Source organism: Tachyglossus aculeatus, chromosome 5, assembly GCF_015852505.1.
Source record: "Tachyglossus aculeatus isolate mTacAcu1 chromosome 5, mTacAcu1.pri, whole genome shotgun sequence".
Taxonomy (NCBI): Eukaryota; Metazoa; Chordata; class Mammalia; order Monotremata; family Tachyglossidae; genus Tachyglossus; species Tachyglossus aculeatus.
The window spans coordinates 16,167,625-16,744,340 of NC_052070.1; the positions used below are offsets into that span (position 1 = coordinate 16,167,625).

General features: G+C 42.7%; 3 protein-coding genes and 5 non-coding genes across 8 annotated transcripts; 4 read left to right on the forward strand and 4 right to left on the reverse strand.

Moving 5' to 3' along the window:
- Positions 1 to 61,862: 61,862 nt before the first annotated feature.
- On the forward strand, positions 61,863 to 229,598 carry ARHGAP28 (Rho GTPase activating protein 28). Its single transcript, XM_038747531.1, has 15 exons — positions 61,863 to 62,059; positions 155,883 to 156,085; positions 157,243 to 157,460; positions 170,309 to 170,396; positions 176,039 to 176,196; positions 177,420 to 177,585; positions 177,699 to 177,790; positions 181,756 to 181,833; positions 195,619 to 195,781; positions 206,401 to 206,483; positions 210,267 to 210,464; positions 212,728 to 212,871; positions 215,906 to 216,030; positions 223,005 to 223,069; positions 227,180 to 229,598. Exons 1-15 carry the CDS (start codon positions 61,938 to 61,940, stop codon positions 227,269 to 227,271), a joined length of 1,995 nt encoding a protein of 664 aa, XP_038603459.1. The 5' UTR covers positions 61,863 to 61,937; the 3' UTR covers positions 227,272 to 229,598.
- On the reverse strand, positions 104,118 to 104,191 carry TRNAF-GAA. Its single transcript has one exon. It is a non-coding gene; the product is annotated as a tRNA-Phe (tRNA).
- On the reverse strand, positions 181,574 to 181,711 carry LOC119929104. Its single transcript, XR_005451244.1, has one exon. It is a non-coding gene; the product is annotated as a small nucleolar RNA SNORA7 (small nucleolar RNA).
- Positions 199,849 to 199,986, reverse strand: LOC119929231. The gene has a single exon (XR_005451365.1). It is a non-coding gene; the product is annotated as a small nucleolar RNA SNORA7 (small nucleolar RNA).
- Positions 229,599 to 242,755: 13,157 nt separating the features above from the next.
- On the reverse strand, positions 242,756 to 476,368 carry LAMA1 (laminin subunit alpha 1). Its single transcript, XM_038747260.1, has 63 exons — positions 476,296 to 476,368; positions 418,939 to 419,109; positions 417,658 to 417,770; positions 391,164 to 391,406; positions 383,368 to 383,547; positions 382,063 to 382,152; positions 379,423 to 379,540; positions 376,631 to 376,809; positions 376,338 to 376,443; positions 371,889 to 372,049; positions 370,827 to 370,967; positions 368,947 to 369,120; positions 366,700 to 366,801; positions 362,872 to 363,083; positions 361,564 to 361,675; positions 360,360 to 360,470; positions 355,227 to 355,354; positions 354,590 to 354,676; positions 353,121 to 353,332; positions 348,601 to 348,707; positions 348,071 to 348,251; positions 344,173 to 344,309; positions 342,590 to 342,826; positions 339,849 to 339,992; positions 337,754 to 337,933; positions 336,018 to 336,203; positions 330,991 to 331,118; positions 329,905 to 330,025; positions 329,632 to 329,769; positions 324,997 to 325,118; positions 322,567 to 322,653; positions 321,149 to 321,342; positions 319,059 to 319,201; positions 316,260 to 316,355; positions 313,581 to 313,692; positions 312,427 to 312,589; positions 309,149 to 309,359; positions 308,787 to 308,903; positions 308,539 to 308,702; positions 303,950 to 304,088; positions 300,091 to 300,184; positions 295,554 to 295,670; positions 288,382 to 288,564; positions 287,898 to 288,052; positions 286,480 to 286,623; positions 284,679 to 284,812; positions 284,031 to 284,181; positions 282,640 to 282,764; positions 278,182 to 278,332; positions 275,668 to 275,812; positions 273,302 to 273,443; positions 271,087 to 271,201; positions 270,294 to 270,464; positions 266,717 to 266,868; positions 264,685 to 264,870; positions 261,935 to 262,070; positions 257,927 to 258,039; positions 256,812 to 257,001; positions 254,656 to 254,814; positions 253,993 to 254,146; positions 250,743 to 250,876; positions 247,581 to 247,803; positions 242,756 to 243,191 (listed from the first exon to the last, which is right to left on the reverse strand). The coding sequence occupies exons 1-63, from the start codon at positions 476,366 to 476,368 to the stop codon at positions 243,031 to 243,033; spliced, it is 9,255 nt and encodes a 3,084-aa protein (XP_038603188.1). The 3' UTR covers positions 242,756 to 243,030.
- Positions 367,409 to 367,546, forward strand: LOC119929309. Its single transcript, XR_005451440.1, has one exon. It is a non-coding gene; the product is annotated as a small nucleolar RNA SNORA7 (small nucleolar RNA).
- Positions 476,369 to 480,588: 4,220 nt separating the features above from the next.
- Positions 480,589 to 480,726, forward strand: LOC119929077. The gene has a single exon (XR_005451219.1). It is a non-coding gene; the product is annotated as a small nucleolar RNA SNORA7 (small nucleolar RNA).
- A 42,471-nt stretch (positions 480,727 to 523,197) lies between these two features.
- Positions 523,198 to 524,103, forward strand: LRRC30 (leucine rich repeat containing 30). The gene has a single exon (XM_038746133.1). It carries the CDS (start codon positions 523,198 to 523,200, stop codon positions 524,101 to 524,103), a length of 906 nt encoding a protein of 301 aa, XP_038602061.1.
- The last annotated feature ends 52,613 nt before the right edge of the window (positions 524,104 to 576,716 follow it).

Consider the following 576,716-nt stretch of genomic DNA (forward strand, 5'->3'; position numbering starts at 1 on the left):
CTGTGGAACAGAGTTAGGGATCCTCTCGTGACTCTGGCTTAAAATCTGTGTACTTTCCACCAAGCATATCATCATTCAGATTGTCAGGTCCCTGAGGGCAGGGATCATGTCTATTTTTTTTTTCTTTTAATGGTACTTGTTAAGTGCTTACTATGTGCCAGACACTGTACTAAATCCTGGGGCAAAAACAAGTTAATCAGGTTGGGCACAATCTCTTCCCCACATGGGGCTCCTAGTCTAAGGAGGAGAGAGAATATGTATTGAATCCCCATTTTCCAGATGAGGAAACTAAGGTCCAGAAAACTTAAGCTCATTCAGTCGTATTTATTGAGCACTTACTGGGTGCAGAGCACTGTACTAAGTGATATGCCAAGGTCACACAGCAGGCAAAGGGGTAATAATAATAATAATAATAATGGCATTTATTAAGCGCTTACTATGTGCAAAGCACTGTTCTGAGCGCTGGGGAGGTTACAAGGTGATCAGGTTGTCCCCCGGGGGGCTAGAACCCAGGGTCTTAGACTTCCAGATTTGTTCTCTTTCACCTTGGCTACACTGCTTCTTGTCTACTAACTCTATTGTACTGTCCCAAGTGGGAAGGTAAGGTGCCCTGCATCCCTTGTTTTGTCTTATGCTGTCGAGTCATTTCTGACCCATAGTGACACCACGGACACATCTCTCCCAGAAAGCCCCGCACTCCATTTGTAATCATTCTGGTAGTGGATCTAGAGAGTTTTCTCTGCTCTGCCACTTAAAATAATAATAATTATTATTTTTGAAATCATCATCATCATCATCATCATCATCTTCATCATCTCACTTGTCTGCTGTGTGACATTGGAAAAGTGAGAAGCAGCATGGCACAGTGGAAAGAGCTCAGGCTTTGGAGTCAGAGGTCATGGGTTCAAACCCCGGCTCCACCAATTGTCAGCTGTGTGACTTTGGGCAGTCACTTCACTTCTCTGGGCCTCAGTTACCACATCTGTAAAATGGGGATTATGACTGTGAGCCCCCCAATGGGACAACCTGATCACTTTGTAACCTCCCCAGTGCTTAGTACAGTGTTTTGCACTTAATAAATGCCATCATCAACCCGCCACCTAAAGCTCAACCCGCCACCTAGAGCTCAATATGTCGAAGACTGAACTCCTTGTCTTCCCTCCCAAACCTTGCCCTCTCCCTGACTTTCCCATGTCTGTTGACGGCACTACCATCCTTCCCGTCTCACAAGCCCGCAACCTTGGTGTCATCCTCAACTCCACTCTCTCATTCACCCCTCACATCCAAGCCATCACCAAAACCTGCCGGTCTCAGCTCCACAACATCACCAAGATCCGCCCTTTCCTCTCCATCCATACAGCTACCCTGTGGCAGACCTAACATCTGGGCCTAGGTAGTAAGCCAGGCCACCTGGCCTTCTGTGCTCACAGGAAGACTTACAAGGAGCAATGAAGGAAGTCAGACTGCTAGATGAATAACTTGACGCTGTTCTGAGAATGGGAACGCGCAAATCTAGGCATGAGCTCAGCCTTGCTGATAACCTTAGCCTTGGTGATGAGCTCAGTCTTGCTGATGAGCTCAATCTTGCTGATTTCAGCCTTGCTGATAAGCTCAGCCTTGCTGAAAAACTTGCAGTCATCCACCTGTCCCCTGACTCCCTTGAGGCTCCTCACTGTATAAAATCCTCCACAGTGTACTGAATAAACAGTCTCCTTGTCCACCTTGAGACTCGCCTGGCCTGCGTTCTTCCATTGCGAGTGCCCGTCTCCCCGCTGCGCTGGACGCGTGGAGGCAGACGGCAACACTACCCTGCTCATTCAAGCTCTCATCCTATCCCATCTGGACTACTGCATCAGCCTTCTCTCTGATCTCCCATCCTCGTGTCTCTCCCCACTTTAATCCATACTTCATGCTGCTGCCCGGATTATTTTTGTCCAGAAACGCTGTGGGCATATTACTCCCCTCCTCAAAAATCTCCAGTGGCTACCAATCAATCTGCGCATCAGGCAGAAACTCCTCACCCTGGGCTTCAAGGCTCTCCATCACCTCGCCCCCTCCTACCTCACCTCGCTTCTCTCCCTCTACAGCCCACCCTGCACCCTCCGCTCCTCTGCCGCTAATCTCCTCACTGTACCTTGTTCTCGCCTGTCCCGCCGTCGACCCCCCGCCCACGTCATCCCCCGGGCCTGGAATGCCTTCCCTCCCCACATCCGCCAAGCTAGCTCTCTTCCTCCCTTCAAGGCCCTACTGAGAGCTCACCTCCTCCAGGAGGCCTTCCCAGACTGAGCCCCTTCCTTCCTCTCCGCCTCATCCCCCTCTCCATCCCCCCATCTTACCTCCTTCCCTTCCCCACAGCACCTGTATATATGTATATATGTTTGTACATATTTATTACTCTATTTATTTATTTATTTTACTTGTACATATCTATTCTATTTATTTTATTTTGTTAGTATGTTTGGTTTTGTCTCCCCCTTTTAGACTGTGAGCCCACTGTTGGGTAGGGACTGTCTCTATATGTTGCCAATTTGTGCTTCCCAAGCGCTTAGTACAGTGCTCTGCACACAGTACGCACTAAATAAATACGATTGATGTTGATGATCATCATTATTATTATTATTACTGTGAGCCCTGTGAGGGGACAAGAACTGAGTCGAAACAGATCTTGTATCTACCCAAGTGCTTAGTACAATACTTGGCACAAAGTAAACACTCAGCAAATGTCAAAATTATTATTACGATTGTTGACCTAGCAGACCATCCCAAGAAAACATTCCTAGTCACTGCCGTCAATGCAGGAGCAGATCAGGTCCCAAGAAGCCAATCTAAATTTATTCATAGAGAGCCTTCTGTTGGGTGAATTCCTCTAGAAACAGCGTGGCCTAATGGAAAGAGCATGGATCTGGGAATCAGAGGACCTGGGTTCAGAATGACTTAATGGAAAGAGCCCGGGCTTGGGAGTCAGAGGTTGTGGGTTCTAATCCCGGCTCTGTCACTTATCAGCTGTGTACCCCAGTCTCCTCATCTGTAAAATGGAGATTAAGTCAGTGAGCCCCACATGGAACAACCTGATCACCTTGTTTCTACCCTCGTGCTTAGGACAGTGTTTAGCACATAGAGCCCGGGCTTTGGAGTCAGAGGTCATGGGTTCAAATCCCAGCTCCGCCAATTGTCAGCTGTGTGACCTTGGGCAAGTCACTTAACTTCTCTGTGCCTCAGTTCCTCATCTGTAAAATGGGGACTAAGACTGTGAGCCTCCCGTGGGGCAACCTGATCACCTTGTAACCTCCCCAGCACTAAGAACAATGCTTTGCACATAATAAGCACTTAACAAATGCCATTATATTATTATTATCAAATACCATTATTATCATTATAATTAATCCCAGCTCTGACACTTGTCTGCTGTGAGACTTTGGGCAAATCCCTTCACTTCTCTGGCCTCAATCTCTTCTGCAAGATGGGGATTGAAAGTGTGAGCCCCACTTGGAGCAGGGACAGCAGCTGGGGAGAGAAGGCCGGGTAGATCATGGCACTGCCTGGTATACCTCAGAGAATCGTGAATAAGCAGGAGAATAGAATATCTTCTGCTTTCCTTTCCACTCGTTGGCAGACTATTACTCTGCCAGATCTGTAAATTGAGAAAAACACCTCTCTCCCTTCCACCCTAAACCCCACAAGTCACATCCAAGCTGTCCCTGGTCCAATGCTGGGGTTTGCATCACTGGGGAAGGGAATGCAATGCACAGATTTTCATACCAATTAAATCGTTATGAATACAGTTATGAAGCAGCGTGGCTTAGTGGAAAGAGCATGGACTTGGTAGTCAGAGGACTTGAGTTCTACTCCCAGCCCCTCAATGTTTGCTGTGTGACCTTGGGCAAGCCACTTAACTTCTCTGTGCCTCAGTTACCTCATCTGTAAAATGGGGATTAAGACTGTGAGCCCTATGTGGGACAAACCGATTACTTTGTATCTACCCCAGTGCTTAAGTGCATGGGTTCAAATCCTGGCTCCACCAATTGTCAGCTGTGTGACTTTAGGCAGTCACTTCACTTCTCTAGGCCTCAGTTACCACATCTGTAAAATGGGGATTAAGACTGTGAGCCCCCCCCCCGGGACAACCTGAACAGTGCTTGGCACATAGTAAGCGCTTAACAAATATCATAATAATAATATCAAATAGGCAGATTTGCCCAGCAATCTGATTGGTTCCGAGGGGAACCAATCAAAGGAAGAGGTGGGAGGGACAGATCATAAACCAATGCTTTAATTGGAAGAAAGTTTTGCTGGAAGCCTTTAACTTGTCATGGGAGTCATGAATTAACAAACCACAAATCTATTGTGTTCCTAAAAGGGAGAGTTACACAGAAACCAAGAGAGGGACCAAGGTAGTTTTCTATCTCAGTCTGTCCTTGTGCCTGTCTGCACAACTTCCTGTGGGAACAAATGTCATGTGGTTACCACCCTCTGTCTGAAAACACATTTCCTTTTGTTTTGAATTTCCCTCCCAGAGCTTCAGTGGGTCAAACTTCATTCTGGTCATACAGGTTATTTGAACAGAGAGGCAGCATGGCTTAGTGGAAAGAGCACAGGCTTAAGAGTCAGAGGTCATGGGTTCTAATCCCGGCTCTGCCACTTACCAGAGTGTGACTTTGGGCAAGTCACTTAACTTCTCTGTGCCTCAGTTTCCTCAACTGTAAAATGGGGATTAAGACTGTGAGCCCCACGTGGGACAACCTGATTATCTTGTATTTATCCCAGCACTTAGAACAGTGCTTGGTACATAGTAAACACTTAGCAAATATCATAATTATTAATTATCATTATTAATAATTCAGTGTGCTTGCTCTCTGCCCCCTCTATGAGTTAGAAGATTTCAATCATATTACCCTTCAGCCTGTATCTTTCCACAGCCTCCTCATAAGAAAATTTCTCCTCCATTACCCCAGTCAGCTAAGACCAATCCCTCTAGACTGTAAGTTTAATGTGGGCAGGAAACATGTCTACCAAATCTGTTCTAATCTATTATATTCCCTGATGCACTTAGTCCAGTGCTTTGCACACAGTAAGTACTCAAGATATACCATTGATTGATTGACTGACCAACAATATTCCCTCTGAGGTCAAGTTGCTCTGTTTTGAGGATGTCAGAAGAACATCCTCTAATTTTCTCATCATGTTCCAGTCAAAGCCTGTAGAAATACCTTGCATTTTGGCAGAGCTGAGGTATACACATTACTTATTTATTTACTTACCTATGTATCTGCATCCTTTATTCAACCCTCCATTAGCCCCATAGCATTTATGTGCATGTCTGTAATTTAATTTATTTATATTATTGTCTATCTCTTCTAGACTGTAAGCTCACTGTGGACAGGGAATGTGTCTACCAACTATTATACTCTCCCTAGCACTTAGTACAGGGCTCTGCACCCAATCAGCACTCAATAAATGCCATGGATTGATTGTTTGAAAAGTTCAGAGTTGTCACAGCAATGTGAGGAGTAAACATGGGCTACAGAATGTAGAGAGAACAAAGTAGTTAAAGGGATAATGAAACTGAAGTGGTATTTAACCTTCTACCAAGATGCGAGTTCTGAACATGCTAAAGAAACTTAGTCAGCTTCTCGAGCTTTTCGCCAGCACCACACTACCAGTGGAATTTATTGAGCATTTACTGTGTGCAAAGCACTTTACCAAGAGCTGAGGAGAGTGTGATGAAATAGAATGGATAGACACAATCCCCAACCACCAGGAGATTTCATCCTAGAAGGGGAGACAGACAGCAAAATAATAATAATAATAATAACTATTATTATTATTAATAATAAAATGGCATTTATTAAGCACTTACTATGTGCAAAGCACTGTTCTAAGCACTGGGGAGGTTACAAGGTGATCAGGTTGCCCCACGGGGGGCTAACAGTCTTAATCCCCATTTTTACAGATGAGGTAACTGAGGCACAGAGAAGTTAAGTGACTTGCCCAAAGTCACACAGTCGACAAGTGGTGGAGCTGGGATTTGAACGCATGACCTCTGACTCCAAAACCTGTGTTCTTTCCACTGAGCCATGCTGTTTCTCCAGATAAGGGAAATGGCAGTATAGAGAGGGGATATGGCTATACACATGTGTCCTCAAGGAGCTAACAGACTTGTGGATTAGAGTAGACTGTAAGTACAGTCTGATTAGCTATACCCAGCATCAGCTCTCCCAAATGCTGTGAACAATAGGATACACAAAACAGAAAAAGGGAAACCAAAAAGCAAAGAGAGCAGAGGAAACATTTTAAGGACAGGTTGAAACACCACATCACAAAGCTGACAATGGGGAATTTATTGATGAGGCTATATAAGCATGGTGCGCTGTTATTAAGAAAGGAGCAAAAGCTTCACGTGGAAAGAGAAAGAAGGAAGTGAAAGAGAAAATGATACCAGCTGTTTGCAAACATTAAGCATAACCACAAGGGACAGCTTTATTGTTTTCAAAATGGAGCTGAGACTGTTGGTCCTGTTTTGGCTTTTTCCACCACTAAGAATAATAAAAACAATGGTATAGTCTCTAAAAATAGCAATAACAACAACAATAATAATAGCATTTGTTAAGCATTTCCTATGTGTCAAGCACTATTCTAAGCACTGGGGTAGATACAAGCTAACCAGATTGGATACAGTCTCTGTCGCATATGGGACTCAGAGTCTTAATCCCCATTTTACAACTGAAGTAACTGAGGCACAGAGAAGTGAAGTGACTTGCCCAAGGTCAACAGCATACAAGTGGCAGAGCCGGGATTAGTAGTCAGGTCCTTTAGATTCCCAGGCCATGCTCCATCCACTAGGCTATGCTATTTCTTTTTTAAGACTGCCTGGTAACTATTAGGTTGCTCGCTCCATAATTATTCACTTACAAAAGATCATGCCTTTAGACTGTGAGCTTGGTATGGGAAGGAAACACATCTACCAGCTCTATTGTATTGGGCTCTCCCATGTGCTTACTACAGTGCTCCGCAAACAGTAAGCACTCAATAAACACCACCGTTATAATAATAATAATGATAATAATGGTATTTGTAAAGTGCTTACTATGTGCCAAAAACTGTTCTAAGTGCTGGAGAAGATACAAGGTAATCAGGTTGTCCCACAAGGGGCTCACAGTCTTAATCCCCATTTTACAGATGAGGGAACTGAGGCACAGAGAGGTGAAGTGACTTGACAAATGTCACACAGCAGACAAGTGGCTAAGGCGGGATTAGAACCCATGTCCTCTGAGTCCCAAGCCCATGCTCTTTCCACTAAGCCACACTGCTTCTCAATGATAACGAAGCACATGATTAGGTATATAGAGGGCATTCTTCTAAGTAGATTTGTTGTTCAAGGGACCTTGACCACGGATTCAGACAATAAAAGACTTCCAATCATGTGAAGAAATTGTCCACCAGATAAAACCCACCATTTGACTCACATCTTGATTGTTTAGAACGCACTTCTAAATCTCTGACTCAGTCCAAGGCAGTCCTGGAAGACTGACTTTGAGCTGGAGCTAGTCAGGACCTACCTTAATCAAGTTCTTAGGACATAAGATCATGACAACACAGGACTTTTAAAATATTTCAACTGAAGCTTAAATATTAAAGTAACTCCCAAATGGAGAAAAATGCTTCTTATTTCAGGGCAATGGCTAGAATTGCAATGCTGCTACAGTTATCTATATCCATAACCACATCTACAGTTATGTCAGTCTCCTCAGGAATTCATTCACATTTGCTTGATCACTAAACCCCACTGGGGGAAATTAACGTTGGAAGAAGAATGATTAGACCAGTTGGTTATCACTAACATAGAAGTAATGTCAAATAAAATTTTACATTCATTAAAGGAAATAGCAAAAGAAGTCATCATGGCTTGAGTTTTTTCATCCCAAGGGGATTCTCTAGACTAGAGATATTGATCATGATGGACTTTGCCATGAGTATTTATTTAGCTGATACTCTATAACAAGCATTATATAAATTGGTTTGGATTATACAATGATAATAATTTTTTAAAAATGATATTTGTTAAACCCTATGTGTCAACCACTGTTCTAAGCGCCAGAGTAGATAAAAGTTAATCAGGTGTGTGACAATCCCTGACCCACATGGGGCTCATAATCAACTAAAAGAGAGAGTATGTATGAAGTTCCCATTTTACAGTTGAGGGAACTAAGGCTCAGAGAATGTAAGTGACTTGGGCAAGGTCACATAGCAGGCAGTTGGCAGAGATGAGATTAGAACTTGAGTCTTCTGAATACCAGGCATCTGCTTTATCCACTAGGCCACACTGCTTCCCCACATTTTAAATGCTTACTATGTGCCATGCATTATGCTAAGCACTTGGGTAGGTAGAGGATGATAAGATCAGACGTAGACCCTGTTCCACTCCTGGACTGCAGTCTAAAGGAGAGGGAGAACAGTTATTTTATCTCCAATTTTGCAGTTGAGAAAACCGGGGCACAGAGAAGTTAAGTAACTTGCCTCAGTTCACCCAACAAGCAAGTGTCAGAGCTGAAATTAGAAGCCAGATCTCTTGACACCCAGTTCTGTGCACTTCCCACTAGGTACATTGCTTCTGATAGAATACAGTAGTCTAGAACATAAGGGAATACAGTAGAAAGAAAAGATATTATTCCTGCCCAGCAATCAATCTTACCTACTGAGTGCTAACCCTGTGCAGAACGCTGTAGTAAGCACTTGGGAGCATACAATAGAACAGAGTCAGTAGACACATTTCCCTCCCACAGTGATCTTAAAGTCTGGATTCTACAGCTTTTAGTTTTTCGAGCCCTCCTTATACCAAAGGGTCTTTCACACTAAAAGTCACTTTTTGCCTACATTCAGGAATATGTTCATGATTCTTAGAAGCCCAGAGGCAAGACCAGAGATTGTGACCAGATGGGATTTTCCTTTACTAGTGACTGACTTTCCACTCAGGTTGGTGAAAGCAAAGCTACCCTGAATCTTGGGGAATGGATTTTTAGTCTTAACATAGCCACCCCTCTTCATGTGCTCTTCAGGAAAGGAATCCAATGGGAGGACAGAATTTGGTACCGATTTTGAACTAAACATTCCCCTTTCTCGTAAGGCAATCAACCAATAAATGATATTTATAGCACTGTTAATGTGGGCGGAGCATTGGACTAAGTGGTTGAGAGGCTACCATAGGGCTAGAAAACTCAGTTGCACCCAAAGGAGCTTAAAATCTATCTACTGCAGAGACACAAAATAATTTGTAGTTGACAGGAAGAAGTGCAAACTGTAGAGTTGTGTGAATCAATAGGTAGAAAAGTATGATGGGAGGTCGTGAGTGTAGGAGTGTTGAAGTGACAGATGGGAGGATGTGTCCTGGAGTTGGGGGAAAAAATTGAGATTATGCTTCTCGGAGGAAGTGGGATTTCAGCAAGATTTTAAAAGCAGAGTGTTGAAGCCCGCTGGATTTGAAGTGCAGGAGAGTTCCAGGCAGGAGGAAGTATGTGAGCAAGGAGATAATGACGATAATAGTGATCATAATAATATTTTGTTAAGTACTTAATAATAATAATAATAATGGTATTTGTTATGCACTTACTATGTGCAAAGCACTGTTCTAAGCACTGGGGGGATACAAGATGATCAGGTTGTCCCACGTGGGGCTCACAGTCTTAATCCCCGTTTTACAGATGAGGAAACTGAGGCACAGAGGAGTTAAGGGACTTGCCCAAAGTCACACAGCTGACAATTGGTGGAGCCGGGATTTGAACCTATGACCTCTGACTCCAAAGCCTGTGCTTTTTCCACTGAGCCACTCTGCTTCTCTATGTGCTTCTCTATGTGCCACACTGCTCTACTGCACTTACTATGTGCCAAACATTGTTTTAAGCACTGGGGTAGATAGAAGATAATTCCTCATCGTGCTTCCAGTCTACGTGGGAGGGAGAACAGGTATTGAAATTCCCATTTTACAAATGAGGAAACTGGGCCACAGAGAAGGTAAGTGGCTTGCCCAAGGTCACCCAGGCAAGTGGGTGACATGGAGGCAGAATGGAGACATGGATAGAGCATGGGACAGGGAGTCAGAAGGTCACGGGTTCTAATCCTGGCTCCACCAATTGTCTGCTGTGTGGCCTTGGGCAAGTCACTTCACTTCTCTGTGCCTCAGTTACCTCATCTGTAAAACGGGAATAAAGACTGTGAGCCCCATGCAGGACAGGGACTGTGTCCAACCGAATTTGCTTGTATCGACCCCAGCACTTAGTACAGTGCCTGGCACACAGTAAGTGTTTAACAAATATGATAATACAAATAATTATTACAGTTATTAAGCAGCAGAGCCAAGATAAGAATCTAGTTCTTCGGGCTACCGGACCCATGCTCTTTCCTCTAGGCCAGACGAGAGTGAAGAGTGAGGCACAGTGGGAAGGTGATCTGGGGAGAAGCGGATTGTGTCAGCTTGGATGCAGTGACAGAAAGGAGCAGATAGATCAGAGGAAACAAGCTAATAGAGGACATTGAAGCCAATGGTCACGGGTTTCTGTGAGATGCAGAAAGGATTGGCTGACATTGAAGGGTTTTGAGGAGCTGGGGGATGTACAGAACGAATCAGAGAAAGAGGAACCGAGCTGCGTACGTAATATCGACTGGGGAGGGGAAAGGCTAGAGGCAGGGAGGCCAGTGAGGAGGCTGGTACAGCAGTCAAGCAGGGATATGATGGACAGGAAGGGGAGGAGCCAAGAAATGTTGTGGAGGAAATACTGGTAGGATTTAGTGATTAACCCAATGTGGAAGTTGAAAGAAAGGAAGAAATCAAGGATATTTTCAGCATGGCCAAGTAGAAAGAACAATGAACTGGGAATAGGAGGATCTGGGTTCTAATCCTCCCTCCTCCACGTGTCTGCTGGGAGACCTTGGTTAAGTCATTTAACTACTCCTACTTAGAGAAGCAGCATGGCTCAGTGGAAAGAGCATGGGCTTTGGAGTCAGAGGTCATGGGTTCAAATCCTAGCTCTGTCAATTGTCAGCTGTGTGACTTTGGGCAAGTCACTTAACTTCTCTGTGCCTCAGTTACCTCATCTGTAAAATGGGGATTAACACTGTGAGCCCCCATGGGACAACCTGATCACCTTGTAACTTCCACAGTGCTTAGAACAGTGCTTTGCATGTAGTAAGTGCTTAATAGATGCCATCATTATTATTATTACTCTGACCCTGCTTCCTCATCTGTAAAATGAGAACAAGGACTGTCGCAGACAACAGAAAAGGAGTCAACCAATCTTGGCTTTAGAACACTCAAAGACATTGATACTCACCTCAGCCCTACAGCACTTATGGACATATCCTTATGCTCTACTGTTTTACCTATCTGTAATTTACGTAAAGGCCTGTCTTTCCCCTCTGGACCAACTCTATTGTAGTTTGCCTTCCAAGTGCTTAGGAAAATGTTCTGAAAACAGTAAGTGAGCATTAATACTACTGATTGAGTGATTTTCTTATCCACTACTGCTGGGATGCTTTCAGTTTACTCACCGTGGACAACCTTCTACAATGCTCAGTGGAGCTACAGTATGGAAAGTCTGTCCCTCTATTTGCAGGGTTGGATTTTCCCTGTAAGTAGCATGGACTCCCCCTGCCATAGCCCCTTAAAAGGGAAATAAAGGGATAATCCCAACTTGTGTGTTTTTTCCCTCTCTTAGAGCCAAAACTTTTCTTTGGTTTTGACTTTTACCTTTGCTGTTAACCATTGCAATTCTCCATTGTTAAAAAGGCATTTCCAAACAGGGACAACAGAGGAAGCAAATGGACCATATTTAGGATTTCCTGGATTTCAGGATCAAGCTTTCTGTAGAACCAGATTCTCAACCTATGTCACGACCACTACCCTTACAAAACTCCCTTTTCTCATTGTCCTTCATATTTGTTATTTGTTAAGTCCTTCTGTTCATAGTCCATGCTTCTTAAAAGCAATGTCCTGTCCGTAAAATTGGTTCGCTCCTTTTCTTGCGGGTCACAATCAGAATGGGATTGGGAAAATGTTTTGGGTAGACTACTTATCACTGACCACTACCCATAGTTCATTCATGTTTTTTTCTAATAGATAATGGACACAGGCAAAAATAGACTGGAGCTATGACTCTTCCCTTAGGTTTAGCCACTTACCAATGAACAGTAATTTCTAACTTGAGTTTCTAACAGAGAATAAGTAGCTAGAGTGGGGAAATTACAAAAGATAAAATTGATGAATCTTTACAATATGACCTTTATAAATGCTAAATATCAAAAGCCGTACCTGCCAAGAATGTTACAAACTGAGATTATATCATTTTGTTTCACTAAGGTATTTGTCATAGGAATGCTTAAACAGTGATGTGAATCAGTTTCTAGTTTATGTTTAACTTTTGTGTGCACTATACAAGAATGTCTGTGAATCATTTTGAGCCAAATAAAATCCAACCTCTAGGAAAAAAAAAAAAATCTCTGCAATCTAATTTCTTAGACAAAAGCTTTTCTTGAAATTCATAGTTTTGCTATGTGTTAATTTTATTCCTGCCTTCAATGACAGTAGAAATGATTTACAATGAATTGTACACAGATATGACCCTCCCATTTTGATTTGGAATAATGTTGATTTTGGATTCATGGCATTAAGCTCAATGTAAGGCTTTGAAAGTGATAATAATGATGATCAGATAGTGATGATCATGATGGTATGCACTGTTTACCCTGTGCCAAGCATCATGCTAAGTACTGGTGTGGTCCTCGTCCCTCAGGGTACTCACAGTCTAAGAAGTGGTGGTAGTAGCAGTAGAAGTAATAATCTAGTAGCAGTGAAAACATCCCCCGTCAGGTTCACACGGGGAGAGTTTCCAGTACTCTACCAGTCTCAGTTATGGGAGGAAGAGTCAAGCAGAGGCATACCCATTCCATTCCTAGCTTGGGCGGAGACTAAGGAGTGGAAGGCAATCTGCCACAAGTCACCCAAGCTGGGCAGCAGCAGGATGGGAGAGAGTTGATGTGAGGAGACTCTAGTTTACTGCGCGGAACGAGGCAGTGGTAAACCGCTTCCATATTTTTGCCAAGAAAATTCTATGGATCCACTACCAGAACAATTACAGATGGAGAGCGGGGCATTCTAGGAGATATATGTCCATGTTGTCGCTATGGTCGGAAATGACTCGATGGCATAAGACAAGTGAAAGTATTATTAAGTGCTTATATTAGAGCATTGTACTAAGTGGTGGGAGAGAATACACAGGTAGGAAACAGACAAGATTCCTGTTCCTCAGGGAGCTCACAGTCAAAGAGAGGCTCACATTTACTGGATGGAAGTCTAGAACAGAGTGATGGGGACTAGGGGAAACATGGATTTCTGGATCTGCTCTTAAAACCCCCACCTACTCCAGGAAGCCTTCCTGAACTAATTCACAGCATCCCAATCACATCAGCCCAATGCACAGTGGCTCCTTTTTTAAAAACAAATTAATATTTGTAAAGCACTTAATATGTACTAAGTGTTAGGGTAGATATAAGCTAATCAGGTTGGACACAGTCCAGATCCCACAAGGGGCTCAACAGTCTTCATGCCCATTTTACAAATGGGATAACTGAGGCAGAAAGAAGTGAAGTGATGACAAAAATCACACAGCAAACACTTGGCAGGGCCAGAAATAGAGTTCAGGTCATTCTGATTCCCAAGCCCATGCTCTATCCACTAGATTAGGCTGCTTCCCTAACACCTGAATTTATTTTCCCTGTCCTTGGCGCTCACATTCATATGCATGTTTTATTTATATATTTATCAGTAAAACCAGTTATTTATCTCAGCTGTTCTGAACTGGTGTATATGTGTCACTTCCTGATTTATCCTTGTTCTTCCCTCTCTTTTCACCATCTCTAATCAATTTTTTGGCCTTCCTCCAGAAGACTATCAGCCCCATGTGGGATAAGGACTGTGTCCAACTGTGAGCCCACTGTTGGGTAGGGACTGTCTCTATATGTTGCCAACTTGTACTTCCCAAGAGCTTAGTACAGTGCTCTACACACAAATAAATACGATTGAATGAATGAATGATTACCTTGCATGTTCCCCAGTGCTTAAACAGTGCTTGGCACATAGTAAGAGCTTAACAAATACCACAATTATTATCTCATTATTATTGTTATTATAATTATTATCATTATATAACCCTACATTCCACTACTTCCTCCTTCCTTCAACTTATTCTAGTGTCAGTCTACCTCATCATACACCCTCCCAGCTCTGTGGTACTCTCCTAAGTGCCCGCCACAGCATTTTGCACAGAGTAAGCACTCAATAAATATACCTGCTTTGATTGAGGGTAGGGACTGCATTTTTATTTCTATTGCAGGCCTTGAACTTTTGGAATTGAAGAGCAGAAATTTTAACCCCACTTTATAGATGAGCAAACTTAGGCGTGGCGAAGGTAAGTGACTTGTCCAAGGTCACAGAGAAGGCAAGTGGTGGAATCGGACTGAAATCCATCCTCTTCTAGGGTAGGGACCATGTCTATATGTTGCCAACTTGTACTTCCCAAGAGCTTAGTACAGTGCTCTGTGCACAGTAAGTGCTCAATAAATATGATTGAATGAATCCTCTTTCCACCAGGCCACACCTTTACCAATATCCAGTACCAAAAACTCCAGGGAAAATGAAATGAAAGCAGTATCTCCCTAGTGACAAATTCTCCCAAGATTGTTTCAAATTAGAGGAATTCAGACACCTCGAAGCACCGCCTTTCCTGAGAAACCTGTTGTGAAGCATAATAAGAGTTCTGCCACTTCCCCAATTGTGCAGCTCTTCAATTTTGTTCCCTGGGTATTGCGGGAGCAATGCTGCACCTGGATCAAGTAGAAAAATGGTCTTTCAGAATATTTTGAATGTAGCTAAATATGTATTGACAAATATAGCCTTTCATCTAGGATTTACATCTTAAAAACCAGTGAGATTATTTTCTGAGCATTTTCTTAATCATTTGTGCATTCTGAGTGTTTTTCATGGCTATGTTAATCACTGCACCGCGTTCCTAGATAAGTGTGTAATCGCTGGGGTTTTGTCTCTCCCGCCTGCCTAATTTCTGTCTCTTCTCACTGTATGGAAGTTATAATATCAGTGCCTCACATGAACTTCTATGCCTTCTCAGTGAATATATAATGTCTCGGTGAAGTACTGTCTGGTTGAGGCACCTGAGAACGAAAGGAAGAGGAAATTGAATCTGTGTTGAGAAAAATGCAGGTCAGATATTCACTACCCAGCTGGTCAGACAAGTTCCGTGATGCCAAATTTCTGGTGGTTGCTTTTGGGGTGGGCCTCCTAGGGATTGGGGGCACCCTGAGATTGAATGTTGGACAGGTGAACTCTCTCCCTATCCTGCCTCTGGAAACAGGTCCGAAATACAATCTCATCCCAAAAGCCAATGTGGTTGCTGCCCAAAAGCCTGCTGGGAAAATCTATCCCAGAGCCTTAATGTCTGTCTCCCGCTGTAGACTGTAAACTCGTGTCTGCCAACTCCATTATACTGTATTCTCCCAAGCTCTTAGTACAGTGCTCTGCATATAATAATCACTCATCAAATACCAATGATGGATTGATTGAGGCATTTGTTGGAGTGTTTCAAGAGGGCTGCGAGATTTTATGTTTGGGAAGCTCATGGACAACAAGACTGCCACACAGAAGCATTAGTGCAGGACGTCTAATGCGTTATTCAAGAATTCCCTGAAATTCAATGCAAAATTATTTAAGAGCCCGTTACAGAATTCTTCTGAGATTCGTTGATTCTCATTTCATCTGGAATACGGAGAATGGTAATTGAGCTGAATAGGATTCTGACAGGGCTCATAAAGTAAAGAAGACTCATGTACTTTTTCAAACTATAATCATAATAATAATGATGGTATTTGTTAAGTGCTTACTATGTGCCAGGCACTGTACTAAGAGCTGGGATGGAGACAAGCAAATCAGGTTGGACACAATCCTTTGTTCCATGTGGGGCTCACAATCTCAGTCCTCATTTTACAGATGAGGTAACTGAGGCACAGAGATATGAAGTGACCTGCCTAAAATCACACAACAGACAAGTGGAAGAGACTGGATTAGAACCCATGATCTTCTGAGTTCCGGGCTCATGCTCTAGCCACTATGCCATGGACTACCTAAGTGCCGTCTTCCCACCAGGAAGCGATGTAGGCATCAGGCAGATCACTGCCAAATAGGTTTCCGCTGGAGATGTTGTCTCTTCCAGACAGACTGTAGATATGTTAACCTGTGTATATTAACCACACACTTATGGTCAATACACACCAGCTGCAGGGATATAACGTACATGAGCTGTACAAACACTCAGGGATCGGAAAATAGTACTTGGATGACTAACTAAAAATCAATGTCCAGTTTAGAAAAGACAAAGCTAATAAACTGGAGTAATATATCCATGGCAAAACCAAATTTCCATGAATTGGTGCCTCCTAATTGTAAAGTGAAATTTAAGCTGACACACACAGAAACATGCAATCATTGGAACGTCTTGCCCAGCATTTTTAAATGATGTACCTTGGCAAGCATCCTATAAAATGGTCCAGCACGATTTAATGCTTAAGCTAAAAGATTGCAGGGAGCAGTGTGACCTACTGGAAAGAGCACAGGACTGGAAATCAGAGGACCTGGGTGCTATTCCCAGCTCTCAATGAATCATATTTATTGAGCACTTACTGTGTGCAGAGCACTGTACTAAATGCTTTGGAGCAAACACTATAACAGAGTTGGTAGACCCTTTCCCTGCCCACAGTGAGCTTACAGTCTAGAGGAGAAAACAGACCTTAATCTAAATAAATGAATTATAAATATGTACATAAGTGCTGGGTGGAATGCTGGGGGGCGGGGGAGAGTGAAGAAAAGGTACAAATCCAAGTGCAAAGGTGATGCAGAAGGGAGAGAGAGAGTAGAGGAAATTAGGGCTTAGGCAGGGAAAGTCAGTTGCCTGATCTTGGGCAAAGAATATAACCTCTCTGTGCCTCAGTTTCCTCATTTGCAAAATGAGAATTAAATACCTCTTTTGCATCCTTATTACTGTGTGGGATTCCCATATGGGACAGGGACTACTTCTGACCTGATTAGCTTATATTCATTCAATCATATTTATTGAGTGCTTACTGAGTGCAAAGCACTGTACCAAGAAGTTTAATATTTGTTAAATGCTTACAATGTGCCAGGCACCATACTAAGCTCTGGGGTGGGTACACGCAAATTGTGTTGGACAGAGTTCCAGTCCAATTCGGGGCCCACAGTCTCAATAACCATTTTACAGATGAGACAATTTAGGCATAAAGACATGAAGTGACTTGCAGTTAATGCAATGCCTCACACACAGCAACTGCTTTACAAGCATCCCAATTATTATCTCTAACTGGCCACTTTCAGAGATGATGCCACTGTGACACTCTACCCATGTGGGCAAATGTGACTGAGGACCAATATGTTACCAATACTCTCTTCATCAGTGTCTTTTCTATTTTATTTCATTTCATTTTTAAGGTACTTGTTCAGATTTTGCAATGGGCTAGACCCTCTACTAAGCGCTGGAGTAGATACAAGCTAATCAGTTTGGACACAGTTCCTGTCCCACACGGAGCTCACAGTCTTAATCCCCGTTAGCAGATAAAATAACTGAGGCACGGAGAAGTTAAGTGACATCTGAAGCAAGTTACAAAGCAGCATGGCATAGTTGACAGAGCACAGGCCTGGGAGCCAGAAAGGCATGGGTTCTAATTCCAGCTCCACCACTTGTCTGCTGTGTGACCTTGGGCAAGTCGCTAAGAAGTCGCTGAGACCTCATCTGTAAAATGGGGATTAAGACTGTGAGCCCCCTGTGGGACAGGAACTGTGTCCAACCTGATGATCTTGTATCTACTCCAGCTGTTAGAACAGTGCTTAGCACATAGTAAGTGCTTAACAAATACATTCATCATCATTAATATTACTATTATTATTATTACTTGCCTTATTGAAGGCACATCTCCAAGAGGTCTTCCCTGACTAGCCCTCCTTTCCTCTTTTCCCAAACCTTTCTGCATCACCCTGACTTGCTTCCTTTATTCATCCCCCCTCCCAGCCCCACAGCACTAATGTATATATCTGTCATGTAGTTTATTTATTCATATTAATATCTGTCTCCCCCTCTATACTGTAGTGCTGCAGATAAGGGGTTTTATTGTTCATTCATTCATTCATTTAATCATATTTATTGAGCACTTTCTGTGTGCAGAGCACTATACTAAGTGCTTGGGAAGTACAAATCGGCAACATATAGAGACTGTCTCTACCCAACAATGGGCTCACAGTCTAGTTATAGTGTACTCTCCCAAGTGTCTAGTACAGTGCTTTGAACACAGCAAGCACTCAATAAATGTGATTAAATGAATGAAAGAATGAATGAATTTGCCCAAGGTCACACAACAGACAGATTACACAGCCAGAATTAGAACCCAGGTCTTCTGACTCCCAAGCCCATGCTACTTCTCTTGAGTCTAAAAGTAGTAGCTTACTACAGTGATGGGTTTCTCCCAGACAAGGCATGTCTCCTTTTATTACCCTCTATTTTCCTGAACCAGGTGAAGGTTTTAGCTCCATAATCCCTTTCGGTATTGCCGTTCTCCTGGCCAAGCTTCCTCCCAGGAGAGTCAGATGATGTGACTGTTTTTCCCTGTCTTTAAATTGTTTACGCTGCCCTTCTGGCCTGTTTGTGTCCCTCTAAAATCATACCAGAGGACTCAGTGCCTCCTCCAAACAGACAAACCTCTGAGTTTCCTGCTGACCAAGATACCAACTCGATTTAGGCTGAAGTTCAGGAGGTCGGTGGCAGAATTCAGACTGACTTCTGCAATAGATATTTTCATTTTGGAGTAGAATATGACTCAGGAGTTAGAACCTCTGTTTCATACATGGGTAATTAGATGCTAAACTAAGTGCTAACTTCACCTTCTGGGATAATGGTAATTTTCTTCTTCTTTTAGCAAGGCCCATATTATTTGTATTTCTTTGGATACTCCGTATATTGACGTTAAATGTGAAAGACATTGGAAATACATATAACTTTTCTCTGCTGGGAAACTATTTTGGAAGGTTTTCGTGCATGTGCTGAACAAATATTTTATAACAAAGGCATTTTCTCATAGTCACAAGATGACCAAAAGATCAGTGACAATTTGTGTTCTTTTGTTCTGATTCCTCAGTGTTCTATTCGTTAGCTTAAACTATGAGCTTCATTTTTAGCTAAAATCAGGCTCACATGTGCTGGAAAATGAAATGTGGTATATTTCCATTCCCACATTTTTGAACCATGAGCTTTTAATAGAATATGGAAGAGTCAAATCTCTTAGCATAAATTAAAAAAAAAAATTCTTGGGGGAGATGTTCATGTGATGGCCTTTAATTTTGTTGTTCTTCAGCTCACAGAATAACCAGAATTTATTTAAAACTCTTAATGTTCAGGGCATTGTCAGGTCCCACATGTTAGAGGAAGTTCTAAGGGTAATTGACCTCTCTTGGAAACTGTTTTCAGAAATGGGAGAATTAGTCAGAGTAAGTTATTCAAATTTTCCTGTACTTTTTGACTGGGCCTACACTGGACAAAATGATCCGTAAATTTTCAGATAATCTCAAAGCTACATATTTAATAATAATAACAACAACAACAATAATAATAATAATGGTATTTGTTCAGCAGTCACTATGTGCCAAGCACTGTTTTAAGCACAGGGGGAGATACAAGGTAATCAGGGTTGTCCCACATTCATTCATTCCATCATATTTATTGAGTGCTTACTATGTGCAGAGCACACGTGGGGCTCACAGTCTTAATCCCCATTTTATAGATGAGATAACTGAGGCACAGAGAAGTGAAGTGACTTGCCCAAAGTCACACAGCAGACAAGTGGCAGAGCTGGGATTAGAACCCACAACCTCTGACTCCCAGGCATTTGCTCTTTCCACTGAGCCATGCTGCTTCTCATATTTCTCAATGGCCCAGATGGAAGCAGGTTTGGTATGAATCAAGCAACAGATGGATTTGTGATTAGAATGGTCAGTGACAGCACATTTTTGATGGTATTTGTTAAGCACTTACTATGTGCCAGACACTGTAATCATTTTGGGGTAGATGCAAGCTAATCAAGTTGGGGGTGGATAATGCCCGACGTAGTGCTCACAGTCTTAATCCCCATTTTACAAATGAAGTAATTGTAACCCCTAGGCCTATGTTCTATCAACTAGGCCAGGCAGCTTCTCGATTGTACATCTCGTGCAATATGGCCAAGGATGTAGCATCATATAATGATTTATGTGGAATATTTTGCAAAAGTTCTCCTGAATTTAGAGCATTTCTCTGGCAAGACCCTTAATCCCTGACAGTCACTACAGCGCCACTACACTCCCTTCCCATGTCTTTCTGAACATAGGCACCACTTCTAAGTTGAGGAATTTATTGGCTGGAGAGAGCCTGCATGCCTAATGGAAAGACCACAGGCCTGGGAGTCAGAAAGATGGGGATTCTAATCCTGGCTATGCCTTTTGTCTGCTGTGTGACCTTGGGGTCACTTCACTTCTCTGGCCCTCAGTTACCTCATCAGTAAAATGAGTATTAAGACGGTGAGCTCCATGTGGGACAGGGATGTATACAACCTGATTAACTTGAATATACCACAGCACTTAGAGCAGTGCTTGGCACACAGTAAGTGCTTAACAAGTATCATTATTATTATTATTATTACAGGACACACATGCATGGGGTCATATCAGTACCAGCTGAAAAATGAACTGCCCAATATAAAACCGAATAAATGGCCACCAACCTCCACCCTCACTGGCTGCAATTGCTTTCCCTGCCTTCCAGAATTATGGAGGAACTCAAGGGAAGGACTGCAGTGGATGACAGCAACCCAGCTCTCTCAGGGACCTCTCTACCAAGGGAAACCCTCCAAGCTTCTCCCTTTTCTTCAGGTTCTGGAGGGAGACTCTCTGCTCTAAGTTTCAGGAGCTTTCCTCAGTGTGATTCATTCAGTTGTATTTATTAAGTGCTTACTGTGTGCAGTGCATTGTACTAAGTGCTTGGGAAAGTACAATACAATAATAACCAGTGACAATTCTTACCCTCAATGAGCGCACAGTTTAGAGGTAGGGGGACAGACATCAAATCAAATAAACAGAAATCAGTACAATGGGCCAAACTACCACTTCAGCTGCTACAGACTAAGGAATGGATTCTATCTACTATGGGGAAATCCATGTACTTCATTCATTCATTCATTCATTCATATTTATTGAGTGCTTACTGTGTGCAGAGCACTATACTAAGCACTTGGGAAGTAAAAGTTGGCAACATATAGAGACAGTCCCTATCCAACAACGGGCTAATGGTCTAGAAGGGGGAGACAGACAACAAAACAAAACATATGGTGTCAGGTGTCAAGTCACCAGAATAAATAGAAGTAAAGCTAGATGTACATCAATGACAAAATAAATAGAATAGTAAATGTGTACAAGTAGAATAAATAAAGTAATAAATCTGTACAAACATATATATAGGTGCTGTGGGGAGGGGAAGGAGGTAAGGTGGGGGGAATGGGGAGGAGGAGAGGAAGGAGGGGGCTCAGTCTGGAAAGGCCTCCTGGAGGAGGTGAGCTCTCAGTAGGGCTTTGAAGGGAGGAAGAGAGCCAACTTGGCAGATGTGTGGAGGGAAGGCATTCCAGGCCAGGCGGAGGATGTGGGCAGGGGGTTGACGGCGGGACAGGCGAAAACGAGGTACAGTGAGGAGGTTAGCGGCAGAGGAGCGGAGGGTGCGGGCTGGGCTGGAGAAGGAGGGAAGGGAGGTGAGGTAGGAGGGGGCGAGGTGATGGAGAGCCTTGAAGCCGAGAACGAGGAGTTTTTGCTTGAAGCCGAGAGTGAGGAGTTTTTGCATACAGTCATCGGGGTTGCTAATGGAAGTTGGAGAGGGGAAATGAAGTGTAGCTGATGTCAAACTGACTAGGCCAGTGATTATGATGCGAGTCGTAATGGAGTTTCCTTCAGAAAATGAAGGATGACTTGGGTCTGTCCTCAAGGAACTCAGGACTGAGAACCTCTACCAGGAATGCAGTAATTTATTAATAATGATATTGGTCTTTGTTAAGTGCTTACTATGTACTAGGCACTGTTCTAAGCACTGGGGTGGATACAAGAAAATCAGATTGGGCACAGTCCCTATCCCATGTGGGCCTCACAGTCTCAATCCCCATTTTACAGATGCAGTAACTGAGGCCCAGAGAAGTGGAGTGACTTGCCCAAGGTCACAGAGCAGGCATGTGGCAGAGCTGGGATTAAAACTCATCACCTTCTGACCCCCCAGGCTTGTGCTCTATCCACTCACTTGTGCTCTATCCACTCTGCCATGTTGTCAAGTGCCACACAAGGTCTCTCATCTCTGCTACTATTTCCCCTGGGGGACAGGGTTGCAGTACCAAGTCCTGAATGCATTCGATCCTTCAGCCCTTCTAGAGTCTGGAAGTTCTACTCTTTGCAGTATATGTCATATGCGGACACTTCATGCTCTTAGTGGAAAGAGCACGGGCATGGGAGTCAGAGGTCGTGGGTTCTAATCCCAGCTCCACCGCTTGTCTGCTGTGTGTCCTTGGGCAAGTCACTTAACTTGTCTGTACCTCAGTGACCTCATCTGTAACATGGGGATTAAGACTGTGAGCCGCACTTGGGGCAACCTGATTACCTTGTATCTACCCTAGTGCTTAGAACAGTGCTTGGCACATAGTAAGCATTTAACAAATGCCATCATTATTATTTCACAGACTAGTTCTCTGGGAACAGAGATGCAGCGTGTTTTAGAGAAAGGAGCATGGGACTAGGAATCCGGAGACCCATATCCTGTGTGTTCTTCAGCAAGACACTTAGCCTCTCTGGGCCTCAATTTCCTCACCTGTATAATAGGGAAAAGATAGATTGTGAATAGCCTTATAGCTACGTCCAGCCCTTACCACATAAGAAGTGCTTAATTAATGTCATAAAATTCTTACTCTGGTGAAGGGCATGTAAAAGTTTTGTCTGCACAACTCACAAAAAGCAGCATGATGTAATGGATAGAGCATGGGTCATGGGTTTTAATTTCAGCTCCTCCACTTGTGACCTCATCTGTAAAATGGGGGTTAAGATTGTGAGCCCCAGGTGGGACATGGACCGTGTCCAGCCTGATTATTTGGTATCTATCCCAGCACTTAGTACCGTGCCTGGAACATAGTAAGCACTTAATAAATACCATCATTATTAATATTAGTATTACTTACTGCCAAAGTACCAATATAGTGCCAATGCTTAGCCTGAAAGGCCATGAACTGTTTTTCCCCAACATTTGCCTCCTATTTTCAATATTCCTTCTGAACCTGTCCACTCTAGGAAATGCCCTAGACCAAGGAGGAGGGGAAATAAGTGTGTCTTGTCCCACAGTACTAGCACAGAGCTCAGTGCATTCTGTTGCCACTAACAATAATAACGATGCCAGTTTTTCCATCGCTCCAAGGAACTTATCTTTTAAGTAATAAGTGTGGTGAAAGGATGGCTCCTGAGTTAGCAGAGAATGGAAGACAGGGTTTTTTCCAGCATTCTCTTCCTCAGTTCTCTAAAACAACTTCAGTACAAAGAACACACGGCCTCAGGTGTTTGGATAGCACTGTCTGCCCTAGGTGGCTCTTATCTGTTTAAGGAATAAAGACTCCACAGCAGGAGCCTGAATTATTTCTTGGGTGACAGGGTCCCTTTTAAGTCTAGAATGAATGCTTGATATTATAGGTGATGATTCATGCTGACTGGTCAAGAAACATCATGGGAGGAGGAGAAATGGCAGGCTGGGATGGAATATGAAAGGTGAAGGGTCACTCAGGGCTGCGAGGAGCCAGTCAACAAGCTCAAGCAAAACGATGTCGAGGAGCCATTTTCTCTACCCTTGAGCGAGATTCCGACTGACCAGGCCGAAGGACCACTGCTCTGCTTCGGCAAGTAAGGTCACATGTCCCTGGGTAAAGAACTAATTACCCTCAGCAGGACTGACCTCAGCACTCCTTGTCCTGCCATCTGCCAGAGGATAGGTGACCCAGATCCCCTCACAGCGACCCCTTCTACTACTACAGATGTTTGTTTAGCTGTGGAAATAGCACCAAGAATAATAATAATTATGGTGCCTGTTAAGTGCCTACTATGGGCCAAGCACTGTTCCAAGAGCTGGGGTAGACACAAAGTAATCAGGCTGGATACAGTCCTTATGCCACATGGGGCTCACACTGTTATTACCATTTTAGAGATGAGGTAACTGAGGCACAGAGAAATTAAGTGTCTTGCCCAAGGTCACACAGAAGACATGTGGCAGAGCCAGGATTAGAACCCAGGTCCTTCGACTCACAGGCCAAAGCTCTATCCACTAAGCCATGCTGCCTCCGAAGCATGAATGGCAACACTCAGAACAATAATAATAACTGTGGTATTTTTTACGCGCTTTCTATGTGCCAGGCACTTTACTAAGCACTGGGGAGATACAAGCAAATTGGGTTGGGCACAGTCTCTATCCCCTGAGGGTCTCACAGCCTCAGTTGACATTTAACATATCCTGCCTCTGGCCTGGAATGCCCTCCCTCCTCAAGTTTGACAGACAATTACTCTTACCCCTCTTCAAAGCCTTATTGAAGGCACATCTCCTCCAAGAAGCCTTCCCAGACTAAGCCCCATTTTTTCTCATCTCCTACTCCCTTCTGTGCTACCTTGACTTACTCTCTTTGCTATTCCGCCTTCCCAGCCCCACAGACCTTATGTCCATATCTGTAATTTTATCTATTTGTATTAATGTCTGTTATCACCCCCACTACACTATAACCTCGCTGTGGGCAGGGGTTGTGTCTGTTTATTGAGAAGCAATAAATAGAGAAGCAGCATGGCTTAGTGGAAAGAGCGCGGGCTTGGGAGTCAGAGGCAATGTGTTCTAATCCCGGCTCTGCCATTTGTCAGCTGTGTGACCTTGGGCAAGTCACTTAACTTCCCTGGTCCTCAGTTACCTCATCTGTAAAATGGGGATGAAGACTGTGAGCCCCACGTGGGACAACCTGATTACCTTGCATCTACCCCAGTGCTTAGAACAGTGCTTGGCACATAGTAAGTGCTTAACAAATACCAACATTATTATTATTTATTGTTGCATTGTACTTTTCCAAGCACTTAGCACAGTGCTCTGCACACAGTAAGTGCTCAATAAGTATGATCAAATGAATGAATGCCAGACACTGTACTAAGCGCTGGGGTAGATACAATCTAATCAGGTTGGACACAGTCCATGTCTCACATGAGGCTCACATTTTTAAAACCCTTTTACAGATGAGGTATATCAGGAAAAGAAAAGTGAAGTGACTTGCCCCAGCTGGAGCTGCGATTAGAACTCAGGTCCTCTGACTCCCAGGCTCATGCTCTTTCCACTAAAGCAATGATGTTACTGTTTCCTAAACAAATAAATGTGTTAAGAAAGTTGGTTCGAAGGTAATGTACCTGATCAGTTGCTGAGAAATTATAGGACATCAGGTCTGACGAAGGCGAATGCATTTCTAGGGAGTGTGCTAAAACGGAGAAGATTCATCTAATTAAAATGGCAATTAGGATAAAAAACAAAATTAGAATTAAGGGCAATTGGAACTGAGACCAACCAAATAAAGGATTCACGTGAGCATTTGCCTGTCTTAGTATATCCTCCATTCCTGTGGTGACTAAGCCACTTAACCCCTTGGAAGGACACATTCATTGCCAGTGTTTTGCTTCCCCAAATCATTACAGTCCTTGTTAGATGTCGTTCTGGATCTTTCCTGGAATACAAGTCAACATGACTTCAAAACGTTTAGGACCAAGTCATTAAGCAGAAAGTAGGTTAGAATGAATTAAATAGTCCTCCTAAATTCACATCTCCAAGAAGCTTTCCCTGACTAAGCCCTCATTGTTCCTATTCACTCTCCCTTTTGAGTCATCTTTGCATTTGGGTCTGTACCCCTTAAGCATTTGATTACACCTCACCACCAAGTCCCCAGCAGTTTACTGATGAGCTGGGTTTGGATGAGACATGCGCTTTGTAGACCAGAGCCTTGATTAGAACCTAGCAGTTAAGAGATTATCTCAGATGCCAGCCCTAATTTTTCTACTCTATAGCTGTAACTCTCCAATAACCTAGCATGTGACCTAGCATGTGACCCTTGTCCATGAGTTTATCTAAACCCCATCTTGAATCTGCTGAATTTTTAGTCTGCAAACACTTCCATGGGTAATTAATTCCTTATGCTTACCACCCACGGAAGGAAGACATTTTTCCTTTTATTTGTCTTGAACCTATGACCTTCAAGTTTAATGGGTGACAACCTCAACTACAGATAGCAGGGCAAATGCACTTCAGTGGCTTCCATTATCAGGTGTCATTACTATATGACTCCTGTGAAGTTTTTGGTTTTTTTACTGCTTTTGTAAGGGCTTACTATGTGCCAGGCACTGTACTAAGCGCCGGGGTAGATACAAGTAAATCAGGTTGGACATAGTCCATATCCCACATGAGGCTCACAGTCTTATTCCTTTTTTTTCAGATGAAATAACTGAGGCACAGAGAAGTGAAGTGACTTGCCAAGGCCACACAGCAAAGTGGAGGAACCAGCCTTAGAACCCAGGCCTGGGCTCCGTCCATTATGCAACACTGTTTTCTCACCCAAACTGGACTGCTCAATGGGAGATTGCCATGGCTCACACGGGCATTTGTTACACTGGTATCTTTTTATCCTAGGAGTCAGAAGGCTTCACTTTGGAGCATTAAGGGGGAAAAGGAATGTGTTTTCTTTGTATCATTAAGACCAATATCATGATATTATTGTTGTAGGTGAATGTGTGTCTTCCTCCCTCTAGTTAGGAGGGACAATATGTCACAGAAAAGATATCTTTTACAAAAACACAGATGTTTTTAACCAGAAAATCTCTGATTTATCTCTGAACGAAGCACAGGTTTCTACCCACTGGCTGCTCTGTTGAATAGAGGATTTACTCTGGAGAGAGAAATTCCCTGTGCAGTGGAGGAAAAAGAAATTGCCTTATCATACCTCCATGGCAGACAAAGGATAAACTATTCATGAACAGAAACTTTATTCTGTCTGTGATTGCTGCTAATGGTTCCCTGGGTCTGATGAAAATGTGCAGAGATAATGACAGTCTCTACGGGGTAAGAGATAGCATTGTATTCTAGAAACAATGGACCATAAATCTCAAACACTTATAACTTCTTCCAGAGAAGTCATTGATTTGGGTTTCAAATTCTTCTCAGTTCAGTCCAGTATATTGCTCATTAGGGAATGGAGTAGGAAAACAACTAATTCAAATCCAATATGGAAGCAATCAGGAAGCTTATTTAAAATGAAAAAGGTCTCAATCAAGTCGTTTTTGAGGGTTGGTTTTTTTCCGACTAAAAGATTATGCACTTGTGATACTGATACTTCCTACCATTAAGACCAATATCATGATACTATTGTTATAGAGGGAGGGAGACTAATTAATACGTTTCCCAGTGATACTGATCTCAAATAGCTGATCAGAGGATATTGTCTACCAAAGAGAAATTTTGTCATAATAAGGTAAAGTAAAATATTCAGCTAAAATAAAAAAGAATGAATAAAGAAATAAATAGAAGTAGTGTGGTTTAGTGGACCGAACACAGACCTCGGAGCCAGAAGGACCTGGGTTCTAATCCCAGTTCTGCCATTTGTCTGCAGAAGTGACCTTGGACAAGTCACTTAACTTCTCTGGGCCCTCATCTGTGTAAAGAAGACTAAAACTGTAAGCCCCATTTGGCTTAGGGACTGTGTCCCACCTGATAACTGTGTAACTACCCTGCACATAGAACAGTGCCAGGCACATAGCAAGTGCTTTACAAATATCACAGAAAATTAAAAAAAAAAATTCCCGAGCCAGAGAAACTCCCATTAGCTAAAGGCAAAATAATGAATTCATATATAGATGTTTGGGGATTTCCATCCTTTAATGAGCAGTTGCATAATACCCAGAGCCACACATGCTATTCCACAGTAATTTGACCATTGTCGTGTCCTTTTAGTGACATGCACTTTCACAGTAAAACTTGGAGCTCAAGAATAATAGTCTGTTCTAATGGGGAGACCACGGGACTTGGAGGTCAGGACTTCCAGGTTTTAGTCTCAGCTCTGCTGTTGGCCAAAAAATAATAATAACTGTGGAATTTGTTAAACATTTAGTAGTCCAGTTTAATCTCTGTATACTGTAAGTTTGGCATGGGCAGGGAATGTGTCTGTCAGCTCTGTTGTACTGTACTCTCCCAAGTGCTTTGTACAGTGATTGGCACAGAGTAAATGTCCCATAAATACAACTGATGATGACACTTTCCAGAATGTCTCCAAACTATACAAAGTCGTCTTGGGGATATTCACTTAACCCTAACATCTCAGATGGTACTGAGGAGTCCAAAGTTCAAATGAAGATTCCCAGGATTCCCGCATCAATGCTCCATCCCACTCAGAAGAAGAGATTAGCAGCTCACAGATCAGTATGCCTTTCTAATGGATTGCAAACAATGATTTATCCTTAAATCTTTCTACAATAGAACACAGTGTTTTGAAATAGTTGGCTGGGATCAGCCAGTTTTACTAAGGAATTATAGCACTCATTTCCCAGTGTTGACACTTAAACCTTCCTAAAACATATTTTCCCTCAGAGAAGCAGTCTGACCTGATGGAAAAAGCACAGGCCTCAGAGTCAGAGAGTTGGCTTCTAATATTGACTCCACTGCTTGTCTCTTATGGGTGACTTATGGCAAGTCATTTCACTTCTCTGTGCCTCAGTTCTCTCATCTGCAAAATGGGGATTCAATACCTGTTCTCTCTCCTACTTATACTGTGAGCTCCATGGGGAACTTATTATCCTGTATCTATCCCAGTACTTAGTACAATACTTGATATGCATATTAATGTTTTTCTACCCCTCTAGACTGTAAGATTATTATGAATAGGGAACACATCAGCTAATACTGTTCTGTCATGCTCTTCCAAGTGCTTAGTAGAGTGGTCTCCACATAGAAAGCACTCAGTAAATATGATTGATTGACTGGTACATAGTAAGTGCTTAACAAGTATTATAGTTATCATTATTATTATCAAGTACAGATTGTCCTTTCCCAAACAGTGCATTGCTCTTGAGACATGCTCAATAATAATAATTATTTCTATCACCACCACTACTAAATATGTAGTTGGAGTTCAGGTCTAGGGCAAGTGTGCCAGTACAATCCACTGTCCAATTTCAAACCAGTGAATGACATAATATTCTTCCTTGTCAGATCATTCATATTCATTCATCCATTCATTCAGTCATATTTATTGAGAGCTTACTGTGTGCAAAGCACTGTACTAAGCACTTGGGAAGTACAAGTCGGCAACATATAGAGACGGTCCCTAACAGTCTAGAAGGGGGAGACAGACAAAAAAAAACCCATTTAGACAGGTGTCAAAATCGTCAGAACAAACAGAATTATAGCTATATGCACATCATTAACAAAATAAATAGAATAGTAAATATGCACAAGTGATATAAATAGAGCAATAAATCTGTACAAATATATACAAGTGCTATGGGGAGGGGAAAGAGGGAGGGTGGGGATGAGGAGGAGGAGAGGAATCTAAACCTATAGTAGCTACAGTATGATTTTCCTGCATCCAAATAAACTCAAATTATGAAATGATAAATGTACTTATATCCCATCAAGCCTTAGTTAACTCTAAAATGTCTTCAGAGTTGGTAACAATACCATGGGAATCATGATGATGATGATGATATTTGTTAAGCGCTTACTATGTGCCAAGCACTGTTCTAAGCACAGGGGTAGATTGAAGGTAATTAAGTTGTTCCACACTGGGCTCAGTCTTAATCCCCATTTTCCAGATGAGATAACTGAGGCAAATTCATTCATTCAATTATATTTAGTGACTTGTTCATTCAATCATATTTATTCATTCATTCAATCATATTTATTGAGCACTTACTGGGCGCACAGCACTGTACTAAGCACTTGGGAAGTACAATTCAGCAACAAATAGAGACAATCCCTACCCAATAGGCTCACAGTCTAGAAGTGGGGAGACAGACAACAAAACAAAACAAAGCAAGGGGACAGGCATCAGTAGCATCAATGTAAATAAATAGAATTATAGATATATACACATCATTAATAAAATGAATAGAATAATAAATATGTACATATATATAGAAGAGCTGTGAGGCAGGGGGTAGAACAGAGGGAGGGAGTAGGGGCGATGAGGAGGGAAGGAGGAGCAGAGGAAAAGGGGGCTCAGTCTGGGAAGGCCTCTTGGAGGAGGTGAGCTTTCAGTCGGGCTTTGAAGAGGGGAAGTGTGCCAGTTTGGCAGATGTGAGGAGGGAGGGCATTTCAGGCCAGAGGTAGGACGTGGGCTAGGGATTGACGGCAGGACAGGTGAGAATGAGGCCCACTGAGGAGGTTAGTGGCAGAGGAGCAGAGTTTGTGGGCTGGGCTGTAGAAGGAGCGATGATTGCAAATTGTGTGCAAAGCACTGTACTAAGCGCTAGGGAGAGTACAGTATAGCAACAAACACATTCCTGTGCAAATCAATCAATCAATCAATCAATCGGATTTATAGAGTGCTTAGTGAGATCCCAGATACCAAACACGTCTATCACTGATCTACTGATTTCTTCACCCTAACATTCTCCGCTGCCATCTTTCCAAGCAATATGGGTAACACCACTATCCTGCCTGTCTCAGAAACCCTACACCTCTCTCTTTCATCCCAGGTATTCAATCGGTTACCAAATCCTGTTATTTCTATCTTCACAACATCTCCAGAACCTGTCCTGACCTCTCCCTCCAAACTGCCACAATACTGGTTCAAACCGTTGTTATATTCACTTTTGACTGCAGCATTAGCCTTCTTGCTGACCTCCCTACCTCCAGTCTCTCCCTTCTGTAGTCCACATTTCACTCTGTTGACCATATCATTATTATAAAAAATGATTCTGTGCACATCTCCCCACTCCTCAACACCTCTGATGGTTGCCCATCCCTCCCCACATCAAACAGAAACTCCTCTTCCTCCGGCTTTGAGGCAATTGGCCCTCTACCCCTTAGTGTTTCGCCCTCCTCTCTCCCAGTCCACACACTTCGCTCCTCTAACCCCAACCTACTCATTGTGCTTCACTTTCGTGTCACGTGTCCTGACCACCTTATTTCCATCTTCTGTCCTCTGTGGAACATCCTCCCGCTTCATATCCTACAGTCCACTACTCTCCACATCTTCAAAACCCTCCTAAAATCACAGCTCCTCCAGCAAGTTTCCCCTGACTGCCCTCTTATCTCCCTGCCCTATTTTCCCTTCCTTCAGTGTTATTTATGCATTTGATTCTATGTTAAGCCCTTAGATGTCCCCCTGCCTCTCCCACATCTTATATACATATTTCCACCCCTTGTAATTTAGTTTCAAAGTCTATTTTCCCCACTAGGTTGCAAACTCCTTGAGGGCAAGTATCCTGTCTATTTTCTAAATTGTACTCTGCGCAATGCTTAGTTCAGCTCTCTGCAAACAGTAAGTTCTCAATGAATACCATTGTTTGATTCAAGTCTGAGCACAGAGCACTTTATTAAACTCTTAGCTGTGTACATTCATTCATTCGGTTGTATTTATTGAGCACTTACTGTGTGCAGAGCACTGTACTAAGCACATGGAAAGTCCAAGATAAGCAGCATGTCTCAGTGAAAAGAGCGCGGGCTTTGGAGTCAGAGGTCATGGGTTCAAATCCCAGCTCTGCCAGTTGTTGGCCGTGTGACTTTGGGCAAGGCACTTAACTTCTCTATGCCTCAGTAACCTCATCTGTAAAATGGGAATGAAGACAGTGAGCACCCCGTGGGTCAACCTGATCACCTTGTAACCTCCCCAGTGCTTAGAACAGTGCTTTGCACATAGTAAGTGCTTAATAAATGTCATTATTAGTATTATTATTACAATACAACAATAAACAGTGACATTCCCTGCCACAAAGAGACATGATCCATGCCCTTGAGGGGCTTCTAATCTAACAAATACATCTATGATAAAAAACAAAAATGCAACTATATTTCCTAAACAGCATTTTGCAGAAGATGCACAAAGGTATTATTTTGTCTAAATTGTTTCACTTTAATCTACAGATGGTTACAGGAAGTAACTTTTATCTATTGGCAAACATCTAAACAAGCAATGACATTTACTGAGCCCTTACATTTTGCAGAGAACTGTATAAAGTGCTTGGGAAATATAATACAACAGATTTGATAGACCTGTTTCCTGCCCACAACAAGCTTACAGTCTAAAGATGTCATAATGTAGAAATCTAAGGTCATGCCTGCTTTTCCAATCGTATCATAATATTTGTACAAAACATTTCTGCCCCTAGAGAAGCAGCGTGGCTCAGTGGAAAGAGCCTGGGCTTGGGAGTCAGAGGTCATGGGTTCTAATCCCGGCTCTACCGATTGTCAGCTGTGTGACTTTGGGCAACTCACTTCACTTCTCTGAGCCTCAGTTCCCTCATCTGTAAAATGGGGATGAATCAGCTGTGTGACTTTGGGCAACTCACTTCACTTCTCTGAGCCTCAGTTCCCTCATCTGTAAAATGGGGATGAATCAGCTGTGTGACTTTGGGCAACTCACTTCACTTCTCTGAGCCTCAGTTCCCTCATCTGTAAAATGGGGATGAAGACTGTGAGCCCAATGTGGGGCAACCTGATCACCTTGCATCCTCCCCAGCACTTAGAACAGTGCTTTGCACATAGTAAGCGCTTAACAAATGCCATTATTATTATTATTATTGTTATTATTATTAAAACCATCCATAACAAAATAAGAATCAAAGTAGAGAGAGTGTTAAAGCTAAGACAAGATACAACTAAGACTAGATGAGGTGAATGTCTTGTTGCAACCTGTATTTGCTGTATCTACAGATAATGAAGATGATGATGAGCATTTTCAAACATGATATGGGGATTGACTCAAAATTTGTTCTCCCTTCACTTATTGTTTGTTATCCAGAGCTACATAGGGTGCTAAAGATATGTATGGCCTAGTGGAAAGTGGGCCTGGGAGTGAGGGGACCTGGGTTCTAATCCCAGGTCTGCCACTTGTCTGCTAAGTGACCTTGGCAAGTCACTTAACTTCTCTGTGCCTCAGTTAACTCATCTGTAGAATGGGGATTAAGACTGTGAGCACCATGAGAGACATGGACCGGTTCCAACCTGATTGTCTTGTATTTGCCCCAGCAATGAGTACAGTGCCTGGCACATAATAATCACTTAAAAAATACCACTGATTGACTGAATTAACAAAACAAGATCACAACTATGTGGTAGGGCTGTAAATGGATTCACAAAAAGACAATTTGGATGCTTTCTGTCTGGGAAATTTTCTCAGTATAATCGTTTGAAAGTCAAGGCTCTGCCTCGGATTTCTTTCCAAGTCAACAACTGTTTGCTGTCACATGATGTTGACCACTGAGACAGAATGCAGACTTTGACTTTAGTCTTTAGTGTGTTTTTCTCCATGTGGCTGAATCCAAGGTGTCCAAAGACATAGGAGTCAGGACTAGGTTGTTCCTCAGACGTAGTAGCTGAAAATGTGTAACCCAAGAATCCCTAACTCTGAAACAATTCTGGACTTGCCATGTCTAGACTACAATATGGTCTTCCAGCCTCCAGCTTGTTCCAGGCTGCTGCACACATTTCCTTCAAGAAACATCCTCAGCCCACACTTCTCCTCACCTCAAAACAATCTACAGATTTCCTACGTCTTTCTACATCAACTGAAACACCTCCCATTCAGCTTCAACCTCTCCTCCATCTGGCCCTAACTTACCTACCTGCTCTCCTCCTCCACTATTCCCCGACTCACTGTCATCATTCCTCCCAATCTAATCTTCTAGTCGCTTGCTTTCTCTACTCTCCCACCTCTATCCCTATTACCTCATCCCTAACCCTATCCTCATCTATTATGTCTTCCCTGGTTAACTTCACAGCAGCCTGAGTCATATTAATCCTGCAGTCATCTTTAGCACTTATGAATTTATTTATGCTTTCTCCAGCACTTATGTGCACCTACTAATTTCTATCATTGTTGTTGTAACTTTGTTATCTCCCACATTAGAGTTAAGCTCCTTTTGGGTAGGGTGTATGTCACTTTCTGTACATCCCAAGAGACTTGAACAGCAATGTTTTGCTGCACCGCGTGCTCAATAATGAAAATAATCAATAAATGGTAGTTACAGATCACTTACTGTGTGCAAAGCACTGTACTAAGCACTTGGGAAAGTACAACAGAGTTGACAGACACATTCCCTGCACAAGATGAACTTACAATCTAGAGGTAATAATAATAATAAAAATAATAGCATTTGTTAAACACTTCTTTTGTGTCAAGATAATCAAGTAAGACACAGTCTCTGTCCCACTTGGATCAATCAATCTCATTTACTGAGAACTTGCTGTGTGCAGAACACTGTACTAAGTGCTTGGAAGAGTACAGTCTAAAGAAGAGCCAACATGGAGCTCTCAGTCTAATGAATTACTACTGTGGTTAAAAAGCTACTGCATTATAATCCTTTCCCAAATGTTTGCTGCCCTGAGGGCACAGGCTCAAGATCAATTTTCTATCTGGGATTTGCTTTGCAAGTTCAGTGTTAAAAAAAAAAAGGCGAGTGTGCCTGCTTTTATTTTATTTTCTTTCTAATTTGCTTTCCTGCTCATCGTTTTCCATGTAACTGTAGACATAATTGATGTTTTTATCTACTGCCCAGGAGCCAGCTTGCTAATGTTTTCAATTGGCTCCAATATTGTCCTGAAATGGAGAACTCATTCTCTTTTTTCATTTTCCTTGAAATGAGAAGAGAAAACAAATCACTTGTGGACTTGGATCTTTAAACTGTAGAATGTTTTATCCTTGGATGAGTGGAGTCAGTGAATCTTAAACCATCACTGCAACGGAGGATTGGTGCGATTCAGAATGAAGAGGAAAGTGAACATCTCATTGAACTATCAACTCTCTTTCTGGAATGTGGGAACACTTGGAAATCTTTTTCTGATTTGGCATGGGTTGGTCATCAAATTCAGTCATTCAACATCTCAAGCAGAAGTAAAAGTGTCCCTCAGCCTTCCATGGATGTTTGAAAAATGCCAACTAGTGGGGATTTTCCTTTTAGAAATTCTGCTGTCTTGACTTGGAAGGCAAGTCATGAGGTCAGGTGGAGCTGAATGTCAACAATGTCATTTATGGTGTTAGAGGATTCACAGTTTGACTAATCCAGAGTACTTTTCTCTCAGTCTCCTTGGTAAATTAGTGCCACCCAAGAGAAGATTCTAAGAAAAATGCACATATGAGCTCACCAAGAACTACTATAAAATTATACAGATCTACTGGGATTGATTGTACAAAATCCTGCTGCTTCTACAGTAATTATTTCTTTACATTTTGTATATAAAGGACCCTCTATGTTTGTTTGCCTCTTTCCTTGATGTACACATTGACTTTTGGTTATGTATTAATGCTCAAAACAATATTTATTTTAAAATAACCACCATCTAATGTCTCTAACACTGTCAGTCATTCAGTATTTAATTGGAGAGAGAAAAGGTCCCTCTGTTAAAGTGTGTTCCTAAGTTCCTGGTTTTTGGTTCTTTGTTTATGACTTTAAAAGCCATTTCTCATGGAATTTGAGTCTTACATTCTTGTGGATAAGAAGGAGATAGCTGGTATCAGGTTGGGTCCTGATTAGGAAAAATCCCTTCGTTTGTTTTTGAAGATTTATGAATGGAGATTTATGAAAAGAACTGAGTTGGCTTAAAGTGGGAAAGGCACGTCCATGTTGGTCTCCAGGATGTTGAAACTGTTGCTGCCACTACTTTAGAATGGCACCGGAAGGCTGTGTCCTATTAAAATAGCCACTCCAATGGTTTACTAGGTATTTCTAATCCTGCCTCTGCCACTTACCTCCTGTGTAACATTGGGCAAATCACTTAATTTATCTGACACTCAATTTCTTCATCAGAAAATGGGGATTCGAACCCTGTTCTCTCTCCTACTTAACAGATGTTACTATCAATAAATGAATTACGGATATGGATGTGCTGGGTCGGCTGAAGGAGGGCGGTGAATGAAGGGAGCAAACCAAGGCGATGCAGAAGAGAATACAAGGAGAAGAAATGAAAGTTAGTTGGGGAAGGCCTTTGGAGGAGATAAGCCTTCTATAAGGTTTTGAAGTTGGGGGAGAGTAATTGTCTGTCGGATATGAAGAGGGAAGGCATTCCAGGTCAGAGCCAGGATGTGTAAAATAGGTTGGCGGAGAGATAGACGAGATAAGGTACAGTGAGTAGTTTGGATAGTAGTGGATCGAAGTGCGAGGGCTGGGTTGTAGTAGGAGAACAGTGAGATGTGGTAGGATGGGACATGGTGATTGAGAGCTTTAAAGCTGATGGTAAGGAGGTTCTATTTGATGCAGAAGTGGATGGGTAACCAATCTAGAAAAATGATCTGGTAGCAGAGTGAAGTATGGACTGGAGTGGGGAGAGACTGGAGGCAGGGAGGTCAGCAAAGAGGCTGACACAGCAATCAAGTTGGGACAGGATAAATGCTTGGATTTACATGGTAGCAATTGGGATGGAGAGGAAAGGATGGATTTGAGCGATGTTGGGATGGTTGAACTGCCAGGATTTAGTGATAGATTGAATATTATTTAGACTGTGAGACAGGGACTTACTGTATTCCGTCTACCCCAGTGCTTAGCAGAGTTCTTGGCACATAGTAAATGGTTAACTAATACTATAATTATTCAATTAATCAATCATATTTATTGACTGCCTACTGAGTGCAGAGCACTGTACTATGCCCCTGTGAAAATACACTATAACAGAGTTGCCATTAGAAGAGTGAAGTTTTCATTATTATCATTATTTTGATAATGATGGTGATGAGGCCCACACTTGGTAGTGACAGCATTGCCTTATGCTTAGGGTATCATTCATACTTTTAATCATATTTGTTGAGCTCTTATTGAGTGGAAAGCACTGTACTAAGTGCTTGGGAGAGTACAATATTACAATAAACAGACACATTCCCTGCCCATAGTGAACTTACAGTCTAGAGCTGGGGAGGTAGACGTTTATATAAATAAATTACAGGCATGTACATACATGCTGTGGGGCTGGGCTGGGGGGATGAATGAAGGGAACAAGTCAGGGCAATGCAGAAGGGAATGGGAGAAGAGGGAAGGGGACTTAGTCGGGGAAGGCCTCTTGGAGGAGATACGCTTTCAATAAGGCTCTGAAGAGGGGGAGAGTACTTGTCTGTTGGATTTACAAAATGAGAGTGGTCCCCATGCACAGCCCCTTCTCAGCACTAATCATCTGATATATTTCATAAATCAAACCATACAAAAAAGGCAATTGGATTAAAACAAGAAAACAACATCTACTATCTATTAAATCCTGCCCAGACCGACCATAAATGAACAAAAACTCTCACTAATTCAATTCCTGACAATATGAAGCCCACAGCAAGTTGTGAAAATTTGATCATTTCCGAGGTCAATGGGTTTAATATAAAATTGCAGGCACCGTTTAAAATCAATGGCCAGACAAAGCGTCACTCCGGTCCTGGTGGACTCTGGGGGTTTCCAACCATATTTGACCTTGTTTTCCTCCATTTATAAAATACCGACAATTTAGGTCACGTGTAGAATACCATATTGATTACATACGCAGAACTCTAGGTGCCTGAGGGATAGTTTGATTCAATCCAGGTCCAGTTCCTTTTATTTGTAGGATCCTCTGTCATACATCATGGTGCAAGCCTCCTCTTCCCCTGTGACCCTCACTAATTCTCCTAACCACCAAAGCTGTTCACAGTGCTCCTCCATTTCTCTCACTCAAAAGCTGCTTCTTTGGTTTTTATTTTCAGCATCAACTTCATAAACATTTGCACAATGTTTTTCCCTTCCTTCAGAGAGATGCCCCTGACTTCCATATGTCCTTCCTTTCCATTATTTCTTCGTTTGAAGGCCCCACAATATGCTACGCACTTTAAAATTACAATTGGTTTTTCACCCTACTATCTTGTTTCCAAAACTCACTTTCATTCCAGATCTCACTACCTGTCCTACTTCATGAAGCAATTTTTCAGTGAAAATGCAAGCCTTCACAGGTATGCTTCCTCCAGGAGGTCAGGAATCATCTTTTTTTTTTTAAATGGTATTTGTTAAGCCCTAACTATTTTCCAGGTACTGTACTACTGGGGTAGATCCTAGACTATCGTGTTGGACACAGTCCATGTCCCACCTGGGACACAGAGTCTTCAATCCCCATTTTACAGATGAGGGAACTGAGGCCCAGAGAAGTGAAGTGACTTACCTAAGGTCACACAGCAGACAAGTGGCAGAGCTGGGAATAGAACCCAGGTTCTTCGGACTCCCAGGCCCAAGCTCTATTAAGCCATGCTGCTTCTCTGTGGACAATGTGGGCAATGTCCATAACGAAATCTTCCTTCAGCAGGAATGGATGAATCTCGGTCTAAAATGTTAGGACTGAAAACCCATGTGTAGGAATTGATTATAGGGAAGCAGCATGGCCTGGTGGAACGAGTGAGGGCTTTGGAGTCAGAAGACCTGGGTTCCAATTATGGCTCTGATACTTGCCTGCTGTGTGACCTTGAGCAAGTCACTTAACCTCCCTGTTCCTCAGTTTCCTCATTTGTAAAGTGGGGATTATATATCTGTTCTTCCTTCCCCTAGAGACAGAGTACTTTTTCCAACTGGCTACCTTGCATCTACCCCAGTACTTAATTACAGTGCTTGACATATATCCTGTGTGTCCTTGGACAAGTCACTTCAATTCTCTGTGCCTCAGTTTCCTCTTTCATAAAATGGGGATAAAAATCTGTTCACTCTCTCCCTCCAGTCCATATTTCACTCTTACTCAGATCATTATTCTACAAAAACATTCAGGACATGTCATCCTGCTCCTCAAAATACTCCAGTGTTCGCCCAACCACCCCCGCATCAAACAAAAGCTCCTCACTATGGGCTTTAAAGCACTCTACCACCTTGCCCTCACCTACCTCACCTGCCGACTCTCATTCTACAACCCAGCCTGCACACTTCACTCCTCTAATGCTATCCTTCTCAGTGTACCTCTTTCTTGCCTATCTTATCCCCCGGCCCCTCTCCCACAGCCTGCCTCTGACCTGGAATGCCCTCCATCCTCATATCCAATTCACTTATGCACGGGATCTGTACTCTTAAAACACTTGGATTTGGATTTGATCATTTCCGAGGTCAATGGGTTTAATATAAAATTGCAGGCACCTTTTAAAATCAATAGCCAGACAAAGCGTCACTCTGGTCCTGGTGGACTCTAGGGGTTTCCAACCATTTTTGACCTTGTTTTCCTCCATTTATAAAATACCGACAATTTAGGTCACGTGTAGAATACCATATTGATTACATATGCAGAACTCTAGGTGCCTGAGGGATAGTTTGATTCAATCCAGGTCCATGGACCTACAGGCCCTACGTAGAAACTTGGAGTTAATTTTAATGTCTGTCTCTCCCTCTAAACCGCAAGCCCCTTGTGGATAGGGAACATGCCAAGCAACTCTTGTATTGTACTCTCTGAAGAACTTAGTCCGGTGCTCTGCACACAATAAGTGCTCAGTAAATATCACTGCTTGATGGATTGATTGGTGAGAAGATGGGACATATGGTCTTCCCGATCTGGAATTAGTGACCACAGTCTCACCCACTTCTGGGGAGAGCCATGGGGGACAGAAAGACTTAACAAAGCCAGAGACCCTTTGCTGAAGGAAATCCATCTTGGGCTAACCTTCCTACTAATATGAGTGCTTAGCATAAAGGCTAGACTGAATATATTCATTCACAAACATATCTGAACTTGCATGTCATGGGAGTGTAGAGTATCACCGATGTGGAATATCCAGATATCCAAAAATAAGCTAGATGGTCAACCCCCCCTCCCCATCCCCCCCCACCTTACCTCCTTCCCCTCCCCACAGCACCTGTATATATGTATATATGTTTGTACATATTTATTACTCTATTTACTTTACTTGTACATATTTATTCTATTTATTTTATTTTGTTAATATGTTTTGTTTTGTTGTCTGTCTCCCCCTTCTAGACCGTGAGCCCGCTGTTGGGTAGGGACAGTCTCTATATGTTGCCAACTTGTACTTCCCAAGTGCTTAGTACCATGCTCTGCACACAGTAAGCGCTCAATAAATACGGTTGAATGAATGAATGAATTAAATTTAGATGTATATTCCATCCCTAGAAACCTCACCCGTGGGGATGGGGGATCCCCAAAGTCCAGTCTGAGCAGTGTGGAGGCAGTGAAAGGAAGATACGGCTGTTGTGGTGCTGTCCTTCCTGACATTCTCCTGCCCATGACTGCCCAGTATCTTAGACTGTGAGTCCCGGGTGGTACAAGGATCGTGTCCAACTTGATTAACTTGTTTCCATCCCAATGCTCAGAGTAGAGCTTGACATCAACTAAAGTTTTAACAGATATCATTGACTACGATTGAACGAATACCAGGGAAGCAGCATGGTGTAGTGGATAGAGCCCAGTCCTGGGAGTCAGAGGTCATGGGTTCTAATTTCGGCTCCTCCACTTTTGTCTGCTGTGTGACCCTGGGCAAGTCACTTCACTTCTCTGGACTTCGGTTCCCTCATCTGTAAAATGGGGATTGAGACTGTGAGCCCCACATGAGATAGGGACAGTTTCTAACCCAATTTGCTTGTATCCATCCCAGTGCTTAGTACAGGGCCTGGCACATAGTAAGTGCTTAAACCATACAATTATTATCATTATCATTATTATTGAAAAAAATGCCAAAACAAATAAACTGCCGCCTCCCCTTCATCCTTTGCAGAAACGAAGGTGGGCAGGAAATGTGCCTAGCTCTCTGTTATACTGTACTCTCCTAAGCACTTAGTACAGTGCTCTGCACATAGTAATCACTCAATAAATATCATTGATTGATTGGGAGATTGATTGGCAGCCAAGGCAGGCAGGAGTTGTGGCAAGTAGGGCAACCATGCAGCACTGCTCACTGCTCCTTCTACTCTTTCAATCAATCAATCAATGGCATTTATTGTGTGCTTGCCGTGTGCCGAACACTGTATTAATAATAATGGTGGTACTTGATAAGCGCATACTATGTGCCAAGAACTGTGATTATGATAATAATAATTGTGGTATTTGTTAAGCATTTACTGTGTGCGAGACACTGTTCTAAGTGCTGGGGTGGATACAAGATATTCAGGTAAGACACAGTCCCTGTCCCACATAGTGGTCACAGTTTTAATCCCCATTGTACAGATGAGGTAAACTGAGGCACAGAGAACTTAAATGACTTGCCCAATGTCACACAGCAGGTGTGGCTGAGTCAGGATTAGAATCCAGGTTCACTGACTCCCGGGCCAGAGTCTCTCCACTAGGCCACATTCTTTATCCAAGTGCTGTACTAAGTGTTTCAGAGAGTATACTACATGAGTTGGAATGCACATTTCCTGCTAACAAGAAGCTTATAGTCTAGAAGGGGAAACAAACATGAAAATAAATAAATGTTTAGACCTTTGCAATGTCCTCTTTTTAAATGGTATTTGTTAACTATAAATTGCGCTATTTGTTAAGCACTTACTATGTGCCAAGCACTGTACTAAGTGCTGGGATAGCTGCAAGATACTTGGGTTGGACAATACAATCCCCATCCCATTTGAGGCTCAATGTCTTAACCCCCATTTTACAGATGAAGAAGCTGAGGCACAGAGAAGTGAAATGACTTGCCCTTGGGCACACAGCAGACAATTGGCAGAGCTGGGATTAGAACCCGGGTTCTCTGACTCCCAGGCTCGAGCTCTTTCCATTTACTATGTGCCAGGCACTCTTCTAAGCACTGGGATAGATGCAAATCAATCAGGTTGGACACAGTCCATGTCCCCTAAGGGACTCACAGCCTAAATCTCCATTTTACAGAAGACGTAACTGAGGCACAGAGAAGTTAAAGTGACTTGCCCAGAGTTGATAATAATAATAATAATAGTAATAATAATAATAATAATGGAATTTATTAAGTGCTTACTATGTGCAAAGCACTGTTCTAAGCGCTAGGGAGTTTACAAGGTGATCAGGTTGTCCCACTGTACTCTAGGAGTACAGTAAGGATGATACTTGAGTAGGTCTATTACTGGAACAGTAAACAAGGATGCAGAATTGCCTCTGAATTGCAAAGCACTGTTCTACACGCTGGGGAGTTTACAAGGTAATCAGGTTGTCCCACGTGGGGCTCACAGTCTTAATCCCCATTTTACAGATGAGGTAACTGAGGCACAGATAAGTTAAGTGACTTGCCCAAAGTCACACAGCTGACAAGTGGCGGAGCTGGGATTTGAACCGATGACCTCTGACTCCAAAGCCCGTGCTCTTTCCACTGAGCCACGCTGCTTCTCCTATACTGCTACTGTTACACAGTAGACAAGTGCCAGAGCCTGGATTAGAACCCTGATCCTTCTCACTTTCAGACTCATACTCTATCCAATAGGCCACTCTGCTTCTGGAAGTCCTCCTGGACATCATGTCCTCATTTTACTTAATGCCCCCATATCCTCCAGTCAGGGTAGTAGTAAGAATGCCTGAATTAGATCCAGGGAAGGAAAGGGCATAGACGCAGAAAGCTTATCATTTAAAGCCTACAGAGTCTTGGCTCTGGCTGAATCTCTAGTGAGCACTGTATTTCAAACATACAAATGTACACAATACTCTTTGTGCTAGAATGGATAATTATTGATTAGTTACACTCCTACAATAGGTTAATTCTTAAATATGAATGTGAGGACTTTTGGATAGATAAAAGTGTGGTGATTATTCAGATGCATCTGGTAATTACAAAGGATAATCACTGGGGAGAGGAAACATTTGAATTCCTAAACTCTCAGAAGTGAAATCATAAAAACTTGGCAACTCCTCTCTAAGAAATTCCTGTGACCCTCACACTATGGATTTTAAGCTTATTTTCAAAGCTGTGTTATCTAATTGACTATCAAAAGCTCCATTTAGGAGTACAGTAAGGATGATACTTGAGTAGGTCTATTACTGGAACAGTAAACAAGAATGCAGAATTGCCTCTTAACAAAGACAAATGTTTCATTTTAAGCAATGATTGCAAGTCTTTAAAATTGCAAGGTAGGAGATGGTATATAATTTCCAAAATCTGGAAGTAAATAGCTTCCTTCCTTCACTAATAAGAATCAGGCATGGCTCCTTCATTTGTCATTTTATTTCATGCATTTTGTAAATTGCAGAAGATGCCATATCCTGATTAGTCTTTCTTTTGTTCTCCCGATTTCTTTTCTCTTCCATCTATCCATCCCCTGCCCTTGTAGGGTCTCCCCTCCAACCAAAATACTTTAGATAATACTCTCCCCTAGTAGTTGTGTGTTCTTTTTCTTCACCTGCTCTTGGAGTCAGGGATCAGCTATAATAATAATAATGGCATTTATTAAGCACCTACTATGTCAAAGCACTGTTCTAAGTCTTGCATAAGTGTTGTGGGGTTGAAGCGGGGGTGACTAAAGGGGACAAATCAGAGTGACATAGAAGGGAGTGGGAAAAGAAGAAACAAGGGCTTAGATAGGGAAGGCCTCTTGGAGGATGTGTGACTTAGTAAGGCTTTGAAGATGGAGAGAGTCATTTTCTGTCAGATACCAAGAGGGAGGGCATTCCAGACCAGAGGCAGGACGTGGGTGAGAGATGAGCAGTGAGATAGATGAGATTGAGGTACAATGAGTAGGTTGGCATTGGAGGGATGAAGCGTGCCGGCTGTGATGTAGTAGTTCAGTGAGATAAGGTAAGATGGGCTGAACTGAATGAACACTTTACATAAATGCCATCATTATTATTATTATATAACAATAACTAAATATAATACAATATAATGATAACAGAGTTTGTAGACACATTTCCTGGGCTCTCTACCCTATTCCAATGAGTTACCTAGTCTTGTTTTTAAATTCATCTGTTCTCTGCCCTTGAAAATTCCTTTACATAATGTTCAACATGGCCTTCATCAAGAAAGAACAATCCCTCCCAGCTGCATGGAGAGAATGTGCCCCAGAAAAATGAGCTGCCTTCATCTTCTCTCTCTATTGTCAGAAACATCTCAAAACAGACAGCTGGACTCTTTTGTGTCTTGAGCAAAGCCTTCAGGTAACAGCAAAGACTGAAAGTGTGTCTTGCCAGAGAAGTGCAATATTAGCCTTAAATGAACCACACAGCACCTTGAAATTCAAGAGATTTAAGGGGCTGGAGCACAGCCAAAGAAAAATAATAATTGTGGCATTTGTTAAGCACCTACCGTGTGCCAAGCACTCAGCTCGGCTCAGTGGAAAGAGCCCAGGCTTGGGAGTCAGAGGTCATGGGTTCTAATCCTGCTCCACCACATGTCTGCTTGTGACCTTGGGCAAGTCACTTAACTTCTCTGAGCTTCATTTCCCTCATCTGTAAAATGAGGATTAAGACTGTGAGCCCCATGTGGGACAACCTGATCACCTTGTATCCCCCCCAGTGCTTAGAACAGTGGTTTGCACATAGTAAGCACTTAACAAATGCCATCATTATTATTATTATGCACTGGGTTAGGTACAAAGTATCAGCATGGGGCTCACAGTCTAAATATGAGGGAACTCATGTAAGCTCATTGTGGGCAGGAGATGTGTCTGTTTATTGTTATATTATACTCTCCCAAGCGCTTGGTACAGTGTTCTAAACCCACAAAGTAAGCACTCAAGAAATACGATTGAATGAGTGAATGAATTCCCATTTGGCACATAAGTGAACTGAGGCACAGAGAAGCTAAGTGACTTGCCTGAAATCACACAGTAGGCAATTGGCAAAGCCTTAGAACCCAGGTCCTCTAACTCCCAGACCTGTGCTCTTTCCACTAGGACATGCTGCTCATCTTAAAAAAGACCTACTAGACAGGGTCTTTTTTGTCACCCTGTACATGCTGGCCATTTTACATAATTCACAATTCACACAATTCACACAATTCACAAGGGAAGAGAACCTCCTTGTAGCTCCCAAATGTTTCATGTCTCAACCTTCTCTGAGGGAAGACCAAGGTGAAGTAGAGCAGGATGGGAAACCACCTTGTAATTCATTAATACATTCAATTGTATTTATTGAGCGCTTTACTGTGTGCAGAGCACTGTACTAAGCGCTTGGGAAGTACAAGTTGGCAACATATAGAGACGGTCCCTACCCAACAACGGGCTCACAGTCTAGAAATGCATTCTGGGAGAAAGACATCTTCAACAGTTACTGCAATCACACAAATAGAAACAAGGTTAGGGAGAGGAGTAAGAGTCTGCGTAACAGTACGGACAGGAATTAGGAAATGTTGATATTAGGAAAGTGCCTGGATTATTTTCAAAGTAAAGCTCGACCTCCAGACTAAGCTCACTGTGGGCGGGGAACATGTCTATTGACTCTGTTACATTGTACTCTTCCAAACGTTTAGTACAGTGCTCTGCACACAGTAAATGCTCAGTAAATGCTTGATTGACTGACTGGTGGAAGTGGGACAAGACCTGAAGTCTTTCATCATCATCATCATTGGTACTTAATGAGTGCTTAGTGTGTGTAAAGCACTGTCCTCAGTGCTTGGGAGAATAGAGGACAACGGTGTTGGTAGGCATAATCCCTGCCCACAGTGATCTTACAGTTTTGAGGAGGAGGCAGGCAGTAAGGGTATGGGAATGGGACTCAGTGAAGAAGGTGGGAGAAGAAGAGTGTGAACAAAAGAGCAACACTGGCAGCCTATTGTGGCAAAGATACACATTCACAAAAACACACACACACACACACACACACACACACAAACACACTTGGCATGGAACTGAAGAGAAACAGCAGGAAGAAGAAACAGCAGTAGGTGATCTCAACCACAAATGTTAGTGGCTGTACACTGTTGTCCCAGAAGCTAAGTGTGGAATTGGTGGGCTACCCTTCTCTGGGGTTGCTGGAGGGTGGAAAGAGGTGGGACGAGGCAGTTGGGAGCCACAGCTGCTGCAATCATCTGCTGCTACAACTTGCCTTTTCCTGCCACTTTGGCTAGTGCCAGGAAATGCCCCTCGGAGTCCAAATTCACCGTAGGGGAGAGAGTGTAACTCTATCACAGCAGTCTTTCAGCCCGAGTAGGCTGCATCTGCTTCCTCACTGACCTCCTTGCCACCTGTTTCTCCCCACCCCAATCTATACTTCATTTTGCTGCCCGGATCATTTTTCTACAAAAACATTCAGTCCATGTTTCCCCACTCTTCAACAACCTCCATTGGTTGCCCATCCAATGGAGTATCAAACAGAAAATCCTTACCATCAGCTTTAAAGCAGTCAATCAGCTTGCCCCTCCTCTCTTACTTCACTGATTTCCAACTACAACCCAGCCCACTCACTTCGCTCCTCTAGCATCAGCTTGGCCACTGGGCTCAGATTTCAACTTTATGGCCACCAACTCCTCACCCATATCCTCCCTCTGGCCTGGAATGGCTTCCCCCTCCATATTTATTTACTTAAAGATATTTTTAAGTGTTTACCATGTGCCGGACACTATACTAAGTGCTGGGGTAGATACAAGATAACCAGGTCAGAGATAGTCCATTTCCCCCACTATGGTCTCAGTCTTAATCCCCATTTTACAGATGAGGTAATTGAGGCAAATAGAAGTTCAGTGACTTGGCCAAGATCACACAGCAGACAAGTGATTAGATTGCAAAGATCAGAATACAGGTCCTTCTGACTTCCACGCCCATGCACAATCATCTAGACAACGCTGTTTCTCGTGGTTGTCTACTCCACTATCCTAGGAATCTTGCAGAGAGAGCACAGAGAGAGAAAACAGCCAAGAGGCACAGGATGTCCTGTGGCTTCTGCTGGCTTGAGCCATCAATTAACAAGCACCCTGATGAGAAGAGTTCATGCTGAGCTGTGTATAGCAGTAGAAGGATAATTTAGAAAGAGATATCTGATAGCATTTAGGAATGAGCATTTTTCTACTCCCAGAATGAAAGAATTTCCATCAAATTAAACTATCATTTCTCCTGGAAACAATCTAGTAAATGCTATTACAATTCCAGTTAGAATCACTGAACTTTACATAATTTTCCCAGCCCTTTTGACCACTAGCCCCCAAACGAATATGCAACTACACAATGTAATTGGGATAGGGCTCAAGGTAAGCCAAAACAGTACTCCACACAAACTATGGCTCATTATCTTTATCTGTAAACAAAATCGATCTCATTTTCATGATTAAAGTACTTCACGATGATTTTTCACCTTTATTTCAGAGGCCCTAAAGTTATAAATATTACATAGGCGGGACCTTAAAGAAAGAGAAATTTCCAGGGAGATAAGAAACACTTCAGAGCTAGCACAAGTAGAAAAAAGATGGAGAATGAGAAGCAGTGTGGCCTAGTGGAAAGAGCACAGTCCTGGGAGTGAGAGGACCTGAGTTGTAATTGTGGATTTGCCACTTGCCAGTTGTAGGACCTCAGAAAAGTCACTCATCTTCTCTGTGACTCAGTTCTGTCATCTGTACAATGGGGATTCCATACCTGTCCTCCCTCCCCCATAGACTGTGAGCCCTATGTGGGAAGGGACTATGTCCAACTTGATTATCTTGTATTTACCCCAGCACTTACTGCAGTGCCTGGCACATAGCAAGCACTACACAAGTACAATAAAAAACAACAAAACTACTTCAGTGCTTAGTACAGTGACTGGCACATAGTTAAGTGCTTATCAAGTACCATAATCCTTGTCATCATCATCCACCAACTGCAATGAAGGAACAAAGAAGAATGGAGATGACGAAGCCTCAAGGTGAGGAGACAGTGGGTCACAGCTCTCTATTTATGATGGAGAGCCAGTCCATTTCCCCTGTCTCACTCTAGTGTATGGCAGGGGGAAGGTAGCCCTTCAGGAGGAAAGAGATTTAGGGTGGATATAATAATAATAATGATGATGGCATTTGTTAAGCGCTTACTATGTGTGAAACACTGTTCTAAGCTCTGGTGGGGATACAAGGTAATCAGGTTGTCCCACGTGGGGCTCACAGTCTTAATCCCCATTTTACAGATGAGGTACTGAGGCTCGGAGAAGTTAGGTGATTTGCTCAAGGTCACACAGCAGGCATTCATTCATTCATTCACTCAATCCTATTTATTGAGCACTTACTGTGTGCAGAGCACTGTGCTAAGCGCTTGGGAAGTACAAGTTGGCAACATATAGAGACGATCCCTACCCAACAGCGGGCCCACAGTCTAGAAGGGGGAGACAGATAACAAAACAAAACATATTAACAAAATAAAATAGATAGAATAAATATTTACAAGTAAAATAAATAGAGTAATAAATATGTACAAACATATGTACATATATTCAGGTGCTGTGGGGAGGGGAAGGAGGTAAGGTGGGGGGGATGGGGAGGAGGGGAAGAGGAAGGAGGGGGCTCAGCCTGGGAAGGCCTCCTGGAGGAGGTGAGCTCTCAGTAGGGGTTTGAAGGGAGGAAGAGAGCTAGCTTGGTGGATGTGCGGAGGGAGGGCATTCCAGCCCAGGGGAAGGACGTGGGCTGGGAGTCAATGGCGGGACAGGCGAGAATTAGGCACGGTGAGGAGATTAGCAGCAGAGAAGTGGAGGGTGCAGGCTGGGCTGTAGAAGGAGAGAAAGGAGGTGAGGTAGGAGGTGGCGAGGTGATGGAGAGCCTTGAAGCTGAGGGTAAGAAGTTTTTACCTGATGTGTAGGTTCATTGGTAGTCACTGGAGATTTTTGAGGAGGGGAGTAACATTCCCAGAGCGTTTCTGCACAAAGATGATCCGGGCAGTGGCGTGAAGTATGGATTGAAGTGGGGAGAGACAGGAGGATGGGAGATCAGAGAGGAGGCTGATGCAGTAATCCAGTCGGGATAGGATAAGAGACTGAACGAGCAGGGTAGCGGTTTGGATGGAGAGGAAAGGGTGGATCTTGGCGATGTTGTGGAGGTGAGACCGGCAGGTTTTGGTGACGGATTGGATGTGAGGGGTGAACGAGAGAGCAGAGTGGAGGATGACACCAAGGTTGCGGGCTTGTGAGACGGTAAGGATGGTAGTGCTGTCAACAGTGATGGGAAAGTCAGGGAGAGGGCAAGGTTTGGGAGGGAAGATAAGGAGTTCAGTTCAGACATGTGGCAGAGTCGGGATTAGAACCCATGACCTCTGACTCCCAAGCCCGTGCTCTTTCCACTGAGCCATGCTGCTTCTCTAAGCATGGGTAAAACACTCACCTGACTTGGGTGGGCAAAAAGCTGGGCAAGGTTGGACTGGACCAATGGCTTATACAGTGTTCTAGTTTTCCCTTTTCTGTTTTACACTATTTTTTTTTCCATTACTAAGTGCACTATCTTGCTATTGTCCCTTCTGAATTTCCATCCAGCTATTCCTCTGGCCTGAAACTCCCTCCCTCTTCATATCCTACAGAACTTTCCCCACCTTCAAAGACTTAATAAAGTCATATCTCCTTCAAGATACCTTTGCCGACTAAGCCCTCTCCCTTCTGCGTCCCCTGTGGACTTGGATTTATACACTTGATTCACCCCACCCTCAGCTCTGCAACACTTTGGTGCATCTCTACAATTTGCAGTAATGTCTGTCTTCCCCTCTAGACTGTACACTCCTCATGAGCAGGACACATATCTTTCCAACTTTGCTATATTGTACTCCTCCAAGCGCTTATTATAGTGCTCTGGACACAATAAACACTCAATAAATATGATTGATGATATGATTTCTCAAATTTGTCTAAGTCACCAGCAATGGAACTATGATTCCCCAGATCCTAGAGTACCTGCTGGCTATTTGTTATCTCTCTTGTTCCTCAGTCACTAATTCCACTCCTCTGTGGTTGCTGTCAATCAGTAAATCACTGGTACTTATTAAGCTTGTACTGTGTGCCAAGCATTGTACTAAGTCCTGGGCGAGTATAATGCAACAGAGTTGATAGACAAGCTCTCTGACCACTAGGAGCTCACAATCTATAAGGGGAGACATACTTGAAAATGAATTACTGATAGGGGAATGGAAAAGTGTTACAATTGTACTTAAGTGCTATGGGGCTGGGGTAGAATGGATATCAAGTGCTTAAGGGGTTGTTATCCGAATGCCTAGGCGATGCAGAAAGGAGGGCAGATAGAGGTGATGTAACCTAGAAAAGGAGGGCTTCTTGGAGGAGGTGTGATTTTAGGGGGGGTTTGAAGGTGGGGGACATTGTGGTCTGTCGGGATTTGAGGTGGTAGGGAGATCTTCCTAAGAGAAGCAGTGTGGCTCAGTGGAAAGAGCACGGGCTTGGGAGTAAGAGGTCATGGGTCCTAATCCCAGCTCTGCCACTTGTCAGCTGTGTGACTTTGGGCAAGTCACTTAACTTCTCCATGCCTCAGTTACCTCATCTGTAAAATGGTGATTAAGACTGTGAGCCCCACGTGGGACAACCTGATTACCTTGTATTTACCCCAGTACTTAGAACAGTGCTTGGCACGTAGTCAGCACTTAACAAATACCATTATTATTATTACTATTATTAATATCCAGCCTACAGGGAGGATGGGAAATTGTGGGGTAAGTGAAGGGTTCCACACCACTACAACACTCACTTTCTTGTCATTGAGGCCTCCCACTGTTTCTGCCTGCCACCATTTCTGAACAGGATCCCAAGTGACCCAAGGGTACACTTCTTCCCTCCTGATGGGTAGGAATGGTTATAAACATTTGAACACCCTAAGGGGAGAAAAGTATTTTTTAATGGTATTTGTTAAGCATCCACTATGTGTCGGACACTGTACTATGCGCTTGTGTAGGTACAAGTTAATCAGTCTGAACACTATGTTCCACATGGGCTCACAGTCTTAATCCCCATTTACAGATAAAGTAACTGAGGCACAGAAAAGTGAAGTAACTTGCCTAAAGTCACACAAACAGACAATGGAGGATCCAGGATTAGAACCCAGGTCTTCCTGACTTATAGGCCCATGTTCTATCCTCTAGGCCAGGCTGACCAGTCCCAACATCCACTGGGCATGCATTTGGCAGAAGCCTACCCACACCCAAGTTAATCTTGAGAACAGATGATCAATGCCATCAATGAAAATTTTAAAACATACAATTAGAAATAGCAAAATAGCTGTTTTTGCAAGTCATGTCAGAGTTAAGAGGCCTCTCCACTGTGTCCCACCCCAGTTGCTCCCTCAGATTTGGCTGATTTCTTGGCTTACCACTTGAAGCTGGCCTTGCTGGAGGGGAAAATCAATCAACCAATAGCATTTATTGAGCACTTATTGTTTGCAGAGCACTGTACTAAGCACGCAGAAGAGTGTAATAAAATAAAACTGTTAGACAGTTCTTCATAGGGTGGCAGCCTCAATGATGGGAGGAGGTGTGTTCAAGAGATTTGGCGAAATAGCAAAAAATCTCAACAGATCCCTCTTCATCTATGCTGAAAGCAGAGTTATTGCGGTTCGCTGGAGCTGTAGATTCTTAGATCCCTTTCAGTTTGCCTAGATTTCCTGGCTTTAGTTTTAGCATCCATGACTTGTATCTTCGCTGTCTCTTCTGAAAAGTGGCACCCAACCCTTTGTCAATGCACACATTTTAGACAAACCAGGGCTTTGTGTTGAAGACTTCGACAGGCACACTTTTTGCCCCTGTCCACTTTCTCCTACTTAAACTGTGAGCTCCATATGGGACAGAGCTGTGTGTAAACTGATTAACTTTCATCTTCCTTAGTGCTTAGAACAGTGCTTGGCACATAGTAAGCATTTTACCATTATCAACAAGTACCATTACCATTATTCATTCTATCAGTATATTTATTGAGAGCTTACTGTGTGTGCAGAGCACTGTACTAAGCACTTGGGAGAGTACAGTTCAACAATAGACACATTCCCTGCTCACAACGAGCTTACAGTCTTTATTATTATTTTTATTATTATTATCAATAATGATGATTTTTATTAGGGTTCTGAGAATCTTCAAAGTGCTGTTGACATATGGCTTGAAATCTTTCAAGTAGATCATTTCTCTCAGGAGAACTCTCATTAAGCCAATCTTGGTGTTACATTCTGGCATTTATCATGGTTTTATCATTTGCCTAGAATGTCCTCTAAAGGCATCTAATCCTTGATCCTACTGGTAGAGGCAGATGGTATCCAACCACTAGGGAAAATTAGAATACTCATCCTCAGAGTACTCCAAAAGAAAGATAGTTTAATTTCACATCAGTGCCAGCAAATTCCGAAAATGTTTTGCATCTTTGCATTCAAGATACAGCATCTGGCCCAATGCTATATGGTATTTCAACACCAGGACCTGGAATGAATTTCCAAAGAAGTCGTTCTCTTTCTGCCTCCTCTCCTTCATAATCTTTTTTCACCTCCTCTGTTATCAGCTTTTCTCTGAATGCATTTTCTAATTTCCCCACAAATCCTTGTTGTACTGTATTCTCCCAGGCACTTAGTACAGTGCTCTGCACACAGTAAGTGGTCAATAAATATGACTGACAGAATAATAATAATAATGGTATTTATTAAGTGCTTACTATGTGCAAATCACTGTTCTAAGCACTGGAGTGATTATAAGGTGATCAGGTTGTCCCACGGGGGGCTCACAATCTTCATCCCCATTTTACAGATGAGGTAACTGAGGCACAGAGAAGTTAAGTGACTTGCCCAAAGACACACAGCTGACAATTGGCAGAGCCGGGATTTGAACCCATGACCTCTGATTCCAAAACCCGGGCTCTTTCCACTGAGCCATGCTGCTTCTCAATCCTATGACAGTGCTAGGCACCTGCAGACCAGTTATGGTTTGGATGAATTAGTATGTTTCTTGATGCAGGGTTATTGTTATGACATTTTGTTATGATATTTGTCAAGTGCTTACTATGTGCCAGGTACTCCTAGAGCAAGTCATCTACCAAACTCCTAGAGCGAGTCATCTCCACTCACTGCCTCGAATTCCTCAACTCCAACTCTCTCCTGGACCCCCTCTAATCTGGCTTCTGTGCCCTCCATTCCACCTTAACTGCCCTCTCAAAGGTCACCAATGACTTCCTTCTTGCCAAATCCAATGGCTCCTACTCTATCCTAATTCTCCTCGACCTCTCAGCTACCTCTGACACTGTGAGCCATCCCCTTCTCCTCAACATGTTATCCAACCTCGGCTTCAAGGACTCTGTCTTCTCCTGGTTCTCCTCTTATCTCTCTGGCTGTTCATTCTCAGTCTCCTTCTAGGGCTCCTCCTACCCCTCCCATCCCCAAACTGTAGGGGTTCCTCAGGGGTCAGTTCTTGGTCCCCTTCTGTTCTCCATCTATACTCACTCCCTTGGTAAACTCATTCACTCCCACAGATTCAATTATCATCTTTACGCAGAGGACACACAACTCTATATCTCCTCCCCTGTTCTCTCTCCCTCCCTCCAGGCTTGTATCTCCTCCTGCCTTCAGCACATGTCCAAGGCTGAGCTCCTTATCTTCCCTCCCAAACCCTTTTGTCTTCCTGACTTTCCCATCACTATGGATGGCACTACCATCCTTCCCGTCTTAACAAGCCCGCAACCTTGGTGTCATCCTTGACACTGCTACCCTGCTGGTTCAATCTCTCATCCTGTCCTGACTGGATTACTGCATCAGCCTCCTCTCTGATCTCCCATCTGCCTGTCTCTCCTCACTTCAGTCTATACTTCATGCTGCTGCCCAGATCAACTTTGTGCAGAAATGCTCTGTGCATGTTACTCCCCTCCTCAAAAATCTCCAGTGGCTACCAGTCAACCTATGCATCAGGCAAAAACTCCTAACTCTCGGCTTCAAGGCTCTCCATCACCTCGCCCCCATGTACCTCACCTCCCTTCTCTCCTTCTCCAGCCCAGCCTGCACCCTCCGCTCCTCTGCCGCTAACCTCCTCACTGTGCCTCGTTCTTGCCTGTTCCACCATCGACCCCCGGCCCACATCCTCTCCGTGGCCTGGAATGCCCTCCCTCTGCACATCCACCAAGCTAGCTCTCTTCCTCCCTTCAAAGCCCTACTGAGAGCTCACCTCCTCCAGGAGGCCTTCCCAGACTGAGACCCCTCCTTCCTCTCCCCCCCTAATTCCCCCTGCCCTACCTCCTTCCCCTCCCCACAGCACCTGTATATATATATATTTGTATAGATTTATTACTCTATTTATTTTACTTGTACATATTTACTATTCAATTTATTTTGTTAATGACTTTATACCTGTCCACATGTTTTGTTTGGTTGTCTGTCTCCCCCTTCTAGACTATGAGCCTGTTGTTGGGTAGAGACCATCTCTATATGTTGCCAACTTGTACTTCCCAAGTGCTTAGTACAGTGCTCTGCACACATTAAGTGACCAATAAATACGATTGAATGAATGAATCCTTGACTCCACTCTCTCATTCACCCCACACATCCAATCCGTCACCAAAACCTAATGGTCTCACCTCCACAACATTATCAAGATTCACCCTTCCCTCTCCATCCAAACCACTGCCTTGTTGGTTCAATTTCTCATCCTATCCCGACTGGATTACTGCATCAGCTTCCTTTCTGATCTCCCATCCTCCTGTCTCTCCCCACTTCGGTCTATATTTCACTCTGCTGCTGAGATTATCTTTTTATGGAAATGCTCTGGGCATGTCACCCCCCTCCTCAAAAATCTCCCGTGGTTGCTTGTCAGCCTACGAATCAAGCAAAAACTTCTCACTCTCGGCTTCAACGCTCTCCATCACCTCACCCCCTCCTACTTCACCTCCCTTCTCTCCTTCTACAGCCCAGCCCGCACCCGCTGCTCCTCTGCCGCTAGCCTCCTCACTGGGTCTCGTTCTTGCCTGTCTCACCGTTGACCCCTGGCCCATGTCCTATCTCTGGCCTGGAATGTCCTCCCTCCTCACATCTGCCAAACTAGCTCTCTTCCCCCCTTCAAAGCTCTACTGAGAGCCCACATCCTCCAGGAGGCCTTCCCAGGCTGAGCCCCCCTTTTCCTCTGTTCCTCGTCCCTTCCTCATCACCCCTACTCCCTTCCTCCGTTCTACCCCCTTCCCTGACCCACAGGATTTGTATGTATTTGTACATATTTATTATTCATTTTATTAATAATGTGTATATATCTATAATTCTATTGATTTATTTTGTTGCTATTGATGCCTACTTGTTTTGTTTTGTTGACTGTCTCCCCCTTCTAAACTGTGAGCCCATTGTTGGGTAGGGATTGTCTGTATCTGTTGCTGAATGGTACTTTCCAAATGCTTAGTACAGTGCTCTGCACACACAGTAAGTGCTCAATAAATATGATTGAATGAATGAAGGTACTGTACTAAACTCTTGAGTAGATAATGTGAGCTTGCTGTGGGCAGGGATCATCTCTATTGCTGTAACATACTTTCCAAAGTGCTTAGTACAGTGCTCCATACACAATAAGTGCTCAAGAAATACAATTGAATGAATGAATCAGGTTGGACACTGTCCAGCTCCTACATGAGGCTCACAGTATTAATGCCCACTTTACAGATGAAGTAACTGAGGCAGAGAGAAGAGAAGTGACTTGCACAAGGTTACATAGCAGACAAGTAGCAGAGCTAGGATTAAAACCGAGGACATCTGACTCCAAGGCCCATGCTCTTTCCACTGGACCACATTGCTTCTCCACTATGGGGACAGATATATTTTCCCCAGGATAGGCTGACAGTGACTGCCTCCCTTTAGGCAAGCTTGCCAAGGGAAAAGGTTAGTCATTTTCAGAGAACCTCTCTGCAGCTGGGGCTGCTTATTATTCTGAAGTGTTATAATTAAATGAACACTCCAATGACCATTCCTGTTTCTGAGGCACCTTTCAGTCGTTTATACTACGATCATGAGAGTATTTTATACATAGGGTTGGTGGGATCACACTGGACTCAGATTTGCCTATACTATGTCTGTGGGTTCAATTTCTCTATGCTCTAAACTCATTGTGGGCAGGGAATGTGTCTACCAACCCTGTTATATTGTAAGAAACAGTGTGTCCAAGTGCAAAGAGCACGGGCTTGGGAGTCAGAGGTCATGGATTCTAATCACAGTTCTGCCACGTAAATGTTGGCTGACCTTGGTCGAGTCAGTTCATTTCTATATGCCCCAGGTCCCTCATCTGCAAAATGGGTAATCGAAATCTATTTTCTCTCCTACTTAGATTGCGAGCCCTTTTTGGGACTAGATTCTCTTAAATCTACCCCAGTGCTTAGTACAGTGCTTGGCACATAATAATAATATTATTATCATTATTATGATTAAGGTGATCAGGTTGTCCCACGTGGGGCTCACAGTCTTAATCCCCATTTTAAAGATGAGGTAACTGAGGCACAGAGAAGTTAAGTGACTTGCCCAAGGTCACACAGCTGACAATTGGCAGAGATGGGATTAGAACCCATGACCTCTGACTCCTAAGCCCGTGCTCCTTCCATTGAGCCACGCTGCTTTTCTAAACATTTGTTAAGTGCTTACTATGGGCGAAGCACTGTTCTAAGTGCTGGGGGGTACAAGATGATGGAGTTGTCCCACGTGGGGCTCACAGTCTTAATCCCCATTTTACAGATGAGGGAACTGAGGCTCAGAGAAGTTAAGTGACTTGCCCAAGGTCACACAGCCAATAGGTGGCAGAGCCGGGGTTAGAACCCATGACCTCTGACTCCCAAGCCCGTGCTCTTTCCACTGGGCCACTCTGCTTCTCTAAGCACTTAACAAAGAACACAATTCTTTTTTTTCATTTCACTCTCCTATGCTCTTAGTACAATGTTCTTCACACAGTAAGCCCTCAATAAGCATGATTGTTTGATTGATTAGGAGACACGAGGTTAATGATATCTAAGAATGTGCTTGTGACACAAACTGTGAGAAGCAGCCTGGCTTAGTGGAAAGGGCTCTAATCCCAGCACCTCCACTTGTTTGCTGTGTGACCTTGGGCAAGCCACTTAACTTCTCTGTGCCTCAGTTATCTCATCTGTAAAATGGGGATTAAGACAAGCTACACATGGGACAACCTGATTACCTTGTATCTATCCCAGTACTTAGAACAGTGTTTGGCACATAGTAAGCACTTGATAAGTACCATAATTATTATTATTATTACTATTATTATTGTTGGTCTGATAAAGTCTAAGCTAGCTTATTTGTGAGAATTAGTAGGTGGTTCTCTGAACAACACTGAAAATCCCCATTCCTAAAGGAAATTTCAATTCACTTGGGCATTTATAGAATACCTGCTCCAAGTGCTATATCTTTGAAGTATTCCTGACCACACATTTCCGTACAGCTAAGGAAGATATGCATGAACACACCTGAATGCGTTCTTCAAGTTTGCAGACCAAAGGTAATTTACTAACTGTTGGGGTCACTTATTAAAAGGAAATAATGATATTGATTTAATTCATTGGTGTGTACTGAAGAGAGACTAAAATGCTGAGCGAGCTGTTAATAATGAGAAGCAGTGTGGTCTAGTGGAAGGTGTACAGGCATGAAAGTGGGAAGGACCTGGGTTCTAATCGCAGTTCTGCCACTTGTCTGCTGTGTGACCTAGGGATAGCCACTTAACTTCTCTGTACCTCAGCTACCTAATCTGTAAAATGGGGATGAAGATTGAGAGACCCATGTGGGACATGGACTGTGTCTAAACTGATTGTCTTGGACTTAGCTCAGTGCTTAGTACAGTGCCTGGCACATAGGAAGCACTTAACCATTAAAAAGAATTATAAATTACTGTTAATATCATACACTTACACACACATATACACACACTCAGTTCTTCTACAACATGTGTTTTGTTACACATTTTTCTAAAAGCTGTTAGAGTATGTTTGTCCGACAAGCTCCTTTTGGAAGGGATGGTATCTACCAATTTGATCGTATTTTACTGTTCCAAATGCTTAGTACAGCATTCTGCAAACAGTAAGTGCTCAATAAATACCATTGATTAATTGAATGAGTCGGTTTGTATTATAGCCTACTATCATTTGTGTGCATGGGGATGCGTACGGAGTTGGATGCAATAAGTACTACAACAAGGATTTTCCAAGGATGCAACTTGGGTGAACCTTTCCTTTTAAGAACACAAAACACAATCACATGTAGATTCACATTCATGTTCCCATCCTATGAAGAATTCATACCTGCCACAGATTGTGAGCCCCTTAAGGGACAGGTCTCATCTCCACCTGTGTTCTTTTTCCCAGCACTTAGTACAGTATTCTATTCTGCATACAGAAAGCACTTAATGAATTCATTTACCAACATTACTACTACTATTTAAGGAGTTTTACATTGCCAGTTCCTTCCACTACACTTTGAGGGAGAGAATAGGTCAATGCCAAATGCAGTGCCTTGTACATAGCATGCATAAAATTCAGACTGTAAATGATCATGATGATTAGAGAAGCAGCATGGCTCAGTGAAAAGTGCACAGGCTTGGGAGTCAGAGGTCATGGGTTCAAAGCCCTGTTCTGCCACTTGTCAGCTGTGTGACCTTAGGCAAGCTACTTAACTTCTCTGTGCCTCAGTGATCTCATCTGTAAAATGGGGATTAAGACTGTGAGCCCCATGAGGGACAACCTGATCACCTTGTCTCCCCCCAGCACTTAGAACCGTGCTTTGCACATAGTAAGTGCTTAACAAATACCATCATCATTAGGAAGTAGGTCCCTAATTTACCATGAGTGAATGGACAGAAACTGGCACAGAGGAGTTAAGGAACTCACTCTAAGGTCACAGATTGTCCTAGCAAAGTCAGGACTGGAATGCAGACTTCTTGACTCCCAGAGTAAGAAGAGAATCATGTTATTTTAATTTTGCTCAGGGCTTAATATGGTGCTGTGCTCCATGTACTTTCACAATAAATGCAATCATTCATTCAATCGGATTTATTGAGCTCGTAATGTATGCAGAGCACTGTACTAATCACTTGGAAAGTACAGTTCGGCAACAGATAGAGACAATCTCTACCCAACAACGGGCTCACAGTCTAGAAAAGGGGGAGACAGACAACAAAACAAAGCAAGTGGAGATGCATCAATAGCATCAGAATAGATAGAGTTATAGATATATACACAATCTGCCAGAAAATGCCACTTCCTTACTTCCCACTCATCTACAATGACTCTTCTAACATAGAAGACGTTTCCTACTTTTGATATCTGGAGTGTCCCATCAACTTTGTACCTACATGTAGGTAGAATGAAAAATTCAAGCAGCTCCTGATTACTTGGGAGGAGAAATCGTTTATTCAAAGTAAACAAACTCCTCATTTTTCCCCCTTCTTCCCTCCCACCATTCCTTTCCCTCCCACCACATCAACTATCCATGCAACTTAGTTTGAAGAAGAAAAAACTGTTTAGGAGATTATTACAACTGAATTTTCAGAATTCAAAACAGTATCACAAGCAGATATTATTATGCAGTGTTATTAATACAACCTAATTATTAATAATTAGGGAAGCTGCATGGCCTAGTTGAAAGAGCATGAATAGACCAAGGAGTCAGAAGAGCTGGGTTCTAATCCCAGGTCGGGCACCTGTCTGCTGTGTGACCTGGGGCAAATCACTTAATTTCTCTGTGCCTCATTCTCCTCATATTTAAAATGGGGATTTAATCCTACTTCCTCCTACTTAGAACGTGAGCTCTGTGTGGGACAGCGACTGTGTCCAACCCAATTATCTTGACTCTACCCCAGTGCTTAGTACAGTGCTTGCACATAGTGAGCTCTTACCAAGTACTATAATAATATAAGTACTGTGATTATAATTACAGCGCTCAATTTGAAATAGTTCATTTAATCAGAAAGTTAGTCTGTAACTTCAGATTTTGATTTGAAAGATAGTACCCAACTTCAAAATCTTTCTAAAAGCATAGGAAGATAGATAGCTGGGAAGATGGGGTTAGTGGAGGAGTTGTCGTCTCTGCAGAGCTCTGATTGCCTGGTTGTCTCCCAGGTTAGGTTTGGTTGGGAGGGTCTAAGACCCCAGAGGGGCAGCTTGGAAGGAGGAGAAAAAGCATTTAGGAGGAGGAAGGCAGACCTGAGGGTCTGGAGCTCCGCGGACAGCTGGGAAAAGAAGAGCTGCTACAGATCCTGTTTAACTTGGGGAGAGTTTGTGGCCATGGGAGAAAGAGTGTGGGGGTTGGGAAGGAGAGGGGTGAGATTAAAGGTGGAGGAGCCCAAATTGACAATGACTGGGGACAGGGAATGGAGCAGGAGGATGAAAGGATGAAAGGAACTCTGTACCTCAGTTCCCTCATCTGTAAAATGGGGATTGAGACTGTAAGCCCCATGTGGGACAACCTGACTACCTTGTATCTGCCCCAGTGCCTAGAACAGTGCTCGTCAAATAGTAAAGCACTTAACAAATACCATAATTATGGGAAGCAGCAAGGCCTAGTGGCTAGAGCACAGGCCTGGGAGACAGAGGGTCATGGGTTCTAATTCCAGCTCTGCCCCTTGTCTGTTGGGTGACCTTTGGCAAGTCATTTCCTTTCTCTGTGCCTCAGTTCCCTCATCTGTAAAATGGGGATCGAGACTGTGAGCCCCACATGGGACAACCTCATTACCTTGCATCTATCCCAGAGCTTAGAACAGTCCTTTGCACATAGTAAGCGCTTACAAATACCATAATTATTATCATTATTATGATTATTATTATCATATTGTACTCTCCTAAGCACTTAGTATAGAGCTTTGCACATAGTAAGTGCTCAATAAATACAATTGAATGAATGGACCTTCAAACATATACTAGGCATTTTTTATATAGATTTGCTTGTCATCAAGAACTAACAGCAAGCTAAAGTACTCAAAACTCATTTATTATTTCACCTCTTTCAAGTCAGAAAAATTGACTTTATCTCTACCATGTCTACTCGGTATATACGGAGATACCTTTTCAAAAGCCATGCTTCCTGTATTTGTTATTTCAGAAGTGGATACTGACTTGATTATTTACGCAAAGTATATCAGCAAAATCTTAGGCTCCCACTCACCTGGACTGATTAATTCAACAAAGATTAAAGGGTGCAGAAAGGGTGTTTTTTTGTGAACATTCGGGCCCTAAAGAAAATCAAGTTTATGGTAACAACTGAAAAGCGAGTGGTGGATTCCTTTTGTTCCTCAATTTTTCCGGTCCCGACCACATGCTTCATCTTAGTTTAACTCTTGACTTCCCTCTCATCTGAGGCTGAGCTATGGAACGATTCTGTGTCTCTGACTCCACGCTGGAAGTGAAACCAAATCATTCCAGAGCTCAATCACAGTTGAGAGAGGGGCCTGAAAGAAAAGGAACTGGAGAAAAGAAAGAGAAACAAAATGAGAAAAACTCCACCAGAGCAACTCTGCTGAGCCATGTAGGATTACCTCGGGGTTTCTAGTTTCCTAGAAGCATGAGTCCTTCCCCCACATAGTTGTGCTTGTGGGCGGTGTTTTTAAATATATGCTAATACAGCTGTCCTGACAGGAGGGAGAGAGCTCAGCCTCTTAGACACAGCCCATCTGACAGCACAGAGCAGCAAGAAGCTTTCAGAGAGGGCGGCCATGCGTTTACTTTTGGGACAGGGTCACTTGAGCCAATAAATTGGTAAATACCAGTCATTGTCTTTGACCACAGGCTGTAGAGGAGAGACATGTGCCTCTGATAATGGAGATAAAAGACTCGGGCAGTGTGGTTCTGACAGCCTACCATTCCTACACTCCTTCCAGGATACCGGTCATGGAAAAGAGCTTCACCCCAGAGATTTCAGCCAGCCATCCTCTCAGCAGGTAAAGAACCAAGGATTTGGAGGCCTCCTTTAAAGCCTGGTTTGCTTTCACTTCTCTTTGTGCTGCCTGTTACTTTATCATCACCGTAGTATTGTCACACATTTCTGGCTTGTGTGAGGGAGCAGCTTATTGTGTACCATATCTGAACGGAAATGGAAAACACACTGTGCAAACTCAAATCGAATAATGGATCGGGGGAGTTGGCTAACAGAGATTAGCAGCGAACTAATCCCTGGAAATCCACAGAGGCATTCCGTTTCTGCTAAATTCACCTATTGCCTGGTTGTGAAAACTAACAAAAGTTGACTGCAGGGGAGGCATTTCCAAAGAGAATTCAGAGTTAGCCCAAAGAAGGCTATTTGTAAATAATCATTACTTAAAATTCTCAGAAAATAATCAGGACTCTGGTAACTGTAGTTGGCCAAGTCATTAAAAAAAAAGTTCTTTCAAAATAAATCTCTGTGGCAGTACTTCCTGGGGTGAAATCCTGTAACTGATTTTGTGTAGTAAATAGTGGGTATACTTAGTGAAACAATACATTTGGTATTTTGGTAATTCTTTTTTATTCTGCAAATGAAGTTTTCTCTAAACTCTTCTGTACTGAAATAGGATTATGATTTTCATGGCCACTTTTCCTCAATGAATCTGAGATCTAGTTCAACTCTTTCCAACTCTTTAAGGGCCAGTGAGGCCTCTATCAAACTAAATCAAAGTGTTGAGAGACCACTTAGGAAATCTCAGTGGTGAGACAACAGTGACTAAAGTAGGTCAGAGACAGTTAGTTTAATTTTGATGAATATCTGGATCCACTAGATGAAGTGACCTCTTTACTGAAAGAGGTGAGAACAATTTATGATGTATTGATAGACAGAAATATTCTAATCTTAAACACTTGGTAACTATTCCTGAAACATTATCTCAGTTATCTGATAATGATCCTTTGTATCCAATTAAATTGACTTTAGATGCTTACAACAGATATCATTTTGTTTAAAGGAACTGACCTCTTCAAACCTCATGATAAGAATTGTTATAGTGGCTCACAACTTGGCTAGGAAATAAAATGCCTTATTTTCTTCAACAGAGCATATCCAGTAAAACACCAAGTTTTTATACCTGAACAATGAGAAACTGAAATTTCGTATTCAGTTTGCCTATCCAGCAAATAACTTCAAAGCCCACTTTAAGATGCAGATTGCTGTAAGTTGGTCTGGTTTGAATTGAAAAGTCATCAGTTATAATCATTGAGCAATGTTGTACCTAAATAGAAGGATGTTACTGTTTCAATGAGCAGCATGCTTAGGAAGCTTTTGTTCTTATTCAAGCCTTGTCTATTTTTAAAAGGGTCTGGTGTGGCTGCCCTGTCTAACTCCCAGCAGCTGCCTGGCAGTTCTAGCCATATTCTGCCATATGGCCTGGTGTGCCCAACATTCATGTTTCCAAAGCATTCTCTAGGGAGAAGGCTGATTAACTCAGCATGTGGCCTTGTGGAATGCCAAAAACATGGAAGTAAAAGTACTGAATATTTGAGTTAACTCTATACAATTGCCAGCTTGATCTTTTCTGCTCTACCTTCTAAGAATCCCACTGTGCCTGGCGAACCCAGCTGAAGAAATCTCTGTTGTCATCCCCATTTGGATGGTACTTACTTAGCCTCACTTATTCTCTCTTGAATCATATTAAACAGTCTAATTCTGTGGTTCCCAATGACAGCCATCAGCAAGCAGCTTCCTGTATTTACAGACAGCCAGAGGCCACCATTTATCATATATCTGATAACAGAAAATAATCAGGCTTGAGTTATTAACCTTTGACTTGCTAACTACGGATCAATACCTCCCTTCAGCTCAAGAAGCAGGATCTTTCTGGGTTATTTCAAAGAGCACTTTCTCCCTGGAGTTTGAAAGCGCACTCTCGCCCATTTGGCTTTTGTCAGAGTTAATAGCTGAAATGACCCAGATGTCATGCGAAGGATATATAGGCCTAAAGTGCCAAGTCTAAACTTTAGGGAATGATGTGACATCTTTGTAGACGATGCTAACAGCTCCCAAATGAATGAATTTTTAGAAAGCAAATAAACTGGTCCAGAATAAAAGGGGCAACCCTTAAAGAATTTTGCAGACTAGGGGGTCTACTTTAGCATTATACAGGGGGAACACACTGAAGTAGGGGATCCATGTACTCAATCCTAGTGAATTCCCAGAAATGTAAAATGGAATTAGAAGAACAACATCCTTTTAGGCCAAATGGAAATTATACTTTACAATCATCAAGAGGAAATGGGAATCTCATAATTAGCCTTCAAATGCACCAATCCATAGTCCACGTCTAAAATTTCAATTTTCACAACAGAAGTTCCACAGGTAGAAAAAAAAAGCCACTCGGAAGAGACCAGGAAAGATCAGTGATCCTTTATGTGCTACTATCTTTTTACTTCTTTCTATTAACATATGAGGACAGTTGCTGGGGCTCTATAAGGGTTATTTTTGATATATATGCAGGAATTGTGTTTAAATTCCTCAAAAATTCTTAGCATGCAACCTACTTTATTGCCTTTGAATATAAGAAAGGCTGGGCTTCTGTTTTAATTGTCAAAATCAAATCTAATTAATCTGGGGGAAGATGAGGTTACTGAGCTATTTCTCCTCTCAAATTCAATTTTCCTTCTTTAGCCTCTTCCTTCCCTGGAAATGAGTTGCAAGGATTCCAGGAGCATAATTTTCTTATATGTTTCCATCGGTCCAAGATCCCTACCACAGTGAATTTTAGTTAGATCCATTGATCCGCATTCAGCTTTTGAGAGTTCACACACCCGACAAGCAGGCTGTGAAGATCATTTGGATTGATCTTTCTTCAGAGGTTCAGGACCAGCAAACCATTAAGAAACATGAAGATTGTTTTTCTTATAAATTCTGTGATTTAAAGTGTTGGGCAGTACATGACTCCTTCAGGGGAAATTTTCTCTCTGAAAAGGGAAACTGTTACCTTTGGTTTCTGGGCTGATCTCATTTACCTATTTCAAAGCAGAAGTATTTCAGTTTTTTCCAGAGTGAAAAAAAAAATCTAAAGACCACACACTGGACTTTCCAAAGAACAGAAGGGTATAGAAAGCACAAAGGGAATGTCCTCAGAAAGGACACATACTGTTTCATAGCCTGAGGAACTGAGTCTCCGTAGTTTGGTAGTTTGTTTTTACTTTGGGGAAGACTTTACTTTGTAGCCCTTCATCTAGCTAATTCGGTTCAGATCACATCAATGGCTCACCCATTTGTTCAGTTCACTTAAGACCATGGTCTGTATCAAAGCATTTTTTGAACAGAAAGTTATGAACCAATTAGCACCAAAATAAACAAGCATTTTTCAGGGAGAAGGGAATGGAAACTACAGCTTTCCACAGTAAACAATAAAAAATGAAAAGCTTCTAAATATTTCCCCAAAAGGGTCAAGAAACAATTTCTACAATCATCATTGCTTCAGGGAAACCTTTAGACAAGGCTAGCAATGGGCTTAGAGGTCACCATCGGATTCAAAGTTATAATAAAGAAAAAGAAAGCCCACAATATAAAAATGATCAGGAGATAAGTCATCTCAGGTCTCTGCTTATTAAGGCTACCCTAAGATATATACAATGATGTAAACCATTTCTTCAGTGGAGGGGCAGCATAAACAACCTTAAGCATGTTTAATGTTTATCTCCTGATGCCTAAACTTCCTAAGGGGACAGAAACCCAAGGGAGAATGAATGAATCAACCACACTGGCTGAGAACAAATGTAAAGGCTCCTCAAGCACGGAGTTATATATTTCATTTCAAAATAGAGTCCTGCTAGCCAAGTGAGAACCTACTACCTTCTACATCGGGAACACTAAAGGATGGAAATAAATTAGCAGTGTTCGGAAAACAAATGTTTAATTGTAAGGAACACAAACATTTTGCAATCACAAGAGACTCACACCCAACCAGTTTCAATTTCTAGAATGGGATTTTATTTTTTTCCTCTTGATAATGAAGTACTTTTCAAAAAGACATGCAACTAGCTGGAATATTCAGAGATCTAGAAAATGTAAATGCAGTTTTCCCTATATATATGTTCCAGACGTGAATAGGCATACATTGTTCTATAGGGGATAGAAATCCTCTGCAATTCTTAATGGGGAATGAGGTATTTATAGGTCGTTCTTCATGTTATGGTTGAAATCAGAGCTGGCTTCTCTGATTTCCTTTGAGTGTGGTTAGCCAGCTGATCTCCTTGTACCTCCACATGCAAAGCTAATGGGAAACATCTGGCACTGACTCTTTGATCAGTGCTTTTGGCTAACATTTGGCCGACTCCTCTCCTTCACTCTTATCAGGGTCCCCTCCATCTCTCTTAACCGAGTTCCCTCCTTCTCCGACTCCTCTCCTTCACTCTTATCAGGGTCCCCTCCGTCTCTCTTAACTGAGTTCCCTCCTTCACTCTTAGAGGAGTCCCTTCTCTGACTTCATGGTAGCTACAGGCACTTACAAAATGCAGAAGGCAGAGGAAAGTTAAAGGAGACATCTTTAAATTAATACTGACACCGCATTTGCCAACTTCAGGATTTTCTGTCGAGAGGCTTTCCCACCTCTGATTTTTTCTCTTAAACATCCAGCCAAATACAAGTTAAACTTCCCAAAACACTCGATCTATTCTGTCCAAGGAAGGTTCGCAAAAAGCAGCGTAGTCTAGTGGAAAGAGCAGAGACCTAGGAATGAAAAGACCTGGGTTCTAATCCTAGTTTTGCCACTTAGCTGCTGGGTGAATTGAGGGTAGTCCGTTAACTTCTCTGTGCTTCAGTTCTCTCATTTGCAAAATGGGGATTCAGTACCTGTTCTCCCTCCTACTTGGACTGGGAACCTCATGTGGGACTTGATTATCTTGTATCTACCCCAGTGCTTAGTACATTTCTTTGCACATAATAAGTGCTTAGCAAATACCAATATTATTTTTTTTATTATCAGCATCACAGGGTAAGGACAGGAGAGTCGTCTACACTCTCTACCTCGAATTCGTCAACTCCAACTCTCTCCTAGACCCCCTCCAATCTGGCTTCTGTCCCCTACACTCCACTGGAACTGCCCCTCAAAGGTCACCAATTACCACCTTCTTGCCAAATCCAATGGCTCCTAATCTATAATAATCCTCCTCGACCTATTAGCTGCCTTCTACACTGTGGATCACCCCCTTCTCCTCAACATGCCATCCAACCTTGGCTTAACAGATTCCATCCTCTCCTCGTTCTCCTCTTATCTCTCTGGGCGTTCATTCTTAGTCTCCTTTGTGGGCTCCTCCTCCCCCTCCCATCCCCTTACGGTAGGGGTTCCTCAAGGGCCAGTTCTTGGTCCCCTTCTGTTCTCTATCTACACTCACTCCCTTAGTGAACTCATTCGCTCCCACGGCTTCAACTACCATCTTTATGCTGATAACACCCAAATCTATATCTCTGACCCTGCTCTCTCTCCCTCCAGGCTTGTATCTCCTCCTGCCTTCAGGACATCTCCATCGGATGTCTGCCCACCATCTAAAACTCAATATGTCCAAGAGTGAAGTCCTTAACTTATCACCCAAACCCTGCCCGCTCCCTGACTTTCCCATCACTGTAGACGGCACTACCATCCTTTCCATTTCACAAGCCTGCAACCTTGGTGTCATCCTCAACTCTGCTCTCTCATTCACCCAACACATCCAATCCATCGCCAAAACCTGCCAGTCTCACCTCCACAACATCGCCAAGATCCTCCCTTTCCTCTCCACCCAAACCGCTACCTTGCTGGTTCAATCTCTCATCCTATCCCAACTGGATTACTGCATCAGTCTCCTCTCTCATCTCTCATCCTCCTGTCTCTCCCCACTTTAGTCTATACTTCAGTCTGCTGCCCTGATTATCTTTGTTCAGAAACACTCTGGGCATGTTACTCCCCTCCTCAAAAATCTCCAGTGGCACCTGTCAACCTACAAATCAAGCAGAAACTCCTCACTCTCAGCTTTGAGGCTCTCCATCACCACACCCCCTCCTACTTCAGCTCCCTTCTCTCCTTCTACAGCCCACCCTCCACTCCTCTGCCACTAACCTCTTCACTGTGCCTCATTCTTGCCTGTCCTGCTGTCAACCCCCAGGCCACGTCCTTCTCCTGGCCTGGAATTCCCTCCCTCCACACATCCGCCAAGCTAGCTCTCTTCCTCCCTTCAAAGCCCTACTGAGAGCTCACCTCCTCCAGGAGGCCTTCCCAGACTGAGCCCCCTTTTTCCTCTCCTCCTCCCCATCCCTCCTGCCCTACCTCCTTCCCCTCCACACAGCACTTGTATATATTTGTACAGATTTATTACTCTATTTATTTTACTTGTACATATTTACTATTCTATTTTTTTTGTTAATGATGTGCATATAGCTATGATTCTATTTGTTCTTGCAATTTAACACCCGTCTACATGTTTTGTTTTGTTGTTTGTCTCCTCCTTCTAGACTGTGAGCCCGTTGTTGGGTAGGGACCATCTCTTTATGTTGCCGACTTGTACTTTCCAAGCACTTAGTACAGTGTTCTGCATCCAGTAAGTGCTCAATAAATACAATTGAATGAATGAGAGACCACTCATAGCAGACTTCACAGAAATCCTGAACATTCTTTCTCACTAAATTGGAAGATTATAATTATCTGATGGGATGACTCGTTGGAGCCTAAAAAAGGATCAGCCCCAAATTTCTAATGAATAATAATAATAATAATAGTAATGGTATTTGTTAAGTGCTTACTATGTGCCAAGCACTGTTCTAAGCACTGGGGTAGTTACAAGGTAATCAGGTTGTCCCACGTGGGGCTCACATTCTTAATCCCCATTTTACAGATGAGGTAACTGAGGCACAGAGAAGTTAAGTGACTTGCCCCAAGTCACAAAGCTGACAAGTGGTGGAGCCGGGATCAGAACCCATGACCTCTGACTCCCAGTCCGGTGCATTTCCCACTAAGTCACGCTACTTCTTTGCTGCTTACTGTGTGCAGAGCACACTACTAAGCTCTTGGGAGAGTACAGTGCTTAGTGCCATATTCTACACACAGTAAGCACTTGATAAATAATAATAATGATGGTGTTTGTTAAGTGCTTACTCTGTGCCAAGCACATAGTAAATACCTCTGATTGATTGACTGGCTTGATTGCTTCAGTTGCCATGAGTCCTCAGGGCTGTCAAAGAATACTAGAGCATTTGAAGAATTCAATGAGACACAATTATTTTAGAATTGAAATGTGTCTGAAAGTACCAGGACAGATTTTTTCCTTCACCTTCTCATAGATCTGCAAGACTATAAGCTTGTTGTGGGCAAAGGGAACATGTCTATCGCCTTTGTCATATTGTACTTTTCCAAGCACTGTACTAAGTGTAGAAAATAAGCATTCAATAAATAGAATTGATTGATGGATTTCCCATTCCCCTCATGGAGAGCTGCAAAGTTTCTAAGCATCATTCCCAGCATGTCTTTCACTGCTGCAGTTAACTTTTTAATAATAATAATAATGATAACAATAATAATAATGGTATTTGTTAAGCACTTACTGTGTGCCAGGCACTGTACTAAGTGCTGGGGTAGATATAAGCAAATCAGGTTGGACATCGTCCCTGTCCCACATGGAGTTCATAGTCTCAGTCACCATTTTAAGGATGAGGTAACTGAAGCACAGAGAAGACAAATGACTTGCCCAAGGTCACACAGCAGACAAGTAGCAGAGCGGGATTAGAACTCAGGTCCTTCTGACTCCCAGGCCCGTGCTCTATCCACTAAGCTATGTTGCTTCTCCAACGTTGGAGAAGCAATGTGACCTGACCTGAACTTTCCATTGTGCCTAAAATTAGACCTTCTCCCTCCTCTCTTCTCCATTTCAGTCAAACGAGTTCTTAGTGAGGATACAGATCTCTGCGTAAATTTGATTTCCCTCATTTCTCACTCCCCTCCCTCCTTCTGATTCTTCTTCCAAAAAAGAAGGTAGAATATTCATCACGGCCCAGTGAACAGAGGATGATTCTGGGAGCCAGAGGACCTGGGTTCTAAAGCTCTTTCTACCACTTGCCTGCTGTGGGACGTTGGACCAAAGTACTTCATTTATCTGAGCCTCAGTTTCCTCGTCTGCACAATGGGGTTAAGACACCTGCTCCCCTTCCTACTTAGATTGTGTGCTCTGTGTCTGATTGGATTACCTTGTTTCTACCTGAGCTCTCAGTCGGGTGCTTCGCACATCCCAAGTGTTTAAAAGGCAGCATGGAATAGTGGATAAAGCATGGGCTTGGGAGTCAGAAGGTCATAGGTTCCAATCCAGGCTCTGCCACATGTCTGTTGTGTGACCTCGAGCAAGTCATTTCACTGAGCCTCAGTTACCTCATCTGTAACATGGAAATTGAGACTGTGAGCCTCATGGGGGACAGGAATTGTGTCCAATCCGATTAGCTTGTACCCATCCCAGTGTTTAGTACAGTGCTTGACATATAGTAAGTGCTTAACAAATACCACAATTGTCATTATTACTATTATTATTAATAAAAATGCTTCAATTATTAAGTAGGATGGAGAACAAGTATTTGAAGCATTTGGCTTCATAAGGCCCATATACATGGTGATCCTTAAAATTTAATCAGGAAGCTGAATTTACCCTTTGACAAGGTACCTACACTGATGTGTTTCCTGAGGTGTGTGGGGGTATTCCCTATACCCCTTGAGAAAGTGCCTTAAGTGAACCAAATTCTCCAGTAATTAAGAAACATTCAGTTCAGGTTTTTTTGGCTGCATAACTGGGGAGATAATGACTGTGAGGTGAGTCTCATCCTTCCTTTCTCACAAGACCGTAACCTTGGTGTTATCCTTGACTCCTCTCTCTCACTCAACCCACATTGTCAATCCATCACTAAATCCTTTCAGTCCCACCTTCACAACATCGCTAAAATTCACCCTTTCTTCTCCATCCTAACAGCTACCATGTTAATACAATCACTTATCCTCTCCCGCCTGGATGGATGCATCAGCCTCCTTGCTGACCACCCAGCCTCTTGTCTCTCCTCACTCCAGTCCATACTTCACTCTACTGTCCGGGTCATTTTTCTTCAAAAACATTCAGAGCATGTCTCCCCACTCCTTAAAAAACTCCAGTGGTTGCCATCCATCTTCACCATTGGCTTTAAAGCAGTCAATCACCTTACCCCTCCTACCTCACCTTGCTATTCTCCTACTACAACCCTTCACTCCTCCAATGCTAACCTTTTCTCTGTACCTTGATCTCACCTATCTCATCCCCATCACCCACATCCTACCCTTGGCCTGCAAGGCCCACCCTCCTCAAATTCATCAGACAATTATTCTCCCCCAATCGAAGCCTTATTGAAGACACGTCTCTTCCCTAACTAAGCCCACCTTTCCTCTTCTCCCACTCCCTTCTGTGTCACCCTGACTTGCTCCGTTTATTTTCCCCCTGTCCCAGGTCCACAGCACTTAGGCACATATCTGTAATTCGTTTATGATACTAATATCTGTCCCCTCCCATCTAGACTGTAAACTCATTGTGGGCAAGGAATATGTCTTTTTATTGTTGTATTGTACAGTACTTAGCACAGTGTGCTGCATACAGTAAAATGCTCAATAAATATGATTGAATGGGCCTACACAGTAGCATGGGATGAGAAAAGAAATTGGGAAGGCACATTGTAGATACTAACATGCATAATCCACAAGAAGTCTTGGGATTGATTAGGGAATAATTAGCTGCAATTCATCTCAGTAACACTGAATCTTGACATTTCGTATTTATTGTCCATCATCTTCCCCCACCAATGAACCATTAGCACCCATGAGCACAGAAATCACAGCTTTTACTCTCATAGTAGGGAGCCCTATGTGTCTGACCAGATTATCTCGTGTCTACCCCAGGTCTTAGAACACAGTGCCTGGCACATAATAAGCATTTAACAAGTACCACAATTATAATTGTTATTATTATTATTATCTATATACAGTATGTGACCAATAAATACTGCTGAAGGAAGAGAGTTTATTAGACTCTCTTATCCCCATCTGGAATATGTCCCAGTGACTATATTTTTTTAATGTCAGGAAAGTGAATCTAGGTGAAGCCAGTCTATGCCATATTCATTCATGATCATTACAAGAGTCATAATGCATTTATTAAGCTTTCACTCTGCAGCATGTTAGTAGGTTATCTCATTGGCCAGTCCCCTTTCTCCAAAGAGCCCAAAATCAGTTTTATCCCCATTTTACAGATGAGAAAATTGAGTTCCAGAGAAGTTAAGTGACTTGCATTGTTACATAGTAAGCCTAAGGAAGAGCTGGAACTCGAGGCCAATCTCCTGCCCCCCTGCTCTTCTTTTCACTGAGCCATGCTGCATGAGACAACAACCAGAAAATTCATGTTAATAACCAACAATTACGTTCAGTTTGGCAGCGTTTAAATTAGTATAATGATGGTAGGAGAATTTCCCAAACTGAGAAACATCAAAGGAGGGCAGACTATGTTCTTTCCTTTCTTCTCCCATATTAACCAATTAATAGTATAATACTTAGTGTTTACTGTGTGCAGAGGACTGTACTAAGCACAGGCGATTACAACAGAGTTGGGAGACGTGTTCCCTAAGCTCAAGGAATTTAGCCTATAGGGAGCTTAGAGTCTATTGTTTTCATGTTCCCTCTTCCCTTGTCAAATTTTACTTGGTGGCAGGTGTAAGCTATTGTGGGCAGGGAATGTTTCTGTTCATTGTTATATTGTACTCTCCCAAGCGCTTAGTACAGTACATTGCCCACAGTAAGCGCTCAATAAACATGATTAAAGGAATAAATGAATGAATGTTCCCTCTTCTCTCTTCAAATTTCACCTGGTGTTGGTTATAAGCTCACTGTGGGCAGAGAATGTATCTTCATTAATAGTAGTAATAATAATAATGATAATTATGGTATTTGTTAAGTGCTATGTGCCAAACAATGTTCTAAGCTCTGGGGTAGATAATCAGGATGCCCCTCGTGGGCCTCACAGCTTTAATCACCATTCTATAGATGAGATAACTGAGGCACAGAGAAGTTTAGTGGCTTGCCCAAGGTCACACAGAAGACAAGTGGCAGACCGGGATTAGAATCTATGTCCTCTGACTCCCAAGCCCATGCTCTTTCCATAAGCCACGCTGCTTCATTGGTATATTGCACTTTCCCAAGCGCTTAGTACCGTGTTTTTACACACAGTAAATGTTCAATAAATACATTGAATGAATGAATAGGTCAAAAATGCTGGAAGATTGTGGTCAAATTTGATATAATATTTTCAGTTTGTTGTAATCTTCATGGGTAAGGTGATGAGCAATTTGTTCAAAATTTACTGTGATCAGTTAGATACAAATGCCCCATTAGGAAGTTTTGAAATTTAAGTGTCAGACTCTTCTTCTCTCAGTCACAGTACTTATTTATGCAAAAAGCAAAAGAGCAAAAGTTGACAGAATGTCTTAGGAAATAGTCTACACAGTAATTTCAAGAAACCAAAGCAGTCATGTGCAAAAATGTTCCTGGAAATCATCAAACTCATTTTTAGTCTCTGCTTTCTCAGTATTCCCCGATTTTCAAACTTGACTAGCAAGGTTGTTTTAATTTGCTCCTTCAAGGGATAAGCAAAATAGTGCTATTGAAAATGAGTCTCTCTGGGCTTATGCAGAGGTGAAGATAAGCTGGAATGCGTGGAAACACTGTTCTTTTAACAATAATTGCTGAAACTGGGGCTCTGGCATGAATTCCATGGAAATGCTGAGTCTCGCTCTGCTGTGGCTCCTGTCACTGAATTCCGGAACTGTCCCAGAATTTAAATCAAAGGTGTTTATTCAGTCCTTGTGGCGTGCCAATCACTGTGCTAAGCACTTGGGAAAGTAAAGTGCATTCACATTGGTAAACACGATCCCCGGCCCCAAAATCTGTGCAGTGACCCAGGTGGAACAATTAGATTCTGAATAATAATAATAATAATAATAATAATAATAATAATAATAATAGTATTTATTAAGCACTTACTATGTGCCAAGCACTGTTCTAAGCGCTGGGGTAGATACAAGCAAGTCAGGTTTGGATCCAGTCCTTCTCCCACTGGGGCTCCCAGCCTCAACCCCCATTTTCCAGATGAGGTCACCGAGGCTCAGAGAAGTGAAATGGCTTGCCCAAGGTCACCAAGCAGACAAGTGGTGGAGCCAGAATTAGAACACATGACCTTCTGACTCCCATGCCCAGGCTGTATCCTCTATGCCATGGAGTTGGGTAGCCGGTTAGTGATGGCTGAGACACTCCCCCTTTCTGCCCAGTGCAGGTAAGTAGCCTGGCCCAGCCCAGTTCCAGGCTGCACTGGTCCAGATGGTTTTCTGCCCCCTCGGGGGGACCCCGCCATCACACTGCATGGGGCAAGGTGGGGAGAGTTGGGGAGAAAGCCAGTACCCCCCTTTCCTACTCCAGCCCTAATAATAAGAATAATTGTGGTATTTGTTAAGCACTTACCATGTGCTGGGCACTGTACTACGTGAAGGGTTGGATACGAGCAAATCAGGTTGGAACCAGGCCCTGTCCCACATAATAATAACAATAATAATGGCATTTATTAAGCACTTACTATGTGCAAAGCACTGTTCTAAGCACTGGGGAGGTTACAAGGTGATCAGGTTGTCCCACGGAGGGCTCACAGTCTTAATCCCCATTTTACAGATGAGGTAACTGAGGCACATAGAAGTGAAGTGACTTGCCCAAGGTCACACAGCAGACAAGTGGTGGAGCCGGGATTTGAACCCATGACCTCTGACTCCAAAGCCCATGCTCTTTCCACTGAGCCACTGTGCTTCTCTAGCTTCTCACATGGGGCTCACAGTCTCATTCTCCATTTTACAGGTGAGGTAACTGAGGCACAGAGAAGTGAAGTGACTTACCCAAGGTCACACAGCAGACAAGTGGTGGAGCCGGGATTAGAACTCATGACCTTCTGACTCTCAGGCCCATGCTCTATCCACTATGCCCTGCAGTCAGCTGTCTTGTGGACACTCCCTCAGATGATGGAATCCAGGAGGTGACATCTGACCGGGCTCTCCACAGATGGGATGCAAGGAGACCTCCAGAGGTGCCGACCCCACCCAGAAGGGCATTTAATCATTCATTCACTCAATCGTATTTATTGAGCACTTACTGTGTGCAGAGCACTGTACTAAGCGCTTGGGAAGTAAAAGTCGGCAACATATAGAGATGGTCCCTACCCAACAACGGGCTCATAGTCTAGAAGAGGGAGACAGACAACAAAACAAAACATGTCGACAGGTGTTAAAATCGGCAGAACAAATAAAATTAAAGCTATAAGTACATCGTTAATAAAATAAATAGAATAGTAAATATCTACAAGTAAAACAAATAGAGTAATAAATCTGTGCAAATATATACAAGTGCTGTGGGGAGGGGAAGAAGGTAGGTGCGGGGATGGGGAGGAGTGAGCCCATTGTTGGGTAGGGACTGTCTCTATATGTTGCCAACTCTATATGTTGCCCAAGTGCTTAATACAGTGCTCTGCACACAGTAAGCGCTCAATAAATACAATTGATTGATTGATTGAAAAAGGGTGCTCAGTCTGGGAAGGCTTCCTGGAGGAGGTGAGCTCTCAGTAGGGTTTTGAAGGGAGGAAGAGAGCTAGCTTGGCTGATGTATGGAGGGAGGGCATTCCATCCCAGGCATCCCATGGCTCAAGAGTGAGCCGTGGGCTTTGAAGACCAGGTGTTGCCCCCACAGGGACTGCAACTTGTTTGCTGTGTGAACTTAGGCTAATCCTTTCTCTTCTCTGGGCCTCAGTTCCCTCCTCTGAAAAATGGGGATTAAGAGTGTAAACCCCATGTGGGACAGGAACTGTTTCCAACCTGAGAAGCCGCGTGGCACAGTGAATAGAGCCTGGGCCTGAGAGTCAAAAGGTCATGCATTATAACCCCAGCTCTGCAACTGTCGGCTGAGTGACCTTTGGCAAGTCACTTCACTTAAGAGCACAGGCTTGGGAGTCAGAGGTCATGGTTTCTAATTCCAGCTCCACCTCTTGTCAGCTGTGTGACTTTGGGCAAGTCACTTAACTTCCTATGCCTCAATTACTTCATTTGTAAAATGGGGATTAAGACTGTGAGCCCTACGTGGGACAACCTGATTATTTTGTATCCCCACAACCCTGCAAACTCAGCACTTAAAACAGTGCTTGGAACATAGTAAGTGCTTAACAAATAGCATTATTATTATTATCATTCTCTGGGCCTCAGTTCCCTCATCTGTAAAATGGGGATTGAGACTGTGAGCCCCATGTGGGACAGGTACTGTGTCCAACCCAATTTGCTCATATCCACCCCGGTCCTTAGAACAGTGGCTGACACATAGTAAGCACTTAAGAAATACCATTAAAAAGAAAAATTCCTCCAGCCTACCCCTACTCCCCCTAACAACTGTTCAGGCCAGTGGGGTACAGCTGCGGTTCTGTAAGACCTGTCCTCCAGTGTGGGTTACTGATTTTCCTGGAAATGTGCCCAATTACTTTCCCTTTTCCTGCACAGCAGGGATGGGAAAAACAGAAGCTTGGGATCTGTAGCACATTAGAATATCACCAAAACAGCAACTATTGCAACTAGTAATCAATCAATCAATCCATCATATTTATTGAGCACTTACCGTGCTTAGAGCACTGTACTAAGTGCTTGGGGGAGTACAATATAACAAAGCTGATAGATACATTCCCTTCCCACGAAATGCTTCTGGGGAGGACAGGGAGAGAAACTGAATTTCTCCCCCTCCACTAATCATTCAGCCTTCTCCCTCCTGTTGTTTTAGTAAACAAGCCCCCTGCATAGATAATATTAGTAAGCAGGATTGCAAGGAAAGCTATTTACATATTTAAACATAGTCCTAAACATTCAGGTACTCTTGGAGATGTTGATAGTATGATGTCATCACGATCTCTGTCTGGTGGTCAGAGAAGCAGCGTGGCTCAGTGGAAAGAGCACGGGCTTTGGAGTCACAGGTCATGGGTTCAAATCCCAGCTCCTCCAATTGTCAGCTGTGTGACGTTGGGCAAGTCACTTAACTTCTCTGTGCCTCAGTTACCTCATCTGTAAAATGGGGATTAAGACTGTAAGCCCCATGTGGGACAAACTGATTACCTTGTATCTACCTCAGTGCTTAGAAAGGTCACCAGGTTTATTTATATTTATAATATCCTAAAACAAAAAAAATCAAATGTCATATATGTATATATGGTTGTACATATTTATTACTCTATTTTACTTGTACATATTTACTATTCTATTTATTTTATTTTGTTAATATGCTTCGTTTTGTTGTCTGTCTCCCCCATTCTAGATTGTGAACCCGCTGTTGGGTAGGGACCTTCTCTATATGTTGCCAACTTGTACTTCCCAAGTGCTTAGTACAGTGCTCTGCACACAGTAAGCGCTCAATAAATGCGATTGAATGAATGAATGAATGGTGCTTGGCACATAGAAAGCACCTAACAGATACCATTATTATTATTATTATTTCACTTCTCTATGCCTCAGTTACCTCATCTAGAAAATGGAGATTAAGACTGTGAGCCCAACGTGGGACAGGGACTGTGTCTGACCCAATTTGCTTGTATCCACCCTAGTGCTTAGTATAGAGCCTGGCACATAATAAATGATTAATAAATAACATAATTATTATTACTCTCCCATGTATTTAGTACAGTGCTCTGCATATAGTAAGTGCTCAATAAATACGATTGATTGATTGAGTGATAGTAGGGAGAACAGGTATTGAAACCTCATTTTCCAGGAAATTGAGGAACAGAGAAATTAACAACTTGCCCAAGGTCACACAACAGCGATGTGGCAGAGCTGGGATTAGAACCCAAGTCCTTCTGATTCCCAGGGTGACGCTCCTTCCATTAGGCCACAGAATATGTTGAATAAAGTGGATTTCATTGTGGCAGTGGAGTAGGACAGGTCCTTCAGCAAAGAAACATCTAAGACAATGCAGGGGAATTCCATTGTACACCAAAACCGGTCTACAGATAACCCAGGATTGTCCAATATGGGTTGATATCAGTTGAGATCCGTAAGACTTCCAGGGAGGTCATTGGACTGTTCATTGCCAGGTCCAAACCAATGATTTTAGTCCCCTTCTAGTTAAACCTGGAAGCAAGATTAGATCCCATATGCCCCAGGAAGAGACCCTTTTTCTCTCTCTAACTGCCATCTTCAACTGTTGGCTCTCTAATGGCTATTTCCCCACCGCTTTCAAACACACCCATGTCTCCCCTATCCTAAAAAAAGCCATCCCTTGACCCCACAGTTCCCTCCAGTTATCGGCCCATCTCCCCCCATCATTCCTCAACAAAATCCTTGTGGGGGGGGGGTCTACATTTGTTGCCTCAATTTCCTCTCCTCCAGTTCTCTCCTTTACTCCCTCCAATCTGGATTCTGTCACCTTCATTCCAAATAAATCACCCTCTTAAAAGTCACCAATGATCTCCTTCTCATCAAATCCAAAGGCCTCTACTTCATCCTAATCCTTCTGGACCTCCCAGATGCCTGTGACTCTGTCAATCACCCCCCTCTTCTGGAAATATTATCCAAACAGCTTCCCTGACACTGTCTTCTCCTGGTTTTTCTCCTATCTCACTGGCTGCTCATTCTCAGTCTCTTTCATGGGCTCCTCCTCTGCCTCCCACCCCCTAACTGTGGAGGTCCCTCAAGGTTCAGTTCTGGGTCCCCTTCTATTCTACATCTACACCCACTTCCATGGCTTCAACTACCACCTCTATAATAATAATGATGACATTTGTTAAGCGCTTACTATGTGCGAGGCACTGTTCTAAGTGCTGGGGGGGATACAGGGTGATCAGGTTGTCCCATGTGGGGCTCACAGTCTTAATCCCCATTTTACAGATGAGGGAACTGATGCACAGAGAAGTTAAGTGACTTGCCCAAAGTCACACAGCTGACAAGTGACGGAGCCGGGATTAAAACCCATGACTACTGACTCCCAAGCCCAGGCTCTTTCCTCTATGCAGATGATTCCTAAATCTAAATTTGGAATCCCTGATCACTCTCCCTCACTGCAGTCTCACATTTCCTTCTGCCTTCAAGACATCTCTACTTGAATGTCTGCCGTTTCCTCAAACTTAACATGTCCAAATCAGAATTCTTTATCTGTGAGCCCCACGTCGGACAGGGACTATGTCCAACCTGATTTGCTTGAATCTACCTCAGTGCTAAGAGCAGTGCCTGGCATATATTAAGTGCTTAATAAATACAATAAATTATTATTATTATTCTTAAAGTTGCAAGTCTGTCCATTGTCTAAAGGTGTGTCCTCAGGCAGCTGCCATTGTTGCTGATCATCTGCAGCCAGTCTGCATTATTCCTTATGACAACACCATGAGAGAATAAATGTGAGTAAGATTTTGACATTTATTAGGAGTTTTCTATTTGCTGAGCACTGGTGTAGTTACAAGGGTATGAGACTAGGCTCAATCTGATCTGCATTGCAGAAGAGTCAATCAGAAATAGTGTGGTCTAGTGGAAACAGCCCAGCACTGGAATTCAGGTGATCTTGGTTCTAATCCTAGATTGACTACTTTTTTTTTTAATGGTGTTTGTTAAGTGCTTACTTTTCGGGAAATTCCAGCTTCACCACTTCTTTTATTCAATGATATTTGTTAAGAGCTTACTGAGAAGCATTGTGGCTTAGTGAGAAGCAGCGTGACTTAGTGGAAAGAGCCCGGGCTTGGGAGCCAGAGGTCATGGGTTCTTATCCTGTCTCCTCCACTTGTCAGTTTGTGACACTTTGGGCAAGTCACTTCACTTCTCTGGGCCTCAGTTCCCTCATCTGGAAAATGGTGATGAAGACTGTCAGCCTCATGTGGGACAACCTGATAACCTTGTATCTATCCTGGTGCTTACAACAGTGCATGACAGATAGTAAGCATTTAACAATATTATTTCTAGACTGTGAGCCCATTGTTGGGTAGGGACCCTCTCTAACTGTTGCCGATTTGTACTTCGAATCCAGGCTCTGTTTCTTGCCAGCTGTGTGACCTTGGGCAAGTCACTCCACTTCTCTGTACCTCATGAATGAAGACTGTGAGCCCCACGTGGAACAACCTAATGACCTTGTATCTATTCAAGTGCTTAGAACAGTGCTTGGCACATAGTAAGCTCTGAACAAATACCAACCTTATTATTATTATTATTATTATTATTGTCATTATGAGAAGCAGCATGGCTTAGTGGATAAAGCACAGGCTTGGAAATCAGAAGGGACTGGGTTCTAATGCCGGCTCCACCAATTTATCTGCTGTGTGACCTCGGACAAGTCACTTCACCTCTCTGTGACTGAGTTTCTTCATCTGTAAAATGGGATTATGACTTTGAGCCCTATGTGGGACAGGGTCTAGGTTCAACCCAATTACCTTGTATCTACCCCAGTGCTTAGTACAGTGCCTGGTACATAGGGAGCACTTAACAGATACTAAAATTATTACTATTATTATTATGTGTCAGAAACTGTTCTAAGCACTAGGGTAGATGTAAATTAATTTAATTGGACACAATCCCTGTCCCAGGTGGGGCTCATAGTCACTTTGGGCAAGTCACAATATTTCTAGGCCCAAGTTTCCTCATCGTTAAAGTGTGGGACAGGGACTGTGTCCAACCTGGTTATCTTTTATCTACCTCAGTACTTAGAACAGTGCTTGGCACATAGTAAGCGCTTAACAAATACCAACATTATTATTATTATTATGGGGCTCAAAGTCTTAATTCCCATTTAACGGATGAGTAAACTTTGGCACAGAAAAGTTAAGTATCTTACCCAAGGTCACACAGCAGACAAGTGACAGAGCCGGGATTAGAACCCACATCCTCTGACCCCTAAACCCATGCTCTTTTGTCTACCCAAGTACTTAGTACAGTACTTGGCACGTAGTATGTGCTACCAACTAGAATTATCATTTTTGGGGGTATTTGCTATGTGCTTATTATGTGTTAAGCACTCTTCTAAGCACTGGGGTAGTTACAAGTTAATTAGGTCAGATAGAGCCCCTGTCCTACGTCGTGATCTCGGTCTTAATCTTGTTGCTGTTGTTATTATACAAAGCTCTTAATCTATTTTATTCCCATTTTACAGATGGGGAAACCAAGTCCCAGAGAGGTTAAGTAACATGCCCAAAATCACACACCAGGGCTCAAACCCTAGACTCCCGTGCTCTTTCCACTATGCAATCCTGCCAGTTACCTTACTGGTGACAAAGAAAAGTGAAATATCTTTGTGAAAGCCCCTAGCTGCTTTAGACAGAAATAGCAGGGTGCACAATATTGTTGCCTTTGGGTCACTGGCTCTCATCACTCTCCCATGATTCTTCTCACAAAGTGCTGTGATATATTCAGTTAGCAATAAAGCTAACCACAGGAAAAACACCGAGGAGTCAGTGGAGGAAGGGAATTTCTTTGGCTTCCCTTCAAATCATATCACAGTTCCCCAGTTCATGTTATCTTCACATCAGTAACTTGAAGATTCTCAAAGCCGGCTCACTGTGCCTCCTTTCTGTTAACTTTTAGAAAACACATTTGCTGAGCTGAACAAGCAATGCAGTGGAAGGCAAACAAATCCCATCAAAACAGCTGACTAAGTTTCCACAGTCTCTGTTTTGAAGAACTGGGGAAGTCTAGCCCCTGTGATTTAACATACCACAACTCAAAGTCTCTCCCTCCTTATTTAGAAAGCTGAATGATTACAAGGTCAGCCTCGCGGCTGTTTTGTGTGATCTGAACTGTGTTTCAATGCAAAAGCCTGTTTAAAAATGGACTCCAACTCCCCAAGTTGCTGGAACTATATAATTTTAAAAAGAATATTGCTGCCAAGAATATCTATAGTTCACCATGTCATCCCTAGTGAAGCTGTACATCAATTTCGGCCAAGCCAGCATGTTTCATTGTACTGTGAAGGACAGTTCATCTTACGTCATAGTCCATGAAGCAGTGAGCCAGTACTGAATGATTCTAAACAAATGTGATGTTTCTGTTAACCAGACTCTGAAAAAGCTCTAATATGGACATCTTTTAAGAGAGCAATTAAGCTACAATAAGCCAACTTCAGCTTTTTCTTTTCGAAGTTTTAGTCTTACTGCCCAGCAAATTTGTAAGTTTTTCTCATCTAACTCAAGACTTGGATGTCTTTCATTTCCTCCATGAATTACTTCAAGTCCTTTGTTCAACTTTTCTCCTTTGGTAATTTCACAATCTCACTGTTCTACGGTGGGTTATTCCCTGGGAAGAAACAAAAGAACCTATCCAAAATTCCAGTTTTCCTTTTGCCTGCAGGACATCTTCTCTGGGATGCCTCACCTCAGACTTGACAATTCCAGTCATACCTTGTCATCAAATCAATAGTATTTGAGCACTTACTGTGTGTGCAGGGAACATATCTACCAACTCTGTTACTTTGAATTCTCTCAAACTCTTAACACAGTGCTCTGTACTGAGCATTCAATAAATACCATTGACTGATTGATTGATTGAAGAGCATTGGCTAGGTGCTTGGGGTAGTACAATTCTAAAAAGTTGGTAGACACGTGCCCAGTCTAAAGGGGGAGATATTCAACTAAATTATGTATATGTACATAAGTGCCATGAATTTCAAGTCCCACCTCGATCCTCCCTTCCTGTAAACTTGTCCTCTAGACTGTAAGCTGGCTGAGGGCAGGGAATATGTCTGTTATAGTGTACTCTCCCAAGTGCATCGTACAGTGATCTGCACACAGTAAATGCTCGATAAATATGATTGACTGACTCCTAATTTTCTCATGATGCCCCTGTATTCAGAAGCCCACAATCTTGGAGTCATTTTCAACTTCTCACTATCTTTCAGTTTTCACATTCAAGCTTCTGCTAAATCCTTCCAGTCCTTCCCACCAAACAATTCCCCCATCTGCCCATTGCTCTCCACTTTGGCTGCTACAACCGTAATCCAAAATTTTGTCATATCTCAGCTACACTACTGTATCAGTCTCCTGGCCTTCACCCTCTCCTCTTCTCTTCTCTCCCAAGAGCTTCTGCTCGAATTATCTTCTTGATGTGTCACTCATCTCACATTTCCCCTCTCCTCCAAACCCTCCAAGGGCTTCCCATTTCCCTGTATGTCAAGAACAAACTCCTCATGACCGGCTCCATGATCCTCCATAGACTCTCCCCAGTTTATGGATCATTCCTTCTTCACCCACTGTCTTCCAACTTGCTCTTATTGCTTCTGCTAAATCAACCTTAGCTGTACCTTGCTTTTGATTCCTCTGCCTCCATCCCCTCACTCATGCTGTTTCTCCAGCTGGAACTCCATCCCTCCTCTACTCCAACAGACCACAGTCCTCCCTACCTTCAAAGCCCTCCTAAAACCCCATCGCCTCCAATAAGCCTACCCTGCTTAACTCCCAAGACTCCAAGCAACATCAACCAAATGCCACCTTAACAACTTAAAGATTAAACTAAAACCCTTCTTTGACTTTGTAGTCAATTCATTCTGGTTACCCGATGTGCGATTTTTTTTAATCTCCATCTCCCCGATACAGCTCTTTAAATTCATTGTGGGCAAAGGATGTTTCACTCATATTGTATTTTGCCAAGGTCTCAGTACAATGCTTTGCACTCAGTAACTGCTCAATAAATACCTTTAATTGATTGAACTAAGAGAGCTGGATGGTCTGTTCGACAGCCTGTCTTTGAGGTCACATATGATTGGGTTGATATTCGAGTGTTTTTTTTTCTTTTCTCTACACGTCTCTACTGTATGTATGTGTTTATGTGCACGAATTTAATATCATTATCATCTCTCTTCCATCACTTCCACCCTATTTTTTAAATCTGATCTTCACATGTTCATCTGGCCCTTCCTTCTGCCCTCTCCTCCCTTGGTCTGACTTTCTTTACACAGAGGGCCTGAAAGACCAGAACCTTTTAGCTTTTACAGATGCAGAGTGAGAAGGGATGTGACCAAAGTTCACTACATTATCAAGTCTGGACAGAGTGAATACTGAATTGTTTTCACATTTCCAAAACACCAGGATGAGAAGACACCTATTAAGTCTGAGCATGACAGATTCAAAACAAACAAACGGAACCATGTCTGGGAGCAAAGCACTGGGGGGTTTCTTAGCACAAGTTGTTTAGGTGGAACATTTCAGGACCAAATAAATTGATGTGGAGTGCATGATGGGTCATTAGAAAGCAAGTTAAGGCTTTGGCAGAGGGTATTAGATGTCAAGGAGGAGAGTGTTACATGATTCCCTGATTCTGTTGCCATGGTCAGAGACAGAATACTGTGCTAGGGGTGCCATTTTCCTGAAGCAGCATGGGAATTTCTCAGCATGGCTCAGTGGAAAGAGCACAGCTTGGGAGCCAGAGGTCATGGGTTCTAATCCCGGCTCCGCCACTTGTCAGATGCATGACTTTGGGCAAGTCACTTAACTTCTCTGGTCCTCAGTTACCTCATCTGTAAAATAGGGATTGAGACTGTGAGCCCCACATAGGACAACCTGATCACTTTGTATCCCCCAGTGCTTAGAACAGTGCTTTGCACATAGTAAATGCTTAACAAATGCCATTATTATTATTAAATTCTTTTGGAGGCATTCCATTTTGCCCACTTGGTTTAATTATTCTTATGCTAAATGTCTATCTTCTGATATGTGCAGGGTTTTTTATGGAATTATTTTTTTTGTTGTTTTATGGTATTTTTTAAGCACTTACTATGTGCTAAGTACTGTATTAAGCACTAGGATAGATACAAAATAATCAGGTTGAACACAGGCCCTCTCCCACATAGGATTCACAGTCTTAATCCCCATTTACAGATGGGGTTACTGAGGCACGGAGAAGTTAAGTGACTTGCCACAGGTCATACAGCAGACAAGTGGCAAAGCCAGAATTAGAACCCAGGTCCTCTGACTTTGAGGCCCATGCTCTTTCCACTAGGCCGTGCTGCTTCTCATTAACGGAATCATCATCATCATCATCATCATCATCATGGTTTAACCATCCCTTACATTTTATTCCTATCTTTCCTGGATTACCTAGCTGCCTTCCTGGAATTCCCACTGCCATTATCTTGTTTTAGTGCATCCCTAAATTTGGCCCTTTTCCCTTCCAAATAATACAGAAAACAGTATGATTCTGTTGTATAGTTTGACTGAGTGTGGGGTGAATATCAAGTGCTTGAAGGGTACTGATCCAAATGCATCGGTGATGCAGATGGAGCATAGTCAGGGATGTAGGAAATGTGAGACTGCAGAGAAGGAGACGGAGAGAGAGACTTGGGAATCATCCATATGGAGATAGTAGAGAAGAGGGAGAAGAACTAAGAGCCTGGTGAAAATCATATCTTTAGAGCTTCTTCACTGCTCCCATCCCAAACCTAGAAGAAGCCAAGACTTCATCCAACACCAAAAAGTGACAAAAAAGTAAGACCAGCTGAGAGTATGAACATCCTTGGAAATTCATAAGAAAAAACAAATCAGTGATCTACATTCTAAATTGTGTTTAGTTATTTCCTTCCAATGACATACTGTCACAGACTTAGACAACTAAAGGTGTTTCTCCACTCCAGCCTACCACATGTTTGTCTTCTAGGTGTTGAGAAGCAGTGTTGCCTAGTGGATACAGCCTGGCCCTAGAAGTCAGAAGGACCTGTGTTCTAATCCCGCCTCCATGACTTGTCTGCTGTGTGACCTTGGTCAAACCACTTCACTTCTCTGGGATTCAGTTCCCTAGCCTGTAAAATGGGGATAAAGACTGTGAGGCCCCTGTGGGACAAGGGATTGTGTCCAACCCAATTTGCTTGTATCTGCTTAGAGCTTAATACAATGTCTGGCTCCTAGTAGGTGCTTAACAAATACCACAATTATTATTATTACCGTTTTTCGGGATTTGAAAGAGATATATACATTTGTTCTGTGGTTACTGAGCTGAAGATACGTAAATATTGACACTCCAAATAGGATGTATTATCCTTTTTGTTCAGAAATGACACAACCCTCTAGACTGTAAACTTGTGGGCAGGGAATGTATCAGTTACAACTTTGAGCTGTACTCTCCCAAGCACTCAATATGGTGCTCCACATACGGTAAGTGCTTGATAAATACCATTGATTGATTGAACCAATGGAAGTTTTAAGTGACATGCAGGATGACTAAAAAGACTGAATTGCTACTGATAATCCCTTCCACCCAGATGGTGAGCAAAAATTACTTTTCACTCTACCACTTTATTTGCATCGTCATCATCTTCATAATAATAATGGCATTTATTAAGTGCTTACTATGTGCAAAGCACTGTTCTAAGCACTGGGGGGGTTACAAGGTGATCAGGTTGTCCCACGGGGGCTCACAGTCTTCATTCCCATTTTACAGATGAGGTAACTGAGGCACAGAAAAGTGAAGTGACTTGCCCAAAGTCACACAGCTGACAATTGGCAGAGCCGGGATTTGAACCCATGACCTCTGACTCCAAAGCCCGTGCTCTTTCCACTGAGCCATGCTGCTTCTGTAATCACCTAATGCTGTTTTAGGTTCTTCCTCCTAGAATTTGTAGTCTCCACTCCTCAAAGCCTTCATCTGTTACCTGTTCCCTCTGCATCAGACAGAAACGTTTGACCACTGGTTTTGGTTTTAAGGCAATTATCAGCTCTCTCTCCCCACACTACACCCCAGGTCATGCTTCCGGTTCCCCTAAAGTTCATCTCCCTTTGCCTGGTTGTTGACCCTATCGCCTCTGATCCTTGGGTCACATCCTTCCTCCTGTCTGGAACTTCTTCCCACTTCAGATCCACCAGACCTCAACCCACCCAATCCACAAAATCCCCACCCCAAGAAGGCTTTCTCTGTGCTTAGAACAGTGCTTGGCACATAGTAAATACTTAACAAATACCATCATTCTCATTATTTCTATGCTTAATTTTTTCTTTTCTCCAGGTCTCCTCAGCACTTCTTAAACACTTACGTTTCCACATATCCATCTCTAGTCTCCTCCTTCCCCTACCAGTAAATTAGATTGTAGGCTCCTTTGGGCAAGGATCTTGTCTTCTATCTCTATTATACTCTACCAAGCATTTAGTACAATCCTCTGAACATGGAAGGTGCTCAGTGAATGCCATTTACGGGTTGATTTCTGAAGCCTCGGTTCAAGGAGAGTCAATGTGCTCTCCAGCTGCTAAACTCCATTGTCTAAGATTGGGCCTCCATATTCTTTAGAGTACTTACTCTAACCTTGGGGCATATACTGAGTTACTGTCAAGCCCAGAAGGTTTCAGACTTCCTTGGCTGTTTGGGATCAGGTCCATAGAGTGGATTTCTCATTCGTCTAGAATTTTCTCCCATCTAAGCAAGATTTTCCCTCATCCCTTTCGAAATTTGACTGCCGAATGGCCAGCCCTGTAGTCGCCTTCCCTTTACAAGACACTATGTCCAAAAAAGACTTAAAATCTAACAGTCTCTGGGGCTCCAAATTTAGGAAGAAACTCTTGGTTTTGCCAGCTGGCAGATGCTTATCTTCCAGGGAATGTTCCCCTTAATTTTTCCTTTTCTTTCTTTCCATGATCTCTCCCTCCTTTCCCTGCCAATGTGGAAGAGATATGAGGGATGCAATTATTTCCTCATTCCCAGATGGAGCTTTGGGACAGAGGAAAAGGAGCAACTCACTTCACTTTAATGTCCTTCAGTTCCCTCATCTGTAAAATAGGGATTGAGACTATGAGCCCCCCATGAGACAGAGACTGTTTCCAACCCAATTCGCTTGTATTCACCCCAGCCTTTAGTACAGTGCCTGGCACAGAGAAAGGGCTTAACAAATGCCACAATAATAATAATAACAAATATTATCTCTTTGCTCCTGTCTAGTTGGAGCCCTTATTCCAGAATCTTCTCTTCAGGCCCACCAAAAAGATGGAGGACAGCTAAGAGCTTGGAATATCTCCTCCAAGGCGCCTTCCCTAAGCCCCCCATCCTCTCTCCCACTCCCTTTTGCATCACCCTGACTTGCTCCCTTTATTCCTTCTGCTCCCAGCCCCACAGCACTTACATACATATCTGTAATTTATTTCATTTATATTATTGTCTGTGTCCCCTGTAAGCTCAGTGTGTACAGGAAATGTGTTTATCATTATATTGGACTCTCCCAAGTGCTTAGTACAGTGCTCTGCACATAGTTGAGAAGCAGCTTGGCTCAGTGGAAAGAGCACAGGCTTTGGAGTCAGGGGTCATGGGTTCAAATCCCGGCTCTGCCAGTTGTCAGCTGTGTGACTTTGGGCAAGTCACTTAACTTCTTTGGGCCTCAGTTACCTCATCTGTAAAATGGGGATGAAGACTGTGAGCCCCCCGTGGGACAGCCTGAACACCTTGTAACCTCCCCAGCGCTTAGAACAGTGCTTTGCACATAGTAAGCACTTAATAAATGCCATTATTATTATTATAGTAAGTTCTCAATAAATACGATTGAATAAATGAATGAATGAATGAATGAATGTATAAGTCCTGCACCTTGGGTTTTGAGGAACAGCTAGACTGATGGGAAGATTAAGAGTGGAGAGGACATAGGAAACAGCAGGCAGAACAGCATTCTCTGATGCTCTGGAGCTATTGAAGATTCCTGAGTAGCTAACTGTGATGAGAAGATACATGGTATTAGAAGCACATATGCTTCAGGATATCAGTGTTTAGTAGATTGCCTTTCACAGTAGGCACTTTATAAGCACATAGTAGTATAGTATGAAAGGTATGAGAAGTATAGTATGAGAAGTACAGTATAGTATACTATGAGAAGTGTAGTATGAGAAGCAGTATGGCTTACTGGCAAGAGCCCGGGCTTGGGAGTCAGAGGTCGTGGGTTCTAATCCTGGCTCTGCCACTTATCAGCTGTGTGACTGAGCAAGTCACTTAACTTCTCTTTGCCTCAGTTACCTAATTTGTAAAATGGGGATTAAGACTGTGAGGCCCATGTGGGACAACCTGTTAACTTTGTATCTACCCCAGCACTTAGAACAGTGCTTGGCACATAGTAAGCACTTAACAAAAACCATCATCATTGTTATTATTGTACTACTGGAGTTTGGTACTATGTCCTAAAATGTGCCCTTCAAATCACTTGGATGAATGATTGGATGATCTACCTTACTGATAGTAGATCAGTGTAGCCTAGAGGATGGAGCACAGGCCCGGGAGTCAGAAGAACCTGGATTCTCATCTTGGATCCACTACTTGTCTGGTTTGTGACCTTGGGCAAATCACTGAACTGTGCTTCAGTTACCTCATCTGTAAAATGGGGATTAAGACTGTGATCCCCATGTGGGACAGGGAATGAGTCCAACCTGATCACCTTGTATCCACCCCTGCACCTAGAACAGTGCTTGATATGTAATAATAATAATAATGGCATTTGTTAAATGTTTACTAAGTGCAAAGCACTGTTCTAAGTGCTGGGGAGGATACAAGGTGACCAAATTGTTCCACATGAGGCTCACAGTCTTAATCCCCATTTTACAGATGAGGTAACTGAGGCACAGAGAAGTTAAGTGACTTTCCCAAAGTCACACAGCTGACAAGTGATGGAGCTGGGATTTGAACCCACGACCTCTGACTCCCAAGCCCGGGCTTTTTCCACTGAGCCACGCTGCTTCTCCAACATAATACATAATAAATGCTTAACAAATACCATCATTATTATTATCAAATTCCAGTCTCCCTATCTCTCCTAGTCTCCTCCATGGGGTTGCAGCCTAGTGATAGAATCCCCCATCACCCAAACCTCAGGCAGGGGCCATCATCATCTATACTACTACTACTAATAATGATGGCATTTGTTAAGTGCTTACTATGTGCAAAGTAATAATAGTAATAATAACCATAATTGTTAAGCACTTACTCTGTGCCAGGGACTCTACTAAGCGCTGGGGTAAATACAAACAAATCTGCCTTTCCATAGGGTATGTAGTTCATTAGATGTATTTTTGATCACTAAAGCTCAAAGTTCCTTGTCTGTGAAAGCCAAAGAATCAACATTTTGTAAATGAAACAATTCTAAAGGGTACAGGAGAAAAATCCTTACTCTGCTCAATGCATAATTCCCATTGGAAAGTATTGGTTTGACTTGACAAGTGGAAGATTGCAAATAATCACAACACAGTGAACCGAGTGGTAGTACTGTTGCTTACTAGAGGATGACCGGGATTATTAGTAGTGCAGAAATCCAGAAGAGTGTCATTTCAGTATAATTCTATTTCTAAACTGTAAACTGTGTGAATTGTCATGGTAATCATTAGTTTAAAGTGTTTAAGCTATTTTTACACTTCCATAGGGCTATAGATATTCTCTCTGGATAATTAGGCCACATATCTGAAGGTTCATTTTGCACCCTATTTTTAGATGGTGGCTGAGAGAAGCTAGAAATGGATCTTTACGGGTGTGAATGTGTCAGCTTAATTTGCACTCTGAAACTGAAAAATCTTGATGCTTTTGGCTAAACTAGAAGGGTAAATGGTTTTGCATCTAAATTAGAAGGTCTTTGACTGTTTGTGGCCCTTTGTGGGCAGAGAACTCTATTATACTCTCCCAAACTTATGTTGGGAGAGTACATGTTTCCGACTTATATGTTGCTGACTTGTACTTCCCAAGTACTTAGTACTGTGCTCTGCACACAGAAAGCACTCAATAAATACGATTGAATGAATGAATGAATGAATGAATGAATGAACTCCTCACCCTCGGCTTCAAAGCTCTCCATCCCCTCGCCTCCTCCTACCTCACCTCCCTTCTCTCCTTCTACAGCCCAGCCTGCACCCTCCTCTCCTCTGCCACTAATCTCCTCACTGTGCCTCGTTCTCACCTGTCCCACCGTTGACCCCCAGCCCATGTCATCCCCCGGCCTGGAATGCCCTCCCTCCACACATCCGCCAGCTAGCTCTCTTCCTCCCTTCAAAGCCCTACTGAGAGCTCACCTCCTCCAGGAGGCCTTCCCAGACTGAGCCCCTTCCTTCCTCTCCCCCTCCTCTCCCTCCCCATCCCCCCCGCCTTACCTCTTTCCCCTTCCCACAGCACCTGTGTATATGTATATATGTTTGTACGTATTTATTACTCTATTTATTTATTTTATTTGTACATATTTATTCTATTTATTTTATTTTGTTAATATGTTTTGTTTTGTTCTCTGTCTCCCCCTTCTAGACTGTGAGCCCACTGTTGGGTAGGGACTGTTTCTATTTGTTGCCAACTTGTACTTCCCAAGTGCTTAGTACAGTGCTCTACACACAGTAAGCGCTCAATAGATACGATTGAATAAATGAATGAATGAATGAACTTGTTTTACAGTGCTTGGTACACAGTAAGTACTCAAAATGTACCACTGATGGATCGATTGACTACTTCAGTCATAACAATTAATGGACCAAGACTGACTAGGAATTTTCTTCAGAAGTGAATAAGACTGTCATGGTCCAGAGATATTTGACTGAGAGGATTTGAGTGTATCTCCGATTGAGCCATAATATTCATTCATTCAATCGTAACGAGAAGCAGCTTGGCCTAGTGGATAGAGCACAGGCCTGAGCGCCAGAAGTACCTAGGTTCTAATCCCAGCTCTGCCATTTATCTGCTGAATGGCCTTGGACAAGTCACTTAACTTCACTTTGCCTCAGTTACCTCATCTCTAAAATGGTGGTAAAGACTGTGAGCCCCACGTGGGACATGGACTGTGTCCAACTTGATTACTTATCTACCCCAGTGCTTAGAACAGAGTCTGACATATAGCAAGCACATAGCAAATACCATAAAATAATTATAACGATAACAATAATAATTGTGGTATTTGAGAATTTGAGATACCAATAATTGTGGTATCAGAGAAGCAGCGTGGCTCAGTGGAAATAGCATGGGCTTTGGAGTCAGAGGTCATGGGCTCGAATCCTGGCCCCACCACATGTCTGCTGTGTGACCTTAGGCAAGTCACTTAACTTCTCAGAGCCTCAGTTACCTCATCTGTAAAATGGGGATTAAGACTGTGAGCTCCACATGGGACAGCCTGTTCACCTTGTATCCCCCCGTGCTTAGAACAGTGCTTTGGACATAGTAAGCACTTAATAAATGCCCTCATTATTATTATTTATTATTTGTTTAGCCCTTATTATTTATCAAGCACTGTACTAAGTGCTGAGGTACTCAAGTTCCTTCATGGGGTTCACAGTGTAAGTAGGAGGGAGATTTGTACTTCCCAGGCACTTAGTACAGTGCTCTGCATGCAGTAAGCACTTAGTAAATATGATTGAATGAATGAGGGAGAAAAGATATTCAGTCCCCATTTTTCAGATGAGGGAACTGAGGCCCAGAAAAGTTAAATGACTTGCCCAAGGTCACATAGCAGGTATGTGGCATAGCTGGGATTAGAACCCAGCTCCTCCTCTGGCCCCCAGGCCCAGGCTCCTTCCACTAGTCCAGGCTCCATCTCTAATAATAATGATATTGTTGTTGGTATTTGTTAAGCGCTTACCATGTGCGAAGCACTGTTCTAAGCTCTGTGAATAAGGCATATATGAGTAAGGTTCTAGGACTGTAACATGCATTTTGAGGAAGCTGGGGGATGGTACGGTTGGTTATAGATCTCTTTGAATTCAAAGAAAACACCACTATGAGAGCCTGGAGGAACTGGATCCACAGGGTTGGTAATATTCAACTAATAAAATAAAATCTTCCAAGTGGAAAGAAACACTTATTAGGCTGATGATGAGTAGTTAAAAAAAATCCCTTTAAAATAATGATTCAATATAAATTTCCCAACAGTGACATAATGCCGCTTTGGGGAGAGCTGATTCTAAGTGTGGTTTTCTAATCCCAAATGAATCCTCACTCTAATAAGCAAAGAGTTGAGTTAGAAGACTCATTTTGAAACTTAGGCCCACAAATATGCAGAGAATGTCTTATTGGTTCACCCCTCATTCACTGGTTTTCCAAAATTGGTAATGCAAGCACAATAGTGGATCATTTTCAACCAATAAAATACTTAGTAGTAATAAGCATGATTCCAAATTTCAACTTGCACAAAGGTTTATGAGTGAAATTGTCATCAAATATGAATCACTGGTGGAGATGTAATCTTCCTTATTTATCCTACTGAAATCTAACCTTCTGGATGAGCTTTGCAAGGAATTATTTTGCTATTGGGAAATGATTGCCAAATACTATTCATTACAAGATGCTGTTGGACCCTGATTGGTCCATACTAAATACAAGAGAAGACCTAGATATAAATAAAACCATTTTAAATGTTTTGCTAAAAGATATGCCCCACCCTCAAAATAAGAATAATGATCATGGATGTTAATGGAGATTATTTCAGACCATTTTTCTACTGAGTCTCTAGTGCAGAATCCCATATGTGTAAATTCTTACAGGTATTTTGATATTTTACCTGGTAGAAAGTACAGTGAACACAGTGAAATAGGATTTGAGAAAGACTATCTCCATGTACAATTATTCAGAAATACCTGTTGTAACTCTGGGGACTTTTAACATACAAAATATGTACAATGCTCTGAATATAATAGATGCTCAGTATGTACTGTTGATCAATTGTTTGGAACCTCTGTTATGGAGAGAAATAAAATGGAAAGTGAGAAAAGCATGGACCCTAGATGAGAATTTAAGGAATCATTAGCCTGGATGTTAACTAATACAATCTCTGATAGTCTAAAAAAATCTCCATACTGGTTGGGCATCGTTGGCAATGACAGCATTACCAATAATGGGCATCCATATGTTTGAGGTCACATGCTCCGGGGAAGCAACATGACCCAGTGGAAAAAACGAGGGCCTGGGAGTTGGAGGACCTGGCTTCCTATCTCAGCTCTCCTGGTTGCCTGCTATGTAACCTGGGACAAGTCTCCGAACTTCTCTGTGCCCTAGTTTCCCCGTCTGTAAAATGGAGATTCATTGTCTAATAGTTGTATGTAAGTGCTTACTATGTGAGAGGCACTATCATGATGCCTGTGAGCCCTACATGGGACAGGGACTGTGTCCAACCTGATTTGCTTGTATCCACTCCAGTGCTTAATACAGTGCCTCTCACATAGTGCTTAACTAATACCACTATTAGACAATGAATCTCCATTTTACAGATGAGGTAAACGAGGCACAGAGAAGTGAAGTGACTTGCCTATGGTCACACAGCAGACAGGTGGTGGAGCTGGGATTAGAACCCCTGACCTTCTTTCTGACTCCCAGTTCTGTGCTCTATCCAGTGTAGAAAGAGCACAGCTTACAGTCTAGAAAGGGTGACACAATCTAAATGATAGGTATCTATAGATAAGTGTTTTGGGGCTGAATACACAGTACAAATCCAAGTGTGAGAGAAACACAGAAAGGAAAAGGAGTGGGGGAAATGAGGACTGAGTCAGGGAAGGTCTCTGGAAGAGATGGGATTTTAATAATAGATGGGGAGAGTAGTGGTCTGTCAGATTTGAAGGGGCAGGGAGTTCCATGCCAGAGGCTGGATGTGAGTGAAGGGTCAGTGATGAGATCGACAAGATTGAGAGAAAGTGAGTAAATTGGCATTAAAGGAGTGAAGTGTGTTGTTTGGGTAGAGGTAGGAAATCAGCGAGTTAAGATAGAAGGGGGCAAGGCACTTGAGTTCTTTGAAGCCAATGGTAAGGAGTTTTTGTTGGATGTGGTGATGGATGGGCAACCACTGGAGGTTCTTGAGGAGTAGGGAGAGGTAGTCCTTCAACGACATCCTGCCTCTGTCCTGGGACTCCCTTCTCCTTCATATTCATTCATTCATTCATTCATTCATTCGTTCAATCGTATTTATTGAGCACTTACTGTGTGCAGAGCACTGTACTAAGCGCTTGGGAAGTACAAGTTGGCAACATATAGAGACGGTCCCTACCCAACAACGGGCTCACAGTCTAGAAGGGGGAGACAGACAACAAAACAAAACATATTAGCAAAATAAAATAAATAGAATAGTAAATATGTGCAAGTAAAATAGAGTAATAAATCTGTACAAACATATATACAGGTGCTGTAGGGAGAAGAAGGAGGTAGAGCGGTAGACAGTCACTCTTCCCACCTTCAAAGCCTTATTAAAATCAAAGCTCCTCCAAGAGGCCTTCCCTAAGTACTCATTCATTCATTTATTCATTCAGTCCTATTTATGAAGCGCTTACTGTGTGCAGAGCACTATATTAAGCACTTGGGAACGTACAGTACAACAATAAAGAGTGACAATCCCTGCCCACGATGAGCTCACTGTCTATAGGGAGGAAAGACAGACAACAGTAAAAATAAACAGACAGCAATATAAATAAATAAAATTACAGATATATACGTAAGTGCTTTGGGGCTGAGAGAGTGAGGAAGAGCAAAGGGAGCAAATCAGGGCAACCCAGAAGAGAGTGGGATATGAGAAAAAGTGGAGTTTAGTCTGGGAAGGTCTCTTGAAGGAGATGTGCCTTCAGTAAGGCTTTGCAGTGAGGGGAAGAGTAATTGTCTGGCAGATTTGAGAAGGGAGGGCATTCCAGGCCAGAGGTAGGATGTGTGCCTGTGGACGGCTGCGAGACAGGCGAGAACGAGACACTGTGAGAAGGTTAGCACCAGAGAAGCGGAGTGTGCAGGCTGGGTTGTAGAAAGAGAGAAGCGAGGTGAGATAGGAGTGGGCAAGGTGATGGAGAGCTTTGAAGCCAAAGGTAAAGAGTTTTTGTTTGATGCAGAGGTGAATAGGCAACCACTGAGAGATGTTTGAGGAGGGGAGTGACATGTCCTGAATGTTTCTGTAGAAAGATGATCTGGGCAGCAGAGTGAAGTATGGACGGAGTGGGAAGATGCAGGAGGTTGGGAGGTCAGCAGGGAGGCTGATGCAGTAATCTAGGTGGGATAGGTTGAGTGATTATATTAGCATTGTAGCAGTTTGGATGGAGAAGAAAGGGAGCATTTTAGTGATGTTGTGAAGGTGGGACCAACAAAATTTGGTGACAGATTGCACATGTGGGTTGAATGAGACAGAGGAGTCAAGGATAATACCAGTTATGGGCTTGTGAGACAGGAAGGTTGGTGGTGCCATCTACAGTGAGAGGAAAGTCCAGGAGAGGACAGGGTTTGGGTGGGAAAATAAAGAGCTTTGTTTTGGACATGTTAAGTTTGAGGTGACAGGAATACATCCAGGTAGAGATGTCTTGAAGACGGGAGGTGATGTGAGCCTGGAGAGAGGGAGACAGATCAGGGGGAGGAAATGTAGATTTCCCCACCCTCTCTCCCTTCCATGTCACCCTCACATTTGAATCCATTATTCATCCCACTCTCAGCCCCACATGACTTAGATATTAAAATGAATCGTGGAAATGTGCTGTCTTCCCCTCAAGATCATAAGCTCCTTGTGGGCAGGGAACATGTCTACCAACTCTGTTAGAGTGTAGTCGCCCAAACATTCGGTACAGTGCTCTGCACACAGTAAACTCTCACTAAATTCAATTGATTGATTGATTGATTGACCTATTGAATGACACAGTCCTGCTTTATACCATTGGCAATAAGAAATGGATCAGAGACGGCACCTCTAATTCTGACCATACCAGACAGGCCAACATGAATAGTCTCAGAATGTTAATGAATTTTTCAGGGCAAATCATTATGGGCAAGGAACCTATCTGCTAATTCTGTTGTATTTTTATGGTATTTGTTAAATGCTTACTATGTGCCAGGCACTGTACTAAGTGGTAGATACAAACTAATTAGGTTGGGCAGAGTCCCTGGCCTACATGGGACTAACAGTCTTAATCCTCCTTTTACAGATGAGGAAACTAAGGCACAAAAAAGCAAAGTGAATTTTCCAAGGTCTCACAGCAGACAAGAGGCGGGCTGTACCCACTAGACCATGCTGCTTCCCATGTATTGTAATAATAATAATAATTATGGTATTTGTTAAGCGCTTACTGTGTTCCAAGCAGTGTCCTAAACTCTGAGGTGGATAGAAGCAAATCAGATTGGACATCATCCCTATCCCACACAGAGCTAACAGTCTTAATCCCCAGTTTATAGATGAGGTAACTGAGGCACAGGGAAGTGAAGTGACTTGCCCAAGACCACACAGCAGACAAGTGGTGGAGCCAGGATTAGAACCCATGACCTTCTGACTCGCAGGCCCATGCTCTATCCACTACGGCATGCAGCTTCCAAAACACCCTCCCAAGAGTTTAGTTCAATGCTCTGCATATTCATTCACTCATTTAATCGTATTTATTGAGGGTTTACTGTGTGCAGAGCACTGTACTAAGTGCAAGGGAAGTACAAATCGGCAGCATATAGAGATGGTCCCTACCCAACAATGGGCCCACAGTCTAGAAGAGGGAGACAGACAACAAAACAAAACAAGTAGATGGGTGTCAATACCATCAGAATAAATAGAATTATAGCTATATAAACATCATCAAAAACATAGAGTAATAAATATGTACAAATATACACAAGTGCTGTGGGGAGGGGAAGGAGGTAGAGCAGAGGGAGGGAGTAGGGACGATGGGGAGGGGAGTAGGAGGAGAGGAAAAGGAGGGGCTCAGTCTGGGAAGGCCTCCTGGAGGAGGTGACCTTTCAGTAAGACTTTGAAGGGAGGATGAGAGCTAGTTTGATGGATGTGTCGAGGGAGGGCATTCCAGGCCAGAGGCAAGATGTGGGCCGGGGGTCCATGGTGGGACAGGCAAAAATGAGGCACAGTGAGGAGGTTAGTGTCAGAGGAGCGGAGTGTGCAGGCTGGGCTGTAGATGAAGAGAAGGGAGGTGAGGTAGGAGTGGGTGAGGTGATGGAGAGCCTTGAAGCCGAGAGTGAGGAATTTTTGCTTGATTCGACGGTTGATAGGCAACCACTGGAGATTTTTGAGGAGGGGAGTGACATGCCCAGAGCACTTCTGCAGAAAGACAAACCAGGCAGCAGAGTGAAGTATAGACTGAAGCACGGAGGGACAGGAGGATGGGAGATCAGAAAGGAGGCTGATGCAGCAATCCAGTCGGGATAGGATGAGAGATTGAACAAGCAAGGTAACAGTTTGGATGGAGAAGAAAGCGAGGATCTTGGTGATGTTGCGGAGGTGAGGCCGGCAGGTTTTGGTGACAGACTGGATGTGTGGGGTGAATGAAAGAGCGGAATCAAGGATGACACCAATGTTGCAGGCTTGTGAGACGGGAAGGATGGTAGTGCCATCCACAGTGATGGGAAATTCAGGGAGAGGACAGGGTTTGGGAGGGAAGATATGGAGTTCAGTCTTTGACATGTTGAGTTTTAGATGGCGGGCACACATCCAGATGGAGATGTCCTGAAGGCAGGAGGAGATACGAGCCTGGAGGGCGGGAGAGAGAACAGGGGTGGAGATGTAGATTTGGGTACCATCAGTGTAGAGATGATAGTTGAAGCCATGGGAGCGAATGAGTTCACCAAGGGTGTGAGTATAGAGGGAGAATAGAAGAACTGACCCTTGAGGAACCCCTAGATTAAGGGGATGGGAGGGGGAGGAGGAGACCACGAAGGAGACTGAGAATGAACGGCCGGAGAGATGAGAGGAGAACCAGGAGAGGATGGCGTCTGTGAAGCAAAGGTTGGATAGCGTGTTGAGGAGAAGGGGATGGTCCAGAGCATCGAAGGCAGCTGATAGGTCGAGGAGGATTTGGATAGATTGAGCATATAGTAAGTGCTCAAGAAATTTGACTTGATTGATAATACGATATTCCACCTTCCTTCTTGAAGATGAGGATGTTGGTAGCATGTTTGAACACTCTAGAGTCACTAGAGCAATTCATATATTGAGGAAAAGATTATGTATATGTTTATACAGAACAGTTCCACGACGGGTTGGTGCATTTTGTGTTACAAATTGATAATCAGCAAAAATCCTACATGATATGATTGAGAAGTTATAATAGCTACTGTTCAATCATCTCAGATTTTGAATTCCTAGGTCCCTAGAGCAGGGTTTGGTGGTGGAGAAGGGAAGACAGGACTTATTGGTCAGTTCTGTAGGAAGAAACCCAGGCTGATTGTGAGAGGTTTTCCTCCACTGTCCCTACTCATCACCTTGGTTTGGGAGCAGTGGCAGCAAGAAAGAACCTGTGGTACCTACCCAGACCCCAGACCCTGACGGTTCGTGTCCCCAAAGTTTTTTCTCCTCGTTCCTCATTCCGAGCACTGTAGCAGTCGCCAGGGTGACCAGACCAAGAAACCAGAGTTCGCCCTCCCCTTTATGTTTGCTTTACTTTAAAACACCCACGTAAATAAATCTGGGTTTGACTTTTTTTGCCTTTTCCAAGACATGCCCCTGGGTCTGTGGGCTACTCCAATTGCAGAAAGGTTCATCCCCTCCCCAGGTGGTCCAGGGCAAGGGCGATCTCAAGGAGTAAGGGACACTGCAGCTAGACCGTAAACTTGCTGTGGGCAGGGAATGTGTCTGTTTATTGTTTTATTGTGTTCTCCCAATCACTTAGTACAGTACTCTCCACACAGTAAGCACTCAGTAAATATGATTGGCCAGCTGACTACTGAATAATAATAATAATTGTGGTACTTGTTAAGCTCTGACTATGTGCCAGAAACTGTGCTCAGCACTGGGGTGGATATAAGAAAATCAGTCAGACACATTCCCTGTCCCACGTGGGGCTCACAGTCTCAAACTACATTTTACAGATGAGCTAACTGAGGCACAGAAAATAATAATGTTGGTATTTGTTAAGCACTTACTATGTGCCAAGCACTGTTCTAAGCGCTGGGGGGATACAAGGTAATGAAGGTTGTCTCACATGGGGCTCACAATCTTAATCCCCATTTTCCAGATGAGGGAATTGAGGCCCTGAGAAGTTAAGTGACTTGCCCGAAGTCACACAGGTGAGAAGTGGCAGAGCCAGGATTCAAACCCATGACCTCTGACTCCCAAGCCCAGACTCTTTCCACTGAGCCACGCTGCATGACATGCCCACGGTCACACAGCAGACAAGTGGTGGAGCTGGGATTCAAACCCATGACCCTCTGATTCCCAGGCCCCTGTTCTATCCACTATGTCATGACCGTGGCTGCATGGATGCGCATAGGGGGCGACTGGTTCCTCCATACCAGTTGGGCCTCAGAGACCAGTCAGAGCTGATCTCCCTGCGGGCTGGCCCACAGCTAGTGCCTTCCCACCTACAACATCCACATCGGGCCTACACCCATGCCTCGATTGTAGCTGCGAAGACATATGTGGAGAGCTGGCACTAGGCTGGCATCCTATGACTGCCGGGGGGATGTGGCGCCATGTTGAATCATAATTCAACCTCTTCACCTAGAGATTGGTGGATCCGACAGGACATCTAGACAGCATGGCCTAGGGGATTATGCATGAGCCTGGGAGTCAGAAGGACCAGGGTTCAAATACCGGCTCCGCCACTTGACTGTTGTGTGACCTTGGGCAATGTAATTCACTTCTCTGTGCCTCAGTTACCTCATCTGTAAAATGGGGATTAAGATTTTTCACCTCCATGTGGGACGGGGACTGTATCCAAACTAATCAGTTTGTGTCTACCCCAGCACTTAGAACAGTGCTTGACACATAGTAAGCAAGTAACAAATAATGTAAATATTACTAAATTCATGAGTCAACCTAACACCTCTAATGCAAATGGCAACCCCATCTTGTACTTGCTAGAACATCCCCTCCATGCTTGTAGGTAATTGAGAAGATGACATGCAGAAGACAATTTAAGCATAAAGTCTCTTCATACGCGAAAAGGCTTCATTTTCCCCTGGGATTCCAGGAAATTGCTGTGGGAAATCTAATTTCGTTCTACCCCCTTATGCTTCTTCTTCCTGTGTGCCAAGATAAGACTCAGATGAAGGAGAAAATACCACAGTTTATGCTGCAGGCTATGTTTACACAGACCAAGTTGCCTGGCCCCATCTGACAAGCCTGAAACCCTGGCATTACCCTTGACTCATCTGTTTCTTCCAGCCGCATAGCCAGACAGTCATCAATCCCATTGTTTCTCTATTGATAATTCTAGAATCCACCCCTTCCTCTTCATCCAAACTGACACCCTACTGGTCCAAATACTTGTCAAATCCTGCTTCAACTACTGCACTAGCCCCCTCACTGACTTCCTTGCCTCTAGCCTCTTCAATCCATACTTCACTCTGCTCCCAGATCATTTTTCTAAAAAAAATAAAAATAAAAATTGCCACCCCACCCTCAAAAACCTTCCAATTGTAGACCAGCCATCTCTGATTAAACAGAAATTCCTCACCATTGGATTTAAGGCACTCAATCAACTCTCTCCCCACTATTCATCCTTGATCCTTTCCCACTACAAACTACACTTTCTTGCTTCCCTCCCACTACACCCCAGGCCTCACCCTTCAATCCTCATACACTACCCTCTTTACCATGCCCCAATCTCATCTCTCTATCACCACTGGCCTCTTGCTCATGTCTTCCCTCCAGTCACTCCCTTCCCCTTCACGTCCAGCAGGCCACTATTCTCCCCACCTTCCAAGCCCTACTGAAAGCACATCTCCTCCAGGAAGACTTCCTTGACTGACCTCTCATCGCCTTACCATTTTCCTCCCATCTGCATCACCAATGCACTTGAGTCTGTACCCTCTAAGCACAAATACTCACTCCTGCCTTTAGCTTCAGAGCACTTTGTACATATCTTTAAACTCTGCTTCCCAATTAAAGTCTCCCCTACTAGATAGGAAACCCCTTGAGGGCAGGGATTTATTTGCTTCATTGTATTCTCCCAAGCATTTAGTTCAGCACTGCACTCAGCAAGTGCAGTGCTCAGTAAATTTCTATTGATTGATTATAGTGTTCTGCACAGATTAAGCGTTCAATATATCTTTAACTGACTAAAAACAGGTATACCTAGTGGATAGAGCATAGGCCTGAGAGTCAGATGAACCTAGGTTCTAATCATCCCGGCTCCACCATTTCCCTGCTGTGTGACCTTGGGCAAGTCACTTCACTTCGCTGTGCCTCAGTGACCTCATCTGTATAATGGGGATTAAGACTGTGAGCCCCATGTGGGACTGTGTCCAACCTGATTTGCTTGTATCCACCACAGCACTTGGTACACTGCCTGAAACACAGTAAGCACTTAACAAATAACACAGTTATCATTATTATTATTATGAAATGGGGACTAATAATAATAATAATAATGGCATTTATTAAGCACTTACTATGTGCAAAGCACTGTTCTAAGTGGTGGGGAGGTTACAAGGTGATCAGGTTGTCCCACGTGGTGCTCACCGTCTTCATCCCCATTTTACAGATGAGGTAACTGAGACACAGAGAAGTTAAGTGACTTGCCCAAAGTCACACAGCTGACAAGTGGCGGAGCTGGGATTTGAACCCATGACCTCTGACTCCAAAGTCCATACTCTTTCCACTGAGCCAAGCTGCTTCTCTTAAGATCATGAGCCCTATGTGAGACAGGGCCTGTGTCCACCCGATTAGTTTGGATCTACCCCAGTACTTTGTACAGTGCCTGGCAGATAGTAAACACTTAACAAACAGCATTAAAAAAAAGAAAAGGAAAACAAGAGAGTTACTTCCTAATCAGAGGAGTAGCTCCCAAATTTCATTGTACTAATCCACCCCATACACAAAAGCACCTCTATTCTCTTTACAATAGTAATAATGGTATTTGTTAAGTGTGTCAAGAACTATCATTAGCATTGGGGTAGATGCAAGTTAATAAGGGTGGATACAGTCCCATTTCACAGGGGGTTTACAGTCTAAGTAGGAGGGAGAACAGGTATTAATAATAATAATAATGGTATTTTTTAAGCATTTTCTATGTGCCAAGCACTGTTCAAAGCACTGGGGTAATACAAGGTAATGAGGTTGTCCCACATGGAGCTCACAGTTTTAATCCCCATTTTATAGATGAGCTAACTGAGACACAGAAAAGTGAAGTGACTTGCCCAAGGTCACACATCAGACAAATGGCAGAGTTGGGATTAGAACCCACGACCTCTGACTCCCAGGCCCGTGCTCTTTCCAGTAAGCCACACTGCTTCTCAGGAAACTGAGGCCCAGATAAGTTGTCAACTGCATTTATTGAGCACTTACTGGGTACAGAGCACTATACTAAGAGCTTGGAGGAGTGCAATATAACAGACACATTCCCTGCCCAGAGTGAGTTTACAATCCAGAGGGGAAGGCAGACGTTAATCTAAATAAATTGCAGGTATGTTCTAAAGTGTTGTGGTCTGACGAGGTGGGGAGGTGAACAAAGGGATCAAATCAGGGTGACACTGAAGAGAGAGGGAGAAAAGGAGAAAAAGAAATGAGGAAAGGCCTCTTGGAGATATGCCTTCAATAGGCTTTGAAGGTGGTGAGAGTCATTATCTAAGTGACTTGCCCATGGTCTCCCAGCAGGGAAGGGGCAGAGCTGTGACAAGTATTCTGGTCCTCTGACTTCCTATTCTGGTCCTCTGACTTCCAGCCCCGTGCTCTTTCCACTAGGCTACGCTGCTTCCTTATGTTATTATCAGTACAGTTAGGAGAAGACCTCCTCTTTTCTTTGTTAAGAACAATGATACCATCTTCTGTTTTGGCATGTTTTCAGTAATTTGAGCCATATTTTTTTAAAATCCAAGGAGCTTTGGAAAATATAGGACTGAAAAAGAGAGCCTTGTTTATAGAACAAACCTCTGCTTGATAATAATAATAATGATGATGGCATTTGTTAAGCACTTACTATGTGCCAAGCACTGTTCTAAGCACTGAGGAGGATACAAGGTGATCAAATTGTCTCATGGGGGGCTCACAGTCTTAATCCCCATTTTACAGATGAGGTAACTGAGGCACAGAGAAGTTAAGTGACTTGCCCAAAGTCACACATCTGACAATTGGAGGAGCTGGGATTTGAACCCATGACCTCTGACTCCCAAGCCCATGCTCTTTCCACTGAGCCACGCTGCTTCTCTAAAAACTAACGTGCTGAAACCTGGGGGTCGAACCAGGGGCCTTTAGATCTTCAGTCTAATGCTCTCCCAACTGAGCTATTTCGGCCCACAACTTCCAAACCAAGGAAGGCAGAGGGTGTGCATATGAATGACCATAATTGACATCAAATCACAGTAAGGGCTTAATTTTAGCCTATTAAATAGTTTCTCTGCTACACAGGCACCCTTGCTAGCATTTGCTAACATTTCTCTTTAGCTGAGTTTATCGTCAGCCCTCATTACTCAGAGAGGAAAAACTTAGGGGAGCTCAGTAGATTTGTTTTTTCCATTACCGGGTTCATTCTTCACAGTTTCTGGAACTGTTTCAAAGAAATGCAAACAAAGTTCCTTATTGGGCCCCTAAACCCATCTGAAAACAATGAACCAACACAGACCTTCCTTCCTTTTCTGATTGCAACCCTGGAGTCACTAGTTAATAAAGGGACACTGTATTTGATTTTTGAACTTCCTTCTGGTCTCTCTCTTCCATACCAGGGCCCATATGCTCTCCCTTTTCCTGGCTTTCTATCTCGGAGTCACTCGGCCCCGCTTGTCTGCAGCATGCTTTTTTACATGCTTAAATCAACTCTTAAAGTAGCCAAAGAGGATGCAAGCAACATAATTCTACAACAGCAGAAAAGCATTCCATCTCTTGGTTTCCTGGGAATTGTTATGGATGATGAGGCAAAGGAATTGCTTAGAAGGCTGTAGAAGGATGTGCAGTGAGCTCTTCTCCTGTGCCATTTTGCCACCTGGTAAGTGTGCGTTTCTGGGACTGGGATTGTTTTTAGATGACAAGGCAAAATGTACCACCTTCTAATTAGAGGCTCAGGCAGTTAACAATAGAATTTTTGTTTCTAACTTCACCTCTGAGCCCAGTCACAATGCCAGAATGAGACGATTAAGTTTCAAAGGAATTAGCTGAGTATCATTTCATTAAGATTAGGTGTCTATTCTCCTCTAGATTCGTAATAGCTCTATCTGCTTTTGTCTTCCACCCACCGACTTAACTGTGAATGTCTTTGCCTGTTGTTCTAAACCTTATAATTAGGACTTTTAAAAGAGGTAAAAATAGAAGTTCAGACCTGTCAGGCTATGTCTTGTCAAGATGCTATTCTTTCCAGGGATTCTGATGGCTGGGGAAGAAAGCCTTCAAATCGGATGTCCATCTGGGAATAATGGATGACCAGTTTTATTTCAGTAAAAGATTTGGGGAGAAATTCTGAAATGAAGCCCTTTAGTGAAGTCTTCTCATTCTGAAAACTTGGAAAAGGACAAATGATTGAAAATTGGATCCCAGAAAATCATTCAGTAAGGTATCTGGCTCTTATTAAAAATAAATCCCCTCCTCAAAGTCAGCTTTAAAAATGTCCTTTTAAATACCACCATTTTGTACTTCAGCAAAATGAGAGGAAGAGAGGTGCACCGTGATTGAATTGAACTCAGATTAAAATAAATCAGTGTTCTATGGCTGTTCTCAAATGCTCGCTCAGTTTAGAGACCTGAATGGATCAATGAAATCCTGTGAAGGTTTGCAGTAACACTGTATAGTTTCTAAGGGTGGTTTGGTGCAATCCGATGTTAAACACAAAACAAAAAACAGTCCCAAACAGCTCAGTCACAATCTGGGAGAGATATTTTCAAATTAAAATTTGGAAATGATAGTCTTCTGAAAGTTAGCGAATGGGTAAGTCTTGTGGGCTTGGAAATGGGTCCCGGGGAATTCGAAATCCTACAATGTTTCAGTTTGGGGACTGAGATGTTGTTATGGAGAAAACAGTAGCATTGCTGAGCAGTCTGTTTTCCTGGGCTTTTGATGGGAGAAATAAAGGGAATGTTTGGGGAGTTGGGAAATCCTTCTTATCGAAGGACCTTGTCCTCACCCTGCTGTGTTAGAACACAGCAGTATCTTGGTGGTTGTCCCGTTTATTTCCTTAGCAAAGAAATCTGGATAGTTTCACACTTTCCCCAAATGGTGATTCTGAAAATGCCCCTTTAAGTGACTACCTGATTCTAATACAAGGCATCCACAAGGGCAGATCCCACAGTATGTGTGACTAGAGTGTCCTATTAATGCTGTGTGTCTTTGCTATTCCCTGCCATTCCCCACCACGAGCCATTAGTTCCCCACTACCACCATCAGCACTTTGGGCAAAACCCAGGGGCTTGGAGGATACAAGAAGAGAAGCAGCAAAGCCTAATAGAAAAAGCATGAACTTGGCAGTAGAGGACCTGGGTTCGATTGCTCACTCTACTAATTGCTTAAGTGATCTTGGGCAAGTCACTTCACTTCTCTGCACCTCACTTCCCTCAGCTTTAAAATGAGGATTCAATACCTGTTCGCTCTCCTACTCAAACTGTGATACCCAACTGGGACAGGGATTATGCCTGACCAGATTTTCTTGTCTATCTACCCCAACGCTTAGTACATAAAAAAATTATGTACCGCATCCCCATGATAGTCTGCCTCTGTAACTGAAAAATTATCAGAGTCCTACAATATGTCCACTGCCATTCATAACTATGAATCCTAAGGGTAGAATAAAAGCCGTTAAATCTCAAACATCAGGGAGTAACTGATCTTATGTAGGGGTAACAAAATAATTTGATCCCCAATTTTTTTAAGGTATTTGTTAAGTGATTACTCTGTGCCCAGCATTGTACTAAGCACTGGGGTAGATTACCAGCTAATCAAGTTGGACACAGTCCATGTCTCACGTGGGGCTCACAGTCTTAATATTCATTTTACAGATGAGGAAAATGAAGCCCAGAGAACTTATGGGATTTTCCCAAGGTCACACAGTGGACAAATGGCATAACAGGGATTAGAACCCAGGTCCTTCTGACTCCAAGGCTTATGCTCTATCCACTAGGTCACACTGCTTCCCTATGCACTCCACTGTACAATTTCCCAAAGGTGATTGTTAGTCATGAAGAAAAATTTAATAAAATAGCATCTAGGGGTCCTGAGTTCCTTCCTGCCCTCATAGTAACAATGATAACAATACTAACAGTAATAATACTAATAATAATGTTTATTAAATGTTTTCTGTGCAGAGCCCTTGAATAAGTGCTGGAAGTGAACATACAGGGGAAATTAGACATGGCCCTGTCCTTCTGGGAGTCTCAAGGGTTTGGGGAGCTGGAATCAACTGATCATTGGCACTTATCAAGCACTTAACTGTGTACAGAATACTGTACTGAGCACTTGGAGGAAGATGAATCCAAGATACATTTAAAGAATAAGTTTGACCAGCCGTTTCTAGTGGGAAAAATACGTGTTTGGAAAATGGATTAAAAGAGAATGGGTCGACAAAACTGTCAGGATAGGTGCATGCTAGGACAGTGACATTGAAGTGATTGGGTTCTATAATGAGAGACTCATGTCTTGGAAGGTTTGAAATCATGAGGGAGTTGATGAATGGTGATTTAAGAGATAAGGAAGACAGAAGGAATCAGCTATAAATCCCATTGGATTGTCAATTCAATGTGGCAGGGATTGTGTCTATCGACTGCATTGTATTCTTCCAATGCTCTTGCACAGAGTAAGCTTTCAATAAATCCCACTGATTAAATGATGAATATGACAGACAGGCTAGATGAAACTGCCTTGTTGGAAACTGGGGGATGGAAATGCGAAGAGAGACGTTCTACCTAACTTCCTTCAGTATAGTTGCATAGGTCCGGCTCCATTTCTGCAATGAGGAAAATGATATTTCCCCCATCTTTTGGCTTGTAACTTCATTATGGGCAGGGACTGTATCTGCTAAATCTGTTGTACTGTACTCTCCCACGTACTTAATACAGTACTCTGCACATAGTAGGTATTCCATAAAAACCATTAATTGATTAATTGATTCTGATGGAAAATGGAATTTTTACTTTATTGTATCGCCATTTCTTGAGCACACACACTAATGTACATTGCTTGGCACAGTAAACAAGTTCTTCGAAACAAAGGTGCTCCTAACTGGGTATTTGCCATTCAAAATGTGAATGATCATAACAACTGTGATATTTGATAAGCTCGTGGTCTTTCCCAGCACTGTACTAAGCACAGAAGTAGATGCAATGCCATCAGGATGGACAGAGTCCCTGTCCCACATTTCATATCAGAAAAGTGAGAGCATTTTAGTGACTTGCCTGAATGTCATTCAGCAGACATACTGTGGAGCTGGAATTAGAAACCAGTTCATTCTGACTCCCCCACTAAGCTGGGAGGGAAGGGGAGAGAGGGCCTGGGAATCAGAAGGTCTTGGGTTCTAATCCCTGCTCCATCACTTGTCTGCTGTGTGACCTTGGACAAGTCACTTCCCTTCTCTGGGCCTCAGTTCCTTCATCTGGAAAATGGGTATTGAGACTGTGAGCCCGACTTGGGACAGGGACTGTGTCCAACCCACTTTGCTTGTATCCACCCCAGTGCTTAGTACAGTGCCTGCCACATAGTAAGCCCTGAACAAATACCGTCATCATTATTGTTATTATTGTTAGGAGAGGAGAGATGGGTACAGCCAGGCGTGGGTAAGCCTGGGATGTCTGTGACTGTACTAGAGGTCATGAGCTCCTGGGGATCCAGGAGTCAAGCGGGAGCCAAGTATGAGTTCAGCCTGTGGCATGTGTGAAGCCTGAACAGTGAGGGAAAGAGAAGTCAGAGATAGTCAGAGAGCAGTGAGGTACCTGGGCCAATTGAGCTCAGGGTGGGGATCCAGCGAGACACCAGTATCAGGGTGAGGAGAGCGAGAAAGGCAGATGTGGCAGGGGATGTAATTGGCGGGCAGGGCTGCAGCAACTTTCCTACTAGTTTTTTTTAATGGTATTTGTTAAGCACTTACTATGTGCCAGGCACTGTATTAAGCACTGTGGTAGATACAAAGTAATCAAGTTGGACACAATCTCTGTCCTACATGGGGCTCGTGGTCTTAATCCCCATTTTACAGATAACTAAGGCACAGAGAAGTTAAGTGACTTACCCAAGGTCACACACCAAACCAGTGGCAGAGCCGGGATTAGAACTCAGGTCCTTCTGACTCCCAGGCCCGTGCTCTAACAATGGAGGGGAAGGGGTAGGTGGGGGGAAGGATAGTGAGGGGCTCTGGGGGCGAGGTATCTGCACTATTCTCTTTTCTTCCTTGTAGGGCTCGGTCACCATTTTGGTTGAAATGTCAGGAACCGGAAACTAAGAAATTCCATTTAATTCCAATACAGTTCCCTAGACTATAATCTCATTGTGGGCAGGAAACAGGCCTACCAACTCTGTTGTTTTGTACTCTCTCAATTGTTAAATATAGTGCTCTGCACTTAAGAAGCACTCAATAAATACCACTGACTTTAAGTTTCTTGAGGGCAGGGATTGATTGTGTCTACCAACTCTGTTGCATTGTACTCTCCCAAATACTTAGTACAGTGCTCTGCACACAATAATCACACAATTAATGCCACTGATTATTTTAAGTTCATGGGATAACAGATTCCACAATGCCACGGTCCTCAATTAACCCACATTTTCGAGGTATTCATTGCATACGGTTCTTGGTGGAAGCCGAATTAATGAAAAATAAAGAATGAAAGTGAGGCTGCCACTTCTACTTCTCTTGTTTCTAGCCAGTGCTTTCTAAAATTCCCTACTCCTCTCTCCCCCAGGCTCCCATTTCCTTCCCTTCCTCTTTCCAGCAGGCTCTGACCCACTGACGTCAGGAGGCTCTGGAATGACCTCAGCATCCAATGTTTTCAGCAATTGCATCGACCTCTTTGAAATTGGTGTCAAGGGCTCTTGAGAGGAGACTAAAGCAAAGCATAGAACTTGTCAGCCCCAAGACAAGTCTCTTGTTCAATCCGATACAGGCAGCACTGTTTGAGCCTCCCACACATCCCAGAACTTGGAAAGAAAAGCAATCCTCGGGCTATACATCTTTGGGAAAAATTTAGCGAAATGCTTCCTTGATGATTTCGCTCTGATCAACAGTTATAACCTCCAAAAGTAAACTTCTTAACCTGTGGTGGCCCTTTTCCAAACATTAAGTATAGTTCAATCTATTCCTCCTGTTAAATGCAATGGCTCCTTTCCCAGCCAGTTCCTTGATTGTCTGAATGTTATTTCTTGTGAGAGAAGCAGCCAAAGAAAGTTTAGTGAACCTTCTCACAGAACTCACCTCCATGGGTCACTAGAATTTATTCTAACCATCACCAGGGATATTCCTAATTTGCCTATTTACAGATTGCTCTCTCAGAAACCTCCACCCAATCAATTGAGCACTTACCTTGTGCAGAGCACTGTACAATGTGCAGGGCAGTGTAATGATAATAACTATAATAATAATTGTTAATCACTTACTGCATGACAAGCACTGTTCTAAGGGCAAGGGTAGATCCAAGTTTATCAGGTTGGACACAACCCCTATCCCACATGAGGCTCACAGTTAAGTAGGAGGGAGAACTCCTTACCATAGGTTTTAAAACACTCAATCACCTTGCCCGCTCTGACCTTACCTCCCTGATTTTCTACTACAACTCAACCTATACACTTCACTCCTCTAAAGCTAACCTACTTACTGTATCTCGATATTGTCCCTCTCACCACCATTCCCTTCCCTACATCCTGCCTCTGGCCTGGAACTCCCTCCCTGCCAATGATCATCCTTCCAATTTTCAAAACCTTATTAAAAGCACATCTCCTCCAAGAGGCCTTCCCTAACTCAGCCCCCATTTCCTCTTCTACCTCTCCTTTCTGCATTTTCCTCTTACTTGGATTTGCAATCTTTTCACCCCTCTCTTATCCCCATGGCACTTATGTACATATCAGTAATATCATTTTTCTTATATTTATGCCTGGATCCCCCTCTAGGCTGTAAGCTTGTTGTGGAGAGGGAATGAGTCTACCAATTCTGTTGTATTGTACTCTCCCAGGCTCTTAGTACAGTGCTCTGCACACAGTGCTCAATAAATACAATTAATTGATAAAACAGGAATTGAATCTCCATTTTACATTTGAAGAAACTGAGAAACAGAGAAGTTAAGTGACTTGCTCAGCATTACATAGCAGGTAAGTGGAAGACCTAGAATTAGAACACAGGTCCTCTGACTCCAAGGCCTGTGCTCTTTCCACTAGACCACCCTGCATTCCAGAATTGATAGGCACATTCTCTGCCTACAAGGAACTTACAGTCTAGAGGACTCTGCTTCTCTGCAGCTTATCATAACTACATGTGTTATCCTACGTGTAGGAGAAGGGAATGAGAAAGAAGACCACACTTAAATCATCCAGTTTATGGTTTAGGCTACTTGTCAGTGATCCTGGAGATTGCAACAATTGATCCATCAGTGGTATTTACTGAGCAAATACTATATGCAGAGCCCTACTAAGTTCTTTGGAGAGTGCAATGCACTAGAGAAGGTAGACACATTCCGTGCCTGCAAGCATGCTTACCGTTTAGAGGGAGGAGTTTATATTTTAATGATGTTGCCTATTTGTACTTCCCAAGTGCTTAGTACAGTGCTCTGAACACAGTATGCGCTCAATAAATACGATTGAATGAATGAATGAATAAAGTTTTGGATTAGCTAAGGATCCCATTTATCTGTGCACTCTCTAATTTACCATGATCTCACATCATTGAGACTCCAAGACTTCTCCAATCTTGGCAAAAACCTAAAAGGCCAACATTGATCTGATCCCTGAGGAAACAATGCCAGATTAGAGCATGTTCTCAAAAGGGACATTATTGGTTTCCTTAACTAAGAGAAAGATGGTCAATACATTGAGATCATCGATTTTGAAATGCTGCTATCAAATAGTCAAATGAAGTAAGAAAACATCCCCTTGATAAAGGGTCCCTTTGCACAGAGAAGTGACGTGACTTTCCCAAGGTCACACAGCCGGCTGCCACCTCTGCCTTCTCTAATGATGTGTACACACTGCCAGCTCTCTGGACCAGACTACTATGGTGAGCCCACAGCAAGCTGCCTTATTAATCAATCAATCAATTGTATTTATTGAGCACTTACTGTGTGCAGAGCACTGTACTAAGTGCTTGGGAAGTACAAGTTGGCAACATATAGAGACAGTCCCTACCCAAAGACAGTGATTAGTGACTATTTGTGATCCCGTGAACAGCAACAAGGAAGAAAGCAGCGTGGCTCAGTGGAAAGAGCACGGGCTTGGGAGTCAGAGGTCATGGTTTCTAATCTAGACTCTGCCACGTATCGGCTGTGTGATTTTGGGCCAGTCACTTAAGTTCTCTGTGCCTTAGTTACCTCATCTGTAAAATGGGAATTAAGACTGTGAGCCCCACGTGGGACAAACTGATCACCTCATATCCCCCCAGCACTTGTAACAGTGCTTTGCACATAGTGAGTGCTTAACAAATGCCATCATTATTATTATTATTATTATTATTATTATTATTATTAGAAAGATTCACAAAGGCACTAATGGGCTCTACTTGAGGCAGGTGCTTGGGGGCTTATGGGAGTAGAGCATGGAGGGAAGCAGGGCTTTCTCTCCCTGTTCTACCCAGTAATGGGCCTGGACCAACCAATCACTGCCACATAGAACCACAGCTGCGACACCTAAGTCGGTCATTTTAAATTGTGAGAAAGTGCATGCTGAAACCTACACCAAAGGCAGAAGTAAAGCACTTGGAGCAGATGCACACTGAGAGCAGCACTTGAAAGACGCAGAAGGCAATGGCACTTAGAGGCAGAACAAAGAAGCATGGGCAGAATGGGTTCCCTTGAACGGCAGACTGGTATTGGACCCCGGTATTCATTCATTCATTCAATCGTATTTATTGAGCACTTACTGTGTGCAGAGCACTGTGCTAAGCACTTGGGAAGTACAAGTGGGCAACATATAGAGACGGTCCCTACCCAACAGCGGGCTCACAGTCTAGAAGGGGGAGACAGACAACAAAACAAAACATATTAACAAAATAAAATAAATGGAGAGTGAAATGAGTGTGTGTGTGTGTGTGTGTGTGTGTGTTTATATGTGTCACTCGCTTGTACATTGGAAAAACTAAGTTAAAAAACTTTCCACATTACCTTGGTGATCAGAGGTGTGGTTTGACTTTACAGCTGTCACCAAGGCTCGCCAGAACCAGGATGGTCCTGGTTGGTATGAACCAAGGGCTCACAACAGCTAGCACCTTCTGTGACCCAGCCCATTGTCCCCTCATGAGCTTTTCCACAAACAGGTCTGATCGCTTCTGTGATTTACCACGAGTGACTTGTCCAGGAGAGAGCCAGCGGAGTGGATGGCTGATCGAAGGAAGAGTGCATGCAGCAGGGGAAAGGAGCCAGAGGAGTGTCTCAAGATGCTGGGGGGGGGGGGGGCATATCTTGCACCCCGTTATCTTTAGAGAATAATGGTGCCTTTCAGAGCATTTCAGTTTTTTTCATTCCTTTGGTCTGTCCTTGCTGATAGATTAGGGATGAGAGAAGATTACCAATTAAATTTCCCCAGCACATCCTCCTCAGAGCCATGCAATGCACATTTTCCACAGAAGGCTCTCATTCAAGAACCTGAATGTCCGACCTTCTTTATCTTGTGCAATCCAACAAGCTTACACACAAGGTGGAATACAGTGCCATTCTCTTATTTCAAGGGGCAGAATCAGTTAACAATTGATTTTTAACACCAAATCAATTCCTTTCTCCCACTGTGCCAGCAACAAGGCCAGAACTATTCTCTGTGCCCTATCCATCTCTCATCATAACACCTTCCCTTGTTTTCTCACTCTATCATTTGCAAATGTCACTGGTAGCCTTGGGAATACCCGACTAGAACATTTCTTATTCTAACCAGCCGGACCACCTCTGAATAGCTCACACACAATCAACCTCTTTGTCAATTATTTTAGTTTCATTTTGTTATTGTACTTTGTAAACACAATTGTAGATAAAACTATAGAAAACATTGATGAGGTGACTCTATGGGGAAGTGTCCGAGATCTGGAGTCAGGTGGGTCAGATTATCACCCTGGCTCTGCCTCTTGCCTGATGTGTGACTTTAACTTCTCTATGACTCAGTTTCCTCCTTTGTAAAATTGGAATTAAAGGCCTGTACACCCTTCCCATTAAGCAAATGACATTTATTGAGCATATACTGTTTTCAGAGCACTACACTAGATACTTAGAAGAGTACATAGAGTTGATAGACAATACCTGTTCTCATCTTACCATCTCGTGGAAGAAATAGACATGAAAATAAATCACAAGGAGAGGAAGCAATAGAGTATAAGGAGGTGAGGAGTTTCTTTTCGTTAGATGTTGAAAATTTTTGAGGAGTGGGGAGGTATAAACTGAACATTTTTCTAGAAAAATGATCCAGGAAGTAAAGTGTAGTAAGGACTGGAATGGAGAGACAGGAGGCAGGGAGGTGAGCAAAACTGGTACAGTAATCAAGGCAGGATAGGATAAGGGCTTGGATTAATGTTCTAGCAGTTTGGATGGAGAAGAAAGGGCAGATTTTAATGATGCAAAGAGAGAAATGCAGGATTTGGTGACAGTTTGAGTATGTGGTTGACTGAGAAGAATTGAAGACAATGTCAGAGTTATGGGCTTATGAGACAGGGAGGATAATGGTGTTGTCTATAGTCTTCCAACTCTGTTATACTGTACTCTCCCAAGCACTTAGTACAATGCTCTGCACATAGTAAGCACTCAAATATGATTGATGGGAAAGACAGGGGAGGAAAGAGCTAGGGTGGTAAGACAAGGAGTCCTGTTTTGGATATTGTAAGTTTGAAGTGTTGACTACTTGCCTTCCAAGTATTGATGTCCTGAAGACAGGAATAACTATGGGATTGCAGAAGGAAAGTGATCATGCTTGGAGAGGTAGATTTGGGAATCCTCCATTTAGAGAGAATATCTGAAGCCTTGGGAATGAATGAGCTCTTCAGGGGAGTGGGTATAGATGGAGAAGAGTAGGGGTCACAGAACTGTGGTAGAGGGAGGAAGGTAGAGAAGGAACCTGTGAAAGGGATTAAGAAGGAGCAGTCAGATGAGAGAACAGTGTTAGGGGGGCGGCTGCCAGGGCTGGGAGGCAGCCGGCCTGCGCCCGCCTGGCTGGGAAGCCAGGGTGAGCTCTGTACAGAATTTCAATGTCTACAAAGTCAATAACAGTTTTACATTCAAAAGTTATGAACTCAAGAAACTCGACACATGACTGAAACTGCACCTGCCTCTGGATTTTTGACCTGAGTTATTTCATTATGGGCCAGCAGGTCTCTGACCAGACCCAGGTGGTGATGGGCAAACTCCCTGAAAAAGTTGCAAAGCAGGTGTCCTTGGTCCAGGAAAGCAGTTCCCTCACTTATGAGGAATTTCTGCGGAGAGTAGCCAAACTGAATGATGTGTAAGCCTTGATATTCTTTTTTCTTATTTGCCCCTGACGAGCCCCAGTGTATAATCTGCTGTCATGTTTTCATGCTATTGATGCCTGTCTACTTGTTTTGTTGTCTGTACAATAATTATAATGATAATGATGGCATTTATTAAGAACTTACTATGTGCAAAGCACTGTTCTAAGCGCTGGGGAGGTTACAAGGTGATCAGGTTGTCCCACGTGGGGCTCACAGTCTTTATCCTCATTTTACAGATGAGGTGACTGAGGCCCAGAGAAGTTAAGTGACTTGCCCAATGTCACACAGCTGTCACAGTGGCGGAGCTGGGGTTTGAACCCATCATCATCATCATCATCAATCGTATTTATTGAGCGCTTACTGTGTGCAGAGCACTGTACTAAGCGCTTGGGAAGTACAAATTGGCAACATATAGAGACAGTCCCTACCCAACAGTGGGCTCACAGTCTAAAAGGGGGAGACAGAGAACAAAACGAAACATACTAACAAAATAAAATAAATAGAATAGATATGTACAAATAAAATAAATAAATAAATAAATAGAGTAAAAAATATATACAAACATATATACATATATACAGGTGCTGTGGGGAAGGGAAGGAGGTAAGATGAGGGGGATGAAGAGGGGGACAAAGGGGAGAGGAAGGAAGGGGCTCAGTCTGGGAAGGCCTCCTGGAGGAGATGAGCTCTCAGTAGGGCCTTGAAGGGAGGAAGAGAGCTAGCTTGGCGGATGGGCAGAGGGAGGGCATTCCAGGCCCGGGGGATGACGTGGGCCGGGGGTCGATGGCGGGACAGGCGAGAACGAGGTACGGTGAGGAGATTAGCGGCGGAGGAGCGGAGGGTGCGGGCTGGGCTGTAGAAGGAGAGAAGGGAGGTGAGGTAGGAGGGGGCGAGGTGATGGAGAGCCTTGAAGCCCAGGGTGAGGAGTTTCTGCCTGATGCGCAGATTGATTGGTAGCCACTGGAGATTTTTGAGGAGGGGAGTAATATGCCCAGAGTGTTTCTGGACAAAGATAATCTGGGCAGCAGCATGAAGTATGGATTGAAGTGGAGAGAGAGATGAGGATGGGAGATCAGAGAGAAGGCTGATGCAGTAGTCCAGACGGGATAGGATGAGAGCTTGAATGAGCAGGGTAGCGATATGGATGGAGAGGAAAGGGCAGATCTTGGCAATGTCCTCTGACTCCAAAGCCCGTGCTCTTTCCACTGAGCCATGCTGCTTCTCTATCCCCCTCTAGACTCTGTATCCCCCTTCTAGACTGTGAGCCTGTTGTTGGGTAGGGATTGTCTCTATCTGTTGCTGAATTGTACTTTCCAGCACGTAGTACAGTGCTCTGCACATAGTAAGCGCTTAATAAATACAATTGAATGAATGAATGTTAGTGAAACCAAGGTTAGCTATTATTCTGGGAGAAGGAGATAGTCCAGTGTCAAAGGCGGAGAGGTTGAGGAGGATTAGGATGGAGTAGTCATTCAGTTATTGGTTGAGCACTTACTCTGTGCAGAGCATTGTACTAAGTGCTTGGAAGAGTACAATATAACAGGCAAATTCCCTGCCCACAATGAGTACATAGTCTACATGGGGTGATGGACGTTAATATAAATAAAATGACAGACATGTACGTAAGTGCTGTGGGGCTGGTAGGGGGGATAAATAAAGGGAGCAAGTCAGTGTCATACAGAAGGGAGTGGGAGAAGGTCATTGATCATTAGGCTGTCCCACAATCCCAGGGATTGTGATGATAAAATTATTTTGTATCTACTCAATAGTGCTTACTGTGCTTACTGTGCTTACTGTGTGCAGAGCACTGTACTAAGCGCTTACTTGTCACTTTGTTACTCCTTTGTTTGTCACAGTGCTTGGCACATAGTAAGCAATTAACAAAAATAATTCTATGATTGTTTTCTGAACAGTATCTGAAAAAGCAAAAATATAAATGATAATATATGATTCATCAAATGCCAAAGTTTATGATGCCTAGTTCATTGTAATAATAATAATAATGATATTTATTTAGTGCTTACAGACTAATCAGGTTGTCCCATGTAGGGCTCACAGTCTTTATCCCCATTTTACAGATGAGGTAACTGAAGCACAGAGAAGTTAAGTGACTTGCCCAAGGTCACAAAGCGGACAAGTGGCGGAGCCTGGATTAGAACCCACGTCCTCTGACTCCCAAGCCCCTGCTCTTTCCACTAAGCCATGTTGCTTCTCTTGTATGCTTCCTATGAAATAATTCCTAAAGGTTTGTCTTCAGTCCAACTCTAATCCCTGAAAACAGTCGAATACAGAGAGTGAAGTCTAAGGTTAGTCTAATTATAGGATAAATCAGATATTTGCTACATGATTGCCAGTGCTCCCTTGGTGTAATTAGGTCAACAATAACTGGCACCTCGTGCTTAACATTGATAGCAAAGTATTCATTGCTCATAAACGGGAACTGGTTGCTATCACAGGTTACTGCCATAGTTCCCTTATGATGAAGAGATGCATGTCTGGAGTTCACAGCAGTAACACTAAGCCTTTTCACAGTGTCCACATCCCTCTAGCCTCATTCTCTGGTTTTGTTCTCACAAAACAAACAGAGTAAAATATGGGCATTCACATGAATGCATCTATAACTCATTGCCTGCAATTACTGGATTTAGCTAGCGAACCCTTTTGCTGCAATTACCAAATCTTGCTGGTAATGCAGTATTCATCTCCTCCCCCTTTGCCCTCTTCCCTCTCTTATCACATCTTTTGGATTCCATTCTTTAATCCACAGCACTTTTTGAAAGTCGAAGTCCAGCCCTCTGCTTTTTCTCCCCTCTTCAGAGTAGCTGAGGCTGAGCCGATATGGAGACCAATTCTTCTTCCCGTTCTTAAATGCTTTCTTCATGGAAAATGATTGCACAATTAGGAATCAAGATTCAAGATGGGTTTGCTAATAGAAAGACGATTACAAGGGGAAAATTAGCCAATTCAGTCCACTGAGGAATAGGTTCTGGAAACTCATGGGGTGTTAATTTTTCCTCTGACTTGTTGAACTTTAGTCATCCTGCTTTTTTCACAGTGTCTGTCTAGATTTAATGCCGAAAAAGCTTGAGATAGTGCTCCTTTGACACCTAAAAATCATGGAATTGATATAGATAACACGAACAGTAAGAGAATCTCTAGTTGACTTAATCAACCAACCAACCGTAATTCACTGAACGCCTCGGGGTAAATTACCCTATAGTCTGTTAGAGAAGGGTGACTAATCTATCAGTGTACAGATTGAAAAAGTTATTTAGAATTTTATTTAAGCACATTTCCATGCTCTTTCTAAATACCACCCAAGATTAGATACAAGGTTTGGAACAATGTAAAGGGCTTTTACTCACTGTACCTCAATCTTGTCCATCTTCATTCATTCAATCATATTTATTGAGTGCTTACTGTGTGCAGAGCACTGTACTAAGTGCTTGGGAAGTACAAGTTGGCAACATATAGAGACGGTCCCTACCCAACAACGGGCTCACAGTCTAAAAGGGGAAGACTGGCAACAAAACAAAACATGTAGACAGGTGTGAAGTCATCAGAACAAATCGAATTAAAGCTACTGACCCCTTGTCCACTCCCTCACTCTCGTCTGGACCTCCTCCCACTTCCTATCCCCCGTTAGTGGGTAGGGACCATCTCTATATGTTGCCAGCTTGTACGTCCCAAGTGCTTAGTACAGTGCTCTGCACATAGTAAGCGCTCAATAAATATGATTGAATGAATGAATGAATGAACTGTCCACCACTCTCTCCACTTTCAAACCCTACTAAAGTCACATCTCCTCCATGAGGCTTTCCCTGACTAACCACTCATTTCCCCACCACCCTGTTCGCCTTCTCTTTTGTGTCAGTTATGTATTTGTGTTCATACCCCTTAAGCACTTTGATAAAAACATCAGTGGTATTTATTGAGCTCTTACTGTGTGCAGAGCACTGTACTAAGTACTTGGGAGAGTACAATAAAACAGAGTTGGTAGACACATTCCCGGCATGCCACAGGCTTACAGTAGATTTGGTAGATGTGTTCCCTGCCCACAAGAGGCTAACAGTTTAGAAAGGGAGAGAAATGGAGGTTTGGGAAAATATAAGGATATGTATAAAAGTTCTGTGAATCTGAGGGTGGGATGAATACCAAGTACTTAGAGAGCACAGGTACAAATGCAGAGGTGATGCAGAAAGGTGCCTGAATAGGTGAAATGAGGGTTTAGTCAGGGAAGGCCACTTGGAGGAGATGTGATTTTAGAAGGGCTTTAAAAATGGGGAGAGTGGTGATCTTTTTTTTTTTAATGGCATTTGTTAAGCGCTTACTATCTGTAAAGCACTGTTCTAAGTGCTGGGGAGGTAACAAGGTGATCAGGTTGTCCCACAGGGGGATCACAGTCTTAATTCCCATTTTACAGATGAGGTAACTGAGGCACAGAGAAGTTAAGTGACTTGCCCAAAGTCACACAGCTGACAATTGGCGGAGCCGGGATTTGAACCCATGGCCTCTGACTCCAAAGCCTGGGCTCTTTCCACTGAGCCACGATCTTTTGTATATGAAGTGGAGAGAGTTCCATGCCAGGAGAATGTGGGTAATGGGGACAGTGATGTGACGGACAAAATTAAGGTATGTTCGTAATAGAGTTGTAAAGTGTGTGGGCTAGGAATCTCACAAGGTAAGGTAGGAGGGGGAGAGGTGACTGAGTGCCCTAAAACTAATGGTAAGGAGTTTCTGTTTAATGTGCTGAATGAGGTTTTTGTGTAATGGGGAGACAGACTGGATTTTCTTTTAGAAAAACGTTCTGGACAGGCGAGCAAGTGTGGACTGGAGGGGGAAGGGAGAGACAGGAAGTCAGGGAGGACAGTGTGGAGTCTAAAGTAGAGCTAGGATCAGTCTAGTAGCAGTTCAGATGGAGAGGAAATGACATATTGTGGAGATGTGGTACAGGTAGAACAAACAGGATTTGGTGACAGATTGAATATGCGGTTTGAATGAGAGAGATGAGTCTAGGATGATGCCAACGGTATGGGCTTGTGAGACAGGGAGGATGTTGGTGTTCTCTACAGGGATGAGGAAGAAGAGTTATATTTTGGACATGGTAATTTTAAGGTGTCAGCAGTACATCCAAGTAGAGATGTCCTGAAGGCAGAAGGAAATTTGAGACTGCGGAGGAGGACAGAGATTAGGACTGGAGAGGGAAATTTAGGAATCTTCTGCACAGAGATGGAAGTTGAAAGGAGTGAGTTCTCCAAAGGAGTGAGTGTAAATGAAAAATTGAGGACCCATCACCGAGCCTTGAGGGAACTTCAGGGTTAGGAGGTAGGAGACAGAAGAGGAACTGGTGAAAGAGAATGAGAATGAGTGGTCAGAGAGATAGGAGGAGAAGTTGGAGAAGACAGTGACATCAGTGAAGCCAAGGCCAGATAACCTTTCCAGGAGGAAGAGGACAAAGGCAGCTAAGACGTCAAGGAGGATTGGGTTAGAATAGTGGCCACGGTTGCTAAGCAGGACCGATGATGTCATTCGGCATGGAAAGGTCCTTCCAGGTCAATCCACGGCATGTTTGGGCCCCTTGCACCCCTACCAGAGTAAAGTCAGTGTAAGCATCTCTGAAAACAAATGGCACCCCTGATGCCTTAATGCCCAAATGACTGGCCAGGTATCTTAAGCAACAGCGATTCATTGTTTGCTAACTGCATCTCAGAGGATTTTATTGCTACCACAGATAATTGTGATTCATCTGGCTCCTGCCTGTTATCACCTTCACCTATGAGATTTACTGAACACTTGCTCTGAGCAACCCCCCTACACGATCTGAATCCAATTCAGCCCCACTAAACCCTGGTAGCTTGATAGAATTAGTGCTTAACTTATTCTCAAAAAGTCACATTTGCATACTGGGAGCTGAGGTCGTCTCCTCAGCATCAAAATAAGCATCATTTTCTCTACATTGTCAGGTGAAATGGGGTGTCATTCTCTTCACTGGGAATCCCTCCACAGACAGATTTGGCAATGGGAGAATTCCTTCTCATTTGGCCGTACCCAGGGCAACCTGTAGGGCACCTAGCAGGGATTGGGAGGTGGGGGAGGAATCCCCTCATTCTTGTGGTGAACTGGTCATCAGTGAGGTAGTCACTAATTTTTCTCCTTTGTTCCCTCTTTATAATCCAACCTCAGAGCATGAGCTGTTGGGAAGACTATAAGATCACTGTGGGCAGGGAACGTTTCTACCAAATCTGTTATATTGCACTCTCTCATGCACTTAGTACAGTGTTCTATATATGGTAAGCGATCAATAAATACCACTGATCAATTGAAATTATTCAGGGAAATTCCTTCAACCCAGGACATACAAGCTTCTAGGAACACCTCCTGCTCTAGGCAAGCTATAGGGCCACAGAGCACTGAACTGAGTCGGAACGGTTACCCATTCAGATGTCAGACTTGCCCAACAACTAGTATAAGCTAAATTCAGGAAGTATATCAAAGACCCTGCCATTTACTAAATCCTCTGGAGCAACAGCTAAACTACCCACTGTAAACCTTGCTTCAGGTTTTTCCTAATCTCTTCTCTTGCATTTGGGGCAGACGATCACATGATGCTCAGGACCCTTAAAATGAAATTTTCCATCAGAGTATGTTTTTTCCCCCCTAATGGGCAATTGATTTTCTAGGTCACTTGTAAGTCAGAGTTTTTTTCTGTATTTCAGCTAATAGTCAATGTCAGCTTCATAATAAAATTAAATATAAAAGGAGACAGCAACCTTTCAGAGAACACAACAGATTGCAGGCAGAAAATTATTACCACTCCATTGGGAAATTGTGAATTTTACCGTCATCTCAGACATTATGCTATGCTATAGAGAGGTAAAATATTTCTTCCCTATGATCACACTCTGAAAATCAGTCTCTCTTGCACAACTGATTTTTATGTTTTAGCCATTCTGAAGGATAGCAAAAGAAACTTTAGGCTTCTCAATAAAATAGAAATATCACAATGTGTCACATCACTAATTTAACCCTAGAGTTCTCTATAAAATTACTGTTCTTTGGGTTTGAAAATGGCACTGCCTGGGCCTCTAGACTGCAAGCTCCCTCTAGATTCTAAACTCCTTGTGGGCAGGTAACATCTACCAATGTTGAGAAGCAGCATGGCCTACTGGATTGAACGTGGGCCTAGGAGTCAGAAGGATCTGGGTTCTAATCCCAGCTCTGCCATTTGCCTGTTGTGTGACCTTGTACAAGTCACTTCATTTCTCTGGACCTCAGTTACCTCATCTGTAAAATGGGCATTAAGACTATGAGCCCTCTATGGGACAGGGACTGTGTCTAACCTGATTAGCTTGTATCTACCCCAGAATTTAGTACAATAAGCACTAAATATATACCTTAAAAAAAAAGAAAAAGAAAAGTTGGTTACATCATACTCTCCCAAACACTTAGTACACTGCTCTGCATACTTAAGCACTCAAATACGATTGATTGGTTGGCCATGAGATATTTTTAATCTGTGTGGGGGGGTGGCTAGAAAGATAGCCTGAATATTTGTCAGATGCTTGAGAGATCTGGTTTATTTTCCACTACTTTACCATTTTGTATTCAAAGAACAGCAAGTTATGGTTTCTGAATTATTGTTTCATTGAAAGCCTGCATTGATCTGTACCTTTGGGGATTTGAGTTTCACCCCACAATACTCTATAAATATGACTGACTGCTCATCTTCTTTTAAACCAGAGCAGTATTGCTATTACTTTTGACAGATAAAGCTTTCTTCAAAGCTGTAAATTGATGGTATTTAGTGAGAGCTTACTGTGTTCAGAGCACTATGCTATAAATAATAATGATGATGATTGTGGTATTTGTTGAGTGTTTACTATGTGCCAGGCACTGTACTAAGCACTAGGGAGGATACAAGCAAATTGGGTTGGATCCAGTCCCTGTCCCACATGGGGCTCACAGCCTCAGTCCCCATTTTACAGATGAGGTAACTGAGGCACAAAAAAGTGAAGTGACTTAATAATAATAGTAATAATAATAATGATAATAATAATAATAATGGTATTTGTTAAGCACTTACTATGTCTCAGGCACTGTACTGTGCATCGGGGTGGATACAAGCAAATTAGAGTTGGACACAGTCCCTGTCCTGGACAGGGCTCACAGTCTTAATCCCCATTTTACAGATGAGGCACAGAGAAGTGAAGCGACTTATCCAAGGTCACACAGCAGCCAAGTGGTGGAACTGGGATCAGAACGCATGACCTTCTGACTCCCAGGCTTGTGCTCTATTCACTGTGGCATGCTGCTTCTCCTTTGTGAGTAGCCCAAGGTTACAACAGACAACTGGTAGAGCTGATCTTAGAATGCATGACCTTCTGATTCCCAGGCCTCTGCTCTATCTACTTTGCAGTGGTGTTACCCATAATGCTTGGGGTAGTTGGAGAAAAAGAGATAGGTGGAGAGATAAATTGTTTTGTTTGTTATCTGTCTCCCCCTTTTAAACTGTGAGCCCGTTGTTGTGTAGAGACCATCTCTATATGTTGCCGACTTGTACTTCCCAAGCGCTTAGTACAGTGCTCTGCACACAGTAAGCGCTCAATAAATACGATTGAATGAATGAATGAACGGCCAGAGAGAGGCCCATCATAACTGAAGCTGGTGAACAGTTCAGACTAGTGCCTGATTTCTGTATAGATCTGCAATTTAATCATTTACATGATTGTCTGTCTCCCCAGCTAGACTGTAACCTCATTGTGGGCAGGGAATGTGTCCGTTTATTGTTATACTGTAGTCTCCCAAGCTCTTAATACAGAGCTCTGCACACAATAAGCACTCAATAAATATGATTGAACAAATGAATTTCTGGTCATGTGATACTAAGAATGGATGTAGGGAGCCCTGGGCCTCAAATTCAAGCTAATAATTCTTTGAGCAAAGGGAGTTTGTGCTTTGTAAAACCCATTTGAGCTTGATCTTTCCTCTAGTTGGGACACTATCATCTGGACAACTGTCTATTGTAAATAGAACTGCCTTTGGAAAGTCCTGACTATAAGTCTCTAGTAGCTTAAGCTGAATCCCAGCTCAGATGTAAGGGTGAAAGGTCTTGTATCTCATTACATAGCCCTTAAAAAATCCAATCTCTCAGAACATTTTTCATGTCAAGCATTAGTAGCCTGTTCACTGTGACAAACAGGAACGGCCTGTAGTCTTCCTGTCTGGATAATGCACTGAAAAAAAAATCAATGAGGTTTTATGAAATCCCATGGGATTTCATATGGATCATGCCTCGCCGTGGAGGAGGTCGGCAGGTCCGGTCTCCATCGCAAATGAGCCTACAGGCAAATTTAATTGTATAATTTCCTAGAATAAGGGAAAACTCCCTGTGGTCAACACTGACCATTACAATTTCTCTTAAATGTTGTTCATATATACCTGCTGCCAAAGAATTGTTTGAAGTTTATCTCTGGAATTTGCTTGTTGGAGCAGTGTGAACTTAGAAACTGAAGTTGTTTACAGTTGTGTGTGTGTGTTTGTGCATATCTATCTATCTATCTATATATATAAAGTTAAAATCTTACCCCGTGCTTTCAAACTCATATATTTTCTCCATATTTTCTGGCTTGCTTTCTCCCTTGAAAGTTTCCCCAAGGTAAATCAAGCTTCCTAAAGCAGGATGTGCTCTTCCGGTGGCTCACTGTATGCCCTCCTTTCCTTTTCCCATTTCAGCCTTGAGTTCTGAGGTGGGTGGAAATCGACAAGACAGAATTTATTCCAGCTTCGCTCTTTACAACTTTAAATTCTGTTAACCTATTCTGACCTCCTTAGGAGGGAAAAAATCAATCTGGTATTCTGCCTTTTTATTCCCTTCACCCTGCATGGATTCTTATAAATCCCAGGCTCCCAGTGAATTATGACACATTTCGTTCTCTTTCAAGAAATGGATGAAACATTCGTATTCTGACCCAAACAGGAAAACACAGTGGAGGTATTTGTTCCAAAGTTACCACCTCTTTAAATAGTTCCAGCTCAGTAGTGAATCAGTAAGTGACTTAGGCCAGAAAGGTGCTCTTTGTTTTTCTGGCCCAGAATGGCTAGAGGCATTAAGCTTTGTCCTATCCTGGAGCTTTCAGATAGCATTCGGAATGTGTGGGTTTGGGGATGGGGCCTGGAAGAAGTATTATCCCCACCAGGGACAGGAGGAAGCTTGGTTTCAAAGACATTTTGGCCCTCTCTGTTAAAGGGTATCACAGGTGGGACCCCAGCTACCTCAAGGTAAGGTTCAGAACTCCTCCAAAATCAAAAATCTGTGATTGCTGATTTCATCTGTGTCCCATCTCTGTTCTCTTTCTCCCTCAAAAGACATTGTGGAAGGAGGAAAGCAAACAGGCAAGGAGGAATTCAGAATTTTCCAGTTGCCTGAGAGGTGGAGTTCGGGGTTTATAGATTTAAGCAGTTAATTCATTATACGCTGTGATTTCTGCCATGAAGACAGAGGACTCGACTGTCAAAAGAAAAGAAAATGTAGTAAATGTTTAACAAAATTCTGAATTCTTTGCTGCATATATTTGTCAACCTCTAAACAAAGGAAAGCAAAAATAATATCTGCCTTCTTGTTTAGTTGGAATTGGTACGAGTCACTGGATGGTCGTTGATGAGATATTGAAAGTTAGTCCCTGGATTTGCCTTTGAATTTCAAAGAAATTTGTATTTTCCTAAGTTAATCTGGTAAATGTCAAAGAATGTCAATTAAAACAGGCATTAAAGAAAGCATTGAAAACTAAGGCTGTCATAGGACGGGAGGATTCAAACAAATCAGCAAGTCATCAGTTCCCAGAAGGAAATTCCCCAGTCTTGTTACGTGATGTCTCCAGTATCTACCCTTCTAGAATATCAAGAATCTTCATCCGGATGCCTACCTTAGCCATGGAAGTAATTCATTGTTCTCCCAGCACTCACTCACCCACTATCCATCTTCAGCCTATCAAATGATTTTAGTTTCTGTTTCCCCCGTTTGTAAGTTCAAGAACAGGGATCATGTCTACTAGATAGCTTATTCTTTCAATCATATTCATTGAGCACTTACAGTGTGCAGAGGACTGTACTAAATGCTTAGTACACTCCCAAATGCTTAGTACTGTGCTATGAATAGAGTAGAGGCTCATTAGATAGTATTGAATGATTGAGGAAGTGAGGGAGGGTGTATAATTTTCAAAATGATAATAATAATAATGATGTCTCCCTATTCATTCATTCATTCAATATTTATTGAGCACTTACTGTGTGCAGAGCACTGTACTAAGCACTTGGGAAGTACAAGTTGGCAACATATAGAGATGGTCCCTACACAACAGTGGGCTCACACTCTAGAAGGGGAAGACAGAGAACAAAACAAAACAAATTAACAAAATTGTATAAATAGAATAAATATGTACATATAAATAAATAAATAGAGTAATAAATACGAACAAACATATATACATATATACAGGTGCTGTGGGGAGGGGAAGGAGGTAAGGCGGGGGGAGGGGGAGGAGGGGAAGAGGAAGGAGGGGGCTCAGTCTGGGAAGGCCTCCTCTAGGAGGTGAGCTCTCAGTAGGGCCTTGAAGGAAGGAAGAGAGCTAGCTTGGCGGATCTGCAGAAGGAGGGCATTCCAGGCCAGGGGGATGACGTGGGCCGGGGTTCGATAGTGGGACAGGTGAGAACGAGGCCCAGTGAGGAGATTAGCCACAGAGAAGTGGAGGGTGTGGGCTGGGCTGTAGAAGGAGAGAAGGGAGGTGAGGTAGGAGGGGGCGAGGTGATGGACAGCCTTGAAGCCGAGGGTGAGGAGTTTTTGCCTGATGCGTAGGTTGATTGGTAGCCACTGGAGATTTTTGAGGAGAGGAGTAACATGCCCAGAGCATTTCTGGACAAAGACAATCCAGGCAGCGGCATGAAGTGTGGATTGAAGTGGGGAGAGACAGGAGGATGGGAGATCGGAGAAGAGGGTGATACAGTAATCAGACGGGATAGGATGAGAGCTTGAACAAGCAGGGTAGTGGTTTGGATGGAGAGGAAAGGGCAGATCTTGGCAATGTTGTGGAGGTGAGACTGGCAGGTTTTGGTGACAGCTTGGATGTGAGGGGTGAACAAGAGAGCAGAGTCGAGGATGACTTCACTACTCTCCCACTACAACCCAGCCTGAACATATTGCTCCTCTAATGCCAACCTCCTCACTGTACCTCAATCTCGTCTATATTAACACCAAACTCTCTCCCACGTCCTGTCTATGGCCTTGAACAGCCTCCCTCTTCATATCCGACAGACTCTTCCCTCATTCAAAACCTTATTGAAAGCACATCTCTTCCCAGAGGCCTTCTCTGACTAAGCCCTCCTTTCCTCTTCTCCCAATCCCTTCTGCATCACCTTGACCTGCTCCCTTTATTCATCCCTCCTCCATGTCCCGCAGCACTTATGTACAGATCTGTCATTTTTTTAATTTATATTAATGTCTATCTCCCCCTCTAGTCTGCAAGCTCCTTGTGGGCAGGGAATGTGTCTCTTATATTGTACCCTCCCAAGCTCTGCATACAGTAAGTACTCAAAGATGATTAACTGACTGCTCAATAAATACCATTGATTGATTTATTAAACACACTTATTATGTGTTAAACACTGGGATATGTACAAGGTTATCAGATTGGACACAGTCTCTGTTTTCCTACATAAGCTCAGAATCTATTGTAGCCTCCTAAGTGCTATGGGGCTGAGGATGGGGTGAATATCAAGAGCTTAATGGGTGCAAGTGCACAGATAATAATGATGGTCTTTGTTAAGCGCTAACTCTGTGCCAAGCACTGTTCTAAGCACTGGCATGACACAGAAGGGTGAGGGAGTAGGGGGAATGAGGGCTTAGTCGGAGAAGGCCTCTTGGAGGAGTTGAAATTTTAATAAGGGTTTGAAGGTGAAGAGAGTGGTGGCCTGTACTAAGTGCTTGGGAGAATACAGTAAAAGAGTTAAAAGATATGTTCCCTGCCCACAACAAGCTTACAGTCTAGAGACTTATGTCACCCTCCCACCTCCCCTCGGGAACATTAGGAAGTTATATTTCATTTCACAATTGTGAATCCTAGGTTTGAGGTTGCTTGTACTGTACTCTTGGAGCCCATATCTTTCCCTTAATACATGAGCATACCAGATCTTTTACGAAGTACTGACACACAACATAAACAGGCCAACTTTTCAGAACTCTTGTTAAAATCCCCTCAGGCAAGCAAATGGAAAATGGCTGGGTTAATCAAAAGCAAGTTTAAGGAGATAAGGCCCATGTTTAGATTTGAAAATATCAAGAGAAGGCATTGCTTCACTCTTCTAAAAGAAGGGGGAAAATTTCGGTTGGGCAGAAAGGACATGTTGCCTTCAAATGAACAGAAAGACCGAGGTCACAGGCATAATTTCCGCCGATAAGAAATTCAAAAGACAATAGGCGCAACAATCTAAAGCTTATAGCCAATGTCATGGCAAAACTTTTAGGAAGAGATAAAACAACAGCAGCCAGAAAAAGGCATATGATAAAGAGAGAATTGGAACTGTGTTTGAGATGTACTAGAGACAGAGAAATGTTTTTATGCCATCAGCAAATTTTCACATCAAAGTCAAAATTTTGTTTCAAGGAACCTAATGTTACAAAGTAGGGCAGAGCCCAGAATTATGTCTTAGTGTCCACTAATGACTACGCAGCACTGTTTGGAAACAGTCACTGCTGATGTCAACATAGCCTGAGCCTGGAAATTATCCAAAGGCAGAGAGTTACATCAGTTCAGCCAAGCTGAACAAGTACTTTTATAACACAGGAGTTGAGAAGCAATTCACTACTCTCTTGGGAGAGATCTTATAACAGCCTTCTAATGGTTTACTGATGGCACTGTGTTTGCTTGGTGATTGAGTTGACGTGTCCATTAAAATATGGATCATTACAGTGAGAACAATTACAACTCAACAGACACACACATACAAGTGTGCAGGTATCTATCAAGACAGTAGAAGAGCCTAAATGGAGAATTGTTTCTTGATTAACCCAAGGATAGAATGAGGATAAATCTCTTTTTACAACTTATTTTGATATGGTTGCTGGAACAAAGGAAAGACTGAGTAGAAAAACATGCATTATTAGCGGGATAAGTGCAGATAGCCAACAAGATCAGGTACAAAATGCAAGTCAGAAAAGAATGAGGAAAAAATCAACTTTTCATTACTGAATGGTGGAGGAAATTGTAAATACCCTCATTTGAAAAATTCAAAAATTTTCAAACCAGATGTGTGAAGGTAATTTCCTCCCTTCTAATCTACACCTAACCCCCATAATAATAATTATGGTACTTGGTAAGCGCTTACTATGTGCCAAGCATTGTTCTAAGTGCTGGGGTAGTACAAGTTAAGCAGGTTGGACATAGATCCTGTCCTACATTGGGCTCACACTCTTAATCCCCATTTTCTACAGATGAGGTAACTGAGTCACAGAGAAGCTAAGTGACTTGCCCAAGGTCACACAGCAGACATGTGGTAGTGTAGCTCAATGGAAAGAGCACGGGCTTGGGAGTCGGAAGTCATGGGTTCTAATCCTGGCTCTGTCACTTGTCAGCTGTGTGACTTTGGGCAAGTCACTTAACTTCTCTGTGTCTCAATTACCTCATCTGTACAATGGAGATTAAGACTGTGAGCCCCACGTGGGACAACCTGATAGCCATATATTTACCCCAGTGCTTAGAAAAGGGCTTGGCACATGTAAGCTCTTAACAAATACCATAAATATTATTATTATTATTATTATTATTATTATTATTATTATTATGTGGCAGAGCCGGGATTAGAACCTATGACCATCTGACTCCGAGGCCTGTGCTCTATTCACTACACAATGCTGCTTCCCTATTTCCATCTTTCCCCATATTCCCCATCTTTCAGTTTCAGGGTTTTCCTTACTTAGCACTCAGTTTGGGACCCAGAAAAGTGATTCAAAGGAGAACATAACTTGGATGTTTTTCTAGGATAATGACCTTTGTTTAGTCTCCAGACTAAACATCATCATATCTCAGTGATGAGTTATCTGAAAAGGTCTTTACCACAGTCATATGCCAACCTGAATATATGACACAGCAATAGTCAAACTACTTTGTATTTTACTCTTACAACTACTGCTCTGTAAATGGCCTCAGGAGGTGCCCATTACATCAATCAATGAATGGTACTTTTAGAGCGCTTAATCTGGGCAGACCACAGACCTAAGCACTCCAGAGAGTACAATAAAGCACCACAATTACCTGCCCTCAAGTATTTTTACAATCCCTGATTCCTGGGTATCTTTTGGGATACATCTACTGTAGAAGCAGCATAATCTAATGAAAAGAGCATGGGTTTTAAAATATGACGACTGGATTCTAATCCCAGCTCTGCTGTTTGCCTGTTATGTGACCTTGGACAAGTCGCCTGCATTCTGTGTCTCGGTTTCCTTGTGTGTTAAATGGGGATTAAATTCTACCCACTCTTAGATTGTGAGCTCCATTTGGGACAAAGGCTGTATCCAAATGGATTAGCTCATGTCTACCCCTGTTCTTAGTACAGTGCTTGGAAAATAGGCAAGCATTTAACAAGTAGTTAGTGTTACTGTTATTATTATTACTGACAGCCAATGGCACCTAGGTACGTATCTTAAGTACTGTTTCATATCCACTATCTATTTATAATTGTGGCATTTGTTAGGCACTGATAATAATAAATGCTTGCTATGCACAAAACACTGTTCTAAGCACTGGGGGGGGATACATGGTGATCAGGTTATCCCATGTGGGGCTCACAGTCCTAATCTCCATTTTACAGATGAGGTAACTGAGGCACAGAGAAGCTAAGTGACTTGCCCAAAGTCAAACAGCTGACAAGTGGCAGAGCCGGCATTAGAACCCATGACCTCTGACTCCCAAGCGTGTGATCTTTCCACTGAGCCACAATGCTGATGTTTGTCTCCCCCTTTCTAGACTGTGAGCCCTGTGGGCAAAGATTGTCTTTACTGCTGTATCGTACTTTCCAAGCGCTTAGTACAGAGCTCTGCACCCAATAAATATGATTGAATGAATGAATTGAATGAATCAATGTGTTGGTATAAATTCTAGATGATCAGGTTGGAAACAGTCCCTTGAACCACATGGGCCTCAAGGTCTTGAATAGGAGAGAGGGCAGACTTTTAATCTCCTTTATATAGAAGAGGAACTTTAGATCCTGAGAAGTTAAGTGCCTTGCTCCAGGTCACCCAACAGATAGGTGGCAGAACCAGGATTAGATCTCAGCTCCCTGGTTTCCCAGGCCTGTGCTCTTTCCACTAAGCCACACAACTTCTAGTAAATTACAATCTGCAATTGATTTAACTATCTACCTGACTAGTGAGTAAGCACCTGGAGAACATCGATTGAGCTTTCTCTTTTGTATTCTCTAAGCCCAGCAGGCATTTGATTCAGCAACAAATAGAGAAGCAGCATGGTTCAGTGGAAAGAGCACGGACTTTGGAATCAGAGGTCATGGGTTCAAATCCCCGGTCTGCCAGTTGTCAGCTGTGTGACTTTGGGCAAGTCACTTAACTTCTCTGGACCCCAGTGACCTCATCTGTAAAGTGGGGATTAAGACTGTGAGCCCCACAAGGGACAACCTGAGTACATTGTAACCTCCCCTGCGCTTAGAACAGAGCTTTGCACATAGTAAGCACTTAATAAATGCCATTAGTATTATTATTATTTGACAAATGCATCAGTGATGATTACTACACAAGATTTTGGTGTGCCTTGAAGCTGATTGTGAGGAGTCTTTGATGTAAAGGGAAGTGGGAAGTGACAGAAGGCTTAAGGGGACTGGAGAGATGTGTGCTGCTGTCTCTTGCCCAGGATTTCCCAAGATGCTATAATCATTCTCCATTTTCAGAAATTCAGTTAAGGCACAACTTCAAGATATTTTCTCTGATGATGTTCCCCCCTCTACACTGTAAGATCGTTGTGGGCAGGGACTGTGTCTGTATATTGTTATATTGTACACTACCAAGTGCTCCAAACCATGCTCTGCACACAGTAAGTGCTCAATCAATAGGATTGACTGACTGAATACCATTCTTTCCCAAAGTCCCCAAAGACCATGACCCATGGGAAGCAGCATGGCATAGTGGATAGAGCATGGGACTGGGAGTCAGAAGCTCCTGGATTCTAATCCCAGCTCCACCACTTGTCTGCTGTGAGACCTTGGGAAAGTCACTTCACTTCTCTGCACCTCAGTTACCTTGTCTGTAAAATGGGGATTAAGACTGTGAGCCCCATGTGGGACAGGGACTATGTCCAACCCAATTTTCTTGTATCCACCCCAGAGCTTAGTACAGTACCTGGCACATAGTAAACACTTAACAAATAACATAAGTATTCTTCTTCTTCTTCTTATTATTATTATTAATGGCATTTGTTAAGCACTTACTATGCATCAAGCACTGTTCTAAGCGCTGGGGGGGTTACAAGGTAATCAGGTTGCCCTACATGGGGCTCACAGTCTTCATCCCCATTTTACAGATGAGGTAACTGAGGCCCAGAAAAATGAAGTGACTTGCCCAAGGTCACACAGCTGACAAGTGGTGGAGTTGGGATTAGAACCCATGACCTCTGACTCCCAAGCTTGGGCTTTTTCCACTGAGCCACACTGCTTCTCTGAACAACAGGAGGGTGCAAAGGGAATGAAATGCCAGACTGAGACTAGCCCAGATCACCCAAACTAGTCATTTTTCATCCCAGAGAAAGCTAGTAATGTTGAAGTCATACACATCAGAGTAAAATTGTGCTGTGACAATTCCAGTTAGAACCAAGGCAAATCTGTAACCTGCTGGGAATTTACATCTTTACTGAACCACTTAACAGCTCAATTATGTTTACCCCGTTAATTCTGTGCAGTGCTAATGAAGAGGCCAATCAAAAGGAATCAGTTGCCTCTAGACAGAGTTGAAGGAGATTAAAATGTGATCAGATGAGTGATGGGATTGGGCATTTTTTTTTAAATAGTTTACTGTTTGCCTGTCTATAATTTTAACACCACTACACAGCATCCATGATCAATTCTAAAGCAGTAACACAAGAGCCTCTATCCCAGCAATACGCAAAAGAAATGTTTCTGAAAAATGACTGAATATTCACAAAATAGCCTTCTAGACTGTGAACCCGTTGTGGGCAGGGATTGCCTCTATTTGTTGCTGAATTGTACTTCCCAAATGCTTAGTAAAGTGCTCTGTACATAGTAAGCGCTCAGTAAATGTGATTGAATTGAATGAATGAATGAAAATCGCCAAATGAACAAGCTTTTCCATTCTTAAAAATGTGAATTCAGACTCCTATCTGACAAGTCTGGGAGTTGTTTCTCTGTTATAGGATAGGGAGGCTAACAAAACTGAGGAGAGGACTGGGTACTTGGCTACTGAGGTATCCAACCATTCCAAAGCACAAAGCACTACGCCCACATCAAAAGTCACAAGTCATGGTCTTACTGTTTGTTTGCTTCTTTGCAGAAGATTGAGATTTAGATTTGTCCTCCTGGAGCAAGTGCCTTCACTCAAATATGCGATTGTGAAATCCACTAGTGCTCCGTGTTCGGCCTTTGTTTCTCCAGAAAAGACTTGGAGATCGTTGAAATAAAGCAGAGATAGTGCTACCAGCTGCCTCCTACACAGTGTGGGGCATATTAGAGAAGTGTTTCAAAACCCACACAGACCCTCTTTTCAGCTGCTTAGTTTAGACGGCAAAGGTCTTGGCAAGCCAGTGTCTTTCGAAGGTGGCATGCTGGTATCTGGTGCGCGTGGAGATGTTCCAACTGAGTCGCATTCTCTAGTTGAGAATTCTTAATTTGAATTATGCTTGTTCATTTAATCAATGGAGCCTGTTGATATTCCAGGCTGTGAGAGTCTGTTTACCAGAAACTCAACTCTGCCTGAGAGGGTGATAGACATTTGAACAGGTTGAACACAGTTTCTGTGTTCACAGTTCTCCAACCAACATAGGGGAGCCTCAAATAGCAATTTCGCTCCAGTGGAGAGGCGAAACTGAGAAATGTTTTACCTGCTTCCTTTCCTTTGTAATCCTTACGTTTGGAGAAGATGGGGGTGGAGAGGAGGACAGGAGAATAGTCCAGAATATTTTGGAGAAGAAAATAATTTTATATTTTTTCCAGGAGATATTCAGTTCAGTTCTCATGATGAGATCAATATAGTCCCTGGGCCTGAACAAATAAATCTAGATTTAAAACTCTTTGTGGGCAGGGATATTTCCAAGAGCTTAGAATAGTGTTCTGCACATAAATACAATGAATTGCTTGATTTTGGCCAAGACAGGTGGTTGCTGGGTGTTTACAATAATGATAGCATTTATTAAGCACTTACTATGTGCAAAGCACTGTTCTAAGCGCTGGGGCGTTACAACGTGATCAGGTTGTCCCACGGGGGGCTCACAGTCTTCATCCCCATTTTACAGATGAAGGAACTGAGGCCCAGAGAAGTTAAGTGACTTGCCCAAAGTCACACAGCTGACGGCGGAGCCGGGATTTGAACCCACGACCTCTGACTCCAAAGCCTGGGCTCTTTCCACTGAGCCACGCTGCTTCTTTACAGTCTAGAGGAAAGAAATAGAAAGATGAGGACAAGTTATTTTAAGAAGAATGTTTTTTGAACATTATTGTTGAAGTGAGCACAGCCATTCACCGGAATTTTTAGCTTATATTCATCTTTATGCATATTTTAATTGAATATGTTTTTTTCTACTTAATATTCTTAGAGTTCTTCCCCCTCCAATCCTCGTTAGAAAGGTTCAGTCACCATAAAGCCAGTGAAAATTGAACAGCATCCAGTGAATTGGTTACATTTTTATTGGGCTTTGTATTCACTCTGAATTACTTAAAACTCAACAGGGTTCTAATACTCCCAATAGATGGAATTGTAGCAATATCCCATATGTCCTCTAAATAAAGAGATTGGTAAGGTGGAAGGTACTGACAATAGTCATCAGTCTTCTAATGAATGAAGTGAACTTTATGGAAGCAAAATTCTGAATAAAAATTGAACTTCCTGTTCCCTAGCCTTCCTTCTCTTTTTTGAAAATATGCATATTAAAGATAGGGCTGAAGCACGCAAAGTGTACAGTTAAGCCTCATCCAGATCATTTAGGCCCTAAAAGAACTTTTTGATTGGTGTTGGCAAAATTACAATCACTAAAGATAGAGAAGCAGCGTGGCTCAGTAGAAAGAGCCTGGGATTTGGAGTCAGAGGTCATAGGTTCAAATCCCGGCTCCGCCAATTGTCAGCTGTGTGACTTTGGGCAAGTCACTTAACTTCTCTGGGCCTGAGTAACCTCATCTGTAAAATGGGGATGAAGACTGTGAGCCCCCTGTGGGACAACCTGATCACCTTGTAACCTCCCCAGCTCTTAGAACAGTGCTTTGCATACAGTAAGCACTTAATAAATGCCATTATTATTATTATCATTAGTATTATTATAAAAGAATCTTCTAGGGTAAATGACTTATTAAACGAACCAGGGAGAAGTTTGTAAGAAACAGTAGCAATCATGATAATGATAATGATTTGGGTATTTGTTAAATGCTTACTAAGGGCCAAACACTGTTCTAAGCCCTGGAGTAGATACAGGGTAGTCAGGTTGGACACAGTCCCTGTCCCACATGGGGTTCCCAGTTGTAATCACCATTTTACAGGTGAGGTAACTGATGCTCAGTGAAGTGATTTGCCCAAGTTCACACAGCAGACACGTGGCAGAAATGGGATTGGAACTCAAGTCCTCTGACTCCCAAGCCTATACTCTTTCCGCTAGGCTGTGTGCTTTAGTAAAATGTAACATTTAGAAAACATTTATTGCACCATAGCAATAAAAAGTAGTAGTGGTAGTAAGTCAGCAAATTGAATGCTCCCTTGATGTGCTGCACTATACTAAATCCTTGGGTCATGCTGTATTACTGTATTACTTTTCTTGGCCTAGAGGAGCATACATTCATTTATTTATTCTTTCATTCAATCATATTTATTGAGCACTCCCCATGTGCAGAGCACTCTATTAAGCACTTGGAAAGTACAATTCAGCAATAAACAGAGACAATCCCTGCCCACACCAGGCTTACAGTCTAGAAGGGGGAAGACAGACATCAAAACAAGTAAACAGGCATCAATATAAATAAATAAATAGAATTATAAGTCTATACATATATCCATAAGTGCTGTGGGGGGCGGGGGGGGCGGGCGGTAGAGCAAAGTGAGTAAGTCATGGGACACAGAAGGGACGGGGAACTGAGCTAAAGGGGGTCTTAGTATGGGAAGGCCTCTTGGAGGAGGTGAGCCTTACATTCTCATGGGGAGGGTGGGCAGTGGTGGCAAATATAAAAATGAAAGGTGATCATCACTAGGCTTGAAAAAGCATCCTGAGAGCTAGGAAAATCACTGCAAGAGGAGGAAATTATCTTGAAAGGAATCTGAAGATATTTTGTAGGAGAACATAGCCTGTACAAATGGGCCCAAGATGGAGCGGAAATCAAGAGAGTAGTTGGCTCCTCCTGTAATGCTCCTTCTCACTGTAACTCCATCTCATTCATCTCACCTCTCACCTACATCCTGCCTCTGGCCTGGAATGCCCTCCCTCCTCATATCCCACAGACAATTACTCTCCCCCACTTCAAAGCCTTATTAAAGGCGCAAATCCTCCAAGAGGTCTGCCCTGACTAAGCCCTCCTTTATTCTTCTCCCACTCCCTTCTGAGTCGTACTTACTTCCTCTCTTTATTCATACCCCCTCCAGCCCCACAGTGCTTATGTACATATCTGTAATTTATTTATATTAATGTCTGTCTCCCCCTCTGGACTGTAAGCTCATTGTGAGCAGGGAATGGGTCTGTTTTATTGTTGTAGTTTACTTTCCCAAACCTTTAGTACTGTGCTCTACATACAAAAAGTTATCAATAAATATGACCGATTGGCATTCTAGCAGAGTCTAGGTTGGGGCACTTTTCAATGATAGAGCAAATGATGCTATTTCTATGAGCTATTAATATCCTCTAAGGAAGACCCTACTTTTTAATCAGCATCTTTGCTTTGGTTTGAGATAGAGTGTGTGTCCAGAACATCTGTGGTAATCATTACCCAGGCAGTGTAAGTGGTTTGAAAACCTGAAGAGAGTCCTATTCAAATTTTTGTGCTGGGTTTTCCCTTTCTGCTGCAAGACAGCATAGTTTCCTTATCTTGTTGAAGCCGGCACTGCCATGAACAGACTTCTACAGTTGGAAGCAACGTGAATACCCCCAATTTTTGGAGCGGGGGGGAGCGGGGGATGGACTGGAAATCAGCCTGCAAATTTAGGCTATGTTCAAAACATAAATTCAGTGAAATCTTGCTAAAAACTGCACCTTTATACATTCCAAAAAATATGCAATGGCCTGGATAGCATTTTTATTATTTCTACCTCTCCAAAATAGCCCAAGAAGGACAGATGACAAGAAATGCAACTCCTATCACCTTCAAATGCATTCATAAGAGAGCTCACAATTAGCAAGTTGGTATTTAAGAACTTTGTGTCAAAGGGCTATAAAGGGTGGTCTTCTAATCCCCCCATCAACTCCTTCTTACCCCTAAATGTGACTCTGTGAAAACTTTTAATTCCATAATGTTGCCTTTAGGAGTGTTCTATATCAAGATATAGATTTTGGTAGACTATGTTAATTATGGGTCTTGTCTAGTCTTATGCCGTCAAGTTGTCTCCAACCCATTCCATGCCCACAACATGCTTACAGACTAGAGGTGGAGACAGACATTAATATAAATAAATTAAGAACGTAAAGTTTATATAGCTGCAATAATAAGGAGAGGTTGGTTTTAATTTCAAATTAAGGAGCATGATTATTTCCTGATCTTGTAAAGTTTATGATTGATCATTTATAAATTTCTTGTTTTCCATGCCAAATAGTGGATAAGTTTTGTCGATAAGGAAAATAGTTTAATTGAGGTGAGAAATTATGAAAAGGACCACCAGATTTTCATCCAATGAATGGAGTACAGGCTATGGTGTGGTACTGTGCTTCAAAAAACTCCTTTCTGCATAATCTGGTTTGAAAACACAATTGTATGTATTATGTTATGAGGAAGAACAATTCCTTTGCCTGAAAAATGTGGGACAGGGACTGTGCCTGAGTTGATTATCACATATCTATCCCAGTCATTAATACAGTTCTTAGCCCATGTTAGATGCTAAACAAATATTATTTATGGATAAGACAATGTTAGTTTTCTACCAAAAACCCCCACAAAATAACCTTAGCCTTTTTCATCTTTAAATCACTTTAAAACATTAATTGCTTAAGCTTCACAATCCCCTTGGAAAGACATTAAAATCAGAACCTAGCCTCCTCCCTTTTTAAGAGATGAGCAGAATTGAAGCAAGATGGTCTAGTGGAGAGCATGGGCCTGGGAATCAGAGGACCTTGGCTCTAATACTGCTTCTAACATTTGTCTGCTGTGTGACCTTGGGCAAGTCACTTTATTTCTCTGTGCTTCAGTTACCTCATCTGTAAAATGGGGATAAAGACTGTGAGCCCCATGTGGGACATCAACTGTATCCAACATGACTGTCTTGTATCCCAGTACTTAGTACAGTGCCTGGAACATAGTAGCATTGGTAATCAATGTGCGCCTCAAAAATGTGGATATTTAATGAACGAAGAATCAGCGTGGCCGAGTTGATTGAACTGGGAGTCAGAAGGACCTGTGTTCTAGTCCTGGCTCTGCCATTTGTCTGCTGTGTGATCTTGGACAAGTCAGTTAAATTCTCTGTATCTCCATTCCCTCATCTGTAAAATGGGGATTAAAACTATGAGTTCCATGTGGAACATGGACTGTACCCAACCTGATTAACTTTTACCTACTCCAGCACTTATCATATTATCTGGCTCCCAGTAAGCACTCAAATGCCATTTTAAAAAGTCAAGATGCAGGGTTTTAGCAAAAGTATCCTGTTTTCACAAAATCATCTTTACACTTTTCAGCCCCATCATGCTGAACTGTGACAAGAAGTGGTAGCAAATCCCCTTAACATTAGCTGGGTACGAAGTCAAATACTCTAATTGCCCTCACAGGTAGAATATGTGACAATTTTCCTACTAGAAATTGGGTTGCCATCATGCAGGCACTAGAGATGGGTCTCTTCCATATGCAAGGTGGCCAATGTTTTGGGTGCCGGGAGCCAAAGATTCTTGCCTAGAAAAGATTGGCAACTTCCTTAGTTCAAATCAACTCTCTGACCCTGATTTTTACTCAAAGTCCCAATAGTATCTTCTCCCTTTCCATCAGCAGTACATTTGTCTTTAGTGCTATGGGAAAAGGTCTCCTTGTTGTCCTCACACTACTGTCACATAGGTAAAGAGGAACCTAAAACTTCAAAATTCCAACAATCTATTCTGACAGCATCTTATTAGCATTTGAGATGATAACTACCTTGGAAAAGCAAAGAGGAGGAAAGGCAATCCCCTTGAAAGATAATTTCAAATTCTTGCCAAATAAAAAAGGTAGTTAAAAAGCTCAAATAGAGCTTTGAGAAAGAGAGACATGAAAATGATTACAGAGAAATGTATCATCTAACCCGGCGGCCCAATCTATGTCCGAATGAAAGCTCACCAGACCTGTTCCCTAAAGAATGGATCCAAAATGTTGCGGACAAACCCAGTAGTTGTGGTTCTACCAGCAGTACAGAGAAGTGATTGATCATGTTCTCAGAAATACAGAAGGAAGGAAAAATGTTCCTGGAAAATGAGTGATTTAGTATCTGAGGAGAAAGGAGGAAAAAAAAAACAAATCATGCATTACACTTCAGAGGATAACAATGACCAGGTGGGGATTTATACCTTCTTGGTCTCTTTTCAGTATAGGTTAATGAACTAAAACTTTACGGGTTTAACACTTGGTAGTCAGAGCCTCTTAGTGAAGTGGAAGATCATTTTTTTGATTCCCTGGATCAGTTGCCTATGAATAGGAAATAATACTAGTAATGGGCTATGCACTGAGGTAAATACAGTGCAGTCAGATCAGACAGTCCCTGCTCCAAATGAGACTCACCTCTAAAGAGGATGGTACAGGCATTTCAACACCATTTTACTGATGAAGAAACTGACAAACAGAAGTTAAATGTCTTGGCAAAAAAAATAAGTCACACAACAAGCAAGTAGCTGAGCTGAGATTGGAAGCAGCATGGCCCAGTGGATAACGATAAAGCATGGGCTTGGGAGTCAGAAAGACCTGGGTTCTAGTTCTGGCTCTGCCATTTATCCTCTGTGTGACCTTGGGCAAGTCACAACTTCTCTGTGTCTCAGTTATCTCATCTGTAAAATGGAGATTAAGACTGTGAGCCCCATGTGGCGTAGGGACTGTGTCCAACCTGATTAACTTGTATCTACCCCAGTGCTTAGAATAGTGCTTGACATAGTAAGTGTTTAACAAATATCATCATGATTATTATTATTATTATCACTATTATTATTACCCCAGACGTGGCATGGCCTAGTGGATAAAGCACGGGCCTGGGAGTCAGAAGGACCTGGATTCTAATCCCAGCTCTGTCTCTTGGCTGCTAGGTGACCTCAGGCAAGTCACTTAACTTCTCTGTGCTTTAGTTCCCTCAACTGTAAAATAGGATTAAGATTGTGAGCCCTATGTGGGACAGGGACTGTGTCCAACCTGATTATCTTGTATCTACCCCAGCACCTAAAATAGTGCCTGAAACATAGTAAGAGTTTAACAACTAGCATTATTATTATCATCATTACTATTTACTTACTGCATCAAAAACAAAGGTTTCAAGCTCCCTCGAATATCATCCCTAAATTTAGAGGTAGTGTTTGGGCTTTGGCTTTCATTCTGAAGGGGAGGTCAGAGGAAGCAGCACAAAAGAAGCAGAAAAAATAGAAAATATACTAATCCCAGGTGTATAAAATGAGCTCACCATTTTGGAGGTTAAAACAAAAAAAGAGCCTTTAATTGCCATGTAAATGGTAGCCAAAGATGAAGGCATTCAGGAATTCCCTCCTATTTCATATATTACCTCTGGACTGTAAACTTGTTGTGTGCAAGGAACATGTCTATCAACTCTGTTATATTGTACTCTCCCAAGCTCTTAGTACAATACTCTGTGCATGGTAAGCACTCAGTCGATATGAGTGATATATTAAAGACCACCTACTAAAATCCTATCTCCTCCAAGAAGTCTTCCCTAAGCCATCATTTCCCTTACCCTTCCTCCACATCACATATTTCCTTATATCTGTACCCTTTAAAGCATTTGATTTTTCACCCCACCCTCAGACCTACACACATGAGCATTTCTATAATTTATTTTAACATCTGTTTCCCACACTAGATTGTGAACTCTTTGTTGGCAGGGAACATGTCTACCAACTCTGTTATACTCTACTCTCCCGAGCACTTAGTGCAATGCACAGCACCAAGTAAATGCTGAATAAAAACTTTTGATAGGTAGATATCTATACCTTCGATAGATTACTCTGCACTCAGTAAGAGCTCAATAAATACCACTGATTGACATAGGAAGAACAGGATAAATAAGTCTGAATAATTTGACTATCCTTCGGTGGTATTTACTGAGAGCTTACTGTGCGCAGAGCACTGTATTAAGCACTTGGGTGAGTACAAGGTGAAGAGTTGTTAGCCATTTTCCCTGCCCCAAGGAACTTACAGTCTAGAGGGGAAAAAAGACATTTAAATAAATTACAGATATGTACGTAAGTGCTATGGAGCTTAGGGTGAGGTACATTATGTTGGTTGGCATTAAAAGAGCAAAGTATGCAGGATGGGTTGTAATATGAAATCACTGAGCTAAATTAGGAGACAGCAAGCTGATTGAATGCTTTAAAGCCAATGGTAAGGAATCTCTGTTGGATGCAGAGATGGATGGGAAACCACTGGAGGTTCTTGAGAAGTGGGAAAACATGACCTGAACATTTTTGTAGAAAAATGATCTGGAAGGCAGAGTGAAGTGTGGGCAACAGGGAGACAGGAAATTCAGCCAGATGGGATAGGATAATCCTTGGATCTTTGAGAAATGGAATGTGAGCGTGTTATGTTTTCAGTCAGAGACAAGAAGCAACGCCATCCACTTTGGACATGAGAGGAAAGGAAATACATGGTGCTTCCCAGCCCTCACCATGCAGGGGGTATAAAGCTTAAATTATGCTACAAATCACTTTCTAAAATTAGGAGGTTATCTTTAGTTATATTGTTGGGGTGGGCCACTCACTCGAACAAAGAACAAATTCATGCTGCTGCCACTTCTCCCAGATTAATATGCTCGCTCATCTTTGGAGGGGTTAGGGAATGAAATACCCCTGGGCATAAATAGGTTCCTTGTTATTCTCATTCTGTTTTATAGATTCTCCATCATTTGATTAAGCTGAAAATGGGAGTATTGAACGTCTGTTATTTTAACAACCTCTCAGCTATGATTAGGTGTCACCGAACAAGTCCCCAAAGCATTTTAATTTTCTTTTTTAAGGAATATCATAAGACTCACTAATTGGATTGACTGAGCAAAACCAAAATCAATATGTGCAGTGAGCTCATAAATTGCAAACTGATTTATTACCGACAGGACACATGCCTTTCTCATTGCCTTTGGAAAAAGCACCACCTTCTTACAAATTAAAAAGGATTAATTTGGCCACCTAGTTCAACTGATAATCAGAAGCAAACCTAATATTGCTGCATCTCCCCAAGAAGAAACTGCTTCCACAAGCACCATTTTGAATAGGAGGCTAGGGAAAATACAGTACGCTTCCCATTTCTGATTCAGGCTCTGTTAGTACCCATTTAAGTATTTCACTTGACTCACTGAAGGGTTTTGTTCAAAGTTTTGAAAACCATCTATGGCATTCCATTTGAGTCAGCGAACTATTTGCTTGATGCTTCAAGCCTCCATTCTCCCTCCTGGTTCATTGTTTCTCAGCCAAGAGGTCAGTTGAGGGCCGGGAGTTCCCTGCTGAGTTTTGGCAGCACAGAGCAGAAGTCAGGGTCCCGGGTAGGGAGACTGAAAGCTGGAACTCCAGGATGACAGCGTGCCAGGAACACAGGGACAAAGAGAGGCAAGAGAGGGAAGAGGCATAAAGAAAACTGAGAGCAGTTCCAAAGAAACGTTCTCTATGGCTCAATGCCAGCACTCCTGTAACTCCACTAACAAATATTGGGTAGGGAGAGGAGCCATGTGGATTAGTGGATAGAGCACAGTCCTGGGTTCTAATCCCAGCTCTGCCACATGTCTGCTGTGTGACCTTGGACAAGTCGCTTAACTCAGTTACCTCGTCTGTAAACTGGGGATAGAGTGTGAGTCCCATGTGGGACAGGGAATGTGACCAACCTGATTCATTCATTCATTCATTCAATCATATTTACTGAGCGCTTACTGTGTGCAGAGCTCTGTACTGAGTGCTTGGGACGTACAAGTTGGTGAGATATAGAGACGGTCCCTTCCCAACAACGGGCTCACAGTCTAGAAGGGATTACCTTGTATCTACTCCAGCTCTTAGAACAGTGCATTCATTCATTCATTCATTCATTCATCCAATCATATTTATTGAGCTCTTACTGTATGCAGAGCACTGTACTAAGCACTTGGACAGCACAAGTCGGCAACATATAGAGACGGTCCCTACCCGATAATGGGCTCACAGTCTAGAATGGGGAGACAGACGACAAAACAAAACATGTAGATGGATGTCAAAATCATCAGAACAAATAGAATTAAAGCTATATGTACATCATTAACAAAATAAATAGAATAGTAAATATGTACAAGTAAAATAGAGTAATAAATCCTACAAACATATATACAGGTGCTGTGGAGAGGGGAAGGAGGTAAAGGCGGGGAGGATGGGGAGGAGGAGAGGAAAAAGGGGGCTCAGTGTGGGAATAACTCCTGAAGGAGGTGAGCTCTCAGTAGGGCACATAATAAGCACTTAACAAGTACCATAATTGTTTATTATTGTCATTTAGTGGCTCTTAGGAGGATCACAAAGCCTCCTCTTTGTGCCTCCAGCTGCACCCAAAAAGACATCACAACCATCCAAAACCTCCAACTGGCTGGCCAGGATTCAGGCTCGCCCTGCGGCTACTCATGTTCCAACAAGCCAGATCACTTACCTGGAAGCAGTGATAACCCACATGACCAGGGACTCAGCTGTTGCCCTCAGCAGAGTGGCTAAGGCAGGACTCCTCCATCAACTGCCACAGATCCAGGATCACAGCTGCTGTGGGGCCCTTCCAGAAAACTTTGGTTGAGAGTCACAATTACTAGAACTTTTCTCCAGATAATTTTGCCTCCATATGTAAAAACCTCCCCAATCAAGAGACAAGCCCCAAACACCCCATGAAAGAGCTCCCCTGACATAAGCACCCCAAACCCAATAACTAGAAAAGGCACTGAGACTAATTCAGACTACCCTGCTACTAGAGGGAATCTCTTTGAGCCAGTCCCAATTCACTCAGGGGTGATTTCCCTTTCTTCCCTTTATAAAGTACTTTGGGTCCCACTCTTGCAGAGTTATCACACTTTTGATAGATGAACACTGCACTTTTGGACAGGGCTTAGCTTTATAGGCACTCCTAACTCCACAAAGGAGTTTGTTAGGCCTAAACCCGATTACTCAGAGGTGGATATGTAAATTAACCGTTGTGTTTCAGAGCCAGGTCAAGTATGCAGTTCAGTAGAGGACTCAGTTCAGTTAGTAAGTAGGTGACAGGAAAAAGGTTCTGGGAAGCAGTGTGGTCGAGTGGAAAGAACATGGGTCTGGGAATCAAAAGGCCTGTGTCCTAATCGCAGCTCCACCACTTGCTTTATGTGTGACCTTGAGTGAGTCACTAGTCTTTTCTGGGCCTGTTTCCTCTAAAGGGAGATTCAATACCTGTTAACTCTCCTACTAGAACGGGAGCCCTGGATGGGACAGGGACTGTGCCTGGCCTAATTCACTTTTATCTATTCCAGTGCTTAGAACACTGTTCGACACATAGTAAGCACTTAACAGATACCATAATACGTCCCCCTGTTACAAGTGGATCTGCTTCAATTAATGTGCTAGAAGCAGGTAGGGGCCAGAGAAGATTTGAAGAAGAATGAGGATATCTATTAAACTCTTTCTACGTGCCAAGCCCCAGGAGAGGAACAAGATAATCAGATTGTACACAATCCCTGTCCCAGTAGAACTCATGGGCTAAGAGGGAGGGAGAATTGGCATTTTATTCCCAATTTACAAAGATTTTCAAAAGAGGCACTGAAAATCGAAGTGACTTGTCCAAGGTCACACTGCAGGCAAGTGGAGGAGAATGGATTTAGAATCTAGGACTCCTGACTCCCAGTTCCTCTCTCTTTCCAGTATGCCACATAGCCTCCAAGGGAGGAATTTAGTGGCTACTGCTGTTACCAGGGAATTTATCCCAAGTAGGCCATTTCCTTCCCAGCTAATCCATTTAATCAAGACGTTTCTTCAGGGCTCTTATTCAGTCAGTCCTGATGTCATTCCATTGTGGGAGAAAGAGAAGAAATGGGGAATCAATCAATCAATCAATCATATTTACTGAGTTTTACTGTGTGAAGAGCACTGTATTAAGCACTTTTGAGAGTACAAAATAACCAAGATAGTAGACATATTCTCTTACTACGAGCTTACAAGTCTGGAGGGTCGGGTTGAACCATCATACCTCAGGATGGTAGATTGTAACTTAGACTGTAAACTTCTTGTGGGCAAGAATCATGTCTACCAGCAGTTTGGGTGACTCCTAAGCTCTTAGTACAGTGCTCAATAAATATCACTGATCAATTAATTGTGGAGGAGGTAGTTGGGAGAGAAGAGAGGTGATTCTTTGCACAGGATTTTTCACCAGCAGGATCTTTGTGCAGCAAAAAAGCTTTGCATAATTCAGGGGTAGATTTAGTCAGTCTAATATTGGTTGTTTCATGTGGCATCTACTGTTTGTTGGAAAACATCTATTTTAAAGGCAAAGTTTTAAAATGATGGGGCTCGTGTTAGGCATCACCTTGCTGATTCCAGATATTTTCCCATTATGGAATCTGATTCATATTTTCTGTGATACTATCTGACTGAGAACAGTTGAATTTGTGGTAGGGCAACAATTTCAAATGTTCTTTTCTCCTTAGAACACTTCTCTCAAATCTGATTTAAAAATATTTTTTGTGCTTTTAATGTTTCAGCATTTGGAAATGGAACACTCTGCAGCTTCTAAATGTGAACAGTATTTTTTTTTTCCACTATGAAAGTAATGGTGCCCTTCAATTATGGCTCATCTTTTATTCTGTTTTCATCTGGTCATGTTTCAAAGAAAAGAATAACCAATGGAATCTCAAAGTCCTTTTTTTCCCTTATATGGTGAAGCCTAAGGCTGAGGTGAGCCAAACTGTGGAAGGGCACTGGCAGAAGGAGGAAGAAGAAGGTCAGACAGAAACAGGAAGTGTTTGCCTGCTTTGGCAGGGACGAGGAACACAGCTGATTGTGAGAATCCAAATAGCATTTCATGAGCATCTTCTCAGGTGTCTCCTTATGCATTATGAAGTACTTCCTCAGCAGTCAATCAATGGTATTTATTGAATCGTTCTATGGTTGCTTTTTGTGAAAAGTCCACAAAACAAACTCAGCCTTGAGGGTCATAAATCCTGAAGAGTGCTCAAATGCCTCACCCCTCACAAAATAATAACAATAGTATTGACAATACGTATTTGTTGCATGCTTACTGTGTGAGGAACACTACACAAAATCCTTGGAAGTGTACAATACAACAAATGGTATTTGTTAAGCACTTAGAAATATAGAGTAGGATTGAATACTAAAGTCATCCACTTTATCAAGATTTGTAGTGGTTTGGAGAAATCCAAATAAAATTGTTTTTAAATAATAATTGTTAGAAATAATGGTTATTGTAACAACATGTGATTCATTTGCTGTTTACTTTTATGGTTACAAACTGTCGGGGGATCCTAGTTATTACTGTGTATACAAGTAGTTTTTTTAAAAAATTAATGAATGCTTGAAGGAAACCAGATTTTCAAATATTAGTACATGATACTTAATGGCTCTGACTATTACCCTGTTGGTTGCAATGAGAAAAAAAACACATGTTAAGTTAGAAATAAATAATAGGAAAAGTTGTTGGGGTTTCAGTCAAATAGAGGTTAATACAGTGACTTGGCTCAGAAGTGCTCAGTTGCAGGGATTGCACTGTTCTCATTTTAATCACTCTGATAGCAAAGATTCCACATCTTATAGCAATGTCTTGCTTGATTAAAAGGAATGACCCTATCAAAAAACGTTTGTACGTTTCCCAAGAAATACAGAGAAACAACATGAGAGGGGAAACATAAACCTCAGTTTTTTGTGTCATATATTCTGATTCCTCCCTTCCTTTGACAAAGTATCTCTTCATTCATTCCCTCTGTTCCAGCATATGGGTATTTAGGGAAACAAACCACCAATACAAAACATTTCTAAATCAAACAGAAATGTCAAGCATCCATGAGTTGTATTTTGTGTAGAAACTAATGTCTGTGGGTATCATTACTATGCAGCAGTGGAATGTCACCAATGGCTTGAGACCCACATCTGACTCTTGTTGAAAACACATGCCAGGGAGCAGGGGTGAGGCATTGAAAACCAACCCCCAGGGCTTTGGGCTACCAGTTAGCCAGTCGGTCATATTTATTGAGTGCTTACTGTGTGCAGAGCACCGTACTAAGTGCTCAGAAGAGTACAATATAATAACAGACACATTCCCTGCCCACAACAAGCTCACAGCCTAGAGGGGGAGACATAAATCAATATAAATGAAAAAAATTTCAGATATAAACAAAAGTGCTGTGGGGTTGGGAGGGGGGATGAATAAAGGGATAAAGTCTAGGTGAGACAGAGAGTGAGCTAAGAGCAAGACCCCCATCAAACAGCCCATAATGCATAGTGCCGCTAGCTCACTCAACACAACTTTGGCACAGTTCGGCTAGAATGTTAACTAGAATGTTAACATCAGCACTGGAGATGTAGAATGGTAGTTACTCTAGACCATAAGCTGGTTGTGGGCAGGGAATGTATCTGTTATATTGTACTCTCCCAAGGAATCAGAACCGTGCTCTGCACACAGTGAGCACTCAATAAGTACAATTGATTGTAACTGTGGAGTTAGAGAACACTCACTCTACAACACGAGACAGTTTCCATGCAGGACTTTACCATATCAGAAGTGTCACAAATGCACATCTTAATAATAATTAATAATGATAAGTTTTGTATTTGTTAAGCGCTTACCTTGAACCAGGCACCGTGCTAAGCGCTGGGGTGGATACAGGCAAATTGGGTTGAATATACTTCCTGTCCCACATAGGGCTCACAGTCTTAATCCCCATTTTACAGATGAGGTAACTGAGACACAGAGAAGGGAAATGACTTACTCAAGGCCACACAACAGGCTAGTGGCATAGCTGAAATTAGAACCCATGACCTTCTGTCTCCCAGACCCATGCTCTGTTCACTAGGCCATGCTGCTTCCCATCAGACTCAGTTTTCCATAACACAGGGTTTTGGTTGAATGTGTCTCCAAGTTTTAGAAGAACTAGGGCTAGTTTGAGGATTTTAATACATTTCCCTGAAGCAGCATGGCCTAGTGGAAAGAGAATGAGTCTAGGAGCCGAGGGCCTGGATTCTAATCCTGACTCTGCCACTTAAGTACTGTGTGACCTTGGGCAAATCACTTAACTTCTCTTTGCTACAATTTCCTCATCTGTAAAATGGGGATTAAATATGAGGTCCCCCTGCTCTTAGACTGTGAACTCCATATGGGACAGGGATTATGTCTGATCTGATTGGGTAGGTGGTACTGGTACAAATTGGCTAAAGTATGTTTGATTGGATGGCAGACATGCCTAGGCCCCCCACATCTAATCATCCCTCACCCATTAGAAGGGGCGGATTTATGACACGCTAATGAACCACATCCTCGGGTTGGTTCCTGAAGACAGAATCTGATTAATTTGGAACATCTGCCAATCATATGACACAACTTGACATTCCCCTCTGCATCTCCCTGACTTGCTCCCTTTATTCATTCCGCATATCAGCCCCAGAGCATTTATGTAGATATCTGTAATATATTTATTGATAATAGTAGTAATAATTATGGTATTTGTTAAACCTGTACTATGTTCCAGGTACTGTACTAAGTGCTGGGGAAGATACAAGCAAATCAGGTTGGACACAGTCGCTGTCCCACATGGGGCTCATTTTCAGATGAGGAAACAGGCACAGAAAAATGAAGTGACAGAGAAGCTGCTTCCCCATTTACAGTAGAATATAATGTTACACATTATTCTCTCTCTTCCTCCCTTCAAGGCCCTACTGAGAGCTCACCTCCTCCAGGAGGCCTTCCCAGACTGAGCCCCCTCCTTCCTCTCTCCCTCCCCCCTACCCCCCCGCCTTACCTCCTTCCCTTCCCCACAGCACCTGTATATATGTATATATGTTTGTACGTATTTATTACTCTATTTATTTATTTATTCTACTTGTACATATCTATTCTATTTATTTTATTTTGTTAATATGTTTTGTTCTCTGTCTCCCCCTTCTAGACTGTGAGCCCACTGTTGGGTAGGGACCGTCTCTATATGTTGCCAAGTTGTACTTCCCAAGCGCTTAGTACAGTGCTCTGCACACAGTAAGTGCTCAATAAATACGATTGATTGATTGATTGATTACACATATATAATAAATATACGAATAATATATAAATGTAAATAATAAATATAATTATTTATATTAATGTCTGTCTCCCTCTCTATTCTGTTATCTCGCTGTGGGCAGGGAATTTGCCTTTCATACTGTTATATTGTACTCTCCCAAGAGTTTAGTACAGTGCACTGCATGCAGTAAGCACTCAGTAAATTCATTCATTCATTCATTCAATTGTATTCATTGAGCACTTACTGTGTGCAGAGCACTGTACTAAGTGCTTGGGAAGTACATGTTGGCAACATATAGTGATGGTCCCTACCCAACAGTGGGCTCACAGTCTAGAAGGGGGAGACAGACAACAAAACAAAACATATTAACAAAATAAAATAAATAGAATAGTAAATATGTACAGGTAAAATAAATAGAGTAATAAATATGTACAAACATATATACAGGTGCTGTGGGGAGGGGAAGGAGGTAAGGCGGGGGGGATGGGGAGGGGGAAGAGGAGGAGAGGAAGGAGGGGGCTCAGTCTGGGAAGGCCTCCTGGAGGAGGTGAGCTCTTGGTAGGGCTTTGAAGGGAGGAAGAGAGCTAGCTTGGCAGATGTATGGAGGGAGGACATTCCAGGCCAGGGGGAGGAATGTGGGCCAGGGGTCAATGGCAGGACAGGAGAGAACAAGGCACAGTGACGAGGTTAGCGGCAGAGGAGCACAGGATGCGGGCTGGGTTGTAGAAGGAAGGAAGGGAGGTGAGGTAGGAGGGGGCGAGGTGATGGAGAGCCTTGAAGCTGAGAGTGAGGAGTTTTTGCTTGATGCGTAGGTTGATTGGTAGCCACTGGAGATTTTTGAAGATTTTTGAGCCACTTAACTTCTCTCTGCCTCAGTTACCTCATCTGTAAAATGGGGATTAAGACTCTGAGTCCCACGTGGGACAAGCTGATTACCTTGTATTTACCCCAGTGCCTAGAACACTTGGCACACAGTAAGCACTTAACAAATACTATCATTATTATTATTATTATTATTATTATTATTTCTGCCCTGTCTCCAGCTCTGAGGGAGGGGAATCTGAGACTAACAGGATCTCAACAACTCAACAGCCCTGATGGTTGAGTCACCTGGAAGTGAATACACTCCCTCAGCCTACAACCATCCAGGTAGTCTCCTCCAAGCCAGCACATGGACTTTCACTTTGTGAATGGATCAACTCATGCTTGGCTGTGTAGACAGCTTAACTGGACAAATTTTGGCCCCTGTAGAGACTCCGCTTAAAATACATCAACCTTGTCACAGGGAAGGGACAAGCCAGTTAAATAGTGGGGGGCTAGGGAATTTCGAGGGCATGGTGTTGGAGAGAGGAGACCCAGGTGTACCACTTTCTTCCTCCCCTGTCCCCCAGGCTCCAAGTCTCAGCATGCTTCCTGGAAGAGAGAGACTCAGGCCCCACTTCCGTATTTCCCTTCACACCCCAAATAAGGCTGTCTCTTCGATAGACTGATTGATGGATTGATGAAGTGGGCCCAGATCCAGGCAATTTCCATGATTAACGTATACATGTCTACTCCAGTTTATCGGTGGGGTGAGAGCTCCTCAGCTTGTGCATTGTGGCTAGGAAGAGGCAAAAAGTTGGGGAATTCCCATGACTAGTACCTGAGCAACTAAAAACAAGGTTTTCCAACAGGAAGCTGTCTTAAGCCATGGTTCTGTGGGGTTGGTAAACTTTTGACCAACAGAGAGCCAAGAGAGGGCTGTAGGTTTAAGACCTTCCTTGTACATCTGTGGCTGAGGGTGTTTCAAAGCATTTTTTATTATTCTATTTTGCCTGTTGATTCAGGCAGGAGGAAATGTGAGACTGCAGAGAAGGGGAGACATCAGGCTGGAGATGTACATTTGAGGATCACCCTCATAGAGATGGTAGTTGAAGCAATGAGGGAATATGAGTTCTTCAAGGGAGTGGGTGTACATGGAGAATAATAATAATAATGACATTTATTAAGCACTTACTATGTACATAGCACTGTTCTAAGCACTGGGGAGGTTACAAGGTGATCAGGTTGTCCCATGGGGGGGCTCACAGTCTTCATCCCCATTTTACAGATGAGGGAACTGAGGCCCAGAGAAGTTAAGTGACTTGCCCAGTCACACAGCTGACAATTGCTAGAGCCAGGATTTGAACCCATGACCTCTGACTCCAAAGCCCATGCTCCTTCTACTGAGCCATGCTGCTTCACCAATAGAACCCAGAACTGAGCATCGAGGGACACAGTTAGGGGCTAGATGTCAGAGGAGTAGCCTGCAAAGGAGACTGATAACAGGCACATTCCTTCACAATGAGTGTAACACACACACACACACACACACACACACACACACACACACACACATACACACACAATCTCTCTCTCTCTCTCTCTCTCTCTTTCTCTCTCTCTCTCTCTCTCTCTCTCTCTCTCTCTCTCTCAGTTTCTGGGCTATTTCTAGTCTGGAATCGGGTCCTGCCCACACTTCCAGCAAAAGCTGCCAGTCTGTTGTTGTTCAGTTGTTCTGTAGATTGCTAGGACTATATCACATGATCAGATCTCTTCTAGTTTGTCTTGGGCTCACATCCATCCAGTTTGAGTTAAGCTCTACCAAGGAGGCTGTAGCCCAGGGTTCTGCTCAAAACCAGGCCAGGACATGAAACAGGGGTCCTAGATAGATTGGACTGAGTGTTTTTGAGCCATAAATGACAAGAAAAGCCTTAGCAATGGGATTAAAATCAGACCTTCACCAGAGTTCAGTGAGACATCCTCCTGTTAATTTTCACTGGGAAACTGGGCATGGTCTGTGGTCATGATTCTGAATATCTCTGTGAGTCTGCTCAGTAGCTGCTTCAGCAAAGAACTGGGGGCCAAAGGGAACTGACAAGCCCATTGTTGGGTAGGGACTGTCTCTATATGTTGCCAAATTGTACTTTCCAAGCGCTTAGTCCAGTGCTGTGCACACAGTAAGTGCTCAATAAATAAAATTGAATGAATGAATGAATGAACTGGGTCTGGAATGGAAAAGAGGAAAATGCCCTTTTTCCTCTCCTCCTCCCCACCCCCCACAGCCCTACCTCCTTCCTCTCTCCACAGCACTTGTATATATTTGTACAGATTTACTACTCTATTTCTTTTACTTGTACATATGTACTACTCTATTTTGTTAATGATGTGCATGTAGCTATAATTCTATTTGTTCTGTCAATTTTGACACCTGTCTGCATGTTTTGTTTTGTTGTCTGTCTCCCCCTTCTAGACTATGAGCCCATTGTTGGGTAGGGACCGTCTCTACAGGTTGCCAACTTGTATTTCCCAAGTGCTTAGTACAGTGCTCTGCACACAGTAAGAGCTCAATAAATACGATTGAATGAATGAATGAATAAATGCTGGTGGTTCAAAATTCTCATACAGGTAACAAATGGTGACAAATCAACAACAGATTTGATGTTGTTGTTTTTTTCTAATTTCTCAGTTCCTCCATTCCCAGGCGTTATTTTTTTGCCATTTATGTATGCCAATTAAATTACAAACTCCTTGAGGGAAGGTATTACATTTTTTACTTATTCCATATGTTCCTTTACTGCTTTGTACTTCTTTCCATAGAGAAGCTGCTCAATTAATAGTGCTAGTTCTAATAGTGATGACCTAATATAGGGCAATTAATGAGCAGATGATATGTCCTTTCCTGTCCTTTCAGTACTATAACTTCTAGCATTTAGGTACTTATTTAAGCATTTACATAGTTTTTTATGGATTTTTGTTAAACACTTACTATAAGCCAGGCTCCGTAGTAACTCTGGGGTAGATACAATTCAATCAGGTTGGACTCCGTCCCTGTCCCAGTTAAGGCTCACAGTCTTAATCTCCATTTTACAGACCAGGTAACTGAGGCCCAGAGAAGTGAAGTGACTTGCCAAAGGTCACACAATAGACAAGTGGCAGGTAACTGAGGCCCAGAGAAGTGAAGTGACTTGCCGAAGGTCACGCAACAGACAAGTGGCAGAGCCAGAATTAGAACCTTGGTCCTTGTGATTTCCAGGCCCATGCTCAATCCACTAAGCCATGCTGCTTCTAGCCATTCTCAGCATTTATGTATATGTACTTATTCAGTTATACATTCAATTGCTTATTTTGATTAACCTAAAAGTAACTTTATGTCTGATTCCTCTGTTAGAGTATAAGTTCCTTGTGGGCAGACAATTGTGTGTTACTTCTCTGTTCAGTACTTGCCAAGAGTTTAGCCCAGTACATTGAACTCATTGAATATTTGCAGGGATTGTGTCTGCTAACTCTATTCTATTTTGCCAAGAACTTAGTACAGTGTTCTGCATAGAGTAAGCACTCAATAAATATCCTTGATTAATTGGTATAACCCACCCCTATATTTTTACCATGATAAACATGCTTGCCTACCTAATAATATAAATATATTAAAATGGTATTCTTTTCTGGATCTCCAGACAAGCTCCTGTAAGCCCTTTCAAAATATGCAGGTAAATGCTGATGATGCCGTAGTGAGAGATAGTGGGTAGTTCGGGAGAACCCCCAGACCCTTTTCTCTGTCTGAAACAGATGCCAAAAAGAGCATTTAAGTAAATAATATTGTTTGTCCTGTAGATTACTGAATCCATTTTTTGTGTATTTACGCATGACCACTTAGGAATATTATGAGAAATGAAAAAAAAAGATATGTTTTTAAAAACTCACAGAAATAGGAGGTGTTTTGAAAATGTATAATTTCTAGAGGATAAACTAAGGTATTCAATATATATACATATACATATATAGATATATAATAGTGGATACATTTATATAATTGCAGTATTTGTTAAGTGCTTACTGTGTGCCAGGAACTGTTCTAAGCTCTGGGATAGATACAAGATAATTGGTTTGGATGCAGTCCCTGTCCCAAACAGGGCTTCCAGACTCAATCCCCATTTTACAGAAGAGGAAACAGTTTTGTGCCTTGCCCAAGGTCACACAGCAGACAAATGGCAGGGCTGGGATTAGAACCCAGGTCCTTTTGACTCCCAGACTGGTACTCTATCCGTATATGCAGCTCCATGAGGGAGTTACTATTCTAGAAATAAAATTTAAACAGGTTTGCTGTCTCACACTTGTTACTCTGCTGTTCTGTGATTTATGACTTGAAGAACAAAAGACAATATGTTAAAGAAATTCCAGTTTCTTCTTGGATTAGAATAGTAAAGACGGAAGCCAACTAATTTTGCAAATTGAATTAAGCCTCAAACTCACTGATTAAACTTTATCTCAACTCTGGGACTTGAAAAAAATGCCTCCAACACACTGCTCAATCAACAAATCAATCAGTCAGTGGTATTTAGAGAGTGCTTACTGTGTGCAAAGCACTATACTAAGCACTTTAGAGAGTTCACTAGAGTAGATCAGTGCTCAAAAAGTAGCTCACAGATTTGCAGTGGAGACAAACAGAAAGTAAGCGACAGGTAGGGATTAGGATATGTCAGTATGTGCTGGGATTGGGAGGAAGGGAGATACATGCCTAAGAGGTGAACTTCAAGACTATTCTCTTCTCTCTCCAGAAAATCTCTCCCTCGTTGTCGAAGAATTAACAGAATGTTATCGAATGAATCCCTCCATCCCCCTGGGTTCAGTCGCTCCAACTCACAGGCCTCTGTGGACAGCACTTCCATGGAGGACTTCTGGTGTGAAGTAGAAAGCATCAAAGAGAACAGTGAGGAAGGGCAAGATGAACAAACACTAATTGATATCAAGCCGGCTGATGGTGAGTATACCAAAGCATATTTCCCAGTGGAGCCTTCTGGATCAATCAATTGTATTTATTGTGCACAGACTGTGTGCAGACACCATACTATGCATTTGGGAGAGTATGATATAACAGAGTTGGTAGAAATGTTACCTGCCCATAAAAAGCTTACATTCAATGCTTCTTTAACTTGCTCCACAGACAAAGGTAGATAGAAAGAAATTGATTTATCATTTGAAACGAGTCAGTGAAAGAGCAGATTAAGGAGAGCAAAAAAGCAGAGAAAAGCAAACTAAAGTTCCATGCCCCACTGAAATTCAGCTGAGGTCTGGCCTAAGGAACTGCAGTAAGCGATGTTAAGCTATCTTTGTGTTGGCAATTTCTTGGCATGGACAAACATTCCAATTCCCTCAGGGAACCTGGAGTGAAGTCAGGGAAGAAACTCTCCCCTAGTTTTGGTTGTTTTGCTCACAAATAGATCAGTGTCAGGAAGCCACTGATAAGAAAAAAAAAAGGAAAGCAAGCAGGCAAGTAGGTTTGGCAGCTTGTTTTTAAAGAAAAGACTATTCTATGTTGATTCATCAATCCTCATCAATGTTGATTGATTATTAATTCTTCAGAAGGACCCATAATGGCTTTGTTAGTATAATCAAGTTATCTGGTTAATTCATAGGCCACAAAATACACCTGGTCACTAACATGTAAGGAATTTCAGACAAATGGTTGCTTTGTGATTTGAAATAACCAGAAATTTCAGGCCAAAGAACATTTGGAAATCTCAATTTTTTCTGGATTGAATTATAAAAGTAATGTCTTAAATCTTTAATTTAGAACATCTCAAAAATAGAGTAGGAGGGTCTGGGGTGGTGGTGGTGGTGGTGGTGGGTGTGTGTGTGTGTGTGTGTGTGTGTGTGTGTGTGTGTGTGTGTGTGTGTGTGTGTGTGTGTAGGCTTGTTTGAGGAGAATGCATGCTCCTTTGTGTATTTGAGTGTTGTAGATGATAAGAGGCAGAGGTGTCTGCTCACCTGACTTCAGAATGACCATACACAACATTTATCTCAGACACACACACACACACACACACACACACACACACACACACAAACACACACAAATATGGAGACTAACCACATGTCAAGCCATGCTGTTGCTTTTTTGCTTCCACTCTTTTTCAGAAGGGGAACTTGAAGCGGAGTGGTTACAAGATGTGGGTTTATCAACACTGATATCGGGAGCACAAGAGGAAGATGGAGCAGCTTTGCTCTCTACCTTGACTCGGACCCAGGCAGCTGCCGTACAGAAGCGGTACAATACCTACACTCAAACCATGAGAAAAAAGAACAAACATTCAGTCCGGGATGTGAGGGATATCTTTGGAGTCAATGAGTCTTCGGTAAGTAACAAAACTTTCCTAGGAGATGTTTTGGTATTCGAAGCAAAGACTTGATAAAGCCAGGATCTCACTGGATATAGTCTCATTCTAAAGGAAACAGCAGCAAATAGCAGAGAACAACATTTCACAAAACTTATGCCCATAAATCTCCAATCCCCATGCTGCAATCTCCCATCGAAACTAGAATTCACTCCTTCAGTTTTTGGATGTCAAGCAGGCTACTTTGGCGCAGATACAAGTTTTTGTTGGCTTCAAGCTCGTAGCTATTTGCTTACTAAATCTAAGCCCTGAAGTGAAACTCTGAGATAGGGGAAACCGATACAAAGTGTGCAAAAGTCCTTTTTAATATGTAGAAATGTTTGTTGAAATAGAGTGGAGAAATATTAATGAGTCCTACATTAAACAAAAATCTTGGAAGTATTACTGTATTTCAGAGAGAAAGACAACAGAATCTTCTTTTATTTGTTGGTATTCGTTAAGTGCCAAGTGAAAGCCACCTTACTAAGCACTGGGGTACCTACAAGTTAATTCATTCATTCAATCAAATTTATTGAGCACTTATTGTGCGCAGAGCACTGTACTAAGTGAAGCTAAGCAGGTTAGACACAGTTCATGTCACACATGGGGCTCCCAGTCTAAATCTCCATTTTCCAGATCAGGTAAATGAGGCACAGAAAAGTTAAGTGACTTGCCCAAGTGATGATTAGGATGATGGCATTTAAGTGCTAAGTCAGAATTAGAATACAGGTCCTTCTGATTCTTAGGTCCATACTCTAATCAATAGGCCACACTGTTTCTCATGAAATGGGTTTGAGAAATGCTGGTTGTCATTTCACATTTTTCTGTGGAGCCAAGTTCCACCCCAGTGACTCTGCCATTTTGGACAGTCACATCCCTTAATTTCTACCTATTATTTCCAGTTGCCCTTTACAAAGAAAACTGTGAGTGACTTTGGAGTCTTGGAGTTGATGGGATGAGAGGAGATGCAGAGCACTTAGGGCTCAGATCAGAGAACAAGAAAGCTGATTCAAATATTAGCTATTCCACTGACTTGGTCTAGGTGAATCCCTTCATCCCCCTGTGCTGATTCATTTTCCTCATCTGTAAAACAGGAGTGTCACATGGAACACATAGCCAATTGATAGAAAATGGCTTCAAAACTCCAAACTGTTCCAGGAAAGTCAGAATGTCCCAGAATCGAGAAACAGACCATGGGTCTGGGAGTCTGAGAGCCTAGGTTCTAATCCTGGTTCCAAACACTTGTCTGCTGGTCACTTGGGCAATCACTTCTCTAGTGAAGCAGCGTGGCTCAATGGAAGGAGCCCGGGCTTGGGAGTCAGAGGTCATGGGTTCAAATCCCAACTCCACCAATTGTCAGCTGTGTGACTTTGGGCAAGTCACTTAACTTCTCTGTGCCTCAGTTAGCTCATCTGTAAAATGGGGATGAAGACTGTGAGTACCACGTGAGACAACCTGATCACCTTGTATCTTCTCCAGCTCTTAGAACAGTGTTTTGCACATAGTAAGCACTTAACGAATGCCATTATATTATTATTATTATTATTATATTATTATTATTATTATTATTATTATTATCTCTCAGTTATTTCATCTTTAAAATGGGGAATTAGACTGTGAGCCCTATATGGGAAAGAGACTGAGTCCAACTTAATTACCTTGTATCTTCCCCAGTGTTTAATACAGTGTTTAGAACATAGTAAGCACTTTAACAAATACCATACAAAAAAAGAATGTCAATATGAGTGAAATGAGTGTCAACATGAGTGGAATGAGCTGCATTCCAATAAGGGGTAAAGTATATTCCCTGAAATTTTACGCTTATTTTTCCCTTTAGGGAAAGATGAATGTCCTTCTTTCTAGTAGGAGATAGTTAATTGTTGTCCTGGTCAAAGATCAATTCTTCATGGCCTAATTTACAGCCAGTAATTGAGCAATTAGGTCAAAAGCCTTGACAATTACTTCCCAGCCTTGAATTGCCAGCCTTTGGCTACTTCCCATCCTTGAATTGCCAGCTTTTTGTCTCTCTGCATTTGATTCTAACAGGCACACATTCTCTCCTTTCTGCAGATTAGAGGAATGATAATAATAGTGGTATTCCTTAAGCACTTACCATGTTCCAGGCACTGTACTAAGTGCTGGGGTGGGTACGAGCAAATCAGGTTGGACACAGTCCCTGTCCCACGTGGGGCTGACAGTCTCAACCCCATTTGACAGATGAGGAAACTGAGTCACAGAGAAAGAGAAATGAATTGCCCAAGGTCTCACAACAGACAAGTGCCAGAGTCAGGATTAGAACCCACAGCTTTCTGACTCCCAGGACCGTATTCTAACCACTATACCATGCTGCTTCTCTGGGAAAACAATCCCAGTTTTTATAAATACGTAGGCCACTGGGTCAACTTGCTCTCCAGAGCTGAAATGCTGGTTGAGGACCTAACAACTGATTTTCCCCATCTCCAGAAAGACGCACACACACACACACACACACACACACACACACACACACACACACACACGACATATTGAAGGATGCTATTACTTTCATTATTTTGGAAGGGGGAACCTGAAGGGAGCAGTTCTAGTTATTTACTAGTTATTGCGAGTCGTTTGAATTAAAATGATAAAATGAGGATCCAGTTTGTTTACTTGTGAAACAAGTTTCTTTCAGAAAGGAACTGATTCTCCTGATCCCCCAGCCATTTCCTCAGGGACAGAGGATACAGCTCTGATGTGGTTGGAGCTGTTGTCACCAGCGTTCTGGTGTTCAGAGCTCCTGCCCAAAACAGAAGAAAATAATCCCCAATTTAGACAACTCTTGTTCCAACGAACACCATGATAACAAATGTTTCATTTAAAAGAACACTTCAAAAAATGGGCTTAGTGAGTTCTAAACCTAGTTGAACTGCTTTGAGAAGCTACATGGTCTACTGGAAAGAGCCGGGGACTGGAAGTCAGAGAAGTGGGTTCTAAACCCGGCTCTGCTGGGTTTTGCCTCCTCTGTGACCTTGGGCAAGTCATGTAATTTTGATGTACTTCAGTTTTCTCAATTGTTAAATGGGTGTTAAATTTACCAAGACTGTGACACCATGTGGGAAGAAACTGTGTCCACACTGATTAACTTGTATCTATCCCAGAGCTTGAACAGTGCTTGACACTGTTAATAAAGTTCTTATTTTATTAAGAGCTTAATAAATGTAAGAATGATGACAATAATGATAAGAATAAATAATAGTTCCATCATAACTAGCTTTCATGCTAACAAACCAAATCTGGCATATCCTGAGAGTATTCTGTAGTATTCTGTAATTATACAAAATAGAACATCTTAAGATACGTTAGCTTTCATCATCATCATCAATCGTATTTATTTCCCCAAAAGGATAGATGTTGTCTTGAAGTTAACTAAAATAATAGCCAATCAAAAGTCTACTCACCTGAAAACCATCAGCCTGATCCATTCCCAATTTGTTAAAAGATCTGTATATATATAATTCTAGCTGTCACTATAACCAATTTGTGAACTGCTGTAATGTTGCAATATCTTACTGTATTTCCATATAACATCATATGCTTAACACTTTTTTTAAAACACAAATGTGCAAATGCACAAAATTTAGAAGCACCTGCCTAAAAGGAAAAGGCACTTCAACTTTAGTATCATTAATAATAATAATAACAATTATTATTATTATTATATTTGTTACATGCTTACTATGTGCCAAGAATTGAGTTAAGCTCTGAGGCAGATCCATTTCAATCAGATCAGATGAACTCCCTGTCCCATAATCTGAAACAGAGGGAGAACAGATATTTTATCTCCATTTTAGAAATAAAGACACCGAAGCACAGAGAAGTTAAGTGATTTGGCCAAGGTCACACAGCAGGGAAGTAGCTGAGCTGGGATTAAAACCTAGGTCCCTTGACCCCAGTCCTCTGCTCGTTCCACTAAGCCAGGAAATGAACCAAAGATAAAGAGAGCTAAACCTGGAGAGTTACTCTTGCATCCCCAAACCTCAATTTCTTATTCACTGGCTATCCTGCTATTATTGGTTAAAGAATTAGGATCTCCCTTTGGGAGGCAGGTGGGATCAGTTAACTCTGGGTTTTGGACAGAGTTTGGCTGTGAGGTAGGAATGCACAGAGGTTGAAACAAATCTGGGGATACAAGCACAAAGACAAGCTCTAGCACCTTTAGACCCTCTCCATTTGCAGATCATATATTGTACTCTCCCAAATGTTTAAAACAGCACTTTGCACACTGTAAGTGCTCAATATGAGTGAATGAATGAATTCACATAATTAATAATGATAATGATAAAAATTGTAGTATTTGTTAAGTGCTTACTATGTGCCTGACACTGTATGAAGCACTGTTATGGAAACAAGCAAATTGGGTTGGACACCATCCGTGTCTCACATGGGGCTCACAGTCTCAATCCCCATTTTACAGATGAGGTAGGGAACTGAGGCCCAGTGAAGTGAAATGACTTGTCAAAGGTCATACAGCAGACAAGTGGCAGATCCAGAACTGGAACCTATGACTTTCTGACTCCCAGGCCTGTGGTCATTCATTCATTCATTCAATCATATTTATTGAGTGCATACTGTGTGCAGAGTACTGTACTAAACACTTAAAAAGTGCAATAGAGTCAATCCCTGTCCACAATGGGCTTACAGTCTTGAAAGGGGGAGACAGACATCAAAACAAGTAAATTGGAATACATATAAATAAATAGAATTATAGATATATACATATATACATACATTCTGTTGGGAGAGCAAAGGGAGTGCGTCTAGGTGACAAGGAAAGGAGGAGGATCTGAGGAAAAGGGGGCTTAGTCTGGGAAGGATTCTTGGAGGAGGTGTGCCTTCAGTAAGGATTTGAAGGGGGGGGGAGAGTAATTGTCAGGCGGATTTGAGGAGGGAGGGCATTCCAGGCCAGAGGTAGGACGTGGGCCAGGGGTCAGCGGCGGGACGGGTGAGATCAAGACACAGTGAGGAGGTTAATGCCTGATGAGTGGAGTGTGCAGGCTGGGATGTAGAAGGAGGGAAAGGGAGGTGAGGTAGAAGGGGGTGAGGTGATGGAGAGCTTTAAAGTCAATAGTGAGTTTTTGTTTGATATGGAGGTGGATAGGCAACCACTGGAGATTTTAGGAGGGGGGTGTGACATTCATTCATTCAGTCATATTTATTGAGTGCTTACTGTGTGCAGAGCACTGTACTAAGCACTTGGGAAGTACAAGTTGGCAACATATAGAGACGGTCCCTACCCAACAATGGGCTCACAGTCAGACATGCCCTGAGCATTTCTGTAGAAAGATAATCCATACTCTTTCCACAGTGCCTTGCTGTTTCTCCAGTGCAACTGTTCTAACAGGAACCCAGCAGTGGTTGAGAATGAATCATTTCGCCTCTCACCACTGGAAATGCTTGAATTCCCAGGGACTTTTTTGCAACTGAACAGATTGTACAGATTTATTACTCTATTTGTTTTACTTGTACATATATACTGTTCTATTTATTTTGTTAATGATGTGCATATAGCTATAATTCTATTTGTTCTGACGATTTTGACACCTGTCTACATGTTTTGTTTTCTTGTCTGTCTCCTCTTTCCAGACTGTAAATCCAATGTTGGGTAGGGACCGTCTCTATATGTTGCCAACTTGTACTTCCCAACCACTTAGTACAGTGCTCTGCACACAGTATGCACTCAATAAATACGATTGACTGAATGAATGAATGACCTGAACTCCTTTTGCAAGGGAAACAGTGTGGCTTAGCGGATGAAGCACGGGCCTGTGAGCCAGAGGACTTGAGTTCCAATCCCTGCTCTTCTGCTTGCCTGTTGTATTACTATGGGCAAGTCATTTAACTTCTCTGTGCCTCAGTTTTACTAATTGTAAAATGGAGACTCAATACCTGTTCTCCCTTCTACTTTGCTGTGAACCCCATAGGTTTCAGGGACTCTATCCAGCCTAATTTGTTCACTCAACCATATTTATTGAGCTCTTAATGTGTACAGAGCACTGTACTAAGCACTTGGGAAAGTACAATAAAGCAATAAAGAGAGACAATCCCTGCCCACAGTGAGCTCACACTCTAGAAGGGGGGAACTTGCATATGATTAACTTGCAGGTACCCCATGGTTAGAATAGTGCTTGACGTATAGTAAGGTTTACAAATATTACTAAAAAAAGGCAGAACCTTCTTAAATATGCTTTGGATTTCACATTTATCCCCACATGGTAAAGTAGAAGCAGCATGGCATAGTGGATAGAGCACGGGCCTGTGAGTCAGATGATCATGGGTTTTAATCCTGTCTCTGCCGTTTGCCTGCTGTGTGACCTTGGGCAAGTCACTTAACTTCTCAGGGCCTCAGTTACCTCATCTGTAAAATGGGGATTAAGACTATGAGCCTCATGTGGGACATGGACTGTGTCCAACCTGATTAGGTTGTATATACCCCAGTGCTTAGAAAAGAGGTTGACACATAGTAAGCACTTAACGAATACCATCATCATCATCAAATTGAGTTTGATGATGATGATTTCACTGTGATACATCCTTTCTCCCTTTGAGCTTGGAGAGTCAACAAAACATTCTTCTGAAGGTCCAGTAGTAATTACAGGTCTTGTGATAAGACCTCATTTTCTTAGATAAACAGAGTAGCAGATGATCTGTACAAGCTGGTATGAGGTTGACATCCTGTTATTTAATGCGTCCCTTGTGGTTAGAAGAAGCTAATGGAACATTTTACTGCCAACTCTCCATTCCTCCATAAAAGATGGCCTTTAGTGACCAAAGAAATCACACTCTAACCTAGTGTGAGCCTGAAAAGTGCATCTTCCTGCAAAACTATAGAAAAGTCGCAAGTACTTCCACACTCTCACAACGCTTTGGATTTCTGAAAGTTTTATTGGTGCCTGTGGATAACTGAGTTGTACCATTATGCTTCTGTACTTCCTCAATCCACTTTCTGGCTAGTGAAAAATGCAGCTATTTAGCTTCGAGGCATTTTCAAACTGCATCCAGAATTTTCAAATTCATCCCCAAAATGGTGGATGTGGCACTCTGCTGAATTCTCTAGAAAGGGAGTTTTTCTGACGAGGAGGAATCCCAGAAAGGCTGAAATCTGGGGCTCCAAGCAGAATCTCAGGGCTGTGGTTGAAATTTAGCTCTATCAAATGGGGTCCAAACACACATGCAGGAAGGTGGTTGTGGGTGCCGGCAGCGGGTAGGGAGATAGAGCAGGAAGCAAGGCCACTCTTCTGAGGTTCGATACACATTCTGTAGTTGCAGCAGCATGGCCTAATGGCAAGAGCACGGGCTTGGAAGTCAGAGGACGTGTGTTCTAATCCTGGCTCTGCACTTGTCTGCTGTGTGACCTTGGGCAAGTCACTTATCTTCTGTGTCTCAGTTACCTCAGTTGTAAAATGGGGATTAAGGCTGTGAGCTCCAAGTGAGACAACCTGATTACCTTGTATCTACTCCAGCACTTAGACCAGTGCTTGGCATATAGTAAGCGCTTAAAAAATACTATACTTATTATTATTATCATTATGGTTACTCCGGTTGATCCTCTAGAGTAGCCACAATCCTGCCCTCAACCCTGTTTCCTTTGATCTTAGTTGTCTCAAAATGTTGGCAGGAACATTCATTCATTCATTCACTCAATAGTATTTATTGAATGTTTCCTGTTTTAATCTTATCAGCACTTAGAACAGTGCTTTGCACATAGTAAGCACTTTAAAAATGCCATCATCATTATTATTATTATTATTACTGTGTGCACCGCACTGTTCTAAGCGCTTGAGAAAGTACAATACAGCAATAGAGAGAGAAAATCCCTGCCCACCACAAGCTAACAGTCTAGAAAGAGGGAGATAGACATCAATACAAGTAAACAGACATCGATATAAATAAACAAAATGACATACATACACATAAATGCCGCGGGGCTGGGAGAGTAGGGAAGAGCAAAGGGAGCAAGTAACACAGGCCAGCACGTAGCCTGCCCCTCTGTGGCCTGGCTATGGCCAGATTGGGTCTAGTAACCATTGCTACCATCTGGGAGTTTAGATTAATAAAAGAGGGATCATACTGAAGTAGGAAAATATAGAAATGTCCATACCTAAAATATACAACCTTCACAGAGAAGCAGCATGGCCTAGTGGCTAAAGTGAGGACCTGGGAATCTGAAGAACCAGGGTTCTAATCCCAGTTCAGCTCTGTGACTCAGTTACCTCATCTGTAAAATGGGGACTAAGAATGTGCCAATATGTGGGACAGGGGTTGTGTCTAACCTGATTGCCTTATATCTAGCCCAGGGCTTAGAACAGTCCTTCATACATAGTGCTTAACAAGTACCATCATTCTAATTATGGCAACCGACTAATATTAGGAATTGTGGCTCAGTGGAAAGAACACAGGCTTGGGAGTCAGAAGTCATGGGTTCTAATCCTGCTCTGCCACTTATCAGCTGTGCGATTTTGGGCAAGCCACTTAACTTCTTTGTGCCTCAATTACCTCATCTGTAAAATGGGGATTAAGACTGTGAGCCCCATGTGGGACAACCTTATTATCTTGTATCCACCCTAGCAGTTTGAACAGTGCTTGGCACATAGTAAGTGCTTAACAAATACCATCATTATTATTATTCTGTTGAACCAGCAAAGTCACTGAATTTTGTGTTAGGGAGCAAAGAGAGGGGCAAAGAGATAGTGGGTTTGGGTGGATTGAACTCAGATAAATCACTACTAGCTCTCATCATGGCTTAGTGGATAGAGTATGGGCCTGAGAGTCAGAAGGTCACGGGTTCTAATCTGGACTTAACCACTTGTCTGCTGTGTAACCTTGGACAAGTCACTTCACTTCTCTATGCCTCAGTAACCTCATCTGTAAAATGGGGATTGAAACTGTGAGCCCCACGTGGCACGGGGACTGTGTACAACCCAATTTGCTTGTACCCACTCCAGTGGTTAGTACAGTGCCTGGCACATAACAAGTGCTTAACAAATACCATTGCTATTATCATTATTATTATTATCATCAGATATCTATGACAATCTGTATCCCTCTCTTATCCTTCCACATCGTGGCTCAGTGGAAAGAGCACAGACTTGGGAATCAGAGGTCATGGGTTCTAATCCCAGCTCCACTGCTTGTCAGCTGTGTGATTTTGGGCAAGTCACTTCACTTCTCTGTGCCTCAGTTACCTCATCTGTAATATGGGAATTATGATTGTGAGCCCCAAGTGGGACAACCTGATCACCTTGTATCCCCCCAGTGCTCAGAACAGTGCCTGGCACGTAGCAAGCTCTTCACAAATACCATTATTATTATTATTATTATTATTATTATTGGGCTTATATCCGGCTGCCAAGGTATTTCTCTTCGCTTCTTGTTATGATCAGTTCTTGCCATTTTGAGAATGATTGATTTTTCCCTTTTTTCTCATCACACTCAAACTTCCTATCTTCCACCACCCACCTGAAGCCAAGAGGTTCACCCATCGCCATGTTAAAAAGAGGTGGTGGACAGGTTGAGGGTACACAGTCACAGATTGGGCACTAGGGCTTTAAGTTTTAATTCGGGCTCCTTCACTGATCTATAAAATGCTGACTTGAAAGTCGAGCCCCTTGACTGCTCCTCAGATTTACAATCTATAAAATGGGGAAGGTAATGCAAACATAACCTAGGACAGTGGTGTGAAGAATTAATCGAAGTGATGGCGAGCCACTTCTCAAATTATACTACCTCCTAAACCAAGCCACTGATTCTGATGCTTGCAAGTTCACCGAGAGGAGTTAATGTCTCAGGGCACGAATGATCCTTCCCATTATTATGATGATTATATTTAAATACAGTGTAGGCCTGGTCCTCCGAGGCACTGCCAGAGGAGAGAGGGAAAGCCAGAAAAATGCAATCCAAGCTAAGTGTCTTCTCCTAACAAAGAGGATAAAGAGGGTTAAATGTCAAGCTCTGCTCAAGGAGAAATTATATTTTCAAAGAGTGACTCCTAGCTAAGAAATCTAACTTTACCTAATTGCTGGAAGAAGAGAATTAGGAAATTAGCATTTCAGTTGCATTCATACTTACTCTACAAAGAAAAAATACCTTTTTTTTCTCCATTAAGAGCTATCCTTTCTCATTTTCTGTCCTTTTAGTTGGCTTTTTTGTCAGCATGTAGAAAACCACTGATTCACCAAGGAGGAAAATTGTTTTTGTTTGGTTTGTTTGTTCTCCCTGGCAAAGGCATCTTTGTGAAACTATCTGTCCCCACCCTACTTCCACACTTGATATAGATTTATACACTATGCAGAAGTAAAAACTGTTTTCTGGATACCTTTTTATCTAGCTGGCTGTTTCCCTTTCATAACAACGCTCTGCTGTTAGCATCAGTTTTCTATTCCCCATCGACCATGGTGAAATATACCATTAAAATATCCTGGTACAAACATGACGTGCCAACTGAAGTCCAGGGCTAAAGGAAGAAAAAATTTATTTCAAGTGCCACTGGAAAGACTGAAATTCCATGTTAACCTTAATTCCTTTGAAACGAGTGTCTTTGGTGGCACAGGGTAAAGCGTTTCCTTGAGAGGATCGTGCTGGCTATGGAGAAACACTGACTTCTATATCCATATGCAACACTAGCTTGCCTCTGGTCTCTCCATACATCAAACCAATAGCAGTCAACTTTTCATTTCTTCCATCCTTAGACACAGTGAAAGCTGCTAAGTTTTCACTGAAATGCCTTTCCTTCCTGAGTCCTGTTTTTTTATTTTTCACTTAGTTGTTCGACAGTGGAGCCCAAAGGAACTGATACCTCCTAAGCTCATCTTTGTAGTAATATTCAGTTTTCCTTTTCTACAAGTCCCTAAATACAAGCTGCAAATAAACGCCAGTGATGGCTTCTGCGTTAACAATGTCTATTGCTCAGGAACTAGTCTCCTCACAGGATTCCACATGCTAATGCCTTTTATCCTATTGTTGCCCAATGAAAACTCCAGTGTTTCATGACGTATTAATGAGAATTATTTTCTCCTTCATTTGGATCAACCCTCTTCCAAGTAAAAAGCATATATCTTTAAATTAAAATAAAAACCACCATTATCTCCGGAATTTATGAAGTGCCACCTTGGCAATCCTTGACTGCGATTAACGTGGTGGGTTCCCAAAACTGAGTACTTTCAGATGTTGCATCAACAGGCTATAGGGCGTTATTGTCATTTAGTATTTCCAGTTATTGAATTTGGAGACTTCCATTCTCTGAGGACTCTTTTGGCCCACAACTTAAAGCCTGATTCCATTGAACATTCATGAATGTGGAGGAGGAGAATGCTGTGAATAGGCTGTGAAAATGTTGGGGCTCTCCTCGTCCCCGGGGGTCGCAGCCCACCAGGGGCCTTTCTGCCACCAGTATAGCAGCCTCCCTGGCATCCCTCTGCTCCCCGAAGGGGCACATGGAAAGGAGGCCAGGAACTGGAGTGTTCAAACCATTGGTCTGTCCAAGAGGTTGAGTCATCCTGAGCGGCCCTCCAGAGGCCTTGAGTGGTCCAACCTCAAACAAAACATTTCCTAACTCTTAAACACTTCATCCCCTAACATGAACAGACTTACGTGCCTCGATCTCTTCTCTCACATCCTTGACCCCTTACTCACCATCCTCCTTCCTGCCTGGAACTCCCCGCCTCCTTCACATCAACTAACCACCACTCTCCCCATCTTCAAAGCACTACTAAATTCTTATATCCATCAGGAAGCCTTCCATGACTAACCTCTAAGCTCTGCACCCTGTTCTTCCCCCTTCTGCATCGTGTAAGCACTTGAACCCCCTAAAAACATGGTTTTCACCCCACTCCCAGCCCCATATCACTTCTGTCCATAATCTTATACTCTGCTACTTCCTTTATCTATAATTCATTTTAATGTCTGTCTTCCCCATTGGATTGCAAGCACCTCAAGGGCAGAAATCATGTCTATCTACTCTATTGGGCTCTCCCAAGTGCTTAGTACAGTAATCTATGTACAGTAAGCACTCAATAAGTACCACTGCTTGATTGTTTCAGCTTTTAAAAAAATATGCCTTGATATAAGATCACTGTAAGGGGAATCAAGGGAAAGGACAGCATCATTGTCAATTACCTAAAAGAGGTCGATGGGAGAGGACCAGGATGGTGGAGGCTGGGGCAGGGGGGTTATTTGTTAAGCACTTACTATGTGCCAGGTATTGTACTAAGCGCTGGGATGGATACAAGCAAATCGGGTTGGACACAGTCCCTATCCCACATAGGGCTCACAGTCTCAATCCCCATTTTACAGGTGAGGTAACTGAGGCACAGAGAAGTGAAGTGACTTGTCCAAGGTCACACAGCAGATGAGTGGAAGAGCTGGTATTAGAAACCAAGTCCTTCTGACTCCCAGGCCTGGGTTCTATTCACTAGGTCACACTGCTTCTCAGATGATGGAACTGAGGCACAGAGAGGTTAAATGACTTGACAATCCCTTGAGGTCTCCTTGAAAAATTGGGCAAATACCATAAGTCCAAATTTTAGTTTCATTTAAAGTTGCTTACTATACCACTGCATGCAGGAAAATGGCAGTACGATAGAAATGATGTATGAATTACATTCATTTTTTTCCAAGGACCAAATCACTATTTCAGTTAGTTGGAGACCTGGAAAATCTGACAAGGAAAGTTAGTGACTACAAAAATGCCTTGAATAATTTCTCATGCACTCAATGGACTGTACAGGATTGAAAAACTGGAGAGATTATTCATATCCATATCAGAATCTGACTCTATGTTCATCTTTCCTTCCTAGCCTACAATTGATACAGTACCAGTACCCCTAGTTTCCTCCAATGGTTTGCAGGGGCCAGGGAAGAAGCCTATTTGGAAAGCAGTGAACTGTGAGTAAACCAATATAAAACCTTCCTTTACTTTTCATTACATCATTGTCTGTTCTTATGTCTATACCTTTAAATTACATATTACAAGTTATATATTTATATCATTGCATATCTCCTCCTCTAGACTGTAAGCTCGTTGTGGGAGGGAACTTTACCAGCTCTGTAGTACTGTACAGTGCTTTGCACAAGTAAGCGCTCAATAAATGTGATTATTATTATTATTATTATTATTAATACTCTCTCAAATGCTTAGTACCACTGTACTCAGCACAAAGTGCTCAATAAATGCCATTGATGATGATGATGATGTTCTTATCTTGATTTGCACGATACCCACTTCATTTCTCAGGGCCTCAGTTACATCACCTGTAAAATGTGGATTGAGACTGTGAACCCCTTGTGGGACAGGGACTGTGTACAACCCAATTTGCTTGCATCCTTCCAGTGCTTAGTACACTGCCTAGCACACAGTAAGTGCTTAACGAATACCATAATTATTATCATTATTATTATTATTTCTATATGAGATAGATTTGACACAGACCCTTTTCCACAGGGGGCATTAAGCACTTACTGTGTGCAGAGCACTATTCCAAATGCTTGGTAAGTACAATTCAGCAATAAAGAGAGACAATCCCTGCCCTCAATGAGCTCACATTCTAGAGCAGGGGAGACAGACATCAATACAAGTAAACAGGCATTAATATAAATACTATTCATGCTGCCCTCACCAAAAAATCCATTCTCAGATCTATATGGAGAGGGAGTTCCTGCCCCTCCTGTTGCCCCCGGCCCATCCTTGTCCCTCCCCCTCTAGACTGTGAGCTCACTGTGGGCAGGAATAGACCTGTTTGCTGTTATATTGTACTCTCCCAAGCTCTTAGTATAGTGCTTTGCACATAGTAAGTGCTCAATATATATGACTGACTGAATGAATGAATGCTCCTGCTCCCATCCCTGCCTGCTGACCCCCTAGGGGCCCATCCAGAGCCCACTTTAGTTCCAACAGAAGGAGCAGGGCAAGGGGATTTAGTAAGCCAGGGCTTGTCCTACCTGCTAATGAGGAGGGACGTGAGGGACAGGCTAGATGGGGGAGATGAGGAAGAGTGAGAACTAGACGCAGACCTGTTGTTTTCTCTCACTTCCTCCTCTGCAGCAGCCTCCTCCATGGTTGCCGCCTTTAACTTTTTGCTCCTGGATTGGAGCCTGGGGGAGCCCTAGGCACAACCGTGGGACTCACCCTCTGCCCTGCCCCTATCCTGCCCAGCATTTAGCCCGTCCGAGGCTGCCATGACTGCCCACCAGTGCCTGGGTTTGGCATAGAGGCTGATCCTGGCTCTACATACATCTCCAGTGAGCAATGAGCAGGATCCTTCCTTTCCTGACTCAGCTGGTGCCTCTGCTGCTCTCTTCGGAAGGCTGGCATGTTGGGGGAACATAGAGGAGAGACGTTCTATCACCTCATCCCCTCACACCTCACCTTGCTATTGTCTTACTACAACCCAGCCAGCATACATCAATCCTTTAATGCTAAACTTCTCACTGTATCTCCATCTCATCTATCTTGCTGCCGACCTCTCACCCGTGCCCTCCCTCCTCATATCTGACTGATAATTACTCTCCCCTGCTTCAAAGCCTATTTGAAGACACAACTCCTCCAAGTGGGCTTCCCTAAGCCCTCTTTTCCTTTTCTTCTACTTCCTTCCATGTTGCACCAACCTGCTCATCCCCCTTCCCTGCCCCACAGAACTTATGTACATATCTGTAATTAATTTATATTAATGTTTACCTCCTCTTCTAAACTGTACCCTCATTATTGGCAGGGAATGTGTCTGTTATATTTTTACATTGTACTCTCCCAAACTCTTAGTACACTGCTTTGCACATAGTGCGAACTCAATAAATACAACTGACTGACACGGGGAGAGACATTCTTAAGCTCCTCCTACATCCAGTAAGGCATGGAGTTGTCATCTTGGCTCTCCTTCAGACCCTTTCCTGCTCAGAGGAACAGGATTGTCCAGCTACTTTCATTCCAATTTCCTGCCTAGCTCTTTACAGTAGAAGAAGCTAATGGCTTTGCCCTCATGGCCGAGTCTGAATTGGACTTTCCAAGCACTTAGTAGAGTGCTCTGCGCATAGTAAATGCTCAATAAATACCATTGAAAGAATGAATGAATGGAGGTGGGGTATCTGTGCTTAAAAACCTCAGTTGGTTGCAGGGAGAGACAGGCCTATCTCCAGAGCCACAGGTTCCTGACTTCTGGCTATGTGCCAGTAGCTAGAATGGGACCACAGGCCCAGCTTGTCCTGACTGCTCTCTGCTGGGATCAATAAGAGGTACTAGAGATGGCACAGCCCATTAGAAATCAATAGTACAGATTGAACGATTACCATATGCAGAGCCCTGTACTATGTGCTCGTGAAAGCACATTACAATAGAGTTGGTAGATACGGTCCCTGCCCACAAGGACCTTACACTCTACAGAAGGAGATTGCAGTTTTTAGGAATAGCTTACAGCCTATAGCAAAGTATGTGAAACTCAACAGTTCTAAACTCAACACTGCCTCTTGCCTGCTGTGTAACCTAGGGCAAGTCATTCTCTGTGACTCACTTTTCTCACCTTTAAAATGGACATAATCAATCAATCAATCAATCGTATTTATTGAGCACTTACTGTGTGCGGAGCATTGTACTAAGCGCTTGGAAAGTACAAGTTGGCAACATACAGAGACAGTCCCTACCCAACAGTGGGCTCACAGTCTAGAAGAGGGAGACAGAGAACAAAACCAAACATATTAACAAAATAAAATAAATAGAATAGATATGTACAAGTAAAATAAATAAATAGAGTAATAAATATGTACAAACATATATACATATATACAGGTGCTGTGGGGAAGGGAAGGAGGTAAGACGGGGAGATGGAGAGGGGGACATAAAATACCTGCTCTTCTAGACTGTGAGCCCGCTGTTGGGTAGGAACCATCTCTATATGTTGCCAACTTGTACTTCCCAAGCGTTTAGTACAGTGCTCTGCACACAGTAAGCGTTCAGTAAATATGATTGAATGAATTAATGAATTTTCTCCTTCTCCAATTAGACCACGAACCTCAAGTGCATAGGAATGTGCCCAGCCTGATTATCCTGAATCAACTCAAATGCTGGGCACATAGTAAGTGCCTAATAAATGCCATCATTATTGTTTTTATGCATAGCACTTATTTGGTGTCCTGTCATTATCATTATGTCCTGCCATGCTCTGAGAAGGTAACAGTCCAATATCCCAATAAAACTGTGGTACTTGTTAAGCACTTACTGTGCACTGGGCTAAGCATTGGGGTAGATATAATACAATCTGATCAGACACAGTCCCTGTCCCACATGGGCCCCATGATCTAAGAGGAAGGGAGAACAGGTATTTAATCCCCGTTTCATAGGTGAGGTAATTTAGGCACAGAGAAGTAAAGTGATTTGCCCAAGATTACACAGCAGGCAAATGGCAGGTCCAGAACTAGAACCCAGATTCTTTGACTACCAAGCCTGTGCCCTTTCCACATGGCCACCAGGGAACTGGTGGTTCAAACCATTCAAGCTGCAGTCCCATCTTCCAATACATCTGTACAGTCCTGAAAAAATGAGAGCCTTTCTTAATCATATATCTTACTCTTGATTTGATAGACAACTCTCATGGCTAAACTACAGTCATGTAACATATTAACAACTGTTGCTGAAATTGATACCAATCAGGAGATTCCAGTTATGTAACTATCAATCATAAACAACATCTCATAATTTTAATTCTCCCTACTCCTTACTGGATCATTTTTCTACAAAAACATTCAGTCTATGTTTCATCGCTGCTCAAGAACTTCCAGAGGTTGCCCATTCACCTCCAAATCAAACAGAAACTCCTTACCATAGGCTTTCAAGCACTCAATCACCTTCCCCCTTCTACCTAACTCACTGCTTTCCTATATAATCATAATGATAATTATGGTATGTGTTAAGTGCTATGTGCCAAGAACTTTTCTAAGCACTGGGGTAGATACAAGGTAATCAGGTTGTCCCATGTGGGGCTCACGGTCTTAATCCCTATTTTACAGATAAGGTAACTGAGAGGTTAAATGACTTGCCCAAGGTCACACAGCAGACAAGTGGTGGAGTCAGGATTAGAACTCACGAGCTCTGACTCCCAAGCCCATACTCTTTCCACTAAGCCATGCTACTTCTCTTATCCCAGCAGCATACTCAGTTCCTCTATTGGTAACCTGCTCACTATACCTCGATCTCCTCTATCTCACTGCCAACCTCTCACCATGTCCTGCCTCTGGCCTGGAATGCCCTCCCTTTTCATATCCAAGAGATGATCACTTTCCCCACCTTCAAAGCCTTATGTAAGGCACACTGCCTTCAAGAGGCCTTCCTTGACTAGGCTTTCATTTCTTCTTTTCCCAGTGGATTCTCATTTCCTCTTTTCCTACTCTCTTCTGTGTCACCCTTGAACTTGGATTTACACCCTTTTCTCACCCCTCTCTCAGCCCTACTGCACCTATATACATACCTGTAGTGCATTTGTTTATATAAATGCCTAGTTCCTCCTCTAGACTGCAGTTTCGTTGAGGGCAGGGGATGTGTCTACAAACCCTGCTTTATTTTATTCGCCCAAGTATCTGGTACAGTGTTATGCACATAGCAAGAGATCAATAAATATGACTGATTGATTGTTTCTGTACTAAGCCACAGATCTGGCTCCGAACTTCTTAAGGACCTCAATAAAGGTGACCAGGTAGAAAGAATGAGGTCACACTCACTGATTATAAGCAGCTCTTGAAGCTTGATTCAGTAGTTGAGATGGGGCTATGGGTTATCCATGTACATTTGTTAGTAGCAGTTCTTATAATAGATGTGGTAGTAGCATTTATTGAGCAACTCATCGGTGAACTGAACTGTACTAGGCACTTGAGAAGTACACAATAATGAAAGGAGACATTCCCTCTCAGCAAGGAGCTTTCACTTTGACATAGGAGACCAACATTCAGTTATCCTTTAATAAGAAAATTCATTTGATCATCTGTCTAATGTACATAGAGGAAAAATTTGAAAATGAGGATTTTATTACCTGATATTCACCCCTCCCTCAGTCCAGGGACACTTATTTACACATCCATAATTGATTTCAATGTCTGTCTCCCCTTCTAGACTGTAAGCCCCTTGTGGGCAGTGAACATGTCTCTCAACTCTAGTGCACTGTACTCTCTCAAGCACTTAGTACAGTGCTCTGCACATAATAAGCATTCAATAAATACCATCGATTTTATCTGTAACCAATCTCTTCCCTGAAGTTACCTAACTTATAGTGGCTTCAATGGAAGATAATCACAGAAATAGACTTGCAAATGGAAATAGGGTTTTTATTCATGTAATAGTGAATTGATCTAATTCCTTCTGAAAGCTTGGCATCGTTAATTTATTGCTGATGAAGTGAATCGTTTCAGCCCAAACCTATGATCTTTCATATTTATCTGGGAGATCTAGGGAGGTCTTATTTCTTGTAGGTCTCTACGCTGTGGTGTGGTAAACATAACATCCAAGATATTGTGTATTGTGTACTGATATCTTTGATTTATGTTGTTGTCAGCCAATAGTTGTCTTGACTTTGGGCTAGAAAAGGACACCCCGTCAATAGCCGAAGAACTTTCGTTTGAGCTCTCTTTCTCAGAATGCATCACAGAAGTTCCTAAGGAAAAAGAAAGTCAGAAAATCCAGAAGTTTAAAAAAGAAGATTCTTCTTTAACTGTAAGTCAGAACTGGAGAATTCTCCAAAAGGAAAGGGAAAGGAAGAATGAGAGAGAGAGAGAGAGAGAGAGAGAGAGAGAGGCAGAGAGAGAGAAAGAGTGGCAGAGAGAGAGAACCAGAGAAAGACGATGAAAGTGAGAAATAGAATGAGAGAGAGAGAAGGGGGAAGGAGTGTGTGAAAAAGAGGGGGAAAGAGTGACAGGGAGGAGACAGAGACAGAGAAAGTCAAAGAAAGAAATGGAAAGAGATTGTGCACGACAGAGAGAGTGTGAATGAGAAAAACAGAGAAGGGAGACAGAATGGCAGAGAGTCAGAGAGAGGTTGAAATAGACACAGAGAATGAGAGAGAGAAGGAAGAGAGAAAGAGGCAGTGTTTGTGAAAAAGAGAGGGAGAAAGGAGAATGAATGTGAAAAGAGTGTGAAAGAGAGCGAGACAGAGAGAGAAAGGAAGAGATAAATGTGGAGCAGTTGAGGAAGACAGAGACAGAGTGAGGACAGAGAGGAGAGTGAGAGAGAGAGAAAGAGACTGAGAGAGAAGCAGAAGAAATGGGTTTAAAAGCTCCTCTTTTTGAAAAGAACGATTTTGCATGGACTCAGTTTCAAACTCTATCAGAGAGAAAATGAACGTAAATCCCTTTCTAAGTAAGTCACCAGTAAGGAACCCGGTAAGTCACCAAGTTACCCAGTCAAATCTCCATTCACCCAATCCCTTCCCTCAAGCCTTGGAACTGGCCTCTTTTTGAAAATAGTCAGGAAGGAAATGTGTGACACAAAAAAGAACAGGCTAAGGGGTTATGGAGGCCTTTCCTGGTCTAACCATAAATTCGGCCCTGACTGGAAACTCCCAGGTCTTATCAGAAACCTGGAATGAGCAAATGGGGAAATCCAGCTCAGACAACTGTGAAGGCAAAAGCCATGGCCACTGTCACCCCTATAGAGAGGGCTCCAATCACCGTGGTCTTCAGTTCATCTTTATTGTTTCCCCATTCACCAACTGCAGTACCGATCTGCCAAAACCTCAGAGAATTTGGGGCCATTTCTCTGAGGGCCAGGACTAATTGGAGACTTCACGGGCTTGTTGTCTGTCCAAAATACAGTGTAGTTCAGGCTTTGGTTAAAAAATACACTACACTTGGATACTACAGCAACAGCCAAAGTGGGTCATAGATTAAGGGTCTCTCCTCCTTCCTAAAGTGGCTGAGGCCCTCAATTTATACCTGCAGAAATTTATTGTTCGGAAAAGCAGATTTGGATTGAGCGAAGTGGAGGATCTGTCAGTCGAAGACTTGAAGAAGATCCGCTATCTCTCTCTCATTGAACTGACCGCCTTCTATGATGCCCTGGGGATCGAACTAAAGAGGAACCGGATTGAGAAAGTGAAAGGACGCGGTAAGCGGAGATGCTGAACTCCTCCTGTTCTGAAACTCTGGTTAAAAAATAAAGATGTTACTCTTCTAGTTCTTTCCCTTTCTCGCTTTCATTTTTTTGTTTTTTTTCTTAAGAGAATGGTCTTTTTGGAGTGCCGCTTACAGTCCTGCTGGAAAATGATCAGAAGAAGGCACCTGGAACAAAAGTTCCTCTTATCTTTCAAAAAGTAAGTTGAATCATAATTAAGGCAAACCACAAGTCTCAAATTTTGACATATTAACCAAAACCGTATTTACTGAATTCCTGTTTCCCCAAAATTTAAGGCAACACTAAAAGAATTCATAGAATTATTGTAATTGTTCCTACATTTATTACACTTGCCAACATTAAATCCCCAGAACACTTCCAGCTAGCTACACAGGACAGTTTTCAACCTAGTTACATGATATTTCCATGAGCATGGCCTAGCAGATACAGCACGGGCCCGGGAATCAGAAGGACCTGGATTCCAGTCCAGGCTCTGACACTTGTCTGCTGTGTGACCTTGGGAATGTCCACTTCACTTCTCTGTGCCTCAGTTACCCCATCTGTTAAATGAAGATTAAGAATGTGAGCCTCACGTGGGACAGGGACTGTGTCCAACCTGATTACCCGGTATCTACCCCAGTGCTTAGAATGGTGCCGAGCACATTGTAAGTGCTTTACAAATACCATGAAAAAACCTTGTCATTCTAATAATATTGATGTGTTCACTATGTGCTAAGCCCTGGGATAGATAGCCAGTAATGAGATTGGACATAGTTTCTGTCCCACTCAGGACACACAGTCTAAGAAGAAGGGAAATACCAGAGATACAGGTATTTCATTCCCATTTTAAAGATGAGAAAACTGAGGCACAGAAACGTTAAGTGACTTCTCCTAGATCACAGAGAGGGCAAGGGGAAAAGACAAGACTAGAATCCAGCTACCCTGGCTCCCAATCCCATGCTCATTCCACTGGGCTAAGATGGTAAACTCAAGATGGTACTTGATGGTACTCAAGATGGTAAGCTCATTGTGGGCAGGGAATATGTCTTCCAATGCTGTTATATTGTACTCTTCCACACTCTTAGGACTGTGCTCTGCACAGAGTAAGTGCTCAATAAATATGATTGGCTGATTGACTGATACTACTTCCATCAATCCTGTCAGAGCTAATCAGAAATGCAGACACAGAAGTGGGTTTCCTCAGTAATTTTTCAGACCAAAGATGATACTGTATCATTGTCCAGTCTAATTAGTTCTGTAACTCTTGTTTCTATATGTTACATTTGTTCATTTATTTGCTATCTTTCTATAAGTTTCTTGTGCACTGGGAAACCTAGATAAACACTTGCTCTAAGTCAGTTTTTTCCTATCTTCTTTTGTGACATTTGTCAGGGAGGAAGCATTTTCCTAGAAAGTTGTATTTTTCAGCTTTTATATCACACAAATTGAAATGTCAGCAGAGCTGTCCTTTCAAAGATAAACAGCAGCTTTGATTTCTGAATAGAGATTCTAAAGGCAAGAGGAGGTCGTTTCCTGAGCATGACTTTACAATGACATCCAATGGCCTAGCTAAACTTTCAATCCTGGTAAACCTCTTCCTGAGATCCTGATCTTAAATGATCCATTAAATCCCTTGGAGATGGAAATACTGTGTGTTCAATTAGAAGGTACCAAACTCCTGTAGGACATCCTTCTTCTCTACATCCTATCCCCATTTCTTATCTGCCAATTCCCTGCCTTTTCTTTTCATTTTGGGCACCTAATGGAGGTTTTGAACATGGCGGTGGTGGTGATAATAATCATTGTGGTATTTGCTAAGCACTTATTATGTATCAAGCATTGTACTAAGCGCTGAGGTAGATACAATATAATCAGGTCCCACATGGAACTCATAGTCTAAATAAGAGAGAGAACATGTATTGAATCCCCATTTTATAGATGAGGGAATTGAGGCACAGAGAAGTGAAGTGACTTGTGCAAGGTCACACAGCCAGTAAGTGGAGGAGCTGGAATTAGAACCCACATTCTCTGACACTCAGAAACAAGCTGTTTTCACTAGGCCACACAAGATTTCCTTCCAAGCAACCATCCAGGGATCAGAAAGCAGAACTGTAATCTGGCTTCTCTCTGTGAAAGCAGAGTTGAGGAAATTTAATAAAACTTCAGGCTTGGTAGAACACTTATAGATGGCTGAGTCATACTTTCTGCTTTCTCTTCCACTCTGCATTGCTCGCAGCTTTAGGTTTCCACATCTTTTTATGTGCCCTCCTGCTGGGATTCAGCTGCCAGAAACAGCTACAAAGCGGGTGGTGTGACTTGTGTCCTGCATAAAACCCTTCACAGTAGTCTTTTACCTTCATCCAAACAGTACAACCTTTTCATTGTTCTTCCTCCTCCAAAGTAGACTAAAAGTAGCATTACCTAGTGGAAAGAGCACGGTCTGAGAGTCAGACGAGCTGGGTTCTAATCCTAGCTCTGCCATTTACCTGCTGTGTGAACTTTGGTCAAGTCACTATGGTTCTCTATGCCTCTGTTTCCTCATCTAGAAAATGGGGGTTCAATACCTGTTCTGTTCACCCCATAAGTGACAAGGACTGTGTCTGGCCTGATAAACTTGGATCTACCTCGGTGCTTAATACAGTGTTGAACACAAAGTAAGCACTTACCAACTACCACCATCGTTATGCATGAGAAGCAGCGTGGCTCAGTGGAAAGAGCCCAGGCTTGGGAGGCAGAGGTCATGGGTTATAATCCTGTCTCTGCCACTTGTCAGCTGTGTGACTTTGGGCAAGTCATTTCACTTCTCTGAGCCTCTGTTCCCTCATCTTTAAAATGGGGATGAAGACTGTGAGCCCCACGTGGGACAACCTGATCACCTTGTATCCCCCCAGTGCTTAGAACAGTGCTTGGCATATAGTAAGCACTTAACAAATACCATTATTATTATTATTATTATTATTATTATTATTATTATTATCATCGTTATTCTTAGACTGTAAGGGCTTTCGAAGTGACACTTGTGAAGTGGGATTCATGTGGACCAAAGTCACTGTCCCACAACGAATGAAATGCACTGCTTCTGAAATATCTGATCAGGGTTTTCAGATGATAACTGAAGTATGCAAGAGAAAATAGAAATTACTTGGCTAGCGAATTTGTGTAATGGTAAGTGGCCAAAAATCAGCATTACCATCATTATCATCATTATCACCATCACCCCCCCGTTGGTAGGAACACAATGCACTGAGTGTTTCCAATGTGCAGATCCCTCATGTCAATATCTGGGGGACAAGCAGGAGAGAAATAAGATGGAGAATCCGGCCCTTGGAGGGGGGATGATAATAATGATTATTGTATTTGTTAAGCGCTTACTATGTGCCAAGCACTGTTCTAAGCGCTGCGGTAGATACAGGGTAATCAGGGTGTCCCATGTGGGGATCACATTTATAATCCCCATTTTACAGATGAGGTAACTGAGGCACAGAGAAGTTAAGTGACTTGCCCAAAGTCTCACAGCTGAAAAGTGGTGGAGCTGAGATTAGAACCCACAACATCTGACTAGCAAGCCTGTGCTCTTTCCACTAAGCCACGCTGCTTCTCCGACATGCATGGCCACCCCCCGCAAACTTTGGGTATCCCTCGGGTCCTGGCAGAGAAACCAGGCTCCGGGACTCAGACCCTAAGTATCCAGGGTTTTTATTTATAATGCATTTATAGGCACCCAGAGACCTGGAAAGTAGAATTTTACCAAATCATTTTCTGTTGTCCTATGCTGTCTAGTCATCTCCGACCCATAGAGACACCGTGGACACATCTCTCCCAGAATGCCCCACCTCCATCACTGTTGTCCTGGTAGTGTATCCATAGTTTTCTTGGTAAAAATACAGAAGTGGTTTACCACTGCCTCCTTCCGGGCAGTCAACTTGAGTCTCTACCATAAACTCCCTCCCGTGCTGCTGCTGCCCAGCACAGGTGAGTTTGAACTTGTAGCAGTTTGCCTTCCACTCGCTAGCCACTGGCCAAGCTAGGAATGGAATGGATATGCCTCTGCTTGACTCTCCCTCCCATAGTTGAGACTGGTAGCATACTGGAAACTCTCCAGGTGCGACCCTGAGAGGGGAATTGTTTTCTAGCTGTTGAAAATATCCTTGATTGCCATTTCAGCTCTTACAGAAGCTTGAGGAAACAGGGTTGGAAACTGAAGGAATTCTTCGAGTCCCAGGATCTGCCTCCAGAGTCAAGGTAATCTGCATGCCCTTTCCCTATGCACACTGGAAGCAAAATCTCTGAGCTAAGCAAAATCCACAGTTAGAACATGAAGCAGTATGGCCAGGTGGAAAGAGTATGGGCCTGGGAGTGAGAAGATCTGGATTCTAATCTCAGCTCCGCCACTTGCCTTCTATGTGACCTTGGGTAAATCACTTAACTTCTCTGGGCTTCAGTTTCCTCATCTGTAAAATGGGAATTAAGACTGTGAATCCCACATGGAAGCAGTGTGGCTTAGTGGCAAGAGCACGGGCTTGGGAGTCAGAGGGCACAGGTTCTAATGCTGGCTCCACCATTTGTCTGCTGTGTGACAAGTGGCAAGCCACTTAACTTCTCGGTGCCTCAGTTACCTCATCTGTAAAAAGGGGATTAAGACTGTGAGCTCCACGTAGGACAACCTGATTACTTTGTATCTACCCCAGTGCTTAGAACAGTGCTTGGCACATATTAAGTGCTTAACAAATATCATTATTATTATTTTGTATAGCTAACCTAATTAGCTTGTATCTAACCTAGCACTTAGTACAGTGTCTGGCATATAGGAAGTGCATAACCAATGCCATTAAAAAAAAAAAAGAGAACCTCTCCTGACATCCAGTCCTTTGCTCTTTACACCAGGGCCCATTCTGGAGTTGGCTGCTTCCTCAGTGAACACTCCGTGCAATGAGGGGAAACACACGGGTTAATTATGTTGTTGCTCAATGGCAAAACTCCCTGGGAATTTTGGTGTCCAGGCTGGAACCATGAGCAGATTTGGGCTATCTCTTGGATCTGACTAAGCACATTTTGGTGGCTGCAACTTCCTGGACTGGGGTATAAAGGAGAGGCCTAGGGTCATGGTATGTTTAGGGGCTGAATAAGATATTATTTTCATGCTGCATGTCCTTATTTACTTAAATGCATCATACCTTTATGAGTAGATTTATAGTACATGCCTCCAGCCTCTCCCCTCTACAATCCATAGTTGACTTTACTGCTCAGATAATATTTTCTTAAACATTGTCCTGTGCACATCTCTCCTCTCCTCAGCAACTTCCAACCGTTGCCCATCCGTCGCTGCATCAAGCCAGAAGTCCTGACCCCCGGCCCACATCATCCCCAAGGACTGGAATGCCCTCCCTCCCCACATCTGCCAAGCTAACTCTCTTCCTCCCTTCAAGGCCCTACTGAGAGCTCACCTCCTCCAGGAGGCCTTCCCAGATTGAGCCCCCTCCTTCGTCTCCCCCTCCTCTCCCTCTCCATCCCCTCCACCTTACCTCCTTCCTTTCCCCACAGCACCTGCATATATGTATATATGGTTGTACGCATTGATTACTCTATTTATTTTACTTGTACATATCTATTCTATTGATTTTATTTTGTTAATATGTTTTGTTTTGTTCTCTGTCTCCCGCTTCTAGACTGTGAGCCCACTATTGGGTAGGGACCATCTCTATATGTTGCCAACATGTACTTCCCAAGCACTTAGTACAGTGCTTTGCACACAGAAAGCGCTCAATAAATACGATTGATTTATTGATTGACTTCCGGATAAGTCAATCAATCCACTCTCTCTCTCTCCTACCTAGCCTTGCTCCTCTCCAACTGCAACCCAGTCAGCACTCTTCACTCCTCTAGTACCAACCTACTCACTCTACCTCGCTGTCATCTTTCTCATCATTAATATCTTGATCTTGCCCTTTCTCCTACTTGGAACTCCCTCCCACTTCATGTCCGATCGACCCCATGTTTGAATGCCAATTAAAATTGTATCGCATCCAGGAGGAGTTCCCTGTTTAATATCTCACTTCCCTTTGCTATTTCACTCCCTTGGGCACTTGAGTCCTTGTGCTCTAAGTACTTAGGTACTTACCCCACTCTTTCTCTTGCCAAGAACCTCTGTACAGATCTTTAAAATTTGCTGACTCTCCCCTATCTGTTCTTAATTTTAGTGTCTGTCTAGTTCCTTGAGGGAAGGGATCATGTCTTCTAACTCTATTGTGTTCTGTCAAGTTCTGAATACAGTGTTATGCATTGAACAAGTGTCCAATAGATACACTTTATTGACTTTCATTCATTCATTTAATTGCATTTATCGAGGAATTACTGTGTGCAGAGCATAGTACTAAGCACTTGGGAGAATACAATATAACAATAAACAGCCACATTTGCTGCCCATAATGAGCTTAAAGCCTAGAGGAGGAGACAGGCATTAATATAAATACTGACCAATTCATATGGATAGGTGGGGTTTATGTTGTTTCTGATAGTCTCTCTAGACTGTAAGCTCACTGTAGGCAGGAAACTAACTCTGTTGTACTCTCCCAAGCACTTAGTACAGTGCTCTGCACTCAGTAAGCACTCAATAAATACCAATATGCAATAATAGGCAAATTCTTTCAGCCAGCCTACACACATCTATGCCATCCCCGCGAAACTCCCCAAACTCTCTATCCATCGATGTCTACCACACTGGCCATTTTCCTTCAAGTCACTGTGGGTCTACAAATTTATCTTACCAAACAGGTCCTAAGACTCTCCGTTCCATTTCTGCTGATCATTCCCAGTCCTAAGCGGCAGGAATATCTCACTTCTCAGATCATCTTGCTTGGTTTTCTCACTCTTCCCCACCCCACCACTCTCTCTGATCCTCACAAACTGGACCTGGGAGTCAAGAGGACCCAGGTTCCAAGGATGGCACCACTACTTTTTTTTGTTTTGTTTTAATGGTATTTGTTAAGCACTTAGTACATGCCAGGCAGTGTATTAAACACTGTGGTTGATACAAGCTAATCAGTTTGGACCCAATCCAGGCCCAAGTAGGATTTACAGCAATCATTTCCATTGTACAGATGAGAGAACTCAGGCACAGAGGAGTGAACTGACTTGAGAAGCAGCATAGTGTAGTGGCTAAAGCATGGGCCTGGGAGCCAGAAGGTCATGGGTTCTAATTCCTGCTCCTCCACTTGTCTGTTGTGTGACCTTGGGCAAGTCACTTCAGTTCTATGGGCCTCAATTACCTCATCTGTAAAATGGGGATTAAGACTGTGAGCCCCATGTGGGACAGGGACTGTGTCCAACACGATTTGGTTGTATCCACTCGAGCACTTAATACAGTGCTTGACACATAGTAAGCACTTAACAATTACCACAATTATCATTATTATTGTTATTATTATTATTACTGCCCCCTATCACACACAACAGACATGTGGTAGACCAGAATGAGAACCCAGGTCCTTTTACACCCAGGTCCTTTTACACCCAGGCCCATGCTCTTTCCACTAAGCAATACTGCTTCTTCCTCCTACTATTCACCTGCTGTGTGATCTTGGGCAAGTGATGGAACTGCTTTGTGACTCAGTTTCATCTACTGCAAAATGGGGATTAAATACTTGGTCTTCCTCCCCTTTAGACTGTGATTCCCACGTGGGATAGGGACTGTGCTCAACCTGATTTTCTTGTAGCTATGTTAGCACTTAGTATAATGCTTGACACCTAGTAAGCACTTAACAAATACCACTATTATTATTACTATCATTATTATTATTAATAATCATTATCATTATTTCACCAACTCACTTTGCTACTTACCCAGTCTCTTTCTCTCTGCCTCCCATTTTTCTTCTCCACTTACCAACCCAATCCTATCCTCCACCAGCCCCTCTTACTTGATGTAAGAGTCTCCTTTGTTCCGTCTCCTTTCCCCATTGTTCTGGGAGTACTGATGGACCCTATGATGCCCGCGGGGAAATATCTGCTCTCTCCAGAGATTCCTCTCTCCAGGAAATCCTGCTGTGGCTACAAGGTCACGCTTCATCCTGGTGCAAGCCTTGCTGACCAAGTGGCTGTCACAAGGCATAATCGTAGAGAAAAACTAGAAAAGGTTTTGTCAGGCCCAACTGTGGCCTGGGGTGAAGACACTCACAGCTCAGCTTCTCTCCTCTTTAATAATAATAACAATAGTAATGGCATTTGTTAAGCACTTACAGGCACTGTACTGTGCACTGGGGTGGATACAATCAAATCAGGTTGGAAACCATGTGGGGCTCACAGTCTCAATCCCCATTTTACAGATGAGTTAACTGAGGCACAGACAAGTGAAGTGATTTGCCCAAGGTCACACAGCAGACAAGTGGAGGAACCAGGATTAGAACCCATGTCTTTCTGATCCCCGGGCCCAAGCTCTATCCACTACACCATGCTGCTTCAGTCTCAGCCTTCTATATGAGAAAGCTAAGGGGCCCAGAGAGTCCTGGAGGAAGATTGAAGGAGGGAGAAGCCCTCTGTGATGTCTCTGAGAATACGAATGTGTTGTTTGGCACCCACTGGAGTGGGCCTATTTTCTCTACCTCATCCACTTATAGAAGAGCATTTTTGTAGAGAATGGCATCAACCAATCAATCAATTGGAAGTATTTATTGAGTGCTTACTCTGTCCAGAGCACTGTGCTAAAAACTTGTGAGAGTACAATATAAAACAGAGTTGTTAGACATATTCTTTGCTCACAACGAGATTATAAATCTAGAGGGGGAAACAGACATTGAATAAATTACAGATATGTACAGAAGTGCTATGGGGCTGAGGGAGGGGTGAATAAAGGGTACAAATCCAATTGCAAGGGTGACGCAAAAGGGAGAGGGAGAAGAAGAAATGAGGGCTTTGTCAGGGAAGGCCTCTTGGAGGAAATGTGCTTTCAGTAAGGCTTTGAAGATGGGGAGAGTTATTGTCTGCTGGATATGAAGAGGAAGAGCATTCCAGGCCAGAGGCAGAACGTGAGCGAGAGGTCGGCAGTGAGATAGACAAGATGGAGGCACAGTGAGCAGGTTGGCATGAGAGGAGTGAAGCGTGTGGTCTGGGCTATAGTAGAAAAATAGTGAGGTAAGGTAGGAGGGGGCAAGGTGATAGAGTGCTTTAAAGCCACTTGTGAGGAGTTTCTGTTTGATGTGGAGGTAGATGGACAACCACTGGAGGTTCTTGAGAAGTGGGAAAACAGACTGAACATTTTTGTAGAAAAATGATCCGGGAAGCAGAGTGAAGTATTTCCTGGAGTGGTAGTCAGATGTTCCCCTTCATTCAGGACAAAATGAAAGGAAAACCACTGGCCTAGTGGAAAGATCTGGGAGTCAGAAGACGTGAGTTCTAATCCTAGCTCTTATCTGTTGTGTGACCTTGGACAAGTCATTTAATTTCTCTCTGCCTTAGTTTATCACCTGTAAAATGGGGATTATAATACCTATTCTTCCTCCCCACTTAAAAAGCTGTGAAGCCCCTGTGGGACAGGGTTTAGGTCCAAGCTGATTATCTTATATGGAACCCTGCGTCTAGTGTACTGCTTGTCTTATAGCAAGATTTTAATGAACACCACAGTTTTAACTCGAGCATGCTGGGTCTAAATTTGATCAAAGCAGAAAAGAAGAATTTCCTGAGAGTGAGGGATGTTACCAGAGGAACCTCTTGCCAAGTTTAGGTTGTGGAATCTCCTCCTCCGAAGGCCTTTACCAACAGTCTAATTCCCCTTAGCTGGATGAATTAGGGTAGCTCTGTTTGCATGTACAGGGGTAGATTTAATGATCTCTGAATTTCCTTCCAACTGGTCATCTGTAACAATATGAGAGTGAGGGACAGAGATTGAGGGCAGGCTCCTGAATGGGCTCATTCTAAATTTACAGATGAAAGTTGCCAAGTTTGTGATTTCAATCTCCGCATCATAAGTCCATCCAACAAGACAACCTATCAGAAGCCGAGGAAATAAGTTTCCTAAGCAGAACCAGATTTTCTTCCTCCAAGCCAACATACATTATAAAGACACTGGGCTTTGCAGACCTTCCAGCCAGTTCAGGTTTTGTGTGGTTTTTGTAAAGCATGTGGCTCTGATTATAAATTTTTTTTATATACTCTGGAGCAGATCTAATAGAAGAATCCTTGTGCATTTGTGTCAGTTACAATACATTATAAACTCTTCCCATAATTAAAAAGTAACTTCTTTTTAGGCTAGTCTCTTGTCCCGAAAATCCCCATTAATTTAGTTTTCAAGTTGGGGTGGGAGGGTTCAATTTAGTATAGACACTTTTTTAGTCATTTTTCTTAGGTACCTAGGCAAATTTGAACTGTGGTCTGTATTCTTGGAAGAGGCTAAGGTTCTTATTGGTTGAGTTCCAATAAAGCAAATGTGGAGAAGGCTCAGAATGATGGACTGGAAGATATTGGAAGAACATTGGAAATATAACCTTACATGCTGAATATGAAATAGCTGTATTGTGTTTGACCAGATTGTTCCCTAAGTTATATCACTTCATCAGTAATGTTGAGCTATACAGATTTGTTTATTTGTACAGATGTAAGTATTAATCATTATTATTATTATGGTGCTTGTTGAGCACTGTTCTAAGCGCTGGAGTAGATACAAGTTAATCAGGTTGGACACAGTCCCCATACCACAAGCGGCTCATATTCTTATCCCCATTTTACAGATGAGGTAACTGAGATACAGAGAAGTGAAGCAACTTGCCCAAGGTCACCAGCAGACATATGGCAGAGACAGGATTAGAACCCAGGTCCTTCTGACTCCTTGGCCTGTACTCTATCTACTAAGCCATGCTGCTTCTCTAATTCCCACCCATAAATTCTCTGAGTACTTACAGTGCTCTGAACAGAGAAAGCACTTAATAAATGTGATTACTACTACTTTCCCATCCTTTTCAGCAAAAGTGCACCTTGTGCTAACAAACTAGAGATCTGTCATTGTTTAAGCTAAATGTATCTGTCAATATTGAATGCTTATTTGAAAAGGGTTTTAATTGCTCTATTCTGCTCTATTCAAGGTAATCAAAATACTTCAGAAGTTGAGGAGGAGAGGAAGAGAGGTTTTGAAGACAAAGAAAGCTTTTGAGCATAACATTAGCATTAATACTCAATAACTCTCATGAAAGACAACTAAAAGAATTGCATTATGGCATGGGGGTAAAGAAATGGGGGAGGAGTGTGGGTCTGTAATTTTCTTTCAGGGCTCCATAATTTTCTAAGTAGACTCCAGGTCTACTAAGATGACAGAAATTTCAATCAATCAACCAATGGTACTTTTTGAGTGCTTATTATGTGTCAAGTACAGTGCTATAACAAACATTTAGGAGAGAATAATACAGTAGGGTTGGTAGGTATGAACCATGTACAGAAGCAGCTCACAGTCTAGGCAGAGAGCAACAGACATTACAATCAAATACTGATGAAGAAATGGGAGAGCATAGGAACACATACTGTAGTGCTTTGGATCTAGGGGGAGGATAAATATCAATTTCTCCCAGTCTACAGATTCAGGTTTATAGAGGAGAGAGTGAATTGGAGAAATGAAAGATCTAGTCAGGGAACGATTCTTGGAGGCCCTATTTTAATAGGGCTTTAATGGTGGGGAGAGATATGGTCTATTTGCAGAGAATATGATTTTTAAAATGCACCAATCAAAGGGATTAAAGCTTCTCCTCACTTCATATTTTAAAAGCTTCTAAATAAAGTCTGAGGAGCAGTAGAGGAGAGGCTAGTATCAGCTAAATTAAAGCTTTGTTCTATTCATTTAGAACCAATATATCTGTTTTTCCCATCTTCAAAATGATATACTTACCACAAGTCCTCAAGTCTCTTCCGCCTAATTTATTTATGATGATTAGTACATGAATAAGTCAGGGCAAGTTTTTCCCATGAGCCTTATTGTTGGGTTGAATGGACTGAAGATAGTGAATGCTGTTTTGTGGAAACATTACTGTAAACACTCTACCTTTAGAAGCTTGGGTCCTACAGGGTGGAAAGAGGAAAGAAAGGAATTGAAAGATAAAGGAAAAAAGAAAGAACAGCAAAATTGAAAGAGAAGATGAGAGAAGTGGTGGGAGAGAGATGAGAAGAATAGGAATGACAAGGAGAAAGAAAAAAACTTGGATAAGAGATGAGAAATCTTAGGAGTGAGGAAAAGAAAGAGAAAGAGAGGAAAATGGCACTATTATGTTGCCCGGACCCATTTCCCAGTGATCCCTCTAAAGAATAACAGTAATAATAATAGTGATAATTATAGTGGTATTTGTTAAGGGCTTACTATGTGCCAAGCACTGTTTGAAGTGTTGAGGTACAAGATAATCAGATTAGAAATTGTCTCTGTCCTTTATGGTGATCAAACTATAAGTGGGAGGGAGAACAGGTATTGAATGTCCATTTTACTGTTGAGGAAATTGAGGCGCAGATAAACAAAGTAATTCACCCACAATCAGACAACAGGTAACCGGTGAAGTCAGGATAACAACTCAGGTGTTATCCCCTTGCTCTGACTCTCAACCCCTTGCTCTTTCCACTAGTCCAAGTTGCTTCTCTATTTCCCACTGAGTAATATGCACCTATACAATGGCTCTAAAATATAGTAAGCTTTTTGGGGATGGGTTGGGAGTTGAGTTGATGGTAGCCTTGGGATTTACTAGTGCCCAACATGTGATTTTGTTGTCAGCTGGTAGAGAACACATAATAAGAGCTGAAGAAAGAGGGCCTTTTCATCTCCACAGCTACACACCTCCTGACCCTTGGAGATTAACTAGGAGGATCTAGTTGTGACACACAAAAGAAGAAAGAAAAGCAATTTGAAAGTAGCAAAAGACTTTCAAAGAAAGGACAGTCAGAATTAGACTGAATCAAGTACAGAGCAACAAATTACTTGGAAGAACAGAGAAAACATGAGAAGGAGACTTTCTTCTTCCTATGTTTCAGAATTCCTAAGCTTGGTCTCAGGGGTTACCTGATGACTTTAACAGATATGCTTGCTTGCATTCTGTGGATTTCATTTAGAAATTGAAGGCACAGCTCCTTAGGGCTGTTTGAAACTCCCTCACAAATGGAAGCAACATTTTGCTACATGAAGGGATTGAGCAAATTCACAAATTCCTTACCTGGCCTAGTATTCTTGTTGTCGTATGCATAATTGTCCTTCACATTCAAAGATGCCATTGATGGCGTTTATCTTTAAGAGCCTATGTCAGTCAGTCGGCCCATCAATAGTATCTACTGAGCACTTACTTTGTGCAGAGCACTCTACTAAGAATTTGGGAGAGTACAATATAACAATAAACAGTCATATTCCTTGCCCACGCTCCCTGTGGCTAAGGAATCTGTCTACCTTGGCTATTGTACTCTCACTTTGTAAAAGTTTTACAAAGCACTTAGTAAAGTGCTTTGCACACAATAAAGTGCTCAGTACATAACAATGATTTATTGTTGGGCTGAAGAGGCCAATTTCAAACAGATTGTGTCCCTAAAAAGGCTGTCCTTTGTTGTTTTGTCCTGTTTGGTTTCTGCAGTTCCTGAAGCTCTTTTCTCTTTGGCCTCCATGTCTCATGTTCCTTATGAACCTTTTTTTCAAAGACCACTACTCTCTTCTGGATTACACGCCCATTCAGGTCTATCCTCAGCAATGGACTCCCTATTTTCAGCTGGATTGGAGCAGAGCCTAATGCTTTATAGTACCGTGTCCTTAAAACATTTCCTCCACACTCCTCGCTTTTGCAGCTCTCCATACAACATCTATCTGGTTAGCCTGCAGCCACTCATTCTCCTCACAGTATTAATATAAAATGTGAAAGAACTTACTGGGGGACACAAACTCAAATTTTGTGTAATTTTTTTCTTCCCACACCTTCCACCGTTTATCAGTTTTTCTTATCCACACAGGATTTCTCCCTCTTCATATGTTTAAACAATATGTTTAAATTGTACCCTTTCCCCCATTCCTTGTTTATCTCCCTCCTTCTCTTCCATATCACCCACTTGCTTCTTTTCTCTTGTCTCTGCTCCTCCATCTGACAATTGGTCAAGAAATCACATAATTCCACCTAACTCCACACCCACAAACAATTTAGTGGGAACAGATCCAACAAAGGTGGAATGTGGAGTGAGCCCTAGACCCAGGTGTAAATTGAACGGGTTAGAACCTGAGAGGAAAGCCCTCCATAAATGAAATCAATTGACAGCTCCCAAAGCTAACTAGTGTCAGCAACAAGTGACACTGGGCAAGTCACTTCACTTCTCTGCCTCAGTTACCTCATCTGTAAAATGGGGATTAAGTTTGTGAGCCCCATATGTGTCCAACCTGTTAATCTTGTATTTACCCCAGCACTTAAAACAGTGCCTGGAACACAGTAAGCACTTAACAAATACCAATTAAAAAGAAAATCCCACCCAGCATAGAGATGTTGAGGAGAATATAGCTTTCATGCTGGGAGACTGACTACATTCCAGAACTTCATTATTCATGATTTGTCTTTTTATACTGAGTAGAACCCATAAATGAAGCAGTGTGGCCTAGTGGAAACAGCACAGATCTAGAAGTCAGAGGATCTGGGTTCTAATCCCAGCTTTGCCAACTGTCTGCTGTGTGACCTTGGGCAAGTAATTTCTCTTCTGTGTGCCGGAGTTATCTCATCTTTAAAATGGGGATTAATACTGTGAGCCCCATAAAATACATCAGCCAATGATGTATTTGTCAATGAAGTGCATCTAACTTTACTTTTATTTATTCTGATGACTTGACACCTGACCACATGTTTTGTTTTGTTGTCTGTCTCCCCCTTCTAGACTGTGAGCCCGTTGTTGGGCAGGGACCATCTCTATATGTTGCCAACTTGTACTTCCCAAGCGCTTAGTACAGTGCTGTGCACACAGTAAGTGCTCAATAAATACAATTGAATGAATGAATGAATGAATGTGGGACAGGGACTGTGTCCAACCCAATTTGCTTGTATCCACCCAGCACTTAGAATGCTGCCTGGCACATAGTAAGCTCTTAATAAATACCATAAAAAATGATGAAACTGCTCAAGAAGCTAGATATGACTCCTGGGTGGGGTCCTGATCTCAAAGCCAGACATGAGGGTCATAGCCCAGATATCACAGCTCTGACCTCTCCTTTTCCTTTGTCAACTAATATTCACTCAGCACTGATCACAAAATTACGATAACTAGGAAGAAAAACCACATAGACTCTGTCATGGAAGAATGCCACAGGTTGTTCCAATATAATAATAATAATAATGATGGTGGTATTTGTTAAGTGCTTACTATGTGCAAAGCACTGTTCTAAGCACTGGGCAGGTTACAAGATAATCAGAATTTCCTATGGGAGGCTTACAGTTTTAATCCCCATTTTACAGATGAGGTAACTTAGGCACAGAGAAGTTAAGTGACTTGCCCAAAGTCACACAGCTAACAGTTGGCAGAGCTGGGATTTGAACCCATGACCTCAGACTCCAAAGCCCGTGCTCTTTCCACTGAGCCATGCTATGAAAATAAATGTTAAAAACTCAGCCAGGTGAAGAGGATATGACTGCCTCCACTCCCCAAGCAATCATCCTAGACATGTGTATAGCTTTTTAACTGTTTTCCTGAGGTCTGATCCTTCTGCATGCTGTCCTTGCCTACCCCAAAAACACTTTGTCCCTTAATCTGAGCAGAGGTGCCCAGATCATAATTGGCAGCACCAGAAATGTAGCCTTCCCTCTCTAAAATCTTTTAATGCCAGGGGCGAATGCCTCATGGCAGTTTTTGTTGAATGGCTGGCGTGCTGACAGTCTTTGGCATGAGAAAGCAATTTGCATGGCTATTATTCCTCTTTGCTTAAAATGTAGTGAGAGGCACCTTGATGCATTTGAGCAGATTTAATCAGTTCATCCTTGGGTAGAAGATGATCAAGATGAAATCTAACATGACCATGAAAATAAGTACTGGCCCACCTGTCCAGAGAGCTGAAAGAAATCAGAGTGGATCTGACTCAAAATGTTGGCCTCCTATTTCGGTTTCCTTTGAATTTGGTTTCCATGGGTATCTGTTCTGGAGAGTGTATTAACTGTAGGTAGATTGAGAGAAGCAGTGTGAGATAGTGGAAGAGTAACAGTCTCATAGCCGGGGAACTGGGTTCGAGCCCAAGTCAACCATGGCTGTGTGACTGTGGGCAACCTCTCTGAGAAGCAGCATTGCCTAATGGAAAGTGCCATGCTGAGAATAATGATTAATAATAACTGGGGTACTTGCTAAGTGCCTACTATGCTCCAGGCAATGTACTAAGCACTGGGGAAGTATTGTTGCCTAGTGAGTAGAGCACAGGTCTGGGAATCAGAAGGACCTGGGTTTTAATCCCAATGCTGACATTTGTCTGCAGAGTGACCTTGGGCAAGTCACTTAACTTCTCTGTGACTCAGTTACCTCAACTGTAAAATAGGGTTAAGACTGTGAGACCCATGTGGGACAGGGACTCTGTCCAAACTTGTATCTACCTCAGTGATTAGTATATTGCCTGGAACATAGTAAGCAGCTAACAAGTACCATAGTTATTGTAATTATTTGTATTATTATTATAATCAGTTATTATTATTATTTATCATTGTTATTATCATCATTATTATTATTAGCTATATACAAGATAATCAGTTCCCAAATTGGGCTCACATTCTAAAGGAAAGAAAATGTATTGAAATCCCAATTTACAGATGAGGGAACTGAGGCAAAGAGAAATTAAGTGGTTTGCTGAAGGTCATAGGGCAGATAACTGGCAGAGAGCCAGTAATAGAACTCAAGTCCTCTGACTCCCAAGCCCACACTCTTTCCTCTAGGCCAGCCTGCTTCCCAGAGGATATAGATTCTAATCCCAAATCATCCACTTTCCTGCTGTGTGACCCTGGGGAAGTTGCTTAACTTCTCAGTGCCTCAGTTACCTTACTTGTAGAATGGGGATGAAATACCTATAATAATGCTCCCTCCACCTTAGACTGGGATTCTCATATGTGACAGGGACTGTGTCTATCTGCTTATATTGTATCAACTCCAGCACTTGGTACGATGCTTGGCTCATAATAAGGGCTTAAAATTATCATTATTATTATTCCTTCAGTTATCTTATCTGGAAAATGGGGATAATCATGTTTGCCTTTCCTACCTACCTCACAGGGCTGGGTTTTTTTAGGGCAAAATAAGGTAATTACTGTGACAGTGCTATGGGAAGAAAAGTGATATACAAATCAAAGGTTTGTCCGTGTTCTTGTGGCCTATTAATATGGGACTCAAAAAATGGAAAGAAGGCGACTGAGAGGGGAAGGTAGTCTGAGCCAAAGAGAATGGGGTTAATGTGAATTTTCCTGGCCAAATAGAATTTCCACAGGCTGAGTTCTGGAAATGATTTGTGACTCTGATCTAAAACCTGTAAAGTTGGCTATGGACATACAGAAAGCCAGCCAGACATGTGGAAGAAGGCCTGCGTGTCTTGGCAGGAAGCTTGGCCAGATCTGGCAGATTCACTCCTGGAACATGTCAGTTCTCGAGTGCGCTCAAAGGAGGCAATTTTCCTGGTTGGGAGAGTTCTCATTCCATATGTGAACCAGCAGAGAGACATACTCTGTAGTTCCAGGGTGAGAGAGAGAAGAGGAGGAAGGGAAGGCTCTGCTTAAATCCAAATCATTTGTTTTGCAGAGCTAGAGGGTTTGTGGCCAAAGTCCCAAAAATGAAAACATGAATTTGGCTGGAATCATTAAAGCTTGCAATGACCCATCCCTCCCACAAGGCATTTATAGAAAGGGCCACTTGCTTTTGAAAAGACTTTTTGAATTGTTGCCAAAATTGCTGCTCTCTGCAGACCATGCTATCTTCAGAGGCTTGATTCCTGTTCTGCTAAATTGGAATGGGGAGATTTTTTTCAGTCACTGGGTTTGCAAGCCACATCAGGGAACAAACTCCATTAACTCATTTGTGGTACCCTCTGCTTCACAGAATCTCCGCCAAGAGCTGGAAACCAAATTCTACGATGATGCATTTGACTGGCATCAGGTGCGCAACAATGATGCGGCGGGCCTGCTCAAGATGTTTATCAGAGACCTCCCCAGCCTGCTCTTCACTGTGGAATATCTGCCAGCCTTCATCGCTCTGGTGGAAAGTAGGTGGAAGCAGTTGAGAACGCACCCGTCCCAGATGGGAGGTTAATCCAAGTGCCCATAAACAGAGGGGAAGAGGTTAATTTGAGGGTACTTTTGCTGTTTCATATGCTGTCTCTAACCTGGCCTATCTTTGAAATGGACTTAGAGTGACCTCAACATAACGTGTGTCCTCAAGCATTTTAAGATCCTGTCTTGGTTGGCTAACAGAGAAACAGTGTAGAAAGAGCGTGGGCCTGACAGTCAGAGGACCTGTGTCCTAATCAATCCATCAATCAACCAATATTGTACTCTCCCAAGTGCTTAGTACAGTGCTTTACACAACATTAAGTTCTCAGTAAATACAACTCAGTGAATGAATGAATGAACCATATTCATTGAGCACTTAGCTAATACTTGTTCCGCCTCTTGCCTGCTGTTTGACGGGTCACATAAATTCTATGTGCCTCCATGTTTCTACCTGTAAAATGGGGATTAAATGCCTGTTCTCCCTTCCCTTTAGATGGTGAAACCCACATGGGACAGAGACTGTCTCATTTCATTGTCTTATATCTACCCCAGTTCAATTTGATTATCAAGTATGTACCCCAGGGCTTAGCAAGTAATAGGAGCTCAACAAATAGCACACGATTAATAATAATAATAATAATAATAATAATAATGGTATTTGTTAAGCGCCTACTATGTGCAAAGCACTGTTCTAAGCGCTGGGGATGTTACAAGGTGATCAGGTTGTCCCACGGGGAGCTCACAGTTTTCATCCCCATTTTACAGATGAGGTAACTGAAGCACAGAGAAGTTAAGTGATTTCCCCAAAATCACACAGCTGACAGTTGGCGGAGCTGGGATTTGAACCCACGATCTCTGACTCCAAAGCCCGTGCTCTTTCCACTGAGCCACTCTCCTTCTATAGTTACTAATTATTATTATCATTTTGCAAGGGCTGACTATATTTAAGCCTACTTTCATTCATTCAATGGTATTTATTGAGTGCTTACTGTGTGCAGAGCACTGTACTAAGCGCTTGGGAAGTACAAGTCAGCAACATATAGGGACGCTCCCTACCCAACAACGTGCTTACAGTCTAGAAGTCTTTAGATTTCAATTCTCCTCAATGAATGGCACAAACTGTATCTGGAACATAAACCTGCCTAACTATAGTGCCAGCCCTCTCAGGGTCTCAATTGGAAAGTTTTCAGTCCTCTACCAGTCTCAACTATAATAATAATAATAATAATAATAATAATAATGGCATTTATTAAGTGCTTTCTATGTTCAAAGCACTGTTCTAAGCACTGGGGAGGTTACAAGGCAATCAGGTTGTCCCACAGGGGGTGCTTACAGTCTTAATCCCCATTTTACAGATGAGGTCACTGAGGCACAGAGAAGCCAAGTGACTTGCCCAAAGTGACACAGAGCCAGGCAGAACCAGGATTTGAACCCATGACCTCTGACTCCATAGCCCATGCTCTTTACATTGAGCCACGCTGCTATGGGAAGAAGGGTCAAGCAGAGGCCTATCCATTCCATTCCTAGCTTGGGCAGTGGCTAGCAAGTGGAAGGCAACCTGCTACAAGTCAAACCTCACCTGTGCTGGACCGCAGCAGCATGGGAGAGAGTTGAAGGCGGAGACTTGGGTTTATTGTTCGGGAGGCAATGGTAAACCGCTGCCATTTTTTTTACCAAGAAAACTCTACAGATACACTACCAGAATGACTGTAGATGGAGGTGGGGCATTCTGGGAGAGATTCATTCATTCATTCATTCATTCAATCGTATTTATTGAGCGCTTACTGTGTGCAGAGCACTGTACTAAGCGCTTGGGAAGTACAAGTTGGCAACATATAGAGACGGTCCCTACCCAACAGTGGGATCACAGTCTAGAAGGGGGAGACAGAGAACAAAACAAAAAATATTAACAAAATAAAATAAGTAGAATAGATATGTACAAGTACAATAAATAAATAAATAGAGTAATAAATATGTACAAACATATATACAGGTGCTGTGGGGAAGGGAAGGAGGTAAGGCGGGGGGATGGAGAGGGGGAGGAGGGGGAGAGGAAGGAGGGGGCTCAGTCTGGGAAGGCCTCCTGAAGGAGGTGAGCTCTCAGTAGGGCCTTGAAGGGAGGAAGAGAGTTAGCTTGGTGGATGTGGGAAGGGAGGGCATTCCAAGCCAGGGGGATGTTGTAGGCCGGGGGTTGACAGTGGGACAGGCGAGAACGAGGCACGGTGAGGAAATTAGCGGCAGAGGAGCAGAGGGTGCGGGCTGGGCTGTAGAAGGAGAGAAGGGCGGTGAGGTAGGAGGGGGCGAGGTGATGGAGAGCCTTGAAGCCGAGGGTGAGGAGTTTCTGCCTGATGTATAGGTTGATTGGTAGCCACTGGAGATTTTTGAGGAGGGAAGTAACATGCCCAGAGCATTTCTGGACAAAGAAATGTGTCCATGGCATCGCTATGGTTCGGACATGACTCAACAGCATAAAACAACAACAAACATAGCACCAAGACACTTTCCCAAACATACTGGTGGGCTTCGAAATAACAGTATTCTTTCTGCTATTTATTAGTATTAATGTCTGTCTCCTCACCTAGACTGTAAGCTAACTGTGGGCAGTAGGCAGTTCTGTACCCACTCTGTTGTATTTTACTCTCTCAAGGACTTAGTACAGAGCACTGCACACAATAAGCACTCAATAAATACCACTGGTGACGATGATGATGATGATGATGCATCATCTTTACTTGTAGATGCTCCATTTACCCAGCACTGACCTGGAAAATCCAGGAGTTAAATCCACAGGTGACTGACCTCACCAGCATCTGCTAGGAACTAATTTCATTCCCACCTCTGCATTTCCATTTCCACCATTCCTGGAGGAAGGAAATAATCATCCCTCCCTGAGCACTCTTCCCTCTTATCCTCTTTTCCCCTCTTTTCTCTCCTTCCTTTCTGTGGGTTGGGAATTTCATATCAGCTTAAAGTGCATGGTACCCAGCAGGCATTGAGAGGCAGGTAGACAGTGGGACCAGATAACAATTCCCTAAAACCGGTGGGGAAGCAGTGTGGACTAGTGGAAAGATCACGGGAATGGGAGTCAAGAAATCTGGGTTCTAATCCCCGCTCTGCCACATGCCTGCTGTGTGACTGTGGGCAAGTAACTTAACTTCTCTGGGCCTCCGTTTCATCATCTGTAAAATGGGGATTCAATACCTGTTATCTCTCTTCCTTCAATTTGTCCCCCTTGTGGGAGAGGGACAGCATCTGGTTGAATTATCTTAGATCTACTCTGATGCTCAGTATATAGTAAACACTTAACAAATATAACAATTATTAGTAATAATAATAATATAATGATGGCATTTGTTAAGTGCTTACTATGTGCAAAGCACTGTTCTAAGCACTGGGGGGATACAAGCTGGTCAGGCTGTCCCATGTGGGGCTCACAGTCTTAATCCCCATTTTACCGATGAGGTAACCAAGGCTCAGAGAAGTTAAGTGACTTGCCCAAGGTCACACAGCAAACATGTGCCAGAGCCGGGATTAGAACACATGACCTCTGACTCCAGAGCCTGTGCTCTTTCCACTGAGCCATGCTGTTCAGTATGGCTGAGCATTTTATTCATTTTATTCATATATAGTATGAATAGAATATAGAGTATAGAATATATAGTAGTATTATATAGAACTTTTGTGACCTTACATATTACCAAATGACTTTATATTCTCTGTCAATCAATCTGTTGTTGCAAAGCACAGTAGTAAGTGCTTGGGAGAGTACAATATAATGGAGTTGGTATACGCATTCCCAGCTCATAACGAGTTTACAGTCTAGAGAAGTCTTGTCTTGTCTTATGCTGTTCCGTCATTTCCGACCCATAGTGACAGCACATGCACATCTCTCCCAGAACACCCTGCTCTCCATCTGCAGTCACTCTGGTGGTGTATCCATAGAATTTTCTTGGTTAAAAATACCGAAGTGGTTTACCATTGCCTCCTTCCACGCGGTAAACTTGAGTCTCGGCCCTTAACTCTCTCCCTTGACACTGCTGCCCGGCATGGGTTAGTTTTTATTTATAGCATATTGCCTTCCACTCGCTAGCCACTTCCCAAGCTAGGAATGGAATGGGTATGCCCGTGCTTGACTCTCCCTCCCATAGCTGAGACTGGTAGAGTACTGAAAACTCTCCAGGTGCGACCCTGAGAAGGGGTCTAGAGGGGTAGATAGATATTAATATAAATGAATAAAATTAAATCTATTCTCACTGAATCTATCCTTTGCTCTAATATTCCCTTGTCCATTGACTACTTCCAAGCAGGGCTAGGATTCCTTTGTAACAATACAAACTCTGACATCAGAGAACCAGTGAAGGACTATGGAGGAAGATGAGAATTTTGCTCTCTCTCCTCTACTTAACAGGTAGAGAAGATGTAGGTCAGAAGTGATTAGTATCAGTATTACAATCAGGACTAGAATCCAACACACCTCACTTTCTGCTTAATATATTGTTTCATCCTTTCCAACAATGTTCCAGAAGTCTTTCAGCTAGATTTTCATTCATTCAGTGCCTACTATTAAATGAATCCACCTCAAGTTGTTGAGACCAAGAAAACTTGTTGCCAGCAGGGAATGTGTCCACCAACTCTATTACATTTTCATTTCTCAAGTGTTTAGTACAGTGCACTGCAAACAGTAGGTGCTCAATAAATCTGATTTATTGATTGAAGTATGTTCAACAAAACTGGAATTAAATATGGCAATGATGAGTGGAATCCTAAAATGAATAATATAACTTTACAGTACTGTATCATCCTCCTCCCTGACCCCCTGCTTCCTGTCTAGCCCTCTCTCCATCCCCCCATCTTACCTCCTTCCCTTCCCCACAGCACCTGTATATATGTATATATGTTTGTACATATTTATTACTCTATTTATTTATTTTACTTGTACATATCTATTCTATGTCTTTTATTTTGTTAGTATGTTTGGTTTTGTTCTCTGTCTCCCCCTTTTAGACTGTGAGCCCACTGTTGGGTAGGGACTGTCTCTATATGTTGCCAACTTGTACTTCCCAAGCACTTAGTACACAGCTCTGCACACAGTAAGCGCTCAATAAATACGATTGATTGATTGATTATTCATTCCATCGTATTTATTGAGTGCTTACTGTGTGCAGATCACTGAAATAAATGCTTGGGAGAGTATGATACAACAATAAACAGATGCATTCCCTGACCACAACAAGCTTACTTCACTATGATGCCCAGATAATTTTTCTAAAATAATGTTCGGTCCTTGTCTCCCCACTCCTCAAGACCCTCCAGTAGTTGCCCATGCCCCTCCACCTCAGATGGACACTCCTTACTATTGGCTTTAAAGCACTCAAACAGCTCTCCCCCACTTATCTTATCTCTCTGATTTCCTAATACAACCCAACCTGCACATTTTGCTCCTCTAGCTCTAACCAACCCACTTAACCTTGAGCTCACCACAACTCCTTACCTATAATCTCCCTTTGCCCTGGAATCCCCTCCCCCTTTACCGTCAGCATGGCACCTCAGAAGGTCATGGGTTCTAATTCTAGCTCCACCACTTGCCTGCTGTGTGACTGTGGGCAAGTCACTTTACTTCTCTGTCCCTCAGTTATCTCATCTATAAAATGTGGATCGAGACTGTGAGCCCCAAATGGGACAAGGACTGTTTCTGATCCGATTTGCTTGTATCCACCCCAGCATTTAGTACAGTGCCTGGCACATAATAAGCCCTTAATCAATGCCACAATTATTATATTATTTGACAGACCACCAATCTCCCTGCCTTCAAATGCTTATTAAAGTCACATCTCCTCCAAGTAGCCTTCCTCAACTAAGCTCTCATTTGCCCTACTCTCTCTCCCTTCTTCATTGACTCTCTCTACACTTGGATTTGTGCTTAGCACAGTGCTCAATGCTTAGAACAGTGCTTGGCACATAGTAAGCGCTTAAGAAATACCTTCATTATTACTATTATCTGAACCCTTTAAGTATTTTATGTTCACCCTATGTTCAACGACACAGCACTTCTGAAAATATCCATAATTTATTTTAATGTCTGTCTTCCCCTATAGATATGGCAGCCCCCTGTGGGCAGGGAACTTGTCTACCAACTCTGCTGTACTGTGCTCTGCACACAATAAGCATTTAGACTGTGAGCCCACTGTTGGGTAGGGACTGTCTCTATATGTTGCAAATTTGTACTTCCCAAGCACTTAGTACAGTGTTCTGCACATAGCGCTCAATGAATATGATTGATGATGATAATGATGATAAGCCCTCAGTAAATACCAGTGATGTATTGATTAATTGATTACACATTCCAACTATTAAGGTTTAGCTCTTCCAAGTTGCCAACCATGCAAAAAGGTAGAAAATAATGAAAAAACCCATATCTCTCTTTCCTTTCTGAAAAGGCTGTTGGCCAACCAGATGAGCTGTTCAGGGTTTGAAAGCTACTGGATTGAGCTCACATTCTGCATCTTTTTTCCTGAGATCAAATAAAATATCACCTGGTAGTTCCTTATGATGAGAACAGAAATCTGGAGCTGCCCTCTGGAACCTTGGCAGGAGGATTGTGGGTGCTGGGGCTGAGACTTTGGCATGAATTCTTAGTTCAGTCCCTGGGTATAATCATGTCATTATTATTCCATGATCCAAGGTAGATTCAAACCTCCACTATCATCTATGCCTGGAGGGATACACAAAGATGTTGGGGTTTTTAACCTGAAATTGACCACCAAAAGCCCCTGAATTAAATATTTAAGTTTGAAAAGTAACTGGAGAGAAATATATGGCTGTCCAAAGAATCACCCGTCTTTTTTTGCTGCTTTTATGTCACCTAGAACCTGAGAATGTCATTTTCTACATCTGATTTCATGCCAGATGGCTCACAATCCCCAGAGGGACAGGACCCTGTCTAATTCTAACCTTACATTTTTCCCAGTGTTTAAGAAAGTGCTCTGCACACAGTAAGCATTTAATAAATAGTATTACCATTACTACTACTACAGAATAGTCTAGTGGAAAGAGCCCGGGCAAGTGAGTCAGATTTTAATCCTGGTTCTGCCACTAGTCTGCTCTGTGACCTAAGGCAAGTCCCTTAACCTTTCTGTGTCTTAGTTCCCTCATCTGCAAAAGGGGATTGAAAACCTGTGCTATCTTCTACTTAGGCTGTGGGCTCCATATGGGATCATGTATCTACTCCAGCGCTTAGTACAGTGCTTGGCACAAAATAAGCACAAACCACAAACCATAACTATCATAGAATTGGCAGAACTGGCAAGGAACTAAGGCTGAGAAAAAGTCTTTTTGTGATCAGAGGAGTTAACTGGGCAGGGAATAAGGTTTCCTGAAGGAGAGGAGCAGTCATATCTAAACAGAGACCCTTTGGTGTGTGGAGGGAGATGTTTTGACTATTAATCTAATTATATTTCTTTTTCTAGAGATTGCCAAAACAATCTCTAAAAGTAAAAGATGAATAGCCCATTAGTCAAATCTTGGATGATTTCATGAGAAGCTTAATAACTTTCAGGGGAAATAAATGACCTATGGAAAAGCTACATCACTATAATTAAGGACTTCCACTGACTACATAAACACTCAGGCTTCATGAGTAAAATGAACACTGATCATTTCCTAATTTCATCTTTAGATCTTAAAGGGCATTATAAGAGTGCTTGAATTTGGTAGAGACAGACTAGAAGGTCCCAAACTTCTTCATGTGATTTTCTTTAGAATCACTTTCAAACTTCCATTTTAGTATCAAGAATAGTGGCAATCAATCAAACGATTGATGGCTTTTATTGAGCCCTTACCATATGCAGAGCACTGTACTCAGCTCTTGGGAAAGTATGGTACAATAGAGTTGGTAAACAGGATCCCTGTCCTCAAGGAGTTTACAATCTATTGACAGGCTAGGGAAAAGCTTCTCTTTTATCCAACAAAGAGTTTCGTTGTCATTCACCGATGAAGTTATGAACACACCTGAATAGTCTGCTGTTGGATTCTGGTTCAGACATGCTGCCCAATTATCCAGACTGCTCCTTCATAACCCAGTGTGCTCCAGTCTTGTCTCCACATATGACGTATGTGGACATGAGTGTTCTCTCAGCAGATGGTATCCCTGAACTCACTGTGACCAAAGGGCCCAAAATGTGCTGAATTTGGCTCCATGCCTGATGTCATATGAAAGCCAGGCTTAGTCTCCTGAAGGGAAGATAAAGCAGTCATGCAATATCGGATGGTCCTCTTACACTGGTAGCCTGAGGGTCACCCCCAGTGGAGCAAGACTACCAGTCCCTCACAACTCCAGGTTCCCAGAAGCCCATTCTCCAGTACAGCAGAGGGAGGACACCTTGGCAGCTACCCAAATCCAGATCCCACAGTTTACCTCAGAGTCTCAGTCATACCCTGAAACTCTACTTTATCCATCAGTCTTTCCCTGATATTAATTCATTCATTCAATCGTATTTATTGAGCACTTGCTGTGTGCAGAGCACTGTACTAAGCCTTGGGAAGTACAAGTTGGCAACATATAGAGACAGTCCCTACCCAACAATGGGCTCACAGTCTAGAAGATATATTCCCAGCACCCCAAGGTATACAAACCCATCAGCCACCTCTAGCCTCAGCACTTAGGAATGTATGTTAATTGTACATTCAATTTATTTAGATTGCATTTTCATTACTTGGTGTTTTTGATTGATTTAGTGGATACAGCACGGACCTGGGAGTCGGAGGGAATTGGTGTGACCTTGGGCAAGTCATTTAACTTCTCTGAGCCTCAGTTACCTCATCTATAAAATGGGGATTAAGACTGTGAGCCCCATGTGGGACATGAACTATGTCCAACCCAATTACCTCAAATCTACCCCAGCACTTATTAGAGTGCCCGGCACAGAGTAGGTGCTTAAAGAATATCATAAAAAAATGGTATTAATAGTAACTGTGCTATTTGTTAAGCATTTACTATGTGCCAAGCACTATATTAAGTATTGGGGAAGATACAAGATAACAGATTCAGAACAGTCCTTGTCTCAAATGGGGTTCACAGCCTAAGAAGGAATCAAGTGATGAGTCACATTTATTGAGTGTTTACTGTGTGCAAAGCACTGTACTAAGTACTTTGGAGAGTACAATAAAACAAAGTTGGAAGACAAGTTCATTGTCCACAATGACCTTACAGTCTAGAGATGAGGTTATGGTCTAGAGAAGGAGAACAGATATTTGATTCCCATTTTACAGATGAGAAAACCGAGGCACAGCAAAGTTAAGAGACTGGCCTAAGGTCACCCAGTGGGCAAGTGACAGAGCCAGGGTGTAGGATTCAGGTCCGCTGATTTTCAGATGTGTGTTCATTCCACTAGGCCACACTGCTTCTCCATTTTTGATTATTTTCATGCCTTTTCCCTGATAATAGTTTAAGCGCCTTGTGGGCAGGGAAGCTTCTTATTAATTTTTGGTTTCTATTTCCCAAGGGTTTAATACAATGCAACCACCCAGTGGGTCAGTCAATCAATCAACCAATCAGGTATATTGAGCGTTTACTGTGTACAGAGCACTATACTAAGTTTTTGGAAAAGTGCAATATAACAGAGTTGGTAGACACCTTCCCTGCCCACAAAGAGCTCAAAAAATGCTCTTTCTTCTGCTATTACAGGAAGTAGTAGTAATAATAATTCTAGTATTTATTAAGTGCTTACTATGTTCCAGGCACTGTACTAAGCACTCGGATGGGTACAAGGAAATCAGGTTGGACCACTGTCCCTGTCCTGCACAGGACTCACAGTCTTAACCCCCATTTTACAGATGAGGTAACTGAGGCCGAGAGAAGTGAAGTGACTTGTCCAAGGTCACACAGCAGACAATTCGTGGAGCCAGGATTAGAACCCATGACCTTCTAACTCCCAGGCCCATGATCTGTCCACTATATCCTGCTGCTTCCCACTTTTCCAGGTGGTCTCCCATCCAAATACTAACCAGTTCCCGACCCTGCTTAACTTCCGAAATCAGACAAGATCAGATACGTTCAGGGTGGTATGGCCATAGACTTGATGATTGATCTGATTATAATAATAATGATAATGGCATTTATTAAGCACTATGTGCAAAGCACTGTTCTAAGCACTGGGGAGGTTACAGGGTGATCAGGTTGTCCCACGGGGGGCTCACAGTCTTAATCCCCATTTTACAGATGAGGGAACTGAGGCACAGAGAAGTTAAGTGACTTGCCCAAAGTCACCCAGCTGACAATTGGCAGAGCCAAGATTTGAATCCATGACCTCTGACTCCAAAGTCCGTGCTCTTTCCACTGAGCCACACTGCTTCTCTGTAATATCTACCACAACACTTAATCTATCAATCAGTAGTATTTACTGAGCCCTGGCACTGTACTAAGTACCTGGGAGAGTACAGTACAGCAGAGTGGGTAGATGGATTCTCCACCCACAAGGAGCTTACAGTCTAGAGGGGGAGACAGACGTTAATTTAAATAAATAAATAACCTAGTATGTATTTAATAATACCGTATTTATTCTTCTCCAGTAGATCAGTATCTTTAAAGTATGTTATTCCTTGGTTTTGCTTTTAGGAATCTCCAAGATTAAATTGCAGCTCCAAGCTCTGCATCTGCTAATCATGTTACTGCCTGATGCCAACAGAGACACAGCCAAGGTATGTACTGTGATCACAGTCTCCCCCATTTGTGCCTTTGAGCAAGGAGATTTTCCCTTTGTGATCAAGAAATATGGTCACCTATTAATTATTCTGATTGAACTGGGGGAAATTACCCAGCCCCCTCTGCTTTTCCCTCCTTACTGCTGACCCAGTCATCCATTTCATCATTCATTAGCAACTTTACACGTCGGCAAAAGGCAGCAGGAAAGAGGGTGAAATGCATATAATTCCATTTGCTATTCATTTTTACCCTGGCAAAATTTTCCGGGAGATATCATTGGGAGATATCCCCCACCCCCACCCCGGGAAAAAGGCCCTTGTTATCATTAAGTTATATTAACGACAACCTCATTCGCACCTACTCAGCCTTCCTGTCCCGCCATCGACCCCCGGCCCACGTCCTCCCCCGGGCCTGGAATGCCCTCCCTCTGCCCATCACCAAGCTAGCTCTCTTCCTCCCTTCAAGGCCCTACTGAGAGCCCATCTCCTCCAGAAGGCCTTCCCAGACTGAGCCCCTTCCTTTCTCTCCCCCTCGTCCCCCAATCCATCCCCTGCATCTTCCCTCCTTTCCTTCCCCACAGCACCTGTATATATGTATATATGTTTGTACATATTTATTACCCTATTTATTTATTTATTTTACTTGTACCTATCTATTCTATTTATTTTATTTTGTTAGTATGTTTGGTTTTGTTTTCTGTCTCCCCCTTCTAGACTGTGAGCCCACTGTTGGGTAGGGACTGTCTCTATATGTTGCCAGCTTGTACTTCCCAAGCACTTAATACAGTGCTCTGCACACAGTAAGCGCTCAATAAATACGATTGATTGATTGATTGATTGATTGCCAGAATAGGTTTTGAATGTTACTGTTAATTTCAATTAACAAACAGGTCTACACTAGCATGTATTAAGCAGGGTTCTCCAGTCATATTATGTGAACTTTCACTCATTATTTTCCTCAAATACCCACTTTTGCAAATTCTTTTCCTCCTCAAGTCCAAGAAAAAAAATGTCCCTGATGCCCTGATACTGGATGAATTCAGGAAGAGGGATTTTCAGGGATTCAGGGATTCAAAACCAAATGAATAGCAGTGTGTTGGGTAAGACCCCAAGAGCAGATAGCAAAGTTTGAAGGACAAAGCATGCAAAGCCAAAAGCCTAATGAAATTCTCTATGCTACCTGTGTCCAGATGAAGAGATTCAAGAGAGAGCCAAACTGATGCCTAAAGGGCAATAATCCCCACTTCCCCAATAAGCATGACTGGCTAAATTCTTCAGAGACTCTGAACCTTAGGAACATTTTGTTTTCCAATTTTGGTGCTGGCTTGGCTTGGATCTCCTGGTTCTTGAATTTAGACCATCCATTTTATCATGCTTGTCCGAGAGCCAAAATCCTGAGGGTTAGAAAATCCGGAGCCCTCAAGAGACTTAAGCCTTCTCTTAGAGAGAGGCTAAATTGACCTCTGACCCTGATCTCTTCTGATCCTTCTTTCCTCTCTTTTGAAAATGTGCCAGAAACAGTTTCTCACTGGGGAGCCCTTTATTTAATCCCCTCAGAGACTGAAAGGAGGGCAGAATTTAAAGGCAACAGAGAAAGTGTCCAAAAATTGAATTGGTTTCACGAGATCTGGATTTTCAAGCTGTCTGCACCGATTTATCCTTCCCCTAGTTTAGCTGAGAGGTGCTACTGGTTTAGAACTGTGGGTAATTCAATATTCTAAAGACGGATCTTTTTCTTAGTGGAATTTTTCTGAAAGGAAAGAAACATGTTCAAATTTTTAAATCACATTAACCACAAGTAATGGCATTATCAAAGCAAGATAGATTCCTTATGGTGCAGTTAATATATGAAAATTAACAAGCAGTCAATCCAACATATTTATTAAGTGCTTACTCTGTGCAGAGTACTTTATTAAGCATGAGAGACCACAATATAATAGAGTTGTTAGACATGTTCCCTGCCCACATACATGACAGCCTTTGTTTTCAAGCAGTCTGTGGGAAATATTATTAATGTTTCTTATGAGAATGCTAAGAAAATGGTAAAATGCAAAACCTTGACTAATTCAGGGACCTGACCTAAGTTTCCAAAGTCCCTTGGAAGTGAGAAAGAGTGAAGAATAAAGGATGAAAGACAGAGGGAAGAGCATGGGTAAGAATCGAAGGATGACTGTTCAAATCCCGGCTCTGCAATTTGACTGCTTTGTGACCTTGGGCAAATCACTTAGCTGACCTCAGTTTCCTCATCTATAAAATAGGGATTAATCATTAGAGAAGGAGCGTGGCTCAGTAGAAAGAGACTGGGTTTTGGAGTCAGAGATCATGGTTTCAAATCCCGGCTCCACCAGTTGTCAGCTGTGTGACTTTGGGCAAGTCACTTGACTTCTCTGTGCCTCAGTTACCGCATCTGTAAAATGGGGATTAAGACTGTGAGCCCCCCCGTGGGACATCTTGATCACCTTGTAACCTCCCCAGTGCTTAGAACAGTGCTTTGCACATAGTAAGCACTTAATAAATGCCATCATTATTATCTGTTTTCCCTCCCCCTTAAACTGTGAATCCCCATGTGGAACAGGGACTGTGTCTGACCTGACCTTCCTTCCCCTTGACGTTCCCATCACTGTAGACAACACCGCCATCCTCCTTGCCTCACGAGCCCTTAATCTTGGCATTGTCTTTCACTCATCTCTCTCATTCAACCCACAGATTCAATCCATCTCCAAATTCTATCAATTCAACCTTCTATCCTATTGGTTCACAGCATTGCTAAAATCCACCCTTTCCTTTCTATCCAAACTGCTATTGCATTATTCCAAGCACTGTTGCCTTGTACCCTGATTACTGCATCAGCCTCCTTGATGACCTCCCTGCCTCCTGTCCCTCCTCCTTTCAGTCCATACTTCACTCTGCCACCCAGATCATCTTTTGGCAAAACTGTTTAGTTCATGTTTCCCATTCCCTTTCTCATTAAACAGAAACTCCTTCCATCGACTTGAAAACATTTAATTACTTTATGCTCTCAATCATTCAATCATATTTATTGAGCATTTACTGTGTGCAGAGCACTGTACTAAGCACTTGGAAAGTACAATTCAGTTCTCCTACTTTGCCTCCCTGATTTCCTACTACAATCCAGCCCCCACACTTTGATCCTGTAATGCCAACCTACTCACTCTTCCTCTATCTTGTCTATCTCACCACTGACTCTCTCTCCCACATTCTCTCTGGAATGCCCTCCCTCTTCATATCTGACAGATGATCACTCTCCCCACTTTCAAAGCCTTAATAAAAGCACATTCTCTCCAAAGGCCCCTTCCACAGCTAAGCCTTCATTTCCTCTTATCCCAATCCCTTCTGCATCACTCTTGAACTTGGATTTGCATCCTTATCCAGCCCTCCCTCAGCCCCACAGCACTTGTGTACATATCCAGAATTGGTTTATAAAAATGTCTGTCTTCCCCACCTAGTCTGGAAGCTCACTGTGGGAGAGGAACATGTCTACCAACTCTGTTATATTGTACTATCCCAAGCACTTAGTACAGTGTTCTATGCATGGTATATGCTCAATAAATTAACTTGTTTCTAACCTAGAGATTTGTACACTTCTTGGCATATAGTAAATGCTTAAGAAATTCCAGTTTTAATTATTATTAGGGAAAAAAATGGTTGAAGGAAGGAAGGGAATGTGGGAAGGAAGAGGGAAAAACAGAATAAGGAAGCTAAAGAGAAGTTTTGGAAATGATTGGACTACACTGTTACAAGAATGATATTCTCCTGTAGGCTTTCTTGACATTCCTCAAGAAAGTGATTGCAAACGAAGGGAAAAACAAAATGAGCCTGTGGAATGTTTCCATGATTGTGGCCCCAAATCTCTTCATCTACAAAGGCAAGCGCTCCAACCAAGAAGAAATGCAGGTGGCCGCAACAACAGCCCATATTGTTCGACTTCTGATTCGCTACCAGGATATCTTGTGGACTGTGAGTACTCCCTACCCAATTCTCACTGCCTGTCAGAGCTATGTTTTTCCCTCTGCTACCCCAACTTCTGTGGGGGGGTTCTGCGGGACAGCCCCCGGCATGTACAGCAGTGTGCCCCCCCCCCCCCAACACACTATCCCCCAGTTTCAGAAAATCATCATGGTCTGAGGCTGGCCACTTGGAAACCTCCTAGAGAGTGGTAGTCACCATTCTTCTGTGTGTCCTCTGACGCTTGCTTTTTGTGTCTTCAGTATTGCCATCACTTACTGATCCTGGGCAGCCTTGACTGAGATTATTTCTGCCTTCCTGTCTAGACTATAAGCATTTTAGGGGAAGGGAATGTGACCACTAATTCTAGAATAATGAACTCTCCCAAGTGCTTAGTACATGTTCTTGCTGTAGTAAGTGCTCTATCAATTCCATTAGTTGATTGATTGATTATGGTGACTTCTAAGCTGACACTGCCTGAGGGAGGGGAGTCAGTTGCTCTATTTTAGGGAGCTACCTCATCCAGAACCCCAAATGATCTCTCTGTGGTCTGAAAACAGTGGTAGTATTGGAAGACTGTAAGCTCGTTATGGCCAAGGAATGTGTCTGCTAATTCTGTTGTATTGTACTCTCCCAAGCACTTAATACACTGCTCTGTATATAGTAAACATTCAGTAAATCAGATTGATTGATTTATAGTAGTAGTATAAGTAATAACCTTTAGATTGCATATTCCTTGTGTTCAGGGAACATGTCTACCTACTCTGTCGTACTCTCATTCATTCATTCATTGAATTGTATTTATTGAGTGCTTACTGTGTGCAAATCACTGTACTTAAGTGCCTGGAAAGTACAATTCAGCAATAGAGACAATCCCTGCCCACAACGGGCTTACAGTCTAGAAGGGGGGAGACAGACATCGAAACAAGTAAACAGGCATCAATAGCATCAATATAAATAAATAGAATTATATATATATACATATCAAAACGAGTAAACAGGTATTAATATAAATTAATGGAATAATTATAGGTATGTATAAATTTACACAATATGTATAAATTTACACAAGTGCTTTTTAGTGGGGAGGGGAGTAGAGCAAAGGGAGCATGTCGGGGTGTTGGGGAGGGGAGGGAGAGCTGAGGAAAAGGGGGGCTTAGTCTGAGAAGTCCTCTTGGAAGAGGTGAGTCTTCAGTAGGTCTTTGAAGGGGGGAAGTATTGTTACTCTCCTAAGTAATCAATGGTATTTAGTAAGCGCTTACTGTGTGCAAAGCACTGTACTAAAGTGCTTGGGAGAGGACAATACAACACAATTAACAGACATGTCCCTTGCCCATAAGAAGCAAGTATTTCATAGTAAGCCCTGGGAAAGAAGTACATGAATGATTTATAGACAACGCTTCCATGACTATGGCCCCAAATCTCTTCATCAACAAAGGCAAGCCCCCAGGTGATTCCCAGAGGAAAAGGTGGGGAGAGGTTTGTTGAAAACATGCAAGAAAAGATGAAGCAAAAATATAAAAGTCAAGGACAAAAATAAATAGTACAGGAAAAGTCAAGTTTCAGGATTTTCATGGGCCAGACCACCAAACACAGTAGTCATAGTGGCAGCCTTCCTGATTTTCCAATAGTTGAGATGGCCTCATTCTACTACTGGGGTTTGAGTCCTTCCACATTGGAGCAGGAGCTGATGGGAGTCCCAGTGGCATAGGTGGGTGGGAGGGTGAGGGTCAAGGTGCCGTCATCTCTCTCTCCTATATGGCCTGGCCCTGGAAGTCAGGAGTAAGGGGAGATGTGGAGGGTCCACTAGGGACATGGGTGGAAAGAGGGAGATAAGAGAGGGCAGAGGTAAAAGAGAGAGAAAGGATGAGGGGGGAGAGAGAGAGGATGAGGGGGAAGAGAGAGAGAGGGGAAGGGGGAGGGGGAGAGAGAGGAAGGAGGAGAGACCAAGGGAGAGAGAGGAAGAGGAGAAGAAAGGAAAGAGAGACACAGAGAGAGACAGAGGATGAGAGAAGAAAGAGGGAGAAAGAGGAGGGAAGGATGAGAAGGAAGGAGAGAAGAAGAGAGGGGGAGAGAGATAGGAAAGGGAGAAGAGGAGAGAGAGTGGAGGAGAGAGGAGAGAGAGAAAGAGGAAGAGTGGGAAAGAGAGGGAGGGAGAGGGGGTGGGGGAGTTTGAAAGAGAGAAACAGAGGAGGAGGCTAAAGCCAGAATAGGTCAACCGATAACAGTGTGAGATGCAGCTGGTGGCCTCACCATTTCTTCTCCTTTCCTCCAGGTTCCAGCCTTCCTGATTTCTCAGGTGAGAAAGATGAACGAGGCAGCCATAAACAATACCAAGAAGCAGCTGATGTTTGACAAGAGTGTAAGAAAACTCCTGAGAAGGAAGACAATGGATCGAGAGAGGCCTGAAAGGCCAGAGGTAGGGTAGTTGGAGTCAATGGCAAGGGTGGCCTATACAATGCACAAGCCAGTTTCCCTGGACAGGCACAATATGAAATGTGGCAAAGAACTACAATCCCACCAACTAGCAGGCCTGATGATAAACTATGGCTGTGGAACCCTGATTATTGCCAAGCCCAGGGCAACAAGTTCAGCGAAGCAGCAGGCCCTGCTGCTCTGAGGGCATTTCCTCAGTGTGTGGGGCATGAAAATGTCTTGTCCTAGCCCTAATCATAATAATAATAATGATGGTATTTGTGAAGGGCTTACTATGTGTCAAGCACTGTTCTAAGTACTGGGGTAGATACAAGCTAATCAGGTTGGACATAGTCCCTATCTCACATGGGGCTCCACAGTCTTAATCTCCATTTTACAGATGAGGTAACTGAAGCACAGAGAAGTTAAGTGACTTGCTTAAGGTCACACAGCAGACAGGTTGGTGGAGCCAGGGTTAGAACCCAGATCTTTCAGACTCCCAGGCCTGTGCTGTATACACTAGACCATGCTGCTTCCCATCATAAGGCATATAGGGTGATGTCCCAATGAGTTGGTCACCAAGAAAACGAGCCTTCACTTCTGGAGGTGAAGTCTTTTGTTAAATGCCACCAAGGAGCAATGTGGTTGGGTGGAAGTATAGTAGATTCACCTCTTGAGGACAGATGAGTTACCAGGGGGAAACAGCTCCCAGGTTTGACCTCCTAGGAGAGATTTGTATGGGGAGGTTTGTGTCACTGCCACCCCCGAAGAAACTGAACATCACCAGTTGACAGGATTTAAGCAGCACACATTAGAGCTTAGATGAATGGAGATCTTAGTCCTTTGAGCAGATTTTGGGGATGTATAACAGATAAGGGATCAGCAGACCATCTGTAACTTCTGAGAAGGAACAAGGCTGACGACAGCAAGAAAGGAATGGCTTTCCCATGAATCAGCGAATGGGAGGCTTGATTCCAGAAATCCCGACTCTGCCACTTGTCTGCCGTGTGAACTTGGGCCAGTCACTTTACTTCTCTGTGCCTCAGTTACCTCATCTGTAAAATGGAGATTGAGACTATGAGCTCTATGTGGAGTATAGACTGTGTCCAACCCGATTTGCTTTCATCCACCCCAGCACTTAGTATAGTGCCTGACTCCTAGTAAGCGCTTAACAAATGTCATAATTATTATTATTAATATTACCCAGCCAGTGCTAAGTACAGTGCCTGGCACATAGTAAGTGTTTAATAAATATCACAATTATTATTATTATTATGTCCCATGGATTGAGGAATAGAACATGAAGCCTGGTATTCATATATCCACACTGACAACTAACAGAACCGACATAATCATTTTCACAGAATTTGTTTCTCTTTCATTTTGAAGGGTTTATGAGTTCTACTAGGTGAGATTGGAGAAAACTAGTAAAAATTTCCATCCCTCTCTCTCCTCCACCATCTCCTTTTTTTTTTTTTTGGTGTTTTTTACGGTATTTGTTAAGCACTTGCAATATGCAAGGCACTATTCTCAAGTGCTGGGGTCGATACAAGCTAATCAGACAGGACTCGGTCCATGTCCCATGTCTCACATTCATTCAATCGTATTTATTGAGCGCTTACTGTGTGCAGAGCACTGCACTAAGCGCTTAGTGGGGCTCACATGGGGCTCAGTCTTAATCTCCATTTTACAGATGAGGTAACTGGGGCACACAGAAGTGAAGCGACTTGCCCAAGGTCACAGAGCAGACAAATGATGGAGCTGGGCTTAGAACTCAGGTCCTCTTACTCCTATGCCCATGCTTTTTCCACTAGGCAATGCCATTTCTCTTCTCTTGGGCATAGCCAACCTTCAAAATCCTATTAACCATAAAATATCCCACAGCTTGAGCTTTCCTCAATAACCCAGCCATTCACCAGCCAACCAGCACATCCCACAACCATTGCTTCCTCTCAACAAATTCTTTGAAATATTTTATTTAGCTGCATATTTATGTTGATTACTTGTTTTTTCTGTCTTACCTTTCCTATGTGATTACAGTGGGGCAGAGACATGGCTATTTCTTAGCCATTTCTATGGACTTAATGCAGGGCACTGTATGCCCTAGGTCAGGGCTATCCAAGGCATTAGCCGTGGCCCAATTATGTCCCACCCTCATGTGCTTGAAGATGGCCTGCCAGCATTAGGCTCAGAAACCTAGGGCTTCCAGTAAGTAGGAAACTGCCCTCTGAAACCACTCTTTTCAGGAGCTCGCTACCAGACAAAGTATGCAACTCCTGCAATGGCATATGTTCCCCATTTCTTTCTTCCCCTATTTCCACCCTCCCCTGCATTGAATTATCAGTTGTCAGCAATCACGTTTAGCCTGGGACTCCCGGGAAATGGCGTGTTCTGGAGGTTCAGTGGTCATGTCTACTGACAGCTTGAAAACATTTCATAGAATCCGTATTTGCTTTAAGAACCCTGCCCATTTTTGCCATTCAGCACAGTGGGTTATTTGAAGTCATGCAGATGGGTATTTGGCCTGTCAGGTGTATTCTCTGGCATGTCTTCTCATTGTTCTAGAAGTGCCTCTGATGGATCACAGCGACTAATAGTTGCATATGTAAATGTTTTTCATAAGGGAAGTAGTGTAGCCTAGTGGAAAGAACATGTGCCTGGGAGTCGAAGAATCTGGTTTCCAATCCCGACTCAGCCACTTATATGTTGTGTGACCTTGGGCAAGTCCCATCACTACTCTGTGTTTCAGTTTCCAGATCTGTAAAATGGGGATTCAATACCTGTTCTCCCTCCTACTTAGACTGAGAGTCCCATGTGGGACAGGGACATCATCCAATCTGTAAATACTATATCTCCCCCAGCACTTAGTACAGGCTTGCACTTATTAAGCACTTAACAAATACAATTTTTATATTATTAGCATCATTTGATGAGCCCTCACTGTGAGCATCCTTAGAAGGGATCACAGAACTGTGTCTCTGACAGGATATTCATGTTGGCCCTGACTTAAGGATTCTTTTTCTCTCCTGGGTCTGCAGTCCGACATACCAGAGGGAGTCATAAGAGTTTATGCTCCACTTCATTCGAAAGTGTCTATGGCCATTCAGCTCAACAGTCAGACCAAAGCCAAAGATATCCTGGCTCGATTTCACTGTGAAAACAGGTGGGTTTTACCAAAAGGATTAACTCCCAAAGCATTCAATGTGTGTGAGTGTGTACATGTGTGTATCCCTGCGTGCATGTTTTTATGAGAGGATATGTGCATATGTGTACACACAGGCGTGTGTGTTCTTCTGGGGGCCCTCTTCCCAGATCGAAACTGCTCATTTTCTGTCGGACTGTGAAAGGCCTTCTCACTTTGGATTTCTCTCAGCTACAATTTGCATAGCATCTTGAATCACAGCATTGATTCATTGAGTTTACACAATGAGTTTACAGTCTAGAAGGATGGGAAAGTCAGGGGAAGGACAGGCTTTGGGTTCATTCATTCAATCATATTTATTGAGTGCTTACTGTGTGCAGAGCACTGTACTAAGCGCTTGGGAAGTACAAGTTGGCAACATATAAAGATGGTCCGTATCCAACAACGGGCTCAAAGTCTAGAAGGGGGAGACAGACAACAAAGCAAAACATGTGGACAGGTGTCAAGTTATCAGAACAAATAGAATTAAAGCTAAAAGCACATCATTAACAAAATAAATAAAATAGTAAATATGTACAAGTAAAATGAATAGAGTAATGAATCTATACAAACGTATATACAGGTGCTGTGGGGAGGTGAAGGAGGTTGGGGGTGATGGGGAGGAGTAGAGGAAAAAGGGAGCTCAGTCTGGGAAGACCTCTTGGATGAGGTGAGCTCTCAGTGGGGCTTTGAAGGGAGGAAGAGAGCTAGCTTGGTGGATGTGTGGACGGAGGGCATTCTAGGCCAGGGGGAGAACGTGGGCCAGGGGTCAATGGCGGGACAGGCGAGAATGAGGTACAGTGAAGAGGTTAGCGGCAGAGGGTGTGGGCTGGGCTGTAGAAGGAGAGAAGGGAGGTGAGGTAGAAGGGGGCGAGGTAATGGAGAGCCTTGAAGCCAAGTTCCATCAGAAATGAATTCTGTCTTGGACATGTTAAGTTTGAGGTGTCAGTGGGGACAACTAAGTAGAGATGTCCTGAAGGTAGGAGGAAATAGGAGACTACAGAGAAGGAAAGAAATCAGGGTTGGAACTATAGATTTGGGAATTATCCTTATAGAGATGGTAGTTGAAGCCATGGGAGTGAATGGGTTCTTCTGGGGAGTAGGTGTAGATGGAGAATAGAAGGGGACCCAGAACTGAACCTTGAGGGACTCTCGAGGTTAGGGGGTGGGAGGAAGAGGAAAAGCCTATGAAATGGACTGAGAATGAGCAGCCAGCGAGATAGGTGGAGAAACAGGAGAGGACAGTGCCAGGCAAAGTAAGGTTGGAAAATGTTTCTAGGGGAAAGGGATGGTCAACAGTGTCTAAGGCAGCTGAGAGGTTGAGGTGGATTAAAATGGAAGAGACACCATTTGATAGGGCAAGAAGGAGATGATTTGTGACCTTTAAGAGGGCAGTTTCGGTGGATGTAGGGGTTGGAAGCCAGATTGGAAGGGGTAAAAGGAGGGAATTGGAAGCGAGGAAGTAAAGGCAGTGGGTGTAGTCAATTTTCTCAAGGAGTTTGGAGAGGAATGATAGTAGAGAGATCAGTTGATTACTGGAATGAATCTCGGGGTCAAGAGAGGGATATTAAGAAAGGGAATATAAGAGAATGTTCAAAAGCAGTGGGGAAGAAGCCATTGGAGAGTGAACAATTGAAGGCAGCAGTCTGGGAGGGACGAGAGGGGGGCATCCATTTTGACAAGGTATGAAGGGATGGGGTTAGAGGCACAGGAGCAGGGCTAGTGGATTTTGACAGGAAGAGGGAGATCTCCTTTGGAGATACTGCTAGGAAAGATGAGAGAAGATAATGTTTCCAGGAGAAGGGGATGGTCCACAGTGTCAAAGGCAGTGGAGAGGAAGAGCAGGGTTAGGATGGAATAGATGTCATTATTCTCAACCAACTGCCAACTACAAATGCAATAAATACAGTTGATTCATTGATTGATTGTTTGATTCTACCCTGAGAGGACTGCAAGAAGATTGCAGAGAAGCAGTGTGGCTTAGTGGAAAGAGCAAGGGCTTGGGAGGCAGAGATCATATGTTCTAATCCCAGCTCTGCCACTTCATTCATTCATTGAATTGTATTTATTGAGCACTTACTGTGTGCAGAGCACAGTACTAAGCACTTATCAGCTGTGTGACTTTGGGCAAGTCACTTTATTTCTCTGTGCCTCAGTTATCTCATCTGTAAAATGGGGATTAAGACTGTGAGCCCCACGTGGGACAACCTGATTACCTTGTATGTACCTCAGTGTTTAGAACAGTGCTTGGCACATAGTAAGTGCTTAACAAATACTATTATTATTATTGCCTCCTCTGCCCCCTCCCACCACCCATCATGGGCCACTGTGTGAGATGGGAGCTGTGACTGATTTGATTATTTTGTTCAAGAGCACAGGACTGGGTGTCAGAACACATTTTCTGAACCCAGACCACCATTTGCCTGCTGTGTGACCTTCAGCAAATTACATAATTCCTGTGCCTCAGTTTCCTAAATTGGGAAATGTGGATTAAATAATTATTCTCTCTCCCCTAGATTGTAAACCTTATGGGTGATGGGGACTGTATCTAATGTTAATGTATTGTATCTCTCCCAGTGCTCAGAATAGAACTTGGGACATCAATCAATCAATCAATCAGTGGTATTTAGTGAGCACTTACTATGTGCAGAGCTGTGTACTATATGCTTGGGAGAGTAATTCATTCATATGTATTGTGCATTTACTGTGTGCGATGATGATGGTGGTATTTGCTAAGCACTTACTATGTGCCAAGCTCTGTTCTAATTGCTGGGGGTAGATACAAGGTAATCAGGCAGTCCCACCTGGGACTCAGTTTTAATCCCCATTTTACAGATGAGGAGTGAGGCACAGAGGCACTGAGGCAGAGAGAAGTGAAGTGACTTGCCCAAGGTCACACAGCAAACAAGTGGCAAAGCTGGGATTAGAACCTCTGACTTCCAAACCCGTGCTCTTGCCACTAGGCTGTGTTGCTTCTCTATAGTCAACTTGCTCAAGGAGTTTGGAGAAGACTAATAGGAGAGAGGTCAGTTGTTAACTGGAATGAATCTCGGGGTCAAGAGAGGGATGTTAAGATAGGGGATACAAGAATATGTTTGAAAACATTGGGGAAGTGCTTAGGAGAGTACACATTCCCTGCCCAGGGGAAGTGCTTAGGAGAGTACACATTCCCTGCCCACAGCGACCTTACAGTTTAGAGTACAATACACCAGAATTAATTGACATGCTCCCTGCCCATAACAAGCTTAAAGTCTAGAGGAGGAGACAATAGTAAGTCTTCATGAATACCATCGATGTCATTATTAAAATCGGAGGTAAAAATTATGTATGACACAGCAACTGTTGCAAGAACTTTTCAGAATCTGGGTCTGGTTCCAGTTCTGTGGGTTTGTAGCTCTGCCCTGGTCCACTCTCCCAAGCGCTTAGTACAGTGCTCTGCACAGAGTAAGCATTCAATATAATTGATTGACTGACCCCTTCAGGGGCTCCTTTGGGCCAGTGCGGAACCCCCAGCGGATCAGTTCAGGAGTTTCAGAAAAGTTCACTTACATCCTTCCTCTGAAAACTGTAAGCTCCTTGTAGGCAGGTATTGTGTCTACCAACTGTACTTGATTGCACTTTTCCAAGTGCTTAGTACAGTGTTCTCCATACAGTAACCGCTCAGTAAGTAGCACTGGTAAATTAAATGATTGATTGCTGTAACTGGACATCAGCAAGCAGTCTTGGATCCAGATGGGAGAGCAGCCCATTGGAAGTAGGGGAACACCCAGCCCTGAGGGACCCTCTGCTCCCTTCATCCTCTGCTAATGAGAATTTTAGAGAAGTAGCATGGCTCAGTGGAAAGAGCATGGGCTTTGGAGTCAGAGTCCATGGGTTCAAATCCCTGCTCCGCCAGTTGTCAGCTGTGTGACTTTGGGCAAGTCACTTAACTTCTCTGTGCCTCAGTTAGCTCTTCTGTAAAATGGGGATGAAGACTGTGAGCCCCCCATGGGACAACCTGATTACCTTGTACCTCCCCAGAGCTTAGAACAGTGCTTGGCATATAGTAAGCACTTAATAAATGCCATCATTATTATCATTATTATTATAATCCTGCTCTGCCACTTATCAGCTGTGTGACTTTGGGCAAGTCACTTCACTTCTCTGTGCCTCAGTTACCTCATCTGTCAAATAGGGATTAAGACTGTGAGCCCCCCGTGGGACAACCTGATTACCTTGCATCTAACCCAGTGCTTAGAACAGTGCTTTGCACATAGTAAGTGCTTAACAAATGCCATCATCATCATCAACCCCAGCATTTAGAACAGTACTTAGTGCATAGTAAGCATTTAAAATGTACCATAATTGTTATTATTATTCTTACCCTAGAACTTAGTACAGTGCCCAGCACATAATAAGTGCTTAATAAAAACCATTAATAAATAATAATAAATTAATTGTTTATTGTTTATTAATTATTTTATTTAATTAATTAGTAATTATGAAACAAATGAATAAAAAATAATAAAAACCTTAATAAGAGTGCTTAATAAAAACCATTTTTAAAAAATCAAAAAGGAACTAATAAAATCAGCCTTCAGCATAATCTGTGGCTTAGCAATGTACAGGCATACAACAGACACTGTCAAATAAAGACTTACCTTAGCACCGGTCCTTTTTAGAGAGCTTTCTTTGATTTTGGCAGTATGCAATAGATACGATAAATATCTCAATGAATACGCTCAATAAATCTGATTGAATGAATGAATGAACCATGGACCAGGAGGGAGGCACATCCCTCTCTACTGGGACCTCGCATTTACTATTGGCGATACATTACCCCTACCCTTTTCTGGGGCCTTCCTCTCACTAGAGAACCTGCATGGTTTAAGGAACATGGAGAAGCAGCGTGGCTTAGTGGAAAGAGCCCGGGCTTGGAGGCAGAGGTCGTGGGTTTTAATGCCACTTGCCTGCTGGGTGACCTTAGGTAAGTCACTTGACTTCTCTGGTGCAAGTCACTTGAATTCTCTGGTCCTCAGTTACCTCATCAGTAAAATGGGCATTAAGACTATGAGCCCCACATGGGACAACCTGCTTAGCTTGTATCTACCCCAGTGCTTATAACTGTGCTTGGCACACAGTAAGCGCTTAATAAATACCATAATTATCATTATTATCACCAAGCTTACAGGCCATAGGTTTGTGTCCCAGCACGCAGAAGGGCATAACCAAAGAGAAGCATCCAGATTTTATGGCACACATAGTAATATAACAGTATTATGGTAAGAAGCAGGAGCTGCAGGGCAACAAAAACCACTAGAGTTTTGCTTTCTGTTTACAATTAAAGATTACTCCAATAATTACATAAAACAATCTTCCAAACAAAGAAAAATGTTCTTATGGTCTTGGAGTCCCTATCTTTATTCAGATGACTCTGATGCTGGGTCTCTGGGCCAATTGGTCTGGTGGGAGCATATTCCTTTTCCTGCTGTTTCACAACGGGGTTTCAGACTGAAGATAAGCTCTCAGGGAGGCCAGACACAGTCTAAGGGAGAAGGAGAACGGTATTTCATTGCCCTTTCACAGATGAAAAAACTAAGGCACAGAGATTTCAAGTGACTTGCCTATGATCAGGTGAATGAGTGGCAGAATCAGGATTAGAATCTAGGTTTCCTGACTCCCAAGCCCCAGGCTCTTTATACTAGCCCACACTGCGGGCATGGTTCACTGTGTAAGCTGAAGTGATGCTGATTCATTAACCACCAGTGAAAATTACTATTTCAGTGATGTCTTTGTCAATTACAGGTCAACATCCACTTCTTCCACAGAATCATGGCATGATCCAGATACATTTCTTAACTTCTCCATGCTCCAGCTGCCCTAACCTAAAAAAATAGCCATATTTCCACTGATAAATCAACATTATTTATCAAGCAACTACTGTGTACAGAGCACTGTACCTGTACCAAGTGCTTGGGAGGTACACAAGAATTTGTATTCCCCTGCCCTCAGAGGAGTTTACAGTATAGCAAAGAAGAGGGAGATAAAATTTCCCAAAAGCAGAAGAGAAAGAAAAACTGAATATGTAGATGAGTAAAGTGCTTTAATAGTAGGATAGTGGATGTGAGAACATAAGTGTATAATTGGCACAGAAGTGCTGAAGTTTATATTTGGAAGAAAGATCTGGGGAGGAGAAAAATTAATTGGGGAATATCTCAGCAGGACTTTGGATTTCAGAAGGGCTTTAAAGAAGGGGAGAGCCCATAGTCTGGTGGATTTGAAGTGGGAGGGAAATTCTCGGCATGAAAAGCAGGGTATTGCTTGTTAATTAATTAAACCATTTAAGGCAAAGTGCCGTGAGTACCTATGATGATGGGCTACCTAGGAAAGGCTTGATATTTATTGTCCCCTGAAAAGAAAACTACTCGTCCAATTTCAATTCAAATAACGTGTGTGTGTGTGTGTGTGCACACACACTTATGCACCTAATAGGTATTTGGCACTGTGTCAGCTGCTTTGGGATAATGAACTACGAAACACTGAAAAGGCATAAACCCTGATCTAATCCAACATAGACAAGAAGATGAAACATGAAAATTCAACCACAGTTTTTAAATATATATGATGCTCAATAAATATGATTAACTAATGGCTTGATCGAGGCCCCAAGGCACTTAGAACAGTGGTCTGCACACAGTTAATGTTCAATAAATGCCACTGATTAATCAACTGCTTGATGTCACATACAGACATGGGGGATTACATGCATTTATTAATGGAAAAGCAGACGGATCTAATGGGGTGAAGACCATATCTCCCTTACCTAATCAAGGAAATTTTCCTGGAAGAGGTAGGCTGTAGGATGGATGCCAGGTATCTTGGTGGATTATGTTTGTTTACATTGGATATTTCAATGCCCGGGCTTATGCTTTGATCTAAAAAGAGAACTGAAAAGTATAATTGTATTTCTCTTTTAGCCATGGATCACCAAGTAGCATTAAAGTCCAGAGCCAGAGTTTATATGAAATTGGAGGCAATATCGGTAAGCATTGTTGATCCTGGATTTTTTGAAGTATTTGTTGGCATTGTTGATATAGTGGCATATACTGTTATGCCTATATCCAGTTCAATGTGATAGGGAGGTGCAACAGTGATTCAGTTCACTGGATCACTGTGAAAACAATCTGTCAATTAATCGATTGTAATTATTGAGCATTTGCTGTGTGCAAATCAATCGTATTTATTGAGTGCTTACTGTGTGCAAAGCACTGTACTAGGTGCTTGGGAGTGTTTGCTTTATGGTACTTGTTAAGCGCTTACATGTTAAACATGTTGTAATCACTAGGGTAAGTAGAAGTTAATTAGAAGTTAATTTACACAGTCCCTGTCCTGCATAGGCACTCACAGTCTTGAATAGGAGGAAGAACAGGTATTGAATCCCCACAGTTGAGGAAAATGAGGCACAGAGAAGTTAAGTGACTTGCCCAAGGTCACACCGCAAGTAATTGGCAGAGCAATTGGCAGATCTGGGATTAGAAGCAGGAGAGAAACAGCTTTGGCTTAGTGGAAAGAACACGGGTTGGGAGTCAGAGGACATGGGTTCTACTCCCAGCTCTGCCACTCGTCTAGGGTGTGACCTTGGGCAAGCTACTTAACTTCTCTGTGCCTCAGTTACCTCATCTGTAAAATGGGGATTAAGACTGTCAGCCCCACATGGGACAACCTGATTACCTTATATCTGCCCCAGTAAGCGCTTAACAAATACCATCATCATCATCACTATCATCATTAGAAGCCAGGCCCTCTGACTCTCAGTCCTGTGTGTCCTGTGTTCTTTCCACTAAACCATGTTGCCTATCACTAGGATCACATGCCTGGGAGTCAGAAGGATCTGAGTTCCAATCCCAGCTCTGCCACTTGTCTGCGTTATGACCTTGGGCAAGTCACTTAATTTCTGTGTGCCTCAGATACCTCATCTGTAAAATGGGCATTTATACTATGAACTTCATGTGGCGCATGACCTTTGTCCAACATGATTAAACTTATATCTACCCCAAAACTTAGCACAATCCCTGGCACATAGTAAGTACTTAACACATACCATAAAAATGGCGCTAACAGTCTAATGAAAGAGACAGGCATTAAAATAAATTACAGATAGAGAAAATGAATAGGGATACATGCATAAGTGCTGTCTGTCTTCCCTGTTGGAATGTAAGCTCCTTGAGGACAGGAATCATATCTACCAACTATACTATATGCTTCCAAGACAGTAGTTCAGTACTCTGCACAAAGCATGCAATCAATCAATCAGTGGTATTGATTAAGTGCTTATAAGGTGCAGAGTACTGTTAGCCCTTGGTGAGACAACCTGATTACCGTGTATCTATCCCAGCATTTAGAACAGTGTTCGACACATAGTAAGTGCTTAACAAATACCATAATTATTATTATTTTTCTTACTAAAGGCTCAGGCAAGTATAATAGAGTCAGTAGACATGATCCCTTCCCACAAGGAGCTTACAATTTAGAGGGGTAGATGGGAGTTAAAATAAATTCCAGATTAAGGAAGTAGCAGAGTGTAAAGATATGTAGGTAAAGTCTGTGAGCTTGGGAGTGGGGTAGCTATCAAGTGATTATGGGGTGCAAAGCTGAGTACATCAGTGATGCAGAAGGGAAGGCAGATGGGGAAATGAAAGCTTAGGGGAAGGCCTCTTGGAGGAGGTGTGATTTGCGGTGGGGGGGCGGGTTTGAAGGTGGGGAGAGAGGCTATGAAAGAGGAGGAAGTTCCAGGCTAGAGGGAGTATGGAAGACAAAGGAGAGGCAGAAAGATAGACTACAGAGAAGTACAGAGAGTAGGTTGTCATCAGAGGATCAAAGTGTGCTGCAAGCTGGGTTGCAGTAGTGAGATTTAGGGGGGATGGGGAGCTGATGAATGTAAAATGCCATTGATTGATTGATTAATTGAATTATGATATTCTTGCTTCACCACAATGATTATTACAATAATAATAATAATAATAATAATGGTATTTGTTAAGTGCTTACTATGTGCAAAGCACTGTTCTAAGCACTGGGGAGGTTACAAGGTGATCAGGTTGTCCCATGGGGGGGCTCACAGTTTTTAATCCCCATTTTACAGATGAGGGAACTGAGGCACAGAGAAGTTAAGTGACTTGCCCAAAGTCACATAGCTGACAGTTGGTGGAGCCAGGATTTGAACCCATGACCTCTGACTCCAAAGCCTGTGCTCTTACCACTGGGTCACACTGCTTCTCAAGGGCAGAGAATATGTTTTTTCATTCATTCTTCCAGGCACTTAGTGCACTGCTCTGCACACAGAATGTGCTCAGTAAATACCTATGATTGATGATGTAATGATGCATATTTTCAAGTTTCCGCTTGATTGATATGTTGAGGAATGATGAATATGTCATTTTTGAATATGGTCATATGTTTATAACATAACATGTATATAACAACAAAGCACTATTCACTGGCACAGATTTCTCAGGGTTAATGGTGAAGTTGAGATAAATCAGCAAATCATATGACTTTTTGAAAGCATCACAAAAAATAGGTATGCCTTCCAGAATCTGAAGAAAGTCACCTTTGTCCTTCACTCTACAGTAAATATATATACTTGTGAGCCTTTATTGTTATGAAATAGTCTATAAATGAGCCTGGGACTGTCAAAACCGAGATTGGGCTTGGGAGTCAGAAGGACCTGGATTCTAATTCTGTTTCTGCCACTTGTCTGCTGTGTGATTTGGCCAAGTCACTTCACTTGCTTGTGCCTCAGTTCCCTCATAGTAATAATAATCATAATAATAATAACTGTGGTATTTGTTCAGCACTTAGTGTGTGCCAGACACTGTACTACGTGCTGGAGTGAATACAAGCAAATCGGGTTGGACTCAGTCCCCGTCCCACATGGGGCTCACAGTCTCAATTCTCATTTTATAAATGAGGTAACTGAAGCACAGGGAAGTGAAGTGACTTGCCCAAGATCACACAATAGACAAGTGGCAGAGCCGGCATTAGAACCCATGGCCTCCTGACTTCCAAAGCCCATGACATGAATTATTCCTGACTTTGGGCAAGTAGCTACCGGCCACACAATGATAGGCTCTCTATTTTTGGATAAAACCATTGAAAATGCAAGTAAAAAATTATTTGGGAATTTACTGGTTACCGAGGTCAATTTAGGAAACAACTCATTAATTCTTACTCTGTGCAAAGCACTGTACCGAGTGCTTGGGAGAGCACTATAGAGTTTGCAGTCAGGATCTCTGACTTGAGATGGCTTACATCTAACAGGGTAGACAGGTGTCAAAATCAGTTACAAGTTTGGGGAAGCCACCGAGTTTAAAACTATGAACTTTAAGTGCTGTGGGAAAAGGAGGGATGGAGGGGGTGAGGATTCAAGGGCACAGGTGACACAGGAGGGAGGGAAATATGGGGGGCCAATGGCATTTACAGAGTTCCAGGAAATATTGAAATGTACTCCAGATTTGCCTGATGCTATTCCAATTGAGCAGCTGGGAAATATGAAAACAGTGTGGCCTAGTGGAAAGACCACGGGCCTGGGAGTCAGAGGACCTGGGCTCTAATCTTGGCTCTGCTACATACCTGCTATGTGACCTTGGGTAAGTCACTTATCTTCTTTGTGCCTCAGTAACTTCATCTGTCAAATGGGATTTAATGACTTTCTACTTTAGATTGTCACCCACTTGTGGTACTGTGTGACCTTGGGCAAGCCACTTAACTTCTCTGTGCCACAGTTACCTCATCTGTAAAATGGGAATTAAGACTTTGAGCCCCAAGTGGGACAACCTGATCACCTTGTATCCCCCTCAGTGCTTAGAACAGTGCTTTTCACATAGTAAGCACTTAATACCACCATTATTATTAGTAGTAGTAGTAGTAGTATTACAGGTACTGGTTCTCACCTGATTATCTTGTATGTTTTCCAGAGTTTAGTACAGTGCTTGACACAGAGTAAGTGCTTAACAAATACCACAATGATTATTATTATCATTATTTAGATTATCATTATCATTATTTTGAAGGGCTCTGCAGGACCCAGACAGGTTTTCTTGACCACTAGCCTGTTATAACCAGCCGAAATGACATAAACTCTCTATTTTAGGTCAGCACTGTTTGGACCCAGACGCCTATATGTTGGATGTGTATCATGCCAATCCACAAGCGGAATGGGTGATAAAACCAAAAACAAGCTGAAGCTTCCAAAGAGGCCTTTATTTCCGCTGAACAGAAAGACTGTGCTGGTGTTTTCCAGACTTGTCAGGAAGTTCTGAACGTGATGGAAACTGACACGGGTCCTTCTGACCACATCTGTGTTGCCCATCCTCCTCTCCTCTAAAAAATTTCCAAAAGCTGGCAAGTGATTGACAGCTGTCACCATTCCCCCAGTGAACCTTTAGGGAATGACAGCCAGTGGGGCCCCTCAAGTCTGAGAATCCTCGTGCCAGTGGTTGGAAAAGAGGGCTGAGGAGACTGTGTTAAACCGTGGTTACCCTGTGGATGAACATGCCAATCTACAGAAACAAGGGTTCTTCATCTTTGGCGGGATCTGGACTTAAGACTGAAGTGAACCCTTACTCCCTCTTGTGAAAAGAAATTCCCTGCCTGTAGCAAACACTACCAGCTCCAAGAGATTATTGGGGTGGTGCTAGAATGAGGAAGCCAGTCCCTTCCTCTTAAAAGATGGGCTTTCCTTTACAGGTTGTTAAAGATGCCAAAAGTGGTTGTGGGGCAAAAAAATCAGAGTTTCTTCCTTGAAAGGAAACTAGGTGAACGTAAGATGAACACTATTTATGCTTTAGACCCACTCCTCATTACTAGGTGATTCTGAGGGGAAAGAACTACTGTTCTTAGAATCATGTACTGTGTATGTATGTTGTACTGTATCGCTATTATCGACACTCTGCTACCAATGTGGATAGTTCCATATCTAAACACTTGCAGATCAACTTTATATTGGCTGCCTTACAATCACCAAAGTTACTTTGACAAAGGATGAGTTTCTCCATCCTTTCATTCTGTTTCTTTTAGACAACTGCTGCAGATGGTAAATGTTTTCCAATCATGATTCCATTTGCCGGATATGTTTCTTTGTGCCTGACAGCTGTTTTCTTTTCTCCCCTTCCATGTCTTTTCCTATTTCAGAGGGCAGTTGTTACATACTTCTGCAGCCCTCGTTTCAAACGCGCTTTAACCAAATGCTCACAAGCTCTGGAAAAGAGTTACATCTGGATCTTGTGAGATGGAGGAGGCCATATATTGGATTTTGTTTATCCATCATAGCTGGAGCCAAATACTGTAGATTAAAATCAAGTTGTAAGGACTTATGCAGGTTTCTTTCTCTGTGGAAATCCTGAATATTCGTTTTCCAAACTCTGAATCTGCCAAAGCATGAGGTCATTAATAACCCTGGTTTGCGGATGAATGTTTTCAATTATAATATCATTTGACAATGCAATATATGTTAGATAATTATGCAGGCCTCCTTTCCCCAGATATCAGAAGACTGAGCTTTCTACCATCTGCTGGAAATGATTGCAGTTTACAAAATGGCAGTGGTGCATTTTGGTAGAAACTACATTATTGTAATTTCCAGGCATGCAAGGTGAAATGGATCTTTGCATTTGGGTCTTGAGAGCTTTGGTACAACACAGGCAAGAAGCAAGACTACATTAGGCAAGGGAGAGATGTTATTGTTCTGAATGTCTGCTTTATATTTCTCATATATACATAGGTCTATTATATCTATATGATCTTTAACTGCTATATATGCCTACATAGAGAGTGAGAGAGAGAGGGAGAATGTTGTTTTTCATACTCAAAAATGATACCCAAATACACCTTTGAGTGAACAAGACTGACTAGCTGTCTTTAATGTTTTTCACTCCCTTGGGCTGAAAAAGGGATTACTTAAGTAGCACAGCCACTTTGGGATGAAGCTTTGAGTCAATGGTTTTGGAAAGTACTGGAACTGTTAGTGTGTTCTATGTTGTACATACAGTATAAACTACCTCACTTTGCCATATTTACTCAGACAAAAAGCATCCTGGATTAAGAATAGTTGGTGTTGCAAAATGTTCTTGAAGTCTTATTTAAATCACCTGATTTTGCTTTCGATGTTCCTAGTTGAATAATGCACCAGTGCAAAAAAGCAAAATTAAATATTGCCGTGAATGTTGTGGTCTGCAGGAATCTGTGCCGAAGACACATGCTTGCATTATTCTTTTGTTTCTGGACTCATTTGGATGACTGGGAGGATTCCCAGGAGTTCAATTGTGGAGCAAAATGTCCCACCTTTTCTTTCAGTCTTTCTTCATTTATTTTCCACAGTGGGTTGCTGAATTGGAAAATATCACAATGCCACTGAAACAAGCCAAGTATTGGAATATTCCTCCCATCCTCTAGGGAAATGTTGATAGCTCTGTTACAGTAACAGCTATTGTAGGAACAATAGCAGATGTGTAAAGGTGATTGTGTACACTGCATTTTAACCAGGAAAATAAACACAAAAATCTAAAACAGAAGGCTGCTGTCAAGACTCATTATCATTTTGCAATCAATCGATCAATTAGTGATATGTATTGAACACTTGCTGTGCGCAGAGCACCATACTAAGCACTTGGGAGAGAATGATTAGAGACAGACAATAGATTAGGTAGAATAGGGCAGGTAGTTCCCTTCTCTTAAGAAACTAACTTACTTGTCTTCAAGCTACATGGTTTGGAGATAAAGAATGGAATGATTTCTGAGTTGCCTCTCAGAGCTCTATTGAGATGCCAAATTGTCTGAGCTCATGCTTTATTACAACCTAAAAACACTTCCTCAGAATCCTTTTCCTTCAGTAACCCCCTTGCAGCTCTCATCGACCAACTAAGTAAAGTCAGATTCTCCCCAATGGTGCCCTCTTCACCCTATAAGAGAGTGAGTCAACTGAGCTTCTCTCCAGCCCTTATAATCATAAATGGTGGTATTTGTTAAGTTTTTATTATATGCCATGCTTTGTCCTAAACAGTAGGGTGATGACACAATAATCTAGTTGGATACAGTCTCTATCGTTCATAGCACTCACAGTCAACATAGAAGGGGCGAAGGCATTTAATCCTCATTTAACAGATGAGGAAACTGAGGTACAGATGTCAAGAGACTTGCCCAAGGTCACACAGCAGGCAAGTGGCAGAGTCTTGATTAGAACCCAAATCTTCTGACTCCCAGGCTTATGCTCTCTCCACTAGATCATGCTGCTTCTCTATTTAACTACCTTGTGGGCAGGGAACACATCCACCAACTCTGCTTTAGTATACTCTTCCAAGCACTTAGTACAGTTTTCTGCATACTGTAAGCACTCAAGAAATGTGATTGATTGATAACTACTATTTAACTATTGGAGAGTTTCTATGAGGGAATTCTAGATGAAGGGGAGACTGGGCAGTACAGGAAGCAGTATATCATGGGAATAAAAGGAATGTCAAACAGGATGGAGGACAAATAAAAAATGTGTGAGCTGGATTGGGGAAAGAAGTATAAAAGGTTAATTAAATCACACAATCAGAAGTGCCATTACCATGTTCATGGCCCAGGCTTCACATTTTGCAGCATTGGAAAATAAACTTTTTTTGACATGCAAGATCATTGACACCATCATTTGTTCATTCAATTGTATTTATTGAGTGCAGAGCACTGTACTAAGAGCTTGGGAAGTACAAGTTGGAAACATATAGAGACAGTTCCTACCCAACAGTGGGCTCACAGTATAGAAGGGGGAGACAGACAACAAAACAAAACTTATTAACAAAATAAAATAAATAGAATAGTAAATATGTACAAGTAAAATAAATATAGTAATAAATATGTACAAACATATATACAGGTGCTGTGGGGAGAGGAAGGAGGGGGGGCAGTCTGGGAAGGCCTCCTGGAGGAGGTGAGCTATCAGTAGGGCTTTGAAGGGAGGAAGAGAGCTAGCTTGGTGGATGTGCTGAGGGAGGGCATTCCAGGCCAGGGGGAGGGCGTGGGCCGGGGGTCGACGGTGGGACAGGCAAGAACGAGTCACAGTGAGGAGGTGAGCAGCGGAGGGTGTGGGCTGGGCTGTAGAAGGAAAGAAGGGAGGTGAGGTAGGAGGAGGCGAGGTGATGGAGAGCCTTGAAGCCAAGAGTGAGGGTTTTTTGCCTGATGCGTAGGTTGATTGGTAGCCACTGGAGATTTTTGAGGAGAGGAGTAACATGACCAGAGTGTTTCTGCACAAAGATGATCCGGGCAGCAGTGTGAAGTATAGATTGAAGTGGGGAGAGACAGAAGGATGGGAGATCAGAGAGGAGGCTGATGCAGTAATCCAGTCAGGATAGGATGAGAGATTGAACCAGCAGGGTAGCGGTTTGGATGGAAAGGAAAGGGTGGATCTTGGCGATGTTGTGGAGGTGAGACAGCAGGTTTTGGTGACGGATTGGATGTGAGGGGTGAATGTGAGGGCAGAGTCGAGGATGACACCAAGTTTGCGGGCTTGTGAGAAGGGAAGGGATGGTAGTGCCGTCAACAGTGATGGGGAAGTCAGGGAGAGGGCAGGGTTTGGGAGGGAAGATAAGGAGTTCAGTCTTGGACATATTGAGTTTTAGGTGGTGGGCAGACATCCAGATGGAGATGTCTTGAAGGCAGGAGGAGACATGACCCTGAAGGGAGGGAGAGAGAGCAGGGGCAGAGATGTAGATTTGGGTGTCATCAGCGTAGAGATGACAGTTGAAGCCATGGGAGCAAATGAGTTCACCAAGGGAATGAGTGTAGACAGAGAACAGAAGGGGACCAAGAACTGACCCTTGAGGAACCCCTACAGTAAAGGGATGGGAGGGGGAGGAGGAGTCCACAAAAGAGACTGAGAATGAACGGCCGGAGAGATGAGGAGAACCAGGAGAGGACAGAGTCTGTGAAGCCAAGGTTGGATAGCGTGTTGAGGAGAAGGGGGTGGTCCACAGTGTCGAAGGCAGCTGAGAGGTTGAGGAGGATTAGGATAGAGTAGGAGCCATTGGATTCGGCTAGCAGGAGGTCATTGGTGACCTTTGAGAGGGCAGTTTCGGTGGAATGTAGGGGATGGAAGCCAGATTGAAGGGGGTCAAGGAGAGAGTTGGTGTTGAGGAATTCGAGGCAGCGAACTGTTGGAACAGTTCATGTATCTCCTTACCCAGATACTACTCAAAGGACCAAGGTATTAACAGTTAGCAGTCTGAATGGAAAACTACAACTGCCCGTAAAGGATTAAATGAATATACAGCAAACAATTACACAAAGCGCAGTGTTCACAAAAGTTCAGAGTTGAGTGCAGTTTCTGATGGTTTTTCAAAAAATCTTACTTGGTGTATGGTATCTCAGCATTTTGCTGGGTGTACTATTTCCCTCTTCAACTGAGAGAGAGAAGCAGTGTGGCTCAGTGGAAAGAACCCGGGCTAGGGAGTCAGAGGTAATGGGTTCTAATCCTGGCTGTGCCACTTGTCAGCTGTGTGACTTTGAGCAAGTCACTTAACTTCTCTGGGCCTCAGTTACCTCATCTGTTAAATGGGGATTAAGACTGCGAGCCCCACATGGGACAACCTGATTACCTTGTATCCCCCCAGCACTTAGAACAGTGCTTGGCACATAGTAAGCGCTTAATAAATGCCATTATTATTATTATTCAATTCAAGCATTACAAAGTAAGACATGAAATTGATTAGGAGGAGGTTAGATGGTGGATAACAAAGGTTCCAAGTCTGCCACCTCATTTGAGAAATCACAAACAGGTTCTGCTCCATACTCTGACCCCGCTGTGGGCAGGGATTGTCTCTATTTGCTGTACTGTACTTTCCAAGTGCTTAGTACAGTGCAGTACAGTGAGATGCAGCGTGGCACATTGGCTAGAGTACAGCCTGGGAGTTAGAAGGTCATGGATTCTAATCCCAGCTCTGCCACCTGTCTGCTCTGTGACCTTGGGCAAGTCACTTCACTTCTCTGTTCCTCAGTTCTGTCATCTGTAAAGTGAGAATTAAGATCGTGAGCCCCGTGTGGGATAGGGACTGTGTCCAACCCAATTTTCTTGTATCTACCCCAGTGCTTAGTACAGTGCCTGGCACACAGTAAGCGCTAAACAAATATCATAATCATTAATGCTCTGCACACAGTAAGCACTCAATAAATGATTGAATGCATGAATAATATTGAACCCAACCCTTGAAGAATTTTCTCCAATCAATCCATCGATAATGTGTATTTAGTACCTCCTCTGTGCAGAGCACTGGACTAGGGGCTCATGAAATTCTGCTTCAAGCATCTTCTTTGAACTCTAGTTCTGGTAGGAAGGGCACGGCTTGGGAATGATATGAGATTGATTTAGTCCCTGCTCTGCCCCGGGGGCTGCTGTGTGACCTTAGCAAAGTCACTTCACCTCTCTGGGCCATGTTTCCTTATCTGTAAAGTGGAGCTAACAATTCCTACCCCTTCCTATCTCACAGGGAGGTTGTGAGGATAAGAGGAGATAACATAAGAGAAGCAGCATGGCTCAGTGGAAAGAGCCCAGGCTTGGGAGTCAGAGGGTGTGGATTCTAATACTGGCTCTGCCACTTCATCATCATCATCAATCGTATTTATTGAGCACTTACTATGTGCAGAGCACTGTACTAAGTGCTTGGGAAGTACAAATTGGCAACATAAAGAGACAGTCCCTACCCAACAGTGGGCTCACAGTCTAAAAGGGGAAGACAGAGAACAAAACCAAACATACTAACAAAATAAAATAGAATAGATATGTACAAGTAAAATATGTACAAACATATATACATATATACAGGTGCTGTGGGGAAGGGAAGGATGTAAGAAAGGGGGGATGGAGAGGGGGACGAGGGGGAGAGGAAGGAAGGGGCTCAGTCTGGGAAGGCCTCCTGGAGGAGGTGCCACTTGTCAGCTGTGTGACCTTGAGCAAGTAACTTCATTTATCTGTGCCTCAGTTACCTCAACTATAAAATGGGGATTAGGATTGAGAGCCCCATGTGGGACAACCTGATAAACTTGTATTTCCCCCAGCGCTTAGAACAGTGCTTGGCACATAGTAAGTGCTTAACAAATGCCATTATTATTATTATGAGATGATTGAAGGGAACATGCTTTAATAATAATAATGGAACTCATTAAGCATTATGTGCCAACCACTGTGTTCTGGGTTAGGTACAATACAATCAGTTCAGACCCAATCTCTGCCCCACATGGGATTCACAGTCTAGTTGAAAGGAACGCAGGTATTTAATACCTATTTTACAAATGAGTAAACTGAGGTGCAGAGAGATCAGGCAATGTGCCCAAGATCATAAACAGGCAAGTGGCAGAGTCCAAATTAGAACCAGGTCTTCTTACTCCTGGTCCTGGACCCTTTCCACTAGACCATGGTGCTTCTATGGAAAAATAAAGGGGCAATGTAAAAACAACGACATTATTGTTATTATTCTTACTCTTGACTAGGCAGTGGCCATTGGCAGTCTCCTTGACTCGATTGGATTGAAAGATAATGATCACCATGTAACCACCCTTTCCAACCCAAGGCCCATTTATGAAGGTAGTCCTTTACCCAGAATCTGCAAAGACAACACCAGGATTTCTGCCTTGCCAGCTCTCGGGGAGAGACATATCCCTTAAACCTGCCCCAGCATCCCTTGTCTGTGTGGCTTTTTCTATGGGGGGAGCAGTATTTAGAGGACATTGCTGCCTATCTGGGAGATGGACATTGATGCATTGAAGCAACAAGGCCTAGTGGATAGAGCACAGGTCTGGCAGTCAGAAGGATGTGGGTTCTAATCCCTGCTCTGCCACTTGTCTGCTGTGTGACCTTCGGCAAGGCACTTAACTTCTTTGTGCCTCAGTTACCTCATCTGTAAAATGGGGATTAAGACTGTGAGTCCCATGTAGGACAGGGACCATGTCCAACCTGATTAGCTTCATTCATTCAATTGTATTTATTGAGTGTTTACTGTGTGCAGAGCACTGAACTAAGTGCTTGAGAAAGTGCAGTACAACAACAAACAGTGACATTCCCTGCCCACACAAACTCACAGTTTAGAGTAGGGGAGTATATCAGTACAAATGAATAAAACTACAGATATGTACATCACTGCTTTAGGATTGGGAGTGGGGAAAGAGTAAGGAGATAAATAAAATTACAGGTATGTATGTAAGTAGCTTTTATCTACCCCAGCGCTTAGAACAGTGTTTGACATGTAGTAAGTGCTAAACAAAATATAATTATTACTAAACGTGCTCCAGCATCCCATGTCCTTGTGGGTGTTTCTATGGGGGAGGGGCAGTATCTAGGATCCACTCTGCTTCCAGCTGGGAGATGGGCATTGATGTAGAAGTGTTCAGATGTTGCTATTAACAAAATCCCACCAGCTCCTCCTGCAGTTTCCCTGTAGCATCTCCCATGCTTCTTCAAATTGCAGAGTGGTGATTGAGTGGTCAGGCAGGGCAAAGTGGCCTACTGTCACAGAGGCCATGGGCAATTCAATTCAATCATATTGAGTGCTTGCTGTGTGCAGAGCACCGTACTAAGCACTTGTGAAAGTACAATATAGCCATGAGAGAGACAATCCCTGCCCACAACTAAGGAGAAATGTCCAGCAGTGCTTAAGAGACCTGGTGGTTGGCCATAAACCTGTCCCTTGCCCACCCCACCCTCCGTAACCTGTGGTCTAGTTTCAGCAAACCCAAGTTCAGAACCTTGAGTTCCGTTTGGTTGGAACTAAAGGGAGGGTTCTTTCGTGCAGCTACAGAATGGACTGAGTGGACAAAGCTGGTCAGAAGCCCATGGCTTGTTACAGGGTAGATCGCTGACTCTCCCATTTGGAGTGGGAGAAAAACAGCAGGTCCTCTGCTGAGACTCACTGCTGTAGGGACAGGAGCAGAAAAGCCACACAAAAGAAGCAGCTTGTCTTCATGGAAAGAACAGATGCTTGGGAGTCAGAGGATCTGGGTTCTAATCCCAGCTCTGCCACTTCCCTCCTTTGCAACCATGGACAAGTCACTTCACTTCTCTGGGCCTCAGTTTCCTCATATGTATAATGGGGATTGAATCCTTCTCCCCCCTACTTGGATTGTGAGCCCCATTTGGGACTGTGTCCAACCTCATTATCTTGCATCTACCCCAGTGCTAAGTACAGTGATTGGCATATAGTCAGCACTAACAAATACCCTAGCAAAATGAAACCAACAAAACCAAAGAAGCAAAACAAACATTTTATGCAAAAGTAACATTTTCCTTTGCGCATTTCTGTGGCTAGCTGTCAGCTGAGGACTGCAAATGTCAGTTTCCAAATTTTGCTACAAGCTGCAGAGTTTGTGTTTTACAGCATCTTCCAATTCTGGTGAATAAAAACACCCACACACTCTATCAACTTATTTTCCCAATATAGAACTGGTGCCAATCATACTTAGTACTTTCAAATGAAGAGATTACATTTCTTCTCTCTATGTATACACAGATCTCTGTCTTTGCATTCAAAGGTGATGCTCGTGATGGTAAATTCTGTTTTGATGTGGTTCATGAGGCCAAAAAGACATTTGTACAACACATTAATTTACACTTTATGCATAGAAAGATCAACTCACCCTCTCCCCTCTGCCTTCGCTGATCTCCTACCACTGAGCCACAATCCTGGATCACATCCATGGTCCGCTTCCTTCGAGTAGAATCACTTCCTCTTCTCCCACTCCCTTCTGAGTTGCCCTTCCCTCAGTTCCCACAGCACTTAGGTATATATCTACAATTTACTTATGTGAATGTCTGTCTCCCCTTCTAGACTGTAAGCTCCTCATAGACAGCGAGACATGTCTCCCACGTCTGTTATATTGTACTCTCCCAAGCCCTCAGTACTTTGCTCTGACCCCCAGTAAGCACTCAATGAATATGAATGATTGATCATCTTAGGACTAGCAGCTGCATCTATTGACAACACCTGGAGTTCCTTTCAAATTACCTATCAAAGGTATTTATTGCATGCCCTCTCTTTCCAAAGCTTCATCAGGAGAACCACTGTGCCCCTGATAACCCCAAACTAGGCTGGTCAGTCAAGCCATTGCTGAATTGCATCTTTTGTGTCTTACCTTCTGAAAACATTTTCTGCAATCCCTCTTTTCTCAGGCACCATTTCAGCTCAGTGTACACCAGCTCTTTGGGTTCCTTGCTGACATCCATCTACCTCACATGACTGGCCAGTGATGAAGCGTGGCTCAGTGAAAAGAACACGGGCTTTGGAGTCAGAGGTCATGGGTTCGAATTCGACTCCGCCACATGTCTGCTGTGTGACCTTGGGCAAGTCACTTAACTTCTCAGAGCCTCAGTTACCTCATCTGTAAAATGGGGATTAAGACTGTGAGCCCCATGTGGGACGACCTGATCACCTTGTATCCCCACAGTGCTTCGCACATAATAAGCGCTTAACAAATGCCATTATTATTATTATAGTTTCATTTATTCATTCGATTGTATTTACTGAGTGCTTACTGTTTGCACAGCACTGTACTAAGTGCTTGGGAGAGTACAATATAACAATAAAGAAACTCAGTCTCTGCCTGCCAATGAGCATTCTGCATTCCTGGAACTTGTCCCTGGAGACTCCGAATTGTCATTGGAGGTGGAGAATGGCTTGGAGGGGATGGTAACTGTGGTACTAATTGTGGTATTTGTTAAGCAGTTACTTTGTGCCAAGCACTGTACAAGATACAAGAAAATCAGGTAAGACATGGCCTCTCTCCCACATGGGGCTCACAGTCTGAGTGGGAGGGGGAACAGCTATTGACTCCCCATTTTATGGATGAGGAAACTGAGACAAGGAGGTATGGCTTACCTGAGCTCAGACAGCAGGCAGGTGGCAGAAACAGGAATAGAACCAGGTCCTCTGACTCCCAGGCCTGTGTTTTTCCTTTAGGCCACGGAAAACCTGTAAGCACTCAAGAAATATGACTGAATGAATGAATTAGAACCACTGTACTCTGTGGGCTAAGCCCAAATCTCCAAGCCATTTAAAGACTGGACTGCTGCTGGGCATGTCTTTGGCCATCTCTGTCAATTGAAAGGACAGAATTGATTCTACTCCTTTGAAATAGACTGTTAGCTATGTAGAATTCAGCAACAATACACAATCTTAGATTTTGTGAAGGGATTTCCAGCCTGCTGATTGGTGACCTTAGTCTTCCTAGAGCTTACTGCCATTCCTTGGCACTGAGCTGCTGAATGCAACATTCTTTACTCATAATAATAATGGTATTTGTTAAGTGCTTACTATATGCCAAGCACTTTTCCAAGTGCTGGGGTAGATATAAGGTAATCAGATTGACCCATGTGGGGCTCACAGTCTTAATCCTCATTTTACAGATGAGGTAACTGAGGCACAGAGAAGTTGAGTGACTTGCCCAAGGTCACACAGCAGACATGCTCTTGTCACTGGGCCATGCTGCTCATCTATATGCTTCTTGTGATTATACTTCCAGCCATGCTTATCAGCAGCTACCAGCAATTCCCGAAACTTGGATGTTGGTGCCCTCAGGCTGAGAAGTTGGAAGAATTTTGCACTGGGCCACAAGTGTAGACTTGTCCTTTGGTTCAAAGAAGAGATCTCTCTGACCTTCACACTTATGTCCCTGAAAATACAGTAGTGCACCTTGTCTGGTCTGTGGCTTTTTAAATAAACATTGCTTAGGCACTTTTGCCACAGTGGTGATTGTTTGCCCTGAACGACCCCCACTTCCTCACCCAACCCCCTGTTGCTAGTGGCCCATATTATGAGATGACCAGCAAGGAGAACAGGTGAATTCTATGGTCATGGAACCAAATATCTTTGAGATCTCATCAGCCAGGGGCACAGCTGTGCCCTTGCCCACTTCCTAAGCCCCCGGAATACAACTACTCTAAAAGAGGCTCAATATGGGTCAGGATCTTTGCCACTTTCTTGCAAAAAACAAGGGAAAAGCAGAAACAAAAAATAAAAACAGCTACAGTAGTCCTTCACACAACTACTTTGTTGAGAGCTGAAACCATCAGGAACATCAGAGCAGTTTATAACTTAGTAGCTAGAGGACCATTTTTTCCCCACAAGGCCCTTTTCTGGATCAGACCAGCTGAAGAGCACATTAAAAAAAGAGAAATGGTTTACCCAGTTTACTGCCATCCTGTGGCCTATATCCAGTTTATACCCTTCTGTTGAGGGAGGCAGTCTTTCCAAATTGGTACTAGTACATTTACCATGTAGATGTCAACTGTAGAAAGTGGGAAAGAAAAAAAGGAAACTGCAGAGTTTGCCCATCCTCTTGGTCTCTACTCTTTCCACGTTGGCCAGAAGGCATGAGAAGGGGAGGTGGCCTTCCCGAATAGTATGCTTCCTTCCCAACTCTCCTGTCCAACCTACTCCTCATTCCTGGGTTAAGCCCATGAGGAATACACCAGTCCTCCAACAGGCCTTCCCTGATTAACTGATCTTCTTCCTGCCTGCCCCTCCCTTCGGCGTCATCTATGCTCTTGAACCTATATCCTTTGGGCATTTGGTATTCACTTCACCCTCAGCCCCACAGCACTTATGTTCCATAGCTATAAATTATGGATTTATACTAATGTCTGTCTCCTCCTCTAGATTGTGAGCCCACTGTTGGGTAGGGACCGTCTCTATATGTTGCCAACTTGTACTTCCCAAGCGCTTAGTACAGTGCTCTATACACAGTAAGCGCTCAATAAATATGATTGATTGATTGATTGGACTGCAAGCTCATTTTGGGCAGGAAACATGTCTACCAACTCAGTTGTACTCTGCACAGTCCACTGTAAGAACTCAATAAATACCACTGATTGATTGGCTATGGAGGCCAAGGGACTTAAGTCGGGGCCACAGGTGTATTTTAACACCAATTCTTGTCATATGCTCAGAGAGGGCAGCACAGAAAATATTTTGTTTGTTGGGAGTCAAGACCATCAGGAACATTCATTCAGTCATTCAATCATATTTATTGAGCGCTTACTGTGTGCAGAGCACTGTACTAAGCACTTGGGAAGTATAAGTTGGCATCATATGGAGACGGTCCCTACCCAACAGTGGGCTCACAGTCTAGAAGATCAGAGCAGTGTATAGGTTAGGAGTTGGAGGACAATTTTCCTCCAGAAGGCCCTTTTCTGGATCAGACCAGCAGAAAAACTCATTAAAAAAGAGACACTACTCTGCTTACTGCCATCCTGTGGCCTATTTCCAGTTTATAACTTTCTGCTGAGGGAGATTTCCTTTGAGTGCCTCCAGACCAATACACTGTTCTGTTCTACTGTGAAGGGGGAAAGGATTGACACAGCTGGGCCAAATGTAGCATTTTTTACTGTAGCTTAGTGGAAGGAGCATAAGGCTGAGAGTTGAGCGACCAGGTTCTAGTTCCACCATTTGCCTGCTGTGTGACCTTAGCAGCATGAAGCATCATGAGCTAGTGGCTCGAGCCCAGGCCTGGCATCAGAAATACCTGGGTTTTAATCCTGACTCAACCACTTGTCTGCTGTGTGACCTTGGGCAAACCACTTCACTTCTTTATGCCTCAGTTTCCTCATTTGTCAAATGGGGATTAAGACCGTGAGCCCCGTGTGGGACAGAGATTGCGTCCAACCCGATTTGCTTGTATCGATACCAGTATATAGTACAGTGCCTGGTACGTAGTAAGCTCTTAAAAAATACCACCATTATTATTATCCTCTGGACTGTAAGCTTGGTGTGAGCTGGAAATTTGTCTGTGGTATTGTTATACCATTCCCCCCACTGCTCAGCACAGGGCTCTGTACAAAATAAACCCTCAGTAAATATGATTGACTGACTTAGCAAGTCACTTTACTCTTCTGTCTGAGTTCCCTCATCTGCAAAATGGAATGAAAGATTTATTTTCCTTCCCACTTAGACTGTAAATTCCAAGTAGTAAAGGGACTGGACCAATTTGATTACCTTGTACTTCAGTGCTTGGTAGGTAGTAAGCACTCAATAAATATCATCATTTTTATTATTGATGGTTTAGATAACCTTAATCTTTGGGTTTTTAATGGCATTTTTAAGTGCTTACTATGCTACAGGAACTCTACTAAGCACTGGGGTAGATACAAGATAATCACCTGAAACTTGATTCAGAGGTTATGACTAATCAGAGGCTAATCCCTCCTCAGCCACTTGTCAGCCGTGTGACTTTGGGCAAGGCACGTAATTTCTCTGTGCCTCAATTCTCTAATCTGTAAAATGGGGATTAAGAATGTAAGCCCCAAATGGGACGATCTGATTACTTTGTATCTTCTCCAGCACTAGAACAGTGTTTGGCACATAGTAAGCGTTTAACAAATATCATCCTCATCATAATCAGGTTGGACACAGTCCCTGTCCCCCTTGGGCTCAAAGTCTTAATCTCCACTTTACAGAAGAGGTAACTGAGGCATAGAGAAGATATATGACTTGCCTGAGGTCATACGGCAGATGAGTGGCAGAGCCAGAATTAGAACCCAGGTCTTTTGACTCCCAAACCAGGGCTCTTTGCACTGGATCACACTGCTTCAGAAGCATAAATAGGTGAAGCCTAATGGTGTTGGTATTCTGTGTTATAATTCCCTTTGTTGTGCACCTAGAAAATGGAACTCAAAACGGAATTTTTATCAGTACCATGGGAAGCAGTTCATTACAGAGAAAGGATCATAGTAGAAAAGAAAATCTTCCACAAATTCTGTAAGGTATTAGTAATGCGAGGTAGCTATATCAGCTACATCAGCAAAACACTGGGAATGAAAAAGGCTGTAGTTAACTCTAAAAATTGGAATGAAATGAAGCTTTGGAAATGTAAACTTGACTTCAATCTCAAAGAATGCATTTAGGTGGCTTTTGAATTTTAGCTGTTTTTCAAATTGCTCTTATTCTTTATAAGAAATCCAGATGAATAGGGAGACTGCCCCATTCAGAGATAAAAGATGACATTAAGAAAAAACAATTGTGTTGCCATGGAAGTCACTGCTTCCTTCCCAGGAAGGAAGAAAATCAGTTTAAATCTCAGAAGAACAAGGCTTTATAAAAAGCAGTCAAAAGGTGAGAGGCAGCATGCCCTAATGGAAAGAGCTAGGATCTGGGTGTCACAGGGACTGGGTTTTAATCTTGGCTCCACCACTTACCTACTGTGTGACTTTGGGCAAGTCACAACTTCTCTGGGTTTCAGTTTCTTCATCTGTAAAGTGGCAATTAAAAACCTCTTCTCTCTCCTTATACTGTGAGCCCTATGTGGATTAGGGACTGTGTCCAACCTGATTAGGTTATATCTACCCCAGTGCTTTGTATAGTGCTTGGTAGCTAGTAAGCCCTTAACTAATACCAGTTATTACTAAAACACCAGACGCTCCATTGCCTTTCCTTGTAGTGAGCCACACAATTGTAAACTCACTGAGGGTAGGGACTGTCTCTCAAGTGCTTAATTCAGTACTTCGAAGTGCTTAATAAATGCCATTGATTGATTGATTTTTATTTTGCCTAAAGGAAATATGTCATATGTCCACTAGAAGCAGATTCTGACACTTCTGGCATACCATAAACTCTGATCCTTCTTTTTGCCATCATCTTGGAGTTTAAAAACCAAACACACAGATGTGAGCAGCCACATTTCATCATACTTTTATTCTTTTCAAATGATGCTTTTCTTTTTTAATAAAAGGACCAATACACAACTTTGTTTGTAAAACCTAATGAATATAACTGCTTAAAGAAACCCAGTTTTTGCTGGGCAGCTGGGAGACAGCTGAGTAGAGGTATTTATGGCAAACGTGGTTTCATTTAGAAGGAATCCTAGCACATAACTTGAGAAATACCCATCTAGAGTTGTATTTTAACTGGGGAGACCTGAATTCTAAGTTGAATTTCCTCTTCAGTGAAGATCCTGGCATGCCCTCTCACAGCCAAGTAGCATTTCTGGGGTTCAGCGCTCGGCACCGGGGCAAGAATGAGGAAAGACGCCGCGCAGGTCAAAGGCTCTGCTCAGGTCGAAGGCTTCCACCTGCTGACCCTTAGACAGCACAAGTCTCCTCAAGCAGCCACGGAAGGACACCTGGCTGGTCAGGCAGTTCTGCCTCACCTCCACTGTAGATGGGAAAGAACACAATCCCAGTCAGAAATTCAGTAACACGACAAAGGCAAATCCCAAGTACAAATAGAGCCTTCATTTACTATCTGTTTTAGTGCCTGAGGAACAAAGGGTTTGGAAAAACCAGAATCACTCAGTCACCCTCATTAGAGGCCAAACATGAGTGACACTAAGACAGACACTAAGGCAAAACTGGTGTGGATTCGTTCAATTTAGGGCACTACCCTAAATCAGAAAGCCTTCAGCCCCCTTTGCTGGAGGCTGTGCTCCTGCTCTAATAATTAATAATAATTATGGTACTTGTTAAGAACTTACTTTTCCAAGAAGTGTTCTAAACCTTGGGGTAGGTACCAGTTAATCAGGCTGGACACAGCCCATGTTCCACCTGGAGATCACAATCTTCATCACCATTTTACAGATGAGGCAACTGAGACCCAGAAGTGAAGTGACTTGTTCCAGGTCACACAGCAGATGTGGCAGAGCTGGGATTAGAACCCAGGTCCTTCTGACTTCCAGGTCCATGCTCTATCCACTATGTCACACTGTTTCTCCAGTCTCTAGATGTAAGTTTATTATGGGCAGGAAATATGTCTGTTTGTTGTTCTATTGTACTCTCCCAAGTGCTTAGTACAGTGCTCTGCACACAGTAAGAGCTCAATAAAAATGATTGAATGACCAAATTAATGGATGATCCAGTTTAGGCTGGGAAAATTAGAGGTTCCACCAGAGAAATGCTTTTAAGAAAGTAGTGCCTTTGGCATCATGGAGAACACATGGAGGAGGCAAGTCTTCCCTGCCTCAGGACAGCCCAATGACAGAAGCTGGCTCCGCCTAGCAGCGAAGGGAAGTCTTGGGGCCTGCTGTATTCAGACTTCATGTTGGCTTCCTCGCTTATCCACCATGCCCCATGCTTGAGAGAATTTCCCCTCTAGAAGCCCCTCAAATCATGAAACGGTATCCAAAGAGGCCACGGGGAAATTCTGTAGACCCACGGGGGAAGCAGCATCTGTTGCTCACAAAAGGGAGGCTGAGGGGGAATGAAATCCCCCTGAATCCTCTAAATGCCAATCAGGTGCATTTCAAAGGAAATGGAATCCTATTTGTCCTACAGGATTTTAACTATTTATCATTCATGTCATCCTAGTGAAAGGCATTTACTATGAACGGCAAGGTGCCCTTGGGTTTTCTGCTTCTCTCCATGTCCACCAATTTGCTTCCAGGATGTCCAGTTTACATTATCTAGAGAGCAGGAAATGTATCTATCTTGCTTTCTATTGCACTGACCTCTGACCAGAATCACATCTCCTCCAGGAAGCCTTCCCTGACTGATCTGTCTCCTTCCCTCACTCCTCCCTCCCTTTGGCATCACTCATTCCTTTGAGTCTCACCCCTTAAGCTTTGAGGAACTCACCCACTTCTCACCCCCACAGTCCTTAGGTACAAAGCCTTGCACTCAATTAATAATGATAATGACGGCATTTCATAAGCGCTTACTATGTGTCAAGCACTTTTTTAAGTGCTGAATTGTTTCCCCTACCTGAAATTTATTTAATATTTGTCTTCTCCACTAGCTTGTAAGCATCGTGAGTGCAAGAATAGCATCTATCTACTCTGTTGTACTCTCCCAAGAGCTTATTACATAAAGTGTTCTACACAGAGCAAGTGCTCAATAAGTATCACTGGTTGACTGAGGTTCTAACCCATGTACTGAACATTTATTTAGGTGATCATAAACACCATTTCTTATAGACATTTGCTTGGCTTAGTGGATAGAGAATGGGCCTGGGAGTCAGAAGGACCTGGGTTCTAATCCCAGCTCCTCCACATGTCTGCTTTGTGACCTTGGGCAAGTCACTTCACTTCTCTGGGCCTCAGTTACCTCATCTGTAAAATAGGAAAGAAGACTGCGAACCACATGTGGGACAAGGACTATGTCCAACCTGATTACCTTGGATCTATCCCAGTGCTTAGAAGAGTGCTTGGCTTATAGTAAGTCTTAACAAGTACCATAATTATTGTTACTGGGAAAGACTGTGTGGATGGTTCAGGGAAATCCACTCCAGCTATTGCCCAAACCCCCGAAGATGTGAATAGTCGGGGCAGAACTGATCTATCAAGGCTCTCTCTGGTGAGGAAAACAGTTAGAAAATGTGTATGCTGTGCGGGAGAGACTGTTCTTCCACACTCAAACACAGATGAATGTCATGGGCTGTGTCATCTGTGACTTTGAAGGACAGCTATATATATATGTGTGTGTTAATTGTGGTATTTGCTAAGTGCTTACTATGTGCCAGGCACTCTCCTAAGCGCTGGGAGGATACAAGCAAATCAGGTTGGACAGAGTCTCTGTCCCCCATGTGAAGTGACATGCCCAAAGTCACACAGCAGACAAGTGGTGGATCTGGGATTAGAACTTCAGTCCTTCTGACTGCCCGGTCCATGCTCTATCCACTAGACCACGCTGTCATACCCTCCTAATTACACCCACTTGTGGTGAATGTAAGCATGCAGCATCATATAAACAGGAAAATGAGTTTGGAATTAGAGGATGGTAATTGGCACAAAGAGAAAGCCATTCTTGGATCACTTTCAGTAAGCCTCAGGGTTTTTGGCTTGACACAGTAATTCAAACCAAAGATTGTATAAGGTTTTTGGAATCAAGTATATGTGTATACACACACACACACGCACACACACACATGTAAACCAGAGCCCACCAAGTGATGGAACCCCAAAATGTAAATCAGGAATTCTGGAGGAGCCCCCTCTCTCAGAAGCCAACATTTTAGGAAAGTATTAGGTGGTGATGCTGTTAAAAACATACTGAGTTTACGCAATGGGGACTTGCTGTTTGTTTTTTTTTGTTTGTTTGTTTTTTGTTTTTCATTTTTCATTTCCACTGGTTTGATAGACATCTGTGCCCTCAAAAGTGTTAACACATTTCACCCGGAATCCATCTCTCCTCAGGAAAGAAGTTCCTCATCCCCCTGACCTCAGCCAGTGGCATGGGTACCCAGTCATCTCTGGACTTTCAAACCCCACAACAGGACAGGAAGGGTATTGATATTACCATTTATGTGGAGGATTAGAATTCAGCCGTCCTACATAAGAATCAATAGCATCCAATAAACCCGCCAATGAAAAGTCAGTGACTCTAATGAAGGTTATTTGATGATTTGTCTTAGCCAAATTAACTGACATTGAATTCACTAAATGAAACACTCCTGTGTCATGACCCAGTGACTTGTCTTCATTAGAATGGTATTTATAGTCTTCTTAGACACTTGAGTGCTTGCTTTAAAAGCATATCATAATCACATATCTGGTCTGTGATCTGTAATGAAAGCCTGATGGTCTGCCAAAATCTCCAAGTTTGAAATCTGAACTCTGCTCCCCAAAAATGTATGAGCTTTTAACATGGTGCATGCATGGAGAAGCAGTGTGGCTCAGAGGAAAGAAGACAGGCTTGGGAGTCAGAGGTCATGGGTTCTAATCCCAGCTCTGCCACTTGTCAGCTGTGTAACTTTGGGCAAGTCACTTAAAGTCCCTGCACCTCAGTTCCCTCATCTGGAAAATGGGGATTAAGACTGTCAGCCCCATGTGGGACAACCTGATTACCTTGTATCCCTCCAGAGCTTAGAACAGTGCTTAGCACATAGTAAGCACTTAACAAATGCCATCATTATTATTATTATGCATGCCTTTGAGTATGAAGAGGCAGTGAGAAGCAGCATGGCTGAGTGCATAGAGCACAGGCTTGGGAGTCAGAAGGACCAGGATTCTAATCCTGACTCCGCTACTTCTCTGCTTTTTGCCTTTTGGCAAGTCACTTACCTTCTGTGGGCCTTAGTTCTCCCATCTATAAAATGGGCATTAAGAGTTTGAGCCCTATGTGGGACAGGGATCGTGTCCAATCCAATTTGGTTGTATCTACTCCAGTGCTTAGTACAGTGCCTGGCACATAATAAGTGTTTAGCAAATACAATAAAAAGAAAAAACCACAAAAGAGTCTGTGACAGTTGCAGGAGCAGAACTTCTAGGGACATGAATAGGGAGTAAGGCATTAATGGGTTAATGCCTTATGATTGATTGATTGAATGTCAGAAGGGACAGAAACAAGAAAACCTGGACACCAGGTATTTCTGCTCCTCAAACCCAGAACAGACAACATTAGAGACATTCAGCTACAGAGACTTGCTAATCAGAATGGCCCTGTAGTAGACTGTCTAAACTGGACAGAGGATTCATACCAAGTGCTTAGTACAGTGCTCTGCACCCAGTAAACACTCAATAAATACGATTGATTGAATGAATGAAGCACTCACTAAATACCATGGATTGATTCATTCATTCATTATGCAAACAAAGGTGAAATCCATAAGCACCTGGATAGCCACCGACATAGATGGGATTGTTGGTGTCTGCAGAAGTGGAATGGACATGAGGGCTTTGGGCCTGAGCGATGTTCCCGTCAACAATAAGAACGATTCGGTGTTTGCTCTTGTTGGCTTGAAGTTTATGCCACTTCCCATCACACAGACTTCTCGTGGCTTTTGGTTCGTAGGCTGCTGTTATTCTACCAGCTCCATTATTGACATGGAACAAAACCTAAACAAAAAGAAGAGGGCAATGAATCGGAGAACCATTATAGGTGCAGGAAACGCATCCTTTGGGTAACAGCAGAAGACGGGAGGGGAGAAAACTGTCTTGTCTTACAAAATGTAGAGGCTGGTACCTAGTCACAAAAAAAAACCCCTCTCCACTCAGACATGGAAACATGACTTGCCAAGGGATTCAGGCTCTACTGTCTCTTATTTTCTTTCCTCTTGGCTCCTTCTCCTCCTCTTTCCAATTATCCCTCCAAAATATGCCCATGCTGGACAAGAACTGTATCCAATCTCATCACCTCGGGTTTACCTCTGTGCTTAGGACTTTGTAAGCATTTAAAAAATGCCATCATTATTATTATTCAATCAACAATGTTATTTTTCATTTAGAATGATGAGAAATCTGAATTCAATACCATAAGCTTCTGTGTAGTCATCCTGTTTGGAAAGTTATGACGTTTCTTTTGATGTCATTGTAAAAATTCTAACAAGCTCTTTTTCCATTTAAATAACTTATAATAATTGGTCTCTTAATTGATATAATTTATGAAAATAGCAATGTCCTCCAGGAATGAAAATGGAGCGTACAAACTCCAGGGCAATGACCCATGCCAGTTTCCCATAAAGTTTCTTTGGTTTTATTTTTTAATGGTATTTAAGTGCTTAATATGTGCCAGACACTGTACTAAACATTCGGGTATACACCAGAATATCAAGATGGATAAATGTCCCCATTTTACCAGTTAGGTCACTGAGGCATAGAGAAGTAAAGTGACTTGCCCAAGGTCACCCAGCAGACAAGTGGCTGAGTGGGGATTAGACCCCAGGTCCTTTGACACCCAGGTCCATGCTCTTTCAACTAGGCCACATTGCCTCTAATGACACAAATGGCTGTTTGCCTCCTGAAATGCCTACATCACTCTCACAGGTACCAGAAGGCTGTCAGGCATTCAGTAGACCCCAACCAGTGACATTCTCATTCTGCTCTAAGTGCAGCCTGAGAAGCAGCATGGCCTAGTGGACAGAGCACTTTAATAAATGCAATCATTATTATTATTCAATCAAAAATGTTATTTTTCATTTAGAATGATGAGAAATCTGAATTCTATACCATAAGCTTCTCTATAGTCATCCTTTTTCGGAAGTTATGGCTTTTCTTTTGATGTCATGGTAAAAATTCTGAAAAGCTCTTTTTTTCCATTTAAATAACATATAACAATTAGTCCTTTAATTAATTAAGGAGGACTTTCTAGACTGTAAGCTCGTTGTGGGCAGGGAACATATCCATTTATTTTTATAGTGTACCCTCCCAAGTGCTTAGCAGTGTGCTTTGCACACAGTATGCACTCAATAAATATGATTGAATGCATGAATGACTGAATAATCCCAGTTTAGCCATCACCTGCTTGTTTAATCCATAGATTAAAACAACTAATTCACTGTTATCCTAACTGGACTTGGGAACAGCACACTTTGAGAAGCTTAAACCAAGGCTGGCTGGCTTGCTAGGCTCAAAGATCTGGTTCCTTCTCTAACTCATACAGAGTCACTTAACTTCTCTAAGCCTCAGTTACCTCATCTGTAAAATGGGGATTACGACTGGGAGCCCTATGAGGGACAGGGACTGTGTCCAACCCAATTACCTTGTATCTCCCCCTGCACTTAGTACAGTACCCAACACATACTAAGTGCTTAACTAACACTTTAAAAGAAAAAAGGTACCAAGATTTGGTTTCTCTGATACCACAGCCCCAGAAGAGAAACTCTTCATGCCATTCAAAATCATTTTCTACAACTTTCCATGGCTACTACCAGCCAGGGCATTGGGAGCTTGGATGCAGATAGAGCATGAGAAACAGAAATTTAAATCTGGACATTCAGACAACTAATTCACTCTGTTATCCCAACAAGACTTGGGAAAAGCACATTGTGAGAGACTTAAACCAAAGCTTACTGGCTTGCTAGGCTGAAAGATCCAGTTCCTGTAATTCACACGTGGCTCTATCAGGAGGTATCATGACCTAGTGGAAAGAGCAGGGGCCTGTGAGTCAGATGACCTGGGTTCTAAACCCACCTCTGCCACTTGCTTGCTGTGTGACCTTGGGCAGGTCACTTTACTTCTCTATGCCTCACTTCCCTCATCTGCAAAATGGGGATTCAATACCTGTTCTCCCTCCTACTTGGATTGTGAGCCCCATGAGGGACCTGATTTTATTCTGTATCTCTCTCAGAGCTTAGTAGTTAGCTCTTGACGCATACCAAAATTATTGTATGACTTTGAAAAGTTACTTCTGGGTTGAGAAGCAGTATGGCCTAGTGGAAAGGGCACAAGCCTGGGAGTCAGGACACCTGGATTCTAATCCTAGTTCTCCACTTGCCTGCTATGTGACCTTGGGCAAATGACTCAACTTCTCTGTGAGAAGTTCCCTCAACTATACAATGGGGATTAAATAAATAACTGTGCTCCTTCCTCCTTAGATGGTGGGCCCCATGTGGGACAGGAACTGTCTATGATCTACATCCATTACTTCACACAGTGCTTGAAATCTGGAAAGCACTTTAAAATACACCTATTATTATTGGTGTTGGTAGTAGTAGGTCGGAGATGGGTCGTTCCTTGTGGGGAATTGATGAAAGGATCCATCCAATAGGGATTTGTAGGTAATGTCCCACATAGCCAATTACACTTCTCCTTCCCCACCAACCTTCCCCCATCTCACCAAGGGCAAGAAAAAAATTAAATTTCCTCAAAAATATGGGACAAAGACCAGGTCAGGAAGCAATGGTGTACCCAAAGGAAACCAGGTATGTGACATTGCTGGAATCTTCCCAAACACTAGGAAGATTCTTTTTGTTGGATGTCCTCTTACTACTGAATGCCTCCTCCTTTCTGCATCCATGCTAGTGTTTCAGAAATAGATTGGAAATCAGAGAACCCACCTTGCCGTTTACAAGCTCCAGTCCAACAGCATCCACTTTAGCACTACTGATTCCCAGAAGAACACCATTCATAGAAGTGGTCCGAAACTCAAGGGTGATGTTGACATCTGATCGAACTTTATAGCCTTCTTTGACTGGAAAAGGGAAAGTCAGCCTTAGAAAACCAGATTTACTATCATTGCCCAGTCCAGCCCTCCCACTAGACTTGGAGGGGGTCCCTGAGGTCCCGGGAACATGTTCTATCTATCGTAATATCTATCGTGTTCTAATCCTGGCTCCTCCACATGTCTGCTGTGTGACCATGGGCAAATCACTTCACTTCTCTGGGCCTCAGTTACCTCATCTGGAAAATGGGGATTAAGACTGAGCCCTCCGGGGGACAATCCGACTATTTTGTATCTACCCCAGCACTTAGAACAGTGCTTGGCATATAGTAAGCGCTTAACAAATACCATAATCATTATGATTAATATTTGTTAATAGATTGTAAGCTCCTTGAGGACAGGAATCATGTCTACCAACTCTATTGTATTATATTCTCCCAAGTATAGTGTTCTGTACACGGTGAGTGCTCAATAAATACCACTGATTGATACCTGGACCCCAAGATAGACAATATCCATGGTTATAGGCTGCTATCTTCTCTATGGATAATTTTGTTCATCTCTGTTTCCCCCCACTAGACTGGGAGCGCTCCTTGAGAGCAGGGATCATGTCTACTAGCTCCATTTAATAGTCCTCTCCCATGTGACAAGTTTATGCTCTGTGCAGACTAAGCACTCAATAAACACTATTGATTGATCAATTGGACACTCACTTGGGAAACAAAGAGCAGAAGAGACAGTCTTTTTTTTAAAAAAAAATGGTATTTGTTAAATGCTTATTAACTGCCAGGCACTGTACTAAGGATTGGAGTAGATACAAGATAGGTTGAACGAATGGGACTCAGACCCTTAATTCCCAATTTACAGATGAGGTAACTGAGGCACAGAGAAGTTAAATGACTTGCCCAATATCACACAGCAAACAAGTGGCAGGACCACAATTAGAACTCAGGTCCTCCTGACTCCCAGGTCTGCTAGGCCTCACTGCACTGCTGACTTATTGTAAAGTGAAAAGGCAACGGACAGTTATTTTTCATGTAATTTGCACAAACAGGTTGATGACCATTAGATGGAGGAATAGTGTCCTGACTGAAAAGGAAGTCTGCCTGATTTCCAGCTGTTTCCTAAGTCTTCAGTCCATCGTCCTGCTCAGGAAAAGCCTTATAGTAAAACAACAGCTATGACAAGGCTGTGTCTGTATTACACTTACACTCCAAAATCTAGCAGGACAGGGCGATTAGTAGGTGTAGGGCAGAATTTGACGTCGCAAATGGACAGTTGGCAGGGTGGCCAATCCCTCATACGTAAATTCACGGATGGTCTGTTAAACAGAACTACAATTAGCCGTGCTCATAAAACCCGTAAAAATATTTGGAAGTGCAAATCTACTTAGAAATTCTAGTGAAAATTTGAAATGAGCAAAATATTATCAGTTGGATGGATGAAATGCATAATTCTGACCAGAGAGGCCACCTGTGAGCTGCCAGTTTGCTCTTTACCCACTGTGGGACTCCCACAAATGCAGTCTGGTTATTTTGACACTGTGGTGGCAGCCCTCGGCCTGCTGCTGTCCAGCCTTTTTTTTTTCAGTGGCAGCATGGGTAGAACAAGACATGCCCATGTCCGGCCTCTGGCCTGGAATGCCATCCCTCCTCATAGCAGACAGATTATTAGTCTTCCCCTTTCACAGCCTTACTAAAGGCCCATCACCTCCAAGAGGCCTTCCATAAGCCTTTCTTTTCCTCTTCTCCCACATCCTTCTGCATCGCCCTGACTTGCTCCCTTTATTCATCCCCCCTTGCCCCACAGCACTTATGTCCATATCTGTCATTTCTTCATTTACATTAATGTCTGTCAGACTATAAGCTGACTGTGGGCAAGAAATGCATCTGTTTATTGTCATATTGTACTCCCCCAAGCATTTAGTAGAGTGCTCTGTGCAGAGTAAAAGTTCAATAAAATGACTGACTGACTGATGACATCAACACGAGTCATTTTTTAATGGTATTTTTTAATCACTTACTGTGGGCTAAAATGCTAAGCAGTGGGGGAGGGGAACTCTGGACTCCATCACCCACACTATAGCCTAGGTGACTCCAAGCATGAGTGTGCTTAAAACAAAGCTGGGGAAAACAAGGCCCAAGTTAAGAGGCAGTATGCATAGTGGAAAGAGCACACAAGCATAGGAGTCAGAAGGACATGGGTTCTAATCCCTATTCCACCATTTGTCTTCTGTCCCTCCTTATGCAAGTCATTTCACTTCTCCGTGCCTCAGCTACAATGTGTGAAAAATAGTGATTAACCTTCATCCCCTAATTGAGACTATGAGCCAAATTTGGAACAGGGACTGTGTCCCAACTTTATTCTCTTGTATCTTCCCCAGCACTTAGCTCAGTGTAAGGGCTTAACAAGTATCACTAAAAGAAAAAAATGAAATCCAGACCTATCAGTAGGTTCAAAACCTAGCTGAATTCCAAGTATGTAGATAAATGGGAATGTTACAGGGAAAAAGTCAGGATGGTGAAAATTCCATTCTTAACCAAGAGAGGTGTCAAAGTAGGAGCAGTAGTAGTGGTGAAGTCGCTGTGAACAGGGAATGTTTCTGTTATATTGCTTAGTACAGTGCTCTTTACACAGTAAGTACCCAATAAATACGATTGATTGACTGTGGTAGTATAAGTAGTAGTAGCAGAGCAGTGGTATTGATAGTACTACCATTCATCGAACTCCAAGTGGACTGCACTGTACTAAGAACCTGGGAAGTATAATAGAAGAAATTGATATTCTCCTTTCCCACAAGGAATTTATACTCAAACGGGGAAGATGCAAACTATCACAGGGTGCTGATGTGTGGCCATTGAGACCACCACTGGAGATGGAAAATCTCACCAGTGGGACAATATTCTGATCCTGTATGGCACTGCAAATGGTCTTAGAATGTGCAGGTCAAACCAGTGCCATGAGCATTATTCTGAATCTATGTCCATCTGGAAAAAGGGGTCTGCCTCTAATTCAACATTGACTGCACAAAGCATTCAATGGTATTTATTGTGCACTTACTGGGTGCAGAAAACTGCACTAAAACCTTGGGAGAGGACAATGCAACACAGACCCCACCAAGACAGAGTTCTGTTGTCATGACTTACCGAGAGCAGCAAATCCGCTTCCATCAAAGAAAGTGCCTTCCTGTGCATTCACGTAGCACTTGTTCACAGCGAAGGCAGAAATGGGGCTCTCTTTGTCCAGTTGTTTACTGTTAATCACCACATCGCTGATGCATGCGGGGATGCTGTGAATGACCTGAAACCAATGACATAGAACAGGCCATGCAAAACATCGATTGAAAACTCATTTCTTACAAATGTCAGAAAGTGTCTCCCATTGGCATTTAATCAGGTGATGTGGTTTGAGCTATATAGGATACCAGCGGGAGGGAGAGGATTTTAGGTTTGTTTCAATTAATTGCACTGAAAAATCAAATACGCAGCGCCAACTTAGCTATGGATGGCATAAATCATACTTGAACTTTTAACACCCATTGTTTGGTCAAATTGCTGTGGCAGTGTGAAAACCTTCATTAGCTGGAAAGGCAGGAAAGGCCAGGTAGAGAAGAAGGAATGGGAGTCCCCACAGGCAATTAGCAAGCATCCTTTTCTAAAATGTGAAAACCTCAGTTCAAATGAAGAGACTTCAAGAGAGAATGTTGTAAAGAGACTCGCAGCTGGCCAAGGCCAATTAGAGGATCCTCTTCTTCTCTAAACGAACCAGTTTCTAACATGACAATAACCCAAAGGCAGAAAGATTCTTACGTTGCCAATGTTCTTGGCTCTGTATGTTGAAGGAAGTCCTCCGAGATACAGCTTTCCCTCCACATCTAAGGTGTTGCCATCACCGATGGTTGTTACAGTTGCTGACTCCTGTCCATCAACGATGATGAAGCCTTTTCTTTTAATGTATTCTGTCTTTACCTGAATGAACCAAAAATGAAATAAAGTCATCGTTTACCAACAGTCCAAGCAAGGGAAGGAGCATGGTTTAGTGGGTACACAGGCCAGGGAGGCAGAAAGACCTGGGTTCTAATCCTGACTCTGCCGCTTGCCTGCTGTGTGCCCTGGGGCAAGTCCCTTAACTTCACTGTGCCCCAATTACCTCTTCTGTAAAATGGGGATAAAGACCGTGAGTCCTGTGTGGGACAGGGACTGTGTCCAACTCTATTATCTTGAATCTTCCCCAGTGCTTAGTACAGTGCCTAGCACATAGTAAGCTCTTAACAAATATCACTGTTATTATTATTATTATTATTATTATTATCATCATCATCAATATTAAAGCAATGTGGCTTAGTGGAAAGAGGCCAGGCTTGGGAGTAGAAGTCATGGGTTATAATCCTGGCTCCTCCACATATCAGCTGTGTGACCTTAGGCAAGTCACTTCATTTCTAAGACTGTGAGCCCCATGTGGGACAACCTGATTACCTTGTATATACCCCAGCACTTAGAACAGTGCTTGGCACATAGCTTAACAAATGCTATCATTATTATTATTATTATTATTAGGGGGCTAGCTTGCTTGACAGGCTGTAGTTACCCTCCCCTTGTTAGTAGTGTAGGGAAATTCAGGAGCCTTCTTCACTCGGCCATTGAAGTCCACTCCAATGGCATGTGGATTTACAGAAACGTAGATGAGCCTGGCTAGCTCTTAAGCGCTTAATACAGTGTTCTGCATACAGTAGGAACTCAATAAATACAATTGACTGACTGTCTAGAGAACATAGCCAGAGAGTGGAGGCTCCTTGAAGCCCAAATAGGCCCAGATATGAGGGAAGAATGGTGGCTCTGCCCAACCCTCTGCCATGTCAGTGCTGCCCATCTCTCCACCACCTCCATGTGGAGAGCCAACCTGCCTTAGTTTTGGTGTGTGTGTGTTGGGGGCGTCTTGCATTTTAATTTTTCACAGTCTTTTGATGAGATTAAGTCAGGAAACTAAATTTCCAAATACTCAACAAGAGCCATTTTTCCAGTTAAGTGAAATGGAGAAAGGATGGAGCACATTCATTCATTCATTCATTCAATCGTATTTATTGAGCACTTACTGTGTGCAGAGCACTGTACTAAGTGCTTGGAAAGTACAATTCATTTATAGAGATAATCCCTACCCAACAACGGGCTCACAGTCTAGAAGGGGAGAGACAGACAACAAAACAAGTAAACAGGCATCAATCGCATCAATATAAATAGAATTATGTATATATACACATCATTAATAAAATAAATAGAATAATAAGTATGTACATATATACACAAGTGCTGTGGGGTGGGGGGGTAGAGCAGAGGGAGGGAGTAGGGGCAATGGGGAGGGGAAGAGGAGTAGAGAAAAGGGGGGGCTCTCTCTGGGAAGACCTCCTGAAGGACATGAAAGAGAATGTTACTTAGAGGTGAGCAAGTAAGCTCCTTGAGGGCAAACGCCATGTCTAGCAACTTCATTATATTGTACTTATTTATTTTTATAATGGTATTTTTAAGTGTGAAACACTGATATAAATTGAGGTAGGTTTGAGTCTCTGTTCCTCATGGGGCGCACAATTACACTCTCCGAAGTGCTTAATGCAGTGCTCTACACACTATAAGTACTTAATAAATACCACTAATTGAAGGGCAATTGATTGATTGTGAGAAACAGTGTGGCCTACTGGACAAAAAAAGGCCTGGGAGTCAGAAGGACCTGGGCTTTAGTTCCTGCTCTGCCACTTGTCTGTTGCATGACCTCGGGTAAGCCGCCTAACCTCTCCGAGCCACAGTTTCCTCTTCAGTAAAATGGGGATAGGTACTGTGATAGGTACTGTGTAGGACAGAGACTGTGTCCAACCTGATTACCTTGCATCTATCCCAGCGCTTAGTACAGTGCTGGGCACAGTACATGCTTAACAAATACCGTAAAAAACGGGGCAAATACGTTGGATGCTCACCGAGTGCCACTTCCCATCACTGATGAGAGCAGGATGGACAGCCTTTGCCTTTCCTTTTCCTAGATCAAACACAAAGTGCAGGCGTCCTCCATGAACTTGCAGAGCTGCGTAGTCAGCCTGGCTTTGATGAGCCATATAGTAAATCAGTCCGTCCAGGGCCAAGGTCCGGAGAGTCAGCTGGACCGAAAGCCTGACAGGAATTAAAAAGCGGAATTGACAACAGAGAAGTGCATTCTTTACTTCATTTATCTCCAAAGGAGAGGAACCAAGTGTGAATCCAATGGCTGCCAAACCCATATGCCCCTGTCAAAAAGGAAGGAATGTTTCTTTCAGACTAAATCAAATGAGAGTGGGTGGCCAGTGGTGGGGTAGGAAGTCAAGACCCCACTCAATCTAGAGCTGGCATATTTCCTCCATTCTTGGGGGATGTCAGCCCCCAATAGGCTCCAGGTAGTGTGGCCATTTGTCCAGTTTTGTACTGGAAAGTCCAGTTTTTAGCTGGCCTGACCCCCATCTGGAACTGTTAGCGTAGCAGATAACCAACCTCCCTCCATCACAGATCCTTTTGCCCCATCCCAAACCTTGTTCATGGCCTCTTAGTTGACAGAAACCTGAAAAGGGAATGCAATGGCTATGGACCAGGGAAGGAAGCAGGTTTCACACAAGGGACTACGTCTAATTCTCTTCTGTGGATTTTTTCCAGTGCTCTAAACACAGTAAGCACTTGGTAAATAAGATGATTTCCACAAACAGCATGTTGTAGATTCTGCAGTTTTCCACAGAGAACCTTTTCACCTGTTCTTATGAAGCCATCATCTAACATAATCTCCATAAAATAGATTAGGTCTGTCAGTTGTTTCCAGGTTGGTAAAGAGATGCCCGGTCTTCTTAAATGCTTTCAGTGGCCACCCTAAATCCTACGAGTTTCACCCAGCACTCTGTCCACTTCCCTACCCATTCCAACCACTACATTCAACGTAGAGGGCTGCTAAGACAAAGAATAGTGGTGCCTCATTCTCCTAGAGCCAAATACAGAAGGTAACCAACTCCTTAAAGAACACTTCTTGTTTGAAGGCGACTATTAGATTATAATCTGAAAGTGGAGAAATACATACTTCTTCCTGACAGTAGAGTGGTTGAAAGGAAGCACCAAGTGGCTGCCTTGAACAAGACCAAATTGATGAGCTCCAGGAATGTAATCTAGCACTTCCTCTGTTGCACACTGTTCCTGTTAGTGAAAGAAAGTGAATTTAATAGACACTCCACTGCACATAGCTAAAGCATAGTTACTTAACTGTTCATTCATTCATTCAACTGTATTTACTGAGTACTTACTGTGTGCGGAGCACTGTACTAAGCGCTTGGGAAGTACAAATCGGCAACATATAAAGACGGTCCCTACCCAACGGGCTCACAGTTGAGAAGAGGGAGACAGACAACAAAACTGTTGTGTCATGTACCTAATAGCTTCTGATTATTAGCATTCGTGTTTTCCCAATGATATGCTATCAGAATAGTCAGAGAAAAACACAATTACAGCATTTAATAATAATAATAGCAATAATGATAATAATAATGATGGCATTTATTAAACGCTTACTATGTGCAAAGCACTGTTCTTAGCGCTGGGGAGGTTACAAGGTGATCAGGTTGTCCCCGGGGGGGCTCACAGTCTTAATCCCCATTTTACAGATGAGGTACCTGAGGCACAGAGAAGTTAAGTGACTTGCGAAGTCACACAGCTGACAGAGAGGCAGCCTGGCTCAGTGGAAAGAGCACGGGTTTGGGAGTCAGAGGTCATGGGTCCTAATCCCAGCTCCACCACATGTCTGCTGTGTGACCTTGGGAAAGTCACTTAACTTCTCTGAGCCTCAGTTACCTCATTTGTAAAATGGGGACTAAGACTGTGAGCCCCACGTGGGACAACCTGATCCCCTTGTATCCCCCCCAGCACTTAGAACAGTGCTTTGCACATACAAGCACTTAATAAATGCCATCATTATTATTATTACCATTATTATTAGTAATAATAGGCAGAGCTGGGATTAGAGCCCATGACCTCTGACTCCACAGCCTGTGCTCTTTCCATTGAGCCATGCTGCATTTGCTAGGAATATCAAGTTTGTTTATTACTGCTTCTTGAGGTACTATCATCCTTTCATTGATATGTTGTCAACTAATTATGAGCATGGAAAATGAATTCCTTTTACTGTAACTTGAATGAGTAAAAATGAAATAATAATATGAACAATTATGGTATTTGTGAAGTGCTTAGTATGTGCCAAGCACTGTTCTAAGTGCTGGGGTAGAAACAAGGTAATCAGGTTGTCCCTTGTGGGGGTCACAGCATTAATCCCCATTTTACAGATGAGGTCACTGAGGCACAGAGAAGTGAAGGGGCTAGCCCAAGGTGACAAGCGATGGAGCCAGGATTCCTCTGACTCCCAAGCCCGTGCTCTTTCATCTAAAGCGTATATGAGAAGATTGCATTCAGCAAAAGTATGACTACAGACATGTTGGGAATGAGTTTTGAATAATAATAATAATAATAATGATGGCATTTATTAAGTGCTTACATTTATTAAGCGCTTACTATGTGCAAAGCACTGTTCTAAGTGCTGGGGAGATTACAAGGTGATCAGGTTGCCCCACGGGGGGCTCACAGTCTTAATCCTGTATATATGTATATATGTTTGTACATATTTATTACTCTATTTATTTATTTTACATGTACATATCTATTCTATTTATTTTATTTTGTTAATATGTTTGGTTTTGTTCTCTGTCTCCCCCTTCTAGACTGTGAGCCCACTGTTGGGTAGGGACTGTCTCTATATGTTGCCAACTTGTACTTCCCAAGCGCTTAGTACAGTGCTCTGCACAAAGTAAGCGCTCAATAAATATGATTGATTGATTGATTAATCCCCGTTTTCCAGATGAGGTAACTGAGGCCCAGAGAAGTGAAGTGACTTGCCCAAAGTCACACAGCTGACAAGTGGTGGAGCTGGGATTTGAACCCATGACCTCTGACTCCCAAGCCTGGGCTCTTTCCACTGAGCCACGCTGCTTTAGATTGAACCCAAACTGTGTTAGGAACCTCCTGCCTCAAAACCCCATGGGCCACAAGGACCCAATTGGATGGCCAAGCTTTTACTGTATAAATTTTAGAACAATAGGCTGACTTGAGAAAACACTTAATCGACCACAACGCCAACTAACCTCGTTGCTGCCTGTCAGCAGCCAAATAGCAGGAGGATCTGTCATGTACCAGTCAATTGTATTTATTGAGCACTTGCTGTGGGCAGAGCACTTTACTAAGCACTTGGGAGAGTACGATACAACAATAAACAGACACATTCCCTGCCCACAATAAGCTTATAGTCTAGAGGATACTGTCTCTGACGAACACCTCATTTCCTTTTCTCCCACTCCCTTCTGTGTTGCCCTTGTGCTAGGATTTGCACTCTGTAATCACACAGCCTCAACCTCATTGCACTTATGCATATCTGTATATATATGTGTATATGTATATACCTATCTATCTATGTATATATGGAGAGAGAGAGAGAGAGAGAGAGAGAGAGAGAGAGAGCGCTATATATCATATGTAATTTAACCTATTTATGTATCTTAGTGTCTGTCTCCCCCTCTAGATTATAAGCTCATTGTGGACAGGGAATGGGTCTTCCAACTCGATTATATTGTTCTAACCCAAGCGATAAGGTCAGTGCTCTGCACACAATGAGCGCTCAATAAAAATGATTGATTGGTTGATTGCTTTCCATAAAGGCATGGCTCCTTTGTGGAATCTGTTTAAATATCCAATGAAACCACTTTTTCTTCCAGAAAGTGAGATATTTCTTTTGGAATGGCTCACTCAGGGCAGAATCAACCTTGCCTATACAATTAACCTAATCTGCTGTTACACTGATGTGCTGATTTTCAACTAACTGTCTAATTCTGGGCTTCGATTGTCAGGTCCGTTAGCAGAAGCATTATGGCCTAGTGGAAAGAGTATGGGCCTAGGAGTCAGAGGCCTTGGGTTCTAGTCCTGGCTCCACCATTTCATGCTGTGTGACCTAGGGCAAGTCACTTAACTTATCTGTGTTCCAGTTTCCACATTTGTAAAATGGGAATTAAATCCTACTCCCTCTTACTTGACTGTGAGTACCAGGTGGGCCAGTGACTGCATCTGACATGGTTTCCTTGTATCTACCTCAATGCTCAGTATAGTACTTGGCACATTATAAATTCTTTACAAATGCATCATCATTATTATCATTATTGTTATTATTAGAAGGACTCAAGGACCCACCATAAACCAGAAAATGGCAGAAAGCAAAGGAAAACCTATAAAGGACAAAGGATTTTGTGACCAAGTGGATGTGTCACTTACCATTGGGCTTTAAAATGAATTAAATGCTAAAAATGGGAAATTCCACTATTTTGGATGACTCATTTTCATACTCAGGCTAGCTTACACACAAACGCAATGATACACAACCTGCCCAATGTCTTGGTGGCTAAAGCATGGGCTTGAGATCCAGAGGACCTGGTTTCTAATCCCATCTTTGGCACTTGCCTGCTGTGTGACGTTGGGCAAGTCACTTAACTCTTCTGTGCTTCAATTTCCTCAACTGCAAAATGGAAATTCAATACCTCTTCTCCTTCCTACTTGACTGTGAGCCCCATGTGAGACAGGGATTGTTTCCAGCCTGATTTAGAGAAGCAGTGTGGCTCAGTGAAAAAAGTATGGGCTTGGGACCAGAGGTCATGGGTTTTAATCCCGGCTCCGCCACTTGTCAGCTGTGTGACTTTGGGCAAGTCACTTAACTTCTCTGGGCCTCAGTTACCTCATCTGTAAAATGGGGATTAAGACTGTGAACCCCACATGGGACAACCTGATCACCTTGTATCCCCCACAGCACTTAGTGCTGCGCACATAATAAGCACTTAACAAATGCCATCATTATTAGTACATTTACTTGTATTTAACCCAGTGTTTAGAACAGTATTACACATAATACATGCTTAACAAATGCCATAAAAAACAATTTTAGGAACTGGGTGCACATGGGTTGAGGTTGTGCCATGAATGGTTCACTACACGGAGGAATTCTTACAGGAATTGGTAGTGGCTGAGGCTCTGGTTGAACATCCATGTCTTCTGGGTATGTGGGTGGCTTTGGCTTCTCTGAAAGCCAGCAGCTCTCCATGTCCACTTGTTCATGCCTTAGAGCGTTGGTGAAATCCAAAAGTCTAGACATCAAAAAGAACATTTCAGAAATGATGGTCAATCTACAGTTATTAGATTTTCTATTCACAGCAGTAGCAATTTCCGCTATGTGATTGCTGTATAATGAATAGGCATCACTACAAAAATTGGGAAGATGATGTAAAGCAATGAAATGTTTCCATTTCTAGACTGTGAGCCCATTGTTGGGTAGGGATTGTCTCTGTTGCTGAATTGTACTTTCCAAGCGCTTAGTACAGTGCTCTGCACACAGTAAGTGCTCAATAAATATGTTTGGATGAATTAAAGAATGAATCTTTAGGCATTCATCAATTCATTCATTCATTCTTTCATCCATTTACTCAGTCAGAATTACACAATGAATGATTTAGGACTAATGTAAACAGAGATTCCTGCTCAGGGTTGAAAGATGACTAGAACTTAAGGAATCAATTCAATAATTCAGTCAATCAATCATAAGCCTTGAGCACTTACTGCTTGTATTGTATTCTCCAAAGCTCTTACTACAGTTCTCTGTATGCAGTAACAGAGCACTATAGTAAGCACTTGGGGGAGTACAATACAAAAGTTGGTAGACACAGTCCTTGCCCATAAACAGCTTACAGTCTGGAGACAGAATTTAAATAGAAGCATTTTAGAGAAATTTTAGAGAAGCAGCGTGGCTCAGTGGAAAGAGCAAGGGCTTGGGAGCCAGAAGTCATGGATTCTAATCCTGGCTCCATCACTTGTCAGCTGTGTGACTTTGGGCAAGTCACTAAACTTCTCTGGGCCTCAGTTCCCTCAACTGTAAAATGGGGATTAAGACTGTGAGCCCCACGTGGGACAACCTGATTACCTTGTATCTTCCCCAGTGCTTAGAACACTGCTTTGCACATAGTAAGCACTTAACAAATGCCAGCATTATTACTAAAATAAACAATTTTAGTAATAAACAATCCAAGTGCCGAAGCAATGAAGAAGGAATAGGGAGTAGGAACAAGGAGGGGATAGTCGGGGAAGGCCTCTTGGGGGAGATGTGATTTTAATAGGGCTTTGAAGGTGGTAGAGTGGTGGTCTGTTACAGATGAAGGAGGAGGGAGTCCCAGCCCAGAAGCAGGACTTGGGCAAGGGATTGGAAGTGACGCAGGTGAGACTGAGATTCAGTGAGTAGGTTGGTATTAGAGAAGCTGAGTGTGCAGGCTGGGTTGGAGTAGGAAATCAATGAGGTAAATTAGGAGGGAATGAGCTAAATGAATGCCTTATAGCATATTCATTCACTCATTCAATTGTATTTACTGAGCGCTGACTGCATGCAGAGTGCTGCACTAAGCACTTAGGAAGTACAAGTCAGCAACATATAGAGACGGTCTCTACCCAACAACGGGCTCACAGTCTAGAAGGGGGAGACAGACAACAAAACAAAACATGTAGACAGGTGTCAAGGCGTCAGAACAAATAGAATTAAAGCTATAAGCACATCATTAACAAAATAAACAGAATAGTAAATATGTACAAGTAAAATAGAGTAATAAATCTGTACAAATATATATACAAGTGCTGTGGGGAGGGGAAGGAGGTAGGTCAGGGGGGATGGGGAGGAGGAGAGGAAAAAGGGGTCTCAGTCTGGAAAGGTCTCCTGGAGGAGGTGAGCTCTCAGTAGGGCTTTGAAGGGAGGGAGAGAGCTAGCTTGGTGGGTGTGTGGAGGGAGGGCATTCCAGGCCAAGGGTCGACGGTGGGACAGGTGAGAATGAAGTACAGTGAGGAGGTTAGTGGCAGAGGAACGGAGGGTGCAGGCTGGGTTGTAGGAGAGAAGGGAGGTGAGGTAGGAGGGGGTGAGCGGATGGAGAGCCTTGAAGCCAAGAGTGAGGAATTTTTGCTTGATTCGTAGGTTGACAGGTAACTGGAGATTTTTGAGGAGGGGAGTGACATGCCCAGAGCCCTTCTGCACAGAGATAATCCAGGCAGCAGAGTGAGGTATAGACTGAAATAGGGAGAGACAGAAGGATGGCAGATCAGAGAGGAGGCTGATGCAGTAATCCAGTCAGGTAAGGAGTTTCTATTTGAAAATAATAATAAGGGTATTAGTTAAGTGCTTACTATGGGTCGGGCACTGTACTATGCTCTGGGGTGGATCCAAGCAAATCAGGTTGGACACAGTCTCTGTCCCACATAGGGGACAGTGTCCCTGTCCCACAGTCCCACCTGTCCCACAGTCTCAATCCCCATTTTACAAATGAGGTAACTGAGGCTCAGAGAAGTGAAGTTACTTGCCCAAGGTCACACAGCAGACAAGTGCCAGAGCAGGGATTAGAAGCCAAGACCTTCTGACTTCCAGGCTCAAGTTCTATCCACTACACTATGCTGCTTCTCATGCAGAGATGTTCCTTCTCATGTTTGATGTGGAGATGACTGGGCAATCACTGGAGATTCTTGAAGTGTGGGGTGACATGGACTGAACATTTTTTAGAAAAATGATCCAGGTAGGAGAGTGAAGTGAGGACTGGAGTGAGGAGAGTCAGGAGGCAGGGAGGTCAGTGAGGAGACTGATACAGTAGTCAAGGAGGGATAGGATAAATAGTAGGAGTTTGGATGGAGAGAAAAGGGCCTAAATTAAAGGAATTATCAATTGAAATGACTTACTCCATATCAAGGATAAGATTCTTGATACATCCATGAAACGACTTTCTCATCTTCAAAATAGAACTGCCCTCTTCCACTGGAATTCCACCTAGGTACAAGTTAGAAACATTCATAATCCTGGTTTCTGCCTGTGCTCCAAATCTCATTTCTGCAGGGTTACCATCATCCACTTGTACCGTGATAATTCTGCAAGCACAAAGTAAAAAGAGAACATTTTTTTAAATGGAATTAAAAAATGGCTCAAGAAACTTTGATTTCAATCATCTAAAGGAAAAGGTAAATCAAGCTAAACTATTGGTTTATGGTTACTCTGTCAGCTGGCAAAAAAAAAAAACCCAAAACAAAACAAGAAGGGGAACTTCTTCTATTATTCAACACATAACAGGTGTTCAATAAATGATGATGATGATGATGATGATCCTGATGATGCTTGAAGAAAAAGACTGACACTTGATATCTATGATATCCACCTTCCTGGGGAAAGACGTATCATCTAGCATCCCTAAATTTCCCTTTAAAATCCTTTACTGACCCACTGTTTATGAATTTATCTATTATTTTCCAACCAGACAACTTCCAGCACAGAGCCAATCCTCAATAAATACCACTCATTGATTGACAGGCATTTTAAATCTCAATATATTAGACCTGGTCCCTTCTAACCATATGCCTATTGGCCCCTTCAAAGAACTTCTGCAGATTAGTGAGATGTGATTTCCCCTTACGGTATAAACTCCTCTAATGCTCATTTACATTAAACTTCATTGTAAGCTGTGCCACTTTAGAGGCAAGATTCATCGATCTATAATGCCCAGTGGTTGTAAGGAGAGTATTTACTAAGTACCCACTGAATAGAATGAACTGTATTAAGCACTTGGTAAGACAAAGACAGAATTTTTTTGTCAGTGGTATTTATTGAGCACTACGTTTCCCCACTCCTCAAGAAACTCCAGTAGTTGTCCACTCACCTCCGCATCAGACAAAAGCTTCTCACCATTGGCTTTAAAGCACTCAATCACCTTGCCCCCTCCTGCCTCACCTCGCTATTCTCCTTCTACAACCCAGCCCACACACTTTGCTCTTGTAATGCTAACCTTCGTACTGTACCTCCATCTTGTCTATCTCGCCACCGACCCTTGGCCCACATCCTCCCTCTGGCCTGGAATGTCCTCCCTCTGGCCTGGAATGTCCTCCCTCCTCAAGTTTCATTCATTCATTCATTCATTCAGTCATATTTATTGAGTGCTTACTGTGTGCACAGCACTGTACTAAGCGCTTGGAAAGTACAATTAAGCAACTAAGGAGACAATCCTTGCCCACAACGGGCTCACAGTCTAGAAGGGGGGAGACACAGACATCAAGACAAGTAAACAGGCATCAACAGCTTCAATATAATTAAATAGAATTGAAGGCACATCTCCTCCAAGAGCCCTTCCCTAACTAAGCCCACCTTTCCTCTTCTCCCTCTCCCCTCTTTATCACCCTGAATTGCTCCCTTTGTTCATCTCCTCTCCCAACCCCACAGCACTTATGTACATATCTGTCATTTATTTATTTATAGTAATGTCTGTCTCCCCTCTAGACTGTAAACTCATTCTGGTCAGGGACTCTGTCCATTTATTGTTGTACTGTACTCTCCCAAGCACTGTATTCTAGAAGCATTATGGCACAGTGGATGGATCATGGGTCTGGGGGTCAGAAGGTCATGGGTCCTAATTCCGGCTCCGCCACCTGCCCACTGTGTGACCAGGCACTGTATTAAGCACTGGGGCAGATACAAGGAAATTGGGTCCCAGTCCCACATGGGGCTCATAGTCTTAATCCCAATTTTACAGATGAGGTAACAGAGGCCCAGGGAAGTTAAGTGATTTGCCCAAGGTCACACAGCAGACAAGTTTGTGGAGTCAGGATTAGAATCCAGGTCATTCTGATTACCAGGCTCAGGATGTAGTTTTCTGAAAACAAGTCAATCTTCAACACAGCCTTTTATCACAGCCATTACACAAGTGCCTCTGATCTGCCTTTCACATACCTCTTAATCCTTTTCAAGATAATGGAATGCTCTCTCCCATCGCTAAATGTTCCTGTGGTAGAATGGAGGACCGCTTTTCTCGTTGTCATCCCATCACCAGGATTAATATACACTTCAAGATGGCCCTCAATCAAAAGGATGGAAAAGAAAGGCTGTGGAGATTTAGTAATGAGAAGTGTTAGGGTTGGCATGATTTCTTCCCAAACCTAAAAGGAAGGGCTGGCAACTAATAAACATATGAGAGTGTTAACTTCTTAAACTTTAAGGTTGTTGATAGGAGTTGGTGGGGGAGGGGGGGAAGGAAGCAAACTGAAAAATAAATTGTAATACAAACATAAGTGTGGAGACAGGTCTGAGTACACAAGATAGGCTAAACAACTTTGTTCTGGGAATAGCTTATTGTGCCTGAAGAAAAGTCTTGCTAGCATTTAATAATGTGATTATAATAACTCTAATAATAATGTGATTGAGAAGCAGCATGGTCTAGTGGACAGAGAACAGGCCTGGGAGTCAGAAGAACTGGTGTTCTAGTTCTGGCTCTGCCACTTAATAATAATAATTTTGGAATCTGAAAGATGGACAGTGAAAAAACAGGATAGAAAGAACATCGACTTTTTTAAAAGTGGTGTTGGAGAAGGCTTTTGCAAATATCATGGACTGCCCAAAAAACAAACAAATGGATTTTGGAGCAAATTAAACCATAGTGGTGTTTGGAAGGCCAAATGATTTGACTTAGATTAGCATATTTTGGACACAATCAGGAAGACTAATTCTCTGTAGAAGACACTAATGCTAGGAAAAGTTCAGGGAAAACGTGGAAGAGGTAGACCAGCCTCTTCCATAACAACAACCATAACAACAATAACAGAAGAACCATTAGAAAGGTTGTGGATTACCGCAGAGGACAGGACATTCTGGAAAAAGTATATCCATGGAGTCACTATGACTCAGAAACGACTCAATGGCACCTAATAATAATAATAATAATAATAATAATAATAATGGCATTTGTTAAGTACCTACTATGTGCCAGGCACTGTACTAAGTGCTGGGGTGGATATAAGCAATTCAGGTCAGACATGGTCCCTGTCTTGTACATGGCTCACAGGCTTCATTCCCACTTTACAGATTAGGTAACTGAAGCACAAAGAAGTGAAGTGGCTTGCCCAAGGCTACACAGCAGATACGTGGGGGAGCCTAGAACCCATGACTTAACCTCTAGGCTCATGCTCAATCCACTATCCCATGCTGCTTCTAATGCTGTGTGACCTTGGGCAAATCACTGAACTTCTCTGGACCTTAGTTACCTTATCTATAAAATGGGGATTAAGACTGTGAGCCTCGGGTGGGACATGGACTGTGTCCAGCCTAATTACCTTATATCTACCCCAGTGCTTAGAACAGTGTCTGGTACATATTAAACACTTAAATACCATAAAAAAGTTCTAATTCACAACTACAGCTCAGGCAAATGTACGTAGTCTTCTAGAGTTGCTCCCAGTGGAAAGAAAGTTAGGCTTTTCTGCAGCTCCTTTTCTAGGTAATAGAAAAGGAGGACTTACTGTGTGCAGAGCTAAGCATTTGGGAGAGTACAATACAACAAACAGACCCATTCCTTGCCCACAACCAGCCTACAGTCAGGAGGAGCTGGAGGAAAGACTGAGGCTCTTTGGAGAGGCAAGCTGCAGGATGCAAGGCAATGGGACTGAACTTTTCAAAATCACGAAAGGACTGGACAGGGTGACACTGGAATTGATCTTCCCCAAATCCCACAGCACCAGGAGGGAGGTGGCACCCAATAAAGCTCAAAAGGCACTAGATTCATAGTAAACGTGAAAAAACACTACTTCACACGGGGGTGAGATATACCTGGAATATGTTAATTTTTTGGTGGTCTTTTTTTTTTAATTGCATTTGTCAAGCTCTTACTACACTCCAGGAAACCATTCTTCAACAAGGGAGCCCTGTGTGGGACAGGGACTGTGTCTGACCTGATTATCCTGTACCTACCCCAGTGCTTAGTACAGTAAAGTACTTGGCTCAGAATGAATGCTTAGCAAATACCATAATTATCATTATTAATCTAGGATTACTTCCCCAGATGATTATGGAATAGAAAGTAAGGATGGGGTGGAATGCACCCACAGCTTTTCAAAGCTTGACAAGCATCAAAGAAGCCTACTCCCAATATTTTGAACCCCTCTCCTACTATCTGCCTGACTTTTCACCTGCAGTCATTAAAATATCCTTATCCTTGGTACTCCACCAGTTTATTTGAATAATTTTCATTGAGTCCCTACTGTATGCAGCAGTTGGAAGAGTGTCTCAAGTGGCTTCTTAATTTCCACTTCCTTCTTCCTTCCTTTCTTTCTCCTCTACCCCCATTGCAAGACATCTCTATATCAATCAATCAATCAATCATATTTATTGAGCGCTTACTGTGTGCAGAGCACTGTACTAAGCGCTTGGGAAGTACAAGTCGGCAACACATAGAGACAGTCCCTACCCAACAGCGGGCTCACAGTCTAGAAGGGGGAGACAGAGAACAAAACCAAACATACTAACAAAATACAATAAATAGAATAGATATGCACAAGTAAGATAAATAAATAAATAAATAGAGTAATAAATATGTACAAACATATATACATATATACAGGTGCTGTGGGGAAGGGAAGGAGGACCCATGTAATAGCCCCATCCCTTCCTAATGTGACAGATTTATGCCAAAAAGTGGGTGATCATGTGAAACCATTTGTACTTCCATAATAACAATGACTGTGGTATTTGTTAAGCAGTTACTATGTGTCAAGCACTGTACTAAGCACTGGGGTAGATGCAACCTAAACAAGTCACAGTCCCAGGCTCACAGTCTCATGGAGAAGGAGAACAGGCATTTTATGCTCATTTTTCAGATGAGAAAACTGAGGCACAGAGCAGGTAAATGACTTCCCCGGGATCACAAAGCAGGTGAGTGGCAGGGCCAGAATTAGAATCCACGTTCTCTGACTCTCAGACATGTACTCTTTCCCCATTAGGCCACAATCAATCAATCAATGGTCAGTCAATCATATTTTACTGAGCACTAACTTTATGCAGAGCACCATACTATGTGCTTGGGGGATTACAATAAGATAATATAACAGACCCGTTTCCTGACCACAATGAGCTTACAGCCTAAAGGGAGAGACAGACATTAAAATAAATAACAGCTATGTACATTAGTGCTGTGACTTTGGTAGGGGGTATGAATAATGGGAGCAATTCAAGGCAATGCAGAAGGAAGCGGGAGAAGAGGAAAGGTGAGCTTAATCAGGGAAGGCCTTTTGGGGGAGATGTGCCTTCAATAAGGCTTTGAAGGAAGGGAGAATAATTATCTGTCGGATATGAAGTGAAAGTGCATTCCAGGCCAGAGGCAGGATGTGAGTGAGAGGTCGGCATATTTATCGAGCGCTTACGGAGTGAAGAGCGCTGTATTACGTTCTTGGGAGAGGATAATGTAACAGATTTGCCCACTTGTCTAGGTGACACAGAAGTAATTTCTCCTTCAACTTAAGAGGGGTAGGACCCAACTTACCACATGTGCTTGCCTCCTACTTCGTTTGGCTCTCCCCTTGTTGAGGCCCGCCATGATGATGCCGCTACTGTTTTTGGTGGCAAATGTTGCCATCAATGCAGACTCTGGGGACAGGGCCTTCGGTTGCAATTCCAGGTAGCCATCATCCCAAAAGCTGACACTGCGAACCGGCTGTTTCATGAAACAAGGCGATTAATCACTGGCCTGGGGTGCCCATTTCCCCCTCAGACTTTGGCAGTCTCAGCCATCACAGATAAGGAGCTTCTGCCATTTTAAGAAACACCTCAAAGCTGCTCTCCCATCTCATAGATGTCATTCATTCAATCACATTTATTGAGCACTTACTGTGCGCAGAGCACTGTACTAAGCGCTTGGAAAGTACAATTCGGCAACAGATAGAGACAATCCCTACCCAACAACGGGCTCACAGTCTAGAAGGGGGAGGCAGACAACAAAACAAAAAAGTAGACAGGCATCAATGGAATCAAAATAGATAAATAAAATTATACATATATAAACATCATTGATAAAATAAATGGAACAATAAATATGTACAAATATACACAAGTGCTGTGTGGTGGGGGGTAGAGCAGAGGGAGGGAGTATGGGTGATGGGGAGGGGAGGAGGAGCAGAGTAAAGGGGGGCTCAGTCTGGGAAGGTCTCCTGGAGGCGGTGAGCTCTCGGGCTTTGAAGGGGGGAAGAGAGCTAGTTGGGCCGAGGTGAGGAGGGCAATTCCCCTTTCAGTATAAAACAATCCCACCACTGGTTCCCAAAAGACTGAAAGTGTCCTACCTCTAGCTTGCAGCCTTTTCTCACCCCATAGGAATTTCTGAGCAAGTCAAAGGTGGTTCGGGAAATTTCCAGGCTTTTAATACAGCCCACGTAGGTTCTGCTTGTAAGCCCTTTTCTGTAAATGACAAATCGGTGAACTGCATTTCAAATTCCAGTATTCCATGGTGAAAGATTCAACATGGGCTGAATAACATCGGATGAGCTGTTTCCATGAATAATTAAAATGTTAATCCGGAGACACAGTGACCTCAGGAGTATATTTCAGGGGACATTACTTAGGGCAATAAATATTTTCCTTATAAATTTGCTTAGAAGAAATAGACCTAATTTATCGACTACATCTACATGCATATGCATACCTCATGACATGCTAAAACACTACTGAAATAGACCTGACCTTTTAGGAATTTTAACATAGAAATTAAAACAGGATGTGTTTAAAAACAAAAATAAGCAATCTTCTGGGAACTTGCAGTGCAGTAACAAAAATGTCATCATCAACAATCATTTTCCTGTGTTTGAAATGACACTGCTGACATGCATGGTTTATTGGAAAGCGCACAGGCTTGGGAGTCACAGGTTCTGGGTTCTAATCCCGGCCCCTTTGACACTTGTCAGCTGTGTGACTTTGGGCAAGTCACTTAACTTCTCTGTGCCTCAGTTACCTGATTTGTAAAATGGGGATTAAGACTGTGAGCCCTACATGGGACAACTTGATAACCTTGTATCTATTCCAGTGTTTAGAACAGTATTTGGTACATAGTAAGTGCTTAACAAATACCATTATCATTATTATTATTGCTTTTGGATTTGGATTGGATTAGAGAAGCAGTGTGGCTAAGAGGAAAGAGCACGGGCTTGGGAGTCAGAGGCCGTGGGTTCTAATCCCAACTCTGCCACTTGCCAGCTGTGTGACTTTGGGCAAGTCACCTAACTTCTCTGTGCTTCAGTTCCCTCATCTGTAAAACGGGGATTAAGACTATGAGCCCCACGTGGGACAACCTGATCACTTTGTATCCACCCTAGTGCTTAGAACAGTGTTTCACACATAGTAAGCATTTAAAAATGCCATAATTATTATTATTATTATTATTATTATTATTATTATTATTATTATGAAAAACAGTGCAACCTGTTTGCTCATTAATTTTCTACTTTGTTCATATTGATGCCTGTGGTATTTGTTAAGTGCTTATTCTGTGCCAAGCACTGTGGTAAGCACCGGGGAAAATAAACTACAATCAGATCAGGGACAGTCACTGTCCTTCATGGGGTGTACAGTCTAAAGTGGGAGGGAGTGCAAGTGAAGAAATTGAGGCCCACCTTAAGAGAAGTGACTTGACCAAGGTCACACAGCAGGCAAGTGGTGGAGCTGGGATGAGAACTCAGATCAGACTCCCATAGCTGTACTCTATCAACTAGGCCACATTGCTTCACCTTCTTTATTGATTATCACTTGTTTGGAATCTGTCCCTTTGCTTCATAATCAACCCAGTGCATTCCCTCCAATTGAGTCACCAAACCTTCAACAGTTGGGGTCATTTCCCATGTGGGGCTATGATTTTTTCCCCCCAAGTGATCCCAAGATACCCTCAAATAATGACCCTCATTCTGATCAAGTGCCTCCTTCAGCTGGCTGGCCAGAAAGCAGCTAAGTATCCAGCATTCTTGAGCCTCAAGTGAACAAACCCAGGCCAGCTGTAAAAGGGAAATAATGATAGCAATTTTATTGGTTAAGCTCTTACTATGTGCTAGGTGCTGTAATAAGTGCTGGGGTGGATACAAGCAAATCGGGTTGGACACAGCCCTGGCCCACAGGGGTTTAACAATTTACAGCCCCATTTTACAGATGACGTAACTGAGGCAAAGAGAAGTGAAGCAATTTGCCCAAGGTCCCACAGCAGACAAGTGTTGGAGCTGGGAATAAAACCCAAGATCGCTGACACCCAGGCCCATGCTCTATCCACTACGCCATGCTGCTCCTTCTATGACTGGGGCATTACATCACAGCAAACCTCAGGAACAGAAAGTGCAGACTGCAGTGCTCATGTGCTCGAAATGGAAATATTCCAAAACCTGAATGCAACCTAGATACGTACTTGAAAAAAAACATTAGTGTGATTTCAAGCTGTGTACAGCCATGAGGTATAAAAATTGAACCCAAAGAAGAAAACACAGGTCATCAAGAACAAGAAAAAAGAGAATCAACATGTACCTGACAACTCTTGATCGAGGTAATCCACCAACATAAATTGGATCCTTGTCAGAACGATTGAGGTCTGAGGATGCACCAGGAGATTCTCCTTGCTTTGTTTCTTTAGAACTGGGGTTATGGGCATCAATAACTGCCAAGAGCCCTAGGAAGGCAAAGAAAGGTGGGTGGATAATAGAAGACTCATGAAAAAATTTTAAAATACCCATCTCTGAGTAAATTCCTCTTAGATACTGAAGTACAGGCTTTTCAAAAGGTGGTGTTCATTAAAAATCATTATTTCCTTTAAGTTAATAAGTCAAATAATAGCCAGCTACTGATAGAAGCCAAGACCATATATTTCTGTGGGAATTGGGCTTGGGCATCTCTGCACAAAGGTGGACAGCATCACGAAGGTGAAGAAAAAAAGAATGCTTGTTTCTTGACTCTATTCTGATTTTCAAAGTCAAAAACAGTGCCGATGATCATGAATGAGAATCAGTCAATCAATCCATAGCATTTACTGAGCTCATACTGTGTGCAGAGCATCATATTAAGCATGAAGGAACAGTAATATTAATAATAATTAGAATTTTATTTTTGTTAAATGCTTACTATGTGCCTAGCACTCTTCTAAGTGCTGGGGTAGTTACAAGGTAATCAGGTTCTCCCACTTGTGTCTCAGTCTTTATCCCCATTTTACAGATGGGGTAATTGAAGCCCAGAGAAGTTAAGTGGCTTGCCCAAGATGACATAGCAGACAAGTGGTGGAGCCGGGATTAGAATACACGTCCTCTGACTCCCAAGCCCGTGCTCTTGCTACTAAACCATGCTGCTTCACATTCCCTGCCCACCAGGAGCTCAGAATCTAGATTCTAAAGAAGAGCAGAACCCAAGACCTCTGGGTGGGCTTGAGCACAGTGACCTTAGGAATTCCAAAAATGACAGATGGGGATTCATCTCCCGCCCCTACACCCCTGCCCAGCCACTGCTGGGAGAAGTCAAGAAGGGACATGAGGGACAGAAAAGGATTCGCTCCCCCAAGTATCCTGCTGCCCCCAACAGACAGGTTGTGAAGCAGTGTGGACCAGTGGAAAGAGCCCGGGCCTAGGAGGCAGTGGGCCTGAGTTGTAATCCCAGCTCTTCCACTTGGCTGTTGTGGGTCACAGTTTCCTCCACTGTAAAATGGGGATTCAATACCGGTCCTCCTTCCTATTTTGACTGTGAGTGGGACAGGGACTGTGTACAACCTAATTAACTTGTATCTTCCCCAGCGCTTAGAACAGTGCTTGATGCATAGTAAGCACTTAACAAATGCCATCATTACAGAGGCCGAAGAGTGGGTTAGGGTGGGCCAGGGTTCTCGTTTGTGTTTATTATAGAAGCCCTGTGCCCTACCTGCAGGAGAGCTGGAAGCTGAGGCGACAGCTCATCTTCCTAAAGGATACAACATGGGAAGACTGTGGCTGTTGACTGTGGATAGTCAACCTCCAAGAGAAGCAGCACAGTCTAGTGGATACAGCCCAGGTCTGGGAGTCAGACGGTTCTGGGCTCTAATCCCACCCAGCTCTGCCACTTGTCTGCTGTGAGACCTTAGGCAAGTCATTTAACTTCTCTGTGTCTCAGTTCACATCTGTAAAGTGGGGATTAAGACTGTGAGCCTTCTGTGGGACAGGGGTTGTGTCCAAACCAGTTATCTTGTATCTACCCCGGCACTTAGAACAGTACATGGCACAAATTAAGTGCTTAACAAGTACCACAGTTATTATTATTGACAAGGCTGAAGAATCTGAAAACCGTTTCCCTAACAATAATACAGTGTAATACTTACTGTTGTTATAATTTCAATAATGTAGCATTTTTACTTGGTCATGTTCTATTTTTCAATTGTAAAATGCCTCATGGGCCATAGGCCTTGTCTAAATTCCCACTGCTGGGCCTTGCCTGGCACTTAATATCTACAATGTTTTAAAAAGTGCTCAGTGAATGCAATAAATAAGAATAATAATAGCATACCACAGGTATGATTGTTAGGGTGCAAACTGGAGTGACCACTCGATCACAAATAAAATCACAGAACCTTCTTCTATTCACTTTAATCCATTTGCATTAAGAAGCAGCAAGAGCAAGGGCCTGGGAGTCAAAGGACCTGAGTTCTAATCCTAGCTCTGACATATGTGTGCTATGTGACCTTGGGCAAGTCACTTAACTTCCCTGTGCCTCAGTTCCCTCACCTGAAAAATGGGGATAAAGTATCGGTTCTCTCTACTACTTAAACAGTGAGCCCCATGTGGGACCTGATTATCCTCTGTCTATCCCAGTGCTTAGTACAATGCTCGGCACATAGTAAGCACTTAAATATCACAGTTACTAGTATTATACTTGTTTACCTTGCTTTTTGTTTCGCTGGAATGCAACTTTATACCAGGTTCCATTATTATAATGTTTTTCTGTAATAAGGGCAAGAGGTCCTGAGCCAAGGTCAACCGTTACCTTAACTTTGCCATCCACCAGCTCAATGGATAAGAAGTCTCTCTATAGGAGAAAACAAAGTGCAATCTTATTAGCAGTCAATCAGTTAACAGTTACAATGACCAATTCAGGTGGTCAGAGCCAGGAATGAGCACTTGGGAAAGTACAATAGGGTAGGTAGACAAGATTCTTGCCCTAAAGCATTGCCTAGTGGACCGAGAATAGTCCTGGGAGTCAGAAGGACTTAGGTTTTAAAGCCAACTCTGCCACTTGTCTGCTGTGTGACCATGGGCCATTCACTTAACTTCTCTGGGCCTCAGTTTCTTCATCTGTAAAATGGGGATTTAAGACTGTGAGCTCCATGTGGGACAGGGACTGTGTCCAATCTGACTGGCTTGTGTCTACCTCAGCCCTCAGAACAGTGTTCATATACTTGATAAGTACTTAAAAATACCATTATCATTGTTTTTATTATTGGGCTTGCAATCTAGGGGTGAGACAGACACTAAAATAAACTACAGGAGGAAGCAGCAGAGTATAAAGGTATCTTCCCATCTAGAGTGTAAGCTCTTTGTGGGCAGTGAACATGTCTACCACCTCTGATTTACTGTATTCTTCCAGGTGCTTAGTACATTCATTCATTCATTCATTCAATCGTATTTATTGAGCACTTACTGTGTGCAGAGCACTGTACTAAGCACTTGGGAAGTACAAGTTGGCAACATATAGAGACAGTCCCTACCCAACAGTGGGCTCACAGTCTAGAAGGGGGAGACAGAGAACAAAACAAAACATATTAACAAAATAAAATAAATAGAATAAATATGTACAAATAAAATAGAGTAATAAATACATACAAACATATATACATATATACAGGTGCTGTGGGGAGGGGAAGGAGGTAAGGTGGGGGGATGGGGAGAAAGGAGAGGGCTCAGTCTGGGAAGGCCTACTGGAGGAGGTGAGTTCAGTAGGGCTTTGAAGGGAGGAAGAGAGCTAGCTTGGCGGATGTGCGGAGGGAGGCATTCCAGGCCAGGGGGATGACGTGGGCCAGGGGTCGACGGCGGGACAGGCGAGAACGAGGAACGGTGAGGAGATTAGCGGCAGAGGAGCGGAGGGTGCGGGCTGGGCTGTAGAAGGAGAGAAGGGAGGTGAGGTAGGAGGGGGCGAGGTGATGGACACCCTTGAAGGTGAGGGTGAGGAGTTTTTGCCTGATGCATAGGTTGAGTACAGTGTTCAGTACAGAGTAAACACTCAGTAAATACAACTGATGTTACAGAAGTGCTATAAGGGGAGAAGGTATGGAGTACACAGTTGCCTAAGTGACACAGAAGAGCTGAAGTGACAACAGTAGAAGGGAATGGCATAGGGTGGTGAGATGAGATTAATCAGGAAAAGCTTCCTGGAGGAGGTGTGATTTCAGAAGTTCCTTGATGGTGGGGAGGGAAGTGGTGTGCCAGATCTGAAGCAGAGAAGCAGCATGGCATAGTGGATAGAGCACTGGCCTGGAAGTCAGAAGGTCATGGGTTCTAATCCTGACTCATCCACGTCTGCTGTGTGAACTTGGGCAAGTTACTTCACTTTTCTGGGACTGTTACCTCATCTGTAAAATGGGGATCAAGACTGTGAGCCCCACATTGGACAGGAACTGTGTCCAACTCAATTTGTTCTACCCCAGTGCTTAGTACAGTGTCTGGCACTGAGTAAGCACTTAACATCATTATTATCAGTATTATTATCTGAAGCATGAGAGAATTCCAGTCAGGAGTGAAGGTTTGAGCAAGGGATTGGCTGTGAGTGAGATAACAATGAGACACAGGGAGTAGATTGGCTTGAGCACAGCTAAAGCCTGTATGTTGGGGTGTAGTAGAAGTGGAGTGAGGAGAAGCAGTGGGGAGAGAGCTAAGTGAGTGGCTTAAACTAATAGCCTAGTGGTTTAGAGAAGATTTCACTTCAGCTTTGAGAAAAGAGAAAGTCTTTGAAACGTCACAGCAAGGAGACTGAATGTAACGTAACAGCTATGACAATACTGAAATTACACAAGTTTTGATAGAGTCCTAGGTCTTAAGAAGATCTGAACAGACCATAGGACAAACTTTCTTAAAATCTTCCACTCCAGAGGAAAACATTACTCTTACATGGCAAGTCTCCTAGGCTCCCCCCGCCCAATTTCAAATCCATTTGGAAAGCTGGTTGACCAGAGAAACAGATATTTTCAGCACAGAGAATTCCCATGAAATCATATTAGAAAAGAAAATAAATGCAAAGTTCCCATGGAGTAGAACTCATATAAGGAACAACAAGGCCAGAAAATGCATAAAAACAGAGACAAAGTGGACTCAAACTAAACAAAGCAAAAATGATAACTACAAAAATTCAAAACATTAACAACTTTTTTAATTCTGCTTGATCTCATATGAAAAAAATCTTACAGTGCCATTGGAAGCAAGGTATAGGAGGAGCCCATTAGGAGAGAAGGTACTGAAAAGCATTATTATTTGAGTCACAGTAGGTCGGAGGGTCTTTTCCACAACTGAATAACCACTGCCATCAAAGTGGAAGGAAGAATCTTCATTCTGCAGACTGCAAGCAAAAAACATAAATGAAATACTAACTGTTCCTGCAGAGACAGTTGCCTTTAAAAATAAAATCTATCATCACAGCCAAATTGGTGGATACTTTACTCCCATAATTAGAGTATTATTCTGAGGAAATGGGGAAACAGCCTGGACTAATGGACAAAGCAGATGACTGGGAGCTAGAGGACCTAGGTTCTAATTCCAGCTCCACCATTTGCCTGCCATGTGACTCTGAACAAGTCACTTATCTGTGCCTCAGTTTCTTCAACTGCAAAATGGGGATTCAATACCTGTTCTCACGCCTGTTTAGAATGTAATCCCCATATGGGACCAGGGTTGTATTTGCTCCCATTAACTTGTATCCACCCCTGATCTTGGAATAGTGCTTGAGACATTGTAAGCGTTCAACAAATACTATTATAAAAAGAAAGATTTTTGAAAATGAATGTGTGCTTTATATGAAGACCTTAAGTTGAAAGGCTGTTCATATATAAAGATTTATGTCTGAGGAAATCTGAAACAAGACCTTGATTTAGGTCATTTTTTATTAACCGTAAAATTAAGAAGAATAAGTAATTGCTATGAAGACTTTGGCTTCAATCACTGATCTTCCCAGGAGCTTTGTACAACTGCTGCTTTTATCAAAGTCCTTTTTCCTCTTTGTTTTGAACTACTATCCCTCAGCACCCTCTATTGGTTACAACTAGCTTTTCCTCTAGGTAGTTCTCTTGGAAAGACCTTTCTATTCCTGCTGCATTCTTCCAGTAGACTGTCAAAGGTAAATAATTGCCTGCAAAATGACCTGCTAAAAGATTAGAAACCAATTTCCTTTTTGCAGCCATATTATTTTACTTTACAATAAAGGAATGGAGCAGTTACCACTATAATAGGGTCTATTTTCCAGCAGCTTTGTCCCTCTTTTCCTCTCGGCCACAAAAGAGGTGGCCTTGCTTAGTCATTAGAAAATTTTAAAAAGCCATTAGCTTCCATATAAACTGAAAGGTTTGGCTAGAAAACAATTTAAGAATATTTCCAGAAATAATTTTCTATGGTGCTGCTGGCCCTAAAGTTTGCATCTGAGGCAGTAAAACAAGTTTAGTATGAAACCACCTCTTTAAGAGTTCTGTTGGCCATACAGAAAACAGAGAGTTTTACAGATAAGACACTTAAAATATTTATCATTGTCCATTGGAGGGATTTATTAGCCATTCTAGAAAATGAAATTTTAAAGTATACAGCAATAGCCATCAATGTTTTCCAAAGACAAGCAGCTGGGCCCATTGGAAAATTGTCCTCTAGACTGTAAGCTCACTGTGGGCAGGGAATGTGCCAAATTCTGTTGTATAGTACTCTCCCAAGCTATTAGTACAGTGCTCTATACACAGTAAGCATTCAATAAATACAATTGATTGATTGATTGGAAAAAAGCATAGAGCTGGGAATCAAATGACCTGGATTCTAAAACCCACTGTACCACTTACTTGCTATGTGACCTTGAGCAGGTCACTTTATTATTATTATTGATATCATTCTTATTAATAAGCAGCAAGGCTTACTGGAAAGAGCACAGGCTTGGGAGTCAAAAGTCATGGGTTCTAATCCCGACTCCACAACTTATCGGCTATGTGACTTTGGGCAACTCACTTAACTTCTCTTTGCCTCAGTTACCTCATCTGTAAAATGGAGATTAAGACTGTAAACCCCACATGGGATAACCTGAACACCTTGTATCCCCCCAGCACTTAGAACAGTGCTTTACAGATAGTAAGTGCTCAACAAATGCCATCATTATTATATTATTATTATTACTCTTACTGTTAATATTATGGTACTTGCTGTTAATATTATGGTACTTGCTGAGTGCTTACTATGTACCAGGCACTACTATACTAGCAAATTGGGTTGGACACAATCCTTGTGCCGCATGGGGCTTACAGTCTTAATCTCCATTTTACAGATGATGTAACAGAGGCACAGAGAAGTGAAGTGACGTGACCAAGGCCACACAGCAGAAAGTGGCAGAACCACGGTTAAAACCCACGACCTTCTGACTCCCAGGCCTGTGCTCTATCCACTATGCCATGTTGGGCTAACTATGCTATGTTAAATTCCCTATGCCTCAGCTTTCTCATCTGTAAAATGGGGATTCAATACCTCCTCTCCCTCCCTCCTTCATTTTAAGCCCAATGCAGGTCATGGACTTTGTCTGAGCTGATAATTTTATATCTATCCCAGTACTCAGCACATGATATAGACTTAAAAATACCACAATTAACCATTATCATTATTATACACTATATTTTTTATGATCAATACTGTAATTATGATTATAACTCTTCTATTATACTCTTCCCAAGTTCTTAGGACAGTGCTCTGCACAAAGTAACAACTCAATAAAATGGGTTCATTGATTGAAGTGGTTATTATGTGCCTTGTACTGTGTCAAGTGTTGGGTAGTTTCAAGATGAGCAGATCAGACAGCATCCCCATCCCACATGGAGCTCACAGCCTTAAGAGGGAGGAAGAAAAGATATTGTATCCCCATTATACTGTGGATAAAAACAGAGTGGAGAGTAGTTAAGAGACTCACCCAAGATCCCATGACAGTGAGAGAACTGGGATTAGAACTTTCCAGTAGGGCATACCATCTTCCTGCCTTCCTCTTTCTTTTCCAGACATGGAGTATGTAGGCCAAGGGAATCCTCCTTATGTGACATGGGAATGTCCTCAGATTCATTCATTCATTCAAAATTGTATTTATTGAGCGCTTAGTGTGTGCAGAGCACTGTACTAAGCACTTGGGAAAGTCCAAAACAACAATAAACAGTGTCATTGCCTACCCATAACAAGTTTACAGTCTAGATGTCTGTTTCCCATTAGAGTAGTAGGCTTGGAAAGGTTGTGAGAAGCACAAAATGCTTGAGACACCGGCTCTATTTTGTGTCAGGAGTAGAATATATAAAGAGCAGGAAGCAACATTGTTTGCTGCTCAAGTATGGACATGATTCACACGTTGATAATTTGTTAATTAAAATATGTTAATGTTCACAGTCTAATTTTCTCTAACCCCAATCTATTTTAATGTATCTCTCCCCTGGCTAGGTTGTATGCTCTTTATGGGCAGGGATTGCATCCATCATCTCTGTCATACTGTACTTTTCCAATTGCTCAGAACAATGCTATGCACACCGTAAACAATCAACAAATACCATTGATTGATATGGGCAGGGTTCACATCCATCAACTCTGTGGTATTGTACTTCCCCAAGCACTTAGTACAGTGTTCTGCATATAATAAGCAATCTAATCCCGGGTCTGCTATGTGACCTTGGGCAAGTCATCTCACTTCTCTGAGGTGAGAAGCAGCATGGCTCAGTGGAAAGAGCCCGGGCTTGGGAGTCAGAGGTCATGGGTTCTAATACCAGCTTCGCCACATATCTGCTGTGTGACCTTGGGCAAGTCTATAATAATAATAATAATGATGGCATTTATTAAGCGCTACGTGCAAAGCACTGTTCTAAGCACTGGGGAGGTTACAAGGGGATCAGGTTGTCCCACATGGGGCTCACAGTCTTAATCCCCATTTTACAGATGAGGTAACTGAGGCACAGAGAAGTTAAGTGACTTGCCCAAAGTCACACAGCTGACAAGTGGTGGAGCCGGGATTTGAACCCATGACCTCTGACTCCAAAGCCCGGGCTCTTTCCATTGAGCCATGCTGCTTCTCTAATCCTCAGTTACCTCATCTATAAAATGGGGATTAAGACTGTGAGCCCCACATGGGACAACCTGATCACCTTGTATCCCCCTAATGCTTAGAACAGTGCTTTGCACATAGTAAGCGCTTAACAAATGCCATCATTATCATTATTCTCTGGACCTCAGGTCCCACATCTGCAAAATGGGGATTAAGACTGTGAAGTCTCATGTGGGACATGGACTGTTTCCAGCCTGATTATCTTGTATCCCCCCAACACTTAGAACAGTGCCTGGCACACAGTAAGTGCTTACCAAAAGCCATTAAAAAAAAAGGACTCCAGCAAATGAAAATAGTGGCAGTGGGGCTGGGGGTTGTAGGGGAGATGCTGTGGGGCAGGGTGTCTAGAGGCAGGAGCAGGAGTCATGGTGGGTGAAAGTAGTAGCTTCGAGAGAACTGGCATAATCATTTTGGGGGTGGCCAGTAGGGCATGGAGCAAGCTCCTATTGGTCAAATCTCTCTAGCCTTCAGAATCTTTTAGCAGGATTACTGAAAAGCACATCCACCAAAAGGTAACCTTTCCCATTCCAATGGACAGGAGTAAAAAATCTTACCTTCCGAAGCATCCATCACATTTACCCTCTCTTTCGATGTAATTCCACAAACCAATGGATTTTCCATTCAAAGATGCTTCCCCCACACAACCTTTAAAATGAGTGACCTTGACAGCAGGTGATTTCTAATGCAGAAGAAAGGGAAATAAAAGCATTTGGTTCATTCATTCATTCAATCGTATTTATTGAGCGCTTACTGTGTGCGGAGCACTGTACTAAGCGCTTGGGAAGTACAAATCGGCAACATATAGAGACGGTCCCTACCCAACGAAGTAACAGTTAAAAACTCTAGAACTTCTCCGAACAGCTGGGCTCTGATCCTAGAGAACTCAAACCCCACAGATTCAAATTGAGGATTGAATGATGGGTGGGTTTAATGGGCAGAAAGACAAAAATCACTTTACCACCTATCTCCCCTGAAAGCATCTGCTTTCTGGTCAAATCACAATCAATAATTTTCCCAAAGAGATAGGACCTTCAGACCATCATCAGAAGATGGGACAGTCAGATCATAAAAATAAAGACAATTAAGTATCTTTGTTTTTGTCTTACAATCATCTGTAAACTGTAGAAAAGCAGTGTGGCCCGAAGGATAGAGCACAAGCCTGAAAGTCAGAAGGACCTGGTTTCTATTCCCGGCTCCACCACTAGTCTGCTGTGTGACCTTGGGCATGTCACATAACTTTTCTGTGCCTTAGTTATCTCATCTGTAAAATGGGGATTAAGATTATGAGCCCCATGCGGGGACCTGGACTGTGTCCAGTCTGATTGGTTTATATCTACCCCAGTGCTTAGTACAGTGCCTGACACATAGTAAGCCCCTAACAATTACAATTATGGAAGACAGCCTGGTCTAGTGGCAAAAGCACAGGCTTGAGAGTCAGAGGATGAGGGTTCTAATCTCAGTTCTGCCACTTTTCTGCTGTGTGACCTTGGGCAAGTCGATTACCTTCTCTGTGCTTCAGTTACCTCATCTGTAAAATGGAGATTAAGACTGTGAGCCCCATGTCGGACAACCTGATTACCTGGTATCTACCCCAGTGCTTAGAACACTGCTTGGCTCATAGTAAGTACTTAACAAATATCATAATTACTAATTATCTTAAAAAACAAAACAAAACAAAAACCTAGAGTTGGAATGGGGATGAATGAGAAGATCTGACAGAAACTGGGAACGTCTTCTGTATCCCCAACTGGCCAATTGTACCCCTGAAATTCCACCTCAGAGATGACCACCAGAAAAACCTCTCCACTTCTGATGGAAACAGTGCCTATCACCCAAGCACAGCTGCATCAACGAAGTTACCTGGAATGGCAGGAATCTGTAGCAGAACAAGAGGCAAACTGTTTTCAGACTAAACATCCTACACCAGGGAACATTTAAGGATTACCTTGATCTGCCCTCCCAGTCCTCCAACAAATATGAGTGTTGACTTGTTTATGTCCAGCACATTAGCCGTCCCTGGGGATTTAGCAGTCTTCGTTAACGGCTTCTGAGTCGAGCTTATTTCCTTTATAGTTAGTGAGCCAGTGTTTCCAAACCTGACAACCACAAAGAATTACATCGTGAACTCTTTCGGAAAATGCTCTCCCTGAACACTACTTACTGAATTATTCCTATCTCAAGTCTTCAGAGCTGTTCAGAGATTAATTAGAAGAGCAGCAGTCAGAAGAATGAAAGCAAGTCTTGAGACAGTTAATATTTTGCCTGACATTCTCAGGCTTAGCTCTCAATGCCTCAGAGACTAGCCCTGCATTCAACCAGCATAAATCTATGAAGATTAAAAGAAAAATATTCAACAACACCTACATTTTTTGGTCAATAAATTTAAACGCTAGGCATAATATCTTGCATTTAATATTCCTGTTAGGAGAAGTTTTGCTGTGGGAAAAAATCATTCATTGTTCTGAAAACAATGGGCAAGTTGCTCACCAACTGAAAGGTGAGCAATCATCACTGGGTTTGCCACATAATAAGTGCTTAACAAATGCCATTCTCATTACCATTATCATCATTACTATTATAAAAGTTATGCTACCTGGTTATATATATGCTGTGCCATTGGTTGTTGTCAATCGGAAAGTCGGAATATTCCAGTCTAGTTGACCCAGATCCCACATCCCACAGAAAAGCTACTTTGCCCCGTCGCATCTCAACCGCCAAGAAATCGGACTGAAAATAAGACAGTAGAAATTGGTTAGCTATGCACAGAGGGATGGTTTGGCCAATAAATGCCATTTCAATCAAATAATACATTAAAATTTTGCCAATTTTGAAAGACTAACAACTTCACCCTCATCTAAGATGACTATGTGCCAATAACTCCTTTGAAAAATGGTGATCAAACACTTTCATTCATTCAATCATATTTATTGAGTGCTTCCTGTGTGCAGAGCACTGTACTAAGCACTTGGGAAGTACAAGTTGGCAACATATAGAGACGATCCCTACCCAATTGTTCTCCTTCTGACTAATACTGCGAGCCCCATGCAGAACAAGGATAATATCTAAACTGATTATCTTCTTTCTAGCCCAGTGCTCACTGCAGTGCTTGGTACACAGTAAATGGTTAACAAATACCTCAATTATTATTACTATTATATCATTATTATCATTATTATTATGCATTCATCTATCCTTTCTACCCATGATAAGTACTTATTGGACTGTTTCTCACAGTCTCTCTCCATCTTCCATTCATTAAATCATATTTATTGAGCACTTACTGTGTGCAGAGCACTGTACTAAATGCGTAACAGCACAGGACTAGAGTCTTTCCACTATACAGTCTTTCTTAGGGGAAATATCAATTGAAAATGAAAGTGGTATACTGTGGGAGACCCTCAGTTCTGAGACATATGTGGCTACTGCTTCAACGTTGATCCCTGGCATCACACTAAATTGTACTTCTGTACCAGATAGCAAATTATTTTCAACTACCAAACAAATGCTTTTCCTTTTCAGGTAGTGCATAAAACCCCAAGGGTTCCCTCCTCAAAGCACAGACCAGAGATGACACTGAATTCAGCTTCCGAGTTTGGTCCTGCTTTTTAACGCATGTCCTCAATTTACTAGAAATAACAGTATAGTCTCCTTGTGGACAGGGAATGTGTTGCTTGTGTATTTTTCACTTCCTAAGGGCTTGGTACCAGACAATACAGCTACAGGATGCTCAGTAAATACTATTACTATTAACACTGCAGTTTCATGGGAAAATCAGGGATGGAATCTTCTTTAGTGTCACCAAATCTGTGAGCTTGTTGTGGGTATGAATGTGTCCATTTGTTGTTACACTGTACTCTCCCATGTGCTTAGAACAGTGCGTTGCACACAATAAAGCAGCATGGCTCAGTGGAAAGAGCACGAGCTTTGGAGTCAGAGGTCAGGGGTTCAAATCCTGGCTCTTCCAATTAGCTGTGTGACTTTGGGCAAGTCACTTAACTTCTCTGTGCTTCAGTTACCTCATCTGTCAAATGGGGATTAAGACTGTGACTGTGGGACAACCTGATCACCTTGTACCCTCCCCAGCGCTTAGAACAGTGCTTTGCACATAGTAAGTGCTTAATAAATACCATTATTATTATTATTATTATTATTATTATTATTATTATTAGAAATATGACTGAATGAATGAAATCCCTAGTTTCTCCCATCTGCACAAAATAAATGAGATTCAGCAGGTAAGGATGCCTATACACTTATGTCGGTCTCTGGATTGTAAGTTCTTTGGGGACAGAGATCATGTCTACCAACTTTATTGTATTGTACTCTCCCAGTGCTCTGCATACAGGAAGTGCTCAATAAACACCATTCACTGACCGATAAAGTAGATTACTTACACTGGCACTGCTCCCCAAATAGAAAAGGAGATTGTCAGGTTCCATTGTTTTCACATTCAATGTGAGGGTATTGTAGTTAGTGGAAGAAATCTGGGGCTGGTAGGCACGGATACAGTCTCTATCTGCAGATACAGCAACTTTAATCTGAAGGGGGAAACATGAGGTTAAACATAAAGCACTGCTATTACTCCAGGCCTGAGCCATTCATAGGGTGAAATGTTGACTTACAGATTTTTGCACACTAGGAAAACACAGATAGACTGCCCTCCTGTGCTAATGACTTTATATAGATGATAGCATTAATGACAGCTTTAGGTTGAAACATAGTACATGCTTAAATAACATAAAACAAAAATATATGATTTATTCAAATAATCTTAACAAGAATATATAACTCAAACATCACCAGATTCCAATGACAGTGGACTCCCAATTCTACACCAGTCCGTGAGCTGTATTTTATTAGTTACCACATAGGGCTAATCTTAGGACAGCAGTGTGATCTTGTAGAAAAAGCACGTGCCTGGGAGTCAGAGGACCTGTATTCCAATTCCATCTCCAGTATCCTGTCCTTCAGTTCATTGGGATTCGATACCTGTTGGCCTATATCATCTGTCTCTACCACCCACTCCAGTTACTCGTTCCAGTCATCCACCATCTCCCAAGTCCCACCACCAACTTTCTGAACCATTTTGATCCCTTTCTCACCTTCCTTCAATCTTTCTCCATCCCACCACTGATCTCTGGGGACTTCAATACCCACATAGATGCTCCTGACGATCCTTCCGCTGTCCACTTTCTATCACTCCTCAACTCCACTGACCTTCTACTCCACTCTAGCTCTCCCACTCACCAACTTGGACACATATTTGATCTCATCATCTCTGGTTACTGCATAATCTCTCCCCTCGCCAACTCTGAAAACCCTCTATTTGTCCACAACCTCCTCACTTGCCTTCTCTCCCACACATCTCCCCATAAATCTGTAATCTTCCCCCTCAGAGACCACTGATTTTTTGATCCCATCCAATTTTATCAACTCATCTTGCCCCACCCAGCCTCCATACCCCAACTTACCTTCACTTGATGACCAAATTGACACCCTCAACATCCCACTCTCTATGGAACTCAACACTCTCTCACACCCCTATGCCTTCATTATTATCATTATTATTACTATTATCATATTCATATTTATTGAATGCTTACTGAGTGCAAAGCACTGTATTAAGCACTTGGGAGAGTACAATATAATATTGATATCATACCACTAACCCCAGCCCTGGGTCACCTCCACAATCCACTTCCTTCACTCCTATACACAAGCCACAGAGTGCTGTTGGCACAAATCTAGCCTTGGCAGATTTCAGGGGACTCCTAATCATGCAGTTTACTTCAAACTGGAGGCTTGGACTTACAGATGCTGCCTGCTTTCGGGCCTGATTGATGAGTTCCTTAATTTCAGACAGGTTTCTGCTCAAGTTCTCTTCTAGCATTTTCAAAGGTTTCAATCGATCAAATAAGAGATTGGCTTGGATTTCCACTTCTTTCACTTTCCTCTCAGCTGAGACAGCTGCCAAAGAAAGAGGGAGAGAACAGAGAAATTAATTGCACGTTACTGTAATCTACGTACAGATGAGATGTTCCAGGTAATTTGTTTCCTCAGTATAAGTCCAAATGAGAAAAATGCACATGTTGAACAAGAAATGAAAGCAACTTTGCATTCACTGTGAAGGCAAATAGGCCATTAGTGATCTTTTAATGAATTGTGAAGATTTTATCTGGATGACAAGTTAATAATAATGCTAATGAATCATGCTAATCATGATTCTGGGCTTAGTCAGTTTAAATATGTATATCTTGCAAAATGTTTTCTCAAGTACATCAAGGTAACGAACATACTAGCTTTGGATGAGTCACTTATGAATTCATTCGTCCTCCTCAGTGTGTCATTGACTCTGGACAAGGCCGAGGAAGTATTTAGCAGCTTCCGGCTGAAGTCCATGACGTCATTCAACGTACTGATCGCGCTTGAATTAGCTGACATGGCTGCCTCTTTGCTTCCAAATGCTTTTTCTCTGACACCTAGAATATACATGCCTTCTTAGAATATAGACATTATACAAAATGAATGAAATGTATCAGGAGAAGAGTAAATCCAATTTATACATATAAACTCTGAAAAGCTACAACTTTTGGGTGACAAACTGTGGATAGTTAAAAGACTAGAGATCAATCAATCCATAAGTGGTATTTATCGAGCACTTACTGTATGAAGAGCACTGTATTAAGAGTTTGGGAGAGAATAATAAAACAGAATTGGTAGATACAATCCTGACATACATTTATTGTCATTTTAGGACTTTCTGACAGCAAAATGTTCTTGTTTATCTTTTGTAAACAATCTCAATGGGTGTTGCCATTTCATACTCTATTTCCTAATATAATAATACTAATAATCTCATACTAATACATTTACTATTCTATTCATTTTGTTAATGATGTGCATTTAGCTTTAATTCTATTTATTCTGATGACACCTGTCCACATGTTTTGTTTTGTGTCTGTCTCCCCCTTCTAGACTGTGAGCCTGTTGTTGGGTAGGGACCATCTCTATATGTTGCCAACTTGTACTTCCCAAGTGCTTAATACAGTGCTCTGCACACAGTAAGCACTCAGTAAATACAACTGAATGAACAAATAAATACTCAACAAGATTATAAGTAACTACACAAAGTGCTTGATGATATTAAAGTTTCCCATTGAGAACAACAGATGAGCCTCCATCTTTACACTTCATGATGGAGAACTTTCAAAAATAAGTTGTTTAGAGAATTTGTGGTTTGTGCAGCAACACTAACACAGTCTCATGTCAGCCATTCCTATCTCTACGGGGGCACAAAGAGAAAGGAGTGAGTAGGTGGATCACTGCTCTGTACAAAGTAGAATGCATGCAAAGCCTGAAAATAAAAGCCCTGCTCCTTCTTCTGCTCCTTTGCTTTACTTAAAACTATTTCCCATAAAATTATGAACTCATCCACTAGACATTAAAACTCCTTGAGGGCAGGAATCATGTCTTCCAACTCTATTGTATAGTACTATTCCAAAATAATAATAATAATAATGATGGCATTTATTAAGTGCTTACTATATGCAAAGTACTGTTCTAAGCACTGGGGAGGTTACAAGGTGATCAGGTTGTCCCACTGGGGGCTCACAGTCTTAATCCCCATTTTACAGATGAGGTAACTGAGGCACAGAGAAGTTAGATGACTTGCTCAAAGTCACACAGCTGACAATTGGCGGAGCTGGAATTTGAACCCATGACCTCTGACTCCAAAGCCTGTGCTCTTTCCACTGAGCCACGCTGCTTCTCTAAAAGCCTTGTACAGTACTCTACGCCCAAGAACCACTCGATAAACTTCAGTGATTGCTTTTCACAATGGCTTATCTTTCCCATATCAACAACATCTTTATTACATTTTGTAAGATTTCCTTGCAATTTTGATTTTCAGAAATGTGATTAAAAATTAGGAATGGAGTCCACCTAAAACATTCAGCATTTCCTTCAAGAGGCTGCCTGTCACTTTGGGCTTTACTGTGTCAGGAGCTATGGTTTTGTGACCATGGAAAGTTTTGTCAAGAGATAAGCAAGTGATCCTATTTTAACAGAGTAGTTGGTTATTCAACATAAACGCAATTAATCAGTGGTATTTCTTCAGCACTAACTGTGAAGGGTATTGTCCTAAGTTAGAACACAACACAATAAGTAGAAATGAACTCTGCCTTCAAAGATTTTATGAGCTAGTGGGGGAGATAGACCCAAAATTAAATTACAGGAAGGTAGAAGCAATAGAACAAATTTCTAGACTGTGAGCCCACTGTTGGATAGGGACCGTCTCTATTTGTTGCCAACTTGTACTTCCCAAGTGCTTAGTACAGTGCTCTGCACACAGTAAATGCTCAATAAATACAATTGAATGAATGAACAAACCTGGAAGTCAGAAGGACCTGGGTTCAATCATATTTATTGAACTCTTACTGTGTGCAAAGCACTGTATTAAGCTCTTGGAAAGTACAATTCAGCAAAGTGGGACTCACAATTCAATTTCACAATTTCAATCCCCACCTTACAGACAAGGTAACTGAGGCACAGAGAAGTGAAGAGACTTGCCCAAGGTCACACAGCTGACAAGAAATGGAGTCATGATGTGAGCCTGTCTTCTAGACTGTGAGCATGTTGTTGGGTAGGGACTGTCTCTACGTGTTACAGACTTGTACTTCCCAAGTGCTTAGTACAGTGCTCTGCACACAGTAAGCACTCAATAAATACGATTGAATGAATGAATGAATTAGAACCCATGACCTCTAGCTCCCAAGCCCGGGCTCTTGACACTAAACCACACTGCTTCTCAATGCTGGTTCTAACCCTGCCTCCGCCACATCAGCTATGTGACCTTAAGCAAGTCACTGCATTTCTCTATGCCCCAATTACCTCATCAGTAAAATGAGGATTATGGCTCACAGCCTCTCGGCAGACATGGACTGAATCCAACTTGATTACCTTGTATCTACCCCAGCACTTAGTAGAGTGCCTGGTGCATAGTAATCACTTAACACGCTATCTGACCTTGGCTTCACAGACTCCATCCTCTCCTGGTTCTCCTCTTATCTCTCCGGTCGTTCTTTCTCAGTCTCTTTTGCAGGCTCCTCCTCCCCCTCCCATCCTCTTACTGTGGGGGTTCCCCAAGGTTCAGTGCTTGGTCCCCTTCTGTTCTCAATCTACATTCACTCCCTTGGTGACCTCATTCGCTCCCACGGCTTCAACTATCATCTCTATGCTGATGACACCCAGATCTACATCTCTGCCCCTGCTCTCTCCCCCTCCCTCCAGGCTCGCATCTCCTCCTGCCTTCAGGACATCTCCATCTGGATGTCCGCCCGCCACCTAAAGCTCAACATGTCGAAGACTGAGCTCCTTGTCTTCCCTCCCAAACCTTGTCCTCTCCATGACTTTCCCATCTCTGTTGATGGCACTACCATCCTTCCCTTCTCACAAGCCCGCAAACTTGGTGTCATCCTCGACTCCGCTCTCTCATTCACCCCTCACATCCAAGCCGTCACCAAAACCTGCCGGTCTCAGCTCCGCAACACTGCCAAGATCCGCCCTTTCCTCTCCATCCAAACTGCTACCCTGCTCATTCAAGCTCTCATCCTATCCCGTCTGGACTACTGCACCAGCCTTCTCTCTGATCTCCCATCCTCGTGTCTCTCTCCACTTCAATCCATACTTCATGCTGCTGCCCGGATTATCTTTGTCCAGAAACGCTCTGGGCATATTACTCCCCTACTCAAAAATCTCCAGTGGCTACCAATCAATCTGCGCATCAGGCAGAAACTCCTCACCCTGGGCTTCAAGGCTGTCCATCACCTCGCCCCCTCCTACCTCACCTCCCTCCTCTCCTTCTACTGCCCAGCCCGCAACCTCCGCTCCTCCACCGCTAATCTCCTCACTGTACCTCGTTCTCGCCTGTCCCGCCATCGACCCCCGGCCCACGTCATCCCCCGGGCCTGGAATGCCCTCCCTCTGCCCCTCCGTCAAGCTAGCTCTCTTCCTCCCTTCAAGGCCCTGCTGAGAGCTCACCTCCTCCAGGAGGCCTTCCCAGACTGAGCCCCTTCCTTCCTCTCCCCCTCGTCCCCCTCTCCATCCCCCCATCTTACCTCCTTCCCTTCCCCACAGCACCTGTATATATGTATATATGGTTGTACATATTTATTACTCTATTTATTTATTTATTTATTTATTTATTTATTTTACTTGTACATTTCTATCCTATTTATTTTATTTTGTTGGTATGTTTGGTTCTGTTCTCTGTCTCCCCCTTTTAGACTGTGAGCCCACTGTTGGGTACGGACTGTCTCTATGTGTTGCCAATTTGTACTTCCCAAGCGCTTAGTACAGTACTCTGCACATAGTAAGTGCTCAATAAATACGATTGATTGATTGATTGATTGATTGATTAACAAATAGTTATTATATTATTATGATAAGAGATAGTTATTCCAAATTAATACAAAATTCTGATAATAATAATAATTAATAATAATGGTATTTGTTAAGCATTTACTATGTGCCAAGCACTGTTCTAAGTGCTGGGGTAAATACAAAGTAATTAGGTTGCCCACGTGGGGCTCACAGTCTTAATCCCCATTTTTTAATCAAGTTGGATGCAGTCCATGTCTGCCATGAGCTTCCATGTCTGTGAGCCTTAATCCCCATTTTACAGATGAGGTAACTGAGGCACAGAAGTTAAGTGACTTGCCCAAGGTCACACAGCTGATAAACTATAATTCTATTTATTCCGATGGTTTTGACATCTGTCGACATGTTTTGTGTTGTTGCCTGTCTCCTCCTTCTAGATTGAGAGCCCATTGCTGGGTAGGGACCATCGCTATATGTTGCCGAGTTGTACTTCCCAAGCACTTAGTACAGTGCTCTGCACACAGTAAGCGCTCAATAAATACGACTGAATGAATGAATGAAAGTGACAGAGCTGGGGTAAGAAGACATTAAAGAACATGATCTGCTCTCCCAATAGGTGTGATTTTGACGTTCAGAATAAAATGCCATTATGGAATTAGGGAAAATTCTTCCAACCACTGAGGTCTCTCTGAACAGAATATGACGGGATTTCAGATGACATGGTGGCATCAGCCTAGGTGTGAGTATTAAAGAGGTTTTGTTAAGGTGGAAAAGCAGTGTAGCTCAGTGGAAAGAGCCCGGGCTTTGGAGTCAGAGGTCATGGGTTCAAATCCTGGCTCCGCCAAGTGTCAGGTACGTGACTTTGGGCAAGTCACAACTTCTCTGTGCCTCAGTTACCTCAACTGTAAAATGGGGATGAAGACTGTGAGCTCCCCCATGGGACAACCTGATCACCTTGTAACCTCCCCAGTGCTTAGAACAGTGCTTTGCACATAGTAAGTGCTTAATAAATGCCATTAAAAAAGGGTTTTTTTAAGACCATAATATCTGCATTGTAGGAGTATGGACTAATTTCTTGTCCAGAGCAGGAAATATAGTGCTTCAGTGAGTTTCTGCTTACCAGAACAAAACAATATAATCTGTTAAGAAAAAGAACAGGCAAATTAAAGGTCCATATTTAGTCCTTCAAGAGAAGTCCTCAACCTTCTGATTCAAATTTGGGAAACTTGCACAGATTTCTAAAGGAGAGCATTCTCACTTCAATTTTTTAATTAATGTGAGGCACCACAGGATTAATTTATCTGTAATTTATTTTAATGTCTACCTCCCCCTGTAAACTTTCAATGCCTTTGAACTCTTTATATTGTACTTAGCTCTGTGCTAAGTACACAGAGCTTTGCACACAGTAAGCACTCAATAATTACCATTGATTGATCAATAGATTGATAAAAGGATCAAGGAAGAGGAACCTGGAAATACAGATTCGAGCCACAGATTTGAGAAAAATAACTTTTTTTTAGAAAAGGAAGAAGCTGGTGAGAATGAATTTTTAAGTGCAACTGCAACCATTTGCACTACATTTTAAATTTTGTTTTATCTAAATAGTCTTGTACTTTAAATACACCAACATTAAATCAGAATGTCAGAGTTCTTTCAATATTCACCTTCATGGAAACATCCTATAAATAAATAAATAAATATGGTATTTGTTAAGCGCTCACTATGTGCCAAGCAATGTTCCAAGTGCTGGATAGATAGCAGTGCTAAAGGAAGACAGAGAAGGAAGATGAAAGTATTATAGTCTCTTTCCTTCTCCTTATTCTTCTCAACTTCACTAAAATCCACCCTTTTCTCTCTATCCAAACTGCTACTAAATTAATCCAAGCCTCATCCTATCTCACCTGGATTAATCCATCAGCTTTCTTACTGACCCCCCAGCCTCCTGTCTCTCCCCACTCCAGTCCATAATTCGCTCTGCAGCCTGCAGCACTTTTCTACAGAACCATTCAGTCCATGTTTCTCCACTCCTCAAGAAACTCCAATGGTTGCTCATCCACCTCCGCATCAAACAGAAACTCCTTACCGTTGGCTTTAGAGCACTCAGCCCCCTTTCCCCCTCCTACCTCACCAAGCTACTCTCCTACTACAACCCAGCCCACACAATTCATTCCTCTAATGCCAACCTACGCACTATACTTTGATCTCATCTTTCTCACCACTGACATCCCATTCACACCCTGCCTCTGGCTTGGAACGCCATCTCTCTTCATATTCAACAGACAATTACTCCCCCGGCTTCAAAGCCTTATTGAAGGCACATCTCCTTCAAGAGACCTTCACTGACTGAGCCCTCCTTTCCTTTTCTCCCTGTCCCTTTTGAGTCACCCTGGTTGGCTCCTTATATTCACCACCTTCCACATACTCAGTTCCGTGGCACTTACGTACATATCCTCAATTCATGTATTTTTATCAATGTCCGTCTCCCCCTCTAGCCTGTAAGTGCCTTGTGGGAAGGGAATGTGTTTGTTACATCACTATATCGCACTTTTCCAAGCTCTTAGTGCAGTCCTCTACACACCAAAAGTGCTCAATAAATATGATTGATTAATTCTAGGAAGTTTTTTTTTTCTTTTTTATGGTATTTGCTAAGCACTTACTATGTGCCAGGCACTGTACTAAACACTCGCATTACAGAAAGGTCTCCAAAGGGCACACAAACCATCAAGCCCCACAAACTATCCTAGTACAGACTTTGAAAAGTATTAAGGGAGAGCTGTTTTTAGGAGTTAGCAACTTATGAAATAAGAATGGAATGCAGTTCAAGGAAATTCGTTAAATGGTTACAATAAAAAGGGCTCCAATTTGTGGTTTTCCTTTGAAGACTAGATTATAGATTGCAGCTCTGCATTATTCTAGGTTCTCTTGAAAACAGAAAATCATCAATTCCGATTCAGGTTTCGCTTCTGACAAGGGACTAAATCAATCTCCAATCTCATTTGTTGGCAGGGTACCTCATCAGCTGCCAGACGGGACTTCATTTTGCTCTTGGAATGAGGTGTTTGGCAAATCAAGATACAATCCTTTCACTTACCATTAGGAAGAGTTCTGAATATCTGCAGTGAATCATTAAGCCGGTGAGTAATTTTATGAGCATTTTCTTGAAACTTGTGTTCCTTTTTTTTCAATTCACTCAATTCAGACGTAACACCTATTAAAAGGAAAAAGGATCTGTCATTTGAGTTTGCATAAATGTGCATACTAAAAATCCACCTAAGTATCAGCTGTAATCAGTCTGTTGGGGGAGACTGAGATTTTGCCTGTACTTGCCACAGGCTCTAGGCTTTGGATACTTTTGAGACACTGGTATCTCACTTTCTAATTATGAAATCTCCCAGTGGCTTCACTTAAGTGAATAGCTTGTGCATGCTAATGATTAACTCTTCATTGACCACTAGATTATCAGCGCCTTGTGGGCAGGAAATATTGTACTCTCCCAAGTACTGAGTACAGTGTTCTGCACAGAGTAAGCTCTCAAGAAATCTGATTGATGGGTGCTCATTATCAATTTTCCCTAAGTTCACTGTCTCATTAATCAGAATTCAGAACTGGCATCAAACAACAACAATTGAGAGATTCAAATCATTAAGTCTAACTTATTCCACAAACTAGCATACTTGAGCACCCAGAAATCTTTGCAACCATGGGACATGGCACATAGAGAAGCAGACATGATGTGGGATATAAAGAAGCAGCATGACATAGTGAATAGAGCATGGGACTGGAAATAAAAAGGTGATGGGTTCTAATTCTGGCTCCGCCACTTGTCAGCTGTGTGACTTTGGGCAAGTCACTTAACTTCTCTGTGCCTCAGTTACCTCATCTGTAAAATGGGGATTAAGACTGTGAGCCCCATGTGGGACAACCTGATTACCCTGTATCCCCCCCCAGCACTTAGAACAGTGCTTGGCACATAGTAAGTGCTTAACAAATGCCATCATTATTATTATTGTCTTTTGTGTGACCTTGGGCAAGTCACTTCACTTCTCTGTGCCTCAGTTCCCTCATCTGTAAAATGGGGATTGAGACTGTGCGCCTCACGGTGGTCAGGGACTGTGTCCAGCCCAATTTGTTTGTAACCACCCCAGTGTTTAGGACAGTGCCTGGTACACAGTAAGTGCATAGGAAATTCCATAATTATTATTATAGATAGCATTTTGCTGACATTCCCAGGATCAATAGGACTTTTTCCGCATGTTGATGATGATAGTATTCATTAAGCGATCACTATGTGTGAAGTAGTGTTCTAAGCACTGGGGTAAATACAAGCTAATCAGGGTGGACACAGTGCTTGTCCCACATGGGGCTCACACTTTTAATCCTCATTTTACAGAGGAGGTAACTGAGACACAGGGAAGTTAAGTGACTTGCCCAAGGTCACACGGCAAACAACTGTCAGAGGTAGGATTAGAACCCAGGTCCTTTTGACTTCCAGGCCTGTTCTCTACATCCAATCACCACAGTTTTGTCATGTCCCTCTGTGCTCCCACCTGCCTTCCCCCCTTTCCCTTCCCTATTTTCCATGTTCTGAACCAGCAATGCCTGGAGGAGAGCGTGCAGGTCTGGGAATCAGGAAACCTGAGTTCTCGTCCCAGCTCTTCCACTTGCTGCTGTGTGACTTTGGGCAATTTACTTAGGTTCTTGGGGCCTCAGGTCTCTCTTTTGTTCTGCCTCCCTTTTCATTTGGAAACTTTTGATTCCTCTAGACTGTAAACTCACTTTGGGCAGGAAATGTGTCTGTTGTATTGTTGTGCTGTACTTCTCCAAGCACTTAGTACAATGCTCTGCACACAGAGCTCTCAGTAAATACGATTGACTGACTGACTCCAGGAATCATCCACTGTTCTATATTTCCAAATTTCATGTCTCTGATAAACTATACAATCCAGAGGGGCAGCATCTTAAAATTCCATTAACACCTTTCAATCATCAAATCTCATTCATTCAATCATTCAATCATATTTATTGAGTGCTTACTGTGTGCAGAGCACTGTACTAAGCACTTGGAAAATGCAATTGAGTAACAGCAATAGTACATCACAAAGCAGCGTCTCCTCAGAAAGCAAGCAATCCCCTTGTACTGTGAGCCTCAAATGAAACATGGTCTGTGCCTGATCAAACCATCTTGTACACACCCCAGTGCTTAACCCAGTGCTTGCTACATAGTATTTAACCAATATCCCAATTATTGTTAGCATTTATGCCTGCTTCCCATTTTTATGTACATATCTGTTATTTATTTATTCATATTAAATACTGTCTTCCCCTCTAGACTGTTAGCTCGTTGTGGGCAGGGAATGTCTCTGTCACATTGTTTTTGTTTATAATATTTGTTAAGCACTTACTATGTGTCAAATACTGTACTAAGCACTGGAGTAGGTTCACATTAATTTGTTTGGACAGTTCCTGTCCCCCATGGGGCTCACAGTCGAAATATGAGGCGGAACAGGTATACCCACTTCAAAGTTGAGGAAACTGAGGCATAGAATAGTTAAGTGATTTGCCCAAGGTAACTCAGCAAGCAATTGATGGAGCTGGGATTAGAACCCAGGTCCTTCTGATTCCCGGGCCCATACTCTATTAGGTCATGTTTCTTCTCTATGGTTATATTGTACCTTCCCAAGTGCTTAGTACAGTGCTCTGCACACAGTAATCGCTCGATAAACATGACTGATTTACTGTTTGATTTCCCACACTCCAAGGTGCCTTCCTTCTTCTCTACCTGGTTTTGTGAACTAATATTTTTTTTTCTTTTAGTCCAGCATTTTGCCCCCAAGCTTTGCATACTGTCATCATCCCTCTGTGCTAATGCAGCAATGTCCTGCACTTTCTCACTTGGGTCCCCACTCCCTCACCCAGGTAGTAATTATAAACTGAGAACTGTAAAAATAATAATAATAATTGGAAATACTGGGATATTTGTTTAGGTCTTCGTATGTGCCAAGCACTAGGGTAGTTAGCAGATAAATAGGTCAGACAAGTCCCTGTCCCACATGGCTAAGAGGCAGAGAGAACAGCACTGAATCCCCATTTTACAAATGAGGAAACTGAAACATAGAGAAGTGAAATGTGAGAACCAGCATGACCTAGTGGAAAGAGCACAGGTATGGGAGTCAGAGGACCTGGTTTCTAATCATGACTCCACAACTTGTCTGCTGTGTGACCTACATCAAGTCACTTCACTTCCGATTGATTCTCTGTTCCTTGGTTACCTCATCTGTAAAATGAGGATTAAGGCTGTGAGCCTTATGGGAGAACAAGGACTGTGTTCAACATGATTATCTTGTATATCAATCAACCAATCATATTTATTGAGCACTTACTGTGTGCAGAGCACTGTACTAAGCACTTGGGAAATACAAGTTGGCAACATATAGAGACAGTCCCTACCCAACAGTGGGCTCACAGCCTAGAAGGGGGAGACAGAGAACAAAACCAAACATGTTAACAAAATAAAATAAATAGAATAGATATGTACAAGTAAAATAAATAGAGTAATAAATATGTACAAACATATATATACTATACTATATTATTTATTATATAGTATATCATATATGTATATTATATATATTATATATCATAATATATTATATTATAACCCTATAATACTATTTATTTTGTTAACAATGTGCATATAGCTCTAATTCTATTTGTTCTGATGACTGACACCTGTCTACATGTTTTGTTTTGTTGTCTGTCTTCCCCTTCTAGACTGTGAGCCCGTTGTTGGGTAGAGACCATCTCTATATGTTGCCGACTTGTATTTCCCAAGAGCTTAGTACAGTGCTCTGTATACAGTAAGCGCTCAATTAATACGTTTGAATGAATGAATGAATGCCTCAACTAGAAGGGAAATGGTTGAGGTGGCAACAGCACAGTGCACTCTCCTGGTCTGAAAAGAGGAGAAAAAAACTGAGGTACAAAATGGAGGCCAACTTTGGGGTGAGGGAAAAAATGACCCTGGTCCCAGCTGGGACCCTCCTGTAGATCAGATGCCTTGGATCCTGCCCTTGCTCCTGCTGCCTTGACCTAAACAGCTTCCTCCCTCCTGAATGGCTTTCTGATGGGCCTCCACCTCCTCCCTCCCTTCCACTTCGGCGACCAAGCTTCCCAGGCTTCACAGCCACCCCGTCTCCCGCAGGAGGGCCCCCCTGCCACGGTTCTCCGCTCCCAGACCCTCAGGGGTCTCCAGCCTTGGCTCCACAATGCCAACAACAGCCTGCTGGGTTGGGGAAACCCTGCTGGCGTCCTCTGTTGTGACAGAGGAAGGCAGGAAAGAGAGTGCATGTGCAGAATACTAAATGTCAGACCTGTGATTTAACTTGTGGGTTCTCAAACTACTCTAATTGGAAAATTCATGGGAGAAAAGCCGGAAACCTCTTTAAAATGGACATCATCAAAATGTGTCCCCGCTTTTCTTTAGAAGAAAGGAAAAGGTCACGAGAGATACCACAGCGTCTCCTCTCCCAGGCTGTGGAACAAGACACGTGTTCTTCATTAAAAATCCAAACAGACAGACAGCCGCTCTGTTCTGAGGCTCAGAACTGTGTGCCTGCTGAGACACTGACCTTGAGTTTTCTGACTCAGAGTATTAGCTTCATTGAGCAATTTGGAACCCTGCTGGAGGACAGTTTTCCCATCAGAAGCGAGGCCTTCTACTTCCTGAAAGACAGAACCAACACAAAGGTCATAATGATATGCGAGGTAGGGAGAGTCAACAGTGCAAGTCCTAGAAGTAGAGAAAATGACTACTCTGTCAGTCTCTTCACTGATCACTCTGCTCCTTAGTGCCTCCCATCTCCGGTCCACACTTCACTCACTGTCCAGATCATTGTTCTACAACCTCATTGAAGCAGCTTGGCCTAGTGGATAGAGGATGGGCCTGGGAGTCAAAAGGACCTGGGTTCTAATCCTAGCTGTGCCACCTGTCTGCTGTGTGACCTTGGTCAAGTCACTTCACTTCTCTGGGCCTCCGTTACCTCATCTGTATAATAAGGATTAAGAGTGTGAGCCCCACGTGGGACAGGGACTGTGTCCAACCTGCGTAACTGGTATCTACCCAGCATTTAGAACTGTGCTTGGAACACAGTAAGTGTTTAACAAGTATTATAATGATTATTATGCTCAGAAAACTGTGCTAAGCATTTGGGAGAATAAAATACAGTTGGTAGACCTGATTGCTACCAGAGAAGGAGCTTACCACATAGTTGGATGAGACAGACAAAATAAATTGCAGATAGGGGAAGCAACAAAGTATAAGGACATGTGTTGGGGGTGGGGTGAACATCAGAAAACGCTTGGGGTTATGAACACAAGATCAGAGGCAGAAGGAGAAAAGGCAGGGAGATAAGAGGTGAATCAGGAAGGCTTCTTGGAGAAGATATGATTTAATAGGGCTTTGAAGAGGGGGAGAATGATGGTCTGTTGGATTGAAGTGGGAGGGAAATTCAGGCAGAAGGGAGGGTATCAACAGTGGGTCAATGGCAAGAGACGAGATAGAGGTACGGTAAAGTAGGTTGGTGTTAGAGAAGCAAAGTGTGCAAGTTGGGTGTTAGTGGGTGATAAACAAGGGTAGGTATACAGGAGAGAGCTGATTGAGCCCCTTAAAGCCTATCGTGTGGTGTTTCTGCTTCATGTGGAGACAGATGGGCAACCACTGGAGATTTCTGAGGAGTGGAGTGTTGTGTGCAGAACAATCTTCCAGAAAAATGACCTGGGAGATTGAAGCACATAATCACTTAATCACCCTCTTTTCCCACCACACCCCAGCTTGTCCTATTGATTCTTACCAAACTAACCCACTCACTAAGACTTTTTCTCTTTTTCTCATTCTCCCTCCATCAAATTCCATTTCCCCCCAGTAGAGCCCTAACCCTGGCCTGGAATGTCCTCCCTCCGCACATCCGCCAAGCTAGCTCTCTTCCTCCCTTCAAAGCCCTCCTGAGAGTTGACTCCTTCAGGAGGCCTTCCCAGACTGTACCCCTCCTTCCTCTCCCCCTCACCATCCCCCCTGCCCTACTTCCTTCCCCTCCCAACAGCACCTGTATATATGTTTGTACAGATTTATTACTCTATTTATTTTACTTGTACATATTTACATACTCTACTTTATTTTGTTAATGTTTTGTTTTGTTGTCTGTCTCCCCCTTCTAGACTGTGAGCCCGTTGTTGGGTAAGGACCATGTCTCTATGTTGCTGACTTGTACTTCCCAAACACTTAGTACAATGCTCTGCACTCAATAAATATGATTGAACGAATAAATGAACCTCTGTTATCGTCCCGGAACTCCTGCCTCCTTACTATCCAACAGCCTTAACACATAGCTTTCCCCATCTTCAGAGAACCTCTGAAATCCTATCTTCTCCAGGTGGCCTTCCTCAATTAATTACTAATCTCCCCAGTACATATCCTTCCCAACTGCCATGCCATCCTTCTGCACCATCTGTTTTAAGTTCTCTCAAACTCCAGCATCAATTAGTACAGTGCTCTGTACAAAAAAGCTGCTCAAACTGATGATAATAATTATGGCATTTGTTAAGCGCTTACTTTGTGCCAGGCACTGTACTAAGCATAGCGTGGTTCAGTGGAAAGAGCACGGGCTTTGGAGTCAGAGGTCATGGGTTCAAATCCCAGCTCTGCCAACTGTCAGCTGTGTGACTTTGGGCAAGTCACTTAACTTCTCTGTGCCTCAGTTACCTCATCTGTAAAATGGAGATGAAGACTGTGAGCCCCCCATGGGACAACCTGATCACCTTGTATCCCCCCCAGCGCTTAGAACAGTGCTAGACTGTGAGCCAGCTGTTGGGTACGGACCGTCTCTATATGTTTCCAACTTGTACTTCCCAAGCGCTTAGTACAGTGCTCTGCACACAGTAAGCGCTCAATAAATACAATTGAATGAATGAATGAATAGTAAGCGCTTAATAAATGCCATTATTATTATTATTGTTATTATTATTATTATAATTACAAGGTAATCAGGTTGGACACTGTCCCTGTCCCACATGGGGCTCACAGTCTCAATCCTCATTTTACAGATGAGGTAACTGAGGCACAGAGAAGTGAAGTGACTTGCCCAAGGTCACACAGCAGACAAGTAGCCGAGCTGGGATTGGAACCCATGGCCTTCTGACTCTCAGGACCGTGCTCTATTCACTGTGCCATGCTACTTTCTCACTGTTCCTTCAATCAATCTTCTATCGATTGATTGAAATTAGGAAAGACACATGACCCATTCATCCAGGCTAAAAGAGAATGTCCGAGAGACATAGTTTAGATATTTCAAAATATACTGATCACTGCTCCATATAACATGGAAAATCAAGCATTAATTATCGGCTGCATTCAGATGTATGTAATGGCAAAAGTGAGCTTTACTTTAAGTTTTGGACAGGTTGGGATCAATTCAGTTATTACACTGGCTCACCACTATATTTTCAAGAAGTGATCACAATAAAAAAAAATGTAACTTTGGAAACTGCTTTCTCTCTCAGTATTTAAAAAACAGGAAGCACTTCCCACACAAATATTTGTATAATCCGTGAAACAAAGTATCAAACTGATTTCATGGCACTTTGATTATTTGAATGTAAATAAAAGTAGATGATGTATCATAGCTCTTATTTAGTCAAAAGTCAGGTTGAAAAAAATTTCCTGTAAACTTCCTACGTTTTGAATCGACCTGGGGAGAATTGAAATCAAGTCAATTAATTTGAACTGACTTAGGGAGTAGAACAATCGCAGGGAAATCAAAATTACCGAAGTAAGCAAATCTAACTTAACAAGAGGTGGCAGCACACCTAAGAAAAAGTGAGAAGAATATGTCAATTGGTTTGGGAGAGGAGAGTGAGAAGAAAAATGAGTTGAGCTCAATTTTCTGTTACTCAGAGTTAAGTTCCAGGAAAGAGTAAAACCCTATGCTCTTGAATGCCCCAGGCCTTTCGTCTGTTGCCATACTGGGCCAAGGCAATGGGAGAATGCAGTAAGAATAGCTAACCTCACCTAACCAAAAGACACTAGACTGAGATTTTTGCCAAAATTAATAAAATGAGAGAAAAGTGGAATGTCATAGAGGTTATAAACATAAAACCATAAGAAAGAGTTATTCAAGTTGAAACTTAAAACAACCACTGCAAGGAAAAGTAATGGAAATATAAACAATTTTACCCTGAAGAACATCTTCCCTCCATGTATATTTCATGAATTTCAGACTTCTGACCTGAAGACTCATATAGAATATTGCAATATTTTCCAATGCTTAACAATAAATGATAGGAGCTCATCACACATTCCTCAAGGAGTAGAACTTTATTAAGCCTGAAGGCAAAGTCCAAAGCCTAACCCAATCATTTTATGAAATGACCGCAGACTTTCCCAGAAGACTTCTGTAGAAGACCCAGCCTAAAAGCAAAATGAAACTCACTTACAGAGATCAAGGGGTCACTTAGAATCCTGTAAGTTTCTTCTGTCAGTTTTTCTGCGTCTTTAATCAGGTCCCAAATATTGGCATGGGTGTGGAGGGCATTAGATGGACTGAGAGAAATATTTCTCACATCTGAGAGACCCCTGCAGAATCAACACAATTAGACAATTCTTATTTCCATACAAATGACGCATGGACAATTTTCTACGTATATCAGACTGCACATCTGTCTTTGTTAGCATCGCTGAACTAAATCAGCAGTAAATATTATTTCATTGGTCCCAGAGTGATTTGAAAGCCTCTGGACATTTAAAAAATACAATTATGGAGTTTATTAAGAATTTACTACATGCCAAGAGGTGGGGGTAAATACTATAATAATAATAATAATAATAATAATAATAATAATAATAATGACATTTGTTAAGCACTTTGTGCAAAGCACAAAGTTCTAAGCTCTGGGGGATACAGGGTGATCAGGTTGTTCCACGTGGGGCTCACAGTCTCAATTCCCATTTTACAGATGAGGTAACTGAGGCAGAGAAGTTAAGTGGCTTGCCCAAGGTCACATAGCTAACAAGTGGGGGAGCCGGGATTTGAACCCATGGCCTCTGCCCCCAAGCCTGTGCTCTTTCCACTGAGCCATGCTGCTTCTCTAATACAAAACAAGATTCCAATTCTAATACAATATATATTACTACTTGATTTCCTCACTGTACCTTGTTCTCGCCTGTCCCACCGTTGACCCCCGGCCCATGTCCTCCCCCTGGCCTGGAATGCCCTCCCTCCACACATCCGCCAAGCTAGCTCTCTTCCTCCCTTCAAAGGCCTACTGAGAGCTCACCTTCTCCAAGAGGCCTTCCCAGACTGAGCCCCCTTTCTCCTCTCCTCCTCCCCATCCCCCCGCCACCTCCTTCCCCTCCCCACAGCACCTGTATATATGTTTGCATAGATTCATTACTCTATTCATTTTACTTGTACATATTTACTCTTTTATTTATTTTGTTAATGATGTGCATGTAGCTTTAATTATATTTGTTCTGACGACTTGACACCTGTCCACATGTTTTGTTTTGTTGTCTTTCTCCCCCTTCTAGACTGTGAGCCCATTGTTGGGTAGGGACCGTCTCTATATGTTGCCAACTTGTACTTCCCAAGTGCTTAGTACAGTGCTCTGCACATAGTAAGGACTCAATAAATACGATTGAATGAATGAGTGAATATAAGATTCTAATACAATACAATAAATACAAGGTTATGAGATCTGGACACAGCCCCTGCCCCACAGTGTCACAATCAATCTTATCCCTATTTTGCAGATGAGGACACTGATGTGCAGAGAGGTTAAGTGGCTTGCTCCATGTCACACAGCGACCTAGGGTTAGGGACTCAGATGTTCTGTGCCCTTTCCATTAGACCACCTTGCCTGTAGCCAATGGCCAACAAACCAGCAGATGACTCATTGAAATCTAGCTGGATGTTTCTCCATCCACCAATAGCTGGCTTCCTGAATGGCTACTACTTGCTGAATTTCTTTGGCCATAACTGCTTTACCCTTCTATAATAATAATAACAACAATAATAATTACGGTACCTGTTAGCACTTATCATGTGCCAAGCACTGTTCTAAGCACTAGGGTAGATATGAGTTAACCAGGTTGGACACAATCCCTGTCCCACATTGGGCTCACAGTCTTAATCCCCACTTTTAACAGATGAGGTAACTGAGGCACAGAGAAGTTAAGTGGCTTGCCTAAGGCCACACAGAGGACAAGTGGTGGAGCCGGGATGAGAACCTATAGAACCCGTTATAAGATAAACTTCCTATCAGTGAGGACAAACGAATGAGCTAGGAGCCAATATTACCATTAGGCTAATAATGATAATAATTGTGGTGTTTATTAAGTGCTTGCTATGTGCTGCTGTGCTAAATACTGGGTTACAGACAGGATAATCAGGTCAGACATAGACCCTCACAGTCTAAGGAGGAGGGAGAGTAGGCATTGGATCCCCATTTTACAGATAGAAAACTGAGTCATAAAGCAATTAAGTGACTTGTCCAAAGTGTAACTGCAGGCAAGTGGCAGAGCTGGGATTAGAACCCACATCTTCTGACTCCCTGGCCTGTGGTCTTTTCAGTATGTTACAGCTTCACTGGTTTAGTTAGTTAGGGTGCTAAGCACAGGGATCTAAGGATCTCATGAGAGCTTCTAAAGTCAATGGTGGGCCCAGACTACTGAATTTCCGTAGCTGTGGCCTAGTGGATAGAGAATGGGCTTGCAAATCCAAATGACCTGGGCTCTAATCCTGGCTCTGACACTTCTGATCTTGGGCAAATCACTTAACTTCTCTGTGCCTCAATTACCTCATCTATAAAATGGGGATTAAGACTGTGAGTCCGATGTGGAACAAGGGCTGTGACCAAACTGATTAGCTGGTATCTATCCTAGCGTTTAGAACAGTGCCTGACACATAGTTACGCCTGAACAAATACCGTCATTATTATCATAGCTCAGATGATCTCTGTCCAAGGACAAGACCCTTGCTAAATGCTGTCAGCAAGGAAAAGTCCTCCTGTGCTCCATCTACTTTTTCTCCCACATGCCACCATTTGTAGATGTAGCAGTGGCATTTATTGAGCACCTACTGCTTGTGATGTACTGTGCTGAGTCAGGTCCAGTTACTTCTCCTTAATCCTTGCATTTTCAAATGTCCTCCAAAGCTAAAATCCCATATGGGAGTTTTATCAGATGAATGGCCTTCACTAATTCTAACATACTCATTGATCATGATGTAGTGAATAGAGCACCAGGCTGGGAGTCAGGAGGTCATGGGTTCTAATCCCAACTCTGCCACTTGTCTGCTGTGTGACCTTGGGTAAATTACTTCATTCTCTGTGCCTTAGTTACCTCATCAGTAAAATGGGGATTGAGACAGGGAGCCTCATGGGGGTCAGGGACTGTGTCCAGATCGATTTGCTTATATCCACCCCAGCGCTTAGTACAGTGCCTGGAACGTAGTAAGTGCTTAACAAATACCATTATCAGTATTATTAATCATTATTATTATTATTTAGAAAGATTTTCTGGCCATCCCAGAACCTGAGGGGCCTGAGGTGATATTTCAATCTTTTAGACTTATCACCATTATTATTAGACTTCATTCTTCAGATCTTGCCAAGAGGTAATGGTTCAGTTTCACAGGACTCTAAGGCTGAGATGTGAAATCTGACAGTAGACACATCTTTATCAGCATAGCCTCCTACTTCATGTTTTGCACATGATTATTGAGGCTGCCTCTCACAAAGGAAGAACTTGCTGTTATCCCAGCCTTTTGACTCATAAAATTCACTGACTTGCCAGGTCTTACAGGTAGTAGTAATAGTTGCAGTAATAGCATTTATTATATGCCCACTTGGCTATCTGTGTAAAATACAGAACTAGATTTTCTTCTGTTATATTATTCTAGGCAATATTTTATAAGAGTAATCAGAAATATTTCCTGCAACCAGCAAATTATCTACACATTTCTTTGAACTGTGTAGATAATTTGCTGGTTGCAGGAAATATTTCTGATTACTCATAAAATATAATTTCTTTGAACTACAAATTGATTACTACACATCTTAATATGTCAATGTTAATACATGTTGGATACAGGTTGTCAGCCATTGATCCTAATATTAAAATCCTTTTAGCTAAATAACCAAAGTTGTGGTTTGGAGGTGGGGGGGCGGGGGAGGCAGGCAGGGTAGATACCATTTGTCATTCACAGGTTGACCATGTGTTTTTATTAAATGAGGACACACTGATTTTTAAAAAAGTTGTTTCACACAATTTTAGAAATGTTGGAAAATTTAGAAAATTCATAATTGGGATTACCCCACTATCGGATTAGCCCAGTGTCTACTGAACATCTTCTGATTAAAGGGTTGGACTCAGAGTGTCCAAGTTGGGGATCATTGAAGACAAACTTAATTTATATCCCCAAAGCATTCTGGGACTTGTGAGACTTTCCCACCACACTTTTCCCTCACTCCCCATTTCCAGGTTTGACAAGAAGGAAGGCCCACAAGCTCAAGGAGGAGCCCTGATTCCTAGATGTCAACAAAAGTAATGCAGTCATGTATGATCTAACCAAATAAATCAATATTATCCTTCTCATCTGTATGTCTTTAAATGAAATCAGTCAACCACTGAATCAGTCACTCAGTCATATTTGAGTGCTTACTGTGTGCAGAGCACTGTACTAAGCACTTGGTTGAACACAATGTAACAATGAACAGATGCATTCCCAGCCCAAGATGACCTTACAGTCTACAGGGGGAGACAGGTATTAATGTAAATGAATAAATTACAGATATGTATGTAAGTGCTGTGGGGCTGGGAGAGGGAAATTAATAAAGGGAGTAAGTCAGGGTTATGCAGAAAGGAGTTGGAAAAGAAGAAAGGAGGACTTAGGGAAGGCCTCTTGGAGGAGATATGCCTTCAATAAGGCTTTGAAGTTGGGGAGAATAATTGTCTGTAGAACATGAGGAGGGAGGGTGTTCCCGGCAGACGTTTCTCTCAAACTCTGGCATTCCTGTGTCCTCACCTGTCTAATGAGTCTGCAAGCCTCTGAAGCTCAGCTGCCCGGGCCTCTGCATTGAAGACCAGGTCAAGGGCTCCCCTTTTGGACATCTGCATGACTAGGTCATCCACGTGGTGTCGGATCTTAGCACACCAGAGGAGGAATTCGTCCCAGTGAACCTCCAGGCTCTGCACAAAGAAATGGTCATTTTACCCACAGGGGAATTAAGCTGCCCATGTCAAAGCAACATTGTCCACCGCAGCCCGACTTACCAATGTGGCATTGGTTACATTTTCTGCAAGGACAGCAGCGAGATCCATTAGGCCTTTGCCTTTATCGATAAGCATCACAGAAACGTTTCTGCTTTCTTGGACATTTAACTCTTTTTCCTATGAAATAAATCACCTGTTAGGGTATGACCTGCAGAAAACAGGCCCTGTTTACTAAAAATAATTTTCTAGGTGCATATCTACTTTGTACAATTATAAGTAAAATAATTATATAAAAAAATAAGTGAAGTGATAGGTAAAATCAGTTATTTGATGTTCTCTATTCATTCAGTGAAATGGGATTGGTAAAGTCAGCCAAGATCAGGGTTGCAGGGGTGGGCATAGAGGGGTCAGATCCTACTCACATTTAATTCTTCTAAATTATTTGTCAGAGAGAGAAGTAAATGGCTGGTCTCCTTCATTTTGGCATGAGCTTCATTTACAAGATCTTGAGCTCCTTGAAGCTTGCTGCTGTGCTTGTAAAACCAGTGGCTTGCATCTTCTTTCAGTTTCATTAGATCTTGCTGTGGTTTGTGGTAATTTCTTTGAATCCGTGACAGCAAATTCTCTGCAGCGCTGATAAAAGTAAGGGAACATATGATAAATAAATGCAAAAGCAAAGCTTTGTGGAAGAAGGGTCAGAGTAATTTCCTCTGTCATTCAACAAGAGAAGCAACATGGTCTAGTAAAGAAGAAGCATGGCCCAGTGGGTAGAGCACGGACCTGGGAGTCAGAAGGACCTGGGTTCTAATCCTGACTCCATCACTTGTCAGCTGTGTGACCCTGGGCAAGTCACTTATATTCTCTGTGCCTCGGTTACCTCATCGGTAAAATGAGAATGAAGACTGTGAGCCCTGTGTGGGACAGGGACTGAGTCCAACCTCATCAACTTGTATCTACTCCAGTGCTTTTTATAGTGTCTGGCACATAGAAAGCGCTTAACAAATATCATGAAAAAAAGTTTTAAACTTTTACCTAACTAAAGCCTTGGGCATCTGTTCTTTGTTCCATCCGCAGGCCAGTAGTGCCTATGTACATATTAATAAATTATTTGTTTATAATAACATCTGTGTCCCCATCTAGATGTAAGCTCTCTTGGGTAAAGTAATATGTCTACCAACTTTGTTGTATTGTACAGGTGCTTAGTACAGTGCTCTGCACACAGAAAGCACTCAATAAGTCATTCAGTCGTATTTATTGAGAGCTTACTGTGTGCAGAGCACTGTACTAAGCACTTGGGAAGTACAAGTCGGCAACATATAGAGATGGTCCCTACCCAACAGTGGGCTCACAGTCTAGAAGGGGGAGACAGAAAAGAAAACAAAATAAGTAGACAGGTGTCAATGCCATCAAAATAAATAGAATTATAGCTGTATACACGTCATTAATAAATTGAATAGAGTAGTAAATATGTACAAGTAAATTAAGCAATGAATATGTACAAGTATATACAAGTGCTGTGGGGAGGGGGACAGGGTAGGGCAGAGGGGCGATGGGGAGGGGAGGAGGAGAGGAAAAAGGGGGTTCAGTCTGGGAAGGCCTCCTGGAGGAGGTGAGCTCTCAGTAGGGCTTTGAAGGGAGGAAGAGAGCTAGTTTGGTGGATGTGTGGAGGGAGGGCATTCCAGGCCAGGGGAAGGACGTGGGCTGGGGGTCGACAGTGGAACAGGCGGGAACAAGGCACAGTGAGGAGGTAAGGAGTAAAAATCATTTAACTAAATTCATTAAAGGTATTAAAAAAAGTCTTCTGGAAAATCGAAACTTACTTTAATGGAAATAAAATCGTAACTACAATCACTTCCTTCTATGAAACACTATTCCAAGGATGCATGCCTTTAAAAAGTAAGAACTAAAAGGAAGTGGTTTTCCTTCACGTTTGCTAATTATCAACACATGTGTGGAATAAAAGGATTTCAGGTAAGCATCATGGGATAGTAGAAGAAGCCCAGACCTGGGAGTCAGGAGACATGAATTCTAATCCTGGTTCTGCCTTTTGCCAGTTGTGTGACCTTGGGGAAGTCGGTCACTTAATTTCTCTGTGCTTTAGTTTCCTCATCTGTGAAATGGAGATAAGATATCTGTTCTCCCTCCTCCTTAGATTTGGAGCACCCTGTGGGATAGGGACTGTGTCCAATTTGATGATCTTGTATCTACCCCAGAAAGTAGTTCAAAGTTTGGCAGATAGTAAGCACTTTGTACCACAATCATCATTATTAATATTACCTTAGTAAAGATAATTGTAAATTGCTTTATTTGGGAAATATTTCAATTTAATGAAGTCTGATATGTCTATTCTACAGCCTTTTCAGGACACTAGACCACTAAAAACTAGCACCTTGCTATTCAGTTCATTTGTATGACATACTGTAATGTATAAGTCAATAAAACAATATTCTAAACTTTGACTTCTCTGGAACTCTATTTTCTGCTTCAAATGATCAGCATTTCCCAAAGTGATATTTTCCAGGTCACTATTGGCCTTAAAACATTCCATCACCTTTGCCCCTCCTACCTCAGCTCATTTCTCTCCTTCTAAAACCCAGCCTGTGCATTTCACTCCTCTAGTGCTCGCCTTCTCACTGTGTATCCATCTCACCTGTCTTGCCGCTAACCCCTCAGCCACGTCCTGCCTCTGGCCTGGAACAACTTCCCTTCTCAAATCTGCCAGACAATTACTCTCCCCTGGTTCAAAGACTTAATGAAGGCACATAATATTAATAATAATGATTATTATTATTATTATTATGATATTTGTTAAGCGCTTACTATATGACAAGCACTGTTCTAAGAGCTGGGGTAGATACAGGGTAATTAGGTTCTCCCACGGGGGGCTCACACTTTAATCCCCATTTTATGGATGAGGTAACTGAGGCACAGAGAAGTTAAGTGACTTGCCCAAGGTCACACAGCAGACAAGTGGCAGAGCCGGGATTAGAACCCATGTTCTCTGATTCCCAAGCCCGGGCTCTTTCCACTAAGCCATGCTGCTTCTCCAAGAGGCCTTCCCACACTAAGCCCCACATTTCCTCATCTCCCACTTCCTTCTGTATCATCCTGACTTGCTCCCTTTACTCGGCCCCTTTCCCAGCCCCACAGTACTTATGTACATATCTGTTATTTTATTTCATTCATTCATTCAATCATATTTATTGAGCGCCTACTGTGTGCAGAACACTGTACTAAGCACTTGGGAAGTACAAATCGGCAACAGATACAGTCCCTACCCAACAAGAGGCTCACAGTCTAGTTTTTTTATTGGTATTGATGTCTGTCTCCCCCCCTCTAGACTGTAATTGTGTTGCCAATTTGTACTTCCCAAGCGCTTAGTACAGTGCTCTGCACATAATAAGTGCTCAATAAATACGATTGATTGATTGATTGATTGTAAGCTAATTGTGGGCAGGGAATGTCATTGTTTATTGTTGTATCATACTTTCCCTAGCGCTTAATATCGTGTTCTGCCCCCAGTAAGCACTCAATAAACATTATAGAATGAATGAATTTGACACCAGCAAATATGTCTGCTTGCCTCTCTTTCTCAGCTTCATTTTTCTTCCTCTCATCCTCTCACTTCTGCCTCCTGCCTTTAGATTATGCCCATTGAGAAGAGAGTTGACAGTTGAGAAAATTATATTTACAAACTTACTTGATTTCAGTTGTAACATTTTGGTGTAGTTGCCTGAAATGTCTTCTCCGCATTTCTTTCAACATGGCTCCAATGTCCTCCTGCATATTCTGAAGTGTAGAGTTGGACAGCTGAAAATCTGCTGCCAAAGTCTCATTTAGACTGGTTGCCACTTTAGCAAGTTCTATGAAGAAATGTGTAGTAATTGTTAGGAAGCAAATGAAGTGCACTTATGTAGCACTGGAGGGAAAGTGAGGCAGCATGGCCTAGTAGAAAAAGCATGGGCCTGGAGTCAGAGGATCTGGGTTCCCATCCAGGCTCTGACACTTTTCTGTTGTGTGAACTTGGGCAAGTAATTTAACTTCTCTGTGCCTCAGTTTCATCATCTACAAAATGAGGAATAAATCCTATTCCCTACTACATAGATTGTGAGCCCCATATGAGATGGGGACTGTGTCCAACCTGATTATCTCATATGCTTTTTTTTCATTTTTTTATGGTATTTGTTAGGTGCTTACTTGCCAGGCACTGTACAAAGTGCTGGGGATACCCGCTAATGAGGTTGGACACAGTCCCAAGCCCATATGGGACTCACAGTCTTAATCCCCATTTTACAGGTGAAGTTACTGAGGCACAGAAAAGTGAATTGACTTGCCCAAGGTCACATAGCAGACAAGTGGAGGAGTCAGGACTAGAACCCAAGTCGTTCTGACCCCCAGGCTCATGCTCTTTCCAATAAGCCAAGCTGATTCAAGCCAAGCTGCTTCTCTAGCCCAATGCTTGAAACAATGCTTGGCACACAGTAAATGCTTAACAAATACCATAGAAAAAATCTTTAATTCCACTTTTTTCTGGACTGTAGTTCTGATTTCAATGTGTTTGCTTAGTTTCATATCAGAGTATTAACTTTCTCTATCCATTAACCATCTCAGGAGTGAATATATAATGCTTTCTGGATTGGCTGGAAGTTTGAAAATTTAATCTGACAGTACCATTCCAGGGGAACTCTCACCAAACATGTGGCTAGAGCAAAAGAATAGTACTAGCATTTAGTGCCATCTACTGTACTAGATCCTTGAAAAAGTACAAAATAACAAAGTGACACAGAGTCTGCCCAGCTTATACTCTTATGAGGGACTCAGGTATTAGGTGAGATGAGATATTAGATGCCTAACCGTTGATGGTCATCTGCAGCTTGCCAACAAATGTAATTAAATCTTGACTCTTGCTCAGCATTCTTTCGCTGGAACTATTCAACAGTTCACCACTTTCCAATATCCTGTTGAGCTGGAAAGAAAATATAAACCAGTTCATATTATTTTTAAAACAATATTAATATTACATTATCCATACCAATGTCCCTTTCAAGAGATAAGACTCTTTCCATGATGCTCATTAAACTCATAGGATTACTATTTCCCAGTCAGAAATAGACAGAAGAGGTTCAGTGAAGGTAATTCAATCAGTGCGTCTGATAGGAGATAATATTTTTATCAATACTAACCTGTCTTATTGTGACCTCACAGAGTCTTTGCAGGTCTCTGCTTTAAATACCATGGGACTAATATGTCTAAGTTTCTATCACTGTGACAGACATCAGAAAGGCCTCTGACACACAGGATCCAAAGTAAAACAAATCAAGGGAAGATCTTTAGGATTTCTGAGGCAAATTAAACCTTTAAAGGGCCAATGGAGTCAGATCTGTCCAGTTTTGAACAGAGTACTTCCTTACTGCCATATTTGTCATCTATAAGCCATCTTCAATTGTTTGTTCTCCAATGCCTTCTTCCCCATGCTTTTAAACCTGCCCAAGTCTCCCCTATTCTTAAAAAACCCCAAACTTGACTCCACAAACTCCCACCAGCTATAGTTCCACCTCCCTCCTACAATTCCTCCCCATACTCCTTAAGTGAGTTGTCTACACCCACTATCTCAAGTTCCTCTTCTCCAATTCAAACCTTGACCCCATCCAATCTGGCTTCTGTCCCTCCATTCCACAGAAACCACCCCCTCAAAGGTCAACAATGAGCTCCTTCTTTTGGAATCCAACAGCCTCTACTCCATCCTAATCCCCCTCTACCTCACAGTTACCTTCAACACTAACAACCAACTCCTTTATCCTGAAAACCTTAACCAACCTCGGCTTCACTGACACTGTCCTATCTTGGTTCTCCAACTACCTCTCTGGCCGCTCGTTCTCAGTCTCTTTCATGGGCTCTTCCTCTGCCTCCCAACCCTTAACTCGGAGTGTCCCTCAACGTTCAGTTCTGAGTCTGCTTCTATTCTCCATCTATACCCACTCCCTTGGAGTACTCATTCGCTTACATGGCTTCAATTACCACCTCTATGTGAGGATTCCCAAATCTACTTCTCTAGCCCTGATCTATCTCTTTCTGTCTCCTCTCTCTCCTCTCTCTCATCACATTTCCTCCTGCCTTCAAGACATCCCTACTTGGATGTCCTGCCATCACCTCAAACTTAGCTTGTCCAAAATAGAGCTCCTTATCTTCCCACCCAAACCCTGTCCTCCCCCTGACTTTCCCATCACTGTAGACAGCACCACCATCCTTCCTGTCCCACATGCCCATAATCTTGGTATTATTCCTGACTCTTCTTCTCTCATTCAACCTACATATTCAGTCTATCACTAAATCCTGTCAGTTCAACCTCCACAACTTCACTAAAATCTGCCCTTTCCTTTACTGTTAAGCGCTTACTATGTGCCAAGCAATGTTCTAATCCCTGGGGGTTATACAAGGTAATCAGGTTGTCCCATATTGTGGTCACAGTCTTAATCCCCATTTTATAGATGAGGTAACTGAGGCCCTGAGAAGTTAAGTGACGTGCCCAAAGTCACACAGCTGACAAGTGGCAGAGCTGGGATTAGAACCCATGACCTCTGACTCCCAAACCCGGGCTCTTTCCACTGAGCCACGCTGCTTCTCATACTGTCCCAAGCACTTACTACAGTGCCCTGCACATAGTAAGCACTCAATAAATATGACTGTTGGATTGCTTAACAAGCCAAATTTTAAAATAGTATTTCCCACACCAGACCATTACACAGATGGGAGTCTGGAGGAAGGATTTCAGGAAAGCATTCATTCATTCAATCGTATTTATTGAGCGCTTACTGTGTGCAGAGCACTGTACTAAGTGCTTGGGAAGTACAAGTTGGCAACATATAGAGATAGTCCCTATCCAACAGGGGGCTCACAGCAATCTTGATAAAAATATGCAATTTCATTGGTGATTTATTTACTTTTAAAATATGAATTAACTCTACTTTTGAAGCACTGAAATGATCAGAGAGTTTGGGACTGAATTGTAATGATAATAATAATAATGGTACTTGTCGAGCGCTTACTTTGTGCCACACTCTATTCTAAGCAATGGGGTAGATACAAATGAATCAGGTTGGACGCAGTCCCTGTCCCACATGGGGCTCACAAACTCTTATCCCCATTTTACAGATGAAGTAACTGAAGTACAGAGAAGTTAAGTGGCTTGCCAAAGGTCACACAGCAGACATGTGATGGAGTCAGGATTAGAACCCATGTCTTTCTGACTCCCAGGCCCATGCTCTATCCACTAAGCCATGCTGCTTCTCGTAATTATGAGCTATTACCTAACCCCATAGAGAATATTTGTGGGACACAATTATAATTACTCTATATCTGTACTGTATCAATCATTTGAATTTTCAAATGTATTTTTAGAGAAAGTTTAGGTGAGAAAATGGCCCATGCTAAAGAGAAATAGTTCTTCTTTATATAATACTTTTGTTAATATCCCTAAAGTGATTCCTAATACAGTTTTGCCATAAAAAAGGAATAAAAATGTATATAGCTTACTTCTCTTTGCACGTGATCTGTACTTTCTGAAATATTTTCAAGCTGCCTTTTTGCTGTCTCCAGTGAGAGAGGTACATGGTCACAGGCTAGAGAGTCCTGAAAGAAACAAGCCAAATGGAAGTTAGGATCCCTATATTAAGATACTTATAAAGTTAAAGACATGTCCGGTTGAATCTTTCTTGCTTTGCTCTTCATTTTATACATTGCTTCCTCTGCTATAATGGATAAAAGATTGGTTCGAATAGATATTCAAATTAGGCAGGTGGAGAGGTATGACATATCAGTGATTTGTTTCCTCAATTGCATTATACTATTCCTTACTTCTTCATTAATATTTTGTGGGGAATTTTTTTGGCATTTGTTAAGTGCTTTTTATGTACCAGGCACTTTACTAAGCACTGGTGTAGATACAAGCTAATCAGGTTGGACACAGTCGCTGTCCTACATGGGACTCACAGTCTTAATTCCCATTTTACAACTGAGATAACCAAGGCACAGAAAAGTGAAGTGATTTGCCCCAGGTCACACAACAGACAGGTTGCTGAACTGGTATGAGAACACACATCCTTCTGCCTCCCAAGCACTTAGTACAGTGCTCTGCAAACAGTGAGCCCTTAATAAATATGATTGATTAATTGATTGAATGAAGTGAACAGGTTTGGCTCCCATTTAAAATGCATAGGGTCAGATGTCAAAAACAAAAAGAAATGAATTGCTTCCACATAATCCAGATTGGTTGATAGTTATATGAAATGATATTAGGCTTTAAATTACCTTCAATTTTAATGAGCATTTAGAGGGTACTGACAATATGAAAGAAGATTGTGTCTCAGTTTTACTCAGTTTAAGGATTTTTAGGCTACTGGGAGGCTCCCACTTGGTCCTTAATGTACTTTGAGAGGAAAAAACTTCCTCGAGTTCTATTTTGGGAAATATCTACCTTATCATTTATACGCTTCGCAGATAACACAATGTAACAGGCACTTCTAAATCTCCCTTTGGCAGGGCCAAAGAATAATTTACCCAACTAAATAGGGAATTTTGTCTGATTTCACTTTGTCCTAAGGACATATTACCAGGACTAGGACAGATCCATGCACTTGGATCTGAACCTTTTAAGCACTTGATATTCATTTCACTCATTTGTCATTCATCACAGCACTTAGGGACACACCTGTAATTTATTTTAATGTCTGTCTTTCTCTCTAGACTGTAAGCTCCTGTTGTGCAAGGAATGTGTACCGACTGTTCTAATCAAAGGCGATTGCTATTCTGCAATAAATCCGACAATCAATAAACTCACCAACTGTATTTACGGAATGCCATCTCTGTGCAGAGCACTGTAATATGTACTTTGGGGAGTACAATAGACCTCAAAACTGTAAACATGTTGTAGGAAGAGAATGTGTCCACTAATTCTGCTGTATCATACTCTTCTTAAACATTCAGTACAGTGCTCTGCACAGATTGTGTTCAATAAATATCACTGATTGATAGACACAGTAGCAACATACATACGCAATACTGCAAATTACTACTCTAAAATATATGTGTATGCATACAGTACATATATATGTATACTAAATAGTAATAGAAAGAGTATTTGTATCTACTGAGAACCCACCTGATGCAGTGCACTGCACAAGATACTTGGGAAGTACAAAATTAAGAAGTAACATGTACCCTACCCTAATGGCCTTTATAATCTAATGGGTAAGACTTATAATAATTTACCAATAAGAATGGAAAGGTGATTAAAAAGTGCCTAAATAGTAGAACGGTATTCCTGGTCTGGTAGCTTTTATTTATTTTATTTTTATGGTATTTGTTAAGCCCTTACTATGTACCAGACATTGTACTAAGGACTAGGGTATCTACTAGTCAGATTGAACTCAGTCCATGTCCCAGAAGGGGCTCACAGTTTTAGTTTTCATTTTACAGATGAAGTTACTGAGACTCAGAGAAGCGAAGTAACTTGCAGACAAGTGGCAGAGTCGGAATCAGAACGCAGATCTTTCTGACTCCCAGATCGGTGCTCTATCTACTAGGTCAAGGGATGTAATCTGGGGAGAAGAGGAATTGAGGTATGCCTGCTGGAGGAAATGGAAATTTAGAGGGACCTTGATGATGAAGAGAGAGCTGTGGTCTAGCGCACTTAAAGATGAAGGACGTACCGGGCAGGAAGAAGGGTTGAGCGAGGGGTTTGAGGTGGGATACTGGAAAAACAAAGCACCATAAGAAGGGTGGCAAAGAGATTGACAGGGGAGGATAAAGCCATATCTAAACTGAGAATTTGAGTTTATTTGTAAAATTATTTTTTTTCTTGATCCACTTCCATGAATATCAAAAAGAGTTGACTCTGGAAAAGTGGACAGCACACAGCACCAAAATATCATGGAAAAAATAAAAGACTTGATTAACTGATACCCAAAAATAGAAAATTCAGCTTGAATAAGGAATTTCTATTTTAAGGACAGAAAAAAAGACAAATCCAGGTACAAACGGTCCATTTATTGAAGAACAGGAAGGGAAGTTAAGGTTGGTCCTCATTTTAAGTATTTTAATTATGTGACAACTAACACTGCAAAACACAGGTCTGTAAAATAATGCACAGCTGATGTCAATTTGATCACATTTGAGCAGGAAGGCATTTAGTGAAACATATTTGATGACGCATGTTTTTGCCGATCTGAGTTCTTTGTTATGAACACTGAAATCCAAAGGGAAATAAAGATGGTGCCAACATTTTACCTCCCCTGTTCAACTGGGATTAGCAATATTTATGTTTGCATTATTTACCTTGAGATGTTTCGTGACATTCTCCAAATCAGATAAAATCCCATACAGAGCAGGGGCGACTTCTGTGAGGTTCAACGAAGCAGTAACATCACTCAGTTTATCCAGATCATTTAGCAAGACACCGACACAGTCATCATCACAAGCTAAAGATACAAGATGGTAAAGTTAGTCCAATAATTTATTTTTTGGTGGGGAGAAGGAAGAAGAGCGGGAAGAAAGGAGACAAAGAAGAGTTTAAAATGAGTAGTTAGGGAAAATGCTTTACAACAATTTATGCATAAGAACCATTTCATCACAAAACGAAGCAGTATGGCTTAGTGGAAAGAGCAAGCGCTTGGGAGTCACAGGACATTCATTCATTCGATCGTATTTATTGAGCGCTTACTGTGTGCAGAGCACTGTACTAAGCGCTGGGGAAGTACAAGTTGGCAACATATAGAGACGGTCCCTACCCAACAATGGGCTCACAGTCTAGAAGGGGGAGACAGACAACAAAACAAAACAAAACATGTGGACAGGTGTCAAGTCATCAGAATAAATAGAAGTAAAGCTAGATGCACATCATTAACAAGATACAAAATAAATAGAATAGTAAATATGTACAAGGAAAATGAATAGAGTAATAAATCTGTACAAACATATATACAGGTGCTGTGGGGAGGGGAAGGAGGTAAGGCGGGGGCGATGGGGAGGGGGAGAGGAAAGAGGGGGCTCATTCTGGGAAGGCCTCCTGGAGGCCTCCTGGACATGGGTTCTAATCCCAGCTCTGCCACCTGTCTGCTGTGTGACCTTGGGCAAACCACTTAACTTCTCAGTGCCTCAGTTACTGCATCTGTAAAATGGGGGTTGAGACCGTGAGTCCCACGTGGGACAACTGATTAGCTTATATCATCTACCCCAGTGCTTAGACAGTGCTTGGCACATGGTAAGCACTTAACAAATACCATAATTATTATTAATCATAATTAAAACTCCATAAATGCCAATTTTTCATTTGGACCAACGTGGGGGTGGAGCACCGTGGTGGAGCCTTGAGGGGACAGGAGAGGAAGAGGTGGAAGGAATGTGAGGAGAGAAAGGAGGAAGAAGAGAAGGAAGGGGAAGGGAAAGAAGAGCAGATAAAAAGAGGACCAGAAAGAGGACCATCTCCTTCCCCAGTGCCCCCTACTTAGGCTGTGAGCACCATGTGGGACACAGACTTCGTCCAATCTAATTAATTTTTTTCTACTCCAGAGCTTAGAATAGTGATTGACACATAGTAAGTGCTGAACAAATACCATAATAAATATATAAATAAATAATATAGGATCCATGCAATAGCATAAACTATGAATTCCTGGAGAGCAGAGACCCGGAATTTTACTTTTTCCTATCATTCCATGCAACTCTTACGGGGCTCTGCATACAATAGATGCTTAGTCAATACTGATGATGATGATAATGATGAAAACAAAACAAGCCACTGCTTGTCCTCTAGGCCATAAGCTCATTGTGGGCAGGAAATGTGTCTCCCAACTCTGTTTTACTGTACTTTTGCAATAACTTAGTACAGTGCCTACACACAGTAAGCTCTCAAAAAATAAGTTTTATTGATCTAGTTAGTGCAAATAGCAAAAGGCAGCTTTCCAAGATACATTTGTAGTGTAAAGTCTGATCCTGAGTAAAATATTTCATTGAGTCATTTTAATGAGGAGACAGCATGGTTTACAGGAGAGAATGGAAGTCTAGGATTAAGAAAACCTGGGTTTTAATCCTGTGTGTACTTGACTCTTCTAGTGCCAACCTACTTATTTTATCTAGATCTCATCTCTTTGACCTTTGATCCCTTGCTCACATTCTCCTGTCTCCCTGGAACTACTTCCTCCTTCATATCAGGGAGACTATCTCCCTCCCCAAAACCCTATTAAAATCATATCTCCGTATCATCTGTATGTTCAAAGTACTTAGTACAAGGCAATGCAAGCAATGTATGGTCAGCAAAGCCTACTACTACTATTCCTAACTCGACACACCTTCCAAGATATCACTAGAGAACACTAGACTCAGGAGAATAGGAAGAACTTCTTGTAAAAAGAGAAGAAAACACTTACAGATGCATTCGTTTTCCACAAGGATATGTCTGACTTGACAATGATCACAGAGGAGCCCGGTGACCCCTGGCTTACAGAAACACTGTCCAGATGTGCGGTTACAGTTTCTCTCCACAGAGCCACTAAGACTGCATTCACACTGATGGCAACTGCCACCAGGCTCTTGAGGATTACCATAATAGCCTAAAGCACACCTAGAGAGAAGAAAGAGATGCTGAATATGCATTAAGCATAAATCTATTGGCCACTGGCCCAGACCATGTAACAATATGTACACTGGATAAGCAATAGGATCAAGCATGGCTTTTTATAGATCACTACCGGTGTAGTATCTGAGAAGTAGCATGGCCTAGTGGAAAGGACTGGGTTCTAATCCCAGCTCCACCATTTTCCTGTTGTGTGACTTTGTGCAAGTCATTTAACTTGTCTATGCCTTGTTTCCTCATCTGTTAAAAGGGACCTTAATACCAGTTCTCCCTTCCCCTTAGACCATGACACCCATGTGGGACAGGGACTGTGTCCAACCTGATATAATCATACTATTATTATTATTTTATTATTATCATTATTTCCCAGTGAGGGGAGACAGGTTGATTTAAAAAAGAGGTTTTTGTTTCATCTAAAATATTAGGGAATTTGCTTTTAAACAACCACAGATGGATAATTTAACATGCACAAGCAGAATGCATGTCACTTCAGAAAGGAAAACCATAACCAACTGATTCATTCATTGGGTCGATCATATTTTTTGAGTGCTTACTGTGTAGGAGAGAATATAACAACAAAAGGACACATTCCATGCCCACAATGAGGTCTCAGTCTGTTTACTTATATTGATGTCTGTTGTATTGTATTTTCCCAAGCACTTAGTACAGTGCTCTGCACACAGTAAGTGCTGAATATGATTGAATGAATGCCTCCCTTCCTCTAGACTGTGAGCCCGTTGTGTACAAGGATTGTCTCTCTTTATTGCTGTATTGTACTTTCCAAGCACTTAGTACAGTGCTTTGCACACAGTAAGCACTCAATAAATATGACTGAAGGAATAGAGGGATCTTAGCCCTATTAGATTATTAGCCAATACTGGATAAGAGCCCCGATTAGACCCTCATTTCCTCTTCTTCCACTCCCTTCTGTATTGCCTTTGTACTTGGATTTGCACCCTTTATTCACCACTCCCTCAGCCCCAGAACACTATAATTTATTTATCCATAATTTATTTATTCATATTAATGTCTGTCTCCCCCTCTAAAATCTAAGCCCGTGGGCAGGGAATATATCTGTCAACTCGGTTATATTGTAGTCTCCTAAGCAGTTAATACAGTGTTCTGCATGCAGTAAGTGCTCAGTAAATATGTTGATTGATTGATATGCAAACTGCAGGGTGATAATGATGTGCCATCAGAAGGGAAACACACCGCTCACAATATTGTCCTTCATATCCTGGGAAACAGGCATCACAGCGGAAATCCTGCTCTCCTTCCAGCACGCAGGTCGGACTAAAACTAGAGGAAGAAGAATGACACAGATTATTCAACGTTATTCAAGGCAATGTTCGGAATTATGACTCTCAGATAGTTGCTACCTCGTTCAATCATTAATTCTCCTACACAGGCTTGCGTGCACTGTACTTAACTACTCTGTGCTCAGTTACCTCACCTGTAAAATGGGGATTAAGACTGTGAGCCCCACATAGGACAACCCGGTTAACTTGTAACTACTCCAGAGTTTAGAATAGTACTTGGCACATAGTAAGCCCTTAACAAATACCATAATTATTATTATTACTCCCCTATGTGCCCTTTGCATTGCCATCCTTGGGGCCCAGGGCTAAGAGTGGCATTAAATAGGATAGGAGCATGGCCTAGTGGAAAGAGCCAGTTGCTTGCTGTGTGACCTTGGGCAAGTCGCAACTTCTCTGTGTCTCAGGCCTAGTGGATAGAGCACAGGCCTGGAAGTCAAAAGGTCATGGGTTCTAATCACAGCCAGTTATCAGCTGTGTGACCCTGGGTAAAATCACTTCACTTCTCTGGGCCTCAGTTACCTCATCTGTAAAATGGGTATTGAGACTAGGAGCCCCGGTTGGACAGGGACTGTGTCCAACCTTATTCGCTTGTATCCACCCCAGCACTTAGTACACTACCTGGCACATAGTAAGTGCTTAACAAATACAATAATTATAATAATAATAATTCTCCTCTTCTCCCTCTTTCTTAGGCTCTGAGCCCCATGTGGGACAGGGAAGAACCTAGTGGGAAGAGCACGGGCCTGGAAATCAGAGGATGTGGGTTCTAATCCTGGCTCTGCCATATGTCTACTGTGACCCTGAGCAAGTCACTTAACTTCTTTGTGTTTCAATTACCTCATTCTGAAAAAATGGAAATTAAGACTGTGAGCCCCATGTGGGACAGGGACTCTGTCCAACCTAATTACTTTGTATCTGCCCCATCTCTTACAACAGTGCTTCACACATACTAAGTGCTTAACAAATACCACAATTATTATTATCATTACCCCAGTTCTTGACACAAAGTAAGTCGTTGACAAATACCATAATACAAAGAAACAGGCATCCTGGTTGCCCTAAGCAGCAATGGTTTGGATCAGCTCAGATGGGTGAGCCTTATGCTGAGGTCCCAGAAGGGAGCCAGACTCCCTGGTTCCTGGCTTAGGGGACCCTATTGGGCGTGGGAGTTTGGGAGAGGGTCTCTCAAGGCTTCTCAGCTGCTGGGGCTGCATTGAGCTACCTTCAGGTGTCTACTGTACCACCAACAGGACTCCTTCCAGAAAATGGCAGTTTCCTTGCCCCAAATAGCACAGACATAGATGGAGGTTGATGAGGGGGAAGAACAAACCTTTGCATGACCCTGGGCAAGTCACTTAACTTCTCTGTGTCTCACTTTCTCATCTGCAAAGGGGATAAAATGCCTGCTCTCCTTCCCATAAGTCGTGAGCCCCAGATGAGACGGGTACTGTCCGATGGGATTATTTTGTATCTATCCGAGCGCATGATAAATGCTTAACAAATACCACCGTTTTTGTTATGATCACTCTTCCTGCCACCCCACCCAGATGAACCTAAAATGACAGTCTTCTCTGATTTACATGGCCTTGGTTTCTGCTCCTACATGGATGATTATTAAGCAGCAATCAAGAAAAGCTCTGCAGAATAAGCAAAACTTTGAGGTGAAACTAAAATAAAGAGGGCAGAAGTTTTGATAGCGGGAGGAGGGAATCCTTTCCATATATATAATAATAATAATGATAATTGTGGCATTTGTTAAGCAGTCACTATGTGCCAGGCATAGTACGAAGCGCTGGGGTGGTTACAAGTAAATTGAGTTGGACACAGTCTCCGTCCCATATCGGGCTCACAGTCTTAATCTCGATTTTTCAGAAGAGGGAACTGAGGCAGAGAGAACTGAAATGACTTACCCAAGGTCTCACAGCAGACAAGTGATGGATCTGGGATTCAAATCCAGGTCCTTCTAACTCCCAAGCTCGGGCTCTATCCCCTAGCCCACAGTGCTTCCACATGGACTGACATTTCCATTTTCAGGAGACAGAATCAGGGAGAAGGCAGGGATCAATCGAATGTTAAATACCGTTAGAGTAGGGTCATCTGGTGGGGGGTGAATGGTGAGTCCTAGAGCTGAAAAACATTATCTTTCCCACTGCTCCAAAACCTATAACCAAACACCACGATTCTTACAGTAATGATTCATCCTCAAACATATGCCAGGGTGACAAAATATATGTCACTTCTAAAAATGGAAGATACTCTCCTAGTCATTAAGAAGTGAGTCAGAGAGGAAATAACCTGAAAGGAAATGCATTCCTGAGTTTACCTGGAAGACTGGGCCCCGGGACAGGCACAGAGAGAGCAGTCATTGATAGAACCAGTGACCTTTCCATAAAATCCTGGAGAGCACACACTACAGTGATCACCCGTTGTATTATCCCTGCAGTTCTAAGATTGAAAGAAATATCAGTTTAAAGGAAAAATAACGGAAAATCCATTTTAATTTTCCCAAATGAAAATACCTTTGAACAACCTCCTGATATATGTCCTCATTTTTTCGTTGGTCAACACTATTTGAGTGAGGAGGAGATACCAGAAAATAAAACATTCTCCACATATTTAATGTTTCATTCTCTCATTTTCATTCTGACCTTCAAAAATCTGGGGGAAATTTGGGGGTCATCTTGGGGAAACCAGATCCTGAGGGCGGACCCTAGCCTGGTGGCGGAGAACATTCAGTCACTCCCAGGTGACGATGCATCTGGCTTGGGACAGGTTCCTTAACATCTACCTTTGAAGTCACATCAAATGAAAGAGGCTTAAAGCTGATCTGTCCTTCTCTAGGCAGCCGCAGATGGAATGAATGCACTAAGATCAGAAAATGATCTAAGGAAAGGGGGAAATCATCAAAATTGTTCATTGAGCAATTTTGTCCTGTGTTGAAATTACCATATTTACTCACTTTTTTGACATCATATTTTAAGAAACAAAATGGGAAAGGGATTCTTACATGAGAAATCAAGACTAACAATGGGAGAAGAGCAGAATAGAGCAAAGGAAAATAAGGAAAGCCAGGGAGGGGAGAAGGAAGAGGATGGTAAAAAGGAGTAGCCAGACCTGGGAGTCAGGCATGGAATGGGTCTACTGACTCTGTTATGTTGTAATAATAATAATTATTATTATAGTATTTGTTAAGCATTTACTATAAGCCAGGCACTATACTAAGCACTGGGGTGAATAATAATAATAATGTTGGTAATTGTTAAGCACTTAGCAGCATGGCTCAGTGGAAAGAGCCCAGGCTTTGGAGTCAGAGGTCATGGGTTCAAATCCAGGCTCTGCCTCTTGTCAGCCATGTGACTTTGGGCAAGTCACTTAACTTCTCTGGGCCTCAGTTACCTCATCTGTAAAATGGGGATTAAGACTGTGAGCCCCCCGTGGGACAACCTGATCACTTTGTAACCTCCCCAGCACTTAGAACAGTGCTTTGCACATAGTAAGTGCTTAATAAATGCCGTCATTATTATTGTTATTATTATTATAGAACACTGTTCTAAGCTCTGAGGGAGATAGAAGGTAATCAGGTTGTCCCAAGTGGGGCTCACAGTCTTCATCCCCACTTGACAGATGAAGTCATTGAGGCACAGAGAAATTAAGTGGCTTGCCCAAAGTCACACAGCTGACAAGTGGCGAAGACAGAATTAGAACCCACCCATGACCTCTGACTCCCAAGCCCAGGATCTTGCCACTAAGCCACGCTGCTTCTCAAGAATATGAGATATGAGAAACAGCGTGGCTCACTGTGAGCCCCACATGGGACAACCTGATCACCTTCTATCCACCCCCCAGTGCTTAGAACAGTGCTTTGCACATAGTAAGTGCTTAACAAATACCATTATTATTATTATTATTATTATTATTATTATTATTATTATTATTATTATAAGCAAATCGGGTCAGGGCAGAGTCCCTGACCTCCGTGAGGTTCACAGTTTCAGTCCCCATTTTCCATATGAGCTAAATGAGGCACAGAGAAGTGAGGTGACTTGCCCAAGGTCACACAACAGACAAGCAGCAGAGGCAGGATTAGAACCCATGACCTTCTGATTCCCAGGCCCGTACCATATCCAGTACACCATGCTGCTTCTCAGGCACTTAGTATAGAGCGCTGCACACCGAACATAATTGATTGACTGAGTCATAGGACCTACATTCTAATTCCAGCTCTGTCACTTTCCTGCTGTGTAACCTTGGGCAAGTCATATAACTTCTCTGTGTCTCAATTCCCTCATCTATAAAATGGGGATTCAGTGTTCTCGTTCATTCTTAGATGGTGAGTTCCATGAAGGACAGGGAATTTGTCCTACCTGAATAACTTGTATTTACCCCAGCACTTAGTGCTTGACACATTATAAGGGCTTAACACTACAATAATAATAAAAAGAATAAAAGGCACTTGAGACTGTGTCTCTCACTTCTATTGCACTCTTCCAAGTGCTGCACACAATAGGCATTCAGTGACAACTTGGATCTAGGACCTTTGGACTTTGGTATTTGTTCCACCCTCAAACACACAGTAATAATAATAATAATAATAACGATAACTGTGGAATTTGTTAAGTGCTTATTATGCGCCAGGCACTGTACTAAGTCCCGAGGTGAATACAAGGAAATCAGGTTGGACACAGTCCCTGTCCCACTTGGGGCTCACAGTCTTAATTCCCATGTAACAGATGGGGTAATCAAGGCACAGAGAGTGAAGTGATTTGCTTACGGTCACACAGCAGACAAATGGAGAGGTCAGGATTAGACTCAAGTCTGAGTTCCAGGCCCATGCTCTATCCTCTAGGCAACACTGCTCCTCTGTACTTAAGTATATAACTATAAATTACATGTTATAAATTATTTATATTAGAGTCTGTCTCCCCCTCCAGACTATAAACTTATTGTGGGTATGGAACATGTCCACGGATTCTGTTGTGTACTCTCCCAAGTATTCATTTATTCAATCATACTTAGTACAGTGCTCTGCACACAGTAAGCACTCAATAAATACCACTGATTGATTATTGATTGAATAAGTCTCAAACCCCTATTATGTTACTGGGATACCCCAACTCCTGGTGGGTAGCGGTATTAATGAACTAATTACGCTCACCTGCTTCATCCTATTTTCATCCTTCAGCTCCTCTTCCTCCCTGACACCTAGGCTATCACTAGTGATGATAATGGGATACAAATGATCATTTTCATTTCTTTCTTAAAAACCGTGGCGGGGAAATTATGCAGTGAAGGCAAATTATTCCAGCAAATATGGTAGTCAATATATAACTTTCCTTCATACCTGAAGATGATGTGACGGATAGTGAAAATTAGTATATAAGGATTATTCTGGTATGTGCTAAGCCTTTGCTATATGTCAAGCACTGTTCTAAATGCTGAGGTAGATACACTTGAATTTTGTCAGATACAATCCCGTTCCAAATGGGGCTCACAGTTTAACTAGGAGGAGAAGAGTACTACATCTTCATTTTACAGATGAGAAAACTGTGGCACAGAGAAGTTAAGTGATGTGTCCAGGATCACACAACAAGTAACTAGCAGAGCTGGGATTAGAACCCAGGTCCTCTGACTCCCAGGCCCAAGCTCTTTCCACTCAAAAGTATATCTTTTTATAACTTCTCTGTCCCATTAATTATGTCAAAGAACAAGATGAGACTTCAGAATGCCAGGACCATTATACAGGTGAGACTAAGGTCCTGAGAATCACAGGACACTAATAATGACAAACGATGACCGAACCACCTTTCCTATAGATCAAACGAAGCCCAGGAAATGTTGAATAAAGGCACATTCATTTTACAGACATGATGCAAGAAAGTCAATGAACTACTGGTTCACCAAAACCTGCCGTTCTCAGCTCCACAACATTGCCTAGATCTGCCCTTTCCTCTCCATCCATACCACTACCCTGCTCGTTCAAGCTCTCATCCTATCCCGTCTGGACTACTGCATCAACCTTCTCTCTGATCTCCCATCCTCGTGTCTCTCTCCACTTCAATCCATACTTCATGCTGCTGCCCGGATTATCTTTGTCCAGAAACGCTCTGGGCATATTACTCCCCTCCTCAATAATCTCCAGTGGCTACCAATCAATCTGCGCATCAGGCAGAAACTCCTCACCCTGGGCTTCAAGGCTCTCCATCACCTCGCCCCCTGCTACCTCACCTCCCTTCTCTCCTTCTACAGCCCACCCCGCACCCTCCGCTCCTCCGCCGCTAATCTCCTCACTGTACCTCGTTCTCGCCTGTCCCGCCATCGACCCCCGGCCCACGTCATCCCCCAGGCCTGGAATGCCCTCCCTCTACCCATCCGCCAAGCTAGCTCTCTTCCTCCCTTCAAGGCCCTGCTGAGAGCTCACCTCCTCCAGGAGGCCTTCCCAGACTGAGCCCCTTCCTTCCTCTCCCCCTCGTCCCCCTCTCCGTCCCCCCCATCTTACCTCCTTCCCTTCCCCACAGCACCTGTATATATGTATATATGTTTGTACATATTTATTACTCTATTTATTTATTTATTTTACTTGTACATATCTATTCTATTTATTTTATTTTGTTAGTATGTTTGGTTTTTTTTTTCTCTGTCTCCCCCTTTTAGACTGTGAGCCCAATGTTGGGCAGCGACTGTCTCTATATGTTGCCAATTTGTACTTCCCAAGTGCTTAGTACAGTGCTCTGCACATAGTAAGCGGTCAATAAATATGATTGATTGATTGATTGATTGATTACTGGTTGTTAAAAAAAAAAAGAAAGAAAATGCACCATTCACATTTAAAGGTTGGTCAAGTAAGGCCCAGGAGAGGATAAAGAAAGCTGATGATTTATGCTGAATTAGTTTGCTTCAGGAGTTAGTATTAAGCATTAGAAACAGTAAGACCAGTTAGCAGAGTGAAGGCAAAACATACCAGGCACTTTCCAGTTTCAGGATCACAGGTCTCGGTGTGGTTGTTGCAATGGCAAGGGACACAGGGTGCAATTTGCGGACGGGGTCCAATTCCACTGATTTCTGGGAGTTTGGCTCTGTGGTAGCCTGGGGCACAGTCCTAAGGGAAAAAAGAAGCCAGTTCACACCCATCGTTTGGCCCAACATGAGCAGCAGTGGCAGTCAACATGCAGTGCTCTACAGACAGCAAGGATGATCCCATCGTACCCAGCGCACTGTCTCGGACAAGTCGTACCTGGCATGAGAGGCCCGCAAAGCCTGCTGGGCAGCGACAGCTCTCTATGAGGTGGGCTGTTTCTCTCTCTGAATGACTCTCTTCCGCCTTGACTCCAATTGTCATTGAGATATTAGAGATTCTGAGAGAAAAATTATTACAGAAAGGATTGAGGGAGCAAAGCATAACATCTTCAAAGCAGAGGCTTGGTAAAAAATGTTAATAAGTACATCTCAGGCAAATATATTTCCTCCATACATTTTTTTTCCATTAATCTGTCAGACTTCCTGGCTCCCAGATTTTAAAATGAAATATGCAAAGGACTATTGCTTCAGAGCAAAAATCAGTCAATTGATCAATGGTCTTTGTGTGAAGAATCTAGAATAGTAACCTCACATGGGAAACCAATTTAAGGGGTAACTGACTGTAAACTTGTTGTGGACAGGGAATGTGTCTGCTATATTGTTATATTGTACTCTCCCAAGTGCTTAGTACAGTGCTCTGCACACAGTGAGCACCCAATAAATTTGATTGTTAGCAAAGTATAAATCAATCCGTCAAGAGTATTTATGGGAGTGCTTACTGTGTACAGAGCACTGTACTGAACACTTGGGAGCATGCAGTACAACAGAGTTGGTAGACATGATTCCTGCCCTCAAAAAGTGTACGGTCTACTGTGTGTGGAGACAAACAGTAAAATAAGTTACAGATAGGGGGTGTTTATAAAAACCTGCTGCACCAAAGCTAACAACAGAGACATGTTCTCTCTTTCTTGACTGATCTGAGACTGCACTCTTTGAAAAGGACAGAACACTAGACCACAGGAGACTAATTGACTATTTCAAGAACAGACTGTGTGGTAATTGTCTGGTGGTCCACAGGTATAAGTTAGAATTCCCAGCACTGGGCTAGACTGAGGTTTCCTGCCAGGATGGGAATTGAAAATGGTACTAATAACCCCTGAGATCTTGCTGGAAACAAAGGGATAACATCCTTAAAACCCTCCTAGTGCCTTTAAAGGAAAGTGTTAAATATCACCAGAGAAAATCCCTTTCCTTGACTGCCCACAATTAAAGAAGAGACCTTTGAAGGAAAAGAAGTTACCACCTGCTTTGCTGTAAGCCTTGTCCATAGGATGCCTTGATGAGGATGTATTCAATGTTGCTAATAACTGCCATGAAATCCGAACGTGTTACCGGTTTTTCAGACACAGAATTAAAATACTTCCAAATATGCTGTGGACAAGAAACATATTTAATATCTCAGGTCAAGTTCTCATGGACTTCTCATTTAGTAGAAGCATTCTTTTAATTAATCAATCCATCAAATAGTATTTATTGAGCTCTTATTGTGTGCAGACCATTTGGGAGAGGGCAATACAATAGTCAGAATGCCTGTTCACAATGAATTTACAGTCTAGCAGATCATCCTCAAAAAGGATGTCCACTTACACCTGGAGCAAGGGGCCCTACATATTCAATAATAATAATAATAATAATAATGGTAATTGTTAAGCATTTACTATGTGCCAGACACAGTACTAAGTGCTGGGGTAGATACAAGCAAATTGGGTTGGGTACAGTCCATGTCCCACATGGGACTCACAATCTCAATCCCCATTTTTCAGATGATGTAACCAAGGCACGACGAAGTGAAGGGCCTTGCCCAAGGTCACTCAGCAGATGAATGGCACAGCCAGAATTAGAACTCAGGTCCTCCAACTCCCAGGCCTGTGCTCTTTCCACCCATGAGATGGAAATATTTTGTTGAAAAATATAGGTTCCGCCCAAGTTTCCTTTCCAATTAAAAAATCAGGTACCTACTAAATGCTTACTAAGTGTTAAACTTCAGGGTAGTTGCGATTGAAGACAGTCTCTATCCCAGCCAAGGCTCACACTCTAACAGTGGAGGAGAGCAGATTTATTATCCCCATTTTCCAGATGAGGGAACTGAGGCACAGAGAAGTGAAGTGACTTATCCAGGGTCACACAGCAGGCCAGTAATCCCTGAAACAAACCTTTTGAATCTCTCTATGCTTTGGTTTACTGGGACTTTTCTGCTTTGAAAGGAAAGAAAAGTGAAGGCTTCTCAAAACTGAATTAATTTAAAGTAAAACTTAGACATTTAGATCAACACAAAACACAGGATAGATCCTTTATAAATTCCAGCACACTGGAGAGCCCGACAGTTTGTAATTAAAGACCGTTGCCCCTCGCCCCACCACACGGGAGTTTCTCTGTGTTTGCACTGCGTTCTCCCTCCTGCCCAGCCCAGTGGCCAGCTCGCTGTGAAGAAGCAGCATGGCTCAGTGTAAAGAGCACGGGCTTTGGAGTCAGGGGTCATGGGTTCAAATCCCAGCTCTGCCAATTGTGAGCTGTGTGACTTTGGGCAAGTCACTTAACTTCTCTGGGCCTCAGTTACTTCATCTGTAAAAATGGGGATTATGACTGTGAGCCCCCCGTGGGACAAACTGATCACCTTGTAACCTCTCCAGCGCTTAGAACAGTGCTTGGCACATAGTAAGCACTTAATAAATGTTATTATTATTATTATTATTCAGCAACATCATTGGTGGTTACAGCAATGCCCTCTGCCAGAAGCTATGCCACCTGGCAGAGAAGGTCACCAGGAAGTGCCCCAACAGCTTTCCCTGCTGCCTGAAGGCCTGGGCCATCCAGCCCTTGAAGCCCCTGAGCTCCCAACCTCCCTGGCTGCCCCACAACCAGATGGCTGTGGCAGCAGGGGCATTGGCATCATCCCCCCAGTGGCCCATGGGACCCCCTGGTTTGCCCGTCCAGGCCCGGTGCCCCCATTCTCACCATCTTCAAATCACACCTTCTCCAGGAAGTCTTCTCTGACTGACCTCTCCTCCATATCCATTCCCTGTCCCCCTCTAGCCTGTAAGTTCATTATGGGCAGGGAATCTGCCTCCTAATTCCATTGTATTGTACTCCCCCAACCGTTCCGTAGAGTGCTGTGCACATAGTAAGTGCTCAATAAATATCACTGATTGATTGTTGCTTGAGCAGTGAGAAATGTGAGAGCTTGGTATTTATTGAGCACTTTCAGAGTGCGAAGGATTGCACTAAGAGCTTAAGAGAGTAAAACTGCAATATATATAGATGGATATAGATATAAATGTTTTTCACCCTCCAAGAAGATGATTGTAATACTGAAATTCATTGTTTCACTGTTGGATATACATATGTATATATACATACACACACACACACACACACATATACATTATATATACATGTATGTGTGCTCGCACACAGACATGCTTGCGTGACTGAAAAGCCTAACACAAGACTCACAGTCCCAGCTGCATCAAGAAGAAGTGAGATTGGTAATAATAATAATAGTTGCAGTATTTGTTAAGCGCTTACTATGAGACAGGAACTGTACTAAGTACTGGAGTAGATATAAGGTAATTGCGCTGGACACAGTCCAGTGCCCCACATAGGGTTTACAGTTTTAATCCCCATTTTCCAGATGAAGTAACTGAGGCAAAGAGAAGTGAAATGACTTTCCCAAGGTCACACAACAGACAAAAGTTGGAGTGGGATTTGAACCCAGCTAATTCATTCATTCAATCATATTTATTGAGCGATTACTGTATGCAGAGCACTGTACTAGGCACCTGGGAAAGTACAATACAACAATAAGCAGTTACATTTGCTGGCCACAACAAGCTTACAGGCTAGAGTGGGGGAGCCAGACATCAATACAAATAAATTAAATTACAGATATGCACATAAGTGCTGGGAGCTGGGAGGGGGGAAGAGTAAAGGGGATGAGTCAGGGTGATGCAGAAGGGAGTGGGAGATGAGGAAAAGTGGGATTTATTCTGGGAAGGCCTCTTGGAGGAGATGTGCCTTCAATAAGGCTATGAAGTGGTGGAGAGCAGTTGCTTGTCGGATTTGAGAAGGGAGGGCGTTCCAGGCCAGAGGCAGGATGTGGGCTAGGGGTCAGTGGTAAGACAGGAGAGATCAAGGCACAGCGAGAAGGTTAGTACTAGAGGAGTGAAGTATATGGGTTGGGTTGTAGAAAGAGAGAAGCAACGTGAGGAAGGAGGGGGCAAAGTGATGGAGTGCTTTAAAGCTGAGGACCTTTTGTTTGATACGGAGGTAGATGGGCAACCACTGGAGGTTTTTGAGGAGGGGGGGTGACATGTCCTGAACATTTTTGTAGAAAAATGATCTGGGCAGCAGGGTGAAGTATGGACTGGAGTCAGGAGAGACAGGAAGCTGGGAGATTGGCAAGGAGGTTGATGCAGTCATCCAGGCAGAATAGGATAAGCGACTGTATTATCTTGGTAGCAGCTTGGATCAATCAATCAATCAATCAATTAATCATATTTATTGAGTGCTTACTCTGTGCAGAGCACTGTACTAAGCACTTGGGAAGTACAAGTTGGCAACATATAGAGACAGTCCCTACCCAACAGTCGGCTCACAGTCTAGAAGGGGGAGACAGAGAACAAAACCAAACATATTAACAAAATAAAATAGAATAGATATGTGTAAGTCAAATAAATAAATAAATGGAGTAATAAATATGTACAAACATATATACATATATACAGGTGCTGTGGGGAAAGGAAGGAGGTAAGACGGGGGGATGGAGAAGGGGACGAGGGGGAGAGGAAGGAGGGGGCTCAGTCTGGGAAGGCCTCCTGGAGGAGGTGAGCTCTCAGTAGGGCCTTGAAGGGAGGAAGAGAGCTAGCTTGGCGGATGGGCAGAGGGAGGGCATTCCAGGCCAGGGGGATGATGTGGGCCGGGGGTCAACAACGGGACAGGTGAGAACGAGGCACGGTGAGGAGATTAGTGGCAGAGGAGCGGAGGTTGCGGGCTGGGCTGGAGAAGGAGAGAAGGGAGGTTAGGTTGGAGGGGGAGGAAATGATGGAGAGGAAAGGGTGGATTTTAGAGATGTTATGATGGTGTAACTGACAGGATTTAGTGATGGATGGAATATGTGGGTTGAATGACAGAGAGGAGGCAAGGATAATGCCAAGGTTACAGGCTTGTGAGACAGGAAAGATGGTGGTGCCATCTACAGTGATGGGTATACAGGTCCTTCTGACTCCCAGGCCCATGCACTATGTGGATAGACCACAGGCCTGGGAGTCAGAAGATCCTGGGTTCTAATTCTGGCTCTGCCATTTGTCTGGCATGCGAACATGGGCAATTCACTTCACTTCTCTGTATCTCAGTTCCCTCAACTGCAAAATGGGGATTATGATTGTGAGCCCCATTTGGAACATGGACTGTATCCAACTTGATCATCTTCTACCTATCTCAATGCTTAGTACAGTGCCAGGCACATAGTAAGTACTTAAATACCCTAACAAAATTGTGCATATAAAAGCCTGTGCCATGTCTTTCGTGATTAATCTTAGCAGCACAAGGAACTGTGGTATGGGAGAACAAAACAGAACTAAGCACTGAAGGAACACCATTAAAAAAACAAACTAACCAGAGGCAGAGAGCACTCCCCTTGTGCTCATGGAGCTCACTATGCAAGTACGATTTAGCTGCTTAGGTAAAATTGTTGTTTTAGATTGTTCAATCTGCTATTCAATATAATAATGATGGCATTTATAAAGTGCTTACTATTTGCAAAGCAATGTTCTAAGCGCTGGGGCAGTTACAAGGTGATCAGGTTGTCCCACAGGGGGCTCGCAGTCTTAATCCCCATTTTACAGATGAGGTAACTGAGGCACAGAGACATTAAGTGACTTGCCCAAATTCACACAGCTGACAATTGGCGGAGCCGGGATTTGAACCCATGACCTCTGACTCCAAAGCCTGTGCTCTTTCCACTGAGCCACACTGCAATATTGTTCACAATTCACTGTTACTGTTCTCTGCATCAGTCTACCCCTACTTAGATTGTGAATGTTAATGGGACAGTATTGTGTCTGATTTAATTATCCTATATTTGCCGCAGTGCCTAACACAGTTCTTAGCTAATAGTACATGCTTAATACTACAAAAAGAAATTTCCCATCTAAACCGAAACAATTGTCCTAGATGTTTCAAAAGATATTAATTTTACTAAGCAGTTTATTAATTCATCAACTTCTTCCTAACCCTTCAAGTAATAAAAGAAAGAAAAGCTTATTTACTCACCTCTTTCATATCGATTTCATGTTCCATCCTCACTCCATTCTCAGGAGCAGGAAGATCTACATAAATGACTAATTTGCTAGTGTGGCCTCCCTTGATGAGAATCTGAGGCTCAAAATTGGAAGTCCCAGTGCCATACAAAGCATAAAAAGCAACGCTGTATTTCAACTTTCCTCCATAGGCCATGAGCTGTTCAGATGATAAATTGCACATTTATTTTAATCAACTAGCATGAGTGAAAATATTTCATGAAATCTGCTGCCACATTTTTTCAAAAAACTTCAGTAAAACCCGAGATCTCCATCTCAACGAGTCTTCTACCATGGTTATATATTCTATTTTTAAAAATGTCACATTTGTCTACTTAAGTTTCTCTGCACCTGCATATCTTTCAAGTAATACAGTCATTTTTTTTCCCCAGAATCTTATCACCTATAAATTTTCCTTCTTAAAAGTCTTGACACTTCATATTGTAAACTGATGAGAAGTCTCACTGAGATTGACTTCTTGCTTACAATCTTGTGGTCTCCTCTCCTTGGGCACAGGAACTGCATCTACCAACTCTATTATACTGTACTTTCCCAAGCGCTTAGTACAGTGCTCTGCACACAGTAAGTACTAAATAAATACTATTGATGAATACTAGGTTAAGCTCCCAATGTCAGCAACTTATTTCCCCTCTAAATCCCTCTCCGGTTTCAGGTTATGTATGTACTGTAAAGCTGGTCTCTTACCATAGCTCTTCTCAGTGGTACCCAAACTAGCAATCTGCAGAGCTCACCAATCCTACCTCCAAAAACCAAGCTGACAGATGTTAATGAATTTTCAAAGGCCTTTATATCAGTAAATCCCCAGAAAATACCATATGCCCCCACCCTTCATTTTTTTTTAAGTTCAGTCAAAATCCAAATATATGTTTTTGATCCTGGTATAATTAAAAATGCAAATTATGGCATTAAGCAGTGTCTTTAAGATTGTTGTTGAGGGCTAGTTGAGGTTTTTAAGAATTTTGAATTTGAATTTCTGTAAAATGGGGATTAAGACTGTGAGCCCCCTGTGGGACAACCTGATCACCTTGTAACCTCCCCTTGTAACAGTGCTTTGCACATAGTAAGCGCTTAATAAATGCCATTATTATTACCAAGAACAAAGACTAACAGTGGTTTTGAGTTTCATATCCAGTCTATCCAAAAACCAAGCTGACAGATGTTAATGAATTTTCAAAGGCCTTTATATCAGTAAATCCCCAGAAAATACCATATGCCCCCACCCTTCATTTTTTTTTAAGTTCAGTCAAAATCCAAATATATGTTTTTGATCCTGGTATAATTAAAAATGCAAATTATGGCATTAAGCAGTGTCTTTAAGATTGTTGTTGAGGGCTAGTTGAGGTTTTTAAGAATTTTGAATTTGAATTTCTGTAAAATGGGGATTAAGACTGTGAGCCCCCTGTGGGACAACCTGATCACCTTGTAACCTCCCCTTGTAACAGTGCTTTGCACATAGTAAGCGCTTAATAAATGCCATTATTATTACCAAGAACAAAGACTAACAGTGGTTTTGAGTTTCATATCCAGTCTAAACCCTGACCTTGAAGTTACTCCACACGGGAGAAAATGTGTGTTTTTTCTCTTCTGAGAAAAAGTGACCTGAGAAACTACTGACAGATCTTTCTAAACTCCCATGATTTTCCATCATCGCAGAAGTGCTGAGCAGGTGCTGAGTGTGACTTCTCTTACCTGGTCTCCCTGGAAGTGGTCTGGGAGTCTCCAGTAAAAAGGCTCCACATTCCCTTTCTGGAGGACAGTTTCAGCGTCCAATAGCACATCAGGTGGCTGGTGATAGACTCCCTCTGTGGAGCCGGTCAGGTTACTTTGGGAGACCACACGCAGGACTGACTGATCTGGTCTCAGTGTTACCTAAACATCGAGGAGAAACAAGTCCACTTCATAAAATGGCTCTAAATAGAAGAAGCAGTGTGGCTTAGTGGAAAGAGGATAGACCTAGGAATCACAAGAACCGGGGTTACTCTTGGCTCTGTCACTTGCCTGCTGTTTAACCTGGGGCAAGTCCCTTAACTTCTCTCTGATTTGGTTTCCTCATGTGTAAAATGGGGATAAAAATAGCTGTTCTCCCTTCTCCTCAGACTGAGTGCCAGCTTGCTCCTATTGGATCTATTCCAGTACTGAGGATGAGGCTTGGCACATAAGGAGCATTTAGCGGATATCACCATCAATAATCACAATGTAAGTGAAGCATCAAGACTGATAGGATTTCATATGAATAAATCCCTATTGTTGTAGGAAAACAGTCATATTATGAAAATTCAGAAAGGAAGGAGTGATTTAGCAGTTGTTCCTAATTGCTAAATTTAGATGATCACTTTGCCTAAATTCAAAACCTTACTAAAATCATATCTCCTCAAAAAGGCCTTTCCCAACTAAGCTGTCATCTCTCCTGCTCCCTCTCCCTTCTGCACTGCCCTTAATAATGATGATAACTGTTGTATTCGTTAAGCGCTTACTATTCATTCATTTATTTATTCAGTCATATTTATTGAGCTCTTACTATGTGTAGAACACTGTACTAAGTGCTTGGAAAGTACAATTTGGCACAAAGAGAGACAATCCCTGAGTAATTTGCCTAAGGTAACACAGCAGACAACTGGCGGAACATAATTAGAACCTAGGTTCATCTAACTTCCAGGCCCGTGCTCTATCCACTAGGTATACTGCACCCCACCCCAACCTCTGCATCACAGCACTTTTGTACATACCCGTAATTTCTGTTAATATCCCCCTCTAGACTTTATGAGCAGGGAAGGTGTCAACCAAATCTGTTGTATTGTACTCTCCCAACCACTTAGAACAGTGGTCTACACACAGTAAGTACTCAATAAATATGATTGATTGATGTCTTCTTCAATTCAAAAGTTTAGAAGAAGGTATTTCAAATGCAGCATGGCTTAGTGGAAAGAGCCCGGGCTTGGGAGTCAGAGGTCTTAGTTACCTCATCTATAAAATGGGGATTAAGACTGTTATTACCTTATATCTACCCCAGTGCTTAGAACAGTGCTTGGCACATGGTAAGCGCTTAACAAATACCATCATACTACTCAGAACAGTCAACTCTAATTGGGAGATAAATGATTCAACAAAACCTAATTTCCACCAATGAGTTCCACCACCTAACCTGAGAAGTTGCAAAATGGAGTGGTTTGCATTTCAACTCCTCCACTTCCCAGTGGAGGTGACAACAGTGACAGCCGGAACGAGGAGGATAAATCGACAGATCCTGTGCAGCATGTCCTAGGGGATAAAGCATGGGCCTGGGAGGCAGAAGGACCTGGGTTCTAGTTCTAACTCTGCCACATGTCTGCTGTGTGACCTTGGGCAATTCATTTCACTTCTCTGTGCCTCAGTTACCTCATCTGTAAAATGGCGATTACAACTGTGAACCCCATGTTTCTAGGCTGTGAGCCTGTTGTTGGGTAGGGACTGTCTCTATATGTCACCAACTTGTACTTCCCAAGCGCTTAGTACAGTGTTCTGCACACAGTAAGTGCTCAATAAATACGATCAAATGAACAAATGTGGGACATGGACTGTGTCCAAGCTTTTTTTTTCCCTGTATCTACCCCAGTGCGTAGAACAGTGCATATAGTAAGCACTAATATATACCATAAAAAGTAACAACAACAACAACAAAAATATAGAATTGGATACCCCAGACAGCTTCTCCAACATCCCACAGAGAAAAGAACCCTAGAAAAGGCAACCGGGCTCCAGGGATGCATGAACATTTCAAATGACTATTGTCAACTGAATTACTCACTGGTAGTCTCATGTGGCCTTCCACTTCAGAACAGAACTGTGTCAGCCCAAAGCAGAAGCAAGGGGTGCAACCTAAGGGGTTTTCAGCCTGGAGAGCAAATGTTCCAGTTTTACATTCACTGCAGTGAAGTCCAAACACATTTTCCTGAAGGGAGAAGAGAGAGTTGATAATAATAATTAGGATATGTGTTAAGCTTCCCTCTCAGGGTCACACCTGGAGAGTTTCCAGTACTCTACCAGTCTTGACTATGGGAGGGAGAGTCAAACAGAGTCCTACCCATTCCTAGCCTGAGCAGTGGCTAGCAAGTGGAAGGCAATCTGCTACAAGTCAGAACTCACCTGTACTGGGCAGCAAGTGGCATGGGAAACAGCCAAGGGTGGAGACTCAAGTTTACTGCACGGAAGGAGGCAATGATAAACCACTTCTGAATTTTTACCAACAAAACTCTATGGATACACTATGAGAACGATGGCAGATGGAGTTGGGGTGTTCTGGGAGAGATGGGTCAGAGACGACTTGGCGGCATAAGACAAGATGTGTTAAGCACTTACTATGGGCCAAGTGCTGTACTACGTGCTGGGGTCAATACAGGATAATAAAGTCCCTCATGGGGCTCACACTCGAAGTAGGGGCCAGAAAAGGTATAGAGAAGTTAAGTGACTTGCCCAAGGTCACAAAGCAGACATGTGCAGGAGCTGGGATTAGAACCCAAGTCCTCTGACTCCCACGCTTGTGCTTTTTCCACTAAGCCACACTGCTTTGTTGATGAGACTTACACTATTTTCTGCTAAAAATAAAGCCATAGCATTGAAATAAACTTTAGAAAAAGCAATCACCAAGATACCAAGATCTACTGACTGCTTTGATTGAGCTGTTCAACAAATAGTGGAATGCAGATTGGTGCTGCCTAAAAGTATCTGTTTACCTTATCCAGTGCTTAGTACAGTGCTTGGCACAGAGTAAGTGTTTAATAAAACCACAATCATTGTGATTAGAAAAGTGCATTTTCAAATCCCAGAATTTTCTAAACAGGTTGAAATTATTTTTTCTTACAGCAAATGTCAAGAATTATAAATGATTTGAACCACAAGCCAAAAGCAATTAAAACCAATCCAGAGATGAAAATAGATCTGTCTTGAAAAGTTGTATTTAAACCAATTACTTCAAATTTAAGCTATTCTGTGGAATACAAATAACTAAAAAGATTTAAAGTAAAATGAATAAACCAAAACCAGAGAGAATTTTCCTGAAAAGATAAGCTGATCGAGATGACTTAATCAGATGATCACTGCCTCCAAAGAAATACAAGTTAAATATTTTTGTTTGTATTTTTGGAATTTTGCTCAATTTTTTAGGTATCTGTACATAAATTTAAATATCTATGAAGTAATTTATGCCTTTGTGTAAGTGATGCAAATTATTTCTGTTAAAATTTGCCTGACTCTCCTGTTTTGAAGATTTTGTAAATACAATTTATAGGACTCCACAGGATACTAGCATCCTAGCTGCACTTAAATTACTATTCTGTTCTAATTTACATCTTTGCCCATAATATCTTCTTGATCGTTTGTAAATAACAATAAGTATAATTATGGCATTCAAAACATGCCAAGCACCAGGCCAAGCATTGACATTAATAAAAGATAATCAGATTTATTCATATCCATATATGCCATATCTCAAATGCTAGAGCTATAAGTGTTTTGGGTTTCCAGGCTTTACTATCACTCAGTTCTTTAAAAATTATAGCATGTAGGGGATTTTCTATCATTTGGGCTTGGACTTTTATTTCTACATAGAAAATCACAATTAAATTTATTAGACTAGAAGAGTTACTGTAAAATAAATTTTCTTAAAACAGCACCCTCCATCAAACAGAAACAGCAGCCAACTTCAAACACATCAAAATATAAAACCACCCTTCTATCTTGTCAACAGAAGAGCCTCCTTCAATTCTAGTCAGCAGTACAAAGGGGAGTGCCCATCACATAAAATCCCATACAATCACAAATCTTCCCAGTATGCTTTGTTCCTATTTTGTTCTTTTTTATTGTCAAAACAGATCTGCCACTCAGTCAACTAGAACAAATGAAAAGTGAGTGTGTTTTGTTTGAATTCAGTTTTGTTATTTGATGGCTTTTATAAGCTGTTAAAATCTAAAGAATCCCTCCATTGTTCTGTCAGACTGGATGTTGACTTTTTTAAGTAAACGGAGGACTCAGCATTCCAATTTCTAGGGTCTACAGCTTGCTGATTCATCTAGAATAAGCTATCATTGCCAGGCAAATTTAAATTTAAGATGCGTGGTAAAATGAAAGAGCAAAACCTGAGAGAATTTTCTGGTCTCTAGATAATGAGCTCATTGTGGGCAGGCAACATGTCTACCAACTCTGTTGCACTGCACTCTCCCAAGAGCTGAGTACAGTGCTCTGCACACAGTAAGCTTTCAATTATTACCAGAGAAGCAGAGTGGCTCAGTGGAAAGAGCACGGGCTTTGGAGTCAGAGGTCATAGGTTCAAATCCCGGCTCTGCCAACTGTCAGCTTTGTGACTTTGGGGAGGTCACTTAACTTCTCTGTGCCTCAGTTACTTCATCTGTAAAATGGGGATTAAGACTGTCAGTCCCCCGTTGGACAACCTGATCACCTTGTAACCTCCCCAGTGCTTAGAACAGTGCTTTGCACATAGTAAGCGCTTAATAAATGCCATCATCATCATCACTGATAGATTAAGGCACCCACCTTGCAAGAACAGGTTCCAGTTTCTTCTTCACAACTACAAGCCCCTTGTTTCTCATTACAAGTGTCCTCTCTGGTCCCGCTGATCTCACAGTCACAGGGCACACAGTCTGGGTAATCTCTGAATCCTAAGGCACAGTCACCACAACTCTGTCCTCCAAATTCATGCTTGCATTGGCACTGGCCAGTTAACAAATCACACTGATGATTACTTGACCCTGTACTGCTGCAATTGCAGGCCTAAAAAGAACCAAAATCATTTTTTAAATGTTTTAGTTCTCAAGATACAGATTCCCCCACTCGACTGTAAACTGTTTGTGGGCAGGTAATGTCTGTTATATTGTACTCTCCATAGTCCCTACTACAGTGCTTTGCGCACAGGAGGTATTCAATAAATACAATTAACTGACAATGGAGTTATCCCAAACCTTTAAAACAATCATTTCTCTGGAGAATTATTGATGTACTATTCTGCCTCTGCCCTAAGTCTCCTAGAAAAAGAATTTGGTGCTCCTTCCAGTTTTCTGGGTCACATTATTTTGCCCAACAGACAATTATTACTGCAGTCAAATATAATTTTAACATAATGTTCACAGGCATTTCTTCTATTCTTCAAGCCCAGAAGGAAAAAGCTACAAGTTTCAGAATATCATAGTATTACTTCTTGCCACAAATTGAACTTGGTAAATTACTGTTACTCATAATCACTGGAAAATGCCAAGAACTTCATTTCAATCAATCAATCATATCTATTGCGTGATTACTATATGCAGAGCACTGTACTAAGTGTTGGGAGAGTACAGTATAACAGATACATTCCCTGCCTACAATGAGCTTATGGTCTGGAAAGGGAGCATTTCTAGAAAATTAAATGGAACAATTAATTCCCTTCCCACTGATGTGCTTAATTCCAATCCATGTGGGTAACAATTGTTAAAAGTTGCAATAACCTACAGTGAAAAATTTTCCAAAAGAAATTTAATAATCCATTTTCCTTTTATGAAACATTACAAATACTTAGCAATGGTAGTAACATTTTCAAAAACTATTCTCAAGTATTTGAATAAAAGTAGACACAACGCATTGAAAAAGTCCAACTAAAAGTGAAAAGCATCATTCATAAGTCACATTCCTTTAGGTTTTATTCCTACATGTTTTGGGGCATTTGGCATTCACCTACCTAAAGTCCCACAGCACTTCTAAAGCCCCACAGCACTTGTGTACACATCTATAAATTATTTATGTATCTTAATTTCTGTCGTCCCCTCAAGACTGTAAGTTTGTTGTGGGCAGGGAACATGTCTACCAACCCTCAAGTGCTTAGTACAGTGCTCTGCACATAGTAAGCACTCAATAAATACCATTGATTGATTGACTGCAGGGCAAAAGGAGGGCTAAATGAAACTTTTCGGTAAATAAAGACATGGACAAATAGGTTAGAATGATAAGCGATTTGTATTCCAAATAGCAAAAATCAATATTAGGCTAGACCAACCATACAGGAATGGCTCACCCCAATATCACATGGAATACTTTGACTTTAAACCTGCTCTGGTCAATTTTCTTAGAAACCTTGTAATAGTCACCTTGCATCCAAGCTTCTGATCATGACCCCAGTACTGTTCTTCACAGACTTCACATTTTGGTCCCTGAGTGTGAGGCGGACAGATGCATTCTCCAGACTGTGGATCACAGTTGTTCTGAGTATAGGCACAGTTACAAGCTAGAAAAGAAAAATATTTTGTCCATTGGTGTGAAGTCTCTACAACAGATATCCAGTGAATATGGCAGAATAAAAGACTAAACTATGCCTAAATATTTAATGGGTTTTCTTTTTTGTTTTTCAAGAACCTGCACAGTTCAGCTATAGTAAAGTTCTATAGTGTGCTATCCCCTCCCAGGATTGCACCTATGGAAAGGTGAGTCAAGCAGAGGCATAGCCATTCCATTCCTAGCTTGGGCAGTGGATAACAAGTGGAAGGCAATCGGCTACAAGTCAAAACTCACCTGGGCTGGGCAGCAGCAGCATGGGAGAGACTCAAGGGTGGATATTCAAATTTACTCTTTGGATGAAGGCAATGATAAACCACTTCTGGATTTTTACCAAGAAAATTCTATAGATACACTACCAGAACGATTGCAGGTGGAGGTGGGGTGTTCTGGGAGAGATGTGTCCATGAAGTTGCTATGGATCACAGATGACCCAACAGCATAAGACAAGATAGTGGGTTAATATACATCCACCTGAGGGTCTACTAAGGCAAGGTTCTTGAGGGTTAAGGGGATAGGTGATGGGAAGAGAAATAGAATGATTAAAACCAAAGGCAAGAAGGACAGGAGTAAAAACTGTGGGAGGATAATCTCAAAAATAAAAAGTAGATTTGGAAATCCATTTACCATCACTGGCATTTACTGAGAGCATACTGCTTGCAGAGCAGTGTATTAAGTTCTTGGGAGAGTACAGCACATCAGAGTTGGTAGACATATTCCCTCCTTGTGGAGCTTACAGTTCAGAAGGGGAAAAGGCATTATAATGAATAATAGGTATGTACATAAATTTTAGCTATGAGCAGGGAACATGTCTACCAACTCTGTTATATTGTACTCTCCCAAGAACCTAATGCAGTGCTCTGCATACAGTAAGTGCTCACTAATTGCAATTGATTGATGGATTGAGGGTAGGATAAGTAACAAGTGCTTAAAGGGTATAGATCCAAGTACATTGGTGATATGAAAGGGAGAAGGAAAAGGGGAATTGAGGGCTTAGTTGGGGCTGGTCACTTGGAGGAGATGTGATCTTAATAAGGCTTTGAAGGTGGGAAAAAGTGGGGTCTGTCAGATGTGAAGGGAGTGGAGTTCCAGGCCAGAGGAAGGACATGGGCAAGGGGTCGGAGTTGAGATAGATGAGATCAAAGTACATTGAGTAAAGTGTGAGGACAGGGTTAGAGTAGCAAATCCGGTAGGTAAGATAAAAGGGGGCAAGCAAGTTGTGTGCTGTAAAGACAGTGGCTTTCCATTTGATGCAGACATGGAGTTTCTTGAGGAGCCGGAAGACATGTTTTTTAGAAAAATGATCCAGGCAGCAGAATGATATATGAATTGGAGTGGAGAGAGGCAGGAGCCTGGGAGGTCAGCAAGTTGGCTGATGTAACAGCGGAGGCTGGATATCAGTGCTTGTATCAGTATAATAGCAATTTGAGTGGGCAACGTGAAGGTGCAACAAATACAATTTGGTAACATATTGAATATGTGGGTTAAACATCCCAGGGCTTAGTACAGTGCCTGGCACATAGTAAGCACTTGACAAAGACTGTCATTATTATTATTATTATTATTATTATTATTATTATTATTATTATTATTATTATTGGAAAGAGCATGGGTCAGGGGATCAGAGGACCTGGGTTCTAATGCCGGCTCCATCACTTGTCTGCTGTGTGACCTTGGGCAAGTCAATTAACTTCTCTGTGCTACAGATACAGTAAACATTCACCCTCTACATACTGACCTTTAATTACTGGTACAAATACGATGGTCAAGTGATAGCATGATTTGGATCATTCCAAAAGCCTATTTTGGATTTATCTTAAAGCTCTACCACCATGTCTACCTTTAAATGTATTAAATACCCCAAACAGAACAATCAGGTGCCAAACTCTAGCTAAAATAACAGGTTAGTACAGCAAAATTAGATCATGTCTATTCAATTTGCGCTCTAGGATCATCTTTGGTATGGCCTGAATGGATAATAATGATGGCATTTATTAAGCACTTACTATGTGCAAAGCACTGTTCAAAGTGCTAGGGAGGTTACAAGGTGATCAGGTTGTCCCACGGGGGGCTCACAGTCCCCGTTTTACAGATGAGGTAACTGAGGCACAGAGAAGTTAAGTGACTTTCCCAAAGTCACATAGCTGACAGGTGGTGGAGCGAGGATTTGAACCCATGACCTCTGACTCCAAAGCCTATGCTCCTTCCACTGAGCCACGCTGCTTCTCTGTAATATTCTTAAGAGTTAACAGGAAGATTGTAGAAATAAATATAGACAACTGCTTTCTGTTGTTTCCAGTTGACTTGTTTGTGTCCATTGGAAAAGATCCCCCAGCACCAGCCATTTATTATTACTACAATGTCTCAACGTTACTTTAAGTACTGATGTTGTAAATAGCATGAAATATCCTTCCAAGAATTCATTGACAGTGGCTTAGTTCACCAGTCAAACCAACCAACCACTGGTCAGAGGTTTTCTACTTATTTTTTGTTTCCCTTTTTTTTGGTTTGTTTGTTCTTTAGTTTATGTGATACCCTCTCTCTGCTCTCCATTTCTTTGCTTTCTAATAACACTTAGGACTTTGCGGGGCCCATGTTAACCTTAACTTTTCATTCATCACTGATGAATAAATTACCCTCTTACTAACAGTCTAACATTCACCAAACCTAATATAATAGGAGTAAATAACACTGAAATATACAGATTCATTCATTCAAATGTATTTATTGAGTGCTTACTGTGTGCAGAGCACTGTACCAAGCACTTGGAAAGTAAGAATTCAGCAATAAAGAGACAATCCCTGCCCACAATGGGCTTAGATGAAAATCATTCTTTGTAGATTTATAATCTTCTTAAAACTCAACTACTTCATTAAGGTCAGTGAACTGTAGGAATTAGATGGACCAAAATAACAAATGAGTCTAGGAAAAAAATTACCTTTTCATGGGGGAGGATAAATAACACATTCATCCAATAAGGAATCTTTACTCCCCATACTTAATCTTTACATAGAAAATGGATTTTAGGAGATTTCTGGTTTTTTTTTTCTTAAATCTGACTGGGGTATAATCTGGTTTATTCTCAAAATTTAGGTAAAGTATCATACATAGCATTGTCAACAAATCAATGATTTATGCTGATTTAAGTCCAGAATCCATAGAAAAGTTAACTTTTAAATCTTGATCTTAAGGGAAATGCTCCATATTAGAGAAAGAAAAGTAGTATTCACAGAAAGAAAAGCAAAAACTAACCACTGGTTCTAGATACTAAGGAAACTTGAGACTTTTTACAATGTGGAGAGACATTAATTCCACCTTCCAAAACATTTATAACTACCTAACCTTTCATATTTTATTTTCTGAGTCGAATAGAGTCCAGTGGCTCAGCATATTTTCAATTTATTGTACAAACATGCCAAGTTGATCTAATTCCTCCCTGCAGCATTCAGAATGGAGTTCATCCATTTTTGCACTGAAAATGCTAAGAAATATATAAAACCTTAAATTATATTTTGGGGGCATTTAAGGTTCAATCCTTATTCTTTTAGGATCTAGGTAGGAGAAACTAGGGTAAAGCCCTAAAACTCTATTCCCTACTAAAAAGAACTACTCCTCAATAAAGATTGAATGAGAGAAAAAGCTGCATTTAGAAAAATCAGTTAAAGGGAATCCCCAACAGGGGAAATCACCAAGAATCAAGGAACTAGAGCTTACGTGTACAGCTGCCATCTTGGTATGCATAAAATCCCCGAGCACACTGATCACACTTCTCCCCCGACACTCCATGTACACAGCGACACTGCCCTTCATCGCTACAATCCTCAGACAGAGAACCCGACTCACTGCAGTTACAAGGGAGGCAGCCGAGCCCTAGGTTCAAGCCGTAGAATCCATCCTAGAGAGTAGGAAGAAAAAACACACAAGTCAAAAGAGGCAAGTGATCTGGATGACAGATGTGCTTTTAACATCAGAAAGTAATAATATATTTTACAAATTTTTTTGAGGTCAAGTCAGTTATTTGTATTTAGGGACAGCCCCAGTTCTCACCATGAAGAAAGCAAACACTAAAAAACAGGATAGAGAAAGTTTGGGAGAAATGTGGCAGGAAAAATGGAATTGCACATTGGCAAACAGAATTCTTTTTAAATGGTAAAGACATGAATTAAATATGGAGTGCCAAGTTGTTAATATCTTGCTTCCTCCAGGCATTGTTTTTTATCTTGTTTCATCCCAGCATTACTTACCAAGCACTGATCACAATGCTGTCCAATCACATTTGGTTTGCACTGACAGAGGCCCGTGTCATGGTGGCAAACACTGGACAAAGAGCTATTGCTGTGGCATTCGCAGGCTCACATGCAAAAGAAAGGGTAGAGAAGTTAATATCTATTTAATTCCTGAGCTCTTTTAAGAACAGATCTTGCCTCCAGGGTAAAAATATCTTCCAAGATGGCATCTATGTGTTAACCCATCCAAGAGAATAACAGATACATTTGCAAAAATTAGTGGACGCTTGACAGAAATCACTAGGTCAATGCCAGGTGACAGAACCATTTCATTTCAAAATAATTATTCCCCTACATTTTGTACATTTCATTAAGCAGAACTTCTCCTTCACACCTGACAGATCACCATTCTCCTCACCTTCAAAACCCTCCTAAAATCATATCTCCTCCTCTAGGAGGAGGTCTTCTAAGACTAAGTACTTCATCTTCCCTATCCACCCTAGCCTATGAACCTGGCCGGGTACCTATTAAGCATTTCGATACTCACTTCAGCTCCATGAAACTTGGGGAAAAAAAATCCTATACCCTACTATTTTCTCCCTCCCTAATCTATTTTAATGTCTACATCTCCCTCTGCATTATAAGCTCCTTGTGGGCATGGATCCTTTCTACCAACTCAGTAAGTACTGAATAAATTCTACTGATCGATTGATTTAAATTCAGCTGTATGTGATTCATTTAAGTCCCGAGGTCTGGCTCTTTGTAACCATAAGAATTAATTAGGTAATTATTAATTTTTTATCATGCACTATTCAGTATAGGGAATAATCAGTGTGTTAATACTAATTAGTATTCAATCAAATTTAATATGTTTTCCTATAATAGGAAAAATAGATACAAAACAAGGAAACCTTCCATCTCCTTTGTAATGCCTTTTATTTCAACATCAAGAAGCAATTTAAACTGAGCTTTGGAAATCCAAGAAAGACAATAAATATGCATATTTCTTTTAGAGCAAACATTCCTAGTAAGAGTGCTTCCTTTCCCTGTGGAGACACACTCCATTCTCTCAGCCAGAAGTCACTTGAGCTTCATCTCAAAATTTAACCTGAATTTCAGGAATGCAACATTCTCAAAAACATCAATTACCCAGAACTGTATGTAGCCTAACAGGCCCTCAAACCACTTTTCATTCAGTGCTGAAATAGCTCCGTTTTGCCTTATGTTCATATTTTGCAGCCCTTCCACCAGTCAATCAATAGCATTTATTAAGCGCTTATTATATGAAGAGCACAGTATTAAGCACTTGGGAGAGTACAATACAACAGAGTTTTTAGACATGGTCCCTACCCACAAGGAGTCTACAGTCTAAGGGACATACAGACACTAATATAAATGAATTACACATAATAGTAATGATAATAATGATGGTATTTGTTAAGCACTTCCTATGTGCCAAGTCCTGTTATAAGTGCTGGGGGAGAGACAAGGTAAGCGGGTTGTCCCACATGGGGCTCACAGTCTTAACCCCCATTTTACAGATGATGGAATGGAGGCACAGAGAAGTTAAGTGGCTTGCCCAAGTTCACACAGCAGACAAGTGGCAAAGCCAGGATTAGAAAAGCAGCATGTCTCAGTGGAAAAAGCCAGGGCTTGGGAGTCAGAGATCATTTGGGTTCTGCCACTTGTCAGCTGTGTGACCTTGGGCAAGTCGCTTCACTTCTCTGTGCTTCAGTTACCTCAACTGCAAAATGGGGAGGAAGGCTATGAGCCCCACGTGGGAAAACCTGATCACCTTGTATCTCTCTCAGCGCTTAGAACAGTGCTTGGCACATAGTAAGCGCTTAACAAATACCATCATTATTATTATTATTATCCTCTGACTCCCAAGCATGTGTTCTTACCACTAAGTGGCGCTGCTTCTATAAATGCTGTGGGGCTGATGGTTGCATGAATAACAACTGCTTAAATGGTAACAATCAATCAATCAATCAATGGTATTTATTGAGTGCTTACTATGTGCAGAGCCCCATACTAAGCACTTGGGAGAGTACAATACAACAGAATTAGGAAGCACTTTCCTTTCCCTTACCGAGCTTACAACCTAGAGGGGGAGACAGACATTAATAGGAATAAATAATTTATAATGTATGATTTGAAGATATGCACATAAATGCTGTGGGGCTGTGGATAGGGTGAATGTCAAATGGCCAGAGGTCACAGACGATCCAGGTGCATAGATGACCCTGAAGAGAGAGGGTGTCAAGGAAAAGAGGGCTTAAAAAAGGAAGGCCTATTGGAGATGTGATTTTAGTCAGGCTTTGAAGGTGGAAAGTGTGGTTGTCTGTCAAAAATGGAAGGGGGATGGAGTTCCAGGCCAGAGGGAATTCAAAGAGAAGTTGAAGATCTGAGGAAACGTGTGTTCTGAAAGAAATATTTGATTGATAATGGAGCCGAAGGGAATGGGAGGACAGGGGCCCCATTTTAAAGGAGTGGAGTTGAAGGGAACTTGTTTTCACCTTCACCCCACTCTAGTCCTCCTCTTGCCCTGAGACCAAGGCTAGATTGTAGACTTCTTTAGGTCAGGAGCCCTCTATTGTCCTTACTCAAGAGTGGAGTATACTGCTCTCCACCCAGTAGACTCTAAGCTCCTTGAGAGCAGGGATTGTCTTTCAACTCCATTCTACTCTACAAGAAGCAGTGTGGCTTACTGGATAGAGCATGGGCCTGAGAGTCAGAAGGACATGTGCTCTAATCCCAGTTCTGCCACATGTCTGCCATGTGACCTTGGACAACTCACTTAACTTCTCTGGCCCTTACTTACCTCATTTATTCACTCATTCATTGAATCATACTTACAGTGTTTACTGAGTATTGTAAGCACTGGGGAGAGCACAATATAATAATAAACAAATACAATCCCTGCCCACAATGAGTTTACAGTCCGGAGGGGGTCACAAATGTTAATATAAATAAATGAAGAAGTAAATGAATAAGTTGCAGATATGTACAAGAATGCTGTGGGACTGGGAGTGGGGATGAATACAGGGAGCAAGTCCAGGACTTGCAGAAGGGAGTGGGAGAAGAGGAATGGAGGGCTTGGTGCTTTACCTCTTCTGCAAAATGGGGATGATGAGTGTGAGCCTGCCGTGGGAAAGGGCTTGGGTCCAACCTGCTTGACTTGTATCTACCCCAGTGCTTAGAACAGGGCTTGGCACATATAGTAAGTGCTTAACAAGTACCCTAATTACTGCTATAATCATTATTATTACTCTCTTTAGTGCTTAGTATGGAGTAAGTGCTCAACAATTACATTGATTGAATGATCGATTGCTGGGTAGGAGGGATATCGCCCATCCCTATGGTGGGTAGAGTGGGTGGGTGGGTGGGGTCTCCTTAAGCTTCTACCAAGGTTGGCACAGAACAAAGGCAACTGGTGTCCTAACTTCTGTGGGACACATGAGGAATGACAAGCTAATGCCCCAGACATTGTCATTTAGAGTGTGGATTACAATGGCAAGTGCAGAGCAAATAGCAAGACTGTATAAATGTTGTGTTGAATATCACCTGTTCTATGAGTCAATAACAGATACCATCTGAGGCCAAAAACTAGAATATAAGGTAGACATGCCTGGATGGAATTCAGTTGCTTTGGAAGTAGTATGGCCTTGTGGAAAAAGCACAGGACTGGGAGTCAGAGGACCTGGGTTCTAATCCCGGCTCTACCACTGGTCGGCCATGTAATCTTGGGCAGGTCACTACATTTCTCTGTGTCTCAGTTTCCTCATCTGAGATACAGGGATTAAATCCTACTATCTCCTACTTAGAGTCACAAGTGGGTCAGAAACTGTGTTTAACCTGATTATCTTGTATCTAACCCAGCACTTAGAATAGTGCTTAGCAAATAGTATGCACTTTACAAGTAATACAATTATTACTGTTATCCCCTTCCACCTCCACATGGGAGAGTACAAAACAATAATAATAATAATAACAATAATATTTATGGTATTTGTTAAGTGCTTACTATGTGCCAAGCACTGTTCTAAGCACTGGGGTAGATACAGGGTAATCAAGTTGTCCCACTTGGGGCTCACACTTTTGATCACCATTTTATAAATGAGGTAAATGAGGCACAGCGAAGTTAAGTGACTTCCCCAAGGTCATACAGCAGACAAGTGGCGGAGGCGGAATCAGAATCCTGGAACAAAACCCTGGATTAGAACAAAAACCTAGATCTGTGACCTTCAAGCATGTGATATTGCCCCACAGCACTTACGTACACATCTATAAAACACATATTATAAATTATTCATTTATATTAATGTCCATCTCCCCCGTTAGACTGTAAGCTCATTAAGGGCAGTGAACGTGACTATGAACTCTGCTTTACGGTACTTTCCCAAGCACTAAATACAGTGTTCTGCACACATTAAGTGCTCAATAAATATGACTGATTGATTGACTTATCTAGGAGAGCACTGAGACAAATGCAAACTGTCCCCCAAACCTTAAATAAAGATGGAAATCATACTCACCCCGACAATTTTTGGCAATGAGGGCATCGCCATAGTAGCCCTCTGTACACCTCTCACAGTGAGGGCCTCCGGTATTGCCAATACACTTCAGACATTCTCCAGTCACTGTATCACAATAGCCATCTTCTAGGGGATCGACATTACCATTGCAATCACATGGAACACAAGACTTTCCAGGAACCATTGGGTTTCCGTAGTAACCCTCAGCACATCTGCATTAAGGAGCAAAAGCACCTTCCACCTCAACACAATTGCTAAAGAATTCACCCCACCCTCCAGACACACTAAAAATAACTGCTTTAGCTTTTTTTTTTTTTTTAGCAAATTTAGCTTTTCATTGATAATTCATTTGGAATTGATCCAAAATTTCTAAGATCTATCATTCTGAAGTGTTCAACTCCTTTGGTTTTGTGGGTGGGAAGCAGCGTGGCCTACTGGAAAGAGCATGGGCCTGGATAATAATAATAAATCGCTTACTATGTGCCAAGCACTGTTCTAAGAGCTGGGCCAGAGGACCTGGGTTCAAATCCAAGCTCAACCACTTGCCTGCAGTATGACCTTGGGCAAGTCAATTAACTTCTCTGTGCCTTAGTCTCCTCAACTTTAAAATGGGTATGAAATACTTATTGTCCCTCATGGGCCATGTGGGTGGTGGGACAATGTCTGACCAGATTAGCTCATATCTACCCCAGCACATAGAACAGTGCTTGACATGCAAGCTCCTTGGGGCAAGCAACATGTCTACAAACTCTGTTGCATTGTATCCTCCCAAGGACTTAGTACAGTGCTCTGCATACAGTAAGTGCTCAATAAATATATTTGATTATTCAATTAGTATGCCATAAAAATCTGTAAGCAGCGTCACTCAGTGGAAAGAGCATGGGCTTGGAAGTCAGAGATCATGGGTTCTAACCCCGGCTCCGTAACTTGTCAGCCGTGTGACTTTGGGCAAGTCACTTAACTTCACTGTGCCTCAGTTACCTCATCTGGAAAATGGGGATTAAGACTGTGAGCCCCATGTGGGACATCCTGATTACCTTGTATCTCCCCCAGTGATTAAAACAGTGCATGGCACATAGCAAGCGCTTAACAAATACCATAATTATTACTATTACTATTATAATTATTATTATTTACTACATTAAGAGAGGGTAGGATGGTTGAAATGTTCCTAGATTGGCTCATTCAACATTCTCTGAACCAAATTCTCTTCTTGGTTATACAGCTTTAGAGAGCAAATCCTGCCCAGTGCTCTATGGGGTGATTACCTTCATCTGGACATGGATGAATTTGGAACTCAGGGGAAATTCTGGCCTCTGAGGATCCTCCCAGAGTTAACAGGAATGTCACCTTTATGCAACAAGGGATATATTTCATTCAAACTCGAGGGGATTTCTTTATTTCATGAGCATCATCCAATTCTACCCAAGAAATAGCAGCACTTTTTTCCCTAACTTTGATGGACATACCGTTCACACCAGGGGCCTGTGTAGCCTGGGGAACACTGGTCGCAGATGAGTTCATCTCCATCCTCCAAGTGGCAAGTGGGGCTGAAACTATCAACAGCAGGTTAGTCTGGGGGCCAAGGTGTCTTTTCCCTGCACCAACCCAACAATTCCAAACATTTTCAAATGCAACTTCTGCTTTCACCTCAACCTTATCACCGGGACCGTGCCAGCCTCCTGACACAGTAAGAGAGGAAAAATTATCTTTTGTTGACCGGGTAGTGTTTAGATAGGTTTTATTAGACTCTAAACTCCTTCTTTGGACTGTTAGCTCCTCATGGGCAGGGAACATGTCTACCAACTCTACAATATTGTACTCGCCCAAGTGCTTCGTACAGTGCTCTGCTCACAGTACGAGTGCTCAATAAATACCACATTGTCTGATTAAATCCATCAACTTTCTCAAGATGCCCTTTCCCCCGATAAATTGAACGCTCAATGCTTATCCTGACAGGTACAGGCAAGACTACGGAAGGCAAGGGTAGAAGAGTTGAAACCATGGAGTGAGGGTACCCGGGGAGAGCAGAAGTGGTTGGTTATACACAAAGGAACGGAGCCTGCAGAAGTTGGCTCTCCCTCCTACACGTAACGAGCTTCTTACTTGTTGCTGGCAGTTGTGAGGGGACAGGCACAGGGTTGACAGTCTCCAGATGTCCCTTTGGCTGGGGTGCCATAGAAACCGGGTTCACACCGGTCACAGTGGGTTCCGGTGGTATTGTGCTGACAAGCCTATGGCACAGACAACAAGAAGCTGACTTCGGTTCCCTCTTAGATGCATTCATCTACAGGCAGTTTAGGTTGAGATCCCAGGATGGGAAGTCACAACCTGAAAGTTGGCATCCATTAAAATAGCAATAATAATAATTGCGGTATTTTTAAGTGCTATGTGCCAGGCACTGTACTAAGCATTGGGGTAGATATAAGAAAATCAGGATGGAAACAGTTTTTGTCCCGCATGGGGCTCACAGGCTCAATCCTTGTTTTACAGATGAGTTAATTGAGGCATGGAGATCCCAAATTATTTGCCCAAGGTCACAGAGCAGACAGGTGGCAGAGCTGGGATTAGAACCCAAGTCCTTCTGACCCCCAGACCTGTTTTCTATCCACTAGGTGACACTATACAGTTTCCTCATGTAGTAACAATGAATTGTGCTTTGTCTTATAGTATTACCGGCCTCGAGGAAGCACTGCCTGTTGATCTAAAACTCTACTGTTTCACACATTTGCAATCCACCTATTCTGTTCACTTAAAAATCCATTTGCTATATTTTCCCCTCAATCGAGAGATAAAATAGTTCCTTCCACGTGAATAATGCAAAGGCTTTGATCATATCTTTGGCACATGTGCTCCTATAGCCATTGGCCCAACAACGACTGAGCAGGGAGCAAAGCATCCTCTGACAGAATCCGATTCAAACTTTGCTGGAGCCAGAGGCAATCCTGGGTTCTCAAGTCATTACAGAATATTCAGATTGAAACAGCATAGATTGGATCTATTCATAAGGTTTCATGATTCACATCTTTTACCCTGTGCCTCAATCTGATCCCCATGTGAAAGACCATTAGCAGAAAGTAACTCCTTGTAGAACATAGTTTGAATCTATGTTCAATGAAATATCACTAGAAATGGTGTGAGGACAGTCACACAGCTGACAGTCTCCGGGTGTCCAGACAAAGAGGCAGTGGTGGACGCATGGAATCTGTGGCCGGTCAGTCATTTAGAGTATAAAGGCTTGGAAGACTGGGCGATTCTGAGTTAAGCCCTCTGATAGAACCCTGAATGGGAACTAGCTGACCTGTGAGTCCTCAGGAATTTGAGCTCGTGGGAGCTGGTTGGGTTGGCACAGAGCCAATCCCAGCTTGTAAGGGCCATGCAGTAGTGGTTAGGGCGCCACATTCCAAAGTGAGTTGTTGCAAATCAAGGGGTTCTAGCAGGCCAGGGGAGGGACATCCCTAGAGAAGGGTCAACTGGGAAACTGCCCTGAGTGACTCACCCAAGGGGGATCCCATCACTATTAAAGGGTGGGACCTCCCAAATTACTGCTGCTATATTATGGGCCAATAAGGTGAGAATGGGAATGGCAGCAGGCCCAAGATTCCTAGTCCCTCCTCATTCAAACCAACCCCTCTTGGTCTTCTTGCTGTCATGACAGCTATTTGGAGGGCTGCTTGCTGATGAAGGGAGGCTTCCCATGGGCAGGGGCCAGAGCTGTCCAGGGTTCTGTCCAAACTAGGGTGAAGGGAGGTGGTGGGATCAGGAAGTCGGGGATCTTTTAGGATGATTTTATCCCATCACAATGATGAGGAGGGAATGTGTCTGTTTACTATTGTATTGTACTCTCCCAAGCACTTAGTACAGTGCTCTGCACACAGTAATCACTTAATATATAGGAGTGAATGAATGAGGGAAAGGGAAGGAAGGAAGGAAGGAAGGAAGGAAGGAAGGAAGGAAGGAAGGAAGGAAGGGAAAGAAAGAAAGAAAGAAAGAAAGAAAGAAAGAAAGAAAGAAAGAAAGAAAGAAAGAAAGAAAGAAAGAAAGAAAGAAAGAAAGAAGGAAGGAAAGAAGGAAGGAAGGAAGCAAAGAAGGAAGGAAAGAAAGAAGGAAACAAAGAAGGAAGGAAAGAAAGAAGGAAACAAAGAGAAAGAAGGGAGGAAAGAAGGAAAGAAGGAAAGGAAGAAAGAAAGAGAGGGAGAGAGAGGGAGGGAGGGAGGGAGGAAGAGAGGGAGGGAAGGAGGAAGGAAGGGAGGGAGGGAGGGAGGGAGGGAGGAAGGAAGGGAAGGGAGGGAAGGGAGGGAAGGGAGGGAAGGAGGGAGGGAAGGAGGGAAGAAGGGAAGGAAGGAAGGAAGGAAGGAAGGAAGGAAGGAAGGAAGGAAGGAAGGAAGGAAGGAAGGAAGGAAGGAAGGAAGGAAGGAAGGAAGGAAGGAAGGAAGGAAGGAAGGAAGAAAGAAAGAAAGAAAGAAAGAAAGAAAGAAAGAAAGAAAGAAAGAAAGAAAGAAAGAAAGAAAGAAAGAAAGAAAGAAAGAAAGAAAGAAAGAAAGAAAAAGGAAGAAAGGAATAAAAGAAAGAAGAGTTATTTTTCCTCGGAGGCAGGAAGAATTTAGTCCAGCCTACACCAGTTTCTGAATAGTCCTGCCCCCTGGGTCAACTACCCATTTGTCACAGTGTGTCCAGAAAGCAGTTCTGGGCTCAATTTTCAAGCAGAAAAACTCCTGCTGCCCCACCTCACCTCACCAACCTATGCCCAGCCAGAATAGTCCAAAAGCAATACCAAGCTGGGCACAGGCAGGGATCAGGGAATGGTAAGCTAGTCAGAATCCATGTAAGTCAGCTTTCCAGGCACCTGACTCCATGCCAAGCTCACCTCTGACTCATGGGGATCTTGAAGTTACTTACCCTCCTCCATACCTGAATTTCCTCATAAGGAAGAGGAGGTTGACTGTGATTACTAATTATCTCCTAGACCACTCTGGCACTTTTCAAATCATCCTAGAAGCCTCAGCACGGTGTCCCTACGAGGAGATGCCAACTCAGACTGCCCAAATGTTGAGAGTAGGGCAAAGGCCATGAGGGACAAAGGAGGAGGGACTAGACTAGACTTCGGGTCAAACTCAGCTACCATGGCTAGCTCAGAACCACTTCCTGTCCTACGCACTTCCTGCCCACTGGACTGCTGGGATAAATATACTCCTCGAACATACTGTAAATTACAAAGCTCTTTGAGAGGGGATTGGGGGTAATTAGCAGAAAAAGGATTCTGAAAACCTGAAAGCTTCTATCCATGGTTAATGTTATTAATAATGATGTCGTGAGCCCAAAACAAGTTGCCTTTTTAGTGACTGTTTGTGATCCTGTGAACAACAAGGAAGAGAATGGTGAAGGCACTGATGGGCTCTACTTGAAGCAGGCGATTGCAGGCCTGTGGGGGTGGAACATGGAGGGAGGTGGGGCTTTCTCTCCATGCTCTACCAGTAACGGGCCTCAACCCATCAGTGACTGCCATGTAGAGCCCCTAAGGCAGATAAAATGTGGTTGCTTTGAATCACAAGAGGGCACCAGGAGCAGAAACAGGCAGACAGAGGTATGCTGAGATGCAAGGGCACCTGGAGGTCGTGGGAAGCAGAGAGGGAAGCACCTGCAGCAGGAGAGCAGCAGAAGCAGCAGGAGAGCAGCACTCGAAAGCAGCAGAAGGCAGCAGCACTTGGAAGGAGAAAGAAGAAGCGTTGGCAAAACTGGCTCCTTTGACCACAGACTGGTATTGCCCCCTTGGTGGAGTGGAGTGACTGAGTGTGTGTATGTGTCACTCCCTTGCACATTGGTAAAAGTAAGTAAAAAACATTACTCATTAACCCTGGTGATCAGAGGTGTGGTTTGAACTCTACTATGCATCACCGAGGCTCTCCCAGTTCAGGAAGGTCTTGGTTGGTGTGAACCAGGGGCTCGTGACAAATAATTATAGCAATAATACATTTTTCTGTTTATAAAATAGTTTCATTCATTTATCCATTCATTTATTCAATCATATTTATTGAGAGCTTACTGTGTGCAGAGCACTGTACTAAGCGCTTGGGAAGTACAACTTAGCAACATATAGAGACGGTCCCTACCCAACAGTGGGCTCACAGTCTAGAAGGGGGAGACAGAGAACAAAACAAAACATATTAAAATAAAATAAACAGAATATGTACAAATAAAATAGAGTAATAAATACGTACAAACATATATACATATATACAGGTGCTGTGGGGAGGGGAAGGAGGTAAGGTGGGAGGATGGGGAGGGGGAGGAGGGGGAGAGAGCTTGCTAAGCATTGAATCATAAATATAAGCAGCACTGCAATTTCACTCTTCTCATTAGAAACTGGTGATATTTCTTCATCTATTGATTACAGGGTGCATTCTCTGCTTAGGTATTGTTGTATAATATGGAAGTTCTAGCTTCATATGCAATAAACCCTATAGTTGGGAAAGCCAGTATCTACCTTCCTTAAATTTAAATGTAGGAATAAATATAATAATCAGTGGCCAAGGAAACAATATTTTTATTGTTAACAAATCTATCTGACAAGCTAAATGGAGGTGGGAGGGATCATTCTAGATCTAAATTGTTGCAATCATAGAAGCTTGGTGTTTTCATACACCCTCAGGCCTTCCCATCCTAAAGTCTGTTTTCTTTTTCTTTTCTTTTTTTTGCATTAAAGGCAAAAAGCGGGAAATTATGTCAGTCCATAAATCAAATATAAAAAGCCCAGGAGTCTGAAGGACATGGGTTCTAATCCCAGGTCCACCATTTGTTTGCTGTGTGACCTTCAGCAAGTCACTTCACTTCTCTGTGCCTCAGTTACCTCATCTGTATAATGGGGGTTAAGACTGTGACTGTGACATTTGGGATGTGGACTGTGTCCAACCTGATTAGCTTGTATCTACCCCAGCGCTTAGTATGGTGCCTGGCCAATAGTAAGTGCTTAATAATAATGATGGCATTTGTTAAGCACTTACTACATGCCAACTACTGTCCTAAATGCTGAGCCCCATTCTTAGCGCTTAACAAATGCCATTGAAAAAATGAACACTTTATGGGGTGGTGTATCTAGATTGATGATTTCAGAGATAATATCAGGCCCACGGCAGCATCTCAGATGGTTTGAGGAATCCTATTCATTATTTCTACGCAACTCATCACATCAGCACTTCTAAATGACCTTTCAACATGTCAACATTAAGGATGCAAACTCACCGAACAAACCCCGTGAATATCACATTCAGCTGCATGCCCGTGGCACTCGCAGGGTTTGCAGATCCCACCGAAAAGTATTCCTCCCACTCGATAATACCCAGGGATGCAAGACTGCAGGGAAAGTACATGTGGACCAAATAAGAACAAAATAGGAGACAGACATTTGGAAACCCTCCACTTTTCTATAGAGGATGTAGATGGCAATCTCCTTATGGGCAGGCATTGTGCTTACCGACTGTTTTATTGTACTCTCCCAAGCAGTTAGTATAGTGCTCTGAACCCAGTAACTTCTCAATAAGTACCAATGATTAACTGATTGATTAGAAGAGTTGCATTTTGTTGTCTGCACACTCGGAGAAATATGCCAATGCATATTTGCTCTGCCCACCTAGAACTCTACTCTACCGTCCCCTCTAGACTGTAAACTCATTGGTAGGCATTGTGTCTATCAACTCTGTTTTAGTGTATTCTCCCAAGCTCTTTGTACAGTGCTCTGCACACAGTAAGCACTCAGAAAATACCACTGACGGAGCTTCAACTTCCAGACTAGTTTCCTCAAGTTAGACACCATGCAGGTTTCCCCAGGAACTAACTCTCCATTACCTCTTGTTGCTTTTCATCTCTCTGATCCTGCCACCTATATAAATTACATGTCTCCTGTCTCCACCATGAATTAAGACCAGTATTTCTCTGTAGAGGACAAACACTTTTATTGGTAAACTTTCCTCTTCTAATTCAGCCTGCTGTCACAGGCTACTACAAACAGGATTGGAGGGCAGAGCAGAGAAGTAAATGGGTCCTCATTTGATACATCTGTGTTTCCTATGTATCTTATCTAGTTTCAGCTTCTTGGAATTATTCCACTCTAAATCCATCCTGGGTTGGATAGAATCTGGTTTCATCATTCTGACTGGCAAATCACTGCACTACTAAAGGATCAGTGAATCAGAGCCCTGCAGCTCCTTCCACTAGCTACTCTTAGGGGCCTCCACTACCTAAAAAAAGTTAGTATCTCACTAATAAACAGTCTGACTTCTGCAGAGTGTTAAAAGAATTCAAAAGGAAAAAACATTTCAATTTTTTTCATATTTGTATGCTGGGCATTCACCGGTAAACATTTTAAGTTCATGAGTTTTAGCCTTAGAGGAGATGGAGAAAGAGAAGTGTGAGTAAGAGAGCAGACAAAAGAGGCAGAGAGGATTACCTCGCAGGAGATTCCTGTGTAACCTTGAGGACACTCACAATGTTCCACATCTGCGGCTAAGGCTGGGTCTCTAGCATTAGGGAACGCTGTGTCCAGAGCAACTGCATCTAGCCTGGAGACAGAAAGCAATGTGACTCTTAATAATAATTATTATTATGGTACTTGATAAGCACTTACTACATTCCGAGCACTGTTCTAAGCTCTAAGATAGACACAAGTTAGTCAGGTTGGACACAGTCCCTGTCCCCCATAGGGCTCACACTCTTAATCCCTTATTTTACAGATGAAGTAACTGAGTCCCAAAAAAGTGAAGTGACTTGGCCAAGGTCACTCAGCAGACATGTGGCAGAGCTGAGGTAAGAACCCATGATCTTCTGACTCCCAGGTTTGTGCCCTATCCACTAAGCCACGCTGCTTTCTCACTTGATTTCCACCGAAAAACTTTATTTGAAAAGAATTGGATGGAACACTTAGTACAGTGCCCAGTGGTAAAGTGCCTGGCACAAAGTAAGTGCTTAACAAATATTAAAAGTATTATTATTATTACTGCTGTCCATTTTCTCTAATTTGGTCTTCCACTAGACCATAAGTTTCATTAGGGTATTGAGTATGTCCACCAACATTATTACCTTGGACTGTCCCAAATAGTTAAGACAGTGTTCTGCACATAGTAAGGTCTCAATAAATACCACCGATTGTCTCTTGAAGGTATATTTTTTGAGTGAAATGCTTGGTTGTGTAAACTTGTTTGCAAATAGATGAGGGGTTTCTCATAGCAATTCACCGTACTAATGGTATCAATCAATCCATCGTTTTACTGAGCATTCACTGTACTCAGCCCTTGAGAAAATACAACAGAGTTGGTAGAGATGTTCCTTACCCAAAAGGCGCTTACAGTCTAGAGATCATCAACAAATAATTAAAATAATTATGAGGGTATTAGTTTAGCACTTAATATGAGCCAAGCCCCTACTTAAGCATTGGTGGAGATATGAATCCCATCAGACATATGTCTATTTCACAGCAGAGAACAGGTATCATATCCCCATTTAACACTTAAAGTGACAAAGGCACAGAAGAGTTAATTAATCAATCCCATTTATTGAGCGCTTACTGTGTGCTCTGTACTAAACACTTGGGAGAGTACAACACATTGATATATAAGACACATTCCCTACCCACACCAAGTTTACAGTTGAGAGGGGATAAGCTTAAATGACTTGGATAGGGGTCATCAGGACAAGATATAATCAATAGATTCGAGATGTGTACAGTTCGATCGTCTCACACATGGACACGCACGCCTACCTGTATAGAGCTCTTTTTGCAGTGTTATAGTTGGCTCTGATCAAGAGGTGTGTCACATTGGCTAGAACAGTCATAAGCTGATCCCGATCTACTTCTCTTTTAGTATTAAAGTCCCTGAAGTTCTCAGAATCCAGCCTCACCATATTGAAGTACTCCTCATAAGGTTGCAAAGACAGACCCTCAGCCCTTGTGCTCAGAGTCTGCCCATTGCCCTAAAATATTAAAACAGAACAAATGTATCAGTAGATTAAATGAGATCAATCCTATAGTGATAATCAGTCAAATGGTTTTCCCCATTATGCTTGTGATCACACGTGAGATTAAAACTATACAATGTGTTCGACAATACTTGGCCCAGAAAATCTCTGGCAATTATTATTATTTCTTTGTTGATTTCTTGGGAATTTGGGCAAAGGGTTAGAAAGTAAAATACTATATTGAGAATTATGCACTCACCCATAAAGGGCATTAGTAAAATCAGATCTAACATTGCTATTCGCTAAATATGAGTAGGATTACAAGCCAAATAGAAAATGTATCTTTGATTCAATGCCAAAACCATCCCTAAGGAATGTATTCAAAGTATGGTCATGCACCATTGACACAGTTCAGTGTCCTAGACATCATCGTGAGTGCTCTATCATCACTGTTAAATTAATGAATGGGATTGATCATTAATTAATTAAGGTAATTGCTAAGTGTTTACTATATGCCAAGCAGTGTACTAAGTGCTGGGATATATACAAGATACAAGATAATTAGGTTGGCCACAGAGTTTATACTTTCCCAAGCACATAGTACAGCGCTCTGCACAAAGTAAGCACTTAATAAATATGATTGAATGAATGAATGCCCCATACTGGGTTCACAAACTTTGAGGGAGGAGGATTTAATCCCTATTTTAAGTGCTTAGATCGATGCTCTGGACACAGAAACAGCTTAATAAATACGACTGAATGAATTACAGATGAGAACACAGAGGCATAGAGAAATCAGGTTACTTGTCCAAGATAGCAGAGCCAGGATTAAAACCCAGGTCTTCTGACTCCAAGCCCTTGCTCTTTCCACTAGGCCATGTTGTTTCTCTAGTGTTTATTCACACAGGAGCACTGGAATGATGTGAGTGACCTCAGAGAAAGTAGTGATGGGATTGAACAGACTGATGAAAGGACCTGGGGCAAAGCTTATCTAAAAGTGTCATACACCTCCAAGAAGGTGTTCCTCACCCCTTGTGTCCTCCACTCCCAACCCCCTCTGCTCCCTCTCTCCCCACCACCCACACTGGAAAAGCTAAGTATAAATAGAAAAGTGGCTTCCCTGCACTCACCCCACCTGGAGGTCCTGGGTCCACTTTTGAGATGCGGTGAGGTAAAATAAAGCTCTGCATTCATTATCCGCCACAAACCCAATGGGGTTAAGTCAGGCAGCCTGTTACAGCACCAAAATATTTGGCCAAGCACTTTGGCCAAGCACAGAGCTCTGCACACAGAAAGTGCTCAGTAAATAAGACTGAACAGATGAATGAATGAATCCTGCGTGTCCTGTAGCTCAGAGGCATGAACTGGTAATCAATCACCATGCAGGGACTTTACTTAATTGTCTCAGAAGAGATGCCAGGACTGTAAATGTGGACACTGCTCACAATGTCATCATCCAGCATGACTCAGTGGATAGAGCACGGGCCTGGGAATCAGAAGGACTTGGGTTTTGATCCTAACTCCATCACGTAATAATAATGATAATTATGGTAATTATGGTATTTGTTAGGCACTTACTATTTGCCAGGCACTGTTTAGTGTTGAGGTGGATACAAGTTAATCAGGTTGGACATAGTCCCTGTCCCACCTGAGGCTAACAGTCTCAATTCCCCATTTTACAGATGAGGCAACTAAGGCCCAGAGAAGTGAAATGACTTACTCAACTTCCACAGCAGACAAGTGGCAGAGCTGGGATTAGATCTCATGACCTTCTGACTCCCAGGCCAGTGATCTAGCACTGGCACTACGCCATGTTGCTCTATGTCTGCTGTGTGACCTTGGACAAGTCAATTAGCTTCTATGGGACTCAGTTACCTCTTCTGTAAAATAGGGATTAAGACTGGTGGATCCACGGGGGACAGGGACTGTGTCTAACCTAAATGACTTATATCTACCCCTGAGCTTAGAGCCGTGCTTGGCATATAGCAAGTGCTTAACAAGTACCATAATCATCATCATTTTTATTATTACTATTATCAAAGAATGGTGGGAGATGAGGAAGACCAGAATAAGTGGGACTATACAAGGCAGGAACTGGAAAACACTGTTCCCTCCAATCCCTGAGTTATGCCCACAAATGGAGGGTCATTCAATCAGTCAACTGTATTTTTTGAGTGCTTACTGTGTGCAAAGCACTGTACTTTGGAAGAGCACAATATGACAAAAGACCCATTCCTGCCCACAATGAGCTCACAGTCTACAGGGGGAGACAGACATTAATATAAATAGATAAATAGCAGATATCTACATATCTATATTTCTCTTTATATCTATCTATATACAGATATAAAGATATATACATAATAATAATAATAACGATGGCATTTATTAAGCACTTACTATGTGCAAAGCACTGTACTAAGTGCTGGGGAGGTTACAAGGTGATCAGGTTGTCCCATGGGGGGGCTTACGGTTTTAATCCCCATTTTGCAGATGCAGTAACTGAGGCCCAGAGAAGTGAAGTGACTTGCCCAAAGTCACATAGCTGACAATTAGTGGAGCTGGGATTTGAACCCATGACCTCTGACTCCAAAGCCCGAGCTCTTTCCACTGCGCCACAGATATATACAGGGCCCTGAATAATAGTAATAATAATGTTGGTATTTGTTAGGCACTTACTGTGTGCCAAGCACTGTTCTAAATGCTGGGGTAGATACAAGATAATCAGATGGCCCCTCGTGGGGCTCACAGTCTTCATCCCCATTTTACAGATGAGGTAACTGAGGCACAGAGAAGTTAAATGACTTGCCCAAGGTCACACAGCTGGCAAGTGGTGGAGTTGGGATTAAAACCCACAACCTCTGACTCCCTAGCCCGTGCTCTTTCCACTAAGCCAAGCTGCTGAACCCTGTAAGCCCCTCCCCAAATTCATCCCCTCAAGGGACAACTCGCCTGCATTCCTGGTTCTGCCCCAAGACCAACATCTCCTCAATCAATCAATCAATCAATTTATTGAGCGCTTACTGTGTGCAGATCACTGTACTAAGCGCTTGGGAAGTACAACTTGGCAACATATAGAGACGGTCCCTACCCAACAGTGGGCTCACAGTCTAGAAGGGGGAGACAGACAACAAAACAAAACATATTAACAAAATAAAATAGAATAGATATGTACAAGTAAAATAAATAGAGTAATAAATACATACAAACATATATACATCTATACAGGTGCTGTGGGGAAGGGAAGGAGGTAAGGTGGGGGGATGGGGAGGGGAGGAGGGGGAGAGGAAGGAGGAGGCTCGGTCTGGGAAGGCCTCCTGGAGGAGGTGAGCTCTCAGTAGGGCCTTGAAGGGAGGAAGAGAGCTAGCTTGGCAGATGTGGGGAGGGAGGGCATTCCAGGCCAGGGGGATGACATGGGCCAGGGGTCGATGGCGGGACAGGCAAGAACGAGGCAAGGTGAGGAGATTAGCGGCAGAGGAGCAGAGGGTGCAGGCTGGGCTGGAGAAGGAGAGAAGGGAGGTGAGGTAGGAGGGGGCGAGGTGATGGAGAGCCATGAAGCCATTAGACCCTGTCTTACCTGGAGTACACCAGTCCACAAATATTGGAAAAGGCCAGTTTTAAGATCTTTTACCTTAATGATAACATCGGCGTGAGACATTAAATCACTGTCCAAAGTCTCCATTGGAATATCGTAAGACACTGTATATTTCAGGTATCCACCGAAGGAAGTCAGCTGAAACAGTAAAGACTTATGTTAGAGAACAGAAAATATTTCTGACCATCAGTATGAGTTATAGACCAGATGGCCAGAATTCAAACTGCAACAAATTTCAAAATTCCCGAGCTGTAAACAAACAGATCTAAGGAACCAAAGGGGATCTGAATTCTGAGTCCACAGATTTTCCTCCTCAGTCACTGAAATGGCAGCAAGGCATGGGGAGCATTAAGTTGACAGGTGCAGCACTTATCAATCATCTCTGAGAAATACTGTCAAGCAATGGCATTTATCGAGAGCTTACTTGTGCAGAGAACTGTATTAAGCCCTTGGGATTGTACAACACAAAAGTGTTGATAGATGCAATCCATGCCCAGTTGGAGTTTACAGACTAGAAGGGGAGGTAGCTATTAAAGTAATTACAGATAGGAGAAATGGGAGGGAGAAAGGATAGGTACATAAATTCTGTGGAGCTGAAGGGAAGGTGCTTACGGATTTCAGATTCAAGTGATTATACACAGACATAATCACAACCTCTCACATGACTGTTCTCATGGCCAAGAGGTTGAAGTCCCCCAACCTCCATGCAGTTTTACTCATTTTCAAGCTAACAGCGGTGCTCTTCCCCCTCTCAGGATTGCACCTGGAAAGTTTCCAATACTCTACCAGTCTCGACAATGGGAGGGAAAGTCAAGCTGAGGCATACCCATTCCATTCCTACCTCGAGCAGTGGCTAGTAAGTGGAAGACAATCTGCTATAAGTCAAGACTCCCCTGAGCTGGCAGCAGTGGCACAGGAGACAGTCTAGGGTGGAGACTCAAGTTTACTGTGTGGAAGGAGGTGACGGTAAACCACTTCCGTATTTTTACCAAGAAGCAATGGTAAACCACTTCTGTATTTTTACCAAGAAAACTCTATGGCTACACTACCAGAACAATCGCAAATGGCTGGGAGAGATGTGTCCACGGCATCGCTACGGGTCAGAGACAACTCGACAGCATAAGACAAGAACTGCTCTTGCATTTAACTTAATGAAACCTTTCATTATTATACCATAGTTGCATTCATCCAACTATAAAGTCAAGAATCCTGTGACTCCATTTACCTTTCTTACAAATAAACAACCTAACAGATGAGGAATGCCGATTGCAATTATATCCTTGCACTACATATCTGATCCTAAAATGTGGTGTATTAGGGATACCTAGTTAAACTATTCATCATGAAAATATAACATAAAATAATCTGTAAAATTATGAGGCAACATCCCATATTTTCTGATTACAGTAATCAAATTGGAAAGGGAACTGTACATCTGGAAAAGCCACAGTAAATATTTTAAGGTATTTTCATTGAGAAGTGAGTCTATAGTAAAAGAAAATTAATTCTCATTTTTTTTCCCAAAATCATGAAGTGGGACTAGCATAAAATCACACTCTGGCAAAGTCAGCATTTGGAGATGGTAAAAAGTGTTGTTTCTCTGCTCTGTCCAAACCGACACATAATGTGGTTGCTTTTGGTGTTTAGGGATGGAGAATAGAAGGGGTCCCAGAACTGAACCTTGAGGGATCCCCTCAGTTAGCTTGTAGGAGGCAGAGTAGAAGTCAGTGAGAGAGACTGAGAATGAGTAGCCAGAGAGATAGGAGGAGAATCAGGAGAGGACAGTGTCAGGGAAGCCAGTTTGGGTAAAGTTTCCCAGAGAGGGAGTAGTCAATAGTGTTGGTGGCATCTGAGATTTAGAGGAGGATTAAGATGGAGCAGATGCCATTGGATTTGACAAGAAGGAAATCCTTGGTGACCGTTGAGAGGGCAGTTTCTGTGGAGTGAAAGGGACAGAAGCTAGATTTTAGTGAGGTCGAAGAGAAAATTGGAGAAGAGGAACTTGAGACAGTGAGTGTAGACAACCCACTCAAGGAGTTTGTGGAGGAATGATAGGAGGGAGATGGGATGATCACTGGAGTGAGCTGTGGGGTCAAGGGAGGGGTTTTTTTAGGATAGGGGAAACACAGGAATGTTTAAAAGCAGTGAGAAAGAAGCCATGAATAAGTATATGAGTGAATACATGGATAAGCAGAAAAATCTTAGTCTTTTACACTATTCAGTATGGATAACAAAATGGGGAAGATCCACGTAAAGTTAGCTTCCTTTCACTTGTAAGCTTACCTTATTTCCTAGATACGATGAAGGAGCAGACCAGTAATAGATAGATTTCAATATTTTCATAGCCACGGTGTTGTTAATACTAATTTGATGAAGTCCATCGAACTGGTTTCTCTGAGTCTGGATTTTGTTTTCACCAAATAAGTCGGTCACTACCCACCCTGACATATCAGTTACCTTAGAGTAAACAAGATGGAATTAAAATTTGAATGCAAAATGGGACAATCTGAAAATAAGTTAAATAAATCTCTAACAGAGATAACCACAAGCTGAGAAAAACAGTTATACTGTGCTGTATTACACTGCAGCCTTTCATTGAAAAGAACTGGGCAGGGAATGTGTCTGTTGTATTGTTGTATTGTATTCTCCCAAATGTTTAATACAGTGCTCTGCACATAGTGAGTGCTCAATAAATACAATTGATTGATTGAATTGTATGATTTCAAAACATCCAATGAGATTTCCTGCTGGTGATGGGCAAGAGAATTGCAAGATGTAAAGGTGAAACTATATTTGCCAATAGGCAAAATGGCTGACTCAATACATTTGACAGGGGTAAGGGTATGTTCTGGGTGGAATCAAGTTCCCAGAATCTTCTTGGACAGGCTCAGGACAAGACTTTCCTTCCCTTCTGACCCTGCAGGGCACAGCAGCTTCTCTTTGTCTCCTGCCTGAGGACATGCGTAAAGTGAATCACCCTTTTTAGAGAAGCAGCATGGCTCCGTGGAAAGAGCCCGGGCTTTGGAGTCAGTGGTCATGGGTTCAAATCCTGGCTTCGCCAATTGTCAGCTGTGTGACTTTGGGCAAGTTACTTAACTTCTCTATGCCTCAGTTCCCTCATCTGTAAAATGGGGATTAAGATTGTGAGCCCCATGTGGGACAACCTGATCATGTTGCATCCCCCCAGCACTTAAAACAGTGCTTTGCACATAGTAAGTGCTTAATAAATGCCATTATTATTATTATTACTATTATTAACATAATATGAATAATTGTGCCATTTGTTAAGGTCTTACTTTGTTCCAGACACTATTCTAAGCACTTGGGTGGATACAACAAATCGGGTTAGACACAGTCCCTGTCCCACATGGGGCTCACAGTTGTAATCCCTATTTTACAGATGAGGTAACTAAGGCAGAGAGACGTTAAGTGAATTTGCCCAAGGTCCCACAACAGACACGTGGCAAAATCAGAATTAGAACCCAGATCCTTCTGACTCTCAGGCCAGTGCTGTCTCCACTAGGCCAAACTACTTCTTAATCTAATCAATAAAGGGTCTGGGATTCTGGTGTAAATTTTAGCTTCTTTTGAATTTCTTCTTCAAGTAAATATTTTGAGTAATTGTCAAAATTCCCTCTCTGACTTATCAAGTTTGAGCCCTTTAAAAGGTTTATGCCTTATGAGTATTCATTCATTCAGTCGTATTTATGGAGCACTTACTGTGTGCAGAGCACTGTACTAAGCACTTGGAAAGTACAATTCAGTAACAAAGAAGACAATCCCTGCCCACAACGGGCTCAGAGTCCAGAAGGGGGGAGATAGACATCAAAACAAGTAAACAGGCAACAGATGAGTATTCCTGAGTCCTGACCAGATCCCTTAAACCCCTTGATTTCCCTTTAACTAGTTGAGTTCATTAGGGGTTTTTTCGTATTGGCCAAATAACATTAGTCAGTTTAACAGTAAATCCGTGTTTACTTGTGAAGAAGAGGTCAAACCTACAATAAACAGCATTAGACCATCTTCAATTTACAAGAGCAGGGATAAATTTGGTAGAGAAACCTGAAAAAAACTGTACAGAATGGCCCTAGGCTTGTCCCTAATAGAGTTACTATTTAATATAGTTGCTTGAATCCTAGTCCATGGAGAAGATTGTGTCCTACCTGGTTGACAGACCAAGCAAGGCTTTCACAGACATCAGAAACTCCAAAGCAAAAACATTCTGTGCAGCCTTGGGGGTTTCTGCCTTTCAGGTTATAGAAGCCTGGTTTACAGTGGTCACAATCTTCACCTTCGACATTTTCCTGTAATTGAATATAAAACATTGACTTGAGTGAAAATATACACACAAACATACAGCCAGAAAATGATTTAGGAAAGAAAGCTTTAAGGTCTAAACAATACCCAGAGCAATAAAAAAAATGAATGGGTGAATAAATCTCACTGAAACCCATAAACCTTTCAAGGAAGTGGGTTTTAAACCAAGGAATATTTCATCATAGTCATTATATACTACTCCTCAAGGTAATGCAATAGAACTGGACTCCAAAACTGTATGTGTGAGAAACAGAACCATAGATCTAAATGAAGGATATGGCTCCCTCACTCTTAAAGGAATCATGTTCGGTTTCGTACTCATACATTCCTTTGTAGCCAATTAACACAAACTAAAACCTTGAGAAAAATATTAATAATGTAATCTTGAGCTTATTGAGCACTTCTATTTTTCTGAAGTTCTTTATCACCGTTGTCATTTTTGTTTTCGTAAGATTTCATTTGTCCAGGGAGAAAGCTTCATGTTCCCTTTTGACTGATTAGCTGTGTGACTTTGGGCAAGTCACTTAGCTTCTCTGGGCCTCAGTGACCTCATCTGGAAAATGGGGATTAAGACTGTGAGCCCTATGTGGGACAACCTGATGACTTTTTATCTCCCCCAGTGCTTAGAACAGTGCTTGGCACATAGTAAGCGCTTAAGAAATACCAACATCATCATTAGGAAACTGAGTCACAAAGAGATCAAATGATTGTCCCAGTGTCATGTATCTGGCCAAAGGCAGATCTGTGCATTTTGTTTTCCTAATGTGGGTAATACCACACCTGTCAAAGACAAAAGTGTTAGAGCTTTATGGCTATTTATTACATGAGACCTGTTCTTTTCCAATACGCTATTCAAAAGCAACCCCTAAAGACACATCTCACGTAACTTACAAGGTTCACCATTTTACCTTGCAAAGGCAGGGCTCCGAGCATGGGTCATCATTCACACTGCCAGCCAGGCTACAGTTACAGCGTACACAATGCGGGTAGCCCCTGTAGCCAAATTGGCAATGGTCGCACTTTTCTCCAGAGTAGCCCTCTTTGCATTGACACTGACCTGGCCAGTTCCCTTAAAAGATGAAAATGGCAATAAGCAAAATTAAGGATTTGGACAAGTTGAAAATGATCCAATAATGGCACCTCTTCAAACCCATGAGTCACTAAATGCAGAGTGCAGCATGGCCTAATGGATAGAGCCCAGGCCTGGGAGTCAGTGGACCTGGGTTTTAATCCCAACTCCACACTGTGTCTGCTGTGTGACCTTGGGAAAGTTCTTTCATTAATTCAATTGTATTTATTGAGCACTTTCTGTGTGACGAGCACTATACTAAGCATTTCGAAGAGTACAATACAACAATGAACAGTCACATTCCCTGCTCTCAGTGATTCATTCAGTCGTATTGAGTACTTACTAGGTGCAGAACACTGATTTAAGCATTTGGGAGAGTGCAATATAACAATAAACAGACACATTCCCTTCCCACAACAAGCTCACAGCCTAGAAGAAGAAGCAGCGTGGCTCAGGGGAAAGAGCCCGGGCTTTGGAGTCAGAGATCATGGGTTCAAATCCAGTTGTGTGACTTTGGGCAAGTAACTTCACTTCTCTGTGCCTCAGTGACCTCATCTGTAGTGGAAGAATAGCAAGCTGAGGTACAACTGGGTAAGGTGATGGAGTGCTTTAAAGTCAGTGGTGAGGAGTTTCTGTCTGATGCAGAGGTTGATGGGCAACCCCTGGAGGTTTTGAGGAGTGGGGAAACATTTCCTGAATGTTTTTGAAGAAAAATGACCCAAACAGCAGAATGAAGTAGGGACTGGAATGGGGAAAGACTGGAGGTTGTGAGGTCAGCAAGGAGGCTGATACAGGAATCAAGGTGGGATTGGATCATTAATCGTATTAACGTGGTAGCAGTTTGAATGGACAGGAAATGGTGGATTTTAGTGATGATATAATGAGGGAACTGACAGGATTTTGTGATGGATTAAACATGTGGGTTCAAAGAGAGAGAGGAGTCAAGGATAACACCAAGGTTACGGGCTTGTGAGCCAGGAAGGTTGGTGGTGCCATTTACTGTGATTGGGAAAGTCACAGTGAGGACAGAGTTTGGGTGGGAAGTAAGAAGTTCTGCTTTAGATATATTAAGTTTGAGGTGAAGGTAGGACATCCAAGTAGAGATATCTTAAAGGCAGGAGAAAAGTGAGACTGCAGAGAGTGAGAGAGATCAGGGCTGTAGAAATAGATTTGGGTATCATCTTCATAGAGGTGGTAGTTGAAGCTGTGGGAGCAAATGAGTTCTCTTAGGGAGTGGGTGTATATGGAGAATAGAAGGGGACCCAAAACTGAACCTTGAGGGACTCCCACAGTTAGGGGGTGGGAGACAGCGGAGGAGCCCATGAAAGAGACTTCACTTCTCTGTTCCTCAGTTTTCTTATCTGTAAAATGGAGATTCAATACCTGTCCTCCCTCCTACTTATATTACAATATGGCCATTCTTTCCCATTCGCTATTTCCCTCCTGACACTCCCTCACTTTTCACAAGCTGTCCAGGTTGAGAGTTCACTGCAATTTGAGCATATGGACTTATAAGAATGACACCTGTCGCTACTGGATCAGACCCAATAGTAGTGACAAGATACTTGGAGAAGCAATTGCTCTTCTGAAGATCTATTCTAATGCCTAGGGATGGGCCCTCAAACATCCCTAACTTTCCCTCTACTAACTCACTATGGACTTCTCATCTATGTCTACTGATATTTTCATCCCCCACAGTGTCCATATCAGAGGATCTGAGTTCAGATCCGAACTCTGCCACTGGCGAGCAGTGTAACCTTGGGCAACTCATTTAAGGTGTCTGCACCTCAGTTTCCTCATCTGTAAAATGGGATTAAATATTTGTTCTCCCTCCTACTTAGACTGTGAGCCCCATTTAGGACAGTGCTTGGAACAAGTAAGTAAGCACTTAACAAATACATCATTTTATCATTTTTATGGTATTTGTTGAGCACTCATATGTCAAACACTGCACTAAGCGCTGGGATAGATACAAGGTACTTAGGTTGGATACAGTCCTTGTCCCACATGAGGCTCGTAGTCTAAGTAGGAGGGAGAGTAGGAGAACTGAGGCAGACTGAGCCCCTTCCTTCCTCTCCCCCTCGTCCCCCTCCCCATCCCCCCATCTTACCTCCTTCCCTTCCCCACAGCACCTGTATATATGTATATATGTTTGTACATATTTATTACTCCATTTATTTATTTATTTATTTTACTTGTACGTATCTATTCTATTTATTTTATTTTGTTAGTATGTTTGGTTTTGTTCTCTGTCTCCCCGTTTTAGACTGTGAGCCCACTGTTGGGTAGGGACTGTCTCTATATGTTGCCAACTTGTACTTCCCAAGCGCTTAGTACAGTGCTCTGCACACAGTAAGCGCTCAATAAATATGATTGATTGATTGATTGATTGATTGATTGGAGAAGTAAAGTGACTTCCCCAAGGTCACACAGCAAGCAATTGGCAGACTCGGGATTAGAACCTAAGTCTTCTGACTCCAGGGTCTGTGCTCTTTCCATTAGGCCATGCTGCTTCTCATAATTATTCTTATTTCCTATGATAATTATCCTTCTGGATACAGAAGTGTTTCCTTTTATTTGTTTTGAACCCAACACTTTCAAGCTTCAGTGGGCGACCCACCTTCCTGTTTTTGGCTTTGGTGAACAATATTGCCATAACAATAAAGGTTGCAGTATCTGTTAGGCACTTATAGTTCCAAACACTGTGCTAAGTGCTGGAGTAGATGCAATACAATCATTTCAGACACAATCCCTTTCCCATAGTCTCACAGTCTAAGGGGGAGGGAGAACAGGCATTTAATGCCCATTTTACAGATAAGGAAACTAAAGGTCAGAAAAATTATGTGACTTGCCCCGAGTCACACAGCAGGCAAATGACAGAGACAATTTTAGAACACAGGTCTTCTGACTCCCAGTCCTATGCTATTTTCATTAAGCCCTGCTTTCATGTTCTTTTTTTATGGTATTTGTTAAGCATTTACTATGGGCTAGACACTGTACTAAGGGCTGGGGTAGAGCTAAGATAATTAGGTTGGACAAAAGTCTTGTCCCACATGGGGGTGGCAGTCATAACCCCCAATTTGCAGATGAGGTAACTGAAGCACAAAAAAGTTAAGTTACTTGCACTAAGTCACAGCAGACAAGTAGACAAGTAGCAGCCCTGTGATTAAAACCCAGCTCTTCTGACTTCCAGGTCTGTGGTCTATCCACTAAACACTCTTTCCACTTAGCATTAGTACAATGCTAAATGCTTAGTACCCCCTCTCAGGGTTGCACCTGGAGAGCTTTCAGTACTCTACCAGTCTCGTCTATGAGAGGGAGCATCAAGCCGACGCATACCCATCCCATTCCTAGCTTGGGCAGTTGCTAGCGAGTGGAAGGCAATCTGCTACAAGTAAAACTCACCTGTGCTGGGTAGCAGTGGCATGGAAGAGAGTTGAGGGTGGAGACTCGAGTTTAGCACATGGAAGACAGCAAGGGTAAACCACTTCTGTATTTTTACCAAGAAAACTCTATGGATACACTAGCGGAACAATTGCAGGAGGAGAGCAGGGAATTCTGGGAGAGATGTGTCCATGGGGTCGCTATGGGTCGGAAACGACTCAACGGCATAAGACAAGAAATGCTTAGTACAGTGGTCTGCACAGAGTAAGCGCTCAATATATACCACTGATGATAGACCACACTGTTCTCTCCGTTAGTCCCCATCAGAATTCTGTAAATATCTGTCGTGTCTCTTCTCAGCCTTAGTCTTTAAACACGAAAGAGTCTTAATCCTTTTAGAACTGGCAAAAGTTCTTCCTTTAATTAGCTGATGAATCAAACAATCTGGACACATTTTCTTAACAGATGGACAGATTTTTGTGGTCTTTCTTCTTTCATTCATTCATTCAAGCACATTTATTAAGCACTTAACTGTGTGCGGAGCACTATATTTAGCGTTTGGGAAAGTACAATACAACAACAAACAGTGATGTTCCTTGCCCACGAGGAGCTTACCATCTTCAGAGGGGGAAACAGACATCAATAAAAATAAATGAAATTACAGATATGTATATAAGTGTTGTGGGGCTTGGAGGGGGGTAAAGGCAAATAGAGCAAGTCAGGATGATACAGAAAGGTGTGGGAAATGAGGAAAAGTGGGGCTTAGTTTGGGAAGGCCTCTTGGAGGAGATGTGCCAAATCCCTTCAGCATTTAAAGGCATCTGTAATGCATTGGTTTACCTACTTAAAAACTTAACCAAAGTTAGAATTGTAAAAAGAAAAAGCACAGAATTCAAGAACATACCATTCGGCAGGTCGGCATGGCTGTCATCCTTAATACAGTTGTAACTGAGAGATCCAAATGGATCACAATCACATGGGAGGCAAGGGTTGTTTTCATAAGGAGAAACCTGAAACATAGGACATCATCAATGTCTAAACTCATGGTAATTCATCTTCATAAACGTAAAATTGCTCCATTCTATTTCAGTTCATCAGGACTCAATTTACTCTTAATCAGCAGCCAAAAGAGTTCTTCACACTAATAGTGAAGACTTAGAAAACCTTCAGGTCATTATAAATTGGATGTTTTCTTACTTTATGTGGCCTGTAGTACCCGTCAATACAAGTTTCACAGTTGATTCCAGCAGTATTTTGGGCACAGTTTAGACAGACACCTCCACCTATAAACTCTCCAGCAATATTTACACTCTTCTTCTGCTCTGCGACACTCTGATCATAATAACAGTCTGCTGCTTTGTTATGACAGTTGCACTCTAGGGAGAGAATATTTCAATTAAGTTCTTGTCTTAATCGTAAATATAAACCTACATTCATTCATTCATTCAATTGTATTTATTGAGCACTTACTATGTGCAAAGCACTGTACTAAGTGCTTGGGAGCATACAATATAACAACAGACACATTTCTGCCCAAACCGAGCTCACAGTCTGCAGGTGTTATTTATAGTTATTTTATATGTTATTTATAACCACAACTATCCATCAATCAATGGTATTTTTGAGGATTTACTGTGTGCAGAGCTCTGTACAAAGTGCTTGGAAGAGTACAATTTAACAATTTAACAGAGTTGGTAGACTCATTCCTTGTCCACTAGGAGTTTACAGTCCAGTGGGGAAGGACAGACATTTAGATTAATTCAACTATCATCTCTATGCAGATGATACCCAAATCTTCATTTCCTCCCCTGTTCTCTCTCCCTCCCTCTAGGCTCGCATCTCCTCCTGCCTTTAAGACATCTCTATTTGGATGACCTCCCGCCACCTAAAACTCAATATGCCCAAGACAGAACTCTTTATCTTCCCTCCCAAACCCTGTCCTCTCCCTGACTTTCCTGTCACCGTGGATGGCACCACCATCTTTCCCATCTCACAAGCCTACAACCTTGGTGTCATGCTTGACTCCGCTCTCTCATTCACCCCACATATCCAATCTGTCACCAAAGCCTGCCAGTCTCACCTTCACAACATTGCCAAGATCCGCCCTCTCCTCTCCATCCAATCCGCTACCATGTTAGTACAATCAATCACTCATCTTACCCCTACTGGATTACTGCATCAGCCTCTTTTCTGACCTCGCAACCACCTGTCTCTCACCACTTCAGTCTACACTTCACTCTGCTGCCCAGATTATCTTCCTACAGAAATGTTCTGGGCATGTCATCTGCCTCCTTAAAAATCTCCAGTAGTTGCCTATCAACCTCTATATGAAGCAAAAACTCTTCACTATTAGCTTCAGAGCTCTCCATCACCTTGTTCTCTCCTATCTCATCTCCCTTTTCTCCTTCTACATCCCATTCATTCATTCATTCAATCGTATTTATTGAGCACTTACTGTGTGCAGAGCACTGTACTAAGCGCTTGGGAAGTACAAGTTGGAAACATATAGAGACGGTCCCTACCCAACAGTGGGCTCACAGTCTAGAAGAGGGAGACAGACAACAAAACAAAACATATCCCAGCCCGTACACTCTGTTCCTCTCGTGCTAACCTTTTCACTGTGCCTCGTTCTTGCCATCAACCCTCGCCCACGTCCTAACTCTGGCCTAGAATGCACAGTATGCACTCAATAAATACAATCGAACAAAGGTATGAACACCATTATAGTCATGATCTGTGTCAATTCGATTTTCGTGTAATTCCCCCAGGAGCCCCACAGCACTTACAATGTACATACATGTAATGTATTTATATTAATGTCTGTAACCCCCGCTGTAGACTGTGAGGTCGTTGTGGGCAGGGAATGTATCTGTTTATTGTTGTATCGTACTGTCCCAAGTGCTTAGTACAGTGCTCTGCACACAGTAAGCACTCAATAAATATGACAATGAATGAATGACTAGAACCATACACATCGTAAATGTTTAATGATAAGAATATCTTACATAATAATGTAATAATGACCTTTGAACATTTGATATTTGTCCAATCCCACAGTGCTTATGTACATGTCTTTAAATTATATATTATAAATTAATTATTTGTTCATTTTACTGTCTGTTTCCCATCTAGACTGTAAACTCATTATGGGCAGGGAGCATGTCTGTTAATTCTTTTGTACTGTACTCTCCCAAGCACTTAGTACGGTTCTGTGAACAGAGTAAACACTCAATAAATACCATTGATTGATTGATTGATTGACAATAAAAATAGCAAGGATAATGATAGTGATAACGGGAGCACTGAGAGAAAGGGTTTTGAATGTTGAGTGAATCAATCTGGCTTGTCTCCAGGCCAAAATTCCTTTCCCATGATTTCTGACACTGAGTCCATTCATTAAAATATTCAAATGAGCCTTGTGCAAATCAGATTAAGACTGTCCATTTGATGTTTCCCCAATACCTAGCCTTCTATTTGGCAAAATTACAGGAAGGTTATTCCACACTAAATCAATACCAAAAGCATCTGCAGACTGTCATCTCATTATGGGCAGGGAATGTGTCTGCTGTATGGTCCTGTCCCAAGCACTCAGTACTGTTTTCTGCACATAGTAAGCTCTCAATAAATATTACTGACTGATTATTTCAATTTTAGGAGCTGGATGTAGAGCTGATATAGCAGGTCTGAAATTTCACTGCAGCAGACTGAAAACTTCCAGGGATTACATTTCAAGGTGTGCCTTTTTCCAACTTCACTAACAAGAGCATGGACATTTCAGCTCTGTGAGTATCCCCTTAATCTTTCAGATCTACCTTTGTTTCGTTTGATCGCAAATATTATTTTGGGGACCTGTTTACAGAAGAAGAAATAGACATTTTTCTGCTACAATTCCAGAAGTCATTGTACTGAGAAACTCTAATTAAATAACCCAAAATTGCTACATTGAACTCTAGGTACCTGTAGATATCCCCAATTCAATGCCTACTTGCCTTCACATGTGTTTCCAGAAGAAATAGTTCCGGGTCTCCAAGGTTGTTGATGATAACCGGGGCAACATGTATTACAACTCTCACCACATGTATTGTGTTCACACTGACACTGTAGTTTCTAAAGAATTGTAAACATTTGAGAGTTAACTTGTTTTAATGTAAAAACAGTAATAATTTCATCTGAAATTTATATCATCTTGGGAAAAGAGTAATATAATTTAAGTTTTCATTAGATTTATCTTCCATTAGAGTGTAAACTCCTTGAGGTCAGGGACCGAGTTGTTTATTTGTGCTGTACTCTTTCAAGTGTTTATGCAGTGCTCTATACACACAGTAAGTATTCAACAAAGCAGGATGGCGTAGTTGCTAGAGCAAGGGACAGGAAGTCAGAAAGTCATGGGTTCTACTCATGGCTCCGCCATTTGTCTGCTGTGTAACATTGGTCAAGTCACTTCACTTCCCTGGGCCTCAGTTATCTCATCTGCAAAATGGGGAAGACTGTGAGCCATGTCCCATGTGGGACAGGGATTGTGTCCAACTGGATTTGTTTGTATGCATCCCAGTGCTTAGTACAGTGCACATAGTTAGCACTTAACAAATACAATAATAATAATTATTATTATTATCATTATTTAGACTGTGAACCCTATGTGGAAATACGGACTGTGTCTGATCTACTTACCTCATATGTACTCACTCATTCATTCAGTAGTATTTATTGAGTGCTTACTGTGGGCAGAACGCTGTACTAAGCACTTGGAAAGTACAACTCAGCAACAGAGACAATCCCTGCCCACAACGGGCTCACAGTCCTGGAACATGATAGATGCTTAATACTATTATTTTTATTGAGTGAAAATGATTTTTAGGGCCTGCTGTGCACTTTGCTTCATGTGTTAAAACACCTAAGGATTTGTAGTGTTTTACAACCCCGAACACCTACAGGGCTCACATTGTAATATGAGTGAGAAGCAGTGTTGCCTAGTGGATACAGCACCTCTTGGAATCATAAGGACCTAATAATAACAATAATTATGGTATTTGCTAAGTTCTTACTATGTGTCAGGTGCTGTTCTATATGCTGGGGTAGATACAAACAAATCGGATTGTACACAATCCCTTTCCCACATGGGGCTCACAGTCCCCATCCCCATTTTACAGATGAGGTAACTGAGGCACAGAGAAGTGAAGTGAGTTGCACAAGGTCACACAAGAGACAAGTGGCAAAGTCTGGATTAGGGACCAGAGCCTTCTGATTCCCAGGCCCGTGCCCTATTCATTAGGCCACACTGAATGGATGGATGGATAGAGCCATGTGAGACCGACAATGAAAACAATGGAGTCTTCTGTCTACAACGATAGACGAACCATGAAAAGCAACATTGCCAGGTGGATAGATTATGGGCCTGGAAGTCAGAAGGACCTGGGTTCTAATTCCAACTCTACCGGATGTCTGTTGTGTGACATTGGAAAAGTCACTTAACTTTTCAGCATCTCAGTTATGTTGTCTGTAAAAAATAGGGATTAATACAGTGAGCCCCATGTGGGATAACTCAACTTGTTTCTCTCCTTCTACAACCCAGCCCGCACACTTCACTCACTAGTGCGAACCTTTTCAATGTACCTCGATCTCACCGCCAACCCCTCACCTACATCCTGCCTCTGGCCTGGAACACCCTCCCTCCTCAAATCCTACAGACAACCACTCTCCCCCTCTTCAGAGCCTTATTGAGGGCATATCCCCTTCAAGAGGCCTCCCCAGATTACGCCCCCACTTTCCTCATTCCCTTCTACACACTCTGACTTCCTCCCTTTGCTCTTCCCCCTCCCAGCCCCAAAGCATTTCTGTACATATCTGTCATTTATTTATTTGTATTGTTGTCTGCCCCCTCTCTAGACTGTAAGCTCATTGTGGGCAGGGAATGTGTCTGCTTATTGTTGCATTGTTCTCTCCCAAGCACTTAATGCAGCGATTGCACACAGTAAGCACTTAATAAATATGATTTAATAATAATAATAATAATGGCATTTATTAAGCACTTACCATGTGCAAAGCACTGTTCTAAGTGCTGGGAGCCTACAAGGTGATCAGGTTGTCCAACGGGGGGCTCACAGTCTTAATCCCCATTTTACAGATGAGGTAACTGAGGCACAGAGAAGTGAAGTGGCTTGCCCAAAGTCACACAGCTGACAATTGGCAGAGCCAGGATTTGAACCCATGACCTCTGACTCCAAAGCCCATGCTCTTTCCACTGAGCTACGCTGCTTCTCATGCTTCTTTAATGCATGAATGACATGGACTGTGTCCAATCTGATTAGCTTGTGTCTAACCCAGCACTTAGCACAGTACCTGGTATGTAGTCAATGCTCAATGAACCCATTGTTGGGTATGGACCCCCTCTATATGTTGCCATCTTGTACTTCCCAAGCACTTAGTATGGTGCTCTGCACACAGTAAGCACTCAATAAATATGATTGAATGAACAGATACCATAAAGAAGTGTGAAATGCAGCCGGTTACGATTTGTTTACATTAACCTTTCAATTTTCCATTTGGTTGCTAGCAAAAAAATTCAACTTTTCTAGTTTCTTAAATGTAACTTACTTTCTCTTGAGAAAATACAACTTACTCATGCCTACCTTCGTAGTTTCATCCCACGGGCAGCTGCTAGCGTGACCATAACAAATACACATGCCTCCAATGGAAATATCCTTTATGGAATAGTAATACTAAGAAAAAAAAAACAGAGGGGAAAAATGCAGTCTATTATATTTCTCATTATCAGCACTAAAAAAATAAATCCTGAAAAATAAACAAAAACCCTCCCAAGCGGTTTAACAGCCCCTGCTGGTGAACGCTTATAGTTTGTTTTTCGTAATGTACCATTTGCACAAACTCCCTTCAAGCTAAAATTAAACAAATAAAACCATTATGATTGGTCAGTTGTTCATGAACACCTCCTTAAATGGAGACCCCCTCATAGCCATATTCCAGGGTAGGCTGCACTAACAAACCAAAGACTTTTAATGGGAGAATTTTTTAGGAAATATTGTTATTAATTCACTTTTATTTCAAGTGAACCTGGAAAGAAGTTTATTGACTGATAGAACCCATACATCTCTCAACCCAGAGCTCTCTCCCAATACAGCTCCATATCTTCCCTCGGGCTCTGACCCTCCATAGCTTCGTAGAGAAGCAGCATGGCATAGTGGATAGAGCACAGGCCTCGGAGTCAGAAGGTCATGGGTTCTAATCACAGCTCTACCACATGTCTGCTGTATGACCTTGGGCAAGTCACTTCACTTCTCTGGATGTAAGTTACCTCATCTGTAAAATAAGGATTGAGACTGTGAGCCCCACGTGGGACAGGGACTGTGTCCATCCCGATTTACTTGTAGCCACTCCACTGCTTAGTACCGTGCTTGACACATAGTAAGCACTTAACAAATACCACAATTATTATCATTATTATAGCCCTCTCTGTCATCCCACCTTCTCCACACTAGTGTGGCTAGTCCCAAATTCCCCACAAATCCCAACATGGCAGCATTTTATTGACATGATATGACCAAACAAGCCCTGTAGCCTAATCTATTTGCTTGTGTTCACTTACTAATTTCTTTCTTGCACCCTACCCCTTTGGTGAATCACTGCTCTAAGTAGAACAAATCCTCAGCTGGAAATAAAAGTACATCTTTCAGATCTGTTGATATCCTTATTTTCTGCTTCAATGAATTTACAATTTCTTTTAATCAAATTTACCTTTTATGACAGCAAGGCAATGTTTTCAAATAAGGCTAATTCTGGGTGACATGAAGGAATAAAGGAGAAAGGGAGAGGGGAAAGAAGACTGCAAGTGAAGGAAGAATACAAGAAAACATGTATATGATTTTGGTTAAAGTGGAAAAATTCATTTTATTTTGGGCTAAAATAAGATGACATACTCTTCTGGTAACTATAGGGTCAAGATCTTTTGGCTCTCGGTGGCTGAGGGTCATAAGGTCAGCATTAAGAGTTCTAATACGCTGTAATCGGAGACGGATATATCGCGCAGAAGTGAATTCCAGTAACTTGGGTGACAAATCATCAGCACTGGGTCTGCCATTAATCAGCGATGTATGAATCTAAAACGAAAAACATGTTATTAGCTACCAAATTCAATCTCAACCATGTAGCATTTTTCATGTGGCAAGAAAATTAAGTTTGAAACCAACAAATTAATTCCAAAATACCAGGAAGTCCATCAGTTCCTGGTTTTTAATTCAGTGGATTAGCACTTTTTTAAATTCAGTGATTGCCTTTTAAAATATCCCAAATAAACTGCCATCCTGCATTATATGTTCTGCTCCCTTTCTGATCCTTGTGTTGAGTGCTAGTACAGTGCCCTGAACACAATAAGCATTCAATTAATATGACTGATTGTTTGATCCTTGTTCTTCCTACCGCTCCCACAATTTGTAAATAGTTTTGTCTATTTTCCCCATTAGACTGTAAACTCAACGTGGGCAGGGAACGTGTCCTTTTTGGGCTTCTGATAAACTTTCCCAAATGCACTAATAAGAAATCAAATACTATTACTACTACACTTGAGTGTTCCTGTCTCTCAACAAAGCTGGACTGCATCCCACTGAGTCAAAACAATAGCTGAGTTCAGACACACTCCTGGGATTCAGTTTATGAAGGGCTCCAAGGCAGCCGTTTGTGAGAGAAAATGCATCTTGCTTGGGGATTACTCCCCTCACAGTCACACCCTCTAGAATTTACACCCAGGATAATTATCCTGGGTGTAAAGAGAAGTACCAACTTGAGATCAATCAATTTTATGTATTGATCACTTACTGTGTGCAAAGTACTATACTAAGCACTTGGCAGAGTACTATATGACAGAGCTGTGGGTGTTCCCTGCCCAGAGTGAGCTTGATGGACTATCATCATCATCATCATCAATCGTATTTATTGAGCGCTTACTGTGTGCAGAGCACTGTACTAAGCGCTTGGGAAGTACAAGTTGGCAACATATAGAGACAGTCCCTACCCAACAGTGGGCTCACAGTCTAAAAGGGGGAGACAGAGAACAAAACCAAACATACTAACAAAATAAAATAAATAGAATAGATATGTACAAGTAAAATAAATAAATAGAGTAATAAATATGTACAAGCATATATACAGGTGCTGTGGGGAAAAGGGAAGGAGGTAAGATGGGGGGATGGAGAGGGGGACGAGGGGGGAGAGGAAGGAAGGGGCTCAGTCTGGGAAGGCCTCCTGGAGGAGATGAGCTCTCAGTAGGGCCTTGAAGGGAGGAAGAGAGCTAGCTTGGCGGATGGGCAGAGGGAGGGCATTCCAGGCCCGGGGACTAGAGGATGAGTTTTCAGTCCAGAGGGGACTAAGTAGCTAAGTGTACCTAAGTGTTGGTCATTTTAAGCTGAATCCCAATGAGATCACTGTGCGACATTGCTAATGTTCTCGTCCAAGTACCCTTGCATCTAAGAGGCTCTCCTCCAGTAAAGGAGGGATCAATCTCTAAATTTGAGGGCAGATATTCACCTGAAGACACTAACTGGAGGTGGCTCTCTTCCAATATAGGTTGGCTGCTTGTAATTACAGCATTTTTTAAGTGCTTACTATGTGTCAATCAATCAGTGGCATTTATTGAGCACTTATTGGGGGTGGGCTGAGCACTCTACTAAGTGCTTGGTAGAGTAAAGTACAGAGTTGGTAGATCATGTTCCCTGCCCATATTGCATTCACAGTCTAGTGGGGGAGACAGAAATTAAAATAAATAAATAAAACATGGATATACATAATTAGTATCAGACAGAGGATGGGGTGAATATCAAGTTATTAAAAGATGTGAGCCCGCTGTTATGTAGGGACCGTCTCTGTATGTTGCCAGCTTGTACTTCCCAAGTGCTTAGTACAGTGTTCTGCACACAGTAAGCGCTCAATAAATACAATTGAATGAATGAATGAATACAGGATCTAGTGATTTCATTCATTCAATCATATTTATTAAGCGCTTACTGTGTGCAGAGCACTGTACTAGGAATTTGGGTAAGTACAATATAGCATTAAAGAGTGACAATCCCTGCCCACAACGAACTCACATACTAGAGACACAGACTATGCAGAAAGGAAAGGGAGACGGGGGAAAGAGGGCTTATTTGTGGAAGACCTCTTGTCAAAAATGTGACCTTGATAAGGTCTTGAAGGGGAGGATAGTGGTGGTCTGGTCTATATGGAGGAGGAGGGAGTTCCAGATCAGAGGGAGGGAAAAGGGGTTGGAGATAAGATAGATGAGAACGAGATAGGGTGAGCTAACTGGCACTAGAAGAGCAAAGTATGTGGTCTGGGCTGTAGTTAGAGATCAGTGAGTTAGGGTGGGAGAAGAAAAACTGATTTAGTGCCTTAAAGCCAAAGATAATGAGTTTCAGTTGGATGCAGACATGAACGCAGACATGAACAGTCAATCAATGGAGGTGCTTGAGTGGGAAGTGTCAAGTACGATTCTAATTGCTGGGGTAGATGCAAGCTAATCCCATCACACAGAGGGCCTGTCCAACATGGGGTTCACAGTTTAAGTGGGAAGGAGAACAGGGATTGAATCCCCATTTTATGGATGCTTATAATAATTATGGCATTTGTTAAGTGTTTACTATGTGCCAGGCACTGTAGTAAGCACTGGCTAATCAGGTTGGACACCATCCCTGTCCCATGCAGGGCTCACAGTCTCAATCCTCATTTTACAGATGAGGTAACTAAGACACAGAAAAATGAAGTGCCTTGCCCACTTCAAGTGGCAGAGCTGGGATTAGAACCCATGACCTTCTAATTCCCAGCCCCATGCTCTATCCACTAAGCCATGCTGCTTCTCTTATCTAATTTCATGATGGATCTGATTGATTTCTGGAAAGTTATGACCTTTCTCAATTACCTGGGATAACCACAATTCTAAGAATTTTTCCTGAAAATTATCCATGGAGTTTTGAACACTCCTAGTACTATGAGAAGACTTAAAGGGACGAAAATCACCAACTAAGGTTTTTTATTTGGGTTGCAAGGGAAGAGGTCAGAAACAAAGTATTTTCCATTCCAGCTTGGTGGAGCAGTACTCGCAACCTCTACAGCATCTCTCCTACACACTGGGGACATTCACATATTTCTAATGGGTTCTTGTTTCTCTGAAATAAATTACTAAGTACCATGACTGGGCATTTACTTTCTCTCTCTCTCTTTCTCTCTCACACACACACACACACACACACACACACACACACACACACAAAGGAACAATGGCCAGTGAGTTGTACAATACTTGGCTCTTTTAAACTAAGTTCTGCTTCTGAAACAATCAAGACTTTCATCAGAAGACCAGGCACTCAGGAAACTTCAGAGAATCTGGGCAGTTTTATTTCAGTGAACCAGGTGCTCCCACACCAAAGGGAATTTTAAAATTCTAGTCCTGCATTATCTTTCAAACCCCAATATTTTAACATCTCACAAGCTACCTTTCATCCCTCAATGATAATAATAATAATAATAATGGCATTTATTAAGTGCTTACTATGTGCAAAGCACTGTTCTAAGTGCTGGAGAGGTTACAAGGTGATCAGGTTGTCCCACAGGGGGCTCACAGTCTTAATCCCCATTTTACAAATGAGGTAACTGAGGCACAGAGAAGTTAAGTGACTTGCCCAAAGTCACACAGCTGACAATTGGCGAAGCCGGGATTTGAACCCATGACCTCTGACTCCAAAGCCCATGTTCTTTCCACTGAGCCATGCTGCTTCTCATTCATTCATTCATTCATTCAATTGCATTTATTGAGCGCTTACTGTGTGCAGTGCACTGGACTAAGCGCTTGGGAAGTACAAGTTGGCAACATGTAGAGACGGTCCCTACCCAACAGCGGGCTCACAGTCTAGAAGGGGGAGACAGACAACAAAACAAAACATATTAACAAAATAGAGTATGTAAATAAGTACAAGTAAAATAAATAGAGTAATAAATCTGTACAAACACATATACAGGTGCTGTTGGGAGGGGAAGGAAGTAGGGCAGGGGGATAGTGAGGGGGAAGGAAGGAAGGGTACAGTCTGGGAAGGCCTCCTGAAGGAGGTGAACTCTCAGTAGGGCTTTGAAGGGAGGAAGAGAGCTAGCTTGGCGGATGTGCGGAGGGAGGGCATTCCAGGCCAGGGGGAGGACGTGGGCTGGGAATCGACGGCGGGACAGGCGAGAATGAGGCACAGTGAGGAGGTTAGCGGTAGAGCAGCGGAGGGCATGGGCTGGGCTGTAGAAGGAAAGAAGGGAGGTGAGGTAGCAGGGGGTGAGGTGCTGGAGAGCCTTGAAGCCAAGAGTGAGGAGTTTTTGCCGATGCGTAGGTTGATTGGTAGCCACTGGAGATTTTTGAAGAGGGGAGTTAACATGCCCAGAGCGTTTCTGCACAAAGACGATCCAGGCAGCGGCGTGAAGTATGGATTGAAGTGGGGAGAGACAGGAGGATGGGAGATTGGACAGGAGGCTGATACAGTAATCCAGATGGGATAGGATGAGAGCTTGAACGAGCAGGGTAGCAGTTTGGATGGAGAGGAAAGGGCAGATCTTAGCGATGTTGTGGAGGTGAGACTGGCAGGTTTTGGTGATGGATTGGATGTGAGGGGTGAATGAGAGAGCAGAGTCGAGGATGACACCAAGGTTGCAGGCTTGTGAGATGGGATGGATGGTAGTGCCGTCAACAGTGATGGGAAAGTCAGGGAGAGGGCAGGGTTTGGGAGGGAAGATAAGGAGTTCAGTCTTGGACATATTGAGTTTTAGATGGTGGGCAGGCATCCAGATGGAGGTGTCTTGAAGGCAGGAGACACAAGCCTGAACAGAGGAAGAGAGAGCAGGGGCAGAGATGTAGATTTGGGTGCCATCAGCGTAGAGATAATAGTTGAAGCCATGTGAGCAAATGAGTTCACGAAGGGAGTGAGTGTAGATAGAGAACAGAAGGGGACCAAGAACTGACCCTTGAGGAACCCCTACAGTAAAGGGTTGGGAGGAGGAGGAGGAGCCCGCAAAAGAGACTGAGAATGAATGGCCGGAGAGATAAGAGGAGAACTAGGAAAGGACAGAGTCTGTGAAGCCAAGGTTGGATAGCATGTTCAGGAGAAGGGGGTGGTCCACAGTGTCGAAGGCAGCTGAGAGGTTGAGGAGGATTAGGATAGAGTAGGAGCTGTTGGATTTGGCAAGCAGAAGGTCATTGGTGATCTTTGAGAGGGCAGTTTTGGTGGAATGTAGGGGACGGAAGCCGGATTGGAGGGGGTCGAGGAGAGAATTGGCACTGAGGAATTCGAGGCAGCGGGTGTAGAAAACTCACTCGAGAAGTTTGGGAAGGAATGGTAGGAGGAAGATAGGCAATAACTAGAAGGGGAGGTGGGGTCAAGAGAGGATTTTTTTAGGATGGGAGAGACATGGGCATGTTTGAAGGCAGAGGGGAAGGAACCAGTGGAGAGTGAGTGGTTGAAGATGGAAGTTAAGGAGGGGAGAAGGAACGGGGCGAGAGATTTCATAAGATGAGAGGGAATGGGGTCAAAAGCACAGGTGGCTGGAGTAGCACTTGAGAGGAGGGAGGAGATCTCATCTGAGGATACTGCTGGGGAAGATGGGAGAGTAGCAGAGAGGGTTGAGAGCAGGGGGGTTGGAGAAAGGGGAGGAGTGACTTTGGGGAGCTGAGACCTGATGGAGTTAATTTTACTAATGAAGTAGGAGGCCAGATTGTTGGCGGTGAGGGAAAGAGGAGAGGGAGGAACAGGGGGCCTGAGAAGGGAGTTAAATGTACAGAAGAGCTGACGGGGATGATGGGCGTGGGTGTCAATAAGGGAGGAGAAATAGTTTTGCCTGGAAGAGGAGAGGGCAGAGTTAAGGCAGGAAAGGATAAACTTGAAGTGAACGAGGTTGGCTTCTCCTTCAAGAGAACCCACTCCCTAAATAAGCCTCATTCTGTCTCTTTCTCTCTCTCTCTCTCTCTCTCTCACCACCAACCTCTTGGTCACCCCCTTTGCCTCCTTGAAACTCCTACCCCCTGACATCTGGCAGACCACTGTTCTCACCAACTTTAAAGCTCATATAATAATAATTATGCTATTTTTAAGTGCTTACTATCTTGTCTTTTAAACTTATCAGGTTGGACACGGCCCCTGTCCCACATGGGGCTCACCATCTTAATCCCCATTTTCAAGATGAAGTAACTGGGTTAAGTGACTTGTCCAAGGTCACAGAGCAGACAAGTGCGAAGCTGGAAACTGAACCCGTGACCTTCTGATTCCCAGGCCAGAGCTCTATCCACTGTGCCATCATATCTCTACCAGGAGGTCCTCCCTTATCAGTCTCTTGGAAGCACTTGGAAGAGTACAATACAATTGGTAGATATAATAATAATAATAATGATGGCATTAAGTGTTTACTATGTGCAAAGCACTGTTCTAAGCGCTGGGGGGTTACAAGGTGATCAGGTTGTCCCACGGGGGGCTCACAGTCTTAATCCCCATTTTACAGATGAGGTAACTGAGGCACAGAGAAGTAAGTGACTTGCCCAAAGTCACACAGCTGACAATTGGCGGGGCCAGGATTTGAACCCATGATCTCTGACTCCAAAGCCCGTGCTCTTTCCACTGAGCCACACTGCTTCCCTAATCATGATGACATGATAAGGTAACATGATCCTTACCCTCCCCCTCCCTAAACCTCCTCTTGCACTTCTATAAGTATCTTTGTGCTCTATTGCTTCCTCCCTGTGATTTATTTTAGTGTGTCTTCCTCCATTAGACTGTAAGACTGTTGAGGGAGGGGTCACATCTACTAACCCTGTTCTCCATCACCATCCACTCCTCTAGAATATTCGACCATAAGCTCCCCTCTAGAATGTAAGCTCATTGTGGGCATGAAGTATGTCTACCAACTCTGTTATACTGTACTCTCCCAAGCACCTAGTACAGTGCTCTGCACACAGTAAGCACTCAATAAATATAATTGATTGATTGATTCCTCCCATGGGTTCAACTACCATTATTACATGGAAGATTACTAAATCTACCTCTCCAGCTGTGACCTCTTGTGAGGTCAGGAGATTGTGAGCCCGTTGTTGGGTAGGGACCATCTCTATATGCTGCCAACTGGTACTTCCCAAGTGCTTAGTATAGTGCTCTGCACACAGTAAGTGCTCAATAAATATGATTGAATGAATGGAGAGGCTAGAGGTGCTGCAGTGATGGGAAAGACAAGATGAAGACAGGGTTTGGGTGGGAAGATGAGGAGTTCTGTTTTGGGCGTGTTAAGTCTGAGGTATTAATCGGGACATCAAGTCTGTCTTCCCCTTCTAGACTGTGAGCCCGCTGTTGGGTAGGGACCATTTCTATATGTTGCCAACTTGTACTTCCCAAGCGCTTAGTACAGTGCTCTGCACACAGTAAGCGCTCAATAAATACAATTGAATGAATGAATGAATGAATGCCCTGAAGGCGGGAGGAAATAAATGGGAGACTGCAGAGAAGGAAAGCAGTGAAGTGAAATTAAAAATGAGAGAGGGAAAGCCATCCTGGAAGAAAGCAATGAAGATGCTGAAATTTGTCTTGGAGAAGTCAATTGTTGACATAAGTTCAATTATATATTCATTACGAATTAAGCATTCCAGTGTTGATGGAGTGAATGGAAATGTCACTCAGTGATTCTCCATGAAAAATAAATGCACTGGGTCAAATACCTCGCCGTGCTCCAGGGGGACGAGTCTAGAATAGTAGGAGGTGCATATCACTTCATCATCTCTCTTATAAGTAGGCGGCCCCAGTCTTGGTGTGATATTATAGCGAGTCAAACACTCAGTGTCACTAATTGCATAGTATTGCCAAGGTGTAAACTTGGTGCCATCCAGTGAGCGTTCCAAAATCCAGTTTCCAGGACGTGGAGAATTGGCTGCTTTGATGATGATGTAGGCCACTTGAAAAATCTGAAAAATAAAAGCAAATGGAAAATTAAACTTTCACACCACAATATCAGATAACAGTCATATTCTGCCAAATATGATCAGTTGATCACCAATCCTCCATAATCTGTGCAATCAAGATATTTTGCCTAACATTTTTCAAGTCACAAAAATTGAAAAAATGACTTTTTTAATGGCCCTGGTAAGCCTGTTGCTATGAAAATGTACGGTATTGAGATCAACAAGCAATGCAAAGTGGTCAAATTTTCTTACACTTTCCTTTCTACAGATTTCTGTGCCTGAATACTGACCTGAGAGCACAGATATTATTTTTGTGTTTCACATTTTGTTAAATGAGGAATACACCCCTGAATATGATATTGAAAAAGCAATTGCAAGCTGTACTGTGACAGAGAAACAAGAAAGAGGTTAAAGAAATAGATGTCATCATTACAGTGAAGCTAAGTAGCCAGGGGACAAATGATGTGTGAGCTCTGTAGTTTTCAATTCTTAATAATTGGGGGTAATTGGAATGTTTGGTACTAATTGTTTACAATTATTTCCAAGCATGGCTCAGTGGAAAGAGTCCGGGCTTGGGAGTCAGAGGTCATGGGTTCTAATCCCAGCTCTACCACTTGTCAGCTGTGTGACTTTGGGCAAGTCACTTCACTTCTCCGGGCCACAGTTACCTCTTCTGTAAAATGGGGATTAAGACAGCGAGCCCCACATGGGACAACCTCATTACCTTGTATCCCCCCCCCAGTGCTTAGAACACTGCTTGGCACATACTAAGCGCTTAACAAAAGCCATCATCATTATTATTATTATTATCATACATTCTAATCTATAAGAAATGAAGGTGTCCACTTTTTTAATATTCAGGCTAATAGAGAGTTTTCAAAATTAGAATGTTTTAGGAATTGCCCCAAATTTTTAAAGACATCAAGATAATAATAATAATAATAATAATGACATTTATTAAGCACTTACTATGTGCAAAGCACTGTTCATCAAATGTTCATGAGAAATCACACACAAGAAGAAGATATACTTGGGATGGGAGTGCAGGACACTGGATAACTTGTTGGACAGGAAGGAAGAAGAGTAAAGTGGGAAAGGGATGAGTCACAGGAGCAATTGTTAAAAACACTTTCAGATTGATGGTGGGCTTGGGTCATTGATCTTGGTGTGAATGAGGATGTCTAGTTTATGAGACTCTGGTCTCTCCCTCCCCTCAGGAAATTCAAACCCCGTGCTGAGCAATCTCAATGATTCCTGGTACCCACTCCCTCAATCAATCAGTTATTTATTGTGTGTTTATTGTGAGCAATGTACTAAATTAAATTGATTCTTGGGGACTTCAATATCCTATTGATATTCCTGATGACCCTTCTGCTGCCTACTTTCTATCAATCCTTTCTGTGCTCCAACCCACCTCACCCACTCACCAACTTAGACACTCACTAGATCTCATCATCTCTAGCTACTGCACAATCTCTACAGACACCTCCTCCCCACAAATCTGTCCTGTTTCCTCACAGGGACCTCCAGTCTTTTGACCCCATCCAACTTCCTCTAGTCACCGATCCCCATTTATTCATTCATTCAATCGCATTTAATGAGCGCTTACAATATGCAGAGCATTGTACTAAGCACTTGGGAAGTACAAATCAGCAACAGATAGAGATGGTCCCTACCCAACAATGGGCTCACAGTCTAGAAGGGGGAGACAGACAACAAGAGAAGCCACGTGGTTTAGTGGCAAGAGCCCGGGCTTGGAAGTCAGAGGTCATGGGTTCTAATACCAGCTCTGCCACTTGTCAGCTGGGTGACTTTGGGCAAGTCACTTCACTTCTCTGGGCCTCAGTTATCTCATCTCCCCCCAAACTACCTTCCCTTGACAACCAAATTGACGGCCTCAATACCACCCTCTATACTGAACTCAACTCTCTTGCTTCCCTATCTCTTCATCAATCTTGTACCACTAATCCATAGCCCTGGATTAACTCCAAAGTCCATTTCCTTCACTCCTGTGCACAAGAAAGGGCTCACAGTCTAAATAAGAGGGAGAACAGGTACCCAAATCCTCATTTGTCAGTTGAGGAAACTGAGGCACAGAGAAGTTAAGTGACCTCCCCAACGTCATACAGCAGGTGAGTGGTAGAGCTGGGATAAGAACCCAGGTTCTCTGGTTCCCAGGTGCATGCTTTATCCACTAGACCATGTAGCTTCCCTTGTCCTGCTTCAGCTGTACTCTCCTAAGTACTTCTTATTATGCTATGCATTTAGTTGGTGCCAAATAAATACCACCGCTTGACTGATCAATTGTTTGGGTATAAATTTTCCCTCCTACTAGAAGGCCCTTGATTTTGTTCCAGAAGTTTCCGAGGCAAGGTTTGACCTGTGGCTCGCCTGCATATTCAATCTCCTTTTGGGTGTCATGGTTGGGTAAGTTTGTGTTTGCTTCTTTACACTAGCTGTTAACACACTTGTTCTAAAATAGATTTGACAAAAGAGCCTTTTAGATGTAGTTTTATACTTTCACCTCTATGGTGAACATAACACCATTAATCCATTGCATGGATTACTCAACCCTTGAATTTCCTCACAGAGGTGTTCAGTTCCACGAGGTCTAGTGTACAGTCTACACCATTGCCCTCGACAGAGATTCTGCATATCTACACAAAGAAGGGAGAACAAGTTTTTTCCCTTTGGAAAAGTGTACTGTTAAAAGAAGATTTCAGCTCTTCTAAACCAGAAAGACCCACCTAAACAACTTTTAAAATGGGACAGACTCAAACAAGGGCAATTCATTGTGTCGTCACTTAATGTGTTTTAAGTAAAGACTTATTTTTTAATGAAAAAACTTTTCAACTGAATAGATCAGCTTCAGATACTGTTTCTAAACACACCACCCCTCCCTTTCCATCATTGGAACCCACTGTCCTGCCATGGTTGACCAAACTGCTTCCTCGCTTATTACACAGTTGACTGGACAACAAGTGATCTATTTCTAATTATAGAGAGGATTTTTCCATGGCTGTAAAGTCATAATACTTTGGCCAAAACTCCAGCTGATGTGGCTAATTTTAAATCCAATTTCAACAAGTCACCTTTCATTAAATGCAAACATCAGCCTCTGCTACTGAAATCAGGCAACGTGACATTGCTTAAAAAGGAAACTGGCATATGCTGAACACAAGGGGCATCAAGCAACATAGAAATGAGATCAGAAATTTCAAATAGAAATTTTCATAAAAGCCATGCTTAAAAGTGTATTACAACATTTTCCACTCACTCTTAGACATGGACCATTGAGTTACATACATATTCCACGTTACTTAGTGGAAAGAGCATGGGACTTGGAATCAGAGGACCTGAGTTCTAATTCCAGCTGCACCACTGTCTGCTGCCCTTTCCCTGCCCTCTCCCTGACTTTCCCATCACTGTTGATGGCACTACTATCCTTCCCATCTCACAAGCCCGCAACCTTGGTGTCATCCTCGATTCTGCTCTCTCATTCACCCCTCACATCCAAGCCATCACCGAAACCTGCCGGTCTCAGCTCCGCAACATTGCCAAGATCCGCCCTTTCCTCTCCATCCAAACTGCTACCCTGCTCATTCAAGCTCTCATCCTATCCCATCTGGACTACTGCATCAGCCTTCTCTCTGATCTCCCATCCTCGTGTCTCTCCCCACTTCAATCCATACTTCATGCCGCTGCCCGGATCGTCTTTGTCCAGAAACGCTCTGGGCATGTTACTCCCCTCCTCAAAAATCTCCAGTGGCTACCAATCAATCTGCACACCAGGCAGAAACTCCTCACCCTCGCCTTCAAGGCTCTCCATCACCGTGCCCCCTCCTACCTCACCTCCCTTCTCTCCTTCTACAGCCCAGCCCGCACCCTCCGCTCCTCTGCCGCTAATCTCCTCACCGTGCCTCATTCTCGCCTGTCCCGCCGTTGACCCCCGGCCCACGTCATCCCCCTGGCCTGGAATGCCCTCCCTCCCAACATTCCCCGAGCTAGCTTTCTTCCTCCCTTCAAGGCCCTACTGAGAGCTCACCCCCTCCAGGCGGCCTTCCCAGACTGAGCCCCCTCCTTCCTCTCCCCCTCTCCATCCCCCCCGTCTTACCTCCTTCCCTTCCCCACAGCACCTGTATAATATGGATATATGTTTGTACATATTTATTACTCTATTTATTTATTGTACTTATACATATGTATTCTATTTATTTTATTTTGTTAATATGTTTGGTTTTGTTCTCTGTCTCCCCCTTCTAGACTGTGAGCCCACTGTTGGGTAGGGACTATCTCTATATGTTGCCAACTTGTACTTCCCAAGCGCTTAGTACAGTGCTCTACACACAGTAAGTGCTCAATAAATATGATTGATTGATTGATTGCTGCGTGACCTTGGGGAAGTCACTTAACTTTCCTGCACCTTATGTTTTTTCAAGTGTATAGGGAGGATGAAATACTTGTTCTCCCTCCTACTCAGACTGTGAGCCCCATGTGGGGCATGGACTATTTCTGATCTGATTACCTTGTGACAACTACAGTATTTTATACAGTGCTCAGCACACAGTAAGTGCTTAACAAACACCATTATTATGAATTGCTGTTTCCATCCTGGAATTGTAAGTGTTGCAATATTCTTATTAAGTTCCCCCAAATTTTATATTCATTCGTTCAATCATATTTATTGAGCACTTACTGTGTGCAGAGCACTGTACTAAGCACTTGGGAAATACAAGTTGGCAACATATTCCTGAAAGAACAAGGCTAGAAGGCAGATAGCTATGCAGTGGCAATAATAAATAATACTAATAATAATGATGATGGTATTTGTTAAGCGCTTACTATGTGCAAAGCACTGTTCTAAGCGCTGGGGAGGATACAAGGTGATCAGATTGTCCCACAAGGGGCTCACAGTCTTCATCCCCGTTTTACAGATGAGGGAACTGAGACACAGAGAATTTAAGTGACTTGCCTAGAGTCACACAGCTGACAATTGGTGGAGCCGGCATTTGAACCCATGACCTCTGACTCCCAAGCCTGTGCTCTTTCCATTGAGCCACACATCCAGAAACTACTTATTAGCCTCTTTTTTATCTTCAGGAAAATAAAACCTTAGAATAAGAAATCCACAGTATGAAAAAAATGCAATCAGGCATTTTTTAGAGACAATCCCTGGAGAATAATTTTATAGGAGCAGAAAAAGATTGATCAGTCAGTGATATCAAATTTAGATAAAACTTAAATGCAGGACTGAGTGCTTGCATTAGTAGTTTATCTTCGATTTATAGACTTTCAATTCATTCAGTCATATTTGAGTGCTTACTGTGTGCACAGCACTGTACTTAGTGCTTGGAAGGTAGTACAATTTGGCAACAGAGACAATCCCTACCCAACAATGGGCTCACAGACTAGAAGGAGCGTGACAGACACCAAAACAAGTAGACAGGCAACAATTCAAATATGTTCCCCTAAATTGGTGAAAACATGACTAGATTTGGAAACCAAAATACTCAATTATAACCTTAAACAACATGTTGAAAGACATGATCAATCAATGAACCAGGATTTGAGTGCCCATTTTGTGCAGAGCATTGTTCTAAAACCTTGGGAAAGTGCAATAGAATGGTTCCTCCAGCATCCTGTTTTCATTGTCAGGAACAGAATACTGGACAGGAATTGTGTCTGCTAATTCTATTGTAACTCCTCCAAGCACTTAATACAGTTCTCTAAAGAGTCCTCCATTTTTTATGGTATTTGTTAAGCATTATGTGCCAGGCACTGTACTAAGCACAGGGGTGGATACAAGATAATAAGGTTGGACACAAGTCCATGTCCCACATGGGGCTTACAGTCTTAATTCCCATTTTACAGATGAGGTAATTTAGTCACAGTGAAGTTAACTAACTTGTCCATGGTTACCCAACAGACAAGTGGCAGAGGCAGAGTGAGAACCCAGGTTCTTCTGACTCACAGGCCTGTGGTCTACCCACCAGACCATGCTGCTTCCCATAATACTCAGTTATTGATTGACTGACTGGACACTGGTCTGTCCTAGGATGATGAGGCTTATATAGTTTTATGTTTAGATATTATGAGATAGAAGAATGGAAAGGAAGATTGGAGAAACAGATTCTGCCAGAAGTGAAGCCTATTTTCACTCACGATGATATATTTGTCATCATTTACAGCACAACGTTAACTTTCCTGAAGGTGACTAGCATTAGTGCAACAAGTAAACAAAAAATCTTTAACCCAAGACAAGAAAACTCACTTCCACTGGATTTTTCAGGCTTTCAAAGACAATGTGCTATAGTGAAACCACTACATGAAAGGTGGACAGTTAGCCCTAGGTGGGACAGGGACTGTGTCCCAAATTATTATAGTATATAACAATAGTAGTGGTATTTGTTAAGCACTTACTATGTGCAAAGAACTATTCTAAGTGCTGGGGTAGATACAAGGTAATCAGGTTGTCCCACCTGGGGCTCACAGTCTTAATCCCCATTTTACAGATGAGGTAACCAAGGCACAGAGACGTTAAGTGCCTTGCCCAAAGTCACCCAGCTGATAAGCGGCGGAGCCGGGATTAGAACTCACAACCTCCGACTCCCAAGCCTGTGCTCTTTCTACTAAACCACGCTGCTTCAATATATCTACCCCAGGGCTTAGTACAGTGTTTGGCACATAGTAAGTTCTGAACAAATACCACACTTATTAATATTTTAGATCCTGAAAGAGCCTAATCCTTCCTCAGAACCAGTTTACCAAAAGGACACAAGTAAGTATATTGTTTCTTCCCATTATGTGATCAAGAGAAACCCTGAAAGTCCTTCTAAGACCACACTGGCAGAGGTTGAAAATTCATGGATTTAGTAGGTAGCCCCACAGTCAGTGAAGTAGAAACTGGATAGTTTAAGGGAAAAAGAACATTCATTCATCCACTCAATTGTATTTATTGAGCACTTACTGTGTGCAGAGCACTGTGCTAAGAGCTTGAAAAGTACAGTTCAGCAATGGATAGAGGCAATCCCCTACCCAACAATGGGCTCACAGTCTAGAAGGGGGGAGACAGACAACAAAACAAGCATCAATAGCATCAATATAGACAGAATTATAGATATATACACATCATTAATAAAATTAATGAAATAATAAATACGTACATATATACACAAGTGCTGTGGGGTGGGGAGGGGGAAGAGCAGAGGGAGGGAGTCGGAGCGATGGGAAGGGGAGGAGCAGCAGAGGACAACATGACCTAAGAGTTAGTTTCTAATGGCAGGAAAAGAAAAAATATAGTCCTTGAGCTATAATGAACATAAACAGACACTGGCCAGAGAAACAAATGGAGGGGAAGTAAAAATAAATATTGAAAGAGGTTCCTCAAAGTTCAATCAAATGTCAGGGTCTTCAGCAGAAAACAGTTGAGAAGGATTTTTCTCAAAAGTTCTGTGCAAGCCCCATTCAGTTTAACCAAATTTCTGACTTAAAACCCTCTTATTTCTTGTTTTCAACTCCTCCTCAGTGATTTCAATAGCTTAGAGCTTCCCAATTCCTGATCCTATTATGTCTTTTACTTCTGCTGAAATAATAATAATAATGGTATTTGTTAAGCTCTTGGTATTTGCCAAGCACTCTAATGCATGCAAGATAATCTGGTCGGACACAATCCCTGCCTCATATGGGATTTACAATCTTAAGAGGGAGGGAGAACAAGTATTGAAACCCCAATCTTTAAGTGAGGAAATTGAGGCACAGAGAGGGTGACTTGCTCACAATCATACAGGAGGCAAATGGTGACCCTGCTTTAGAATCCAGGTCCACTTACGCCCAGGCCCATGCTCTTCCCATTAAGCTATACTTCTTAGTACACTGTCCTCAGTAAAATCATCATTAATCCTATTAACAATGTTCGGAAAGAAATGTGCTGAAACCTGGATTTGCAGAGTTCTGTACTTTTCAAAACTAAGTGAGGCACTAAAATATCCATATCTCTACTTAACTATTACATTTTAACTCAGGGGTCAGAAAATAGCCCAGCCGAGCAACCATTACACCAAATTCCTTATTTTCAGTAGCAGCTGAATCCAAGTAGTTTTCCAAGGTGTGATGTTACAGTTAATACTTTTCAGGAATTTAAAAAAAAATTGCTTTTCATGGGGAAGGTGGGAGGAGAAATGAATTGGATGAACACAGTAAACTAGAATGGCAAGTTTATTTCTGCCTATCAGATGAATGGAAAAGATGTTTCTTGCCCAAGGTCATACAGCAGACAAATGGCAGAGCTGAAATTAGAACCCAGGTCCTTCTCACTCCCAGGCCACGCTGCTTCTCATGCTTGGCAGCCCAAAGAAGAACATTTGAGACATGACTGTCTGCTTCTGAGCTTGAAGAAAAATCCTGGAGAGAGATTGTCTCATGTGGATTATGCCACTTTCTGAGCACTGACTTGTCACTAAGCAACAGCCAACAGAACATGCAGCTGAGGCAGTGTGAAAGCGCCAGGAGAGACCTGTAGCACAGCGGGGTTGATCTATAGCCAGAGAATCAAACACTATGTCTAGTCTCCACAGCACCAATCCCTTCCCCATCCTTCCCCACTCTCCTAGCTTTGAGAAATCTATTCTTTGTCACTGCCAAGAAAGTGGGTGACTAAATGAAATTGTTTTGCAACATCCCAGTCTCTCATCCACAAACTGTGGGTTCTCTGGTTATTAACAACAATAAATGAGGATTTCCTTTCTAAGATGGGGATTTAATACCTGATCTCCTACCAGTTTAGACCATGAGTCGCATGTGAGTCAAGCACTGTGCTACATTCTGGGGTAGATACAATCAGAACAGACACAATCCTGATCCTACATAAGACTCATAGTTTAACAGGGAAGAACAGGTATTTAATTCCCATGTTGCAGTTGAGGAAAATAAGGCCCAGAGAAGCTAAATCTCACAGCGGGCAAGTGCTGGAGTTGACTTTAGAATCCAGGTGCCTTGCCTCCCAATCCTATGTCCTTTCCATCAGGCCACACTGCTTCTCATGCTGATTTTGGTTCTTCTCATAAGACCCTAACAAAAGTTAATATTCACAAATTGCAGGAGAAATAATCAATCAATGCTTTTTAACTGAGCATTAACTGTGTGTAGAGCACTGTACTAGGCATTTGGTAGTTGGAAGACATCCTCTGATCACACAGAACTTACATTTAGAAGAAGAGACAATATTGTACAATATTGGGAAGCTACAATAGCTTCCCAAGCACTTAGGAAAGTACTCTGCACAGAGTAAGCATTAATTGATTTATATAAATAAATAAATTACAGATATATACATAAGCACTCCAATGCTGAATGCAATGAGTATATAAGTTTAAAGTCAGAAGGTTAGCAAGTCACTTCATCTGGGATCATGACCCAAATTCTGGAAAACTACTCTAGGGAAAAATGAACACTGCAAAGGATCATTAACTTTCCAGGAGAATTGGTTTGGGGGAACCAGCAACCTCTGAAAGAGGCATGACATCAGATTGAAAGCCAGTTTGTGGTATTTCTACTCTAGTGATTTTGTGATGGCTTCTCACAAGCTTTGGAGTTGTTTTTAAACCCTTGATGCTAGCTTACAATGACTTTCAAGTTTCTCCCTCCCCCCAGTTCAATAGTAGCAAATTTCTCAGGGCACCCTAAGTTTACACAGCTGGGCCTCCTAAGCTAATCATTTGCACATTCTAATTTGACTCAACAACTTTTCTGGTCCTCATTTCCTTCCTTAACTGCAGGGTTATAGAGCAGACTCAAAGAAGTCAGTGTTTCCCAGCTACCTGTGTACTTCAAATCATCATTTTCTTCTTTTACCCACTTCAACTCACAAAAATCAAAGAAAAGCCACTAGCGATACAGAAACTAAAGGAAAACTTTTACTATTATCACTTTGGTGTAGTAAAGGCATCAGTAGTGCAGGATCTAAAGAAAAGCCTATTTTGTCTTGGATTTTTTTTTATTCAGCTCTCTAATATATATACTGGTAGAAGTATTTTCAAACAAAGAGTTACAGCATCTTTATTGTTTCATCCTATAATATTGGTAAAGAATTGTAGAACTAAGAAAGATTTCCTCTTCCTTGTGGAATTTAAAGCTTTCCTATCTCAACTAAAAACAGGGTCATTGATAATAGCCGGGCTTCCTTTACCATTACACACTATTATTCTAAACCATCAGCCCCTGTATGTGAATCCCTATGAACCAACCTCAAATCGAATATTAACAATCCACGCTGGATATTGGAGCAAGGGATTTGTCCGCCCTTCCGCATCTGTAAAATGGGAGTAATGGAAACAAATGCTTCCTTCCTTTCTTCCAAGAATTTTGGTGGGGGTTGGTGGGGGAGGGCAGAGGGGGATGACTGTCAGATGAGTTAAATCTGGAGACCTCCTCCCTGATCTGCATTCAACACAAGGCATTATTGTCTGGTTTGTCCCAGTGAAGACAAAGGGAAGGACCACAAACCTATTTTCATTCAAATGAACTCACGTGACTTGGGAAATATTTCTATTTTGCCTTCTCATCACAAATGAAAGCTAAGAAACAATTCAGTAGTCTTTCCAGGGAACAAATTGAAAAGCTAGAAAGACATAACCTGTGGAATTTTACTGCATTGAAAGGCTGGTAGCAATCTAGGGGCTTAGTCAGAAAGAGCAAATTGAAAAGATAAAACAACTTAATCTGTGGATTGGAAGATGTGTAACTAAGCTTTTAGAAGTAACCTGCTTTGCAAAGAAATGCATTTTACTGATTTCAAGGGAAAAATATCCCAGGAGTAAAAATGTTACTGCTTCCAGGAACTCCAAACTTAAACCTGCATTCCTCAAAGAAGGGTTTCTTCAGATATCAGGACAGCTCCAAGCCCCTCTTTGAATTTAAGGAGAAAAGGAAGACATGCTGGCTAGTTTCCTTGCCAACAAGCTTGACTCACTTAAGAACATATTCCAACACACCATGTAAATCAATCTGTACCTTGATTTTGAAAAATTACTTTTGAGGATTGACATTTAGGCAGTGAGCCTATATAAATGACCACAGCAATAATATATAAAACAGGATACAAACATCACATTGCCATTTAACTACTCCAAGGTGCTAGTGCAAGACAGGAATTGAGATAAAATCTTCAACAAATAAGCAAAAACTTAAGTGGCCCTTTCCTGACATGCAGCACTGCAAGCTTTGATCTAATTTCAGACTTTGAGAAGAATAGGTTAGTTGTCCTTAAAAGTATTCAGAGAGGACATTTCAGCCCTCCAAGGGTCAAACATCTCATTCTGCTTAATGAATGAAGGAAAAGTGAGCAGGTAATTGTCAAGCATCCCTTGGCCCAGAGTTAAGTCTACCAGAAACACGCCAAGCTAACCTTAGTCCTTGTATAGTGGATACAGCACAGGCCTGTGAGTCAGGAGGTCATGGGTTCTAATCCCAGCTCTGCCACTTGTCTGCTGTGTGACCTTCAACAAATCACTTAACTTCTCTGTGCCTCAGTTACCTCATCTGTAAAATGGGGATTGAGACTGTGAGCACTATGTAGGACAGGGACTGTGTCCAACCCAATTTGCTTCTCTCCACCCCAGTGCTTAGTACAGGGCCAGGCACATAGTAAGTGTGTAACAAATACCACAATTATTATTATTGTATTGGGGTTCAGACTTGACTCCATGCTTCCAGAAGCTGGATATGTTTGAGGGATATTCAACCTACCTGGGGTCCAAATCAATCATCTGTATTTATTAAGCACTTATTGTGTGCAGAGTCCTATAATAAGCATTTGGGAGAGTACAATATAACAATATAGCAGACACATTCCCTTCCCACAATGAGCTTACAGTCTAGAGGGGGAGACAGACAACAAAATAAATAAATAAATTATAGATATGTACTTAAGTGCTGTGGGGCTGGTAGCAGGGATGAATAAAGCTTTCTTCAGAAAGGAGAAAATTTAAGAGGCTTGGTTATCAATCCTATTTATTGAGGCTTACTCTGTAATAATAATAATTATTATGGTACTTACACACACTATGTGTCAAGCACTTTTCTAAGCACTAGGGATGATACAAATTAATCAGGTTGGACACAGTCCCTGTCCCATATGGGCCTCAACATTTTATCCCCATATTACAGATGAGGTAACTGAGGCACAGAGAAATTAAGTGATTTTCCCAAGGTCACACAGCAGGCATGTGTCAGAACTGGAATTAGAATCCAGGTCCTTTTGACTCCCAGGCCCGTGCTCAATCTACTAAACCACACTGCTTCTCAAAGCAGAGCACCATACTAACTGCTTGGGAGAGTACATTAGAATTGTTGGGTATAATCCCTGTTCTCAAGGAGTCTATGGTCTAGCAAGGGAGATGGAAACTGAAATAAATTACAAGTAAGGGGATGCAGCAGAGTTTAAAGATATATACAGAAGTACTCTTTGGGTTGGTGGTAGCGAGAGGGACGCTGGCTGCCCCACATCAAACTCCACAACATCATGCCTTAAAGTATAAAGGTATTAAGCACTCAGTCAAGCTGTCCCCCTCCTTACTAACTTCCTCTCCCACTACAACTCAGTCCAAGCACTTAGCTCCTCTAATCCCAAGGTGCTTAAAATTTCTCAGTCTTATCTTTCTCAGAATTTACCCATGGCTCCCTCCTCCTCCATATCTACTACTTTCTTCATATCTACTCTTTCCATCTTCAAAGCCCACCTAAAATAATATCTCCTCCAGGAAGCCTTCCCTGACTAACCTCTCATCTACCCACTTGATTTTCCTTCCCTTCTGCACTGCACAGGGCCTTGGGTCTGTACCCCCTAAGGACATTGATATTCAGCCCCTCCCAACCTCCACAGCACTCATGTACATATCCTTATTCTCAGCTGCTTTCCCTATCTGGCATTTATTTTAACATGTCTCCCTCACTAGACCTTAAGCTCTCTGAGGGCAGGGATTATGTCTATCAACTCTATTGTTCTTTCCCAAGTACTTAGTAATAGTGTTCTGCACAGAATAAGCACTTAGTAAATACCACTGATTAACTGATAAATTGAAGAGGTTGACAGTGACAGAGATTTGGTAGGGCTCAGAGCTGCTTTAGGGGGCTCACTCTTGGTTCAGGAATTCCCCAAAGCCACTGAAAAGATAGGGCCAGTTAAAATGACCAATAAGATTCAGACCTAATTAGAGGAGGTGAGTGTGAGGGGCTCTGAACATTCATTCATTCATTCAAATTAATTGAGCAATTACCGTGTGCAGAGCACTGTACTAAGCACGTATAATAATTTTGGTACTTGTTAAATGCTTATGGTGTGCCAAGCACTGTTCTAAGCACAGGGGTAGACACAAGTTAAACAGGTTGGACACAGTCCTTCTCCCACATGGGGCTCACACTCAATCCCCATTTTACAGATGAGGTAACTGAGGTCCAGAGAAGTTTAGTAACTTGCATAAGGTCGCACAGCAGACACGTGGCAGAGCCAGGATTAGAACCCACATTCTTCTGACTTCCAGGCCCATGCTCTATCCACTAAACCATGCTGCTCTGAACACAGTAAGTGCTCAATAACTACGATTGAATGAATGAATGAATGCTGGTCCTCTACTGCAACTCCACAGCCTGGCAATTTCATCAACAATTTCCATTATGTAATTTTCTCCACAGTTGTATCCTACAGTTCATCATTCTCCCGACTTTCAAACTCTCCTAAAAGTCACATTTTCTCCAAGAGACCTTCCCAGACTAATCCGTTTATTTCCCTTATCTGCCCTCCTCTCAATTAAATACTGTACACTCCCAAGCACTTAGTACAGTGCTCTACACACAGTAAGTGCTCAATATGACTGACAAAAACTTGAACGTGACTCTTAAGTACTTTGATAATAATAATAATAATAAAATATCATTTGTTAAGCAGTTACTACATGTCCAGCATTGTTCTAAGCACTGGAGGAGACACGGGATAATCAGGTTGTCCCACATGGGGCTCAAAGTGTTAATCCCCATTTTCCAGATGAGGTAACTGAGGCACAGAGAAGTAAAGTGACTTGCCCAAAGTCACATAGCTCACAAGTGGCAGTGGCAGGAATAGAGCCCATGACCTCTGACTCCCAAGCCCGTGCTGTTTCCACTGAGCCATGCTGCTTCTCAGATAATCATCCAGTCCCTCAGTTGGTATATAAATATTCTAATACCCTATGATTTCCTCTATCCCTAATCTATTTTAATGTCTGTCCCCTCCTGAAGACTGTAAGCTCCTTGTGGACAGGGGCTATGTCTAGCAACTCCATTATGCTGTAGTTTCCCATATGCTTAGCAGAGTGCTCTGCACACAGCAAGTGCTCAATAAATACCATTTCATTCATTCATATTTATTGAGCGCTTACTGTGTGCAGAGCACTGTACTAAGCGCTTGGGAAGTACAAGCTGGCAACATATAGAGACAGTCCCTACCCAACAGTGGGCTCACATTGATTGATGGACTGATTATAGAAACTAAGACATTCCAGAACATGTAACTGAAGTGCAGGCTGGATATATAGAAAAGCCCTGGACTCTTAAAGATTAAGGCTAGGTGGTATGTATTCAACACTGAGAACAGTATTCAATATCGAAAACAGTCAACATTCAAATATTCTGGGAGTCAGAAGGACATGGGTTCTAATTCCAGCTCTGACACTTGTCTGTTGTGTGACCTTAGACAGGTCACAACTTCTCTGGGCCTCAGTTCTCTAATCTGTAAAGTGGGGATTAAAACAGTGAACCCTATGTGGGACATTGTGTCCAACCGGGGAAGCAGCGTGGCTCAGTGGAAAGAGCACGGGCTTTGGAGTTAGAGGTCAGGGGTTCAAATCCTGGCTCCGCCAATTGTTGGCTGTGTGACTTTAGGCAAGTCACTTACCTTCTCTGTGCCTCAGTTCCCTCATCTGTAAAATGGGGATGAAGACTTTGAGCCCCCTGTGGGACAACCTGATCACCTTGTAACCTCCCCAGTGCTTAGAACAGTGATTTGCACATAGTAAACATTTAATAAATGCCATCATTAGTATTATTATTATTACCACAATGCTTAGTGCAGTGCCTGGCACATAGTAACCGCTTAAATCCAATAAAAATACTATTAAATCTTAGTAAATGTTAACAGAAATGCCAATACCCAAATGTCCTCCTGAATATACCTTACTCTTGAGTCCTTCTTCCCCACCAGTAACTGCTTTGGGTTATTTTACTGATCACCAGATAAGAGGCAGGGAAAGGAAGGAGAGAGGAAAATCAGATCTGGCTGAGTGAAAAGGGATTGAAAACAACTGTGAAAAGGATGTTTGGGATTATCTGTGTGTTTTACCAATTTTTTTTCATTTGTGTCAAATTAGATGGATTAAAAATTTAACCACACAGGGAATGACATTGATGTCCAAAATTGTAAAAATACACAAAAAATGCTTTTCTACATTTATTTGATTTTTACATCTCAAGGCCAGGGGTAAAAAAATAGTTCAGTCACCCAGATTCCCTGTGGAGACTAGAAGCTCTGAACAGTGATCCAATTGTGCAGCAGTTAAATTTATTCATGTGAGCCAGACTGAGACACTTCCCTCCAGGAATATGGCATGTGGCCTATGAAGTCTTGCCAGCAGAAGAGCCTGCTGAGGTGTCAGGACTAGGAATCAATGAATCAAGGGAAGCAACGTGGCCTAGGGAATAGAGCACAGGACTGGGAGTCAAAGGACTCCCATTTGTTCTACTCCCATTTGTCTGCTGTGTGACCTTGGGCAAATCACTTTACTTCCTCTGCGTCTCAGTTACCTCATCTGTAAAATGTGGATTAAGACTATTGGCCCCACGTGGAATAGGGATTGGGTCCAACCAAATTTATTGGTATTCACCCCAGCACTTAGCATGGTGCCTGGCACATAGTAAGCCCTTAACAAATACCACAGTTATCCTTATTATTATTATTCATCATCGATCAATCATATTTATTCATTCAATCATATTTATTGAGCACTTACTGTGTGCAGAACATTCTACTAAGCATTTGGAAAGTACAATTCTGCAACAGACAATCCCTACCCAACAACGGGCTCACAGTGTAGAAGAGGGGAGACGGGACAACAAAATAAAACAAGTAGACAAGCATCAATAGCATCAAAATAAACAGAATTATAGATATATACACATCATTAATAAAAAATAGAATAATAAATATGTACATATATATACACAAGTGCTATGGGTAGAGCAGAAGGAGGGAGTCTGGGCAATGGGGAGGGGAGCAGGCTCGGAGGAAAGGGGGGGCTCAGTCTGGGAAGGCCTCCTGGAGGAGGTGAGCTTTCAATAGATCTTTGAGGAGGGAGGGCATTCCAGGCCAGAGGCAGGATGTGGGCCAGGGGTCAATGGCAGGACAGGCGAGAACGAGGCACAGTGAGGAGGTTAGTGGCAGAGGAGCGGAGGGTGTGGGCTGGGCTGAGAAGTAGAGAAGGGAGGTGAGGTAGGAGGGGGTGAGGTGATGGAGAGCTTTGAAGCTGAGAGTGAGGAGTTTTTGCTTGATACGTAGCTTGATAGGCAACCAGTGGAGGTTTTTGAGGAGGGGGGTGACATGCCCAGAGCTTCTCCGTAGAAAGATCATCTGGGCAGCAGAATGAAGTATAGACTGCAGAGGGGAGAGATAGGAGGTTGGGAGATCTGAAAGGATGCCGATGCAGTAATCCAGTCGGGAGATAATGAGTGATTGTACTCACAAGGTAGTGATTTGGATGGAGAGGAAAGGGCAGATCTTGGCGATGTTGTGATGGTGAGAAAGGCAGGTTTTGGTGACGTGCTTACTTATTGAATGCTTACTGTGTACAGAGCACTGTACTAAGCTTCTGGGTGAGTAAATACAAAAGAGTTGGTAGTCATTTTACTTGTCCACAAGGAGCTCAAGACAGCCATTAAAATGAATAAAGCATGGATATATACCTAAGTGTACTTCGATCTGTGGCCTGTGGGCCCTTAAAATTTGTGCCACGCTCACCCCACAGCACTTATGTGCACATTTTTACATTATATGCTATCAATTATTTATTTATATTAATGCCTGTCTCCCCCTATTGAGTTTGAGCTTCTCATATATTGTAAAATATAGATTCAACTATTCTTCCTAGTCTGTGAGCCCCATGTGGGACAGGGACTATGTCTGACCTGATTAACTTGAATTTACTCCAGCGCTGCAAACAGTGCTTGACAGTATGTGTATAATACCTTGAAAATAAACCATAAGGAGAACATACTTATTCATAATTAAGTCAATTATGCAAATGACAACACAAGTGAAGTAGAAGGGCTTAAGAGGGATATATGGATATAATCATACATATGATATATTATTACATATATATTAATGCATATATTTTACATAATACCATAATACATATAGTATTAGTTAAGTGCTTGCTATGCATCAGGTACTGTACTATGCATTGGGGTAGATTCAAGCTTATCAGGTAGGGCACGTCCCTGTCCCATATGGGGTTCACAGTCTTAATCCCCATTTTACTAATAAAGTAAATGAGGCACAAAGAATTTAAGTGATTTGCCCAATATCACACAGCAGACAAGTGGCGTATTCCGGATAGAACCCAGGTCCTCTGACTCCCAGGCCCATCCTTTTCCACTTTGTCACACTGCATCCCACCAGTGCATTCTATTATTACTCATCAAGGGACAAAGTTGGGATCTCCCTGTTACAGGAACTCCAAGGACTCTAAACCTTCTAAATCCCAGCTTCCTTATTGGGGATTAATCTTCCCAAGGCCAACCCATTTTATATAATTTCTTAAGAAAATCCACCAATACAAACCTTCTGCCACAGAAGGCATTCTATGGGTTGTTAGCCAGGAAATGTCACCTAAAAGCATGACTGTCACTTTAATATCTTATAAAAGCACAGATGCTTTTGAAGAAAAAGAAATAAAGATTCTTCTTTAACTGGGAGTATTTCCTAATAAATGGTTCTGAAGGTGTAAACTAAGAAAATGTATGAAAAGAACAATTTATTGCCCAAACCATATATGTTTATCTGCATGCCTGACCCTGAATTTGGCTGCTCCCAGGATAAGAGCTCAACTTTAGATATGAAGATATATGAATGGGTCAAAAATAATGAAGCTTAAACACAGTTTATACAGTTTTGGGGGGTTTAAAAAAAATTATCCAACTGGGCCTGTTGGACTGCCTTTACTTCTTGCCCAAACCTGTTTATTATTAACTTGGCTCAATTCAAGGTCTGAGAGTTCCCTGACCCCTGGAAAAGCTTTATGAAGCTTTAGAAAAGCTATCTGCATTTGAATCATGTAGTCCAAAGTGATCTCTTTCACTTGGCCCAAGAAATAACTAAATAAGGCAGCAGCAGGACAAGAGGAGGAGAAAGGAAAAAGCATCTAGTGGAAAAAGTTTTCTGGAAGAGCTGACTAGTGCGAAGAAGAATCTGTCTGCAAACTACAGCTATTCTCACACAGAATATAATAGCAAATCTAAAACGAAAACAGAGGGCAACTTCACTCTTGTATTTCCAAAAGAAAAGTGTACTAAATGACCCATTTCCAGATTTTAACCAAGGTGAAAAACATATAATTCTTCTCCAATTTATTCCTTCTGCAAATCACATACACTGTCAAACTATGCATTAATGGATTCTTGTTCAAAGAAGCAAAAAGAAATACATCTTACACAGCATAGCCTAGAAAAGGAGCACAGGACTCAGAATTGGGTTATCCAAGTTCAACCCAGCCCTGACACTCACCTTTGGCAAATCACTTAAACTCTCTTTGCCTCAGTTTTCTCATCTGAAAAATAGGGATAAGATTTTTTGCTCTCCTTTCCTCAGACTGTGAACTCCATGTAGGAAAGACAGTGTACCTGATTTGATCCTTTTTTTATGGTACTTGTTATGCATTATGATGTTTCAAGCCCTTTTCTAAGGACTGGAGTAGATAGAAATTAATCAGGCCAGCCACACACAGTCCTTGTCCCACATGGGGCTCACAGTTAAAGTAGAAGGGAGAGCACGTATTGAATCTCTATTTGGCAGTAGAAGAAACTAAGGTACAGAGAAGCTGTGACTTTCTCAATATCACGTAGCAGGCAGTACCACCTGCTACATACTGGATTAGAACCCAGTCCTCTGGCCCCCGGCCTGAGCTTGAGCCACTAAGCCATGCTGCTTCCACATTGTAATCTTATGTAATAATAATAATTTTGGTATTTGTTAAGCGCTTACTATGTGCAAAGCACTGTTCTAAGTGCTGGGGAGGATACAAGGTGATCAGGTTGTCCCACAGGGGGCTCACAATCTTAATCCCCATTTTACAGATGAGGTAATTGAGGCCCAGAGAAGTTAAGTGACTTATAAAAATAATAATAATAATAATAACGATGATGGCATTTATTAAGCGCTTACTATGTGCAATGCATTGTTCTAAGCGCTGGGGAGGTTACAAGGTGATCAGGTTGTCCCATGGGGGGCTTACAGTCTTAATTCCCATTTTACAGATGAGGGAACTGAGGCCCAGAGAAGTTAAGTGACTTGCCCATAGTCACACAACTGACAAGCGGCGGAGTCAGGATTTGAACCCATAATAATGGTGGTATTTGTTAAGTGCTTTCTATGTGCAAAGCACTGTTCTAAGCGCTGGGGGAGGGGGTACAGGGTGATCAGGTTGTCCCACTTGGGACTCACAATCTAAATGCCCACTTTACAGATAAGGTAACTGAGACACAAAGAAATTAAGTGGCTTGCTCAAGGTCACACAGCTGACAAGTGGCAGAGCCAGGATTCGAACCCATGACCTCTGACTCCCAAGCTCGCGCTCTTTCCACTGAGCCAAACTCAGTCCTTGATATGTAGTAATTGCTTTATCAATATCACTGTTATTTTTTTCCACAGTAAATGTTACCTCCACATTATACCAGCATTAGAACCCAAGTAGGCTTCAAAAATCAGTTTTGCTTTAAGTAACATTAGAAATAGATCTCTAAGCAGTGTAGCATAATGGAAGAGCACAGGCCTGGGAGTCAGAGGAAGTGGGTTCTAATTCTCACTCTGATACTTGTTGCTGTGGGACCTTGGGCAAGTCACTTTGCTTCTCTGTGCCTCAGTTACCTCATCTGTAAAATGGGGGTTAAGACTGTGAGCTCCTTGTGGGACAGGGTCTGTGTCCAACCTGCTTAGCTTATTTCTACCCCTTGCTTAGAACAGTGCTTGACATACAGTAAGCACATAACAAATGCCACTATTATCATCGTTCATTCCCTCTACATCATCTTCTACAAAGTCCTAGAAAAATTACCATCTTTAACATAAGTTAAAGGGCTGTTAAACTCTCTGAGAAACCATGTTGGAGGTGAGTGTCTGCCAGAGCTGAATGGTTAAAACAGGGCTGCTTCTGCTTATTCCCAAGCCAGTGCAATTCTTTATTCTGTAATTCACTTTAATGATCTGTTTTTTTTCCATATCTGCCAGAGCTTAATGGTTAAGCTGGTGCTGACTCTGGTTCTTCTCAACCCAACTCAATTCTTTGGTCTTCTGTTCACTAAATGGTCTAATTTTTTTCCGGGGCCTTTAATGCATTAGTCTTACTTAACCAAGACTTAACCAAGACTCTCTGGCCAGCCTTGTGCCAAGCTGTCTCGTGCCTCCATTTTCTCCCCAAACATACCACATTTCACTGAACAGGAACCCAATAAGTCAGAGAGTTGAGAAGCCAGGTTCTTACTTAGCAGAAGAAGAAACTAACCCAGCGAGATTTAACCAAAACTCACAAGATGAGAAAAGGAACCAGCTGTTAAGACTCCCAGGCTGTTAAAGCTTACCACTGCTTTGACAACTTTACAATCCAACGTAACTACTACTAGACATGGGTATTATTAACAATAATAATTATGGTACTTGTTAAACACCTAATATGTGCCAAGCACTGTTCTAAACACTAGTGTAGATGCAAGTCAATCAGGTTGAACACAGCCCCTGTCCAACACGTGGCTCACACTCTTAATACCCACTTGGCAGATCAGGTAACTGAGGTACAGAGAAGTGAAGTGATTTATCAAAGGTCACACAACAGACACAGGGCAGAGGCAGGATTAGAACCCAGGTCCTTCTGACTCCCAGGCCTGTACTTTATCTACTAAGCCACACTGCTGCAACTGAGATGGCTGAAGAAGCCCAGTCCTCAGTTTAGCTCCCAGCCCTAAACACTTTTTCGCTCTCACTGTTGGAAGTTAACCTCCTCACCGGTGCTCAAAGAAAGCCTACCCCTTGGAAATGTTGCCATCCAGGCTGTCTGTCTGCTCCTCTTGTTCTCAGCTTCCCCAAGCATGTCACATTGTGTTTCCCTTGGCTCTTAAAATGGTTCTTCAAGACACCAGCTTGTAATCACCACACTTCAAGCCCTTAGTCAGCAGCTGTTCTTATTCACAGCTGTGAGCCATCCTCCTGACCGATTCACCCCAAGAATACAGGTCTGCAACCAGAAATGTTCCACTAAGAGGAGGCTGGCTATGTTATTCTAGGGTGTTTTGGGTTTATTTAGGGTTTTTTAGTGGTATTTGTTAAGTGTTTATTATGTTCCAGGCACCATACTAAGGGTTGGGGTAGATACAAGCTAATCAGTTTGGATACAGTCCCTGTCCCACATGGTGCTCACAGTCTTAATCTCCATTTTACAGATGAGGGAACTAATCAATCGTATTTCTTGAGCGCTTACTGTGTGCAGAGCACTGTACTAAGCGCTTGGGAAGTACAAGTTGGCAACATATAGAGACAGTCCCTACCCAACAGTGGGCTCACAGTGTAAAAGGGGGAGACAGAGAACAAAACCAAACATACTAACAAAATAAAATAAAACTAAGGCACGGAGAAGTGAAGTGACTTGCCCAAAGTCACATACAGCAGCTCATTGTGGGCAGGGAATCTGTCCGTTTACTGTTAGCACTTAGTACAGTGCTCTGTACACAATATGCATTCAATAAATGTAATTGAATGAAGTGTTAGAAGCAGGATTAGAACCCAGGTCCTTCTGACTCTGAGTGCCAAGCTTGATCCACTGGGCCATGCTGCTTCTGGGACATTTTAGTTTCAACAATGTCTTGTCACTTTAGTTTTCCTGATGCCTCACTGGCTCCAGGGTTCAGAAGACTGAAAACGATGCCAAGACCAGGGCTGACATAGAAATGATTCCAAGGTCCGATCTTTCACAAGACAAGCTATGTGTCCGTTCAGGGCAACCTATGCAAATTTAAAGCTTTTCTTTAGCAACACTAAGCTGAATGTTGCCATGGAATTCTGTTATCTAAGGAGCACACAGTCCAGCGATGCAACGATAGACAATGAAATAAAAAGGGATTGAGAAGACCAGCTTGAGCTTTGAAAATGGTATAAATCTTATTCCCGCCTTTCCACTCATTAATATACACAAGCAGTCACTCATTCCTTCTTACAGTTTAAAGGCAAACAAGCTTTTCAAGAAGGAAGATCCCAGAGCTTGACATCTGTGGAGTTTAGGAATACAAAGGCATATATTTTTTTTGATATTATTTATGAAGCTCTGACTAAAGACCAAAGAACTGTGCTAAAATCTGGGACATAGGAAGTAGGAAATTAAAAAGTAGACCTTTGCTCTTTGAAGAAGGTAAGTATGCTGTGACCCATTTCCGGATTATAAAATCAGGCAAAATTCATGAGCACCACAGGATTCATAATTGTTACCATTTTACAAATGAGGAACCGAAGCCCAGAGAGGTTGACTTCTCCAAAGTCACACAGAAGACAAGGGGCAGAACTGGGACTGAAACCGAGGTCACCTGATTTCCAGACCCATGTCTTTCCACTAGGGAGCCCCAAAAAGCATCTGGATTTCCCCAGCAGCTAAAATGGATTTTTTAAAATGGTATTTGTTCAGTGCTTACTATGTACCAGACAGTGTATTAAGTGCTGCTCACAGTCTTAATCCCCATTTTACAGTTGAGGTAACTGAGGCCCAGAGAAGTTAAATGATTTTCCCAAGGTCACAGCAGACAAGGGGCAGTTTCAGGATTAGAAGCCAGGCTCTCTGAATCCTAGGCCCATGCACTTTCCCCTAGGCCATGCAGCTTCCCCTGTAGAGGAATGATTCTAGAGATAGCATAGTGTGAGGTGAGGTAGGAGGGAGCAAGGTGATGGAGTACTTTAAAGCCAATGGTGAGGAGCTTTTGTTTGATGTGGAGGTGGATGAGCAACCACTGGAGTCTTTTGAGGAGTGGGGAGACATATCCTGAACGTTTTTGTAGAAAAATGATCCAGGCAGCAGAGTGAAGTATGGGCTGGAGTGGGGAGAGGCAGGAGGCTGGGAGGTCAGCAAGGAGGCTAACGCAGTAATCCAGGTTGGATAGGATGAGTGACTGTATTAACATGGTAGGAGTTTGGATGGAGAGAAAAGGGTGAATTTTAATGATGTTGTGAAGGAGGGACCGACAAGGTTTAGTGATGGATTGAATATGTGGATGGAATCAGAGAGAGGAATCAAGGTAAACACCAAGGCTATGGGCTTGTGAGACAGGAAGCATGGTGGTGCTGTCTACAGTGATGAGAAAGGCAAGAGGAGGACAGGGTTTTGGAAGGAAGATACGGAGTTCTGTTTTGGACAGGTTAAGTTTGAGGTGACAAGAGGACATCCAAGTAGTGTTGTTTTGAAGGCAAGAAGAAATGCAAGACTTCAGAGAGAGGTTTGTTCAAGTCAATTCTTATAATGAATCAATTAATCAATCAATTGTATTTATTGAGTGCTTACTGCGCACTGTACAAAACCTTGGGAGAGTATAATATAACAGAGTTGGTAGACATGTTCCCTGACCACAGTAAGCTTACAGTCTAGAGGGGGAGATAGACATTAATGTAAATAAATAAATTTGAAGGAAGGGTAATAAAGGGGTGCAAATCCAAGTGCAAGAGTGAATAACTAATAATAATTATTATCGTTATTGATAGTAGTAGTAGTAAAAATAAGAATAATAATGATAAATCTCATTTTAACTAAAATATTAAGTTTTCTGTGTGTGCTCAAAAATAAAGCCTGAATTAGTTGGTAGGGCATAGCCAAACTTCACAGATCAGATTAAATGAGCAGCATGAAGCTGAGGTTTAGATGCCCAAAGTATTATTTTGAAGGGAAAATAAATATTTCCACGGCTGCGCTTTCTTCTATTTTTTTCAACTGTTGAAAGGGGTTATTAAGAGAATAAGCCGCAGTTATGTGTCATGAAAACTGCTCATTTGCATCAATGATGTGAACACTTGGAAAATACCTCCAACAGCTATCTGCATACATTAAGAGCCAGAATAATGTGAAATCATGCAATTCTTTTCATTTTATACAAAACTAAGGAGTAACTCAATTCCCAATGCAATAATGCCATATTTATTCAAATAATTGCCTGAAACAAATAATTTTAAGGGAGAATGAATGATTATATTTTATACCACAAAAGCACAAGCAGTAATGGTCACAGAAGGAAAAGGAGCAGAAGGGTTAGAACTTGACAGTACATTGAGTGTATTAAGCATTTGGAAGCGTTTGACAGAAATGAACTAATTAATAGAAGCAGTCTCCAGTACGCCTTTACCATCCTCTTTCTTCTCCCTTCCTTTCCTCCTGGTTTTCTTCTCATCTGGAACTTAATTCTTCTATGACCCAAGTAATAGACCCACCCCTGCTTTAGTGTTGCAAAAGTTATGAAAAAATGATGAGAAAATAAAGATGAAAATTGCACAGAAGGAAATTCCTGTAAACCAAAAACAGAGTTTGACTCTACTTGGCTTAGTGGATAGAGCACAGGCCTGGGAGTCAGAAGGACCTTGGTTCTAATCCCAGTTCCACCACTTGTCTGTTGTGTGAACTTGTGCAAGTCACTTCATTTCTCTGTGCCTCAGTTACCTCATCTGCAAAATGAAAGGGGAAAGAGCACTGGCTTGGGAGCCATAGGTCATGGGTTCTAATCCCAGCTCCGCCACTTATCAGCCGTGTGACTTTGGGCAAGTCACTCAACTTCTCTGTGCCTCAGTTACCTCGTCTGTAAAAATGGAGATTAAGACTGAGCCCATGGAGACAACCTTGTATCTACCCCAGTGCTTAGAACAGTGCCTGGCACATAGTAAGTGCTTAACAAATACCATCATTATTATTATTATCATTAAATAACTTCTCCTCCTTACTGTAAGCTTATCCTCTAGACTGTATGTTCATTATGGGCTGGGAACATGCCTGTTAATTTAGTTGCATTGTAATAATTAATAATAATTATAATATTTGTTAAGAGGTTACTATGTGCCAAGCACTGTTCTAAGCACTGGAGTAGATACAAGGCAATCAGGTTGTCCCAGGTAGATCTCACAGTTTTTATCCATTTTACAGATGAGGTAATGAGGCACAGAGGAGTTGAATGACTTGCCCAAGGTCACACAGCAGACAAGTGGCGGAGCCAGAATTCAAACCCGCATCCTCTGACTCCCAAACCCGTGCTCTTGCCACTAGGTCATACTGCTTCTCATACATGTCAGAAGTGAGATTCGAACCCATGCCTCCAGGGGAGACTGCAACCTGAATGCAGTGCCTTATAATGCTTGGTGATCCTGACTTCCAAGAAATTAGTACAGTGCTCAGCACACTGTAAGCACTCAATAAATTTGATTTATTGATTGATTGGTTACTGACATTGTGAGTCCCATGTGGGAAAGGGACTATGTCCAACCTGATTAGATTGTATCTACCCCAGCACTTAGAACAGTTCTTGGAACTTAGCAACTACTATTATTCTAAGGCTACATACATTCATTCATTCATTCAATCATATGTATTGAGCGCTTACTGTGTGCAGAGCACTGTACTAAGCACATAAGTGCTATCGTGCTCTCAAATGTGATGTGCAGGGTTCTATACAGTGGAAAAACTCAATAAATGATAGTGATTTTGCCATATTCCCAGCACCACTGGCATGTTCTTCTGAGAATTTCCCAATCAATTTGATTCTTTCTCCCCAACTGTGTGAAAGGAGTAGTATAAGAAAAAGCAATAGCCAATACTTTCAAATAAATGTATCCTCACTGGCCGTGCCTCAGACACTAATATAAAAATGGACAGAAACCACTTGGTGCCCATCAAAACTGGAAGAGAAAAGATCCTTATGACGTGTATTCTTTTTCAAGTCCGTAAACTCTCACCTGTCTTAGGTCCAGGGTGATTGTGACCCAGTGATATTCCCGCCCATTTTGAATGCTGGGGCTCTGCCACCAGTTATTGGTGCCATCAATAGCATTGGAGATGGGATGATGCTCTGGTGAAAGAAAGAGTCAGTTGTTACTGGAGCTCAGGCCTTCCTTTATATTTTCCCACCCATACGTAACTTCAATAGGCCCAAGGGACCATACAAAATTAGAAGGGAAATTAGAAGAGAAAATTGAGAAGCAGCATGGTCTAGTAGAAAGAGAACCAGCCTGGGAGTCTGAAGACCTGGGTTCTAATCCTGGCTCTGCCACAAACCTACTGTGTGACCCTGGGCACATCATTTTACTTCCTTGTGCCTCTTTTCCATCATCTGCAAAACTGGGATTCAAAATCTGTTCTTCCTCCTAATAATAATAATCATAATAATGATTGTGGCATTTGTTAAGTGCTCACTATAAGTACCAGAGTAGATACAAGATAATTGGGTTGGACACATTCCCTGTCCCAAAGAAGGCTCACAGTCTTAATCCCCATTTTATAGATGAGGGAACTGAGGCCCAGAGAAGTGAAGTGACTTGCCCGAAGTTACACAGCAGACAAGTAGCAGAGCATAGATTAGAACCCATGACCTCCTGACTTCTAGGCCCATGCTCTATTCATTAGGCCATGCTGCTTCTACTTAGATTGTGAGCCCCATGTGGGGCCTGATTATCCTGTATCTACCTCAGAGCTTATTACAGAGCTTGGCACATAGTAAGTGCTTAACAAATACCACTATTATTATTACTATTGTTATTATAAGAGACTAACCTTAGTGTAATATTCAAGTCCATCTAACATCCCCGTCTTACCTCCTTCCCTTCCCCACAGCACCTGTATATATGTATATATGGTTGTACATATTTATTACTCTATTTATTTATTTATTTATTTATTTTATTTGTACATTTCTATCCTACTTATTTTATTTTGTTGGTATGTTTGGTTCTGTTCTCTGTCTCCCCCTTTTAGACTGTGAGCCCACTGTTGGGTAGGGACTGTCTCTATGTGATGCCAATTTGTACTTCCCAAGCGCTTAGTACAGTGCTCTGCACATAGTAAGCGCTCAATAAATACGATTGATTGATTGATAGCAGTTTCTGTTTTCTTAACATGGAAACACACAAGCGAGAGAGAGAGACAGAGAGACAGAGAGAGAGAGAGAGAGAGAAAGAGAGAGAGAGAGAAAGAGAGAGAGAGAGAACAGTATGGACCAGTAAGGAGCTACACGCACTTACCTTTGGAGTTAGCGCTGTTGTGGTCACATATTCTGCACTGGGCATTGCGTACCGGTCGCCCGGGAACGTGTTCCACCAGTTTGCAGAACATCTCCGGCCCCTTCTCCCCACATGTGGCATTGGTGCGGATATGAGCATTACTGGCCAAATTTAGAATGGCAGGAAATAAACCTAACAAAAATGAATACATAAAAGTCACAAAATTAGGTGCGCTATTAAGCCAAAAAGATGATTATTCCATCTTCTCCCACATAGGCTAAGCATGATTACCTTCATTGTAACTCATAGACTACAGTCATTAATTAATTCATTCAATTGTATTTGTTGAGTGCTTACTGTGTGCATAGCCCTGTACTAAGTACTTAGGAGAGTATGAAATATCAATAAACAGATACACTCCCTGCCCACAAGCGGTTTACAGTCTAGAGTGGGAGACAGGTATTAATATAACTAAATAAATCACCAGATATACCCTATTTAATGTTCTGCATGGCCTGAGGCACCATACTTTATTATTGTATTTGATAAGCACTTTATTATGTACCAGGCACTGTTCTAAGAGCTGAGGTGGATACAAGGTAATAAGGTTGGACACACTCCATGTCCCACACTGGGTTTAAAGTCTTAATCCCCATTTTACAGATGAGGTAACTGAGAGAAGTAAGTGACTTGGCCAAGGTCACACAGCCAACAAGAGTCGGAGCCGGGACTAGAATAATGATAACAATAATAATGGTATTTGTTAAGTGCTTACTATGTGCCAAGCACTAGGGTAGATACAAGGTCATCAGGTTGTCCCACGTGGGGCTCACAATCTTAATCCCCATTTTACAGATGAGGTAACGGAGGCACAGAGAAGTTAAGTGACTTGCACAAAGTCACACAGCTGACAAGTGGCGGAGCCGGGATTAGAACCCATGACCTCTGACTCCCAAGCCCATGTTCTTTCTACTAAGTCACGCTGCTTCTCTTCCTAAGAATAATAATAATGATGGCATTTGTTAAGGGCTTACTAGGTGCAAAGCACTGTTCTAAGCGCTGGGGAGGATACAAGGTTATCAGATTGTCCCACGTGGGGCTCACAGTCTTCATCCTCATTTTACAGATGAGGTAACTGAGGCACAGAGAAGTTAAGTGACTTGCCCAGAGTCACACAGCTGACAATTGGCAGAACCGGAATTTGAACCCATGACCTCTGACTCCCAAGCCCATGCTCTTTCCATTGACTCAAGTCCTGACTGTCAGGCCCGTGCTCTATCCCTGAGGCCATGCTGCATCTCTTCCTAATCTTACTTTTGCCCCCCAACTCTCCCAGCCAGACTGGCACCACCATGAGGAAGAATGGGCTTTTCTGCTCCAGAGGCAGAGCAGAAGGGCAGAATGGGACGGAGAGTAGGGTGGAAGGGTCAGGAAGGACACCAGAACAGGACAAAAGAGAAAGCCAACGAGAGACTGTAAACTCATCCCTCCAGATTGTAAATTTGTTATGGGCAGGGTGTGTGCCTATTAATTCTGCTGTAGTGTACTCTCCCAAGCACTTAGTATAGCACTTAAGCTGTCAATAAATACAATTGATTGATTGATTGAGTCAGGAGTACTCAGAAGTGAATAATTCTGAAGAGCAGCACAAGGAGTACAAAGAAGAGGGAAAGCAGAGAGAACCAGAGAAGTGGGACTGGGGAAGAGATGGTGAAGAAAGATGGGAAATGGGATCTAGGAATTAAGTGGGGAAGGACAGCATGTAGAAATGTGCTTCCAGAAAAACAGTTAATAGACAGGGGTCCACAGGGAGCAAAACCAGGAAGTCTTAAAAAGATACAGAGAAGGGAAGATGAGCCCCAAAACAACTTCAGTTGAAGAGCCAGAGGAGATGAGCACGAAGCAGCATGGCCTAGTGGAAAGAGACCAGGCCTTGGAATCGGAAGGCCTGGGTTCTAATTCCGGCTCTGCACTTGCTTCCTGGGTGATCTTGGGCAAGTCACTAAATTTTTCCAGCCTCGGTTTCCTCATCTGGTGAAATGAGGATCAAATACCTGTTCTCCTACTTAGACTGTGGGCCAAAGCTGGGACAGGGACTGTGACCAACCAGGTTATTTTGTATCTACCCCATTGCTTGGCACATACCATAACTGCTGTTATTATCAGCAAGGGGGAGAGACATCAAAGAAAAGAGATGAAAAATACAATCTGGAACAAAGCATTTAAAAGGAGCCAGCAGAGAAAGAACAGAAGAGTGAACAACTGTGGAGGTAAATTAATAAACAAGGAGTGTCGCAAAGTTTAACATAAGAGTGAACCAGGAGTCAGAAAACATTACAGTGATCCAGGAGGCAGAAATTAACAAAATGCAACTACAATTTGGCCTCATAACCTTGATTCTACTCCAGCACAGCACAAGAATACATGCTCAATTTATGCCATAATTATGATTATGAATAAGAAGGTGGGGTCTGAGCTGATCGACTATTTAGAGTCGGCCTTTGCCACTGGTCATGAATTCCCTGAACTCAAGTGAACTGCACTGAAAACCTAGAGAGAAAGTGGGTGGAAAGCCAGAATAGGTCAAGAAGCTGAACTCATCTTCCCACACAAACTCTGTCCTCCCCTGTCTTTTCCATCACTGTGGACAACAGTACTATCCTCCCTACCTCACAAGCCCATAACCTTAGCATTAGAATTGAGGTTAGCATAACCTCAATTCATTTCTCTCATTTCACCCACATATTCAATCTGTCATCAAATCTGGACGGTTCTAAATATAACACATTGCTAGAATCCATCCTCTCTTCTCTATCCAAACTGCTACCACCCTGAGCCAAGCACTTATCCTATCCCGCTTTGACAACTGCATCTGCCTGCTTGTTGACCTACCGGCCTCCTGTCTCTCCCCACTCCAATCCATAAATTCATTCATTCGTTCATTCAATCATATTTATTGAGTGCTTACTGTGTGCAGAGCACTGTACTAAGCACTTGGGAAGTACAAGTTGGCAACATATAGAGACGGTCCCTACCCAACAACGGGCTCACAGTCTAGAAGGGGGAGACAGACATCAAAACAAAACATGTGGACAGGTGTCAAGTCGTCAGAACAAATCACTGTGCTGCACGAATCATTTATCAACAAAAGCATTCAGTTCATGTCTCCCCACTCCTCAAGAACCTCTAGTGGCTGACCATCCACCTCCACATCAAACAGGAACTCCTTACTATTGGCTTTAAAGAACTAATTCATTCAATAGTATTTATCGAGTGCTTACTGTGTGCAGAGCACTGAACTAAGCACTTAGGAGAGTACAAAATAACAATAACAGAAACATTCCCTGCCCACAACAAGCTGCTGACCCATCCTACCTCACCTCACTGATCTGCTAAAACAGTCCAGTCCACACACTCTGCTCCTCCAGTGCCATCTTACACACTGTGGTCCGATCTTGTCTATTTCAACACCGACCCCTTTCCCGTAATAATTGTGGTATTTGTTACTATGTGCCTGACCCCGTACTAGGTGCTTGGACACAAGCAAATTGTGTCAGACACAATACCTGGCCCACATGGGTCTCACAGTCTTAATCCCCATTTTACATTCATTCATTCATTCATTCATTCAGTGGTATTTATTGAGCACTTACTGTGCACAGAGCTCTGTACTAAGCACTTGGGAAGTACAATTCAGCAACAAATACAGGCAATCCCTGCCCATAATGGGCTCACAGTCTAGAAGGTGCGAGACAGACATCAAAACAAGTAAACAGGCATCAGTAACATTGTTATAAATAAATATAATCATATATATATTATATATATATATACACACCATTAACAAAAATAAGTAGAATAATAATTTTAAATATGTACATATATACACAAATATGAAGTAACCGAGGCCCAGAGAAATGAAGTGACTTGTCTAATGTCACACAGCAGACAAGTGGTGGAGCTGGGATTAGAATCCAGATCCTTTTGACTTCCAGGCCCGTACTCATTCCCATGTCCTCCTCCTAGCCTGGAACTCCCTCCCATTCCACATACACAAGAGCATCACTCTCTCAATCTTCAAAGCATTACTAAGGTCACATCTCCTCCAAGAGGTCTTCCCTAATTAAACCCTCTTTTCCCCAGCTCCCTCTCTCTTTTGTGCCATCTATGCACTTCATTCTGAGACCTTTGGATATTTGATAATCACCCCCACACCCCCAACCCCACAGCACTTATGTACACATCTTTAAATTCTATATCATAAATTACCTATTTATTCATATCAATGACTGTTCCCCTTTCTAGACTGTAAACTCTTTATGGGCAGTTATAGTCTAAGTAACAATCTTAAAGACATGAGAACAGTGGAAAATGAGAAAAGAAAATGAGAAAGTTGAATGGACCCAGCAATGATTAACAAGAGTCACGAGGGTAGGAACTGATGGAAAGAGAGAGAGAGAGACAGAGACAGACAGACAGACAGACAGACAGAGACAGAGAGACAGAGAGCCAGCAGACATCTAAGCCAGTGACATAAAAAAGAGGCTAAACCCCTAAACAAGAATAATAATAATTTATAATTATATTATTTGTTAAGGCTTGCTATATGCCAGGCACTGTACTAAGCGCCGGGATAGATATAAGTTAATTGGGTTGGACCCAGCCCCTGTCCCACATGGGGCTCACAGTTTTAATCTCTATTTTACAGATGAGGGAACTGAGCCAGAGAGAAGTGAAGTGACTTGTCCAAGATTTTATAGCAGATAAGTGGTGAAGCAGGATTAGATCCCAGGTCGTTCTGACTCTTAGGCTCATGCTCTAACCATTAGGCCAAGCACCACTTAGGGTAGTCCATCAGTCAATCGTAGTTATTGAGCACTAACTGTGTGCAGAACACTGTACTGAGTTCTTGGGAGCACTCAATATAACAGAGTTGGTAGACACACATTCCCTGTCCACAAAAACTTTATAGCCTAATGATAGGGAGAAAAATACACCTAAAGAAAATAGGGGACCCAAAGTCCAATGGATGAAGAGGCAACTATAAAGCCCATAATAAATCTGTCCTGGAGGAGCAAACACAATCATCTGAGTAGGAAGTTGGATTAAATGTGTGGAAGAACTTCAGAACCAGTTCTATAAAACAGGAAGAGAAATAGGAAGGAGGCACCTCACAGGTGGTGGAACTTGCTTCAGGCTTACAATACCTGGTTATGCCTCTGCAAGCCCTGTTTCTTCTCTTAAAATTGTGAAGTAAATCTATGCTATTGCATGATTAAATCCTTTTTAATTAGGTGAGGTGGCCATGTCTCAAGGACACTCCCTGCACACTAGCTAGTTCTATAAATATGGGAAGCATGTTGCCTAGTGGAAAGAGCATGGGCTGGGGAGTCAGAGAACCTGAACGCTAATCCGGGCTCTGTTATTTGTCTGCTGTGCTTCCCTGGGCAAGTCATTAACTTCTCCATTGAAAAATAGGGATTTGGTACCTGTTGTCCCTTCTACTTAGACTGTGAGCCCCATGTGAGACCTGCTTATTTTGCAACTAACTCAATCAATCAATCAATCAATCATATTTATTGAGCACTTACTGTGTGCAGAGCACTATATTAAGCGCTTGGGAAGTACAAGTTGGCAACATGTAGAGACAGTCCCTACCCAACAGTGGGCTCACAGTCTAGAAGGGGGAGACAGAACAAAACAAAACATGTTAACAAAATAAAATAAATAGAATAGATATGTACAAGTAAAATAAATAAATAAATAGAGTAATTAATACGAACAAACATATATACTCACCACTTAGTACAATGCTTAACAAATATTATTATTATTATCATTATTATTATTATTATTATTATTATTATTATTAATGAATATAATGTCCATTCATCTAAATTTTCTGGTATAGTGGCAACATTTCCTGAAGCTTTGTCTAGCAAGCTTCACAGAATTTTTAACAAACTTCCAGCCAACTAAACCACCATGATAAGAAAGAGATCAATTACAATAAACTAAACTTGAATCCAGCTTCAAGGGTATCCTATTGTCGAGTAGCACGTACTTTTTTATGATACTTGTTAAGTACCTATTATAGGCCAAGAACTGTACTAAATGCTGGGGTAGATTATATAAGAAAATCATGTTGGACCCAGTCCCTGTCCCAGATGGGGCTCACATACTAAGTAGGAGGGATAGGATTTAATCCCTAATTTACAGATGAGGAAACTGAGGCACAGAGAAGTTACTTGCCCAAGGTCATCCAGTGGGCAAGCAGCAGAGCCAGGATTAGAACTAATGACTCCCAGTCCCAATTCTGTTTCTACTAGGCCACACTTCTTCCCTCATATTAAATCCCTCCATTATGTTTGCTTTCTTCAAATGAAGCTATCATTGAGGACATTATGATTTCCTCTAGGTTAGGATCTAACAGTGAAGACAAAAGAAGGGATGGAAAATATTACGTTGGTGCAGTTTTACTCACAGGCTGACGTCTTCCTGGAGGTAGAGTCTTCCTATAACAATCCTTTGAACCCCTAAAAGCTGCAATTTTTTTTGCTGTAAGTCAAGGGCTTTGCTTTGACTTATTTGTTCTGGTATGTGCCCTCCCCCTCATCAACACCAAGTGACATCCTTCCTCTTTTCCAAAATCCCCTCAAACTACTACCTCCTCCAGGAAGCAATTTAAATCAATCGATCAATCAATGGTATTTATTGGGCACTTACTGTGTGCAGAGCACTGTATTAAGCACTTGGGAGAATATAATACAACAGAGTTGGAAGATATATTCCCTGCCCACATCTCAACACTTTCTGTTTCATGATATTCTGCCACCTCAACACTTGTCACTCATTTGTTATGTATTGATTCTATTATGTCCATTATTTGTCTATTTTCTCACTAAGTAGGATGAAAAATGAGGGTAAAGATGGAAACAGTGCAAAAACAAATGAACAAATAGCTCAATATATAGAAATAAAGGAATAAAATATGGATAATGTGTATGAGAAACTGCAAGGCCTAGTGGAAGGAACACAGCCTGGGAATCAGGTAACCTGGGTTCCAATCTCTGCTCTGCCACTTACCTGTTGTGTGACCTTGTACAAGTAATTTTGCTTGTCTGGGCTTCCATTTTCTCTACTGTAAAATGGGGATTAAATACTTGTTTTACTTCCTCAGACCGAGAGCCCCAAGTGGGGACAGGGACTGTGGCCCACTGATTATTTTATACTGTCCCCATTGTTTAGTACAATGTTGGGTACATACAAAGCACTTAACAAATACCTAGCCATGTTGTCTAGTGGAAATAGCCTAGGCCTGCGAGTCAGGAAACTTGGGTTTCTCCACTTGTTTGCTATGTGACCCTGGGCGAGTCACTTAACTTCTCTGTGCCTCAATTTCCTCATCAGTAAAATTGAGATTAAATATCTGTTCTCCCTCCCCATTGAATCATCAGCCCCATGTGGAACAGTGACTATTTCCAACCAAACTGTCTTGTATCTACCCCAGTGCCTAGGTCAATCCTGGGCACATAGTAAGCCCTTAACAAATGTTAATAGTAGGAGTAGTAGGAGTAGTAGGAGTAGTAGTAGTAGTAGTAGTAGTGGTAGTAGTAGTATAAAACTTATACTTATTCTTATTATCCCCTCTCAGGGAGGCACCTGGAGATTTTCCAGTATTCTACCAGTCTTGACTAGAGGGGAGAGAGTCAAGCAATGGCATTACCGATTCCATTCCTAGCTAGCTAGCAAGTGGGAGGCAATCTGCTACAAGTCAAAAGTCCCCTGGGCTGGGCAGCAGAGGCATGGGGGACAGTTGAGGGCAGAGACTCATGTTTATTGTGCGGAAGAAGGCAATGGTAAACCACTTCTGCATTTTTACCCAGAAAGCTCTATGAATACACTACCAGAAAGACTGCAGATGGAGGCGGGGTGTTCAGAGAGAGATGATGATGATGGCATATGTTAAGCGCTCACTATGTGCAAAGCACTGTTCTAAGCGCTGGGGGGGATACAATGTGATCAGTTGTCCCACGTGGGGCTCACAGTCTTAATCCCCAGTGAGATGTGTCCGTGGTGTCACTATGGGTCAGAGACGATTCAACAGCATAAGATAAGACGATTGTTAGAATAGTACTACACCTTAATAATAATAAATGAATAAATAAAGGTTCACATACGTATGGTGACATGCACATAGCAAGGACTCAATAAGTGCTTTTGTTATAGCCAGAACAAAGAAAATTCAATGGCTGGGTTTTGCACTATCAGAAAAAGGCAGTACAATATTAATCAAACTTCAACACCTTCTTAATGATCAAGATTTCCTTTCAGATTTTCTGTGCCTCTGTTGGCATTTCTGAGACAGAGATTTAATGAAAATCTATTTACCCTGGCTTTCATTCATTCATTCAATCGTAATTATTGAGCACTTACTGTGTGCAGAACACTGTACTAAGCGCTTGGGAAGTACAAGTTGGCAATATAACTAGCCATAACTTAGAAAGCCTGAAGTTCAACATGAGTGAAAATGGCCAACTAATTTGAACTATTGGTCTTATTTAGCTTCCTTAGGAAACTGGATGGTCAAATTCACTATATGACAAAAAAGAGTCCACAAAGTCCAAACTATTCCCAAACTAGTACACGAGATGTGTGAGGATTATTTGAAGAAGTCTGTAGAGTGTTTTCTAACTCGCTAGCAAGTACTTGATTGTCTTTCTGAACCCCAGGTCTTTGTCATGCTGTTTTGTCCCTATGAAATTTGGTACAACTTCAGTGTCATTTGCATCAATGCAAGAGAAGCAATGCAGCCTAGTAGATAAAGCATGGAGCCGGGACTAAGAAGGACCTGGGTTTTAATCCCGCTCTGCCACTCGTCTACTGTGAGACCTTGGGCAAGTTACTTTAACTTCTCTGTGCCTCAGTTACATTGATACTGTATGCCCCATGTGGGACATGGACTGTGTCAAACCAGATTCATTTGTATATTGCCCAGAACTTAGAACCGTGCTTGGCACATGGGAAGTGCTTAGCAAATACCATGAAGAAAAAAAAAACGCAGAATCATAAAAGGGCCATTTTTTTCTATTAGACTATTTACAACATTGTAATGCAGCATTTTTGTGAATGCTCAAACTCTGAAAACAACTCCTTTGTTAAGCTTTTCCAATTCACAAACTATCACTTCCTCTGCTTCTGAAATTAAAACAGGTGTGGGAGTCTTTTTGGCACTCATTTGGAAGTATTCATGCAAATCAGCAGTTCTCAGTTTTGCCCAAGGACGATTCAGGAATCCTCTCCGTGCTATTGAGTGAGCAGACCACATGAACAGAACACACAAAATATGCTTGCATACACAAAGATGTGCTTTATCAGTGAGCTGAAATTTAATGTGCTGCCCAGACCAGTAAGAATTAAATTATGAGCCTGCCCCAAGGCCACTTTCATCATGAAAAGAGAGTCAAGAACAATTAAATAGCTTCAGCTGCAGTGGAAAGATTAACTAGAGGTCACAAAAGAAAAACAGTAGAGGGTTTATTTTCTACTCCTTTGACGAAACATCCATCATAATCAACAAAATACAGTAAGTTCCTGTTATATGGAATTTGCAGTGATTGGATAGATCTGGATCTATGACCAGATTTTTTTGTTTGTCCTTGGAAAGAGAGGTTTTTTTGGGTCACAAGACAGTACCCTCCGTCCATGGAAATCCTGAATCTGGGTAACAGCCAAAGCAACTACTCTGGGGGTGGGGGGATTGTAGGCACAGCTGCCAAAGCTTGTTATTATGGGGGTGACATCATTAGCTTCACCCCCACACTTCATGGGGCAAGAAGGGGCACAAACCTAGCTCACCCTGCCCTTAGATTACGAAAAGAATCAGAGGAGGTGCCAAGATGGCAGCTCCGCACCTTGCCCTTGCTAGTAGGGGCTGAAAACCTTGCTTGTGCTGTATGGGTTGGGGTCTCTCTGGTATGAGTGGGAACTGGGAGTGGGCTGGAGTCCTGATGGTTGAAGTATTCAAGGCCCAAATGGGAACTGGCAGGACTGGGGTTCTCTTGGCATCAGTGGGAGCTGGGTGAAGGCTGGGGTCTCCATGGAGTGTGTTGGGGTTGGAAGTCTGGAGCCGACCACCGTGGCAACAGAATTTGTGTGGCCCCCATGAGTATGCAATCCGGCAGGGGGAAGGGTAAGAACCCAAGAGCACCTTTCATGACCAATCCTGCTGCCCAAGGAAAGCCAGAGGTGAGGCTATGGGAAGGAGATGATCCTCTTTCTGCACATTGTACTTGTTCTTCTTTCCCTCTCCTTCCCTTCTCCTCTTCCCTCTTCCATTTTATCATTTCTCTCCTCCCATTCCCTCCATCTCTTCCTCTCCTGTCCCGTCAAGGCTCCAATCCAATGTTCCACCCCCAAGTTGGTCCAAATGAAAACTTGACAACACTGAACAGGAGAGATGAAATGGCTCATCCATATTAGAAAGGGAAATACAATAATCGTGGTATTTGTTAAGTGCTTACTCTGTTCCAGGAACTGTAATAAGTGCTGGAGTAGATACAAAATAATTGGGTCAGAAACAGTTCCTGTACCCCTTGGGGTTCACAGTCTAAGTAGGAGGGAGAATAGGAATTGAATCTCCATTTTACAGATGAGGAAACTGAGGTACAGAGGAGTTAAGTGATTAGTCCATGTCACCCAACAAGCAAGTAGCAGGGCTGGGACTAGATCCCAGGTCCTCTGACGCTCATGCCTGTGTTCTTTCCACCAAAGTATTGCTAAAATCTGCCCTTTCCTCTCTAACCAAACTGCTGTAGCTCAGTGGAAAGAGCCCGGGCTTTGGAGTCAGAGGTCATGGGTTCAAATCCCGGCTCTGCCACTTGTCAGCTGTGTGACTTTGGGCAAGTCACTTAACTTCTCTGGGCCCCAGTTACCTCATCTGTAAAATGGGGATGAAGACTGTGAGCTCCTCAGGGGACAACCTGATCACCTTGTAAAATCCCCAGTGCTTAGAACAGTGCTTTGCACATAGTAAGTGCTTAATAAATGCCGTAATTATTATTATTACTACATTAATAAAATCACTTATCCTATCCCACCTGGATTATTACAGCAGCCTCCTTGCTGTCCTCCCAGCCTTCTGTCTCTCCTCATTCCAGTCCACACGTCACTCTATTGCTCGATCATTTTTCTACAAAAACGTTCAGAACATGTCTCCCCACTCCTCAAAAACTTCAGTGGTTGTCCATCCACCTCCAAATCAGGCAAAAACTCCTCACCTTTGTCTTTAAAGCAGTCAATCACCTTGCCCCTTCCTACCTCACCTCAGTACTCTCCTACTACAACCCAGCCCTCACACTTCGATTCTCTAATGCTAACCTCACTATGCCTAAATTTCATCTATCTCACCATTGACTCCTTGCCCACATCCTACCTCTGACCTGGAATGCCCTCCCTCCTCAAATCCGACAGACGATTACTCTCCCCAGCTTCAAAACCTTATTGAAGGCACATCTCCAAGAGGGCTTTCCTGACTAAGCCCCCCTTTCCTCTTCTCCCACTCCCGTCTGCTTCTCCCTGGCTTGCTCCCTTTGTTCTTCCCCCGTCGCCACCCCACAGAATTTATGTATATATCTATAATTTATTTATTTATATTAATTCTTTATGGCATTTATTAAGCGCTTACTATGTGCAAAGCACTGTTCTAAGCGCTGGGGTGGATACAAGGTGATCAGGTTGTCCCACGGGGGGCTCACAGTCTTAATCCCCATTTTACAGATGAGGTAACTGAGACTCAAAGAAGTGAAGTGACTTGCCCAAGGTCACACAGCAGACATGTGGCGGAGCCGGGATTTGAACCCATGACCTCTGACTCCAAAGTCCGTGCTCTTTCCACTGAGCCACGCTGTTTCTGTCTGTCTCCCCCGCTCTCCACTGTATGCTCATTGTGGGCAGGGAACGTGTCTGTTTATTGTTGTATTGCACTCTCCCAAGCGCTTAGTACAGTGCTCTGCAGACAGTAAACACTCAATAAATACAGTTGAGTGAATGAAGGCTTGCTGCACCTGTATGGCTGTAGGAGACGAAGCCCCCTGGAGCCTCTTTTTATAGAGCACAAATGACTAAATCCTATACTTGCTTTCGACCCAGATTTTGGCCAGGACTTGACTAGCAAATTAGCCATTTAAAAAAACAGAATACCCACCAGCCTCAATTATTCTGTTATTTCAGACCAGAAAAGTTATCTTCTGAAGTATCAGAATGCTATAATTTACCAGTTGAGAGCCAATTACATGTGTCTTGCTACTGTTTTACATGTTCCAGTGCTGAGTACAATGTGTAGCACAACTCCCCTACACAACTGTTTCCATATTCCTCTTCATTCTTTTGCATTTGCCAGAAGTGAAGAGTCCGAGAGCTGGAGGGAGTGGAATCCTAATTTCAAACAGGCCTTCCTCTGGCGCAACTTCATATTACTCCCGTCCAATCTTCCTTGTGCAGAACATGGTAGCCCTTGCAATGGAAGAGGGGAGGGGTTGGAAAGTTTTGAGAGCAGCAGCAATGCAAAGTCCACACAAATGGCCAGATCCCATTCTACAATAAAATCCTAGGGGTGTTCCTGCTCAATCTTAAAAATGCAGGAGAGAAGGCAAGTTTCCATGCAAAAGATTCTTTGTCTTCTCACAGTCTAAAAAAGATAGCAACATTCAGAAGTTCCTTAACCCTTAATAAGACATATGATTGCATTTTTCAGTGTATAGCCATGAATGTTCCTGTGGCTTTTTATTATTATTTAATAATAATAATAATAATGATGGCATTTATTAAGCGCTTACTATGTGCAAAGCACTGTTCTAAGCACTGGGGAGGTTACAAGGTGATCAGGTTGTCCCACGTGGGACTCACAGTCTTAATCCCCATTTTACAGATGAGGGAACTGAAGCCCAGAGAAGTTAAGTGACTTGCCCAAAGTCACAGAGCTGACAATTGGTGGAGCCAGGATTCGAACCCATGACCTCTGACTCCAAAGCCCGTGCTCTTTCCACTGAGCCACGCTGCTTCTCTGCTTCTGTCTGCTTCTATTTGATCAATGATCATGAAAACACCCATGGCTACAAATCTCATTATAATAATGACGGCATTAATTAAGTGCTTACTATGTGCAAAGCACTGTTCTAAGCACTGGGGAGGTTACAAGGTGATCAGGTTGTCCCACATGGGACTCACAGTCTTAATCCCCATTTTACAGATGAGGTAACTGAGACACAGAGAAGTGAAGTGACTTTCCCAAAGTCACACAGCTGACAATTGGTGGAGGCAGGATTTGAACCCCTGCCCTCTGACTCCAAAGCTCGTGCTCTTTCCTCTGAGCCATGCTGCTTCTCCATTATTCATTATCCATTTCAAAGGATGAATGCAAGGGTTTACAGTATTTTATTTGCCAATTACTGGGGATGACATTAATTTTGCTGATTTTTTGAAAGGTAGAAATATATACTGAACAAGACTAATGAGGTAGAAAAGAAAAGCTAAATGACACACTCATAGTCATACAATTAGTCTCCAGATTCCCACGGCAAAGTTGGAACTAAACTCTGTAGTTCCCAGTGCTGGACTTCACCTCTAGCCACAGAAGATGAAATTTCATATAAAGGCAGAATAAGAACATAAGCAATGTCATTACTGGATCAGTAATCTACTAAAATATTCTGCCTCCTACAGTGGTGTTAGATTTCTTGGAGGACCGATGTGACACTTACTCTCCCAATATTTGGGGGAGGACCATTTAACACCCCAAACTAACTTTTCCCTCTTGTCCATGAATTCATCCAAACCCCACCTGAACCTGCCAATATTTTCATCCTGTACAACTACCTGTAGTAATCAATTCCCTGTTTTGTTTTGTTTTTTAATGGTATTTGTTAAGCATTTACTATGCATCAAGCACTGTTCTTAGCACTGGTATAGATAGAAGTTAATCAGGCCAGATACAGTTCTAGAACCACATGGGGCTCATAGGCAAGTAGGAGGTATTAAATCCCCATTTTGCAGTTGGGGAGACTGAGTCACAGATAAGTTAAGCAATTGTGGTATTTGTTAAGCACTTACTATGTGCCAGACACTGTACTAAGTGCTGGGGTAGAAACAAGCAAATTGGATTGGACACAGTACCTGCCCTACATGGGGCTCACAGTCTTAATTCCCATTTTGCAGTTAAGGGGTAACTGTGGCCCAGAAAAGTTAAGCAACTTGCCTGAGGTCACACAGCAGGAAAGTGCTGGAGATAGGATTAAAACCCAGGTCCTCTGGCTCCCAAGCCTGTGTTTTATCCATTAGGCCATGCTTCTTGCCACCCACAGTGTGAGAAATTCTTTCCTTTTACCATTCAATCAACTGCTCCATTTAATGAGCACTTACTCTGGGCAGAGCACTATACTAACTGCTTGGGAGAGTACAATACAACTAAATTGATAGGCACATTCCCTGCCCACAATAAGCTCACAGTCTAGAGGGGGAGACAGAAATTAATATAATTCATTAAATTATGGATCTGTAAATAACTGCTGTGGGGCTGAGGGACGGCGGAATGAAAGGAGCAAATCCAAGTGCAAGGGCAATACACAAGGAAGTGGGAGAAGAGGAAATGAGGGCTCTGTAAGGGAAGGCCTCTTGGAGTAGATGTGCCTTCAATAAAACTTTTAATGTGGGGAGAGTAATTACCTGTCAGATATGAAGAATGAGGGCATTCCAGGCCAGAGAGAGGGTGTGGGCAAGAGGTTGGTGATGAGATAGATGAGACTGAGGTACAGTGAGTAGGTTGGCACTTGAGGAGCAAAGTGTGCACACTGCGTTGTAATAGGAAAGCAACCAGGTGAGGTAGGAGGGTGCAAGATGATTGAGTGCTCTAAAGCCAATGGTGAGGAGTTTCTGTTTGATGCAGAGGCTGATCAATCAATCAATCAATCGTATTTATTGAGCGCTTACTATGTGCAGAGCACTGTACTAAGCGCTTGGGAAGTACAAATTGGCATCACATAGAGACAGTCCCTACCCAACAGTGGGCTCACAGTCTAAAAGGGGGAGACAGAGAACAGAACCAAACATACCAACAAAATAAAATAAGTAGGATAGAAATGTACAAGTAAAATAAATAAATAAATAAATAAATAGAGTCATAAATATGTACAACCATATATACATATATACAGGTGCTGTGGGGAAGGGAAGGAGGTAAGACGGGGGGATGGAGAGGGGGACGAGGGGGAGAGGAAAGAAGGGGCTCAGTCTGGGAAGGCCTCCTGGAGGAGGTGAGCTCTCAGCAGGGCCTTGAAGGGAGGAAGAGAGCTGGCTTGGCGGATGGGCAGAGGGAGGGCATTCCAGGCCCGGGGGATGACGTGGGCCGGGGGTCGATGGCGGGACAGGCGAGAGCGAGGTACGGTGAGGAGATTAGTGGTGGAGGAGCGGAGGGTGCGGGCTGGGCAGTAGAAGGAGAGAAGGGAGGTGAGGTAGGAGGGGGCGAGGTGATGGAGAGCCTTGAAGCCCAGGGTGAGGAGTTTCTGCCTGATGCGCAGATTGATCGGTAGCCATTGGAGGTTTTTGAGGAGGGGAGTAATATGTCCAGAGCGTTTCTGGACAAAGATAATCCGGGCAGCAGCATGAAGTATGGATTGAAGTGGAGAGAGACACGAGGATGGGAGATCAGAGAGAAGGCTAGTGCAGTAGTCCAGACGGGATAGGATGAGAGCTTGAATGAGCAGGGTAGCAGTTTGGATGGAGAGGAAAGGGCGGAAAGGGCGGATCTTGGCAATGTGGGCGGATCTTGGCAATGGGCAACCACTGGAGGTTCTTGAGGAGTGGGGAAACATTTCCTGAATGTTTTTGGAGAAAAGTGACCCAGACAGCACAGTGAAGTATGGACTGGAATGGGGAGAGACAGGAGGCAGGAAGGTCAGCAAGGAGGCTGATATAGTAATTAAGGCGGGATTGGATAATTAATTGTATTAACGTGGTAGCAGTTTGAATGAACAAGAAAGGGCGGATTTTAGCAATGATGTAAATAATAATAATAATAATGATGGCATTTGTTAAGTGCTTACTATGTGCAAGGCACTGTTCTAAGCGCTGGGGGGATACAAGGTGATCAGGTTGTCCCAAGGGGGGCTCACAGTCAATCCCCATTTTACAGATGAGGTAACTGAGGCCCCGAGAAGGTAAGTGACTTGCCCAAGGTCACACAGCAGACATGTGGCGGAGCCGGGATTCAAACCCATGACCTCTGACTCCAAAGCCCATGCTCTTTCCACTGAACTGGCTCTTCTCAGTAAAGATGGAACCGACAGAGTTTAGTGATGATTGAACATGAGGTTTCAAAGAGAGAGAGGAGTTAAGGATAAAGCCAAGGTTATGGGCTTGTAAGACAGGAGGGATGGAGGTACAGTCTATAGCGATGGGAAAATCAGGATTTGCATAGGAAGATAAGAAGCTTTTTGGACATGTTAAGTTTGAGGTGTCAGCAGGACATCCAAATAGACATGTCTTGAAGGCAGGAGGAAATGCAAGACTGCAGAGATGGAGAGAGATCAGAGCTGGAGGTGTAGGTTTGGGAATCATCTCCAAAGAGGTGGTAGTTCATTCATTCATTCATTCAATGGTATTTATTGAGCACTTACTGTGTGCAGAGTACTGTACTTAGCCCTTGGGCAAGTACAATACAACAATAAACAGACACATTCCCTGCCCATAACAAACTTACAGTCTAGAGGTGGGGAGATAGACATCAATAAAAATAAATTCATTCCATCGTATTTATTGAGCACTTACTGTGTGCGGAGCACTGTACTAAGCACTTGGGAAGTACAAGTTGGCAACATATAAAGATGGTCCCTACCCAACAACAGGCTCACAGTCTAGAAGGGGGAGACAGACAACAAAACAAAAAATGTAGACAGGTGTCAAAGTTGTCAGAACAAATAGAATTAAAGCTATACACACATCATTAACAAAATAAATAGAATAGTAAATATGAACAAGTAAAATAAATAGAGTAATGAATCTGTACAAACATATATACAAGTGCTGTGGGGAGGGGAAGGAGGTAGGGTGGGGGGATGTGGAGGAGGAGAGGAAAAGGGGAGCTCAGTCTGGGAAGGCCTCTTGGAGGAGGAGAGCTCTCAGTAGGGCTTTGAAGGGAGGGAGGGCATTCCAGGCCAGGGGAAGGGCATGGGCCGGGAATCAAAGGTGGGACAGGAAAGAACAAGGTATTACAGATATGTGCATAAGTGCTGTGGGGCTGGGAGGGGGAAAAAACAAAGGGAGAAAGTCAGGGTGACACAGAAGGGAGTGGGAGAAGAAAGGGGTCTTAGGGAAGGCCTCTTGGAGATGTGCCTTCACGATTCAATAAGGCTTTGAAATGGAGGAGAATAATTGTTGAAGCAATGGGAGTGAATGAGTTCTCCAAGGGAGTGGGTGTAGATGGAGAATCAATCAATAATATTTATCAAGTGCCCTTCTCAGGGTCATTCATTCATTCAATTGTATTTATTCAGCACTTACTGTGTGCAGAGCACTGTACTAAGTGCTTGGAAAGTACAATTCAGCAATAAAGAGAGACAATCCCTGCCCACACTGGGCTTACAGTCTAGAAGTGGGGAGACAGACATCAAAACAAGTAAACAGACATCAATAAAAATAAATAGAATTGTAGATATATACACATCAAAACAAGTAAACAGGCATCAATATAAATAAATAGAATTATAGATATATACACATCAAAACAGTAAACAGACGTGCTGTGGGGTGGGGAGAGGTTCAACCACACCTTTTCCAATATACAAATTCACATTTATGGTATTTGTTAAGTGCTTATTACGTGCCAGGCACTGTACTAAGTGCTGGGGTAGATGCCAGCTAATTAGGTTGGACACAGTCCCTGTGTCCACAGTCACAGGTGGGCTCACAGACTCAATTCCCACTCTACAGACGAGGGAACTGAGGTCCAGAGAAGTGAAGTGACTTGCCCAAGGTCACACAGCAGACAAGTGGCAGAGTCAGGATTAGAACCCAGGTCCTCTGATTCCCAGCTCTGTGTTCTTTCCACTAGGCTGTGCTGTAGAACTAGTGAGTGAAAAACTGAGGGCTGTTTGCTTTCCTGCATTTGGAGCCATGGGACCAGAGTAAGTATCCGGAAGTGGGGATAGAGAGGATTGAGAGAGTTTCCGGTACTCTGCCAGGCTCGACTACGGGAAGAAGAGTCAAGCAGAGGCCTACCCATTCCATATCTAGCTTGGATAGTGGTTAGCAAGGAGAAGGCAATCTTTTACAAGTCAAAACTCACCCATGCCGGTCAGCAGCAGCACAGAAGAGAGTCGAGGGAGGAGACTCAAGTTTACTCTGCGGAAGGAGGCAACGGTAAACCCACTTTCGTATTTTTACCAAGAAAACTCTATGGATACACTACCAGAACGATTGCAGGTAGAGGTGGGACATTCCGGAGGAGATTTATCCATGGCATCGCTATGCGTCAGAGACGACTTGACAGCATAAGACAAGACAATGTATCAAGCAACTATTGAGTGCAGAGCAACCTGTGCAGAGCATTTGGAAGAGTAGAGTTAGGCGTTATGGTGCCTTAAGGAGCACACACCATAGTAGGAGAGACAAATATTAAAATAATATATAGATTGGAGGAAGAAGGAAAATGGAAAACATGTGAGTGTTTAAGAAATGAGCAATGTACAAAAGTGCTACAGAGGTTGCAAATATAATAAGTATGTGATTGGCACAAAATGTTGGAAGTACTTACATACCCTCCCCCCACACAAGGTAGCACTTACGCATATCTATTTAAACTTTGTTGCTTCCCCCTACCTGTAATTTATTTTAGTGTCTGCCTCTATCACTAGATTATCTGGGAAGCAGTGTGGCTCAGTAGGAAGCAGTGTGGCTCAGTGGAAAGCGCATGGGCTTTGGAGTCATACGGGTTCAAATCCCAGCTCTGCCACTTGTCAGCTGTGTGACTTTGGGAAGTCACTTAACTTCTCTGTGCCTCAGTTATCTCATCTTTAAAATGGGGATTTAGGCTGTGAGCCCCACGTGGGACAACCTGATCACCTTGTAACCTCCCCAGCACTTAGAACAGTGCTTTGCTTGTAGTAAGTGCTTAATAAATGCCATCATTATTATTATTATTATTACGAACTCCATGAAGGCAAAGATTGTGTCTACTAACTGTATTGTAATCTCCCAAGCATGAATACAGTGTTTTAGATAGAGTAAGTGCCCAATAAATAGTACTGACTGAGTGGTCTCGAAGTTAGGGGGTAAAGCAGAAAGAGAGGAAAATTGATCGGGGATGGCCTCCTAAAGGAGCTAAGATTTCAGGAGGGTGCTGAAGATGGTGAGAGCCTTTAATTTTTTTGAGTCTACCACCTTCAAGCTTTAATGGGGTCCCCCAATTCTGTTTATAGAATTTCTGGTTCCTCACCCCTCCAACTGGGCCACCCCTCACCTAACAGTTAAAACTTTAATAAAGTTCAAAGACTTGGAATGCTATGCTGTAGCCTCTGCCCAGGCTGCTCCATGGGCAAGGGAGTTCAGGCTGGTGATGCAGGAAGCGTCATCTAATGGGCCCTGAGATGCAAATGTGTGGCCTAGTGGATAGAGCCCAGGCCTGAGAGTCAGAAGGTCCTGGGTTCTAATCCCAGCTCTGCCACTTGTCTGTTGTGTGACCTTGGGCAAGTCACTTTGCTTCTTTGTGCCTCCTTTCTCTCATCTGTAAAATGGGGATTAAGACTGCAGGCCCCATGTGGGACAGGCATTGTGCCTGATCCAATTATCTTATGTCTACCCCAGCGCTCAGTACAGTATCTGGCACAAAGTAAGCCCTTAACAAATACCATTTAAAAAAGAAAAAAGGAAAAGTGAGCCACAAACAGCCATACTTCTCTACCTATGGGGATGGGTTAGAGTAACCCCTGTAAATTAATTAATGAATTAATTAATTCAATCATATTTATTAAGTGCTCACTGTGTGCAGAACATTGTACTAAGTGCTTGGGAAAGTAAAATACAACAATAGACAGTCACATTCCCTGCTCACAATGAGCTCACAGTCTAGAGTAAGGGAGACAGACATCAATACAAAAAGATAAAATTACAGATATGTACATAAGTGCTTTGGGGCTGAAGGGAGGAAGTGCAAAGGGAGCAAGTCAGGGCGATGCAGAAGGGAGTGGGAGATGAGGAAAATTGGGGTTTAGTCTGGAAAGGCCTCTTGGAGGAGATGGGCCTTCAGTGAGGCTTTGAAACAGGGGAGAGTGGTTGTCTGTCAGATTAGAGGAGGGAGGGCATTCCAGGACAGAGGCAGGACGTGGGCTAGGTGTTGGCGGCAAGACAGGAGAGATGGAGGCACAGGGAGAAGGTGAACACTAGAGGAGTGAAGTATGCGGGCTGGGTTGTAGATGGAGAGAAGCGAGGTGAGGCCGGAGGGGACAAGGTGATAGACTGCTTTAAAGCCAAGGTAGAGGAGCTTTTTTTTTGACATGGAGGTGGTTGGGCAAAGAGGTTTTTGAGGAGCAGGGTGATGTGTTTAGAACGTTTCACCAAATGAGGTGAAACCCCGTGTAAAATCGGCACTACATAAATACCCGACCAGCAGTTCTACTTAAATGACCAGAAAGTTTATTCAAAAACTCTTGGCAAACAGAGCTTTCAGTGAGGTGGTGCAGGGGAAGGACTGTGAAACAGATTAATCAATCAATCAATTGTGTACCAGCCATTCATTCATTCAATCAATCATATTTATTGAGGGCTTACTGTGTGCAAAAGGGGAAGCACTTTCGCATCCAGTACCCTTGGGAAAGAGTGAAATGCAAGAGGTAGGACTGTGAATCCTGCAGACAAGAGAGATGGCAGACCTGGGTCTGGGATCCATGTTCATTAGTTTGGATCCAGCCAATAGTGAATAGGTAAACCTACAAATGCAAAAATCTGCTAATAACAATCAATCAGTTGTATTTATTGTGTTCTTACTGTGTGCAGAGCACAGGTCTAAGTGCGTGGGAGAGTAATAATAATAATAATAATAATAATAATTTTTGTTAAGTGCTTACTATGTGCCAAGCACTGTAATATGACAGAGTTGGGAGACATGATCCCTGCCCACAAGGAGCTTAACGTCTAGAGAGGAAGACATTAATATAATTGCAGATATTTACAAAAGTGCTATGGGCCTGAGAGTGGGGTGATTAAGGATGCAAATCCAAGATACAGAAGGGAGAGCCAGAGGAAATGAGGGCTTAGGCAGGGAAACTCTCATTTCCATCTTTCCAGATTGGACGAACCTAAATTTGAAAATTTTGCTAAATAATATGAGGCATCAGTAGGGTCAAATATTATCTTATTAATGCTGTATTTGTACTGTACATTAGCATTCACTCCTGAAAGCTCCTCATAAGTACTTACCACTACATTATCAGTTTTAAATCTTGGTCATTTTTCCCACAGAAAAACTGCAGTAATATTGGCATTTTATAATAATAATAATATAATAATAATAATGGCGTTTATTAAGTGCTTACTATGTGCAAAGCACTGTTCTAAGCGCTGGAGAGGTTACAGGATGATCAGGTTGTCCCACGGGGGGGCTCACAGTCTTCATCCCCATTTTACAGATGAGGTAACTGAGGCCCAGAGAAGTTAAGTGACTTGCCCAAAGTCACACAGCTAATTGGTGGAGCCGGGATTTGAACCCATGACCTCTGACTCCAAAGCCCGTGCTCTTTCCCACTGAGCCATGCTGCTTCTCAGATCACTTTCTCAATAAGTAGTATTATTCATTTAGGGCCCACTGGGTTTGAGACACAGTATTCAACACTTGGAAAGTCCAACAAGAGCACAAAAACACTTGCCTCAAAGGTGATTGTACCCTAAATTAATTAATTCATTCATCCATTCATCCATTCATTCAAATATATTTATTGAACGCTTACTGTGTGCAGAGCACCGTACTAAGTATTTGGAAAGTACAATTCGGCAACAAATAGAGGAAGTCCCTACCCAACAACAGGCTCACAGTATAGAATGAATGAAGGGGGAGACAGACAACAAAACAAAACAAGTAGACAAGTTTCAATACCATTAAAATAGGTTGATAGAATTATAGATGTATACACTAAAGTCACACATCGTGAGTAATTGCCTCTTTTTTTGTTACTCATTTCTTTAAAGGTAAAATGTTTGGGGAAAAAAATTTTAGATTCAAAACGTTTTTTTCACTGCTTCATGGAAATTCTGTGACAAATGTTCTTATCTTCATGTGTGGTGGTATCAATAGGCCCTTAATTGGGCAGTAACAACATTCAGAGTTCTCTGAATTGTTTTAGAACAATAATTCCCCCTTCAGGTCTTTAAGTGATGACATAATTTTGAACTAAAGGAGGTATATGCACTGAGGAGTCCATGGAGTTTGAGAAATAATTGAGCCTGATGATAATGGTGATGAGATATACAATTCAACTTGGTTTAGTTGGGTGTTGGTTAGTGCTTTTGTTTGTTAAATTCCTTGTTTTTCGAGTTTATCTGGAACTTCCTCTAAATTGATTCCATACTTATTCAAATATTCAAATGGAACTATTCTTCCATACAAGAGGAATGACTTTGGTATTTAAGAAAAAGTAATGTTGTCCCATATAAACTGGGACTATCTCTCACCTCATTATAATAATAATAAAAATGGCATTTATTAAGCCTTACTATGTGCAAAGCACTGTTCTAAGCACTGCGGAGGTTACAAGGTGATCAGGTTGTCCCACGGGTGGCTCACAGTCTTCATCCCCATTTTACAGATGAGGTAACTTAGGAACAGAGAAGTTAAGTGACTTGCCCAAAGTCACACAGCTGACAATTGTCAGAGCTGGAATTTGAACCCATGAACTTGACTCCAAAGCCTGTGCTCTTTCCACTGAGCCACGCTGCTTACCCCAAGTGCTTAATACAGGGCATAGTTCATGGTAAGTACTCAACAAATACCACAATTATCATTATTACTATCATTACAAGTAGCATTATTTTATTGATAATATTATTAAGACTACTTGTTAATAATAATGATAACCATAAGGATAGCACTCATAGCAGATCAATTTCTGGTATTGGAAGCTCAAATCTACACACACACGGAGGACGCTATGTTACATTCTGAGGCCACCAGAACAAATTGACTGTGATTTTTATTCAGTCTGCTACAGTATATAACTTACTAATTTCATGTTATCTTAACATTTAACTATTTTGTTCAAATACAACCCAATGAAGAAGGCTCTGGATGAATAAAAGGCATTTAAATCCAGACTGATAAAGTTGGATGGCCAAGAGAGTAACTTGACTCTGTCGGGACATGTGCAAGCCAAGTGTCAAATCTCTATAACCCCTTGGAGAGTGGAGGTCGGGGGGTGGGTGGGGGGAGGCCTGAAAGCCAGTGTTTCTCCCCATTCTCATTTTCCAACCAGTTTCAAGCTCTCCCTTGCCTCACCCATCCCCTGAGCATGAAACATCTGGCCAGAATGGCAACAAATTTGAGAGATATGTAAGGAAAGAAACTGTAGTTTTTACCTTGGTATGTCCCTGTGGGCTGAAATAGATTGTTATAACCCAAAAAAGAGGGGGCCCGGGGGGAATGATAATAATAATAGTTGCGGTATTTGTTAAGCACTTACTATGTGCCAGGCACAGTACTAAGCACTGGGGTAGATACAAGATGATCAGGTTGGACATTGTACCTGTCCCACATGGGGTTCACAGTCTTCATCCCCACTATGCAGATAAGGTAACTGAGACCCAGAGAAGTGAAGTGATTTGGCTCAGGTCACAGAACATACAAGTGGAAGAATAAGGATTAAAACCCAGATCCTTCTGAGTCCCAAGCCCATGCTCTTTCCACTAAGCCACACTGCTTCTCAGCATAGTGTCAGCCACAGCAAGGCGCTGCCCTATATTTGAAGCCCTTCTCCAATCCCACCTCCTCTAGGAGGCATTCCACAATTAACCTCAGGTCACCCAAATACCAACTTTTCACATTTATGTCTATGTAGCATGCTTATTTCTTACCCATATATCAATTTGTATACTCCATTTATACTTTTTTATTCACTTTTCCATTGCTCTGCAATGAAATTTTTCCTCCTGCTCCCAATATATACCATATATAAAAAAATAAGAATCATAGTGCTTGTTAAGCACTTACTATGTGCCAAGCTCTGTGTAAATGCTGGGGTAGATACAAGTTAATCAGGTTGGACACAGTCTCTGTCCCAAATTGGGCTCACAATCTTAATCCCCATTTTTTACAGATGAGGTAACAAGCCTTTTAGACTTCAAAAGAAACCTTTTGTCTCCCCCTTTTAGACTGTGAGCCCATTTTTGGGTAGGGACTGTCTCTATATGTTGCCAACTTGTACTTCCCAAGCACTTAGTACAGTGCTCTGCACACAGTAAGCGCTCACTAAATACGATTGATTGATTGATTGATTGATTGATTGATTGACTGAAGCACAGAGACGTTAAATGACTTGCCAAAGGTCACAGAGCAGACAAGTGGCAGAGCCAGAATTAAGTGCTCTGCACACAGTAGGCACTCAATAAATACGATTGAATGAATGAATTAGAACCCATTACCATCTGACTTCCCAGCCCATGCTCTATCCACTACACCATGATGCTTCTAAAGAAATTTGCTATAGTGCTTTTTATTACCAAAGTGTTCCCACGTTAATTAGTTCATTGTAACCCTTATAAAACACTTGTGAGTTAGGGAGACAAAGCAGGGATTCTATATACCTGCCCTAACCCTAACCCTATCTATAGTGTATATATATTCTATAGTGTGTGTGTGTATCTATATATACATATAGATACACACATATGTATATGCAGAGAGAGAGATTATATATATATAATTGTATAATAATAATAATGATGGTATTTGTTAAGCACTTACTATGTGTCAGGCACTGTACTAAGCGCTGGGAGAGACACAAGCAAATTGGGTTGGACACAGTCCCTGTCCCATATGGGGTTTACAGTCTCAATCCCCATTTTACAGATGAGGTAATTGAAACACAGAGAACTAAAGTGACTTGCTCAATCAATAAATCAATCAATCATATTTATTGAGCACTTACTGTGTGCAGAGCACTGTACTAAGCGCTTGGGAAGTACAAGTTGGCAACATATAGAGACAGTCCCTACCCAACAGTGGGCTCACAGTCTAAAAGGGGGAGACAGAGAACAAAACCAAACATACTAACAAAATAAAATAAATAGAATAGATATGTGCAGGTAAAATAAATAAATAAATAAATAGAGTAATAAATATGTACAAACATATATACATATATACAGGTCACAGAGCCGACAAGTGGCAGATCCAAGAATAGAGCCCATGACCTCCTGACTCTTAGGCCCATGTTCTATCCATGCTATGCTATTGAGCATTTACAAAGTTTACAACATTGTACTAAGTGCTTGAGAGAATATAATACAACAGAGCTGGTAGACACATTCCCTGCCCACAAGGAGTTCCCTCTACACACAATTTCTGCAAGCCATTCTTCCTGAGTAGTTAAAAAAAGGAACCTTTACTTTAACTCTACACTGCTTACTACCATATCCATGCCAGGCAGCAACCCCTTTCTGAACCTTCAGAACTGAGGCTGGAAAAAGTTGGGGAGACTGAAGTGGCTTGTACTCAGAGAAGGTGCCTATAGGCTGGAGATGGTGAGTACTCCTCTCTTCAAGATCTGGGTTTAGTTTTACATTGCTATCTTGCACTATTGATTTATGTAATGTACTGTTGTATTCTAGTTCACTGTAATTGTTCTCTTTCCGTTTGCTGTGAGCCCCCTGAGGCTATAATGGATCTAATCTGTAAATTTTATCATTAATACTCCCAAAAGATAATAATGATCTAATACGTACATTTGTATTGAATATTAATAAAAATAATAATTACAGTACTTGTCAAGCACGTTCTATGTGCCAAGCACTGTACTAGGCACTGGGGTATGTACAAGGTAATCAGATAATATAATAATAAATAATGATTCTTTATTTAAGTGCTTACTATATGCCAAGTTCTGTACTAAGCACTGGTCTTCTTCTTCAAATGCCTTCGAACCATTGACATCAACCCATGGTGATTTCATGAACACACCCTCTCCAGAAGGTCCCATCTTCTACCATAAAGTCATTCTGGTGTGTGTATCTATAGAGTTTTCTTGGTAAAAAAGTGGGTTACCATTGCCTTCTCCTGCTCAGTAAAAAAACATGAATCTCTGCCGTTATCTTTGATCGATGCTTTAATCACTTGATCATCCACCTTTGACTTTTTTCCCATGAGTTGCTGCCCAGCACAGATGAATCAACTTTGTAGATACACTATAATCAGGTCAGACATATCCCCTGCCTGACAAAGGGCTCACAGTCTAGGTACAAGGGAGATCAGCGATTTAATCCCCAGTTTACAGATGAAGAAACAGAGGCCAAGAGAAGTTAAGCGACTCATCCAAGCAAAGAGGGCCTCAGTTACTTCATCTGTAAAATGGGGATTAAGACTGTGAGCTCCCCGTGGGACAACCTGATCACCTTATAACCACCCCAGCGCTTAGAACAGTGCTTTGCACATTGTAAGCACTTAATAAATGTCATTATTATTAGTAGTATCATTAATAGTAGTAAAATTCACACCATCGGGTCTGAGCTCCCCAAAGTCACCCCTCCCCCTTCTCCATCCCTCCCAAGCCCCCGCTCTCAACCCTTTCCGCTACTCTTCCATCCTTCTCAGTAGTAACTCCAGATGAGATTTGCTCCCTCCTTTCAAGTGCCACCCCATCCACCTGTGCTTCGGGCCCAATTCCCTCTCATCTTATGAAAACTCTAGCCCTTTCCTTCCTCCCCTCCTCAACTTCCATCTTCTGCCGCTCACTCTCCACTGGTTCCTTCCCCTCTGCCTTCAAACATGCCCATGTCTCTCCCATCCTAAAAAACCCTCTCTGGACCACACTGCTCTGTCTAGTTATCGCCCTATCTCCCTCCTACCCTTCCTTTCCAAACTCCTAGAACGAGTCGTCTACACTCTCCACCTCGAATTCCTCAACTCCAACTCCCTCCTATACCCCCTCCAATCTGGCTTCTGTGCCCTGCACTACACTGAAACTGCCCTCTCAAAGGTCACCAACGACCTCCTTCTTGCCAAATCCAATGGCTCCTACTCTATCCTAATCCTTCTCGACCCCTCAGCTGCCACACTGAGGACCACCCCCTTCTCAACACACTATTCAACTTTGGCTTCACAGACTCCATCCTCTCCTGGTTCTCTTATCTCATTCTCAGTCTCCTCTGTGGGCTCCCCCTCCCCCTCCCATCCCCTTACAGTAAGGGCTCCTCAAGGGTCAGTTCTTGGTCCCCTTCTGTTCTCTATCTATACTCACTTCCTTGGTGAACTCATTCTCTCCCATGGCTTCAACTATCATATCTATGTGGATGACACCCAAATCTACATCTCCACCCTGTTCTCTCTCCCTCCCTTCAGGCTCATATCTCCTCCTGCCTTCAGGACATCTCCATCTGGATGTCTGCCCAGCATCTAAAACTCAACATGTTCAAGACCGAGCTCCTTAGCTTCCCTCCCAAACCCTGTCCTCTCCCTGACTTTTCCATCACTGTAGATGGCATTATCACCCTTCCTGTTTCATGCGCCTGCAACCTTGGTGTCATCCTTGACTCCACTCTCATTCACCCCACACATCCAATCCATCACCAAAACCTGCTGGTCTCAACTCCACAACATCGCCAAGATCTGCCCTTTCCTCTCCATCCAAACCGCTACCTTGCTGGTTCAATCTCTCATCATATCCCAACTGGATTACTGCATCAGCCTCCTTTCTGATCTCCCATCCTCCTATCTCTCCCCGCTTCAGTCTATACTTCATTAATTCATTCATTCAATCGTATTTATTGAGTGCTTACTGTGTGCAGAGCACTGTACTAAGCGCTTGGGAAGTACAACTCGGCAACATATAGAGACGGTCCCTACCCAACAATGGGCTCACAGTTTAGGAGGGGGAGCCAGACAACAAAACAAAACATGTAGACAGGTGTCAAAATCATCAGAACAGATAGAATTATAGCTATACTTCACTCTGCTGCTTGGATTATCTTTGTACAGAAACTCTCTGGGCATGTCACTCCCCTCCTCAAAAATCTCCAGTGGCTGCCTGTCAACCTGCAAATCAAGCAAAAACTCCTCACTCTCGGCTTCAAGGCTCTCCTTCACCTTGCCCCCTCCTACCTCATCTCCCTTCTCTCCTTCTACAACCCAGCCCATACACTCTGCTTCTCTACCACTAACCTCCTCACTGTGCCTAATCTCGCCTGTCCCACCATCGACCCCGGCCCACATCCTACCTCTGGCCTGGAATGCCCTCCTCCACACATCCGTGGATAACCGGCCATTGCTCAGTGCAAAAATTATGGGCTTGGGAGTCAGAGGTCATGGGTTCTAATCCCAGCTCTGCCACTGACCAGCTGTGTGACTGTGGGCAAGTCACTTGACTTCTCTGTGCCTCAGTCTTCTCATCTGCAAAATGGGGATGAAGACTGTGAACCCCCCCATGGGACAACCTGATTACCTTGTATCTACCCCAGCGCTTAGAACAGTGCTCGGCACATACTAAGCGCTTAAAAAATGTCATCATTATTAGTATTATTATCCCCCAAACTAACTCTCTTCCTCCCTTCAAAGCCCTACTGTGAGATCACCTCCTCCAAGAGGCCTTCCCAGACTGAGCCCCCCTTTTTTCTCTCCTCCTCCTCCCTTCCCCATCACCCCCCTCCCTCCCTCTGCCCTACCCCCTTCCCCTCCCCACAGCACTTGTATAATTTGTACATCTTTATTACTCTATTTTACTTGTACATACTTACTACTCTATTTTATGAATGATGTGTATATAGCTATAATTCTATTCATTCTGATGGTATTGACACCTGTCTACTTGTTTTGTTTTGTTGTCTGTCTCGCCTTTCTAGACTGTAAGCCTGTTGTTGGGTAGGGACCGTCTCTATATGTTGCCGATTTGCACTTCCCAAGTGTTTAGTACAGTGCTCTGCAGACAATAAACACTAAATAAATATGAATGAATGAATGAATGAATGAATGAATGAATGAATGAAAAACAAGATGGCTTGGCCTGGATAATTCACAACTGGTCAGCTATTCCCTGAAAAAAATCTAGGTTTAGCCACAAAATTATTGTGACGATTATTCATTCAATCATTCATTCAATCGTATTTATTGAGCCCTACTGTGTGCAAAGCACTGTACTAAGCACTTGGGAAGTACAAGTTGGCAACATATAGAGAAGGTCCCTACCCAACAGCGGGCTCACAGTCTAGCAGGGGGAGACAGAGAACAAAACAAAACATATTAGCAAAATAAAATAAATAGAATAAATATGTACAAATAAAATAAATAAATAAATAAAGAGTAATAATTACGCACAAACATATATACATATATACAGGTGCTGTGGGGAGGGGAAGGAGGTAAGGCGGGGGGACAGGGAGGGGGAAGAGGGGGAGAGGAAGGAGGGGGCTCAGTCTGGGCCCCTGATTAGCAGGTAACCTGCAGGGAGCATAGAATGTAGTCTTGATGATGTGCCTAAAATATGGAAAAAATGAAAGGGGAAAGATTGGAGGAAGTACCTGAGGAAGGAGAGCTTTTTGTTTTTATTTTATTAATTTGTTAAAATCCCATTCACAAACCAGGAGGTGAATTTCTTGCTAGAAAATATGCAGGTGGGTTCAGCATTGTAATGTGTCCTCTTAATATATTGATAGCAATGATGAATGAATCAGCTTCCAATTTTCCAAGAAAAATGAGATGGGATTCAGTAGCTGACTAAAAGCCTGAAAGAGTTAAAGCAATTCCCAAAGAGTTATTCAGAGAGTAGTTTATTCATAGAGTAGCCTGGATGGAGACCCAGCCTAACATATCAAACAAAAAGGGAGTGGGGGGCAGGGAGAGGGGGCAGAGAGCACATTCTTGGGACAAAAGTTTAACTTGCTATAATAATAGAAAGACAGAATGTGTTGTGAAACCTTCTTGGGAATTTTAAATAAGTATAATTAGATTCTCAATGTGTAGGCAAGCACTTAACAAATTATGTTTCAAGAATACCAGATGGACCCATATATTTTCTTATAATTTGCAGCCTGTTCCACTGTTCAAGAATGATGATGAAAGTTTTTGACACACCCTTTAACCTAGAGTTGATGGTTGGTAGAATAGCAAGTTGCCAACTGCTCCAAGCCTGATTAACCGTGAAATAATTCTTGTTCATTCACCAACTGCAGTTTCACACACTGAACATATTGGTATCATCAGATTCACTTTTTGAAATGCACCAAAGAGAACCTTCTTAGCACTTGGAGAACACTATGATGAGCTAATTAGAAAACAAAAGTATGTGGTTTAGGTAAAATCTATCCGAAAATTTTCAACATTTCATATTTTTTATATTTTTTTCTTGTCTAACTTCAAGATCTGGGTTTGGTTAACTGAATAAAGGCTATTTTTTCCCAAGCACCTACTACTATGAGGGCTCAGTATAAACTGCTTTTACCACTACTTATGAGTCAGTCAGTCAATCATATTTATTGAGTGCTTACTGTGTGCAGAACCCTGAACTAAGTGCTTGGGAGAGTACAATATAACAATATAACAGACACATTCCCAACCCAGTCTAAGTGGCTCCAGAGATTAATCATTCAATTTAATCACCAGAAGGTCAGCAGCAATACCATCCTTCTTGAATCCTATTATGGCACAATTTCCATCTCGCCCTGCAGACTGCAGATCAGAGAGAGTAGAGAATCCCTCACTGTGCCATATGAGCTCCAGGAACCCTGGATAGCCAACTGTAAATTCTTACCCATAAAGCTATTCAAACTCCATAGCCTCAATTCACCTCCGTTCACAAAGGGTAATTTCAAAGGGAGACCAGTGTGAATTTTCTATCTAAATTTTTAGGCATCTGAGCATGGAATTTAGAAATCCAGCAAGCACCAAATGGAACATAAATATAACTGATGAAATGCCCCTTCTACATAACCATATTCCCTTCATATTAATCCTAAACCATTTACACTTTAGAATAGCTAATTCAGAGTTAAACTTCCATTCTTCCATGCCTTATTTCTTTTCCCAGCATTATGAAAATCTGTAGGACTATTTCCTTGGTGGAGGACAGCTTCCCACGATCTAGAAAATAAAGTCGTTTGGTAGAGCTTTGAGCTCCTCAGATGAGAGAGCGGAAATACAAAAAAAAAAAAAATAGTATTATTCTTTCCTCCACAGGCATAATTCCCACTGAAGTTCCTCCTTCCTACTGGGAAAAAACCCTTCCTTCCATCACAATGCTCTGTATTCACCACAGTCAGATGGCAAACATTCCACATTCAGATAAGTAGGAGTTTTGGTTGATGTTTAAAAGTCTTTAACTTCTTTGGAGAAGAAAGGTAAGATCCTAGCTTGTATCCCTTTAAACTCTATACTGTGTAAGTTCTTCCTTTTGACTTCTGACTCCGGAAGAATGGTTCCTAGAGAAGAAAGAAAAAATATGAATAAATGCCCTTTCAGGCTGTCTCCACCTTAGCAGGACTTGGAAAAGAAACAAAAGCCTGTTTTATGCAGCATAAACAGGCAATAAAGGAAACACACTGCCAAGTATTTTACCTTCAGTGTGTTTCTGATGAAGAGTAACACTTTGAAGGATTTTGGTAAGACCAGTATAAACATATTTCATATGTGAATATTTCAAATGAATAAAGTGAATACTTATATTAAATACATTTCCAGAATTCAAACATGTACAGATTGCCTGAGTAGAGCTAGGTATCAATTATCCACTGTTAAAAAAGTAGAGAGAACGTGTTTAAGAAATTCCAAATAAAATCCAAAAATCTCTAAATGTTTTAAATTTCTTGTTATTACTCCCTAGCCCCCACATACACACACACACACACACACAAAAAAAAAAAAATTACAAGAGCTGTAAGCCAGGAACAATTTGATTGATTTGCCTATCCTCTTCTCCTCACACTTATTTCTCTGGTGGAGGTGTGAATAATAAGTGAAGAGGTGAAAAAGCAGGGCTTAAGGATAGAGATACCCCAAACTAAATAAGGAGCATAAAAATCATCAATACTTTTATGTTAATTCCCATAGTGCAATAGTGCACCAGTCTCAAAGGGCTAAACTAAGAAACAGTGAATTGTGCTGTTTCAAACTGAACATTTGAAAAAGTTTAAAATCAGTCAAAGTAATGACAGCTCTCTCAGATCAAAGATCCCACTCCACAGCTTTGATTTAAACCAGATTTTCTATGAACCCAATTTAAAACAGGTCAAACCAACATTTTCAAGTTCTCTATTCTACTCAGGTCTTCCTAGCTCATCCACACAGAAGCATCCTGTAACACTTAAATTCTAGGTTTAAATAAAAATAATAACTGTGGTATTTTAAGCGCTTAATATGTGCAAGGCTGGAGTGGATAGAAGTGAATCGGGTTGGACACAGTCCCTGTCCTGTATGGGACTCACAGTCTAAATCCCCATTTTACAGATGAGGTAACTAAGGCACAGAAAAGTGAGGTGACTTGCCCAAGGTCACACAATAGGCAAGTGGCAGAGCTGGGTTAAGAACACATGACCTTCTAACTCCCAGGCCTGTGCTCTATCCATTATGCCATGTTGCTTCCCCTGAAAGGGGAAATACTAAAAGAGAAGAGTTTTGTCCAAACTGCTCTATGAGATACTGAGTCACTTTAAAAAATAATGCCCTCCCTCCTCTCTTGCTGAGGGAAAAGGAGAAAGAAAAGGGATTTCTCTGTCCTGGTAGGAACCCAGAAGAGGATCAAGGAGCTAAAAAGGACCTCAAAATAACATTCTGCCAATTTCCTGCCTCTGAAGGGAAGAGCAGAAATGGATCATCAGCTGATTCTCCTAGAACTTGCTCTCTCTCAAATATCAACATTGAGGACAATTAGGGACAAGTTTGAGAATTACTAGGTGAGGATGTCAGTCTGGATACAAGTTTCAATATTATTATCAGTATTATTATTAGTAATGCCTAGCATTGAAGTAAAAACATACATATAACTCACAATCAATCTAATCCCCATTTTAAAGATAAGGGAACTGAGGCCCAGAGAGGGTAAGTAATTCACCCAAAGTCACACAGTTGGCCAGTGGCAGAGCTGGGACTCAAACCTGGGTCTCCCAATTCCAAGGCCTGTGCGCTTTCCATTAGCCACTTCCCCTGCCCATCTAATGTCTTGCAGTTTTAGCAATCTGCACTTCTACCTGACACTAAGATGAATGCAAAGTTCTTTGTTTCATACATATTATGGGTCTTTGAAAAGCTGCTATTTTCAAAATTGCTTTAAACCTTGAATTTTATTTAGAGATAAAGAAAAAGACAAAACTGGAACAAATGTGTCAAAGAATCAACTTCTACTGTATACTGAACAACCAAATTAATGGTGTGCATTTGTTTTAACAACTATCATCTTCAAGAAAGAGTCATGCGGAGAATAGCCTTGTCATTGAACGTCATTATCATCATTGTCATTAACAACCTTGACCTGTATAAATAATAATAAAAATGGCATTTATTAAGCACTTACTATGTGCAAAGCACTGTTCTAAGCACTGGGGAGGTTACAAGGTGATCAGGTTGTCCCACGGGGGGCTCACAGTCTTAATCCCCATTTTACAGATGAGGTAACTGAGGCATAGAGAAGTTAAGTGACTTGCCCAAAGTCACACAGCTGACAATTGGCAGAGCTGGGATTTGAACCCCTGACCTCTGACTCCAAAGCCCATGCTCTTTCCACTGAGCCACACTGCTTCTCTATCCATAGAGAATAGAGAATCCATAGAGAATCCATCTACATTTTTAAATTGCAGTGACTGTGGACACGGGACAAAGTTGTTAATAATGGTATTTTTTAAGGGCTTATTATGTGTCACACACTGTTCTAGGCACTGGGGTAATTTCAAGATCATCAGATTGGACACAGTCCCTGTCCCACATTAGGCTCACACTTTTGATCCCTATTTTACAGATGAGATAGCTGAGGCCCAGAGAGTTAAGTGAATTGCTTAAAGTCATACACACACCAGACATGTAATAATAATGATGGTATTTATTAAGCGCTTACTATGTGCAAAGCACTGTTCTAAGCACTGGGGGGGCTACAAGGAGATCAGGTTGTCCCATGTGGGGCTCACAGTCTTCATCTCTATTTTACAGATGGGGGAACTGAGGCACAGAGAAGTTAAGTGACTTGCCCAAAGTCACACAGCTGACAATTGGTGGAGCTGGAATTCGAACCCATAACCCTTGACTCCAAAACCCGTGCTCTTTCCACTGGGCCATGCTGCTTCTCTATATGTGGTGAAGCTGGCATTAGAACCCAGGTCCTTCTGACTCCCAGGCCCAAGCTCTATCCACTATGCCACTTGCTTCTCTGCCTCTTGGCACATAATCTGGGCTATATACTGAATCTGCTCCTTTGACTGCACTCACAGATGGACAATCTGTCGTGGAAACCTTTGGTGTTTCCACTTAAAGGAACAACTAAAATGTGTACAGTTCAATCAATATCAAAATGTGCCACACCATAAGTTTATTGTTCTGGACCTCTAAGTCACTCACAATCAACTGCCTGCACTCAACCAGTTTTTCACATGGTCACTTATGCATTTAAGTGACCTATTCAATTCCAACACCAAAGTGCTTTAGCACTGAAGTACTACTAGTTGTAATAGTATTTACTGAGGACTTAGTGTGGGTAAAGCACTGTTCTAAAGACCGGAAAAAAATACCCAGATGTGATTAAACACAGTCCTAAGTACCTACAAAAGAGTGTCTTGCTTCCTCAGACATTCAGTAACATACCAGATGGTTGATTGCCAGAATCAATAGGTTATAGACAACTACTGACTGGCAAACACCCAAAAAGTGATCACCACTCAGGTGACAAAAAGAAGTGATGAAGTCAACTCTTCAAGCACGTTTGGCTGACTTCCATATGCAATCAAACAATGTTATTTATTGAGCACTTACTGTGTATTCAGTGCTATACTAAGCCTTTGGGAAAGTTCAATACAGCAGAGTTGTTTGATATGTTCCTTGCCCACAACGCTCTTACATAGAGGATGTTCCACAATCCAGAAGAGATCCCTAACAACCACAAACCCTGGTAGAGAAAGTGGGATGACTATGTGATGAAAGCCGCAAATAGCAGAGAAGCAGCGTGGCTCAGTGGAAAGAGCACGGGCTTTGGAGTCAGAGGTTAGGGGTTCAAATCCTTGCTCTGCCAATTGTCAGCTCTGTGACTTTGGGCAAGTCACTAAACTTCTCTGTGCCTCAGTTACCTCATCTGTAAAGTGGGGATCAAGACTGTGAACCCCCGGTGGGACAACCTGATCACCTTGTAACAGCCCCAGAGCTTAGAACAGTACTTTGCACATAGCAAGTGCTTTATAAATGCCATTATTATTATTATTCTTGTTATTCTTATAGCAGAAGCACAGATAAGCCATGTGTTTGGATCCTGGAAAAGGTGCACACAATATTTTCCATCTGAAACTCTCTGTTAAAAGCCGATTTATTGAACACATACATAGCATGAAAGCTGTTCACTCTCTAATATATGAATGAAGTTGTCTCTGATTGGTCCTCCAGGAGGAGCACAAATAGATGCACAGCAGGAGCAAGATCAATGGGGACGGAAAAGGAGGAGGGGAGACAGAAGGAAGAACAGCAGCAGGGAAGAGGAAGAGCAGCGGGTAGGAGGGAGGTAGGAGGGTATAACACTGGGAACTTAGAGTCATCAGGAGAGGAGAGGGAGAGAAGAGATGCAGAATCAACCCCTGGGGAGATGGCCAGCCTGGGAATGAAGCAGCAGCAGCAGTAAGTAAGGACCTTGGGCACAGTCCAGGTAATTTTGCTCTAACACTCTAATGTGTTATTCTCCTTGGTAACCCTCTAACTTTAAATGATAGAAATGCTGAAAAGAAAATAAGAAAATAATACTACTACTAATAATAATGGTATTTGTTAAGGGCTTTCTATGGGCCAGGCACTGTACTAAACACTGATGGATACAAGCAAATTGGTTTAGACACAGTCCCTATCCCACATGGGGCTCACAATCTCAACTACAATTTTACAGATAAGGTAACTGAGGCCCAGAGAAGTAAAATGACTTGCTAAAGGTCACACAGAAAATAGGGAAGATAGTATGGCAGAAGCATAGTAATAATAATACTCATATTTGTTAAGGGCTTACTATGTGCCAGGCACAGTACTAAGCATTGGGGTGGATAAAGGCAAATTGGGTTGGACACAGTCCCTGTTCCACATGGGGCTCAAGGTCTCAATCCCCATTTTACAGATGAGGTAACTGAGGTACAGAGAAGTGAAGTGACTTGCCCAAGGTCACACAGGAGACAAGTGGTGGAGCCAGGATTTAGAACACATGACCTTCTTACTCCCAGGGCCACGCTGTATTCATTCATTCATTCAGTCATATGTATTGAGCGCTTACTGTGTGCACAGCACTGTACTAAGCACTTGGGAAGTACAAATCGGCAACATATAGATACGGTCCCTACCCAACAACGGGCTCACAGTCTAGCTCTATCCACTACACCATGCTGCTTCTCTGGATGTGTTATCCTCCATTGTGACGCTCTAATTACAAATGATAGAAATGATGAAAAGAAAATAAGAAAATAGGGAAGATATTATGGCAGAAACATAATAATAATAACAATAACGACAATAATTGTGGTATTTATTAAGCACATACTATGTGCCAGGCACTATACTAGCTCTGGGGTGTATAAAAGCAAATTGGGTTGGACACCACCCCTGTACCACGTGGGGCTCACTGTCTCCATTCCCATATTACAGATGAGGTAACTGAGGCATAGAAAGGTAAGTGATTTGCCCAAGGCCACTCAGAAGACAAGTGGTGTAGCTGGGATTAGAACCCATGACCTTCTGAATCCCAGGCCCATCCTCTATTCACTATGCCATGCTCCTTCTCACTATGCCATGTCAGAGGACAAGTTGATTCCCAGTGTGTCTCTTTATATCAAATTCCTTGAATTCTTCCCTCTCTATAAAACAGTAATGAATCAGCTCACTCACCTTACATCAATGCAGTGGGGATGAGAATAATCTGCACAAAATGCCCTCAATGCCTTGAAAGAAAGTCACTATAAATAGATTCTTGGGATTATACAAATTAATTATAGAAACAGCTAGCATTTAAAAAAGGCAAATGTTTATTTTGTTCCAGATGCAACCAAAAGCTCTCTCATTTTGTCATTGAATTATATTGTCAGTTTTGGATGCTACTGTTAACATAGAATGATTCATATATTGTCTAGACAACTTCCAGAAAAAAAAAAACCCTGGAGGGAAACAGCTGTACAACTTTACTCTTTTATCTTTACAGTTTAAATATAACCAGGATTGTCCCAGTGAGCTGAGGCTATTGCATATGTTTCTTCAATATTCTTTTATTAAGACAAAAACATTTTAAACACAGAAGATTTATACATTTAACATGGAAGTCGATTTTTCTTTTAAATCACCATTGTCCAAAGACATTAAGTAACTATTGTACCATCTGAATGAATTAAAAATACAAGGTAATACATATGGTTCAGAAAGACTAAAAACTGTTCATTTAAGGGTTCTCTAAACCTTATCTAACCTCCAAGGCCGGGATCCTTTCAAGCTAGTGACTAAAATATACAATAATGCTGAATAGGCGAAACAGTGTGGTCTAGAGAAGACAGCATGGTCCTGGGATTCAGAAGGACCAGGGTTCTAATCCCAGCTCCACCACTTCATCATCATCAATCGCATTTATTGAGCACTTACTGTGTGCAGAGCATTGTACTAAGTGCTTGGGAAGCACAAGTTTGCAACACATAGAGACAGTCCCTACCCAACAGTGGGCTCACAGCCTAAAAGGGGGAGACAGAGAACAAAACCAAACAAATGAGGGAACTGAGGCACAGAGAAGTCAGGTGACTTGCCCAAAGTCACACAGCTGACAAGTGGCAGAGCCGGGATTTGAACCCATGACCTCTGACTCCAAAGCCCGGGATCTTTCCACTGAGCCATGCTGCTTCTCTGCAATATCCAGTGGCTACCAGTCAACCTACACATCAAGCCAAAACTCATCACTCTCAGCTTCAAGGCTGTCCATCACCTCGCCCCCTTCTACATCCCCTCCCTTCTGTCCTTCTCCAGCCCAGCCCACACCCTCTGCTCCTCTGCCGCTGCTCACCTCCTCACTGGACCTCGTTCTCGCCCATCCCGCCGTCGACCCCTGGCCCACGTCCTTCCCCGGGCCCGGAATGCCCTCCCTCCACACATCCGCCAAACTAGCTCTCTTCCTCCCATCCAAGACCTACTGAGAGCTCACCTCCTCCAGGAGGCCTTCCCACACTGAGCCCCCTCCTTCCTCTCCTCCTTCCCATCCCTCCTGCCCTACCTCCTTCCCCTCCCCACAGCACCTATCCCAGCTCGTCTGTTGTGTGACATTGGGCAAATCACTTCACTTCTCTGTGCCTCAGTTACCTCATCTGTAAAATGGGGGTTAAGGCTTTGAGCCCCAAGCTGGACAGGGATTGTGTTCAACATGACAACTTTGTATCTACCCCGGGGCTTAGTACAATACCTGGCACATAGGAAGCACTTAACAAATACCTAAAAAAAAAAAGGGAAATGGTGTGTTTGGCAATTTAGAATTGTGCAACAGAGATTTTTCCAATCCCTACATACTGAACTTCTATCACGGCACATAGTTTCTAATAAATTCCACAATTATTATTATATTCACAATTTAAATTAATGGTATTGTGGGTGATCCAGATTCCTGCAAAGTGTCAACTGCTCCCTAGATGTTCTTAGATTTATTAAACCTCTGAGGGAAGTAGGAAAGTATTTAGCAAATTATTGCTCTAGGTCACTAGACTGGCAAGAAAAACAGAAGCCTAACTCCCCTGTTACTTATTAGCCTTGAAAAAACGTCAGGCCAGATAAATTTATATATAATGATTGTGGTATTTGTTAAGCTCTTACTATGTGCCAAACACTGTTCTAAGCACTGAAGTAGATACAAGGTCTGACAAGGTTCCAGACCACATCAATCAATCAATCAATCCTATTTATTGAGCCCTTACTGTGTGCAGAGCACTGTATTAAGTGCTTGGGAAGTACAAGTTGGCAACATATAGAGATGGCCCCTACCCAACAGTGGGACCACATGGGGCTCACTGCCTTAATTCTCATTTTGCAGATGAGGTAACTGAGGCACAGAGAAGTGAAGTGACTTGCCCAAGGTCACACACAGAAACATGGTGAAGCCAGGATTATAACCCACATTCTCTGACTTCCAGGCCAGGGTTATTTCTACTAGGTCATGCTGCTTCTCCAGAAAAGACAAGTGTTTTACTTTATTAATAAATAAAAAAGATCCTTTGTGTTTGTCCAGAATACTGAATGAATGGGTTTCTAGAGTACCATTCAGTAAACAGGAGGAATGATTTATTAAACATTAAATATCCTAACTTGTTTTATAGGAACAGAACAATTAACAACATAGTGTATATAGAAAAGAGAGATCTTAAATTTCATTGTAAGGGAATTTGGCAAAATGAAATATGCTCTGCTTTGGAGGCAGTATTTCCAAAAGACTCAAGGCTCTTCTACTGAACATGACCTAAGTTCAACATTCCTACTTTCCTGCCACCTACTGCCTTCCCTATATTTTCTGTGCTCAAATGAGTAATTCTGGATGTGACAGCACAAAATGTGTAAACCTGAAAAGAGGATTAGATGAATCAGTGAGATACTTAGGACTCCACAGTTCAAATAAAACAGCATTGTACTAGTAAAAATGGAAGACAAAGGTAAAGCATTTTACTACAAACTTTGAAGAACCCAATATCATTTTTATAGCGGGCAAGCAGCTGTACTGGACTTATTCTAAATCTGTAGTAGTACTTATCAAAACAATTGATCCCTCACTCCTTTCAGACTACCATCTTCAACTGTTTACTTTCTGATTGGGGAAGTAGCATGGCTCAATGGAAAGAGCACAGGCTTTGGAGTCAGAGGTCATAGGTTCAAATCCCGGCTCCCCCAGTTGTCAGCTGTGTGACTTTGGACAAGTCACTTAACTTCTCTGTGCCTCAGTTGTTACCACATCTGTAAAATGGGGATTAAGACTGTGAGCCCCCTGTGGGACAACCTGATCACCTTGTAACCTCCCCAGCACTTAGAACAGTGTTTTGAACATAGTAAGCACTTAATAAATGCCTTATTATAATGGCTTCTTCCTCCCTTTCAAACATGTTCGTTTATCACCCACCCTAAGAGAACCCTCCCTTGACCCCATGGCTCCCTCCAGTTATCTCCCCATCTTCCTCCTACCATTTCTCTCCAAACTCCTTGAGAGAGTTGTCTCCCCCAACTACCTCCAATTCCTCTCCTCCAATTCTCTCCTTGACCCCCTAAAATCTAGTTCACGCCCCCTTCACTCCACAGAAATTGCCCTATCTAAAGGTACCAATCAATCAATCATATTTATTGAGCATTTACTGTGTGCAGAGCACTGTACTAAGTGCTGTGAGGAGTACAGTATAACAGAGTAGGCAAGCACGTTCCCTGTCTGCTTATGAGCTTACAGTCTGAGGCCGAGGTGGGCAGACATTGATATAATAAATAAATTACAGGTATGTACCTAAGTACTGTGGTCCTGAGAGTAGGGTGAATAAAGGGAAGAAATGCAAGTGGAAGGATGAAGCAGAAGGGTGTGGGAGAGAGGAATGAAGGCTTAGTGGGGATAGGCCTCTTGAAGGAGATGTTCTTATAATAAGGTTTTGAAGGTGGGAAGAGTGATCTTCTGTCGATATGAAGGGGCAGGACATAGGTGAGGGGTTGGTGCCCAGACAGATGAGATCAGGTTACATTGACTAGGATGGCATTAGAGGAATAAAGTGTGCAGGCTCGGTTGGAGTAGGAAATAAGGGAGGTAATATATCTGAGGCACAGAGAAGTTAAGTGACTTGCCCAAGGTCACACAATTGTCAGCTGTGTGACCTTGGGCAAGTCACTTAACTTCTCTGTGCCTAGTTCCTTCATCTGTAAAATGGGGATTAAGACTGTGAGCCCCCCGTGGGACCACCTGATCACCTTGTAAGCTCCCCAGCGCTTAGAACAGTTCTTGGCAATACTAAGTGCTTAGTAAATGCCATTATTATTGTTATTATTATTATTAATATAGAAGTGGGCAAGGTTACTGAGTGCTTTAAATCCCATGAGATGTAGTTTCAGCGCTTTCAACCCTCTCTGCTACTCTCCCATTCTTCCCAGCAGTATCTTCAGATGAGATCTACTCCCTCCTAGCAAGTGCCACTCCATCCACCTGGGCTTCGGGCCCGATTCCCTCTCATTTTATGAAAACTCTGGCCCCTTCCCTCCTCCTCTCCTTAACTACCATCTTCAACCCCTCACTCTCCACTGGTTCCTTCCCCTCTGCCTTCAAACATGCCCACGTCTCCCCCATCCTAAAAAACCCTCTCTTGACCCCACTGCCCCTTCTAGTTATCGCCCTATCTCCCTCCTACCCTTCCTTTACAAACTCCTAGAACGAGTCATCTACACTCGCTGCCTCAAATTCCTCAACTCCAACGCTCTCCTAGACCCCCTCCAATCTGGCTTCCGTCCCCTACACTCCACCGAAACTGCCCTCTCAAAAGTCACCAATGACCTCCTTCTTGCCAAATCCAATGGTGCCTAATCTATCCTAATCCTCCTTGACCTCTCAGCTGCCTTCGACACTGTGGATCACCCCCTTCTCCTCAACATGCTATCCAACCTTGGCGTCACAGACTCCGTCCTCTCCTGCTTCTCCTTTTATCTCTCCAGCCGTTCATTCTCAGTCTCCTTCGTGGGCTCCACCTCCCCCTCCCATCCCCTTACTGGAGGGGTTCCTCAAGGGTCAGTTCTTGGTCCCCTTCTGTTCTCTATCTACACTCACTCCCTTGGTGAACTCATTCGCTCCCACGGCTTCAACTATCATCTCTGATGACACCCAAATCTATATATCTGCCCCTGCTCTCTCTCCCTCCCTCCTTCCAGGCTCATATTTCCTCCTGCCTTCAGGATATCACCATCTGGATGTTTGCCCACCATCTAAAACTCAATATGTTCAAAACTGAGCTCCCTATCTTCCCTCCCAAACCCTGTCCTCTCCCTGACTTTCCCATCACTGTAGACGGAACTACCATCCTTCCCACCTCACAAGCCCACAACCTTGGTGTCATCCTCAACTCCGCTCTCTCATTCATCCCACAAATCCAATCCATCACCAAAAACCGCCAGTCTCACCTCCACAAGATCACCAGGATCCGCCTTTTCCTCTCCATCCGAACCGCTACCTTGCTGGTTCAATCTCTCATATTATTCCGACTGGATTACTGCATCAGCCTCCTCTGTTATCTCCCACTCCCCTGTGCCTCCCTGCTTCAGTCTGCCAGTATTATCTCTGTACAGAAACGCTCTGGGCATGTCACTCCCCTCCTCAAAAATCTTCAGTGGTTGCCTGTCAACCTACAAATCAAGCAAAAACTCCTCACTCTTGACTTCAAGGCTCTCCATCACCTTGCCCCCTGCTACCTCACCTCCCTTTTCTCCTACAGCCCAGGCCACACCCTCCACTCATCTGCTGCTAACCTCCTCACTGTGCCTCATTCTCGCCTGTCCCTCTGTCGACACCTGGCTCACGTCCTTCCCCTAGCCTGGAATGCTCTCCCTACACACATCCACCAAACAAGCTCTCTTCCTCCCTTCAAAGCCCTACTGAGAGCTCACCTCCTCCAGGAGGCCTTCCCAGACTGAGCCCCCTTTTTCCTCTCCTCTCCATCACCCCCACACCCTACCTTCTTCCCCTCTCCACAGCACTTGTATATATTTGTACATATTTATTACTCTACTTTACTTGTATATATTTACTATTCTATTTTTTTAATGTTGTGCATATAGCTATAATTCTATTAATTCCAATGGTTTTGACACCTCTCTACATGTTTCGTTTTGTTGTCTGTCTTCCCCTCCTAGACTGTGAGCCCGTTGTTGGGTAGGGACCAACTCTATATTTGCTGACTTGTACTTCCCTAGCACTTACTACAGTGCTCTGCACACAGTAAGTGCTCAATAAATATGATTGAATGAATGAATGTGGAGCTGGATGGCCAATCATTGGAGGTTCTTGTGGTGTGGGGAAACATGACTGGACATTTTTATAGAGATATGTTCTGGGCAGCAGAGTAAAGTATGGACTAGAGTGGGAAGAAACAGGAGGCAGGGAGGTCAGCAAAGAGGCTGATGCAATAATCAAAGTGTGATAGGATAAATGCTTGGGTTAACAAGGTAGCAAACTGGATTGAAAGGAAAGTGTGGATTTTAGTGGTGTTAGGTTGAACCAACAGGAATCGGTGGCAGATTGAATAGGTGGGTTGAATTAGAAGGACAAGTCAAGGATAATGTCAAGGTTACAGGCTTGTGAAGCAGGGAGGAAAGAGGTGCTGCCTTCAGTGATGAGAAAATCAAGAAGAAGGCAGGTTTGGATGCGAATATGAGGATTTCCGTTTTGGAAATGTTAAATTTGAGGTTTTAGCAGGACATCTAGGTTGAGTTGCCCTGAAGGCAGGAGGAAATGTGGGACTGTAGAAAAGGAGAAAGGTCAGGACTGGAGAAGTAGATTTGGGAATCATCGGTAAAGAGATGGTAGGTGAAAGTATGGGAGAGAATGAATTCTCCAAAGGAGTAGGTGTAGATGGAGAACAGGAGGAGGAACAGAACTGAGCCTTGAGGACATTCTTCTTGCCAAACACATTGGCCTTTACTCCATATCATCATCATAAATGGTATTTATTGAGTGAATATTATGTTTAGAACACTGAACTAAGTGCTGAGGAGATTACAAAACAAAAGAGTTGTTGACACACTCCCAGCCTCCTCTACCACTCAGCTACCTTAGTCACTGTGGACCATTCCCTTCTCCTTGAAACCTTATCCAGTCTTTGTTTCATTGACCCTGTCCCTGGTTCTCCCATCTTTCTGACTGCTCCTTCTCAGGTTTTTTCACAGGCTCCTCCTCTGCTTTCCACCTTCAAACAGTGGGAGTCCCTCAAGGCACAGTACTGGTCCCCCTTCTATTCTCCATCTACATCCACTCCCTTGGATAATTCATTTGCCCCCATGGCTTCTATTACCATCTCTAAAAGAGTCCCAGATCTACCTCTCCAGCCCTGACCTCTCTCCTTCTCTGCAGACTCGCATTTTCTCCTGCCTTCGGGACATCTCCACAGGAGACACCTCAAACTTAACATGTCTAAAACATCTTCCCGCCAAAATTCTTTCCCCCTGTTCTTTCCCATCACTGTAGGCAGTGCTACTACCTTCTCTATCTCACAAAGCTGTAACCTTGGTATTATCCTTGACTCATCTCTCTCACTCTACCCACATATTCAATTTATTCATTCATTCTATCATTCAATCGAATTTATTGAGTGCTTACTGTGTGCACAGCACTGTACTAAGCACTTGGGAAAGTGCAATACAACAATAAAGAGACACATTCCCTGACCACAGTGAGCTTACAGTCTGTTGGTTCTACCATTACAACCCCATTACAACACCCATTCCTCTCCATCCAAACCGCTCCTATGCTGATCCAAGCACTAATCATATTCCACTTTGACAACTGCATCAGGCTCCTCACTGACTTCTTTACCTTCCCTACCTCTCCCCACTTTAGTCCATACTTCACTCTGCTGCCAGATCATTTTTCTAAAAAACACTCAGTCCACATCTGTCCGCTCCTCAAGAACCTCCAGTGGTTGCCCATCCACCTCCACATCAAACAGAAAGTCCTTATCACTGGCTTTAAAGCACTCAATCAGCTCTTTCCCCTTCTATCTCACCTCACTGATCTGCTACTAAAGCCCCATCTGCAAAATTCCCATTCATTCATTCATTCCATCATATTTATTGAGCACTTACTGTGTGCACAGCATGGTACTAAGCACTTGGAAAATACAATTTGCCAACAGATAGAGACAATCCCTACCCAACAACAGGCTCACAGTCTAGAAGGGGGAGACAGAGAACAAAACAAAACAACTAGACAGGAATCAATAGCATCAAAATAGATATAGAATTATAGATATATACACATCATTAATAAAATAAATAGAATAATAAATATATACAAATATACACAAGTACTGTGGGGTGGGCAAGTGGGTAGAGAAGAGGGAGGGAGGAGGGGCTATGGGGAGGGGAGGAGGAGCAGAGGAAAAGGGGGGCTCAGTCTGGGAAGGCCTCCCGGAGGAGGTGAGCACATGTGGTCTTGATCCATTTGAGCCAGCTCCAGGCAGAACCAGGACAAGGACCCAGGTCTCCTCATTTTCAAAGTCCTCTAGACTGTAAGCTGATCATGGCCAAGAAGTATGTCTGTTATACTGTTATACTGTACTCTCCCAAGCACTTGGTACAGTGCTCTGCAAACAGTAAGCGCTTAATAGATACGACTGACTGAGTGTGCTCCTCACTTCCAGAAGAGTGAGACAATAGCGGAGATATCCCTGTTAACGCTACATGCCTCGAGAGAGCCAGCTGCATAAATTGATTCCAGTATTTGTTAATTCTGGTATTTGTTCAGCGCTTCTAGTGCCTGCTTGTTCACCATGCCTGGACTACCAGCTCCTTGTGAGCAGGAAACACAACTACCAATCTGTTATATTGTCCTCGCCCAAGTGGTTAGTAGAGTGCCCTGCATACAGTAAGTGCTCAATAAAATTGATTAACTCACAAAAGCAGAAAAAAATGGATCAGAACTGAGGTGAAATCATATTAAAGTGAACCGTGGAAACATTCAACACACAAACTAGAATCACTTCTAGGCTCACTTTCCTATGAAAGATAGTACATTTCAAGACCTCAGTTCTGTCAGTATATGTGTTTTTACTACATATTTTGTATTAAATGCAGGGAACATTTATCAACATTGCATGCTCAGATACAGAGTGAATTGGTGATCGAAAGAGCAGTTGCACAGAGAGGTGCAGCCTCAAATCACGAGATGAGTGTTAAAGCACGGGTTTTCCTTAAGGGCAGACATCAGCAAGAATGCAACCCTGGCATTATAGAACAGGGTGAACGTAGTTTCTATCAGGCAGAAAACTGGCAAATTGTATCGCCTTGGTCTGGTGGGTGGGGGAGGGGTGGGGAGGTGATGAGGGATGCCTAGAAGAGAGCAGCTGTTCCATCTCATTTAAGCAAAAATGGAACGAAAAGGAGGCAGCTCCAGCCTTAAAGACCTGCTTTGTGTTTAAGTGCAGTAAATACCAGAAGTGAATCAACAAGCGTCACAAGGTTTAGAAGTAACTGGACAGTTACAAGAGTAGCAGGGTGGACTAATGGAAAGAGTATGGACCTATAAATCAGATGACCTGGGTTGCAATCCCACCTCTGCCACTTTCCTGCTGTGTGACCTTGGGCAAGTGTTTTAACTTCTCTAGGGTTCAATTTCCTTATCTGTAAAAAGGGGATTCAATACCTATTCTCCCTTACACTTAGACTGTGAGCCCCATCTGGTACAGGGACTGGGTCCGATCTGATAAATCTGTATCTACCCTAGATCTTTGAACAGGGTTTGAGACATAGTAAGTACTTAAGTTCCATAATTATTAATTATTATTCACAATCATTTGAGAATCACTGGCTTTAGTGGAAGAAGAAATCATTTATGTCTTCTAGGCAGCTTATCTGAATCTTTCTGTCAGAGCAGGATGTGAGCCAGGGTTGCCAATGTTAGCTTGCAGCTCTAAGGAAGACTTTTGCTGAGGAGTCAGTCAGTAAATCATATTCATTGGAGAAGCAGCATGGCTTAGTGGAAAGAGCATGCGCTTGGGATTCAGAGGTTGTGGGTTCTAATTCCACCTCTGCGACTCGTCAGCTGTGTGACTTTGGGCAAGTCACTTGTCTATGCCTCAGTTACCTAATCTGTAAAATGGGGATTAAAATGGGGATTAAGCCCCATGTGGGACAACCTGATTACCTTGGATCTACCCCAGAACTCAGAACAGTGCTTGACACATATTAAGTGCTTAACAAATAGCATTATTATTATTATTATTATTATTATTATTATTAAGTGCTTACTGTGTGCAGAGATTAATACAGTGCTGTGCACACAGTAAGCGTTCAAAAAATACGATTGGCTGACTGGCAATATAAAAATATAATAGACACATTCCCTGCCCACAACAAGCTTACAGTCTCGAGGTAGAGATAAAGAGTAGTGGGAAGTCTCAGACACTGAGGCAAGAGACATACCTGGGTACATACAAGTTAATGGACATCAATATCAACTTATGGTTGTCAGTTTTCAAATAACAGGTGCCAGCTGCAAGAGAACAATGGAAGGGATTGCTCCCACCACTGAGAAACCCAGCCTCACTCCCCCCAGGCCTCTAAGAATCTATCAGTCAATCCATAGTATTTATTTAATGTTTGCTATGGGCAGAACACTGTACTAAACACTTGGAAAAGTACAGTAAAATAGAGTTGGTAGACAGGAACCCTTGCCCATAAATAGTTCAGAAACACTAACGAGAATAGTCAGTTAATCAGTCAATTGCATTTATTAAGCACTTATATGCAAAGGACAAAGGTTAGGGACATATAGTAGTAGTAATAGTATTTGTTATATTTCCTTTTGTTCTCTGTCTCCCCCTTCTAGACTGTGAGCCCACTGATGGGTAGGGACCGTCTCTATATGTTGCCAACTTGTACTTCCCAAGCACTTAGTACAGTGCTCTGCACACAGTAAGCGCTCAATAAATACGATTGAATGAATGAATGAATGAATGAATGAATATACCAAGTGTTGGAAAATAATATATAGGTGGGAATTAGATATGATACCTGTCCCTCGGGGGTGTGGGGGGTTATAATCTAAAAAAAGACCTGAGAGTCTCCAGTCTGGATTGAAAAGCTCCCAAATGGTGGCTTTCTCTGGCTTGGTAACTTTATGAACTCTGTTTCCTCCCCGTCCTCTCTCTCCACCACCACAAAAATCCCAGTTCCCTTTTGCCCCCAAACACTGAAAGTAAAATATTGTTTTAATAAGTGTTTAAAAATAATGGATTTTCTATAGGTTTTGCCATTTCCCTGTGGACTGAGATTTCCCCAAAGGTGGAACCCATGTCTTTTCCATCAGGATCATTCTGAGGATGAAGGGATAATGTTTATCTGTTGCTCAAAGAAGATAGGGGCAGAAACTGATGGCTGATGGGAGCAAGTCAGAGAACTACAAGCCAGTGCCCTAACCAGTGCTCTGTCTGTCCAGCTTCCTTACAACTCTCCCCAGTTGGAAGCTGAAGGCAACGGCAGACAACTGGGTGCCAAGAGAAAGCTGACATTTGGGGAGGAATATCCCATGATTAGAGATGGTTTGTGGAACCAAGGCAGCCTGCCATTCACCTTATTTTTCATGTGGAGACAGTATTGATTCTGTCGTGGAGTAGTGACTAGAGTATGGGCCTGGGAGTCAGAGGATCATCGATTCTAATCCTGACTCCGGCACTTGTCTGCTGTGTGACCTTGGGCAAGTCTCTTCACTTCTCTGTGCCTCAAGTAGCTCATCTGTAAAACGAGGATCAAGATTGTGAGCCCCACATGGGATATGGACTGTATCCAACCCGATTTGCTTGTAACCACCCGAGTGCTTAGTACAGTGCCTGACACATAATGAGTGCTTAACAAATACCAAAATTATTATTATTACTACTACAAAGGCAGTTCCACCCTGGGGACTTTCAACACAGAAGAAATAATTCTGATTTTTTTTTCTTCATATAATTGTGATAAAGATAATTCAATTCTTGAAACATTCATATGTATTTATTCTTCTCCAGTGTTCCCAAGAGGATTCTCACTAAGGGGCTTCATAAAGTGGTCAATATTTAAGGGAGAGAAAAATGAAAGAGAAATGAGTCTCTGAAAATATTCAAAGAGCAGGGGGTAGCACAAACAAAGCAAGAGAGATTTTGGCTGAGAGAAGAACCAGATGGAAAGCAGATTTGAAAAGTTTGTGAGAAACAACTGTAGGTGAAGGGAAGTGAGGGACACAATTCAAAAAAAGGATGTTTAAAAAATAGTGAAGGACAGTCAGTGGTGAATGGCCAGGAGGTCAGCAATAGAGAGTTCCGTCACTTAAAAGGAAAGAGGCCCAGTGAAGGGAAAAAGTTTCCAGCTACAAATAAGCAAAGGCTTTTAGGGATGAGGATGAAGATCTTAAACTATGTGTTTCCTTTTAAACTAAAGGCCCAGGCCAAAAATATTTTAAAATTCCATCATATTGTCTTTCCCAGAATTATGCTATCTGATTGACCTTGGGATATCTGGAGTCACTTTACTAAGGAGCTTCATTCGAAGTATCTAATAAGAAATTAGTAGTGGTGGGAAATTTTCAGCCAAGCCACATGATATAAAATCAATTCTTCCATGAGAATATAAAACAGGAAGTATGCAGGTTTCATTTTGGGGGAGATAACTTTGAATATTAGGATTAAAAATTGTGGCAGAAATTTCATTCAAAAAGGTGTGCAAAAGGACTATGATTATTCATTTTTCTCCATGTCCTCTTTTAACTACAAATGAATAGGTAAGCCTCATTCATTCAATCTTATTTATTAAGCACTTACTGTGTGCAAAGCACTGTAATCAGAGCTTGGGAAAGTACATTACAACAATAAACAGTCACATTCCCTGCCCGCAACAAGCTCACAGTCTAGAATGGAGGAAACAGACATCAATACAAATAAATAAAATAAGAGAGCTGTACATAACGTCCTTTGGGGCTGGGAATGGGGAAGAGCAAAGGGATAAACACATCGACATCTTCTTTAACACTGCCATTGTCTTTGAGAATGTCTTGATTTACAGGCAGGAAACAGAGCAAAGTACAAGAATTCAGGAAATGCTAAAGAGAATGAAAATTTTTTTTAAAAGATGGCACTTCCCATAGACACTCAGTTATCTTCATTCGACATGTCCATCAGCAATACATGAGGTTCATGGTTTCAGATACACTATCTGCTGTGTTACATCATGGGAGACTTCAAAGATAGATTTAGAACATCAGTGTTTGTGGGTGGGTGTGGAGAGTGCATGAGAAAGAGACAAGGAAAGAGTAAGAGACAGGAAGACGACAGGGGAGGGAGGGAGAGGGAAACAAGGAGGGAGGAAAAAAAGGAGGGTGAGAGAAAGAAAGAAGTAGGGAAGGAGATGGGGAGAGAGGAAGACAGGAGAAAGGAAGAGGGAGACAAGGTGAGAGAGGGAAACAGGAAGGGAGAAGGAAAACAGGGAAGTAGGAAAGGGAGGGGATGGAGAGAGGAACAGAGAGACAATGGGACACATTTCTATTTCCACTCCATCCAATGTATTCATTTTAAGGATTAAGGTTGCCAGATACACTGGGGAATGCTTATCTTGACAAGAATGTTATCCTCCAGACAGATTTGAAATCTCAGTGCCCCCAAGCAAAAGACAAGCTCATTAAAAACTGAAGCTAATGAAAAGAAAGGTCTCCCAACCTACCTAACCTTTACAAAAATCAGTGCTTTTAAATAAACAGCACTGCTCGAAATTGTTACCTTAGAGACTGCAGATTTCTGCTCATCAACTGAGAGGATCTCAAATGAACTATGAAATTTTATCTTTTCCAATAGTGTCCACAATCATGGCATTCTTTGAATGACCGGACATAATCATTATTTTTGCTTCATTCATTCATTCAATCATATTTATAGAGTGCTTACTGTGTACAGAGCACTGTACTGTGTACTTGGGAGAATACAATACAACTTTGAACCAACACATTCTCTTCCCACAAAAAGCTTACTTCATTCAGGTGAAGTTTTGTGTATGTGTAGTCTTCCATAATGTATATTTTCATTTTCCTTCTTGGATAGAAGGCCATTAGAGAATTTGGAAATGCTCTTCCCACAATAACCATAGACTAATAAGACATAAGCAAACACTGGTTTAAGTAAAGTGAATCACTTATAAACATAGGAGGCATTCTTTGAAAAGGTAATTTATGTGTATATCAGGCCAAATTTTGCCCTTCCCATTTGGAGTAGGGAAAAAAGCAGCATGGCTTAGTGGAAACAGCCGGGCTTGGGAGTCAGAGGACACAGGTTCTAATCCTGCCTCAGCCACTTGTCTGCTGTTTGACCTTGGGCAAGTCACTTAACTTCTCTGTGCCTCAGTTACCTCATCTGTAAAATGGAGATTGAAAGTGTGAGCCCCAAGTGGAACAATTTGATTACCCTGTATCTACCCCAGTGCTTAGAAAAGTGCTTGTCACATAGTAAGCACTTAACAAATACCATAATTATTATTATAATTATGAAAACTGAAGCAAAACAAATTTCATGGTCTGATTGAGGTCACTCAATGTGCCCAGTAACATAACTGGAAAGTCAGTAGAAAGGATTGCTTTGATTCTATTTCTTGAACAATAGAGCTACATAAAAATCTATTTAAAAATCTACAACTATCTTACAAAACTCAAAACAATAAAAGCTTATAGATTTTATTCAATACAGTTCCGCTCGATTATAAGATCTGTGCGGGCGGGGATCATATCTACCTCTCACCTCTCCTATGTGCTTAACACAGGCCCCTGCACACAGTTAAAGTTCTCAATAAATGTGATTGATTTGGTAGGGCTAAAAAAGATACTACAAACTACAGAGAACTAACCAAGAACTTGAGGCTTAACTTAAATCTCTCTGTGGTGTCTCAGTTTCCTTTGAAGGGGAAAAAGGAAATAACCATCCTCAAGTGCTGTTGTGTGGGTGTATACATTTGAAAAAAACAATTAGTAGAATGATATTATCAACACTGAATACAAAAATGTTGAAGTAAAAATGGGAAGGTTTAAGCATAAACTGTAGGTGAGAATGACTTTCATTCAGATTCATTTTGCAATGCTACCCTGAAGGTGGCAAATTATGTTGTAGAAAACTCCAATTTGCTCTCAACATTAAGTAGTTACAGATGTAGACTTTGGATTTAATGTTTGGAGAAGAAGAAGAATGAGGAGAAGGAGGTCAAAGTCTAAAATACACCGGAGATGGGCAGTGAGGTTACTATTTCCCCTATCTTGGTTTCCAACTGCTATGATCAATATTTTTACTGACTTTTACTTTGGAAGTAAAGCTACAGATAAGAGAAGATTATTTTCCAACACAGCGAAGCCCACATTCCTCAGAGAGGACTACACATGCCACCTTCTAAAATTATTTCAGCTCCTAGAAAGAAAAAAAATCCCCTTCAGAATTACATACACCTGCAAATACAACTTTGCACTGACACGTGGAATGATTAATTTTAGCCCAGAGGGAGAGGCAAAGTGTAAAATGGGATATTCAACAATTTATAGTGTACAGTGACAAAGTTTTAGGTCAATGTGACTATAGGTAAAAAGACCCATTCTTTGATATTTTAAAAACATGTAAATATTACTTCAAAAACAGTACGCCCATGTGCTTTATCTTAGACCCATTACTCATTAAATAATTATGACAAAAAGAATAATACAGTTGAATTTCTCCATGGCAGAAGTCATATACAGAGACACTAGTGACCATCAAGATTTTCAGCAATGTGATTTTATTAGATAATGCTACGACTGAAAAAGAGGCAGTCACCAATCCCAGACAATATAGTTCTGCACATGTATTACCATTTAATTTATATTTTATATAATTTTCCCAAAAATGTGCATTCACATATACACAGTTAGCTAACTACACAATTTATGAACAATATCCCTGGGGTGGGACTTTAACAGTGAACCAGAAAATCGGGGGAATTTTAATGGTGTGAGGAGGGACGGGGGAGTTTCATAAGGTTGGGCTAAGCGGGAAATATGGAGGACAGCAATAAGGGGAAACATAAACGTGATGTGACGTTGTTCCACTTTCCTTAGAATCTCACCATTCCTTTTACTACTAACACCACCATTAATACTCCAATTTTCCCTGTCCCCTTCTCCTTTTCCCCACCCCCACACACACCACAACAAATACTTCACTGTTGTTCAAGAACTTGGGGGACTGGAGGTGTGGGATGAAATAATCCAAACATCTGCTCTTTCTACCACTCTAAGTACATTGAACAACTCAGTTTAGTAAGCATAGAGTCCATATGTCACTCTCTACTTTCCAGACTCTTCTTGCTTGTGCTTTTCTCCCAGCTTAGAACTCTCTCCCTTCCCAAATCCAGCCCTCCTCCTACAACATGCCTTTCCTCATTAATTCTTAGCGTCCCAAATCATATAAAACTTCCATCTGCCGACTAACACATATGCAATATATTTACTTATAAAACCCCTCTAGGCTATAAGATCCTTGGAGGCAGGGAACACGTCTTCTAACTGCCGTATCATCCTCTTCCAAGCACTTAGTTCAGTGTCTGCACACAGTAAGTACTCAATAAATACAATTGATTGATTGATCCACCCTTGGCTCTAATGTATATGATAGTTATTTATTCTATTATGCCTTCAATTATTCATTTTAATTTCTCTGTCCATACTTCTCTCTGCCTCTCCATTAGAATGGAGGTTGCAAAGCAGTGTGGCTCAGTGGAAAGAGCACGGGCTTGGGAGTCAGAGGTCATGGGTTCAAATCTTGCCTCCACTGCCTGTCAGCTGTGCGACCTTGGGCAAATCACTTAACTTCCCTGAGCCTCAGTTACCTCATCTGTAAAATGGGGATGAAGACTGTGAGCCCCAAGTGGGACAACCTGATCACCTTGTATCTTCCCCAGCACTTAGAACAGTGCTTTGCACATAGTAAGCACTTAAATGCCATTATTATTATGAGGGAACGCATCCCTTGCTTGCTTTATACTTCCCTGACACTCAGTTCAGTGAATTGCCAATGTTATAATTTGTAGTCATAAATATGCCTCCAAATGAATTCATTTATATAGTATTGCTGCTCACTCAAACAATACACCATTAAATGTGCCTGCCTACTTCCCACACTAGTTAGGGGCATTGTAACAGGAGATATCAATCATGCAAATTAGCATGTGGCAAGCTGCAAAAGAAGTTAGGCAGAGGGTCCTAGAACAACTTTAGTGAACTGCCTCTCCCTTCTACCTGTAAGATTTTCAGAGGAAGCTGGAGTCCATGTGTTGCTGGAAGATGCCTGACTTCAACTCTAGTGAGTCAGTCGGCCAATCGGAATTATTGAGCACTTACTGTGTGCAGAGCACTGTACTAAGTGTTTGGGAGAGTACAATGCAACAATAAACAGACACACTCTCTGCCCACAATGAGCTTACAGCCTAGAAGGGGGCTATTCATTCATTAAGTCATTCTTTTTTTATGGTATTTGTTAAGCACTTCCTATGTGCCAGGCACTGTACTAAGCATCAGGATGGATGCCTCTAAACTGTAAGCTCATCTTCTACACTGTAAACTCGTTGTAGGCAGGGACTGTGTCTACCAACTCTGTTATTTGGTTATATTGTAGTCTCCCAAGCACTTAGTACAGTACTCTGCACACAATAAGCACTTATAAAGATGGTTGATCTCTGCCCATGTCCTAAATGGGGCGCACAGTCTTAATCCCCATTTTATAGATGAGGAAACTGAGGCCCAGGGAAGTTAAGGGACTTGCCCAAGGTCACAAGGCAGATAAGTGGTGGATTCCCAGACCTGTGCTCTTTTCGGTAGGCCATGCTGCTTCTCATTCTCACGGAGTGTCTACTAAACAGGGGAGGTGGAATGGCTCCGCCACTTGTCAGCTGTGTGACCTGGGTCAAGTCACTTAACTTCTCTGTGCCTCAGTGACCTCATCTGTAAAATGGGGATGAAGACTGTGAGTCCCACGTGGGACAACCTGATTACCTTGTATCTACCTCCAGCGCCTAGAACACTGCTTGACCAATAGGAAGCACTGAAATACCAACATTATTATTATTATTATTAAACGGGGTAGTTAACGTGACACAGGGCAGAAGGATCTATGCAGGCCCGAGGATTTGTGGACTCTCTCTCCCGGGCAAGGAGATCCCATCACCCTCAGTCTATCGGGGACACCACTGTGACCACACAATAAGGTGTCCTTTGTCCCAAGCTTTTGGGCAGAGGCCGCATCTTTCCCAGAGGCTTCCAAGCAGAGTTGAAAGGAGGATTTGAGAAATGTGCGCACTGGAGGGGAGGCTCCAACAGGCTGCCCCGACCACAGGGCCACCGGGCCACCAAGCCACCCTGCCCCCGCCTTCACTCGCCCACCGGACCCAAGGCTGGTCCTGCTCAGGGAAGGGGCCGGTTTGGCCAGCCCAAGGCCTGCACAAAGGGAGTCTGAGACAGAGCATCCCTCCGGGCCGGCGCCAGCCCCCTCCTCCCAACCTCCGACCCCCATCCCCTGACTCCTCCCCCAACCCGGGGCGGTGGGAGAGGAGGGGCGGGGGGGGGGGGGGTTGGAGGAGGGAAAGAAGAGGCAGGGCTGGGATGGTTTGGCTTTCCCCAGAGGGACAATGAGGGGGCCTCTGCCCCAGCTCCCTCTTACTTTCCCCATCCTCTCCCGCCCCCCATCTTCTCCCCTCCTTCCTTTATTTGAGCGGCAGACCCTCCCCCTTCTCCTCCCGGCCTCGACCCCCAAGAAGTCAAAGCCCCCCCCTCCTCCAGTGCGCCGCTGGGCCGGACACAAGGCCGGCTCCCTGCTGGCCCACATCCCCCAAGAAACCCCCGCAGGACCCCCGGCAGTCGGACCCCGCCGTGGGGGGCGGGGGGGAGAGGGGGTGACTAGCCCCAGGGACCCCGGACCCCGGGCTCCCAGCCCCCAGGACCCCAGCTTTCAGAGATCAGCCCTTGGATACCATTCATTTATTTAGTCGTATTTATTCATTCAATCGTATTTACTGAGCGCTTACTGTGTGCAGAGCACTGTACTGAGCGCTTGGGAGCGTCAAAGACAACAATAAAAAGGGACAATCCCGGCCCACGACGGATAGAGCAGCCCCCGGGACCCCAGCCCCTGACCTCAGCCCTCAGAGATCAGCCCCCGGAGACCATTCTTTCATTCATTCAATCGTATTTATTGATCGCTTACTGTGTGCAGAGCAATGTACTGAGCGCTTGGGAGCGTCCAATACAACAACAAAAAGGGGCAATCCCGGCACACGACGGATAGAGCAGCCCACGGGACCCCAGCCCCTGACCCCAGCCCTCAGAGATCAGCACCCGGAGACCATTCATTCATTCAACCGTATTTATTCATTCAATTCATTCATTCATTAAATCGTATTTATTGAGCGCTTACTGGGTGCAGAGCACTGTACTAAGCGCTTGGGACGTACAAGTTGGCAACATATAGAAACGGTCCCTACCCAATAGCGGGCTCACATTCAATCGTATTTACTGAGCGCTGTATGCAGAGCACTGCACTGAGCGCTTGGAAGCGTCCAATACAACAATAAAAAGGGACAATCCCGGCCCACGACGGATAGAGTATTTATTGAGCGCTAACTATGTGCGGAGAACTGTACTACGCGATCGGAACCGTCCTATACAGCAATAAAGAGAGACAATCCCTGTCCACAACGGATAGACCAGCCCCTGACCACAGTTCCCAGAGATCAGACCCCGGAGACCATTCAATCGTATTTATTGAGCGTTTACTGTGTGCTGAGCACTGTACTGAGCGATCAGAAGCGTCCTATATAGCAATAAAGAGAGACAATCCCTGTCCACGACGGTTACAGCAGCGCCCGGAACCCCAGCCCCTAGTCTCCCAGACCCTGACCACAGCTCCTAGAGATCAGCCCCGGGAAACAATTAATTCATTCAATCAATCGTATTTATTGAGCCCTTACTGTGTGCAGAGCACTGTACTAAGCGCTTAGGAGCATCCAATGCAGCCATAAAGGGAGCCCATCCGTGGACACGGCGGATAGACCAGCCCCCGGGACCCCAGCCCTCGGAGATCCTTCGGCCCCCGGAGACCAGTTCTCGGAGACCAAAGCCTCTGGAGACCCCAACTCGCAGACGTCAGGGCGGCTCCGAGCAGGCCCAGCCCAGACTGCGGGGCCCGCAGCCCCCTGTGCCCCCTCCGTGCCCCCCTCACCTCTCTGCTGGGCGTCGCCCCCAGACCACAGCAAGGTCGCCAGGAGCAGCGCCCGGCCGCACCAGCAACGCATTTCTCGGCGGACTGGGGCTGCAAACTTCAGGGACCGCAGCAATAGCAGCGCTCCTCGCAGGAGGAAGAAATGCGGCCAGCACACTACCTTGCTGGACTCCGAAACTCTTGACTTTCCCACCTCCTCCTCCTCCTCTACCACCCCTCCCCCCAACGACCGGGAAAACGCCTCTCCCCCTCTCCTGCACACACACCTCCTCCTCCCCCAGCCCAGCCCACTGCAGCCCAGCCTGTCCCCCCAGCCCAGCCTCCCACCCAGTGCACCTCCCCTCACTCAAACCGTTGTCCCAGCCCAGCCCTCCCTAGTTCACCTCACCCCAGTGCAGCCCACAACCCAGTCTAGCTTTCCCCCAGTATAGTCCCCCAACGCAGTGCACCTCACTTCAGTCCAGCCCCTGACCCAGTCTGGCCCTCTTCCCCCAGTCCAGCTCCCCACACAATCTACTCCCCCAATCCCACTGCCCCCCATCAGGCCAACCTCCCACCTAGGCCCCCTCCCCCTACCCAGCCCCCCTCTCTCCACTGCAGCCCCCTGGCAGGCACAGCCTCATCCCTTGCTCATCCCCCCATCTAGCTCTGTCCCTGAGCCCAAACTGTACCCATCTTCTCAGCCCTTACACACAGCTAATCCCCCCTACCCCTAGCCCAGGCCCAAGCTCCAGCCCTCCCCTCCCCCAACAGCCCCATTCTTATGTCCTCCCAAACCGTCTTATGCCCTAAGAGACTCCCATCCACCCCTCAGGCAGGCCAGCAGCTAAACAGAGCACCATCCCTATGGGAGAGTCCAGCCCAAACAGCAAGTCCAGTTCTCCCACCCCAGGCTCTATGTCCCCTCCTGCTCTTCCTTCTCCTCCTCCTCCACCTCCCACCCCCACTCCCAAATCTTTGGTTTGTGTCTGCTGGAGAAGAGGGGTAGCCTGGTTTGGGTTAGGGGTTGAAGGTACAGAAAGTTCCTAGATGATCCAGGACTGGAGTGAGGCCTTGTGACCCTTGCTTACTCCCCCAGAGACAGTTCTGGGGCTGATCAGCCCAGTCCAGCCTCCAGAGGTCAGCTTATCTCCAGTGATCTCAGCCACTGCCCCCATAGATTCATAGGGCCCGGAGCCTCATTCTCGGAAAGCAGGCTGGAACTTGTCCCTCTCTCCCCCAGGGACCTCCGTAAGCCTTCCCCTGTTGTCACAATCTCACCAGGGATCTCCCCAGCCTTTCCCCATATTAACACTCTCCCCCCCACCTCAACTAGGGAACATTCCCTGCCTTCTCCCACAGTCACACTTTCATTCAATTGTATTTATTGAGCACTTACTATGTGTGGAGCATCATGCATTCAATTGTATTTATTAAGCGCTTACTGTTTGCAGAACACTGTACAGGGTGCTTGGGAAAGTACAATACAATAAAGAGTGACAATACCTGCCCACAAGGAGTTCACAGTCTAGAGTGTGGGAGAGAGACATCAATACAAATAAAAAGACATGAATATACACAAATAAAATTACAGATATGAACACAAGTGTCGTGGGACTGGGAGCAGGAGGAAGAGCAAAGGGAGCAAGTCAGGGAGATGCAGAAGAGAATGGGAGATGAGGAAAAGTGGGGCTTAGTCTGGGAAGGCCTCTTGGAGGAGATGTGTCTTCAGTAAGGCTTTGAAGGGTGGGGGGAGAGTAACTGTTTGGAGGATTTGAGGAGGGAGGGTATTCCAGGCCAGAGGCAGGACATGGGCCAGGGGTTGGTGGTGAGACAGTTGTGATTGAGGCACAGTGAGAAGGTTAGCAAGAGAGGAATGAAGTATGCGGGCTGAGTTGCAGAAGGAGAGAAGCAAGCATCATACTAAGCTCTAGGGAGAGATCAATACAATAAACAGACACATTCTCTGACCACAAGGAGCTTACACTCTCTTTCAGGTACTTCCCTAGCCTTCCCAGACAGTCACACTCTCCCCTGGGACCTCCCCAGGCTTCCCTCATAGTCACTTTCTCTCCCCTGAGACCTCCACAGCTTTCCCCCAGTCACACTCTCTTTTCAGGGACATCCCTAGGCTTCCTCCACAGTCACACTCTCCCCAGAGTACATCCCTAGCCTTTCTCTCCAGTCACTCAGTCCCCTGAGATGACCCCAGCCTTCCCACACCACCACTCTCTCCCCCAGTACCTCCCCAGCCTTTCTTCACAGTCACACTCTGCCTGACCCCAGTACCTCCTCAGCTTTCTCCCACAGTCACCCTCTCTCCTGGGATCTCCACAGCCCTTCCCCACAGTCACAGACTCCCTTAGGGACCACCCCAACCTTCCCTCATGGTCATCCTCTCCTCCTTACAGACCACCCCAGCCTTCCCCCACAGACACACCCTCCCATGAGGGCCATCCTAGCCTTCTGCCACAGTCACACCATCCCCTGAGATTTCCCCAACATTCCCTCATGGTCACACTGTCCCCCAGTGACCCTTCCAGCCTTATTCCACAGTCACACTCTCCCTCCCCACAGGGGACCTCTTCAGCCATCCCCCACAGTCAGACTCTCCCCAGGGACCTTCCCAGCCCTCCCCCAACCCCAGTCATACTTTCCCCAGGAGACATTCTCAGCATCCCCACCCACCCAATCATACTTCCCCCAGGGGACATTCTCAGCCCTCCCCCACAGTTACACTCTCTCCCACCAAGAACCTCCTCAGCCTTACCTGCCAGTCACACTCTCCCACTAGACCTTCCAATTCTTTCCTCCCAGGCATGCTGTCACCTGGGAACCTCTCCAGAAATCCCTGACAGTCACAATCACTTCCCTTTAGAAATTACCTTTTGGCAGCATGATGAGTAAGTGGGGACCTTCCCTGGGGCAGCAGAAATTTACTTAGTATGTATCAAATCATCAGGTCCTTTCATGACCAACTTTTGGGGATTCATGTAACAGAAGGATTCACCTTTTTAAGCCTTAAATTTCAACTAATTAGCAGCATCCTTGTTAGCAATGATAGTCACCACGCTCTGCATTTAGATAGTATTTTGCACTTGAGTTTATAAACCTATCAAAATTTCCTCAACCTTCACTGAATTCATCATTAAAAGCCAGTAAGCAACCATTATATAAAAATATATATACCCTCAGAGGTATTTATTGAGCACCTGCATGCAATGCTAAACTCTGGGGAAGAAAGCAATAAAGAATAAATAAGCTGGGGTCCCTGACCCTGTGGTTGGGTTGGGAATTTGAGAGAAAAAAATCCATAAAGACAAAGCAACTGAAGTTTATAACGACAACAGAGCTAAAGAGAAGCATCTCATTCATTCATTCAGTCGTATTTATTGAGCACTTACTGTGTGCAGAGCACTGTACTAAGCACTTGGAAAGTACAAATCGGCAACATATAAAGACGGTCTCTACCCAATAACGGGCTCAAAGTCTAGATGGGGGAGACTGGCCTGATGGATAAAGGATGGGCCTGGGAGTCAGAAGGTCCTGGGTTCTAATTCCAGCTCCACCACTTGTCTGCTATGTGTGACTTTGGGCAAGTTACTTAACTTTTCTGTTCCTCAGTTATCTCATCTATAAAATGGGGATTAAGTTATGAGCCCCATGTGGGACACTGACTGTTCCCAACCTGATTATCACTTGTATATACCCCAGTGCTTAATGTATTGCCTAGCACATATCATTAAAAAAAAAAAAGAATATTGCAGCTCAGCTTTTTTCAGGCTCATTACCTATCAGGCAGGGCTGTCCATAGTCCAAATGCCTCTCTCTCTCTCTCTCACACACACACACAAATGCAATCTCAGACACTATACTAGTGAAATTCACCTGTGATTGTAAGTGTGACTGAAAAGACCCACTGCAATACCCACAGACCCAGACACATGGAGTGAACAAAAACACTGCTCAGTGTATTTTCATGTTTCAGATTTGCAGAATGTGGTGCTGTTCTCTTTTTGGCATCCTTATCTTTCATTTCTTATGAAACTTTTGTTCAGGAAGAGTGGCTCCTTTGTTGAAAGCAGTGTGTCATGCTGGCCTAGCCTTGGCAATTGACTACCAGTTTTCATTTGGGGTCTACTAATCAAATCAATCAATGATATTTAAAGGAGCACTTACTGTTTGCAGAGCACTTTATTAAGCACTTGGGAGAGTACACTAGAATCGGCCAACAATTTAGCTGGGAAGGTAAACAGCAAATAAAATTACAGGAAGAAGAAGCAATCGATTATGATGACATGTAGCTAAATGCTTGACCTCTCAGGGTCACACCTGGAGAGTTTCCAGTACTCTACAAGTCACGACTACTGAAGGGAGAGTCAAGCAGAGGCATATCCATTCCATTCCTAGCTTGGCCAGTGGCTAGCGAGTGGAAGGCAATCTGCTACAAGTCAAAACTCACCCATGCTGGGCAGCAGCGGAATGGGAGAGAGTCGAGGGCAGAGACTCATTTACTGTGCGGAAGGAGGCAATGGTAAACCACTTTCATATTTTTACCAAGAAAACTCTATGGGTACACTACCAGAATGATTGCAGATGGAGGTGGGGTATTAGGGGAGAGATGTGTCGCTATGGGTCAGACATGACTTGACAGCATAAGACAACACAATAGCTAAATGCTTAGGGGGTTGGACTAAGTGCATAGGTGAGGCAGTCATGAGGGAGAATTGGTTGTGGAGATGAGATAATAAAAGGGAAGGCCTCCTGGAGGAAATGTGATTTTAGTAGGACTTCAAAGATGGGGAGAAGATGGAATAGCAGTGAAGACTGCCACAATCATACATCAGCCCTCAATTCCCCACACTTGCCCCCAACTCCCCCCCACCCCCAATGAAGATAGTCCCCTGCACATGGATGCTGGAGGAGGGGCACACCTGTGTGTGAACGGTGCTTCTGGTCCTCATATACTGGGGAAAGAATTATTTCCCCTCTCCCACCCTCCCTACCCCATAAAAGTAGAAGCAGAAGCTGCAGTGCATAGTGGTTAAAGGATGGGCCTGGGAGTCAGAAGCTCATAATGATATTAATAAGAATAATGATGGCATTTATTAAGTGCCTACTATGTGCAAAGCACTATTCTAAGCTCTGGGGAGGATACAAGGTGATCAGATTGTCCCACGTGGGGCTAACAGTCTTCATCCCCAGTTTACAGAAGAGGTAATGGAGGCACAGAGAAGTTAAGTGACTTGCCCAAAATCACACAGCTGACAGTTGGCGGAGCCAGAATTTGAACCCATGACCTCTGGTGCTCTTTCCACTGAGCCATGCTGCTTCTCTAATCCCGGCTCTGCCACTTGTTCCCTGTGTGACCTTGGGCAAGTCACTTCATTTCTCTGCGTCTCAGTTAACTCATTTGTAAAATGGGGATTGAGACTGTCCAACTTGTTTTGTCCACCCCAGGACTTAGTACAATGCCTGGCACATAGTAAGAGCTTAACAAATACCATAATTATTATAAATATATGTAGCAGAACAGCCCCTTGGCCCAGTAGTTTGTAAGCGTGGGTCCAGACCTCTGCTTTCCTACCCAACACAAGCCCCAATGCTCCAGAATGTCCTATTTGGGGGTGGGGGGGGGGAGGGGGTGGTATGTGACCCGGTCTGCCACAACAGAGTTAGAGAGGTGAAGCTGGTCAGACACCCTCCAATTGCCCTGGCTATATTCCAAATAATAATAATGTAGTACTTGTTAAATGCAACTATGTATCAGGCATCATACTATGTGCTGGGGTTGATGAAAGCTAACCAGGTTGGACACAGTCCCTGTCCCAAGTGGGGCTCACAGTCTTCATCCCCATTTTACATTCATTCATTCAATCGTATTTATTGAGCATTTACTGTGTGCAGAACACTGTACTAAGCACTTGGAAAGTACAATTCAGCAACAGACAGAGACAATCCCTACCCAACAACAGGCTAGATGAGGGAACTGAGGTCCGGAGAAATAATGGTAATAATAATGATGGCATTTATTAGGCGCTTACTATGTGCAAAGCACTGTTCCAAGCACTGGGGAAGTTACAAGAGAAGCAGCATGGCTCAGTGGAAAGAGCAAGGGCTTTGGAGTCAGAGGTCAGGGGTTCAAATCCAGGCTCCACCACTTGTCAGCTGAGTGACTTTGGGCAAGTCACTTAACTTCTCAGGGCCTCAGTTCCTTCATCTGTAAACTGGGGATTAAGACTGTGAGAACCCCATGGGACAACCTCCTCACCTTGTAACCTCCCCAGCGCTTAGAACAGTGCTTGGCACATAGTAAGCGCTTAATAAATGCTATCATTATTGCTATTATTATTATTATTATCAGGTTGTCCCACGGGGGGCTCACAGTCTTAATCCCCATTTTACAGATGAGGTAACTGAGGCCCAGAGAAGTTAAGTGACTTGCCCAAAGTCACACAGCTGACAATTGCAGAGACGGAATTTTAACACATGACCTCTGACTCCAAAGCCCGTGCTCTTTCCACTGAGCCATGCTGTTTCTCTAGTGATTTGCCTAAGGTGATACAGCAGACAAGTGGCAGAGCCAGAATTAGAACCTAGATTCTTCTGACTCTCAGACCCGTGCTCTATCCACTAAGCAATGATGAAAGCATATTTTTTCAGATACCAATGCATTAACTAATGCCACGTGATAAAGATCTGGACTGGTGCTGGAAGGGGTACTCATGCCCTCTGCTGGCATTGCTAAATCGCTTCTCACCAAGTTCAGCTACCGATCTTGCCCATGGCCACCAGAAGCCTTCTTGGCACCCATGTGGTACTCATGTGCATCTTACCTTTAGACTTTATTGCTTCCCCCAACCTGTAACTTATTTTTAGTGCCTGTCTCCCCTGCTAAACTGTAGACTTCTTGAGACCAGGGATCAGGTCAACTATTGTCCTCTCCTAAACACTTAGTACAATGCTTTGCACAGAATCAGAGCTCAGTGAATGATATCGACTGATTGTTCAGCCATTACTTTGTGTAAAACATTGTATTAAGTGTTGCAGGGGGTTCAGGGATAATAACAAAAACAGTAATACTAATGATGGCATTTAATAATAATAATGGTATTTGTTAAGTGCTTACTATGTGCCAAGCACTGTACTAAGTGCTGGAGTAGATACAAGGTAATCAGGTTTTCCCAGGAGGGGCTCACACTCTTAATCCCCATTTTACAGATGAGGTAACAAGCACAGAGGAGTTAAGTGGCTTGCCCAAGGATCACACAGCAGACAAGTGGTGGAGCTGGGATTAGAACCCACGTCTTCTGATTCCTAAGCCCATGCTCTTTCCACTAAGCTACGCTGCTTCTTTGATAAGTGCATACCATGAATGAAGCATTGTTTTAAGTGCTGAGGTAATCAGGTTTGACACAGTCCCTGTCCCACATGCAGCTCACAGTCTTAACCCCATTTTACAGATGAGATGACCTTGGGCAAGTCACTTCACTTCTCTGGGCCTCAGTTACCTCATCCTTAAAATGTGGATTGAAACTGAGAGCTCCATGTGGGACAGGGACTGTGTCCAAACTGATTTGCTTGTATCCATCCCAGCTCTTAGTACACTGCCTGACACAAAGTAAATGCTTAACAAATACCCTAGTTATTACTGGTACCCCTGCAAAGGTTTCAATGCAACAGCCACTACCATTGCATTCCCGAGTTGTCCAGCTTTTTTTTCTTATTAAAAAAAATGGTATTTATTAAGCCCTTACTACATGTCAAGCACTGTTCTAAGGTCTGGGGTAGACACAAGTTAATCAGGATGGACAGAGTCACCATACCACATGGGGTGCCCAATCTAAGTAGGAAGGAGAACATTGAATCCCCATTTGAAAGATGAGGGAACTGAAGCACAGAGAGGCTAGTTGACTTGCCCAAGGTCATACAGCAGGAGAATGGCACAACTGGGATTAGAACCCAGGTCTTCTGATTTACAGGTCCATGCTCCTTCCACAGGCTAATGCAAGTTGATGGCCATACCAGCCAATTTGCAGAGCTGGAGGTCAGGTAGTGTGATAATCAGGGCTGTGTGTTGGGGGGAGGGAAGAGAGAGAGAGAGAGAGCTAGAGAGAGAGAGAAAGAGAGAGAGAGACAGAGAGAGAGAGAGAGAGTGTATGTGTGTGTGTGTGTATGCACAGAGGAGACCAAAATGTGACCATACTGAATATTATGGTTTCCTAAGAGACTCACTGTTCATTTCCAAGAAAATCAAAACTGTCTCAAGTGGCTTGGACATTCAAAATCCTGAAAGTTCTCCATGTTTTTTTGGTTGTTGTTGGAAAATGGAAAGCAGTAGCCTGAAGTAGGTGTGAGAGGTTTTAACTCTTGCTGAGCTGTAATGTAAACTAAGAAAAGCACTCCACTCCAGTCTGAGAAGGAGCCAGGAAAAGGAGAGTACAGCAATAACAGAGCCTGTAAAAATGGCCAAAGGCTGGCTACAATTGAGACAATGTATAGTGCATTTCATACAGAAACGTTTCTCCCTATGAGGGACAATGTCCATGATTTTACAGGTGGAAAAGACTGCGATTTCTGAGATTCTAATAAAACAATTATGGTATTTGTTTGGAGCTTACTAGGTACAAGGCACTGTACTAAGCACTAGGATGGATACAAGCCAGTTGGGTTGTCCATTCATTCAACTGTATTTATTGAGTGCTTACTGTGTGAAGAGCACTGTATTAAGCACATGGGAAAGTAAAAGTACAATATAACAATGAACAGACACATTCCCTGCCCACAATAAGCTTACTGTCTATTGGAGGGGTGGGGGGAGCAGACATTAATGTAAATCAATTACAGATAGGTACATAAGTGCTGTTTGGCTGGGAGGGGGAAGAGCAAAGGGAGCAATTCAGGGTGACACAGAAGGGGGTGGGGAAAAAAGGAAAGGACAACTTAGGAAGGGAAGGTCTTTTGGGGGAGATATGCCTTCAATAAGGCTTTGAACCTGGGGAGAGTAATTGTAGGATTTGAGGAAAGAGGGCATTCTAGGACAGAAGGAGAACGTAGATGAGGGTTTGGTGGTAAAATAGATGATATCGAGGTACACTGAGAAGGTTAGCACAGTCCCTGTCCCACAAGGGGCTCATAGTCTTAAACCTCATTTTAGGATAAGGGAACTGAGGCACAGAGAAGTGAAGTGACTTGCCCAGGGTCACACAGCAGACAAGTGGTGGAGCTGGGATTAGAACACGAGACCTTTGGACTCCCAGGCCCATGCTCTTACCATTTGGCAATGTTGCTTACATCTCCCAGTGTAAAACCACCTCCCCTGTGCTGACCCAGTGGCCCAGTGGATTTCTAGGCACCTTTGCTATCACTGTGCATGGTTTTCCTGCCTCTGGGGGAGGAAGAGGAGGGACCATCTGAGCCCCACCAGCTTTGCCCATCTGGAACTAGAGTTTGGGATGGGACCAAGCATCCACCATCATCAATACCATCTGTTGAGTAATAATAATAACAACTGTTCCCCTTGCCCTCTTCAGATTTGGGCTCCGGGGCAGAGAGGGGAAACCTGAGCTGAGCTTAATACAGAGTCCCACTTGGTAGAGCTTCTGCTGGCTCAAGGCACCCCCAGGCTGCCCCAGACATTCTCCACCCTGCCTCCAAACCACAGACTGTATTGAGTTACATGGCGTGGGGATGGTTCAATGGTGCTGGTTCAATCTCTCATCCTATCCCGACTGGATTACTGCATCAGCCTCCTCTCTGATCTCCCATCCTCCTGTCTCTCCCCACTTCAGTCTATACTTCACGCTGATGCCCGGATCATCTCTGTGCAGAAATGCTCTGGGCATGTTACTCCCCTCCTCAAAAATCTCCAGTGGCTACCAGCCAACCTACACATCAAGCAAAAACTCCTCACTCTCGGCTTCAAGGCTCTCCATCACTTTGTCCCCTCCTACCTCACCTCCCTTCTCTCCTTCTACAGCCCAGCCCATACCCTCTGTTCCTCTGCCGCTAACCTCCTCACTGTACCACACTGCTTCCGGAGTACAAATCCAAGGGTTTGAGAGAGTAATCAATCTACTACACATGACTGTGAGCCCGTTGTTGGGTAGGGATTGTCTGTCTGTTGCCAAATTGTACTTTCCAAGTGCTTAGTACAGTGCTCTGCACACAGTGAGAGTTCAATAAATACAACTGAACAAATGAATTATCCCTGGTTTCAAGGAGCTCTCAATTCATATCTGCATGGTGTTCACCCAAGGAGACCAGGTGAGTTTTAGCAAGTATTCAGGTTGTGCTGGGTACTGTAGTAAGCATTGAAAAAAATAAATGCTTTAGACATTCCAGAACCTTCAACCCTCAATGAATTGGGGTCCTAGCTTTACTGGTGGGAGACTGTAAGGTTTCTTAGCCCAGGGACAGAAAATTAACATCCCAAGCTTTCCTGCTATTTTTATTAAAATTTTACCATGAAGATAATCTTGGGAACTGAGATTTTTTTAAAGTCATCTTATTTTACTGGAGGGATTAAAGTTTGGAGGAGAACTTGAGGTTTACAAAGTTGACAAACTTGATAATGAAAATGTACCATGAAAATCAAGGTTCTTACACCCTGGAATATTGTGTGTATATAGTTTGTTTAAAGTAGAACATACAGCTGACAAAAGAAAAATCTGTCATCAGAATTTATATAAACCCCTCTCCCCCAACACTTTCAACAATCAATATTCTTTATTGGTTGTCTGGCACTGTAATAGGTGCTTGTAAAAAAGTATTTAAATTAGTAAACCTGATTCTTGCCCTCAAGAAGTTTACATTATTCTAATGGGGTACAAGGTAGCCGGTAGACAGGGGTTATGCATAGTGAGGAACTGAAGTAAGCATGCCAGGATTACTAATTCACTGCACAGCAGTGGCTACGGAGTTCAGAAGGTAAGTCCCGTTCCCTAGGTGAAAGGGTAATTTAACAGAACTTCCTGCAATAATAATAATGATGGCATTTATTAAGCGCTTACTATGTGTAAAGCACTGTTCTAAGCACTAGTTCTTCTCTAGGTCCCCAAACAGTGCTTCCACATCAATAGAGCAGAAATCACTTCTCCAACTTGCATGGAATTAATTCCCCAGGGAACATAAAACACCTGTCCTCATCCCTGGCTGGGGTTTGGTTTATATATCTTGACTGAACAGCAATCAGTGGTATTTACAGAGGTTTATTGTGTGCAGAGCATTGTACTAAGCACTTAGGAGAGTACAATACAGAGTTGGTAGACACATTCCCTGTCTACAAGGAGTTTACAGAAGAAGAATCTCTTCTGTTTACAGTTTAGCAGCGTGGCTCAGTGGAAAGAGTACGGGCTTGGGAGTCAGAGGTCATGGGTTCAAATCCCAGCTCCGCCGCTTGTCAGCTGTGTGACTTTGGACAATTCACTTAACTTCTCTGTGCCTCAGTTCCCTCATCTGTAAAATGGGGATTAAAACTTTGAGCCCCATGTGGGACAACCTGATCACCTTGTATCCCCCCAGCACTTAGAACAGTGCCTTGCACATAGTAAGCACTTAACAAATGCCATTATTATTATTATTATTATTATTATTATTACAGTTTAGAAGAAAGGGGTCAATGATGACTCAGAAGGTACCCAAGGCAGTAAGTAAGGGTGTTCCCTCTGGCAGGTAACCATTGGGAATAATAATAATAATAATCATAATGATATATATTTGCTATGTGTCAACCACTTTTCTAAGCCCAGGGACAGATACAAACTAATCAGGTTGGACACAGCCCCTGTCCCACAAAGGGCTCACAGTCTTAATCCCCATTTTACAGGTGAGGTAATTGAAGCCCGGAGAAGTTAAGTGACTTGCCCAAAGTCACAATGCAGACAAGTGGCGGAGCCGTGATTCGACCTCCTGATGTGGAGCCCCATATCCCAGGGAGATGCTTCTCTAGGGCACAGCCTTGGGACATCTCCCTACAGTGTTACTGATACATCAGCACTAGGGCTCAATGTTCACTGGACAACGAGCTTCTGTTAGAGCAGCAGCATGGCCTAGTGGATAAAGCAAGGACCCAGAAGTCAAAAGGACCTGAGTTCTAATCCTGGCTCCACCACCTGTTTGCTAAGTTACCTTAGGCAAGACATTTAGCTCCTCTGTGCCTCAGTTACCTCATGTGTAAAATGGGGATTAAGACTGTGAGCCCCATGAGGAATAGGTACTGTGTTCAACCTAACTGTCTCGCATCTACCCCAGTGCTTAGAACAGTGTCTGGCATATATGTTGCCGACTTGTACTTCCCAAGCACTTAGTAGTGCTCTGCACACAATGAGCGCTCAATAAATATGATTGAATGAATACAGTAATCACTTAAATACCATTTAGAAAAATAGAAAAGGAACTTCAGTATCCCTTTGGGCACCATGGGATAGAGACTGCCTTTCGGCGACACGAGTTCACGAATAGGAATTTACCCTCAGCCAGCATGGTCAGCAATGAGAGACTGATGCTTCAACAGTCCAGCAGTCTGGCCAAGGAGAGAAGGCTCTGGCAGCTGCCCCTAAATTTTGCTTGAGTGAGTGTATATCACCCTTTCCTGGTTTCAGGCTGAAAAGCAGTCACAGATACCCAAAGGCTTCTGAATCTCGGCAAATGTCCAGGTTGACCCCTGGATCCTAGGAACGGTGACCCCTCCCCCACCATTCCAACACTTTTCCAGACTCTGGGTCTTTCATCTCTATGGGTGGGGCCATTTTTCTAGGACAAACAATGAAGGGTGGACCCTTCCCCAAGCCAGCCCCAGTGGACCTTTACTGTTTGTCAGAGTTTGCTAGTCAGAAGATTAGGATTCCTATCTGAAGATTAGTCTAATTGCTTTCCTTAGACCTAAAGTGGCAGGTCCAGAGCATGGCTCCACTGTAGATTAGTTTAACAATGTCTGGGTCAAAGCATGAAAGAGAAGAAAGGGATTTATTCAATACCAGCTCTATCTCCCACCCTCTGAAACCCTCCCTTCTGCATCTAGGCCCTGTTCCCAAGCAATGGACCACTCCTTTTAATTTAATGGAGGGTGGGTGGGTGAGGGGGACCACACTGGGAACTCCTGGAGGGCCTGGGAGAATCACTTTGGGCTTGGCAACACTGGACAGTACCTCAACCTAGCTTTACCTGCACTTCTAAGGGGCTCTGGACCATGGATTTTGGAGGTCCCACTGGCCCTGGTTGGATAGAAAGAAACAAAAACAGTCACTTTAAAGCAAGGAACATTAAAATGAATTCACTTTAAAAGTGACATCCATTTTGCTGCTAAAGCCAGTGGATTTTTCTTCCAAGACATTTCCCGTATCCTTCTCTTTCTCTCTATCTAAACCACCAACTCCCTGGTGCGGGCTCTCGGCATAGCTCAGCTTGACCTCTGTATCAGTGTATTCACTGATATTCCTGATTTCAGTTTCTCCAGTCTCTTCTTCACTTTGTTGCTTGGATTATCTTTCTAAAATGTCAATCTACACACCTCTCGCACTCCTCAAAAACATCAGGCAGAAACTCCTGACCAGTCAATCAATGGTATTTCTTGAGAGCCTAATGTGTGCAGAGCACTGTACTACATACTTGGGAGAGTACATTATAACAGAGTGAGTAGACATTTCCTGTCCACAACAAGTTTGATCACTGGTAAGAATAATGATAATGGTATTTTTTAAGTATTTTGTGCCAAGCACTGTTCTAAACACTAGGGTTAGATAGAAATTAATCAGGTCCCACAGGGGGTTCACAGTCTAAGTAGGGGGGAAAACAGGTATTGAATCCCTTATTTTGCTGACAAGGGAACTAAGGCACAGGGGATTTAAGTGACTTTTCGAAGGTCACACAGGAGGCAGGTCGCAGAGCAGGGATTAGAACCCAAGTTCTCTAACTCCTGGGCCCGGCCTCTTTCCACTAGGCCACGCTCACCTGTTGTATTACCTATCCACTCTCTTATCTCACTACCCCATTCCCCAGCTCACACTCTATTCCTCCCAAGCCAATTTTCTCAATGTGTCTATTATTATTATTAATAATAATAATGATAATTCCTCAATCATTCAATCACATTTGAGTGCTTACTGTGTGCTGAGCAGTGTACTAAGCGCTTAATAATATTATGTTATTATTATTATTATTATGGTATTTGTTAAGCACTTACTATGTGTCAAGCACTATTCTAAGCACTGGGGAAGATATGAATTAGTCTGGACACAGTCCCAGTCCCTTATAGGGCTCACACACCAATTAAGAAGGAGAACAGGTATAAAAACCCCACTTTTAGTCTGAGGAAACTGAGGTTCAGAGAAGTTAAGTACCTTGCCCAAAGTCAAACAGCAGGAAAGTGACAGTGCCAGGATTAGAATACAGGCCTTCTGATTCTCAGGCCTATGCTCTTTCCATTAGGACACATTGCTCCTCATCTTTTTCCCAGCTTTCTCATCTCTTCTTCATCCCTATTTTTTTCCTCCAGCAATCTTTTTCCTGCCTGGAGCTCTTTATCCTTTCAAACCCAGAAGACCACAGCATTCCCTATCTCCTAAACCCTACTGGAATCCCACCTCCTTTAGGAGCCTTTCTCCAGTTGCTTTTTCTTCCTCTCAGGTCAGCAATGATTGATTCTTAAATGACTAGCAGGTCCCAAGCAAAACCTGTCTCCCACAACGAGACTGTTAGCTCCTTGAGGCAGGGACTGGGTCTATTAACTCCATTGTATTTTCCCAAAGCCTTAATAAAATGATCTGCTTCCATCAGGAACTTGAAAAAAAAATCAATCAATTGCATTTACTGAGTGCTTACTGTGTGCAGAGCATTGCACTAAGCTCTTGGGAGAGTACAATATAACAGAGTTCATAAACACGCTTCCTGCCCACAAGGAGCTCCTAGTCTAGAGAGGGAGACAGATATTAAGATAAATTACAGATAGGTATGTAAGTGCTGTGGGTATGATGAATAATGAACGCAGAGCCAAGGATTAGGGTGGTGCTGAAAGGAGTAGAAGAAAAGGAAATAAGGGCTTAGTTGGGGAAACCCTCTTGGAAGAGATGTGCTGTTAATAGGAATTTGAAGGTGGCAAGAGTGATTGTCTGTTGAATATGAAGGGAGAGTTCCAGGCCTGAGGCAGGATGTGGGCAAGGGATCAACAGTAAGATAGTGTCAGCCATGGGGTAACTCATGAATTTGAAATGGATTCACAGACTCGAGGACTATGGGTGATGGAAGCAGGTGTACTATGATGATAGCACACAGAACCTGTGATAGGTAACCCTCAGGAGTAAAGTGATTCTTAGGCAAATAAAAGATGATTACACTGTTCAGCTTGGTACCCCACTTCTAGCAGCTAGTGAAGCTAGGAAGGAGACACCTCTCAAACCACCCCAAATGGGCTTACCCACTACAAATTGACTTCCTTTCAATTAACCCCAAAAAGGCTACCTCTCAAACAAGTAACCACCTTCATAACCTTATTAAAATCATACCTCCTCCAATAGGCCTTCTGCATTGCTCTCATTTCACTTACTCCCTCTCCCTTCTACATTGCCATAAATCTCTACCCTTTAAGCACTTGATACACTTCCCACTCACACACTCAGCTATAAAGTACTAATGTACAGATCTGTAATTTATTTTAACGTACATCTCTCCCTCTAAACCATAACTTCCTTAGGAGCAGGGAACTACCAATTCTATTACATTGTACTTCCAAGCACTTAGTACAGTGCTTTGTACACAGTAAGTGCTCAATTATCGTTGTTTGATTGAATGAATGGGAGGTGTGGAACTCAGCTATAAAAGGGGAAGAAATTCTGGGCAGGAGGGAGGGTGTGAGCAAGTGATCAATGGTGGGAGAGATGAAATCTATGCACAATGGCTAAGTTGGTGTTAGAAGAGCAAAGTATGCAGATGGGTTGTAATGAAAGTGAAGCAAAGATACGTAATAATAATAATGATGGCATTTGTTAAGCACTTACTATGTGCAAAGCACGGTTCTAAGCACTGGGGAGGTTTCAAGGTGATCAGGTTTTCCCACAGGGGGATCACAGTCTTAATCCCCATTTTACAGATGAGTTAATTGAGGCACAGAGAAGTAAAGTGACTTGCCCGAAGTCACACAGCTGACAATTTGTGGAGCTGGAATTTGAACACATGACCTCTGACTCCAAAGCCCGTGCTCTTTCCATTGAGCCACGCTGCTTCTCTAGGAGGAAGATAGCCTTAAGGACTTAATTGGCTGATGGTGAGGAGTTTCTGTTGGATGGGCACACTTTGAAGGTTGTTGAGGTATGCAGAGGTGTGCACAGATTTAATTTTTCGAAAAATGATAATAATAATGATGGTACTTGTTAAGCGCTTATTATGTGCCAAGTACTGTTCTAAGCGCTGGACAGCAGAGTGACTGGAGAAAAGAGGCTGGAGGCAGGGAGGTCAGCACAGAGGCAGATGCAATAATCAAGACAGGATCTGATAAATCCTGGGAGTAGGAGAAAGGATACAAATTAACTTAAAAATAGTGGGAATAGGGAAAGAATGAGGATAAATATAGGTTTCTATCATCAAATACCCATGGTTACCAGTTTCTAGTGATAGTCATCCAAAAAATGCAGAAATAATTTGTTCAAAATAATATTTTGGTTTTTATAGTTTTAACTCACAAGTCCATTTGTAATACATGTATTTATATGTCCCTTCTGACTTTACGGAAACAAGCAACTTAACCTCACAAATGCTTTCTATTTGAACAGCAACAGATGTGTTTGGACAGTGAAATTTATGACTTCAAAGATAGCATTTTGGTGGGAGGTCAGGTTGCTAATTAAAGGCCTATTCTTTAAAATATGTCAAACAGGACTAGGGACGCTGATAGTCCCTGAGGCAGACACTGGAAACATGTTTAGACAAATGGGCACCCTTTCAGATGTTACAGAAGGTTATCAGTCGAGTAAACATTCAATATTAAAGCCATGTGCTTGGCATTCAGCATTCTAAGGTGGGTTGAATGGAGCTCCAGGACATACAATTTCAGGACCTATTATCCTCAGGGGAAAAACACTCTTCCAAAAGTTTGGGAAAGTGGAAATTTAGATCAACATGCCCCAAACTGAACACCTCATCTTCCCTCCCAAATCCTCTCCTCCACCTGACTTTACCATCACTGTTGGCAGCACTGCTATCCTCCCCATCTCCCAAGCTGGCAACCTAGGTATGGTTCCATGACAGAGCGGCACATTTTGCGCTACGACACATTAATCAGGTGAAATCCTTACAGATGATAGCTGTTCCTGATAAATTGGCTTCACTCTTTAAATTAGGATGTCCTCTGCTCTTCTGAGGACTTCCCCAGGGCGATGTTGGGGAAGAGGGAAGTGGGATTTCCCACCATTCTTCTTCTCCCCCTCCCCCAGGGAGGCTTGTGAGCTCAGGTCCCTCCCTCCAAGAGGAGGACCCTTGGGGGCTTCTTCTCCCCCTTGCCCCCGTGTCAGGGGCAGGAGGCAAATGCAGCCTTGGCCCATCCTTAATGCCATAGCCATCTGGTGGGGGCAGAGGGCAGAGCCCACACAGGTCCATCCAATGGAACTGACCTCCATGGCAAGGTAAGCGGGCAGAACCCAATCAGACCCTTCCTCTGGACCTGACCCCCATAGTGGAGGCAGCAGGCAGAGCCCAACTGGGTCCAACCAATGGAACAGTCCCCCCAGCAGGTTCAGTGGGCAGAACCCACTTTGGCCCTTCCTCTGGAACTGACCTTCACAGCGGAGACAGTGGACAGAGCCCACCCAGGCCCTTCCTCTGAAGCTGACCCCCACGGTACAGGCTCAGGGGACAGAGTCTCTGGAGGGCAGTTTCTCCCACCTATCGGGGACCAGCATGGATTGTTGGGTTGGGGGAGAAAATCAGGGGGCGGGAACCTGGTTGGCAACAGTTTGAATCATATGGCTGACAGATGTCAATTATGGGGAACACTGCTGAAAGGTTCTGCTGAAATTCAACCCCTCCTACTAGGGATTTAGTGGAAAGAGCACAGGCTTGGGAGTCAGAGATCATGGGTTCTTATCCCAGCTCCACCATTTGTCAGCTGTGTGACTTTGGGCAAGTCACTTATCTTCTCTGTGCCTTGGTTACCTCATCGGTAAAATGGGGATTAAGACTTTGAGCCTCACATGGGACAACCTGATTACCTTTGTATCTACATCAGCACTTAGAACAGTGCTTGGCACATAGTGAGAACTTAAAGACAATCACTATTATTATTATTATCCGTTAAGAAAGACACCTTTGTAATCCACACAAAGGCCTGTTATGCAAATTGCCCCCCATTACCTATACTTTGACAATATCCTTGATTCCTCCTTCTTTTTCAACCCCCACATTCCATCTGTCACCAAATCCTGTAGGCTTTGTATACCAAGTGCTCTATTTTACTTGTACATATTTACTATTCTATTTATTTTGTGAATGATGTGCATATAGGTTTAATTCTAGTTGGTCTGATGATTTTGACACCTGTCTACATGTTTTGTTTTGTTGTCTGTCTCCCCCTTCTAGACTGTGAGCCATTTGTTGGGTAGGGACTGTATATGTTGCTGTCTTGTACTTCTCAAGCACTTAGTACAGTGCTCTGCACACAGTAAGCGCTCAACAAATATGATTGAATGAATGAATGAATGAATGCTCCTGACTGATTAATCGCCTCATGCAGCTGGGTCAGCCTCAGGATTTACCCAACCAAGCAGATCCCAGTGGCAAGTGTGAACATTTTGGGAATTTGTACACTATTTAAATAACTTATTTGAGAAGCAACTTGGCCTAGTGGAAAGATCACGGACATAGGAGTCCGAGGATCTGGGTTCATTCATTCGACGGCGGGACAGACAAGAACGAGATACAGTGAAGAGGTTAGCAGCAGAGGAGTGGAGAGTGTGGGCTGGGCTGTAGAAGGAGAGAAGGGAGGTGAGGTAGGAGGGGGCGAGGTGATGGAGAGCCTTGAAGCTGAGAGGGAGGAGTTTTTGCTTGATGCTTAGCTTGACTGGCAGCCACTGGAGATTTTTGAGGAGGGGAGTAACATACCCAGAGCGTTTCTGCACAGAGATGATCCAGGCATCAGCGCGAAGTATAGACTGAAGTGGGGAGAGATAGGAGGATGGGAGATCAGAGAGGAGGCTGATGCAGTAATCCAGTCGGGATGGCATGAGAGATTGAACCAACAAGGTAGCATTTGGATGGAGAGGAAAGGGAGGATCTTGGCGATGTTGCAGAGGTGAGACTGGCAGGTTTTGGTGACGGATTGGATGAGAGGGGTGAACGAGAGAGCGGTATCAAAGATGACACCAAGGTTGTGGACTTGTGAGACGGGAAGGATGGTAGTGCCATCTACAGTGACAGGAAAGTCAGGGAGAGGGCAGGGTTTGGGAGGGCAGATAAGGAGTTCAGTCTTGGACATACTGAGTTCTAATTCTGGCTCAGCCACTCATCTGCTGTTTGACCTTGGGCAAATCTTTTTACTTCTCTGTACCTCAGTTACCTCATCTGTAAAATGGAGATTAAAACCAGAAGCCCCATGTGAGATATGGACTGTGTCCAATATGATTGGCTTGTATCTACTCTGGCACTTAGTACAGTGAGTGGCACATAGTAACCACTTAACAAATACCCTTCAAAAAAAAAGCAAACGGAATGGGAAATTGAAAGAACTGGTCTATCGCAGTGTTTACGGGAAAAATTTTTCTCTAAGACTCCAGATCCTTGGGCTCATAACCCAGGCCTGGCTGATATAACCAGCAGTTCCAGGATGTGCAGACTGGTTATTTTCAAGAGGGAAATTTTCAGTACATTATTTTAGGATGACAGTGTGGTCTAGTAATAATAATAATAATAATAGTAATAATAATGGCATTTATTAAGCGCTTACTATGTGCAAAGCACTGTTCTAAGCTCTGGAAAGAGAAAGAGCTCAGGACTCTCAATCAGAAAACCTGTGATCTAAACCCACCTCTGCCAATATTCTGCTTGATGTGGCCTGGGGCTACTGTGCCTTAGTTTCCTTATCTGTGAAACAGGGATTTAATTCCTTTCTCCCCTACCCTTATGTTCCAGGTCTCATTTGGGAAATGGGTGGTGTCTGAAGTGCTTTTCCTATATCTATCCCAGTGTTGGCAACTAATAAGCACTTAATGCAATCATCACTTTTATTAAATGGATGACTATATAGTCCGCTCCATTTTTTTCGTCTAGGATACTGAGCTAAATCACTCTGCCTGAATGCAGAATTTGCTATGAAAACTACACCAGCTCTTAAGCCCGCGGTTTTCTGATTCAAGGACAGCATCTCACCTTCCAATAAGTATGTTGGCAAAAACAAATGCTATTTTACAATGCCTTTTTGTGAAGATATTAATTTAAATTTATGAGATTGTAGATTACAGAGTACTTGGATGAAGGTTCCACTAGATGGCAATATTTAGCTGAGAAGAGGAAATGATGAGCTTCACAAACACCTTTCTAACCATCTCGAAAAGCGGCGTGAGAGCACACCAAATGATTATTGCCCCATCGTCACAACCCGCTACGCTTTCTTTGATGGTGATGATGGTATTTGTTAAGCGTTTACCATGTGCAAAGCACAGTTCTAAGCGCTGATGGGGGGAATACAAGGTGATCAGGTTGTCCCACGGGGGGCTCACAGTCTTAACCCCCATTTTACAGATGAAGTAACTGAGGCCCAGAGAAGTTAGGTGACTTGCCCAAAGTCACACAGCGGACAAGTGGTGGAGCCGGGATTAGAACCCATGACCTCTGACTCCCAAGCCCGGTCTCTTTCCACTGAGCCATGCAGCTTCTTTGGGTACTTTAAAGTTTATATTAGCTGACATGAAGCAATGCCAAATGCTTGAATTAGAGGACACAAGTAGTGTGCCCTACTGGAAGGCACATGTACTTAATCCCCATTTTACAGATGAGGTACTGAAGCACAGAGAAGTTAAGTGGCTTGCCCAAGGCACAAAGCAAAAGAAGTAGCAGTGCTGGGTTTAGGACCCAGGTCTTTTGACTCACTGGCCTGTGCTTTTTCCACTAGGCCACTAAAATTTGCTATAATTTTGTATCTACCCTAATACTTAGTAGAGCTCAATGAATTCCACAGTGATGAAACAAGGAGAAATATTTGGTCTCCAGTTTGGGAAAATAGACTTTCTATCACACCCTTTGAAAGGAAAAATAAAATATTGGGTCTTCTTTTCTTATTATTATGGTATTGTACTTCCCAAGTGCTTAGTACAGTGCTCTGCACACAGAAAGTGCTTAATAAATACTACTGAATGAATGAATGAATATTATTACAATTATGGTATTTGTTAAGCATTTACTGTGTGCCAGGCACTGTACTAAGCACTGGGGTGGATACAAGCAAATTGGGTTGGACACAGTCTCTGTCCCACATGGGGCTCACAGTCAATACCCACTTTACAGGTGAGGAAATGGAGGCCCAGAGAAGTGAAGTGACTTGACCAAGGTCATACAGCAGACAAGTGGCAGAGCTGGGATTAGACCCATGACCTTCTAACTTCCAGGCCCGTGCTCTAGCTACTAAGCTTCTCTCCCACCACCAATTTCTTGCTCACACCCTCCCTTCTGCCTGGAAGTCTCTGCCCCTTCACATGCAAGGAGAGATAATACTACTACTGCTTACAATAACAAAAACAATAATATTAACTGTGATATTTGTTAAGCTCTTACTATGTGCCAACCACTGGGATAGATACAGTACAATCAGATCAGACACAATCCTGTCCCAAGTGGGGCTCTCAGTCTAAAGGCCAGGGAGACAGGCATTTAATCCCCATTTTACAGATGAGGAAATTGAGGCACAGACAATTTAAGTGACACACAGATAATTTAAGTGACACAACCAAGGTCACCCAGCAGGGAAGTGGCAGAGTCAGGATTAAAACACTGGCCTCCTGATTTTCAGGCCTGTGCTCTTTCTGTTAGGCCGCACTGTTTCTGGTTTGAGGGTTGGGGTAGGGGGATAACATTCAACTAGGAATCAATCAATCAATCAATCGCATTTATTGAGCGCTCACTGTGTGCAGAGCACTGTACTAAGCACTTGGGAAGTACAAGTTGGCAACATATAGAGACAGTCCCTACTTGAGACCCAAAATGATGCATTCATATAACCATTTTCAACAACCCTCACTGATTAAGGATTATTTCTTAACTGGAGTTGAAATTTTATCGGACTCCATTCCTGACCATGGTTTGATCTTAATTATAACCTATTCACTGAGGGCAAAGGGAAATTTCAAACTTTCTTAATTAACCTGTGGTGACTGTTTTCCACAGAAGAGCATGCTCTAAAGCCAACACAAGATATTCTCTCAACCCCATATAAACCACTTTTTTAATTAAGAAAAAAAACAACCTCCGACAGTAAACTGCTAAATTCTGAAAGGTCACAGAGATGCTAGGAAATGGGCAGCAAGCAGATTAAGAGAGTAAAGTTCTGCTACATTTTCCGTGAGAAAAGCTGTTATCCCAGACACATTGTTTCCAGACATAAATTTCAGAGTCCAGGTAGGTCAGTAAATAATGTGTGTGGGTGGATACAAAGTGGCCTTAATCTTACTTTCACACACAAAATCCTCTTATAGTTCATTACTATGCACGTTATAAATCAATGTCCAAACTTCATTTAGTAAATCACTTTTCCTTCCACAGAAAAGAGCAAGCCCAGGGACTGCATTGGGCTGAATTTATTCAACACATTTCACCAAGGAGTAATGGGAGGAAGATAATCATTTTTCCAAAAGTTTTTGCATCATTCTTTGCAAATTTCCAAAGATAAAACTTGGGAAAATACAGCTACTTAATTCAACCAACACTTAAGCAATAAGAACGAAAAGGCTTTGATAGATGTTGTGGGTTGCTAACTGGATGGAAGAAAGAGGTACATTTTCGGAGGCCTAAAGGAAATTACTTTTCAGGTTTGGCATCTCTCTTCATTCCCAGACTTAACACAGCATAGTGCAAGAGTTCAGAACCAGGTTACCTGGAGTTGTGGCTCTGATGCAGCTTCTGGACCCTGCCTCCAGCCATGGGCCAGAGCTGCAGGGAGGGGAGGGGATTCCTATAATAATAATATTAATAATAATAATAATAATTCTGGTATTCATTAAGTGCTTACTGGGTTCCAGGCACTGTACCAAGAGCTGGGGTGGATATAAGCAAGTCGGGTTGGACACTGTTCCTGTCCAACGTGGGGCTCACAGTGTCAATCCCCATTTTACAGATGAGGAAACTGAGACCCAGAGAAGTGAAGTGATTTGCCCAAGGTCACACAGCAGACAACCGTGAGCTCTTTGTGGACAGGGATTATCATTCTTTATTGCTGTAGTGTACTTTCCCAAGCCCTTAGTACAGTGCTCTGCACACAGTAAGCCTTAAGGAATAATAATAATGGCATTTATTAAGTGCTTACTATGTGCAAAGCACTGTTCTCAGTGCTGGAGAGGTTACAAGGTGATCAGGTTGTCCCACGGGGGGCTCACAGTCTTAATCCCCATTTTACAGATGAGGTAACTGAGGCACAGAGAAGTTAAGTGACTTGCCCAAAGTCACACAGCTGACAATTGGCAGAGCTGGGATTTGAACCCATGACCTCTGACTCCAAAGCCCACGCTTTTTCCACTGAGCCACGCTGCTTCTCATGCGATTGAATAAATACGATTGAATGAATGAATGAAAGTGGCGGAGGCAGGATTAGAACCCATGACCGTCTGATTCCCAGGCCCATGCTCTATCCATTGCATGATGCTGCTTCCTTTTTGAGGGGGAGTGTTCTCAATCAATCATACTTACTGAGTGCCTACCACGTGCAGAGTACTGTTCTGGGCCTTTGGGAGGGTATGGTACAACAGATTTGGTAGACACGTTCTCTGCCCAGTATTAGCGAAAAAAGCCAGTAAACCAAACAGACCCCACTTAAGAGTGGTTTCAGTAGGGGTAGGGATGATAGCAGTGGCAGCATCGCCCTGGTTGGGGGCCCCTGCGTTAATCCAGACTGAACACCTTCACAGAAAAACAACGACAGCCACAGGCTCTATGGGGAACAAGTGGGTAACATATCTGTAATTAATTATATCTCAGTTGATTTATTTATATGAATGTCTGTCTCCTGCTCTAGACTGTAAGCTCATTGAGGGCAGGGAATGGGTCTCTTTTATATTGCACTCTCCTAAGCACTCAGCACAGTGCTCTGCACACAGTAAATGTTCAATAAATATGACTGACTGACAAAATGCAACAGCGAGCGAGACGATTGCACATACATTATGCCACATGTATTGTTGGTCACTCACTGCTTGTATCAGCCACATCACATCTTAATACAATTCTCACCAAGTGTATCATTATCATCAATAGTATTTTAGAGTACTCGAGTGCAACACAATAGATTGGCTGCTTGGAAGGATACAATGGATGCAAAAAAATAAAAAGGACAGCCCCTGCATTTGAGGATCACACAAACATACAACCCTCTTCAAATCTGAAGGTCATCACTATAAATACAGGCAGTCCTTGACTTAAGATGATTAATGTTTCTCATTTTACACCATTTAAGCTTGGTGATAGAACATATTGGTTCTGACTTTGCACCACTAGCCTTCTTTATGACACTAACTCTGAAGTGATGGGGGTCTTGGGAAAACAATATTATTAGCCAGGACTGGGGGATGTGAGAGGAAAATGCGAGGAATTTTAAAGAGGGCAGGGGTTAGTTGACTGACAGGCAGAGACAACAGGGAGGCTTTAACCACTGACAGCCATTACTCTTCACATCTTCAAAACTATAAAATCACATCTCCTCCAGGAAGCCTTCCTTAACTAATCTCTCATTCCCTCACCCTATTTGCCCTCCCTTCTGTGTTGCCTTTGCACCTGGATCTGTAATCAATAATAATAATAATAATTATTATTATTATGGTATTTGTTAAGCACTTAGTGTGCCAAGCACTCAACCCCCGTTCCCTCCATCACACTTCCGTTCATATCCTTATACTCTGCTGCTTCCCATGTCTGTAATTTATTTTAATATCTGTCTTCCTTCTCCAATGTATTCTACTTGTCCAAGCTCTTAGTATAGTGCTTCGTTATAGTAAGCACTCAAATACCACTACTTGATTGAATCCATTTATTATTGATGAAGGAAATTCAGCTTATTCATTCAATCGTATTTATTGAGCGCTTACTGTGTGCAGAGCACTGTACTAAGCGCTTGGGAAGTACAAGTTGGCAACATATAGAGGTGGTCCCTACCCAACAATGGGCTCACAGTCTAGTAGGGGGAGACAGACAACAATCTCTCCTACCAATGCAATTTTTAATACATTCGGGTAACCATGACACATCTACAATTAACTAAGTGAACATACTGAGTGATTTTGCTAAATATAAGGTATCTGGCTTTACCTCAGGAACCAATTTCCCATTTTAAACATTTTTACTATGAAAAAATGAGTCCCAACTGACATTTCAACCCAAGATGCAGTTTTCAGGAACTGACTATACTACACATTTACTCATTCAGTCGTATTTATTGAGCATTTACTGTGTGCAAAGCACTAAGCAGTGTGGCCTACTGGAAAGAACACAAACCCAGGAGTCAGAGGACCTGTGTTCTAATTCCGGCTCTGCCACATGTCTGCTGTGTGACCTTGGGCAAGTCACTTCACTGGGTCTCAGATCCCTAATCTGCAAAATGGGGATTCAATACCTGTTAATAATAATAATAATAATGGCATTTATTAAGCACTTACTATGTGCAAAACACTGTTCTAAGTTCTGATAATAATAGTGGCATTTGTTAAGCACTTACTATGTGCCAAGTGCTGTACTACTCGCTGGGGTGGATACAAGATACTCAGGTCCTACATAAGGCTCACAGTCTAAGTAGGAAGGAGACTAGGTATTGGATCCCCATTTTGCAGATAAGAAAACTGAGGCACAGAGAAGTTAAGTGAGTTGCTCAATATCACACAGCTGTTAAGTGGCAGAGCTGGGATTTGAACCCAGGTCCCCTGACTCCCTAGCCTGTGCTCTTTCCACTAGGTGCTGCTTCTCTAATTCTCCTGTTCTCTCTCCTACTTAGACTACAAGGCCATTGTAGGACTGAGACCGTGTCTGACCTATGTATCTTGTATCTACCCCAATGCTTAGTACAGTGCTCCATACATAGTAAGCGCATAAGTTCCTCAATATTCATTATTCTTCATTATTCTATACATCGTATAACATGTCTGGGTTTATACATACACCCCCCCCCCCCCCATATGTACACCTGTTCGTGTGTGGAGAGGGAGAGGGAGAGAGAGAGGGAGAGGGAGAGGGAGAGGGAGAGGGAGAGAGAGAGAAAGAGAGAGAGAATACCATCCTTTAAATTCAGAGATGACTCTACTGCAGGAAGTGTATGAGCAGGAAGTGTGGTACAAAGACTAGTTTGAAACTGACACTGAAACTGACTTCCTCCTATGTTATTTAGAAGCAGGGATAGCTATAGCCTTGCTCTGCTACTGACACTTCCTCCCATGTTATTTACAAGCAGGGATAGATATAGCCTTGCTGGGCTATGGGGCTTGTGGCACAGGAAACAACCAAAAAGACCAGCTAGACATAAGGCAAACTGCAAAAAAGAGTGTGACAAAGTTCCAGCCCAGTGCTTATTACAGAGCTCTGAATGCCTTAAGAACTCTATTACCAATGATTGATTGATTGATAAGGCTCCTGTGGTGTTCAACCTTCTATATACTAAGAGAGCTGGACTTAATCCAGAAGACTTCTCCAGTTCCTACAGCAGCTGAATCAGTGTCCTGTAGGAAACATATTCAACACCAAATATCAGGACAAGATTGTCAACAACCAGGACCTTAAACCACGGCATAGTGGATAAAGCAAGGGCCTGGGAGTCAGAAGGTCATGGGTTCCAATCCCACTCCACCACGTGTCTGCTATGTGGCCTTGGGTAATCCACTTCACTTCTCTGTGCTTCAGTTTCATCATCTGCAAAATGGGAATTAAGACTGTGAGCCCTGTGCGGGACACGGACAGTGTCCAACCTGATTTGCTTGTATCTACCCCAGCTTTGAGTACAGTGCCTGGCATACAGTAAGCGCCTAACGATACCATACTAATTAGTAATTAATTAAACCACAGCCCAGTTACTAGTACTGAAACAATGCTTACAGTGATTCAGCTTTGCTGAGTGGAACACACAGGAAGAATGGATAACAGCAGGATATGCAACAAACTGCTGCATAGTTAAAGGGGCTACTCAAGTCCAGGGGGCTGAGTAAATTATTTAAATATCTAGACTGTAAACTCTTTGTGGGCAAGGTAAGTGGCTACCAACTCCAGTGTATTTCACTCTTGCAAGTGCTCAGTGCACTGCTCTGCTTGCAATAAAGTTTCTAAAAATACAATTGATTGAGTGAGTGAAGCAGTGTACAACTATGCAACAGAGCAGCAAACTTTTGGGAGATAACTGCAGAACCCCTGGCTCAGTGGAAAGAGTACAGGCTTTGGAGTCAGAGGTCATGGGTTCAAATCCTGACTCCCCCAATTGTCAGCTGTGTGACTTTGGGCAAATCACTTATCTTCTCTGTGCCTCAATTCCCTCATCTGTAAAATGGGGATTAAGATTGTGAGCCCCACGTGGGACAACCTGATCACCTTGTACCCCCCCAGCACTTAGAACAGTGCTTTGCACATCATAAGCACTTAAAAATACCATTATTATTATTATTATTAATAACACCTACTAGCCTGGCAGGGGTAGCAATCAGGAGTGGAGTTGTCCATCATGAACAAAGTCTTCATGAAGACTGGCTGTCATGGGTTCTAATCCCGGCTTGACAACTCATCTTTGTGACCTTGACTTCTCTGTACCAAAAAGTTACCTCATCTGTAAAATGGGGATTGAGACTGAGCCCCCGACATGGGACAGGGACTGTGTCCAACCCCATTTGTTTGTACCCATCCCAGTGCTTAGTACAGTACCTGGCACATAGTAAGCATTTAACAAATGCCACAGTTATTATTATAATTGTTAGCAGGCTTTAAATACACACAGAAACACACACATACACACCCAGCATACACCTCCCTCGTAAGGATAGCTGAAAGGTTCATAGCTATATACATTTTGGGAAGCAGTTCATAACTATTTTCATAGTGAGTTCGTGTACATGTGTGAGAGAGTGTTCCTGCCTCCAGAGCAGTATTATTAGCACGTGCCACAAACTGGATGATTGCCTTAAAGATTTTGAATGATGCTTAGGGCCTACTGAATTGGAAAAGTTTCCCAGCGGATCTGAAATATATTCCTACAGCATCTTCCAGGTCAGAGGTGAAATTATTACTGAGGTAGTTTTAAGTATGCAAATCAATTATTATTTTCTCAACAAGCAATTCTAAACAATGGAAACTGTACACACACTCTTTCAATTGATCCTTGGGTTGAAAGTAAACATTATCTGCCTTCTCAAGAGGACTGTGCTGGCTCGCTTTCTACCTGGAAGCAATTGATGGCAGCTTTTGATGAATGCAAGAGCATAATGAGGGACAGAAACTTTACAGGGGCCAAAGACCAAGTGTTATTCAGGAAAGAAAGTCATCATTGTGGGCAGGAAACATGTCTGATAATTCAATTATTTTGTACTATCCCAACCACTTAGTATAGTGCTCTACACATAGTAAGTGTCTAATAAATATGATTGATTGACTGGGTCTTTTCCATCCTGAATGGAAGCTCTCAGGGGTTGTCAGAGACTTGTTTGAGCGAAGCTGAAAGTCCAGCTCAAAAGTATATGGGAACCCTCACTTTTATTTTTTAGTGGTATTCATTAAGTGCTTACTATGTGCCAGGCACTATATTAAGCACTCTGATAGATTCAAGATAATTATGTTTGACACAGTCCCTGTCACACATAGGGTTCACAGTCTTAATCTGCATTTTACGGATGAGGTAACAGGCACAGAGAAGTTAAGTGACTTGCCCAAGATCACACAGCAGCCAAGTGGCAGAGCCAGGATTCATTCATTCATTCTTTCATTCAATGGTATTCATTGAGCACTTACTGTGTGCAGAGCACTGTACTAAGTTCTCAGAAAGTATAATGCAGCAATAGAGACAAGTCCTGCCCACAACCGGCTTATAGTCTGGGAATGGGGGGGCAAGGGGGAGACAGACATCTAAATAAGTAATCAGGCATCAGTATAAATAAATAGCATTATAGACATATACATATATACATAAATGCTGTGAGGTGGGGGAAGGCCAAAGGGACTGAGTCGAAGTGACGTGGAAGGGAGGGGGAGCAGAGGAAAAGTGGGCTTAGTCTGGGAAGACCTCTTGGAGGAGGTGCACCTTCAATAGGGCTTTAAAAGGGGGGCAGAGTGATTGTTTGGCGGATTTGAGGAAGGGTGGTATTCCAGGTCAGAGGTAAGACGTGAGCCAGGGGTCGGTGGTGAGACAGGCAGGATTGAGGCAGTGAGAAGGTTAGCACCAGAGCAGGAGAGTGTGCCAGCTGGGACGTAGAAGAAGAGAAGGGAGGTGAGGTAAGCAGGGGCAAGGTGACAGAGAGCTCTGAAGCCAGTAGTGAAGAGTTTCTGTTTGACCCAGAGGTTGATAGGCAAACACTGGAGATTTTTGAGGGGAACCTGGGTTCTAATCCTGACTCTTCAACTTGCCTGCTGTGTGACCTTGGACAACTCACTTCACTTTTGTGCCTCAGTTTCTTCAACAGTAAAATGGGAATTTGACACCTGTTCCCCCTCCTACTTGATTTTGAACCCCATGTAGGACAGGGACTGTGTCCCTCTTGATTAACTTGTATCTACTCCAGTGCTTAGAAGAGTGATTGATATGTCATAAGTGATTAAATAACATTTTAAAAAATGACATGGCAAATCCAGAGATGCTAGGGATATAAAGTGGCGATTGCACTATATGAAATTAACCAGAAAGCAATTTGAGATTTCTATTTACAAGTTAACAAAGATCAACAGCTCCTTCTAGTGTCAAGAACTAGGTACCGACTATGTCCATAAATTCTCACCTAAAGAATGCCTTGAAAAATGCATTTAATTCGATTAATAGTACTTAAATCGAGCTTCCAGTAATTCTAGTAGGGCTTTGAAGACTGAATGGTGGTCTGTCGAGTGGGAAGTAGAAGGGTGTTCCAGGCAGGAGAGAAGACGTGAGCAAGAGATTGAAGGCAAAATGAGACAAGATCAAGGTAAAATAAGTCAGTTGATGTCAATAATGAAAATAATAATAATGTGTGGTACTTGTTAAGTGCTTACATTATGCCAGGCACTACTAAATGCAGGGGTGGATACAAGTAAATCAGGTTGGATACAGTCCCTGTCCCATGTGAGGCTCACAGTCTCAATTCCCATTTTACAGATGAGGTAACTGAGGCCCAAAGAAGTGAAGTGACTTGCCCAAGGTCACAAAGCAGACAAGTGGTGGAGTCACAATTAGAGCCCATGACCTTCTGACTCTCAGGCCCATGCTCTATCCACCACACCATGCTGTGTCTGTTAAACATTTACTATGGTTCAAGCACTGTTCTAAGCACTGGGGTAAATACTAGGTAATCAGGTTGGACATAGTCCATGTCCCACATGGTGTTCACAGCCTTAATCCCCATTTTACAGTTAAGGGAACTTAGGCACAGAAAAGTTAAATGACTTTCCCAAGGTCACACAGCAGACAAATGGTTGAGCTGGGATTAAAACCCAGGTCCCTTTGTTGGAGAAGTGAAAGGTGCTTGCTGGGTTACAGTGGGAGATGAGCAAGTTTAGGTAGGAAGCGGAGAGTTAATAAGTAATCAAAAGTTCATATAATTAAAGAAACAGGATCTGGTTCTCATAGGTGCAAACAATTAATGTGAAATTACCAGCCTTTATTACCAAACTAGATCAGACTCTGGTTGCATTCCTCAGTCAGTTCTGATTACCAAAGTTTAGGTACCTGCTTTCTACTGAATCATGATATTTAAAAAGGACCCCTTGATCTTTGCAAGCAGCCTTGCCTCTATGTCCATTGAGACTTGTGCTGTTAGTATTCTCTTTTCTAACCTGATCTTTAGCAGCCCTCCCATTGTGGAGAATTATTTAGCATCATTCCAAATATATGAAAGTTTTTAAAAAAAGAGACCTAGAAAAAAAATTTGATAATGAAATTGAAAAGGGGGAAAGAATGGAGAAGCAGTATGGCGTAGAGGATGGAGCACAGGCTCCATCAGTCAGAAGTCATGGGTTGTCTGCTATATGACCCCAGGCAAGTCATTTCACTTCTCTCTGCCTCTGTTACTTTATCTGTGAAATGGGGATTAAGACTATGAGCCCCGTGTGGGACAGGGACTGTGTCCAACCTGATTTGCCTGCATCCACCCCAGTTCTTAGTATAGTGCCCGGCACATAGTAAGCACTTAACAAATACCACAATTATACTAATCCCAACTCCACCATTTGTCTGTTATGTAACCTTGGGGAAGTCACTTCACCTCTCTGGGCCCAAGTTCATTCATTCGTTCATTCATTCGTATTTATTGAGCTCTTACTGTGAGCAGAGCATAGTACTTGGTGCTTGGGATAGTACACTACAGTAATAAACAGATACATTCCCTGCCCACAGCAATTTTATGTTCTACAGTGTGTAGAGAGACAATAATATATATAATATACTCGTATATATATATATATATATATATATATATATAGACATATGTATGTACATAGGTGCTGTACATAAGTGCTGGGGGGGGCTGGGATGGGGGGAACAGCAAAGGGAGCAAGTCAGGATGACACAGAAGGAAGTGGGAGGTGAGGAAAGGAGGGCTTAGGGAAGGCCTCTGGGAGGAGATGGGCCTTCAATATAGCTTTGAAGGTGGGGAGAGTAGGTGTCTGTCAGATTTGAGGAGGATGGGTGTTCCAGGCTAGAGGCAGGACGTGACCAGGGATAGGCGGTGAGATTAGGTTAGCATTAGAGGAGAGAAGAGTGTGGCCTGGGTTGTTGTAGGAGAGTAGTGAGGAGTGGGTAAAATGACTGCTTTAAAGCCTATGGTGAGGAGTTTTCATTTTATGCAGAGGTGGATTGCCAATCACTGAACTTTCTTGAAGAGTCGGGTAACATGTCCTGAGCATTTTGTAGAAAAATGATCTGGACCACAGAAAGAAGTATGGACTGGAGTGGGGAGAGTCAGGAGGCTGGGAGGTCAGCAAGAAGGTTGATGCAGTAATCCAGGAGGGATAGGATGAGTGATTGTAATTAATGTGGTAACAGTCTGGGTGCACTGGATAGAGACGAGCCTCAGATGGAACAGGGACTGTGTCCAACTCAATTTGCTTGTATCAACTCCAGTGCTTAGTACAGTGCCTGGCACATAGTAAGTACTTAAATACCAGTATTATTGCTATTATTCTAACATCTCTAAAGGAATAGAGTCAGAAAAGACTTAGTAAGCAAAGACAAAAAAAAAAGGGATGAATAGCATTATACATGAGAATTTGCAGAGCTGAAGAAAGAAGCTTGCAATAGAGAAGTAGTATGGCCTAGTAAAAAGAGCATGGGCCTGGGAGTCAGAAGGACCTGGGTTCTAATCCTGACTGTGCAACCTTGGGCAAGTCACTTAACTTCTCTGTGCCTCGGTAGCCTCATCTATAAAATGGGGATTAAGACTGTGAGCCCTAGGGGAGATTGTGTCCAACCTGATCAATTTGTATCTACTGCAGCACTTAGTACAGTGACTGGAACATTCATTTATTCATATTTATTGAGCACTTATTGTGCAGAGCACTGTACTAAGCACTTGGGAGAGTACAATATAAAAATAAACCGACATTCCCTGTCCACACTGAGCTTACAGTCTAGAGGCACATAAAAGCACTTAAAGACCATTTAAATAAAACCATGTAAAAAATGTTGTCACTGCTGGACTGGTAATGCTTTCATGCAAATTGCATTAGGCTAGCCTTGAAACTGCAAATTACCCCTGGAAACTAGGACATAATAATAATAATAATAATGGCATTTATTAAGTGCTTACTTTGTGCAAAGCACTGTTCTAAGTGCTGGAGAGGTTACAAGGTGATCAGGTTGTCCCACAGGGGGCTCACAGTCTTTATCCCTATTTTAACAGATGAAGTCACTGAGGCACAGAGAAGTTAAGTGACTTGCCCAAAATCACACAGCTGACAACTGGCAGAGATGGGATTTGAACCCATGACTGACTCCAAAGCCCAGGCTCTTTCCACTGAGTCACACTGCTTCTCTTAGTGGACATAGTGGAAAGAACACAGACCTGGGAATCAGAGATCCTGGGTTCTAATCCCAGCTCCACTACTTGCCTGCTGAGTGCCTTTGGCAGAGTCACGTAACCTCTCAGTGCCTCAGTTTCCTAATCTATAAAATAAGAGTAAGACAAACACATAGATCCAATGATAAAACTGAGTCCTGGCTTAAGAGGATGGAAAAAGTAAGTGCTTAATAAATGCCATTAAAAACAAAAAAGGACAGAAGGGAAGAGATGAGACTCTGACAATTCCATCAGCATTTCATAGTTCTCAGCTAAGAGGCTGATTCATAACGGATGAGCTTTGGTATTTCCCTGTTTTGCTCGAGGGAAAGCATTATTTTTTTTACTTACATTCCTGTCCATCCATTTGTACCAACATTTTACTACCCCATAGAAGAGTATATCCTCGACTTTCCAGCACCAGTGCTTTTTCAATCAATAATATTTATTGAGCATTTACTGTGTTCAGAGGAGCTTGGAAGTGTATAGTGAGAATTGGTAGAGATGTTCTCTCCCCCAAGGAGCTTACAGTCTACAAAGTATGCATCTGATAGGTTGAGAAATGTGGAAACCTCTAACCTGTGGTCTTTCCTTTACTGCCATTGGCCTTCTGGAGGTTGTCAACCATTTGGTTTGAGTTTTAGAAGATGTGGTAAAGCTATTTGTGATGCCCACTAAAAGATTATCTTCTAAAACTAGAAGCATTTATTTACCAAAGGAATTCATTCAGCCAATCGCATTTATTGAGTGCTTATCATGTGCAGAGCATTGTACTAAGCCCTTGGAAAGTACAATTCAACAATAGAGACAGTCACTGCCCACACTGTGCTTGAGTGCTTCCTGCATGCAGAATACTATACCCAGCACTTGGGAAAGTACAATACCATAGAATTATTAGACACAATCACTACCCTCAAGGAAATTAGTGTGTATAGGGAGAGACAGGCATTAAAAAAAATTAGAGATAGGGGAAAGTCCCCTGGAGAGGCGTTTCCTAACCCTGAATGGTAGAACTTACTCCAAAGAATCCCTCACTGAAAGATGATACCATTTAGGTTCAAGGTCAGTTGGCAATGAAAACAAACCTTCTCTTTTAAGCCCTAGGAGCTTCAGCTGGGACTTTCCATTGGCAGGAAAAAAATCAAAGTGTCATTTACAAAAGCAATTTCAATCTTGGCTTTATTTCATTTTTATGGATACACCAAAGACTTCTACAGGCTACAAATCTCATCATTTGATAGGTGTTAATTCTAGGAGTCCTGTTGATTTTCTGAAACAGCCTCAAATGGATTTTAGTGACCCTAAAATAGAAAAAGAATGGCAGAAAGGACTGAATATTTTGCAGTTTATAATTTTGGAAAGTGAAGGGGAGAATAGAGTATTAACTTAAACTGAGGTCATTAGGGTAGCACCTTAATTTTTTACCTTCTGTAATTTGATGACACCCCTAGGACTTAAACACCCTACTTTTTTCTGGACTATAAGATCTTATGGGCATGGCCCATATCTATGAACTTTATAGAAGCAACGTGGCTCACTGGAAAGAGCCCGGGCTTGGGAGTCAGAGGTCATGGGTTCTAATCCCAGATCTACCACTTGTTGGCATGTGTGACTTTGGGCAAGTCACTTAATTTCTCTGTGTCTCAGTTACCTCATCTGTAAAATAGGGATTAAGACTATGTGCCCCACTGATTTGCTTTTAGCCACCCCAGTGCTTAGTAAAGTGCCTAAAATACCAAAATTATTATTATCATCAATTAGAGGACATAAATGGGTAAACTCTATGTATGCACAATTTTCAAACGTGAGAGTTGTTTTACATCACTGCCTTGGGAACCATATGTACCCTGAAGACTCTTCTCAGGGCTAAAAGAAAATACATCCAATGGAATCACATCATGGATTAGAGGTTTGTATTTAGAAAGTCAATGTTTTGAATTAGGGAAACCATTGGAACAAAGAGTGCTGAAGAGTCATACTTGTATGGTGAAAAGTTTCCTCTGAGGATTTTGCCAACTCCTGTCCATAAAGAATCTCCTTGGCTCCAATAAACTAGTGTTGTTAAAACTTTGGGAATTTGATTTAGGATGCTTAATCTGTGGCTATTTCATTTGACTTGTGGAGATTACAAAAACCCAAAATTTTTTAAAAAGATGATGCTGTCACCTGTGATTTCAAAGAACAGCCCTGTGGCTCAAAGCATGGTCTTAATGTCTTGTTATGAAAAATCCCCTCTCCCGCCCCCAACATCATCTAAAATATAAAACAGTTTATTTTTGAATTTTTCACTCTATTTCCTATATATATATTTTCACTGAATGGTATATCCTTTGGATGGGGACTTTGACCTTACCTGTGACCATACAAATGCTTTTCCTCCTTGCTCAAGGAGTTTGTTCAAAAATCTCTGGATTATGATGCAGCCATGCAACTGTTTCCAAAGAATCACTCACTGCACATACACTCTACTAATTCTGCAAAATAGTCCAGTACACCACCTAACTCACCTTTCTGTACTCCTTGGTAACATTAGTCAATCACTAGAATCTATTGAATATCTAATAATAATAATAATAATAATAATAACAATAATAACAGTATTTGTTAAGCACTTTCTATGAGCTAGGCACTGTTCTAAGTGCTGGGGCAGATTCAAGGTAATCAGGATGTCCCATGTGGGGCTCACAGTCAATCTCCATTTTACAGATGAGGTAACTGAAGCATAGAGAAGTTAAGTGACTTGTCCAAAGTCACACAGATGGTAAGTGGTGGAGCCAGGATTAAAACCCACAACCTCTGACTCCCAAGCCCTTGCTCTTTCCATTAGGCTATGCTGCTTCTCTACTATGTAGAGAGCACTGAACTACATGCTTGGGAGAGCACAATGAAATTATCAAGCATGATCTCTGGCTCTAAGGAGTTTACAGTCCAGTACTACCCTTCTTTCTAATCCCTGAATTACTAAAAGCCTAAGCACCTAACTACAGAAATAATCATGTTTTACTCAGAACAGATCAATGGAGTAGAAAGGGTGTAAAATCTCTTCAAAAACCCATTCTTCAAACCCCACTTACCCCAATCCTCAGAAACCTCACATGTTTGTCTATTTCTCTTTGCAGAAGGTACTCAATTAGCTCTCTTCCACTTTGGAGCCTCACTCCTCTCCCACTATACCCCACATTGCATGCTTCATTCCTCTCAAGCTTCTGTGCCTGGTTTCTAAATCTCCCCCACCACCATCCTTGCTCATGCCTTCCGGCTGACTGGAAACCCCTCCCTCTCACATCTGGCAGACCACTGCTCTCCCAATCTTTAAAGCGCTCCTGAAATCACACCACCTCCAGAGGTCTTCCTTGATTACCCTCTCAATCTCCCCACCCTATTGCCCCCTCTACTGCTACATTAGCATTTTCACATCATCTATGCACTTGGATACTAATTTCAGTGCTGCCAGTGCCACTTATGTCCATAGCTTTAAACTCTCTAACTTGCCTACTTGTAATTTACTTTTGTTTCTCCCTCTCCAGATCACTGAGAGCAGGGATCATATCTAACTTGGTAATGCTCCCAAATGGTCAGTTCAGTGTATCAAGCGCAGTTCTACTGATTGAAGACAATCTGCTATGTCATTTCCCTTTTGTTCTCAGCTAGGCAATTACTGAAATCCATGATAAAAAATTATAACATTGGCTCCAAAGATTCCTACATATTTGAAGAGTGCAGTGATGAATAGTATAATGGGGGATGTGTCTGTTTATTGTTATATTTTGTTCTCCCAAGTGTTCAGTTCAGTGCTTTGTCCACAGTACGAGCTCAATGAATACAACTGAATGAATGAGTCCGTCTCACAGATAAAACCATTTGAAGATAATCTGATAAACATAAAATGGATGGAAAAAATCTTAACATACTTTTTCCCTTTTAAAATAATTCAGGTGATAGGTCAATGGCTAAGGAGCAACACTAAGCTTAACTCTTACTTTTTTCTAATTGCTTAAATTTATTCTGGGGAATGTGAGGCTTTCTGGTAAGAACTTGAAGGAAGTTCCCTTCTATGTACCTAGGAAAGAACTTGAAGTAAGTTCCCTTCTATGTATCTGGGCTGCTCTGTTTTCACTGGTTGATATTTCACCTGCTAAGACTCATGAAATCGAAAAGCAATGGTAATTTCTGGAATATTCTACTTATCCTTTCGTTTAAATTCTTGGCTCCAACCAAAGCCCTTCAGCTAGGACATGGTTATTTAAAATTTGTGTTATCAGCAGTCAGCTTTAAATAACTGTAAGGAAGGGTTTCTTTTCACAGATCCTACCCTTAGCAAATCCCTAACTAGTCAGTTTAGAGAAGATTATGAGATTTTAAAGGAGTTTTTGTTTCATCATTTATTGAGCAAGGGAAGGTAAATATACTGATTTTTTCCATAATTCTTTAAATCTTGAGCCTCAAAGGCACAGATCTGGGATTAAATCTCTGCAGGAACTTTGAATAAAATTTAACACTGCCTTTCCTCATTCCTTACTCTAAAGTGTTCCAAGGGAGAATTTCTAACCATCCCAGAAGGAAAAATTGAACTATATGGAAGCTTCTTAAAATTGGTCTAGGGATTTGCATAAGGAATCACATTGCCCTTGCAGTAGAGACTCTGCATTTGACTTTGCATTTGTATTCAGAATGCTGACTTGGTGTTAGATCACATTTCTGTTCACATCATCCTCTCTCAACATTTCCCATCACTAATACGCAGTTGAGGATAAGCAGTTCTTTAACACAGTACTATCTAGCAAAGGCCTTCACTAGAGATAACTGTGAACATTTGAGAAGCAGCGTGGCTCAGTGGAAAGAGCCTTGGCTTTGGAGTCAGAGGTTATGGGTTCAAATCCTGGCTCCGTCAATTGTCAGCTGTGTGACTTTGGGCAAGTCAGTTATCTTCTCTGGGCCTCACTTACCTCATCTGGAAAATGGGGATGAAGACTGTGAGACAACGTGATCACCTTGTAACCTCCCCAGTGCTTAGAACAGTGCTTTGCACATAGTAAGTGCTTAATAAATGCCATATTATTATTATTATAATTAACATTTCATGAAAGACAGGTGTGTGAACAGAAACTATCAGTCGATTTACAAGAGATATGGAAAATTCACCAAGCACTGGTGCAAAGTGGGTTATCAGAGGAAAAATCATGGACGGGAGATGGTCTATCTCTAAACATTAGCATTTCATTCAATCGTAATTATTGAGCACTTACTGTGTGCAAAGCACTGTACTAAGCATGGACTTCAAGAAGGGACAACCATCACATATTTTTTTTCATGAATCCTGTTGCCCCAGTCAGAACACTGGACTAAATGGATCATTGATGAGAATACTAATAGTGATAACAATGTTATTTGTTAAGCACTCATTATGCACCTGGCCCTATACTAAGTGCTGGAATGGATATAATCAAATCAAGTTGGAAACAGCCCCTGTCCCCCATAGATCTCACAGTCTTAATTTCCATTTTACAGCATTAATCCTTATCTAATATTAGAGGGAAATGGGGTCTAACTGCAGCCTGAAGGATCTAGGTTGGGAAGTGTTGCCTCCAAGGTGGATATTTAAACATGGGTTATAGGGGGAGGTCTCAGATTCTCACCTGCTTAGAATGATTTCTGAAGCTGCTGTCTAAAGATGGGGAAAATAGGCATGGCTTTGTGGAAAGAGTACTGACCTGCGAGTCAGATGCTATGGGTTCTTATCTCAGCTCCTGTTCACCCTTACCTGCTCTGTGATCTTGGACAAGACATAAGAAGCAGAGTGGCCTAGTGGATTGAACAAGGACTTGGGAGTCAGAAGACCTGGCTTCTAATCCCAGGTCTACCACTGGTTTGCTGTGTGACCTTGGGTAGGTCACTTCTCTTTGCTGCACCTCAGTTACCTCGGTCTGTAAAATGGGGATTAAGATTCTGAGCCCCATGTGGGACACAGACTGTGTCCAACCTGATTAACTTGTATCTACTCCAGTGCTTAGTACAGTGCTTGACACATAGTAAGGGTTTAAATACCATAAACAACAAAAAAGACAACTCCTCTGTGCCTCAGTTTGCTCATTGGTAAAATGGGATTCCATATGTATTCTCCCTCCTTCTTTGACTATGAACCCCATGGGGTTTAGGGATTGTATCTGACCTGATTATCTTGTATCTATTCCAGTGCTTGGTATATAAGTGCTTAATAAACACCACTATTATAATTATTAATAAAAATAATAAAATGAAGTCAGTGACCCAACAAGATCCTTCTCACCAGCTAGGCAGAGAAACACAACTGGTCCCCAGTACTGAAATCCTGGCTATTGGTCTTCCCTCACTTCCAGTTTCCTCAGCATGAGATTTCTTCAGAATTAAGCAATGTCTTAAGGGCCTTCTGTCCTTCTCATGATGCAACCGTGTCTGGCATTATCCTGGCCATGTGTCTCCTGCTGGCCACAGGGCACTAAAATAGGTTTATAGAACTGGGATACCCTGATTCACCTGATTCAGGAGTCTTGAATTTGCAAGCACATTCACATCAGTTATTTCATTTTGCTCTCATAACATCTCTGGGAAGTGGGAAGAAACAGATATTGTCTCCATCTAAGGTTGAGTAAATGAGGACCAAAAAAGGTAGTTACTTGTCTGAGGCCATACAGAAGGCAAGGGGAAAACTGGGACAGAATCCAGGCCTGACTTCCAATCAGTCAATTGTATTTGAGCACTTCCTGTGTGCAGAGCACTGTGCTAAGCACTTGGGAGAGTACAATATAATAATGATAATAATGGTTAAGCACTTACTTTGTGTCAGGCACTGTACTAAGCAGTGGATATGAGTCAGTCATTGGGGTATCTTTGAGCCATCTAACCCCTAACTCAAACTCAACGGTGCATGGCCTACTGGATAAAGCACAGAGCTGGGAGTCAGAAGCTCATGGTTTCTAATCCCGGCTCCACCACTTGTCTGCTGTACGACCTTGGACAGGTCACTCCATTTTTCTGGGCCTCAGTTATCCCACCTGTAAAATGGCGATTTATTCATTCATTCATTCATATTTATTGAGTGCTTACTGTGTGCAGAGCACTGCACTAAGCACTTGGGAAGTACAAGTTGGCGACATATAGAGACAGTCCCTACCCAACAATGGGCTGACAGTCTAGAAGACTTAGACTTAGAAGATTTAGACTGTGAGCCTCAAGAGGGACAGGAACAGTGTCCAACCCAATCTGCTTGGTTCCAGGGAAAGTGAACACTGAATGATCTATCAAATCACCCCAATTTCATGCTGTGCTCTAGCCAACTGAACTTAAAAAATTTCACTTGATAATAATAATAATGATGATTGTATTTGGTAAGCGCTTACTGATGTTTTCAAAGCCATAAGCGCAGAAACATACACTGGGAAGACATGAGAAGCAGCATTCCCTAGTGGATAGAGCGTGGACCTGGGTTTCAGAAGAAACTGGGTTCTAATCTGGGCTCCGTCACATGTCTGCTGTGTGAGCTTGAGCAAGTCACTTCCCTTCCCAGGGCCTCAGTTCCCTCATCTGTAAAATGGGGATTAAGACTATGAGCACTATGTGGGACAGGGACTGTGTCCTACCTGATTAACTTGTATGTATACCAGCACTTAGAACAGTGCTTGGCTAAGTTAGTGCTTAACAAGTACCACAATCATTATTACATTAAAACCTTAAATTTCTGGTACCTTCTGTTAAGGAAATTGAAAATCGAGCTGATCTGATTCTTCTACGAGAGTTGCTGGTTTTCTCACATTTGAAGAAGGCCAAAAATATTCTAACTGACAATGCCAACTTGACAAGGCCTCTTGGTATACAACTCTTACTCCTGAACTGCAATTTATTCTTACGAATCTAGTCAATCACATTTATTGAGCACTTATAGAGTGCAGAGCACTGTACTAAGTGCTTGGGGGAGTACTATATAACATAAGACACATTTCCTGATCATAATGAGCTTACAGCCTACAGGATCTAGGCTGGAATCTAGGCAGGAATGAGTGGGTGGCTGGCTGACTGGCTTTTGCCAGGCTAGGCACATAATAATGGGTGGCAATTCTAAAGAGAAGGAATTCAAATGAAAAGCAGTCTGACCTAGGGTATAGCTTGGGCCTAGGAGTCAGTAACTGGATTCTAATCCTGAATCCACTACTTGTCTTCTGTATGACCTTGGACAAGTCACTTGACTTCTCTGGTCCTCAGCTTCTTCATCTGAAAGGTGAGGATTAAGACTATGAATCCCATGTGGGACATGGACTGTGTCCATCCTGATTAGCTTGTATCTATCCCAGCCCTTAGAATTTCACTCATATTTATTGAACACTCACTGTGTGCAGAGCACTGTACTAAGCACTTGGAAAGTACAATTTAGCAATAACTGTGCCTGGCATGTAGTAAATGCTTAACAAATAACATTCCTCCAAGAGGTCTTCCATGATTAAGTGCCCCTTTCCTCTTCTCCCACTCCTTCCACCATCACCCTGACTTCCTCTCTTTTTTCATTCCCCCTCTTTCATTCATTCATTCAATCATATTATTGAGTGCTTACTGTGTGCAGAGCACTGTACTAAGCACTTGGGAAGTACAAGTCTGCAACATATAGAGACGGTCCCTACCCAACAACGGGCTAACAGTCTAGAAGGGGGAGACAGACAATAAAACAAAACATGTAGACAGGTGTCAAAATCGTCAGAACAAATAGAATTATAGCTATATGCAAATCATTAACAAAATAAATAGAATAGTAAATAAGTACAAGTAAAATAAATAGAGTAATAAATCTGTACAAATATATACAAGTGCTGTGGGGAGGGGAAGGAGGTGAGGAGGAGGAGAGGAAAAAGGGGGCTCAGTCTGGGAAGGCCTCCTGGAGGAGGTGAGCTCTCAGTAGGTCTTTGAAGGGATGAAGAGAGCTAGTTTGGCAGATGTGCAGAGGGAGGGCATTACAGGCCAGGGGAAGGATGTGGGCCAGGGGTTGATGGTGGGACAGGCGAGAACGAGGTACAGTGAGGAGGTTAGCGGCAGAGGAGTGGAGGGTGCGGGCTGGGCTGTAGAAGGAGAGAACGGAGGTGAGGTAGGAGGGGGCGAGGTGATGGAGAGCCTTGAAGCCAAGAGTGAGGAGTTTTTGCTTGATTCATAGGTTGACAGGCAGCCACTGGAGATTCTTGAGGAGGGGAGTAACATGCCCAGAGCGTTTCTGTACAAAGATAATCCAGGCAGCAGAGTGAAGTAAAGACTGAAGTGGGGAGAGACAGGAGGATGGGAGATCAGAGAGGAGGCTGATGCAGTAATCCAGTCGGGATAGGATGAGGGATTGAACCAGCAAAGTAGCGGCTTGGATGGAGAGGAAAGTGCGGATCTTGGTGATGTTGTGGAGGTGAGACCGGCAGGCTTTGGTGATGGACTAGATGTGTGGGATGAACGAGAGAGCAGAGTTGAGAATGACACCCCCTCCCAAATGCACAGCACTCATGGATATATCTGTAATTTATTGATGGATATGAAGGTCTGTCTCCCCACCTAGACTGAAAGCTTGCTTTGGACAGGGAAGGTGGCTGTTCGCTGTTATATTTTACTCTTCCAAGTGCTTACTACAGTGCTCTGCACACAGTAAGTGCTCAATATGATTGAATGAATGAATAGTTCTTGCCAATCAACACCTAGCAGCAGAAAGGCTAAAGAGAGTGCCACCTCATGTCTGCTGTGTGACCTGGGGCAAGTCACTTCATTTACCTGTGACTCAGTTACCTCTTCTGCAAAATGGAGATTAAGAATGTGAGCCTTATGTGGGACAGGGACTGTGTCCAACCTGATTAATTTGTATCTACTCCAGTGCTAAGAACAGTGATTGGCACATAATAAGCACTTAACAAGTACCGAAATTATTAGAGCTGGTCAGAAGGAGGGGCCTCCCCAAAGGCTCTCTATTTTCTCTTCCCCAAACTCTCCACAACTGACTCTATCAGGCAACTCTGCTGTTATTTACTTCCCTGCTAGGGAGATTGCTCATTATTTGAAAGGCTTTTTCAGCTAGAAGGAACAAAATGTCTAGGACTTTGGGAAAACTGGCTACAGCGTAGCTAAATTAACAGATGATTAAGAATGCTGTATTTTAAGAATGTATACAGCATTCTCCCAAGGCACTCACCCCCACCTACACCATTCTGTATTACTTGACCTCCCTTAATTGAAACATGACAGCCAGAGTCCTTGTAGCAACCTTTAGTTTAACAGAGCTGGGAAAATAGTGTGTCTGACTATGGAATTCAGAGTTTTCTCTAATCTGTTACATAGAATCATAGTCCCAAGCTGGCATGGTGAAGGAGAGCAATCATGCTGTGCTACAACGCTTGACTAGTCATGATTTCTGAAGGAAAGAGAGTAGAAAAGGTCACTAACACTTGACAAAACCCAAGCCAGAGAAAGATAGTTTTAAAAAAAGAGACTAAGCAAGGTTCATCATAGTTTAAAAGGGCCTAAATACGCAAAGATTAATGTTAGGAGAATTTGCTATGAAGAGCCTGGGAAAAAAGTCATGAAATGTGCTGATATAACAATTGCCACAAAAATACAAATTGCCAGTGTTAGGGTATTTCCAGTGACAATGTATGGATCTGAAAGCTGGACAGTAAAAAAACAGGATAGAAAGAGGATGGATTCTTTTGAAATGTGGTGTTGGAGAAGACTTTTGCAAATACCATTGGCCACCTGAAAAACAAACAAATAGATTTTGGAGCAAATTAAGCCAAAATGGTCTTTGGAAAGCCAAATAACTCGACTTAAATTAGCATATGTTGAACATATAATCAGGAATACTAATTCTCTGGAGAAGACACTAATTCTAGAAAATGTGCAAGAGGCAGACCAGCAGCTAGATGGATAGAAACCATAACAATGCTAATGGAAGATCCCTTAGAAAGGTTATGGATTAAGGCAGAAAACCAGGACGTTCTGGAGAAATATACCCATAGAGTCACTATGAATCATAAACAACTAGATGGCACTTGAAAATAGTAATAAAATAATATAGACTTTAAATATTTTAAATGAAGCCAAAATATTCTTTAGAATCACAAAAAAAGTGTTTGAGATACCTATCCTGGCACACTTCTGATCTAGAAAAGACAAAGCCAATCAAAAGCATTTTCTTAGCTACAGTACCTACAAAACCTAGTCACCAAATCAAAATGCAGCGAGAAAAAAAGTGGTAGCCCACACAAGGGGAATCAGAAATTGTTACATAAACTCCCCAGAGACTGCAGCTTGGTGTTACCTGTTACCTCTCATCTTCTCCCATTGGTTATCTTTTGACCTTCCTTCTGAGCATGATCAGGACTGATTGAGAATCAACTAAACCCCAACAACCTGGAATAGATGAGATGCAAATAACCTCGGTAGAGCTTACTAATAAAAGAACCCCTCCCCCTCTCTTCTCAGCACTAGCTATTCCCCAAACCAGGCAGCATTGTCTGAAAGTTATGGGATCTTGGCGGAAAGAACAAAGATGTGGGGGACAGGAGGTCTGAATTCTAGTCCCAATTCTGCTACTGACCAACTAAATCTGTGATATCTGGCAAATTATTTAACTACGTTGGCATGCAATATCCTTGTGTGGGAAACAGGGCTCCTTCTCTGAATCTCCAGGGATAAGTATTAATGTGATCATTAATGTGAATGGAGAATGATTAGACTGTAAGATTGTTATGGGCAGGGAATGTGTCTGCTAATTCTGTTGTATTCTCCAAGTACTTGGTACAGTGCTGTGCATAGAGTAAGTGCTAAAAATATGCCATTGATTGATTGAGAAATAAAAGTGGCTGTAGAAAGTCTGGGAAATTTTATCATCACTTCAACCTACAGGCCTACAGATTTCATCTGCCAATCATTTCAGTTCTCATATGTCTGGGCATCCACTGGAAAATGGAAAGAAAGAGACTCTTTAAACGAGTACTTGGGCTGTCAATTTGGCCACTTGCCCAATTTAGCAAAATTGCTTTGGAAGAGGAACATGTGAAATATTGTTGTAGTAGTTGAAATGGTATTATCCATCAAACACCAACTTAATGTAGTGCATTGGAATAGGTACTTGGGAAGTCTAGAATAAAGAGACATGATTCCTGCCTACAAGGAGTTTACAGTTGAATAAGGGAGGCAGATGTAAAAAATATTTAACACTAAATAGTCAAATAAAGCATTGACTGCACAATTAACATATACAAAAGAATGCTGAGGATAGTTATAAATATCAGTTATAAATTACTGAGAAGCAGTGTGACCTAATGTATAGAGTATAGCCCTGGAGTCAGAAGGACCTGGGTTCTAATCCCAGTTCCACCACTTGTCTGCTGTGTGACCTTGGGAAAGTCACTTCACTTCTCTGTCATCTGTAAAATGGGGATTAAGGCTGGTTGTGACCAACCTGATTATCTTAATAATAATAAGGATAATAATGACTTTTGTTAAGTGCTTATTATGTGCCAGGCACCGTACTAAGTACTGGGTGGATACAAGCCAATTGGGTTGGAAACAGCCCTTGTCCCACGTGGGGCTCACAATCTCAATCCCCATTTTTCAGATGAGGTAACTGAGGCACAAAGAAGTTAAGTGACTTGGCCAAGGTCACACAGCAGACAACTAGTGGAGGCAGGATTAGAACCCATGACTTTCTGACTCCCAGCCCCATGTTCTATCCACTAAGCTATGCTGCTTCGGCTACCCCAGCACTTAGTATAATGCCTGGCACATAGTAAACCCTGAACAAACACCATAAAAATGTAAGTAAAAGTAAGTAAAAAAGTAAGTTCATAAGAGCTAAAGTTGTTGAAGCATTCATATGAGGATTGGAAGCTCCTTGAAGGCAGGAATCATGTCTAAGTAGTCTATTATACTATCCCAAGTGGCTCAGTACAGTGTTCTAAGTACAATAAGCACTTAAATAAATACCATCGATTAAATCGATGATCTGAACCAATCTGCCTAAAATGTTGATTGTTTTTCCCCTCTTTAACTGATTTATGAAGTGCACCTACTGCTTGTCCTGCTCCCTCCATATTCCCCGAGAAAGCTGACTCGGTAAAGTTATATCGAGCCTTCCTGTGACCTGTCTGCAATGAAGACCCATATCAGTTCAATCAAACTTGGAGCTAATGACAGCAACAGCTGCATGGGAAGCCTTCGCCAAGGACTGAACAGTTCTCTTCATCAGTTTCGGGAGCAAGGGTTTCATTACAGCCCAGCTTCTCCAAAAGAGACAACCTAGCCTTGCCCTCAGGAGTGTGATTCTCCCTCCTCTGCTCCATTCGCACCTTGGGTTCGCGATTCAAGAGCATCTTCCCCGAACAACTCCGTGAGGCTTTGGCCCTAAGATTTCTCAAAGCCGGAGCCCTCCCAGCTGATAATTCCTTTTTGGCTTTTGATTCATTGCTGGCCCATCCCCGTTGCCTCTCTCTGGGAGGGGAAGGAAAGAGGAACTTAAAACCCCAGAAGGAAACGTGAAGGGAGTTGGTGAGTGACCTCCATGGGAGCGGAGCAGTCAAGGGATGTCACCAAAGGCAAGAATCCCAGGGGAATTTGGCTGTTCGGGAAAAGGCAGAGCCTTCTTCCCTGGGAAGACACCCTCCTCTCCGGGAAAGACCCCAGATCCCTGCTGAAGCGTGGCATGCACTTTGTTAGCTTCAGTTTGGTCACAAAGGGAATGTCGGACATCCCAGATTTTCTGTGGGGACTGTCGGAGGTCCAGAAGCTAAATCTGTCCTGCAACCGCCTTCTGATTCTCCCTCCAGCAGTGGGGAAACTCGATCGGATAGTCGTGCTGAACCTCAGTGGGAACTGTCTCAAGTATCTGCCCAAAGAAATTGGGCTGCTCAAAAGCATGAAGGTGCTGTTTGTCAACATGAACTGCCTGATGGAAATGCCAGGGGACCTGAGCCTGTGTCGGAAGCTGGAGGTTCTCAGCCTGTCACACAACTGTGTATCCCAACTGCCTGCGAGCTTCGCTGACCTGGCCCACCTGAGGAAGCTGAATCTCAGCAACAACCATTTTGTTCACATCCCCATGTGTGTGTTTTCCCTTAAGGAGTTGGATTTCCTCCACATCGGCTCTAACCGGCTGGAAAACATCGCGGAGAGCATCGAGCGCCTGGTCAACCTGCAGATCTTCATTGCAGAAAGCAACAACATCCACTCATTGCCACGGTCATTGTGCTCTGTGACTAGCCTGGAGTTGCTCGACGTGGACCACAACGATCTCCAGACACTCCCTGACGAACTGTATTTGCTGCATCGGTTGGCCAGGATCGCCTGGAACCCGATGGACAAAGGATTGCATGTCATACATAATCCTTTGTCTAAACCCCTGCTGGAAGTGGTGGAGGGAGGGTTGGAAATGCTCTTTAGCTACCTGAAAGATAAGAAGCATGGCTAAGCCATTCCCCACAGAGTAGTCTACCTCCCAGCGAGACTCAGTGGCATCAGCCCGCTTTTCTCGATCCACAGTTTCCACCTCATCAGGCTTGGTGTTTTAACGAGGCTCCTTTAGGGATTTTTCTGGCAAACTGTGGAAAGCAAGTAAAATATTTTCTAGTGTGCATTTCTTTAACTGTGCATTGTTTGTTCTACAGAACTCTAATTCCTCTTGTAAAATTCGATGAGCATGTTCTTCTCCTGTAGGGGTATTAATGCACCCCTCATCTTGTTTTCTGAAAGTCAAAGGGTAGGATGCTGGAGAATAAAGATGGGAGAGCAGATGTACCTCAGAATCCACAGACTGCGTGCGTAGCTCCCAAGTAGTGAAGAGTTGGCATTATTTGCGAACACTCTTTCACAGACAGATGCTCTAAGAGTTAATGGGGGCCATTTGAAAATCGTGGTGGGTCTCTAGATGGAAGGCACTATAAAAATGCCAGGTATTTTTATTATAGGGGAGACAGCTGTCGGTCGAGCACCAGATAAGTGACTATTCTTACCGCGGAGGCCAGAGTTAGTTGGTCGATTGTCCAGTCAACATTTATTTACTGAGTACTCTTGTTATGTGTCTGTTGCAAGTCTCTTCTGCATTTTTAGAATGCACTTAGTACAGTGCTCTGCCCACAGTAAGTGCTCAATAAATTTGATTGGTTGATTTACTTGAGTGATTGATTGAATGTGAGCCCCTGGAGGAATAGGGACAAGACTGGGTCTAATACTCACCAAGTACTCTCTCTCAGGGTTTAGTACAGTGCACTGCACACAGTAAGTGCTTAATAAATATGATCATTACCACTATTATTATTATTACTACTACTACTATGATCATTGTACAGCACTTAGAAAAGTGCCTGACACAGAGTAAGTGCTTAACAAATCCCATAATTATTGCTACAGCATTTAGTACAGTGCTTGGCACATAGTAAGCACTTAACAAATACTATAATTATGATTATTACTCCCAGGTGCAATGCTTGGCAGTAAAGCCTTGGGGAATGTGCAAAATAATAGACCTTGTCTGCTCAAGCTGGCAGTTCAGGACACCTAAGCTTTGAATACCTGATTTATGAGGCCACAGAATCTATGAAAACATCGTTGGATGAACACAAATCCAATTGTTCCAGAAGGATCTCTTGATATTGGGGTCACGAGCCCACAGAATTAATAGAACTCCCTGTGTGTGAGTCAGATGTGCCTCCCTTTCTCCTTTCTACCCTCTCACCAGGACCCTCTTCCCCACTGCCATGGGAGACACATCCAAAGATTTTGTCCTTATATCCCACTAGATGGTATGCTCCTGAAGGGGAGGGATCATGCCTACCAACACCACTGTACTCTTCCAAATGCTTAGAGAAGTGCTCAACACAAAATAAGTGCTCTATAGTCACCAGTGACTGACTGATTCATGGGCTGAACTACGCAACCCACCTCACAAGATTCAACATGGACAGTGTGGCCTAGAGGAAAGAGCATTCATTCATTCATTCAATCATATTTATTGAGCACTTACTGTGGGCAAAGCACTGTACTAAGCACTTGGGAAGTACAAGTTGGCAACATATAGAGACAGTTCTTACCCAACAACGGGCTCACAGTCTAGAAGGGGGAGACAGGCAACAAAACGAAACATATCAACAAAATATAATAAATAGAATAGTAAATATGTACAAGTAAAATAAATAGAGTAATTAATCTGTACAAATATATACAAGTGTTGTGGGGAGGGAAAGGAGGTAGGGCTGGGGGGATGGGGAGGAGGAAAGGAAAAAGAGGGCTAAGTCTGGGAAGGTCTCCTGGAGGAGGTGAGCTCTCTGTAGGGCTTTGAAGGGAGGAAAAGAGCTAGTTTGGCGGATATGTGGAGGAAAGAGCATTCATTCATTCATTCAATCATTTATTGAGCACTTACTGTGTGCAGAGCACTGTACTAAGCGCTTGGGAAGTACAAGTCGGCAACATATAGAGACAGTCCCTACCCAACAACGGGCTCACAGTCTAGAAGGGGGAGACAGACAACAAAACAAAACATATAGGCAGGTGTCAAAACCATCAGAATAAACAGAATTATAGCTATATGCACATCATTAACAAAAATAGAATAATAAATATGTACAATATTAGAGAAGCAGCGTGGCTCAGTGGAAAAGAGCTTTGGAGTCAGAGGTCATAGGTTCAAATCCTGGCTCCGCCAATTGTCAGCTGTGTGACTTTGGGCAAGTCACTTAACTTCTCTGTGCTTCAATTACCTCATCTGTAAAATGGGAATTAAGACTGTGAGCCCCCCGTGGGACAACCTGATCACCTTGTAACCTCCCCAGCGCTTGGAACAGTGCTTTGCACATAGTAAGAGCTTAATAAATACCATCATTATTATTATTATTACAAGTAAAACAGAGTAATAAATCCGTACAAGTATATACAAGTGCTGTGGGGAGGGGAAGGAGGTAGGGTAGGGGAGATGGGGAGGAGGAGAGGAAAAAGGGGGCTCAGTCTGGGAAGGCCTCCTGGAGGAGGTGAGCTCTATGTAGGGCTTTGAAGAGAGCTAGTTTGGTGGATGTCTGGAGGGAGGACATTCCAGGCAAGCAGAAGGATGTGGGCCAAGGGTTGATTGTGAGACAGGCGAGAACGAGGCACGTTGAGGAGGTTAAGCGGCAGAGGAGCAGAGGATGCGGGCTGGGCTGTAGAAGGAGAGAAGGGAGGTGAGGTAGGAGGAGGTGAGGTGATGGAGAGCCTTGAAGCCGAGAGTGAGGAGTTTTTGCTTGATTTGTAGGTTGACAGGCAACCACTGGAGATTTTTGAGGAGGGGAGTGACATGCCCAGAGCGTTTCTGTACCAAGATAATCCGGACAGCAGAGTGAAGTACAGACTGAAGCGGGGAGAGACAGGAGGATGGGAGATCAGAGAGGAGGCTGATGCAGTAATCCAGTCGGAATAGGATGAGAGATTTAACCAGCAAGGTAGAGGTTTGGATGGTTCTTGGTGATGTTGCAGTGGTGAGACCTGCAGGTTTTGGTGACGGATTGGTTGTGTGGGGTGAACGAAAGAGTAGAGTCGAGGATGACACCAAGGTTGTGGGCTTGTGAGATGGGAAGGATGGTAGTGCCGTCTACAGTGACAGGAAAGTCAGGGAGAGGACAGGGTTTGGAAGGGAAGATAAGGAGCTCAGTCTTGGACATATTGAGTTTTAGATGGTGGGCAGACATCCAGATGGAGATGTCCTGAAGGCAGGAGGAGATAAGAGCCTGGAGGGAGGGAGAGAGAGGAGGGGCGAAGAGGTAAATTTGGGTATCATCAGCGTAGAGGTGATAGTTGAAGCTGTGGGAGCTAATAAATTCACCAAAGGAGTGAGTTTAGATAGAGAACAGAAGGGTACCAAGAACTGACCCTTGAGGAACCCCTACAGTGAGGTGATGGGAGGGGGAAGAGGAGCCCACAAAGGAGAATTAGAATGAATGGCTGGAGAGATAAGAGGAGAACCAGGAGAGGTCGGAGTCTGTGAATCCAAGGTTGGATAGCATGTTGAGGAGAAGGTGGTGATCCAATCAATCAATCAATCAATTTATTGAGCACTTACTGTGTGCAGAGCACCGTACTAAGCTCTTGGGAAGTACAAGTTGGCAACATATAGAGACAGTCCATACCCAACAGTGGGCTCACAGTTTAGAAGGGGGAAACAGAGAACAAAACCAAACATATTAACAAAATAAAATAAATAGAATAGATATGTACAAGTAAAATAAATAAAGAGTAATAAATATGTACAATCATATATACATATATACAGGTGCTGTGGGGAAGAGAAGGAGGTAAGACGGGGGGGATGGAGAGGGGGACGAGGGGGAGAGGAAGGAGGACAGTTCTTTTAGACTGTGAGCCCACTCTTTTAGACTGTGAGCACCCTGTTGGGTAGGGACTGTCTCTATATGTTGCAAATTTGTACTTCCCAAGCGCTTAGTACAGTGCTCTGCACATAGTAAGTGCTCAATAAATACGATTGATGATGATGATGACAGTGTCGAAGGCAGCTGAGAGGTCGAGGAGGTTTAGGACAAAGTAGGAGCCATTGGATTTGTCAAGAAAGACGTCATTGGTGACCTTTGAAAGGGCAGTTTCGGTGGAGTGTAGGGGATGGAAGCCAGATTGGAGGGGGTCAAGGAGAGAGCTGGCATTGAGTAATTTGAGGAATTGGGTGTAGATGACTCATTCTAGGAGTTTGGAAAGGAAGGGCAGGAGGGAGATTGGGTGATAACTAGAAGGGGCAGTGAGGTCAAGAGAGGGATTTTTTAGGAATGGGGGAGACATGGGAATGTTTGAAGGCAGAGGGGAAGGAACCAGTGGAGAGTGAGTGGTTGAAGATGGACGCTAAGGAGGGGAGGAGGGAAGGGGCGAGAGTTTTCATAATATGAGAGGGAATGGGGTCCGAAGCACAGGTGGATGGAGTGGCACTTGAGGGAGGAGATCTCATCTGAAGATACTGATGGGAAGGATGGGAGAGTAGCGGAGAGGTCTGAGAGTCGGGGAGGATGGAGAAGGGGGAGGGGTGACTTTGGGGAGCACAGGTTCAGAGTCCAGAAACTGTGGTAATGTGTCTCAATTCAGCCGCTGGCCTGCTGTGTGACCTTGAGCAAGTCACTTAAACTCCATGTCTTAGTTTCTACAGATGTAAAATGGAGAAAAAAAATCTGTTCTCTTTTTCCCTTAAGTTATGCTGGGTCCCAGGTGGGACAGAGACCATGTCTGATCTAACTGTTCAATATCTACCTGGTTTTAGCACATAGTAAGTGCTAAATAATTCAATTCAATTGTGTTTATTCAGTGCTTACTGTGTTCAAAGCACTGTACTAAGCACTTGCGAAAGCTCAGTATAACAATAAACAGATATATTCCTTGTCCACCAAGGGTTTACAGTCTAGAGTGGGAGATAGACATTAATATGAATGAATAAAGAAATTACAGCTATGTCCTTCTCATTAAGAAACAAAAATCCAAAGAATCGAGGTCTCCAAGGGTACCTCATGGGACAACCTGATTACCTTAGAGAAGCAGCATGGCTTAGTGGAAAGAGGCCGGGCTCGGGAGTAAGAGACCATGGGTTCTAATCCTGACTGTGTTACTTGTCAGCTGTGTGACTTTGGGTAAGTCACTTAACTTCTCTGGGCCTCAGTTCCCTCATCTGTAAAATGGGGATGAAGACTGTGAGCCCCACGTGGGACCACCTGATCACCTTGTATCTACCCCAGCACTTAGAACATTTCTTGTCACATAGTAAGCACTTAACAAATACCAACATTATTATAATTATTACCTCGTATCTACCCTAGAGCTTACAACAATGCTTGGTATATAGAAGTGCTTAACAAATACCATCATTATTATTATTATTACATGAGGGGTTTCAAGTCACCTTTGGCCTCCACAGTCTTCACTGGAATGAAGAAATGAAGACAGGGTCAGGGGTGACAATCAAGTGGCAGATGTCAACTCATTTGGGAACTCTGTAACATGTAAGCTCCTTGAGGGCAGAGCATGTGTCCACTTACTCTACTGTGATCTCCCAAGCACTTAGTACAGTGCTCTGCACACAAAGCACCCAACAAATTCTCTTAACTGCTTTCTGAGCAATTAGAAGTGATGTGGCCTAGTAGAAAGAGCACGAGCCTGAGAGTCAGAGGACCTGCATTCTAATCCTAGCTCTGCCAATTGCTTGCTGTGTGACCTTGGGCAAGTCACTTAACTTTTCGGAGCCTCAGTTTCCTCAATGTTAAAATGGAGGTTAATTACCTGTCCTTCCTCTTACTTTGACTGTGAGACTTAGGTGGTACACTGTCTGTACCCAACTTGATTAACCAGTATCTTCCCCAGGGCTTAGAACAGTGCTTGATACTTAGTAAGTGCTTAATGATGATTATGATGATGGTATTTGTTAAGTGCTTACTATGTGCAAAGCACTGTTCTAAGCACTGGGGTAGATATAAGGTTATTGGGTTGTTCCACGTGGGGCTCACAATCTTAGTCCCCATTTTACAGATGAGGTAACTGAGGCCCAGAGAAGTTAAGTGACTTGCCCAAAGTCACCCAGCTGACAAGTGATGGAGCCAGGATTCAAAACCATGACCCCTGACTCCAAAGCCCGGGCTCTTTCCACTAAGCCACATTTCTTCTCAATGATAATGATGATGATAATGATAATAATAATTCAATAAACACACGCTATGTACCAAAACTGGCACAAGCAAGGGATACAACATGGCTTACTGGAAAGAGAATGGCATTGGAGTCAGGGAACCAGGGTTCTAATCCCGCTCCTCCACATACCAGCTGCATGACCTCAGACAATTTACTTAACTTTTTTCTGCCTCAGTTCCCTCATCTGCTTAGTGGGGATTCAATACCCATTCTCCCTAGAATGGGAGCCCCATGTCAGATCTGATGATTTTGTACTTACCTTAGCGCTCAGTCCAATGCTTGGCACATAGTAAGCACTTACCAAATACCATAATCATTATTATTACAAAGCACTTGGAGTACAGAAGCAGCATGGCTTAGTTGAAAGAGCATGGGCTTGGGAGTCAGAGGTCATGGGTTCTAATCCTGGCTCTGCCACATCAGCTGTGTGACTTGGGGCAAGTCACTTAACTTCTCTGTGCCTCAGTTACCTCATCTGTAAAATGGGGATTAAGATTGTGAGCCCCACGTGGCACAACCTGAATACCTTGTGTCTACCCCAGCGCTTAGAGCACTGCGTGGTACATAGTAAGCGCTTAACAAATGCCATCATTGTTATTATAAAATACAACCAGACAAACTTTGACCTTGTCCCACATGTGGCTCCCCATCTTCATTATCTCCTTGGTCTTCCCAAAGTCCTCCTCTCTTCCCCTTTGATGCTCCCAGGGGTGTGCTTGTAAAGGACAGACAAAACTGGACCCTCTCCTCCAGCTCCTGGAAGCAGGGCAATTCTCTCACTTACCCTGAACACTGCTGACTAAACAGAAGTTGATCATGCCCCGTCATAACCTTGAAGATCACTTAACAAACGACTTGGCTAATTCTCCATGCAGCTGTTGCCCATATTCATGGCCAGCCATAGATTTGCATGAGATGATTCCTGCTGCCAGTAGGATTTCCTGATGCTCAGTGACTTCCCGTGACCTTGCTTTAGGCAGAGGTAGCAGTTCAGTACAACAATCCCTTACATCCCAACAGAAAATGACATTCAGCCCCTGTCCCTCCCTTCCCGCTATTTGATCCTGGAAGGTTCTCAAGGGAGAGAGCATTACAATGTTTTGAAGGTGATCTGAAACCTATATGAAGTTAGCAGCTGCAGAATCCAGCCAGCTGCTGCTTGCCATAGGGCCTCTGCCTATAAGCAATTTAAGAAACACTTTCTTGTTTAATATGCCAACCTTAACCAACAGGAGAACAGGAATGCTGTGATGTCTTAGTTTAAATATGGAATTCTCTTGAAGCTGGAAAGCCACGTTGAAGAAGAAAAAGGCTCTAAGTGAAGACTGGTCACAAATCTGCCATTTATGAAGGGACACTGAAATAAACTGTCCAGTTTCTTTGCTCCTATCACCTCTTAAAATTCATTGTCCATCTTGGAGATTTTCTTGGTCTATTTTTGGAGATTTTTTTCTTTCATTCAGTCATATTTATTGAATGCTTATTTTTGTTGCTGTTGCTGTTGCTTTGTTTTTAAGGTTAAATAGGGCTAACTATGTGCCAGGTACTGTATTAAGTGCTGGGGTAGATGGAAGATAATCAGGTTGGCACAGAATAGGGCTCACTATCTTGGTCCCCATTTTACAGATGAGGAAACTGAGACACAGAAGTTAAGTGATTTGTCCAAGGTCACATAGCAGACAAGAGGCGGAGCTCATCGTCATCATCATCAATCGTATTTATTGAGCGCTTACTGTGTGCAGAGCACTGTACTAAGCGCTTGGGAAGTACAAGGTGGCAACATATAGAGACAGTCCCTACCCAATAGTGGGCTCACAGTCTAAAAGGAGGAGACAGAGAACAAAACCAAACATACTAACAAAATAAAATAAATAGAAAAGATATGTACAAGTAAAATAAATAAATAAATAAATAGAGTAATAAATATGTACAAGCATATATACATACATACAGGTGCTGTGGGGAAGGGAAGGAGGTAAGATGGGGGGATGGAGAGGAGGACGAGGGGGAGAGGAAGGAAGGGGCTCAGTCTGGGAAGGCCTCCTGGAGGAGCTGGGATTAGAACCCAGGTCTTCTGACTCCCAAGCCCACGCTCTTTCCACTAGGCAACACTGTTTCTCACTAGGCAACACTGTTTCTCACTAGGCCATTCTGCTTGCAGTGTCATAAAACCATTCAAGTAACTTGTAGACACTTGGAATATACTCTGAAATCAAAGAACAGCAATATTGGTGCCTGAATGTACTCAGCTGAAGAATCCAAGCTAATTAGGTACTTTGAGGCCGGGAGCAGGCTAGGGGAGACAAGATACTCACATTTTAATGCTGTTGATGTGGTTTTCATGTCCCTTAGCTCTTCTTATGGAGGAATTTCAGTGGCGTGTGCAGAAACACCTTTGCAAGGAATTTGCCGCTTACAAGTGCTAGTTACAATTAGGAAGAAATCCTATGTGAAGAGAAAAGGAGGGATCCCTTTGAAAAGGAACATCTGTTGATGGAACAATACTGCTAAATGAACAAGGCTTCTGTGTAACAGCTAGAAAATCCATTCATTACTTGGCTTATTGACTTTATAAATGGCTGATGAAACAAACTGACAGCATATGCTGGCTTGGCTTAGTAGACTTTTAACTTTGGGAACAGATTTGGTATTTACAGTTTTGTGCACCTGAGTTGTGGAAATCAAGTAAAGCTTTTACGGGAAACCAAAAGGAGAGGAAACATGGCCATTATTTGTGTATCTAAATTTAACTACTCCTTTTATTAACCCCAACAATGGAATAGTGCAGACTAGCGCTGACCTCTTTGACAGTCAGCTCATTTTTGTTAGTTTGGTTGTTTGTTTTTTATGGCATTTGTTAAGCATTTACTCTATGTGTCAAATACTGTTCTAAGCTCTGGGGTAGATACAAGTTACTTAGGTTGGACACAGTACCTGCCCCACGTGGGGCTCACAGTCTAGGAGGAAGAACAGGAGAACTGAAGCATAGAGGAGTAAATGACTTGCCTAAGGTCGCACAGCAAGCAACTGGAAGAGCCAGGATTAGAACCCAGGTCCTCTGACTCCCAGGCCCATGCTATTTCCATTAGGCTATGCTACTTCTCATTGTGGGCAAGGAACGTGTCTACTACCTCTGTTCTACTGTACTCTCCCAAATGTTTAGTACAGTGCTCTGCATATAGTTAAGTGCTCAGTAAATACCATTGATTGATTGATTGCCACCCTTAAAAGTCCACTTCCCAAGCCCCATGTCACATATTGAACATGCATGTTTACAACTGCATATTTATAAGCCTAGAGGAAGGTTAAATGATTGTGATGTCAGGGACCAGAAAATATTTCAATAAGCAGAAATCTCAGCCCATGACACAGCCTGTGATTTGATTTTCTCCCCACAGAAAGTGGCATTCTGACTGGGGTGGATTCACTAAGATTCCACTTTACTGGTTGAGAAGTACATGTACCTAGCTGTTCTCTAGATGTTGAGGAACAAGCAATGTAGCTTAGCGGACAGAGCACAGGACGGGGAGTCAGAGGACCTGGGTTCTAATCACAACTCTGCCAGTTCCTGGCTCTGTAACTTTGGTTAAGTCAATTAACTTCTTTGTGCCTCCATTTACTCACCTGTAAAATGGGGATTCAATGCCTGTTCAATGCCCAGCCGCCTTTCTACTTTGACTCAGGTCCCTGGTGAGACAGGGATCGGGTCCAGCATGATTAACTTGTATCTACCTCAGCACTTAGAACATGTGTTTAATAAATACCATAATTTATAATAATTTCTCTAAGAGCACACAAAAAACAATTTTTAATTAGATGATTTGTATTTTAAATTAAATCACCTGCTTTAGTCATATCTTCTTATCACACCAAATAAACATTTTCAATCAGTCTTCAATCAGTTGTATTTACTGAGCTATCATTGTATACAGAGCACTGTAATAAGCGCTTGGGAGAGTAAATACAACAGAGTTCATTCATTCAATCGTATTTATTGATCGGTTACTGAGTGCAGAGCGCTTTACCAAGAGCTTGGAAAGTACATTTCAGAGTTGGTAGACAGCATTCTCTGCCCACTAAGAGCTTACAATCTAGACCAGGATATAGACATAAAAATAAATTATGGATATGTGCCTAAATGGTGTGGTGCTGAGGGTGGGGATAAATACCGTGTTGAAAAGTTACAGATCCAAATGCTTAGGCAATGAAGAAGGAAAAAGGGGTAGGGGAAAAGAGAGCTTAGTTGGGGAAGACCCTTTGGAGGAGATATGATTTTAATAAGACTTTAAGGTGGGGAGAGTGGTTGTCTATTACATACGAAGAGGGAGGGAGTTTAGGCAAAAGGGAGGAAGGGGACAAGGGGTTGGTGGCAAGATAGATGAGAATGAAGTAGGGTGAGTAGGTTGGCATTGAAGGAGTGAAGCATGTGGGCTGGATTGTAGTAGAAAATCATTAGATAAGGGGGAGAGCTGATTGAGTGCTTTAAAGCTAAAAGAAAGGAATTTCTATGTGATGCAGAGGTGGATGGGCAACCATTGGAGGTTTTTGAGGAGTGGGGAGTTGTGGGCTGAACATTTTTTTCGGAAAAATGATCTGGGCAGCAGTGTAGTACTAGAATGGAGTGAAACTCTTAGAAATGGTTCTTTCCTGGAAATGGCATAGCAAAATTCCCATCTGTGATTTGTGGTGTGTCTGGCAGGTTTCACCACTGAAGCATTGTTGCCACATTAGTGCTAGGATGTATTATGTATAATAACAAAACCCCTTAGCACTACACAAGCAGAACTAAATGAATACATGATGTATTTTGGGAGGAAGAGGGAAAAATCTGCAGCTGAAGATAAAATTCAGTGTGGCCAATGATGCCATAAATGTGTAAGGCCAAGCATAGCAGAGACTGTTCTCAGTACATGTGGCCTTTCTACTCCCTAATGAAGAATTCAAAGGCATTGCTAATGAAGAATACACTGTAACTGGGACAGTTTCTGCACTGGACCATTTTTAAGAGTAATCAACAGAAAGCACACAGTCACCTCTCCAGTTCTTATAGTATCTTACTTTTTTATAACATTCATTAAGCTCTTACTGTGTCAAGCACTGTTGTGAATGCTGCGGTAGATACAAAGAAATTAGACTGGACACAGTCCCTGTTTCACATATGGCTCACTGTCTAAATCAGAGGGATTAGTATTTAATCCCCATTTTACAGGAGGTAACTGAGGTACAGAGAATTTCAGTGACTTGTCCATGGTCACACAAGCAATACTAAAATCAGCCACCATGATGATGATGATCATGATGGCATTTATTAAGCATTTACTATGTGCAAAGCACTGTTCTAAGAGCTGGGGAGGTTACAAGGTGATCAGGTTGTCCCACGGGGGGGCCTCACAGTCTTAATCCCCATTTTACAGATGAGGTAACTGAGGAACAGAGAAGTGAAGTGACTTGCCCAAGGTCACACAGCTGACAATTTGAAGAGCTGGGATTTGAACCCATGACCTCTGACTCCAAAGCCCAGGCTCTTTCCACTGAGCCACACTGCTTCTCTACCATCTCCACCATCTATAGGGCCACAATACATTTTATTTTATTTATATTAATAAATTAATTAATTATATTAATTAAATTAATTTTTTATTTATTTAAATAAAATAAAATACATTTTATTTCTTGAGCACTTCTCTGTACAGAGCACTGAAATAAGTGCTGGGGAGAAACAAAGAATAAGTAGAGCTGGTCCCTGAACTCAAGGAGTTTAGAATTTAGGTTTGGGGGTGACAGACACTGAAATTACAAATAGGGGGAAGCAACAGTATATGAATGAGTACATGTACAAAAGTTCTACCCTTGGGATGTGAGCCCATTGTTAGGTAGGGACCGTCTTTATATGTTGCAACTTGTACTTCCCAAGCGCTTAGTACAGTGCTCTGCACACAGTAAGAGCTCAATAAATACGATTGAATGAATGAATGAATGAATGCATGAATGAATATGTGCCAAAGTGCACATATGTTTCAACCCATTAGGATAAATGGCAGCCAAACAAACCTATTTTTAAGATTCTTCAGCCTGCACAGAAATTGTATTTATTCCATACCCTTTGGGTGCAATGCATGGTACTAAGCTCTTGGAAAAATATAGAAAAGAGAAGCAACTCCTTCCCTTTAAATAATAATAATAATTATGGTATCTGTTAAGTGCTTATTATATGTCAAGCACTGTTCTAAGCGCTGGTGTAATCAGGTAATCAGATTGTCCCACTTGGGGCTCATAGTTGTAGCCCCAAGCTCATAGTTCATCATTTTACAGATAAGGTAACTGAGGCACAGAAAAGTTAAGGGGCTTGCCCAAGGACACACAGCAGACAAGTGGAGGAGGCGGGATTAGAACCCATGGCCTCTGACGCCCAAGACCGGGCTATTTCCCTTAAGCCACGCTACTTCTCACACAAAGAGCTTTCTCTGTAATGGTGGAGAACAAGAATACAAATATTTCTTAGGAGGAGAGGAGTAGTAATAGTAGTAGTAGCAGAGTAGTAGAGTAGCAGCATGGCTCAGTGGAAAGAGCCCAAGCTTGGGAGTCAGAGGTCACGGGTTCTAGTCCCGGCTCCACCACTTGTCAGCTATGTGACATTGGGCAAGTCATTTAACTTCTCTGGGCCTCAGTTACCTATCTGTAAAATGGGAATTAAGACTGTGAGCCCCACGTGGGACAACCTGACGCCTTGTGGGACACCTTGTATCTACCCCAGCGCTTAGAACAGTGCTTTGCACATAGTAAGTGCTTAACAAATACCATCATTATTATTAGTAGTAGTAGGAGTAGAAATAATAGTAGTTGTAGTAGCAATAGTATGCATTGAGCACTTACTTTGTGCAGAGCGTGGTGCCAAGCATGGTGAAAGAGTGAAGAGGTGTGATTTAGACATGGACTCTGTCTTCAAGCACATAGGAGAATACAATTTAACAGAGTTGGTAGACATATCTCCTGCCCAGGGCAAGCTTTCAGTCTTGAAGGATTACATTAATTAAAAACAGAATCCAAGATGACTTTTTAAATCATGCCCAACCGAAATGCTGAGGAGAAACTGGAGAAGATCCAGCAAAGAACAACAAAAATGATTAAAGGATGAAACATAAGTCCTAAGAGAAGAGATTAAGGGAGTTGAGAGGTTTTAACCTAAAATTATCTTAATTACCGATTTCAAGTGGATGAAGGTTTTTTACCAAGAAGTTGTCGAATCAATGGTTCATCCTAGCCCTCTGAGGAATGACCTAGAGGAAATGGACTGAAATTAAAACAAGAGAGGTGTTGCTGGGCATCAGAAAGGATTTCTTGTCTGTGAGTGCAATAAAGCACTGAAACCAGTTATGTAAGATGTCCTGCTCTTGAGATGCCTAAGGAAAAAGAATTAACCCCTATCTATTCAGGATAATGTGGTCCAAAACAGGAGGCTGGACCAAATCTCTCCCAGTTTCTGAAGCCTCCTAGTTCATGAAAATTGTTCAGAGGAAGCACACTCTGTAGAATTCTAAATGGTGTCCCAGGCCAGCATTTGCAAGGGAAATGTGTTTCCTGTTGCCTTTAGAATATATTGCCTCACTGTGGATCTGGTGTGAGTATACAAGGGAAGTCTGGTTACCTACCATATCCAGGGCTAGGAAACAATATCAGAGATTTGCACAAAGGCTAGTTTTAGCTGTTTCAGATAAATCAACTGATCACACACACCCCCCAAAAAATATTCTTTACTTCACTTCCTTTTTCCTAGACTAAAAATGTGTTTGACAACCGGGGTCTGTCTGTGATGGGAATAAAACCAGTCTAGAAATACAGATTAGTAATATAGAGTGGAGGTCGCAGTAGCTCTCAGAGAGGGCCCTTTTGCTGATATTATTATTATTAGTAATAATAATAATAATATTAATGGCATTTATTAAGTGCTTACTATGTGCAGATCACTGATCTAAGTACTGGGAAGGTTACAAAGCAATCAGGTTGTCCCACAGGGGGCTCACAGTCTTAATCCCCATTTTACAGATGAGGTAAGTGAGGCACAGAAAGTTAAGTGACTTGCCCAAAGTCACACAGCTGACAATTGGCAGAGCCAGGATTTGAACCCATGACCTCTGACTCCAAAACCCATGCTCTTTCCACTGAGCCATGCTGCTTACTGTGATTGTTAGGGGCAAGACTGTAAACTCATTGTGGGCAGGGAAAGTTGTTCTCTCCCAAGTGTTTAGTATAAACGAGTGCTCAGTAAACATGATTGATTATCAAGCACTATTTATTCTAAGCGCCAAGGTAGATACAAGTTAATCAGGTTGGATACTGTCCTTGCCCTAAGTGGGGCTCACAGTCTAAATAGGGAGGAGTGGGATTTAATCCCCATTTAATAGTTGAGGAAATCGAAGCACAGAGAAGTTAAGTGACTTGCCCAAGGCCACACAACAGACGCATGGCAGAGCCAGCATTAGAACTCAGGTCTTTTGACTCCCAGGACTATACTCTTTCCAACAGGTGGAGCGATTTCTCTTTCTTCCCCTGCTATTCCTGCCTCTCCACACTGCTTTGTGACTGATCTGTTGTGTGGCTATGGGAAAGTCACATAGTCTAACCGTACCTCAGTACCCTTATCTGATAAAAGGAGATAATGACATTTGCCTTTCGATTTACCTCACAGGGTTTTTCTGAGGGAAGAAGTGAAATTCATAGTGTGAGAGTGCTTTTTGAATGAAAGTGTTATTCAAAATCAATGGCATTATTACTATTAGAGAAGATTTCTGGAGAGATGATGGTTAGTTTAAAGATATCATGTAAAGTTAAGACTACAGTTGAGTAGGTAGAGGTTACAAACTTGAAGTCTCTGACTATATCTGTTCCAAAGCATCAATCAATCAATCATACTGATTGAACTCTTTCTGTGTGCAGAGGACTATACTAAGCACCTGGGAGAGTACAGTATAACAGTTGGTAGACAACAGTCCCTGCCCACAACAAGCTTACCATCTAGAGAGAGAGACAGGCATTAATATGAATAAATAAATTACAGATATGTACATAAGTGCTGCGGGGCTGAGGGAGGGGATAATAAAGCGTGCAACTCCAAGTTCAAAAGCGAGACAGAAGGGGGTGGGATAAGAGAAAATGAGGCCTTATTTGGGGAAGGCCTCTTGGAGGAGAGGTTGCTTTTAACAAGGTTTTTAAGGCAGGGGAGAGTGATTGTCTGCCAAATATGAAGAGGGAAGGTATTCCAAGCCAGAGACAGGGTGTGGGCAAGGGTTTAGCGGTGAAATAGATAAGATCAAGGTACAGTGAGTAGGTTGGTGTTAGAGGAGTGAAATGTGAAGGCTAGGTTGTAATAGGAAATCAGGGAGGTAAGGTAGGAGGGGCCAAGGTGATTGATTGAGTTTTCTAAAGCCAGTGGTAAGGAGTTTCTGTTTAATACAGATGTGGATGGACAACCACTAGAGGTTCTTAAGGAGTGGGGTGACAGAGTCTGAATGGTTTTGTAGAAAAATGATCTGTGCAGGAGAGGACTGTGCAGTGTGGACTGAAGTCGGGAGAAACAAGAGGCAAGGAGGTCAGCAAGGAGGTTGATACTGTATACAAGGTGGGATATGATGAGTGACTGTATTAACATGGTAGCAGTTTGGATGGAGAGGAAAGGGTGGATTCTAACAATAATAACGAAAATGATGGTATTTGTTAAGCACTTTCTATGTGCCAGGCATTGTTGCAAACACTCAGGTGAATACAAGCAAATCAGGTTGGACATAGTCCCTGTCCCACAAGGGGCTCACAATGTCAATCCCCATTTTACAGTTGAGGGAACTGAGGCCCAAAGAAGTGATGTGACTTGCCCAAGGTCACACAGCATACAAGTGATAGAGCTGGGATGGCCCATGCTTTATCCACTATGCCATGTCTGCTCTAGTGATACTGTGAAGGTTGATATTGTGAAGAAAGTCGTGATAGATTAAGTATATGGGTTGAATGAGAGAAATGAGTTGGAGATAAAGCCAAGGTTATGGGCTTGTGAGACAGGGAGGATGGTGGTGCTGTCTACAGTGATGGGTAAGTCAAGGGGAGTTCAAGGTTTGTGTGGGAATATGAGGAATTATCTTTTGGACGTGTAAAGTTTGAGGTGTCAATGGGACATCCAAGTAGATATACCTTTTCTCCCTTTCCCTTTGCACTTTTAAAAATTGATCTATATTGTTATAAGGTCATTTTCAAAACAATATACTTATATATATACGTGTGTGTGTGTGTGTGTATGCGCAGCAAATTTGGGAGAAACTTTTTTTATCTGTAAAATCACATTAGCACTTGATATTCATTCATTTGTTCATTCAATCATATTTATTGAGGGCTTACTGTGTGCAGAGCACTCTACTAAGCGCTTGGGAGAGGAAAATACAACAGTAAACAGACCCATTCTATGCCCACAATGAGCCTGCAATCTAGACTGGGGGAGAGAGACATTAATATAAATAAATAAATTGGAGATATGTACATAAGTGCTGTGGGGCTGGCAGGGGCAGGGCGAGCGGAAAGGTAAGGAAGCAAGGCAGGGTGATGCAGAAGCGGGTGGAAGAAGGGGAAAGGGGAGAGAAGAGGAAAGGGGAAAGAAGAGGAAACCCTCCACTGCGCAGCACTTATGTGCTTATCCTTTCATTCTGACATTTCCCCTATTTGTAATTTATTTTAATGTCTGTCTCCCCTTCTAGACTGAAGCTCCTAGTGGGCAGGGATTTTGTCCACCAATTCTACTGAATTGTACTCTCCCATGTGCTTAGTCAAGTGCTCTGCATACATAAAAAAAGCTCAATAAATACCATTCATTCATTCAATCGTATTTATTGAGCGCTTACTGTGTACAGAGCACTGTACCAAGCGCTTGGGAAGTTCAAGTCAGCAACATATAGAGATGGTCCCTACCCAGTAACGGGCTCGCAGTCTAGAAGTGATTGATGGATTTTTCATCTTCTGTCTTGGAATAGTACAAATCTCCTACGTTGCTTCCAAAGTTAACACTATTGAAGATGTGTTCTGACCTCCTCCTTCACGTTTCACTGAGAGGCCCCAGAAAGATTTCTGTATTATTTCTCTGTTTAACTCCTGCATTATGTATTCCCTGCCTTTTCCTCATCTGGATCAGTGATATTTCTATTTAAAAACATGAGGGAGATGGAATTCTGTTTCCAGATCTGAGCAATTTTTAACTCCCTGCTGGGCCAGCTCCGAAGATCATCTCGTTGGCACGGAAACACCACTGGGTAAGGCTGGAGGAATGTTGACCTTACTGAAGCTCCCCCACTTGTCCTTTGTGTGCTTGGGGGTGGTAGGGGGCCTGAAGGAGGGAAGTGGGCCTATATCCTGTGACCTGTTTCTTCACCAGGAACTGAAAAGACAGAGTTCCTTTCAGGGATCAATGGCAGGATACGAGCCATTGTTTCAACTCTGTGCACAGGACATTGGAAGAAAAATAACACGAAAGGCTGGAGGGTGAGCCATACTTATCACCATGGATGACGGGTTTTTCATACCCTGGCAAGTGGATCAGATTAGATCTCTGAGTGGTTCCTACTCACTACTGAGTTATTCAGGCAGCCAGAGTACAATTTCTTCTCCTTGTTTGTAAATCAATTAATCCAACTAGGTTCTTATGAAAGCGGGCTCCTCTCCCTCTTGCTGTTCATCTTTTTGACCATTTCTTTTGTTGAAAAGAAATGTAAAGAACTCATTCTGATTCGATGCTTGCTGGGGGTTTTATATTTTTATTTTTTAATGGTATTTGTAAAGCCTTTAATATGTGCTAGGCACTGCACTAAGCACTGGGGTGTTTAAGGTTAATCAGGTTGCACAGAATCCATGACTCACATGGGGCTCACAGTCTTAATCCCCATTTTGCAGATGAGGGAACTGAGGCAAAGGGAAGCAAAGTGACTTGCCTAAGGTTATACAGCAGACAGGTCATATAGTAGCCAAGTCAGGACTAGAATCCAGGTTCTTCTGACTCCTAGGCCCGTGCTTTATCCACTGGGTCCTGCTGCTTTTCTGATGCTGTCTCACCATATATCACTATAGTTTTGGAAGAAATCAATCAATCATTCAATCAATCAATGGTATTTATTGAGTGCTTCCTCTGTGCAGGGCACTGTATTAAGTGCTTGGGAAAATGCAGTGTAGCAGAGTTGGTAGGCACGCTCCATGCCCACAGTCTAGAGGGGGAGACAGATGTTAAAATAAATAAATTACAGATATTCATTTATGTATATTTCTAAAAAAATGTTTAGAAAACAGTCCCCAGCTTTCTGAAAAAAAAATGTTCTGGAGGGGGAAAGAGAGCAGGTTAGATGATTTTGATAAATGCTGTCTATCTGCTCTATCAGCAGTCCAGAGTGTTATATCCTTTAGGTGTGGTAGTGAATTGACTAAAAGAAGTCTTTTCATTTCTGCTGAATTTACAGTGTTATAATGATTTCGAATTTGATGCTAAAGCTAAGCCTGGAGTTAGACTAGAGGTTTTCAGTCTGTTTTAGAAAAGGTTTGGCTGGGTTCTCAAGATTTCACCTAAACTCCATCTCCTGCGACAACACATGAACCCACCTCCCTACCCCCCCACCATCCAGATTGCAACGTTCCTTCCTGCTGAGCCTGCAGCCAAGGAATGAACCTCCAAGAGCAGAAAGCAGCAATTGAGGGGTCTGTAGAAACGGTTTCTACAAAGCCTAGTGGCAAGAGCACTGGCTTGGGAGTCAGAGGTCATGGGTTCTAATCCCAGCTCTGCCACTTGTCTGTTGCATGACCTTGGACAAGTCACTTAACTTCTCAGTGTCTCAGTTTCCTCATCTGTAAAATTCATTTATTCATTCATTCAATTGTATTTATTGAGAGCTTACTAGGTGCAGAGGACTGTACTAAGCGCTTGGGAAGTACAGGTTGGCAACATATAGAGATGGTCCCTACCCAACAACGGGCTCACAGTCTAGAAGGGGGAGACAGACAACAAAACAAAACATGTGGACAGATGTCAAGTCGTCTGAACAAATACAATTAAAGCTAAATGCACATCATTAACAAAATAAATAGAATAGTAAATATGTACAAGTAAAATAAATAGAGTAATAAATCTGTATGAACATATATTCAGTTGCTGTGGGGAGGGGAAGGAGGTAAGGGGGAGCCCCATGTGGGATAGGGTCTGTGTCCAACCAGATTACCTTGTATCTACCCCAGTGTTTAGAACAGTGCTTGGCACATAGTAAGCACTTAACAAATACCGTAATTATTATAATTTCTAATCTCACCTGCTCCTGAGGAGGTTTCCTCTTCTTGCGGGATGGTGGCAATTGCTCCACCAAACCATCAAAATTCTCAATTCCTGCTCTAATCAACTAATCATTCAGTGGCATTTACTGAGTGCTTCCTGTGAGAAGAGCACTTTACTAACACAACAGAGTTGGTAAACATGTTTCCTGCCTAGAACAAGCTAATCACCTAGAGGATTCAAATCAATCAATCAGTCATTGGTATTTATTGAGTCTTTATTGTGTGCAGAGCACCGTGCTAAGGACTTGGGAGAGTATCAACAAGTAGACATGATCCCTACCCCCAGAGAGGTGACAATCTAACACCTTGTTCTCTTATTCCAGGACACTGAAATAAGCATAAATCTTCCATTTTCAAAAGAGGTGGTATTTGCTCAAAGGAATACTTTGGGGAGGGGGTCACAGTGGGGCAGGTTCTATGACTAAACCAGCCTTTTGACTGCTGTACACAAATGTGAAGGGTCTGCTCAAGCTGCCTGGGGTTCAATCAACCAACAAATCAATTAATTGAGCACTAGACTGTTAGCTCATCTCTCTAGACTGTAAGCTTGTTGTGGGCAGTGAATGTGTCTATTGTTATGTTGTACTCTCCCAAGCATTTAGTACAATACTCTGCACACAGTAAGCACTCAATAAATATGAATGAATGAACGAGTGAATGAATGGAAGGTTGGACACAGTCCCTGTCCGGGATGGGGCTCAGTCTAAATAGAGGGGAGAACAAGAAAACTAAGGCACACAGAAGTTAAGTGACATACCCAAGGTCACACCCAGCAAGCATTTGGCAGAGATGGACTAGGACCCAGGTCCTCTGACTCCCAGGCCCATCCTCCTTCCACCTAGACCATTCAGTGAAAATAATGAACTAGGACTCAAGTGGGCATGCTATAGAAGGCTTACAGAGCTCTGCTGAAAGAGAATATTACCCCAGACAAAACGACAGGCAGTTGCACATAGTCTAATCGAAACTGCAGGCAAAAAGAATGCAAAAGAAAATCCAGATGGAAACCACAAACTCAGGAACAAACCAGAAAGCCGGCCTTCTTTCACCTTGATATACCTCACCTACAAAACTTGACAGGGGAATTAAGAGGCTCCTTCCCAGGAATGTGGTAAAGCTCAATCCCAAGGCAGGAATAATTTTACTCTAAAGCTTTCCCCTGGAAAAGGGATGGAAGAGGGATAACTAAGATTTAAACCATAAAATCCAAAATAGATCACAAACCCCTACCTCTCTGGCCTTCCTTCCTGCAGCTTAATTAGGTAATAATAGGTGATTCACCCAAGGAATGTCTTACTCACTGTCAGAAATTGGAGGAGGGTGCAACCCGCCTGGCCCAGTCAGGAAAGAAGAGAGGAAGTTGGTGTGTCAGCCTCTCCAAGAGAATTCTGGGAGCTTGATACGCTCTCTTACTGTTGTGATATATAGCAACCTCTTACTATTATAATATAAAGCGAGCTGGCCCTTGTTTCACAGGAAATGTTGTTTCTCCTTTCCCTTGTGGTAATTCATTTGCCATCTTCCAACTGGACCGCAGATTGCATAGGTTGAAGTGCTACAGTTATAACTGTAATTATAATTATTGCTATCATCATCATCACTATTGCATTTATTATTGTATTTGCATTGTATTATTGTATTTGTTAAGTATTTATTATGTCAAGCACTGTTCCAAGCACTGGGGTAGATACAAGTTAATGAGGTTACCTGTCTCACATGCGGCTCTCAATACAGAGAACAGGCACTGAATCCCCATTTTACCAATGAGGAAATTGAGGCACCGAGAACTGAAATGACTTGCCTAAGGTCATCCAGCAGGCAAGTGGTGAAGCTGAGATTGGAACCCAGGTCCTCTGACTCCTAGGCTTCTGCTTCGTCCACTAGTCCATGCTGTTGTCAGCAAACAGGTTCTGTGATGGATTGGAGCATTTTGGGCTATGACATGTTAATCAGGCAAGATCCTTTAAGATGATCTGATAAACGAGTGGTTTATATCAGCTCCGGATTGGTCGTACTCATTGTTTAAATTACAAAGTTGCCTGATCTTGTGACCAGGTGATGGTGCTGGGGAAAGTAGGAGGCTGGATTTCCCATGGGAGCACCAGTCAATCAAAGGTCAGTCAGTAAGTCAGTCAGTCCTATTTATTGAGTTTATACTGTGTGCAGAGCACTGTACTAAGCACTTGGGAGAGTACAAAACATCAATACAACAGACACATTCCCTGCCCACAACGAGCTGACAGTCTAGAGGGGGAGAAAGACGTTAATATAAACACATTACACATATGTACATAAGTGCTGTGGGGCTGGGAATGGTATTTATTGAGTGCTTACATTGTGTCAAGCACTGTACTAATTGCTTGACAGAGGAAGGGACCCAGGCCGGCCTTGGGGACATGCAGATCATGGGTGGCCTAGCAGTGATTTGAAGGTGGAATGGGTGAAGGAAAGTTAGGCAGGGAAGAAAATTTAAGACTATTTAAATTATGCTCTTCTTGGTTTTCACTTATTTAGGAATCAATAGAATGTGGTCCTCCTTATGATTATGTCTCCTGAGTCCCTTCCTCTGGAGGTGAACCCCACAGTGGGGGCAGGGTGGATGGAGTCTCCTGTATGTGGTTGGAGAGCAGACCGTCTACCAGGGACACGCATATGGAGCTGACCCGGCAGTGCTCCAGATCCTAGTGGATAGAGCACAGGCCTGGAAGTCAGAAGAACCTGGGTTCTCATCTCGGCTCTGCCACCTGTCTGCTGTGTGACCCTGAGCAAGTCACTTCACTTCTCTATGCCTCAGTTCCTTCATCTGTATAATGGGGATTAAGACGGTGAGGCCCACTTGGGACAGGGACTGTGTCCAACCCGATTTACTACTGTCCACTCCAGCACTTAGTATGGTGTGCCTGGCACATAGTAAGTGCTTAACAAATATCACAATTATTCTTATTATTCATTATTATTATTACTAAGCATTTGGGAGGGTACAATATAATAGAATAAGCAGAAACGTTCCCTGCTCATAACAAGTTCATAGTCTAGAAATGAGTTTACATTCTAGAGACACATTAGTAATTTTTTTTAAGGTATTTGTTAAGCACTTACTATTTGCCAGGCACAGTTCTAAGCTTGGCACTGTTCTAAGCACCGATCCATACAAATGCCTCTTATGCAAATCATACCTCAGTCCTGGGCCTCACCAAAGACTGTCTGTATCACAGCATGGTTTAATGGCTTTTGCTTGAATTTTCCAGTTTTTCTTAGATAAGAGACGGTCGTTTCCATGACATCTGAATTTTATAGAGCAGAAATGGACAACCATATGGGGGTGGCAGTATGAGATTGTTAGTCCAGGGATCAGGGAACAAATCTGATTCTTTGGTAATCTGTTCACTGAATAAATGTCTACTAATGGCACCTAGGAGGTTTGGTGCTTTTATTTCAACTATGAGAACTAGGTTCAATTTAATTTGGATATGTTTTTCTAGGACAGATTTAGTAAGAATTGTGACAGTCTTCAACTGAACTCTTCAGTATTCTGTTCAATGCCTCAAAAAGGACTATAAATCAGGGATGAAATGAGTGAAGAGGGAGTTGAGGCTAATTTCACATTTGGTAGCATCTCTGACATTCAAACGGATGATGACAAATGGAAATACCAGATTTGGAAGATGATTCTCATTCAGCCCAGACAAGTCCATCTTTGCCACTGAAATCAGCACTTTGTGAGCAGCCTTCATTTCACAAAGGAAATGAAAATAAAAACAAAAGAAAGTCCAATCATATCCTGGGTGCTTCCTCACCCCTGGAATTACATGTGTCTCATGGACAGAGTGGGAAGTTCTCTCTATTCCAGTTTCCTGTTGACTGGAAGTGAGGTGATGAAAAATTTCATGCAACTACAGGAATACAAAGCCATGAGCCACCTAGCAGGAAGGGTACACTCTCGATATCTTGGATTCCCGCTTCCCCACTTGCTGTTTTAATTGAGCTCATTTCTCATGAATTCTCAAAACCAGTTTTAGGAGTTGTGCTCTAGCTGACTTTCACACAGAGAGTTCATATAAGCGGAGATTTATTTCCATTGAGTGGCAATTCCCATTTATATCACTGACTCGACCACCACCCATTTCTCATTCAGTTATCCATGAAATGATTTCACCTGGTTGCCAGCTCCTCTTTAGAAGATGAAAATAGCAATTTCCTTCTCTGAAGTAGGTTCCGTCCAGGCTGCTGTCATTCTTTCAGATGTTTGGGGTCAAAAATTCTTGGCTGAAATATAATAAAGCAGGATTTCCCAGAGGTTCTTTTTCTCAAGTCACAGATATCAGACAACTCCTTTGTAGGCAAAATTCCCCATAGGTAACACTGCCCCATTGTTGGGGCTACCTTATAGAGAGCTTCTGTCCTGGTGTTGCGTCTACATTGAAGACACACAGGAAAGAGCCTTCAGTTGATGACAGTATTTAAACCATGATGAACACTTTACAAAGCATTCCTTTACCCAGAAATCATTTACCTGCCACTTACTTCCTGTACGATCTTAGTCAAGTCACTAAACTTCTCTGCACCTCAGTTCCATCATCTGCAAAATGGATATGCAATCTCTATTCTCCCTCCTAATAAGACTGTGAGCCTCATTTGGTTCCTGATTATCTTGTATCTACCCCAGCACTTAAAACAGTGTGTCACACCTAGTATACATTTAACAAATACCATTATCATTATTATTATTATTTTATCTTTTGTCCAAATCTGCATGAGATAACCCAATGCTTAGTACCAGTGAAACATTAGACTTTAAACATTAGGGGGTCCCTCCCCCTTCTAGACTGCGAGCCCATTGTTGGGGAGGGACCGTCTCTACATGTTCCCAACTTGTACTTCCCAAGCACTTAGTACAGTGCTCTGCACACAGTAAGCGCTCAAGAAATACGATTGAATGAATGAATGAATAATCCAGAGTTTAGTACAGTACCTGATATATAGGTATATCTCCCCCTTCTAGACTGTGAGCCCGCTGTTGGGTAGAGACTGTCTCTATATGTTGCCGATTTGTACTTCCCAAGTGCTTAGTACAGTGCTCTGCACACAGTAAGCGCTCAATAAATACGATTGATTGATTGATTGATTGATTAGTCGTTGCCTATCAACTCCATATCATACAGAAACTCCTCATTATTGGCTTCAAAACTCTCCATCACCTTGCCCCTTCTTACCTCACCTCCCTTCTCTCCTTCTACATCCCAACCCACACACTCCACTCCTCTGCCACTAACCTTTTCACTGTGCCTCGATCTAGCCTGTTTTGCCACCGATCCCTGGACCACATCCTACCGCTGGCCTGGAATGCCCTCCCTCCTCAAATCCGCCAATCACACTTTCTCCCTTGAAAGCCCTGCTGAAGGCTCACTTCCTGCAAGAGGCCTCCCCATACTAAGCCCCCCACCTTTACCTCAGCTCAGCTCCCACTCCCCTCCACATTGCCTCAACTTGCCCTCTTTGCTTTACCTCTTCTCCCCACATTCATGTATATATGTATATATCTATAACTATATTTATTTATGTTGATGCCTGTTTACTTGTTTTAATGTGTATATGTCTATAATTCTATTTATTTATATTGTTGCCTGTTTACTTGTTTTAATGTCTGTCTCCCCCCTTCTAGTCTAGACTGTAAGCCCCACATGGGCAGGGATTGTCTCTCTTTATTGTTGAATTGTACTTTCCAAGCACTTAGTACAGTGCTCTGCACAAAGTACATGCTCAATAAAAACTACTGAATGAATGAATGAATTAGTGGAAAGCATTCCAACCAGATGAGACTAATATTTCTGGAGCCACATACCCCAGATGCTGCCTCTGTCCCCACCCAAGGAACACCACTATCAATCAATCAATCAATCAATTATATTTATTGAGTGCTTACTGTATGCAGAGCACTGTACTAAGCGCTTGGGAAGTACAAGTTGGCAACATATAGAGACAGTCCTTTCCCAACAGTGGGCTCACAGTCTAGAAGGGAAGTTAATATTGCCATGGAATTCTGCTATCTAGGCAGTCTAGTGTTCAATGTTCATTCAGAAACTCGTCACCATTGGCTTTAAAGCACTCAATGACCTTACCCCCTCCTACCTCACCTTGCTACTCTCCTACTACAACCCAGCCCACACGCTTCACTCCTCTAATGCCAATATTCTTACTGTACCTCAATCTCTTCTACCTTGCCGCTGACCTCTTGCCCACATCCTGCCTCTAGCCTGAATTGTCCTCCCTCCTCATACCCATAGCACTTACTTACATATCTGTAATTTATTTATTAATGTCTGCCCCCCGCCCACTTCCAGGCTGTAAACTCATTTTGGGCAGGAAATGTGGCTGTTTATTGTATATTATACTCTCCCATGCACTTAGTACAATGCTCCGCAGTGCTCTGCACACAGTAAGCGCTCAATAAATATGATTGAATGAATGAATGATCCGCACACAGTAAGCATTCAGTAAATATGATTAAATGAATATCCAACAGATAATTACTATCCCCCAGTTCAAAGCCTTACTGAAGGCATATCTCCTCCAAGAGGCCTTCCCTGACTAAGCACTCCTATCTTCTTCTCCCATTTCCTTCTGCATCACCCTGACTACCTCCCTTTATTCATCCCCACTCCTAGCCTCACAGCACTTAAGCACATATCTGTTATTTATTTATTTATAGTAATGTCTGTCTCCCCCACTAGCTTTTAAGCACGTTGTAGGTAGAGAATGTGTTTATTGTCATAGTTTACTCTTCCAAGTGCTTAGTACAGTGCTCTGCACACAATAAGCTCTCAATAAATATGATTGACTGACTACATGACAATGATGCATGGATAGACATAGAAGTTGAAAACCAGTATGTTCTTCGGACGACCGTCTTATGGAGTGTGGAAACAATGGGGATCATGCTTCAAACTGAATTGAAGTTGTAGTTGGAGAATTCCCAAATCTTCTATCTAGACTGCGAGCTCATTGTGGGAAGGGAATGTCTTTTTATTGCTGTATTATACTCTCCCAAGCACTTAGTAATAATAATAGTAATAATGATGGTATTTATTAAGCACTTACGATGTGCCAAGCACTGTTCTAAGCACTGGAAAGTGCTTTGCATGCAGGAAGTGCTCAATAAGTACAATTGAATGAATGTTAAGAGACTTGGTCCCACTGGAGCTGTCCCCCTCAGTCAACCCATCTGGCTCCTGAAGCTATTTCAGCATCACCTTCACCAATACTCAATATCAAATAATAACAGTAATGATAATTGTAGTATTTTTTGTGTTACTATGTGCCAGGCATTGTTCATTCATTCATTCATTCAATCGTATTTATTGAGCGCTTACTGTGTGCAGAGCACTGTACTAAGTGCTTGGGAAGTACAAGTCGGCAACATATAGAGACGGTCCCTACCCAACAATGGGCTCACAGTCTAGAAGGGGGAAACAGACAACAAAACAAAACATCTAGACAGGTGTCAAAATCGTCAGAATAAATAGAATTATTCTTAGTGCTGGGTTGTATACAAGCAGATCAGGTTGGACACAGGTCTTGTTCAACTTGGGTTCACAGTTTGAAACTCCATTTAGGGAGAGAACTGAGGCCTAGAAAAGTTGTTACCCAATGTCAAGCAGCAGTCATATGGCCAGATGGGATCACAAACATCCTGGTTTCGAATGAACTCAGTCTACCAATGCTGAAGCAATGCTCATGGAAACACAGCTTCGCTGGCTGGAATGTGTGTAGAATAATTGATGGTGTGGTACCCAAACAGCTACTGTGAGCTCAAAACGGGAGGCTGAAAGTCAGGAGTAAACAGAAGAAGCCTTTGAGTGAATACAGGGAAATACGGTCTCTGACAATGCTGCCTAGCAGCAGAATATCAAGAACCTGGCTTGCTTAAGTTGAGTCTCTTACAGAGTAGTCTGTGAGAAAATTGTGGTATCATGAGCCAGAAAAGAGCACAGAATTCATTCATTCATTCATTCATTCATTCAATCGTATTTATTGAGCACTTACTGTGTGCAGAGCACTGTACTAAGTGCTTGGGAAGTACAAATCAGCAACATATAGAGACGGTTCCTACCCAACAACAGACTCACAGTCTAGAATTAACAGAGAGCAAATGAATAACACAGTGAGGGATGATTTTCACCTCCCCCTTCTAGACTGTGAGCCCATTGTTGGGTAGGGACCGTCTCTATATGTTGCCAACTTGTACTTCCCAAGCGCTTAGTACAGTGCTCTGCACACAGTAGATGCTCAATAAATACGATTGAATAAATGAATGAATGAATGAATGAATGAGGAGGAGGAAATTATTGGGCACATTCATGAGTAACCATCTAAGCAATCATGTTTCTCTGATATTTATTTCATTACCTTTGTTTCTCCATATCTCTCAAAGCTTTTATTCTTTAATTTACTCTATATTAGGCAAGTATGTCTAGTTATCTCCCCATTTGACTGTGACTTCCTCAAACGCAGGGATGCTGCTTTAAATTCTGCTGTGTTTAAGCACTTGATATTCACCCCACCCTCAACCCCACAAAATGTTACAGTGTGGCTCAGTGGAAAGAACCCAGGCTTGGGAGTTAGAGGTCATGGGTTCAGCTTCGCCACTTGTCAGCTGTATGACTTTGGGCAAGTCACTTAACTTCTCTGGGCCTCAGTTACCTCATCTGTAAAATGGGGATTAAGATTGTGAGCCCCACATGGGACAACCCAATCACTTTGTATCCTCCCCAGCGCTTAGAACAGTGCTTTACACATAGTAAGCACTTAACAAATACCAAAATTATTATTATTATCATTATTATTATTGTTACATACTTATATAAGTGAGAAGCAGCATGGCCCAAGGGAGAGAGCATGGGCCTGGGGATCAAAGGACCAGGGTTCTAATACTGGCTCCACCACTTATTTCATCATCATCATCATCAATCGTATTTATTGAGCGCTTACTGTGTGCAGAGCACTGTACTGAGCGCTTGGGAAGTACAAATTGGCAACATATAGAGACAGTCCCTACCCAACAGTGGGCTCACAGTCCAAAAGGGGGAGACAGAGAACAAAACCAAACATACTAACAAAATAAAATAAATAGGATAGATATGTACAAGTAAAATAAATAAATAGAGTAATAAATATGTACAAACATATATACATATATACAGGTGCTGTGGGGAAGGGAAGGAGGTAAGATGGGGGGGATGGAGAGGGGGACGAGGGGGAGAGGAAGGAAGGGGCTCAGTCTGGGAAGGCCTCCTGGAGGAGGTGAGCTCTCAGCAGGGCCTTGAAGGGAGGAAGAGAGCTAGCTTGGCGGATGGGCAGAGGGAGGGCATTCCAGGCCCGGGGGATGACGTGGGCCGGGGGTCGATGGCGAGACAGGCGAGAACGAGGTACGGTGAGGAGATTAGCGGCGGAGGAGCGGAGGGTGCGGGCTGGGCTTTAGAAGGAGAGAAGGGAGGTGAGGTAGGAGGGGGCGAGGTGATGGAGAGCCTTGAAGCCCAGGGTGAGGAGTTTCTGCCTGATGCGCAGATTGATTGGTAGCCACTGGAGATTTTTGAGGAGGGGAGTAATATGCCCAGAGCGTTTCTGGACACTTATTTGCTGTGTGCCCTGAGGCAAATCACTTCACTTCTCTGTATCACATTTACCTCATCTGTAAAATGGAGATTAAGACTGTGAGCTCAATGTGGGACATGGACTGTGTCCAACCTGATTAGCTTGTAACTACCCCAGTGCTTAGTACAGTGCCTGGCACATAGTAAGCTCCCAGCAAATACTATATAAATTTTTAAAAAAAACCTTAATTTATTTGTGCCCCAGTTACCTCATCTGTAAAATGGGGATTGAGACTGTGAGTCCTCTGTGGGAAAGGGACTGTGTCCAACCTGATTAGCTTGTTCCTACCCCCAACGCTTAGTAGAGTGCCTGGCACATTGTAGGTGCTTAACAAATACCCCCCCCCCCCAAAAAAAAATACACAATTCATTTCACTTTTAGACTGTGAGCCCACTGTTGGGTAGGGACTGTCTCTATATGTTGCCAATTTGTACTTCCCAAGTGCTTAGTACAGTGCTCTGCACATAGTAAGCGCTCAATAAATACGATTGATGATGATTTCAATGTCTGTCTCCCACTCTAATTTAAGCCTCTTGTGGCAAAGAATGCATCTACCATCTCCATTGTATTGTACTCTCCAAAGTGCTTAATATAGTGCTCTGAATACCTTAAGCGCTCAATAATTCCACTGATTGATCAGTTTTCCTCAGTGCCAAGTAAAGTGTTTTGTACTTGATGATGATGATACAAGCCTCCCATTGACACCAATGGTGTTGAGACTTCAGGACTGAGAACCTAGCTGGATGAACTGATTACTATAAATAATAATTGTAGCATATTTTAAGCAAGATAGACATATTCCCTATCCCACATTGAGGAGCCCACTGTCTAAGAGGGAGGGAGAAGAGGTATTTTATCCCCTTTTTACAGATGAGGAAACTGAGGCACAGAGGAGTTAGATGACTTGCCCTAAGTTACACAGTAAGCAATTGGGAGAGCTGGGATTATATTAAAACTAATAATAATAATAATAATGGTTTTCATTAAGCACTTACTGTGTGCCAAGCTAAATGCTGGGGTAGATACAAGGTTATCAGGTTGTCCCACATGAGGCTCATGGTCTTAATCCCCATTTTACAGCTGAGGTAATTGAGGCACAGAGTAGTTATGTGACTTGCTGTCACTCGTCACATGAGGACGGGTTCATTTGGGAATCAGTGTGGCAAAAGAGAGAGAGAGAGAGAGAGAGAGAGAGAGACCGGGAATGGAGAGGCTGAGTTTTATACAAAATTTATTCCATGAGGCGAATTGAACTATTTGATGATTTTGAACATGGTGAATTGAATTATTTGATTATTTTGGATGCAGTGAATTGAACTTCCCTTTCCAGAGGAATATGATTATTTAATGATATTAGAGCTTCCCTTTTGGGAGGAATATACTTATGTGTTACTTGCACGTGGCAAAACCACCCAGATCACACCAGGAGGAATTCACCTATGTTTTGTTCGCATGTGCTTAGAACAGTGCTCAGCACTTAGAACAGGGCTTGGCACATAGTAAACGCTTAACAAATGCCATCATCATCATCATCATCATCATCATCATCATGTGATGAGGTGGCTAGCTCTCATCCACAAGCACTTCCCACTTGGGAGGAATCCACTTATGCATTAGCTGCACGTGATGAGGTGGCCAGCTCTTGCCCACATGCACTTCCCACTAGGGAGGAATCTGCTTATGCATTACACATCCAGGGTGAAGCAGCTAGCTCCCACCCTCAAGCACTTCCCACTCATGAGGAATCCACTTACGCATCACACACCCATGATGAAGTAGCTAGCTCCCATCCACGAGCACTTCCCACTTGGGACTTGGGAAGAATCCACTTATGCGTTACACATCCATGGTGAAGCTCCTCGTTTGATAAAGATGATGATAATGATTTTGCCCTAGTGGAAAGATCATTCATTCATTCATTCATTCAGTCAGTCAGTCGTATTTATTGAGCAGTTACTGTGTGCAGAGCACTGTACTAAGCACTTGGGAAGTACAAATTGGCAGCATATAGAGATGGTCCCTACCCAACAATGGGCTCACAGTCTAGAAGATGGGCTCACAGTCTAGAAGGTGGGTCTGAGAGTCACTTAACTTCTCTATGCCTCAGTTTCCTCATCTGTAAAATGGGGATAAAAACTTGTCCTCCCTCTCAGACTCTGAGCCCCATGCATTCATTCATTCAATCATATGTACAGTGCAGAGCACTGTACTAAGCGCTTAGGAGAGTACAATATAACAATAAACAGACACATTCCCTGCCCACAATAAGCTTGCATGCATAATAATACTAAAAATAATGATGGCATTTATTAAGCGCTTACTATGTGCAAAGCACTGTTCTAAGTGCTGGGGAGTTTACAAGGTGATCCCACGTGGGGCTCACAGTTTTAATCCCCATTTTCCAGATGAGGTAACTGAGGCACAGAGAAGTTAAGTGACTTGCCCAAGGTCACACAGCTGACAAGTGGCAGAGCCGGGATTTGAACCAATGACCTCTGACTCCAAAGCCCGTGTTCTTTCCACTGAGCCATGCTGCTCCCCATGCATGACAGGGACTATGTCCAACCTGATTATCTTGTATCTATTCCAGCACCTAGTACAGTGTTTGGCACATTTTAAGTGCTTAACACATACAATTATCATTATTGAGGGTGATACCTTAAGAGGTAGGCTGGTCAAGCTATGTCAGATACTTGAGCTATTTAAGAAACGTAATAATACCTGCAGTAATGTTAGCATATTCACCGTTGTTCATCTAAAGTCCTAATGACAAGACAATTGAATGGCTGAATATAGTGGATAGAGCATGGGCCTGGGAGTCAGAAGGTCATGGGTTCTAATCCTGACTCTGCCACTGGTCTGTTGTATGACCTATGGCAAGCCATTTCACTTCTCTGGGCCTCAGGTATCTCATAGGTAAAATGGGGATTGAGACTGTGAGTCCAATGTGGGACAGGGACTGAGTCCATGGCACATAGTAAGTGCTTAACAAATACCACAACTTTTAAAATTACTATTATTATTCTGTAAGGCAGCTCTCTAAATCATGGTGTCCCCTGGGGTCAGCGGAGGATGAAAACTCAATCCGAGCATCAAAAGCTTCTTTTTGTTTTTTCCTCCTGGACTTGTGTGATTTTTTTCCATTCCAACCCTCCAGCAGAGAGGCCGCTTCTGCTTTTCTATCACCAGCACCTGTCAAATTAGCAAATGATCTTTTTAAGGATCCCAGCCTAACACTACCTTGCCTTCACAAGCAGATCATCACTTCACCATCTAATTGATGGAGCTCCCACAACCCTCCGGTACAGCAAGTGTTCTGCGGGTTAAGTAGGTGATCCCAAATGTCTGCCTGCCTCCACTGGGTAATTTGGTGTCAGTTGGCATTGAGGTAAAAATGCAATAGAGGTTTTCCCAAAGCCCTGCAGTGCCTGCGCTTTCAAAACCCTAGGATCAGCTGAGGAATTGCTGGCCTATTATGAAATTTCTATTCAGGGAATAAAGGAAAACTTCTGTGTCTGTATTCCCCGGGATCGCGGAACAAAGTGCTGTCGCATCAAAGCAGGACTCTTTGATTCTGTAGCTACCGCTGTTCTTCGTTTAGGAAGAGAAGCATATGATATTCATTCCCAGAATCCCTTTGCTCTACAATTAAAATAAATAATGCCATTCCTAGGGAAGCCAAAGATATTGTTACTATTTTGCCAGTGGCTGATTTTTGCCTTGCTCCAAGGCCTCTCTGCCCAGTGGAACATCCAATAACAAGGTTAAGAGTGCATTTTGGGCCAGGGCAGGCTACTGACATATGCCAGTCACACTCGGCTCTAACTCTCTCCATAGAGGTGCAAACATGTAAACAGAGTTCACTCGAGGCAGAAACTGCTCATTAAAATGCCTTCAAACCTGTCCTGACTTTTCAGGTTGTCAGTCTAACGTGAAAATATTATGAAATGTTTAGCTAATGAGCCCAGATGTGTCTGGCTACCTTAGAACTCCGGGGACTACTGCCCCAGGTCTTCACTAGAAGCATTCCTCCGGGAGCCGGGGGAGAAGATGCCAGCGGGTAGGACTGAACGGGGATTTGGGGATGTGAAAACGTCCTATCAAAGGTTGGAGGATGACCAAATTCGTTGTAAGCAGCTGCTTTAATGCTGGAGTCGTGCGGGTCTCCAGAGGTCAACGGTCACATTGATTGGCAGGACCAGAGAAGAATTTTGTTCTAGAGAACCAGCTGGCAAGGATTCATCTGTGCTGTTTAGTGGAGGCCCAGAAAATAGCTGGCTTGCTTTCTTTTGGATCAGCAGGCAATGGCAGCTCACCAAGCTGTCTTTGTGCTCTGTGGGGCTTTGAGAGAGATCATAAAATAGTAGGGAGCCAAATGTAAGGGGAGTCAATCATCCTGTTGGACCCTGGCAGTCTGATTTTCAGGGGGGTCTGTCCCCTGTCTGGTTCAGATATGGCAGTGGACACTTAGCTGCTTGATATCTTTATTGTCACCCACACCTCCCTCAGCCTGGGCTCCGGTGCTGAGTTCCAGTGCTTGGAAGGGACACCTGTGTTTGGAGGGACCTGGGAGTGAAATGTAAAGGAGCTAGAGAAAGTGGCATGGGCCCGGGAGTCCAAAGGACCCGAGTTCTGATTCCACCTCTGCAGCGTGTCTGCCGTGTGACCTTGAGGAAGTCACTTCACTTCTCTGTGTCTCAATTATCTCCACCTGTAAAATGGGGATTAAGATTGTGAGCCCTATGTGGGACAGGGGCTGTGTCCAGCCCGATTTGCTTATAACCACCTCGATGCTTAGAACAGTGCCTAGCACCTAGTAAGCACTGAACAAATCCCACAATTATAATTATTACTATTATTGTTCTAGACGGAGGTGGCCTTGAGTGTCCTTCTGAAAAATGGCATCCATGGCACCTTTACATCACCCAACCAGACTTGTGTGTTGCCTCTCCTGATATTCATAATGGCCATCAGTAGCCCACTGTTGGGTAGGGACTGTCTCTATATGTTGCCAACTTGTACTTCCCAAGCGCTTAGTACAGTGGTCTGCACACAGTAAGCACTCAGTAAATACGATTGATGATGATGATCAGTGGCCATGCCGTCTATGAGGCAATGAGCCTTGTGAGGCATTATTGGACACTAAATTATTTTGCTTCAAGATCCACAGAAAAAGACAAGGGATTTTTGGTTAGGAGCCCTTCTGGAGGATTGAATTTCAATTCTATAGTATTTTCCTTAGCTTCCCTAGGCATTGCAATATGACGGTGGATCTGAGACCTAGTTGTAGTCCTTGAAGCTGCTCAGAACTGAGGGTGAGCGGATAATCCTTTGCATGTTGTGGAGTGGCTTTCTGGAAAAGCTGCTGAACATCAGACCACTTAACTAGCATTCTTCCTATACACAGAACTCCCGTGTTATCATTTCTTAAAGTTGGAAAAATGTCTCGTAAAGATAAATTTAATTGTCTGAGTGTATGTGAAATAACTGTGAAGCAAATATATATATATATATATATATACATACATAAATATATATATATTAATAATGATTGCTGCATTTGTTAAGCACTTACCAGGTGCCAAGCACTGTGATAAGCACTGGGGGGGATATAAGATAATTAGATTGGACAGAGTCCCTGTCCTATATGGGTTTTACAATCTAACAGGGAGGGAGAATGAGTAATTCATCCCCATTTTAAGGATGAGGAAGTTTTCTCTAGAGTAAACTCACTGAGAGCAGGAATTGTGTTTACCAACACTGTTATATTGTACTCTCCCAAGCACTTAGTACAGTGTTCTGTGCACAGTAAGCACTCAATAAATATGACTGATTGAATGATTGAATTAGGCACAGAGAAGTTCAGTGACTTGCCCGAGGTCACATGAGGCGTGTGGCTGAGCTGGGATTAGAACCCAGGTCCTCTGACTTCCAGGCTTGGGCTTTGAGAAGCAGCCTGGCTCAGTGGAAAGAGCATGGGCTTTGGAGTCAGAGGTCGTGGGTTCAAATCCTGGCTCCACCAATTGTCAGCTGTGTGACTTTGGGCAAGTCGCTTAACTTCTCTAGGCCTCAGCTACCTCAGCTGTAAAACAGGGATTAAAGCTGTTAGCCCCCCGTAGGACAACCTGATCACCTTATAACCTCCCCAGCGCTTAGAACAGTGCTTTGCACATAGTAAGCACCTAACAAATACCATCATAATTATTATTATTGTTGTCCACTAGGCTGTGCTGCTTCCCTCAATTTAAAACATTTATTTCCAGAAAGGAAGCAAATGCAAAAAGACAGGATCAAGAATGATTAGAGCAAAGTAAGCAGCTGTAGAGAGGAAGAGACATGGTTGGCCACCCAGCTTCACTGAGCAGGGCAGTGGGGACTAGTGACCTAATGGATAGTGCATGGACCTGGGAATCAGAAGGATCTGGGTTCTAATCCTGAATCTGTCACTCATCTGCTGGGTGACCTTGAGCAAATGACTTTACTTCTCTGGGCCTCAGTTACCTCATCTGTCAAATGGGGATTAAGACTATGAGCCCCATGTGGGACAGGAACTGCACCCAATCCGATTTTGTTGTATCGACCCCAGCGCACAATACAGTGACTAGCACAGAGTAGGTGCTTAAAAAATACTGCAATTATTGTTATCATTATTATTATTAGTAGTAATAATAATCAGTCAATTCATTCAGTCAGTCAGTCATATTTGTTGAGCACTTACTGTGTGCTGAGCACTGTACTAAGTGCTTGGGAAGTACAAGTTGGCAACATATAGAGATGGTCCCTACCCAACAACGGGCTCACAGTCTAGAAGCGGGAGACAGACAACAAAACAAAACATGTGGACAGGTGTCAAGTCATCAAAACAAATAGAATTAAAGCTAAATGCACATCATTAACAAAAGAAATAGAATAGTGAATATGTACAAGTAAAATAAATAGAGTAATAAATCTGCACAAACATATGCAGGTGCTGTGGGGAGGGGAAGGAGGTACAGTGAGGGGGATGGGGAGAAAGAGAGGGGGCTCAGTCTGGGAAGGCCTTCTGGAGGAGGTGAGCTCTCAGTAGGGCTTTGAAGGGAGGAAGAGAGCTAGCTTGGTGGATGTCTGGAGGGAGGGCATTCCAGGCCAGGGTTATTAGGTGCTTACCATTTGCTGAGCACTGTACTAGGTGTTTGGGAGAGTACAATACAACAGCATGACAGAGTTGGTAGACATATTCCCTATCCACAACAATCTTACAGTCTCTGCTTTGGCAGCAGGACCTGTTCTTGGCTACATCCTGCAGCTCATCCCAGCTCTGAAAGGACATCTCCTGGGCTGGAAATAAGCCCCTCACCCCAACCTGAATTCTCAAAAATACCTCTCTTCCCCTCAGGGAATAATGGCACTATTGAATAAAATCTCACTGATTGCCTATCAAAATATCATCTACACAGATGCAGCTACCATTTCCTAGCCCACCTAGGAGGTTGCTACCATCAGAGGTATTCATCATCCAACTTATGGATAATAATCACAATGATGATAATGCTGGCATTTGTTAAGTGCTTGCTATATGCCAAGCAATGTTCTAAGCACTGGGATAGATACAAGGTAATTAGGTTGTCCCACATGGGGCTCACAGTCTTAATCCCCATTTTACAGATGAGGTAACAGAGAAGTTAAATGGAGCAGCATGGCTAAGTGGAAAGAGCATGGGCTTGGGAGTCAGAGGTTGTGAGTTCTAATCCTGGCTCTGTCACTTGTCTGCTGTGTGACCTTTGGTAAGTCACTTAACTTCTCTGTGCCTCCATTACCTCATCTGTAAAATGGGGATTAAGGCTGTGAGCCCCACGTGGGACAAAATTGATCACCTTGTATCTACCCCAGCACATAGAACAGTGCTTGGCACGTAGTAAGTGCTCAACAAATACCATTATTATTATTAAGTGACTTGCCCAAAGTAACACAGCTGACAAGTGGTGGAGTCAGGATTAGAACCCACAACCTCTGACTCCCAAGCCTGTGCTCTTTCTGCTAAGCCATGCTGCTTCTCTTCTTCTCTTCTGGATAAGATAAACAGTAATTGAAAGTGAAAATTAGCCCCTCAGGGACTGAAGAAAGACTATTCTAAGGAAGAATGGCATGCAGGCTGCAAGAAAATAGAAAATCCATGAACCACATAGTTTACCATCGACATGAGGCATTAGCTTGTTGTGGTCAGGGAATGTGCTTACCATCCCTGTTAGATTGTGCTCTCCCAAGCACTTAGTACACTCCTCTGCCTACAGCAAGTGCTCAATAACGCTGATTGATTATTTGACTGATCGATTTGCAAAGCCTCCCCTACTCAGTATAGGACCTCTTGGAAATTCTTTGTTTTAAGAACCAGCCAAAGGAAATCACTTCAACTCCTTCCTGTCCAAACTACTTTACACCCCATCGACTTTCAGTTAACAAGGTTTAACTGAAGAATATATAACGGATTTACCTGCTCTCCTGGTAGGTAATAGGCCCAAGCATAGTGCTGGGTGCCTGATTATCACACAAAATTCTTGCTGACAGAAATTTTCTCTTGCATCCAGGACATCAACTGATCAGTGTTGCAAGTGCTTACTGTGTTCAGAGCACTATACTACTAAGTACTATAACTAATAGTAATAATCATTTTGGTACCTGTTAAGTGCTAAACTATGTGTCAAGCACTGTTTTTAGTGCTGGGGTAAATACAAGATAATCAGGTTGGACACAGTCCGTCCCACATGGGACTCACAGTCTAAGAAGGAGGGAATAGGTTTTAATCCCCAGTTTTACAGACGAGGAAACTGAGGCACAGACTTGCTATGATCATAGAAAACATCAGAGGCAGAACCGGGATTAGAACACAGGTCCTCTGACTCCCACGCACATGTTCTTTCCATTAAAGCCACACTGCATCCCAAATGCACCAATTAGAAGACTAGTGACTCAAATTCAACATGTCTGAAACAGAACTTCTCGTCTTCCACCCTACTTTCTGCTTGGATCGTTTTTCTAAAAAAAACCTCAGTCCACATTTCCGCTCTCCTCCTAAACGTCCAGTGGTTGCCCATCTATCTCCAAATCACACAGAAACTCCTTACCATCACCTCTAATCAGCTCTCTCCATCCTACTTTACCTTAGTTTCCCTACTAGTAATAATTATGGTATTAATTAAGTGTTTACTATGTGCCAGGCACTGTTCTAAGTGCTGGGGTAGATACAAGGTAATCGAGTTGAACACAGTCCCTGTCCCACATAGGGCTCACAATCTTAATCCCCATTTTACAGATGAGGTAACTGAGGCCAAGAGAAGTGAAGCAACTTGCCCAAGGCCACACAGCAGACAAGTGGAAGAGCTGGAATTAGAACCCATGGCCTTCTGACTCCTAGGCCCATGCTCTAACCACTAGTCCATGCTACAACACTGCCTGAACAGTTTGCACCCCTATTGCCCACCTAGTCACTGTATTCCATCCTCTTCTTCTTCACCACCAGGTCCTTTCCTACGTCCTCTCTTTGGCCTGGAAATCCCTCACCATTTACCTCCATCAGACCACCACTCTCCCCACTATCAAATTCCTACTAAAATCACAACTCCTCAAGAGGCTTCCCCTAAGCCCTCAATTCCCCTATTTGACTTCCTTTCTGTATTACCTATGGATTTGGTTTGTAACTCTTAAGCACTTTGAATTTCACCCCACAGCACTTGTGTACATAGCCATCTGTAATTCATTTTATTTGCAGCCTCCCCTATTATTCATTCATTCATTCATTCAATCGTATTTATTGAGCGCTTACTGTATGCAGAGCACTGTACTAAGTGCTTGGGAAGTACAAGTTGGCAACATATAGAGACGGTCCCTACCCAACAGCGGGCTCACAGTTTAGAAGGGGGAGACAGAGAACCAAACAAAACATATTAACAAAATAAAATAAATAGAATAAATATGTACAAATAAAATAAATAGAGTAATAAATACGTACAAACATATATACATATATACAGGTGCTGTGGGGAGGGGAAGGAAGTAAGGCGGGGGATGGGGAGGGGGAGGAGGGGGAGAGGAAGGAGGGGACTCAGTCTAGTAGTCTGTAGGATCTTTGGCAGGAATCGCATCTGTCTACTCTGCTGTACTGTGCTCTTCTAAGCTCTTAGTACAGTACTCTGTATGCATTGTGTTTAACAAATACGATGAAATGATTGGTTCATTGATTGACCACAACTATTATTATTAAAATTGAAAACACTTCAAAAGCAGTGAATCAGATTCAAAGGAGAAACTCCTTGATTTTTCACTGGACACCATTCATTCATTCAATCGTATTTATTGATTTATTTATTCGTATTAATAAATTACTTGATTAATTAAAATTAATAAATTAATTGATAAACAAATAAATCGTATTTATTGCACTTACTGTGTGCAGAGCACTGTACTAAGCGCTTACCAATAAAACTAACCAATAAAATAGAATGAAAATAAAGCTAACCAAAAAGCTGAGTCAGGCTGCTTAGATCCAACTCTAGCTCCTAAAGAAAATGGCTGAGGCAGTTAAACGATGTTCCCCCTATTCTAAAACATTTCCGAAAAGAGTTTCATTCCGATTTAAGGCCAGCACACTCTAGACATCTAACTGGAAATGGTTTCAAATTATGTGCCGGAAAGGGCCAGCAGAGAGCAGTCTGGTTCCAGGATTTGAATTCTAGCACGTACAGTAAATGGAGAAAGTTCCAGCTGCACTTTATTTTCTCTCCATTTTTCTTTGCTTTTTCTTCCAGGCCAGAAATCTACTCAATTTTCTTTAATCAGGTTCATTTGCTTCCTACTGTGTTGCTTCAATTGGATAATAGTCAGACATAGGCTTTCTTTCCCTAGTTTGTTTCTTTCTCATAGGCGGGCAATAGGTTTGAAATTCACCAGGGTAGCCAACTAATGTAACATTGAAATTTGCAGAAGTTGCTACCTATCTCCAAATTTGATATTTCCATTACGATGTATTTCCTTTGGTTCCTCCAATTTAATTTGTAATATTTCAATAAGAATTATATTGGATATTAATGACACATTTTACCTAACATGTTTTTCTTCCAGTGCTTTGCACCTTCTCTGTCTTTCCTCCAATCTTTTGATTACTCTTGCCGTTTTTTTGGATGTTTTCTTTCCTCCATTTGCCATTCAACTATAAGGCGGGTAGAGTTTACATTCTGATGCCTCCTTTATAGAGGTAGCATTTTAAGTGAAACATGAGTGTCAAAGCTCATATGGGATGTGCCTTCACGTACATTTTGCTTTGAAATTAGACTAACTGGGTTTTCCTAAGGCCCCCGTGAGGAAGGGCATGAGTATTTTATGGTGTCATATCATAAATTTTCCCTGCAATATGGTTTCCATTTGCTACTAATATTTTCCTTTAGAAAAAACACCTTGGAGCTGGGGACATAAAGGAAGGAGGGAGAAGAAAGAGAAGGGAAGGGAAAGGACAATTATCTTGGGAACAACCTGTCCTCGGCTTTGTATCCAAGGGAATAAGTGGATGCAGTAGAAAAAAAGAACAATAAATATTTGAAATGGAGACACGGAGGGACATGGGATATTTCCTGTAACTCACACAGCCCATTTTCCTGTCAAAGGAGGCTCTTTGGTTATTTCTCTGTCAAGCCAGCCTCAGTCTGGGAGGAGTGGGAATTGGAGCCCCCAAGGTCCTGGGACTGTCAATCAGACAATCAATCCTATTTCTTGAGTGCTTACTGTGTTCAGGGCACTGTACTAAGTGCTTGAAAGAGCCAAATATACCAAACACATTCCCTGCCCACAATGAGCTGACAGTCTACAATTCTGACTCCCAAAAGGGGAATACCACAGCCCAATTTGGGATAGGGTTTTAGATTTCTCTATAGCAGGCAGCATGAGGTACTGTGCAGTGAGTGGACCCAATTCTGAGAGCTTTATGTTAGTCGGGTGGGCGAGAGTGGAAGAGGAACGAAAGCTTTCTGTCCGGGGCTGGCAGACTTCCATCCTGGGCCCTTCAATGTTAGTGTGAACCCCGAATGACAGTTCAGAGTGAAGAGGCAGACAGAGAATGGAGCCAGGTTTGGGGAGGAGCTCCCACCACGACAAAAAGCATGGACACTAGGAAAATTTTCATCCAGGAAGACCAAAAAAAACCTCTCATAGATACCCACTCCTAGAAATCCATAGACAGACATCTCCTAGACCCAAGCCACACAGTTTCACACACCCACACCCACACCCACACCCCCCCACACACACACACCAACCTCCCACCCCCCCTTCCTTCATTTGGCCTAGTGAAGTAGCACATGGTCTAGTGGAAAGAGCACAAAGCCTGGGAGACAGATCTGAGTTCTAATCCCAGCCCTGCCAGTTATCTGCTGTGTAACCTTGGACAAATCTCATCACTTCTCTGGGCCTCAGTTATCTCATCTGCAAAACAGGGATTAATACTGTGAGCCCCATATTGGATAGGGACTGTGTCCAAACTCATTAATTAATTCTTTTGATCATATTTATTGAGCACTTACTGTGTGCAGAGCACTGTACTAAACGCTTGGGAAGTACAAGTTGGCAACATATAGAGACGGTTCCTATCCAACAATGGGCTCACAGTCTAGAAAGGGGAGACAGACAACAAAACAAAACATATTAACAAAATAAAATAAATAGAATAGTAAATATTTACAAGTAAAATAAACAGAATAATAAATCTGTACAAATATATACAAGCGTTGTGGGGAGGGGAAGGAGGTAGGGCTGGGGGGATGGGGAGGAGGAGAGGAAAACAAGGGCTCAGTCTGGGAAGGCCTCCTGGAGGAGGTGAGCTCTCTGTAGGGCTTTGGAGGGAGGAAGAGAGCTAGTTTGGTGGATATGTGGAGGGAGGGCATTCCAGGCCAGTGGAAGGACGTGGGTCGGGGATCGACCATGGGACAAGTGAGAACGAGGCACAGTGAGGAGGTTAGCGGCACAGGAGTGGAGGGTGCGAGCTGGGCTGCAGAAGGAGAGAAGGGAGGTGAGGTGGGGGGATGAGGTAATGGAGAGCCTTGAAGCTGAGAGTGAGGAGTTTTTGCTTGATTCATAGGTTGACAGGCAGCCACTGTAGATTTTTGAGGAGGTGAGTAATATGTCCAGAGCATTTCTGTACAAAGAGAATCCAGGTAGCAGAGTGAAGTATAGACTGAAGTGGGGAGAGACAGGAGGATGGGAGATCAGAGAGGAGGCTGATGCAGTAATCCAGTCGGGATAGGATGAGAGATTGAACCAGCAAGGTAGCAGTTAGGATGAAGAGGAAAGGGTGGATCTTGGCGATGTTGTGGAGGTGACACCGGCAGGTTTTGGTGAAGGTTTGGATGTGTGGGGTGAATGAGAGAGCAGAGTCAAGGATGATACCAAGGTTGAGGGCTTGTGAGACAGGAAGGATGGTAGTGCCGTATACAGTGACGGGAAAGTCAGGGAGAGGGCAGGAATTGGGAGGGAAGATAAGGAGTTCAATCTTGGACGTACTGAGTTTTAGATGGCAGGCAGACATCCAGATGGAGATGTCCTGAAGGCAGAAGGAGACCCGAGCCTGAAGGCAGGAAGAGAGAGCAGGGGCAGAGATGTAGATTTGGGTGTCATCAGGGTAGAGATGATAGTTGAAGCCGTGGAAGTGAGTGAAGTTCACCAAGGGAGTGGGTGTAGATAGATAGAGAACAGAAGGGGACCAAGAACTTACCCTTGAGGAACCCCTACAGTAAGGGGATGGGAGGGGGAGGAGGAGCCCGCAAAGGAGACTGAGAATGAATGGCCGGAGAGATAAGAGGAGAACCAGGAGAGGACGGAGTCTGTGAAGCCAAGGTTGGATAACGTGTTGAAGAGGAGGGGGTGATCCACAGTGTCAAAGGTAGCTGAGAGGTCAAGAAGGACTAGGATGGAGTAGGAGCCATTGAATTTGGCAAGAAGGAGGTCACTGGTGACCTTTGAGAGGGCAGTTTCGGTGGAGTGTAGGGGACAGAAGCCAGATTGGAGGGGGTCAAGGAGAGAGTTGGTGTTGAGGAATTCGAGGAAGTGGGTGTAGATGACTTGTTCTAGGTGTTTAGAAAGGAAGGGTAGGAGGGAGATAGGGTGATAACTAAAAGGGAAGGTGGGGTCAAGAGAGGGTTTTCTTTAGGATGGGGGAGACGTGGGCATGTTTGAAGGCAGAGGGGAAGGAACCAGTGGAGAGTGAGCTGTTGAAGATACTCATACTGTCTCCCAGGCCAGTAACTTCCTCTCCACACCCCTTTCCCAAATCAGCCAGACTTCAGTCCTCCCCACCTTCAAAGCCCTCCTTAAACCCCACTCTTCCAAAAAAACCTTCTCCAAGTTACTAAAGGGACACTGAATTGCAAGGATCCATCAACTGTTTCGAGGATTTATATATTCATTTATTTATTTATTCATAGCCACCTCAGTGAATTATGGGCATTTGTTGAGTGCCTATTGGGTGGAGAGTACTAAGCACTTGGGAGAATACCATAGGGTAGAAATAGTAGAAAACACAGATCTGTCTGCAGGGAGCTTGCATTCTGAGCATTCAGTTTATTTATTCTGATTCTGCATCTGGTAAATATTTCTCCAACTCTCTCATTAGATTGTAAGCTCCTTTTGGGGAAGGAATGTGCTAGTGTTCCTGATGTCCTTTCCCAAGCCCATTGCAGGCAGTAAGTACTTTTTTGTTTTGTGTTGTAGGTATTGTACTGTATGTATTGTCTTGCATTGTACTTTCCCAAGCACTTAGTACAGTGCTCTGCACACAGTGAGTGCTCAATAAATATGACAATGAATGAGTTCTTGATAAATTCCATTACTGCTTCTATTACCTCCACACAGTGAGGGAAGAAGAGGTTGGAAAGGTGGAGATATGGAAGAGTGAATGCTTAAATAGGAGACTGTGTAAATCAAAATGTACACAAGTCCTGAAAATGGTAGTGACTGCAGAAGTACTGAGATCCTGCAAAAGGGTTAATGTGGTAGGTGACCTGAGAAAAAGAAAACATGAATCTAGGAAAGCCTCCTAAAGAAGAAGGGGTAGCAGAAGGGCTATGAAGTTGGGAAGAGCCAACTTCATGCCCATTATGTATTTACATAGCTTTAATTCATTTAGATTGATGTTTTTCTCCCCCTCTAGACTGTCAGCTCGCTGTGGGCAGGAAACGCTCTACCAACTAATAATTGTAGTAATTGTTAAGCTTTTACTATGTGCCAGGAACTGTACTTAGTGATGGGGTAGACATAATCCCTGTTTCCCACTTGGGAGTCACAGTTTTAATCCCCCTTTTACTGATGAGGTAACTGAGGCACAGAGAAGTGAAGTGACTTGCTCAAGGTCACACAGTGGATCAACTCTGTTATATTGTACTCTCCCAAGTGTTTAGTACAGGAGTCTGCACACAGTAAGGGCTCAGTGAATATGATTGATAGATTGATTGATTGAAGGGCTAAAGTCCAGTGGTTGAGAAGCAGCATGGCTCAATAGAAAGAGCACAGGCTTTGGAGTCATGGGTTCAAATCCCGGCTCTGACACTTGTTTGCTGTGTGACTTTGGGCAAGTCACTCAACATCTCTGTGCCTCAGTTACCTGATCTGTAAAATGGGGATTAAGACTGTAAGCCCCCCGGGGGACAGACTGATCACCTTGTAACCTCCCCAGCGCTTAGAACAGTGCTTTGCACATAGTAAGCCCTTAATAAATGCCATTATTATTATTATTTTATTATTATTAGTGATGCAGCAGATGGGTGGCATGGCAGAACATGTGGCTGTACCATTTAATCAATCAATCCATCATCAGTCAGTAATATTTATTGAGAGCTTCCAGCCTACAGAGTCCTTTTCCACAGTCGGTAAACATGATCCCTGCCCTTGAGGAGCTTACAGTCTGTTGTACGCAGAGCACTGCACTCAGTGTTGGGGAGAGTACAATAGTTGGTAGAGATGTTCCCTGTCCTTGAGGAGCCTAACTGTCTACTGTGTGCACGGCACTGTACTAAGTGCTTGGGAGAATACATTTGAGTTGGTGGAGGTGATCCCTGCCTTCCAGGAGCTACAATTTAGTGGGGGAACATAGGATCCCTTTACCAAATGGTATTTGGCTCAGCCAAGGACACTCTCTCCTGGGCTCACAAATGAACCATCAAACTTTGACCATTTTTTAAATGGTATTTGTTAATCAGTCAATCAATCAATGCTTATGGGGAGAGCACTGGGTGAAGTGCCTGGGAAAGTACAATACAACAGAATTAGCAGATACTCTCCCTGCTCACAATGAGAGTACTGTCTAATAATAATAATGATGGTATTTGTTAAGCACTTATTATGTGCAAAGCACTTTTATAAGCACTGGGGAGGTTACAAGGTGATCAGGTTGTCCCACGGGGGGCTCACAGCTTTAATCCCCATTTGACAGATGAGGTAACTGAGGCACAGAGAAGTTAAGCAACTTGCCCAAAGTCACACAGCTGACAGTTGGCAGAGCAGGATTTGAACCCATGACCTCTGACTCCAAAGCCTGTGCTCTTTCCACTGAGCCATGCTGGAGATGAGCTTACAATCTAAGCTCTTACTATGTGTCAGGCACTGACCTAAATTCTACGGTACATGCAGGAGAGTTAGGTTGGACACAGTTCAAGTCCAAGTTTTTGCAGTTGAAAAAAATGAGGAACAGAGATATGAGGGACTTTTCCGAGGTCACAGAGCAGGCAAGAGACAGAAAGGTAAATAGAACCCAAGTCCTCTGACTCCGGGATCCTGTGCTCTATCGATTAGGCCATACTGATCCTCAGCATTCCTCCAGCCCCCTCCCCACCAAAAACCTGGCCATGCCCACCCTGCAGGCAGCAGCCCTGTCCCCACCTGGGGCAATGGAGGAAGAGTGGGTCAACCTTGGCCAATGTAACAGGGAATATCCTGCAGATGATTGCACAACTGTTAATGAAATATGAAAAGTAAAGCTATTTACAAATAAAAATTAATTTTGAAAGCCTGGAAAGTCCCCTTTCTGCTGCTACTTAGCCATGAAAGAGAGGGGGACGAATGAACGCCATCAGGAAGCAAACAGAAAGAGCAAAAGCCTGGGACACAGAGGACCTAGATTGTAATCCCGGCTCCACCACTGGCTTGGTGTGTGACCTTGCGTCAATCACTTAAGGTCTCTGTGCCTCAGATTGTGACTAAACTGTAAATTAGGGATTCAAAAACCCCGTTTCCCCTCCTACTTGGATTGTGAGCCCCATGTGGGACAGTGACTATGTCCAACCTGATTAGCTTGTATCTATCCCAGTGCTTAGAACAGTGCTTAACTAGTAGTAAGGGTTAACAACTGTAATAATAATAATACCAATAACAACAACAATAACAATAATAATTGGCAATCAGGTTCCTGGAAATAAAGATTGCAGGAGTGCCTCTTTTTCCTGAATTTCACAATGTTTCTAGTAATGTCTGTGAGAAAGTCAGCCCACGTTAATTCATTTTCATTCTCTTTCACCATCTCTAGCTACCTCCTCTCTTTCTCTCTCTTCCTTTCTCTCTGTCTGTTAACCTCTCTCATTCTCTCTCTTCCTCCCTTCCTTCCTCCTCCCTCTCTCCCTCTCTCGCTCTTCTCCCTCTCTTACAGAGCAAAAATCTCAATCTTTTAAATCACATTATAACTTTTTTTTCATTACCATTTGTTCTGTAATCTCCAGCCCAAGACTAGCAAAGCAAGCACATTTGCAAGGCTGACCTCAAATTTCTCTTGGGTCAGGAAAGTATAATACACTTTATTGTGTGCCAGGGACAACAGTGAAAACAGAGAGTACTATGTGTTTATACGTGGCCCTCGTATCCCTTACGTAGCTGAATGTGTTAACGTAAAAAGGACAGAGCCTTTCTAGAAGGACAGTTGTCAATCTCTTCCAGTTAGTCCTGGAAACTTAATGAGCCCAGGGGTTAAGTCTTGGTGATGAGAATTATCATCAAACAATCAGTCTATGATGTTTATTAGGTACTTACTGTGTTCCAGGAACTCCACTAAAGGCTTGGGAGAGTGCAAACAATAGAGTGGGTAGACATGATCCCTGCCCTAAGAGCTTAATTACAGTCTAGTGGGGAAAACAGACATTAAAATAAATTACTGAGAAGGGAAGCAGGAGGGAATCATTGAAGGAATGTAAGTGCTGTAAAGTTGAGGTAACAATATGCTTAAAGGCTACAGGACCAAGTGCATAGGTGACCCAGAAGGAAAGGTGAAATGATAGGTTAGTGAGGGAAGGCTTCTAGGAGGAGATGTGATTTTATTAGGGCAATTAGACATGAAAGGAGTTAGAGATCTCTATGATTATCAAGAGATAGCTTGACTTCTCAGAAGGGGCAGCAGATCCTCTGTTTGCTCCTCAATTCCTCTCCCAAATTCAATTCAGCTGAGTGGTGAGAGTGCCCCAGAACAACTTCCCTGTGGCTGCAAGGAGATGAGCGAGCATGATAGTGATGGAATGAAAGGTCAGAAGTGAGTTCAGATGGGAGAATTGAACTGGAAAGCAGTGAGCACAGTCTGCAACGTGAACAGTCGGAACAGTGTGAAGAGTGAGCACAGTCTGAGCAGTGAGAACAGCTTGTGCAGTGAATACAGCCTGATCACAGCAGTGAGAGCCTCTGCAGTGAGCAGTGTCTAAGCAGTGAGAACACCACCTGAACATTGAGCAGAACTTGTGTGGTGAGCACAGCCTGGACAGTGAGCAGAGCCTGAGAAGTCAGCATGGCCTAGTGCAAAGAGCACCGGCCTGGGAATCGGAAGAACCAGGTTTGAAACCCGTCAGCTACCTGCTGTATGACTGTGCAAGTCACTTCCCTTCTCTGTGCCTCAGTTACCTCATATGTAAAATGGTGGTTAAAAGTGTGAACCCCATGTGGGGCAAGTACAGTGTCCAACCTGATTAGCTTGTTTCAAGCTCAGCCCATGGTACAGTGCCTGGCAGCAGTGAGCACAGCTGGCACAGTGAGCACAGCCTTTGCCAGGGCCTCAGTGTCATTCCTGGCTGGGACTTGTGTTTGCCCTTAGTCAGCTTCAACCATGGCAAGCTCAACTCCTTGCTAACAATTGGAGTACTTGTTCAGCCCACTACATTCCAAGCCCTGGGATAGTTACAAAATAATCACATCAGACACAGTAAGCTTCTTGTGAACAGGGAATGGGTCTGTTATATTGTCATATTGTACTCTCTCAAGTGCTTAGTACAGTGCTCTGCACTTAGTAAGCGCTCAGTAAATACAACCGACTGACTGACATTCCCTGCCCAGCATCGTGCTCGCAGCCTCAGGAGAATAGGTTTCTAGCCTCCATTATACAGATGAAGAAACTGAGGCCAGGAGAAGTTAAATGACTTGCCCGATGTCACATAGAAAGCAAGTGGTAGAGACAAACAGAAATAGAACCCAAGCCTCCTGACTCCCAGACTTATGTTCTTTTCTCTACTTTTCATGACTATTTCATGCCGAGCTAATTGCTCTATTTCCTACTTTATTATTATGGTACTTGCTGATCACTTACTATGTTTGAACCACTGTACGAAGCACTGGGAAAGATGAGAAATGATCAGATTGGATATGGTCCCTGTCCCACACAGGGTTTACAGTCTAAATAGGAGGGAGTAGGATTTAATCTAGGATTTAAGAGAAGCAGCATGGCTCAGTGGAAAGAGCACAGGCTTTGGAGTCAGAGGTCATGGGTTCAAATCCCGGCTCCGCCAATTTTCAGCTGTGTGACTTTGGGCAAGTCACTTCACTTCTCTGGACCTCAATTACCTCATCTGTAAAATGGGGATGAAGACTGTCAGCCCCCCGTGGGACAACTTGATCACCTTGTAACCTCCCCAGTGCTTAGAACAGTGCTTTGCACATAGTAAGCACTTAATAAATACCATTATTATTATTATTATTATTTAATCTCCATTTTATAGAGGAGGAAACTGAGGCACAGAGAAGTGATTTGACTTGCCCAAGGTCACACAGCAGATAAAGGGTGGAGCTGGGATTAGAACCCAGGTCCTCTAACTCCCGGGCCCATGCTCTTTCCACTAGGCCATGTTGCTTCCTTATCCCTTATGTGATATTTTTCCAATCATAGTTACATGTCGCTCTAATCGCAGTTGGGCTGGAGCAAAGGGGAAATATGATTCAAAATCAGTGCTTGCATTAAGTAGAAGGAAATTACCCCTGGGTCTCTTAACCATGCGTCCTTGACAGAAACAGTTGGAAAGCAATGACGTGCTCCCCTTAATGACACATATATGGAAATAGAAAAAGTCTGCTGTCCATTAATCTAATCTTCATAAAATGAGCATACTCAATCTTGAAAATTGCACAATAACTCCTCATTTGATCAAATTCTGTGATAAATACATTATGGAGATAATTAAGAGATAACACCAGTGAGACAGGATTTAATTCTATGATAATATTCCCTCCTTGCTTGCACCAAATCAAAACAAGTAAAAAAGAAAAATTAAAGAGGTGTGGGAAGGAACCAAGATCACAGTTTCACACGAGATTCTGATTCCTAGGAAACTGGGGGGGACAAAGAGTGCTTCGGGTTATTGGATAACCTACATTGAACTTGAATCTAAATTTTTGAACTGGAATCTGAGTTTCATGGATTAGTCACATGTTCTCACCAGTAAATATAATCGGAGTCAATCATTCACTCCAAACATTCAGTTGTCACCAAATCCTTTTTCTTCCTTGGGTCATATCGTCTTTAGAATCCGTTCCTTCCTCTCCATCCCAACTGTCACTATGTTGGTCCAAACGGTTACCATTTCCCTCCTTGACTACCGCATCAGCCTCCTCACTGACCTCCCTGCCTCCAGCCTCTCCTTTCTCCAGTCACATTGCTGCCTGGATCATTTTTCTAAAAACTTCTTTTGTGCATGACTCCCCATTGCTCAAAAATTTCTAACAGTTGCCCACCCATCTCTACATCAGACAGAAATATAAGACCATTGGCTTAAAGAACTCAATCAGCTCTTCTCTTCCTACTTAACTTCTCGCCTTCCTCTGCAGCCCAACCCTCACAATTTACACCTCTAAAACCAACCTACCTACTATGCCATGATAGGAAATTTGTTTGATGTTATATTGTATTCTCCCAAGAGCTCAGTACAGTGCTTTGCACAACAGTAAGTGCTCAATAAATATGAATATAATATATAATATATATTAATAATATAGTAATAGTTAATGTAATAATAATGACGATGATGAAAGTATTTGTTAAGTGCTTGCTATGTGTCAAGCACTATCTTAAGCACTGGGGTAGATACAAGCAAATCAGGTTGGACAGAGTCCCTGTCATACATGGAGCTCACAGTCTTAATCCACGTTTTACAGATGAGGAAACTGAGACACAGAGAAGTGGAGTGACTTGCCCAAGGTCATACAGTGGAAAAGCAGAAGAGCCAGAATTAGAACCCAGGTCCTTCTGATTGCCAGGCCTGAGCTTTAGCCACTAAGCCATGCTTTGATCTCATCTAACTTGTCATCAACCCCTTGCTCAAGTCTCATCTCCTGCTTGGAACTCCCTCTTCCTTCATATCTGGCAGACCACCACCTCCCATCTTCAAAGCTCTACCAGGAAATATTTCTTAACTAACATCTCATCTCCCCACCGTATTCTCTCCTCCTTCTACATCACCTATTTCTTGGGTCTCTACTCCATAAGGACTTTGATACTCACCTCAATTCAATCCCTACAGGATTTATGTCCAGACCCTTTCTATCTCCTATAACCTATCTGTCATTTATTTTAATTTCCATCTCCCCCAGCTAGATTTTAAGGTTCTCGAAGGCAGAGATAAGGTCTACTAACTCTACTGTACTCTCCCAAGCCTTTCGTACAGTGTTCTGCACACAGTAAGCAGAGTAATTATCACTGATTGACTGAAATGCCACTATCCCTATAAATCCACCAGTCAGTTAATCAGTCAATCAATCAATCGTATGTATTGAGTGATTACTGTGTGCAGAGCACTGTACTAAGCCCTTGGGAAAATACAATATAAAAGAATTGGTAGACATGATCCCTGTCCCAAAGGAGTTTACAGTCTAAAGGGGGAGACAGAAATTGAAATTAATTATAGATAAGGGAAATAGTAGAGTATAAGGATATTTACATAAGTGCTGTAGGACTGGCCTGATAATAATAATAATAATAATAATAACAATAATAATATAACAACAACTATGACAATAGCTGGGTGTTTTTTAAGCAGTTCAGTAATAATGATGGCATTTGTTAAGTGCTTACTGTGCCAAGCACTTTACTAAGCAGTTGAATGAATAGAAGCAAATTGAGCTAGTTACAGTACCTGTCCCATGTGGGGCTCACTGTCTCAATCCCCATTTTACAGACGCGGTAACTGAGGCACATAGAAATGAAGAGACCTTCCCAAGGCCACACAGCAGACAAATGTTGGAGTCAGAACTAGAACCCATGACCTTCTGTCTCCCCGGCCCTTGCTCTTTCCACTAGGCCATCCTGCTTCTCACATAGCAGTCACTATGATCCAAGTGCTGAGGTAGATACAATTTAATCAAACTGGACACAGTTTTTGTCCTACACAGAGGGCTCAGAGTTAAAGGAAGAGGGAGAACAAATATTCTCATTTTTCTGATGAATAAACTGAGGCACAGAAAAGTTAAGTGACTTACCCTAGGATATATAGCAGGCAAATGGCGGAGCTCAAATTAGAAGCCAAGTCTTCTGGTTCCCAGGCTCTTATTTTTCCACTTCTTTGCTAAAGGCCCACATATAATAATAATAATAATGATGGTGGTATTTGTTAAGCGCTTACTATGTGCCAAGCACTGTTCTAAGGGCTGGGCACTGTTCTACTCACTGTTTCCAGGCCCATTCTGTTCATTAGTCAGGCGTCCATACTGGTTCTAATTGTAACAGCAAACACAAAGCAGGCTCACTAGAAAGAATGTACATGGAGCTATCTGGTGGAGTTTCAAAAAATATTTTACAACCTTGACATCCTACAGTGTGATGTCACCTTCTCCTCCAACCCAATTTATCATATCAAAATACAGAATGTCATTCTGAGAATTCTGATTGATTTCAATGGATTTCTCGGCTACAGTTGCACATCCTCAATTATCCTAACACACTCTGATGCACACACCAGCAAAAGAAATGCACAGTCTCCAAGTAAGATGACAACACCACTTTCTGAAAAATTATGAGAGGCACTCAATAAATGGCATTTTCGGATACACGCGGATCCTCTCAAACATTAGATGATTTCGTAGCTGATTGACCCTCAGCTGCTAAATACAGAGGTTAAAGTCATCAGGGGCCAGGCACATGTCAAAAATATTCTA

What these genes read in the sequence shown, in the direction of transcription:
- ARHGAP28 (XM_038747531.1), top strand. Translation starts at nt 61,938, where the DNA reads ATGGAGATAAAAGACTCGGGCAGTGTGGTTCTGACAGCCTACCATTCC. An exon ending in TGAGAAAGTGAAAGGACGCG is followed by an intron (nt 177,586 to 177,698) that starts GTAAGCGGAGAT and finishes TTTTTTCTTAAG; the next exon opens with AGAATGGTCTTTTTGGAGTG. An exon ending in TGAAATTGGAGGCAATATCG is followed by an intron (nt 223,070 to 227,179) that starts GTAAGCATTGTT and finishes TCTCTATTTTAG; the next exon opens with GTCAGCACTGTTTGGACCCA.
- LAMA1 (XM_038747260.1), bottom strand. Translation starts at nt 476,368, where the DNA reads ATGCGTTGCTGGTGCGGCCGGGCGCTGCTCCTGGCGACCTTGCTGTGG. An exon ending in ATAATTTAGAAGAATTAAAT is followed by an intron (nt 308,904 to 309,148) that starts GTGAGTAGGATC and finishes TTTATTTCATAG; the next exon opens with GAAAAAGAGTTAAATGTCCA. An exon ending in GACTGGGAGGGCAGATCAAG is followed by an intron (nt 282,765 to 284,030) that starts GTAATCCTTAAA and finishes CTTCTGCATTAG; the next exon opens with AAATCACCTGCTGTCAAGGT.
- LRRC30 (XM_038746133.1), top strand. Translation starts at nt 523,198, where the DNA reads ATGGGAGCGGAGCAGTCAAGGGATGTCACCAAAGGCAAGAATCCCAGG.